Genomic DNA, 576716 nt, shown 5'->3' with positions numbered 1-576716 from the left:
CTCCCAAGATACAGGTACAAACTATGAGGTTAAAAAAATTTAACCAATCAAAATAACTTAAAAAGGAGACAGGTAAAGTGGTATATGCTACTATTTTGCCAAATAGAATGATCTCTATCATATATAAGTCAGCTGTGCAACAAACCAGAGCACTCAATATTAAATATGTGCTGTGTCAAGTAGGAGTTTAAGTATTTAAGCTGTGTTCAAACATAGAAATACATATATACACATATAATGTGTCAACAGATGTATCTGAACAAGATATGTATGTATCTGAACATGTCTGAAATATCATAAGCATAAAGTAGATAAATGTGAAAATGCTCCTCACCTTTAAAGATAATGACTTACAGAGGAAGGTAATGCTAAGACACTACTCTGTGAAAGCATACGGGAGAGGCCCCTTTTAAGATGTTTAACTGCCAGAAGTATTGTATGTACATGTAATGGATGTGTGCAGGGAAAAAAAAACAACAACGATGGGACAGAATGTAATTAAGTAAAGAAATGTTGTGATTGTGGAGGCGATCATCCAGCTTCCTATAGAGGATGCCCTAATTATGTTGAAGTGGAAAAGAGAGAATAAGGAAGGAAAACAAAATACCCTATGCAGAAGAAGAGAGAAGGGTGAAAGGGCCAGACAAGTGCGAGTTGATTCTGTTAGCAGAGACCCAATAAGGGGAATTGCTACTAATGATGTGGTTAGCAGAATAGCACCATAAGCAAAACTGATAGTGAACAAGAAATCAGATGCGGCACAAGAAATTGCTTCTAGGCTTTAAGGGTCTAAAACCACAGGAGATATGGGAATTTACTTATTCCCAGGACAGTGAAGGGCAAAAGGAAAATACGAGTCAGAACCTAGGAATGGATGAGGAAGAAGAAATGATAAGCAGAGGTGGAGATTATGACAATGATTAGTAACATCTGAAATGCTAGTTAGTTTAGTTGCAAATGCGTAAGAATTTAAAATAATTCTAGATGAACTTAAAAGAAAAGCTAGAACTAATATGCATTGAAGAGGCATGGATACCACTGCAGGTAAATACAGACTGAGATATCAACTATTCAAATATGATGAAATGATATTTGGATATAAAATAAATTAGTCAAATCAGAACCTATAAATATATGGTAGAGCTCTTGAAAAAGTAAAAAAACTTGTTTCTTAAGTTTCTCGGAGTACAGTTAGAGGAAAGGTTGACATGGAAAGCACACATAGAGAAGGTTTCATTGAAGTGTGAAAAAATAATAAATGTCCTTGTGTGTTTGGCAGGATCTTTTTGGGAGCATGGGGTGTCGGGGGTGGCAGAGAGTCAGTGATGATGAAATATAGAGCTATGATTAGATCAGTTATTGATTATGGATGCATGACTTACGGATCAGCTGCTCCAACAGTGATTACAAAGCTGAATATAGTACAAGCTAAAGCCCTTGGAAATTAGATGATATATACTTGGATTGAAATACTTGGTAAAAGTAAAAGGACATGGTGAATCATCATCAACAAAATGTCTACTACTTCAACATTGGGAATTCCAGGGAAGTGCGAGAAAGACCAAAAACAAACTTTGGAAATAAGTTAAAATGTAATTACTATTATGAATATTAATGTGTACCCTCCAGTCTGTTGGTCAGTTGCATGTTCATGGTTATTCCCTGATGTTGATGTATGCATACTAAACACTAAATCAGGAGATATAGTCAAGGAAGTTAAGTCTAATCTGCAACAAGAATAGTTCATATTTATGGATTTATACAGATGGATATAAGATCCAAATAGTGGGAAAGTGGCATTTGAAGTAACCATTCCTGGATTAAGAATCAAAGAGGGACATAGAATTTCAGATCAGATGTCAGTATTCACAGCAGAGGTGCTGGCAATATTATGGGCACTTTAGTGGGAGGAAGACAATAAAAAAAGAAAACTCAGTCATATGCTGTGATTCAACAGCAAATTTAATACAATATGAGAAATCAAATCCAAGTCCAGACTTGCTATATTGACAGAGATTTGTCAGACATAATACAGAACTCACAAGGCAGGGTGTAAGGTGGATTTTATTTGGGTACTGGCACACATGGGCGTGGAGGGAAACGAGGAAGCAGATTACTTGGCAAAGAATACTGCTCATGAGGATAGAGTAGAAATTGCCCAACAATAAGGACTGTCAGAATACACTTCAATCATAAACAAGTCAGCCAAAGAAATGTGGCACAATAACATGGGAAAGGAAAAGAAAGGGAGGTCTTACTTCACAATATAGAAAATGGTGGAAAAAATAAAAATTAATTTTGCCTGCAAAAGAAATGATTCAGTTGTCATAATGAGACTTGAATTATTAACTTCAGCGGAGGAAGTAGTTCAGACACGTGGGAACAATTTTTACACCTCACACTTTACTCAACCTGAAACGAAGAAAATGCTGATACGATATTGGACTATATAACAAAACATGAAGAACTATCAAAGGGAGCACTTATAACAAACTGTAGAAACTGTGCGGGATCTCGCGCGACCACACAGTATTTCAGTGATTGCGCGAGATTTCGACAATGTTTACAGCTTTAGCAGTAGCAGCAGAGTAAAAGCCATCAGGTAAGTGTTTATTTTAATAAACTCCTAGTGTACTTACAAACTTTCCAATACATCGATTCATGAGTAAAGACCCTATTTGTACTACTGTAGAAGTGTGTTAACAATCCAGGCATTATTAGTGGGGTCATTTACCAGATACACTGTTGGTCACATTAGCGCCTCTACTAAGCCATTCGGCTGATAGCTGTAATTCCAACAGTTTGCGACCAAGAGAAACAAAAAATGGGCGGTGGGGGGGGGGGGGGGGGGGTTAGATAGACGTAATGGTGCATATGATGCTAGGTCTGATGACACTGCAGTGGTTGAGTGTTTAAAGTGTTGGGCAGGAGGAGTACAGAGCATTGGTGGTTGATTTTGTGGAGTGGTTTTGGAAGAAATCTGCTTCTGAACGTGTCCAAGATGAGGGAGACAGAATTGGACACACACAACCTACACAACCCCTGTCTATTCTGAGAGATGATGTTGGTGTGGTCAGGCCTTCAAGTACCTGGCTGCCCGAGATGACAACAGACTGATCTGGAAGACCAACACAGGCTATAAGTGTCCTTAAGTTTGTGAAAGGCACTATATTAAATCACACCTATTATTATTATATATAAGAAGGGGATGAACAGAGTCTGTTTGCTAAGTTAGATGCAAGATATTGGAAATCTTCCACCTGTGCATTATGAACAGTGCACTGTACTTCACAGCAGCAGCATTGGAGTCAGTGACACCGAAAGACTGATGATAAATAAACTGATTAAGAAGGTTGGTTCCATAACTGGCTGCAAACCAGTCACCTTGAAGTTATAGTAGAGAAGAAGAATGTATTTACTTAAAATTTCCTGTGATATGTCTGTCTGTCTGTCTGTCCAACTGTCTGTCTGTCTGTCTAATAAGTGGATTCAGGTGGTGGGTCAGACACAAATCACTGAAGCACTACTTACAACACACAGTAATGAGAGTGATTTAAGCTCGGCTGGTGAGAAAAGCCATAGAGGGACTTGAGATGAGGGATAGAGAAGAGGGTCATGTTTTTAGGAAATTAGGAAGAAATTGAAGGGGCAATAGTTGTGAGATAGATTCAAATAAATATTGAGAGACGGTTGCTCTGCTGACAGAAAAAGGCTTTATGGAGAAAAAAGCAGAGTGTTATGGTGGTAAGTAACATCACCTTTTAATCTGTATTTAAGACTAAAGGCTTGGTTCAAACCTTCATGAAAGCAGATATCCATCCTGCTGAAGAATCAGTGACAGAAGCACTGAAACCCTAATATCTCCAGGGACACAGTTTTTTGTCTTTGTTTCGTCTTCTAACCCTAACCCACATTCTAAAGGAAGGGCAAAGTGCTAAAATAAAAGTTACAAGATCACCAAAAACATTCAGCCTCATCTTCTGAGGACCATTATGACCATGTCATAAAATTTCATGTCAGTCCATTGAATAGTTGTTGAGATCCTTTTTAAAGCTTCTGGTGCCCTGTCAACCTCTTTCTCCCATTTTTTTTAAAACAACTGGCTGAGTCCTGACCTGATGTGTTGGTTCTTCTATGTTGGGCCATATGGTTTATGGTTGGCTTGTCCATTTTTTCCTACAGATCATACTCCTCTCTGCCCTTCACTGCATTCACTGTTGCTCTGCTGATGTTTATATATAATTTCCCTAAAAACTAAGTGTTGCCTCAGTTCACACTTAGTTTAGATTTGAAAAATACTGTACATACCAGAATATTGCTGTATGCCCAAATCCTCTGGTATTTTTCAAAGACAAAGGCCACATAAGGGATGTTTGGATTTTAACAAAGGTTTGGATTTAGGCCAGTTTATGCTCAAGTGGATGGTGAGACAAGAGGTACTGGTCTGTAGTTTTTCTTTTAGGAAGACAGCACATGAATGTCAATTTGTTATTATGCAAATCCTTCTTTGTGAAACTGATGTTATCATCCACTGCGCTGATGTGTTTTGTGAAAACCAGCTCACAGGTGTTGATTTTTACCAAAGTCAACACCTGATAGCTAAACCAGTGGCTTGGAGCCTTGCAGACCAGTATGTATCTAGTGCCTTTCCCTGTACTTCTTTCATGTATGCATCAGGCATTGTTACACTGGTTAGTCCTCAGCACAGCTAATACACAATATCCAACACTTCTGTATTGAAAGAATGTAAGTCTAGTTTTTAAAGTAGCCGTATGTAAGAAATATATTCCAAGTAATCATAAAATGGCCCCGATATATTAAGGAATCATGTTAATTTCAAACACTGATATCACTGACAGTAGTAGTCCAGCCAGAATATTCACATTTGAAAAGCTAAGTGACAGCCCACAAGTAATGTTTATGTTGTCATTCTGTGTTTTGGCCTGATACGCCACCCACCACCTATCTACCAATCACGAAATAAGTAGCGTTTCAGCATCCGGGTTGCCAGTTGCCACTGAGCTGCAGCTAGGAACACTGCAGATAATGTCTGATGTTACAAAACCAAAAAAGCCTCGTTATGACTCTCAAATATGTCATGACAGTCAGACAACTTTACACCACTGTCTCTGTCACACAGCACTCAGCTGCACCCGCTGATACGAAGGAGAGGAGGAGCTAACTCACTGTGTGTGTGTGTGTGTGTGTGCGTGTGTGTGTGACGGTGACACTCTCCTCTGCTCTCAGACAGTCTGTTCAATGCGGGGATACTAAACTTTATTCCGCCTCCCTGTTACTTATAAAAGTTCAAAACACTGAATGGAGGACAGAGTTGCCCGTCAGAGAGCGGCTACAGGACGATGTTGTGTTAACTGTGGTGTAGTGAGGTAGAGAGGATGAAGAGGGAGGGAGCAGTGAGTGAGGTAGAGAGGGAGGGAGCGGTGAGTGAGGTAGAGAGGATGAAGAGGGAGGGAGTGGTGACAGTAAGAAGCCGGTGAATCAGATCAATAACACGTTATTTTCTGATTGTTTCACAGCAGTTACGTTCGACAATGAGTAATATAACATACACATTAGCCGGTCAACTTACATTGTGCTGATCATCCCAACTCTCACGGAAGTTCCGTGAGTATCGCGCATATTGATAGCGTCTCCATGACGCCCGCAAATGAGACGTATTCTCCCGGAATCTGGAGTGAACGAGCAAGAGCATGCACTAGAGAGTGACAGCGCGACTATAAATGCAGCGCGTGTGAGAGCAAAGTGTCCTTATAACTCTGTGTTGCAACTTATTAGACCGATTACACATCCAACAACTGGCAACCCGCTTGAACGTCAACTCTGGGAGGAGGTGGCGAGGACTGACAACTCTCTCCAGTGTTTTGAACGTGGCCTGCAGTACCATTTCTAAACGCTTGGTGTCAGAGTTACATACTTGAACTTTAACATATCTAGTCTGCATAGGTCAAGTTGAATTCTGTTATTCAGAGTTTGATCTTGTTGTAACTGTCACTGTCTCTCCCTGTTTGTTTTGTTGGAATACATATGAGAAGCAACATGTCATTTTGTGAGACTATTGTCTCATCTACTCCCAGTTTAATTCCCTACACACTGTGGGCAAAATCCACAGAATTTTCAGTGTTGCCAGCTGGAGGTGGACAGTGGACAGATATTTAACAAAGTTGTAACTGATTGAATGAATGCCACTGATTACTGGTCAGAGCAGAGCCTTGTAGATTTTTGGAAAGAAGACTTCATTTTTCCTCTGGGGTAAAGCTCATGATACAGATTTTTGATTATTTTCTGTTTTTTCTGTAGGCATTGTGTGTGTGTGTGTGTGTGTGTGTGTGTGTGTGTGTGTGTGTGTGTGTGTTCTTGTTATCATTAAGATGATGACAGTCTTCTGTGAGCAACACCTCTGTTTCTCTCCCTTTGTTCACAATCAGGATGATGATTTTTGAGTCCCTTTGATAACTTTCTTCTCCAGTGTTATTAAATTTGACATGGGTGGTTTGGGGGCAGATTATGTTTTTAAGAGTTAAGACTTGCTTTATTTCTGTGTGTGTTATGCTCTTTCTGAATGTCCGACTCTGATTCCTTCAATACTCTCATTAAGCTGCTGAAGGCAGAGGGAGGATTCATTTTAGACCCTCCACATTTGTCCAGGACATTGAGACAAACATTCATTTCCTCAGTGTCACGAGCAAGGACAGGGCATGATATTACTGACCTATGACTATGACAGTGTTCTCAGTCAAGGGCAAAGAGCATGAGAAAATAAAGACTCTGCAAAAAATGTTGCCGCATTTAGACTGTGTTATTGGAGGCAACCACTGCAGCACAGGACAACAGTGCATCATGTTTGTTGAATCCTAAATATACATCAGTGCCAAGTCTTATTGTGTATACATTCTTTATTTCTACAATATACAACACATCTTGTTTGTAATATACCACTAACTCTCTACAGCAATGATTCCTGTGTGGTAAAGCCAGAAGATCAGAGGAGGAATTCAAATTATACTTCCAAAGGGATTTTTCTCTGTGCAAATGCAACTACTTCAGCATTCCGCCCTGCACATTGTCATCTCCCCTCAAGCTCAATGAATCTGTTTCAAAATCCTCCCAAACATTGGACTCAGAGACCCAGGCGCTGTTGCCATGGAGGCCACCTCAATATCACGTTTCCCTCTTCCTAATATGGTTACAGCCCTTATGAACAGCACATTTCATTATGGCCCCCAAACCAGATTAAAGCTGTTTTGCCCTGGAACAACTGAGGGCCTAAACCAGCTGTCATAGTTTATTAGAAGGCGGGGCTGCAACAAAAACAGGCTTTGGATGCTCTGAGATCATACTCTTCTTTATTGCACCATCATGTTTATCCAGTCTTTGTGAGCAACGAACATATATCTTCATGCCTATGAAATTATACTTGCCAATATCCCTTCAGTGCTGAATATTAGCTCTTTAGTTTTAGTTTGTTCTGCTGCTAATAAGAGCCAACAACATTGCTACCAATATTTCTTTCATTAAATGTGGAGTAAGAGCAAATAAAATAGATTTATAACCAACTGCACTTACATTTAGAAGCTATTATCACCAGCATGAACCAGTACAATCCCTCTATCATGGCATCCTCCGTCATGCTTAATTTCGTCCTCTTGCTCGCTCTCCTTGTTTCTGAGGAGCTTTGCCTTAGCTAACGCTAACAAACATAAAGCTCACAGAAACAAAAGCTTAACTGTCAAACAGTGCCAAAACGGGCTCCCACACACTAAACAATGTCTTAGACTGTGTGTGCTGCACACTGCTGTATGGCCAAATATGCTATGCACAGGGCTGGCATTCCAGTAGGCGGGTAAACTACAATCTAGTTTAGTAGGCGGCTCTTATGGAATTCAAATGTTTCATACCTCGAAGATTAAGAGGGAGCTGATAATTCTAGTTTTGAGAGAGACATTCAGATTAAAGCTCTTTTTCTTCCTCTCCCTGTGGCTCTTTTCATTTTAGTGAGAGCCAGCAGAAAAACAGCGGGTGAAGAGAACTCAGCAGCCACTTACAGGATTCATACGAGGTGTGAAATCACAGTGGATGACTTCTTGAATGTGAAAAGTCTTAATCATCTTCTATCGACTATAGTTTTTTCTCTTGTGCAACTGGTATTGTTGCACAGGGTACAGCATCACAGCTGAGAGAGTCTGAGACAGTTCCTACCAATGACGGTAGTGGTTCTCATTTAATATGCCGTAGTCTGCAGAGACTGGCTAATCAATACATCTATCAAGCCTCTTATTTTTCAAGGTCACATGCATTTTAAATACAGCATATTTCAGATGCCCATCTTCCATTTTTCATCACTGTGATTTTAATTAGCATTTCTTGAATTTGAAGAAGTTCACAGAACACAATGTGTCATAAAGATAATATGTATTCATGTAGTGACTTGACTGCCAGTGTAGATCATTATCAAACATTTTGATACTAGTGCGTAAGACACTAAAACCCGACAAATGAAGCAGGGTCATTTATATTTTATTCATATTTTAATGACCTGTGAGCTTGGGGATCCTCTTTCTGAATATTTTGATGAATATTCCATGTCTGTGGATACATAATTTCTCCCAGTAATGATTTTACTGTAGCAGGACACAAGGAAAAAATACATATCTTCTTGTTATCCAAATCATAGCAAAGTCATATCACCTGCTGAGATAGCTTGCACACCAGGGGGATTTTTTTTGGTGAGAAATAGATTGATGTGAAGAGGTGTGGAGTCGCAAAGTAAATGTAAAGCCGCTCTGTTTTGATTCATGTCTGCAGCAGGGGGAACTAGTGGGCTAGTAACAGAGTTGGGAAGTTGGTTTCTGCTGAACTTGGAGTAGTAGCTCAGGGTTTTCTGTTCAGTTGTGTGTTTCTGTTGTGTGAGCCCTCAACAACACAAACACAGCTCTTTTTTCTTCTGCTAAGCGCACGCAATTCACACAAAATACCAAATAAGAAGAAAAAAATTCAATTCAACTACATTCTCTTTTTTTCTTTGACAGATCAAGTGTGTGCTGAAGCAACTTGTCAGCATGCCCACTATAGCTACTCTGTACACTTACCAAATTTTGTGTTGCACTTTTAAATACTGTTTGTTTTATATTGCATAAGGAGTGACTCAAATAATAGGCCACTGCTCTCCTTTGCTGTCACAAAACTGGGAATTCAGCAGCTGCACGATATAGCTGAACAGTCAATTTAAGAGTGATTTCGAAAATAAGCCCGTTTGAAAGTATGAAAAGCATCCTTCGCTTCGCCAGCAAAGATAAACACCTGACTCAAAAACGATGTCTTTGTATAGTCTATTGTTATCTTTGTCTTTCTAAAGGTTAGTGCAGTAGCTCTCATTACATAAAAGTGCTTCAGTACTGATGCACCTCTTGACGAGGAGCATTTGATATGACTCCCCTTCTTTTTGCGTTTTCCACTCTCAGAGTCTCACTGTTTTCTTTAGATCTCACATGCACAGTCTGTCTTTGGATGCACTCTCTATAGTTCCTCACACATTCAAGTGTCTGAGTTTATCATTCTTTTCTCTTTCTCACAGACCAGTCCTTGGGAACTTGACTGACTATAAATTATGTCGAGCCTAATGTCTTTTTAATGTTTAGGGCAATCTGAGCCTTTTAAAAATATTCTAAAAGACTCTTTAGGGGACCTATGAATGCTGTTATTGAAAGTTATTCAAATGTTGTGAGATCAGTGAAAGGTTTCGGTTTACAGAGTACTGCTTCTTATGTTAATTGGTCCCTATGAAGGAATCTTTAAAAAAAAAACATTGGATCAATGTAAAATAGTTGAAAAAACGAAAACAGCTAATGCACTGTAAATTTATAAACCATTATCATTCATGGAGGCTACACAGGAGGCTAAAAAGTTGCAATGGAACAATTCTGAAACTCAAATATCAGAAAGTGTTGAAATGTAACAGGCTGCATTTTAAATTTGAACAATGTTTGACCTCTAATAGGATGATACTATTAGATTACAAATTACTATTATGATATACAAATTCCCAGGTCTGTATTTATATTTTGATGCTCTACTGCTCTATCTTAGCATGATTCACTTTTTTATAGTTATTTATCTTATACTGGTCCTTTAAGCAGCTCCTCAGTTCAGCCTCGGTCTGAAACAGGCCGTTGTAGCTCCTGTCTTTTTAAGACCGCCCTCCCAATAAGCCCCCATTGTTCTGATTGGTTAGCTTGCAGAATCTGCACCATAGCAGAATTACGGTGGCTCCAGACATCAGACATTTTTCTCATTCTTTTCTTGAAATAGAAACATCTGTGCATGTTTGAGCCAAAATCTGAAATCTATGTGAGTGGACAACCCGAACAACCTAACAAAGGATCTGACTTCAACACAAAGAAAGAGGTAACTTTGTAAGCGAAGCATTCAGAGCAGGTTGAAACAAGGGTTTTTGACTTTGAGCATTTTCACATATGTTCACCTTAAGTTTTGGGATTTAAACTTCCAACATCATAGCAGTATAATAGAAAATCAAAAAAACGCAATTTTATTCCATCATATGGGTCAAGCTCCAAAAACCTCAAATACATTCTGAACTTTCAGACTACACCTCTTAATTCTGGTGTTTAATGGGCCACATATTTTCCAATACCATCAACATGATATGCCAGGGTTTGTGATGAAGCACAATATTAAAAAAAAAAAAAAACTGGCAAAAATATGGCTTGTGTTGGTTTGGCTTAAAGAAGTGTTAGCATTTTGTTGGTTTGGCTTAAAGAAGTGTGAACTCATTGACACATTTTGTCATTGTGTGTCAGAGTATATAGTATTATCATCAGTTTGTTTTTGTTGTGATGTTTAAATTCACATTGTCTGAATACACCCTGGGACTTAGCCATCTGGATTTTAAGCACTACAATGCTCCTCAGTGGTTTTGGTTTCTGCAGCTGAACTATCCCTGAGCAGCTATTGACACTGGATGGCAGCTTTATGAGCCGGGAAGTTTGTTCCTTTCTTCTTATGAAGGTATGAGAAAAGAATAGATATCATTATGAGACGTGCTTCATTAAAAGGGGACTAATGGCTGCTCTTTAACGCTGAGCCTGGGCTGCCTCTGCAGACATCAGTGCTCTACACTGATTGCCACTGCAGCCTCAGCATCACTTAACTTCACATTAAATCGGCCTGTGCTCCATCTGCTTTGAGCTGGGGCAGGAAGTAGAAGCTAGTCAGCAGATTAATGAAGGAAAAAGGATCTATTCTTCTTTACTTTCCTTAGAAAAAAGGAGAGACACTTCGTCTGGAGGATAACAGGCTCATAAAATGCTAATATGCGCCGAACTTTAACTCCAAGTGAGGCTCAAATCAAACTTCTTAACTGAGGGCAACAATATGAGAAATGAGCCTTGAAATCAGTTTAAAGGTTCTCCAGTGGTGATGGACCATTATTCAAGCACTAACAGAACAAAAGGCAGAATACTAAGTCACTTTTCTAACCCATGATTACAGGAGTGGAGGAGCACACTCAATGAAGGCAGCTAAATCCATCCAGACACTATTGTCAGTCTCATTCACACAGATAGCCTTGATCTCAATATTGCTTAGTGTTATGGCAAGATTTTTATTGGTTGGAACTTGGAACGCTGCACTATTCATGGTACATGTCTGCATGAAGTGATGATCTGTCTAAGATATAGGTATTCTTCTGTTTCTAGGTTTCACACATCACATTGGTTTGAGCACCAACCATAGTATTTCAGTCAAGTAAGTCTCTTATGGTCATATCTGTATTTTTTTACATTGTGAAAAGATCTAAGGCTGTATTTCTTTTCTGAGTGTTAGCATTTTGCTTAAAATGGTGATCTTTCTGAATGTCCTTGAGCATGGCAGCAGGCAAACAAAACCCCTCTATCAAACAGTGTTCTTCTGTTTATGTCGGATGTAAAGGAGAGAGGAGTTATTGCTGTGCATGAGCCCCTATTGACTCGTGGCCTCCCACTGGGAGATGCTGAGGAACCAGTGTTCGGTCACTTGTCCAGTGATTGTCAAGGACCTCGCTGAAAACAAGTCCAGAAAACAAATGTTTTAGTGTCATTTTAAAAATGTGTCTCAAAAGCAGGTGGTGAGAGTAAATGCACTTGTCATCAGTAGCTTGTCATCAGTAGCTTCATCACAGAGACTTGTTCCTGCTTCACATGGTTACCCTGCTGTGAAATTCCAACACCCTCTTTCATGCAAGCAAATGAGGCTGAAGCCCCAAAGAGACTGTCAGAAATTCCCTCTTAAGTGGAAATTATGATGAAAAGCAATATTGCTTTGCACTCTTTGTAGATCTCTTTAAGGTTTTTGATACTGTTGATCATAATTTTTACATAAATATGCTGCTTTTCATTTCAAATCAGTTTCCTAGCTGCTGGATAAAGGTGTCCCACAAGAATCAGAATTAGGCCCCTGGTATTTATTCGATACATAAATCAAATTCTAGCCCACTTTCCTTTCATTTAAAGCTTGTACTGAACTCTCTAAAAGAGATTTTCTCAAAGAGTCTTCCTGATTGAATGGAGCTTTAACAGTTGGATTAACAGTGTGTATTTTAACATGGACAATATCACCAAAAAATACACCTTTTTTTTCTATTTGTCAACAAGTATATGCAGAGCCAAACAATTATGAATAGTGTGTGTATCCAAAGTCTATCCTGTGCCTCTGTACTGTTGACCTATGTTGTTGTCCAAAAACTATTAAAATACATTAATGAGCCACAGCTTCACTAGCTTGTTGTGCTACACATAACAGTTTTATATTATAACTTTATATTGTAGTTCAAGCAACGCTATTATAGCAGTTGAAAAATATTCAGCTTATGAGAGTTCAGAAAGTAAATGAAGTCTTCTAGCAGGCTAACAGAGCAGTAATGAGCTTTACTTCCCACAGTTACACTGACTAAAGCATGGGTCACTGTGATTTCACAGTAGTGAAACTGTTAAAACAAAGCTCAGCTGTCACAGGATTTCTGGAATCTAAGTTGCTTTGATGTGGTCCACAATGATGTTGACATAAGGAAATAGCACAAAGAACCGCACAGACACAAACAAACACATGCAGACACCCACACAGCTGTGGGTACACGAGTGATATGAAACTGTCTATGGCCAGAATATGCAGTAAGACAGGGAGAGAGAGGGAGAAACAGAAGTGAGGGGTAGGAGGAGAGAAGGAAAGGAAATGCAGAGGAGAGAGATATAGAGAGACACAGCCTGTGGGGATCTGTTTTTCTGTTTGCCGTGCCATCAAAAGCCTTTCCTTCCATTTTTTTACATTATTCCCCCAATTGTTATCAAGCATGTCCTGAGGAAACACATTTGGTCGGTTAACTATCCAATATAAAGCATGGTATACACACTGACAGGATAGTACTAAAGCTTTAACAATTCTTCAACAGTGAATATGCTAAGAACTCCCTTTCTGTAGGACAACAACAACAACAACAACAACAACAACAAAACACTTGTTCAACTGAAAAAGCAATTCTGTGGGATGGCTCTTGATTGAATGGCCCAGACTTTGTAATAATCTGCCCTTTGGCACAAAAAAGCAATTTCTGAACAGCATCCCAGACTAAGATGTCCATAGTTTGCATGCCTCCTGACCGCACTGTACAAACAGGGACATTAATATCAATTTGTGTCACTTCATCACAACCTGGCATTATTTAACATCAGGGCTGCAAATCCTTCATGTTCCCTTTGCAATGTGTCTAAGATTAAAGCTCTAACGACCACTCCCTGCTCTCATTAGAAAGCTAGCTTAGATACACTTTTCATCTGAGCCTGTCACACACCCAGACTCGCCTGTCAGCCAAATGAAGACAGAGGGACCCTTGGAAAGCTTTTGTTGTTTTGCTTCAGTATTTGGGTTGTTTTGTTGTGTATATTCACAGTGTAGTGACTTTCTCCATCATCGGCCTTATTCCATTCTTCAAAAATCAGTATATGCAAGTGTGAGTGCATTGGTACATTCCTCTGAGATAATTAGTTGCACTGAGAAGCCATGTTGATGCAAATAATTGGTGATTTGACCTTTTTAGCAGTTAAATCCTCCTGCCCACAATGTAACTTGAAATAATCCAACCATTTTCAGTGTAACAGGAAAATGGCTGCTGTATGTGGTAATTAACTCACAGTGACCTATCTCTGTACTTCATGTTGGCACAGTAATGACCTGATTAAAACTATGAGAAAATGACGAGCCATGTCAAAAGTGTGGACACTGTTGTTGTTGCAAATATACTTCCTCTTTTCTTGATGGCCTTATATTGTAGTTTCCAATGAGATTGTGCTGCAGTGCTGATCACCATGAACTCAAAAACAAACATCCCTCAGAGGCATCAGCTGCCCGGCTTTTCTGGATAAAGATTTGAGTTTTTAAACCAATGACTCTGCAAGTGCTGAGTTACTCTGTCCAAGTGTACTGTCTTTTCATGTTTGTGCATACAAAGGAAAATGTGTGTATTTATCTTCTCTGACATGGTTTTTAATAATTCAGTGATTGCCATATGTAAATTATTCCATGGAACCCACTCTTCTCAACAGGAGGAACAATTTGAAAGATGAAGCTGCTACAGGCATTTTAAGATGAACAACATTTTCAGTGCAAGAACAATATGCAGAGGTGTTAAAATATTCAGCATAGCCTGCAAACAGTCTTTGCTTCTCCCTTGGTTATTGTGAACTGAAATATGCAGCTGATATTGGCAAAGGAGTGACTGCATTATGCTAACCCTAAGTGCTTGAATGTAATGTCTGTACATGAAATGCTAATATTGTTAAGTAAGTACCAGTGTGCTTTGATGTGATACTTTTCAGAACATCTACGCAGCAGCGTACATATTTAGAGGTCATACATATATTCCCACAAACTTTCCAACACAAGAGTACGTTATAGTTCTTTATTTTGCTTTGCTGGGTTTTGTAATGAATCACAATTCAGAAGCCTCTGCCTTGAATCAATACAAAGTGCCACACCAGCACTATCTCTGCCTTATTACAATATGGTTAGAGTCATTGGAAATGAGTTCCCAGCAAGTGTCCCACTAGTTCTTTAAAAATGCATAGGATTAAGAGGGAATGGTGTGCTGCAGTATCAATCAAGCTCAACCAAGTGAGTAAAAGGACAGACGGGATGGGAAAATTGACGCTTGACAGTTTCCACAGACAGTGCATTCTGAATACTTGGTGCTGTTGCACTTTCTTTCATACAGATGTAAGCCCACTGTTAGTTCTGTACAGGCTGTTGTTGGATCAGTGGTAATGTTCGGTGGGTGGCAAGGTCATTATTTAATACTCTCAGAACAGCATATTCTGTCTCAATTTGACCAAGTGTGGGTTGAAATGTACTGCAGTACATGTAGAAATGGAAATTAATGCTTTTGACCTGATTAAGGGCATTCAGACAATATAACAGGGGGTAGGTGTACTTGCTTTACATCATGTATGAATTTATATTCAGCTACAGCTGTTTACCAGAGAAAGAGGTTATGGGCTTTTCAACATGAGTTTTAGGTTTTTTTTTCATGCTGTCAGTACCCTTTACTTGGCCAGTGGCTGAGACAGCACAGCTACTCACGATGAAAGCGAAATCCCTGGTGGATTCATGACAGTGATGTGAAAATGCTCAAATGTGCCTACTGTGTTATCTGCAGTACCAGCTGGCACCTAGCACATAAAATAGAGTCATGTATCCTTTTAGATCAGGCTTTGTATCTCAGAAAAATACAAAAATCAAAACACTTATACACATCTATACCACTTGATATCCAGACACTACTAACATGTGGATGACTTCAGACCCTTCTGGGGCAGAGCAACAGATGAAAATATTACATTTTGATTATTTTATTAACTTGGGTTATTTCTAGCATGTACCCAATAGACTTGCATACAATCACAAGTAGAGTTGAAACAACACGATGATGACTACAGTGGCTGTAAGAACAATAGCAAGTGGGAACTGAAGTGATTCTCCAAAGTTTTATTTTTTAAACCCAAATTTTTAGGGACCCTTTCTGTGTAGATTTCCACCCACAAAACAAATGTGTCTGCAATGATGTACAGCAACGTTCTCCATTTTTCACTATTTTATTTTATTATTTGACTTCTCTAGAACCTGTACATTGTATGATGGGAGAGTTAAAGAAATACATTTTTGTAAGAGTCTGTTTTTAGCCATGCTAGCAGCATGCAATGTGAGTTGGTCCTGTAGTGCTGCCATGAGCTTCACATTTATGGTTTTGGATGAAATGTCAGCTATTGCCATGAAATTAGGCACAATTACTCATGTTTCACAAAAAAATGAATGGTAATAAGTTTGGTATGAGTCATACTCTCTCTTTTTTTGTATATTTGTATGTGTATTTGTTTTTTACTGTAAGATATAAATGTAAGACTGTAATTAAAAGTTCTTTAACTTTCATATCCCTGCATTTATTCTGTTAATCTGTGGTGTAGGGTTACATTATTTATATGGGGGCGGAGGGTAGGGTAGGTAAGTGTTGAGGGTAGGCCATTTGACAATACCGCAGAACATCTCCCTCTTTTTCACAGCCTAATGTTGGCAGGTTAACTGCTTCATAAAATCACTATAGATTTCAAGCCTCAATACAAATGTTTGAGGTTTTGACAGGATAGTGCCATCAGTGGCCCCACCATGATTGTTTTTATTCATGCTGCAGGTTAAAGGCCAGAAAAATAATTCTTCCCTACACATTTATTCAGCTGGGATTCCCTCTGTGAATAAGCTTGACATTTTCCTGAAGGTTAGAGCAGTGACGCCCTAACAAGACTGTAAAGATTGTGTGCCAACTAGTGTCCATCTGCCTTGCAAAAGAGATTGAGGAATCTGACCAAAGCTGCCTCACAAAAAAGAAAGAGCACTTTTTATTCAGCCTCACCTCATTTCTGCAACCACATATCATTGGGGCAGGGCATGTATTTTGATATGCAAAGTTACACACGAAATCTAAAATCTAAAGATAGAATTTAATATAATGATGGATAATGACCTGACACATTTCGGACAATGAATTTATGTTAATGCTTGAGTTGGTGGAAAGATTGTAATCTGGTTCATTGGAAGCATGAAAATGTTATATTATCACCTGGATTGAAGAGCCTTGAAAAGATAACTGATATGACATTTCTCAGCACAATGTTAAATCCTGTGCTGTAATATGCAAATGCCATTAAATTTTTATGCTCATACACATTTCTTTTACTTTTGTTGCATCATCTTTATTGTGCGTGGATAACCAGCCATAATGTTAATAAATTGTGTAATTGGGTCAAAGACTTGACCTTAATCATCTTTAAAAGGTTTACTGAGAACATATATTTCATTCTTTTCCAAAAATACTCTGCTTTATTTTTGAAAATATTTCAATTGTTTTACTGAAGTGTTCAAGATTATAATTGTGTGTATGTACTGTGACACCAGCCAAAATAAGGAAGATGGAGAAAATGGGAAAAAGTAAAAAAACAAAAAAAAGCCCAAAGAACAAAGCAGAGCTGCTCAACAATTCCCCCCTCAGTCCTGTAGCAGAAATACATTTTTTAACAGATTGTGAACATACCAAATCACACAGTCAATATAATCCCAATGGGCATTTAATCTAAACTTCTGAGGCTATTTTCAAAGAACTGTGCCCCCTAACCTTCCTCTAGCTTGCTATGATGTCTGTATTTTGATGTTGAATTTGATATTTGTGATGATGAATAATATAAGGTTAATATATAAGATACTTGAAATTTATGATATTTTTGATATGCCCTTTTTGCCTTCCTGCCTTTTTGATAGAGTCTGCTGAATTGTTAATTGCTCTGAGATGTTTATCACCCCGGGAGGGTTGGATGGTTAACCACACAGGTCATCATAGAGCTTGTCAGATTATTGGTGTGCATGAATGTATAAAAATGTCTGTGTTTTTAATTTTAATACAATACCAGTCAAAAGTTTGGACACACTTTCTCATTGATGTGAATGGGTAAGTGTGTCCAAACTTGACTGGTACTGTACACATTCTGACCTGACAACAATTTGAGTAGATCGAAACGTTGTCCTGATCAAAGCTTGTGACTTGGGTTCAGTTCTATCTTCTTTCTATATGTTTTCTATCTTCAAAAAACTATACCAAACTTTGTGTTTTCTGGATTTCTGATCACTGTATCTATTTTATGTGAAGTGTGGAACTGTAAAAATAAATACAGTGAATTGAAACATTTGGTAAAACATTATATACCAACGTTAGTGAGAGTGGGTGGTGACACAGGAATCATAAGTCACACACTGACACACACAATAACACATCATACTGGAGACCCATGCAGTGCAGCCACGTTCATCCACCTTTGGCCCCAAACTCCATAATTATGAAGTAAACTCATGTTCAGTGGGAGAAGGAGGGGGGAATATTATTGGCTTGATATATGTTTAACTGTTATTGTGTATTTTCAATTTGGATGAGTTTAATGCTGTGATTTGAGGCATCATGTCAGTTGGGGCAAGAAACAAGGTGTGAAATGCGCAATTTATAGTGTTAATATAACCTTTTCAGTCATTATTATAGGAACAAAGTTATGAGGAGCCTCATAATCAAGAGAAATAAGAGACCAAGCAGATAACTTTGATCAGTGCAACAGAAGGATCATGACTCAGTACAGTGATGAAAAATACTAAAATTTAAAAGCAAGTACAAGTTTTAAAATATGGTTTCTGGGCAAAACTATACAGCAGATGGAATGATGAACAAATTAGGCTAAAAGAATAAAATGGATAAAAGGATAAAAGCTATAAAACATTATGAAAGAATAGAAAAAAGAAATACAATAAATAGGCCAGATGATAACTTTGCATGTGGTAAAAATGTACTGAATAAATATTAGTAGCTATAATACAAAACACATGTACCAAAAATACATGAAAGTTTCACCTTACAGTATAATAAACATATTCACACCTTGAATTCTGCATTTGAATACGGATATGATAGATTCCAGCTAGGTTCAAATTGAGAAGGAACAGAGATGAGCCAAAACTGTAACTAACACCATTCCTTCAAAATCTGCTAAATCTGTCTCTCAGTTTGCTCCCCTATCTCTACTTCTGGGCTATATTTTCCATGTGCACAAAGTAACTCCTGTTCCTTATGTGCTAGGACTGAATTGTTAAAAATATTAATAAAAATGTTAAACAAATGGGTTTACTGAAAAAAATTTCTTTTTCACAAGGTTTAATTTTGTGATGCAAAGTTTGACTCTTATTTGGAATTCAGTTCTTCATACTGTGGTGAAAAGAGTAAGTATTCTTCCAAATCACATTTACTTGTTGGCTTCAGGTATGTAAGTGAGCCAAGAACCTCAAAATGTCAACCTCAAAAATTTTCACTCACTAGAAAAACAATTCAGTGACTGTTGTGCAGCCAAACAGCCTGTTTGCAGTTCCCATTGCACTGGCCTCTAGTGGTGAGATCAGACAACTCTTCACTGCTTGTGTTGTTCACAGAATCAGGATGGCTTTGCAGTGTGTGTATGTACTGTATGTGTGTGTGTGTGTCTGCTTAACAAGCATGAAAAACAGCTCACAGGTGGAGGCAAACCATGACTCCTAATGCACTCAATAAAGTAAAAAACTTATGAATTATTTGGCAGTTCAGCATCACTAATATCTCTGTGGCTCATGCAAGAATACAACAGAGGGAAAAAAAAAACGTTTTTAAAGTCGGAGAGGCTGACATCTCCTGACAGTGGAGATTAAATCAGATGTGGAAGTTGTGAGAAATGATAATGGGCTTCTATAAAAAGCTACTGTCAAAAGGGGATTCCTTAAACATGTTTTTGTTTAATTTCCTGAGTAATTTGCGGTTAATTTATAGGATATTTTACAGACAGGGCAGTGCAATTTGGTCCAAAAGAGTAAAAAGGGTTGTGTTGGTTTAGTTAGTAAGTTTTCATAGTTTTGTGTATCAAACTACATATTATCATATTATTAGGTTGTCTCTTAAAAACTCACAAAACACATTTTCCTAATATTATAATAACACTTAAACAGCAGCTACTGTTTGGAAATTATTGGAAAAAAACCAACCTAATTTCCTAATATATTGTTGTTACACAGAATTACACACTGAAAACAAAGTTTTTTCTCTCAGTTAAAGAATTGTCAAGAGTAATTTTCTACAAATTGATCGTATGAGCACTTGCCAAACCAACAACAGTCATTATTTTTAAAATGTGTTAAATAATTAAATACCTGCAAAATGCTCAATTTCCAGTTTCCAGGAAATTAGTACAAAATGTAGTGACCTGTAAGATAAAGTATTATCTAAAGAAGGTATCTGTTTATTGTGATTTTGGCTACTGCAAAAACAAACAAAATAGTGATGTATTTGAATCATGTATGCCAATGATCACATTTCATGTAATGAGTAAATAATTGAATAAGTGCACTTTCTGAAGGAATTCAGTTTTAACAAATGTAGTGGTGAGGTCATCTGACCTTTACTGCATTATGTGCTCAAGTCAGAGAGTCAGGGAGACAAGCACTGACTCTCCATAATGCAGATCTGTAAACTCACTCAATACCTGGGACCTACAGTGCTTTTCGTGAAAGAACAGAGAATAGATACGAGGGAAGGATGATTGATTTTCTCAGTCCCATCTGGCAGCTTTTTTTTTTTCAACAGTGGGAAGTCAAAAATCACCTGTCATGATCACAACATCAGATTCAGACTTTTAATGCAGATTTTGTTATATACATACATACAAACACCACCTGTCCACCCTCTACACTCTCTCCTGATGAGAGGAATAAGTAAAGGGGTACATAAGCATTGTACTGCCCAATGCTGTGCACAGATTTTATAGATATTTACAAATGAAAAACAGATTTTCACAGTTTGTATTTGTTGATTTTCAGATGTCAAAGACATTAAATTAATGCAATGTCTCAGAGCAGAGAGGATGAGTAATTGGATATATTTTCACTGTTTACACAATATTGGTTAAATTATAATTTGTACATTTACACAGACAGTGATAATATTTTACTTCTGTTTAATTTACTGCTCAGGTAATTTGATCGCTTGTAAATGATCCATGAGAAACACATCGTCTACAGTATTAGTGCCGCCTTCATGAGCCTCTGGCCAACTGGAGTTCATGAACTTGATGCACCTAAACTGACTAGATTTTCGACAGCTCTCTTTCTCACTGTACATGTTTGTCCTCTACAAAAACCTCAATGATTTGTTCTGTCAAAAATCATTTCTGCATGCTTTTTAACACAGTCACAGCCACAGGTCAGTCTGTCATGCCTCCCAGCGTAAAACAAAAACTGTCGCTGGTGAACAGGGCCTCAACAAATGAACCATAAAACCATTAGTTTACAACACATTGCTATAACAATATGTGACACATAAATGTCTGTGGGTCTATCTGCTACCGTACTGCATCCTGCCAATAGGAGATATTCACACTGTTATGGCAGCTTGAGATAGAGAGGATTTTATGTGTTTGTGTATGTGAGAGGGAGAGAAAAAGAAAGGGTGAGAGGAGAGCATGAATGAATAGATATGAGGAATGTATGATTGACAGTGGACCATCTGTATCATTCTGGCACAGACCAATCTTCTATGGTAGCAAACAGACCCCACAGACATTTATGTGTCACATATTGTTGCAACAATGTGTTGCCAAATTAATGGTTTTATGGTGCATGTGTCAAGGTCCTGTTCACCAGCAACAGTCTTTGCTTTACACTAAGAGGCATGACAGACTGGCCAGTAAACATGTCTCTCTATTGGTTCTGCTGTGATTGGACATTTACTTTAGCCCACAGCTGTGCAACCCGCCAGCAGTCTGACCAAGAGTACGAAAAACAAATGATTAACAACATGATGGGGTCTCATCTTTGCGCCACTTAGACAGCGTCTGCTTTTACACCACACAGTGGCAGACAGTATGTTCTCTGTAAAGATGTGTGCAGAGTGAGACTGTGCTGTAGCTTTTGGCAAAGCTGTACTATTTAGTTTCTGAAATGCCATTTGACATGTGTATAAACATTAGTACAGTATGTGCATAGTTGTGTGCATGATGTTTGTGAAATTATATAAGCTTCATCCTGATTTGGTAGTAAATTGAATACAGCTATTTCCTGTAATGCAATGGTGATACCACATGAACTCAATAGCAACAGATTTAATGAATGCGATTTATGCTATGATTATAAACTAAGAGTATTCAAACGTACAGGGGGAAACTATATCCGTATGAAAAGATCTGCACAATCCATCACTTGGAAAAACAAAGTATGAAGTATTATATTAGTTTATTGGTAATAGTTCAATTTACAGCACTATACTTTCATACACTTAAATGTGATTTGATATAATTAAATGTAAATATAATTTGGTGCTAATTATAAGGAAAATAGTGTTCCCTTTAAAAGAAGTGCTTTAAATAGTAATCCATTATTCATTCATGTATGCGTGGTGCTTGACATATTTGTAGCTGACCTGCTGTGCAATCACTTTGAATTAAGTGGAAGTGTACCGTCTCTATTTTCCTTATTACAAATTATATAGTTCTTTAAAGTTATTAAAATCCCTAAAGAGCAGCAAAAAATTTTAACTTAACCCTCTGTAATTATTACTCGTGTTCATACTAATCATCAAAATATCATTTTAATGCACTTGCAGTGTAAGTGATAGAGGACAAAATCCACAGTCCTTGTTCCCTGCAAAAAGAAAGCATGTAATAAAAAAATACAATATCTGTGGTTCTGCTGCATTGATTTGATTTTTTGTCCATTGTGCATCTGACAGTGTTATCAGGGTGCAATGCTAAATTGGCGGAGTACCCATTTTTAAGAGCATAATGTTTTGTTGTATTTCTGACAAAGTAGTTGTTCAAGGAGTGTACGTTGTAGTATTAATTTATACTTGTTGTTACCATGGTAACCAGGGGTGTCGCTAAATCAAGCTGGACTGAAATCTTAAGGATTATATTTAGAAAGAAATCATTTGGAAATGTACTCAATAAAGCATTGCAGTTTTATTTTCATATTCATGTAGAACATCAGACGTGCTGAGAGAGAAGGACAGCTGATGGGTCGATAGAGCATGTACTACTTATTATCTACATTTGCTGTAGAGATTGTGCTAACTTGGTGTGCTTGTTTTATTTTTCTGTGCCAGGTGCTTGAATTGGCAAATGATACATGGCAGAACAGTTAACACCATTTTCCTTAAATTTCACATTTTTCATCTTTTCTTCATTAACATGTTACTCAGCTGTAAAACCAAGAAGCACGTTTGTTCTTGTAGATTGTCAACATTGCTATACTGTAACAACCTAACTGTCAGATTGTTCATAGCATTCATTATTACCCCCAAAATTTGAAGGAAATCTCATACTGCTTGGATGGTCTTGGATGAACGAACGGCTTAATCACTGGATTATAAAGGCAACAGTTTGGAGTTATACAGAATAAACCAAAAGATGGGGACATATCCTTGACAGTGAATATAGCAAAGGTCATGCATCTATAATTCCCTTTTATTTTTTGTGCAGTTCCTCCCTCTTTCCACCTGAAGCCCACAAATTAGCTGATAAGTGCACAGACATTGTGAGCCACAGATTCTGGCAGAATGACAGCATTAGCAGCTGCTGTTATCTTTAAGTCCAATAAAGCATTAACAAGGGTTTTTCCATGAGTTATCTAGGGAGAGGCAGCAGTGCACAACAGGGGACATCAAGGATGACAATGTTCATCCCAGGTTTTCATTAAGATCTCTGCAGAGAAACAGCGCTTAGCATGGAATATAAGCTGCTCCCTCTCTTCCTATCATGTACTGAACTGTATACGTCCCGCTGCTTTTAGATTAACTTTGTATTCCCTCTTTCACTGTTGAAGCGAGGCTTTCATATCATCCCACCTGGCATGTCATTAACTCCTTCGACTGATAAATGCAATTCACAGCTGCCAGTCTTCTTAATTCCGCAATGCCACAAAAGCTATACACCAAGTGGATAAATTAGATTCAGTATCGCATAGAAGAGGGGAAACTGAGGAGTGGAAGCTTTGTGAAATATACTTCAATCAGGTAGTATCTCATCAAGAATCCTTCTATCTCTTGTGTATTTCTAAAAGATTTTGGTTTCACAGAGAGCTCCATTATTCTCATGTCTTCGTCTTTTAAATGGCTGTTGTGACAGGTAGACTTTCTAACAGACCTCTTTATGATACAAAGCTTCTATTTTATCTACATGACTCATATATTGTTCTGCATCTCTTCTGCTTTACCCAAAGGGACTCCCAACATCAACTAAAATACAGAAATGACTAAGCATGGATAACAAGGAAGATGAGGATGAATCATCAAATAATATCAGTGTAGACAAATGATACAGAAGGTCCAAAAAAAATAAACTCTTTATCTCATCCAATCAAAGGCCTAGAATGAAGTTGTTTTAAATGAGATGTCATGTTTAATGTCCAACAATGTCAATCTCAGATTGCATTTCAACTAGAAAGATTATTTCTCATAATCCTGCAAGGCATCCAAAGGTGAGAGTGCTGAAATGTCCTGCTTTCTACTGTTGCCATCAGTCTGCATCCTCACTGGGTCACTCAATACTCATCTATACGACACCAAAGTAATGGAAGATATCCATCTGCAGTATGTGATTGTCTATTCAATGCCATTTTCAATTAAAAGTGTGCTTTTACTTAGAACATTATGAGTCCCTAATCCCTTCTTCATCTTCCTGCCTTTTCATCGCTTCGAAGCGGGGGAAGATATTTGCCTATTAACACATAACTCACAAACTATTAGGGGGCTTTTACATTAAAACCTCCTGCTTACTGAGGTGAAAGAGGGAGGTTACTTTATGCACTGTCATTTGTTCAAGCAGGTAAAGTTGTCTCTCACTGATAATTAGACCTCAGAGAGCTGTATAAAGACCTGCAAATGGAGTGATTGGACAGATTGCCAGCAACCCTGAAAGTGTTTGTGTGACACCAAAGGGTGTGCATGTGTGTGTGTGTGAGAGAGAGAAAGAGATAGGAGAAAGAGAAAAAATGAGAGAGAGAGAAAGAGAGAGAGAGAAAGAGAGAGAGAGAGAGAGAAAGAGAAAGAGAAAGAGAGATAGAGAGAGAGAGAGAAGCAGACAGACAGACTGGCAGACGGGAAAAAGGGGGATGAGAGGAAACTATTATCCAATATGAATCTCCATTTTCCTCCTGCCAGCCTTCTGTCTGTATTCCACTTCAATGAATATCCCACTGATAAAACAATTAGACTGAGAGACAAAACACTGGTTTCAAAGGCATTACTCATGCTTGGCAGTAACATATTTTCCACTGTTTCACTGCATATTTCATATGGACAAAGTCTTTAATTATGTACTTATACAGTTCACATGAGCCATTTATATAGTATTACACAAAGCTGAACTGATAGTAGCTTTACACACCACAATTGAGTGTTAAAGTAAACAATACATCCCCAAAAGTATTTGAAAAATTTATTGTATAAAATGGAAACAGACACTCAACCATAAAAGCAATATAAATAAATAAAATATAATGAGATAAATTAAATCTATAGAAAATTGGTGGGTTTTAAAAAGATTCTTAGATGTGGCAGACTCTGACCTGACCTGACCTGATAGTGAGGTGGAGGCAATTCCATAACATTGGGTTAGGGTTAGGGTTTAAAACAATAAAAGCATGGTCCTCCTTTGATTTAAGCCTGGACTGTGGGACAGTTGGTCAGAGGATCTGAGTATATACAATTTGATCAGTGACCCTAAACAGAAGTCTTATGTTTTTTTTGCAGGTACAAGGCTGGTCTCTCTTTTTGATATACATTATAAGCAGAAAATAACTCTCTCATATGAAGGATGTGGACTTATAGGTTAGCTTTCTTCCAACTTTGTTCTGCTCTTCTACTTTCTATTTTAAGTTGGCATGGCTACACTTAAATCATTTATGCAGCATGATGGATTTGCCTGGCACTTTGACGTTGCCTTTGCCCTGATGGGATGAATTTAATCTAAAACTGATGAACATATAAGACTAAACTAAACAACCTGGTCATTTTCATCACAAAACTTAGTTAAGCTACTACAATGGGCAGAGAAAACATAGGAGAAATGATCAGCAAATCTGTAATTAAGGATGCAAGAGTTAATTGTACGTTTTGTGGAAATGCAACTTGAAGTGCAATAACGAACAAGACAGTTTTAAGATCAGAGATAAAAATCGTTCAATGTGAGGGAGTTAGCAGATAAACCCATAGTAAAAACTGAATCAAGAGTGTGGCCTTGTTCATGTGTGGGATGTGATAAATGCTGTTTCGTGTTAAAAGATGCACAAATATTTAAAAATTGAGAAGCAAGGATATCAATGGGGTCGTCTACATGAATATTAAAGTCTCCAACCAATAGGATTTTGTCACAGCTAAGAACAACATAGGAAATTAAATCAGAGAAATCAGATGAGAAGCTACTTTTATGTTAGAGGGATGATAAATAAAAATACAGCAGACAGAGGTATCACAACTGACTGAAAATAAGCATTTCAAAGCTAGGTAGTTTTTCCACTGAGATGAGGCTGAGATGGGGCTTGCAAACTGTAAGGGATGTTTGTGTTTAACAGTCTTGTTCCCTTGCAGTGAAGATGGAGATTATCTCACTTGCAGAGATCCTCCCTGGTCCAGAAATAGTCAAAGTGGTTAATAAGATCAAGACCAGAAGCAACACAGAAATTGAGAAGCAAATTATGCGTGATGCAAATTCTCACCAGATTTCCTTAATGTGGGAATGGGTCTAGAAGACTCTCAATTGTTTCTGCTAGTATCTCAGTCCCACTATAGTTTAACAGACTGTTGGAACTCATTCGTGCTGACATGCCAGTAATAGTGAGAGCAGTCGGTTGGTTGTCAATGGCAATGAGGGCAATGTCAGAGATTTTCAAACCTGATAGACCGTAAGTAATTCCTCCTTCTAAGTATGGACTCACTAAAAAGGGTTACCTCAGCATCTGCTTTCCATCTAGACAACCACCACTGCAGACGGAGAGACCGAAGCATTGGTGACCACAGGTGCATCCACAACAAGTCGTTGGGGAAGGTCACTGATCATGCTTTCAATGGATGAAGGTTCAGACTTAATGCTGGAGATCTCTACAGCAGACTCCATTGTTTTTAACCAGGGGTGATTCTATGACCAGACCTTTAGAGGGGCTCAGCTCCTAATGAGAATTTGACATATAATGTCCTGCAAGTGTTCAACCCCCTTGCTAAATTACTCATTTCGCTGGATAATTTAAATTAAAACAAGAAATATTAATACATAGTTGAGTGGTGTACTATAGTGTATAATAAAAATGGTTCAGAATGAATAATCACAGATTTCTACAGACAGGACCCTTAGATAGTTAGTGAACCCTGAGAGAAAGAATATATATACATATATATAAATATATATACATATATTCTAAAAAGGCTCTAAAATTGCCCCTGTTTTCAACCCAGCCCCTCAAGAGTCACACCATGACTAGTGGGTCCCTTAAGCCCTCAGCCCAGAGAACTGATGTGTTTAGAATAAATAAATACCTGGAATAAAATGAAGATTGTATGAGGGAAGAAAGATCCAGGGACATCCCACATATGGTAAACAAAAACAAAAAACACTTAAAAAAACAATACAATTGTAATTTTGGTCTCATTAAAACAATGAAATAAGCAGAGACAGCAGCAGGGTGTCAAACACTGTTGTGGTATGACACTAATGTCGAGACTAGAGAGTAGTTTGTAGCTGCTTGGACGCAAACTCACTCCCACTGACTATAACCTCTGTTGTCTCAGCATGATTGCTCTGGTCAATGAAAACCAATCACTCCTCCAGAGCTGGGCATTTAGGCTCATTTCTTCCTAATGACAGCAGCTAGGGGCTCCTCCAGGCAGACAGGCCCCCAGTGACACAGGATGTGATGCGAGACTCCTGTTGCATTTGTAGACAGGCCTTATTTGTCTCTGAAAAGGGCATCATAAATGGCTGGGCCTGTGATATATCCAGACTCATTTTTCCCTGCTGGATGTCCTTTCACTTGTCAGCTTGAGATATGGCAAACATCAGATTGCCATTAGCACTAAACATACAGCTGCTTTTGTCCAAAGCTCTCTATTGAATAGTGCAGACCAACATGGGATTTTAAATACAGTACCAAATTATGAACGCTTTTTAACTAATTAAAAACTGGTAAATGATTCTGTATTTACAGGCACCAACTGGCAATGTCAAAGCAGAAATATTCTCCATACTTTTATTAGTTTAGTTTCTAAATATGAACTACTTTATGATCCAGACACAAAACACTTATAAAAACCACATTATCTCACTTTAAAACGGCCATATATTAACATATGAAGAGGGAAATGAAAGGACGACCTATGATGGGGAAAATCTGCATGAGATGAATAGTTTGTGATCTTCATCACAACAGCATTGAAGCACTTGTAAACAGACTGCCGTGGAAGCACAATAGGAAACTATGGAAAAGTAATTTTCATCTCCTGTCCCTCCACCACAAGTGCCACCACAGCTCTGAATGCCCCCTGACACATTGATTCAAAGATGAAGGGGAGCCTCAGCAGCAGCATGATCCTAAACGTGATGACACAGGACTCTGTGGCTGATTCTTTGGACAGGTGCATGCTGGGTGATTTATGTGAGCGTCCTCTCTCAGGTCCCCAGGAGCAAATATTGACTGTTTATTTCTCCAAGCTCAAGGCAACAGGGAGGCAGCAATTTCTTTATTTTTGGACCTTAGATAAATTGAACCCCGCAAGATGCAAACGCACCTGGCAGGGAGCTTTTTTATTTTTTTTACCTACCCAGCCCCCCACCTCTGAAAATGGAGATGGAAAAAAGGGCAACTTAGTAGCAAACATTATTGATTTGTCATTCCTCTTCTCAGACACCTATACACAACAACAGGGATATTTCAATTACATAGGGGCTCTCTGATTGCTTGTCCATTCACAGGGATAGGCTACCTGCTGCTGATCAATGATAGATACCACTAATATTCCCATATGTTATTGCACATACCCCCATCTATAGTTTACTTAATTTGTGTGTGAAGTCATCATATCAGTGCATGACTCAAGGGACATTAAGGCAGAAATAAGGTATTGCAAGATGTGAATCCAACCACCTTTATTCCATGTTTTCATACAGTATGACAGCAAGTTTGACACAAGGATGTGGTGAAGGTTAAGCTAAGAAGCCATTTTTCCACTGATACCATGTTAAGAGACAGATGTTAAATACAGATTAACTGAAAACAAATCCTTGAATTGCCCTTTAAGGATCCAAATATGTAAATCTACAAACATCATGTTCAATCTGGAGGGTCCTGTTTTCTCCCACTTTTATTTGCCCTTTACTGGGAAATGGACTGCACAGGTTTTTCTCAGCATTGTCCGCTCCTGGGGAAATTGTGTTTAGCATTATCAGTGGGAGATACACGGGCTCAGTCAGCCAGAACAAACAATTATTGTACAGAGGGCAGAGCCAGGGTGTCCTCATGGAACCGGCCCACATGTTTATATAACCAATTCCAAATACAATAGAATGAGGATCATACATTATTGAATAATGAGAATCAGAGAGAGCTGCTCCTTATTCAATACTATGTATTAGTATTTCACCTCTATCATTTTCTCTTTCAACCCCTGTGTGTGCTATCTCACCTTTGTGCATCAACATCTGTGACATTTTTGGATATATAGACTTTCTGTGACAAACAAAATAACTGAATGTCTCTGAGAACATGTGCTTCTTACCTGCTCGCCTGGGGTGAAGAGGTGAGACTCTAACTGTGGACAGCAGTGAAGGTGAAAAGCCATACATGTATTGTTCATTTCAAGGTCTGATAGCCTAATTTGGTTTAGCAAATGGTATTATTATGCATTATGTTATTCTGGTGCAAATCTTCCCATTAATCCATTAATTACATGTATTCAGAAACAAGAGCTTTTCACAAGCATGATTGAGGAAAATGTATCAGATTTGCACTTGTCAGTTTTCCTTTTAGCAGTAATATTACTTTCTTTACAACAAGGCATTTTTTTAAATATTGAACACTCCTCTTGTTAATCAACACAGAAGCAACAGACTAATTTATGCCCTTGATCCATTAATATTCTTTGGTTGGCTCTGTGTAGACAAGGCAGTGTATTGAAACTCAGCATCTACTGTGTTTTTGTTGTTTCATAATTAACCAGGAGTGCTTATTAGTAAGCAGACAGTCATTGGGGAACTTTCATAGGTCTTTTCTCAAGGCGAGACTAAAGTAAAACTTCATGTGAACCTTGACGTGTCAGAAGCAAAACATTAAAAAAAGAATCTCTGTATCAGTGGTCATTTTCCATTTTCAAAAGCCTTGGAAACCTTTTGGCTTGACAGGCATAATGGTTATTACATGAGAAAAAAAATGAACAGAACATTTTGTTCCTGCACTTTCTGTGAAGTAGCGAAACTACAGAGAATGTATTGGTTACATCTTGGAGCTGCTGTTTCATGATTCATAATTTTTTCCGCATGAGTTCCACTATCATTTCAGGTTCTGTTTCCAAAAAAATATTTTTGAATATAACTAATTTACATTGGTAGTTAAGTTATTTTCAGTTATCATATGAAGTTTCGTTCACATATGCATCCTACAACTACTGTAAGAAATATTTGTTTATAAGTTTAGAAAAATGTGCTCCCAACTTTTTATTTACCCCCCTTATTTAGCATTTATAAGTATTATTGAGTATTTATGAATAAAAGATTACACACATTAATAAATCCTTACAGTTTGTCATACGCCATTCATTAATTGTTCATACACAATAGAGCAAATCTGTTTACAAATGTTTTCTACACTCATGACAACATGTTGAGCTTCTTGACATTGGAAACAGCAGTTTGAAGAAAATAAATGTTAACACAAACTTGAGTTTTTCAGTTTCTTTTAGACCTTTCAGCAGCATCACATGGAATGTAAAGGACATAGTACTTTATTAACAAATATGATACTTAGTACTTTGTTAATGGATATAAGTAATGCATATAGTTATTCTAATAAATATATTTAATTTAAATGTCATTAAAATTAATTATCTGTTTGGATGTCATTCAGATATTATTAATTGACAATTAAGCGCCCCGCATTAACCAGCCGCCACTGATGCTGATATAACAGAGATACACAGCCAACCACTGTGGAAAGATCATTTGCAGGAATTTGTTGCAGTGACCTACAGAGAACATACTGTGCACAGTCACAACGTCCTACAGACATTAGTACAGTGCATTCTGAGGAGGCTACATCAAACATCTGCATGAATCCTGATAATAGATCTACAGCCAATGTTAGAAGACCATTTAAAAAAATACATACAGAGACACAGACAGAGTGTTCTTTTAAAGACAGAGTACCTCTTGGCTGTCTCTCATCTAATTGAACTCTTGAATTTTTTTATTACTATTGGTAAAACATTCTTCCTAACCCTTCAGTGTCTAATGCAGATCATCCTGACCTACTAATATGGAACAAGCTGCTTTCTATAATAACGCTTTTAAATGTTGAGATCTTTTGACACTTTATTAAACTCAAATCACTACAGCAAACTTCTGAAGTGAACTTGAATGATTTTCTTAAACTATTTGTTGCCATGACCAAGATGGCAAACCAGTAAATTTGCTGTTTGGTTGTGAAAGTGATCAATGTACGTTTAGAGGTATACCCTGAATAGATGCTTCAGAATTCTTGCATTTTCATAAGCTGGGGATTTGACATGTTGTAAGTTGTAAGATTTGTTTGTCTCTTCCCAGCCTTACAATCTGACTCACTCCTCTCAGAGTTTTAACATCTCACATAATAGAGATACAAATAAGATAAAATGGCCTATGAGAAATAGATCCTAGAATTGGGCCTAGTGTTTCAAAAACAATAATTGTGTAGAAAAACAAAAACATGGCTATTGAAAAAGATGGAAAAGGTTCACAGCATTTTGAACAGCAAGAAAAATACTCCCATGAGGGACTACTGAGAAATAGGCCCATATAAGGTTGGTAGGAAGAAATAGGGATGAGATGCTCTCCCAGGAATTGTGTTCCTCCCAAAGGGATCTGATTTATTGTCCTTACACAAACAGGAATGACTTGTATCTTAGTAGAATGTTGATTGGAAGGGTTAGAAAGTGAATTGTGGACAGCAGTAAGTGTAAATGGAAGTTTTCAGAAGGGATTTTACAGAGAGATAGTGGGAAGTAGGTTTAAGTAAAAAGGTCAGAGAATGAGTTAACCTATCCTGTGAGATATATATTGCATATGATAGCTGATATCAACAGCGTACTATTTGTTGCAAAAAAGGAAAATGTGATGTGCAAGAAAAAAATGTTGGAGGAACAACATTTACAACAAACAAGAGAAAAATATGATAAAGAAACTAAAAAGAAAAGAGATACAAATGTAGATTATCCCACTATTTAAAGCCTCCTGTTTTGTGATAATCAAAAACATATTCTATTACACCACATTTTATTCAATTTTCTGTTATGACTGTCATTTTCTTGTGAAATACTGGATAGTTTTATCCTTTCAGTTTTCCAAAAAATGTGGAACTTAAAACATCCACGTTTAAAAACACATCTGCAACCTCTTAAGTACAACTATGCTGTTTTAGAAGTCATAAAAAGATTTCCCATAAATTTGTTTTACAGCTAATAGCCTGACTTTAACGACATGCTGTGTTCTGTTATTATTATTTCATATTTATTACTCATTACATAAGCACATAATCAAAAACAAAACAAAAAAACACTACAAGAAGAGTTTCCTTGCCATCAGAGTAAATAACATAGCAAGGTTACTTTGCAAGGCACCATGTTGTCCTGTCATTTGTAAAACGAGAGCAACAAAAACCAAAAGGGGGTAAACAAGCAGAACAGATAGTACCATGCATTCATGGTCAAACCCTTGTGTGGTTGTGGTTTTTTTAAAGGAAAGTTTTGTGTGAGCAGCAAACTGTCCCCTGGTGGCTTCCCTTTAGTCATGGCGAGCAGTAGATAAGCCTAATGACTCCCCCACTTCAAAGCAGACTCATTTGAATATTAAATTATACCTCATCATTAATGAAAATGAGGAATTGCATGGGTAGAGTTTTGTGCGGCAGATGTTAAAGATGACAGCAAATGCAAGGCCACAGACAGAGGGACACAAACACATAACACAGGGGGGGGGGGGGGGGGGGGGGGGGGGGGGGGAGAGAGAGAGAGAGAGAGAGAGAGAGAGAGAGAGAGAGAGAGAGAGAGAGAGAGAGAGAGAGAGAGAGAGAGAGAGAGAGAGAGAGAGAGAGAGAGGGTAGGAAAAACATAAACACGATAAACACTAATTAGCTACTCTAATTGAAGTGCACTCTTAAAGTAATTACTAGGCAGAGGAAGCAGTATTTACATTCATAAATAATCCTGACAGCGTGGGGAGCCACTGCAGGAGGAGAGTCCCTCTTCTTTCCTTTGGGTCCAGGAGAAGGTGGGTATACTACTCTATAAATTTGTCACTTATAAACAATATCAGTAAGAGTTTATGGTAAATAGCTTTGCACAAGAGTTGATTATTATGCACTCAATGACACATAAACACAAAAAAACTTTACTTTACAAGTAGTTATTGGAATATGAATCAATATTGTCTCAAAAGCATCCTCTGAGAAAATCATATATCCTCACTGAGCACTCTTAATCTCAGTAAGAGCAACCTCATCCTTGCACGGCCCTGGCCCAAAGACCTGCAAGGCATCATAGGCCGCTTCTCACTGCAGTTTTTTCAGTCGTGTCTTATTACTTTTTAATAAAATAAAGCTCTGTGACCACGGTTCAGTGGCCCAACAGGCAGGGAGGACTTGTTACATTACACGGTGTAATCATAATATCCAAGCCCCAAAGAAAGGAAGTTTTTATATCACTGTTTTGTTCACTTCAGAGAAACAATAAGGATAGGACTTTGCATGCACATCCAAACCAAGGAGGGCATGTGTGAGCTGAAATTGTAGAAATAAACAAATAAACAGCTCATACATTACAGGGCTCCAAAGTCCATTTATTATTTATTGCACCAAGGTGACGTTTCGAGCACCACTGCACTTCATCAGGCTCCAAGTCATCAGACTCCAAGTCAGATGAAGTGCAGTGGTGCTCGAAACGTCACCTTGGTGCATTAAATAATAAGTGGACATTGGAGCCCTGCAATGTACAAGCTGTTGATTTGTTTATTTCTAAACAGTCTTTAACAGCATAAATATGAAGATTACATAGTGTTACATTTAGCAAACACTCTCTGTATTTTCTGCAGAAAATGTGGAGAAGACAGAGGTAAACATTTCTGTCTAACATGAGCCCTGTTTCCACTGCAGGAACTTTGAGGTAATTTTATGGGGCTGGGGTCATTGGTGCCTGTCGCCATAGCAGGAACTTCCTCGCGTCACCTTGGTGACATCATGATCAGAGTCCAGTGGGTCCTATCCGGGTCCTACTCTACTATGGAGACACAACGGACTATAAAGGACCAAGTGAAAGGACGTTCCTGTAAAGGTACCACCTCCTAAATGTTACCAGGAACTTCCTTAGTGGAAACGGGGCTATGTACAACTGCACAATGATGCCTTCCTCCTCCCACCACAAACATACACACAACAAAACTCACTAAACAGTTTTTTTTTGTTTTTGTGAGGGAACTTAAATCAACTAAATTTTGGTATTTTAATATAAAAACGTGTGTACAAATCATGTCTTATAAATTCCTCTGAAACCTGGAGGAGCACAATTAGAATACTCCTTACTGGATACTCCTCAGAGGAAATCAGTAGCAGTGAATTATTCAAAGCATGGAAACTTTTTTGCCATTTCTCAGTATTGACTGCATGTAAACTGGCACTTGACTAAGTAATGTGATCATCATTATTTCTTCAAACTCTTTGGATGGTTGTCAAGTTGAAAAAAAACTGCGTATTTTCAATTTAGCTGATTAAACAAACTCTGGCTCCCCGCCTCTCACATTTAATTTGTGTTTGCCCTCTCCCTCATATGTACAGTATGACCAAATTAAATAGTCTAATTTGTATTGTTCTCATAGCTCTGGCAAACAGCATCACAATGTCTCCTCAGTAAGGTTGCCCCATGGAAAATAGCCTCCTATCAAGTTGCCACTTATCAGCCAGCAAAAACTGCAGGGGGCATAAAGATGTTTTTAATTCTAAAAAATGTATGCATCTGCTACCACACACAGAGGACACCATGAAAAGCCAAACATATTACACACATATCCCTGTTGGTTGGGTGGAGAAAGATATGCCCATCGGCGCACAAGCAGATTGTAGGTAGTACTTTTCAATCAATCAATCAATCAATCAATCAATCTTTATTTGTATAGCGCCAAATCACCTTGAGTTATCTCAAGGCACTTTTCATTAGTTATTGCACATTTTTGACAACAATGGAAATGTATGCACACACACACACACACACACACACACACACACACACACACACACACGGACAATAACAAAAATGATTTTTCATCAAAATATGTATTTCATAATTGGAAATGCAGGACAGGTGTCGCCCCAACGTCTTTAATGGACCACGCAACTCTAGAGAATTGTAAATATAACACATGATTTGATAAAGTCGGAGAATATCCATCATAACACATCTTATTAGTCTCACAAAGATGAAGCTCTATTGTAGGAATTACACGGTATTCACGGGTCTAAGTTAATATTAAGTGTACTGCAAGTTTTCAAATTGTTTCTAATTAGGCTCCTCCAGAGAAAACTACACAAACAAAAGGAAGCAATGCAAAAGGAATCAAGTGCAAAGGATGTTTAAGCACTGTAAGGATGAATTGAGATAACGAGTGCTGTATTAAGGGATTCTGCAGATGTCAGAGGAAGAAGCTAATCTGGCTCAGAAATGACTTGAAATCTCATGCAAGATTAACAGAGAGCTACACTTTGGTGGAGGACCAATGAAGATGCAATAAAGAGAGTGAACATGCAGTCAAGGTAACACTGACAGGCTGCTGCGACCTGTGTACATTTTATTTATAAACTGAGGCTTAGGTAAGCACAAGGGAAAGAGGGAGCTATTGTACTGCTAACAGTGATTTGGGTGCTGGTACTAAAACTTTTCTGAAGCATGAAATTAATTTTCTAATCTATTTGAAATATTCTCCTGTGGATATCTGTGAACATGCACTCTGTGTGCTGGCATTTGTTGCTTTAGCACATTTAAGAGACTCACAGGTTTTAGGTTGATTAAAAGGTTCCTTTTGTATTTCTTTGCGAGCCATTGGTTTAACTTCATTTCAACATGGCACTAAAATCAACAGTTGACTCTTGATAGATACAGAGCCCTTACTCTTACTCTTCCCACTGCTTTATGAACAATATTCTGCTTTTTGATTTGGCAGCAAATGTTGCTTCTGAGAATTGTGTTTGACGTCAGGGTGACATGGATTGTTTGTGCCTTCTGAAATGTCACAAATTACTGTAAATAAAAATAAATATGGTTTATGATGTGACAACAGTATGGTTAAGGTCTGATTAGGTTTAGGCGCACATTTTGATAAGACCCAACCTTGATCCAAGATTCAATATTGTCGTGTGTACATGACTGGGAGAAGGCTATTTGAAAATACTTGTTTTTTTTATATTTTTTAAATTTGTCTTTCAAAATAACTGTACACTGCTCAATAGAAACAGAGGCCAGATTAAACAATAATGTAAACACACTATGTTCTGTGTCTAATGAGGCAAGTTTCTAGATCCCAACATCTGACAACTTAAACATAACAGAGGAGGAAATCATATAGGCTCCAACCTTCAGCGGCTTTTTCTTTTTTAAACCTACAGTAATGCAGTTTGGTGCTTTAATCAGAGAGAACGTGACAAACAAAACATGAATGCTTCATGCAGATGAGAAAAGAAAAGGCTGTTTTTAATCAGATCACTTGTCTGATGAGACCGCACACCCGAGTGACTGTATTTATTTACAAATAAATATTCTTTTTTTTAACGTTATTGTCATAGTTCTGACCCGTATTCATCACTTATGATTACATTTTATTCAACAGCCTCATTTATGCAGCAGACATGTTTAGAATTCATTGCAGTGAAGAGTAGCAGCAGTACAAAATGTCATTACTAACATGCCGGTGTTTGGCAGGCATTATGTTTATCATGTTTACCATTTTAGTGTACTTTCTTTTTAGTGCCAAATTCCCTCTTTTTGTTACAATTCTTCCACTGCAGCTGAGCAGTAAAACACTGTCCATTAACAACCGCCAAAGTTATGCATTTTATTTGACCAACTCAGATGACTGAAGCATCACATTATCCTTAGATAAACCTTTAAATATGTTTTTCTTAAAACAAGGGCTGTGAATTTTGTCCCCCATCACTTAAGTGTATTTGGAGAGAATATTTTAGCGGTCAGTATGAACAGGAGGAATGAGTACAGCGGACTAACCCTGTTTCAATGCCTGACTATTTTTTTAAGACACTTGAAATATTGAGAACCTATCCTTTCGCAGCATGCTAACATTACACTGATACTTTGCTTTTAGCTCCAAATACGCTGGGCCTCGCACTTCCCATTATGCAATTTAATAGCATATTTTACACCCCACTTTCTGTTAAAACATGTGCAGTCTTCAAACCAAAACCAAGATGCTCTTAAAACACCTACTTGTGTAATTTTCTCAGACTTGGCAAAGCTGATAATGTTTTAAAGGCTGAGTAGTCCTCCCATTGACTTATAAATTTAATTTAGTGTGTAAAATCAATGGCACGGCCTTAGTATGGTAAGACAAAAACAAAGAAAAACCTACTCACACTGAGTGAATATGAAACCCCCCAAAACAATGACAACAGTCCAGTGGGAAATAAAATAATAAATCAAAGTAGCACATATAACTCTTTTTGAGTGTAATCACAACTGAACTGAGTATTGGTATTTCACCACTATGTGAATCAACAGAGTGAATGTATTGAAATGCATGTGCTAAACAACAACAACAACAAGAAAGTCATTCAGAAGCCTAGACATCACCCACAGGCAGATCTGTGGGAGAGAAACAGCCAGGAGCCTCAGTGTCTGTACTTCAGTACCAAGTATACAAACACACAGTATGGTTTGTGGGGTGGATCGTAAGATTATGACAACTGATGGCATATTGTGTATATATCAAAGTGTTAGTGATATAAACTGTGTAGCCAGTATACCTCAATGCAATATGCAGGGTATTCTTTTATACTGTATCCTTATTGAACTCTTGATTGATTTTTTGACTTACTTTCATATGTTGATAACTTAGGTCATGGTTCTGTGCCTTTATAGTGAAAAATAATGAATAAAAGGTCACACAATAGCTGAAAATCATTGATGAACAGAAAAAGTGGCAAAAACAGACATTTGCTCTACACGTAAATGTGTAAAATAGTCAATAATCTCAAAGTATCTATGTTTTGCATGTAATAAGAAACTGTTAAGTCGTGGCAATATTTGATCACATTTGCCATTATGTAGAGAAAACAATGAGAGGTAACAATCTTTCATGTGCAAGGCAGGTGGGCTTTCCATCAACACATTTGCAGTTATAGTAGAAAAACTGGTTATTTGCTGTATAAAGACTATGGGCCTGATTTACTAAAGGTCTGCGTGGGTAAAAACGTGAGCAAACATGACATCACGGACGGGGGTGCAATGACTTTTTTGATTTTTTCCACCTGTGTTAATATTTTTGGTTTTACGAAACGCACAATCTATTGGACTGTGCACGCAATTTAGTACCCACTATTTGGGATTTTATTAAATCAGGCCCTAAGAGTGAGAGAATAGTTAATTGCAAGATAAAACAAAATTGGACATTTAAAAATGCAATATTTATAGAGGCAATCACAATCATTGAATGAGACACTATTTTTTTTTAAAACACCCTGCAGATCAGACAATTCAGTCTATTATAACCTAAAATACAGAATTCTTTTTCACTCCCTGGGGTACACATCTCAAAATGTGCAGGAAATATTACATCTGAAAATGTCAGATCAAAAATGTGGAAAACTATATAAAAGAAAAAAAACTATTGCAGATTGATATGTGTGCTGTTTGTTATAATCACAGATCTCTTGTCACTGAAAAGATTTATTTATCAATGCAAATAACTCAAGTTCAGTCCTGACATACACCAGTGGTGTATGCATTTAACTGAACTGTTCCCTCTGCACACACTTAGCTGGAAAATACAGCTTAATCTTCTCCAAGGCTGTAATGTATCCCACTGGTCACCATAGCCCCCATGCAGGGCATGTGATTGAACTCTCCTGGGTGCATGTGAGGTGCAAGAGGCATGGAGCGCCAAGGTTCAGAAGCCACCCTGTGGCCTCCAGACAAGCAGGGCATAGGCTAATGAAAACATCAAACAACTCCCAGCGGAGCAAAGATGAATAGAAAGCTGCTAGGACGATGGCAGCCCCCTCAGGACCAGGTCTAAAAAATGATCCACACAAACAATAATCTGGTATTCAAGTAAGCACAAACAACACATTTTTTGAGGACATCACAATATAGTACATCACAATTCATCTTCTTTATGCTCTCACACAAAATAGAGATTAGATAGATAGACATTAAAAAATAAAAAAGCACAATTTGCAGCAATGTCTAGTTTCAGAGGAAGAGAGTGAGAATGAATATGCTGTCATTAATCAAAAGCATTTTCATTCCCTTAATGTCCAAATCATGTGTGATATGGACATGATATCGACAAATGTAGTGGCTTGGTGGCCTGGGTCAAACCATGACTCATTCATATTGAGAAACAATGTTGGCTGCAGACTTAAAGCTGCAGTGATGGTTGGCTTCTAGGTATGAATGAGGATGAATGTATAAAACTACTAAATCAATTGCAATTTTCCTCTAAAAAGATTGAAGCATAAAAACATTAAATCACAACTGCACCTCGTTAATAACAAACACTGAGAAAGAGCCTTTAGAAAATGTTACCTTTAAGACAATTGCTGGGTACTTTACAATTTGCAGTTTCTAACAAAGAAGACTATGGGCCTGATTTACTAATCAGTCTGCATGTGCAAACTTGACATCACCCGCAAAAAATGTGCAAGCTGATCTACTAACGCAGCGCACTGAGGTTTGCGTCTTTCAACTGTGCAAGATAATACGTGCTGTCCATTTAGTACGTTTGCCTTAATGAATATGCAATGTGGGCCGTTTCAACCCAAGTGTGCAAAATACAGGAAGGAGAAAATGCAAATATGTTATTTAGCGCACGCATTGTGATTTACCAAACGAAACACGCAATCTATTGCACTGTGCACGCAATTTAGTACATACTATTTGGGATCTTAGTAAATCAGGCCCTTAGAGTTTCTTTTCTGGAGTGTTCGACTCTCAGGGAAACCCCTTTGGCTGTCTTACATAATAAAGGAGGAAGTCATCCTGTTAGGAGTCCCGCAGAACTTCCAACTTGCATTAGGAAGGATACACAGTGCCAGTCAGTTGGTGCCAATCCAGGTAGAGAGCAAGGCTAGCAGGTTTAGCGACAACAGGTCAGAAAATAACAAGTAAAGCTCCAAAAGGAATATCAGTAGCAATGTGTGTTCTTAAGCATAAGCCACAAGTTCACATGCAGTTGGTCTGTTTTTTTTTTATCCATAAGTTATGATTAACAGTGGTGTGGTGGCGTGAATGGAGCCATGCTAGCTAACTAGCTAAGTGGCTCATGTCTGCTGACCAGCAGCCAAGTCAAACACAGACAGGTGTTACTGTTTTAGTGGACTGTTTCTCTTCACACTTTTACTTCCTGTCTTAAGTATGCAGTCTGTGGCACAGCCTGAAGCTTTTGATTGGCTGCTTTCTGTTCAGAAGAACACAGAGTTTGAATAGAACTACAACACTTTATGTACATATTTATATGTACAGATTAGATATATTAATAAATAGACATACAGATAGCCAAGGCTGGATTAAGAATTCAGAGGCCCTTGGGCCAGACTCTTAGAGGCCCTCACACGCACGCGCACACGCACACGCACACACACACACACACACACACACACACACTTGTATGTGCACCAACACAACAGACAACTAGTTTACTAGTGTGGATGTAGTAGTTGTTGGAAACTCCTGTACTTGCACAGGATTGACACTGACTGATAAATTCAACACAAGACTCTCAGCACATGCAGTGTATGTGTGTATTATCAAAACAGTCTACACTCAGATATGCAGAAACACTTTAAAGAATAGCAAACAACCTGTTTTTACAATCTCCACAATATCAAACATCCCAACAACAAATGTTTTCCTAGTCATAAAAAAACAATGCACATTAACAACACTTGGGAGGCAAGAATACACACACACATTAGAGTAGCTCCCTTATGCAATGACCGTTCTCCTGACCTTTCTCCTAGCAAACAAGTTCAGACTCTACTGCCAGTAATGATAGGGACTTCAGGCGTTTTTGTTTCATGCTTGTTCTCAGCTCATTTTTGATCCTCCCCAAATGAGAAAATGAGCGCTCCCCCTCACAGTTTGTCACCGGCAACGAAAGGAACATCCTCAAAGCCACATAAACATTAGGGAAGACTAACTGCAGGCCAAACTTCAATATGGTTTTCAGCATGTTTGAGGGTGACTTGTCTGTTTCAGCCAACATGAAGGATCGGAACTGCAGACTTAAAACAAGCTGTTCCGTCTACGGGACGGGACGGGTCGGTGGTTGGGAGGTAGCCACAAGTCCTTCTGAATGTTTTAAACACCAACCCTTAAACATATATATTGTTGTATACATTGTTAGAAAGCTTAGATTGCCCTGATTCATTCAAGACCACTCACGAATTATATGGTTGCTCACAGCCGTAATAGTATTAGCGATTAGCTCGGCTAGCCACTCAGCTAAAGTGAAAACAGCTATAATCTCTACATACCTTCAAAGTCTTCCCTTTATCCACACCGATCATCTTATGACACAGGACTTTCTGTACAGCTCGCCAAGTATCCATTCTTGTGAAATATGAAATCCGTTTCCATAAAATCGAAATACTTTCCTCAATATGTCCATGTATTTAGTCCAACACGTAACGTAACACACACGGAACAAATCATATACGGTCCCTTTTACGTCATTTCCTGACCTACAAGTGCATCTGTGGGACACGTGACTGTTTTGTTTACGTCCGTGGGCTCCATGCATTAAGTGCGTCTTCTTTGGTTTTATTGCCGGAGTTACTGCATAGTACCGCCACCTACTGCACCCGAATTGTAACGACAAGCTACATTCACAGACAGAGTCCCATTATAATGCTTTTATAAAAGCCGAAAAATCTATTCGTGCCGAAAAATCTATTCGTGGCGGACGTAATTCTTTCGTGGCGGGCCGCCACGAATAAATGAATGTGTGAGAAACACTGGCAGCTGAGAAGCATGCACTTGAGAGAAAGACAGAGACAGTGGTGGAGCGAAGAGAGGGAAAGCTTTCTCTGAACAGAAAGTGTCCTTTCAGTCAACTTTCAGTTTCAGCTCAGCTCAAGAAAAGTTTTTTCACATTTCACATTTTTCAAAGAGTAGACGACAAAAATAGAGCTTTTAATCAAGAATGGACAGACTCTTCGGCTACTTCTCGCAGGCAGTTCAAAACTAGTGTGTCTCATATAAGCACAAATCATTGATCCAGACTGAAGCTACAGAAATGTTTTTAAGAGCCCAATGTGATCGATCCACTTTTTTAGGATGGACATTCTTTTAAAATCCCTGTTATATATTTATTTTTAAATGCAGCCCTCACTATACTTGAAATGAGAAAAGAACATACAGATGCAGAGGGTGAGAGGTGTTGTCCATGATGGAGGACAGTTTAGCCAAAACCCTCCTCTCTCCCACCACCTCTATGGGATCCAGGGGGCAGCCACAGACTGAGCTGGCTCTTTTAATCAGTCTGTTGAGTCTGTTATTGTCTCGCTCAGAACATCCCCTTACCCAACACACCACTGCATATGAGACCACAGAAGCCACCACAGAGTTGAAGAAGGTTCTCAGTAATGGCCTGCACACACCAAACGATGCAAGCCTCCTCAGCAGGTTCTGCTCACACCAGTTGACAAAGTCCATGACCTTCCTGTACTCAGAGTCGTTCCCCTCTGACACACATCCCACTATGGCAGTGTCATCAGAGAACTTCTGGAGATTAAATAGTTTGGAGTCCTCTCCAGACCTCCCTTGAATTGTTCTGCAGTTGGTCCTCTATTTTTCTCCTGTAGTTGGCCTTGCACTCTCTGATCTTTCTTTTAAGATCTGTCTGTACCCTCTTCAGTTCCTCTCTGTCATCAAATTTAAAAACCCTTCTTTTCTCAAGCAGCAAGGCTCTCAGCTCAGGAGTCACCCAGTGCTTGTTATTTGAGAAACATCTCACTCTCCTGGTGGGCACGGTGGTATCTACACAGAAATGTATGTATTCTGTGATACAGTCCGTTAAATTGTCTATGTCCTGTCCGTGTGGCTCACAGAGCACCTCCCAGTCAGTGGTGGAGAAACAGTCCTTCAGTGCGTTACTGACCTCCTCAGACCACTGTTTCACACACCTTTTTGTGTGTGTGTGGGGGGGGGGCTGTCTCTTCACCATAGGTGTGTAGGTAGGGAGCAGTAGTAGTCCACGTACTGATGGAAGTTAGAGAGAGTGGCAGACAGGGAAGCATGATGCTAACCGCTAGCAGCTCAATTTCCCTAGTACACTGTTGCTCCTTAACATAGAAGTGGTCAGAGTTACACCACTTGTCATTCACAATCATCACAATTCCCCCGCCCTTCTTCTTACCACTCACTCTCATGTCCCTGTCCTCTCTGACAAGATGAAATCCGTCCAGCTGCACCAGTGAGTCCGGGGTGAGCTCGTTTGAATAGGTGCTGCATTATTAGTAATATGGTAAATGGTAAATGGACTGTACTTATATAGTGGCTCTTTCTAGTCGCTCATCAGGGGGAACCTAACTATCCATACAACGTTGGTGCAGCGACGGGAGGAATTTGCCCAAGGACACATCGACATGTGGACTGGAGGAGCTGGGGATCGAACCGCTAATCTTCCAATTGGTGCCCCAATAATAATAATATAATTATTATTTTAATTGTGGTAAAAACTTGGACGATTTTGTAATGAATGTTGAAAACTGTGACATTTTAGTGTTTTAACCACTTAATACACGCCCCTGTTTTTTATGCTGTTAGCCTAAACGACATGCCCAAGTTGTGAGCAGCACAGATCCCACATAGTTTGAGACTCAGAGATGTGTCTGGTATCATTGGAAAGGAAACACTCTCAGGATTCTTGTAAAAGTGTCTGTGTGATTCTGTGACTTACTGACAAAGAGTGGCAGAGGTTACAATGATGGGGTTGTTTACTCGCCCATAGGTTTGCCTTTACAATGACATGTGTACAGACATTCAGGGACCTCTCAGCAGGATATAGACACAATGAGGCCACAGCCACACCTCTTGGCTTCATGCAGTCCAAATTTGGAGTCAAAAGACCAAAAGATGAATTTTTCAGAATTATTTTTCAACAGGTATGTCCATGCGTTTTTCTCAGGTCCTTTTTGGAGACTCCAAATGGACACTTGGTTACCAAAGCTGTATAACCGCATTCAAACACCTATAACTTCACAACCCCTTTGCCTACAATCAAAATCTTGGTCTCTAATGAAAGCTGACGCCATATTATTATTATTATTATTATTATTATTATTATTATTATTATTATTACATATAACCATATTTTTTTGTTTGGCCATATCTATCTATCTATCTATCTGTTTATTTTGGTATATGTCATATGTTAAGTCGAAGAAGAACCAACCGTGTACCAAAATGCCGAGTGCGTAATGATATATGGTTCAACTCTTTTACGCACAGGGCGCACGCCGGTTACGCTTGGAGTTTGTTTATGGACAGCCAAACTTAATAGCTTAGTGTCATCAGCCTTAGAAGGACTTCGGTGTCATACACCGTTGGAAACCTCTGACTATTGGCTAAAGGGTTATCAAGGGTTATTCATTTCACCGAATATTTCCATAGGCTAGAACAGCAGTCAATCAAAGCCATGTCGTCATTGTTGTCGGTCACATGTCCTCATTGGCTTTGGAGACATGTACTGCCTAATCCTAAACACCGATTGGCTTGTGTGTGGTGTCGTCAGAAGCAGAAGAGGCTCACGGTCGTAAACATCTAGTCACGTGTACTCTGAGATGCACGTGCAGGTCAGGAAATGACGTAAACGGACAGTATATGGTTTGTTATTTGTGTTATTGTTACGTGTTGGACTAAATTCATGGACATATTGAGGAAAGTATTCCGGTTTTATGGAAACGGATTTCATATTTCACAAGAATGGATACTTGGCGAGCTGTACAGAAAGTCCTGAGTCATAAGATGAACGTTGTGGATAAAGGGAAGACTTTGAAGGTATGTAGGCATTATAGCTTTTCTTACTTAGCTCAGGGGCTAGCCGAGCTAATCGCTAATACTATTACGGCTGTGAGCAACCATATAAGTCGTGAGTGGTCTTGAATGAATCAGAACAATCTAAGCTTTCCAACGATGTACGGCATGAGTATATATGTTTAAGGGTTGGTGTTTAAAACATCCAGAAGAACTTGTGGCTACCTCCTAACATCCGTCCCGTTCCGTAGACGGAACAGCGTGCGTTAAGTGGTTAAAGATGTTTTTCAGGCCCTTTAATAAGAATACATTTTAACATGTTGGACATTTTAACATGTAGGAAAAGCATAGCTGTAAATAATAAAATTAATTCTGGGTGAATTACAGCTTCACTTTCAGAGTCCTGGTATTTTGCATGCTAGCTCACAGTCACACTTTCACAACTCATTGTGACAACTGAACGGAACAGAGCCATTGTCAATGGCATTACAATGATCTTTAATTGGGCTTTGGTTACATGACTTGAACTTACAATACAGTTGAAGGTACAGCTACATTTTGATGAATGGTTTCTATTGTACATAATTGGTCATTGTTAGTAGTCTCCAAAACAGTTGGAGATGATTGCATAATCACTTTAAAAGGAGGCTGTTGTTTTGTTCTGATGAAGGCTTGTTTGGTGAAATACAGCAGCAAGAGATCAAAACAGAAAGAAAAAAATTAAAAATGGTTGAGAGAGATTTGTTATTACTGTGAAGAATATATATAATCTATGTTATTCACTTACTTGTCATCCCACACTGTTTCAGACTCAGATGTTCCACAAGGTCATTCAGCAATATTGTTATGAAACCGTTTCTGTAGAAGCAGAGAAGCAGTCATCATTGATGTTCACAAGGTGCCGACATTATTAAAGCATGGATTACCACTTTCACCTTGTGGCTGCACCTTGGGGACAATTTCTTACTGCCCCATGTGGTTATTAGTCACTCTAGATTGTATCATTTAATTCACCTAAGTGGAAGTCAATCTGGAAAGCTTGTTTCAGACCCCTCAGCTGTGGAGGAGAAGGGAGTTATGTGAGCACAAAAATCCCTCTGTAAAACATAAATCAACCTTGCAACACTCCTGCAAGATACCTTGCTTTTTCTTAATTATTCCCATTAGCATCTGAAGCATCTGAAGCATGTATCACTGTCCATGGAATCGACTTAGCAGATTGACCAGGATGTGAGGAGTGACTTCTAACAGCATGTGGATAGTGTTGGCAACTCCATGCAAGATGAGCAAACAAATGGGATGATACTCATCCATGTCTTCTTCTACTAACAAGGACCGGAGCCTTAATGGTAATCTGTAATTCTTGAAATGAAGAGGAGTTTAAAAAAACAAAAAAATAAAAAAATAAAGCATAAAAGTCTAATCAATAAGCTTGATGACATTTACCCTGCCTGTCAATAATAAGTGCAAGTTAATACAGGCAAACCAGATGCTACTGATAGTCAGAGATAGTATTTGTTTTATGGCTTGAGAGGACAAGGAGTGCATGACATCTCTTTCCCCCTTTGCTGATCAACGATCCTTACTCATGTGGAGCATGGCAATCAATAGGAACACAGAAGCTTCCATTTCCAGCAGTGCAAACTTACTGCAAGATTTATTTGGTTAATTAGCTGGAAGGAAAAAAAAAGATGCAATCACCCTGTCCTCATCTTCTTTCTTCTCTTCACATTCTCTATCCATTACATCAAAGACTTAATAAGTGCTTACAAGCTTTCTTTGCAGAGAATACAAGCAAACACTGGATAGTGGATACGGGTGATAAGAGATGGGGGAAAAACACCAGTCTTTATCCTTAATAACAGTCAAAAGACGCCGTTTTAGTTGTTTATTTAATTGAAAGATAATCGACAAAATCAAGTGGTAATAGCATTAGTAACTTCATTGTGCTGTAATGAAGCAGTTGTTTGGCTTGTAAATAGAAATGATGAGAACAATTTTCGTGACTGGATACAAAACCAGTAAACTGAATAGCCCAAAATATCTGGTTATTTAAAATCTGCTTTTTCTTGTATGTAGCATTCCTGTAACAAAGGCCTCCCCCTGGTTCGCTGACAGAAACTTTTTAATGTGAAGCAGCTGTAGGAAGCTGATTGGTCTCTATAAGCACTAACTTTAACACTTCGACTGACAGGGATCAGTCTTTAAACTAATCTCCAAACCACAGCCACTGGGTTACAAACCTATTCAGAGCTAAACACAGACATGCTTGTACAAAAAGAGTTTTCTCTATGGTCACACAGACTAAGGTGTTGAACAGCCTCCAAACTGTGTTGCTATCGCATTAGAGTATAAAGTCATATAATATTATTTACATACAGTCTTTTACCTATACCTGGAATGTTTCACAGTGGAAACCTGTTCATGGATTCATGGGACTCAGCCAGGTAAAAACAGACCAACCTCAGTCATGCAGCTAACTTAGCTACAGTAGCTAAAATTTCTACTGGCTCAGAGAGGACTTTTCATGGCCACCGTAGGTTCTCTAACACACTCATGCACAAAATTGACAAAACATCATGGACTGTATTAGAAAAACATATTTTAATTTAACAAAGATATTTATTTTAAGTAAACTGAAAATAAAAAAATAGTGTTTGGCAGGAGATGTAGAGTATTTTTGCTTGAAACTGTTGCCTGCTGCATCTCAGAATGATACTAATGAGAGCAGTGATGTTGAACCAAAATAACTAAATTGAAAACAAAATAATGAACTGCACATTAAAAAGGTCTAAAGCTGGGGGAAACTGCAGAATCGGATAGTAATTCGTCTGAAATTGTCACCAAAAGCACATTATTCATCAGAGCTTTTGGAAGATAAAATAAATCTTAAAATAGAAAGATGTGTACTGGGTACTCCAGGTTATTAAGTGTGTCACTTCCATAATGTTAGGGCACATGTGAGAAACATATTAAAAAAATAATGCTCAAAATCTCAGCAGCAAATATTATACTACTAGTATGATAATACATGGTCGTAGTACTAAATGTATGTAAAATACATATGTAAAACTGTGGAGTGCCCCTTTAAAGGTTTTCAGAATCAGTCTCATTAGTGACACTGGTGGCTGTTGAGTAAGATGCAGTCAACATCCTGTTGCTTACACGTAACAGGACTATTTGCAGGTCTTTTTCCTCACTTACAGTTCTCATAATAAATATATCTCTAAAGTGTTTCAGCAAAGCAGTGTAGCATTCACTCCAAGTCAGTCAGCGGGGGTTTGGGTTGATTTGTAAGTCAAGGCAGTTTAGGTGGGAAGGCTTGTTGCTCTCACCCTACAAGCTACAGTACAGTGATTTAAGGTTGTTTTTTTAAACCCACATTAGCTGCAAATGTCTACTTGTCCAACATACCAGGCATGTTTTTGATCAGTCTGACTGCAGTGGCACATATTTCTATGTCATGACAGGCCTCTCTGGAGGAGTGTTTGCATCTCTTCCAGCACCAAGGTGACTTCGGCAGTGCACTGCTATCCTGAATGCAACCCTGTGATGAGATAAGAGTGAGGGCATATACTTACTGCCCCAGAGATACAAGTGAAAGAGGAACAAGCTTAGTAAACTCCACACAGGTTGTATTTAATGCCTGTGTGAGAATTTACTGTGGTATCAGTCTATAGGTTTGAGACGGTTTCTTAAAAAACAGCAGTATGATGTTATGTCAGTAAAAATATTTGCTTCAGTTGGAAAACCACTAAATGTTGAGTTTTTTAGACTGGCTGAGTTAGTAGTTTTGATACCTCACATCACATGAGAGGGAGATAGATGCAAGTCTCTCTATATTTCAATTCAAAGGTCATAACAGCAGAAAAGTGCACACAAGAGGAGCTTTGTTGTATAATTGTGTTCAGATACATCAACTGTTTGACTCGTTTGAAAAGTGCCACACTGTAAATCCACTATTTTCATATTTTGTACTGTATATGGAACTGAGATTGGGCACTTCTACAGAGGTTTGCTGTGATACTGAACACACAAAGACTTTATATTAAAGATGATTTATTGCTCAATAATTTTGGTATATACAGTACCAGTCACACTTTCTCATTGATGTGAATGGGAAAGTGTGTCCAAACGTTTGACTGGAACTGTATAAAGAGGAAATAACTTCAATCCACAGTGGATGGTGGCAATTTTGACAAAACAAAACCAAGTTTAATCTGTGATCAATAAATCAGGGGTGAAGGGAAGATTGTTGTCTCATCCTCTCTAATCCCCCCCCCCCCCATTAAATTTACAACAAGAATCAAAAGGGCCAAAAGCAGGAGTATCTTCTGCCCTGCTCTTATAATAGCATGGTGATGCTTGGAAAGCAGAGTTTGAATTATGTAAGGACTGAAGGGAGTTTTGTACACAGACCCCCTGATACCAGTGAAATCAAAGCTGAGGGAACACTGCCCACTCTCATCTTTGTCATACTGAGGGCAGCATTCCTCACTGTAAAGGTTGATTTTGTGGCTGCCATGGCTGGATGTAATTTTCAACTTCACAGGGGGAGATGATTGGTACATGTTAGCCTCTGCCAGACGGCTAGAATATTGTTCAAAATTACCCGCAGTACAGAACAACTTTGTCAGAGGGTAAGGTGCAGTATGGGTGCAGTCAATAAGCCATCTGTCTATTGGACCAAACCGAGAAAGAACATTTATTATAATGAAACATTTTGTTCTTGCTGGTTAGCTGGCATTGTCACTGAAACTTTTGTCTCACACTGTATAGTGAAATCACCATAGGATTATGCTCAAAACACTATTATTTTTTATGTGTTCTTTTGTGTTGCTGTAATGAGTACTTTGTATTACAGTGCACTCTAATAGCTCTGTTTACATGTGTAAAACTTCTTAATATAACTCTAATGCTATGACTTGCCTTGAAACATGGATGCATTCCAAAAGAGTAATGCGAGGTGTTGCCTTTCATAGCAGCAGGCAGGCAGGCAAACTGTCAATCACAACTGTCAATCAATACTACATGGTAGACATCAAAGCCTACTACAAGTCTTCAAATCTTATTAATGAAGCAATAATTTCCAAAATCACCACAAGCACACTTATTAAAGGGCCTGAATTTAGCACTTGAGACCATGATGACATGAATGAAAAAATCTTAATTAGAGGCAGGGATTTTTTTGGAGATCACATCTAGCTGCTGTCTGTGGCATTACACTTTATGGTACTTCCACATTGACTCCAGCCTCAAGTCGTAGTAGTTTCCCCTTGATTTGGGGTGCATTTTTTTGAATTTTTGTGCTTTCATATATTATATGTTTTGTCCTCAGGAGCCACTGTAGGCCCTGAGATAATTCATCACACATGTTTGTCTTACAGAAAAAATTCAAATAAGACACAAGTTACTACAAGATAGACACACGCAATGCACTAATAATGCAGGTTTCATCAATCCTAAACTGATAAGAAAAACTAAAGGTGGTTTAGTCACCTTGGTTTTGCAAACCAAAAAACTCAATCTTAAACACATACAGACACACCACATAATGAAAGAATTTGTGCTTCAGGAAAATACATGAAAGTGTGTTGACAAGCCTTTTGAGTTATTAGCTGATTTTATGTAGTCAGGTCACTATGTCAAAAAAAAAGCAAGTTATCTATGTTTATCTCCTCCCAGTGAACAAATAAACTCTATGAAAGCAAACTTTCCAGCCCCTTGATGTCTACATTCTGTTTATGTAATGTGGTGGGTGAATAATTTCTACAGTCATCAACCTCTCATTTAAACACACAAACGCACACAGTTGACACACACAGTTGCACAGCTGCAAAGCCTCTGCAAATCAACAAGCTGAATATTTGTATATTAGTTGTGTTGTTGCTCATAGTGGATTCAGTTTGATATGCACAGGTGGTGTTACAAAATGAGTAAGAATTCAACATCAGTCCTTGCTTTGTTTCACTGGCTTTATCTATATTAAATATCTATCACCCACACATTTAGGGGAGCAGCGTGCATTTAGAAGACACAAAAGAGACAGCAGCTGGCAAACACATTCTTTTTGAGCAGTGTTTCTCTAATTAATTATATTATAATTACTAATTTTGCATCACCAGTGTGTTAAAGCTACACCAGCAGATGTAGAGCTCTTTCTTCACACAGACACATATATTCACTTTAACTTAAATGCTACAACATGTGTATCCCTGATTTATATAACATAAAAGGGTGTGTTAATATATTATAGATAGTGTTTCAATCCGCCATGCTTTTAGTGATTCTTCTCAGTTTCTCTAGTTAATTATTGATCAGAGCAGTGTTTGAGTGGTGAATAATTAACATGCCAGTGTTGTGGCTGTCAGAATTGCAGTGATGGCAGCAACATGTCAAAGCAATATTGAGAGAAGACTTAAATTATGCAGTTTTGCTGTCACCCTCATTTAGATGTCCTATGACCAGTTTCTGCTATATCAGTAAATCACAGGGGAACAACATAGGATATTCACTGTAACATAACACATGAAACAATATTCAGTTTGGTCATATATTGTCCTGTGATACCTGTGGACAAGTCAGAATAAAAGTCAAATGATTGACTGATACACAAATCATGTCTCAGTCCACATTTTAATGAATTCATAAAAATCCACAGCTTTCTTTCAATGTCCATGAATCCAACCACTACTGCTGAGTTCTACAAAGAAACCAAAGCAAAGTTGAATGTTGCGTGTGCTTTATCTTTTTCCTTTTCTATGTATCTCTTCTACTGAAAGGACTTCAGCTTTCATTACTTTTACTGCCAGAAAAAATACTTTCTTTCAATTATTATCAATATCAAACAACAATAAGCCTGACAACGATTATTTCATTTCGATTCTTCAAAATACATCCCTCCATTGCTGCTCAGCACTAGGATCGTTGCATTGGCAGCGCTGACAGTTTTGAGGAAGCTTCATCATGAAATGGAAATCAGGCAGCTTTGAAAGCCGTCCTCCTCCTGTTTGCTTCAATAACACAATATTTAATAACACAGCAGATTGTAAATACTGTGTATTTTAGAACGTACTAGCCAAAACTCTCCTGAAATTTTCAACCTGGTAATTGGTACTCAACATAATGATTTCTCACAACAAGCTCACTGTAAAAAAAAACAAACAACTAGCCATTATTTTTTTGGTTGAACACAGACATTTGTTATTTATCTCTTAACAATGAAGAAATGGATGGGATAAGTTTGTGAGCCTGTAAACAGGAGGCTAATCTAAACTGTGTACCAACTCTTCTGGCATTGGTTAGTGCATCATGACTAATCGGTGTTGCCTGCACCAAATCAAGTAAACAGACCTACACTGTGCGTGTCAGTTTGCATAAGTTATGTGTTAAAGGGCATTTCTCTGACATTATCTTTTTCCCACTACTTCCTTACACTGTGTGAGTTTGTCTTCCGCAGGGCCTCTGAGTGGGTTGTAGACTGGCAATGTCTGATGTCAGATCAGACTTCTTTTATATATTTTTCTGTTAATAGCTCCATGATTCCCCTCAGCTCACCAACAGTACAAGATCTTTGTCTTTGTACTGTTACTGCAGCACTTTGCATTGTGCTCCCTTCAGGAGAGACATAGCCTGTCAGTCTCCGTTCTTGCATGGCACATATCATTTATTAACAGTGGCAGATTTACCATTCAAAGTTATTTTTTATCACTCATTTTTGAAAAATGGATCCATGATGTCAGACAGAGACAAGGTGGCTTCTCATCTTTAACTAACAATCTTTTACAATCTGAAATGACAACAGTCACTGGCAGATTTGCTCAGCTAGCTAATTCAGCTATTGTTTTAAACATTCTGTCTGACTGACATTTGACATGTTTCCACCTGAATCATTTTAAAATGAGAACTCTGTTAAAGGAGTTGTGGTAGACTTGTCTGAAAACATTTAACACAAAGATGAAATATTTTACAAAACACTGCTGAGTTGAAGATTAAACAAATATTATTGTACAATAAGGAGATATCATACAAAAAGCTAAGAGCATGTCTAAACTATTATAGTCTCTGAACCAACAAACAAATTATCTGTGATTGGTCAAACATGTCAACCTATACGTGTACAGAATTTCAGTTTCAAATCTAAAAAAACCATATAAACCAAGAGACTGTCAGCCAACCTAACGTACTGTAGCATTATAACTTCTTAATGGTTATCTAACTGAACAGTCTGTGTGCAAACTTTGTCAACAAAATACTAATATTTAGTAAAACACCAGCATTTAGTTAAATACCAACATTTAATTAAATGGTCATTTTGATTTGTAGTAACTTAACAATGTCCAGAACATTTAGTTGTGATACTGTTTGACCTACCTTAAGTTCCCCGGTTTCTGTGCATCAATGGAGCGTCAGCATCACCTTGCGTGTGTGTGTGTGTGCGCGTGTGTGAGATGCTGCCAGAAGCAGTGAAAACGTGGACTGGGTTTTCTCTTTATAAACATTAGGAATGGATTTGATAATGAAGCACTTCCACAGCGCTCTAAAAACAGCGCTTGTTGTGCCTAGTTACAGTTGCTATAATATTTAAATATTCGCTAGTCAGGGATGGGGTTTATCAAACTGTCAGTTGCCTGAATGATACTTACTTTGATTTACAGTGTCAGTTGGAATTTATTCCTTTTGTAAATTATGGCTCTAATTTGACTTCACTATTAAATTCCTGAAATGTTTCCTGCAGTTGGATTACAGCCATTTCTATGTTTGAATGTCAGTTTTCTCTTGGGAGGAGCTCATCTGGGTAGAAGTAGTTAAGGCGGAGAGAGGAGCTGTCCACTTTATATACTGCATTCCCCATGGAAATAGAAAGAGAAGTAAACACATGGCTCCCAGCGGTTTGCTGATGCCAGACCTGCTGGTATAGCTGGCTACACAGATGTCTGAGTGGGGGGAGTGGGAATGAGGCAAAGAGACCATCAGCCCAACCATCTAACTCGACACAGTGACATATGGACTGCCTGTCAATTGCAATTATTAATTTGATATTTCCCAGCCCCAGGAGCGTGGCACAACATGCTGCCCAGAGTCAGTATAATCAAATTACCGGTGCCTAAGTAATGGCTGGCCATACACCACTGCTTCCCCTGACTAAAATTTTAATTCTGCCATGCTGTCTCTGTGGATGAAAAATAGGATATGAATCGATAACTGCAGACGGTCCTCCAGAAGAGTGTTTATTGCTGGAATGAATGCACACATTGTTTTGGATCCAGTATTATGCTTTAGGGGTGGATTTTGCAGGTAAATAAAATTTAGGGTAAGAATGAGATACTTGAATGGGTCCACTTAATTCTCTGGTATTGTGATATCCAGGAAAAATGTTGCACCTACAGCATCAGTATTACTTTTTATTTGTTGTTGATTCTCCTCATACTTTTCTACAATATCCTGTAGACCAATGCATTTAATAAGAACAAGAAATTTCATTGTTGCAGCACTTTTCCAAATAGTTACAAGATTTTTTGCAATCTATAAAATATCAATAAGTTGGGAAAAAAAACTGAAGAAAGAATGAACATAAGACTGCAGAAAAATAAGACAAATAGAAAAAGACTGAAAATACACAAGTATAGACCTGTCAGTTCATTCAATGTCAACATTCAGTGCTAACACAGGAAAAAGTGTGAGACCAAGGTGGATAGTAAGGATGAGTAGGATGGAGTAGTAGATGTAACACATTCAGCTTTGATGCAGTAGACAGGAGTTTGCAGGCCTAACCATACAGATATCACAGAAAGCAGCAAATGTAGGTAAACAATGTAAAATAAAACAATGTAAAATAAAAAAATCATTTAATATACGTCTGGGAAACAGCACCAAAAAATAACATCCCCACCTTTTTTAAACTTGTATTTGATTCGCAATCTTAATAGATTTTTGTTTGTCTGAAAAATGCAGGATCATATTTCTTTAAACAGTTGTGCAAGAATGATGAAAAAAGTTGCACCGCATGCAAGGCTGCTATAATTATTCATAAAATACAGGTTATCCCACACAGTTATTGACTGTCAGTGATAGTTCGTTACTGTGGTGTTATTATCGGTTTCAGCACAGATAGAGCAAAAAGGTCCTCTCATGAATTGATCTGCTGTTGTTTGTGTTTCTTTACAAGACATCATCCCGAGATTTGCAGACTGTTGCAAGTTAGCATTTGCTAGGGACAAAATGAACAATACAGAACCTGGAAACTGTTTAGCTGACTTCCAGCATCTCGACGCTCGTAACCATCATAATCAACTAACATAAACTGAGAGCAGACCAGCATCATTTTGAGTATGTCCTATGTGACCATTAAATTCACCACGAGATGGCCAGAGACAGCTAGCCACCTGGAGTCACAGCAAACCCGTCAACTGCAGCAGGTGTGTGCAGTTATGTCACAGTTTATGGGACTGTCTTGACTCAAAAATGTAGTAGCTATCATGCAAGCAAGACTTTTTGACAAAAATTAGTTCACAAATGACATTTTTTTGTGCATATTGTAACTTAATTTGCATGATTTCAACATTTTACAAACATTTCAATTAACAATGGAGGTTTTGTAGAATTATCCAACACTGATGTTCTTGTCAGGTGACAGGGTTGCCTATTGAAAGTGCTCCATCTCATTTATCCATCTCATTCAGTTTCACTCTTACCTGGAATAACCACGAGAGCCCATCATACAGTAATACTTATTTTGTAATAATAACAAATTAAGTGGAATTGTGGTTGTTACTTATAGAGAGGGATATACATCTTGATTCTAGCAGCAACAGCCCATCAGAAAGCTTTTTCCATGATATGCGGCCGGTCTGGACAGAAAAGGCAAGGTCACCATTGTGTTATCCTTAAATTGCTCAGACAAGATGAGCAATTATTCAATAATTATACCGACTTTTTTTAAAAACTAACTTCTCCAGACCATTTCTAATTCTGCTCACTGCACTGGTGTACCCTGCACTTACAGACAGTAATCCTTAAACAAGTAAGTGCAGGTATTTCAGAAACCTCTTCACGGGACACCACCTAAGCTCTCATATGTTAGCCCTGTTCTGCTAGATTAATCCCAATCAATATTAATTAATGCTAATCAATGCCGAGCAATCTTTTTCAACCTCAGTGGACTGAACCAAACTAATGAAATTAATGAAGTGCAGTGCTTGGGAAAACAGACTCTGCTCCAGGTTTTGTGCAGCATCTGCTCACAGAGTTTTTGTGTGCGGTACAGTACTTACAGTACAAAACACGGCTTTTGATTTATGGTTCCATTTCCCCAATGAGGGTACACTCTTCTGACTAGAGGACAAATATTTATTGTATTATATGCTTCTTGATCGAATTTGAATAAAGCTCAACAAGGAAGAACAACAATCAGAGCCCAGAGATTAGCAGAGGACTAAACCAAACACGATATGCAATTTCTATGTGAGTAGCTCTACACATGTAAATGCCAAAAACATTACATGTACACCACCCTCAAAGGAAGACTCCCTCTTAAAAGTCTCGCCTGCCTAGAATGTAATTTTCCTGCAATAAGGTTTATCAATAATTTGTTCAAGCATGTCCTGCTCTGCAAATGGAGTGATGATTACTAGTGGAGACTCCTAATTGCCTTGTAAATGAGAACAGAATTACCAATATGTCAACTTGCATCCAATGAACTGTGTGTTTGCTCAAAACCACTGAGTCAAGACATCCAAAATAATAATAATAATAACTTGTAAAGGTCTTACTGCAACAGAGACTACGACGGGATCACATCAGTTCAATTTTTTTTTCTTGTCAGTGAAGTTTCCTTTGATGGTGGGAAAAGATCAGTGTCAGCCTGAGGTATTTTCATTGATGGCTCAAAACACAAGAAGCCAGTGACATTATATCTAACATATTGTTCGCCTGTGAGCGTGAATAGCACCCTGACAAGGTGCTAGACCCTCTTCACAGCTTGTTCCTGTTCATAGCATTTCACAGTAGCATCTGTTGCATGTACTCCTTTACGTGAGCAGAGAGATCGAGTCATGGAATGTTTGGTTTTGTTTATTTTATTTAAAAAAAAAACTGACATAGTTAATGTGAGATGTAAGGGTTAGGGGCAGCTTTAATTTGAAAATGTTATAACTCAGATTTTTTTTTAAAGAAATTAGATCATTTTTTAAAAAATTCTCCTTTATCTATAATGCTTCTGATTGGTCAAAAAACATCTTCCTATGTATAATGACTATTATACATTAAGGAGGCATGAAACTGTTAGCCATCATTTCTTGCTGCTGGTTAACATGTAAGTGAGTTCAAAGTAACAATCTCCTGTGTCTGATCTTGGAAATCCCTGCACATACAGTGAAGGCAAGTGGGATTCATCCAGATTTCTGGCAAGTCCAGTTCCATGTGACAGTTTACTGTGTTTGAACACCTCCCACTCAAAATAAACAATACGAAGAAACAGGAATTCAGGCTGAAGCTTTAACATATTCTGTCAGGACTGGGCAATTCTGAAAAAGATAGCTTTGCTGCAGCTGCTAGACTTTCCAAAGTTTTGCTTGAGTCATTCCTGTTCCTTTATTTCATCAGCTGGATTTGTGGTCCTGAATGTAAAACACACCTACAGAACATTTCAAATAATGGCAGCAAACTACACGGTCTCCCACAGTGTATCTGCAATTCATTATTCTGCTGTGATTCATCCGTCTTAGTCACAGTAAAAATGTCCTGTCTTGCAAGCACCTTGAAAGAGGTCTTTTTTTAATGGAGGTTACATTTGTCAACGTCTAATGCGATTGATCAAACTGATGAGCCCTCATCGAACAGTGTTCCTCACCCATATGGACTTCAATCTGGGTGTGATTTCTTCCTCTCCTGTTTCTTAGAGGTAAAGTGCTGTACCTGCAGCGTCTGCAGCACTGTGTCAGGTCCTCTGCACATGTGTAAGAGTTTAATTATTGAAATGGGGATTTGTCGTTTTGGTAGCTGATGCACAATGTAAGCTTGGTTTGTTTACTGCAAAGTTCAAAAAGGCTCAGAGAGAGAAATAATAATACTGATATATACATGGAAGTGCTTGTGTTTTTGATTATGCTGTTGTGTTTGAATTACAGCGTTGTAAATTATAGATTTAATGTTTTAGTGTTGGAAGGATGTTGTTAATCAAAGCTAAAGATTATATTTTCTTTCCTATGTGAAATATTAATAGAATATTTCTGTAGACTACACTTCTAAGACTAGTGATTCACTTTTGAATACCTGTGAGCGGTTTCCCATATAATTAATTCAGGTAAGATCGCCACATCCCTGCTGATTTCATTTGACTTTTTCCACAGTTTAAACAACAGGGCTGCTGTTTCACAGGGACGTTTTGGCCCAGGGGGACAGACAGGAACAGGAGAGTGGTGGACTCATACTGTGACGGTAAAACACCTTTGGGAAATTTTGTCAGACAAGTGGACAACAAAAAGGGTTTCAATTCCTGTAATTGTTTGTACCAGCCACTTCAAACAGTAAATACTGCTCAGGTGGAGGCTGTAAATGTTTGCAGTCCAGCCAAGCCTCCGTGGCAAGCATTACTAGAGTATCTGTTGATGGGAGAAAGCTGAATTTGTGCTGAAGTTGTTTTTGATCCCCTCCTTTTCTGATTCCATGTCAGTATTCATTTTCACTTGTCTTTGATAGTTTCCTTGGAGCAGATACTGAGCATGTGCACAGCATAGGAAAATAACATTTCTGAAAAGAAACACACACCATTTAATGGCATACAGAGCTATATCAATTCTTGATATAGCTCTTGATTGAATAATCAACCTCAAAAATGGATAGTACAGTACAGCCGATGTGACACTGTAGGTAGTGCATTTTGTTGTTGCTACAATATATACTGTATCCCACATTTTAACTGTGCTAAATGTATGATATGGTAATTCTAGTTTTTGCTTTGTTTAACAGAGCAACAGCGGCATTATGAACACAACTATGCATAGTCGTTGACATGTTTCTATAGATAGTAGAAGATAATGGATAGCTCTGGAGAGGCTCAGATGAGATCAGTGAAGTAGGAACTCAGCAGGAGATGAAGCGAACAAGGGATCCTTATTTTCGCTCCGTATGTACAGTACATACCTGCAGGAGGCAGTAAATTGATTCACCAAGCTTGCAAAATCAATAGTAACCTGCTAGGGTTGCCACTCATTGCATCAAAGCAATAAAAACAGTAAACCTGGCCTGCCTCAGATGTAAACAACATAAATGTAAAGATGATGGAATAAGAGGAATGGGGGAATAAGAAGAAGAAAAAAAAGCCAAACAAAACACTCATGTTCATGCCAGTGTTTTTGCACAAGGGAAATTTTTAATGCTCATACATACATTAATACATTTGCTGCTGATTTGCTGGGGTTTAACCGTATTGTGCTTGTATAGGCATGGCTGATCGATTGCAGGTGCTAGGACAAAAACCTGTGTAAGATTTCACTGTGCATAAACTGATAAGCTTCTCTTTGAATGACACACTCCACAGGAATCATGATATGCTGTGTTGTGTTTCTTCATTTACGTATCATCTGGACTGGAACATCAGAGCTTCTTCAGAGCGATCCTATTATTAAAAGAAAAACAAAAAGGGAGAAAAAAAGGAAGGAAATACATAATCTAATAATGAAATCATTATCATATTTTGATTCATGAAGAGTCAAAGAATACGAAAGATCAAGATACGATCTAATCATTTCATATTACCATTGCTAAGCAGAAGAAAACAGTTATCCTAGCTAAAGGGGAGTGATGAGGCAAACCTAATCATCCATTGATTTTATAGACGCAGTCCACTGTGATTATAAGCCAGGTTTCTATTTGGATAGAAAACAAAATCAATTAAAACATATATGTGGTAAAAGTTTTCTAGTTTGGTAACTAACATTTTAAATATCGTGTTTATGTCTATAATCCATATTCTCACCACTGTATGCTTGCTTGCTAAACACTAACAGAATAAACATTACATTTTTCCTATACTATACAAAGAGCACCAAAGCAAAGCAGCACAGCATTTGTCAGTTGTTTCCCTTTTAAAAACAAAGCAGAGCTGTTTTTTTTTTATCTTAACAGCTTGGTAGATGGTGCAGACCCTCTCCTGGAGTAGAGGCAAAGGGCATCATGTGAAGATGAATCACTGCTGCTCAGTCTACAGACAGAGTCGGCCAGTGCTGAGGTCAAAAAACGCCAGCTGCTACACAAAGTTGTCAGTTCCAAACCAGTAGAGCTGTGGGGGTACAATCCAGTGTTTGTGACAGATACTCTCTTGAATGCAGAGGACGCTGCTTTGCCTTTATCTTCTTCAATTCAGATGCCTGATATGTCTGAAGTTAATTGTTGCCATAGAAACAGGGATAAGAGGAGAGGGATGCTTCTTGGGCGTGTTTGTAATTATCTTATATATATATATGTACTCTAACCCCACTTTTCATATTTTGTAAAACATCAATGTGCCGTGGTATGTATGAGTGAAGGAATATGATTTTAGTGTAAGTTATGCTGTACTTTTTTATTCCTTTTATTTTTAACTAGAGCAACAATTAATGTTTAGGAAGCAATTATTTCACTCAGCAGGGTGAGGGCAATTTCAAGCTCTTTTCCTCTTCCTCTCGACACGCAGAAGGTGCAAGGCTGATCAAAATACAAAATATAAGTCTGTGGCATTTTCAAATATTCTACCAAATTACCCTGAGATATTGGTTAATGGCGTATTGAATCTAATCTCCAAGCAAGTAACACAAGGCAAGTTAACGTCACCTAGTGCACTCACTCTCACATTGTCTCAGCCTTGTTGCTTACTTGTGTTCACTGTATTCTTCATTAATTCCAATAAATGCATGCTGCTGCAATGAAGCATGCAAAGTCAGAGCTCCCGTTTCCTTTCATTTGGTGGGAGATCACAAAGCCAATACATCACACAGGGGTTTCTAGCGCCCTCCCTGCTGACCATGGCTAAATGGTGTTTTTGCTCTGCTGAACACTAATCCTTCTGTCTGATAAGGCCCATTATATCAGGGGTGTAGCCAGCCCGGTTCAGTTTGAACAGACATTGAACCCATCTGTAGCAGACAACACATCCTGCATGTTTAGAATAGCACCACATGTCTTTGTTGCACCACAGTGGATCATTTCTTCCTCTCAATATTCAAAGGCAAGTATGGATTTGTTAAAGGTCTTACTGACAGATCAGAAACTCCTTGAAAAGTGTAAACTGTGCTGTTGCACACCTGTCTGTCATAATGCAAGGTAGAATCAGATTCAATCTTTTGTTTTTTATTTAATTTAGCACAATGCATTAGTGGCTCATAATTCATAATAGACAGACAGACAAAAATCAGGAGTTTGTAATACATCAACCATGTTAAGACCATTATATGAGCCATTATCCACTACATCTGTACATTAGGTTTTATTGCAAAATGAAGTTTAGTCTCATGAAACTCATTTGGAAGTCAGCAGATCTATCATCGGCTCTCAGACCCAGACAGCTGCATGGAAATGAGGAGCCAAACAGATGCACTTTATTTGTGCAAGAGCATTCAGGCATTGTTATTTTTCTCTCTCTGAAAATGAGGAGCTGTGGCTGGACATTCACAGCCTGAGGGGATGGAAATTTAACTTAGAAATGGCTCATATATCAAAGCCCACAATCATTGGTATTCTTTGTAGTGTATTTTAATGACATACATCAGCCATTTCAGTATTATGGTCGGCGATAGAGCATGTGTGATGCCATTAGATGATATTTTGCTGCTAAAACATCCCAACCCCTAAAATCCTCAGAAAGAAAACAAAAGATCTGTCTTTTTTATTGTACTTGGCAAAGGAACATGCTCCAACAAGTCCTACTGTAGAAATTAAACGACAAAATATGCTGGTGGTCAGGGGTGTTGTGTAGTCAATTATTTTGAGAGGACACAGATTCACTTAAAAACAGTTTTTAGTGACACTAGGTCTTGACTCTGTTTAAAAATAAATAAATATATAAACAAGTAAAAATCGTTTGGAAGCAGACAGTAATGTTTACTTATAACCATTATTTGTGGGTCATACTTAAAACCACTCAAGTCACACTAAAATGGAAAATAAAAATTTGAAGCTAATTTAAAGATTCATTCAAGTCATGCTGTTTTATGGCATAAGCTGTGGTTGATTAATCATACCTCACACTGGGTGAAGGTACACAAACAACTTAATTCGGATTTAGGAAAGGTTTGGGTTAAAATAAGAAGCTACTTTGTTAAGTTGCTATAATAACCATGTGGTTACAGTTTGGGAATGTTTGTGTTAAAAAAAAGTCGAAATATGACCAAAAGTTCCTACGCTTGAGGTGAGGAGAAAAGTTGATGTATTGATAAAAGCAAAATGTAACAAAGTGCATTAGAAAGGATTAATAGTCATTTTAAATTACTTTTTCAATCCACAAGGACAAAGTGCAGGAAAGTACAGTAGGCATGTTATTTAAATGTCCCGAAGCCATTCTTTGTGTCTTGGCAGCGTTCAATACGTTCAATACGTTCAATACGTTCAATACGTAATAAGCAACATAGGCTTGTTATCAAAATGCTCCACGAGCAAGAAGCTGTGATGTTGGCTGTTCTCTCCCTTTTCACTGTCCATTATGCTCTCCATGTTTTTCCATTGCTTCTGCTTTTACTATCACCCTATTAAGGTCACCACATTGTACCATCATCTTTTTTTGTTGTTTACTGTGTTGAATAGGAGAGTCAGCCCAACCAACTTTTTAATTTGATGCACGCAGCCATTAATGTTTGCAAAACCATAGTGTTTGGAAAGATACATTAATTCTTCTTTTGTTGATTTTCTGAAATTAAAATTTGTGCTAGATTTAGAAACCTGACTAGTGCAATGTTTTCGTTTGGTTGACCATTTTGACCTCCTCACTATAGACGGATTTTCTCTTCTGGAGCATTTGCTGAAATGACCGAGTCTTTTTGGCTGAACCACAACAGCGGGGCTAGCACTACAACTGCAATTGTATGTCCATCAACTGACTAACTGACTGAGTGATGAATTTACACCATCAGTCAGTTGGTGGCAGCTGAATCAGTTTGAAGGCCACCGAAGTATCCTAGAATGCAGGGGCGGGCTGGCCATAGGGAGGTTCGGGAGGTTTCCCAAACGGCCCCTCTCAATTTGAGCAGTTCCTTTTCCTGTTTAAAAAAAAGGAAAGAGGAGCGAAGCGGATTAGCAAACATGCCCAAAAGAAAGAAGCCAGAAAAAGAGATGGGAGGAGCAGAAAAACTAAGGCCAAAAAATAAAAAGGTTGCAGCCAAATGTGCCACAGTCAGTGATGACACAGGACCGAGCAGCAGCAGCATGGCAGGTAACAAGCACTGTCTATATGGTCCTATCATCCCAGACTTATAGTGTGTTTGTGTTTTTGGATGTGTTCAGGGCACATAAAAACATTACAGGTAGCCTATCAGCAATGTTACAGCATACGTGCATAAATCACTTATCTGCTTTATCAATTCAAAATAAAATGTATACTGGCTGACCAGAAAAGCACACGCATTTCTTTATTGCAAAAAAAAACATATTTCAGGAGAGTGCACATGTGTAAAGTTGTTTTCATGTTTTGTCTCTACAATAATGAATAGCCATTTTCACCAGCTCAAGAAAAATACGTTAAAGTGATTAATTAATTTGCAGTGTCTGTGTGTGTGCATGTGTGTGTATGGTGCTTTTCCACTTGCGTCCTTCGTGCGATCAGACAAAAGGCCTCTCCAAGCCAAGCTCCCGGGCTGAATTTCAACCCAACATTAAGCTGTTGTAATATGTCATTTCATTTAGTTTTAATATTTTTCAGGTAAAAAACTAACCATTTAGATTCCCAACATGTGATCAGTTAATCCAAATGAAAAGCATTTCATTCATGGTCCAGCCATATGCATGGTTTTGACATAGTCTTATTTCTATTTTTTCGTTGGAGGACAAGTCATGTTTTTTGAGTGAGTTCAAGGAGGTTGTAGACCTCATCTATTCATGTCTTTTTACCTATTGTTTCCCCACAACACCCAGTCTGCTCACAGATCAACCACCTGGGGCGCTGTGGGAGCACACACATCAGCAGGAAAATTGGTTTCCTTTCCTCTTCCTCCTCCTCCTGCTGCTGTTGTTGTTGTGTCTCTTCTGCAGCTGCAGAGTCTTTATTAATGTCATCAAGGGTCTATTCTGTTGATCTTTCAAAGAGGTAACATCTTACACATGAAGCATGGAGGAATCTTGGGAATATAATGTCAAGGGAATAGACTCAGACATTGCAGGGAGTGCTCAGACTCACTCCCCCATAACTTCCTCTGCCTGCTCCATCTCAACATCACACACATGCTCGTCTTTCTCTGCCCCTCCGATCGCATGTATGCCTGCATTCTATTTTGGTATGTTTGTGCTGTGTACTGTATGATGTGGATGTCATTATGGGAGGAAAACGACCACACTAATGAGGTTTTGGGGAACATAATCCCATTAATTAATTGTTTCTGTTTTTTTTGTTTTTTTTTCCACACAAGTAACCCAAGAGTTAAGGGAATGCAATTTTATTTACCTTATACAAAGATAGCAGTTTTCTCTCATGATGTGTTTATTGTGGGTGGTGTCGATGATACCTCGTCTGATTTGATCATCCCTTGTTTATCCCCTCACAAGACTGTCATTTTGGGTCTTCAGTTAAATATCTTGAGTTTTGCAAACATTGCCATAACACTGGGCACATATATTAATCTTGTTGACTCTGTCCAATAGTTTGGTTTTAATTAGCATGTTAAACTAAGGTGGTGGCACACACATGCTCAAAATCAGCATGTTAATATTGCCACAATAAGCATCAGTTAGTATCCTGACATTAGTTTTTAGCTCAACTGTCTCCAAATGCAGCCTTTCGACCCGCTGATAATGCAGATTACGCAGCATTTGCACCCACAATCTGCCCAGTTTTAAGGTCTTATCCATAAAATATTTTTGCATTAATGATATGCTGGTGCAAACATGACCATTGAGTACAATTTGCCCTCGTTTTGCATCGATTTCTCCACATTTCAGGATACTAATTGGTCCATAATGAAAACGGCAGAGAGCACAAAAGCTTTAAATTTCATGTCTTTAATTAACAGGGGTATGCACAAACAGAGCTCCTCACAATCACAAATAAACGTTCATGTAATTTGCTTCTTTTGCTTCTTTAGTGTTTTGCATCTATAACAATCTGCTGAAATGTCAGATATCGTACCATGTCCAAATGTGACTCAGACAGGTCTGAAACGTGTTAGACTAGTGTCTGAATCTTACAGTAATGCTGTTCAGGTGTCACTGAATGTATTTCACATAAATCATAATGTTGTGTTTGTTGTCCACAGCTGCCTGCAGCATCATAGAGCAGCTGATATGACAAGTGCATATCCAAACTGACAAAGAGGCTGATCGCATTTACGCACATAGCATAGCAGCGGTAACTTCATTAACACCAGATTGGTCACGATCTGATGGTAATAAATGTTCTGTGTTCTGCTACACATCTACACAGGTCATCTGTTACACTCAGATTCAGGAGTATGTATATGATTGTTCACGTCAGACGCTTTTGGTGTGAACGCCTCTTAAGGGATGAAACCCTGAGCTGTTTTATTTCTAAGAAGCTGAAAGTCCCAGATAAGCCTAAAAGCGTTATTGTAATTGATTATCTCTTTATATGATAAACGTTTTTTGTTGATAAGATATGGAGTTCCTTTACAAAGGTTGGTCAATTGTGAAGACACTGGGCACAACGATGGTCCAGGTTTAACCCTGACAAAGTCTGACATGTTGCATTTTGTAAGATTCTGTATGTTAGAATAATTCTGTATGTCAATAAACCAGACCAAAATATGTTCAAATATTTAATAGAAGATGATTATTTATTTATCTTGGCAGTATTTCAAATTCATCAATACACAATGAGCCACCTCCAAATTCTGCTACCAACAGAAGCTCACACAAAATGCACTTTATTACAATTGCACTTTTCATTTTGTGTTTTGTAGTTCTCATAAGGCCACAGCATCTGTTTATTTTTAAAGTGTATTTGTTTGTTTTTTGTGTGTACAGTGCTCTCGCTGCACACTCATATGACCTTTGATGAGAATTTACTTTCAGTGTCACTTCAGCAATCAGCTTACCATGTACACTGGATGATTGTTTTAATTAACATACCCTGTTTAAATGTCAAGAGCTCAAACAAATAAAGATAATATCAAAAGCGCTTTCAACTTTATCTAGCCCCCTGTGCCTTGACATAACACAGCAGCCTTCTGCTTGGTAAAGAATGTAATGTCAACTTTGGATAATCCATCCAAATCACCTCTCCTGCTTCAGGAAGAAAGGTAATTGCTTAATCTTCTTCTACGGAAAAAAAGTTAAGTTATTTTACATACAGTATACTAAAAGAAAACAGCTTTAGTGAGTTACCTTGTACTCTGCTAAACTATACCATCCTGTGTAATATAGCACAGCATTTCTAATGAGTGTGAATGTAAAGCTTGCAAGTATTCACAGAATCATCTTTATTGTTACTTATGAGTGATGTTCACTTTTCTTTTCATTTTCAGCTATTGTCTTCGGTATACCAACATTATAAATCACAGTATTAACTGTGCTTTACAGGTAATTAAATTCTGGTTTGCACTGAGGTGACCAAATGATTAAACTTTTATTTAAAAGACTGTTTTGATTTGTCAGTTTTCAAGGATCTGGGGTTAATTATATTTATTTATTGGTTCAAAAGACCAAAATGGTATGATTGATGAAGAACTAGATTATGTTTCTTTCCTAGTAGATGCTTAAGCCTTTTACAGTGAAAAACATCCTTGTAGTGTTCAAGGTTTGATTTTGAACATTTAGTTACATTTAGAACATTAAGATACAGATACTTTTATTTCAGGGCTATGGCAGACACATTCATGAGGGAACATGAATATTTACAGACACACATTGTGTGCTTAATATTAATGTCGATTTTATTTAAAATGTGACATTTCCTGTCACTTGATAAGAATTTAAAGTACATTTAGCATCAATCATTACATCAAACAGAAACTGTCCACATAGCACTGTACAGGAGGGGAGGGCAGCAGTGGTTGCAAATTTATATTTTACTCATTATCCTGTGATCATAATTAAAGTATCTCATTATCTCAATGTCATTTTTTTTTTCTCATGATGGGAGCTGAATGGTTTAATTATGGCTTTCTCAAAATTGCTGGTTAATTATGCTGATTGAGGTAGCATGTTCTGCCTGTGTCATACATGTACCCTGTCTATTATCAAATTTGAGGGTCATTATATTTCTGGATGCAAGATGCCCCCTACTTCTACTACTTGAGAGTGACTTTAAATAAATAGTCTTTGGTCACCAATGAAAAAAGTTACACAGTTATGTGCCACAAAATCAGTATAATAACAACAACAATAATAATGATAATTTTATAATGTGTATATATATATATATACATGCCTCACAGACTTTTAATGTTTTCTCCCTCTGCCTCTTGCCTCTGTATTAGACAATGATATTTGAAATTGAGTGGGGCATGAAGAATTATTTTAACTTCGGAGAAACCACACTTTATGATAGTTTGGGTAACCTGTCCTACTGAATAGGTTTATAATCTCTTATCTGTGGTGGCGAAATTATACAGTGAAGGATTATGAAGTTTAATCTTAACAGGGACTTTGGAGAAATAAATTATTTTCCTTTCTTAGTCCATCAATATAAAATGATATTAGAAAGGATTTTGCCACCTCTGAATGAGACAGGAATGAATCTTCAGCATCCCCTCAAAACACAACAGAAACCCACACATGGGCATCACTTCCCACTCTCTGTTAGTGTTGCTGTGATTATTTCTTGCTCTGTTGCTTTCATCATCTGTGTGTTAAGCTCAATCAGTCAAAGTGAAGATGAATCCGCTTCTGTGAAAGCTACACACGGCCTTTCATTTGCTTTATTATGTGGTAAGACTTAAGCTATCATCGGGCTGTCTTCCTCAACATTAAAGGAACAAACTCACAGCACAGCCCTTATTATGTTGCTTGATAACTAATAGCAGAAATTATGCAGATTTCCAGCTAGGAATGAAATTATGTGTCCATCATGTGAATGTGTAATAGTGTTAAATAATTGATTGGCATTAATAGAAATGTGGAGCCTTTCTATAGCAGAATATGAAAATGTTTCTCAGGATGACTGATCTGTTTTTAAGCCTAGAACAACACATAAAACTTCTCTGGAGTGTGGATTTCATAAAAGCTTCTAAAGCCTATTCCACCAATACTACATGTGATACACTGTACCAGATAAATAATTGCCTTATCCAGTTTGAATTGATGTCTTGACCATTAAATAAATTTACTTTGCTACAATAAATTTGCAAAGTAGAACCGATAAGTTTATAAAGGTTTTATATCAAACTCAGCTGCACATGCATAAAGCAAGAGGTCAAAATCAAGGTCGGTCTGTATTATTACACCACTGTTATAGTATCATATTCTTTTTCAGTACTAAGAAAAAAATCTATCCAGCAATCAATCTACCATTCCAGTGCATCATATATCATGCATTATGAGTTGTTGTTGCTGAATGTTAAATTCATGTAAGTCAAAGACTCATCAAATCTCTCGTGGCTGCTATCCATGCCTACAGCTGACACCCACAGGTTTGTTTCCAGCCTCAGCAGAATGTGAAACAATCTTTCTTGGGGAACAGTACAATTTCTGTGTACATCATCCCCCTGAGGAGCAGCACAGTGGCTCTTTATGATGTCGAGAGATAACCTTCGTGTATCTGGGTAGTACGCGAGAGGACTACACTTCAGAGTGTTCGTGGTTGTATCTCCAGATCATAGCTTCCAGTATCAGATAACCAGGCTGCTTAAACTCCCAGCAGAGACAGATTTTTGCTAAAGTCACCTGGTCTGGACTTATCTCAGCTGGACCTGAGAATTTTCTGGCTTTAATCTAAAGCCAGAATCAGCACGACTGCATAATCTCACTGCCATTCTCAATGCAGAGTCAAAGAAACGTTCTAAAGACAGCCTTGAGGAGATTCAGCAGGTGAAAATCCAGCTCTTGAGAGAAAGGTGTGCTGAATTTGATTCAGCAGTGTAAAACTGTAGGATACACTTGCTGCATATTGAATGGTAGATATCAAGCCACAGGGAAAAGGGGAAAGATAGAAGATAGAAGGACAGAAAAGGGATGTAATTTTATTGAGATGAGAAAGACGCTGGGTTTGTTGATCAAGTTATTTTTTATGTAGACATCCGCCGATCTCTATCCGGATTTTCTCAATAATCCTGTCTTTCAATTTAGTGCCTCAATCCCGTCTTCACTGGGGTAAACAACATGGCCAGCCACAATTTTCTCTTTGTTGCTTGTTACACCAACCCCCACCATGTTCTCACACAAATGGATGCTCTGGAAACTTGATTTATTTATTGGTAGATTTATCTCAAATGCTAACCCTTATGTTCAAATATTAATCATTCATCTATTTTCCCAACACAATTTGTATCGATCTTTATCAACACAGACTTTCTGAGTTGTTACAGTAGGAGCACTTGTAACTAATAACATGACTTGAGGCTCCATTTGATTTTTGCTAGTGAGCCTGCATCCGCCATACCAGGGCAGCATGAAACTATACGTTGTGAAGTTATTAAGTGTACAATAATAACCATGTGTCCTTGAAATTATGTTTATGCAATTAATTTGCAATGGAAAATAAACTTTGAAGGAAACATAATGCCACCCAAATTACATTTAAAATAACAACAACAAAAAGCAAGATAATGAGGAAGTGTTTGTAATAAACATATGCCAAGTTTCAAAATATTCCCTATTTAACATATCTACCAAATGTTCTTGGCCAAAGTATTTCATTTTTATTCTCAACAAAATCCACTCTTTATATCCGCCTCTATACGCTGCAGCTCGAGTTTTAACCAGAACAAAGAGATCAGAGCACATTACTCCAGTTCTATAGTCTTTACACTGGCTCCCAGTCAGCTATAGAATAGATTTTAAAGTTCTGCTACTGGTCTACAAATCACTGAATGGTTTAGGTCCAGAATACATGAATGTCTTGTTAGTAGATCTACTGACTCAGGTCAGATAGTTGAGCCCAGAGCTCAAACTAAACATGGTGAAGCAGCTTTTAGCTGTTATGCTGCACACAACTGGAACAAACTACCAGCAGAACTGAAATCAGCCCCAACTGTGAACACTTTTAAATCCAGGTTAAAAACATTTCTGTTCTCCTGTGCTTATGATTGAGCTCTTTTAAAGCACTTTACATTTTAATCTTTCATTTGCACTCTATGTACTTTTAATGATTTTAAAGCAAATCATTATTTTATGCTGCAATCTTATATTTAATGCTCTATTCTAGCATTTTATTTATCTCTTTCTATTTTTCTGTACTTTGTTTTTATTATTAGTGTGGGAGGTGTGGGAGGTAGGGGGTTAATTGTATATTTTAATGTTTCTCAAATTGCATGTTTTTCTGTTTTATGTAAAGCACATTGAGTTGCCATTGTGTATGAAATGCACTATATAAATAAAACTGCCTTGCCTTGCCTTGCCTCTAGCAACTAAAGCATGATTAAACTTTCACATTGTTATTTTCAGGCACTCACAGTACTCCAGTAAGGTTAAGGGGAAGATCATGGTCTTAATTTAATATTGCAAAAGTTAACAGTGACTTGAATTTTGAGCTGCGTATTTACTTAATTAACATTTAAAGAATGTGCAGACAATTATTGATTGGATTTCTATAAAGTTGGGGGACTCAATACATCCATCTTTCTATCCATTTTCTGTCGCTTATCTTGTAACAGGTCATGGTGACATTTGGCTGAATGAAGAAACCCAGGCATTCTTCTTCCTGGCAACACCATCCAGCTCCTCTTGAGGGATCCCAAGGCGTTCCCAGGCCAGAAGAGATGTGAAATCCCTCCAGTGTGTTCTGGGTCTGTCCTGGGGTCTCCTACCAGTTTGCTTCCTACACAGGTGACCAAATCACCTGAGCTGGCTCCTTTTAATGCAAAAGCCTAGCCTCCCCTGGATGTCTTAACTCCTAACCCTATCTCTAAAACTGACTGAAGCTTTAGAGTAGGGATGGCAGATGGATACTTTGATACACACAAGCTACTCATTTGGTACGTTTTCAGTAAAGTTGAAACTACCTGTATTTTACATGTATTAGCACATACATTTTTTATTTATTTACTTATCATAAATTCATTATTAATGGCCAGCATGTGTCATTTGATTTGAAAAAAAACATTAGAGAGTTGTATAGTATCAGTATCATATCAAATTTAAAACGTTTGGTATGGCCCATCTTTACTTTAGAGATGGAAACTTTTTTTTTTTAGTACAGGGCACTGTACTAAAAGAAAAAATGTTAACTGTGAACAAACAGTAATCCTGGCAGCAATACCGTTTCCTTGAAACATAATTGGCAATTTTATTCATATAAATGTATTGTTTCTAGTAGACAAGTAATCATACATGCACTCACTACTAGCACAACACTGATAGGCTCTGTGGAAGGTTTTGATTAGGAGAACACTGAATTATTTGTCAGTATGAATCATACACAACATGACTGTAATTCCCCCCAGTCCATTCTGGACATATAATGTGAAATGTTTGTGAAATGTTCCTTTACAGTCTGTGTGTGCAACAATCCTCAGAATTGGAAATCTGTTACCAACGTGTTGATTAATTAAAAATAATCTCACGATTAATCATGCATACTGTAAGTAAGGCAAAAAACATGTTAGGATAGCAGCAGCAGACAGTCACACTCATCAGCATCTACCTTTTACTTTCTGATACAGGTCTGATGGTTAATCAGAGGTGTTGCATAGTTATATTAGCTTTCAGTAATCACTCCCTGACTACAGATTGTTCTCTCTGAATAGACCTCAGATGTTCTTCTGGGAACTTAGTGGGAGTGTAGCTGGACTAGCTAGGCTTCAGTGACATTTTTGTAATGGAAAATAATAGGGGATTTAAATTACTCACATCTATTCAGCTTGCACAATGATCACCTTGCATTTGATTTCCCCTCTTCTTTTCATGCCATTTCCATTGGAGAAAATGAAAGCTTTGCTCATTTCAGCCTGGCATTCAAACTGAAGTAAATTGCAGGTGATGGTGTTTTTCTCAGCTGAATGCTGTGAGCCATACTTATGTCTACAAAAGAGGACAGTATTAAATGCATCAGAATTTAGCATTAACCCTACCTTCTCATGATTTTAACCAATAGCATGAGTAGCGGAGTAGGTGGACCCAAATGCAGAGACAACAGGCTGATCAAAAAGTTCTTTATTCTTTGACTTAGCAAGTAAACAATACCTGGCTGAACTGCGCAAAAGAGATTTCAACAAACCAGGGAAAACTGAACAGAAGATCCAACAATACTGAACTGCAAAACATGGGTCTGTTCGAAACCACATCCTTTCCTACTACTCGTATTAACTCTGATGTCATTTGAAGTATGTAGTGTGTTTCAACTGCGTAGTACTTGATTTAGAGTATGTGAGAAGTTCCTGGATGGTTTACTAGATTCTCCAGAAATGCAGAGTATGCATCAAGAGCTGACTACTCACACTCAAATTACCCAAGATGCAACGTAACTTCTGAAAATTCTTATGGGCATTGCACCTTATAACATACACATACATTTACCACTCATGCACATCTAACACCACTGATTATATGAGCATTATATGAACATTATGAAGCTCAGCAAAAGTTCAGACAGGAAGACCATCTTTTTTGTACGCTCACGACGTAGTTTTATTTCTCATTCTTCTGTCATTCTGATCCTCTCACCATTCATACTGATCTCTGTCAAAGCTAATAATTTCCTTGCTGTCATGTCTGGGGCATCAATTAAAAAGTCAGCTGTTCACGTCATCTGGTCACATCTAACCAATAGCACAGTGACACACCATCTTTGTAAGCCTATCATATTGCAGCTGTCTCTTAAATGTTTTCCCTCTCTGCTCAGGTGCTTTATTGATGCTGTTTTGCATGACCCACCACCTCCCCATCACCACCCAGTCTCCAGATTCATCAGTGCATCACTTCATCAACCTCATCAGCCCAATCAGTCTCAGCAGAAGTCACATTGATGTCAACTTTCAGTGCCCTCTCTCTCTCCTCTCTTCCTCAGCTTCCTTTCTACCGCTCCTCTTCATTTCTCCTTCTTCTATCCCTTCTCCTCTCTCTCTCTGTCCCCTAAACCCAACCAGTCAAGGCAGATGGTCCCCCATCTTGTTGTAAAGGGAAGTTTTTCCTTGACACTGTCGCCAAGTGCTTGCTCATGGGGGAATGTTGGGTCTCTTTAAATTAATCAAAGAGTACGGTTTAGACCTGCTCTATGTGTAAAGTGCCTCAAGATGATTTCTTCTCGTGATTTGACACAAAATAAAGATTGATTGAAGCATTGTCTGGACTCCAAGGTTGATGGGGGGTGGGGTCTATCTTGCCCAAGCGCCAAAGACTCTGACAATACCTAATCATTAATATCATCTGTATAATAAACTTTTTTTACTTCATTCTCTGGTCTCTCCTGATTGAAATATAATGAGCAAATATTAGAATGCTAGCATGCTGAACCAAAATGGTGAACACAACGACTGCATACATTGTCATTGTGAGCATTTTGCCCAGCTACTATTAGCATTTAGCTAAAAAAATAACTCAGAATCACAGAGCTCCTATATGGCAGCCTCTTGGTGGGTCAGCTTATGATAAACACTGAGCTGTTGCACTGCAAAGTTGAAAGCAAATTTAATCTTATATTTTGTGAATTTTTCATTAATATTGCTCAAAAAGAACATGGCTCACCACTCTCACCTTTTTATTAATTTATTATTTATTCACATGATTTATTTCTTCATACAGTAAAACAGAGGTGGCTGACCAAAAAGCATCAGACACATTTTTACTGTCTCTTTCATGTTTGAAATAGTAATGATGACTTCACCTTCACTGAGATGTTGTTTCGAGTTTGGTGGCTCATAATAGCATTGAAAACCTATTAACAGTGAGCCACAGAAATGACAAAACAAAAAAAGGCTGAATTAGAGAAAGAAAAATAATGAAAATAGCCACTGACAAATTGCTGAAATGGACAGGCACATAAACAAAGACACTGACCTACAGATCATATTAGAAGAAATTAGAGTTTTATTAAATTAAACAGAAATAGATATTTGACAGTTGATGATCCTGCTGCTATAGTAGCAGCCTTGATAGGGAACTTGTATGCAGTGAAGCAGCAGTCCACTCTACTTCCTTCTCTTTCCTCCAAAAGCAGGCTTTAACACTGGCATTAAGCTGCTGTCAGCTCACATACACACATAAGAGGAACATTCTCAGAGGTCAAACGCCAGGCTGTATTGCCTGTCAGACACCAAGAGGGTCTATCACCATGACAGGAGGAGAGAGAAGGGAAGGTAATCTGCTGAGAGATCTGGGAAACTAAGGCTGCATTCAGACTGGAAGCCAAAATCCGATTTTTAGCCAATCTAGATTGGAACCAGATGGACCACCTTTGGGAGGTAGTTTCAAATCTCATTTGGACAGATGTGTGTGAGTCTGAACAGCTCCAAACACTCATATCGGTTTTTACTGTCCGTGACGTCTCTCTACGTCTCTACGTCACTCTATGCGACACCAGACCCGCGCTTATTCGAGTTGTTGTTGCTAGCTGATATGAATGGAGGCAATGGAGGACGTTGAAAACATCAGTCCATGGACAAAGGGCGAAACCAAATTCTTAATTCATCGTTGGGGAGATGGTTCCATTCAAGCGAAGCTCGAGGGTTTGTTGTTGCTGTCGCTATTGCAATTATATGACATCACACAATACACGCTAGATGACGCCTCCACTCCGGCGACGTTGCCACAGCAACCTGTCAGATTTGTCATTAATGTGGCCCAGTCTGAACAGAGCCAAATCCGATTTGGAGACTTGCTAAAAACAGTGTGGACAGTCAGGCCTAAAAATTTGAGAAGGAATCAGATTTGAAGTCTGAACGCAGCCTAAATGACAAAGTCAAGAACAATCTTTGAACAAAATTGGAGGGAAAATCATGACTGGTAATCTGTCCATCAAAAGATGATATCTGTACATTTTTTGAGACTGATAATGGTTTGTACTTTTCAAAATATCAAAATTATCTACAAACATTTTGAAAAATGTAAGCCTAAAAAGCTGTGTAGTGTAGTGACTTCTTTGCATGCATTCCTTAAAAAAGACATGTCAGTGACATACGATGATTTCTTTACATGTGCTATTGTTTAATAAAGGGTACAGCGCCAACATGTATGATGGGTTGTTGTTTTTTTTTCTCCATCTATAGCAGGACTCACTTGTGTTCCACGTGTTGAAAATATCACAGCACAAAAGGAAACAGCTACCTCCAACTGTGACAAAAAAGCTAAAGGTTAAAGTGTTAGCCCTCAATCCAGAATGCCAGAATGTTTATATCCTGCTGGTATTCACAGTGAATTCAAAGCCTCTAGTATATCAGATAATTTGCCCTTTTCTCTTCTCCTGCCATTTGGCCCCATCATTCTTGGCTGTCTTATCTCTGACGGTAAGGACCGGCACCCTCTCCCTCAATCTTACACCTTCCATCTTCCAGCTCTGACCTCCAGACAGATCTGCCGTCAACTCAAAGGCATGTGTGCATAATCCCTTTAGAAAAGTGGGCATGGTGGTCTTACCTGTTAATATTAGCAGTGTGATATAGATTATAGACTTTTAATTATTGTCTGATGCTGTTTTAAAAACAGTTGGAGAAAAAGAATGTGGCCAATTTTAAAGTCTTATTGTAGAAATGTATTTTGGGACTCAAAACAATTGCTACATTTACATAGTAGAAATAATGTTTGAAAAGAGCATTGTAACTTCGAGAGAGAAAATTGACAGGCAAATAAGAACCAAAAGAACCAATTTTGACAACTCAACACTACTAAACTATACATATGGTTTAGTTGGGAGTGCAGTTGGCCCTGCCAGCGCAACGTCACTACAATCCGCTAGTGAGTAGGTTGGGCATGCTTTGACCGAACCCTAGAGATGGTACATATCAGGTACAACTCAATGTTATTTGGCACAACTTGGTACGTTTGAACTAGTAACAGAAATGCAATCAACACAGCATGACAGACCAACCGACAATCCCACATTACTATCGCTAAAGCTACATGGCTAGCATGGCTAAAATTTAAAGATGAATGCTGCACTCATAGTTTTGAAAATCAAACAATACATTAAAGCTATATCCTGCCTAAAAGCGTACACGAGTTGATCTTCTTCAGACCCAATTGATTCGGAGTTGAAGTTCTTATCTGCAAAAAGATCAGCATTTACATTTGGCTGTCACACAACACAGGACCCCAGGAGGTCTCAGCTTTTCTTGAGGCCACAGTGATCGTCAAACTTGCTACCTCCCATTAAATGTAGTATACTGCACAGTCCCCACATTGTCACAAGCTATGTTTACATAGATTCCACTAATAATCAAAATAATAGTCAGATCACAATAAAATGCCTCATGTAGACACCTAAACCGGAAAAGTCTGGCCATTCAATAGGAAAATATTTCTCATAATTTATCTGTTTGCACATGTAAACAGGATTACATCACAACCCATATAAACCTGACTGATAATAATCAGAATGTAAAAAAGTGTGCATGTAGCTGCAGCTATTGAGAAGGCAAAAGCAGGTGATAGCAGATTATAGCTGTTATAGCTTTCAATGAGTATTACATATCCGCAACAGGAAGTAGTGGCTATGACAGATGGATAAAGAAAAAGTACCTCTTACCAACAATGCAACAAAGAGATTTTGTTTCTTGTTTCAGAAGTGAATCACTGGATGAAGAACTCATGACAGACTGATGATTCACTGCAGTATATAGAGTATGAGGCAGCCAGTCCAATGGTGAACTAGGTTGGTGTGGTTTCGGATTCTGAATTTTACCTGCAGGTAAGGCAGGGTTGTCTGTTGCATCACTATCTCCAAGCACACATGAGAAAATACTCAAAAGCCCAGATGCAAGCACTATGCTAATTTCATATTACTGTAGTTGACATGTTGTCAAAGTTCTGAAGGGAACCATTAGCTGCTTACTGTCTTTTCTATCTACCATGATTTTTATTCCAACTCCCCATTCATTGCAAATATTAAAGGGTTTATCTCTCCAGTCTCTCGCCATAAAGCAATCATGTATTGCCTTAAACAAATAAATCACTGTTTGCTAATGAGTCCATTAGAATGCAACAGTAAAGGCAGTAACACCCCGGGCCATGTGTGTTAGAAAGGATGATTAGTACCTCATCTGATTTGGACTGTGCTAAAGAGGGAGGCACACCAGCAGTGCTCTGCCTTCAATATAATTAAGGGATAATGGTACAACAGTAATGTCTTACAAGCCAATAATGGAGGTCTTCAGTCGATAAGAATTGATCTGGGAGTCATCTCATTAATGACTGGTACTAAACCTTATGTTGGTTTTTGTCTTAGCCAGTCAAAGCAACTCTCATCAGAAAGAAAATTATGTTAATACTGTTTTTTTTTCTTTTGAATGGAGATCATTTGTTGCTGCCCGACATGCCAGTAGGCATAAATGGCATTAAGTAAGTATACAGTAAATGTAACTTTGTGTTCGAGGGTCTGTTCAGCCATTTAGCCACAACCACAATACAATGGAAGCTAATTAAATTTCTCTTGTGCTGCTCAAAGCATAGAAAATCAGTTTCGTATTAACTGGGACTTTAAAGGGATAATTTGACAATCGTTGGGGTTCAAATTACTACTTCCTTATGGTTAAGAGACCTTTGTCATCATGGCTATAGTAACATAGTTAAGGTTAGGGGACAAACATGGTCATGTTGACAGCATCTCTGTATTAAAAGTCCTCTCGACACAGACTTTGTAGCTCTATAATAATGTCACCTGATTTCCTCCTTTGCTACTGTCTATGGCCACTAGAGGACTTTGTCACTTGATTGTAAACATATGTCATAACTAACCAGCTGTGAGTGGCACCTCATTTTTATTGTAAGAGTTATACTCGCTCTCTCTTTTAGCTCATTGTGTATGCATTAGTGAACAGGTTTATTATGTGGATGCAGTGTTTATTATGTACATATAATTTTTGAGGATCATCAGTGTCTTGTGTGGGTGTGTTCTCTTGTCCCAGTGAGACAAATGCTGTAAATTCTTGGACCATGATATCAAAAAATATCAATTCAAACACAGATGAAAATTATGCCAGAAGCAGGGCTACAACTAACCTGCATTTGCATACAAATGCACCATGCCATTTTAGCAGAGGCAACCAAGAAGAACCATCATTTAATGATTGCTGTTTGACATATTGTGTTTTTCTGTGCAGTTCACTAATCCTCCACATTGTAGCTATTGGAGGCATGCAAGGTTGTTGGAGCATGGAAAGGCACTGATTAGCTCTCACCTTACACCAGTCAGCTTCATTCATAGGCATTTCAGTGCTTTTATAGTATTGCCATCTTATTAGTTACACGGGAGACCCGAGGTGCTATCCTTCCACTTAAGCTGTCTAAGAACAAACACCACAGCTGCTCTCACACAAAACTAAGAACTTATGAATGTAACAAGATCAATTTGTTGCACAGGTTGAACCCTCAACCAGGTAAACACACAAAAAACACAAGTGCCTCATTGTCATAAGGGTAGGTAGAATTACCTTGCCTTCTCTTGGATTATATATATACAATATATCTTTGATGAATAAATGTTTTAACTAAATAAAATGTAAATAAGTGCATTGTGAATGTTTATTTCTCTTGCAGCGGAAGTTGCAGTGCCAAGGGCATAAGCACATCATAAAAAAGTAATTATTTTTTACTGAATTTATTACTTTTTACTGCTCTGAAGCACATTGTTTTGCCTTATGAATGAAATGTGCTATATAAATAAACTTTGACTTGACTTGAAATCAGAATAGTCTTGAGGTTCATTCAAGTTCATTCTTCGCCTTGGAAAGAGCAGTTGAGAAAACAATCTGACTGCAAGTTGATAAGCTTTTGACTTTAAGGACTTCTCAGCCATTTTAGCTGAAAGGCTGATTTTCCATAAAAACATCTATACTTCCATGACAACTGGGCAAACACCATCTGCTGATGAAGATTATGTGATATGATCCAAAAAAAAAACAGAACAGCTACTAAATAGACCTTGTGGTGAGTGTTTTCTCAACTTGAGCTGTCTTCTTGTGAAGAGAAAATGTAAAAACAGAGTAGATAAAACTATGCTGCATGATGAACTTTACATGTCTGACCACATACGTGAGCAATTGTCAGAATTAATAGTCTGAATTAAAAATGCTATTGCTGACCTTTCTAACTCCTGGGTACTGCCTCAAAGGGCTTTCGTGAGTCACTACACAATCATCTGTACTGTGAGCCTCATCGACGATGAGTGTGCAATTGCTCGGGACTCTGAAAGTGTCCCTGCTTGTCAGCCTAAATGGTCAGGAAATGTAAGCCCGCCAATAGAGGCCTGAGAACGTTTCCTCTGAATGGTCACATTAACGCAGTGAACCCACCGACTGTCTGCATATTAGAGCAGACAGTGTAACTGCATCGCATCCACTGTATTATCAGCGAAAGGGCAGCCATCTCTGTCTTCTCAATGTCTTTATCTCATGAAATAATAATGTCACTAGAGCAGCACATAGAATAGAAATATCCAGAAGGCGCAGATAGAGTTGTCACATGGCTAAGCAACTCTAACTATGCTACTCACAACAAAGAATAACAGGGAGAAGAGATATAGCCAGACCACTGACTGTTGCGTATAGATTAACAACAGAATATAAATGTCATGACAAAAAGTCTGCTAAGGTGGTGTGGTGATTTTTATATTTTCTTTTGAAGCAAGGACAGGCTTTAAATCATACATCTATGACAGAAACTTGGTGTCAGTGATTTCCAGCCATCAGAAGGCCTTTGACTGTTCAATAATAGATAAGGCTTAATGGCTTCTGTGCTGCTGCTTCTGGCTGTGTTTGACATGTAGTGAGATAATGAATGTAAAAGAGCGGCGGAGACAGGGGTCACATGGTTCCTTTGTGTCCTGGTATCCTATGACTACCACCAGTCTGTGTTTTCAATCATGCATCACATGTTCAAAAGAGCTCTATAAAATATTCAAGAAGCAAACAATCAATGGTTTAACATCTAAAGTACAAGAGTACCATTTAAAGATACAGAAAGTAGCAATATTGACAAATAAGTAGGTATGTTCTTCTTGCATTTTCTTTTTAGTATTAAATCAATAGCAACAGTCCACTTACATAAACAAATGTTTCAGGTTGTATCTTTCCCAGCATATGTTCCCTGATGTGTTCTATTTCACAAATGCATTTATCATAATACAATATGACTCTGTACACTGATCAATTCTGTCTGTATTTTATGAGGAGGCTCTATGCAACAATAAGCAGCAACAGGAAAGATAGTCTCTTTCAGCATGGAGAGTTCTGTTAATTTTCTCTTTCAGGTATAACAGGATGACTGTAAAAATGATAAGATCAGTTTTGGAACCAGGTTTCATCACATCTAGGGCATTTACAATGAATCTGAGCACAAACTCAGTAAGAGCTCAGACCTCTGAATTGCATTGAATTTGGTTTGATGTCTGCTGGTGCTATTGACTAATCAGAGTTTAGTATGTTGCATCAAGCACTAGCACCAGTATCGTACCAACCTGAAAAAATAGCAACAAGTCCATGTACAGAAATATTGCTTAAACATACTTCTGTGTTCAATTTGAAAAACATTAAGCTATCAATCATTACCACAGTTTCAGTGTCAACAGCAAATATTTCACTCAATTATATTTGGTTAAAACAAAACTAAATCCGATGCCGTTTATATTCACTAATTACTCAGTGTTTGGATAAATATGCAGTACTTTTCATTTACTAAGCTATTGTAGAATTTTTGATTGGTTGTCTTGTGGACACTTCTCACTTGGTTTTAAACATAGCCTTCAGATCACTAGAATTCAATCTGGGGCTGCACTTCAGCTGGCCAAACAGAGGTGACTGTCAGCGGTCTGTGTCACACCTACTTAGACATGACCCTTGTGACAGCTTCAACACATGTATAATTATTGTGGATAAATATAACTTTTCTGTGAAATATAGAGAGCATTTACACATGAAATTGTATGTAGATATGTTTTTCTATGATAAGTACATACAATAGATAAGGGTGTGAATAAGGTAAGTCATCCTTTAGTAGGTCATCCTTTAGTAAGTCTTTTAGAAACTGGTGATTTTGATTAAATCATCTACTGTCGAATAAACCAAACCTTCATATTCACTTGGTTAGGTCACATTTAAACGTGTCTTATTTCCAATCTTCTGCTGCAATTGACACAAATTGTGTGGTTGATAGATTTTACTGTCAGTGCCTTCTTATTGTGTGTACATGTGATAAGGCAGGTGGTTGTTAAACATGGTTGACATTAGTCAAGAGGTATGTTCTGAGATTGAGGTGAGGCAGTATAAACAGATCTCTATTAATGTCTCCGTCCCTCTGGGTCCGCTGTGCAATGAGGCAGAGAGATAGCCACAGACCCTCCCATCCTCCTGGAACAACGGTGCAAGAAAATTAGAGGCAGATTATTGATGAGCAGCTTTCTTGACTTTCAGCTCATCCACTGTGACAACTGAGTACATTCTTTATTTCTTCACAGGGATCATTAAAATTTCATTACATTTATTTTGCTCTAGTTTTTTGGGTTTCTGTGATCATAGACTGGTATATAGAGAATCGAGAACATCCAGAGGCACCAACACAAGAGCTTTATAATCAAACATCCACTGAAACATCAAATAAAGCCACTCTGTAACTAAACCTTTATAAACCTGTATAGCTTTATCATTCAAAAGGTATCAGAGAGCACTGACAATGCCTGTAAAGTTAATGTTTAAGAAGATTAGAGACTGATTAGGAAAAAATGTGACCCTGAGCTATTTGTAAAAGGATAACTGCAGCTTTTTTAAACCTGAGCTTTATGTTCACAGTTGTCCTTCTGTCATGGCAACTTTATTATTATTGTAACTATTATTATTAGTAGTAGTAGTAGTAGTAATAGTAGTAGTAGTAGTAGTACTGTAGCAGTAGTAGCAGTAATAGTAGAAGTAATACAAATTTAAATTGGTATCCCACTTTGTAGTGACTGTATTAAAAATTCCATTAGCTCAAAGTAAGGCAAGCTCCAGTAGCTGCACCTAAAAAAGGTGGTTTATACAAGGCAAGCCTTTTCAACTGCAGGACTTGCACACTGCAGTGACATGTTCAAACTGCTGTGATCAGATTATTTGTATGATCTTCAGTTACAATTGCTCACATATTTCACTGCATGTTGCCTGTGTTATGTGACTCTGAGGTCAAGAAACTGTAAAATGAAAGAGTTTGTTTCTTTAGTATGGTTCTCATGCAAATGTAAGTATTAATGCTGATTTTGAATGCTTTTGACTGCTATCTTTGGCGGATAAAATGTGTTGAGACAAACTTACACAATTTGTGCAATTCTTGATGATTGTCAAAGACAGCAGACCATGCATAAAACCTCACGATGCAACTCATAATTATCAGCTTTCCAATTGACAGCATGTGCGAGAACATCTAATATGACATGACCATGATCTCGGACACAGATAACACATTTAACACTTAGGGCCAGATTTACTAAAGGTCTGCGTGTGTAAAAACATGTGCAAACTTGACATCACCCGCAAAAAATGTGCAAGCTGATCTACTAATGCAGCACACTGAGGTTTGCGTCTTTCAACTGTGCAAGATAATACGTGCTGTCCATTTAGTATGTTTGCCTTAATGAATATGTAATGTGGGCCGTTTCAACCCAAGTGTGCAAAATACAGGGAGGAGAAAATGCAAATATGTTATTTAGCACACGCATTGTGATTTACCAAAACTGAAGGTAAATTTTTGTTAACCTCTTCCACTAGAACCTGATCACATTTCATTTTGTGCTTGCAGCTTTCTGCTCGTCCAAACTCTCCATTCAGACACACAAAACCCTCATTTAAATACTGATGTCTCCACCCTGTTGAACTTGTTTTCATTTACGTAGTTATTCTTAGTAGATCACCCGCAAACGCATGCAAACGAAACACGCAATCTATTGCACCGTGCACGCAATTTAGTACGCACTATTTGGGATCTTAGTAAATCAGGCCCTTAGAGTATACTAGACAGTAAATACTGGATGTTTTGTGTGACTGATTATCAAAACAGAATGAAGGCAGGATCCAGTGAAGAGTGTGCTTTACTGCATTGAACATATGTGCTTTAATCACTTTTTGGTTTCTGTCCTTTGTTGATTATAATCAAAATCATCATCAAAATCAAGGATAGAATAAACAGGGACAAAAATAACCCAAATTATCCTGAGACAATTGAGAAAAAAAATGGTTACCATTCTGGTTCCTTGCACTCTTAAATCTTTGTAAAAGATGTATTGTTACTTTGACTTTTCTTACTAACAAATTGTTTGCTATAAAAATCATGAAAACCAAACATATAAGATATAAACAATTATTACGATTCATCCAATAGCTTTTTTACTCATGTATCTCATGAGGCTTTCTGATTACCTGTAATTACTAACTTATTTATCATAAAGACATTAACCCACAATACATCCAAAATCTCCTCATCCATGCTACACACACACCTACAGACCAGTTTTGTAACTTTATTAGTCTGGTGGCGAGCACAACCTGGAATGAATCCATAGATCTACTTACAGTTTGTTAATGTTCTCATCAATTATTCTAGGTCAGCAACAAACTGCATGGGGGGCACTCAGTTTCATTGGGTGATTGGACTTTAAACATGGTTGGAAACATATATTTTTGTTTTAGTTGGTACAGTAAATATATTACATATCAGTCCTTTAAGTTACGTTGCTACATCACAATTAAACTATAAGTCAAAACTAATTTTATCTACATAATCTCAATCGTAAACAAAAATGTAATTTTTTTTTTCTTTTTAGCAAAACATTTTTATTTTGTCAGATGGACGGTGTAACATGGCATAGATGGGTGGTTACAGGTACCCCAGTGCCCCCCGCAATCCACCCACTCAACCCCTGGTGACAGGCCTGCTTTAAGCAGATCACTTGTACAAAGGTGGGAGAGAACGTGAAAAGGAAATTTAAAAAATGCAAAAAGATTTTTAAAATATTGGAAAGGAGGAAAAACCTTCGACCACTGCCAACTAGCCCGGTGTACTGAGAGTCTCCCTGGACGTTCCACCGACAGCTGAACACGTCTGATAAGAAGTGAGCCAAGGAACAGTGGCAGAGAGAGAGGTACCAAGACTTAAAGAGAGATGAGAGAGGGAGGGAGGGAGAGAAATAGGAGCCTGATGCTGCTTACTTGATAGCACAGTTTGAATAAACACTTTCACTGCTGTGATAAACAAGTAGAACTTTGACTATAATGCCATATTGTTCTCTTGTTGCCCAGAGGAAACATTTAAAATAGAGATGTCTTCTTGGTTTAATTGTTAACTTAATTAAAGGCAGAATGGGCATGATTTGTTGGTTGTCGTTTGTAAAGACAACATTGAGAGTTACTGTATGTTCTGTGACTGCTGACACTGGTACAACAGAGTCTATTTTTAGCACGGATGCCCAAGTGGGAGTCAAATTGCTACCGATGTCAGCTAGTGCCAGTCCAGTCTGAGTACTTGTACTCATATCAAGCTCGTCATCATCAGGGTTTTAACAGAGATCACATTAACACACTCTTGGCTTCCCTGGTGACCTGTAAACTACAAAATGAATTTATCTAAACAGAACGTTTAACCTTGTAATATGACCCAATATAATACCTTTATATTGCTGCTGTATTTTAATAATAATTCTAATCAAAATATGTTCAGTAGTATTATAATTGAATTACTGTACTATACAGAATAACATAAATATTTGTGGTTTTATTCTGCTGGGTTTATTAGAAGTCAGAATAAACAACATCCACAAAGTCAGCCCATAGGCCTTTAATGTGGCTGTAGAGATTATAAAGAAAACTAATTAGAGCAGGGTTTATTTTTTGTTTTTTTCATTCCCAATTTTTACCTAGAAAACTCTGCAGAGGTCTGCTTCATCTTTCCCTGGATCCCTCTACAGCTGAGCAAACAAAAGAGTTTTCATTTTAATCAACTAGATGATTTTTTAAATTCAACACATGAAAAGGTGGGTGGAATTTAAATATTTTCATTTGGGCTTCCACGGGAATATTTGTGAGCATAGGTGACTCACATTATCAAGCTGAACATCCAACTAATACTCCCTTTTGGGTCGGCACAGTGGGAAACTGCATGAAACGTTCAGTACTGAAATAAACAAGAAAGAATGAGTTAGGATTGCATACTCACATCTAAGACAGAGCAGATGATGTTTCCCACTAGTGTTCACATCTGACTGAGGCTGTTTTGATACTCATTCTTCCTGAACTGTTTTGTTTTGTTTTTATTAACCGTTTCCCTTTGTGGGCTTTTTTCACAGTGCACTGTTTTCCTCCTGTCTCTCCTGTTTTCCTGCTGCACTTTGGCTGACATAGAAGAGTGAGCAGTCGAAATTACCTTGGATTGTCTCTGTGCAAAGAAACCCCTCTCTGAAACAGGTTTTTGTCTCTGAACAAAAAGGCACTCCCAATTTACTATAACCTACATATCATCACCTTTACATGCTCAACCAGAGTGTAAGATGCATTCTGTTGTTCTATGGCACCATCTTTTCTCTTTTTACACAGTAGTACCTAGTATTAATGAAGGTTAATATTCAGCTGATCAAACCTGTTTCGAAACAACAGCTGATTTGATTGACTCTGTTCAGTTCTGGTTATCTCACACTCGTTTTGTGTAGCTGCCAATATCCAGTCTCCTAGTGCCACTGTGAACTTTGCACAGTGCCCTGTACAGACTCAGCAATCCATGCTCATCAACCCTGTCCACCTTATTCCTCTAATCTATTGTCTACCTAAATAAACTGTGTCGTGTGACAGCAGAGCTTGTCAATAGGACCAACAGGCACTATTTCTAGTACACTGGGTCTCATAAGGCCACAAATTGAATGAAAGTTTGATCAATTTTTGTGCCACCTTGAGCCCTTACATGTCAGCGCGTCTGGGATGGAAGCTTGCAAGTCAGCGATATTACAGTGTGTTAACACTCTTTTTCTTGCTCAGGGTTATGATCTTATAGTTTTGTAAGCTACAAAATGTTCAGAAAGATCAATCTGTCATGTAGTGGACAAAAAAAGTGAAACAAAGCACTGTGTGAATATCATGCAGGTCACAGCTGTCTTTAGACCTGGATGTTGCTTTCCTTTGAATCATTGTTACATCTCAAGTCTCTTACTTGATGTTTCCTCGTTTGAGCCAGAAGTCATTATAGTCCAATTTCAAAGTTCTTATTTCTGGTCTGAGGAATGATGATCAAGGGGCAAGGAGTGATCTCTGAGGAGCCAATGAGCAAGGGTACACAAGAGCAGCCTTCACAAAAGTGTGTTACCAGCCAACATGCCTGCTTTATTGGAAAACAGTTATTGATTGTACGCTGCAGCTGATCAGACTGATCTGATATATCACAAAATCACTGCAGTTTCATACAGGAGTGTAGACCAATAACAGATTCAACTCAAGTTGTATACTTTGTTTTCTGATTCACCACCTAGTTCACCTAATTGTCAGTCTGAACAACAAAAGAATCATAAACAACTTTCTACATAAAGTAGAAAGATTTTTCTTTTCAAAATCTTTTTTCCCCCATTAACTTTTATCATGGATACAATTAAAGTAAGAGAGAGTCTGTAAGCAAGAAACACATTTAAACACATTTATATTTTACATAATTTATCATCATTTCCATTCAGTCAAATGTGAGGCTGAAAATCCCTGTGTTGTCATCAATCATATTCTGGGTTATTAAATTATGAATTCACAATCAGCAAAATCAACAAATACAGACACAAATAATGAATAAATAATATAAACACACTCTGCCAGTAGAAAGGGTTCATTTGCCTCTGAGCAGGACACAGTACACAGTACAAATAAATAATGTAGGTTTTAATTCATGTGCAGGTGTTTGTCAAACTAGTAACAGGCTACAGAGAGAAAACAGGCTGTGACATCAGTGTTACCACAATGCACAAGTGTGCAGACAAACTCCATCAAAAGTTTCAGCTTAACAGCTGTTAAAGCCAGTAGCTAGCTGATCAGCTGTGGTCAGCTGCTGCTGCTTCTTGTGGCGCTTTGAATGCGATATTTCCTTGTTTCTTCTCTACTAGCATGGTTTCCTTGCATCTCTCCATGCAGTCCATTCTCCTTCTCTATTCATATGATATGCTACAAAAAGTTGTGCACTACTATTCGTACGATATCATACGAATAGACCTCCTGGACACTTTCTTGTTTTTGTGTTAATGTAGAGGATATAAACCAAATCATCAGTGATAAAGACACAGCAGGGGTAAAATCTCCTGTTTAAATGTTGAATGTTGTCAAGTGTTCTAACAGTTGGTCCCATGTCTGTAGCCAATTTTGTTACTGAATTATAAGCCTTCAAACATGCACCAAGGTCAAGGTTGAAAGGACAGTATTTTAAAGTCCTTTCCAATGTTGTACAGTGGAAATTGCTTATAGAGATCTGTCCAGGTCAAACTGATCACTATGAGTGGATAATTAGAACCGTTTTTTTTTTCTCTTTTTATTTATTCCTCATACAGATTAACCGATATTTATACGTTTATTGCATGAATAAAAACTAGTTCAGAAAGCTTTGTTATTTACTGAATTGTATTGCCTGTTTCAAACACTTGTTTCGCTGCTGCATCTTGCTGGCTGGTTTTGGCAGTTTGTGACTTGCTTTGAGTTGACCAAATTTCTCTTTTTCCTGTCACGCAGCACCAGCCTCAGATAACAGTACATATCGTACATGTATCATGGAAGTCAAGTTTTTAAAAAAACAAAAAAAACAATTACAGTAAATTAAAATTTTCCATATGTCAACTTTGTTTCACAGCATTTCATAAAATAGTCACCAAATGTTAGCTAGTATTCTAAATGACGTTTTTTGGATGGTAGTTCTGGGTCATAAAGTTTGTTGTAAAAGAATGTATCTACTGAATATGTCAAATATCTACTACAGCCAAAATATTGAAATAATTCATTATTTTACTTCTTTTTTTTCAATCATCGATGTATTATAAATTATGTTCTCATTTTCTGGTACACAGCATAGTTTCCTCTCCTTGCAAGTGGGGAATATTGGCATGTGCCGTTGGCCAATCAAGAATTGAGTCAGCTGGTAGTGTGATGCCTGAAACAAACATCCCTCAGGATCATGTGAGAACTGTCAAATAAGCAAATCAGTGGAGCATGTAATTTTTCACTGCCATAAATACTCTTGAGAATGAGAAACATTTAAGTGGGAAATTAGCAATCTTGGAGTTTAAGAAATTAGTCTAAAAATGTATTTGCCATCGGGTAGATAGTGGTGTTTAGATTTGGGTTGCAGTGAACCAGCAGAAATTTGAAATGGAATTAAGGCCACTGAGCAGACAGAGTCATATGACGTGGACGCATGCGAATACAAAAGATTCGGCCAAAAAACATAGACACCTCACAAGCTATAGTGCTGTTATTGTGAAACTTATATGTTTTGCTCTGTGGACCAACATAGCTGTTACACATATTGATATGAGACTGGGATGTTAAAGGGACATGTGACCTGATCTATTTAAAGTAGGTGTATAAAGTCTTGATTTAGTTGTTTAAAGGTTCAAGTCACTTTTTCTCTTTCTGTTATTTTTTTTAGTATGTGTGTATGACAAAATTACTGGATGTTTTCATCATACTGTTTGAAACTATGTCTCCAGTGCTAGAGTATCTCAGACCCAACAGATCTGATTTTGATTTAATTTGGCCAGATGATGCATCTGGCACTGCTGTGAAAATTAAAAGGTGACAAACTGGTTTAATGACAAGATTAGCTTTTATTATTGTGTATGTCGGAAAATTCTTTTGCCTCCGTTATACCTGACGGACGTGGCATTATGGCAAATTTCAGTGTCTCAGGTGGGGCACGGTAACTATGGCCCGGTCATCAATGCAACTTTAATTTCCTTTTGAAATGGCCTTGCTACTCTACAACACTGCAGGTCAGACCGATATGTTAACTACTGTATACACTCAATTAGCCTTAAATTAACTGGCCCTATAATTGTTATTCAGTGTACCGATTTTTGGTACAATTTTGATTATGAATAGAAACACCAAAGTATGTATCTATTTTCCTCATGTTTATTTCTATTTAGAGTCACAGGTGACTGAAGTCAGTCCTGCAATTTTAATTAAACTTTAAGGTCAGTCAGTGAGACAAGGTGAACCTGCAGAAAGAAGCAAGTATTTTCAAGTCATTTCAGCATTGCAGTGTTTAAATCAACACACTACCATATTTGACAACATCTACAGTGTTTGTCTTTGCAACTGCCACCATATGATGGGAAGCACTGTGAAAACGATGAATAATAAAAGGATTAATTATTTCTCACCCATACCACCAAGGGAAAATCTCCATATGGAGTTTTCAGAGAATGAATTAAACTCACAGATGTTTCAGCATCTGGTTGATCCTTTTGGCATTTGTCAAGGTAGAATACATCACCACAGGGGACTGTACATGCTCTTTCCCCCTATTTTTGTATGCACAATTAGGCACTAAAGATCTAGCAGTCTAGTTTACACATAAGCAAATGCCTGACAATACCCAGCCTCAGCTCGCATTGGTCTGAATTTTGAACACTGTAGTCAAATGATGGGTTTTACTCATAGATTGTATAAAAAGATGGAAGTGGTGAGGTGTGACGCTGCTCATTGGTTTGTATTGGAGCCAGTTTTACACCCATAGTTGCTGCTTATGGTTGGCACCATTTTTCATTTATGACATTCCAGATGAGGAGTGCAGGCCTTTCACACTCAGGAAACATGTCCTGCAACCTCGGGCCAAAGTGAACACTAAATTACTGGGAACACTGAGCGGTGCACATTTGAGGTAATATTGAGCTACTTTAGCCAAAGTGTGTTAACAGGATAGAAAATTAAGTAACATCAAACTTTCCAGAATCTCGTGACAATAGATGAACTTAGAGCAAGTCATGCAGCTGGGAAGAGCATCAGGTGTGCAAACTGTCAATTGCAGTGGTCAATCAAATTCTAATTTTAAAATCTTATTAAAGGAGCAATACTTCCTAAAATGACCTCCAACAGTTTAAAGATTAAGAAAAAAATGTACTTGAGAAGTTAATGCTCTTTGGGAGTCCACTGAAGAACAAGGATTTTTTAACCCAGCATCGAGTGGTTATCAGTGACATTGCACTTTAAGGTACCTCCACATTGGCTTTAGCCTGAAGCCATGGTGGGTGCCACTTGGTGACACTCAAACATTGTCTTCAAAACAACTTATTTTTATCATCTGATTTCATTTTTATTGTATTTTCACAAAGTTTGTGAAACTATTCACCCTCAGATGTACTTACATGAAGCACAGTGCCAGACAGGCCAATGAGTCAGCTTGAGAAGAGTGGTTATCCTGACCAATGGAAAAGCAGGAATAGTTTCTAAACTAGACAGGGATGTTTATTGGAATCAAGAAGCAGTGTATTCATATTTGTCATACTGAGTTTACAGCATAATTAGCTTACAGAATGACAGAAGTGGACTTCAGTTTCTAAGGACATGCAGGGTACTTTATTTCCACCATGAAAATGGGTCCCTAGTGGAATCTATTGCAGCTGCTATAAATCCAAGTGGACAATATCCTGAATTCTTAATGAGGGAGCAATATACAAACCTTTTACTGCTATTTCATCCCCTTTGAAGTTCACAGGTGGAAAGTGTTTCATGGTCTAAAGATAGATTTGGGGTAAAGTATCACTGTAATGTAAAATATGCAGATACACACACAAGCAGATGCATATACAAGTTGTGCATTTCAGAGTGCTCCACATGCGTGTGAATCTGTCTGAGAAGGTATCTGTGTCTCACATACCTCTCCATCTTACTGACTTAAACAAAACTCTCCCAGAGAGGATGTGTCAGTAGATGGGGATGTAAAACTTCAACAAGATGGAACATGTCAAATCTAAGGATTCAGTGCAAGACTGCTGAGATATAGGGTGGATTCAAGAAATCAAACATGCCATGTAGAACTGACAGATGAAGGTACAAAAGACAGGAATGACATGGAATGATGCTTTGAAAGGAGACAAATTGTTTCCTTTCTTGTCTCTCTCTGGCTAGGAGACACCTCACAGCGACAAACATTTTCTGAGTGCAGTATGAGAACGATAGCTCAATAGTCTCCAATATTTGGTTAATCTCCCACACTTGGTCAAGGGGGCCCATTTGTGCAACTCATTTATTATACATGAGATTTGCTTTGTCTCTGCATAGATTGTATAATGTTTAAAATTATGCATTTTTATCTACAGAAAGCAGTAATCTAAATGTTATATTATACTTTATCAGAACCTCTGGGGCCAGATGAACTACAGAGGCAGTTGAAGTAGTCTAAAAATATAGTATCCCCCCTGAATCGTAGTCATTGTCATGATGTGTATTGTACTGAATTTTATGATGTTTGAAATTTTATGACTAACTGTAGCTGCAAAGACCTGCCTGGATTAGAAAGCGATCGCTCTTCCATTGCATCGTTTTGACTTAATCTGAATCAATTTTCTCACACCAGTCACATCTTGTGCTCAGCAGACCATGACTTCCTTCAGCTTTGGCAAATGAATTTCTCGATTACTTCAAAGGCAGTTTGCCACAGCAAGAACTAGCACTTTGCAACATTTGTAGCCTGCCAGCATCAACATCTTCAGTTAGAGGCTTACACACACCCTGTAGTGATACTCTGGAGAAAGTTCTAAATATTTTAAACCGTTTTGATCTCCATGACTCCTAAATACAAAGCCAAGTGACTGTAAAGAAGTTTGACAATGTATATCTAACTAGACATCTAACCTCAGTTTTCTCCAACAGAAATTATTCATATGACTCTATGAGCACGTTTTGCAACAGAAATTCTGTTAATACAGTATGGATAAGAAGTTGTGATTATATGCAGAATTATAATTACATAAAATTAAGCCAGAGAGCGGAGGCTGTTGGTTCAAATCAAAGATAACTTAGGGCGCACTCACACTAGGCAATCGTACCGTGCCCGAGCACGTGAGTGCTCAAGCATGGTATACTTCCCTGGCACGGTCACGGTACTAAGGATTTTTCACAAAAATAAGACATTTTAAATCCCGGGAAAATAAGCCAATTTTCCAGGGAATCCTGGGAAACACTAGCTGAGCCCTGGTCATTTCAAGCAACACTAAATGCAAAGCGGAGACATTATGGGTTCCCAATCCGACCATTTTTTGTGTATTATTTTGTCATTATTAAGGCAAAAGAACTCAATTTATGTCCATCAACAGTATAATGAATAGGCTATAGGCTTAATATTAATTTGCATCCAGCGTGCTGCGTTGACTTCATTACATCTGCTGCACCGCTGCTACCACAATTATGAAATGCTAAGTTTATACAATCTGTGACTGTGACCCTCATAAAAGTAATATTTTACAAATCTTCTAAGTCATTAAACTAAGTCTTACTTTTACTGGAGTAAAGAGTTGAATCAGTACGTCTGCTTTTACTAGAGTCTTTTTTACACAAGTATCTGTAGTACTGCATACTACAAAGACATGACTCAGAAGAACAAGCTTGCACTTTTTAATCATAGTGCATTGTGTTAACTGATTGGCTGTGTTGTGTTTTGCCGGCGCACACCACGCGAACACACACTGTGCATGTTTTATGGGAGTAAACTGTTGTTTTTGTGCAACATATGTGTCGGAGGCAACCGTGCTTGAGTACACTTGGGTTTGAGGTAATGTGAGTGCAGGCCAGCGGGGCCCTAGTGTGAGTGTGCCCTAAGGATGTAGATGTTGAAGACACAACAGAGGTGATGACAATATAAAAATATGCACAAAGTGAACCTGATTTTTCTCAGCATCCTTACTTTACCTCACTTACTTACCCTACCATTATAAAAAGTACACTTATTTTTCATTCTACAGTGGACATACTGCCTGATGATGAGCTATTTTATCTGTTGAGAGGTCTTTGAAAAGGAAAAGGAAAGAAAATGCACATCCCCAGAAGTGTCTTTCTCAAGCTGTTTGGCATTAAGAGATTGTATTATTCATGGGTCTTTATTATAAGGTGAGGAAAGGGGCAAAGTTGCTTTCATCTTCGGGACACCATCTCTTCAAAATACCCAGAGCTCTTCAACAGGTGAGGTGATTATTCTTCATCCATAATGTTAAGCTTTGCATTCTTGCAATGCACATATATGCAGTTTACACAATGATAACAGCAGTAGACTGACTTGAATTTCTTACTATGTTTTACACAATGGGTCCTTGATTTCAGACAATGTTAGATAAAAGCAGACCTCTTATTTCTAGCCAGTGACTGTCGATTTTACCATCTGAAATGTCTCAAATTGATTTTATCCACAGTAACTAGCTTGCTGATTAAGCTAATGCTAACTGCATGCTGTCTCTGGCTGAGTTTCCATTTGACTTATTTTAAAACAAGAACCTGCTACATACATCATATCCAGCTTGACACATTGGCCATGCTACATAGGTACAGTTGCTAAGCTGTGATTGGACAATCACTGTTTTGGGGAGGGGTTTTTGAAAAATTGTTCAGACTGGATTATTATTACATAGGAGAATCAGTTACTTTAGTTCTCCCAGGATGATACATCTTACCATCTTGATAAAAGGCAATACACCATACCCAGTACATTAATGTGTAGCTGGTCAATATTCACCAGTATGAGAATAGAGACTTTTGGTTAACATGTATCTTTTGTTACTGTGTTTAAATTGAAGCTGAACAAATTAGTTTTGTAATTTTAAGTGTCTGCTCTTTTGCTGGGCTAAAAGGGTTCATATTTTATTGCAATACATCAAAAAATTAACAAACACATATAAAATATGCCTGAGTAGACAAATTACATAGATTTCATCAGACATGCCTCAGGCATCAGGAAAATCTGCCAGGGAAACCTGGACTTGTGTAGTGTAATGTAATGGCCATAATTACAATGCGTTCCTTTGTGTTTTTTGGTGTGTTCAGCGAAATTGCTTTACCCAGCCATCTGTTTGCTGTTTGTCTGTTTCTCTCTTTCATACTCTATGTCATCATGAGTGGATGATCACAAAGCTGAAATGTGAACTGAAATAAATTCATCATATAATTTAACTAAATAACACTTTTTCTACAAAAAAAGTCTTGCTGAATGTGAAATGCTCTGGGAGGTTCCTCTCTGTTGTTGCAGTTTCTTTTTTCTTATTATAGAGACTGCTTGAGGTTGAAGTGTTTTCTCCGAGGTTCACCTGAAACAACTTCACAGTACACTTATATTGAGTTATGCATACTCAATACAAAAACTACAACATTAAACTCAATTTTAAAATATATGTTGTTTATGACACCACTGCAATAAGGCCCAATCCTCCTATTTTTTTCATGTTGGAGACCGAAAAAAATAAAAAGGCTGACACATCATGCACTTACACAGAGACCTAATTTTGTCACAATGAATTTATGACCACATGTGTAACCCCAATTCTGCTGTTCACCTTAAAGGCGGACTCAGTCATTCTGGGGAAAGGTCAATGGTATTTGAAGTAAATACCCAAACGAGTACACCCCTCTCTTTGTGCTCCTTCTGAAACTTGGCCGCCGAATTTCATTGACACGCATTGCCAAGGCAATGACCGAAATCAAGAGCTATACCTCAGCTGCAGAGTCACTTCTGTTCCTCTCAAACTATCACAAGTGGAAAAAAAGTCTATCCACACTCTTCGCCTCTCTGTGGCCTGCCCACTTCTCACTCAACTTGCTTTCAGCATCTCTGTCCACAGAAACAGCATCTGTCAGTTGCAGCTCCTGAGGAGCTGAGAGGACAGCAGAGAGACAAACCACCTTCACCAGGCTGACTGACCAGAAATTTACCAAAATCAAAGTTTTCATGGGAAGAAGTCAGCTGTGCTTGTATTTATTGATTCTCCGATATGGTTAATAAGTTGAAAACACATATACAGCAGGATATTGTGCGATTTAAACAACTGCCTCCTTAGATTCAGCTTCATTAAAATGTGACAAAAAACTGAGGTTTGAAGCGTAAAAACATGTGTGGTTTGGATTTAGGGGGGAGGAGTATCCGGTTGATTACACTCTGCAATCTCACTGCTGCATGCCAGTAAATCCAACACACCGGTCCTACATCCTACACATAATGTAACTTTTACTGAACAGTAGCTAGTTGCCAGTTTTATTTTAGTGATGAAACCATTGAAATGCTTGATGTACATACAACACAGTAAAAGTGTAACAGTATTAATGGAGAAGAGTAATGAGGTCATATCAGTTCTACAACAATATTTAAGGTTAGCAAGCATCACTATAATCAATGGTACTGCTCATACCAGACCATATACCATATAACAGCAAAACATTTGCATTTTATTGGTTATGAATGGTGTGTGACAACAATGGTGTGTTGTCTCTTATTTCAAATTAATCACACTTTAAACTAGGCAACAAAAACAACTTGTTTAAGGGGAGTGACTGAAGCAATGGATTATTTGAGTTTATCACATAAATACAGTTGGTACCTATAGAATCCAACTAATTGTAAAAGCTCATTTGTGATTACCTCCTTGAAAGAACCTTCCTACACCAACCCTTTCTGCTAGACATTAAATTTATTCAGAGACCATTTGCAAGAGAAAATATGTTTTGAAGGAAGATAATTCAACTGGATTATGTTTTCTAGTAACATAATTAGAAAATTATGTTAACTAATGTTCATTGTTAACAAATTTGATTTGTTTCACACAAGATTAAGGATGCAAATCCCAGTGTCTGGCCTCTAACTGTATTGTAATGGTACTATTTTGTATAGTGCGGGTGTAAGGATACGTAAATGGCATCAGGCGTCATAAGAATGGTTGAGGTTCGCACCCTTGTGCCTTCAGCTTCTCATCTTGTCCATGTAAAGTCGAAACCAGTCAGTCTCCAGTGTTATGTTATCAGTCAGATAATAAAGTTCACTAAAGGCAATTGCTGCCTACTGATTACATTTCCATATAAAGCTACATTGTGTCAGAATATGTCAAAAGATAGCTCAGTTCCCAACTTCCTAAAACTTTGATTTCTCTCCTGCAGAACAATGGCCAGAATGGTACCAGAGGTTTCATTATTACAGGATAGCAACGAAACTTACCAAGTAAGATGGCTTAGTAGGAGTCTTGCTGCAGAAACATAATCAGTTGAAACCTGCAAGTTTTTGGGGCCAGAACACTCACGTGCGCTGAGCAGCACTATGCAAAAATCGAGACAGCACAAGCCTCTCATTCCTCTGACAAACAGTAAAGACCTCTCTACTTAGTGCCTGCTGCTATGAATGATACACTACAACACCACAGCTGAATATTTGCCAGAGAAAGAACATGTTGTAGAAGACCCTTTCTAGACATCCCCAGGCATTTGTGACACAAGAAATCGCTGAGCTGACAAGTGAAATAAAGGCCTGCGAGGACGTACTCCACAAGGTATGTTCTGTCTCACCTACCAATATCGTCTGGATCAAGCAGCAGACCCTACAGGGTGCTGACATGATGACTGGGTGGTCCAAATATGCAGTTAAGGTGCCAGAAGAGATAAAGGCCTACTACAATTCCAGACATCACCTCACAATGTCTGAAGGACTAGTATTGTACAATGATAGAATAGTAATGCCTGATAAATTGCAGCGCATACATGATGGGCATCAAGGCATTGTGTAGAGCAAGCTAGGTGTAGCATGTGATGGCCTAGAATAAGCAGAGACATTCTGAAAAAAGTCAGCACATGAAAACACCGTGCAAGCCTACTAAGAAAAGATAATCTCCGATCACTACTCCACTACCAAGATGGCACCTGATATATGTGAACCAAATCCACAAAACTACTTTGTAGGTGTAGACTATTTTTCAGGGTATATAGAAATTATATTTGTCAGAGATATGTCAGGTGAGACCACTACAGGTAGAGCTAAACTGAAAGACAAATGGGGATGTCCAAATGACGTAGATAATGGCCCCCAATTCTCAGGAAGACCTTTCATGCAGTTTTCTCAGGAGTATGATTTCAGACACATCACAACCAGCCCTCACTATGCTGAAGCCAACGGTGAGGCAGAGAGAGCTATGAAAAGAGCCAGTGAAAGAGACCGATCCTTTCTCAGCCCTTATGATTTACAGAGCGACCCCACTGCAGACCACAAGCATGAGTCCAGCTCAGCTCAGCTCATTTTACAGTTCTGACCTTGGAAACTAAGCTAGTCAACTCAAATAATGGTACTGGTATAATGGTATATTTCATGTAGTGCAAAGCATAGGGATACTAAATATTTGTGTGTGTGTGTGTGTGTGCACATATGTTTAATTGCTGTCCTGTTTGTGCGTCCATGCATCCTGCCTAAATGTGTGTGTGTGTGTGTGTGTGTGTGTGTGTGTGTTTACTTACTGATCATTCACAGTGGTGTGTGTGCAATGTAGGAATATAATGATTGCATGGGCAGGATAGATAATATTATCTAGGATGTCCAAAAGACCAGGCAATGTCACTTGGTAGGATAAGTGTGAGCCAGCAATTGAATAGAGTTCCATTATTGCCAGCAGAGGATTTCTGATTATGTTTGTGAAAGCTATTATAACACAGAAATTGAAAGAGCTGAGAACTCAATATAAAGTGCTCTCTACCAGCTTGGGCTGTTTATGTAAAGCACTCCCCCACAGTTAGAAACCGTCCAGTGGTGTCTCAGGGTGGAAAGAGATAGAGATAATGAGAAAGAAAGATAGAAAGAAAGAAAGAAAGAAAGAACTTACAAACAAACGAAAGAACAAACGAACAAACGAAAGAAAGAAAGAAACTTGTTTTAGTTTGCAAAGCACAATTCCAATAACTATGACATAATCAAACTTCAGACCATTGTATTAAAACACTCCTTATCAAAGTGAAACATGACCTGTTACTGGCTGCTGACAGCAACTCTGTCAGCTCTAGTTCTCTTAAACTCAAGTAGAGCCTTCATTTCTACTGGTCATGGCATTCTGAAAACCTTTTTCTGGTTTTCTTTACACCAGTAGTCAGCAACAAGCAGCCAGTGGGCCAAAGCCAGATAATTCAGTTTTTAAATAAACTGATTTCCTTTTTCATTTTACAAAATTGGATTGACAGACCCACTTGTATGCTATAATGTCCAAATAGAGAATCTATCCCCAACTGAACAATGCCTATTATACTTTTATTCATGTTGAGAGTGAATGACAGAGACAAACATTTAATTTAAAACATTTAATACAGGAATTCCCGCAGGGAGTGGACAGCGCCTTGCTCAAACGCAGTGTGTGGTATGAAAAAAGGTGTACAGCTTCTGGTGCTGAAATAGCCAACATAGAAAAGACAAGAGAGTGGTAAACCATTCAACGTTATTTCTTACATATACTATGTGACTGTGGGCTATAGAGCCACACATGTGAACAGTAACAATAAAGCAAAGGTATTTTAATTTTATGAAAAACATTTTATGAATAACAAAAAGCCACATGGCTTAGCAGGCGTAACTTTAAGGGATACAAATTTGATGATATTCAGTAACTATATTCAAAACACAATTTTGCCATTAAATACAAAATGACAGGCTTGGTATGCTACTCACCTAATGTGAAAAGTGGCATCTGCCATCAGTCACAATTTTTTGAATGTCTAGTGGTATGGAGGTCACTTTAATACGCAGGCAGTTTCAAGGTTTTTATGCATCAGTTGGTTCCTCTCGTTGGTCTTTATCACATCCATCAATGAGAATGTTGACTCGCATGTATAGGTGGAAGGAAACATTGTGAGCACATAAAATGTCAGGCTCTTGATCATGCTACAGTATACTCCTCTGAACATGCAACCCAAAAGGCACTCACAGAGTCTGCACCTCTGAACACATCTCTGACCAGGGAGCTTGTCTGGAAATCAATTATCTCCATCTCTAATGCAGCCTCATCCAAGCAGGGGATGTTTTTTTTCACCAGGGAGATATCTGCACTTGTTTGGACTGTGAAGGGTTATGCACAAAAGTGGTGATGTCCTTTGGGATAGACTAGTGTTGGCTTGTGTTGGCTTGTGAGGCCTGGCACTTGGATCGTGCTGCTGTGTGCATAGCTTGCTGTCAGTTCTTCAATTTTGCACCTTTGTACCTCTCTCTGGAATGGAAAGGCCATTTTTAAAGTTCCTATGCTTTGTCTGGTGGTGTCGTCTAATATTATATTTCTTGCAAAGAGCTATGACCAGGTAGGATGAAAACATAGTTGTCTTTCCATTCCTCTTTGAATGTCCTATTATTGCTGTCAACCTTCTTCTTTAGACCTTTTAATGGTGATATTTTTTGTTGCTAGGGTTATTAATAGAGGCCAGACTTACTTGCGACCCCTGCTTTACACCATGAAAAAAAAAAAATCAACCTCAACAACTCACTTTTTTGCGTTGCTGCTAAAGAGTTTGGGCCTTCTGAATAGCTCAGTAAATATCTGTCATCCTTGCATGTATCTGGGTCCAAATGAAATGTAAATGTGGGTAATTCCTTCCTAAGGGATTTAAGAAATGTTGAGGATTGTATGTACTTCATAAAAGCTGCTGTGGACCATGTGGCAGATTTAATTCTCATATGCTATTCATTCCCGTGTACAGGAACAATTGTTATTCTCCTTCTCTCTCTCTCTCTCTCTCTCTCTCTCTCTATGTATATATATATATATATATATATATATATATATATAGATATCTACATATATATGTAGATATATATATATATAGATACAGTATATTTATATTTATACCGAGCTGTGAAAATATAGCACTGTGCAGACATGTATGCCGGGTGCCAAGACGTCTATGTGCACACTGTGTCTGTCCTGCGACTGCAGCATGCACCGACATGCACGTACAGCACATTTCGCTGTTTTGGGGGAGCGTGGGCCCGTGCATCACTGCTTGCAGCTTTAATTATAATTATTACTATAAAATAAATGTATATATAACTAATGTTCTAATCAGGGGAGATTATAGGATCAGACCTTTAGGGGGGCTCAGCTCCTAACGAGAACTGTGTTAAAAGTCAGAATATGAAGTGTTAAAAAAATACAATAATAATTCATTTATTTTTAGGGGTGCTGAGATCAAATGTAGGGGTGCTGGAGCACCCATAAAAAGGGTCTAAAATCACCACTCATTCTAATATTTTTAGGGCCCCTGTCAGTCATGGGCCCTTAGAATCATCCTAACTTTTCAACCCCTTACAGCACCTTTGTACACAATACAGTACAGCAGCTGCAGTCCAAGGACATGATCCCTCAACAGCACCTCAGCTGCCCAGGAACACTATTCTATAGGGCCAGACATTGCTGCCAGGCATTGAACGCAGGTCTTTGTACTGCTTTTCCCCCAGCACTATACAGGTGACTCAATTTTTTTTACATTAGACTTGAAGGCCATGATGGCATGTCGCTGGTAGCCAGGTCCTACTGTTGCTGTAAAGGGAAAATGTGTGACTTTCATCTTTCACATGATCAGAAAATACATGAGAAAGTTTTTCCAAATATTTGACTGGTATTAAAAAAAAATGTTTCACTTAAATTATAACCTTAAAACATACTCATGCATACAACCTCTTGGCGGAAGGTTATTAGTCCCTCCGGTACTGAAAGGTATGGATAAATACAGCAACAGGTGAATGGTTCCAAGGTCAGAGAAACAGACTGGATAAATAAAAGTGACAGTTCACATCTCTTTCACTTAAGTCAGAGTAGTGTATGGGGTTGCATGGTAGGACACCTTTAATGTAAGGAAGGTTATTATCTGTATTTCGGTTTTTGTATTTTTTCATCTTATCCTCTTCTGCTTTGAGAAATGAAATGTCGACGTCCTGCTGTGTGTAGGGATAATATGAATCTGTGAATTGAGGGAAACAACCTGGTGTTGACAGGCCAGAAGAAATGGACAACTGGCAAAGGAGACTAGTTTAAAAGAGAGCATGGATGCATTGTTTCATCAGCTTGCATCTGCTTTTTCTCTGTAATAGTATCATTTCATCCCCGAAACAGTGTCGCATGCAACACCAAGTGGGAGGCACTCAGGCATGACGGATGTGCACATGCACAGAATACATACAAGTTTGTGTATAGACAAGCACACACATAACCACACATGCTTATTCAAGTTTCACCATTTACACAGTACTTGTATAGGCACAGTGTAGAGTAAAGGTCCCTTTTATGCTCATTGTGTAGTTTTAAGGCCATGGGTCATTGTCTCTGGGAATGTCATTTGCCACAACGTTTTATGACACTGTCAGTCGACCTCACAAGCCCCAGGGATGAGAGTGAGAGGAAGAACTGATCTTTGTATTAAAGCTATAAATAAAATTATTGGACTTGTGATATTGTTTCAAACCTCTGGGCTGGTTGCTCACCCTGCTGCTATTAAGGACAATTTTCTGACTGTGACAGGTGTTGGGGGATTGTTTTCTAGCTTCTAGCAGTCTCAAAGAAGCTCTCTGGTCATAGTAACAGACCAGCAGGATGCTGTGACTGAGACACTGGCCCCTGATCATGTTTTCCATCTCATCAGATAGAACACAGAGTCTGTTTTATTAACATTCACAATGACACAGAGGCACGTGTCTGGTGTGATATGGTGATAGAATACAATAACTGGGTGGAGTTCCTTCTGATACAGAGGCAGACAGCTTAAGGTCAGCTAGGAGCTGCTTTCTAACTTATCAGCATCGTCATAATAACCACAACCAGTTGGGGTTTTTTGTCTTCAATTTGAAAAATGTTTTGTGTTATTGTAACATGATATATGATTATGTGCTTACTTAAAGAATATAGCCTAGTTTGACAATTAGGAAAATATGTGCTTTGATGTTGAGTTAGATAATAAAATCACCAGTCTCATGTCTGTACAGTAGATATGCAGCTACTGCACAGACATGTACAGTAGCTGCCAACATACACTTAGCTCAAAATAACTGTGCTCAGAGTGCCCCATTACACTGCAGTGTTGTTAAAATGTTTTCATCCAGTTTTTGTATGGATTAAGAACAGTACCCTCTTTAGTGCTGTTTACTCAAGCCCCTAGGAAGCAAAAAGCAGCAAAAGCAGGAATTGTTGGGTTTTCATTAGCCAGAACCTAACTCGATACAGCTGAAAGCGATCAGAAGACAGTAAAATAAGGCAGATATCTACAAGTACAAACAGGAACACATAGAGAAACTAAACTTCAAACCACAGAGATTCAGTCACAGTCTACAAGCGTTCTGAGAGCTGAACACAGATAGGATAAAGATATTAAACAACATGCAGGTAATGAGCATTACCAAACAGATACATCCTGCTGTAATCTTTGTTGCTACAGATTTTTGTACTGTCTACTCACGTGTTTTGGATTGTATTTGAGAAGTTTATATTTTTCGAAAAGAACAAGAACAAGAAGCTAAATCCAGTTACCTGCAGAGCCAAAGAAAGCTATTTATAAAAAATAGACTAACATAATGTAAATCTTTAATTTTGTAAACATGCTTTATCTGCCTTAACAAAACAAGTTAGCTTGCCGAGATAAGTAATTAAAATTATGTAAATAATACTTAATGCTGCGATTACTATCACATCTAACGCCTTTGGCAGGGGAGCAAACATCTCAAATGTTTGTAGAGGACAAACCAACCAAGACAAAGAAAATAGGTCCCCTTTAAGTAGTTTAGAGGCACTGGTAGGGGGATTTTGTTACCTCTGGTCAGAGCTAGATTGGTTATTTCTGCCTGCTTCTAGTCATTGTAATAAGCTAAGCTAACTGCCAACGGTTTCTTCATATTCATCAAATGAATAAGCTAATTTCACAAAATATCAAGCAATTCTTAATTTTTTATCTTCAACAGCTCCAGTTGGTTTATGATATTGTACAATAATGTTGTTTTATGGATTCACATGAGTCACAAAACTTTGTGATTACAAACGTATTGATGTGTTGAGTCTGATTCCATTGTCACCATGATCAGGGTTAATTGGGGTCATGCTGTTTTTTGGTGTTTGCTCAAAATGAATGATTTATTCACACAGTTATTAAGATTATAAAAGCATCCTTTATCACAATTTGTCAATGTGTGTGTCTTGCATATAAATTCAGAATTTGTCAATAATACAAACCATGTCTGAAATAAAATATTCTAAGATCATATTCAGTCCATTATGAATACTAAGTTATAGTTCTCAACTGGAGTGAAAAGACTCAGGTTTTCAGTATCACAGCATGATACAGTGACACAATCCACTGTCTTTGAATTGGCAGTAAGTTATGAATATGAGAATCTGCTGGATGAATCAGGGGTCATTTTGTGTAATAACATCACACTCACACTGAGGACCAGATTTCAACAGCAGACAAAATTACGGGGGTTGTCTGTCTCTCACACTCCGCATCAGAACACTCTCCTATTTCCAGAACAGGTCTTCTCTTTTCAGGTAAGCTGTGCTTCAGAGAGTGGTTGAGCCAAAATTACTGTACCTCGATTCTCTGTCAGCTCCATTTGCAGTTGAGAAATGTGAGCCAAATTGTTGTTTTTCAGATGTTTTTTTTTTTTTCAATACATTTTGAACACAGCATGATTTTATATCTGAAACACATTTGGGGAGTAGCATGAACATATGTTTAGAAATGGAGGTATTGTATGTATATAGTCTATACATACAAGTCCACTTGTCGACGAACACCTGCGTACTTAAGACCAGGCTTCTATAGGATGAGGAAACTCAGATTCAACAGATAAATAGAATCTCTTCCTTCAGCATCCAAAGCAGATGGTGCAGCATGGTCAATTTGAGGAATTCAATTTCTGCTTAGGTGGAAAACCAAATCAGCTGGATTTCATTTTATTATATTTTTCCTAGGAAACCGGTTCTGGATATGTGTTTGTTTGTTCTCTTAAACTTCTCTGTCCTTCACATTTATATCATAGTTTCTGACATAACCATGCTTCAAAGCTTAGAGATTCATTTTCTAGAGTCACTAAAATGCTATTTTTTAGTCAGAGGACTAATAAGACCCCCGTCATGTTGTCTTTAGCCTACACGGTACAAGAACAGCTAGCTGTGGCTGATTAAATTGGAAGATCAATGGATTTTAACATTTATGCTGCTCCTGTTAATTATTTCCCTATCATGATGGAGATTTTGTTGGCACAGTTGCAACGAGAATTGTTTATGTCTCTGGTGAAGGGTAATTTATATAGAGGCTCTGGTTAGAGATCTATCCCTTTTTAATTATCTCTCCATTTGTTCACCTCTGGTCACATAACTTCTACATCATGCTGTCAGCTGAGGATGGAGGTTAATTATATTGTTACTGCAAGGCTGTAATATACTTAACTAAATAAATGTGTATACTGAACCTCTTGAATTGTTTTTTTTTTTTTTTTTTACTTAAAACAGTAATAACTGGCTATTTGGATATCAATTAGTGCTTTCCCATTTATTGTCATTTTTTGGGACACTGCACATATCCAAGAGACAATATCCTCATTCTGCCAATACACAAAGGCCTTGCTTGTGGTTTTAGTAGCATGTGTGCACAGACTGTTGGATGTGTGGTTGGATATGCTGCTTCTGGAGCAGATTTACATGTGTTTAGTCCTACTCCATCTGTCCTTGATGAAGTAGGACTAGAGGCTGCCAGAGCCTTTTCTCCTGCATGCAACAATTACTTTTTCCCTCACTACATTCCAATGACTAAATTGTCAACTGTTTTATTATATAATTGTAATTAGTATTATATAATCATAAATGATGTGCTTTATAGACAGACTGCAATTCCTGCTGTACATTGCTTTTCAGGAATACTGCTCCCCTGTCAGTAGGACATAGCACCATGTGGTGCTCAGTGTGTCTGACTGAGTTGTTATAAATATTTGAACCTGTATTAATTACCTGTACAAATATTTCACAAAGTTACTTTAACCACAGACACCAGACAAATATTTGTATGTTGTACTGTTTTGCCATAGAACAATGGTGGTTAATAGTGGTTAACATGTCCAAAAAAATGTTGTTTTTTTTCCACTACAGACATGCGGCCATGTCTGAGCAGGAAAAACAGAAGTGTAATTAATGGCAATAGTTAATGGTTTTGTGCATGTTGGGTCGGTTACATGGCTTACTGGGACATCTAAATGGGACAGAACCATCATTAATTAACATTATTACTGTCAAAACTTCTGACATTAAAAAAAGAAAATCCATTGAACTTTTTTATTTTCAGATCATTGCAAACACTACATTCTGTAATTTATGTCTTCGGCAGTTGGTAGACAAAGTGAGTGCAGCAACAGAGAAATATCATTGGTTTCTGGCTGTTAAAAGTCATGTTTTAACCTGAGTCCATTTGAACTGTATAAAAATGGGAGACGCTGTGAAATGTATTTTTGAAACACTTTGTTCACAAACCAACAACATTAATGACATTAACAGTATTGCAGCATTTTGCATCATGCTATAACCTCATAACTAGACCCTTTTTTTGTTGTATCTGTAATTTCATTAGCTGCTTCAATCACTTGCCTCTATTGTCAAACTGATTTTATGCATGTAGCAGGCCACAGGTTCATCCACAGTGGTGCTGTTGCACTTCCTTCAGTGATACAAACATTATTTATATTTTCTTTTATACTGTTGTTGTTATATCTTTACTTAATCAAATAAAATACATGTATACGTAAATTAGCAGCAGTCACTCACTTGCCTTTGCTTGAAACACAATTCTTTTGCTACAGTGGGAAGCTTCTGAAAGGTTATGTACTGCCCTTTTCTGTTGAGGGCAAACCCTCGCTTGCCACTCTCCTGTCATGTCTAGTCTGAAATTACAAACAAGGTAGTAATAATAGCTAGAGTTTCCTGTTGTTCACCCCTCTCCCCTGGGGATAACAGTGTAACTGTGTAGCAATCTCCTATTCCAGCACTCTGCAATGTCTCTCTTTCAGGCACTGCTTTTCTACAGCGCAGATTGAGTTCAAGCCCTTGTGCAACAGCAACAATCCAAGCCATCTCTTTATATTTTTCTCTGAAATGAGGAGCCTGTGTGATTGGCAGGGTGTTAATAGTAAATGGATCAAATCAGAAATGTTGTCTGTTCAGAATAAAGGAACCAGCTGTTCTACCAGTATATATCCTGACAGCAGAAACATACCTACTCTTTGGCCTTCACTATATGCTCATAATTCAAGCTGCTTTAGCAGTATTACAGGGCAGTTTAAGAGTTTAAAAGATGTAAATGCAAATGTCAGTCTATCACTCTGAATTACAGAATTGTGACCAAAATATGGGGAGGTACAATTACTATTTTATATTTACTTTTTTTTAATAGTTTATAGTGTATACTATACTGCATGATCTAGGTATATGATTTCCATTAATGGGGTTAAAGCCATCTCAAACACCAAAATAAAAGCAATCATTACGCACATGATTGACTATCAATGCTAACACTCCACACACTGCCATTTCCCTCCCACTTCACGCCCTACAGTACCTTCTCAGAGTACCTAGAGTCCCCAATCACATCCGTGCCTGTACCGACCTGCCCACATTCACTGCTCAAAACACACCTCTTTAGAATTGCTTTTAATGCATGATTAATGCCCACATCAAGCGTTTTACATGCACTTTATTATTTTTATGCTTATTTTAATTCATTGTTCACTGTGTTTTCTTACCCGTGCTTCTGTAAAGCATCTTTGAGTATCAAAAATAGCGCTATGCAAATAAAATGTATTATTATTATTATTATTATTATACATTTTAGAACAGATATGGTCATAAGGAGTAGCAGTAATTTTCCTGAATTTGTGGTGGACACAATATAGAAATAGTGACAAAGGGGTGAAATAAAATGTATTTAGCCACTAAATCTATGGCTATTTAATACATTATTAAGGTGAATGTTATACTCACACTGAATACCATTGCATTAGATATAAGTATAGTCCATATTTATACATATTATAATGTCAAAGAATCTCTTACATGCTATTATCACATACACATTTTAGTCTTGAGGACTTTAAAGCCTCCTTTCTTCACGTATTTATTCCCATAAATGCAGTTGCAGTTGCATGCTCCAATTTGCAAACTAGAGCAGATAACAGACCTCCACTGTGTACATTATATGAATGAAGCTGTGAAAGTAGATGCTCATAAGGGAGTAGATTTGAAACAAAAGTGTAGCAGGAGTCTATGTGACTGACAAAAATCAGCCTAGCAGTGTTTCAGAATCCATCTGTGAAATCGGCTTAAAATTACACTCCCAAGAACACCATTAACATCATAAAGAATTGTGCCCACCAGTACTTCACCCTGAAGAGACACTGGTGCTGTCACACCTCACAGCGAGATTTATCGGCAGCTCTGTGAGAGGGCGTATGATTCCCTCACACCTCTCCCCTGACTCAGGGGTCATTGACAGTGACTTACGCGAGAGGAGACATAAGTGTCATGGGGAAAATATGTGTGTCAGCTCGCATCAGTCCTGTTCTGCTCACATGGAACCCAATCACACCTGAATCAGTAAGGAATCCTTGACAGTGATGCTATGATACCACCAAAAATCTGCAGGGCTACTACTGGTATATCTTTTTAAAGATGCATGCATCCATAGCAAGGGAAGAATGTACACTTCTGCATACACAGTTACATAGTCTATTAAATACTAAACTAAATAAATACTGCAAACTGTACATTGTACTATTATACAGATTATAAAATTAATTTGGACAATAGGATATCAAAGACATAGACTGCCTGTTTTTTGAAATATCTAAGGAGCAACTGCTGAAGAGTGTATGCTCATAAAAGAGAAGATATTTCAATATGAGCAAATAATTTCAGGATGCACACAAACAAGTATATTTTATCTTTTGCCTATTGATATATTGATTGATTGATTGATTTTTTTTTTACGTGTCTTGCACCAGAGGTGCCCAGCCCAAATGGGCTAAAACACTAAAACAAAAGAAGAAAAGCACAAACATATATAGATATAATTCAGTGTTGATCATGTGATAAAGAATTCCTCCTTCATATCAGAATAAGTAACTATCAACATAATTCATTTGCCAAGGCAGACGTGTGTGGAAATAAATACAACACAACACAATGCCTTGTGATCCTGCTATGCTTTACAGTATATTGATCTCTCTGGATATCCAAATATGTTGTCTGCTGCTGCAGTAATGATTTACACTACCTGTGTGTAGTAGACCATGACAAGAATATTATTGCTTCATAGATATATATCCAGTTCACCACTTCATACACACATTTACACATTAGTACTGTGATTGTGCTTGCCTTGTTGTGCTGACCACTGGCTCTGCATCTTAAATGCCATGTCTACATCTGCAATGTTGTTCCATTATTGTAAAAGCTTTTGTCTAATTGCTCAGCATGGTAGCCTCTTCATTTGTCCTGACAAAGACAATGGTGGACACAGAAAACATGGCTGGCATCAGCAGGGGGAAAGTTGACTGACAACTGTAGCTGACTTGGGAATGTCCTAAATAGTCTTTCTGGGAAGATGTAGACATTATCTTAATAAAATTTGGTGCATTTATACATGTTCATATTCAGTAGACTAACAACCTCCAATAACAAAAATAATGGGCAATAATGATGTCATCTTCCAAGGTCTATATTTGTCTTAAAGCTTAAAGCAATGTGTACTACAGAATCTTTGAAACCCATCACCACAGCCCCTATAAATGCATCCAGTGCAAGAGAGCTACGCAGACACTAGGTCAGAGATAAATCCCACTCATTTCCTGTGTTGACAGTCTGAGGCTGCTTCCTTGACTTGGTCAAATTAACGGCCCAGAACGTTATTTTCCCATCCAATATGCTGCCATCAATCATCCTGTGTGGCTTCATCGCTTTCAAAAATTATGTGTCACTGTTTTCTGCAAAGGCAAAGCAACAAATGTAGTCACAAGGCAAAGGCATGATGATAAAATGCATAAGTTCGAGGTTAGAATGAGTGGGAAGTAAAACCTCTAGATGACAGGTTGAATCTCTGCCCAAACAGGAACGAAGATGTACTGCACAGCAATCAGCTCTGGGTAGTTAAGGTGTTTTAGTGAGAGTGTCAGGAGGTGATCGCTGTTGTTCAAAAATTAACTTGCAGGACCAGATCTACAGTAAGCAGTGTAGCTCACAGTGTTCTGTGATGTTCAAGCTTGCCAAGAAAACTCCAAAATGTTAACCTCATGAAACTGATGAAGTACTTGTAAAACGAGTGCTATTCATACATCATCTTGTTACATAAAGTGTCACAGGCAAAGTATTAATAGTTTTGGATAACAGCATCTTGGCAAAAGGCTCTAAAATCTGCTCATCTCTCTAAATACAGACATTAACTCAAGTGGAATTCATTTTGGTTGTAGGAACAGGTACATTTAACATGTTTGTTCCTACTACTCAGTGTATTTTAATTGCAGCATGACGAAACAAATAAAAATGGCTTTGTGTGTGAGATATTAGTCAGAGTCACACTTTATTGGAGAGCATCTTGCATTTGAGGTAATAAAAATGGTTTGATTTAAGTGTATTTATCAGAGAATGACATCTAGTCTCATGTAGGAAGACAGAGGAGAAAGTATATTATAACTAAAGGCTGTGACTACTCCTGTGTGAAGTATGGAGTTCCATTGCAGAGCAGGAAATTGCAAGTGCCAGGGAACAGAAGTGAATGACATCAAGGAGGATAGTATGGTAAGGGAGCATGTAAAGCGCATCCTCATTTCACTTCTACACTGATGCTCTCTCACTGCCTGATCACAGAACAGCAAGGGCAGATGGGAAAGTGGATGGGTGGGGGAATGTGATTTGAGGGCATCAAGAAGCGGAACTGACAGAGACGGATTCACTGTGGCCCAAGCATGGAATTGCTTTTCCTTTCCCCTGGAACTGAGCTGGAAGTGTCTGCAGCTGCAAACAATCTCTAAGCAGCAGCTTTCACAAAGCCCAAGAGCCAGAACCATGAAAGCTCAGAGGCAGGTGAGAAAACTCTGAACTATTTAGAACAAGAAAAAACAGCTGGTGAGGAATAACTAAAAGTCACCTCAGGTCCCCAGAAACAGTTCTGTCAACAAAAAACCTTAATTCAAACATATTGCGTGTCTTTTCTTACACTATATAACTCAAAAAGCATGCATGTGTACTTGTGAAAGTATATGCATGTGTTACCATGCACACAAATGGCTGTTTTTATGTGACTGTGAGAGCCACAGATGTTTTGTGCTTGTGTTAGGTTTTTGGCAAGTTGCACAGCTAATTATGTAGGTGTTACAGAGCCCCAGGTTGGAAAATTAAGAAGACACAGGAGTGTTTCACTCTCTCAGTTTGACACAAGGATGGAGGTGTACTATTCAATTTACACCTTAACCTGAGAGAAGGTTCATGTGGCGTGCTGAGTGACTTCAAAAGGAAAGTTCACAGACAGTTTTATTCAGAAAAAATTATTATCATGTCTTATCATTGCTATTAACATTATCATTAACAACATTATGAAATAATTGCCCATCAGTACTCACAATGAGCCACAAGACAGTGATGTTACCATGAGAAAACATTATTAGAGCCTATATGCATAGCTAAATTAAAATAATACAGATTATTCTCCCAGAACTGAATGTGACAAATAGGTTTTCTTAATGGCCCGAACTCTTGGAGTTAACATTTGTTCTGAGGAGATCAGACACAAGCCCCTGATGTTCACCCGTAATGGTGCATATCTGTGAGGAGATGAGGCATTGTCAGGCTGACAGCTTTGTCCTCGCACAACCCAAGTCTCATATTCATAACTTGATTTCTTTTCATGTGTATGTATGTTTGCAACACTCAGTCACTCCAGATACTGAAAACATACAATCTCTCACATTGGTTTATGGATGTCAAAATCTTTGATAAGGTAAAAGCAGGTTGGAGTAACAGAACAGCATATTGAACCCAGGCCAGCCTAAACCGCTGAGAACGTCAGAGACTTTCACAGAAGCTGAACATAGTTTACCCACAGTCAGGCTATGAAAAGGCATTCATGTGTGAGAGAAAGACACACAGAGCATTATCCTGTGCCTCTTCTGCCTCTATTGCCTAACAGGATTCGATATGTTTGTGTAGTGTGAACCATCCTCATTTGTCTGTGTGTATTTAATCTGCATCTGAAGCAGCCCCATTGGTGAAGGCTATTACAGCCTGCTGACAAGACCAAAAGTGAAACTGAGATAAACATCAGCGATGAAGTAGTGGTAAATACATTTGCAAGCCTGTTTTTACTCTAACATGTTACATGGACTGTACAGGATTGCCACAATGGGTGTCTCCCTCCCACTGACCTATAGACATGAAATTTTCTTATGGCTAAATTAACTGAGACGAAGAATAGCTTTCATCAAGGAGCGATGATAAGAAGATCACATACTTTGCTATTCTTCCATTCATAATATATGCATGCATTTGACAATTCATGGTAATTACAGTCAGTTGTTGCCACTTTAGAGACACATGTCAAGCTCAATGCAATACGTAGCACAGTTCAATGTTTTCCTATTTTTCATCTCATTCTAGCAGATTAACATCAAACTTGCGGTTAGGAATGCCACAGTGCATCAATGAACCGGGCCTTTAGGTAACGGTGCTTAGCAATGGACTCATCCTAGTCCAGCTATTGTTCACACCTGGGAGAGTGTGACTTTCCCCTTTCTGTTTTTGTGAGTGAGCTCTGATGTTTTTCTCCTTTGCATAACTCTCTGTCTCCTCTCTTGCTCCCTTCAGCCACTCTACAGCCAAACGTATAAGTGAAGCACCGGCTCTTCAGATAACAGTGACAACACAAAATAAATATCTATTACACCATCAATATGGCTGATTTGAGCCTAAATTGGAGTGCTCAGCATTAGTGCTAAAGTCTAAAGTGGCGCTGTGATACGATAGACAGCAGGCTGCCTATAACAGTGTGTAGTGTGAAGGTGGCCTCCACTGAAGACGCTGTTCTCTCTGCTCTGAGTGACACGACAACATCAAAAACATGTCTCTGCAAAGCATGTCATGACCCCGTCACCCAGGTCACACAGCACAGCAGACAGCTGACAAGGGGGCGGGCAGGAGCTCCACTCTGCAAACACTCCAGCAGCTGTCAGAGACTTCCATCTCCAGCAGAAGTAGCCTTCTTCTCACTTGACAAAGAACAGGTGAAATGCAATAAGAAAAAAGAAAAGGACAAGGGGGCTAAAAAGGAAAGGGCGAGGTGGGACGATAAAAAAAAGAGGACAGGAAGTTTACAAAAGGGGAAATAAGTACAAATGGTATGAGAGAGGGGTGAGGAGACATGAAATGGAAATTGCAAGAGTGAAATGTGAAATTGATAAAAGGCAGCAAAGGAAAAAAAAGGTAGTGAGACAGTCAAATGCAGGGAAAACATGGGCATGAATTATTCTGTTATCATCCTGTCTGACAGCAGTCTCCAAAGGCTTTCTTTTTTTTGCAAAGAGGTATTCTTCCGGTACAAGCAAACAGCCAGACCTGTGGAATGAAATATTAAAGAGTTCATATCTGCATGCATGTAGATCCGAGGGCTCAGCCTACATGACACGACAGCATAATCCCCAGCCCTCTGTGGTCCAGGCACAGTATTAAATGGAAAAGCCACAGAGAGAGATGAAGAGAAATAGTTCTTTCCTCCCTCTAATTAGGTTCGAAGGTTGTGAAAGACCGGAACATGAGACTGACAGTTGCTCTCTCTCTGCAAGAGACAAGACTCTTAAACCTAGAGACCAATTTGTAGCCATGTCAGTCAAGCCTACTGTTTCACTGACCTGCAGGGGGGTGGGCAAAACTAAAACTGTATGTCTCAAATGCTTTAGGTACAATTAGAAGGAGTGAAAGGACATAGAATTTGACAGACTTTATTGAGCAAAACTTCTTGAATTGCAAAAGATAAAGATAAATGTACGTTCCCCACACAATTAGTAAAAACAGTGTACAGTGCACTACCTGATGGCACACAAAGTTAGCAAGATATTTCCCTCAGGAGTTGGTGGAGACTAAAACTGCATCTGCTGAATGTGCAAGTAGGCTAACTGTTACTATTTTGCTCTATTAAAGGGTGATAATATGTCAATGATATGTTCACAGCATAGATGTATTATAAGAACTGGATACCGGACTCCAAAACTGTGCCCATTCAGAAATTGCTCACTGAGCACATAAGCCAAAGCTTGGAGAACAAAAGTAATCGTGCAGTTCATGTAACACATTTACCACAACACCATCTGCAGAGCATCATTTGCACACAAGGAGTGTGATCTACTTCGTGGAAGATTTGACCAAGGAAAACAAACCTTTTCTGTGGCCCCTTGAGGAGGCAAGAAAAACAGGGTTGAAAGGCTGGCCCCAGGGGTCCTCACACAATTGTGGATGGAAAATGAGTTTCTGCAATGACAGTAGAAGGTCTTCAGGATAAGGTATGAAGAAAAAGCAGTTTTTCTACATTGCATAGCTCATACTAATTTTCTTTAAGAAACACATTCAACGATTGCTGGTGAAAAGTTTTGGATTAATCAGCATGGTGACAAATGTTAGTATAGTTACAGTACAGTTGGGGTGGATATCTTACTGAATAATTGCCCAGGGTCAGCCATTACAGTTCACTCTGATGAGGTTGGTCACTGAATAGTCATGGTCATGAATACTGACTGAAATATTGTGACATAAACAAGCATATAGGGATTTAAAAGGAATGAGTGACCATCACTATAATGGAAATATCCTGGCCTTTGGGGGAAAAAGTGTTTGGAGACAAAAGAATTATAACACACAACAGTTTTATTGGTTCAATTTAAATGTTTGTTAAAGGTCTAGACTTCTGATTAGTTAGTAACAGCATTTCCACTGATGTTTGAAAAGTATCCATATATCTTGAGAACTAAAAACATGAGATGCTTTAATAGAAATAAGGCGTACTGGAAATTCAGTGCAATCATTTTATTACATAAGGAATATGTAAAAGCTAGATTAGATTGGATAAAAAAGGAAAATAACATTGTATATTTATCCAAATGGGATTTTCAAAAATATAAGTTAAGACCATAAACATTTAGCAAAAATGGCAAATAAAAAAAGACAGACAAAACAACTACTGATTAAAGAATAACATGAAAATTGTAATATAAGTAGTGCATCAAGTGAAGAAAAGCAAAATATCATAGTGCTATATTATAAAGCAGACAGAGCTTGTATCTGATCAGAAGACAAATGAATAGAGGAAGGAGACAAAAACACCTCTGACTTTTGTAAAGCAGAAAAAAAGAAGAACAGGGGAAAATGGAATTACAGCATTATACATCAACAACAAAGAATGTATGATAACCAGAAAAGTTTTTCACTGATTGAATGACCAAATAAATTCTTTAATATAGTGGAAAGCAACATCCCATGGGTTAATCAAAGGGACTATGTGAGTCTGACATACTGATAGAATTGGAAAAGGCTAGCCTAGAAGTAAATTAAAATTGAGTTAAAAAGTCCTTAGGCTCAGCTGTGGGCTGTCCACACTGAGAACAATAACTATAACTATAATGACAACAATGTGAGCATCCACACTGAGAATGATAATATTCTGTAAACAGCGGTGTCAAGCACATCCTGTGGGATTCTAACGATATCGTTCTCCACTATCATTGATAACCTCAGTCCTATTACCATTCTGAATCACTATAAATTCAAGGCTAACCCTAACCCTTTTGCTGAGATTGAAGATTACTCTACCCCAAGTTATTAGTACAACTCAGTTCCGGTGAAAGACCAATTCATAACATGTCTTATTTGAGATATTCTAGATTATGAGGATTGTATAGAAGATAGTGGTTAAATACTATTTCTGTACTTCACAAAAACCATTTGCTGTGATGGAATATCCACTCAAACCCAGACACTACAACATTATGGGTATGGATGTAAATTGTTTTAGTTATTATACAAAATTTCTGTAATAAAAGAACGAGTTCAGAAGCCTCACCTTTCAGTACTAGCCATTTTGGCTTGAGTCACAATTCAAGGCTGTCCGATTAGTTCTGGTCTATTTATTTTGTCAGTGTCAATACTAGATATTGTGCAAATTGTCAAAATCTTTGGTATCAAGACGATTTGAAAAATAATTGATCATTAGCCAGTACGCAGATGATACAATAATTTGTCTAAAACTGAACATCAAGTCCCTACTGCAATACAAACAAAGTTTTCTCCAAAGCCTCTGGGTTGCTTTTTAGTTTGAATAAATTTAAACTGTTACAAAATAAAATTGTTCACAGAAAACATTTTATAACATTAATTATAAAATCTGGTAAAACACTGAAAAATCTAGAAGAATTAAATTCTTTAAACTTGACAGGAAAATTGACAGATTGTAAAAATAGGCTATTTTAAAGTCTTAGATTCAGACTATATTTGGTCATACTTACCTTCGTGAAGTTGAACACATTTCCAGAATTCTACACCTGACATATTCCCAGACAAAGTCCTTTATAAAAGCTGTGAAACAACCAAATTTTAATTTTATTTGGAATAACAAAACACATGTTTTTTTTACACAAAACCATCTGAGAGGTTGGAAATTACTTGGTGGGTGATTGGTTGAACCATCTGTCTATCACCATTTTACCTTGCGAGGCAGCTGGATTCACAAGATTACGAATCAGATCACAGTCCTCATAGGACACTGATTGGTCCAAACCACCAGTGGTTAACCCTGTGGTGTTTATATAGCAAACCACGATCTTTCCCAAACAGTAACCAAGTGGTTTTTGTGCCTAAAACTAACCAGACTGTCACAGTCTGTTCTGCTCTTCTCCTGCTGCTGGTAAATTTCCATTCACCACACCCCTGCTCTACTCCTGCTAATCAGCCACACCCACCTCATCAGTTAACTCTGTTCACCTGGGCACTCAGCTGCAGCTCATCAGTAATCACCTGGACTCTCAGCTGCACCCCATCTGTAATCAAGTCAGTATATATACTCACTCTTGGCCAGATCAGCATTACCTACATGCCAGACCTTCCAGCATTTATTCACGGACTGAGTCCCTGGTTTTGACCCTGCTTGCGTTTGACCTCCTCTCCTCGTGTCTTCCCTGGCAAATGCACCAGTCTTCTGTCCCTGACCTCGAGTGTCGCCTGTTCCTGTTTGCCTGTGGCGTTGTGGTGTCCTCTGGCTTCGAGCCTGTCAGGAGAGCCCAGAAACTCCAGCTTGGTCAACCTCATGTCCGTGAGTGCTACTGGCATCATCTTACCTGCTGCCAACTCTGTCTTTGGTGACCCTGAGCCCAGCCTGCCCACCTACATGTCCTGCCAGATACCTGTTCTGTTACCTTACTATATATAATAAAGATCATTTAAAACTGCTCCCTGGTTCTGTGCTGCTATTGGGTCCTACCACTTCCACACCCGTTAGACCTTGATCAGTGTTGTCATATCATAAAACAATTACTTTTTTAACATTGATTTGTGTCTTGACAAAGGTTCTGGAAACTGTTAAAGATGGGCCCTCTATAGTAATATTTGGGGTTTTAATTCTTATCAAATTAAAATCCTTAGTTACAAATATTAGCCTTTACCTCTGTTTTGGCAAGATGCCATATTTTACTTTTATCACCTGAGGCTTCTTCTGTTTCTCTGCTCTGTGGCTTAGGGATGTTGTGTATTTTCTTAAGTTAGGTTTTCCTCCCTTCCTATCTTGCTCCTTTTGTTTTATTGTATGTATTTTTTAATCTTTTGGTGTTATTTAAATGTTTACTTATCAACTTATTCACTTATTTGTATGTTTTATATATTTGAAATGCTAAAACACAATATAATTGTGCATAATGTTTTGGTGTCCTTGAGTCCTCCTTTTTGAGACCCTAAGGAAAATTCCTGTCATAACAAAAATGGAATATATTTGTAATTTCGCACTTCTGTCCCCTTTGTCTCCCTGATTTAAAAAAAAAAAAAAGTTTTAGAAAGCACAGGCAAATGTCCTGCTGATTACTGAAAACACACCAATGTGTCGTGCATGACCAAACACCATATTTGGTTGTTTAATTCGGAGGACTTGTTGAGCTGATGGCCTAAATGGGGGCATTATACAGGTGTGAAAGACTACGTGTCGAGAAGAAGTATTGTGGTCTGTGCTTTCATTGAGGATGCAGAGAACAGTTCTCTAAACTAACATGGCATTACTCAGCCATGGCAGCGGGAGATAGGTTGCAGCTATAGGGCTTCATGAACCACAGTACTTAGGGCTCTAGGGATGTCAGAGGGAGGATTGGGGTTATAGCATCCTGCACTCAGGGGTGTCTGGTGTGGAAGAGAGATGAGAGAGTAGAAGATGACCATTGTTCTCCCTGAGGTTAATGTAGTACTATCAGTTGCACAGCTGTCCTTGTGGCTGCATTTATTTCAAGAACAGCTGGAGGAGGAAAGTGAAAATAAGCATGAGAGAATGAGCAAGATAGAGGAACAAGAACCATGTAGATCAAGGGAGGAAAGAAGGGCAGAGACAGCGAGTATGAAGCCAGAAAGCAATCATGGAAATAAATGTGCAGAGCAGACAGGAAGTCTTAGCTTCTTTAAGTGCCTTGAAAGTTGATAGCAGGTTTCATTTTAACCAGGGTCCCGTCTTTGAATTAATGTTTAAAAAGACAAAGTGCAACATATGTACTCAGTTACAAAGGTAGCAATCAATTCATTACAGACATGTAATTATCCAGTGACTCTGGCACAAGTGCTCACAGCTATCTGCATAGTTATTTTTTAAGCAATAAAGGGAAGTGTTATACTTTATTGACTAGTGTTCCCAGTGTTTGTGTATATTTAGAAAGTGTTTTCTATATGTATTTTTTATAGACTAACCTTAAAGAAGTAAAAAACACCTTCTGTTCATGTTGAAGTTTGCCAAGGATTACAATGAAGTGTGATTGATGTTAGTCATCGCTAGTGGCCCTATTTTTCTGCTCTAAATAAACCGGAGGATAAATCCAGTTTCTAAGCCAGTCCCTCAAAGGGCTGACCTTTTGATAAGCCCATCACTCAAATTTATGGCAGCTTGGATATGCTTTATTGCCACAACCTAGAAAGGGCTCATGTTGACATAAGATCATTTACAAGCTTCTCCACAGGACCTTCAAGGCTCAACATCTCTACGTGTACTAACAACGAGAGATTATCCTTAGAGCAAAATAACTTCAGCCTGTACTCCACCTGAGATTGTATTATCAAGAGGGGTGGCAGGTAGAGACACATTTTTTGTGCCTTGATATTTCACAAAACTACTGGTTTCTCTCCTCAATGTCACAGTTCCCCTCTTCCGTGTTTGTTTTTTTACAGCCATTTCATGGCAACCCTTTTTTCCCCTCTACTTGATTAATTCACCTGTTGAATTCAAGGCCACAAATTGACAGGTCAAAGTAGTTGAAGTTAAAGGCATCCAGTGTCTGTGGTGGAAGCAAACTACTCAAGTTTGTGACAGCAAAGGGTGAGTGAGATAAAGAGGAAAGGGACGGTTGAGTCACTCATGTGTCCTTTGAATCTGGTTATCTGTGTTGGGCTTCTTGTTTGCCTGAGTGATCCAGGCTGGAACCATCACAAGCTCGCTCTCTTTCCCCTCTCGTTCATGTGAACCATGACTTTCACTGAACTGAGAGAGCACACAGCTGAGATAAGGGCTCCAGTCAGACCAACTGTGGCAATGGAGCCAGTGAGAAAACATGGTGGAAGGAGCCATCTGGCCAGCGCCTCTCTGTCCTCGCTCTGCTGAGCACAAAGCTGGAGCCACCTGTCCTGTCTGCCACACTATCCGGCAGAAGTTGAGTACCACCAGGATGGTAAGACAAGATAATGTGTGTCCGTTTGTGTGTTCAAATTTCACTTTGTGCGTTTCATAGGAAAAAATGCACAGATGGAGGAAATGTATTTCTCCTCAGAGGATAGCAGTCTGTTTACAAGTCTGTATCGTTTCTATGAAATCATATAATCCATCTTTCTCCTCTTTTCTAAAAGGCTTTAAAACTATTTTCATAAAAGGATATGCATCTTGTGTTTCTACTTATTGACTGAGGCTTGGGCAAGGTCATCCGCAAAAGCTTTTGTGACAATATTCTCTCTGAGAATATTGGATTTTATCTGCATCGATTACCAAAGCATTTGGCATGAAAGAGGAAACATTTAACATTTAGTAAGAGACACCACTGTGCTTTGAAGTGAAACATTCTGCCAATGCTAAAGCTGCCTTCAGATGATAAGAAATTTGCTTTTTGCTCATTGTGAAGTGGGGCAAAGCATAGCACATGTATACCTCATCAAAAAGTGTGCAAGGTTGGCAGCAAGGATGCTACCAGGGTATTTGATGAACATTGCTGCCATTTTCTTCTGATGCCATTGGTCAGTTGATGGCAAACAGTCCAACAAGAAACAAGGGGAGAGAGACAAAGGCATGAAACAAAGGTCCCTTGCTGGACTTGAACCAGGGACTTTGTGGGTATATGGCATGCGCTGTAGGTGGCTGCAAGGACGCTCTGAGATTGTGGTATGTTTTTAATGTTGTGTTATAGAGTTTGGGAAACTCTGAAACATGAGTATGAGTTTTTCTTCCATCACTCTCTATCTCCTCTGCTACCTTGTGTTGCTTCTGGCTACATCACGTACAACTGTAATTTCATTGGTTGCCCTTTTGAAAGGTCAGTGGCAACTGAGGCCAAAGTTGAAATAATTTGAACCTTGGGGGCAGCACTTTGTGGCAAGGGTGGTGCCTCCTCCAAGTTGGGCACCAACACTCACCTCATAAGAAAACAATGATAAAGCCAGCACAGAGTGGTTTTAATGCTGATCACGTGTGGGCACCTTAAAACCTTCAGGAGCATTACAGTCTGTACCAAGTCTCTGTAGCAGTTTGGCAGCAAGTGAGCAGACTTTCCAGTGCTGTATCAGCTTTATCTCTCCTTTTTTCACTCCCCAACACCAGCTGACACAGCTATGGCTGTTGGACCTCACTGCCATTTTACAGCAACACTGCATGAGAATGAATCTGACACGAGACTCACCAGGGAGACTGGGGCAGAGGCAGACGTTCATCAAGCCTATCAGTGGAAGAATGTAAGAAAGGAAGACAAAACCCAGTCAGACCTCAGTGCAGTAATAAGTTACCTTATACAGGATAGTCATCACACCATCAGAATCAAATGATAAGAGTCCAATTACTGACTAATTTAAATTACCGGTCAAATATGAGCAGTAAAGGATGATGGAATCTGCCGCAGAGGATTTCGTGTTATAAAAATGTTCTGGAGGTGAAAAAGGAAATTGAGAAATTTTGTATTAGTATTAAATAGGCCAGTGTAAATGACCTTATCCATGTCACATTAAATTTATGAGGCATTCTTGCTCCTTGCTACTAAAGTGACAAATTAATAATCTTGTGAAGAACAATTACCTCAACAGTTTGTTTTTGGTTTTTTAAGGCTAATCAATCTCTCGCAACAAATGATCTAAGTCCATACGGCCTACATTGTCCTCAACCTAACAGTAGGGGGCCTTGTCCTCGAATTAATGTGACTTGTCCCTCTGCTAAACACTGGATCAGTTTGCTGCATTATTCAGCATAGCTGTGGTTGAGAGAGGAAGTCTGTGGTCTGGAGTCACCTTTCTCCAGGCAGCGCGGCAAAAAGAGATGTAGGAGAAATGGAGAAGGAAGAGAGAGAGAAATGAAGGTAATAGAAGAGGAGTTGCAGAAAGGAGGTAGAAAAAGGTTGTGGGCTGGGGTATGATGAAAAGGGGATAGGAGAAGAAATAGAGATTAAAAAGAGGGTATAGATCAAATGGTTGATGTGGTTCAAGGCGAAAGAAACTGCTAACAGATCACGTCCGTGTGAGAAACCGCAGGAGGGTCAGAGGCTTACAGACAGGAAGTCTATGTCCAGCTGTCAGTATTCTGCTACTGCTGACAATCCAATCATATAACCGCAAAGATTTTTTTTTTTGCTGTGTATGCATTTTTGACAGAACATCCAGTGATAAACTGACAACCACACATCAATTTTTCCCCTTGTTCTTTTATTGTTGATCGTTGAACAAACCCCCTTCCCAACCCAAAATAAATCTTTCTTTTCTTCCATCTCCCTTATTAAATGCACACCTTGCCCCACAAATACAATGGTCAAAAACACAGTAGTCATGTACCATTGGTTCATACAGAAATACGCAAGTGAAATCAACGGTACTCTCATGGCTGTGTCCACAACATGTGAGAGCAGTCATAAGAAAAAAGCTTTGGAATGGTAAAAGTACAATGCACTCGCACAATCGCGGCTGCTGGAAAACACACTGGCTGAAATCAATGATGTGGATAAGGATATTTTGAAATTAACTAAATGAAATGCAAAGCAGACAATGGATTCACACAGACCTGTTTTACTCAAGAGAGCACTGGGATGAACACTCAGGGAGACGTTCATACTCCATTCTTAAAGTTTCTGGCAATAAACTCACAAAATGGTCATTTACAGCACATTCAGATTTGTGGTTATGGAGTGGTTACTTACTGTACGTCTTTACTCTGGGCAAACATATAGTATATTATTCACATAGTATTCACATAACATTAATATACATCTGTATATACACATTCCTTCCACCCTTGAGAAAAAAAATGTCCAGGCACTTCCTGTTGTACTCCAGCTATCATGTATCAGATCATCTGACTAAACTGTAGCTTCCTCAGTCTTCATCCTTGTCATGAACAAGCTGCTCTATCAGTGAACCTGTGGGAGTCTGATTATGTGCGTATATTGTTAAGATTCCTCGCATTCTGGTGATCCCACATGAACCAGACAGTGAACTGCTGCACAGTTCGCCTAGCTGCCATTTCTCAGCTTCTGCAGGTTTCAAGGCGCCTCTCCTTTGTTTATTGGGGCAGGCCCTGGAGTGATACTTTTACCACCCTCCTTGAAAACCTGCACTTTATGGAGTTTCAGGAGATATGATGGAATATAACATATTTTAAAGGGTAACAATGGAGTGTAGAATAGATATATTTCCTTTGTTGTGGAACAAAATGTTGAAAAATACAAAAGGAATTGCTTCCTGCATGTGTATTCTATGGATGTTTCAAAGCAATCATAGATCATTATGTGTAACAGACAAGCCAACCTGCCTGAGCGACTTCCATGGATTCAGGCATTAGCCATTGCAGTATTGTCCAGGCATTGGCCAGTAGGTGAAAAATAGTGTTTGTCCATTAAGTATGTGATAACTGAACAGGAGGGTCTGTGGGCAAAATTTACCACCAATGTGAAAAGCCAAATATGTTCAGTGGTGAGTGCTGTGGTGAAATAGCATTGTTTTCCCTTTGCACAATGTTATTTCCCCTTTTTATTTTTTTTAAAGATATTTTACACAACTAGGAACAATGACTTACCATCTCAAAGTTGGCAAAATGAACCCCCTACCTGAAAGGGTTATGATAAAATTCAAACTGGCATTCTTGGATCGACAACTTACTTTACAACCAAATTCAGAGTTTTTAAACAACAAAGAAGTAAAAGAGACTAAAACCTGTGATGCAGCACTGGTTTAGACACTTCACTACAGCATTAATGGAACATCATTTTTCACACCACCACAATGGCATGCCAGTACAGTTTTCTCTCTCCTTTTTCTATCCAACCGGGTACAAAATACAAACAATCACTTTGGAGTGAGAACATTAGCTGATGCAGTACATACTGTTTGTTTGTAGCCATACATCAAGATGATGCAGTAGAACAAAGTAAAGAGAGGATTCAAGTCAGTCAGTGGGATTGGCACTATGACAGTAATGGGACAGGAATCTCCTATGGTGGCGCCCACTGCTGTGGTCCCTGGAAACGTCCACCTATAGCACACGTGGTAATCCAACACAAAATACTATGGCAAAATACAACACATTGCAGTACTGTACAATTTCTGCATCAAAACTGTTGAGGACTGGGCTTGTCTCTCCTACGCTGTAGGCCTGCTAAAATGTCTTGTTGCTGTTTGTACACCAGTATGACAACCATTTTGATTTATTCAATGATTTGAATAAATCTGTCTTATCGTCAGATAATAAGGCAGTTTATGGTATGGTAGATAAGTCATGCCACAACCACAGTGGACTGCTGTTGTATGTAGCTCTTAGAGAGAGGAAAAAGCTTCCACTTATAGATAATGCTGCTGTCACTCTGGCATGTCATCCAGATCTCTTCCTGTTTGAATGAAATGATGGAATACAGCTGAGGTGAGGCTTCTTCAGGATAAAGTAGGTCCATTTTGTAGCATGTGATATTGTTTTGCTGCTACAGTAACCCTTAGCACAAAAGAGCTTTAGTCCAGAGGCAAAGAGGACCAAGAAAAGCACAAAAAATATCAAAAGAGATAAACATCACCAACACAGAGGAAATCACAGCTGTACATTAAAGGTTAAAAGTTAGAACCTTGACCATGTTTTTTTTTCTTCCGTTCCTTTGCAGTCCTTTCAATGCCAAGTCCACAGGTTCAAACATGAGAGTAGAGGAGCCACTGAGTGGTCTAAATCAAATCTCCAGCTTGTGGGATACCTCCGCTGTGGTAAACATTTAGTTGCTATCTTCCTTCAAAGCAATCCAAGTACTCCAGGACAAGGTCATAGCAGAATCGATACTGATCCTGAGGAAAAATACAATATTTCTTAAATTAAAAAGTGAAGACACAGCAATAATTACAGAAATATTCTTGCCACTTTGAAACACACTGCTTTATATATTTATAGACTCTCTCACCAGGGACTCCACCATGTTGGGTTTGCAGTTGCGTAGTGTTTTGACAGCATAGAAGATATCTACCATGTTCTGGTACTGGATCATCTCAAGGAGAATGTTGCAGGCACAGAAGGTCCCACTGCGACCACCACCGTTACTGTGGAGAAGATGTATCATTTTAAAAAACACATCTTAGGCATATAGTACCAGTAAAACGTTTGGACATGCTTTCTCTTTCATTGGTGTGTCCAGACATTTTACTGCTATGTTATGTTGTATCTTTTTCATTTCATTTCCAATTTATGTCTTTAAAGAGATGGGAATGTCAGTAGGCGCAAGTCCACCACTTTGGTCCAGACAGAAATATACTATTGGCTGGATTTTGAGTTAAATATTTAGATGTTGTCAGCTCAACAAACAAGATCAGTGATTGAATGAGTCATGAGAAATAAGTGCAACATTTTAGGTAGAACTCCTTGACAAGGTTGTTTTTGTGAACAGATGTAATGTTCTGATAACTGTAACTGACTGCCTCAATCATATCACCCTGGACTGGAGCTGTTGTGAAACACTGGAACATTAAAAGTCAGGAGTGATAAATCAGGAGCAGGGGATATGTGTATGGATTTCATTTATTACTCTCATATTTTGCACCTCAAACAAAAATAACTCAAAATACAATGAAATTTTCAGTGGTGCTGCTTTTCTTCAATATTACCAGCACAAACCCCTGTGCAGCCCTTACGTAAATAAAGAGAAATTCAGCTGTTTAACCCCTAAAAAGTGGCTGCAAATCCTTAATAAACATCCCTTCAGTCTTGTTAAATACATGTTTTTAATGCATTATGTTATTTGAGCACTTTGAAGTAGCCTTTGTGTCTGAAATGTGCCAAATAAATAGCCATGCCATGTGCTGCCTTCCCCTAGACATAGTTTAGGTTTGGAATAGTTTATATAGGTATATATAGTTTATATATCACATCACTGCATATACAGCAGTATGTACCACACATGTACTGTATATGCAGTAGCAATTTATACAGATATGTCTGTTTGTATGATGAATGAATGAACAAGCCTCCTAACATGTTTAAGTGGGTAGTGGAAGGAAACAATACAGCATGAACACAACAAAATATGTATAATCATAATTGTTTTTGTAATAATAAAGTAATACCACGTTGTTAAAAAAAACAGACATTTGATACTGTTCATATAGCAATATGAGTCTTACTGTAAATAAGAGAAAATTGAGAAATAACCTCTGAAATATTGTGTTGGTCATCATAAATGAGAGTCAATATCAATAAACTACCGAAGGACAATCCACTTCCTCTCTCCTGAGACAAATGTGGGAAGGTGGCCATGGAAGCCACCACAGCCAATACAAGCAATATTAAGGTAATCAATCGTAGTCAGTGCTTTGGCAGTCCTGGATTTACTGTAGTGAGAACCATTGCATTCTGTATTAAGCCATAATTGATTTGATCTCCATAATCTCTTCCCTGGTTGTCGTGGATAACACTGTGTGACAGCGCTGAGTGATGTGCTTTTGGAAAGGGGCGATGGGAACGAACGTGCGACGCTTAGGCAACAAGCTGGACGGCCCATTCATATTCATCAGCGAGTGTGCGCTCAGGGGGCTTAGGATAACAGAGGAGTTAGAGCACACAATGTCCACACAGTGCACTACACCCATTTACTATATATAAATATGGAAGTTATGACAGCTCCCCAAAAGTGAAACCAAAATATCTCAATCACCCCCTGGTGGTTGGCTGCAGCTGGCTAAATTTGCTTTTAAATTAGTTATTTGACAATATGACATAAATGGGTATGATGTCATGATTGACAGCTGTGACAGCCACTCTCAAACCTCAGTCAGGTGGTGGGATGGTTGAGGGGGCGTGTCCTACAGGCCGTCACCCAGCCACCCGACTCTACTGCACAGAGTTTGGCTCCAAATGACGTTGCACAAGTAAGATGGCAGCTCCCAGAAAGTAGATATTTTGGCTTCACTTTTGCATAGTGGCACTTTTAAACATCGGTCTTCAACAACTGTCAGAGAACTTGTCAGAGAGAGATTAAATGAATTTTAAAAATGAACTTTTAGTTTAAAGTACATGCAGTTTACTCACAGGCAGTGTACAACAGTGCGTCCTTCTCCACACTCCCTTTGCCACTTGTGCACTTGAGCGAGCAGGTTGAGGAAAGCCTTCTTAGAGTCAGGAACGTCCCGATAAGCCGACCAGCGCAGGAATTGGAACTGACACACCACCAGCTGGCCCTCTTGGAGCTTCAGATGAGACAAAGCACATGGATGAGGAGTGTACTTTACTGTCACATACATATGCACTCTGTTGTCCGTGTTGTGTAACATTTTCAAGTTATTTCAGTGTTTCTGTGTGGGACACTTAACACCCATGTTTGAGTGCTCCCCGGGCTGCGTACTGGTACTCTCAGCTGTGCTCACTCAGCAGAGTGATTATGAGATATATGGGTCTGCAGGTGTAAGTGTGGCCCCAACTGTGTGTGAGAGAGGTCCCTGTGTGTTCATAACCTTGTCCTGTAGAATCTCACCTAATACTTAAGGGTCGGTAGAGTAAACTGTAAGTCATGCAAATTGGGCTGGCAGAGACACCAACGATGCATAGAGGAATTGCCTCAGCAGAAGTGGGATTTACACCATGTTGGGGGGGGGGGGGGTTGTACTACTCCCTTACCCACACATACATATGCTTACAATGCACTTCCTTTGACTTTTATTCCCTACCCTTGTATATCATTGTCACACACAGGAAACATACACTGTATATACAGGGAAAGGGGCGTAAACAAGGAGAGGTGTGTGTTATTTCTGTGTGATTTGATTCGTCCCATGCTGTGTTAAGCTGCCCCTTCTCCTTGACAGTAGTGAGCCCCAAGTAGAAAGAAAAGGCGCTATAGGTAGAAAGGGGGATGACAAGGGCAGTCAACAGAGGAGGTAAGGATGGCAATCAAGAAAGGAAGTTCTGTCACGCTGCTCGCAATGGCAGCAGGGAAACGCCTTGCATACAGATTTCTTCAGTAATTGGTTGACAGTGATCCTGAGCAGAATGCATGCATGTGCTTATGCAAAGTTTTCGGTATAAAAACCATACCTCCATGCACACAAAATCAACATGATGAAGTGTGTGAAGTCAAAAAAAGGGGAAAAAAGTCTCACACATTTGGAGACTTTTTTCAGTTATAAAAAGAGCATGCTGACATACCCTGTGCTCCCTCTACCATGACAGAACTGTCAGTGCCTTTATTTAGCCTATTTCACAAGGTGTGCTTAATTTTCGACTTTCTATGAAATGCGTGACATGGTTTCTGAACAAATCAAAAGGTGAAAAGAGTATTCTGCAACTGAAAATATGGCATGCATTATGATGATGAAAGTCCTCTCTTTAGTATGCAAACTGGCACCTGAGAGAGGGAAGAGCTTATGTAATGACAACAGGAAACTGAAAAAGGGAGAGACTGACCTTTATTGCATGCATGTCAATGGATTTCTCTTGCATGTTTTCCATGGAAATGTAAGTTCTTACAATGTGTATCACTCTCATGGGAATGTCTTATGGAAACACTGGTGGCTCTGGTTCAATTTTCTGAACAGCTCAATATCAAAACAATGTGTTTTGTACTGTGCATTAAACAGACACAAACACAACGTTTCATACAGTAGATATTCAAATCATCATCTTGAGTTTTCAGGTCCACAGAATTTGTTGCAGCCAAGCCTATAGGGCTATGACTTTGGGGACTTGTATTAGGCTTTTAGATGCACAGTACAGGTGTCAGCTCTAAATGTACTGTAGGTAAAATGTCACATCTGAATTACCCGCAAGGACCACAGCTAATGCATTTCTAATGAGGTTCAAGTTATCATTTGTGAAATACCATGGACCAACATGCTTTGATACCGTAATGACTCACCCTTGTGACGTTTTTGACCCGAAACAGACGGGTAATGACATCCTCGTCTGCTGACATGGACAAAAATTCCACTTCCATGGGCCCGTACTGCTGTAAACCAGGCTCCGGCCAGTACTGAACACATGGCTATAGGTAGAAGGGATTCAAACAGAGAGAGAGAGGAGAGATTTAGTGATGAAATGTGTAATGTACAGAACAAGAACTAATGCATTCTTGCATGCATTTGTGGCCAGTGAAACCCTCCAAAATTTAAGATTGAATGATGAAATTATGTACAAAAAAGGTAAGGTTTGTGTGTGTGTGTGCGGGTGTGTGTTGGGGGTGTGCATGCATACACCGTTTTTAAAAACTGGTAAAGTCTACCAGATATGCGGACGCACAATTTCTAATAAATTATAAAAACAGTGATGATAAGAGTGGTGTCAGTGTAACCCTACATTCAACAGGTTGTGTTAAGATGCCATGCTGTGTTAGTAAAGGGAGAGAAGCAGCATGAAGAGGGGAAGAAGTAATGTGCTTAGAGATTGCAACAGTAGGGAAACAGAGTATTCCAGTGCCACAAATGAACTCCACAACAGAGTTTATAACAAGATCTTGCAATGAACATAATGGCAATAACTCAATTTTCAAGTGAGACCTAAAAGTTCTGCGTTATACTGGAAGAAACAAGATGAAAAACATTTAAAGGGGAGCGGATGAAAGTTAGGTTGAACAGGGTTACCTATAATCTATTTTCTTTCTTTAACCTCCAGGGTTAAAAGTTTTAAATGTTTTTGTGCTTTAACGCATGATATGAGTATAAAAACTAATTTGATGAGAACATGATACACAGGCCTGTCAAAGCCATGAAAGGTTGTGTTAGTGGTTTTCTGGTTTTGACAAATATCTTTTGAAAGGATAATTTCACATTGGTATACTGTGAAAACTCTCTACATTATTCAACTGTCTGTACCCATGCGGCACATTTTTTAGTCAATAGACATTGATGTATGTGTTATAATAAGTCCAGTGTTTAGTATAAATAAGTCAAAGTAATCAGTCTGGAGTAATAGAAGGCTTCACTTTCTATTTGTCAAAACAAATGTTTACAGAGTGTCTTGGACCATTTCAGTACATTCAACAACTACATTTCTGTCTTTATGCCCATGACACAATTGTAACCTAAAATAAAGTGACTTCAACAAGCTGTCCATTCAACATAATGTTTCAATGTTCTAGTTTCAAAGTAATGAGTGAAATTGTTTGTGTGTGATACTTGTTACCCTTTATGTCCACTTAAGATGGATTTTCCAACATACACTGAAAAAGTCTTAAGGACAGATTTTACAACAAACTAAGACAGACCTTGGACAAAAAAAAGGATCCATAATTTAAAGCGAGCACCTCTTTTTCCAGGGCTGTGATACAACGAAATACATAATTCACACACTTAGTGATTAAATTTTGATCATGCAAAGCTTGTAAATGTTGCATTCATGACCCAAAATCAACAAAAAGAAACCTGAGATGTGGATGGAGGGTGATGCAAGCCCGAGACTTTGACACTCCATGAATTTATATCAGCCAATATCTTTAACATTCATTATTTTCAAGTTTTACTGATGATTTCTGTGATTCATCTATACTCAAACATAGTTATACAGATTTTAATACAAGATCAAATTAGATGATACCTAAGCACTTAAAATTGCTTTTGTAAGAGTTGTTCTAGTAATGAAAGCTGAAGTTATCAAATGCTCAGTGCTGGTATGTCTGATCTAAATCCAATCAAAGTATTTTTATTATTCACTCCCCAGGACTGGAATTTAGAGATGTTCCGATACCATTTTTTCCCTCCCAATACCGATTCCGATACTTGTGCTGTGGTCAGGTTAAAGCCTTTGTAAAACATGAATGAATACAGCAAATGGAAGCCATTTATTTTTAAGTTTATTTTTAAATAAAACAGTATAAAACAGTAGTGCAACAGCAACTTAACTAAATCCACTGTGAAGTACTGCCAAACCGCCAACATGATGCGCTAACGTTAGCTCCTTGTTACAGGCATCAGGTGATCAGTTCTTCTTCGCCCGTGTGTCAGAGCTAACGGAGCTAACCAGTAAATATATTCCTATTTCTAATAAATTACTCGTTGATACCAATGCCAGCATTTTCGGCAGTATCAGAGACATTTCCGATACTGGTATTGGAATCGGAACCACTCTACTGGAATTGATACGTTTTGTCTGTCTACCAGAAATGTTCTTATATCTATCAATATGCACAGGCAGTATCTCTATGTGGGGTCCAATAAGGATTAATTTTGGGAAATAATCCATTCTCTCTTTTCAAGTTTTCCTCATGCTTCATTATTAACCAGCATGTCAGTGATACCAAGTTGTATCTATCCCACATAATTCAGCAACATTGTCATCTCTGCACAATTGTTTATCTGCCATTAAGAGATGGGTGTCTGCCAATCTCGTTCAGCATCTTAATTACTGGCTGCACACATTGTTAGTCAAGTTATGCCAGCTTTTGTCTCATCAACATGTATGATGTCCCTTCTACTCAAATTCAGGGAGTTACACTTGATTAGAGTCTCAGTCTGGAGCCTAAAGTATGTTACTCCGATTGATTGTTAAGACCTATTTCTTCCACCTGAGAAATACCTCAAGAATGATATAAATCCTTTCTTTTATTGCCACTATTTACATGGTTTAATTTAAACTGCACTTGGTTACTGTAAAAATACGTTCTCTTTTCTTAGTCAGAAAATGGTAGGACAGCCAAAATGTGACCAACAGTTACCAACCAACCTACTCAAAAAATAAAAAATAGATTTGAAGAAGATCTGTGGCTGACTTTTATAGCTCTCTACAGTATGGTACCTGAGATATAAGTCCTTTCACCAGCCTATGCTTTGCCTTTGGGACTCCAACCACATGGAACAGCTATTTTTACTTATTTGATTCATTGTGTTTTTAATTCAATCTAGATCTCAGTCTTATGTGATGTCTCATTCCATTGTTTTTTTATTATATTACAAGTGTTAAAAAAGATCAGGGAATATTGTGGTACAGAGAAAGACATATGCTCATGAGAAAATGTGGGGCGCCAACAAAAAGAACCCTGAGATGTGGCTGGAGGGTAATGCAAGCCTTTTCTCCAGAGATGCAACTTGAGGAGGGGAAGGAAAAACTGGGGCGGGTGTTATCTAGTCATGCCTTGAGATCAATGTGGTCAGGGATCAAAGCCCAACAAAATGGCATGAAGGAACTAATCACAAGCACAGTAAGATACAGAAACAGGGAAGAGAGGGTATATCAGGAAAAGTTTCAAGTAGAGAGTTCAGATAACCTCAAGACTTAAAGTAAAAACTTGCACTGCAAACAGCTGCACCTGTGTGAACAAACTCAATATTTAGGTACATCTCTCTTTCCTTGTCTTGTGAGCAAATCAATGGCAATAAAACAGTACACAACACTTTGACCTTACCCACGCAGAGTTTGACTGGTTCAGTTGGTTGAGCATGACCACTGCTGTGCAGCCATAGTCAAAGACCAGCCTCCAAAAATCTGCCGTGGTGCCCGGCAGAGGGTGAGGGGTGACGATAAAAGCAGCTTGCCGGTGAAAGCTGTCAGCGAGAGCAGCGTTGATGTAATTGTTGCTCTCCCCTTCTGTTGTTACCAGGAAAGCCAGGGCGCGATCGGGTGGCAGCACATCCATGCTGCGATTCTTCTCTCGGTTTCTCGGCAACAGAGCAATGCTGCACTCTTCTACATCAAGGTGTGGAGTGACCGAGTTTAGTGTCTGCGAATGGAAATGTTAGAGAGGTTAGACGAGAGTGAGTGGAGTATAAAATGGAATTGAAGAGTCCAATAATGTTAGTTTAAAGAATCTTAAATACTCTGAGCATCACATTGACAAACCCATTTGAAAGAAAAAAGGATAAATTAAGCCAATTGCTTAATAATAATAATAATAATAATAATAATAATAATGATGATAATAAGGAGTAAGGAGAATAAGGAGTCTTCTGAAGTTTCAGAAGAAAACAAACTCAAAGGAAATATTGCATAACGAATTTCTTCCATGAACTCTCTGTTCATTTAGCCGTTACCACATTAGACAACATAAAACAAATTTTGGATTATTAATATACAGCATCAATAATACATCTGTGACTTTGCTGATCTCGACACTACAGGCTGGCTGTTTGCTTTATATTCTGTCAACCTGCAGACAGCAGAGTGCTCATTGGACAGTAAAGAGGGTTTCAACAACAGTTTTAGATGGATAAGTCTACACGGTCAAAGCATTCTATAATCATAAACAATACATCAATCATCAATCCTATGTAGTGTATAAGAATCGAACTGTATAAAATTAAAGGAGAAGCTTGGGCTTTTTCCAGTATTACTTTGAAATGCTAAACCTGGAATCAATGCGGCTGCTGGTTGAGCACTGCAGCAGGGGAGTGAGGGAGGTGAGGGGTGGGAGGGTGGTGATGAGGCAGGCAAAGCATGTGTGGAACACAGCTGCCTCTTTTCTCCTAATCAACATTGAATAAAATGTTCAGAGGCCGCATTCCTACAAACCAGGAGGAGGATTTCAATGACAGTCACGCATAATCAAAAGTGAAAGGAAACCTGCAATATGCTCACACACAAGCACACACATACCAAGAGACGCACTTACATGGATGCATACACATTCATTAGTCTTCTCCTTTCTGCACTTTCTGTTGCTTTCAAGAACATTTCCACAACAAAGGAAATGTAGCTACTGTCTATTGTTTATGTGAATGAATACGAAACAAAGATATGGTAGACAGCAGAAAATATGCAATTCAGATGTATTTGTACATAGTGGACCATCAATATGGTGGCCTCTGGGTGCATCATTATCAACTGTTACACTGTGCAAACATCAAAATCTGTTAATGCTGTTATTAATAGTAGTAGTAAAATTAGTTAACAATGTAGTACAACTAGTAGTCATATCAGTGTACTGTAGGTAGACACAAAAATGGATGTAATTCTTTATCTGTACTGTTTACTTGGTAGTTCTATAGTAGTATTAAAAGCGGTACTACACTACAAGTAGAAGTAGTTTGAGTGGTAGTATTAGTATTGTAGTTTAAAAAAAACTAGCAGTATAAAGTAATAGTAGGCTCTGTTAATGTAACTGAAACTATTTTGTTGATAGTAGCTAATAAACTGCACTATAAATGCAAATGACTGTGTGGGCAGTATAATTCAGAATATATGTTTGCAAGTTTCATGTTTTAATAGATTCATAACTCGAAATGAAAATGCACTTAAAAATTGATCGAGGTCAGACCACCCTGCACGAGACTGACCTGAAACTCTTCCCGTAGTTGGGAGGAATTACTCTGGGAATCAACTCGCAGCATCTCTTTGTACGTGACGGCAAACTCGTTCACTAAGATGGCCGTCTCTCCACACAAACAGGCCTCCAGAATGGCATCATGGATGAAGATATACTGCTCCTGTGAGAAAAACAGAGATGAAGTGTACATGTGAGGGCAGGTATATGTACTACTGTGGGTTTCAATTAACACGTGAGAGTATGTTATATATCTGCAAACAGCTTAACAGACTTTAAAAGAAACAGAGGGAGGTTAAGAACATATGTAGATATAAATAAATTAAAAGGCAATATGAAGAATTAATTTTCATAACCTGCCTTGTTCTGAATTAAACATGTGCTATAATGTTGGTAGTGTATCAAAGCTGTTTGAGAATAAATAAACACGCGCCGTGTGCATTTAATTAGAGCACCCCTGCAAATAACTACAAATGTCATAAACAGCTAAGTCAATGTGGGATTTACATAATAAGGGGTGAAAATGTAAATTATCTTCACATCTAAAGAACAGCACGTGCCTACGCAGCATACTGAGAGACAATGTGAGTCTTTTCTCTAAAACTATTGCAATGACCTTTCCAGGAGTCCCAGAGGGGGAGTATGATAATACACCCCCCTCGCTCTCTGAATTTCCAATTAACAGGAAACAAATGTTTAAAAACCTGACTCTTCAGAACTTTTCCAGTGGAGAGAGGTTACCATGTTATGGTCAGTGATGTGATAACCTTCTGAATATGTGCAAGATAAATTAGTGTGAATGTGAAGTGGCCTCCATGCTGCGCAGTGGACCTGACCTCTGTCTGGATCATGTTGATGCGTCGAGAGCAGAGGGTTTTGACACAGTTGTAGATATCCACCACACCTTCACACTCAGCCATGTCCAACATAACATCCAGCACAATGTAGCAGCCAGTGCGACCCGCCCCCACACTAGCACACAAACAACATCTTTCATTAGGAATTATGCACAATCTTACAACAATAAACAATCTTATGCCTGCTCAAGTTCATGCAATCTATTAGCAGTGCTCTCAACGGAGTGCTACAGTACAATGTGTAAGATGAGGGTTGTCACACAAATCTTTACTTTCACACTATAGCAATCCCAAGTCTCAAAAACTATTATTATTTTATTACACTATGGTAAATATACTGATTACATTCTATAAATTATTTGTGATAAAACATATACAAACAGCACTATTGTTGGTTTAGTTTTGAAACAACAGCTTACAGCAGTTAATAGGGAACACATTACCTGCAGTGGACCACCACAGGGCCAGCATCCGGAGGTGTAGAGGCTTTCACTCTACGTATAAATGCCAACAGTCCAGTAGCGTGATAGGGCACCCCATGCTCAGGCCAGGATGTGAAGTGGAACTGACGGACCTCGTGCTTGGTTGAGTATCCTCTCTGTCAACAGAGACACAGTACACATTAGCATTACATGGAAAAAGCTACATTTATATGGCTTACATTCAAACCATGGTAGCCTACAGGCCCTTTTCTCATCCAAGAAATGCTCCCACCCATTCAGAGATGGCTCCCCTTCGTGATAGATGGGACACATTTTTCGGTTCAGTGTGAGGACAACCAGGACATTATTTACGTTGGGTGTTAGGTCTTCTAGGACAGCTAGGCCTCTGGGCATCACATGCTTATAGCAGCTGCAGTGTGACAGACATGTGGAAAAGAATTACTGAGGCTCTCTGAGCTAAGGGAGAGCTGGGAGGTTTCTCCTCTCTACTGGGAGCCTGCTGCAGTCACACAGCAATTTCTTCCTCAGTACAGAGATGACAAACTAAAGCGAGCAAAGCAAAGATTTGTTGAAGACAGAAATCCCAAAAAAGAAAAGAGCTATGAAAAACAAGCTGTCACCAGCTCCCAAATTCTTGCCCATTTGAATAAGCAGAAGCATGCGTGCCCATGGAGAGCGAATGTGACAGTGTGATGATAATGCTGTGTTTGTGCCACTGTCACTCCAGTGTTGCTCTGAGCCTTTCCAATGAGAGATCCCCTGGGAGATTGACAGCAAGGAAGCCATCAGGGGCAAAACACTGTAACAGCTATGCTGGAAAGACAGCAGGGACATTCAAATAGCTCCTGGTGTTAATTCCTCTCAATTTAACATGTGGCCCTCATGCCCATCAGCAGTAAATCCTGTCAAGTATCTAATCCCTTCTTTAATAAACTATTTTTAATTTTAATTCATACTTTACCTGGTAACAGAAAAACACAAGTCATAGTAATATATGAAATAGAACTAAAGAACTAGCAGTCAGAAGCATCTGATTGCTTTCTACCCATCACATTTGTAAAATGAGAACGTTATAACAATTATTACCAAATGCAAAAGAAGGTAGGCAAATTTTAAATCTTGAAGGTAACTCACCCTCTCCAAGGCAAAGGTGCGAACTGTGTATTCAGCTAGTGTCTCTGTCTTTAGCAGAGTGATCTTGATGTCACCATACATCTCGCTGTCATCAGGCCAGTATTTACAGCATTTCACCTGTTTAAAAATAGTGACACAACCAAGTTAAACCTTGCGATGACATTTCTGGAAAATGCTCCAACAAAACTGTAGAAGCATGTTGACATAACATAAGCAACATAAAACAAGAGCAAGAATCTACTACCATGCTAGCGGCTTCTTGAGGCACAGCAGTACTTTAACTAAATGCTGGAGATGTTGAGCTGGTATAATGTTTACCATGTTCAAGATCTTAATTCAAAAACAAACTAAATAGTGTGCTATTTGATATTTAGTAATATACACAGATTACAGCTAAGGCTAATGGGAATACCATTAGTTTTGCAGGTATTTTGTTAAAAAAATCTAACTAATAGGCACATTTGACCTGATGATTGCAATATATTGGAAGTTTGGATCACCAAATCATTATTCATCCTGAAGGGGACACGCACGAAACCCATGACAACCCATTCAATATTTTAAATATTCCAGTTTGGACCAAGTAAGCGGACCAACCAACATTGCCAACCATAGAGGCAAGCAAGTCTAAAAAATGTGTTTTTATTTAATTAATGTATAATCCTTTTATTAATCTATTGTTGAGAAGAGTGTTTGTATACATGAAAATCCTGCTCTATCTCTGCTATTAAAATGCTGTAGGTGGTTCTGCTCCAGTAGAAATCAGTCAAATCCAGTCATTGTGGTCTAACTTCATCACTGAAGTACATAACGGAATCATTCTAACTATCAACCAGCTATTCACAATCCAACTGGCTGTGTTGTCATGTTTTCTTGTGAACTTGTTAAGAGTTACAGACTGTGGATTTAAGTGAGGGTTTGCTGAATAAATTAAATGACACTGTTATACCCTTCCTTTGGCCATTTTTGGATTTCCAGGGATTAAAGGTCCTTTCCATTAACAGAAATTTAAGCGCTGAATTCTGAGTGAAGGCATTATAATCTTATAGGATTAATTCTAAAAATTAATTTGACAGCTGGAGATAAAATCACACCTGCACAATTGTAATGTAGAATAAAGTAATTATAAAGTATAAGTAGGTATAAGTGATTATATATCTAAAATCTGAAATTATTAATAATATATATTAATAATCCACTCTCAGAAACTTGTCTTCTGACTCTGTCATGGCTTTGGGTCTTCCTGTCAGAGTTTCCCCCAGTTTCTGAGTGTTTTTTAATGGTGAAGGAGACTGTACTCACTGACACCTTGACTTTCTTTGCAATCTCTCTGTAGGAAAGACCTACATTTTTAAGTGTTTTTGTATAATTTTCAGTTTTGGGTAATCTTACCTTTTTTAAATCTCTGGCAGTTCACCACCTACCTTTGTACAATTTCAAGCTATTCACTGGACTTGAACTGCTTGAATTTCAATAAAAAACTGGAAAAATTGGGGAGAACTTTGCCTGCAGTGTGAGCATTTATTGATAGTTGTTGGGCTATTCTCACAGTATTTTGGTAAGTTAATGTAAGTTGATAATGACCTGCTGTGTTAGATAGCTAATGTTAGCAAAATTCTGAACTGTTTACTGTTTCTGGTAAATTAGCATTGGCGTCAGTCCAACTTGGCAGGGTTTTTTCCAGACACGTTATTTGGAAGATTTATTGTGTTATCTGTAGGTTTAACATACAGTAGGTGCAGGACATTGTCCCAAGTATTAACAGCTTTTTGATTGCCACTTACATGCACAGTAAGAGTTTGCATGCAAGTGGCACTTTTTGACTGCGGTCAACACGTATCAAACACATGAAATGGTGAGATGGAGGAGGGGGGTCCACATCACTTACCCTGCCAACCTCAACCAGCTTTGTGATCATGACGATGCTGAAACAATTTTCCTGCCACACCATCCTCCAAAAATCATACAGTGTTTCCTGCTTGGGTCCTAGTAGGCAGAGGGAAGAAATAACAGACAGAGAGAAAAAACAGCTACATCAAAGTCTGCCGGCTCAAAAAGGGAGTTCTGTTGTAAAATCTCGTATTATTGTGACCTAAGTGTCCTTAGACGGCAGGCTACTGATCTCTAAAGATTGTGCCGTCAGTAAAGCTATTGGGAATTCCAGGCAGAGGGAAGGGGTGATGGGTGACAAAACAACAGCAGTAGTTGATGATGAAAGCCTGGAAGACCATCAGTCACTCATTGTCATCTGAGGAGGAGACGCTCAGGAAGCAAGATACAAGTTTAAAACGAAGATCACGTAGGAGGGAAAACGCTCAGAGAGACAAAAACATTGCTGACATCTTTTTTTCCTTTCTTACAGGTTCCATCTGCCTCTCTCTGTCTCTCTTTTACAGAGAAAGAGGAGGTGCTGGTGCAAGATAAGCAGAGGAGACCTTGAGTGACTTTGTGATGGGGGCTCCCTTGAAACAGATGCACCTTGGGGGTTTAGAAATTTTTAACAGTCCAACTGTCCATCAGAACCAACTTTGTATTTGAGCTACAGAGGGTGAACTAAAGGTTCTCCCTTCAAAAATGAACATAATGCTCCAGATGTCACAAAGATTGAATAGCTATAATTAATGTGTTTAATTATTCACTTCCTCTCATGATTAATTCATTGACATTACTAACACAGCCTTCACGGATTGGTAGTCAGACTATCACCTTTGGATTTGCCAGAGAGATGTTGTTGGCAAGGGACTGTGCATGGGTAGGACCATTGGTTGGATCATCGTCAATTTATTACACCATGACAAAAGGTACTTATCATCCAGAATGTACACACACACATGTACAACAACTATCCTTGCTATAGTGAATGTGTATGTGTGTGTGTGTGTGTGTGTGTGTATATGAATACTCACCCTGAGTGGCGATGAAGTGGTTGGATCGATGGTAGCCCTGAAAGAGAGAAGAGGGATGACATGCTGAGTAAGCCATCTGCACCTCAGGTACAGCTGTATGGGGTGGGTGTCTGTCTCACCCTTTTCTTCCCGTCTTCGCTGCATTTTTGTTCTCCCACTCTCTCTGACCTATCGCTGATTCAAGACCATGACTTTGCCCTCAGAGAGTCCACAGAGTTTTTGAAGAAGTTTAGGGAACATATTACTGCATCTTGACACACTGGTGATAAGTCTCTATAAAAGTTATTCCTTCAGCGATAATTTTTTTTTCACAGTGGGAGGTCAGGCCAGCTGACTGAACAATGCCCAAATCCCTCTGACAATTTAATAAAGACATGATAAAGAAACTAAAGGCACAGGCTCTTCAATTTCAGTTGTCCTGTTTATTTATCAAACTGAACCTCAATGTGCTGTCCCATGAAGTCAAATCATTATTCACTGAAGATGCAATGTATACTACATCTGAGATGATGACGCTCACAAACCAAAACCTTTGAAATCTTAATCTAATGTCACATATGTGTGTCTTCAAAACACATCAAACGAGTGGAGGAATGTCTTACATAGGTTTCACATAAATGCATGACATTATCACCAACATAAAGAATCTTAAGAGGAAAAATCTGACATGTTCAATACTCTAAGATCCTTCATATCAAAGGATGTGACAATCTTTGATATAGATGACAGACATTTTTCATATAGTGGGTATGGGGTGAATATGGATGAACAATGAAATGTCACCTCGACAGCCTTACGGGGAATAAACACATCAGAGGCCACCTGAAGGACTTTGATGCATGGACACTTAAAGGACAATCCAACTGTTCAAAGGAAGTCCTCCTGAAAATATGCAGTTCTTACTGTGTCTAACCTTGCAATGGTGAGTGAGACATCTGTTTCAGAAACATCCATATATGAAGACATCACCCTGGAAACCATATGGACATTGTGGTTCATGTATTTTTTGTCATTTTGAGAGGAGCAGCTGGAAAAGATAACTGGCCCCAATTACCTTACACAGCGCTGTGGACTGGAGAAGGCAGGGAGGGAATAATCTGAGTAAAGTCCCAAGCCCACCAGCTCTCATCAAATCAGTGTGATGATACAATCCATGCTGGTAACAGTTTTTATCTTTTTGCAGAGGGCATCTTCCTAATATACTGAGTCAGTCCACGTTGCTGATGGATTGCACCCAGTCAGATAAACGGGGACATGTTTGAAATGGAGATGGATGACCAGTGCTGTGAGGCCTGCTATCCACAATTCCTCTGGCCCCGGCCAAACACTATCAGCATGAATGCTACCACTCCTCCACTTAAGATGGTCACCATAGCAACTAAACTTCCTGAGTCTTGGCCACTTATGAGAACTAACAAAGACAGCAGGGTCCTCTACCCAGAGAGGACACATCTCCTTGTGTTCATTTAAAATCATTAGCTAAAAGGGCATGTTTTCTTATACCTTTATTTGTTAAATGTGGGCAAACCTGAAGCACACTGACCTTTGAGCATTTGTGGATAGATGATAGGGGAAAGAGAAGTGGGAAGTGGAAAGAGAACGGGGGGGGGGAGGGGGAAGCAAAAATAGATCGATGGCAGGCAAAAGAACGAGCAGTGAAGTACTTACTTCCCTGTTAATCCGAATCTACAGGGTCCAAGGTCGAGGAAGTGGGGAGGGGGGTAGAAAAAGAAGACATATAGGCTAGTTAATGAAAGAAGCTTTTGGTAAATAGCAGTTTTTGGTTACAGACAGGTGGGAAGAAGTGTGTGTGCATGCAAGCGTTTTTTGTGTAAGTACAGCAAAACTTAGGGTTATGTGTTTGAGCGCTCATTGTTCGTGGTAATTTATAACTTAGGGGACAATTTTCTCAATGAAAATTACTTTCAGTTTCATTTCATGCTGTTTCATTTGTGCTAAGAATTTTTATCTTAAAGTAAGTAAAGACAAGCGAAATCCTGCTATGTCTCACAGACATGACAGTGGTAATTGGGAGATAAGATGAACAGCAATAGTCTTTATATTTTATTGCATTTTGCATTGCAGCGTAATTGGCTGGACGAGTAATTTCACTAGGGTATGTTTTTGAGGTAGGTGAAAAATGTACTGTGATGAACCACAGCACTTTCAAGAAGGAGTTGCAATGCCTGTAATTACTCTTTAAAGCCCCTTAAAACTTGGATTCTGATCTGTAGTATTTCTCTGATGCGTTAAATATTCATGACCACGACAGCATTAATTAAGGTTAAAGGTTAAGGTATTATTTATTGAAAGCTTAACATTGAGCTAATCAGATTCATTAGGGCTGCGTGGGTGTGGTTTGATCAGATTTGATTGACAATAGCCTGGCAAAATAAGTAAATAACTGCATAACTGTTTTTATATTGTTTCAAATGTTGATATATATGAGATTGATGCACCAATATACTGTATGTGACCATCTTTTTCCAACTGAACCCCTCCCACTTCCACCCCCTGACAAAAGCAGAGGAAAAAAAATTCTCATCTGCACTCATCTCAAATAATAAGTATGTTTTTATATAACCCAACTGCTCACAGTACGAAGGAAAAATTATGTGTTCGGGTCTTTTAAGGTAAGTTAGGTATTAGAACTACTTTTATTTTTTTACATTAACTACATTTACCATAGACTAAACTAATTAACAGCATGACAGTGTATGTTCGTCTATACATGTATGTGATTTTGGTTTTATGGCCATGCTACACCTGACAGTAAGACCCTGTTACTCCTTAGATGCAGGCAAAATGTAAATTAGCAACAGCCATGATGCAGTGGACAGCTCCACATTTGCAACAAATGCAGGGAGCTGTCAAACATATGCAAAGTTCTGAAACTCTTTAAGCAAAACACACTGCAGCCAAGCAAAGACTCAGGCATTAAGTGACAGAGAAAGAGGAAATGGAGAGCTTGCACTTTCTCACCCCTCTTTTGAAAGCACAACAATGTTTCAGAGGGTGGAAAAACTTTTCCATTTAACCTCTGGTGAAACAATCACAGGTGGTCCAAAATATGCTCCACTGTGGCTAAGTAGTTACTATTCAGCTTTCCAGGTCAGCTTTGTCATGGAGTAACATGACTGACACTGAAGCGGTTGTTGAGTGGTGTTTTCTCTCTAATGCCTGCACCTCCGTGGCCTAAGCACTAATGGAGACCAACACAATAACTACAGTCCTAACAAGCCTGGTTTTTAATGCTCTTTCATTGTAATGAACCCTCTAAAAGCATCTCACCACTGGCTATTCTCTGCAGGGAAATAAAAGACAGGAAAAAAGCCCTGTAGTGTCAACATTTTGATGATACAATTTGTCCAAAAAAGGACGAATCCAAACAGATCAAATGAGAACTTATGCACCTTGTAATTTTAGCTCCCTAAAAATATATTTTTATAATCTTTATAAAGTTTTTGACAAAAACATAATATTATAACCTCTTATCAACCTCAAACAGGAGTGGGAGTGCATCACCATGCCTCAAACAATATTTACTTTAAAGTAGTCCCAATGAGAGGGGTGCAATACAAATCTTGTGAGATAAAGAAATAGCACCAGATTGCCAGACTTCCCTTGACATAATTCAAATGAGTTGCAAAAGCTGACGACCCCGCTACAACAAATTGACAACGGGGAGACAAATGCAAATGTCTATCTGCAGTATATCTGGTAGCTAAAACTCTATTTTCTAACATCTGGTTTGACTTCTTCAATACTTCCCTCTAAATGTGCACTTCTACAAACTGAATAAACACAGCCTCCTCTAGCTTTTATGAATGGGAACACGTATGAATGAGACCTTGTGTGACACATTAGCAACATGTACATGTATTTCATATGATCAGTGAGAATGTTACCGTGGCACTGCATGTGTGGCAGACAGTTAAGGTGAATAGTGGAAAGGATCATCTCCTTTCGGCCCATCCAGAGATTGAATAACATCAATCACGTCTATTTCATTTAGGGGGATTTGTGGCATCTTACAGAAAGGTTCATCTCCTCTGCAAGGCATTAAATGCATTTAATAAAAGTGATAGCAGACTTAGTCTGGGTCAGGGATCCAGGGCAGCAATTGACAACCATGACATCTGGCAAAACACCGCTAAGAAGGGTGTTTGATTGGATGAAAGCTTCCAGGTGAAAGTGGGCCAGCAGACTGGTGAGCTTACAGCAATGAGAGAGATGGACTGTGGCTTTGCAGGGTGTGAGAGATAGAAACTCAATAGAGGCTGACAATTTGTATCCCATGTCGAACAGTGGCAGAAAAAAAGAGAATTAGACTCACATCGATGTAGTTAGCATTAATGTAGTCAGAGTTAGGGTCTCCCAAAAGGGGGTGGAGCTTGACTCTGTGGCGGTCATCTGAGATGGATAAAAATATAAGTACAAGGTGTTGAAGTAGAAACTTTTCACATTATTTTAGATTTCTTTTTTATACAGGACAAAATGTGTGCTGATGACTTACATCCTGACAAGGTGTCATGCCTCCCTTTGGTTTTGTCCTTCTTCTTTGTGCAATCCCAGCCATCAAAGAAGCTCTGCAGAGATGAAAAGGACACTTGTTGTAGATGATAGGAACCACTCAAACATCTTAGATAAACACTGAATCACCGTTTCAACACATCTTTTATTTTGTTTCATGGTTAGCGTGATAAAAGCCTGTCGGCATATGTCTCAAGCATGGCTGAGGCTTAGATCAAGAGCTGTTGTATCCTGAGGAGAGGTTCAGTGATTCATGCGTGATTTGTAATTAAACAAAACAGTGCCACGAGCATCATATCATCTTCATCTGATCCCCTAGCCGTTAAGAGTTATGGGTCGCCAGTTGCACCTATTCTTGTAAGAGAATAGTCAAAATTTGAACCCAATGGTTATATTTCAACTGAGTTCAAATTTTGTGCATACAATCATTGTGATTTTAAAGAGACACATCAAAATAAACAATTAATGTATTTCTATTACAGGTGAGGCTCATGGATGACATAACTCTTAAAATCGACCATCTGCTAAACCCCTCTCTGAAACAGCTCCTGTCAAATTATAGCTTTTTTATTTCTTTAAATCAATCACAATCGTCTTGGGATGGTGTTTTGGTGGAGAAATTGCACGTGGGGAGGTGAGACAAAAAGACAACAGTAAAAAACGCGTATTGACTGCGTGACACGACTTGTAGTTGTGTGTGTTTTTGCTTGTAGTAGCACGAAGTTTTGTGCAGGTTGCTAGCGCAGAGGTTTTTGTTGTTTTCCATAGCGAGGGGTATTTTAAAAATGGTAAAATGCAGATAGCAGCAGGGGAAGATAATTTAATGGCAGGGTTAAACCCACAGTCTACATCCGGTGATTCAAACTAATTATAGCTTAGCAGCCATATGCACGGCAGGCCTGTCAAGCTCAGGATTTCTCTAAATGCCACAATAGTTGTTAAATGGGACTCTAGTGAAAGTGGTACTCAGCATCTATAGAATTTGGAGGATGTCATTTTTTAGCAGGGGGCAAAAATGTGAGGAACATTTTAAACAGTGTGTTTGTCTGCTCTCACCTAAGCAGCAATCATTAGTAGCAGCTAATTTAATCTTTTTTATATTTCTGCTGAATAATTTCTTAAAGTTGTATATAAGTTTTTAATACAATAACTGTTATTTTTCTGCCTTATAAATGTTGTGGTTCTTGTAAATCCAGTCTGCGACCTTACTAAGTCCAACAGAACATGTATCAGCCTCTGTTCATGTGTCTCTTATTATTACCTCATTTGCAATGAGAAGAGGCACACCTTGCACCACATACTGTGATTTGTTGCATTATAATTGTATGCATCTAGTGTCTGAAAAATGGGCACAAAAGCGTTAGTGAATCTTAGCCAGAGTTTAATAACGTAAGCTAAGCCTCAAAACAAGGGTATGTTAGAATAACATAATAGTATGATTTTACATTTTCCCATATCATATTCAATTCATTCAGTTTTTATTTTTAGAGCTCCAAATCATTCCATATACATCAGGTCTAGGGCATAATCTTTATTTTGCAGAGATCCAACATTCCCTCATGAGCAAGCACTTGGCGACAGAGGGAAAGAAAATCTCCCCTTTACTTATAATACTTATGGCACTAGGACTAACTACTGTAGTGCACACTGCAATGCAAGAACAATGATGTTTCTTTATTTCCATGTCTCCTACTGGACATGTATCATCAGCTGGTGAATATGCTGATTTTCTGTTGTATCCTCTGTTTTTAGCCTATATCATATATTTAGCTATATAGTGTATATAATGCATATAGTGCATCAAAGATCGAGCATCGAGAGACAAGCATTTTCAATCAACTCATGGAACTAACATTAGCCTGGTAAAATCTACCAGTAACAGTCGTCGTTTTAGATGGCAAAATTGATGGTTACTGGAAAGAAATGAAAAGCTTACTTTACTCACTCAGTACGAAATCAAGGAGTCATTGCTTCAAAAACTACAAAGAATTTTGAGTAGAACATCTGCTACTGCTATCATTAACTGCATACAGTTTGTACCACAGGATAAATGGTAGAAAAACCCCACAAAAAACAGAAGTGAGCTTCTTCCATGAGCTATAAATTGTCACAAAATGACATGAAATATTGCTGATGTTTATTGATCAGTAACTTTCTGAATGCTGCTATACACAGTATATCAATACCTATATGGAAAGATGACATCTAATTGCATCTTCTCAGGCAGGCTGCTCAGCCGTATTATATCACACATCACACTCACTAACACATCTCATCATTCCCCATCATCCACCTGTCTGCATGGATGCACGGGCGAGCGCTTACTCTCACATATCATCATAAGCCACTTTCAAGCGTCCACCATGTGGCCAAATTAAGCCTGCAAATAGCCCCTTCAGATCCATGAGCAACATGCGCACGCACTCACACACGCACTCACACTCACACACACACACACACACACACACACACACACTTATACCAGTCTACACCCTGGGGTTTTCAGCCACTAGGGGAATTTGGTGAAACTCTGCCCAAGTCTGCATGCTGAGCAGAGGATTACAACGCAGTTCTCCCCACAGAGAGCCAAGAACCAGCCAAATCCTGCGTGGGATTACACCCTCCTCCTCACTTATTCCTCCTCTTTCCACATGCTCTCTCCCGAGATCATCATTTTCTCTCCCTGTCCATCTCTTCCTACTTTTTCCTCCTTCCTCCTTATACTTTTGACATTAGACCTCTGAGCTCTCTTTGTTTTTCGGCTTCCATCATTCCTCTGCATAGCCCTCTCGAGAGACAAGAGAAGCAGGGAGAGAAACACAGGAAGAAAAACTGAGGCAGAGTACCAGTATATTGAAGGAAAATAATATAAACCCATGGAAGATTGATTAGAAACCCTCATTGGCAGGGATTGATGAGGTTCATTTGTTAAGAGGATCACATAAATGATTCAAATGAGATGAAAGAAATGGTGATATTATCATGTGCTACTAACTAATCCTGAGGCATGTCCTTTCAAAAAAAAAAAAAAATTACTAGATTTGTGAGCATAATCATTTGTATCCCTTCCATAAAAGGGCAACTGTGGACATGCTGTCCGCCATAAATTTCCCTTTTTAGACCATGTAGTAACTTTTATGTAATTTCCCTTTAACCTATAACTTTTGCAACCCCATGAGATTCGGTTGTAATTTCAAAAAGCTAAAAAATAATGATGGGATTTATCTCACCACATTAAGTCAAAATCCAATCAGAAATGTCATACATGAGTTGTGAACAAAGGAAAATTGAGCAGAATAATCTTTTCCAGAAATAGAATAAATAAGCCTGACTCATGCTACCCCAAAAAGGTAACATGAAGTAGCTTCTGTTATTTAAAATGAGTGCAGTAATTCAGTTGCCTTTGCTGCACATAAACTTTGAATCAATAAGTCCATCATCCTTCCTCACCTTAGCCTCAAGGTGGAAAGTGGTATAATGAAAGTTTTGGGTTCCCCAAGTAAAGCTCTGCTGTTGCTTTGTTGCTTTAAGTTTCTGCAGTGGGAATATGACAGTAGTGATAGCAGCTGCCACACATATAAGTCCCTTTACAACTCACTGTAAAATCTTGATCAATGTTTATACACAACTTAGGTATTCTTTGGGGAAATAAGTGCCTATACCTTCCAGGGGAGGGTAATATTACACTCCTCTACATTTTGCTTCATAATGGAGAAAGAAACTCTGTCAAAAGTATACTCTAGCATAGAGAGGGGGGAAAAAAACACAAAGAGGTGTGTATTGATTTTTTGAGTGGAGTGTGTTTTGCCCGTGAGGGACAATTTAATGAGTCTACAAGCAGAGTTCCAGAGGGGGAAACTATGAACCACAGACAAAAGATGTTTTCTCTTTTTCATGAATGCCATATGCTGTGGGGTGACAGGAATGGACTTCTCCCCAGGATGTGATCTCCACTTTCAGCCACAATTGTTCCATTGGGGAAAGATAACAGCGGGGGGATAAGCAATGTTCTATGAAACACATACGTCTATAGTTCAATTCAGGACTAACATTCCACCTGCATATCTGTACAATGCCCCCCCCCCCAAAAAAAAAACAAACAAACAAACAAACACATTTGGACCATTTCCATACCTGTTCCTAGACCTGGCTAATTAGAAGTTCGAATTGATGATCATTTTGTTTCTCATTAATGCCAAACCAATTATGCCAAATATCCAGAAGATAGATAGAAGATGATTTTTATGGATCATTCTGAACATAAGAAGGGGTCATCATGGAACATTGTCATTGCTCCAATTTCTGACCTCCAAATCCAACATGATTGATATTTTTGATATTTTTACAGTATGTGACTGTTGCCTACATCAAGAAGGACAGAATACCTTATAATGTGAGATGTCTTCCTACTAACCCACATCTACCACACACTATTCTTGACAGCTGCTCTATGTATGAGAGTGATGGTTACCTTTGTGAATTATAGAGTATTTACGTTGCCCTATGTACTGCAGAGGGAGGTAAATACCAACATTGCCTCTCAAAAGAGGTTTTTTGGAGGTTACAGGGCATAAGAGCCAAGAGATATTTTCCCCCATATTTCTTCCTCCATACTCTTTCATCTCTCTTCCCTTCCCACTCAAGTCTCCCATGCTCAAAAGCTCTCTGCTCTTTGCTACCCTACAATCTGTTAGCAGTGGACAGGGGACTCACTAGCTAGAGCACCTCCTGAGACGTTTAACCTCATCAGGCCTGCCTTCATGACTGAGGTCTTCTATGGACCCAAATGAGGATGATTTATTCATACTTTCAGCAGCAGTGATATCCAGATGCCTTTTTAACCCTGCTAATTAATTTCAGGGGGTGGAGAGGAGGGTTCATGGATGAAGTCAGAGGAGGATTGATGGGCTCCCACACCATACCACTCTCTCATTCCAAGTTAGTCTCCAGTTAGCAGATATTTATTCAATGTCTTATAATGAATCCTGCATGATGCTTCCAACTATTAAGGTTATTTATTTTCACACCTATACTTTTTAGTCCTATTAAATTTAACTCTGATTCATTTTCTTAGCGTGATTCATTTGGTTAGGTCTGAACACAGTAATCGTACTCAGGTGCAGACCAAAACAACCTCACCAAGACCCTTTAGAGGAAGTGGTCTTGGTTTGATCTAGAAACTTTGGAGGGTTTGTTTGTGGTGGGAAAATGATAACTACTAGGGGTACTCTGTCAGATGTGTGAATTTAACAGTTGCTAATAACTAGCTGGAGAATGAATCAAGGTCCTACCTAGACTGGCGCAACATAGTACCGTATGTTGTATTTGGCCAGCTGACCTCCTTCTATCTGTGTTTATGTTCTTGCCCTGTCCCAGACACATCTGACCTATGAATGGAGGTTCTCAAGTGGCTTGGGATGTTGCATTTTGGCTCGCTTCAATTTATATGTGTGTAAGAAGAAACCAAACCAAGCGGGAAATGCAAAAAGTTCACCAACTCATCAAATTATTCAGACCAGAGCAAACAAAAAGCCCTCTGAACTATTCAGTTACAAGCACCTACACAAGCAGCTGACCCCTCATCAAAATCTGCTGTAGACCACAAGTGACCTAATGCATTTTGAAGCTCTTCTGACTTATCACATTCATCATTGAACCTCACTCCCTCAGCATCCAAACCTCAACCTCTGACCTTGGCTGTGTGTCTGGATTAAAGTTTACAGACTTGACACACTCAAACTCTTTTGAATTCCCTGATATCATTTATGCCAGGTTAAGGCTGTTGAGGCTCTTTCCTATGGCTAGAACTGAATCTGTGCACCTCCTCGTGTGGAAATCTCATCCACAATCTGCTGAGTACTTTTTAAACATCAAACAAAAACAATAATCTGAGATAGAATAAAAAAAATAAAAAAAAGTCATAACTTGCAGACTATCTGTGTAATCATGTAAGCTATTGGTCTTTTGCTATTTTCATAACATGTCCTTTTGTTTACAGTTCTCTCTTTTTCTTTCTCACTGACGGCTTTGCACGGTTGCGCTCCCAGCTCTATCCTTTGCACTCCCTGATTTTTTGCTTGCAGTTCTGACACAAACCTCTCGCATGGGCGGGTTCTTTAAGGCTGCACCTTCATTAGCTAATGAGTTTTTGAGTGACAGCTCACTATAGCTCAATACAGCTCAGCACTTTTATTATAGTAACAAAGTAAATGTAACTGGTAACATTAATACAGACACACGTCTAGTAAAGCACAGCCAACATTTTGATAAAAATTGATCCTGAAGTGTGGCAATTTCCTCTGGTCGGTGTGCGCCAAAATACTAAAACCCACCCATGAACCCGCTGCACTGAACAACAACATCCATGGTCAGGTACTGAGTAAGAAGTTCCACTTCACTATGGTGAAAGGGGAGCTAACCCACAAAGCGGAGCTTTATCTTTTGTCTTTGCTACAACCTCCCCTACAGCAACATGCTCTGAGCAGTGACTGAAAGAATGAGATCATGAATACAAAAGGCCAAAATAAGCAGTTCTGACATGGTGTCTGGCCTCACTAGAACAAGGAGCTCAACGAACTTCAGGGACCTTGCTGTTGAGATACTTCTCATCTCTCTTTTAAATATTGTATAGAGGGCATACAGGAGTACAAGGAGACCTTGAGACAGAACCAGGAAATCTTGGGGACATGATGCCTTCTAGCTGCTATAAAAGCACATGGACAACCCACAGACAAACACTCTCTTCCGCTGTGACTTTAATCCAGCTAAGGTGCTATAAAGTGGACACATGGAATAACAGTAGGTTATAGGCTTTTGGTTTTATAATAAGTAATATTGATTGATTGATAATATAATGTAAAGTAAAATATAATATAAAGTAGGGGTGTGACGATACACTCAGCTCACAAGACCATACACGATATTGGGTTCACAAGAACGAGATGAGATGAGATTTTAACACTATATTTAAGAAAACTTAAACAATGAAATATATGACTGGAAAAATAGCTTTCATTTGACTGAAAGTCACAACAATGAAGGTGCATTCTGAAATGTTTGAACTAATCATCTTTTAATGAATGCCACTTCAGTTCTGCTTTCTAAGTACGAATTATCATATGCAGTATGCAATATGCAAGCACTGAAAACTCTGACATTGGATTATGTACATAAAAGCTTTTTGAATATTCTTGTTCACTCACTTGCTGTACTGTGGAAACAAAAAAATACAAATTACATTCAAGCTGTTCAATTTATAGTGAAGCCTCGTTGCTAAAGTCACAGTGTGAATAGAGAGGTTTTATATTACACTGTTCTGTAGAAGCATTTGACACTGACACACCACCAGCAGTACTTTATATCGCTATTAATTTCAAGTGTAATAGCTGCCTCTATTGTCTTATGTTGTAAGCGTGTAGGAGCAGAGTGTAATAGCGCCCTTTCACCTCATACTCCTGTTTAAAGCCATAGCCCTCGGCAGTCTTCATCTGGTTGATGTGCTGGAGAAGGTCGGCCACTCGGACGGCAGGGTGGAGCTGCCCTGTGTGGTAGGGGGAGCCTTTACGTCCACATTGGTGCCTTGGGGAGCCTCCCAGCAGGCTGCTGGCCTCGTTCACTGAACTACGAGCGTCACCTGCACCAGACACAGTCACATTTGCAATTTAAGAGCAACTACAGCTGAAAAGATGTGTGCAAGAGAGATTTTGATATAAAACATTAAACAGTTTTTTAAACATTTTGTGCTTCGTTTGATCTGACACACACTGTGTTAAGTCTCAAAATATGTTAACATCACATAATGGTTCACTGAATGCTGACACTGACACATACAATAAAGTGCTGTGATTAAACTTGGAGGTTTTATGGGCAAAGATGTCTTCATAATAGATCTTATGTAGATGTGACAGCATCTCTGTCTTGAATGATGTGTGAAACCAACTAAGATCTGTACAAACTTTAGAGTAAACACATCTGTCTTTTCCTCTCTGGAGACTGACAATATTAGAAAGGAGATCAAGATGCGAGGTACTGACAAGAATCCCAAATCATTTCTTTTGATTTATTCAAATTGGTTAGTTCACTTGTGCAATTCTCACTTTTTTGCAACCTTGTGAGACTCCTTGTCTAACACCTGCAGGCGGTGAATAGTGGAGGGCAAGTAAAGAATGTTTTTCACACCAGATGATAACTATATTTTAGAATGATTCAGACATTTATGGAGTGAACGAGTGGCGGTCAACAAGATTTCAAAGTGATGGATGATGAATGTCAAGCTTGAAATTGCAATGTGCAGTTGTGGTAAGCTGGTAGGTTTAGTTATACTGTACTGTATATTTGAGTGCATTTTTCTTACTGCGTGTGCCGCAGGTGTGTGCATCCATGAAGGAAAGGGCCATTCTTTCATCCTCTTGTAGGGTGCTCTGGTCTGTAAAACTGCGCTCCATGGAACCCATATGGCTCTTCTCCTGGCGGTAGGTGATGGGTGTTTTATTCATGTTCACTGGTTTCCTATTAATGGATAAAGAAGAAGAGGGAGGAAAATAATGTGATGCAGGAAAGATAGACAGACGAGACAGAGAAAGGGGGAAAAAAGACATTTTGATGTTAAGCAATACAATTGAGATACAGCACATAGAAAAGAGATAAAAACAGAGCGGAACAACGAGAAAAAAGGTGATGACTTATGACTTACAGCCAGAGCACAAGCATGTATATGATAGATCACAAAATGATGGAAAAGAAAAGAGGTGGGGTCACTTACGGATAGTAAGAGTAGTAGTCCCTTCTGGCAAGAGTGCAGGAGAAAGAGAAAAAAAAATCAAGAGAAAGAAGAGATGTAAGATGAAAGCAATGTCAGCTGAGGGCAGAATGCATTGATTACAGTGAAAATGTGAACCGTCCCCTCATGAGCTTGGTTGTGCAGGCAGCCACATGACACGAGCGAGTGTACCAAGCAGGTGCTGACAGACAAAACCACAGCCAGGCAGAAGATGTGTGTTTCCTTCAGTCGAATATGTCTCAGTGTTACATTTCAAGGACTAAACTACATGACTTCCTGTCACAGCAAATTTAGCAATCAATTCTGTTGGAGCGAACTTCATGGTGGCTTAGTAGAGGAACACGGACTAATGTGCAGAGTGGTGGTGATTCTCAAAATCAACACTATTCAATATTACCCAGTACGTTATGTCAGCCATTTAATAATGATTGCTGGAGCTCTGAGAAACTTCCCTTGCGGCATTGTAGGTTCTTTAGATGTCAATACATCTTCTTTAAGTATTATTGGAGACTCAGGCAGAGCTACCTCTGCAGCTAAAGTAAATTCAAAGCCAGACATGTAGATGATCTACTGCAGACCTGTGGGATCACTGGCTAATAATCTCTAAAAGCACACCTTTTCCCACCCAATTACCATCTCATTTAAGGGTCAGGCCTCTGCTTGGTGTGCGTAATTAAGTGGCTAATTGAATTGCATCCGCCTTTAATTAAATACTTCACACCTAGATAGGCTCAGCAGATGAGAAATGTTTGGTCCCTCTGGTGCACCACAAGGGAATGAAAACAGTCTAGCACTGGCTGTTAGTCCAGCATCTTCCCCAAACAAGCTTGACCTTTTAGAAAGTTCAGCAAGTATGAAAAAAAAAAATACTGAACTGTTATAAAACAAAACATGAAAGAAAAACAATGAGGGAGATGTGGTGTGATCGGGCATAATGAGGCATGTTTGTTATCAGCGGCCATTTACCCTTTCTTAATGATGATGATGATGGCACCCAGCAGGAGGATGAGGACTACCAGACCTCCAGCGCACACCCCGAGAATCAGCCCCATCTCCTCTGAGTGTTGGGATACCTCCAAAGCCTTGCGGTGATCTTTGCAGGCCGCTAGAAGCAGGAAAATAGATGCATGTTAAAAAAGTAGTGCAGTGCATAAAAGGATGAGGAAATGACTGAAGAAATTATTCAAGGAAAAGTTTAAAGCAAAGCATGTGAAAAACTGAATACTGAAGATGGGTAAATAGAAAATCCACAGCTTTGAGTTCATTCAATGACACAAAACGTCTTTTCTCACAACTTTTCACATCACAATACAGATATTCACACTTATCCTGACAGCTGTGAGGTGACACACTGAATCATAATGGTCTTAGCACCAAAGCTACATTTCTATAGCATTGGTATTTTCAAGAGGTATTTTCACATAGCTGGCAAAAATGAAAGAGACACACAAATAAAGCAGAGACAGTGACTGCCCACACTGCCAGCCCAACAAACCTGCAGTCACCAGTAGTACATAATAACAACTTGATCTTGATGATGTCTTGTAAGCACAATACAAGTTTGACTGTCTGAGAGTTTTTCAACCAGCCAATTAGACTTTTCAAGATACATACTAGCGTTTACACAGGAGGATAATAAGGATTTTGTTACAAATACACTAAATGTAGAAGAAAACTTTTTTGAAACAGTTGCAACTATGCTTGTGTAGGAGTCACATAAGCAACAAACAAACGAGGCCTGCAACATATTGTTCTTTAATCTAAGACACTGCAATGGTTAATGGTAAACGTTTCATATTGTAATTGTACATTTTATGATATGACACATGCATTAAACTTTGGCCCTTACAATACTGAATTAGATATTATACATTTTTGACTCACAAGTCATCCACATAACCCTGCAGTATAATCTCAAGGTGCCCTGGTGTCTATGAGCCACTGGAAAGGCCGTTATCATAATAGCAGGTTATTCATTTCTCTGGCACAAAGCTTCATACTTATGTAAATGTTACTGATAAGTGGATCTTTCTTTGCCTTGTTCTAGGGGCCCACTGATCTAGTTTTTTCCTGTGTGTGTCAGCCTGTCCTCCAGGCCTTGACAGCCCTGAAACTAGCCCTTCTGAACTTATTGGAACAGTACAACCTCATCTCGAGAGCAGTAGAAAGTCAGAGCTGGCCTGGGGATAGAGCTCTATCTTGCAGCCTGCTGGGGAGGAATCAGATCTGGGGCAGGGAAAATGAAAACAGAGCCATGTTTTAGCCTAACTATCTGCAGCCGTGGGCATTTTACGGGTGCTTTATAACTCTCATCCCAAATAAAGCTGTAAGTAGGACAATATCGGTTTACTGTTTGCTGGGATTTTTTTAATCAATGATGGGTGATATTAGAAAGGAAATGCTCTTTCTCAAACGGCTCACGACAGCCTTTTAAGCTGCTAATCCCATGTAACATATTGTTCCAAAAAAGTGGCATTTCTGTTTGTGCTTTTCACTGTATAGACGACATCTGACAAGTCTACTATTTATGCAGTTGTGTTAGCAGAGGGCTTTATCAGACTGTGAATCAAAGTTGTTGTTTTTTTGTTTTTTTGGGTGGTTTCTATTCACAAAGGCATACACTTACATCCAAAGACACGTTTGTGTCTGTGAGCTAGTGCAACTGGAAATAAAAGATGATTTCTGTCTGTTTTGGAGGTGCCACAAATTCAGACGCTGCTGTTTATTTTATGCTGTGACTTCATTTCAAATTACATGTACAAGTGAAACATGCAATACTTTATACTGCCTAAAATATAGATGAAGAGGTGAAAAATCAATTTCACTTTTCTGACATTTTGGACAGATAAGGCGGTTTTGCCACATTTAGTCCCGAAATTTCTATTAAGCCAAACATGAGCATGAAATAGATTTCCACATGAATCCATGCACCTGCCAGCTGCCCGATGGTGGAAATTGGCACTTAGAGAAGAAATGGAAGTCTATTGTTGTGTTGAGCCTGCCAGAGGATCCTTAATTAAACTGTCACCTGGGAGTTGAAATGTAATCCTCCAGCTTTGTTATCCAAGCCAGAATCATTTGCCTCCACTTTGCTTGTGATGGGCTGCTTGATAATAATGGCTAAGGACCCGATGATGCAGAAGCTATGTTAATGGTAGAAGGATCATGGAGATCACAAACAGCAAAAAACCCTCTGACCTGTCACACCTTGAAATTGGAAATAACCTCTTCTTATCAATTTACCTTTTATGGGCTTTTTACATCACCTTGCTTGTAGATGATGTAATTTCGTTGGCAATTTTTCAAACCCTTACTTTCTATTGTGAAGTTTTCGATCCTCTTTCTTTTGTCTTATCTTTTCTCACTGCTTATTTTTACCCATATCACATTCAGATTGTATTTTTTTATAACTCCACTGTGCATTTCTTTTTTTCACTTCTCTCTTTCTGCTGTGAGAAAGCATAATTAATCAATGCCCAACCGGGTGTTTTTGTGGGGCAGATGGAGTGAGACACTGAGCTGAAATGGCTGGCCTTGCCTTATGGCTTTATGCTTGAGGAGAGCCTCATCTCTTTCTTTTTCACTCACATAAAAGGGCCTTCACAAAGAAAAAAAAAATTTCCCGCCAAGTCAATTTACTTGCAAGGCTCTGCGTACTGTTACGGTGCTATGAAAGCTATAAATACATGACTTTTATTCACCATGATCTGATAGTGTACTGTGGTAGAGGGCCTCTCCTGCCATCAGGGCTTGGAGTCAATTTCCCTGCCCTTTTCATGTCCCTTTGAATCCAAAAGCTGAGGTACAGAAGGGATGAGAGAGTGGAGTGGGGTGCTGGGCTTTCTCATACTGATAGGCCAAGGTAGCTCCATCTGGAAGTTTTGATCTGGAGGACCCTTCTGGACCACACTGAGGTCAGAGCCCTTTAGATGTAGCCATGTAGTGGGCTGCTGATGAGAACAAAGAGACTGCTTTTGATATAGTGTGTCCCAGCGTCTTGCCCCCAAAAAATAGGATGAAAGCCTGACCTCTAATCCCTCCCTGCTTGTTGCCCTTTTCTCTGAGGCCCACTGCTAAACAACCAGGACTGTCAGAGAAAATTTGTCCAGATCCCCACCGTTGTACTTGAGGAGGAGGTGAATAACAGTGCAGCACTGTTGAAATTACATTTCATCTAACAGTGAGAAAATAGACAGTATTGCAAAGCACTTAGATGCTATGATCTACAATTAATTTAAGGTCATGCTGCTTGTAGGAGAAATATTCATGTTAAATTACCTTTGCGAGCGATGCGGATACAGTTTATTCTGGATTCCTGAAAGAGAAAGACAACACGGACATCAGAGGGGAGGCTGCTACTTTGCATTTTGCATAACAGAGATGTGATTAAAAAGGAAAGAGAAGATGAAAATACTGAGCTGTAATAGAAATAAACAGTACAGTATAGTATATCATGTTGAAAATGCGTCCACCACACATAACCATAACCATTGTGAATAACTATTAAAATATGATGTTTACTCCCCAGATAAACATGACATACCTCTGCACCACATCTGGAACCTGGAGTGCTGTCTCGTCTGCACTGCTCTCTATCTTTCCTCCCAATAATTAAAGATTCAAATGACTAAATGTGAGTGGGCTCTACTACTCATCTCTAAAAAGCATAATTTAGTTTGTGCAAGGGATAAACTACAGGAAAAATGATTCTGGGTAAAAAGACAAATTACCCGAATTAAGAGTCCTATTGACGACATTAGACTACAAAATATCTCAAATCTGAGAGCTGTGGTGAAGTGTTTGAGAAAGAGATTAGAGATTCTTGCTGAAGGAGAAAAGAGTTGAAAGGGGGAGAGCATAATTAAGAGGAGGGTTTCAGACCAGTGCACCACTATGAAAGGGAATTAATTTTATTCAAATTTCGGCTGATGACATCTCAGTGTTATGAAAAGGACCTTTGTCAAACAACACTAATGAGATCCAAGACTCTAATCCAATTCCTTCCTGCCACCTCTTGGAGGAGATGCATTATCAAATTAAGATTTACAGATGGTAATTCAGGCATTATGGGACAATTATGCAAATTTGCCCATTCGGAAATGAGCAAAAAGCGCTCTCCTCAAACTCCTGTTAAATTGCTTTTTTAAATTGAAAATCCATTTCAAGCTGACAGACTCTTAAACAAGTTCTTAACCTGATGGGTTGATCTGAAATACAGACATGAACTGTAGACAAACAAACATGTTTTCTGTCAGACATACTGTCATTTCCAGAAAAGAAAGACAAACACTCAATGACAGATTTGATTTGAAAATGGTATTTCGGACTTATCTTCTTCTCTTTATCTATGTGATGGCTTACCGCTGTTACCAGCATTAAGACAATCAAGGTTTGTCAAAATGATTATTTCCATGTGACCCCATGTGATGAGAATGTAATGATTTGAATTAGCTGAGTATATTATTGTATCTGTCTAGAGTATCATTACCTCTTGAATCAAGTGGTCAGGTGAGATGAAACAATGAACTGTAATGGAGTTTCCCTTGAAAACCAGAAAGTTGTGTTTTTTATCAGATTTTTGCTCAAAATGTGGCCTCAGACCATCATTTCTTTCTACAGTAACTACAGAATGAACATTAAAGAGGACATATCATACACTCCATGTCTATATATTTATATTCTAGGGCTCTAGTGGAATATCTTTGCATATTTTACTGTACAAAAAAAACGTATTTATCTTATACTGAGCCTTTATGCAGTGCCTGAGTTCAGCGTGAGTCAGAAACAGGCCTTTCTCTCCTGTCACTTCTTTTTCAAGCTCAGTAATGAATCCATGTTGAATATGTTTCTTTTTCATCTAAAACTATACCATTCTAAGTTTTGAAACTTTTTTTGCATTTTTTGGTGTAATTTGTTCTGAATGTGTTCTGAACGTGCACCTAAAGTCTCTAACATGTATCCTGATCCTCTACCGTATTTACTCATTCTTAATTAAGCATAATTTACCAACTTATTCATTTACATTAAGTAAGTTTAAGTGTATTACCAGTTCCTGTCTACTTCATCAATATAAATGCTGACTGGTGACATTGAGCTTCTGCAGCACTGAGTCATTTATAGGAAATCATCAAAAAAGCAGATTGATCTGAATTCCTGTGTTTATAGAAATGGCATACATTCAATCATTACAATATTTGGCAAATTATGACACAGCACATTTACATCTATTTACAGTAAATATATTTTTTAAACATGCTTGTGTGATGGATAGAAGCTCATGCTGTAACAGACACATTTGAATCACTGTATGTAGGCTCAGAACAAGAGTTAATTGGCAAGCTCTGGATTGTGGGGCACATATCACACGTCTGGCCGTGCTGTGCCAGTCAAGCTGGAGGGGTTGGTGGCTCCTGGCAGCTCTAAATATAAAACACAAATGCCAACATGCAACACGGGGCTCCACGGCACATATTCAAGGTTTTCTATTGTGTGTGTGTTTGAAGTTGGGAGATACAAGTGTAGAGTGTATATAAATAACAATGTTGCTGTGGTGGCCTGCAAAGCTATATCTGCAGCCACAGTTTTTCAAGTACCTATTTAGATGGATCAATCAAAGCAATTACAGAGGCTTGACAGCTACTCTCTAGATAATTAACGTTGGTAACTGCCAAATATTATGGTCTCATATACTGTTCAACCACTGCTGTCACTGTTGGAGAGGATTAGGTGCAATGTTCCTCTCCTCAAAGATATTCAAGACAAACATAAACAGACGACACCAACCCTGATTTGATGAACCATAGAAATAATCATAAAATAAACAAGCCAACACTTTAGTTTACATATTCATAAGGCATTCAAGGTGAAAATACATGAAATGATTGTCTGACATGCAAATGTTGAAAGAGATTATAAAAGAGTCTACAACTACCTATTGTCTTTATCACTACTTCCATATGCAGAAAGCCTTATCAGCAATTGTTTTATCCGAGAAATATGTGACTGTTTTCAGAACTGCTTTCCCTGCCAGCTATCCTTTTGGTACAGTTTTTTTTTCTTTTGAAATGAGGCTAATAATGTTTTCCTTTTCTGTATACAATCCAAAAAGTACAATAAAAATATCCCACAATACAATACAAAATCTAATTTAAAATGCTGAAATTCCTTTTTTTTTTGGCCTGCATTTTTGTGACAAAGTGTAAAAATGTAAAAGCCCTGAAATGCATAATTGTGCATGGAGGATAAGCAGGAAGACAAAATACAAAGGGAATTACAAAATTGCACAAAACACATTTAGCTGTTGGTGAAACATCGCTATCCATACAGGCTGCATAAGCCAAATATCTGTTTTGTGGTTGCAATAGACTCTACACTTGGATGTGGCCTCTGTTAAAGACTGTAAAGTGTATGATAATAACTCTGCAATGTTAATAATACCATTCAAAGGCAAAAGAGAGCATCAGTGTCATAACGTATTATTTGTTGATCTGTTAGTGCTGTGACTGCTGCATTTTTTAAACTTCATCTTACTTCATGCAATTAGCACTTCTTGTTTTTTTGCTACAGTTTTTATGTGTCAGTTCACGTTGTCTTGACCCTCTGGTGAAACGTCCTCTGTGCCCTGCTGTTGATTGGTTGGATGCCTGACAGCTAGCTGCCCTTATTATCCGACACCATGACCAAATACACTTGCAGTGACAAAATTCTGATGTTTGAAATAAAGTCGAATCTGTAATTATATGTGTCCAGGATTAAGGTTTTTTTTTTCTAAAACATCTTGTGCTAAAATGAAATTGAAGTTAAGTTGCTGCCTTCCTTGCACAATGTTGTTCTTTCAAGAGGAATTGTACCCATTTTGACAGTGACTGCTACTGTAAGTATTTTCAGGCGACAGCAGCAGCATTTGAAAGACTAGGACAGTGTTGGCTGTGTGATTTGGCACTGTGCTCCACTCATTGTGGGTCATGGATGCTGGCCCCCTGCCAGACATAACAAAACCTAATCCCATCCGCCGGTAAAGCCAGGCCTCCCCTATCTAATCCCATGCTTAGTAGCCTAGTTGTGTGAAGTGCTCACACTGCACTCCCTCTGTGTGTTTCTCCACTGGGTCGGAAAAAGATGCCACTGGTAAGGGTGAGCCACCCAGCTCTGTTCATGGGACTTTATAATACACAGACGTCAGACCAAAAAAAAAAAAACAAGGTGACGTGATCACAGAGACACCAGCTACTGACAGGACTCCAATCAGTCCAGTGACCCAGTTTGAATGTATTATTCCCAGCTAAGGGCTGCATTACCTACGGCAACATTTCTCAGCTATATTGCCACAGTGTGTGAATATTAAAACAGCAGCTTTCTACCGCTGATCATCTGCACCTGTGCCCAATTATCGTTAAGTAATTGCCTCACCCAGGTAGCAGCTCTTCCTGTAATGGAATTTGGAAAGGTAATGTGGTGTCCTCTGAGTATGACTAGAGACTGGAGGGCTTTGTGTGCTCAAGAGCAAGAGTGGATTGAGACACAACAATCTGTACTATTTCTCAACAAACAGTATCTAAAACAACGATCTACGGGGAAAAAATGATACACCTTTTATGATAACTTGATCTACACTTACTGGCTATTTTCAAAGATAATTAATTGATTGGGATGCATAAGGAAAACAAGGAGTAAATAAGGACAATGATGAAAGGACATTTGAATTAAGGACATGACGTAACAGAAAGGAATAAGACAGAATAGGAAAAAGGATAGAAAACAAAGGATGAATGAAGAGAAGTGAAATGCACTGTTGACTCTGAGTAATTCCAGCTAATCACAGCTTTTTAGCTGTAAGTAATGCATGCACATAATTCCCTGTTTCATACATGCTTTGTTTGCAAAGAATCAAAGCAGTGGGATATAAACATACATACTTTCCAAGTAGGGACACTGCCAGCTATAAATGTTTTCATCCAACAACCCTTTTCACAGCATAAATACTGTTTCAAGGGTTTTGAGCCCAGACAATGCCAACTATCCTACAGTGTCAACCATAGCATTACCACATACAGATATTCATTAACACCACTTATCACTGGTTCACATTTACTTTGAAAACTAATGCCTACAGCAACATGATGAAGTATTGCCAGGTCTGCTGTTCCACTCGTGCAAGTTTGCTATCACTCACCCCTCTGAAGTTGCTCATGGCCTGGAAGTAGACAAGATAGCTTTTGCGCGGGTCCAAAGGGCTGTTCCAGTAGCCATTGTATGTGTGATTGTCGCCCACAGTGAAGGGGCTGGCCTCTGGCAGGCTGCTGGGTGGCAGCTCGGCTGTGTAGTAGTGTGGTGTGCCTCGGGCCTGTGCCTCACCATGGGACATAGGCAGTGGGAAACAGTCCTGGAGTCCCAGCTCCCTTTTCACTTTCTTCCCAGTCTCTTCCTCAACCACCACCTGGTATGTACTGGACAAAAGGCAGATGTGCACTTTTAAAAAGCCACTTTTGGTTAAAACCAGACCTGATATGTAGATCTGAGATGATTTCCTCACCTGACAGGTGCTCCTCTCCCTTGAGCGGGACGTAGCAGTACAGTAATTGTGCTCTCTGTCTCACTCAGGGGGGATGGCATGTCTCCATAATCAAATGTGGGGGCTGAGGACAAGTGTACAGAGAGTTGAGTTTACATGTCAAAAATAACCAAGGCGCACACACACACTGCCTCACCCAGTGCTCATGTAGGCCACTTTAATTCAGTTTAAACACAGTGTCTTCCTCTTTCTCTTTCCATGTACATATGATCAGCCCCTCAACGTTTCATGAAACTGATAGACTGTTTAATGTTAGCCATCCCTTTCTCCACACAGTGCTAATACACCCAGTACCCATATCCTCACGTTCAGTACACTGTTTGAATCTCTCTCTCTAGTTGTCTTGGATACAAGTCCAATTAAAAGTCATGGGAGTGAGGCTAAATGAATGAGTTTCTCATTTAAAAGGATTTGGCTTAAGTCATGCTCCTCCCTGGAGATGTGGCAGCACACTTCTCTTCAATTAGTGAGGGGAAGAAGAGCAAACTATTCATGAGGAATCGATGATTATCATATTAAAAAGTGGTTTGCTAATACCACAGCAGAAAGAGAGCTGACATCAATTAAGGTGAGGCATTAAGGAAAACTGACTGTGTACTTGTTGCCATTAAAGGTCTGTTGTAGTTTTGTAGAACTAAAAGAGGGTTTGATGCCAGCTGTCAGGTGGAGTTTGTTTGAAGGATGATTGTGTATCAGCCACGGCAGCACATGCATCCAAATGCATGTGTGTGTGTGGATGAGGAAATGTGTGTAGCTGGATACTCTGCGGTGGGTATTGCTTGAAGATGCTGACAGCAGTGGCTGTTGAAGGTGTTCAGTGTTTGCTATCTGTCAGTGCCGATTTGAGAGACGTTCAGTGTAAGTGAATGTTCTGCACCGTGGGCCAGTGGAGGGGGTTGAGGATGATCTGCAAAGACTTTTGGACTCTATCTGCGGTCTGGCTTTGTGCCCGAGTTCTGTCTGACATACAGCCAGTAAGCAGTGATTGTGCACTCAATCTATAATTAAACAAACTGGGCCCCTCTGTAAAGAGATACAGGCAAAATGAGCGAAAGAGAGTAAATGTGTGAGCAAAACAGGATGGGAGTGGCTGTGCTGTGCACTGTAAGAGGTGTAATCCTATCCCTTAACAAGCACAAATGCATCATTAAAAGGAAATAGAAACACCAAAGCTGGATTTCTATCACCATTAATAAGCTGTTAGACTCTCAGAAGTGACACTCTGGTCCCAAGGATGAACAGCATTTTTCTTTATACATAAAACAAAGCAGTGTCCCCTCTGTGGACCTCTGCTTCCTACAAGTTAATTTATGTCTTGAGGTCTGTGAAATGACAGTGTGTCTCCAGTTTGGAGAGGCAATGGAAAATAGCTCTTACACTCTGGGAGAAGTGGTTTTGCCTTTGCAATGGAAGAAAGATACTGAGGTCAAAAGAGAGAAAACCTGGATCCTAATTATATCACGCAGTTGGTGAAGTCTAGAGTTGTACCTGCATGCTACATTGGTGATAGGTAGTGATGGCACAGAGAGCAGCTTTTACATGCAGAGGATGCCTGGTTCCACTCTTATTTTATGCTTCAACAGCAGCTTTCACACAGTCACGCGTGGCAGATCAGTTATAGCAAATACCTGAGATGTTAGTGGTGATTTCAGTCAGGGCAGTCTGACCAAAGCCCTTGACTGTACGGGCTCGGACGGAGATTAAGTACGTAGTTCCAGGGTGGAGGTTGGAGAACATGTGGTAGGTCTCATTCTTCAGCTTGGACACAGTTCTTCTAGGTCCTGGGACATTGATGCCTGGATCAGATGACTCAATACTCTGGTAACTGATCTGTTGTTGGGGAAAAGAAAAATGTTCTAGAGGTTATAAAAGTCATAAACACCAGAGTCACCTTAGAGCTGGTTTATCTTAGCACAGAGGTCATTAAATATGCACACAAAGTAGTATTGTCACAAGTAGTAATTCTAAAGTTTGAATGATATGATTCACAGCAAATTAACTTGCTTATCTATATCAGTGCTCTAATTACTCAAGTGGGTTTATAGTTTTAGATAAACAAAACTTGATTAGTATTGGTGCTGATCAGTCATACGAGCAACCTAAAGTTCTTCTAAAATTATTGTAAGTGGTAAATTATGTTCTGACCAAGAAATGCATGACAGAGGCTATGAACTAAGGACACCACATAGAAAGAAGTACATTCAAGAGTTTAGATCAATACTTGTAAGTGTTAATGAGTCTGATTAACTCTTCGTGACACTCCAAGAACACTGTGCATGGGTGTCCTTTAAAAGTTTTTCCTTGAGAGGTGATTTGCATTGCTTGCACAGTGCTCTCATGTGAATTTCCAGTTATACTCTTCTGAAAAAGTAGAGAGCTAAATTAGATGACTTTACTGCAATCACACAAGGGTGTGCATATTAGGATATATGTTGAGTTGGCTGAGAGCCACTTGATTTAAGCAATGAATACACACACAATGCTCAAAAGCATGTGTCACACACACACACGCACACACACACACACTCACTCACTCACTCACTCACACACACTCACAGACACTCACACACACTCAAGCCAAACCCATGGCATTGCTGATTATTATAAGAAGAGCTTAATGCCTGCTCATGTTTCCTTAGTGTGAAGATAGAATTATGAGCCATCCAGTGTCTAAATACAGACAGACCTCCATGTTTCCTCTACAAAAGCAGACATAAAAGATGTCCGACAGTGCACAGAACAGCAAGAAGGGTTTGCAGGACAGCATGGCAGTCGAGGGGCTCATGCAGAGTGGTCAAATGGTTCAATCTGAGAGAAGTGAAGAGGATACAGCTCTGTATAAATCTTTTTCTGTCAGCTGAGGGAGATCAACACACTACAGAGAAAAAATCCTTTGCAGTCTCCACTTTATATGTCAAACCACAAATCCTATTTAATAATATCCTTGAGGCGACATTGCAAGAGAGGCCAAAGGAAAGAATGCTTGAGGATGGGTTGGCAGACCTACTGAGGATTTACCACAGACAGAAGGTATACAGTAGCTACAAAATCATTATCCAGCTAAACAGAAGGCCTTCAGCATAGACGCATGGAAGTTATCTATTAATGATGGGCTCTATGGCCTAGAAGTAGACAGGGAACAAAGGCTGATCATTTAAATAATAGGCAAATCGCAAATCTTTATGTTGTTGCAATATTTATGGTGCCATAAAAATCCTAAGTAGCCTAAAACTAGATATGCTGGCTGTGTGCTGTTTGTGTGGTATTACAATTTGGGCAAGAGTTAGAACAAGTTCACAAGGTGCCAAATCAACATACTGTACCTACAGCTGCTGAAAAACAAAAACGCTGACAAAAGTAGTTCCACCATGAGGTCAATTTAGCAGCTGTTCTGAAGCTTTTGATTGTATCACACCACCTTCCTCAACAGATGGAGTTTGCCCCCCTTGTCGTGGAATTGCAGATGTTAAAATTTTCACTTTTCTAAGCACTTTCAGGACCTCTCATCCATGTTGCCTTATAGTTGGGATCGTTTTTTTTTATTTTTAAAATGAGCTTTGGATTTCTATGCATTAAGCCGTGTACATATGGATGTATACCGCTATGGTGTACACATATATTAGGGAGAGGTACACTGGAGAGATACTAGGTACAGAAATCATTTGTAGGGTCTGTTTGCTTTAACGTTCCCAACATTAAAAACACAAGAGCAAAAGTGTAAGGAGTCAATTAAACGGTGTTGGTGTGTTCATCTGCTTTAACAGGTGTTTTAACACGTACAAGAAAAAAAACAATAATCAAGCACATCCACAGTATTTTCCCACTGTGTAAGCCAGCCTGGTACTATATCAGAGTATAAGCTAATGTCAGCATCTCCATCTCTATACTGCTCTCTATTGTCTATGCTGCTACTGCGACAGATAGCGTTATGTTCACCAGGCATGTTAGCCCTCATCCTCAAAGCTTATTGTAATGTTAAAAGTGAAACATACTGTTTCAGGTACAATAAAGCTTTCTTTGTCTTGCTAGTCCAAGTATGTTCATAGAGCATCCAAACAAGCTTGTGTTAGTATTGAGTCTGATTTTACATTTTTCTTCGTCGTACCTTGTAATACTACAACTAACTAACTCATAATGTTACTTTATGTCAATATTTATACAGGGACTGCTGACAATGTTGTTTCTGCTGGCAAAATCAATGGTCCCCAGCCAGAAGTGAGAAGTCTGTTTTTGTCTACCTCTGTCTGAAATCAAGGACTGACTGGTTCAAAAAATTTGGTAAATCATCACTGTTTTCATTGTTAACTGCATATGTGCTGTTTGAGAATCGAAAGCTTGACAGGTGTAGCAACAGTAATTATGGAGGTACAGAGACGGCAGGAGATCATGTGAAACAATCAAAAGACAAATCACATCAGAACAGTTACTTAATTAACTTTATGGTGAAGGTTAAAAATGCACTTTCAGTCTCAACAATAGCACTCTGCTCATTCACTTACCTTTTACTGTAATATTAAATTAAAACAACTGTATGGTATCACAATTAAGTTATATAATCAAAGTCAGATACCTTTTTTGAAATCTTAAAACAACTGGCAACTGAAAAGACATAGAAATTGAATGAAGCGTCTCTCTGTGCTTACCTCATACTGGGTAATAAGGCCATTGGGCTCAACAGGCTCCTCCCACTTCAGGAAGATCATGTCATCCAGCGGGGTGAAGGTGAGCGACTCCGGTGCTATGCCTCCGGGAACTATAAGAAAATGTCAGAACAAACATTTGTCGGGGAAATTGAAGTGCTAATCCCACGGTGATCCTCTCCTGTCAATACCACAGATGTGAATGTCACAGTGGCTCAGAACAATGCACCACATGAGACACTCAGCAGCAGGCAGAGAACATTAGATAAGGACACAGTTAATTTATGAATTGCATCAATTATGTAACCACGACACAGCAAAGAGAAAGAAAACATAAGAGCGATATTAGAATTCTATATCCGTCGTCTGTCAAAGTCGAGGCATACTGATGAATATGTCAGATGCTTGCTGGTAAACTTGTCTGAATGGCAGTGAGAGGATTGTAAGCATCTGAACATTCAACTACACACACTGTTTTTTGAGCCATTTGGTTTTCAGCCCGAGTCCCCGTGGTCTGTGTGAGCGCTGCACTGAGGAAGACTGTTATGTGAGATTCTGACCTGAGGCTAGAGCATGAGCCAAACAGCTGAGTCGACTGTTATTTTTGAATTGAGTTAGTCTAGAGGACAGAGTTGCTTATTAAGGCTTTTGGAAAAAGGCTTCATAATTGACGTGTACTGCATGTATATATACATATATTTATCTTCTATCTATTCAGAAATGGCCTTTCTCTTGCTTTCTTCCTCTCTGATGATCTTTTTTCAATCTTTCCCTCTACATATCTCTTTCTGAAGAATCTTGTTTGTTTTGATTTTTTCATGGTAGAATTGATTTCTCCCTTAGCTGCCATGCAAATGATGTGCTACAGCACGAAGGAATAATAGGAGATAAGAAATAAGCACAAAATCCTATCTCAGGGTTGCTGGAGTCTCAGATATACTGTAATGTTTTCTCTTTTATGTTATTTTTGTCCATAAATGAAAAGGATCTTTTGTAATGCTGATGCAGCCTCAGATGGTCATCCTCATTGTAGTAATGTGTTAGAAGAAGCCAGCAGAGCAGAAGCAAATTTGCAATGTCCAAAGCAAATCTGATTGAAACATGGATTCATATATCTTAACCACGTATGGTGCCCTCGAGTTCTTAGTTCTTTTTTTCTACACTCTTTTCTATCTTTTCTGTAACCTCCTCCTGGGACTTACTGTCCTCCTCAGTCTGAAAGGTGACCTCTCTGCCCTCTTTCTTCCCCTCTGGGTTGGTCAGTGACAGGCGGACATGGACGCCATGGTAGGGTGGCAGATCACGCAGTGTGAAGCGTGAGGCGTTGTGTTCCACTGCCAGGCACTCTCGCACGGTGGTATTGTGGCCCCCGCCACCTCCCGCTGTGGTGTAGCGGTAGCACAGGGACACTGAGTAGGTGTGGCAGCGCGTCAGATTGAACGCCAAATTCTCCCACTGCAGGGACAACTGTCTGGACTGGATATCTGTGGCTGTGAGGCCCCGTAATGCACGCATAGGCTCTGGAAAATAGTAAGAAGAAAACAGATCACTGAGTAATAGAGAAAACAGAAATTTAGTGATAAAACAAACAAACAAACAAACAAACAAAAAACAAATAATGTAATTACCAAAGACCTAAAGGCACTATAGTGATTTTTAGAAAATGAAAACACAGGTAACTTTGTTCTATTGTGAAATATTTGAACCAGCAAATGACAGTCATGTCCCAGGACTACCCTGGCAGTTTTTCAGTAGTTCCCCTCCTACATACCGCCATACTGCCCCAACACAACATGGAGGTCGTCAGTTTGCTGCCAGCACAACACACATACATCCCTGATGGCAGAGCAAGAACTCATGCCAATTCCGCTAATTAATCGGACAGGCTGTGGGTTGCCGTTGCTCTCCCACCAGTCCTCGCCTCCATGTAGACTAGCAAATAGACTATCAAGTAGCTATATTTCTTTGCCCTGTAGTTCAATCCACACACAAAAATGCCAGCACTGTACAAGGGCACTCACTTCCGCTGGTTACTTTTACTGCTGGGTCATTGCGATGGCCTGATGCATATTTTTAGAAGAGACCATGTTAATTCTGGTCATTGCCGGGTTAACCCTGTTTTTCTCTGACTCAAACTAAAAGAATAACAGCGCTGTCTTTGATATCCCGCTCAAATGTAATGTCTAGCTGAGAGATACAGAGAGCCTCTATACACAGAGGCACAGACCAGCCAGTGTTCAGGAGGACGTCTGAACTGAAGAGAGCCAGTGTTAAGCCAAGGACATCCTCAGTATCAATGGAGGCATTTATCAGTGGCCATTATTAACACAATCAATGCCTTTTTGTCAAGCAATATGCTATATAATCTATTGTATTGCTTTATGATTTTAATAGGGCATATTGAGTAATGGGCTGGGGAGACAGGGAATGACAGCAGAGATATGGGGTACAGGGAGAGATCAGTGGAGTTTGAGGTTACTGGCCAAGGTCTTCGTTCCTTCACTGATTCGTACACTCAGTGGGATTCTCACTGCAGCACAGATTAGTGCAGGGAACTTAAATAAGGTGGCTAATGCATCACTGAGCAGGGACAAATGCACTAAAACAAGAATTATCTAAGAAAATGGATTTGATGGGTGTACTCTAGTTCTGCAGGGACACACATAGCACACATTCACTGTATAAAATAGTCTTATTTACCCTTATCTCTGTATCACTCTCTTTTTATCTCTTTAACTCTCCCTCCTTTTTTATGTGTACACATGTTCATGCCCCTATATATAACCAACTAACTTTTATCAGATATAACAGCCTTATGCCCAACTTCTTATGCATTTATTACTGCCTGGTGGCAGCAATTCTTTTGAAAAGATATTTTATGACACTTCCAATCTATACTGAAAGCCTCTGCAGTCACCAGCTTTCTCTTTTAATTTGCTGTCTGGCATCTTATACTAGATGGAAATATGACCAGAGCATTGATGTGAACCTTATCCAGACTAATGTGACGGCAGATAAATTGGTGGGCACAGTAATCACAGTAGAGTAGTAGACTGCACCCTGCAAGAAATGTTAATGTTCCATTGTTCAGTGTGACTGAAGATTGTCTTAATGGTGCAATTGATAGTCTGCACAGTCTGAGTGCTAAATAAAGGGAGGCATTTAACTGCTGAGTTGATGAAAGCACCGCCAAAGAGGCCACAGTGTGCTCATTGTGGGTTTTCTCAAAGTGGACATTTGTGCCAGCCCCTTCCCCTTGCCTCGTCTTATTTGACTGTGTGCCACGGGCACCCATTCTCTGGCACCCTGTGGCATGAAAACTGCAGCCGCCCCAACATGGGCAAAAGCCCAGAGCACCATGTTGATCCTTGGAGATTGGAAGTTAGAGTGGATGTGACAGGTTCTGCTTTATTAGCTACCCTAAAACTGTGACATGGGACAGCAGCAGGACAGAGCGGCCATGGAGGGGATCTGGACTGACTGTGTCAGACGCAACAACCAAATTTATACAGACATGCAGGCTTTTATCCATGTGCAAGCAAAAACACGAACGTACATAAATCCACATACCCCAAATGTGCATATACAGGGAATTGTGGCTCACAGAGTGGAAGGCATGATGAACGACATGCCAAGAAATGCAAAACACTTGTGTTCCTAATGCTCCTAATTTTAGTCAGGCTCCAGTATTGGCTCCCTCAGATCAAGAGCATTATGGGCAAGGCTTTCCAGAAGGTTCACTGACCCAGCAGCAGGTGGAAGCCCATTAATGTAGTTTGGGGACCACCTGCAGTACAAATGCTCGCCTCTCCTCTGTGATTCACTTGAGGGTCTTCAAGCTGTGCTAATGCACCGTGCTGATAATCACAGCAATGCCTCATCAAGCACACCTGGATGGCCATCAGAGCCAGGCGGAGACCATGTTCACATTCACGGCCATTAGTTTTACAGCGCTGTGGCAAGGCACAGCTTCTAGAGAGGAAATTCACTTTCCTCCAAAATTCCTCTTAAAAAGAGTCCAAATATCCCTTCTGTTCACCAGATAATTACCACCTCCCTGAAATTACTGCAACAACCTCACCATCTATTTTCTCATGCTTAAACTTAATCAGGCCAACTGCAAGGGGGACGATCAGGATTCAGCAGTGGAATAAGAGGTCAGGAAGGGTAGTGTAGACCAGATGGTTTGGAGGTTGGGTCAGTGGAAGTCTGGGAATCAGGTGGTGATTAGAGACTCCCTGTGGGTCAAGAAGGTGAGATACACCAGGTGGAGGAGGTTTACATTGCTGCAGCTTACTGTAAAATGTACAAGACATAAACACGCCCAAGTAAGAACTGAGAACACTGATGAGGCCACGAAGGAGTCAATCAAACGCAGCTACCCTACAAAAGAAATCAGCTATCTGTCAGTCACAGCTTTGCACATACTGAGGGGGGTGGGGTTATTATACAAGACACGTCAACTGGCAAAATTAATTTCACCTAGACTTTCTCTGTGTTGAACTAGTACTGCATCTAAATGCGCTGTTTAACAGCTCAGCAAACACAGCAGCATTACTTATCCCACACATAGTTGAACAAGCTAATGTCACAGTGGTTGAAATGTAAATACATCATTAAAAGCTGAGTTTCATGACTTTCACAAACACCGATACCAGCAACTGTGAAAGCAATTTCCGTACGTTGTGAATCCTCTCGCTTCACTTCTCTCACATTTTTTACCGTTTCACTCTCTCTCTTTGAAAAACTACCTTCTCTCACACACAAATCCTCCACCACCAACCCTCCTTTGGTATTGACTTTCCTGGTTTTTATTGTGATTTTTTTTGTGTCTCTTAAGTTGTGTGAGGTGTGTGCAGGGATTTGAGCAGGCGAAGGGGGGCCTCCAAGCTCACTCATGGTGCCTGATGAATGAGGGGTGTCTTTGGCTGTTGGGAGAGGAGAGTGGCTTTAATATGTCATTGGAGAGGGGGCCAGGGAGGCTCTATTGGAGCAGGGCAGGGAGATATGTGAGGGATGGTATATGGCAGGAAGAGACCGTTGGGCATAAAAAGAGTGATGACCATGGAAGACAAAAATCCACAGACTGCCTTTGGGTAACACAAAACTCTCCATTTCACGTGCCTGTGACTACAACACACACATTGCAGATGCAGGCAGCAGTAATGACTGCTATCTCTGTGTGTGCATCTGCAATAACACAGTACTCTGTGTGCTCTACATGCGTACATTATATTTAATGGTAAAAATGGGTGTAGCCTTCTGGTATACTGCTCATCTCTCTGGGTGTTCTGTGTCTGTGCAGTGACAGATGTCAGGGGTGCAGAGATGTGACCAGGCAATACAAAATGTTCAATTAAATAAAGGCTGATGGGGGGGGGCAAACCTTCACTGTGAATGAGTGATTGGAATTTAAAATAATCCATATTTAACTATGTGTGCTATTAGTTTCTAAGGCAGTAACAATTTGTCTGTTGAAGTAGAACAAATAAACAAAGACCAGAAGAAGGGAGTGAAGTGAAAAATAGAAAGCACGCTAGTATACCAGAAGGCAAGCTAATATAACTGAAACAATTAACCACTAATCAGCAGCTATTTTGATAAATATTTTTCAGTAATTGTTTTAAGGAATTCTGCTAAACACGCTGGTTCCTGGTTCTCACGTAATAAACATATGTATAATCACGTATGTACAAAGTTTACTGTCTATAGTTTCTGTCCTTCAAGTGTTTACAGGGTTCTGTACACCTGTATATACCACGATTGATACATCTCCACCACTGTCACCTACAAATACTTGCACATTTACTATACGGTACTTGTCGTATGAAATTTCTGTCATATTCAGTAGATACCAAAGACAGCTGCTTTAGGCTAGTCACTGTAGTCAGCCAGTTGTTATCTTTTAAATAACCGTCAAACTAATATTGCTATGCTGGCAGCAGAAAGTCTCCCTTTCAGTCTTCAAAGTTCAGAGAACACCAGTGATAGCAAAATGTGCCTTTTCTTATGAGATAAGTATATGCAGTGACTGAGTTAGAACTTGTCTATCAGCTCCTCTCTGATTTAATTTTAGCAATTTAGCATGACAGATGCAACCCCATAATGCAAGACTCTTTGAAGTTAGTGTGTGGCTGTTGGGCATCAGTACTTTGAGCAGTGGGGAAAATGATCTTTCATTAAATTACTTAATTAATTGCAAAGACATATAGGTATTATTTTAATCTAGATTGGATGTATAAGCCTATGCAATTTAGAAAATCACTAAGCAGCGTCCTTTTAGTGAATGAGTACAGATTGAATTAAACACCTATTGTCTGATGCTTGATATTTCTATTGAATAGTAGTGTTCCACACACGGCTCTAGGACACTGGATCACCTCAACAGCGCACATCATAATTCCTCTAAAAACTACACATTGCAAAATAGCTCCTTTCAAAGCAATGTCTACGCCCATTCAAAATATGCCATCTCATATTTATTGAAACAAACGCAAAAGCCCAAATGGGCCCAAGCACTGTAGTAGACGGGGTATCTGTACAAACCCATACTACAAGAACCAGATATAGGTACAAATTCTAGATCCAGCTTGAAACATATAGGTTGCATGATGGGTGGTGTGTTTTCAGCTCATAGTGCAGCTGCAGATGCTGGCCAGTGAACAGCAGCTGGCAGGAGCAATAGTACTTTTATTTGTAATCAAGTGTAATCAGTATAAATTACTCAGCCATATAAAGTGAGTTGATGATGATAATTATTGAATGTTGCTACATTCTGAGCTTTACAATCTAACAGTCTTTTCCTCTCATATGACACTATATGAACTAAGATATAACACTGTCATACCTCAGAGGACTCTACCCAAATCAATGTGTTGGGATTTGGAAATTCACCTGCACACTTGGTCCTGCTCACTAAAGGGGGTCCAGGAGGACCAGTTCCTCCTTCTCCAGGCCGAGTCAAAAGCACACTAATGTGGTACTCTGTGTCTGGATCCAGATGCCACAACTTATAGGTGACCATGTTGACTCCATGTATCTCTGACCACGGGGACTGGCTGGCACGGTACTCAATCTCCTTCCTGATAATGGGGCCATCTCCAAGGATAGAGTTGGTGTTGAGCTGGATGATCAGGTAAGTGGAGCCAGCACGCAGCAGCTGGGGCGGCGCAATGGGGGATGGAGGTACTGTCAGAGGAAAAGAAAAGCAGTGTTTTTCATTTTCTGCACAAACACATTTGTATTGGTTAAAGCATTTGCTTGCAGGCCCACAGCACTGCTGCACAGTCAGGAGGTAAAGTTGTGGTATTAATTTTACTAATCAGTTTTAAGCAAACAGATTTCTCACTATGCTTAAGCCCACTGAGTCTTAAATGAGTCCCTAGAGACCGCAAAATGTGAGCAGGTCAAACTGCGTTCAAATAGCAGATTAGTCATACCCATTAACAAGGCGTTCAAAGCCTTGCATACATTTTAGCAAAGCAGTGAGTGAAAAAACAGGTGTGCACATTGCATTGCATTGAACGTGTATGATCTTTGTAACTGAGGGATTTGGTGCTGCACATCTTTTTCTGTAACTGAGTGTTCTGTCCTCACAGCTGGTCACCATGATGAAAGAGGAGACTCTGAATCACTGTCGGTAAAGATTGCCAAACCCAGGATTAATTTCAGTGCCCACCGGTCAAATGTCACTTACTGGCAGATCCAAGCCACTGAACAATTACTTGGGCAACAGTGTGAGGGAGGGAAGGGAATGCAAAATAAATGAGGACAAAGCATGAGAAAAGATCAGAGTTAGATCTGTGGCTGTGACTAATCTGTCATTCCTGCAGAGGCGCCTCTGTCTTTTATGGCCCTTCTCTCTAAGGGATTTCAACATTACCAGAACCTCACCTCTTCTCTCTGCTGATTCCCTTTGCCTTGCATTAGCCTGCAGCAGCTCATCTTTGTACTGTGAGTGACTACAAACATAATAAAATTTAGTCCACAGGCAAGCAGCCAGTGGGTCAAAATTTAAAACAAGTTAATCATTTTCTACACAGTTTGGGTTCAGTTCTTTCTCCTAATTTATTTTGTTTATTTTTACACTATTTTTCCTGTCAGTATATGATTAGTATTATTTTCCATTGTTTTTCTCCATGCACTGAGCTATTCTGAAACTACACATTGCTTTCAGTGCTAGTTTCTGTTTAATTAAGGATTTCTGTGCGCTGAGATTTATGCTTTAACAGGTTGTGAATTCCTGAAAACACATCTTCAAATGTACTCATTAATGTACTTCATCAAAATATAACAACTAGAGGGCCACAACCAAAAGCCAGAGACGTACCGTACCTTAAGGAGAAAGAGGACAATGTTTTATTCATTGTGTGGACATGTCTATGGGGTGATAAGAGAGTTCCATCATGATTCCTGTATGCAATCTACAGTCTTGAAATGAGTGGATCGAACTCATTAAGGGGATGATTAGGCTGTTCGTAGCAGGGCAGTGAGAGGAAAGGGATTTATGAAAGTCTTGTTAAAGGCTCGCTCTCAGTTCCTGTGAAATAGATTACGGAGTTACAGCCAGTTGACTCGAATATGACTGCCATCACATCATCTACTCATGGCATAGAATGAGCTGTGCCAAAAATAACTTTTTTGTCCTGATTATAAAAAGTAAAGAAAGCCACCACTGCATGAATACAATAATACTTATTTGCTGAGAGTGTGAGCACAATAAATGGGATTTCATGGCCTTCTATCAGCCCGTTCACTGACTCCCGGTTTACTGGCAGCTGCTGGAAAGAGAGTTTATTAACAATTTGGCAAAGGGTCTCTGTTGCATAATGTACCAATCAGTCTCTATCCTAATCGATACTTCCACATAAAAGGGATTAACTTTGTGCCTAAACAAAAGAAAATTCTTTTTGCAATCTTTCTCTCTTTTGGCCTTGCATGAGCCTTTTAAAAAGTATTAATATGAGAAGCATACAGGAACACAGAGGACAAGGAGAATGAGAAAAATGTACACACTTATTTCTCATTCTCTTTCTTAACTGTCCCTTTGTGGAGGGCTGGAGTTTGTTATGCCATCAAACCACCCCACAACCGTATCATTACTATGCTGTCAAAATGGTGTCAGGCTGTGGGGTTGAAGTGAGTAATGGGAGTAAGGTCACCATCTGTGGTACATGATATGACAGGGGCTGCAGGAGTCCTAGTCAAGTGAACAGCTTTCTGACAGAGAGCTGAAGAGCTGAGTTTGACAATTCCAGCTCAGAAAAACAACACATGTCAGGAAGATTGTATGAGCCATCCAAAGAGCTCTCGTGTCTGTCGAGTGTCATACAATTTGTGATTAAAAGGTTTTGTGGAAATCGATTTGCAAAAGGTGTTTATGATTTCCACCATCATGCTCAAATGATATCCTATGGGCAATTTGAAATGTGTTCACATCAGTGCCTATCACTGTTATCATCGATTTCATTTTTAATTCTCCTTTGAATCACACATAGTCATCAGCTGTGAACATGAGGAGCAGAAAATCATACATAATCATAAAAACAGTAGGAAAACTGATAGAATGAAAGAAACAGAAGGGGATGGAAAACAGAAAAAGAACATTAAACAACCAGTTTGTAGGATTTAGTGGAATCTGGCGGTGAGGTTACAGATAACAACTGATAAGTCCTCCCCTCTCAAGCATGTAGGAGTGACTGTGAAACTTGTGAAAATGCAAAAGGACCTCTCTATAGCCAGTGTTTGGTTTGACCACTCGAGGCTACTGGAGAAACATGGCAGTGCAATGGTGGGCTCAGCTCTCAATGTAGATATAAAAGGGCTCATTCTAAGGTAACAACAACACAATGATTTTTATTTTCAGGTGATTATACACTAATAAAGAAATACTTATGAATATTATATTCCATTTCTGCTAATATCTCTGCCTAAATGTTGCACACTGGTCTTCTAAGGGACAAATAAATGAGAGTTTTACCTTTGACAACAAGTTCAGCAAAGTTTGAGACCCCAGATCCCCTGGGTGACTGGGTGACACAGCGGTAAAGGTCTTGATCCACTCGCTGGACACTGTCTAGCTGGAAAGACACCACAAAGCGCCGATGACTCAGGTGCTTGACCGACGCTGTTGTTAAAATGTCCCCATTATGTCTCTGAAAAGCAGGAAAAGTCAGAGTCAGAGAAGACAGGATGGCTTATTATCTCCCAGTCTCTCTCTCTCTCTCTCTCTCTCTCTCTCTATCTCACACGCACACACACACACACACACACACACACACACACTGCAGTGAATCATGTGCAATTACTAAATACACAAAAATAGGTTACAACTACCCACACAGTCATAGCTGTGTTGTGTACCAGTATGTGCAAACATCAAAAGCAAGCACATGACCATTTTTAAGGTGGCACCCCAAAAATGTACTTCCATAAATTTAGTAGACAAATTTTAAAAGTGAATGGTTAAAAGCAATGAAACAGAGGTCAAAATGTCCTGACTTCATGTCGTTAGTGTGAGTCAAGCTCCCAAAACCTTGAATTCTACAGTTCCCATAATGCAACTCAATATACTCTCTTTGTTCGACTCTTTTTTTCCTGATAAACAGCTGTCTTTCAAACTCCATGTCACCAGTTTGTAAAGAAAGCTTACTGTGAAAAATGTGTATTCTTCAAGCCCCAGCTGAGTCCATCAGAGGCACAGAGGACATTATAAAAACGTTTTAGAAGGTTGAGATGTTCTCACCATGGCAACACTTGTAAATTAAGCTTTAAGTGTAAAATCAGTGACATTTTGGAAGACCTCTGAGTAGCACTGTTTAAAAGTATGACGATATTCATTAACTGAAAAATTGTATTATGAAATAATGGTCATTAAAAAATCAGAAATGTTAAACTTGCTTGTTAAAAGGTTACTGTGATTTATGTTAAGAGCATGGACCTTGCATAAAAGAAAGTGCCAGTTTCAATGGTATAGATGAGACAAAGTATGAAATGAGTCCTCTTTTGTCTGTAAGACAGGTACCCAGAATATTTATCAGTGTGGCTATTTCATTTTATGCTGAAAATAGTCAATAACTATTTTTATTTGTATTGCTACTGAAGATTCCTTCCTTCATTTAATTTTTTTTATATTGTATATTTCAGTTACAACACTGTTAAAGTAGTCATTCAGTATATATAGATGTACACACACACACACGCGCAAATGCACACAAGCAATCATTAACCACATTATTACCTAGTCCTTACATGCAGTTATTGCTCAGTGAACTCCTAAAGGACATTCAACTAATAATATAACAAAACACACTTAAGTTATTAGTATCTAGGTCAGTTCTTATTATGGCTTTGTGATTAAAAAGAAGGATTGTACAATTGTATGCAGTTTAATTAGAATGGCAGGACCATATCTCTGATTTAATCACACAATATGACAATCAGACATGCTTTAATAAAAACAAATGAAATCTTGTTAAAATAATAGTGATTATATGTGTAATACATGTCATGAGCATCGTTCCTCAATAAAGCACATCTAAAAACTCACTTGTCCTTGGTGTGCAATATTATTGACTAAAAACATTTAACTGCTTAGCCATAATGTTTGTTGTTTTAATTCTCTGTAAGGTGACCTTGGGTGACTTGAAAGGCGCCATCAAATAAAATGTATTATTATTATTATTATTATCATTATCATTATTATTATTATTATTATTATCATTATCATTATTATTATTATTATTAGAATTAGGAGACCTATGGGCTTTAATGCATTAAGGTTTAATCAGTTTAGTACATAAGCTGGATGAATAGTAGGATGTAGACTTTGTGTTTAGGTGTAAAACAGTAGAAATATTTGACAGTAAAAACAGTACAAAAATTTGAGCATGAAGCAACTGAGAAACATGAGATAAACACAAGAGAAAGAGAGAAAAACAGAGAGAAAAAAGTGGAATGAATGAATGTTGCATGATGCACCTTGCTGTTGCACCGTGAGAGGCATTTCTCACATTGTTCCACACCATTAAAACCACTAGCATCCGTCAAGTCTGCGTAGTCTCAACAAAATACATTGAAACTGACATTTTTTCTCATGTTTTCAGGCCATTTTTCTTTGTGTGAAATGGTGGACATGAATCCTGAATAGAATTCAAAAGCATGTAAACATGCTGGGATTAACAAGGGGACCTTTGGGTTATGCTAGGCCATCCCAGCTTCTCTTGCGATTTGGGGCCTTAAAAAAACCCACAGACCACACAAACCTCCGGCTGAGCCCTTGCAAAAACAAACACATAAACACACACCCACTGATTAGGGTTAAGCAGGCAACAAATCTTGTGACCACAAAAAAAACTCTGGGTCATACACTTGTGCAGCCTCACTGCATCTCCTTTTCGCTACCTAGCATGTGGATTATGAAACAGAGGCAGGGGAAATCAGGATAAATCAAATAAGCGTGAGATCACTTCATGTTACGTAAACAATCTGGCTGTGGCTAATTGGCAAAGAAATGACAAAATGATCTGTTAATCTGGCAGGCGTGTGCAGTCAAGACTGTGCTGCAGCTGGTATGGAAGACACAATGATACACAAAAGGGCACAACAACAGAAAACAACAGTGATGTGAGTTCATATGAAGAAAACACACATGTGGATCCAGCAAAACAGACAGGGAGGCGGGTGAGGAGGACAGTAAAACGTAGAGGAGAGACAGGGAAAGAACATTCCAGCGGCCTGGAGCTCTCATTACAGCAGGCGCCTGTATGGTTGTGCCAGCTAATTACCCAAAGCATTTGTCTTCATCCTTGTGTTGTGACCAAATGGGTAGTTTGATAAAGCGCTCAGAGAGGTGGGAATGAGGACACTTCAATTACATAAATCACAGATATCCCAGTTTCAAACAATACAGTCTGTTTGCCTAAGGTCAACCATGATTAACACTGGCTGCAGTGGGTGGTAAGATGTTGGCAAAAGCAGTGAATGTGTGGCTGCACAGTAATTGCAGAGTGAGATGAAAAAAGAATGAAGCTCTCTGCCGTGCTTTAATCAGTGCTACATAACGACAACAGGGTTATTCCCACCAGAGGTAAGGACTGTATATGACCTTCACAGAGCTAGCCATTCTAGATGAAAAGACATACGACTAAAACACAGTACATGATTTGAAGAAAAACAGGAGGCGTTGAAGATAGTTAAGAATACTGTGATCCTACTGTATAAGCAATGTCACTTTTCAAAGGCAGTGAAGTGAGGAGGCTCCAAGGCCATCATAGCCTTCACAGCATTAGACTGTTGTCTAATACAAACACATCTGGGACATTTAATGATTATAAAACAGAGAAAACCTTGTAGCTGTGGTTATTTAGGGTAACGCGGTCTACTTACACATGCAGTTATGTATTTGGAGAGTTTAATTAAACAATGCAATTTGTCAACTTAATGATTTACCTCAAATGCTTCTAAATTCTAAAGAAAAAGTCAGTGAAAAGTGTGAAAATGACCACAGCTTGTTTTTCTTTGGTAATGCTGACTTTTGTAGTAAAAAAAAATGTGAGGGCCTTATTTTGGAGCAAAATTCACACATCCAAGTCAGACACACAGGTTCCCCTAGCTATAAACTCAACCATTAAACCACTTACCTCCAGCAGGAAGTTCTCCGCCTCTGATGCCCTTCCAGCAGCAACACACTGGAAAGTGGCATTTTGCCCAGCATTGACCTCCTCGTCGCCTAGCCTGGAGAAGTGCGGCGCCTTATCTAAAGAGACAGACAGGGAGAGAGAAACACAGTGAGATCAAAAGACTCCATTACCTTTCAGTTATACTCAGTGCTGGTCACAGTACACATGACACAAGGCTTTTTGTTGTTTTGTTGTTTTCAAACAGGAATTTCATAGGGATTTCAGCTTTGTTCGGTGTTTGATTATTATTAACTGAACATCATTCCCCAAGGACATGAAGCATTCATATAGTTCACAGTTTGAAATAGTTTTTAACTTGACAACTTCAATTTACTATTATTCAATTTGCTGTGAGTTGTTTTCATCAAGGTTCATGGTAAAGATTCAAGATAAGATTGTGCTTGAGTCATGTTGATGCATGTAACTTTTAGCTTTTGTGCAGGTTTTGTATTTGTGCTAACAGTGAAGGATCTTAAATGTTACATATTTGGCTTCAATTTCCAGAGCCTCCACAACACAACCGTGGCTGTTTGGATATAATCAATCATAAAAATACAATTAAAATATGGAACAAACAAAAGTACTGGATTTTTTATCAAGATGAAAGTATGTAACAAACTGTGCATTAGTGTGTAAATGTCACTCAGTGTCCATTAACAACACCACATTAGAGACAATCTATAGATGACAAGAAAACGCCACAGAGTGAGCATCAGTCCTCCACATTTCGAGTAATAATGTCCCAGCATGATGTGCAAAGCTGCCAATGAGTCAGTGTGTGGGAGTAGCCCTCTCTAAGGGCAGAAATATGTGTCACTAGAAACTGAATTCAAATAATTTATATTTGAATTTGAATTACTAAACTTGAATAGTTGCATAAAAAATAAAAATGAATTTGAATCGCATCATTATGAACTGAATTTATTAGTTTAGAACTGAATTCCAATCAACTTTAAACTGAATATGATATCATGAAATTGAATTAATTTGCTCTGAAAATGTATTTGATACTCACTGAAAATTCAACTCTTTATACTTCGACATTCAGTTCACCTAATTCAAATTCAGTTCTTGCAGGGATATCAACTGTTTAAGTTGTAATGCAAGAGCTTTTTACTTTATAGCCTGAGAATAATCCAAATCACTGAAGGATGGATAGAAATGCTGGTGTAGAATAGTTTGGGTATGAGACATACAACAGTAAATCATCAGCATAAAGTGATATCTTAAATTGCATGCCCAATCGACCCCAATAGTCCCATTCAACCTTTCTGAATGCCTTTTCAGCCTCAACTGAGATCACTACTTTGGGGCTTGTGGTAGCATCAATTGAATAATAATCAATTCTAGAGAAAGACAGGTACATCTGAGAAAAAATTAATATTCCTTGATATGGGGGCTGTAGAATCTTCAAAGGGCAACACAACCATTCAATCTCACAGAAGGGGCCGATATGTGGGATTGATTCCTGTATTAGTATAAGTGGCCATATATTAAGTACTTAGACATGGGAAGAGAATGAACATGGAGCCCCACCCCACCACTCAAGAAGGAGAAAAAAGAAAAGACAAAAAAACCCAGAAAAACCTACACAAACCGCTAACAGACAGGATTGCCCAAATGCCAAACAACTATAATATAGGCTGTGGTTTTTACTTTTATCTCTTTACATAGGAAGAGATAAAAGTAAGAACTGTATACAGACTGTATATAGAAAGGTAAAACTAAAAACAACAAACTATGTATGGGGAAAAGAATTAATTATTATCCATAATAACTGAAAGGTAAAATTACATCATCAGCATTTTATGTCTTTCTCAGATCTTACTTGGCCTAATGAATGCACTGGCATCTTCTGGTGATTTAAACTCCTTCTCAGCCCCATTATGTTAACACCGAGGCGCACCGGGTGTAGCAGTCCAAATTGTATCACCGGTAAGCACGGTCCAAGAGGGGCTCTTTGTCAAGCTTAAGAGCCTCCTTGAGCAGAGTGGACAAAGCTTCTGCAGTGGAGGTGTTGGGTGAGTCCTCCCACTATCCTTGCATTGTTGCACCATGATCTCTCCTCAAGATCCCCACATTTATTTTCCACTCTTACCATTTCAACTGACAGATGCTCAACCTTAGCGTGGAGTGTGGCGATGCCATTGGTGCAGGTGGAAAGCAGTTTTTAGTTTACTTCTGGTGTCCTTGACAGGACTAACATTGGACTGGATGCTGGTAATACTGACAGATAACCGATTTCACTGCCTGTAGCTCAGTCTTGATAGACAATAACTTCTCACTCAAGGTCACTTGAGCTCTGTCTTGAAAGTAACTACCATCTCATTGCAAAGGAAAGAGAGCAGCTCAGCCTTGAAATCAGAGGAGGCAGTAACACCAATTAGCAAGGCAGCTCTATCCCGGTGGGGAGGCAGCATACAGGTTGCTGTGGTTGTGCAGATAAAGTGCCCCTGGTTTGTACTTTACCAGGCATTTTGATCAGCAAGAAGTTAATGTTAAAATAATGGGTTAAAGTTACACCAAAAACTGTCATTGAAATTCAGTTTTTAATACAATTATTCAAGTTCAAATATTCACTAATTTCAAGTGGAATATTTCTGCCCTATACTTCTTACCCAACACCGTGATTAACAAAAGAGCTGTGAGAAGTAGACACCAGCAGAGCCAAATCACTGGGTAAACACTGGCAGCTCTGGCTGCCATCAATGAGAAATGGGGAAGGACATGTTGACGTGTCACTCCAGATGACTGACAGGGAGAGATGGAAGAGCAACAACGAAGCTGAAGCATCAGGGAGAGGCAGATGTTTGGGTCTCACTCATCTTGTGCTTGGTTTTACACAACACTGTGTTACTATCTAGCAGAGGGAGGATATGCCAATTGGTTGATCTTGTTCCTGTATGGTAAATGGTAGGAGAGAATGATTGCAATTGTTTTCTTTGAGGGACTCTCCCACCTAAGGTTAATTCATAATTCGTGTCTGAGAGCCAAACAGAAATAAACACTGAAATGAGTGTGAATGGGAAAAAACAGGGCCTACTGTTGGCAAGAATAGTGGTGTTATACAGCAAAATGTGTCATATCTTATCCTCAGGACTATTTAACTTGATAAATATTTTATTGGACTGCAAGAATGGTTCCAGAGTCAAAGACTTTGACTCTGGAGATTACAACAGAAATGTCAACCAAGCCTTAACCAGAATTCACAAAAAAAGAATTTGTTGAACTTCTATTTTATTTCATTTTCTACTATGTAACACTTCCCTTTGCTTTCCCACTCCTTCCCTCACACTGTTCACTGGCAGGGAATGCAGGTTGGCTATGTGCCACATCATAAGGCACGCTCAGGTCTTGATGAGGGTCTTAATTATTTAATAGCCACAGTGGGAGTATTCAGAAGATGCCATGTGCTGTCTGAGGGAGAAACAGGGTGGCTGACTGGGTATACATACAGTAAGGGTATGTACCAAACTCATATATATAGATAATGCTGAATCCCTTGAGAGAAACATATCCTTCAAGTTTGTGTCAGTTATATAAGTCACTTGAAAGCAGTGTGAACCTTGGAAGTTAAATGTGCTATAAGCTGACAAGAGCCCTTGTGTTCAACAGTGGGTTGTACAGGGAGTGTGTAAGTGACACTGAGAGACTTTGCCCAGGTATTAAGCTCAGGGGTCTGAGTGAATATGTTTTACACAGGGTCCTCGGGGGCTGACAACATACCAAACCCTTACATTTCCATCACTGACACAAAAAGCCCTCTGCTACAGGGAGCCATCAGTTGCAAAACATACACCCTGAAGAGAAGGCATCTTCATAGAGTCTTTGAAATGTAGTGGTCTTTGTACATCATAGAAAAATGGAAAAATGGGAAGAAAAAAAAAACCTCTGTACAAAGTGAGTTATGACAAAAAGCTACACTACACCTGGAGACAGGCCAGAGATCATGAAAATGTAAGAGTCATACAGTATGATCTCATCATTCTCAGTTCCTGAGATTTTCCCTGATTAACAGATATTTTTGTCTATCACACTAGGCTGGAGTCAGGACGGCAGGTGTGTTTTCTGGTGGAAAAGAGAATTGGCATTTGGGTGTCATAGTGTTTTAATAGAACTCCTGTTGTCGCAGGCTGCCTTAGGACAACCTGCAGTACTAATACAAAAGGTCGATCAGCCATTACTCTTCGCCTGATTGTATTTATGTTTCATGCTGCTTTGAAATACATTTCTTCTCAAACCACTAAACCTCTCTCCTTTAGCACCTTCTGTAATTGCAATTCATTGTCAAAAGTGGCACTTACAGCAAGGATAGTTGAGCACCATGATGTCATCTATGGCAATGTAGCCCCGCCGCTCCCTGGAAACTGATGCCTCGATCAGCACCTGCAGAAGTGAAGTGAATATATTATGAGCAGAGTTAATTCATAACCAGAGCATCTAAAGCATGCACTTCTGACTAACCTAATGCACTCAAAGCTGAAGTGAAAGAGCAATTTTCAGAAGAACATTGAGGGCTGAGTGAATCATGTTGCTCTTGTCCCCTTTCACTGACGGATGCATTAATTACAAACAACCCCATTACCACATCGTTGACATCTGCTGACCCAAAACAATAGCTCACAAAGAGACAATAAGAGAAACACAGACGCATAAAAATAGAGAGATGGATAAGTTTTGTCTCAGTCCGCAGGGCCAGGAGAAATAATAGCTTTATCAGGAAGCACATAGTGTGGTGCTTGAGTCATGAGCCATTCTACATTCTCGGTGCAGCTTGCAGTGAAGCCACAATGTCAGATAAAACAGCTTGCACAGGGCCATGAGACTCAAGGGAGGACAAACTTCCATACTATCCAATGGAACAATAAGCTGGATGAGTGGTGGGCTCTCATGAAACCTAATCAATATCAAATCACCATCCTCAATAATAGTGAGAGAGTTATGAGAGACAGGGGTGATGTTTGTTTTCGCAGCATGAAGGACAGTCTTCCATCCACTCGTTTGATCAAAGGCCCACTTTGAGTTATTGTTTCTCATAATCCTCTGACCAAATGATTACAACAGGGTTCCTATCACTCGGTCTTGATTTTTTACTGAGGCCGCCACACACACACACACACACACACACACACACACACACACACACACACACACACACACACACACACACACACACACACACACACACACACACAACCACAACCACACACACACACACACACACACTCAAACTATCTCATATCTTCCAAACTAGTATGTGTCTATTATCTGTACTTACATGCAGGTGTGGCTGAAATGTGTTTTGCAAGATTGGAGCTCATTCTTCTCAAAGTAATATTAAGATGTAGCGGGGGACGACACCTGTCCTTGGCACGTTTTTCATTTTTTGTTATAGTGCCGTCGCTGTCATTAACTCTTAACCTGCAAAGGCGGCAGTGCCGCAACACTGTAGGAATTTATGAAAGCCCTTGTGTGAACATTTCAATAGTTACACATTAAAACAATATTTATTTGCAATTACTCTATTGAACGACCCCGAAGCATGAGCAAACGGACTGTGTCCTTGGATCAAAGAGATGCGCCTCGCCACTGTCAGCACAGGGCTGGCTGACAGTGTACCCTGCACTGAGAGAAGAGAAGAGAAGAGAAGAGAAGAAAAGAGAAGAGAAGAGAAGAGAAGAGAAGAGAAGAGAAGAGAAGAGAAGAGAAGAGAAGAGAAGAGAAGAGAAGAGAAGAGAAGAGAAGAGAAGAGAAGAGAAGAGAAGAGAAGAGAAACATCCCTTAATGCACAGTAGAGCGCCTTTTTTTTTTTTTTTTTTTTTTTTTAAATCACCTTGATAAACAGCAAATCGCCTGGCAACCCTCCAATCGCCAATACACAATTGATCGCGGATCGTCCCAGCCCTAATGTGAAGCAACTCTCACCAGCCGATTAGCTTCGCTAAACACAAAGACTGGAAACAGTGGCACACAGCTAGCCTGGCTCTGTCCAAAGGTAACACACAATCCATCCTTTATTTAATCTGTACAAAAACAGAGGTGTAAAAACAAACTTTAGATTTTTGTAGGAATTTCAGTTTTTGGCTTTTTCAGGAGATTTCAAGTAGCTATCTCAGTCTTCCTCAGTAGATGTTTTTTTTAAAATAATTTTTACCAATGAAGCTCCAGAAAAAGTTAGTAAGTGATCCTTGAGTTTTGCTACAAGAGCCCTTTTCTTTTTAAGAAAATAGGTGAAACTTTCAAATGCACCAGTCATGTAAGATACATAATACCTCGGAATCAACAATTTTTATGTCTTGTACAGCCCTAGTATGACTCTGGGGCAAATTTATGAGGCAGGTGCCTCACCTATGATGCCTGAATTTCTGTGGCAAAATCAAAATTATAGCTTCTGACACCTCACTATGATGGTTTTCTACAAAATCCCTTTGTTTTTTTAAAAACAAAGCCAAACTTCTAAAACACAAAGCAGTCATGCAAGAACGTAGCAACATTATTTAAATCATTAAATAAAAGTTAGTGAGAAAGACGTGTGGACAAACATTCAATGCCAAGTTTCGATATATAAGACAGTTTTTTGTGTTTTTTGTTTTGTTTTTTGTGCTGGGGACACAGTTCAGATGGTGCCCAAAGTTCAAAACCCAGATCTAACACCATCATCATCAAAACCACAATCCACTTGTGTTTGCACATGTAATTTAAGAAGCACAACAACATCTCGAGGACCTCTGGCCGATAATTCCATCCTTCCACAGTCAGCAGTAAAGAAACAGTCCACCTCAACCAGACTTGGAAAGGAAGATTACAGCAACAATTGCTGTGACAACAACCCTGGCCATGCATGAGCCCCAAAGGCATCGACACAGACACCGTGACGGGATGTGAGAAGACTGGGGTCAGCTACAAAACTCCAGACAGAATGAGACATAGAAAGCAAGGCGTTCAGGGAGGAGAAAGTGGAGGATAGAAGCTGACAAAAGGAAAGCTGGAGTAGAGAGGGGAGGTCAAAGGAGAAGCAGGAGGAAAGGTCCTGGGTGCGGAGTGTCAGAGCTTGAGAGTGACCCTGCTCAGGCTCAAGGATGTCAAGGATACTGGGATATGGCAATAAATATAGCACCATATGCTTCAATACGTAGACCTGAATTAGCTTTTTAAGCACATACTAGCATGCCATTAGATCAATATCAAAATTAGCCAGAAACCCTAATTATGTTTTATGGTTTATATGGAAAAGAAAAAAATGTCTTTGAAGTTTAATTAAAGGTGTTATTACTCTCTAAGCAAAAGCACTCAATAAGAGATTGATTGCTTGCTAATCCTCAGTGTTCTTAGCCATTAGGATAGCATTAGCATTTGTTTCAATAAAATAACATTCCAGATTTCTACTTTAACTTTCTCAATGAAACTTCCCATACTGTATGTGCTTTATTCTAAAGAGTTGTTACTTTACTTTCAACCGTGCACTTTAGCCCCGTCCTGCAAAGAGCCTTCTGGTCCATACTGCTGAACCGGAGACAGCAGATTGGTAAAGTTGTTTCTAAACTAAAACCCTTGTAGGAGCCATTTCAATGTGAATGTGTGTAAGGTACCAAATTGGGCCAGTAGGTGTCCTCATGGTGTTTGGTGTACATTTCTGTATAGGTGGGAATTTCCTGTCAGGTTTTCAGGTGTTGCTAGATGGAAGAGCACACAGTTTTTCGACCGCTCCAGGTTCCATCACGTTTGTTTGTTGTGTTGTATGTTATGCAGCTGAATGGACTTTATATGCACTGCCAATGCAGCCCCTCAGTGGCTTTAAGTTTTAGGCTTAGCCGCTACAACCCTCAACATGCTTTTAGAACCTATTCCCACCTCCTTTTTTAAAACAGTTCATAACTTTTTAGATGAAGATTTATTGACTTTTGTAAATTATTACCTTCAGATGGTTGTTTTTCCAACTGATTTTAAGACCGCGTTGGTTAGCCCCTTCTGAAGAGAAATGGTCCTTTTAGTTTTTTATATTATTATGGCCTTGTATTAAAGCTGCAGTTGGTAACTTTGAGGAGAGAGAGGACAACAAGTACAACTTTCAGATCCCTCCCCCTCCTTCTCCGCTGCACTCCTGCCTTGCCTCCAAAGTCCCACCCCCAGAGGAGGCTGATGTGCGCGCGATGGCACGCGACCACGTGATCGGTAATACATGAACTACACTCCACACAGCTAGATATAAAACGCTTTACAGTGACTTTCACATGGCTATACCTTACCTAGAAACTCGGAGATATGAGCTTGACCGAGCTCAGGAGGAAGGGGGAGGGGGCTGTGTGCGTGGAGCAGTGATTGACAGCTGTCAGACACTCCATCAAACACAATACTGGCTCTGATTGGGTCTGGTCGCGTTGGATTCTGGCAATTTGCAGTAGGAGCAGTAGGTGGGGCTAAATGAGCCTGTTTTTTTTTGTTTTTTTTATTTTTATTGGATTACTAGTTTCATGTAATGCTGTCTTTACATAGTGACAGTCTTAGCAAATATGACAAAAAGTTACTTTTATAAGACTTACCAACTGCAGCTTTAATGTTAACTTTTTAATTGTGGTTTGAATTTATTTTTATTAAGTTCTCATCTTTTAAAATGAACTTTGTATTTTATTTATTTAATTATTTATTTTTAGTTTCTTGTATTTATTTGGTTTTATACAGTCTCTGGTGTTTCCTCACTGCAAATTGCTGAGAGTAAAATGGTGCTTCCTCAGTTTTCAGTTGCATTCTTTCAAGTGTGTATGCATGTTTTATCGGTGAGAGAAAGTGTGTGTGGTGTGTGGGCACACCCGTGTGTGTGTGTCTTTTGGTTTTGCTTCTGCTTTGTGCTTGCTTTTATTATGTAAAGCACTTTTGCTACATTTTATTGTATGAAAAGTCCTACATAAATAAAGTCTGATTGATTGATTGATTGACTGATAAATATTCACATACAAAAGGTCATGTGCAAAGTAAATTTAAGGTGGAAAATGCCAAAGGACAGCTGTCTGTGTTTGAGAAAGTGTCAGGAATCTCAATTTGCTATAGCAACCCTTTTCCAAAGCCAATGGCTCAGCTTGGAGAACTGTCAGCAGATTGAATGTGGAAAAAGTAGTGCATTTCATCAGGCAAAGCTGAGACAGGTGGTTTGTCATTTAAAAGTCATTAACGTGCCTCTCACTCGTCATCTTGAGAAAAGTTGTGAAGTAGACAATCCAATCTATACATCTGCAACGGATCTTTTTCCAAAAGAATAAAATGTCTCAGGATGGACACTGGAGTCAGGACATGGTTAGCCAAGTTTAGCATAAAAACCGCAGGGAAAAAGTTAGCCTGGCTATGTGCAAAGTTACAAACCTAGCTTGTATGGATCTCCTTGGAGTTAAAACATTAAGCTTGTTTTGCTAACTGGCTTTGTACCGTCTCCTGGCATCTCAATGAACTATCAATGAACTGCTATGACCTGCAAGACAAGGGTCACATGAGCAAGCTAATCTACGAGCTGCTGCCAGCTGGCAACCATTGGCTGTGAAATATATTGCTGTATTATCTAATTGATCACACTGACTACAGGGTAATAGTAAAAAATAGTAGGAATGGACACATTTCAGTATAAACTGATTATTGAAAATCAAAACATTTACATCTAATAATTGTAGTGGTATTGTGGTCTCTTTGTGATTACGCCGTTTTTCTCTAGACATTATGAACAGTGCTGCCAGATATTTGCTGTGCAACAGAAACAAACATTACACAAAACATTACACAAGTAAGTACATTTAGGTTAGTTGAAGGGATGTTTTGTTTGCTAAGATATCCATTTCTTACTCAACTTTATATAAAATAAATAATAAATAATAAAGGAAAAATCCATGGTCTCACATTCCATCCATTACATTTTCATCTGAAGCTAATATGAGGTTTCAGTGGTTGAAGTAGGAAGTCATTTTAGTGCTAAATAGCTTGTTATGTTACCCCTTGATAGTTTCACAGGGTTTGTTGCGGGACACAACCACCTACAAAACCATAGACACCAGACACAGACTCAAGCTCACAGGGTCTGCTGAAGCTTCATATTATTTATGGCTAATAACTCTTAAGGTATGTATGTTATGTTAGTATTAAATAGACTTGATTATAACATTCATATATTAATATATATTAATGCTAAACTATGTTCCCTGAATAACCTGTAACAGATAGTATATACAGTAGTAGAAATGGGGATAAATAATAGTAATAGTAATAGTAATATAAATATGTGGAAAAGAGGAAAGAAACACTTGAAAAGCCAGTTTAAAGAAGGCTCTGACATTTGGAAGGAGAGAAAGAAGAGAGAAGAAAGTAAGAGAGTAAGAGGGGGAGGGCGACATGTCTCCAACTGTAGTTGGCAGTCTTGGAGGGCTGGATAACATCTTTAATATTTGATAACAAGGTTCTCCTGGTATTGCAAACACTTCTACCAATACGAGGCAGACAGAAATATGGCAGTGTACACTAGGCACACAAGACATCTTCAATCGAGACATCTCAAGGTGATCTTACTCTCTTAGATTTCCACTCCAAAATCCATTGAACTCAAAATCCCAATTTCACAACTGTGATAGGAGGAGGTCGTGTGCATAATCCTTGTTACCCCCTGACATTAATATCAATGGTAACCTGATCAGAGAACATAAGTGAACTCTGGACATATTGAAGCAAAGACATTAAGGCCTGCATGAATGACTTATTTTGGTTTTCAACATATTAATCCTCTTAGTTTTGGTGATTATCAGAGAATTGCTGTGACTGGTTTTGATTACATTCCACAATGACATTTTCAAGACATAAACAGTGACTGTGTATGATGTAAACAGTATATTTCATTACACCCAAAATAGTGTTATCTCACATGTGTATCTGTCCACTTAAAAAGGCTGCTACACTGACATTTTATATCCCTGTGCTGTTGGTAGGGAACTTCAAGCTCTAATATGTCCTGAAGTCTAATAATTTTTTGAACACAGTCTCAAAAATAACGTGTATTCTCCTGGGATTTATTTTACTCTGAGACAATAAAAAGAAGGACCTATTCTCTACCTCTGCTTCAAAAGAGTGCTTTGCTAGTTTAATGACAGGATAAATCTGTATGCCTATCATTTAAAATACAAAGTGATTGTATTAGACTTGCTACGGAGCCAAATCCAAACATTTTAGTATCTTAAGTCACACAAGCTGCAGCTAAATGCAACTAATGCTTTAGAGCTAAAATGCTGAATTTCATGAGAACTGTGCTGTAGCAAACCAGGTTCCAGCTGGTTCCAATTGTTCTCCTGTTTTATGTTTATCATCATTGCAGTGTTGCTGGTTACCAGAGGATAGCTAGTATTAATATGCTTTTAGAGAAAACATTCAGCCTTTTTCTGTTTTATCTGTGTAACAGAGAGCAGCGACTTGTTGCAAGACAAGACCCTTTGTCATTCCACAGTGATGAGGTTTTTGACTGCTGAGGGATTAATAATGTAAGCCGTGCTGTATGAGACTTTGAGGGAGCAGTTTGTTTAGCTTTCTATGGGCTAAGAAGCAGCACGAGGTCAGCTGAGTTCAAGATCCATGTGGGAGGAAATGAAGAGAAAATGCATTGTTTTAATTTCTTATATGCTGCAATTAGATACATTTTCTCTAAAGGTGTCACACTTGCTGACCAAATCCCCAATATTCACAAATTTAATTCAATAAATTTGAGTGCTGTGTTTTTCTCCACATGAGATAAAAACCTATAGGCAATTTAAACTGTTCTATTAAAGGGTTGTACTCTCAATACTGAGAAGCGTTAGCCCCATCCCCTTCTCCTGTACACTGTTTGTCCTTCTTCAGTCATCTACTCCTCCTCATAAGCCCATTATAAGCCTCCTTTTCTTAACTGGAGCCTCTCATTGGCAGCCGCAGCACAATTCTGACTCACCTATGAGCCATCAGTGTTTACTGGGACACTTACAGGAATGCGAGAGAAGAAAGTATGCATTTCGACTGGAGAAGAGGAAGGGATAACGTGGAGAGCAGACCAGCTAAGCACACAGGCAAATTCAATAGTTCTTGATCAAAGACAGAAAAGGAAACGGCTGGATAATGCATGTCATTATTGTATTCATAACCTAGTGATACAGCAGAATACTGGTTAAAGAGTCTGTTTTATAAAAGAGAGATCACTGCTCCTTTCTAACTATGTCCATCAGCAGTGAAGTACTCTTTAGCAAGACACTCAACTATTTTCAGCTCACTCATTGTTAAAAATTCAGCATAAGAGCAACAGCTATTTAATATATTTAACAAGGGTATTGTATAAGTAATGATTCACAGTGGAAATACCAGGAAATGAAAAGAATCTGACTGTGAAAACCTTATTATTTGTTGTAAAACCAAGCTGAAGAACAGTTTCAGCGACAGGAGTCCTTTCTAGTCTGTTTATGATGGATGAAGTTTAAAATGAAGAGACTGGCAGTAGCACTGATTAGCAGAGCTGCACTACTCTTGTATACTGATTTGTACTGACTGAAAATACACCCAATTAAGGGAAAAAGTTGGTAGCCTTCCACTAGCATCTGTAATGCAATTGGTTTTCCCCACTGAGGGTTTTTCTTTCCAAAGATATTTCAAAACATCTCTAACATGTTCCTTTGGTTTCCTGTGTATGTGTCATCTAAATAGATATCTTCTAGATAAAACAATGATTTGTTTATCATAAGTTAAAGAAATGGAAATGGAAATTTTCTTGCGAAATTCAATTGCACTCTTGTGTCAGTAAGTCCATATAAAGATACAGCCAACAGCCAATTAGGTTAGCTTAGCATAAAACCTGGAAGCATGGGGAAACAGTTTGCTTGGCTCTGCCGAAAGGTAAAAACCATCTGCTAACCAGATCCTCTAAATCTCATTAAATATCACGTAATATCTTCTATGTTTAAACAGTACAAAAACTTCTGCATGGCAACCACACAGTGACAACATTTAGTAAGTCACTGCAACAGGACAAGAAATAGTCCAGCACATAGTACCTTGTAAAATCACGACTTGTTTTTACATTTCAGTTTTTGTACACATTAAAAAAACTACAAGGTATTAATTAGTAGCAATGTCATTAAGCTCGTCTTAAGCTAAGCTAAATATATTGTTTCCTGGATTTAGATTTAGTTAGTGTACAGACAAATCCTCTTGTCTAAATCTTATCGAGGAAGCAAATAAGCTAATTTCCCAGAATGTCAAACAATTCCTTTGACAATAATTTCCCATGAGACTTTCCTACTGTGCTTTAATGGTTGAAGCATTTGGGATACTCACAATGATCATTTTGGCTAAGAATATGAATAAAGCTTGTAACACTTGATGTCAGTGTCAAACTCATTATGCTTCTTAAGGAAAGTAACAAAGCTCTCTGAGTTGTTGGTGTGTGATTGCTTCTGTTTTTTCTATCATCCCAATATATTTTATCTTATTATCAGATCATGTGATGGTAGAACAGTGTCACCCTACATCTAGCCCCCACTTTGTACAAAGGACTATTATTTATATAGTGAAGGTCAGATCTTGCAGAGCTGAATAGAATTTAATTAAGTCGGAGGGGATTGACAGTTCTTGATAAAATGCACACTACTCAACTTAATTGCTTTTTGACAGCTCTGCAGAGTTAGCAGGAAAAAATAAATTGGATTAATAGATGGATATCCCTTGTGCTCACCTGACTGTGCCATCTACAGACCAACACCATATCAGGCACCCAGAGTAGATGCCAAGCAATGTTTGAATACTGTAGGCAATAACATGCAATGAAAATTGAGTAAACAGATATTACTCTGTGGGTAAAATCTCTACCATGTGACACCTAGTTAGGGCCCTAAAGCACCAACAGTGGCTACATTCACAAGGGAATCAATGCTAATTCAATTGCAAGTAAATGCAAGTAATTAACACCAGATTCACCTCAAGGCTAAAATCAGTGGTGATCAACAAAGCCTTACAATCTAACACAACAGGTTTACAAGATGTCGGTGGTCTGCAGATTTTCGTTATATAAAGGAAAAGGAAACCTCTTGACCAGTAAAAGCACAACAAAACCTTTGAAACGAAACATCAGCCACATCACATGTAAGAAACTGATCCAAAGAAGAAATCTGGTTTCGCACCTGATATTCATTAGGCCAGAAGGTGCTGACAGCCAGCTCAACCTGATGCCACTGTTTCCCATGAGCCCCCGATATGTTCCACACTGGACTGCCGAGCGGACCACCGTTGACTCTCACATACGCCCGTAGGGCTCCTGGACTGTGGCCATCGCGACTGTACAGGAAGTAGCTGAATTGGACACAGTGTGTGTCATTTTCACTCAGTGTCTGCAACAACAGCTGAGCACGATGACCCACGGCATGCTGGGAGGAGTTCACCAACATATAGGACCCTGAAAGGAGGAGAAAACATTATTTATAGCATTCCAACCTTATAGGTCACATTTTATCACTTTTTATCAGTTTGCGACCATTTTCATATACAGTATGTTGCTATTCTCTGCATGCTGAGGACAATGAGAGTATATTTTAAGTGGTAGGTATCAGCCTTTTCAAACCTGAAATCATAATCATTGTGTTTCCTCTAAACCAGCTGCATCATAAACTGACATCATCTACAAGTTGTGGCAGTGAAGTATGCATTTTAAAAAGTAAACCATCTAAAATTTCCGGAGTCTGAGACATGTCATGTAGAAAAAAACAAACATTTTGTGTGCATGATTTAATAATTTGAGCTCTTAAATCAATAATTTGTGCACCCAATCTAGCCATTAGTGCTCCTGATTTAATATTGTTTTTGTTGTGAGGCTCCCACTCCAAGGATCTGCCTAACGCTCCCACGCTAGCCAAACAAACCTCATGCTGCAGCAGAGGATAACACGAAGCCACTCCTTAATGAAGCATATACATAAACATATATAACATACTACATATAAAAGGTGAATATGTTAACAAGGCATCCTCCAAAGCTGGTACTTCATGTCCCTGCTCTAAAATGTATAAATTAAGTAATTCATGTGTAAAAAATATTAATTTGAGAGCACACATTATTAAATTGCGCATGCTAATTTGTTTTGTTTTTCTCTCACTGACACTTCCCAGTCTCCATACAAATGCCTACAGCATTGAATCATGTTAAATTGGAAAAATGAAATAAAGAACTGTATACTAATTCCTCTTCCTATCAAATTAAGAAAAAATTAAAAATCAGAAATAAAGTGGAATGACATAAAATGGAAAATAATTACTGCAAGAATCAGTGCTTGTGAAGGCAGTAGTTATTGTGAATAGTGGTGAGAGACATGGAGAACAAGTGAGATAGAAAAAAAATCCACCAGACTGTGAGAGAAACCACCAGTGGCAGTTTTCCCTCTGCAAGATGATGCCGAGGTAAGAAACGAGATTCACAAAACCCCCCAAAGCCTCCTCTAATCAGGATAACATAACCCCATTGCCCTTTGTCTAGCATCTGTCCTGCCTTGAGCCGGTGCCCGCTAACGTGATTAGCACAACAATGTTGGGAGACCTTCCTGTGTACTCACATAATCAAGCCTCTTGTCTTTGTACTCCAAGGTCTTTCTGTTCTCAGTCAGAAATGATCCTGTGAGACCAGACAGTCACAGCCTTGGCGCCAGGTGTCCCGAAGACATTTATTCTCCACTCAGATGTAATAGCATGTGAACGCTGAATTGCCAGATAGAGAAAGATTTCCTAACATCCCACACAGCCTGCACCTCTAAACTGGGAAACATCCTTCACAAAAGAACACACACACCGGTCCTCAACATTTTCACACCTTCTAAACAATTCACTATAAAACCACAAGTACAGTGGGCTATAAGTACAAAACTCATTTTTGTCCTTCAGGTGTGACTCCAGAGACTGCTTTTCAAATAAGACACCCATGGAGTCATCTGGTTGTTCACCAGCACCACCCAGCTACTGGGAAAACACTAATTACCTCTTTAAGTGCAAATGCTACAAAACTCCTAAATTCACAGGCTGCTGTTTTATATAATGAGATTGAGATTCACAACCCTTAACCCTAAGCTATAAAGAAAGTTAATCTAAGGACCACAGACAAGTAGCAATGGTCATTATCTGGAGGCCCTTACTGCAAAGCTCTATTGCCCTGCAGCACACTGTCAACAGGCTCTGATTTGTGTCCTATCCTGGGCTGGGGATCTCTGCACTCTCATTTTGCTTTGCTTAATTAGATCCTTCAGAATCTGTCTCCTCTTCTGCAACCTCCAGGCCCACAAGGGACTCATAAAATAATAGCATGGGCTGAAATGCTGCAGCCGTACCGTTCTCACTGGCGGTTACGTCCTGGATGTGTGCCCCTTGTTTTATGTATAGACATTATTAACACCTTTCTATTGACTCTGCAAGCTGCTCTAATGTCACATGGGGACATATGCTCCTGTCACTCCACTGCCCTTTAACCTCCTTTGAAATGTAAATCAAAGATATAGGTGAATATATTTAACAACATACTGTATGTGAGTGCATATGCTGTATGAAAATGTCCATGAATTAAACATTGCGACAAAGTAAATGAAAGCCCTGCCCATAATCTGTGCCATAATCCTGATATACTATAAAATAATCCCATTCCACATGGACAATGCATTATGCATAATGTTAGTTCATGCAATTCGGCAAATTTTCAAAGATGTGGCTCTGTGAAGCCATTTATTAACAACATGGTTGTTAAGGCAATGCTTGTATCACGGGGGGAAAGGGATGGGATTTTAAAAAATACACAAAAAGAACAAAAATGCTTGATTTCAATGCAAACATATGAAAAAACTTTTTATTAGTTAAATAGCGAAGAAAAGAAAAGGCCAACTGCAATTGCCAAGAGCCCAAGATACTGCAAACCAACAGACTAACACCCATTTCATTTCTGTGAAAGTGAAAATGTGACATTTTTCTGTGACAAATGACTTCAATGCTATATCGTTCATCAAAACTGTTGTCAATTAATTTTTTGATGATCAACTACTTACTTTATTAACTAATTGTTTCAGCATTAAATATAGACAAAAACAATACATATAACAGTAAGAAAAGAAGAAAATATTTATATCATCCAGAACGTGGATGCCACTGAGGGAAAAATGAGACAAACAGTGCTCAAAACAAAAGCAGAATGTTCAGTTAAAATTGGAATTGACTTATTTGAATGAAATGAAAGTCAAAGTAAACAGATAAAAGAATAAGGATAATTTGTTATCTAAATATATAATATATAAATATATATAAATAACACTGGAATTGAAACTGGGGATCGATAAGAACCAGAATCAATCAAATGAAATCAAGAAAAAATCAAACAATACCAAATCCAAACACTCTGCTCAACCTTCTCTACTACGTTTAGAAAGCATATTTGCAGGATCCTGTGGAAGGACAGGAATGATAAAAGGAAGATGAAAAAACACAATTTTCTCTCAGTCAATAATATGTCAGAAGAAACATGGATTTCTGATAAAAGAGAAAAATAAAGAGGATCTTGCTGGGGTCAAAGGGTCAGCTGTGAAGTGGTCTAACATATTGTACTTCAGTGACAGATTGGTTAATACTAACCTTAAGGCCGGTAAATTTAGATTTACCTTGAGATGAGAACACACTGAATGACATCTTCAGAAGGAGCTTGGGAGATGACGAACTTGTTACCCTCCACCATGTCTTTAGAACAGGTCATAGTGACCGTCACTGCCCACACAAAGTAATAACACTGTTCTGCTACTCATACAACAAAATTAGAGCATACGTTTTAAATGCTCTAATTTAAAACCTGCTTAAAACATAACTTAAATCAACTCCTTGCCCTTTTGCCTGTAGACAAGTTTTCCTTTTTTGTTTGTTTGTTTTTCTTGTTTTATCTTTCAATCGGTCATGTTTTTGACATCATGGGTAGCAGCTAGTTAGCAAGGTCAGCATAATTAGCATAGACTGTGTAGCCCATTGGCTATAAAAATAAGCTTGGTGTTTCTGATCTAAGCACCTTGCTGGGCAACTGACAGGTGTGTTTATGGTGTTTGTGTGCTCTGAAAGACATCACACAGCAGACAGTCTGTTAGCCCAGCATGCTAATACTACATGAACATATGGATGACACAATATGTTTACTCTCTCTGTAATAACAGACTACTTATTACTTTGTTATTATAGAGAGCCCATATGTAAACATATGGATGAGAACATATGTTTACAGACATCCACAGATTGAAACAGATGAAAAAGCAGTTGGAAGGGGAGTTAAAATTAGCCTGTCCACCGAGGAATCGGATCTGGAGTCGATAAATACCTATGACTACTGCAGAGTGATTTGACCCCGGAATTAATGCCAATTGTACCCTTTCCCACAGAAGACAAAAGCCAGAAGTTAGTGGGTGTGAGTGGGCTTTTTGTCCAGTGTTATAGAAATCCTTGGATTTATCTGAGAAGTTGGCCTACTCTGCCACTGAAAGCTGAGCTCAGTGACACTAAATAAGAGGCTCAGGCTTCAACTGAAAACTTCATATTGTCTATGTAGTAACATAATGAACTTTAGCTTTAACAACTGTACAATTTTTAAACTCTTAAATGTCAACATGAACACAAAATAAAGGATGCTTTGCTGCTGAAAGACAAGTCAATTGCAGGATATTTCTTATCAGATTTTTTTTATTATTACTTTCTAAGAGATGTTCAGACTTAGAAATAGCTTAATACAGCTGGTGACCTTGTTTTTATTATACATTGATGAGAAACTTTAAGAATCTGGTATTTCTCACTGTGGAATTTAAAACTCTACAATTCAAACTTTAAAAGATATTTTTACAAAACATTTTGAAGAGGAATGTTGAGACCAAAAATTGTTCCCATCTTAAAAAATGTAGACGCTCCTGCTCTTTTAATAGCACACACTGCTATCATCAAGGTCACCAGACGTTTACTGCTTTACTGCTCTAGAAACAAATTCATTTGAACCACACCTTTGATATAGTGGCCACTAGTCTCCTGGTTGTACCAACACAAGCCTTTAAAATGTGTGCACCTAAGCTTTGAAACTCATGAACATAAACTAGTATATGTAGTTATTTAGTATACAAAATATTATTTAGTATACTAAACTAGTATGGCCTTTTAAATCACTTTTTAAATCTCACATTAATCTGATGATTCTCTCTCTCTGATTGTTATATCAGGTTCCCTTTTTAATACTCAGATTACACCTAACACAGCTTACCTAGATTTATTTGATTTTACTGTTCATTTTATTTTTATAATTTCCTTTTTCATCTCATATTATTATTGTTTTACTCTGCTAACCTCATTTTTTTATTTAAGATTTTTTCATTTTTATTAAAGATGCTTGAAAATAAATACAGCTAATCAGATCAAACTGTGGTGTTAGTGCTACCATGCATGCCCCCCCCCCCACACACACACACACACAACACAGCACCTTTCATGAATTGAACTCCAACGCACCGTGAAATCTGATAAAGTTCCATCCATCCATTGATGCCCCTCCCAAGGGCAAAAGAACATCCATAACAAGATTAGGACTGATCCAGCACATCATAATTCATACGGAGCACTGCTGGACTACAACCTGGTCACAGGCTGTACAGTAGGTGACATTATCTGTGGCGAGCCGCAGTAGATGAAGAAGGTAAAGGAGGAGGATAAACAGAGGGTGGGGCTGGGTTTGTGCAACACTGATACGTTAGGTGGGGTCACAAACAGTGAGTCAATAAAATACAAAAGAAAGCGGGGAAAAAAGGAAATTGCAAATTAGAGACAGCAGAGTTATTAATATGGGAGATGGTAAACATAAAACATGGGGGAAAACCCAAACAGAACGGAAACATAACACATTATTATTTTGTTTTCTTCTTCCACTGCATAAAATACACTAAGTCTTTCTCTGTATGACCTGTTCAGCAAAGCTTTGTCCCTCTGACATCCAAGGCCAGAGTATAAGTAATCTCAAATACACAAGAAACTAGAGGGACCAGAGGTCTGAATATAATGGGATCAATGGCTGTGTTAGGGTTTAAGAAGCGTCCTTGATGCTGCTTGCTGTGCCATTACTGTTAGTCTAAGCCCTGGCTGGCTCTCAGCACATTGGCCTTGTTGCTCATCTTTTCACCAGGTACCTTCATTCTGTCCTGTACTCTCTTTTGAGAAGGTCATGTGGGATTTCAAACTCAATCTCTGAGGGTCCACAAACCCCAGCTGTCTGCAATAACCTTCTGTGCAAATAAATAAATAAGCAAACAAATAAATAAATAATAGGGAAAGAGTAGAGACGTGGCCATCGGCCCAAAAGGATCATTACTGTTGTCATTTCCCTGATGTTTGGCCTCCTTCCGAGAAAACCAGCACACAAATGTAAAACTGCCTAATCATGTCCTGAAATTGTTCACCAACCAAAAGTCCAGCTTTCAATGGAAGACATGTCACTAACAGACATTAATGCCTTGTTGCAAATGCCAGACATTAATGTGTTTAATAACCATTGCTGGACAAAGTAAATGACAAACAGAAAATTCTTTGAACCACACTGGTGTTTTTGCCTGTCTGATTTTATCGATAATTTGAGGCAAGCCTGGAGTTAAGTAAAAATCATTGATGGAAGCTTTGATAAAAGGAATCCCGTTGAGAGGATGGACAAGTTCCCTTCCTAATGGAAGATCTCATACTGGGACACAGCAATAATAAGACATCACACAGACTTTATTGACTTATCGCAATGACACGCAATGACAACATTCCTGCTAGGAGGCTGAGCAGCACAACAGTCTCCTCTAAACATAACAGCAGTGTTTTGCTAAGACATTGAAGGTCTTTTCTCTTTCATTATCCATGTCAGCATCCACATTCATATGTCTAGTCAATCATATGCAATACCCTATTTTGAGTTTTCAAAGAATGTTTCCTCCATTTACTACTACAATCAGAAAATGCCAGAGTCTAATTTATATTTTGCTCTATTGTGTTTGAGTAATTATTATTCTTAAATCTTAAAGCTGCAATAAAGAATGTTTTTATTAGAGTAAAGGATCAAATTACTGGTTTTATCGGGAGCAGCAGGCAGCTGTTTTCAGCAAAGTGTTTATACAGTACCTGCCCAGCACCAAATGGGAAGCAGACAAACACAGCACTAATGAACGCTGTGGAACATTTAGCAGCATAAGAGACAAATATTTAGCTCAGGAGAAGATGCAGAGCAAACCAGACCTCAAAGAAAATTCTATATTAGGTTTATATTCATCAGGTGGAATGCTAATGTTGATTTGGGTCCGTTGGTATGTAAAAAATGTTTGTTGCCTGTGCCAGATAAACTGCAGAAGCAGAAGTTCATTAAATATGAAGCTACTGCTGATTAGCTAAAATGCACAAAAACTGGACAAGTTGGACACCACAACTTGGTGGGGAGGGGGAGGAGGAGTTCCCCTTTGGACATAAGCCAGACTAACTGTCTCACCCTCTTTGTCAGCCTCTATGCAAAGCTAAGCCAGTCAGCTGCTGGTAGTACTGTAGCTTTATATTTACTGTACACATATGAGTGGTATCAATCTTCTCATCTGACTTTCAGCAATAATGCAAATATAAGGGTATTTCCCAAAAAATGGAACAATTAAAAAAATAATATTACATTAGTGTTGCATTTACAGCTTGTTTCCGCTATCCTCAAAACTTCCATTATAGAAGTTTAAGTCCTTTAAGGTACAGATAATTCCACAAAGTGCAAACTATGCATCTATATGCAACCAAAATAACTGCATAAATCAAACAAAACTATCAGATTTAAAATGTTTCGTAATTAAAACTGCACGTATGCACCCTCAAGCACCGTAGTGTTAGACAAGTGAAAACATGGCTGTTGGCTGCATAGGAGCCTTCTCTATTGCAACCAAATCAATAGAGCAGCCAACCAGCTTCAGGCCAAGAAGGACTGACAGGTTTTCCATTCCCAAGGCTGACACACCACCTGAAGTACAGAACCTAATCCCATTTTTATCCCATGCTCACTCTATCATGCACAGCTCCACCTCTGTGATACTCATTCTCTCCCATTCACATCATTTTTCATTATCACCATCGTCATCTATCAGGCTGCTTCTCTCCCACCGTTTAAAAATATTCCAAGCAGTAGGTAGGTATTGACATTTTCTGTTCTTTGAAACAATCTGCCCCTCTGGCTGTGGCATTTTTCATTGACCAAAGATCAATTTCAAATGACATCTCCTCTGTCATTCATATCTAAATGTTAATAATGGAACAGTACTCACTTCATCAACTTATCGTTTTTCATTTGCACACAATCTATCCTATCTGGAGGACTTTAATGCATTTGAGTAATCTATACCCTGTGTCCTTATTGTAAGACGTCACTGTTCTACAAAGCCCTAATTTAAAATGCAAAAACAGACCAAAAGGTGACAGAATGGAGAGTATTGAATTAGGTTGTATGATGCCACAGGGCACACTTAACCTTTTTTTCCTGTGCCTTTGACTATACTCTTTACAACTCATGCTCAATTTCTGCTCCTAACTTTATCTCATTCTAAGCAAGAGCTGTGACTGGTTATTCTGCAGGTCTTTATCGCCTAAAGTAGAAAGCAAGTAGACCATTACATGTGCCTCTGGGGACAACCTGCTGCACGATGGGTAGAAACAGAGAGTGAGTGAGTAAGGGCCAGCTGAGGACTGATGTTTGGGGCAGAAAATAAATTAAAAAGTGGTGCTTTTGACGAAGTAGCCTGTGCCATCCAGCATATGAGAAAGATAAGGCCACGTCAGCAAGTGTTGTTGTCCTCTTTGTGGGGTGGAGGGGGTTAGAAAGGTGCATTTTCTCAACAGTCTGCTCACACTGACCTTTTGAATTGTCCTCTAGGCAATTCAGGATCAACTGCCAGTTTTTCCCAGGAGAGAGGCGAATGAGTAGACACAGGGGGAAAAAGAGAGCAGAGGGCAGATGTACACTTTTTGTACATCAAAGTCTATTTTCTGAATACAGCCTAACACCTCCATCATTCTGTGACTGTACAGAGGAAGAGGAAATAAAAAACACACACACACACAAACACACACACACACACACACACACACACACACACACACACACACACACACACACACACACACACACACACAGGTGTTTCAGATGATAATTGTGCAAAACACACACAATCTGTGTCCAAAATAACTCTGAGCAGTAAATTGAGACACTTCTGAGTCATCGCTAATTTTATATCATCATTGACATTGTGTTATGTTGCACAACTGCAATTTTCACATCAGTGAAATACAGAACATTGCATTGTGGGATTGTTAATGGAAAGAAGTGTGCATGCAATGGGAACTATTTCTTGGTCCTGTTCTGTATACTATATAGAGCATAAATATTTCACTTTTCCTATAAAGAAAATGTGATTCCAGACACAGTCACAGAGTCTCCACAGTTATTCCTCTTCTTCACCTCACCCCTTGGTCAAGCCGATGGCGTACCTACACAGAGCTCTCTGCGTCTCTGTGAACCCCTATGCCGTCCCCTGACGTGCACCTCCCCAGAAATGTAACTACACGTCGAGGCAACACAGACAGCAAGGGCTGTGATTGGTTTGCTTGGTAGCAACGTATTTCCTGTATTGTGAAATTAATTCCAGTCGCCTGCCTCTGGCCCACCATTTTTATTTTGGTAAACACAAACACAATGGACCATGTTGAAGAGCGTCTAATCGAAGAAGTTAGGAAGTATAAGAACAATTGAACAATTTGTCATTTACCGATTACAAGGACTGCCAGATGGCAAACAATTAGTAGAGGGAAATATGACGGTGGTGACCATGAACCACAATGCCCCAGGTTCTTGTCCAGTCAGAAATCTTTGTTGCAGGTCATTCCCCCTTTCTTTCTCTGCTTATTTGGCTATCAAAACAAAAACAAAAAAATAGAAAATGCCACTTTCACTACAACTGTGTGTCACTTCCATCTCATTAGGAGTGAAAATGGTTCTTTGCTCTAACAAAAGATCAAAAAAGCACTATGACCCATGTCTTCGAATGCTACTATATGTAGCACTTTTGATACTTAAGGACGAAGAGTACTGAAATCCTGGGTGAAGTCAGAATTATGATTTCCAAATGTAAGCATGTGCTTTCAAGAGCACTCGAAACCAACAGACTTTCAAAATACCACACCATGTGAGTTCACTGATTAGTTCCCCCTGAGTGCTTCAATGTGTGCTAATCATTCAAATTAGCCACAAAGTCCTGCATGCTATCAGCACTGCATGGGCACGCTTGACCAATTCCCGTAAACAAAACCATATGCAAATAAGGAAAAGGCATTTCAGACGTTTTAAGCAGGACTATTTGTATTTCTCAACTCAAGCAGAATCAACACAGGAATCACTTTGATTGAGCAAAAACATTTTCTGTGCAGGTCAAACTAGCTGTCCATCACAACCACACACAGACAGAGGTGCATTCTGCTAAAAAAATACAACAAAATCCTTCAGGTTTGCACAGATCTTGACCATATGACTGCAATTTGTAACTTATTAAAAGAGATTAGTTCAGCCTCAAGTGCCAAAAATGCAAATTAATGAGGTAATTGCACAATGTGCCTTTTAATGCAGTCTGGACTTAAAAGTCATAAGATCCCCTTTAAACCTGAGCTGCAGTTTTGCTGTTCAGAGAGTTATTGGTATAGACCCTGTATGGCATGACTGTGCAGAAAATAGGCCATATGTGCTTCAATTAGGTGTGATGCTCAAAGTTTAACAAATACAACAGGGAGCTCAGTTGTATAGGAGGAGTATCCAGACGCCTTTTGTTTGCTCTATTTTTTTTAAAATTGTTATTCAGTAAGGCAGTCTCATTGAGATTAAGATCTATTTTCCAAGAGAACATCTTAAGAAACGAACACAATCAGCAGACAGAAACAACACAACTACACAACAAACAGAAAATGAATAAAAACAGTTACAAGACTCAAAAACATCAGATAATAAAGCTTTAAAATCTCCGGGAGGAATGTAAGACTCAAGTTTGATCACATCCCCAGGCTAGAAAGGTTGGTCAGGGATGTAATCAACCATGTGGTCGGGCTATGATCTCTATCACTGACGTTCCAACTATATAACCAAGATGGTTAATAATGATTAATGATTAATTTTGTCTCCATTCGGCCTGCAAAAAAAAGTTGCATCACCATAGCAGCCTGGTCAAACTGATGTTCTGCAGAATGAACATGTTATAGGACCCTCCAGGCCAGTAAGAAACTGCATTTCGCAGATTGAGAGTGGCGTCATAAATTAACTGCCTGGTGATCAAATGGGAAGAGTTTGTAGTTAAGATATAGAACAAGTATTGAAGATAGGATGTTAATGTTTATGTTTCTTGCTCGAATCATGTTGTACAGTGTTTGCTACAAGGGAATTTGATGTTGGTAAAGTGTGCAGCTGACAGATGAGTGTGATATATCGGACTGGTCTCCTATCTCCCTCTGGAAACGTCCTGGAGGTTATGAAGCTGAAAAAAGACACAGTCTGAACATGTGGAGAAAGAGACTGAGACCTTGTTGTTGTCCTGCTCAGCTGTGGCTCCAGGGTGTTACAAAAATCCATAAACCTCACCCCCGAGTACTCAGCAGCACTTTATCAGCCAGTCATCACCCTCAGAGAACACATCACACGGCCCTGATGTGCTTTCCCCTCATGGCACAATGAACCAAGAGCCTCCGTGACAGAAAATGCAATAGTGGTAAGTGCTGCGCTTCACTATGGTTTCACAGGTGTTCTTATATCAGCATCAATCATAATCAATATATATATATATATATATATATATATATATATATATATATGGTATTTTCTTAAAAACAATCTACCTTTACAGAATTACATATTCCACATATAAAAACATGTTGTGCTTGTACCTTTTCTGCTGTTTGTTCTCACAGGACACATCAAACAAATTCAGGTGGACAAGCATAATATGTATGTAGACATATTCAGAAGCTAACATTTTAATAATATTTAATCATATACGATTCACTGCTGAGCATATGTTCGACTGTAACTCAGGTGCAACATTTTGGCCACAGACAATACACATATGCCTCTTTGTCTCTGTCCTACATTTAACGCCTACAGGGCATTCACACATTCCTCTGCAAAGCATGCCTGTTTAGTTTCACTGCAGCATCCAGGCCTTCAGGGCTTCCTCCTAGTTTATTGTTCCCATGAGCTATACTGCCTGGACAGAGTAGAGAATACACATTTTCCCCTAACACGAAAGTGCAACTATATGCATAAATTAATGTTCTATATTTCTGCTGAATGAGTATAACATTAATTCTCCATGTACAGATCCATTTGACCTTCTCTACAGGGATACTTAAAACATAATCTTGGCCTCAGCCTTGACCTACTCCTTGTCCTGCCTCTCAGCACCCCAGAAGGAAGAAGATAAAATTGAATGAATTAATGGGGCTCTATTAATTCATTTCCTGTACGCCCCGTCTCACTCAGAGAGCTAAATTTAACAGTGCTGCAATAGAAAGGCAACCTATCCAAAGTGATTCCCTCTCTTTATCTGATGTAATCTGGTATAGTTTCAAGCCAGAAAAGCACTGAAAATGATTAAATAAGTAAATAAAACGGACAAGTGAAGAAATAAATAAATGCATTATGAATTATATTTTTCCAGGGTGACACTGCAAATCATACCAGTTGATGAGACCTGAGATGGAATTTTTTTTCACTGGACACAGAGGAGAGGCAGAGAGGAGACAATCCACCGACAGGGCCAGTTTCTGATTAGATTTTCATTAGCTCCTTGTTATCAATGACTGATCCCATTAACATGTCAGCATGGCGACATGCCCCTGCGGTAAACCGAGACACTTCCAGGGATGGCATAATAACCTATGCCATGGTTTGGTCATCTGTCTTGACACATAGCTAATGAGATAGTCACGAGCAGTAATGAATGGTAGCTGGTAAATGATGTCTTTTTCCAAAGCTCTTCCGTGGAATTATTTATTGAAAAAAAAAACAAAAAAACATGTTGTCATACTACATGTACTTGAATGATATTTGTAGTTTCTAAAGCTCCATTCAAAGTCAACATTGTAGTGATTTAATTGTATGGCTCTAGGCATACTATATCCCAGGATATTAGAGTAATCAGTGATAAATCAGCATAAGCCATTTAAGCAAAACAACCCTGTATACAATCTGCTCATTTTCCCACATACTAATACACCATTTGCTCACACATATAAACCAAATGCTAAATTTCGTGTCACAGTAGTGTCAACAGATACAGCTAGAATTGCCTTCAGCATGCTTTTTAGTAATTACCCAGCTTGTTTAAAAGAGCCTTCACCAGCAAAGTTGTCCACCCACACTATCCCTCCCAAACACTTAAGTCCCAATGAACTCTGCCAGCTATTTCCCTGTCAGATATTAATACAGTCACATTCTTCCAACAATGACACGGTGTCTTTCTGGCTCTCCAGATTTGTATTGTACAGTAGGGGCATGTTGCTGCATTCGCTAACATTGTGTAATATTTATTTAGTTGTACTGACTGAATGAACTGTGTGAACAATGGCATTGCCGTGTGGCAGCAAGGTGGTATATATAAAGAGAGATTACGTCCACTGCGTCACAGGGAGACTTTCGTAGTTGATGGATGGACAGGTGCCAAACTTAACCCAAGACGAGGCCACAGTTTAGTGCCAGACCGATAAATCTGAAGCAGACACTGATAGGCCGCAGAGTCATCATAATGACAGGCAGGCTGGAGCCAAAGGCAGGAGGCTGCAGTTTCGCCCATCCCAGAGGTGTAATGTGCTTGTGATTAACTGTCAATCCCCCCCTGTTTGGTGGGCAGACATTCTATCTCAGTAAAAACGACTCATCATTGTGACAGCTACTGTATCCCTGACCTTGGCCTCTGAAGAGACTGCCGCATATAATTTATTGGGATTTCCGGAGATGTAAACAATTAATAGAGAACCATTAGATATTACTTTTATCTGAAAAAACATATTCATAGTGTTGGGCATTGAGGAGAGGTTCAAATTGAAATAGAAATTCCAATTTAAAAGGAATCATTAAAAATGTTTAAATTATATTTTGCATATTGGTTCCTACTGTAAGCTCAATATAACCCTTTGAAGCTAATCAGCTGTAAGTCAGGTTGCACTTCAAACCTGACCAAACATGTAAGGCACCACGGCATTGATCTGAAGGACTGTACAGTGTTTGATGTCTGTTTGTGTCATCAGCAAGTAGAGCCAGGGACACCAAGCTGTGATGCACCCTCTATGTATGTTACTATATTCCTGTTGTCATAGTACAGACACTCTAACTTCTGTGTCGTGGGGCCTTTAAAGTGTTGCTTTACTTTTTCTACTTTTTCTTGTTCAGCAACATACAACTCTTCAGCTGCAATCAGACTAAAAACAGCCCTGTGTAAAACAAGGGGCTGTGTTGGTGTGGCGTGTTGTTTAAAGTGCCAGTGAGATGATGAAACACAATCCAGCAAGTCTGGTCGGAGAAACACATTACTGCGTTTAAAGGCTTATCAGAAAAACAGCGGTTTGTAATAACCACAGACTGGATTTTACAAGTCTGGAAAGTTATCATGCTGAAACCCAGTTTAGTAGTGCACACGTGAAATGCGTCTGTGTGAAATGGCCTTTACAATGACAGCACACAATGTCACTGAGGGAAAGACGAGCCAGAAAGCATTCAAAACACAAGAAGCAGAATCTTCAGTAAAAATGACTTTGAATTGACTTATTTTAATGAAACAATTAAAGTCAAAGTAGATATTTTCGTTATCTAAACATTTGACCTCTTTTTTGCCATATTGGAATTGATATTGGGAATCAATGAGAACCATTATTGATAAGCATGTACTTACATATGCATACATATACAGTACATGCATTCAATCAGAGAAATAGAGAAGCAGAAAAGTACAGACAAGTGTCAACAGTCTTTTAAATGAAGGACAATTTGACATGTCACAGTAGAAAAAACACAGGTATAAATGATCAAATGAATGATGGCTGAATTCATTTAGTTGTTTCAGTTTCAGGCTCCTAGTAACGCTGTCACTTGCCATTGCTTACTGTGACACTTTGGTTTTCTTACTATGAGAAGTCAAAATGCCTGCAGAGAGAAACGCCTGTTAATTGTTTTTCTTTTAAATTAAATATTAATCTAATGCACCACCTTCAATCTCCAGACAACCTAGCTACTTTTAGCTTACATCTCTCTCCAAAACAATGGTAATGTCACAAAGTCCCTGCTGGACTGCTGGATGCAAAAACATGCTGCTTTTAAACATTTTACATTATTTTTTCATTGATGTGAGTCCAAAATAGTATTGAGGTGAAGGGAAAATGTCAGAGACGGAATTCTTAAAACTTGGTCAAATAATATTAAAACATCCAATGCACATGGCTAGAAACCACTAAAGGCACACTTTTTAATTATGGCTCTGTTCCCAGTAAGTGTGTCAGTAAACTATGTATGATACCATAGATGGGATGAATTCATTAATAATAACACATGTCAAAATGTTTGTTGTGTGTTAGTGTTACTTGATTAATCCTCATGGGGAAATGTATCATATTGATTGACCCATACCAATGACATAAGCCTTACTCTTCATACCTGACATGCAGTTGTTTTTGAAAGGGGTGAAGCCCACTGGGATAAAATCCAAACCACACACAAAAAACAAGAGAGGCGGTATGAACTCTGGGCGTCCTTGTGACTGAGCCGCTGTGCTGCCAGTTAACAGAAGCCAAGGACAGCCATTTAGGAAATATGTTCCTGCATATGCAAAGCTGGAGGAATTCAGTATTCATACTGGAGTATTCTCAAGATATTTTATGCAAATTAATGAATGCAACAAAGTGCCATAAGCACTGCTCAGTGACTGTGGTTGTCGCTCGATGAGAAATGCCTGTTGTTTGAAAATAAACACCTGCTGTGTGTTTAGATGGCTGTGTGGCAATGTAAAGGAAGACAATGAATACAGTAATTAGAACATTGTTCAGTAATACGTAAACTATAATAAGGCCTTCAAGGTATTCAGTGAAGGCCTAAGAAAAAATTAATTTTTGTACTAATATATATATGCAGGGCCTTTGGTGGCTATAAGGAAGGCCTGTGTAATTCAAGTCAATGTGGGCATAAATTTGAGTTTGACAGTTGTCTTAGCCAATCATATTTCATTTAGTTATGGACGGGACCATATCACAACATCTCCTGGGTATTCGCGAATACCTAGCGGATAACATATATATAAGCGACCGGTCAATCTAACGGCTAACGATTATTTTACTTTCATTCCAGCTAAACAGTTTCATTTAGTTTTTTTAAATAAGTGATGTCATCATAGCCAGCTTTGAATGACTGTTTTTTCAGTTAGGGCAAAGAAACCTATAAGGCTGCGTTCACACTGCAGGCAAATCTGATTCAAATCTGATTCCTTCTCAAATCTGATTTTTAGGCCACACTGTTTTTAGCAAGTGTCCAAATCAGATTTGGTTCTGTTCAAACTGGGCCACATTAATGACCAATCTGACAGGTTGCTGTGGCAACGTTGTCGGAGCAGAGGCGTCATCTAAAGTGTATTGTGTCATTTTTTGTCATATAATTGCGACAGCTTCGACTGATCCGAGCCATCTCCCCAAAGATTAAGAATATGGTTTGGTCCTCTGTCCATGGACTGATATTTTCGACGTCCTCCGTTGCCTCCAGTGATGTCAGCTAGCAACAACAACTGGAATAAGCGCGGGTCTGGTGTCGCATAGCGTGACGTAGCGTAGAGACGTAGCGTAGAGACGTAGCGTAGAGACGTAGCATAGAGACGTAGAGAGACGTCACGGACAGTCAAATCTGATATGAGTGTTTGGAGCTGTTCAGACTCACACACATCTGTCCAAATGGGATTTGAAACTACTTCCCAATCAGGTTTCAATCTGGTTTGCAAAAATCGGAATTCATGTGATTTAAGACTGTTCAGAATTCATAAGAGCCATCCGGTTCTGGATTTTGGCTTGCAGTGTGAATGCAGCCTAATATGCTGAACATCCATGTGACATGGCTCTGGCTATTATTTGCTATGTTTAATTTTTTATCGCTCCATGTGGTCCCATTGAAGGCCCAGGGTCCAGGTCCACAGTTCGCCACTGATAAAACCAAAGAGTACAGAATACAAACATGATTTAGCTTCTTTTGTTGTCAGGTTCTATGGAATCTATGGAAATAACTGGCCAAGCACACACTGAGCCTTTGTTTTCAGCACACAGCCGTAGGTACGCAACTATGCACACTAAATGCAATGAGGAGTGATTAAAACAGACACAGGGAAAACAAATGTGCACTCGATATTCCTCCTGACTTTCTCTTCCCTTCACTGCATGTAATCTGATGCCCTTTTCCATCTAGTTTCTTTTTTAATATTCCTCTCCCAAGATTAAATTCTGTTTTTAAGTCTTATTCTGTTTCTCTCTCTTGTTTCTGTGTACCTTGAGGGAATTAATTAGAGCTGGTCACAGATGAGGGGCTAGGCAGGGTCAAGTACTGGGATGTGTGCCCTCCAGCATGGTGCTGGCCTCTCAGACTGAACTGATACAGAGCACGTTACAATAAGGCTGAATATACATTCAGTGCATGGTGAAACAGTTATTTACTTAATCTGCATTTTGATGATAAAGTGTGTTCTTGTAAATGGAGAAATAAAAAAACAATCACCGCTGAACACTTCTTTCCTCTTGGTATTCTGTAGATCTGTTTTCTGTTGTCGGCAAATCACAAGGGAATGTCATACACAAAGTTTTCAAAGTGATAAATTTACAGAATGTCAGTGTAGCCATCTCTAGCAATTCTGAAAAAGCACTGTAGTTTTTCCAAAGCTCACTTTAAAATAATCAATAAATCACATCACACAAAACCTTTTTTTGTTTTTTTTCCTGCAAAACTCTCCTAGTTTTCAAATCTCAACGGACAACTCAGACTCTACTTCTCCTCGTTGCCAGGGCTTTTATCTGCACCTCTTGCTTAAAAAGGATCAGAAACTGTCAACTGCCAAACTCTGAAGAGCAGCAGCATGGCCATTAGGCAACCATGGAGACTGCTGTGCTCGCTTTCAGAGGGTTTGTGAGAGAGCAGCCCTGAAAAGCACTGCCAAGCCCCAGCCTCAGGGAGCTCCTCTGAGCTCAGGGCCCTATTTCTGCCTCTACATCCAGGCTGCATTCATCAGCCAGTCTGTCTGCAATCAACAATAGAGCCAGATGGACAGGAACCGAAGGATCCACCGGCTGGCTCTACAGTGCATGCAGCCAAGAAGTACAGTGCTCAGAAATAACTTTGTTAAGCCATGAAGACCTTAGTTTCACAGTTCTTAACAGGTGCACAGGCAGAACTACCTACCTACCTAGCTCCTGGTCGTTTGTTTTCTTACAGATAGGGTTTGCAGGTCATGTTTTTTTGAAATACATACACACACACATATCATACATACTGTATATATATATAATTTTGCAAATGTCATGTACTCTGTCATTGTTTTTAACATGTTTCCACACAGAGAAATCTAGTCTTCAATCTTTCCACTTGTGTAAGACATGTGGGGGATGGAATTTAAATACAAAATGTCATGTGTGAACAGTGGAATTTAATGGTTTACTCAAAATGTATAATTAATTTTCTGCAGTCTCTCTGAGGTAGAGTATAAAGGATTATTAACACAGTACCAGTCAAAAGTTTGGATACATCGTCCCATCCACTTGTATGAGAAAGTGTGTCCAAACTTTTGACTGGTACTGTGTTTAAAAAAAGATGAGCAAGGCAGAGTGAGGGCACTTTCACACCAACAGCAGTTGATGCGCACTAAACAGTCCATTCGGACCAAAAGCTCTTAGTTTGGTTTGTTTTCGTTGGTGTGAAAGCATCAATTGCACTCAGGTGTGCACTAAATCAAGCGGTCCGAGACCTCCATAAAGAGGTGGTCTGGGTCCGCTTGACTCCGCACCAAATGCCGACCTACTGGAAGACGAGGGAACAATCGGGCCAATCTTGATTTGTTTGGAGGTGTGAACGCGGACCACACCGCAGCCTGTATGCTACATAGTAACAACTTTACTGCCTGGTGTGGACCAAATATTCAAACTAGTGGTGTGAAAGCGTCCTTAGTCTGATCTCATTCTGATTGCCATGGTGAAACATGCAACAGTAGTGAGTCTATTTTACAACCAGCATACCTGACATGTACAAGGAGAGCTGAGAATATGTCTTATTGCATGTAGCCTTTTTCTGAATGCATAATGTAGTTATTTTCAGGACAGCAAGGCAAAGATTTGGCAAACATGCCCATCAACTCTTTTGGGTTGTAAAGATAGCCGATTCATATTTCCTTAATGGTCTCATACCATATGCTCAGGTATCACTTTACTTCCACTCAGTGCAATAGTATGTAAACATTTGGGTCCCCATGACAAATAACACATTTTGGTGAGTTTTAATTGAAAAGATATAAACACATTCTCTCTAGGATATTGGTGAAAAACAATGCACAAAAAATATGCACATCATTGTAGCATGTGCTAAAGTTTGGGCACCCTAAGAGTTCCGAAGTCTCAGATTATTTTTACAAGGTTTCAGATAGGGTCCCTCAATCAGTTCGTTAGGCCTAAGGCATATCAATAATTGTCATTAAGGAAATGCCAGCAGGTGCCAATTTCAAAGCTTTAAAAATACTCTTACTTTTCCAACCCTGTGCAAACACTCAGCAACAATGAGTTCCTCTGAGCAGCTGTACAAGACTGAAAATGAAAGTTATTGATGCCCACAGTGCAGGGCTACAAGTTTACAAGAAGATAGAAAAGTGTTATCAGTTTACAGAGTGAAAAATGTAATTAAGAGATGGCAATTTAGGGCCACTGCGGAGGTCAAGATGAATTTTGAAAGATCAACAAAACTCTCAGAGAGAACTGCTGGTATGCTAGTCATAAAGGCAAATAATAAAATAAAAAAAACATTTGATTTAGCAGACTCAGGAGTGGAAGTGCACTGTTCCATTGTGCAATAATGATTGCACAAACAAGACCTTCATGAAAGAGTCAGATGAAGAAAACCTACCTGTGTCCTGGTCATAAAATAAAAAAAGCCTGATGCATTTTAGAAACAAGTGCTGTGGACTGATTAAATTAAAATAGAACAAAAATTAGCCACAATACGCAAATGTATGTTTGGAGAAAAAGAGGAGCAGCATTTTATGAGAAGAACACCTTGCCAACTGTTAAGCATGGAGGTGGGTCTATCATGCTTTGGGGTTGTGTTGCAGAAAACACTGCACAGGTGGAGAGAAGAATGGATTCCTCCAAATACCAGCAAATTCTGGAAGCAAATATGCCACAGTCTGAAACAAAAAATCTGAAGCTGAAAAGAGGATGGCTGAAAACAGGATAACAATCCTAAACATACCTCGAAATCCATCATGGACTATCTCAAAAGACACAAGCTGAAGGTTTTGGAATGGCCCTCACACTCCGCTGACTTAAACATAAATGAAAATCTGTGGGTGGATCTTAAAAGAGCTGTGCATGCAAGACAGCCCAAGAATATTCATTAAAATATTATATTGAATATTATATTGAAAATCCCAAATACAAGAATTGAAAGACTTTTATCTGGTTACAAAAAGCGTATGCAAGCTGTGATATCTGCCAGAGGGTCATCCAAACTATAACATATTTTTGTTCATTTAATTTATGACATAAAAAGTAAGGCATTAATGTTTGCTGAATATTGTTCCTTTCATATCCTGGAGAGACTGTTTTTATATCTTTTCAATTACACACAACTTTCATACAACTATATTTCTATGGCATAACAAAGCTTTGACAAACATTCCTCAGTTAAACTGTTCTTCACATATATCTGATATATCCCATGAACTAGCATGGTCTTTTTTGCTTGTTTGTTTTTTTCCTTTCCTTTTCTTTCGTTTCATTTTGTTTTTTTCCTTGCTGTCTGATATTATTATTTTATTATGCTATGTAAGTCACACATTATTCTGTAATATAATTTTGTAAAATGCAAATAATAGAAAATCACCATTTGACCACAGATTCTACTTTCTTACTGCATTTTCCAGCAGTCCTTCAGCTAAATTTGGCAATAGGCTTTTACTCAACTTTAAAATAGCACAAGTCCCAAAGAAGACGGCTGACTAATAACCAAAACAGAAGATTCTCAGCCATCTGCTTGCTGGTGTGCCTTGCGTTTAAAGAGCTGGAGGTCTTATGAGACCAAATGAGACGCACCTGGGAACAAAGCAGACATTTCTTCTTTTTTTACACAAGTTCTTTTTCTTTTAGCATTTCTGCTTATTTAAAATAGGCAATGAAGTGGCAGACAAGGACCATGGTGAAGACAGATGTGGGTATGACCAAGTTCCCTGGCTGGAATTGAGCCAGGGACGTTGCAGTTATTTGGCATGCGCAGTAACCATTCAGCTATCAGGACACTACAGACTGTACATTTTTGTGGTGCTGCGTCCTACCAAGCCTCCCAGGGCACAAGGTTTCTGTGAGATGAAGGCGAGCAGAGCCGCAGGAAAAGAGGAAAAAAAAGGAGGAGCCCGAAGCCAGCAGCATTAGAGACAAGCCTTTGAACTGGGGAGTGGGCTAAACCTTCACGCTTAAGACGTCAGAGGGAGGATTTACAGCTGCACCCTGCCACTGTAAACAACCAGGCCTAGACCATGTGGCCATCCACACACACACACACACACACACACACACACACACACACACACACACACACACACACACACACACACACACACACACACACACACACACACACACACACACACACACACAGATACATATGCACATAATATTTCCTGCAGGGTACTATTCCAACATGCACACACACACTGTATTCAGATACTTGTGCATGCACAAACAACAGACAAAGTAATTACACTGTGCCAACACACACGCTGAAATGTGGGAGCTGACTTAAGCCTTCCCTCATTCGCTATGTCTTTGAAGTGCTCCTCTGCTCCTCTTGGTAGTGTAAAGAGGTTCGACCCACTAAAGCCCGTGGAAACAGGATTAGTCTAGCCCCGCTTTCTAATTAATTGTCGGGATGTTTGGCTAATAAATCTTGGTTATCTGGTCCTCTAATCGTAGCTAGAGATAGCACGACTCTGACCCAGCCGCTGGAATTTTGAACAGTCTGTGCTTTCTGTAATCAAGCTCAGAGAAATGTGGAGGGAATATGTGCTTCATTTTGCTCCTCTCCTAATTCAATTAAAAAAGATAGGCCAGTGCATTGCGGAAATTGTTGTGCATCGTTAGATTAGCCTCTAATTGGCTAGCTGTATTCTTAAGCAACTTCAGGCTGTGTTTTTTTTTTTTACTTTTCTTGACACAGTTCAAGAGAGCGCAGGATTATGACGGGAGGCAGTAACTCTACAAAAAAACAAGGTTTGTCTCACTGCAGAGCACCTGAACTTGTCACAACTGTGTAGATACACAGCGTGTCTTGAGGCTGCCATACTGGCAGACATTTGAGTAAGAAAAGACACCCTCACACACCCAGAGGCACATATGCCAACAGCGATGAGAACAGTTTGGGATAACAGTAGCCGGTGTTCGGCTCACCCTGCCCTGCCACAGACAGCTTGCCTCTGCAGAGAATTGCAGCCAAGATCTTAGTCTAGCACTCCGAGTCTGTGTGAGTAGGCACTTATTTAACTGCCGTGTCATCTCATTCTCAATATCCTGTTACAGCTGGGTGTGAAATAAAACTGAAAGGAGTAGGCAGGGATGGAATATTAGAATAATCAGAAAATTGTGTGTGTGTGTGTGTGTGTGTGGTGGGGGGGGGGGGGCAAAGTGTGAGCAAATGAATGAGAGATAAGCTGTGAGGAACAGAGATATGGATGAAAACGTGCAGTGCTCTGAAGGCTTGATTCCATCGGGTGCGTCTGCGCTTCATTCCGGCTTCGATGTGGCCACCAGAGCTGATCACGGCCACTCCAATGAATTCCTGTTATACCACTAGACACACTGCAGCATTTCTGAAGCGTCCCAGAGGTGTCTCTCCTCTCTGCTCAACATGTGTGCCAAGTCTATTTTTGACGAAAGCCACGTCAAACTGTACAGAGCAGATGAGCAGGAGCAAGAAGTGAGAGAGAATTTGGTCAATACCTAAAATGAAACACTCTGTGCAGACTCTCGATTGTATCATATCACTACATCAAAATTACATCATAATGGGTGACACCAGGCCAGAGGATATTTGTCACTATTGACAGCAAGAGGTTGATCTTGGAAGTGGAAAATCACAAAAGATTTTATGACACCACTGCCCCAGTCCCTGGCTTCCTCTCTAAGTAGAGGGGTTTCTCTCTTCTCGCTAGCGCTTCCAGAGTATAACCCTCCAGTTCTGAAACTCCCAGTGGGATATGACACCGTGCGGAGGACAGAACAAAACCATGTCACAGACGGAACATGAAGCAGCCGTGCCCAGTGGAACTAAGGCATGAGAGCGATGAAAGGGAAAATGTGTGTGAGCCTGTAAGTGTGTGTAAAAATTGGTGCATGTGATCCTGGGCTGGGATGACTCATCTGCTCCCAAAGAAGCCTCAGATAAATTAGGTTAAGCGATGTGCAAATCCCGCAGCTGTTTGTGGGAGCAGTGTAAAGGGGCATCCAGCTGCGTATCCCAGACTGTCCCTGCCACCTCAAAGAGAACACATCAGAAGATGAGAGGAGCCCCTTTGCCTCCCTGCAAAAAAATCATGTTCACAAGAAAGACTTTGGAATCTCATGTTTCCCACAAGCTGGATTTTGATTCCCTGTTTTCTCTGCAATGAAAAAAATTACAAGCAAAGCATATAAAAGAATATGAGTTTCCACTGAAATTATGATTATGGCTTTTTCTATTGCTCCCTTTAGAGATCATGGCCCTTAGCAAGGTGACAACGAAGCAGCCCAAATAGCAGTGGGAGCTGGAACTTCATAATTGTACTGTCACAATAAAACTGATGCAGCGCTACCAGATTTCAGTTTATGGCATCGCCTCAAAACTCACATAAACTGGCAGAAAAGCAGCTGATTCTTCAAGCATGGCTGCCTTGCGTTTCTTTACATAAATCAATTACTGTATATGCAAAACAGACTGTATGCACACGTGATGGCGTGGCTGTGCATTCAAGCGCCCCTGCCAAGTTTATTCAAGCATGTGTTGAGTTTGTGTGGTGCCAATTTACTGCACTTGCCATCGTCCTCCTTCCTATCATCTGATATTAATATCGGAACAAATGCTGTCAGACAGCTCCTAGTGGTGAACCCCCAGCAGTCATTAGCTGTAACAACCTGGGAGTGTTCCTCGGAGGGACATGCTCTTCACTGCGATTACAAACAAAGAGAATGTGGTGTGCGTGATGCCACAATCCAGCTACCTCGCCAGCACTTCTGATGTTTTTTCTATGCTATAAATATTCTGAGCTTTTTTTTTTCAGAGCAATTGTGAGGCTTCAAGATGTGGCTCGTGGAGGCATCTGCAGCCACATTTTGATCATAATCGCACAAGACTTTACTTTATGCCATTCACACTATAATTGCAGTCAATATATCTAAAGGTTGGAAGAACCAAACAGATTTGATGAAGGCAGTAAAAGCAGTAATAACTGGGACTGTGAAAGAGGAATCCAGTGTAGTAATCCTACAGATGCCAAAAAAGCACACACGAGGCACTTCTAAAAATGAGTATATCTCATTTCTGATGCTGCTGTAACCCCTATCCTCTTTATCCATCTAGCCTGACATTTATAGTCATTGCTGAAAATATGTTTTATCTGCACCACATCCCATGTAAGAGGGGCTCCTTTGTTTCTCGCACATATAATCTCTTTCAGACACATTACCATCCTCCACTCACACCCTCCAACAACAGTTAGGAATTCCAATGTAAGCCTTCCCAGTCTAATTTGTCTTCTTTCTTTTTTTCTTTTCAATTAAACAAAAGAGATGGTGTTCCTGGCATCACTATTTTTTTAAGGCTGTGAATTATAAGACAAAGTGGAATATTTTAAAGATTGGTCCGCTTGGTTATGGTGATAAAACTGGACCCCAAAATCATCCAAGTGCCTGTGTCCGATTATACGCTTCATTGCCTCATGTTAACTCTTCGTGTGGATATTATGCTAAGTGATCAAATAGAGCAAGCATGAGCCAAAGAAAGGAGCCCAGTTTTCAGCACAATGTTGGCTAGTTGGTTTATTTTTTTCAAATAAAAACAAATTATGTGGAGCTTATAAAAAAACATTTTACAGTAGGTTTAAAATGATGTCAAGCTGGTCAATTATCATCTAATAGTCACTTCCCACTCATACATTTTTTGCTTGATTTCTGAGTGCGAGAGAACCAAACAAATCTTTTCTTGACATTGGTCTTGACCTTGCCTTTGTACAACCTAAATAAATGCACAATTTATTCTGAGAGCAGCAACTAGAGGATAAAAACAAGTCAACCCAAGAGAGAGCATTGTGATACTTAAACATTGTATATACAGTACATACACAATGGTGCAAAGTGACTAAACACTATACCTAAGTACACTATTGAGGTATTTGTGCTTTACTTGCTACGTGCTAAGATTTCATGCTAATTTATAGTTTTACTACTTTACATTACATTAGTAGTTACTGTGCTTCAAATGTTTCAAATATAAATAAATATAAATTGTAAAATATGTGTAATACAGATAAACTACCCAACCGAATATAAAGATGATAAAATCATCTTCACCAGATAAATGTTTTAATGTTGAATACATGATAATGCTCATCCAAGTCATCCAATTAAACCCTCTGAAATATAATAAAATATAAAATATAATCTCAAAATAATTTGAATCATATTATTTCAACATTTTAAATAAAACAGCCTAATGTAGGTTGACACTTATCCTGCACAAATATTCAGCTTCATTTTATGGCCATCTCAAATAACACATTTTACTGAATAAGCATGATATATGTAAAAGTAAGAAGTCACATATAGGACGATACAAACACGACAGGATCGAGCCCAAAAGATTTATTTAAAATAAAAGGGCACTTAACTGCAGCTCATCCATCTTTGTTTTTAGTCAACTGTCATGTCACCTCTTCATTCAAGCCTTTCATACACTAATAATTCATTTGACAAGCAATAAGCTGTTAATATAGTGTGTGTTAATGAAGAATAATAAAGTTTGGTGAAGCTTGAGAAGGTAATTATCGACAGTCTGGTTAAAAGCAAGGAGATGGATAGCATACTAAACAGATTGGCACACATGAAACAGAGACAGAACAGGCATTTTGTGTCACTCCAATCATGCTGAGATAAATACAGTTAAATATCCCTTTATTTCAGAGTATGTCTTATATAGTCTCATTCCCACACATTCTTCTTTCCCTAAGAATAGAAAGGATAAGAGATGTAATACAGACTATTTATATCCAGGCAGCCCGGGCCGATCTATGTGAAAGACAGGCAACAAATTCAGGGAGAGATATGGACCCCTGAGACCTGATATAATATATTACTCATTGTGTATAATTCAAATAGCCATCCATCCCCGGTTAGTCATTCTGCTTGCATCAGGCCTTTCACATTCATTATCATATCAGTTAACACAATTTAATGCAAATGGCTCCACCCAGAAGCAGTGCCTACATATCAATTACTGACAATGTTGTGCACGACAAGAGTTATTATGGTAACACTGCTGAATTAAATTGCACCTGAGAGGAAGTATGTGAATGAGAATGGCAGGACGCAATGAAACATTAAGAGAGGATGTGAAAAAGAGGAATAAAATGTTTTGTCCCCACTCCTTTATTCTCTGAAGGACCCTCTTGGCACTTCATGAGTGTCTAACCAGATGCCTACTCAAGAGGCTCCTACATCTCAAATCAATGTTATTCCAACAAATGAAGATGAAATAACCTGCACTCAGAGCCCCTCCTGGCAACTGGATTGCCACCCACTATGTCTACAGAGAAAATACACTGAAATCATTAAGTCTCACAGCAGAGGGTCAATGGCTGCATACAAATTTTGCTCACGCTATTTTCAGGGATGTTTATCTCTGCCTTTATCTACCTCTTTTCAGCCTGATTATGATAAGGACACTTAAAGCATGCACTACAGTTTCACTCCTAAATGATATACCCATCATCTACACAGCTAAAGTAACTACTCATATAAATAGGGAGCAAATCCATTTTAAGAGGATTTAATATTCAAACAATGAGTTTCAAAGCTGACATAAATATTTTCACAACTTGTTATCAGATGCTGTATGGCTGTGATGTTTAAGAGAAAATGTAAGGGTGTATGGTTACACAGATCCTTTTTGAGTGCTGTTGCATTTTGTGAATCCTTCAAGGCATAACCAGTTTTCCCTGTAGGACCTCTGAGGTATGAACTAGGATCCCCATGAGACACAGGGCACTGCATTTATAAGCAGATGGTGGCAGCTTCACACTCCCACATGGGAACAGTACAGCATTTTATTTCCCCTTAGAAAACCTGTCAACCTCACAATGAAAATAAAGCACACACTGAGGAATAATGCCATTCAAATAGCAAGTCAGCATAATAATAAGTGCAACGTTTCGATCCTGTAGCAGAATGAGTTTAGTGTTGTGAGGGCATGTTTCTGTCTGGAATTTTAATAAACTTGGATGACTCAAGTTTTTAACTGACTTTTTTCATTAAGGAGCTGCTGCACTTTGACATAGATCATATAAACATTATTTAGCACACTTTGAGCTAAAACCTTTCTGTAGATACTGCATATAATTACAGAAGCTTCCCTTATTCTTTCTAGAACTGCAACTTTCAATTGATTGATTAATTAGTTGATCACATCAAATTAATTGGCAAATATGTTCATAATCAATTAACTAACAAAGGCTAACTGGTTTCTTAGTTCTCTATGGTAGTCAACTGAATGCATTGGTTTTTAGTTTGTAGACTGTTGGTTGGGACAAAACAAGATATTTTATATTGTATCTTGAAACCAGTGATGAACACATTTTATTCTTATTCTGACATTTTAAAGACCAAACAACGAATCAATTAATCAAGACAATAAACGACACATTAATCAATAATAAACATCATTGTTAGCTGCTTTCTCTGTTCAGAGGGATGCCAACATGTCATCATGTCATCATTCTCAACAAAATTTGGTGCGTCCTATAAAGTCCTGCAGCATCATTATTAATGGACGCCACTGGCAGTTAGTTTTACCCATGGGAGGACCTCCCCTGAATTTGTACTATTGATTAGCTGTTTACTTGTATGTGATGATATTAAGAAACACAACAGAAAATTGATACTGGAGAACTCCACAAAACCCTGGATTGTGGTAAATAAACATTTTTTCAAGCCTTGCAAGTACTTGTTTGAGGTTAGGGTAAAATTATCGTCATGGCCACAAAACCTCAACTAATTTTTGGTTTTGAGTCCCAATCTTTGGCAAAAAGGTTTAACATTAATCAAGCCCATCCACCACCGTGATCGCCACATACTCACCATGTTACATAAGTTACAGACATAAACTGTTTACTGCAGAATAAAAAGAGGCAATTATGTTTCCTTCATGTACTGATAAGCACACCAAAGCTAACAATTAAATGCAGACTATTTATAGTTCAAGTTTATTAGTTAAGCAAAACATAGATAGAGACAGCCAACAACCAGCAACATTTCAGCAATAACAGATCCGCAAAATGCTTCTGCTCTGCTTTTAAGCATTTCGAATTATTTGAACCAAACCTTCAGGCAACGTTAATTAACTTGTGGCCAATAGTCACATCCAGATGACCATGAAGAAACTCACAAACTATACCTTCTAGCTACAGAAACAGTATACATAAGGTCTATTTTAAGGCACAAAATGTATCAATTACACGGAGGTGATTAGATACTACATGCTGATGTTTAGGGAAAACTGTTACAGTAGCCATCATTCACTGACTCTAGGGCTGCTCGATTTTGGAAAAAATGAGAATCACGATTTTTTGGTCAAGATTGAAATCACGATTCTTCAAACGATTCTTTTTGAATTTGAAAATAAAATGCATTCATTTGGCATTTCGGCAAAAAACTTACTATCACAGAGTTTTCAAAATGATTAAACTACACAAAATGTTCAAATAAAAAATAGAAAATGTTCTTCAAATAGAAAATAATGTACAAATAAATATGTATCCAGCTGTTCAATGAATAAAATAAATATAGTAGAAAATCAAATAAGACAACTTAAATAAACTTAGATTAACTCTCTCGTGTTTAGTGCACTCACACATTTTTAATCTAACATCTTTTGTAAACGACACTCAACAAATTGTATTCTGTAAACTGATCCAGTAATGGATTAAGGCTGGAAGGACTGGCCCATCATACTAAGCACTCACTGAAACTAACTTGTCTGGAACTTCAGAATCATTTTAGGTGAATATGGCACATACTTAAAGGTTTTTTGCCAAAAACACCAGCTGTTAACATGATCAGGCTTCAGAGATGAGCGCAAGCAGGAAACAATATTTCCACTAGTGCTAAAGACTCGCTCCGACTCGCTTGTAGCACATTTTGCACATTATGTGCAAAATGTTTCGAAGAATCCGAAGAATCCGAAGTGCTGCCATACAAGAGAACCTTCCTTAAATGTTCAGCTTTGAGTTGTCAAAAAAGCGAACATTTTATAAATTAATGAAATTTCATCAAAGCAACAAATCTGGATACATCGTGTTGAGACATTTCATAAGCCTGTGTTGAAGTACTCATGAAGCCCAGAATGGTTCATGAATGAGTTGCTGTGGATATTCTGCAAATGTTCTCTCCTATTCCTAATTTATATGTATTGAGAAGCCTCAAGGCAGGCCTACATGTATATACAAACAGAATTTTAAGAAAGACTTGGAATCTATCTGCTGTGGTTTCAATCACTTGCCAAGATCCACATGCCTTAGCTCTGTGAGCATTCAGAAAGAGCTGTGGAGCAAAGTGTGGGCACAGAGGAGTAGAGCAGTGCGCAGAGGTTGGGAAATATCCAAATACACACATTCAAACTATCCACACCAGGCACAAAGTATAAAGCTTACTCCAAACTTCACAGCGCCAAAGGCAGAATGTGTAAAAAAAAAATTAAAGCCAAAATTTTCCAAATGGTCCATTTGTCAGAAGCAATGATTGCCAATAAACTTTGTACTCCAACTAATTTTGGTGATCTCTTGAAGTTTTTCCACCATAGCGTAATTTGATGGATTGCAATAACATTTGGGATACATATTTATTCTCCCTTCAGATTTAAATATAATAACGTTGGTGATCTTACCTTTTTACCATCATCAGTTCAAAATAGTTCAATTCATCCAATACTTTGATTTATGACAAAATACAAACAAAGAAACCTTCAGGCCTCTTGTAATGAATTAAGCATGTGATGATGTCAGCATGATATAACTAATTTGGTGTCTACATGGCTTGCCCTTTTTTTCATGTTGATCATTTACCTAGTAGGGTCAAACATTGCCTTTTTCAGTCCAATAAGGTTTTTGGGAGCTGTAATCCAGTGTGCATACAGGCACTTTTTTCCCTTAAAAAAGACCTGCCACAAATATTGGGCCGTTAGTCTTGTTAGGTTATGTATTTCACAATAACTTGATAAAAACCAAGGGCTGTGGGATTTTCTCAGTCAACATAAGACAATCTAATTGTTTAAATCAAGTAAGATTAAAAAACACTTACTGAAATTGAGTCATAAAGGGTTTTATTTCCCTCAACACGAAATATTTGTGGCACTGCTCACATGATTTAACCCTTCTAGTTTTACTCTAGTGTTTTAAGAGCAACACAAGCAATAAAGCAGCCACAGTAAGTCTCAGGGTTTTCGAGTCTGTCAAATACAGCCAATTGTAGCCAATTATATGTGAGCAAAATCTCCCACTTTATGCTACATAGAAGCTCCAGCGTCATTGCAATGGTCACCCACACACCCTTTTGAACCGTTATGATTCCAGTGACCATCAACTTCATCTCACCTGAGTTAAGGTAATCCACCTAGAAATTCTATTTGGCTGCTGTCCCAAGTGTGCTTTCTGAGCCTCAATTATGTTGTTAAACTAGCAACCTTACACATAAAAGCCCTCTAGCTGTCCCTCTAAAGCGACACTAATTAGATGGCAACTACAGCCAAAGGGGAGCTGCATTACCATACCTACCCATCGCCTGAGTGTCTGTGTGTGTGGCTGAGCAAAAGAACAAAAGAACTGGTCACAGAGTACACTAAAGTTAGACTGCAAGCTTCAGAGACTAGCACAACTGCCTACTCTGGAAGCCGTTCCAAATGTGCCTCTATCATTCACAGTAATGAGTCCTCTTTACCTTGTTGAGAAGAGAACTCATGACTGCTTCCCTGAATAATAATTGAATTAATGTGCTATATTTATAGGCTAAGGTGTAGAGACTGAGCTTTAAGACACTTATAAAACACTGATGATCAATAAAAATGATCTTTGCTTTGAGGTAATGAGCCAGAAGAAATGATCCCTGTGAACCACTGGTGTTTTCATTCCAATCAAATACTACTGCAGCTGATTTGACTAATTAGCTCCTCCCTCTCTAACTGAAGGTGTGTTAATTAGCCACATCTTAGCAGTGTTAATTAGCCTACCTCCTGAGCAGGCGGCAGAGCAGTCGTCCACCAATTGGAAGATTAACGGTTCGATTCCCGACTCCTCCAGTCCACATGTCAATGTGTCCTTGGGCAAGATACTTAACCCCAAATTGCTCCCGTTGCTGCGCCAATGATGTGTATGAATGGTTAGTCTCTTCCTGATGAGCAGGTTGGCATCCTGTGTGGGTAGCCCCTGCCATCAGTGTATGAATGTGTGTGAATGGGTGAATGACATGTAATGTAAAGCGCTTTGAGTGGTCATAACGACTATAAAAGCGCTATATAAGTACAGTCCATTTACCATTCAATTAGTAAAAAACAGCTGGTGGAAAGTTTGGCAGGAGTGAAAGCCTGGAGACTCTGCAAAGACACATGACATGATTCTCTTCAAGGGAATAATTATCCTATATAAGCCAAGCTAAATGATAAATATACCTCTCTAGCAATAAGTTAAGAGTGTCCTCCTCTCTTTGAGAACAAAGGATGCATTACCATCACTGGAAAATAAACAACAGACCACTTTATCTCATCTCTTATTTCATTCATCATTGCATGGCTTCAGCCTTGAAACGAAGCTTTCCCATAAAGCTGGTACTTATGTTACTGAAGCCAGAACATTAGTTTTCATTAAGGCTTATCAACCATGATTTCAACCTACAATTATTTGGATGCCCTTTGAGCTCTCAGTAATGTTTTGTTCAAAAGCACGAACAGAAGAATAGTTTCTCACTTTAGAGAGAAACTGCTTTAAACAGGTGAAGAAAGATCTGACTTTCTAAAAGCCACATTCATGTGACAATCAAGGACACAGAAATGAGGTAGAGCTCACTATTAATTGTTTAATAATAGAAATCGCTATTTGAACAGGTACAATTTTAAAATCCAAAGAGCTGCAATTTTAATTATAACTAATATAATTAATAGTGTCTTAATAAGCTGTAATAAGCCTGATTGCTGCCATCAAAATTTCAGCTGGAGCCAATTAGCATTAATTCTGTGGTTTGGCTAAACAAAAACAAGAAATCTTGGTGTTTGCGTGGTTAATATGCTCTATATCAGGGGTCTTCAACGTTTTCCAGGCCAAGAACCCCGAAACTGATGGAGTGGCGACCCCCTTACTTAAATATTAATTAATATTTAATATTTTATAAAATTGTGTTTTATATTAAACTGGTCCTATAGTGCCATGTGTAAATGTACCTTGTTATTGTGTATTCAATACTAAAATATTCAAATAATATCAGACATCCCAACCTGCAAAAAGTCATTTCAGGGAGATCAGTTCTGGGGGTGGGGGGTGGGGTTCCTGTTACACTTGGTGTCGGACCGGGTGAGGGGTTGCGATCGTTACTGGTCCGGGTGGGTTGGGGGTGCAATCAGCTATAAGGACGCTTTGCTCTCACACGCGCTGCATTTATGGTCACACAAACACACACACGCGCGCAGTCACTCTCTAGCTCATGCTCTTGCTCGGGCGTCAGGGGGCCGCTATAAATATGCGGGAGACTCTCGGAACTTCTGGGAGAGTTGGGATGTCTGTAATACACAGGTTCATATATTTATGTTTTTATTATTATTTTTAACATGTGCAAGGTACGGCCTTGTGATTGGCACAGCAGCGATAGGGGCGGGTCCTCCTCGTTGGTGGGACAGATGTTGTGAATGAACCGGTGCCCAGTTTGAAAGAGCTCCTGTGTGTCGCTGAATGTGTGCATTGCTGACTGAAAGACGTCTTCTGCCTCCATTTATCTGTTCACTACAGTGTTTTGGATTCATGTTAATGTGTAAAGACATTTCAATTTGTGGAAAACATTGCGAGGGGGAATATTTAAAAAAAAAAATCTAATTAAACTTTTGCGACCCCCCTGCAGTACTTCCGCGGACCCCCTAGGGGTCGCGGACCCCCTGTTGAAGACCTTTGCTCTATATGCATACTGTTGTTTCTACATTTTGATGATGTTTTGAAGAAGAAGAAACACCCCTCTGTCTAATTTCGGATGGGTCTTTTTGTTGTTCATAATGGACAAATGCTATGGTAATCCTTTTTCGTGCGTATATAAAATCTACTTAATTGCTTAGCTTCCTAGGAAGCAGGAAGCTCCGCAGATGTCGAACATTTTGTTTGATAGTGATAGTTTAATTTGTAGAAAATAAACACAATTTAAAATCACAATTGCAATAATCGTCAGAAAAATTTTAATTATTTGCAATGTTGAGCAAACATCTTAGTAATTCAGTGCAATTATGTTGTTTAATAAAATACAAATAGATTTCATGAAATAGCTCTTGCCCGTCAAGCAAAGCAGCACAATGAAAAGTGTATTACCTATCTAAAAATGCACAGTTGGAGAAGCAAAACTAACTCAATTTTGAATCCACAGTGAACAGTGACCTTTTTAAATGCAATGATATACTGTATTTATAGTGAATGCAGACTGCCGAAGAGGATAGGGGAGGAGGGCATTGCTGTAATAGAGTATTAAACCACGGTGAGGATGGCTGGTCAGCTCTGATAACAACACCTTTCCCACAGCAGATGTATCTGTCTCCTTGCTCTGCCTCATCCTTTCACAGATGCAGATGAATCTCAGGTCACTGTCAATGACACACACATACCTTAGTGTGCAGCTGGTCTGCAGTGAGAGGCTGAGGCCAGGCAGGGGTGAGAGGTGACAGATAGTAAAGACCAGAAGATATGACTGGAAGAGGATGCTGAAGATACAGATGGAGCACTGTCTGTGTGTTATCCATGTTAAAGTCATTACATTCAGCCAGCTGCTTCGGTAAGTGCTGAATGACCACACTGCAACTCCAAGACAATACTAAAAGCCATGTTTCACATAAGTCTTAACCTTCCTCTGACCTGACGACCCATTCAACATTATAGTCCCTTCAGACTATAAAAGATTCTGGGCTACAAGCACAATAATCTCTTGTGCTAGTAGTTAATAATACAATCAATCAACTCTGTAGCTTGTTGCGATAAACAAATAAAACTACAGCTCTTAGTTTTACAAGTTACCTTCAGCGTCACTGGACTGCAGAGGAGACATTTACAAAGAAAAAGAGAAAGAGAGAGGGAGAGAGGGAGAGAGAAAGAGAGAGAGAGAGAGAGAGAGAGAGAGAGAGAGAGAGAGAGAGAGAGAGAGAGAGAATTTCTGTATGACTCAGCTGGGAACTAAAGCCCCAGTTTCTAAACATCCAAGAGACTCTGTTTGTATGCCTGCTGAGATGGACAACTATCTAAACTTCTAGTGCTTTATAATAGCCCATGTAAACAGCACTTTTCAGGTGCGCAGGAACCACTTTATGAACTTCTAGCCCAAAAATAGTAGCTGCAGTGGAGAGTACTTACAAATGGCCAATTCCTCAGCAGATTCTCATTCTATTGGAGACAGGTGCTTTGGGGTTTTTCAATCTCCTTTTCCATATATGCATGTCTCCTTTTCATTCACTGAAACATTGGTGCCATGCAACAGTAAATTAAGTAGCATTACACTCTCTGTAGTTGTTTCTTTGTGTCTGAAAATGGGGGGGAAAAAAACATTCTGATCTTTCACAGTTCCTCAGCAGTAGTAGAAAGTAGAAATGTCCAAAAGGGACTTTTACCTTCTGTCTAGTTAATGTTGTACCTTAGTATTTGGAAAATTTGGTCAAAATGGGGAATAGGACTATTAAGGGAGTTCTTGCAGTTGTATTCAACAGCTTAGTCAGTTTATAAGAAAACAGACATGTGTTTGGTTGTCTTGTACTGTAGTTAAAATTACAATAAAATAATAAAGATTGTTGTATTTTGACAGCTATCGTCAGTAGATGCACGTAGGCTACATTTAAGCTGCGGCTACGTTGCCTTGAAGTCAGCAGAGGTTATATTGGTATTTCTCCCTCCTCTATTCTGTCTGTTATGTCTTCTATTTTGCATTCTTCGATGCTTGACTGTTCAAAGTTGATGTCTAATTGCCTCTGTTTGCCTCAGAAGAAACTGCTTTTAACTGTAGATATATAAGAGAGCTGAAAAGGTTCTGCTTTCAAACTAAAGTATAGTTACCTAAGAAATCTCTAGACATTATGTCACCCACGCAGGACCTGATGTCCACAATAATAAAGGAAGTATACAGAACCTAACAAAGTGAAAAAAGACAGCAAAATACATTGCAATTAGCGGTTTTACATCGTTTACATCCAGCCTGATACATTATAATGGATATTTCAGCAAACTTTTCACACTAATGAATCTGCCTTAATGTAAACAAGGTACACATGACATGCCAACACATTCTTCTTCACAAGATCATCATCGTGCCAGACTGACTTGTTCATTAAAAACAGAAAAAGAACTGAAGATTATCAATAGCAAGTAGACGTCTTCAATCTCATTCAAAATAGAGGAGAATGTGATATAAAAATGGGTCATTCTTATTAAGATCTCACCACATTCTATCTTCTTTTCATTTTTTTCAAGACTCTTCCCGCTTTCATGGGAGCGGTCGTCTCTAATTTCTCCTGGGAGCCACAAGCTGCTGCTATCTCAGCTGTGTTTACTAATCTTCCCTCGACACCAATTTCTCAGTCCCACAAAGTTAATACTGGTCCAATGTAAATAGCCTTATCTCATAAACTCTTGTTATCCCCCACCTTGGCTGCCCAATGTGATACATGGTTGGAAGTCAACACAGGGGGATTAAGTCAGAACAGGAAAAAAAGAGACCAGTATCTACAGTAAGGTTATCCTTCTTAAATAAAACAGTGAAAATGTCAAGGTCTACCTAACAAAGGCATACCACTTTCACTACACAATGAAACCAATCAGACGGATAACATGATCTATGCACTGTTTCAAGTGTGGAGCTGGAGGATGAGTAGATAATACATTAAACTGAATCTGTCTCCTGGTCCTCAGAGCTGATCGATTTGAGATTTGATGCTCAGAGCTTCTTGCCATTGTGTCATGTGCACGTAACAGTACCAGCCTCATTCCACCTGAGCAAGTCTGCTCCTCCAAAGGCCCCTGATCACTGTAAATACCATGGACGTAAATGTAAAATTCACTGGAACTGGCAGGTTTGAACCCAAAAAAGGGTTAGGGTTTGAGGTTCAGTTCAGTTTACTTAGTCAACAGGCAATGTCAAAACCAGCAGATCAGTCACACAGACAACAGGTCTTTTCTACAGGTCCATCTATAAATGCTTTGTTCATACAGACTGAGGACAGTCTCCCAGGTTTTGTTGTTGCAACTGGGTGGAAACAGAGAGTTTTAAAAGACATGTGCATTGCAGAACTAATCCAAAGTCTTAAGGGCAGTCCTTCATATTGGGGCCGTGACATGCAGTTTACTACGGAGGAGAATGAGAGGTGAGAACCATTTCAAGTAAGGTGTGTCCTTGACAAAATGCCAGGGGTGTAGATTTGTTAGAGGCCATTCTCACCACAATTTAAGCAACTACCGTGCATTTGGTAATCCCCAGACTTCAGTAGGTGGGGCTCTCCAATTTTCTGGTATCACAAAACTACTCAGGCAAACAAATCCGACAAGGGGCAGACAGGGAATCCAAAGTCCAGAAAGCACACAAGACAATCTGGCAGAGAACAAAGGGACTTGTGTTTATGCTGAGTGACTAATAAGGGAATGAGCTGTAGGTGAGTAGATGAGTGGGGAAAACTAGATGAACGGAATGAGGTGACAGGTGGCTGGATCTGACATGACAGGCAAGTTAGTTGAGTTCTCAATTTGCATTCTTGTCTGTACTTGTTTTTTTGTATGCTTGTCAAGGTCAAGGCAGATGGCCACCTAACTAGAGCCTGGGTTAGCTTGAGGTTTCTTCCCATTAAAAAGGGTAGCTTTTCCTTGCCACTGTTGCTAAGTGCTTGTTGGGTCTGTTTAAATTAAAATGAATAGTATGGTCTAGACTGGCTCTATGTGAAAAGTGCCTAGAGATAACTTCTGTTGTGATTTGGCGCTATATAAATGAAGATAGATGGATAGATAGATTGATTAATTGATTGATTGTAAAACATCACCAGTCACAACACAAGAACAGTGTTTATTCAAAGTTCACGTCCAGCCAAGTAAGGACAAAATTCCCAGATGTGCTCTTGCTTGTCTCATTTTACAGAGGATACATCCACAGCTGACTTGTATTGACATGGGACAGTCAAGTATCCGGGAGTCACATCCTGCCTGGACTTTCTGTTTGCGTTTTAGTTTATGTACTATTTTGAAATATTTTCTCCTTGTGTTTCTGTTATCTTTACTTCCTGTGGTTTCATCTGTGTCCCGTTTGTAATCCCAGTATTTAAGTTCAGTTTACTGTTCAGTGTTTGTCGAGTCGCCTTGTCCGGTTTGTGTGTTCTGTGCTGCTACTCCCTGTCCTGTTATGCCCTGTCATGTCTGTTCTGCTCAGCCTTGTCTGCTTACTTTGCTCTGTCTTGCCTTCCGTTTGGTTTTTCACTCACCTCAGTCAGCTTTTGTTTTTTTTGTTTTTTTGCCTGCACCATCAAAAAAAAGAAAAAGAAAACACTTTTTCTGCATCATTGCTTTTGACTTTGCTCTCTGCATTTGGGTCCACCTGCTCAGCTACTACCTAGGATACATTTTGCACCAATTGGCAGTGGTGGAGATTTTGAGCCAGGCTTGTCATTTTTGCTGTAGGACTGTGAATTTGTCACTTTATTAAATTTGAATATTTTTTCAAATGATAAAGTACCATTTAGTTTCCCAATATGTAGTCAGTTCATCTGAATATCATCTATTTGGAAATTTGCTCCAACATTTTCTGGGATCAGACAGTCATGTCAGGTGCTAGGAGCCCCACCTCTGAGCCATTCAGTGTCCGTCATCATCCAAGGGAGAACATGATCCGATGAACTAATTGGTGCAGCTCTTTGGTAATTTACAGCTGGATTTAATGTCTGTAGCATTTTGATAGATGATATAATTCCTTTCAGATGATAAATATTGGTCTCACAGATTAAATCTAACATTAGCTGCCACATTAGTTTGTCTGAATGTAAGATGAAGCTTCATGTTTTTACTGGACAGAACAACAGCGCTGCCTCTGAGGCTCTACAGTTTATGGAATGATCTCACTATACATAAATGTATTAAATGCACAGATCAGCCTATATTGAATTAAGTTTTATTTTATCAAGGTAAATAACAGCTTGGAATTTTATTATAGCTACATTACAGACAGAGTAACATAATTTGCTGCATCTCTCTGTCAGTGAGGTTTTTTTTTTAGGAAAAAAAGTGTTATTGAAGTTTTGGGTTGAGATTATTTTGTCTCAGTGCAGGCAGGCAGGTGTGTTGAAGTGGAGCCGGTGTCATCAACAAGTAAGCTGCAGATGACGTTCCAATTACAGATGGACCGTACTGCATCCTTTCTTCCTTAGAAGTTTGTACTTCCGAGTCAAACTTGCCAAGTCCGAACTACCAAGTAAACAAGTCTGAACTTGGAATACTTTGCATTGAGAAAGGCCCAATGACATGGCATGAGAACAAAAGCCCAAATGAAAATAACTAAGACTTGGGATTTGTGACAGTAAATTTTAATTAAACCCAAAGGGAAAAGTATTAATTATCCCATCGCCTGCCGTGAATTGGCTGGTGGCTGCGGGCAGATTCTCACACTGAATGCTGATGACATGGAGGTAAATGAGGTGCAGTTTAAGAGTTAAGAATTGAATTTGAGATTTATCAAGTTCAGGATCCAAATTGGATATATGCCTGGAGGCAGGGAGGATTTTTAGTCCTGTATATCATAAATATCACAAGTACGAAGCTTTTAAAAATAACACCACTTCTCCCTGCAGGACGTTTTTGACCATTTTCAAAGGCTATTCAAGTTGATATTTTGCAGGAGGATGAAGTGCTCCCTGCAGCCAACAATTATTTCTTTTTAAAGCCAAATCAACTAGTTTGTATCCTCTAGATTACACCGTATCTTGTCATCTTTACATCTGTTCCTCTTGACTTATATCTGCTACAGTAAGTGTCTCTTCTATTTCCAAATTAGGCATCTGTCCTTTCCTCCAAGCTTGTAATATTACTGCTGCTATTGAATGTACAAGCTCTCCCTGGTGTACAATAAACAATTAAATGCATGCTTTTGACATGGATTGATTGAGATCTCATCATTAAACAATAGATAGATTGATTAGTTACACCAGAAAGAGAGATTGGTATCTTACTCATATTGCACGTTTGTACCGTAGCAGTGCTTCAGCAGAAAGCCCACTGCTGCCACTGATATTTCTGCCAAGGAGCTGAAACAGCACTCTACTCTTTGTCAGTTCCCTGTAGGTATTTGTTAATGCAGAGATGGAGGAGCGCCTTATAAACTATGCATGCCATCTCCCTCTGGCAACCACTAGTAGAGAGGATGATGGCAGGAAAATGCCGGTTTCCATTAGTCCTGTGAGGCTGGTTAACATAAAATTATCCTTGGGGTTAGCAGGAAGCAGACAAAACTGGGGTGAGTGCTTCATTAAAGCTGATGCATAATGGACATTGGACATCTATAAAGGCTGATTTGCACACAGTCACACTTTTCTGATATGTTGACGACATTGATTCAAACACAGCCCATTTATTTCCCCAGAGTTTAGGACAATTTAAAGAGAAACAGAAGCATGCATGGCAACAGCTGATTTGTGACACAAAACAAGCCTGTGGTCTTATTTGAACACTTTGAATGAATGCTTACTTCAAGTATTTCAGTGTAAGATTTAAAGCAAGACATACTGTTGGTCAACTCTGTCCATTCAAAGATATGAACACAAAGAGACATTTGGCCAGACACAAAAAAAGCTGCAGTCTGAAAAAGTAGTGAAGTAAAGCTCACCCCGCAGGAGGTCAGAACTGGTGTAAGGTGAATTGTACGTGCGAAACAGCAGCCAGTCAAAGTCATCCTCCTCCCCCTGGGTGAAGTCACAAAGATTGGGGTCTGAATCCTCTTCAAACGTGCAGCCAGCAGCTGGAAAAAAAACAAAACAATGTCAGTCACTAAAAGGAATAACAATTATGTTTTTGCAGTTCAGTTTTAAGGTAGCTTCATTGTACAGATGTCTTTTATTATAAATATTTTAATTATTTATTTAAATTTTCTCATTTTGTCAGACCAACAGTTTATCAAAAAGCTAGTAGTATGAAAATTAGTATTTTTTCTCATTTCTAGGCTTTACACAAACAGGATTTTTGGGGCCGATCACCGATCAGTGAGTTTAAATTAACCGATCACCGATCACCCATCAGTGAGTTTAAATAAACCGATCAGCGATCCGATCACGTCTTCTTTGTCCACGCTCCGTTTCTTAAACTCGGCATGCTCCTCCTCGTGTTCCTATCCAGGTACATTTGTGGTGTTGAAACATGTTGCAGATGCTTCCCCACGAGGTACTTTAGTGTTGCACAGATTGTTAAATAGCTTGTGTTTTATCTGTCTGCCCACATCACCCACATGTTTGTTTGATTCAATATTCAAAAAACTTTATTGTCCGTCACATCGTGACAGGGCTCAAAACTAGCTGTCGGATTCAAACAAACATGTCGGCGGTGTGGAACTTCTTCGGAGTAAATGAGACAGATAAAACACAAGCCATCTGCAATCTATGCAACGGGAGCATCTGCAAAAAGTTTCAACATGACGACATTGATCAGATCGGCAAATTAAGACATTACAGCCGATCTCACTAATTGCATAAAATGCTAAATATCGGCCGATCCGATATAGCCGGTCAGATCGGCGTAAAGCTTACTCATTTGAGAAGCTGAAACCAAAAAACATTTTACATTTTTTACTTTAAAACAATTAATCAGTTATCAAAAATGTCAGTCAAGCAAGTGATAAATCAACTAATGATCTCAGCTCTACAGTCTAGAGCCTTTGATTATCACAATTTGATGTGTGCTGTATTTGTTTCCTTCTGAATCTCTTCTGAATTCCCTTTATGGAAACTAGGAAAAATATCATATACCAAATTATATCATTAATATACTTCATTCCACACTTCCTCTACACTTCTCACCACAGACCAGTCTAACAGTTGGCCACAATGAAATGTGCACTGCAGCCACATCAACGGATCAACCACCACTATACTCTTTAACACTGAAGCATGTGAACTGAGCCAACCAGGCTTTACACTGCTGCTCCCAACCCTGTTTTTACAAAGGTCTGCTTCTGCTCGGCTTTGATATAAAGGCTGCACAAGGGTTACTTTAATAAGTACAGTGTTATGGATACACTAGTTCTGTAGACAATGCCTGTAACTTGTGACCTTCTCAGACATATATTCTGCTCTTTGCATTTGCAAAGTAATTTAAACATGAATTCAGAGTGTAAGTTATTGCATCTTTTACAAGGTGACTAAATAAAGAAACATTTACATCAGATCAGAGCTACAATACTTTAAATGTAAAAACAGCACTACAAACTCAACAGTATAAGAACATAGATTGTATGTTATATATCTGAGGTCTATGCCTTTTAAATTTCAGTGCCAGGTACCTGTGACCAACAGTCTAGATTGTATGATCAAATGAAGGGTGAACACAAGTTCATTATCATACACAAGAGGATTTTTTTTCAAAATATATTAAATAAAATGTTTTCACATGTGCACAATATCTCTCAAACCAACAACAAATCAAGCAATGAGCTATAATTATGTTAGACTCGTACAAAAGAACGCAAACACTGGCAAAAGCAATAATTGCTGCTGCATCTGAGGAGAATTACCCCTCCTATAAAACATGCAAAAACAAGACTACATATCCCAAAGCCCATTCACAAAGGCACATACAAATAGAAATAACATTTGAGAGAAAGCAGGCACCCTGGGGAATGTAGTGATTATCATAATACCTCACAACCTGCTATTCTATGCGCCAAAAAGCTATTTTTTTCAAATTATATTTAATAGCTATGGCTTTAATGGCCCTTGGGCCCTGAATAATGTGCTTCAGTCGTTGTTCTCTGCATCTGTTGCCATATTTCACATTAGTCCATCGGTGTGAGAATTACAGTCTAACAGTGGGCAGTTTGAACAGCCCAGTCGTAAGACCAGAGTCTGTGTCAGTAATAATTGGAGCAGGACAGCACGAGATGCGACATGCTAATGATAGGAATAACCATGAGCAGGTCCTGAAGGTGACCCTTGTCGTCTACAGCTTTATTACTGCTCATTCTTTTCTCTGCCATTATCTGCCATTAAACAAATGGTCTCAATATGACTGCAGACAAAAAAAAGCAGCTGGCTTCAGCAAAGTGAGGATGCATAATTCTCTTTTTACTACTGATGTATAAGCTACAGCTTCTAATCATTAAGAGGTTATTGCAATTGTTTGATATGTTTCAAGTAACTGAAAATGGAGGACACAAATAACATTCAATGATAGGGCTTAATTCTTTTTTCTTTTTTTTCTTCCAGTGCCAATGAGTTGTCCTTGTACCAATACTGAAACAATGTTTTTTTCAATACCTTAGCTTCAGGAATCTTCTATCAAGTATCAAGTCTTTCAACGTGTCAACATTAATGTTAGTGTCATAAAACACTTTTTTCAACTTTCTCTAGATAAAAAGAGAGAAAAAAGAGTCTACAGCCAAGCTAGTGGCTGTGTGAGGCTGTACTTTGACACAGTAATCTTTAGAGCTTAATGCTCACATTAGTTAATATCATATTATATCATATAATAATGACACTGCTGGAATGCTGACAGGTTATGCTTTTAAAAAAATAAAAGAGAGAAGGCAAAGCGTCACACTCATAACACTGATGCATTTATTATTTATTGTTATATAATTGTTAAAAACTCATGGTCACATTCTTATTTTAGTGTGTTGTAGCAAGCTAACATTTGCTAATTAGCACTCAAGAGAATTAAAGTGCAGCTGAGGTTGATGGGAATTTGGTTGTATAAAACATGTTGCACATTGACTGTATATAAATATGAACAATGTTTCTCCACTTCCTACTGCTGTGCAAAAGTGAGGCCAAAATATCTCCTTTCATGGAGCATCCATCTTGCTTGTGTGAAGCAATTTGGAGCCAGAGTCTGTGCAGTAGGGTCAGGCGGCGGGATGGCGGTCTGCGATAAACGTGGCCTCTACTGTCACAACACCTGATGGAGGTTTGACAGTGGCTATTACAGCCGTCAATCATAACTTCACACCCCCCTTTTATATATTCAAATAACTAATTAATAACAATCTTATCAGAACAATGAGCAGTTGGACAAACATCAATGTGATAAGAACTACCTAAAGTGACAGAAATCATCTTTGGGAAAAATGTATTTGATGTGTACTTTGATTTTTTAGTTTGTCTCCTATCTCATCTGCTAACATGGAAGTAGCAGGATTTATAACCTATACTTCAGCTAGCCACTAGGGGGCTATCCAGATGTTTGTAAATGGTATATACACAGATTAAAACCATGACCTAATGATGATGCTAGGTTAACATAAATGTATTACCAGATTTAATGGTGATAATAGAATATTCATTGAGGGATAAAAACATAAATGGGAACCAACGAATATCTGTAAAAATAAATAAATAAAAACATTTTAAAAAAATGGCAAATCCAGAATATATGAAGTACATGTTTTGATATTTCATTGAATAAGTGAAAACTCTGAGCTTCAGGTGGTGCTAGTTGAAAAGTCAAGTGATCACCAAGGGCACAGGGATTTATCCTCTGGGCACCATGAATGTCTATGCACATTTTTTTTTATAACTATAACTATTTTTTTGAATAACTATATGTGCAAAATTTTTTAACCATCCAAATAACTATACCATCCCTAGAGAGCCATGGCACTCACATGGGCAATAAAAACTTACCAAGACTACTAAGCATTCAATGTACTGTATGCCCCAGACACATTACATTCAGTACTCAAGAACAGCATCAAAGTTCAACCTACAGTACACTCTCTGAAACAAAAAAGGACAAGCCAGGGTCTTGCTCTCTGGTTTAAAAGGTTACAGTGGGTCAAAGGTGCTGAGGTTTCTCCAGGTAGGGTATTCACTGCAGCACAAACACACTCAGAATGCCCTTGCCAATACAGCCAGCCACTTGAATCACTCTTGCATCTCCAGTGCTAATGTGATAACACAGAAACATTTCTACCATTGTATAAGCTTGGTCCACTGGGTGAGTGGCATTCAACCAGCAAGGGCGGGATTGTGGGTTTCTCCCTCTAGGTTTTATTTATCACCCTGTGCAGAGCTGTTACTGCACAGATCTGCTGCTGGGGCCAGGGGTTAATTGTCCAGCACTGGGGTCTATTTCTAATACAGCCAGAGATATGGGACCTGACACATCAAAACGTTGGCACTATATTATTCCCTACTGCTTCGGTAAATTAAGCCTACAGACTCCTCCCTACAAAAGCCTCATTATCCAGGAGAAGGAAGCTGGGATCCGAGGCCAGCGCTGGCCGGGAATGTCATCTCCTCAGAACACACAGGCAGAGATCCAACTCATCCATCATGACAAAACACACTCCCTCCTCCACTCCTTCTGGAGGACCAATGGGTGTGAATGGTGTCAGTGGTCATTTTTTACCTGAATAATTATGTATTATTTAGTGCCACAGTTCATGAAGAAACTAACTTTAAGAATTATATGAATGGAATTGCACAACAGATAATTGTACAATTAAAGTGGCCAATCTATTAGTCAGGCTTGCAAAAGCAGAACAAGCTGGTATCATTTAAGAACAATAAAAAAAAGAAGAATTTCTGAGATATCACATTTTTAAATCAGCCTGCTGTACAGCACAGCACCGGGTGGAGGGATAGCTAAGAGTGAACAAAATGGGAAGAAAACAAGATGGTAATCTCCTGAAGATGATGGCGGGTAGGGGTGTGATTAACAGACTCTGGTGAAATAAATGTCTGTCACTTTCAGGTTTTTACCTCTTTGTTACACACTAATCCCACTGTTGACTGAGTCTTTATACTTGATCTACAGAGAAATAAACACAGATCGCACCATAAATAAACTAATACATAACCTCTCTGACTTTATATGGCAACCAAAATAACTTCAGATTTACACTGCTGCCGTTTCCAGGAGCAGAAGTGATGAGGCACGCTCTGTCAGAGGATGGTTGCAGTAGCTCCTCTTTGATATTATAAGGATATAAAAGAAGGAGGTAACTTGTTTACCAGACACTCCAATTTGCCGCCACATTCGTAGGATACGTAAAAATGTTCCCTAGTTTTATACATGCAGTTAATCAAGGCTGTGAGTTTCACTCTGCTCATATCAGTTGTTAGTGTCACATATAGTCTTTCATATTAGATGTGCTATCTCGTCTTCTGTTTACTTGTATAATCCCTCTGCCCTGCCATCTAATTAGGCTGTCAGCTACACACAGTGAATATGGTCAGAGTCTTTGCTTATCCCCTTTATTTGCATATGTTTTAAGCATAAAGATGCTGTCCTCAGCTTATTTAAGGTGCAGCTACTCCAACAACTTTCCACTTGAATAAGTCAAACAGCAAAATAGGATCAAATCAAAGAAGTGTCTGAGCCCTATATCCATAAGTCTCAACAATAGTTAAGTTGTTGTTGATATTTCAAATTAAGGGAACAGTCAAGAAAGACCTCTTAAATGAAGAGTGGGCTACGATCAAAGGGCAATCTTACAATGTTCACTTTTTCTTTTCTAATATCTCAAAGAAATAGAATGATATGTTATTAAAGACAGAAAGCAATCCTTTGATCTGAAACACAGCAGTTAATCTTTTCACCGGCTTCTAAAAGATTTAGTGCAGTGACTAGAATAAAAAGGCCGAGTCCAACACCACAAAGCAGTACTTGTACAGATTGTAAATTAGTAGTACTTGTTTGAGTACCAAGTTGTCCTATCAGCCACTCACAGGGGTAGTGAAAGGCTCTATGTGAGCATAGTGGTGTAAATTAGCTCAAGAGATGTAATTTGGAGGGGCTACAATATGTGTATGTGAGCATAGTGGTGTAAATTAGCTCAAGAGATGTAATTTGGAGGGGCTACAATATGTGTATGTGAGCATAGTGGTGTAAATTAGCTCAAGAGATGTAATTTGGAGGGGCTACAATATGTGTATGGCTTGAAATTCTGGGCTCATTGACAGCAGCTCACTAAGGAGGATAAAACAATGATACCACATGTAACAGGATACCTGTCCAGCCCTGGGCCCTCCCCCACCAATACAGAAGAAAGAAGAGACAAATGCAGAAGAGGATATGAAAATGCATAAATATTAATTATATGCAGTTAAGGAGGGCAACCAAGATAAAAATCCTCTATAATGGATTATATGTCTATATATAGACATATATAGACATACATACATAGGTGTATGTTGACAATAGTGGTTATCGAAATGATTTTGATAGAAATAAAAATGCTTCATCACATTAAAGGACAGGTTCACAATTTTTTAAATCTGTCAGAAAACAACAGTCAGGTTTTTCTCACTGTAATCAGTCTTCCTCTTCATATTGACCATTAGAAGATTAGTTTACAATGTAAGTGATGGGGGACAAAATACACAGTCCTCATTTTGATCCGACATGCACTTAAAATTTTATCTGAAGATAATATGACGCTTCAACCATCTGAGTTACTCAAACAAAGTGAATATCTTCCATGGTTTTAGTCGTTTTAGTAAAATATTCCCTCTTTGTGTTCATCTGCAGTGGAGGGATTGTAACAAAAAGAAGGAATTTGGCAATAAAAAAGACTTTGAAAGCTAACTTGGAAAGCTACAGTATTGATTGATTTGACTAATTTGAGCAGCTAAAGCCTCATATTAGCTTCAAATAAACTGTTAAATACATTTTTGTGCAGAAGGAAGACTGCAGTATAAGAATATCTAAATTAACCTTTTACCACCATGTGAATGTGCATTACATATTACACTTTATTATATTTAAATTTAGGGTAGATTCATAACCCAATGATATTTAGTCAACTAAAACTAGACTAAAACTAAAAAAATGTAGATGACTAAATTATGACTAAAACACTTTAGTCCAAAGACTGACTAAAACTACATCAAAATGTGCTGTCAAAATTAACACTGATTTGAGGGGTATGAGCAGTATTTGAACAGCAAGTTTCAGGTATTTATTGAGAAGAATTTTAAGTCTCATCACAGTGTGGGCGTGTTTGTTCTAATACACACCCACATTATTAAATATTTGTGCTGTCAGCACAAAACTCTGTCAGAATTTCAAAATGGGTTTTTGCTGTTACAAATTTATTTTTGTTGGAATATTGGAAATTGCAAGGATTTCTAGCTACCAGAGAGTATATGACATTGTACATGAGAGGTTCACATCCAGTGACAGACAAAAATAAAAAATCAAGTAATGTGAGGAAGCAAGTTATGACAACACACAGCTGTGCTCATCTGGCCTTGAAAGTAGAATTTATCCAGTCATTATTGCCTGAGACAGATCAAAACCAAGCTCAAGAAACAGACCAAAACACTTAAACCCAGACCCTTGTTTATAATAAAAAACAGTAATAATAATTATGTGTGTGCTCTGCCATTCATTACCTTTGCTTTAGTGTCAACTCCAGTCTCTGCCCTTAATTATCCAGGAGTCAGGACAAGGGGTAATGAACACTAGAACATGTGAAGTCACCTGGGAAATGCAGTGTGTTGATGAGGCACTGATGCTTGTCGTGTCATCGTCAACAAAGTTAGTAGCAAACCGTGGTGGGAAGACAGCCCGTACCTGAGAGCTCCACTCCACACAAGAAAGCCTCATCTCACATCGGGTGTGACTGAGTGTCTGGCTAGTGGGGATCCAGGTGGGAATGGGTGAGTAATACTGGAGGCAGTTGGGGAAGGGGGGGTTGATTTGCATTGCAGCGAGTGTGGCCCGATGCATCAGCAGGAGACAGGTATATTTATTCTCTACAGAGGCTCTCCTCCACAGCACTCCCCTGGCTGCTTCTGAAACCCATCTATCCCCACACCTGAATAAGCAATGAAATCATCTCTCTGCCTCCCTGGGCATTAATAACTCAACCCTGGTGGCTAGATGGGCCCAGTAACACAGGGGGGGCCAGGAAGCAGATTGAGAAAAGGAAGGGTTGGAGATGGTGATGAGGTAGAGGGGCTGAATTACGGGGAATACTACGCAGAACTACGCTGTAAGAAAACATATGGAGAAATAAATTCAAAACAATTTTTTCCCTTTTTTGTCTTCTGAGCGTGAACGATGACACAACAATTGTATTCACACTTGAATCCTGAGATATTAGTCAGCTACAGTTAATCTTGAAATTAATTTTGCCTTCACTTTGAAAGACTAGTACAATATGTCCTCTACAGTGGGTTGATAATAGTATCTCACATGTAAGAGTAAGAGTCAAAAAGCATTATTCTTACAATATCAGCCGTTTCCGTGCTATTCTAAGGGCAACAAAAAGCGAGAACAAGAACACTAAGAAATCTGAGCTTGTTGTCTCCTTTTTCTTCTTCTCTAATACAGAGGGAAAAAATCAATTATTCCACTTCCAAGTTCCTGTGGGTTTAGCGTAGAGGGTGGAAGAAATTTCAGCTAACACTGCTGATAAGAAGTTACTTCTAATTATCATACAGTTTTTTTGAAAATGTGGTTCTATTTTGAGTTGACGTCTTTTCCTCTTGTAGGACTGGATAGCACTCATCATCAATTTAAGAAGCATTTCTCTTCACATCAACAGAAGAAAAAGATAGGCACAGGTGTATAGGTGTAAGCAAATCTAGAGGCTCATGTAAGTAATTAGTTTAATTAGCAGGTGGAAATCTCATGTCTGGTGGCTCACTTTTCAACATCTGTTCCAATTTAGACTTTAGTTTCATAAATGCTCGTTTAGATTTGACAAAATGTGGAGAGACTTTATAAAAAGGAGCTCATTTGCAAATGTAAGCTCAAAGCAAGGGAACAGTATCCACAGTATATCTGCATCATGTAGTGGATGAGGCCCTTAACATGGTGAAGTACCATCAGACACATGTCTCTTGGCTAGAGCACACATTTCACTCCAGTGAGGGATGATGATGCAGCAGAGGAGTTCTTAGGAAAATTAGTGGCCATGTATTCAGATTAGCAATTAAAGGATGACTCCATCTACATTCCCTTCTGGATTTATTAAATGGAAACACCCACTCAGCCATTAGCAAAAAGCTTTGACGAGGGATATGGCCAGAGTATTGATGATCCCCACACACACACACACACACACACACACATAGTTGACTGATATTGTCTTCCTAATGTATTTGCCCAAGTCTTTACATTATACAAAATCATTTTTAAATAGCTCATTTTATTTTTTTATTTTAGGACCTACATGACAACACACAGATTTTTTTTATCTGGTGATAAAGCTGCAACATGGGTGAAAGCTGTATTCATGCCATCAATGTCATATGCATATTTGTATTTAAATAATTTCAAACCTGTTCAGTAATTGTAATGAGTAATTCTTACAATAAAACTTTTCTGTAAGTGAAAAAACATGATTATCCAAAACATCTTTATCCCTCATAAAAAAGGAGATAAATATAACAGTATGACATTCCACCCTTACAATGTAATTAGTGTCTTTCATTTCAATACTAATATATTCTGACCTAATCGTAATGATTTGTAATCCATTTTAGCAGTATGAATCATATTATTATTACATTCTTTACACTGTGATGTCATTAAAATGTGCCTAAGAGGTGTTAATGATGTGTCAAACAAAACATATTGTAAACCAATTACTCAGTAGTACCTTGACGGGATAAAGGGGGTGAAGTTTGGATTTGGAGTTGTGTACAACTGAAGACAGTGAAACTATGTCCCAGCTGTTAGCACTTAAGTTGTTGTAATAACTGAAAGGCTAAGGTAAATATTTGTTTTATCATTTTTTTAGTTTTTAATTTCCTGGTTCATAGATGGGTCATGCTTATTTGATTTTTATCAAACCATCTGTAATACCAGCATGCAATGTGACCACCATCATATGAGCAAAGATACAAACTCCAGGGTTTATTTACATGAAGTGTCCACTTTTAATATCCACCATTATTCAGATCAGACAAACAGTCTCCCAAACAAACTATGTACACACAAACTACTTCTTATTTTCCATCCCAAGTGACCTCAGCCAATTGCATGCAACCCCCGACCAACTCCATTTGACTGTGCATCCTAATCAAACTGCCTGTAGCATCTCAATGCACTGGGAAGAAAAACAAGAAACCCACAACTGGTGTCTATCAACTCTGCTAAACCAAATACCCTGTAGCTACTTCACCGTTCTGCTGCCTGTCAATTCTACTAACACAAAGGCAGCCAATCACTGTCTCCACAACCTGCAGCCTTTCAATTCCACTAACCCACATATAGGTTCACATGAAGGGAGGGAAGTGGGAGATGAACATTTCAGGGAGTATTTCAGTCCACTGTGCCTTTCTCTCTCTCCTTTTTCCCCCTAACAAAAAACATTGTTTCAGTTGTGCATGTAGCAGGAGACATAATGCACTCTTTTCTTTCTCTTCTCCTTTCTACATTTGGCACCAATAAGAAGGAGACAAAGGGCAGCTAATTTCACCCTTTTTTCTGCTAAGGATTTTACACACTAATGTTTTGCAAAAGCCAAGTCTTTTTTTACTGCCTTGGAATCCTTTCCCAAATGCCAGAAAATCAAACAAAGTCATACAGTTCAAACTTGTTCTTCTAAACAAAAACAAAAAAAATGAAGCAGCTGTACGCTTTATGAACTTGAATTTGCACAGTCCATTTTAAAAAGATATCAGTCATTTTTCATTTTAAAAACAGAAAAAATACCTTTAAGTGATGTTTTGGTGACACAAACTTGCAGTTTATAGCTTGACAGGACCATTTGGCTGGACAGTGTGTTATCCTGAGGCAAACCAGCAACATTTCTGGGAAATTAATCCCTGATTTGGAATCAGTTTACTGAGTTGACTCAACTGAGAAAGATGACCAGAGATGTTCACTGGTTTTCAAAATGTTGCTGTGAGCACTGAAGGACTAGGATCATCCAAACGTGCACTTTTTACAAGCAAGACACCACCAACGCCCCAGGCACACACTGACACAGAATAATGATTTATGAAATATGCTTGTGTTGCTTGGTGCAAAGATCCAATGGGTATTCATATGTGACACACAAAAACATTATGTAAACATCATACATTACAAAAGCATTCACAAGAAAGCATATCTCTCCTAAACCAGCCATTATTTTAATACTTTCATCAGCAGTTTACAGTGAGGCTGACATACAGCATCGTATCTGCTGAACCTGTGCATATTTTAAACCCACTGAGAACTTTCAGTTCATAAGTCTCTACAACAGGGGTCTTCAATGTTTTCCAGGCCAAGGACCCCCAAACTGATTACCCCTACTTATATATTTTATAAAATTGTGTTTTATATTAAACTGGTCCTATAGTGCCATGTATAAATGTACCTTGTTAATCTGCATTCAATACTAAGATATTCAAATAATACCAGACATCCCAACCTGCAAAAAGTCATTTTGGTCTGGGGTGGGGGTGGGGGGGGTTGCGATTGGTGCTGGTCCAGGTGTAGGGGTGGTGCGATCGGTCTAATAAGCGGCAACACAGAGCTACTGTATAAGGATGCTTTGTTCTCACACATGCTGCATTTATAGTCACAAACACTTTCACGTGTGCAGTCACTCTCTAGCTCGCGCTCTTGCTCGCTCCAGATTCTGGGAGATTGGATCTCACTTGGGGGCGTCAGGGAGACGATATCAATATGTTTTTATTATAACATGTGCAAGGTACGGCCTCGTGATTGGCACAGCAGCAATTGGGACGAACTAACTTTGTTAGTTAAACACAGCTAATCTTTTTCATCAGGTGTGGTTTGATTACATTTGATTGGTGCACAAAAATGCATGACATCACCCTTTTCTAAATGATCCCTGCCCTTTCGAAACTACTGAAAAGCAATCCCTTGCAAAATAACCAAAACTGTTTACACTGGCAGAAAAAAAAGTGCTTATGTAGGACTGTATTGCTCATTGTAAGAAGCTGATTCAGAAAATAGGTATTCCAGACCTTTTCTAACCCACACATAAAGCTGATCTAATGCTAACTGACAGAGCAACAGCCTGTGCAAATCCATCATATTATCAAAAGCAAGAAATACGTATGACAGCAAATGTCACAAACATCAAGCACAGTATTGTTCAGTGTTTAAAAACATGCAGCTAATTAATTAGACCATGCAATAGTGTTTGCTTGTCATAAATTAAGAAGTATTCAAATAAGCCTGATAACTCTCTGCAACTGCAGCAGTCAAGACAAGTAGACAAGGGGTGTAATCCCATTTATACCTGACATTTTAAGGGATTATCAGTGGAGAAAGGTGCTGCCACCTGCTCTACTGGTATACAGAGGGATGGGCCCAAGAAGTCATTTAAAATCAACTTAATGAGAAGCTATTGTATCTAGTATTTGTGCAGGGATGGGACCCTAATCATTGAGTTCTGCAACTCATTAGTAGAGCGAGATGGCATTGACATCAGCCCTGTGACTGGTGCTCTGTCAGGATGGAAAAGTAGCTCAAATAAGCAGGTGCATAAAATAAGAAGTCACCAAACACTAATGAAAAGACGGATAATCAAGGAAACAATCCACTGAGTTCCAAATTGACCATGCTATATATTTTACAACAGCGCATGAAGTGAACAATAACAAAGAGTAGTTCTATATTCCCACAACAAAATATAAATGTGGTGTCCAAGGCAACACTACTTCCTACTAATAATCCCACAAACCAAGGTTTTGCATTCTATAGATGCTAAATGACTGTTGTAAATAGTGTTGTGCCTGAAGCGTTCAATGAACAATCATTCATGAACTCGTTCATATTTTGGGCGAACGTGAACTGAACGTACTGTATTTCTGCCTGATGAACGTTATTGTGTACGCATTTATTCTGGCGTTTGTAAACGGCGCTCTCTCACAGTTTAACTTCGTTCAAGAGAGTACCAGATTTCCAAAAAAACTATAACCAGGGAGCACACTGCGACAAGGTTTATGATCCACACAGTGACATTATATCATTGATATGACGCACAAAAGCGATAGAAAACCGATCGTTTTTTGTGCACGCGCGCAGTCACTCTCTAGTGCGCGCTGTTGCTTGCTCGCTCCAGATTCCAGGAGATTGTGTGTCATTTGCGGGCATTAAGGAGCAGAACGCCCGGGAGAGTTGAGTTGTCTGCTTTTGTCGAAGTTATATGGTTAACTAGCTGCTAGCAACTTCTAATGAAATCGAGCAAGTGATCAACATAGTTAACGTCACGTCACACCTGTCAGTGATGACACAAGTGTCTCGATTTACAGTTCACAATAAAGTAAACTAATGAGTACAGCAGTAGTAAATGAGTGGGCAAGAGATTGATTTTGGACACAGCTCTTTAATTTAGGTGACAAAAAATAATTAGAAAGGAAAAGAAAGAAAAGCCACACACACACACACACACACACACACACACTTGTTAAAGTGTGAACTGATACTTAGGGACTAGTTTCAGTTGTCACATTCCTGTAAAAACAGGCAACCTGGTACTCCAGATGGCTCTGTGCACTCAGCAACTGTCCTGCGGGGCAACTTCTGAACAATGCCAATCTGAATGACAACGATGTCAACAAGCACAGCACTGAAAACAAATGAAAAGAAAACAGAACAATCAAATGTTTCTGTCTCCTTATAGGGCAAAAAAATCATACTCGTACTTAGTATTACGTACTAAAGAGACAAGTTTATTCACCTATTAACTGTTTCCTCCTCTGCTTCCGGCTTCCACCTGCTCTGCCACTCTTTCTGGGCTGGCACCCAGGCAGCTGTCAATGCCCACCTGATCATCTTCTAGTATCCAGGCAGCTGTTATGGGCACACGGTCCTTTGGCCTGCTGTGGACCTACTTCCTGGTGCAGCTGCCACCTGCTCAGTCGCAGGGTGTTTTGCATCAATCTCACTGTGGCTGCATGGAGCCAAGTGGCCAGTCCAGTGTGTGTTTGTACATGCATGCGTGTGCCTGCGCCTCTGTCTGTAGGCATTCATTTATATGTGTGATGCTGCAGAGAGACGCAGCGTAGACAGGCCGTCACTCAAGCAAAGATGGACATGTAGAGAAATGGGAATAGACACCCAGCAATCACACATGAAGATGTGCTTTCACACTCAATCAAAGGAAAGATAGCCAAAGTGATACCCAATAAACCTACATCCTATCTGCCCCAGGCCTATATACCCCCTACACCCACCAAAACACTCTTTGTTAATTACTACTACCATTCTTTAAAGGTGAAGCAAAGAAGTGATTAAACTGACCTTAAACCTAAGGGGGTTCTGTTAAATGTCACTGCTTGCATATGTGGCTTTTAACTGTTATTGGTTTAGTGTGCAGCTACATAACCTGCCCTGAACTGGAACTCCTGCTCTGCAGTGCTGAGGTCTAAAAGAGCCAGACTGAAAGACTACACTTTGTTAGTTCAGCTGGTCCTCTTGAGCAGACGTGGAATGTGTAAAATCAGACTGAAGTCCAGTATTGGACAACTAAGGAGACCGTTGACACTCCTCATCAATCTTTTTTAGTCATAATGAGTTCCAGACACACAATGAGAAAAATACAAGTATAATTTAGAAGCCGGGGCTGATTTTGGGTCATGTTGTATATTTTCAAACATAATAAAGACACGTGTACAAGTGTTTCCATTGGTCTCTTGGGGACTAATCAGCGAGATTCTGACAGAGCGTCTGCTGTCAACGCCATGTGAAAAGAGAGAGAGGAGAGGACAAGAGCACAGAGAGCTGTCTGGGAGCATCATCAACGAAGGGAGATGGGATGAGGACCATGTTCCAGTCATGTTAAATGAAGACATCAGGAACAATACGCCTTGTTAAAAGTGATTCAGTCAGACAGATTCAAAGCTCTCTAGGTGCAAAATGTCATTGTCAATGTCAAATTACTACATTTCCATTCTGTCCCCATACTTTGGAGTCATAAATGTGAATATCCAATTCACACCTGGTGAAATTGTAAGCAAAATATTAAAGAACCTAGTCACAACGCAAACCTACATACTTTTTAATCAAACTAAATACCAATTATAACAAAGATGATAATACCAATGCAATTACTCAAAAAATATGCTACACAAACTTTAATGCAACAGTTTTTTGTTTTTTTTTTGTTTTTTGCTTGGGTGTGCTGTTAGTAAAAGTATGAACTCTGAGTGTGTATGCTGCAGTGAGGGATTGAGAGTGAAAGAGAGAAAGATCAGAGGTAGTGGCACTGCCTATTGGACCTCAGCCAACCAGTAGAGGGCAGTGTTTAAGGTGAGAAGTCCTGGGGGGAACAGAGGAATGGAATGCTGCCAAGACTGGCTGTAAGAAAGCTAATTAAACTATTGGCCCATTGTGAGGGAGGTGAGGGTTGAAGAATGGGCTCTAGATCACCCCAAGAAGCACCTCTTAGCTCCAGAAAGGCAGCGCTCACTGAGGCAAATTTTCCACTGAGTCATACAAACAGGCCAGCAAAGGCCTTTCTATCACTCCACTGTCTCTGTGCTGATCACACGTCCTCTGTTCCTGAGGTTCAGAATTAGCCCTTGCCAAAAAAAAAGCAATTCCAGGAATCCCTCCGCTGCTTCAATCACCTTACCCAGTGTGAGCTGTGATGGGTTCCTTGTGTACAGACATTAAAAAGAAAAACACAATGCACCACCACACAAGAAAGTTGGCACAAAATCAGTGGCCATGCTTACAGTGCACTGACAACCAGCAGTGCTGTCTGAGGTAGACATCTGTGTTTTTATACTCTGGGTAGGACTCTAAAAGTGGGAGCATCTACCATCAGCTCTGCATGCCAGCAGTGGCTGCTTTGAACAAGTGACACAAAAGGCTGGAGATGAAATGATTTGATGACTTGGCTACTTCTTTCATTTATTTTGCTACATACTATGCAATAACATTGAAATTAAGCACTGAAATACAGTCACTTCCGAACTTTGAATGGTCACGTAACTCTTAAGGGAAAATTCTAAGAGCTCAGCACATTTGTCAGACCTTTCTGCACAACATCAAATTCAACATGAAAACACTTGGACAATGGGCGCTATGGGGCCTACAAAGCATTGGTCCCTTTACACTCACTTTACATTTTATAATTCTGCTGCAGAAGACAACTTAATTCCAAGAAAAATTCTAAGAAATGTGCAGAATAAGGATATTCTACTGTCAAATGCAGAGGGTCAGCTCTGGAAGACAGTAAGCAAGGGGTTCATTTGTTATATATGGCTGCACTGTAAACCCGAAAGTTCATTCTAATCAAACAGTTTGAGTTAATACCACTTTTAAAAATGAGTTTTATTGCATTACTTAAACAGTATGAGTATATAAAGAGTGTTTGAGACAGTCATTGAGTGTACTCATTTTTATAAGTTTAATAAACTTAAACTATCAATTTTTACATCAGGCCACATTGCTGCCCTGTTGTGATTGGCTCAAAACACAAGACAAGTCCGTACTTGTCCATCGGAGGTTACAGAGAAGTTGCCATTTTCGAATTTTATCCAATTTAATCTTTGCACTTTGCATGCTCCTCGGACAATACATGCTCTGCCTGCATTTTTCAGTTTTTTTCAAGTTTGGCTGCTGTAAAGAGGATGCCATTTTCTGCCTGAATGAGGTGAGTTGTTTTTTCTATTCAAGTACTACTAATTTGAAACTGGAACTTTTGTTTGAAACATGTAAATTTGAATGTGTGTAGAAATCAGGTAAATTTTAAACATTGGGCAATTGCAGCATTGTGTTTTTAGAGAAGTTCTCTCTACTTGTGTGTTCACTACATACAGTTCTGCAACAGTAGTGGAAAATTCAAATTATTCAACATAGTTTTTAAAAAATGCCAACGTTTAGCAGCCTCATTTGCCATGCTATTTTTGTTTAAAGCCATACTAAAATGCTTTGGAAATGCAAGTACTGCCCTGCCATCTGTGAGAGGAGAACACAGCTTTTTAAACACTATAGGCTAAAACATGGGAGTTATGCAAAATTTTTTGATTGTTGTTTGAATCAGTTTTTCCATTCTCCTATGTTTTGTGGGGATGATGGGTTATGATAATTAATAATAGGCCACTAAAAATCTGGTCAAAAAAGTGCACCTGAAGAGAAATGAACCTTTCTCTATCTTTACCATTCACACATCACATTGTCCAATACAGCACCGACTGTCACAACATGGGATCTACACAACAACAGACACCTATACAGGACCACACAAAAATGCTTCTAACAGCTTGTCTATACAACATTATGGGGAAAAAAACCCACTGTGAATTACAAAAATCATAATGTTTGTGAAGACCATACAGCTGATTGTAGACAAATTGCTGTTAACCTGGATATCTTCTTTTTGTCTTGTTTCTCTCACCATAGGCTCTTAATGAGGGAGATTCCATAAACATTCCAGTGGGAATCCTCTGCTATGAGGACACCAGCGCTGCAAACCCAGCAAGCTCAGCATTGCCACAACTAAACCCCTCAAGAGTGGGGATCATCCTAGAGGGCAGCCTTGTCATGGATGTACTCACCAACCTACCTCAAGCAATGTGCCTCTTGTTTGGTTTTACCTATGCACTCCACCTGCAGTACCCAAAGTGCTTGAGAAACACTTTTACCTTCATCCAGCAGGTAATGCTAAATTTGGGTCGAAGTGAGCTACCTCCAAAGGTTCAAAAGCTGAAGAATGACCTTGCAGTGTAAGACACATTCACGTTCATGGCACAATTCTTCATGTTTGTGTCTAGATTGTTGCACAAATACATTGCAGTCACTAAAGCAAATATTCTTGTATTTTCTATGTGATAAATCTTGTACTGCATGTATCTACTGTTGTTTTTTACTGAAATAATTCTACAGAGGACACATGTTAGAAAGTTTCAGGTTTTTTTTCTAGCAACTAATGTCCTCACTTGTTCTTAATGTCTGCTTTGTTGTGTTAGGTTCTTTTTCAAACTTTAAAATTGTTCACAGAACAAGTAATTAAAAAACTGTGCTGTCATCGTATTTGGAAGGACATGGAAATCGTTTATCATTTAATACACATGTTCTATGTGCTGCAAGGTCCTGTTAGGTAATATCTGCAGAAAAAAGTAAAATATACTGTTGTAACTGTTGGCAAAGACCCATTTTGATAATTTTATGAAAACAAGGTCTAATTTTGGATTTGCACCTGTTATTTCACTCAGAGCATTGTTACATATCTGTTGCTTTGTTGTATATTTAAATAAAAAAAATAAAATGTACTGCTTTATGTGTTCATTGACAAAAGAAGAATTTAATTGGAATTTTCTTGTACCAAACATAATATTTTAATTTAATTAATGAATTCATATTTTAATAAAACTAGGATTTCAAGTATATTAAACTTATAATATTAAGTTTTGACTATACTACTTTTAAGTAGACTCCACAATTTTATTCTATTTTAAGATTGTTGATTACTTAAACCATTTAAGTGTACATAACTTAAAAACATAAATTCTGACTATTGTACATTTAAGTTGACTGTACTTAAACAAAATAATTTTCTCCACTTTTAATAACTCAAACCATTTAAGGCAATCACTTGACGCAAACGGTTTGAGTACAATCAACTTATCCGGGTTTACAGTGTGCTGGCAAAGAAGAATAAGGTCCATACACACTAATGTGGACTCTGATTGAACATTGAGCCATATTACTCAAAACACGGGTAATACAACAAAGTGTCCTGACTATTTATAATTACTGTTCCTCTTTGAATTGATCAGATGAAGTGCTCAAATCAACATAAAATGAGTAGAAACATACTTAAATCATGGATCATGATCAGTCTTAATATTACAGCGACAAATATTTCTTAGACACTCCATGCCTGTGGCAAACTCTCTGATCAGCTGTGTTAATGCAGGGTATAACCCTGGACATTAACACAACCAACATAAAAGCATGCAAAGCCTTCAGATACATCTGCACCCTGCTGCGCCTCAGTTGCAATTCTGGCCCCAGTTTGTCAGCCTTGATGATGGAAAACCCTATGGGCCACTTCCTATTCCTCCTCATATATTCAGCCACAGTTGTAGGACTCAGTGGGAACTAGAGGTCATGCAGGCGCAGATGGCTGCAAGCTCAGACTCGCTGAGAGATTGCGACGAGACACTGGGAGGTCTACAGATGTCGAGCAATTTTACTTCTACACTGAGACAAGATGATGTTTTATCAGTGCTGAACTGAACTCACATCATTTTAAATTGATGTTACCACTTAACAGGCTATGATAAAGCAGCAGCTTTAAGCTATGCATATGAGACACGTCTTTATTTCAGTCTGCACTTACCAATTTATCTGTACGTATACATTTTTTATTTTACAGCTTGAATTCATCTAAGATGACCTAGTTCTCTGAGTACTCATAACACTCCTTGAATGTCGACAACCATAGACATCAAACACCAAATGAAATGCCCACAATCAAATGTAGCATATCATAACATCTAAACCTTAGAGATATGACTTGTATGACATTTATCTTCCAAAGCCAATCGTTTCAAATTAAAGTTGCTTAACATCTACCCCATTTTTCCCCCAAATCATCAAGTTGTCTTGTAATAAAGAACAAAACTCTGCATGTTCCTTTATGTATTAAAAGACTGTGTTCTTTGAAACAATATCAGTGGTTGAATAGAATAAGTATGTTTCAAAAGCCAACAGTGTTTTTGCAAGTAAAAGTGAATCAGCAGTGCCTTTACCACATCTCAGCTTAAGAGGGGGATCATTTTCCACAGGCCATAAATGCACCTCAAATACATTTTCATGCTGGCACGTTGTGAAAGGTTTTAGCTGCTTTCAAAGACCAATGCGATTTAGTAAAAGGTCAGAAAATAATCCAATCCTTTCATGAGGTGTCTACGTGCAGCTTTTTTCCCCCTATTTTATAAGTAATGCACTTTTTGTGTAATAATATCCTTGAAGGTGCAAACTTGTCTCTAAAAATGTCTTGAAAGGAAAGATGAACTGTTGAGTGTTGAATGAGTCTGAAACATTGTCATTCTGTGATCCTCCGGAGGGTGTCTCAGTTTTCTAATTTGCATTTTATAGTGCAATAATGCAATTTGTGCGCAGGCCTGCACAATCAAATCTATACTTTTAGAGATGAGTTCTAGAGTATTTTTCAAACATAACAACGTACTGACAGCATCTGAGGAGCCATTTCTTCTCACTGGGACTTTTATAGCCTCATTACACAGCCAAAGTAAAATGAGTTAACGATCTTAATGAGGGATCAAGTAGTTTTAGACCTCTCACTGAGAAGATTAAAGGTGGAAATACCAGGGGACACCTGGCAATAGGTTGGAGTGGGGGCTGAGCATGTTTTTATGAGGCTGCTTTCTCTAATATCCTGCACCCACCATCTGATTCTCTTCAATATAGGTAGAGAGGCCCTGCTGCTACACTTCTGTCCTGCTTATGTTCAGGAAGGTTTTCAGAAAGATCCATTCATCTTCTAATTATAAAATCTAATTATGTTGAAAATGGATTTCAATTTTACATCTGGATAGTTCTATAAAATTGCAATTTCTCTCTGAATGCAGGTGTTGATGGACTGTGAGTCTTTCACGAACACAGTATCATTCATAGCGTTGCGTGCTAACTGTTTATGTACAGTGTCTGCATCTCTATCTCTTATTGTTACAAGTGATGTGCGCATTGTATGGAGGTATGATTAGTTGTCATTAAAGTGAGAATAAATATGTGTTCTGAGTTTGACCACCACAGAAAAGTGTGTTGGTAACCACCCTGCCAAATTTGAATGATTAAAAAAATCGCCAAATATATGAAATTAGGTTTCAAGGTTGTGTAAAAATCAGCCTCTTTCTCTGCTCCCAAACGCTGTGGGCGTGCCCGTAGAATTCGCCGAAACCCCGCCCCCTACCAAGTGTCACCTGTCAATCAAAGTCACAACGTCTACCCAAAACATGGACGCTACGTCTGAGAGCTTTGTGCCACTAGCTCAGCTGCTAACTCAAGAACTAGCTTGTCGGCTAACTCGGCGTATACATAAAATGTATTTATACCTACAGCAGCAGGGGTGGCTTTATGCCAATCACCGCCACGTTACGTTTCACAGCGGTGATTTTCAGACCGGGCCACTAAATCCTGAACACAGAAATTTTGAAACAAAGTTTGTGAAGCCTAGCCCCACAATTCAAATCTAAATGGTTGAAATGCTTTTTACACATTTTTTAGAAATACATTTATGACCCATTTAATGTGTTTGAAGAAAATGTCACTTTACACAGTCTTTAATGTCACATCAATACATATCATTCAACCATCAAATTGCAATTTCACTCAGCTGAAGGTGTGAAAGCAGCACAACTTTGATAGAACTGATAAATATCTTAATTGCCCAGTTATGAGAACCAGGAATGTCCAGTTCTGATACCAATAACAGGCCCATACACAAGGCCCAGGTGTCGGTATCACGACTGAAAAAGTCAAATCAGTGTATCCCTAATCAAAACCAACAGTGGCAGAACGAAGTCCAATAACTTCCGAAGGGTTATCTCTCAAGGTTAATTGCTCAATGAAGTCTGGGAGCATGTCTTGTGGAGCATGTCTTGTAGAGCATGTCTTGTAGAGCATGTCTTAACATCACATAAATGTTCTTCTACATATATACAAGGCTTGAAGATGAACCTACATATGAACCCTGGCTCTCTAGCTGAAGATTTAAAAGAGTTCTACTCTACAGGATATCACTAAAAGTACAAGTCATGAAAGCAAAAGGACTTCCTTTCAGAATCACTCTAACAAGCTTTTTTGAGGAGCCAACTGCTCAGATTGGTGAAAATAAGCACTGATTAGATGCCATAATGGACAGTGTGAGCCTCCATTTTATCGGTGTTGCATGCAGAATGATTCAGAGTGATAGTATCCCAATGCAATGTCTGGGACTGAGATGTTTCCATCATGATGTCCTCTGACAACATAATTATGCATTGTATCTTGCTTCGCACGGCTCGTCAAACCACATCAGCTGCAGCTTAGAATCCAGCATCCCAGCAGCAACAGCGGAGCTGAGGGAGAGAGTGGAGGGATGGGGGAGGGATGAGAGGGGAGGTGAAGCTTGGAGCCTCAAGCTAAGCAAATGGAATGCAAAGGCAGTAGATTGGAGACCAGACGCAGAGGGGCTGAATAGGGATGTCGGAGGAGCGCCAGTGGTCTTTCACTTTGCATCAACGTCAGATTAAGGGCATTGGCAAGACGGGCAGCAAATAAGTCACCGAGGGGCAAGGGTGGCAAAAGTGTGTACGGAGCAAGAGAGGAGAGTGTTAATCCTGAAGCCAGTGCTGCCACAGTGCTGTACATAACTGGAAGGCCATTTTTAGAGGGACTAGAAACATCACCACCACAAGAGGACTGCACTAAAAACCAATACAGTATAATTAAGTGACATTATTTTTCGATGACGATGAAGCACAAGCCATATATCCAGCAACACTGGACCAGAGAGTCATTAGTTTTAACCATATTAAAGCTAAGAGTCAATACTTGGAGACTTGAGTCATCCCTTGCAATTACTGAAAAGTACTTTGGTTAGAGATGTTTTATGGATGTTTTCATTCTGTTGCATAGGAGCTGCTACAAAGGGAACAATGGTTTGATTTAAAATCACTACTTCAATATTAGAGACCTACGCCTTTATGATTAAATTTAAAAAATCATGATCAAAAGTAACATTGACTGGCAGTAGAAAACAGTAAACAAACACTGTTCACCATGTCAATGTCAAACATTTTATTGACTTATCAAACCACCTCAACCTCCCCATTTTCTTCCTCCTTTGTGCCTCTAAAACAACGTCACGATGCCTCCTCCTTTAGAAGTAGCGAGGCTAGCTGGCATCATTTAAAGTCAGTTAACTCAGATCAGTTCACAGTTTTAGGTAATTTAGTACTAGAAATTGCTGAAAGCAATAATGCAGACAAAGCAAACAATGAGCAGTCAAAATGCTGCTCAGTACTCTGCAGTCACTACCTTCAACTAACAGCTGAGTGTCAAATATTTCACTGCTGTGCAAGTATTTTTCATTCTTTCTTGCAGAATTTTGTCATAGAAATAGATTCATTCAGTAATAGTTTCATGAAATGTCACCAAATCATTGAATAGTACACAGATAATATCCATAATGTAAGAGTGTGTTAATTTAGAGTCTGGGACACTCCTCTGGATAATCATGGGCCTCCCACTGCAATAAAATATGTTTCCTTTGTTTTGTTCTGGATTTTCTGACATTTTGTCAGAAAGAATGAAGAAAACAAAAACTCAACAAATTACGCTACAAAGCCAAATGAAACATAATTCCACACAAATCCTGACAAATAATGATGGTGCATCCATTTTGCTTCTTTATCCTTCCTAGATGAGACAGCCAAATATCGCCACACCAAAGAGCAAATAATCCCCTATGGTCCATGTGGCCACTTCACCGATGTCATTCACGTGGAAGTGCAGGTGCCCCGTCAGCCCTGCTACAGCCAATAAGGGATGCCAAGTAAAAGTGGCGGGGGCTCAAAAGTGGCTCCTTAAATCTCCACCTTCATTAATCACACTTTGCACGCCCACAGCCCACCGAGCAGTGTGACAGTGACAGCACTGAGAATGATTAATACTTAATGCAGCGTTTAAGAGAATGATTTATGCCATCTGTTAGTGGATGACATGCTTTAGAAGTTGGCTTCACCACTCACACACGCTTGTCAGCAAGGATTAGGAGAATGATACATAACTTAATCTGAGGAGCAGCAGGTCACCTCTAAAATTAGGCTGATTTTAGACTATAAACACAAGGGGAAGAAGTGGGTGTGAATAGAGGTTATAAAGGGGCAGATGTGCATAATCCCAGCATCAAATTAATTGGACCTGGCCAGGAGCAGTCAGCGAATAAGCAGGCATTGCATTCATCTAAAATAGGTTTATAAAACGCTACTTTTTAATTAAGAGGAAAATAACCCAGCATCTGGATGTCAAGGGGTTAAAAGGTTAAGTATTCTAAAACTAAGACTATTACACAGTTACCCACATGTACCATTTAATCTCAAGACTTGATTGCAAATGAGCAGTGTTATCTCTGCCTGCCTTCCCTCACTCCCTACTTCTATATTCCCTCTGCAATATTTACATATTCAAACAAACTGTCAAAGCCCCAAAACAAACAATTTGTTATCCACTAGAGTATGCACAGTTAAAAATACTCTGCATCTATTCTGCATAAAAAGTATCAGTCTCTCGTCAAAGATTATTGGCTCTCCCTGCTCTCCTTCTCCCCCTCTCTGTTCTTCACAGAGCTATCAGATGACAAGGTGAACACAAGGGTAATCAGTTTGGTCACTGCTTTGAATCAGTCTACTCTGGGAAGGTTACACTCTCATATCCTGTTTGATGTTCCTTCTGAGAGTTAATCGACAAAATCAGTCCTTCGACAAAATTCAGATCTTTACTATACCCAATACACAGCCTGTCTAAAACTTCACTTCAGATTAATGTTAACATTGGTCTTTCATAAATCCAGCCACTGTTTCATAATCAAGATCAAAAAGAACAATGTGTCCTTTGGTATCACTATTCTTTACTCAACCGGACCGCTCTGGGGACAAGAGAGGGGATGTTTGTCAGTCATGGGCTAGCACAGGCTTGCCTATCAGCAGACTGGTTTACCTGCCATGGTGGCCATGACTGTGGGAGGCAAATACAGGAAAGAAAAGTTTGATGCTTTGATAAAAATGCACTCGACCATGATGCAAGAGGATTCAACACAACTTCACCTTTTATCATTCAGAGCTGCTTATTAAACAATATTACCACTAATTACAAAAGGACAGATACAATATGCATTTTGAGGTATTCAGAAACAGTTGGTGGATTTGTTAAAAGATTCTTTATTCATTTCAATTCAAAAAAGTGTGGAAGACTTATTTTGTCTCGACCTATTAAACTTAGCTTTTGGATTGTCGATGTGATTGCTTCCTGATAAAATAAAATATGAAAAATAAATTACAAGGTACTTGGCAAGTCTTTAAGTAGTGCAATTTTTATGAGAACAAATCACACCACAAGAACAAATAGCAGGATCCATTTCATTCAAGCTGAGAAAAGTCAAACAATGGTAACCTCAAATGTCTTGTTTTCCCAATCACAAGCAATAGTCATGTTTCATTAGTGTCCAATCACGTGCCTAAACTTTATCTTTTTACTAACTGGAGGGATGGATTCAGACATCATCAAGGTAAATCTGCAGCATAGAAAAGCAGCTACTCCACCTTTGGCATATGTGACATGTTTTCCTCTATGAACCCTAATGACGTGAGTATTGTAAAACGACAAGGCGCAGCAGTCTGCGGCAACCTCACTCCTACATGATTGATTGGTTGGTACACAGTGGTAAATCAAAGAGCTGGGTGCCTTTTCAATCACAGCTGAAGTCTTTGAACATAAATAACAGCTACCATCTTGCCTGTGGCAGTTTCAGCTCACTACGAACACAAGTGTCAAGACGTCATGCACAGGGAAAAGTCTGTTTTAGAGGAAGGCAGAATTCTTCGCACATGTAAATTTATGTACACCCTTTTGACACTTTCCACTTGTGACTGGTTTGTGTTTTGCCTCCTTCTCATTCCTGCCCATTATCAGAGATGATTAGCATAATTCCCCGGGCCCAATTGGGCAATGAAGAAGACGGGTGGGTAGTAAAGCACCGCTAACCTTAACTGGTACCCTACCTGCCACAGATAGACATCTGGTAATCCCTGTCTCCCTTTGACAGCAAAGAGCAACTGCAGTCATTCACCTGAGACCTTAACCCATCACAGGCCTACAAGGGTACAGTAATAACAACTCTGCACACTCAAAAGGAAGCTTTCTCCAGAGGCAATTAGTACTGAAGAGCATGTCTCTTCTTTTCTTGTCTGTAATTTTAGGAATCTATCAAAATTACAGAGCACCAGAGAAATGACTGCAGAGCTTAACAGTGATTTTGTCATGTTTTTGAATCAAAAAATAACTCTCATATTTACAGCATTATTTTTGATGTTTGTTCAAACGTTGAAACTTGTTTTTCTGTTCTAAGCATTGATGCACAACATCTTATGATTTAGGAAGATGACTATCTGCCAATTTGGCCATTAATGGACAAATCAGTTCTGAAAACACAGCCAAAAAAATACTTCCAAACAGTTCCAATAACTCTGGATGGTTGTTCTTTTATGAATCTTTTTGACAATACTTTTCAGGATCTGTGCCAGTCTTTTAAGCATGAAAGAGAAAATGAATCAAGAGCAATCCCTTTTTTGGCAGGATTGGATATTGTGGTCAGTAAGTCAGAAAAATATATAGATAAAGAATGATAAGCATGCATAAAGCTTAGTATTGTGTATTCACAAGCTTATGCTTTGAGAAGCTTTGCAACTGTGTACATTGAGTGCTGAATGCTCAGTGAAGAACCATATACGGTAAATGGATTCGAGGAAAGAAAGCATGATGTATGTACTGTAGGAGTGACACCTCTACCTACTGCTAATGAGAAGTGAAATATGAGACAAATTAATGGGCAGCCGTTTTGTACACATATTTGCATACTCAATTAAGCTATTATCATGTCAAAAGAGGTCCAAATTCCCTCAAAATGCTCTTCATCTTTTATGTATTACCATTTGCATATTTTCTTTCTTCCCAAAAAACTGATTCACAGTTTGTATTGAGTCGGTTATCGCTTCATTGCCTCAAACTGGGTCATCATATCTACAGGCACAATTACAGCCAAAACCTCAGCAAGACAAATTTGCTGTCAGTCGCCATGCCACTTTTATGTATGAACAGCGAGCTGTAAGCAGGACAGGCAGGGATGAAAAACTGATAGGGGGCGGAGAGGAAGTGTTGTGGATCATGCGGCAGGCCTAACAGGTCGATAGGAGACAAACGTATGTCTAATAAGCCAATGATGAACCCACAGCAGTCCCTCTTGTGGGGGCCAGGCCTGCTGCTAACAAATGTGTTATTGACTTCACAGAGAGTCAAGCAGCCAGTCATAAAAATACACTCTGTATCTGTGAGGGAGGATGGGTGTGAGGGATGAAATGTGAAAAAGTATCGATCATACAATCCTTTTTATACCATCCGGCTAATGATGACCAGGACATAATTGACACGCAACAGCATGACAGCTTGAGCACTAGAGAAATCATTACAGCCATTCAACCTACATAGTGTGAAGATATGTCTAAGGAACATTTCTTATAACCTTCAGTATAATTAGAAACACTTCCGTGTTATACAAAATGGAAAATCAATTGTCATAACAAGCTATTTGATACATTATATCTGCTCGCATTTACTGAAAACAGCATGTGGCAAGGCAATACACTGAAGTGACTATTTTCATTATCGATTAAGTTTCTTTGTTGATTGATAGTTTAGTATGAAGCTTCAGAAAATTGTGAAAAATGTCTTGTTTTGTCCAACTAACAAAAACTATAAACAAAAGATATTTCATTTATTGTAATTTAAGATAAGGAGATTCAGCTAATCGTCACATTTGAGAAGCTGATATATAGTTGTTGATTCATTTTGTTACTAGACTAATTATCAAATTTGACTCTTTTGTTTTAGCTCAGCATTAAAGGATAGACAGATACTGATAGATACTCCTTTATAAATGTACATTACACTAAATTATTAATAAGTGGTATTGTAGCTGAATGTTTATGTGTACTTAAGTTTGATTAGATAATGAAGATAAAATGGCAAAATAGCTTCCAGACAGATTATTAATGTGATGTCTCCAAATAGAATTATAAAGTGCACTACCCAGTATCCAAGAGGGATATCACGAATCACCAACAATAAGTCAGGACCACATTAAAGCCATTTCATCTGCAGTTATTCATCAAAGTGATTCAGTAATATTAACTACAGCTATGCAGTTGCATGCTGTGCATTATGGATATGACTTATGGAGCTCTGAGGCTGAATTACACTGCAACAGGCCCCGCTGTACTTCACCTGTTTGTGTGTGAGCCAGTGATGGCTGCGGGTGTTTTAAAGAGGGGAAGCTCACTTTACGTCTTCATCCTAAAACTTGTCATATCGAAGCGAGGCAGTTACAAATAAGAGGAGTGTTTAATTGAGGCTGTTGTATGCTTCATCTATGCCATAGAACCACAGCAACACATACCTGAAAAATATTTTCAAAACGAGCCACTAGCCTGCCCAATGAATGAATGAACTAACTAACGAAACTTGAACAGGTTACAAACTCAAAAAATCTATGATTGTGTTTTTTATTTACAGTGTGATATACAAACGTGAAGGTGAATGTGTATGTGAAAATCACCTGGAAAAGAAACTTTGACGCACGACGCTCACCTTCCCCTAAAATTTAATCAAATAAATTGTCACAACTGTCATATTGAATTCACACTAAAATTATAATTTACATTACATCAAATTTGCACTTGAATGCGTTCGATTTTACAACTATGTCATCCTGTAACCAGCTGTTTATTGCTGATGTTATTTTCCGACGCAATTTCCCTATCACACACTGTCATGGCTGTGTGTGTGTGTGTATATATATATATATATATATATATATATATATACACACACACACACAATGCTGTGTGGGTCTAATTAGGTAGGAAAAGAACCGTTTGTCGTTCATATTTTTATTAATTTCTCCCTTTAGTGTTTCCTGCTACTTTGGTTTAACATCACTGCCTTAAATCTGTATTGAAGTCCCTTAAAAATATATATATATATAAATAACCGCTGTGTCTGCATAGACTGGATAATGAGATTAATTTACAGTACTGCTTGGTAGACAGTCTTGGCCTTGTGTTTAGCCTAACTGTTAAAAGAATAATACAAGTAATTTATAAAGTAATTTATACATACACCTTTATATGCCCTATTTATGACATATTTGTTTCTTATTGTACACTTTCAATTTCCATTAAATAAATCAAAACTAACTTGTCAGAATCTATAAAGTATGAACACACAACCACCAAGACACAACACAAGGAACATGTTGAACATATGAAGCCCATAAAAGCTTCACACAACTGTGACTGATCCCCACGCACCCACAACTAGGACTCAAACTAATCAAAATCATGATTAATTGAACTTTTAACCTCAATTACGATTAATGAGCGATTATCTCCAACCTTGATGAACAATTATGTATTTTCACAGTTTCTTTTGTTTTTTTCTATTTTACACTGCTGCCCTCACACGATATTTTGTGATCTTCGCACATGAGTATCTTTAGGGAGTGAAAATAATGATGTTTTAAGGTGTGAAGCTGTGGTTAATGTCTGGTTTACTTGATTAGAACTATGTAAAGATCATGGTTTGGGTTAAAATGATCACTGGAGACAAGTTTTCAAATACCTTAAAAAGATATGCAACCTTTACTGTCATGGCAACAGTGAACACCACAATTAATTAACATAAGCAAGATTAAGTCGATTAGAGTTTCTAAATGTCGGTTTTGATTATTTTTCGATTAATTGCCCACAACTCACACACAAATGTATCACCATGAAAGACACAGGTGCAGTGTGTGTGTGTGTGTGTGTGTGTGTGTGTGTGTGTGTGTGTGTGTGTGTGTGTGTGTGTGTGTGTGTGTGTGTGTCTGGACTGTTTGTAGGTCAACTAAATTGCTTCAGCATTCTTGGATGAGCTTGCGCATGTGTTTCAGTGTAGTTAGGCTCACTACATGTCTGTCCATGTGTAAATGCTCATTCACTGTTTAACATGAGGATTCATTCATGCACCCACCACACTGTTGACCATTCTGGGAATTTGTGTATACTCATGCTTAGGGCAGATAAAAATATCCAAGGTAGAACTGTTGCCCACATGTTTCATCATTATTTTTATGCACACATAACACATATACAGTACAGTCCCCTCCAAAAGTATTGGAACAGTATTGGAACAATTCCTTTATATTTGAACATGTGACTGAGAATAAATAGTGCTGAATGTCTACGCTGAGTTTTACATTTGGGTTTTGCCTGTGCAGACTTAGTTAGTTATAGTTAGAGGTGTAACCAACATGAAAACCAGAGAGCTGTCTATGGGTGAACAAAAAGCAATTGTGAAGCTGAGAGAAAATGTAAAATCAATCAGAGCCATTGCACAAACATTGGCCATAGCCAGTACAGCCATTTGGAATGCCCTGAAGAAGAAATAAACCACTGGTGTACTAAGTAACAGACGTTGAACGGGCAGACCAAAGGAAAACAGCAGCAGTAGACAACAGAAACATTGTGAGAGCTGTAATGAAAGACCCTAAAACAACTGTTAGTGACATCACCAACAACCTCCAGAGGGCAGGAGTGAAGGTATCACAATCTACTGTTTGCAGAAGACTTCATGAACAAAAAGTACAGAGGCTACACCAGAAGATGCAAACCACTCATTAGCAAAAAGACTAGGAAGACCAGGCTGGATTTTGCCAAAAAGTACAGAGACGAGCCTCAAAAATGCTGGGACAAAGTTTTATGGACTGATGAGACAAAGATGAATCTTTACCAAAGTTATAGAAAGGCTAAAGTTTGGAGAAAGAAAGGCTCTGCTCATGATCCCAAACATACAAGTTCATCTGTGAAACATGTGGAGGTAATGTCATGGCTTGGGCTTGCATGGCTTCTTCTGGTACGGGCTCATTAATCTTCATTGATGACATAACACATGATGGCAGCAGCAAAATGAACTCAGAAGTCTACAGAAACATTTTCTCTGCCAATTTAAAGAAAGATACAATTAAACTGATTGAGAGATCCTTCATGCAGCAAGATAACGACCCAAAACACACTGCAAAAACAACAAAGGACTTCATCAGGGGCAAGAAGTGGAAGGTTTTAGACTGGCCAAGTCAATCTCCAGACTTAAACCCTATAGAGCATGCATTTCACCTGCTAAAGAGGAGACTGAAGGGAGTAACCCCCCAAAACAAACAACAACTGATAGAGGCTGCGGTGAAAGCCTGGAAAAGCATCACAAAAGAAGAATGCAAAAGTTCAGTGATGTTAATGGGTCACAGGCTTGATGCAGTTATTGCAACTAAATATTAAGTCTTATTCACTTAAATCTATTTGAAGTCTATCTGTTCCAATACTTTTGCTCACCTAAAAATGTGGTGTTCCGTTACAAATAATGCTATCTTCTAAGTTGTGTATCAGATCCAGATGTGAATACCTAGAAATAAAAGCTGAAATGTTGATCTCTTGTGTCATATTCATCTTTTGATGTCAAACCCAAATGTTTTCAGTCTACAGCAAAAATAAAGGAATTGGCCTCATTAGTCCAATACTTTTGGAATGGACTGTACATCTGTGTGTGTCTTTCTATGTGTGCATACAGTACATATGTATAGTATACAGAATAGAGATATGAGCTCACTTCCATGCTGTGTGGGTTAGCAGGAGTGAGGTGGAGTATATGATAAATGTCCTGTTTGGTGCTGACAAAGCACATCCTAGAAAGCTATACAGTCCCAGGAGCAGGAGTCTAATCACAGTGGTTTGCCTCTAAATGACAAACAACTGTGACCCCCACTCAGGAGAAAACAGGCAGCACTTACAACACTGATTTCATTTGAACTGTCCCCAAATCTTAACCATCAAGTTGAGTCACATCGAATGTGTCTGTAAAGCCCTTGAACAAACAGGTTGATCACAAGGCGGGGGGAGAGAAGAAGAACACTGATTAAAACAATAAAACTGCTCTCTGATTATTCAGTGCAGTCACGACGCATCTTTACAATTGATAATTGATTCAGGCAGGAATTTAAAAGCAATTGAATAGTTCTGAGAAAAAAATAATAATTGTTTTCAGCTTTTCATTACCTGGAATATAATCAACTTAAACAACCAGGGTAATGAATGTATATGGAAGCTTCATCATGATGCATTTTGAGAGTTTTCCATGCTTATCCTCTAGACAATATTTGCATTTGTGTTCAGAGCTGATACTGTTTGTAGACACAGTTCTGTTTAACAAAACATTAATTATGTAAACTCAACAAAAGCAAAGCTTGTTCCCCTGGCCTCTATTTTCCTTTTCTCATTCTTTTTCTCTATATCTATCCTCCAATCCCGCAAATCGCACACACACACACACACACACACACACACAATGCACACGCTCAGACACACACAAAGCGCAGTGAGGCAGAACACATCTGGCTACACAGCCCGTCAATCTCACGCTGCTGTGTGGCCTTGCTGCGGGACAGCACCAGCTCTGCCCAGTCTTGCTGCTGGTGTTGATTTGAGGCTTCGTACAGGACAGCATGAGATCTCACAGAGCGAGTGCTGAAAATATACAAGGAGAGGGCGAGATGGAGGAAAACAGAGGGAACGAGGAGAAGGAGAGACAGTAGGAGATGTAAAAAGGGTGAGAGATGGAAAGAAAGGGGCGAGGGAGGAGAGGGAAAAACTGCTGGAGAGGCCGACTGAGAAACAGGAGAGAGATGTGGAAGATGCTGAGATTTTCAACTCCAGCAGCACTAAACACATGCATATGAAAAGCGTTGGTTGTGGCTATTGCTGCGAGACTTGTGTGAAGCATGGCACTGTTTTGCTTACAAAAATGAAACATTTTCAACTCCTGCTGCTCTGAGCTGTGGGCACTAAACACATGCAAACTTTTGAAAATAATGTTTAAAAAAAAAAAAAAAAAAGGCAGCAGTGTAAATAGAGGCTTCCTGTGAATATGCTGCCTCTGGATGTGTGTGTGGCGGGGGTTGGAGGGGGATGGTATCAAACGAATAGATCAGGTCTATTGAGATGTGAATGGAGCAGTGCATGAATAGAGAGCATGACAATCAGAGCCAGAGCTTGACGTGTCATAATAGCATTACCACCTCTCTCCTAACCCCCTGTGCTCATTCTTCCTCAAGGTAAGAATGACTTTTGCTGAGCACGCTGCAGCAAGAGGAGAGTTAAAAGAAGTGCAGAACATACAGTGCAGCTGGGAAACCTCTGGCAGATACTAAAAGATGTCTTCATACTAATCCACCTCCTTCAGGCACAAACCGAACACACCGCTCCGCTTGAGCACAAACGATGAGCGCTACACCACGACTGGGATTTTTCTAACTACAACGTTTGTGTAAAAAGACAAAGAGGCAGAGGAAAAGCGTGTATGTGCTGGTGTATGCTATGACGTGCCTCCACAATGTCATCCTGTAAATGCTATAGTGGCAAAGTCGCTGCATATTTAAGTGAAATTCTCATATCATCAGCAGGATCATTTTAATATGCAAGCTGCAACAGTTTTTAAAGAGCAATTATACACCTACACTACAGATCACAGTTATGAATGACTATGTGACTTGTTTATTACTTTTAATAGTAATTTTACTGTAATACTAATTCTGTTTTGTATTATTTTCTATGTGTTTTAGTGACAATTAGTTGTTGTGCATGGTGTTAGTCAATGCTATTCTTGTCTCTATTAAATTAAATGTCAAATAAAATAAATCATAGTCAGTTTTTATTTTAATAAATTAATTATTTTTTTCTACAAAATGGTCTAAAACAGTGAAAATACCAGCCACTTACTTGTTTGTTTCAAAACCAAAATATATTTTATTCTCTGCAATATAAACAGGAAAATCAGACAATTCTCACATACTTTTTTTTTAGCACTTTTGCTTAATACAACTACTTAAATAACCAGTAACCTAAACTGCTAATTGAAAAATGAAGATACTTTATGACACTGACAAAAATATCATGTGAATCTTGTAGTGCCATAAAGTAGTCCTGCTCATGGGTGACAAACTTGCTCAAAATGGAGCAATACAATACAACCAGAGATAAGAAAGAGGTACTGCAGCCTCCTCAGTACAAGCAGTATAGTAAATCTCTATTGGCTGACAAATCTCTCTTCTCATAGTATATATCATCATATCACCCAACCCTAATGTCCCATATCTCCGCCAGAGATGCAGCTCATAGTCCAGTCGCATTACAAGCCAAAAGGCCATTTGTCCAATCTTCTGTAGAAACCCTCTCTGTATCCCTGCCCTGCTCCTAATATGACCCTATTTGTAGACAGTAGAAAAAAGCCAATCCGGATCACATGACACTTCCTAGTTCGGCTACAGTGGCAGAGCAGTTATTTTTCATGATCTGGATGATTTTATCAAAGGCCATGGAGAGAGGGCAGTGTTTCTCCACACTAGCCCTGTAAAGGTGGCATGGAAAAACAGGACCTGCAACAGGAAGCTATCCACCCTGCCGTCTGCTAGAGGCCAAAACACTGTGAGTACGGAGACTGCTGAGATAATCTCACAGCATGGTGTGTTATGAGCTTTCATTCTGATATAACCACTAATGATGTACCTGCCTTTGTCTGGGTTTACTGGTGCCTTGGTGGCTCCACCTTAAATCTGCACCGCACACAGAGTCATGGTAATGGTAATTACTGGAGGAATTCAGAAAGCTGTAATTTCCCTAAAATTATATTCTGCGCTCGTAAACCTAGATGTGTCCATGTGCTCATTTAGCCTGCAGCACCAGAATCTGTCACTACACTCTTTTCCCGGGCTATGACAGATGAAAGTAAAATTAGCTCCCAAACATCTAGAAAATTGGACACTCTTCGGGCAATCATTTCCATGACAACTTCATTTTCTTGAGCATCGTGTTTTGTTTCTCTTAAAGCCAGAGGTTGCAGTCAGCTCGGTTTTCCTCATTTCCTGAAAACATTTCATCAAAGCGGCAGCTCGGCAGAATCTTAGTGAATCTGGCCTGTCAGCTTGAGACTGACAATAAGAGGGCAGCTGTCAGCAGGATATGTGAGATGGAGCGTTTTCTATCCCTCGTTCCCTCCTCTCATCTCCATGTGTCTGCATCTCTCTGGCTTCACCTGCCCCATCATACTTCTCCACCTTGACCAGGATCCTGTGCATGACTGGGGAGCTGACAAGCCTGAGTGTGTGTGTGTGTGTGTGTGTGTTTTCTGAAGCATTTGTAGGTCAGAAGAAATAGCCTGAGTGGGAGTCTGACAGTCTGAGGGCCTAGGCATACTTTTTACTCAGCTGGTACCTAAGTCTCACTTGTGAATGGTATATTATAGCAGCATGTGTGTAAAATGCAGAATTCAGAGAATCTACACACATAGAAGGAAAAAATATTCTTTCTCAACAGGTGCCTACACACACAAAGCCATAGAAATGTATTACATCAAGGACTATTCATGAAAGTGGCCTTCACAAACAACTCCCTTTAGAGATTTAAAGTGTTTAATCTGAAGCACGCAGCATCATGTGAAAGGTTTAGACGGTTCTAATCTAACAAGCCTGAAGCAACAGAAATCCACTTTTTTCTTTTAAATAAATTCTGGACAAGGTCACAAAAAAAAAAAAAAAACTGAACTGCTTCCTGTGAATGATTCAACCTGCATTTGTATGTTGCTAATTTTATTGTCCAAGATGCACCTCAAAGGCCAAGCAGAGCACTAACACATCTGTAAAGCCACGCCTATCCCATCACCTAATGTAGAGTGAAGTCAAGAGGCGCTGCAGATCAATTCGGGTTAAAAGAGGTTAATGTCGTTTGCCCTCTGAGTAATGAAAGGGCAAGTGTGTGACTATGCATGACTGCAAATGTTTGTGCATATTATGTGTAACAGATATGTTGACAGATACTGTAGATATAAATAGGAAAATTGATTATCTTTGTGGTAATGTTGCAAGAATGTTCAAAAAAAGGACAGGGTGTGTGTGCGTGCGTGTGTGTTTTTTTATGTGTGTGTTTACATGTGCAGGCATGTATAAAGGAGAGGAAGAGTGTGTCTTCCATCAGCCAAATCACAGTAAGGAGTTTCTAGACTGGTACCTGCTCATTACCTGAAGATGAGTCACTTTGAAAATTACAGAGCAGCCAAATGTCCCAGGTGTACCAAATGACCCTCCCCCTCTCCCTCCATTTATTACACATGCCCACCCACATGTGCACACACACACACACACACACACACACACACACACACACTACTACAACCCCTCCAACAACCCACCCAAAAAAAGAAAAAACTTAGCATAGTTCCAGGTGTGACATTTGTACTCTGCACCACTGTCGCCATCAAGACTTGGTTAGTATAATCGAGTTAATCTGTACAGCCGCAACTGGCTAATGAAGTTACCTTCTCCCATCGCCCCAGGCTGGGAAATTATGTCTCTGTCAGGGGCCTTTTAACCTCCTCATGTGCGCATGTTTCCCCCACTGCCTGCAGAAACACACACCTTCACACACCAGCTTAATGAGTGCCTGGGGAGGCAGGCAGACACACACACTCAAAGACAGGTCTGCTTTGAGCTCGTGCTGCTCTGCCAGCCTCGAAATACTGAGCCTTTCCCAGAAACACTGAGCATACTGCAGATTCCCAAGAAGCCCTAAGGCTGAGAGGACAAGGACAAAGACGGAGAGGAAAACACAGCCTGGTGAAACACGCTGAGGGAATGATGGAGAAATGAAGAAATCAAGAACAGAGAAGAACCTTGAAAAAGGGAAAGATGTGAAAAGATATGTTTTTCAGAAAGCTCAATACAATCTCTTTATACCTCATATCCAGTTCTTGACAAGAATCACAGGTCGTGCTCAAAATAGGTAATTTATGGCTATTCATGAAAATTATATTTTTTAAATGGCTTTAGTTAAATTTAATATACAAATTTAAAGAAAAAAAAAGAGGAAAATCTTAAGATGTTCAATAGGATTGAGACCTAAACAATAATATAATTTTCAATCAAGCAACATAAGCCGTACTTAACTTTATGACTGTGGTATCTCTGAATAAACATAAGTACCACGTATTACAAAAGAAGCAACAACTGCTGCAAGAAAGCAGATGTTGTTGATGTTTGTCTTTCTGTAATTCAGACTCAACACCTTCTACAGCTGCTTCACAATAAAAAGCCTCCAGGAAAACAAACAGGTGGTGGTTGATTACTCTGAAACAACTTCAGAACTCAAATGGTTTACAATTAGGCTAAATTTAACTTTGGATGGGTGTTCTGGTTTTTAGTCTTGTTCTTGTTATCATATCAAGTATTGCTTTAGTGTCATGTTAAGACACTGTTTATATTATAAGTAACAGCTTGATTTGTGGTAATTAATCAATGACTTCTGCTTTATTTATCAGTTAATTAGTTAACCATTAATAAGACAAAGTATTGGGTCGCCAGGTTGTGAAAACAAATCTCTTTAGCTGTCCTTTATCCGTATCTAGTAGGATCTTTGCTAGGTCTTTTTAGTTCTTTCATTTAGCAGGTAAAGCTTAAAACTATTAAACAAACAATTAACTAAACAACTTTTAACATTTAAAAAAAAGTGTTATTAAAGACTGCCAAATATTTTAATTGAAGATAATGGGGATTTTTCACAATCTGGCAACCCAGTTTGAGTATTAATGGTTTGTACTGGATCTAGAAAGCATTAGTTAACAATTTATTACCACTAATAAGCTATTAGCTAAAGTTCCTGAGCTCATTACTATAAGAAAGTAGTATTAGAGCAACAGAGTACACAATACTCTAGCCACCAAAGAAAACCAAACCACATTTTCCTCTCAATATATCTTCCTCTCAACCTCACCTTTCACCCAATTTATCCCATTATTAATTCCTACCGGAACATATCAACCACAGGGGTACTGCAGGCCCAGACATTTATTGCAACTAAAGAAACTAAACTAAATCTTTCTTCCCCATCTCTGAGGAGAAAGACAGACGGACAGAACTATCTTAAATCCTTCAGCCGGAGCTTGTGGCGCCACCGGGACTCACTGGACTGGGATAAATCCTCAGTTCCATGGCCTCAGCATTGAATGAGCCCGTTCCCCCAGGAGCACATGTGCCTAACCAAGCCAACAGACAACCAGTGAAGCAAGGAAGCCTCCTCTGAGAGGTAAAACCTAGTTAATTCATCTGCCATAATGATAGTCTGAGCCACCACTGGACCTCTCCAAGCCACAGATGAGTCCCAATCATAAGTCGTCTCCTGCTTTCATCGACAGATAAGGGCTCACAGAATCAGATGCTGGCTCCCTATTCTGGCTCATAAAGAGGAATTAAGAAGTCATGTTGTCTGGGAGGAGTGTTCCCCTTTTTGCTTTTCCAGGAGTGAATAAAGCCAAGTTAGCGAGACAAACACATTCCTGTCTGTTTCTTGTTCTGGCAGCGCTACTTCAGACGTGACTGAGTTAACCCTCCATGCTGTGCAGTCCCTCTGATGGGATTAGCTCTTAAAGACTATGGAAAACAATTCCCTGTTCCCTCTCAATTAGGTCAAAACAAAGCATTGGTGTGTTATGTCATGCACTGATAAGTCTGCCAACTATCCACCTGTAGGAATGTTTCCTAATACATCAGGAGTTTATACAAGGGATAGATGCACAGGTTTATTGTGAATAAGAGTAATGCAGCAAATATATGTGGGCCATTTAATGTAACATTTATGTGTTTGGAAGAACCTCATCCCTACAACGTTAATATTCCCACAGGCCTGGTTCCACAACCTGTCTAAAGGGCAACAAATGGCTTCACTTATGGAAGTGGTGCAGAGGCTGTGAGCATCAGGTTACCTCTGCATGTGGATCACTATAAAAGGGACTGAACTAACAGGAAACTATTTGTTTCACATGCTAAACACAGGTTATCCATTTCAGCAACCATGCTTCCTAAAGTATAAGAGGGCCAGGACCCCGAGGGTATCAGGCTTTTCGTTCTGCCTTACAGCTCGTTCACTCAGTTAATGAGAACATTAATTACATTCCTCAGAAAATATCTCAAAAACAGCAAAAGTGTGTGTGCGCACTCACAAGAGAGATGAACAATCATGCATGTTTCGTTTCAAAGGTGCCGGTGTAAAGCAAATACTTCTGAACAGTGCTAAAATACCTCAGGGAGGTGTACAGCAAAATATTACCATTTTCTAATTAGGTTGAGACAAATTATAAAAGTTTGAATTTGTGAGGAAAGGAGATAAAGCAGGAAGGTGGAGTGCTGCATACTGTGGGTAAACAAAGCTATCTGCAGTAAAGCCTATTAGCAGAGAGCAAGGGATCTCAGCATCAACAGGGTTCCATTGTCAGTTGTCTTATTGTCACATGACACCACAGCTAAGCAGAGTAATACCCATATTAACCACCATTCTCCTAATGCCTTTTCTCCTGTCCCCTGTGATCAGCCTACTTCCAGCCCTAATCCCAGTCTAAGCTGATTCTTAATTACCCGGGCTGTCCGAGCAGACAAAGGCCAGGACCGACCTGCTCTGAGGTCTTTGACACAATGTGTACTCCAACTACTCCCTAAACACAGACTGGTTGCAAAGTCTGTTTCTATGGCAAATCTCAGCTGATCTTTGGAGTGCAATATATTTATCATCAGAAGAATATGTCCCAAGCACGGTATGCTAATTTGTTCATTTACATTTTCACATTTCACACATTCTAGTGTAAGAATAAAGCAAACAAAAACCCAATAATCTGGCTGTGATTTTTGGAAGTTCAAAATGGCCAAAGGAGTTCAGCAAATATTTACATTTATTTATATAATCAGGTGGGAACAATCACCTGGGAACAATCACCAATCTGCCCCTTCCACAAATACAAAACACACACCGAGCTCTCACCAGTGTGAATACAGGCTCCCACACAAACACCTACATATGCTGAAAAACACATGCACACACACACACAGTAAGGGTAAGCAACAATTATCTGTATTTGAATTAAGCTCTTTGTTAGCAGCACCCTGTGGGCTCCTTGGGCATTCTTGCATATTTCTGGCTTTGTGCGAATACAAAACAGGCAACAGTGCTCTGCTTTTGGCTACAGAAGGTTCAGGACATTTGAATATGGCATCAAAGTTTCCTTCAATATTAGCCTTTCCAGGCCATTCCCTAAAAAAATAGCCATTCACATCAAAATGCCAAAAACAACAGAGAAGCCTTGACATCTCGTCTTTTACACAGGCCTCTTGATCCAGAAGTTTTACAGTAGATCACATCACAATCATGGCGTCCACATTTGTGAAACGTTCTGTTTTTCCCCGTCCACATGTCAAAGTGAGACCACCGTTTGAAAAAACATCGTTTCCACAAAGGCCCATTTGCAGTGCCAGTTTGGGGTGAATAGCGGGCCAAAAACAGATGCATTTTCAAATGTACCCACGTTAGTGTGGACATGGCCTTTATCTCACTTTAAATACAAAACTTTAAAGAGTCATTTCAGTGCCCACCTCAATCCACCCATAAGCCACTCATCTCCACCACCATTCCTATTCTGGCCTCACCCAGCAAGCCGTATCAGGCGGACAGCGCAGGAACAAAAAAAGGTCTCTCACCCTGTCTTGACAAGCTGTCTCTCAGGAACGCCAGGCAGCTGAGCAATCACTTGCCCAGAAGGACCCAGGAGGACTAGGGGGGGCTGTAGAGGGCCAGAGTGCCTTGACAGAAGGTTTGTCAAGACTACACTGCCTAATTTTCCTCAGGTGAAAGGCAAATCACCTCCCTGGGTCACCAACACACCTAAACACCAATTCATGTACTGGCATTGTGATGAATTGTATCACACCGGTTTCTGAGCAACACAATAACAGCGCAGCAATCTGAGGAGAAAGGGCAAATATTTTCTTGCTCAGGAGCTATCTCTCTTCATTAGTGTCCCAGCAGAAGTGACTCACACACTGTCTAAATACACTGGACAGCAAATGCAGTATCTTCCATTTGCCGAAAGGCAATTATACCACCTTCAAAAGAATGAATAATAGACCCTGTTTTCAAAGAATCGGCTGTTAATGAGTGACTTGAATCATGCATGCTGCATACCCTGACATGAGGGAAAAAGGTAAAGAGGGGCAAACCCTGAACTGCGTGCCCCTGAAATGTCTGACAACAATACAAAGTGTAACAGCTAAGGGAGAAAGGGATGTAGTTTTTTATGATAAGGTACTCGCAATCCCCTGAGCAACTGCTGAAATAGAGGCATGTCAAAGGGAGGAGGATTGTGATGGGAGGTCATGTAGGATCGAAAGGAGAGCTTCAAGAGGAAGAAGACAATAAGCTGACTGTGACAGGCTGTGTTTGAAAAATCAATAGGCTGTGCTTTTATTCTGTCTCACTTCAGCACCTGAATCAGAACAAAGCGTCCAACAGCCGGACAAGTTCCCAAACTCTCTTTAAACAACATCACTCGGCCAAACCTTTTCAACCCAACTGGCAGTCAGAAGCCAGTGTGCTAGCACATCATAGCATGCTCTCTTAGACCGACTGCATTGACATTCAGACATGATACAGTACAATGCCCCTGCAGTCCAGAGGAGAATAAGGATTGCATGTATTCTGCAATATTAACAAAAATTACAAAACTGCCAGACTACTGAGTAATTTTCCCTGCATAGAACTGTGATGAAACTGCATGTAACACTCACATCGCTGTTGTAAAAATCCACACAACTCCATCTTGGGTGATGTTTTCACTTCAACTGAAGATTTCATGGACACCATCAAACATCACAAACTCCTTGGAAACCCTCATATAATGTTATCAGCCCAAAGAGAAGGTATTTGCACATCACATTATTATTCTTATTATTATTAATGACACTCTTTAAATCAAGCACCTCATACGTGTTATATCAACAGGTTTGAAATAATTTCACTGACTGATTAACCACCAGCTGGCACCTGTGCTACTACAGCTGCCATGACCTACCCATAACCCACCAGCAACAGCAGCTGTCACAGCTTACTGTCACTGCAGCACCATGAGGCCATGCTGCAGGGAAAGACACAAAAAAATGCCTTTAATTCAATAGCAAAAGAGGGACAAGTGGTGCAAGGTAAAAGGTGTATGACTAAACAGATATGGTTATTTTTTAAAGAGCTCAGTTGTAAAGCAGCACACTAGACAATATCCATGCTGTTACACTTTCATGCTCTTCATTTTCCACTGTCCTAATAAAGTTTATGGGAAAGAGTGTCAGTCTAATAAGTGTAAGATACATCAGGGTGATGAAGTGTTTGGGTTCATGGTTAGGTCTCTGTAAGGATATTTATTCCCCTAAAAGTGACTGGTCAAACCAGAAATACCACTCCTCCTAGAGAGGAGGCATTGTGGCATAGAGACAAAAAAAATATCCTGCATCCATTACACCAGCAGGGTGAAAAATGTCCTGAAGAGAGTGTTTTGACTTTTAGAGGAGTGTCAGCGGTTCATATTACACTGGGGGTGTCATATGCAGACAACTACAGGCAGCTCAACAACAGTTCAGATCCTGACACTGCAATCCTGGCCTAATTCTGAACTCTGACTCCAGCTTTCCTTTAACACTACACCACAACAGACGGCCTGAAGAATGTGGCTGTACATTTGTTGACACAGAGAAAGGTAAAGAACTCAAACACGGCCCGTGGGCTAAATATAAACCGCTCAGGAGGCTTGCTTTCCTCTGGGTAAGGATAAGGAGCAGCCAGTGCTCGCAGCATCAGTCTTGCAGACCCACTTTTTGCAGTCTGTAGCTCGCTACCTCAGGGAGGAAAACACAATCACTGAAACGGCTGCAACTCTCAACACTGCATATTTCTTTGTTGGATAATTACACATCTGTGTGTGCGCTCAAGCTAGGCAGTCTCTCTCTCTTCATATCCAGGATATAAACACTGGCTCATCTGTGTTTAATGATAAATTTCCATGTCTGTTACTCAAGTAGAACATATGCTTTTAAGTGATAATGAGTACAATAGTTGTGTCATATTAGATCAGTACATCAACAGGATATTTTGTAGCTTATTTGTAATATATACAGCCTTCTTATGGTAATGAGACACTCTGGCTCACTCGTTCATGTTTGAGAGGACTTCTACTTGTTCCTGTCCTCTGCACAATACTTCTAAAATTCTGCTTCTACAAACCCAGCTACTTGTATTACGTCATGAAAGTCCTGGCTGACTGGCTGAATGGCTGGCTGGCTATTTCACACTCCTACATCAAACTTGCAGGCCACAGGCAGAATGCCACTTTGATCAAATTTAAGTAAAATGGACTTGCCCGAGTTTGAAAGATCAATACCACATTAATAACACCTGGCTGAGAGTGCCGGGAAGCCAACACTCTGTTGCTGTGGAGTAGAAAGGAAGAGACAGGCCAAGGCAGGCCACTGACTTTAAATCTCTCAGTCTTGGCATCTCTTCCAGGTTGCTGGAAGGTGTCACAATAACCCTGAAGAGTACATAGTGGCGACAGCTCCAGTCCCTGCTAGCATCAATGTCAGGGCTGAGTCACTTTTCAGCATGGTAAGACTTCAGCAGCTGATTTGGTGCACTTACAGGCAAGGACACTAATGAACAAGGACGTTGATTAACATGCATAGACACAAACATGTAAAAGCAACACACACACATTCATACAGTGTATAAATTTCTATCACCAGAAAAAAAACATTCATTGCAGATGACACAGAGTGAAAGTTTCAAATTAAATTAGTAAATGGTCTGTGCATTGCATGCAAAAGAAATAGGACATGCTAAAATTAAATTGAAGAGCACGGCCAGCATAAAATGCAATGACCATGAGTGGAAAAGTAAAAATTAATTTCTCAAGTTTTCTGTCAAACATGGAATGGAAATATAAAGTATAAATAAATATAAAGAGTATTTAGTTAAGGTGTTTGAATAAATGAGGAATACAAGGAATATCCATCATCTTGTTCACCTCAATGCTAATAAAAAGGTGTACTGGTGAGCTGCAGTCATGCTAATTTCCTATGTTTCTCATTCACTAATATTTCATGGTCATTTAACTCTTTTCTAAAAGATTGAAATCAGATTTTTGGTTTCCCACCGTTGTTACTACAGACTTGTCTTGATTCCTGTACCCTTAATAATACACTTACAATAAGAGAGACCTTGAGCTCTTTGTTGTTCTGCAGAATTGGTCACCAATACTTGATATAAGGGAGTGCGGGTGTACAGAGAAGTTCTGGATTTAATGGCAGAGGAGTACTGTAAAAGCTTCTGGGCATTGCCGTGTCCTCAAATGCAACAACCTGCTCTCTCTCTGCCTCAGAAACAGGACTCCCAACCTGTATTTGACCTTTCTGAAGTGCAAACAATCCTCCGCTTGAGTAGGCCACAACTCACTCCTTAAACAAAACAAAAAAAACATAGTCGGGACCTTTGTGCAGAGAATTTAGAAACAGAATCAGTAACATGTGATCTTTAAAAACAAGACCAGCAAAATCCTTAGCACAATTATTTAAGGAAAACAGTCTCTGCCGACTCAGCACAGCACAAACGGAGGGGAGATCCATCGCAACAAAATGAGAAATGAGACCAGCTCTAGACAGACGAGGCCCCTGATTGGACACGGCAAGGAGGAGTACCGACCATGGCACTTGGCATCCGGCAGAATTCCTTGAACACATACAATACATGGATATATTTCATCTTCTAGACTTGTGAGATGAGTGTGGGCTGGCTCCCCTCCACAAAAGCTCCACATTACAATAGATCAGAGACAGAAACAAGAAGAGACAGGCTGCAGACCAGAGGACTCCTCACATAAGCACCCTGTTTAATCACACACACATTAGTGCTGAGGGCAGAGCGTCCGGCGCAGCCGAAAACAAAACATCCTGACAATCTATCTGAATAAATCCCTTTGTCATTCTCGGCTTTTCTCTCTCCTGTTTTCTTTCCGCCCAGATCCCCACCCTTCTTGCTGCAAAGTTTTCCATCTGCTCTCTGAATTACCGCCTGTGATCCCACAAAGATGGAAATCAACCAGCCTTTTCAGAAGAGGAGACAGTCTGATTTAGGCCCAATCCCCAACGCCCCCTCGCCCTCTATCCACAGATGGTGGCCTGGCTCCTGCAGGGAACACTTCCACTTTCTGGATTTTGCTGCATCTCTGTGGTCCAAGGCAACATTTTCAACACAGTCTTCCATATTTTTCCCACCTGGTTACAATAATTCATAAATGCATTTATGAACTCTTTTTGTTCCACTCAGTGAGATGTCCTATCATAGTGAACATCTAATGTAGAACCAAAATGTCATAGCTACAAATAGTTGCAGAGAGATGAAAAATGCAATGATCATGACCCTTTGCAAGAATTTAAAAAAAAATTCAAATTGGTACAGCAACTACATTTAAATTATGCAGACAGTTCTTTAGAGGAAATACAGCTGTAGTCATGAAGAAAAAAGATTTGTCATCTTTTAAGTATCCTGTTTAATCTCTCTGGTCTCCCGTGTGATCTGCTTGCTGCTTGTATTAGTGTCACCTGTTAATATCTGCTCTATCTTATAATATCTTTTTCTGTCCATATGTGTTGGTGGTCCTGCAGTATACATTTTTTTCCCAGTTCTGCTGCTGGTGTCAATGCAGAGTAAACTTTAAGTCCTGAAGTTTTATTCATTCCATGCCATGCTTTAACTAGACAGTCTGGGCTCGACAGTCCTTTTCATCTTCATCCAAGTGTTATCTTATTCACTGAAATAAGCAAAAAGGATATATTCAGCCTTAACTTCAGATCAAATTGGGAAATGAGACATGAAACATGGGATAATTGCGCCATTCAGTTGACAACATTCGCTGCTAATGAAGGAAACAGATGGTAAATGAGCACCCATTCTATTTCCACCAAAGAGGAGGGGAAAGTGTCTGCACTAGGAAAAATAAAAAATATTTTTTTAAAAAACAGAGCCGGAAACTAGACTTTCATGTTGATAACCTCTTTGTGTTGAGCAAATATGTGAATGATTTTTTTTTCTCTCCTCTTATCACCCACACTGCAGTCAGTCCAGTGCAGCAGAGAGCCTCCATATTTCATAGCCTCTAATAATTTCACTTCCCCTGAACTGACAGCCAGGACCGACCGCAGCAGGAGGAAGAGTTATGGAAAATATGGATTTGATCGGGTGGAAAAAGGCAAGAAATCCCCAACGGAGTGCAGAGCTTTAACTGTTAAAAAGCATTCGAGGTTAAGGTGTGGTCCTCACACAATCAGAGCCATAAACAAAGAGTGTTAATCAAGGGAGACACTTTGAGGATTGTGGGAGTCAAGGCTGCATTCATGCTCCTCCTATAGGATGAAGCATGAAGGGAGTCAGGCAGAGTCATCAGTCATGTAGAGGAGAAGCCACGGAAATTGGCAGTGTTGGAAATTGGCAGTGTTGACTATTAGCAGCTAATGGGAAGGTAAAAGCGCAGATGGCAAGGCTCGCAACACTCCAGTTAACCAACTAAAAAACCGACGCTGTGTAAATTTTTGTTGACAGACACTCTCACACAGCCCTAGTGAAGCGTCACTGTTCCATTCAGCTCTTTTAATTACCTGTGTGTGATTTAATCCTTCATATGTCTCAGCCCATTCCTCTTAATGATCTGCTCCATTCAGCTTGTGACAATACACATTCTGCTTGCATGATTTTGTTGTTTTATTTGGTTGTTGTTGTTGTTACTTCTTTCACTCATGTTACTAGGTTTTTCTATTTCTTATCATAGCACGGGCAGCGACTTATACAAATATTGGTCACATTTAAATTTGACAAATATATAAACAGGCTAATTGAACACACATGTGACAAGTACTGTGTTAAAGCAGTCTGCTATGTAAATATCAATATTATTTCAACATTACAAATGCTCTCTCTCTATATATACATATATGTGTGTGTGTGTGTGTGTGTGTGTGTGTGTGTGTGTGTGTGTGTACACACGTTTTTATTTTTGAGAGAAACAATTTCAGTTGAAAACCAGTGTTGTGAGGACATTTTGGCCTGTTCTGACACCTTCAAAGGGCAATTAGAGGTTTAAGACTTGGTTTTAAGGTTAAGGGTAGAATAGGGTTGAGGTTCAGTTTAGGGTACGAGTTGGGCTTAGACTTTAGTTTTGATGGTTAAGATTAGGGTAAGGGTCTAAGAAGGGCCTAGTTAATGCATTATGTCAGTAAGTGTCCTCACAAGGACATAAAGATAAATGTGTGTGTGTGTGTGTGTGTGTGTGTGTGTGTGTGTGTGTGTGTGTGTGTGTGTGTGTGTGTGTGTGTGTCACAAAGACAAGTACAGGCCCAAGTCATGTCAGCATTTTGACAAAAAATGACTAAAGTATATCTCTATAATTCAACAACATAATTGCCGATTAGAGTTCAATGGTAAAAGTAGATTTTTGAAATCATGAATGTGAAAGAACATGTGAAGGCCCGAGTCAATTTCACATAAAATATATGTCTTTTCACCACTCTTTGAGTCTGTCTTTCCATCTCTCAGTCTCTCTGTGATAAGTGGCTGATTTTCAGTGTTCATTTATCTTTCTGGAACAGTACTGCAAAAATAATGGAGGGGAGAAAAAGACTGTGTATCACTGGGTTAACAATTTGAGAAATTGCATAGATGTGATCTTTTTTTTCTCTGAAACACATATTCTCGTCATTTTACAATCCAGCTATTTTACTCACAAAACAGAAAAGAGATATCTTCTTTTTCTTTTGAATGAAATCCTTCTCCACAAACCAATTAACACGAAATATGTAATTTTCCTCATCTTGGGTGATTCACACATCCTCACTGTTAAAATCTCCTTCCTGTAATGCTATTATGAGGACACGATTTTAAGCACACAACGTCTCAAATCTAATCAGAATGTAAACTTTTAAGCAGTCACACAGCCAATAACATGCAGCTCAACGACAGTATGGAGCAGCTCCAGGTTTTAGTCTCTGGATGTCATCACAGATTGGTTCAGGCTGTTGGGATTTGGGAGATCCGCGCGCACACATATTGATTGAATTGTTTTGGGAAATGTCTTTGGAGTGTCGAGTATGTTCCATTTGAATGAACTGATTTCTAACTTTGGCTCACAGATGTCAAGCACCTTTTAATCTACCTGGCGCCTTTAAATATGCGTGAGCAATAACAAATACCAGAAGCAGCTTAACGCAGTAGATTGTATTGTTTGGGGAAATAGGAGCTTTTTCCACAGAACACCCAGATACAGTCCATATCCAAATAATGCACATTATTTAGCAGAGACACTAACACTGAGAAAAGTTCATTCTTCCTTTTACAAATGTAATATGTTATGTTATTTTATTTTATTTTATGCCGAAAACACTAATATATTGTCCCATTAGTAAGTAATGGGAAGCAAAAAGAAGCTGCAGATAAACGTGTTTGGGAACAGGGGCAAAGTTGATATCCTCACCAGACTCGCTCCGCTTTTGCTTTCAGTGTAGTTTTATCCAAATGCAAAATTTAAAAACTTTCCAAGGAGGTCGAGATTAATATGCGCCTTACCTGTTGGCCCCTCGATGCCATCGGCGTAGATTTGAACAGTCAAAATCAACAGAAAGGCGCAGGTGTTCATCGTGAAGCGCTTTTAGTCCACTTTAAACGCACAGAAGGAATCATTTCATTCAGTCCGTGAGGTCCTGGCGCGCAAGTTGTAGAACCGAGCCCATCTAGTCCTCCAGTTCTCACTGAGTGGAGTTTCAGAGACACCGAGGGAGCCAGGGCAGAGCTAGTTCTGCAAACTGACGTCAGGGTAAACAGTTCAGGGGAGAAATTTCTTTCTCAAACCCGCTTTCCTTCCCAGCTGGGAAGTATGAGCCGGGCGCCTCCAAGCGGCAAAATCCAGTAACGACAATGTGTATTCAAACGTCGGCCAAGAAAAACCCCAGACTCTCTCTCTCTCTCTCTCTCTCTCTCTCTCTCTCTCTCTCTCTCTCTCTCTCTCTCTCTCTCTCTCTGTGTGTGTGTGTGTGTGGACACATAAAGACAAGGATATATTTATCTTCCTTTTCATCCATTTGGCTTCATTTTAATGAGGAATTCCTTAAATGTCACTCCTGAGTCCTGACTCAGCCTATAACCTCTAGGCATAGTGGTTTTTTGATCTGGACCTGGTCTAATGTGGCCTGTGTCCCAAAAAATGGTGAAATGTGCCTTTATTGCATTTTCACAAATAGAAAAAAGGTTTCACAAATCACGAACTGTGTTTTTATGAATCTGCAAAGTCTGCAGAATAATCCTGTCCAGATTTGAGAAGTCTAGGCATAGTGGTTTTTGATCTGGATCTGGTCTAATGTGGTCTAGTATGAAACAAAGACGGTGAAATCTCCCCTTAAGCTTATTCACAAATAAAATAAGAACAGGTAGGCTAGAGGATTATCAGTCTGAAAACAACAGCTAGCCTACAGGTTTAGAAAATACTCATTATTAAGGCAAGCTCCATGCCCTAGTACTTCATATAGGCTGTGTTTGTATAACACCTGTAATTACCCACGTCTACGTGAACAATGATATATCCATTCTCGTGTTGAATAAATAAAAAAATACTGGTTTTGTCATATTAGCTGGTTAATTTAGTCATATATTCACACATATCCACACATGACAGACAGATAAGCATGCCTTCACACCTCCTCATGAAAGGTGGAAATTATATTTCTCCATGAATGTGATAGTCTGTCGTGTTGTGTGCCTTGAATTTGCATTCGAGGAGGTTACCAATTTTGTTTCTCTGCCCACAGCTGGCCATGCTTGTTTGAGAAAACTCGACAGAAATCACTCTCAGATTTTAGATTTTATGCAATGTGCAAAGTTAAAGGTATAGTAAGCGATGTGGGGGAAAACAAGGAGAAAAGTTGTTGATATATGAGTGAGAACCAAAACAACCTCCCCTCCCCCACTCCCGAAGTTCATGGATGCGCATTGTCATGGTAACGGACATAACGACTGCGCGAGCTTCAGTTTGATAGCAGCATTTATTTCTTTGATAGTACAGGTGGCTAGCCTGGCACCAGACCGCGTCTCACTCTCATGTGAGATTATTGTGATAGTAAACTTGTGTTTATATGTCTTCATGACTGTGAACACTTTGAAAGCAGTGAGATACACAGCGAGCAACTACACAGCAGCTAGTTGTAGGTTACGTTAGCACACTACTAACGTTAGCTGTGAAGCTAACGTGCAGAGCGTCAAACAACTGTAGTAACAACTCTGCGACTTTACAGCTAACATCAGCTGAGCATTGTTGTGTTGGCTGTTGTCAGGGACGGCTAGCGGATGGTGAGGAGAGATTCTGTGATTTTGACAAAAAATGTATTGGATTATTATCTACGGTGGCCGAGACCCGCCATAGCTGCAAATAAAAGTAACGCTGCAAACAAAAAGAAACGCTGCTGCATATAAAAGAAATGCTGCAAATAAAAAGACACACCGCAGCAAACAAAAAAAACGCTGCAAATAAAAACAAACGCCGCTGCAAATAAAAGAAACACCGCAGCAAACAAAAAAAAACACCGCAGCATATAATTAAAAAAAAACGATGCAAATAAAAAAAGCCACAACAGAAGTGGATTACCGGGGACTGTTTTTGCCGAAACACCGGAAGAAGAAACAACAACAACAGGACTACGAATTGGAAAACGAACTAGAAAGTAAGTGAAAATGGTAGTGTTTAATGTCGCTACATGTATTTTTTAATGTGTTATTTGGTCAGGCGATGTAGCCCCAGGTTTGAAGTTGAACTGGAGAATGCCGGTGTATTGTTAGCTTCGGCTAACACGGGGAGACCACTAACGAGAGTGGAAACAACTGACGGCTACATAGTTCCGGGCCGGCAGCTTATTACTGTCGTTGTTCCGCCTACGGGACGGGTCGGAGGTTGGGAGGTAGCCACAAGTCCTTCTGAATGTTTTAAACACCAACCCTTAAACATATATGTTCATGCCATACATTGTTAGAAAGCATAGGTTGCCCTGATTCATTCAAGACCACTCACGAATTATATTGGTTGCTCACAGCCGTAATAGTATTAGCGATTGGCTCGGCTAGCCACTCAGCTAAAGTAAAAATCTCTACATACCTTCAAAGTCTTCCCTTTATCCACACCGATCATCTTATGACTCAGGACTTTCTGTACAGCTCGCCAAGTATCCGTTCTTGTGAAATATGAAATCCGTTTCCATAACATCGAAATACTTTCCTCAATATGTCCATGTATTTAGTCCAACACGTAACGTAATAACACAAATAACAAACCATATACGGTCCCTTTTACGTCTTTTCCTGACCTACATGTACAAGCAACAACAACACAAGCAACATCGCCTGACCAAATAACACATTAGCGACTCTTTCTAGTTCGTTTTCCAATTCGTAGTCCTGTTGTTGTTGTTGTTTCTTCTTCCGGTGTTTCGGCAAAAACAGTCCCCGGTAATCCAATTCCGTTGTGGCTTTTTTTATTTGCATCGGTTTTTTTTTTATTATATGCTGCGGTGTTTTTTTTGTTTGCTGCGGTGTTTCTTTTATTTGCAGCGGCGTTTGTTTTTATTTGCAGCGTTTCTTTTATTTGCAGCAGCGTTTCTTTTTGTTTGCAGCGTTACTTTTATTTGCAGCTATGGCGGGTCTCGGCCACCGTAATTATCGCTTACTACACCTTTAAATGTAAACATGTAGCACAGGTGTAAAAGCTGCACGGAAAGGACATGGACAAATGTTGCCGGTGTCTCTGGGAGTCCTATAACATGTAAAAGTGTTATATTTTCTTATGAATTCTGGATTACAGCATTTAATGGCTTTAAAAAAGAAATGACAACATTTTACACAAATGCTGATGTTGCATATACCTCTCTGCATGAACCAAGCCGGTGTTAAAACATGGTTGGGCTGGCACATTTTTCTAGGGCCCCAGGACGCCCAATTGGATCAAGATTCCATTATGCAGGCTATTCATCATTCATTTTGTTGTTGTGTGTGGACATTAAAGCTGTGGATTCAATTAAAGAGTGCCAACAGACACATCTAGGGCCTCCAACATGAGGGCACATCTCAGTCTCTAATGTCGTTAGCCCCGAATGACAGATGAAAGACGGATTGCTCAGCAAATTACTTAATTTAACCAAGAGACTGCAACATATGTCAGGCTAACACCTGTAATTACACCTGCTTGATGCATGGCAGCCATTTTACAACCTGGTATTCCAGGCACAGGGTAGCAATCTGTTTAAACTAAGGAGTATTTTAGCCTGACCCCTTTCAAGTGCATGATAGTTCAATTTGCAGTAAACTTAATAGGATGTAACAAAATACTGTTCATATCCAACAACAGGATGGGTGTCAACGGGGATACTGACAGCTGCACTGTGATGAAAGTCATTTTATGGAGCATTTTTATCAGCTGCCACTCATAACCCCTCACAAACAACTACAGCTGCCCATGAAATGTTGAGCGTGAATTTATAATAACATATTACAGTTCTGAGCGAGGGTGACAAAGGCTGGCTATCAAGCCATCACTGTCTGTCACACAGCTTTGGCATGCAACGTGGTGCTTAAACGGTAAATTAACAGTGGATTACACAGGGCAGGAAATTGTGGCTGCACTATCTTTGGGTTAAAACTTTAAAGCATGGTGCATTTACACACACTCACCAAGCAGTGATATCACAATATAGGCAATTTTCCATCAGCTGCCTTAAAGAAAATGCTAATTTCATCATCAGTGATTGTGACGGTGAAGTCAACATAGAGAGCAGTAGGCAGCAGTTTTGTTTCACAATGATTAAATGTTGTACTATCCTTTAAGTCAGTTCTACGGGTGAAGCAGGTACTCTAAAACATCAGAGAAAGAAACAGTTCAGACTGCACCAGTTAGCTTTCATGTTAGCTGAACCTGACTGTAAGAAAGATGACGAAAGGAATGAAATATCATTAAGTGTCTGAGTGACACTTGCCATTAATGAAAAATAACCAAGTATAAATTGAGTTGTGCAACCTTAGCTTAAACACTGCTGATGTGAAAATGTTAAACATAAAAGATTTTATTTAAAATGTGCTCATTATAGTACAGGGTCTGGACCTTTAGTGCACTTCCTATTGCACTTTGACATGTGTAACATATTTTCCAGCTTTATAAAGTTTGTGTAGTAAAGGGAAAGGGGAAAACTAAATGTACAAGTTTATGTATTTGTAGCACATTAATAAACCATATCCTGTTTAAACCAACAACACATTTCATCAGTCACAATAATTACTAAATATATGGTTTTCATTGTTAAAAATTAAGAATCATCTACTCCTTAGGCAGTGAGTGTCTGGTGCATAGATCTCTAAAAAATATAAGCCTGAGTGAAATATATATAAATCCAAACATTATAAAATTCAACATAAAATTGAGACTCACAAAAAAGTATTTTCTATTACAAATATCATAACAAACTTAATTATTAAAGTATAAGGGACATATTACAACAAACAACAGAAAAAATTACCAACTCCTTGTACACAAGGGAAAACGCTGTCACTGAAGACCATTAATAGAATCAAAAACTATATTTACAGACATCTGAAAGGTGTATTAAAACTGAAATTTAGAAATACAGTACATACTTGGACTACTGTGACATACACATGGTTTTGCAGTAAATGTCACAGTTTTTGCAGTGGACAAGCAAGAATTGAGTGTTTTGAGTTTAATAGAATCTTATAAAAGTATGTCCAAAATGATCACGATCATGATTTGCAACCTTGACAAAAGAAATAATTTCTGCCTGTAACAGCACTGTGAATAACCACAGTATATAAAATGAAAGTACAATTTGACAAAGGAATAATGTTTTTAATTGTTTCCTCTCTTTGAGTCTTATTTTATGCTTTAGGCACAACCCCTTACTTAGTCCTACAGCATCCCCTTTGGGATCATCTCTTTCTCATTTAATTTTATATTTCTTTGATGCCTTTTTTCCTAAAACCAACTTTTTAGTATCATGCAAGCTCTCTCTCTCCTCCACTACCTCACTTCTAAGGTGAGGGCCTTCTTGAACTATAATAGTCCTCTGTCCATGCTCTTTGTGGATCCCTAAGGTTTCCTCTCGCCTCACCAACTCTTGTCCTAGCTTGTGAACCTTCTTCCGGTTGCCTATCTCACACAGCTCATGCTCCATCTCCAGAGTGGCACTTTGATCGTCCCTGCCTGTCCTGCCAGCTGCAGCATGGTGACGCTGGCCACTGGAGATGTGGGGGAATTGCTGAGAGTTTATGGTGAGCTGAGCGTAAGATCTTGCAGATAAACTCAGAACAGAGAGAGGCTGGATCATGGGACTAGTGATGACTGGTGACAGCAAGTTCTGGGTTTGGCTGCTTGATGGGTTGTGACGTTGAGGTCGAAGGTGTTTCAGGTGTTTGTGGGAGGTATTTTTAACAATACCCTGCTTCCTACGTTCCTCAAAGATCTCATCCAACTCTGAGGAGAAACAGGATAGTAGTTAAAACAATCCAATGTGATAGAACTGTTTGTAGTGTATGTTTCCTTTAGCAGCTTTCTCACCATCATGGATTTTGTTCTCTTCATTCTGGCTGCGCCTCTGGTCCAGAGCTTGCTTCACTGAGTCTAAAAGCCCAAACATCTCACAAAGGGAATTAAGTATGACGGCATCTGACAAAACAAAACAATCAAAAGTCAGCTATAATACAAGGCTTGATTGATTAATAGTATTCTTCTATCAATTTGTCCAGAGCAAATTGTGCAGGATTAGAAATCAATGTTCATGAATTTCCTTCTCAAACCAAATTTGGCTTGTCGGACTTTTATTGAAAATCATTTTAAAATGTGATTTGTCTTTTGTTTCTTTGTTAACTTGACTGACATTTGACTAATCTAATCAAATCAATTCTTTTTACAGGGGTCTCACCTGTCTCCTGCAGGTTGGCCTTCTTGCTGCGAACCTCCACTCCTTTAAGAGTGGCTAATAATTCAGTCTGGAGACTGGACAGGACGTCTCTCATCAGCCCAGAGTCCGACACACCTTTCCACAGGCTCAGTATTCCATCTAGACACAGTCAATTGGGTGGGACATTATTATGATATGTGGAGACCTCTGTGTATGTTTGTTTGTCTTTTCATTGTACGAGGTTGGGATTTAAAAATGACAGCGATAGTGAAAGAAGAGAAACTAGTATAGGTAAGATCATAGAGGAGATTTGTGTATGTGTTTGAGAGTATGCCTTCTCATGAGCACCGGGGAGTTGGACAGTAACAGAGATTGAACACAATGAGTAGACAAGCGAAATAAATAAGAAATGCAGGATAGTCGCAGGGAAGGGAAGCAGGGAAATGTCTGGGAATGAGATTTGAAGACAGTCAAAGGACTGATAGAATGATAAAGTGAAGAGGGAAACATAGGAGAGGGTGTCAGGGTTGGAGAAACAATTGTACAAGGAGAATAGAGGTATAAAGAGATAGAGGAAATGGGACAGGTACAGCACTTTTAAAGAAGATGTTAAATGGGTGATAGAGGTAGAGAAGAAAGCGTAGGAAAATGGGTTAGAAAATAGGTGGTCTAAGATTGGAGGTAAACTGAAAAATGACTTGCATGTATTTGAACGATAAAATGTCAGAGGTGTTTGATATCTTATCTTGCAAGAAATGTGTCCACTCTCACACTTGCTTAAATGTCTGTCGAGATAAATACAATATGCCTGGCGAAAATATCCCAAATCCTGTGTGCAGCTATCTGAAACTACATTTTATTCCCCCATGTCTTCAACATTTAAAGGGAAGAAGCACATTTCTGGAGATAGAAGAGCACAGTTGTGTTATTTGTTTTGTTTTTTTGTTTTGTTTTTAGCTCTAAAGCAGTTTGTGCAGTGAGGCACTGCAATTTGCCATTCACAAAAATGATCAGTGGAGGCTATTTTAGCAACTATAGTCCCACTGGAACAATGCCTAATCAGGTCACCTTTAAAAGCCCTTAAATCAAAGTTTAGGTCCCAGCAAGAAATAGCCGCACTTAGAAATGTCAGATGTGTCAGATGGTAATATAAAGGGACATGACTCTGCCTGCCACTGGTCAGCAACTTTTTAAGGCCAGTCTGCAGGAATGGCAGAACATCCTGCAAATGCAGATTCAGAGGTTCATTGGCTCAGTGAATCAGAGGTGTCAAACAGCAGCGGCTGTAAGAGGGGTGATACAAACCACTGAAGGACTGAGGGACAACTGATGGAAATAATAATTGTCGTTACAGCTTTCCTTTCCATCCTTTTTTATGTTTACCAGGTATGTCAGCCTTTTTTCTCTTTGCAGCATGTCCATTGGCTGTTGTGGGGTTTACAGGCCTGGTTAGACCAGGGCTCCACTCTACTGTTGTACAAAACTTATCCTCCGAGGGCTCTTCTACCTCTGCTGCATCATGTACAACCTCTGCTGAAATAAAAAAAAATATACACAGTAAATAAATCACAAATACATCATAGGCAGATTGAAAATTTAATCATATCCTGGGGACTTTTTTGTCTGCATCATCTCAAATGGTACAACAGAGAACAGAAACTTGAGCATATGTGAGACAGAAAGCAGCTAAATGTAAATGCCAGCTAAAATCCACCTGTCAGGGGAGGCACCTGTCTTCCACCTGTCAGGGGAGGCACCTGTCCTCCAAGAGGGTCAAGAGCCAGGCAGGATGGGCTCGGCTGTACTGACGTCCTTGGAGGAAGCCGTGTGCTGTTGATCAGCACATCAAATTTAGTGCTGCGGCAGGTGTTGCTGCACACGGTATCATGCTGGTAGAAATCTATTTGGCCAGAGTCCATCATTTTTCTGCATAGGGAGAAGCAGGTTAAAAGAATCCTACCAGAATATCCAAGAAGATATTTGTTACACTGCTACTGAAAGTTGTATAAGTATGGATTGAATTTGTTGAACAAATGCAATAGATTCCCAGAGGTTTGCTTCACACAAAGGCCTTGAGAGGAGTAAAGATGAAAAGATATTGCCAACTGAGTTGGTGTACTGACTCACAGTAACAAGTGCAAACATGATAAAGGAGTGAGAAGTATCACTCAGCAGCTTGATGGCATGTTATTTGATCTTGCTGCCATAATAATACTGCTTACCGACTACTTAAGGAATGTACTGGCAACACAGCACAGACAGACAGACACAAACTCAAGGCAAGTGAAAATTATATAAGTGAAATGTGCTGCTTATGGCATTAGATTGAGCAGTTTAAGTCTGACTCTTTAACCCATAACGCAACAGAATTAAGTGAAGGAAGGTCGTTCACAGAGACAGTTAGCATGCAGTGGTTTTACCATCAGCTATGACAAAGGTGCTTGTTTTACTTCCATCAGTCTACCTGAGCATAACCCCTCCCAGTCTGATGGCCCTCTTCCAGTCCTTCAGGGTGGCTTTCCCTGCCAGGTGAACAAACTGCTTTGGACTGATGAGCTGGTCATTGAACTGGAAACAAAAGAACAGAATGTGTTTTATAAAAGCTCCTGTAAATATATAAAGAGAAGGTGGCAGAGAAAATGTGACAATAAGCATGTCTGTAATTCTACAATATAAATAATTGAATAACTCACTACCGTTTGGTCACACTAAATATATGTCATGGACTTACTTTGACACATCTAACGTTAATTCCAGGGCACACAAACTTCTTGAACAGTAACACAGCTCTGCTTTCTCCACAGGTGATGGGGTAGCCATACTCAATCTCCTCTCCTTCTGCTTGACTTTCATCTAAAGATTACAGGCCGAAAACATAGATCACAGTCATGCCGACAGACACAGACATGCCACAGTGTGCACAGTATGCAAACAATAAGTTCAGTAAAATAAAATCAGGAAAGTGTGTTTGCATTGTGCACAGCTTTCACAAAAATACCCCCCTGGGTGCTGATGAAAGCAGGAATCATGCAGCGACAAAATCATCATCAGTCAATCAACGCATCCCAGGAGGCTCATATGAATATTCTTCAGTAATTGGTGTTTGTTAAATAGAGTCGCTTGAAGTATAATGTGAGAGAATGATCATTGAAGCACATGATTGCTGTAATAAATAAGTTGTTGATTTGACTATTTTTGCGTAAGACATTGAATGTAAGCACTGAAGGGAAATGTCTCAGTGTTACTTACCATGGTGAGTCTCTATGGCCAAGACTGTAGTGCCGGTGTCAACAATGTCATCATTTACCCTGCAGAGGGCAACAGATTCTCACATATAACTGAAAAATACTTGTGTTAATAAATGTTGTATTTCTAACTAATGTTTGCTTCTCTCTGTCCCTCCACAGCCTAATGCTGTATTTTTCTTTAAGCTAATCTTAAATTGAATTTAAAAAGCATGGATGTAGAATGATTTCATAAGATTGTCTAATATGAGTGGAAAACAGTGAGAAAATATGTTATTGTCATGCTGAAAACCTGATTATAAATACATGTATCCTGTTATATCATTTCCAATACACATATTTGTTCTGCCTCACTGTCTCACAGGAAACGCAAAGCATTTAATGTCCCAATCATAACCTCCATATTACCCATGCAAGATGGGCTGCAGGTGCAGGATGACTTGAGTCTTATGGTTGTTGCCTCTGGACTCCCCCTCCTCTTCCTTCACCATCATGAGATCCCCCGAAGACACAGTGACCTCAGCATCAGCCATCACCCCTCCTCACTGAGCTGCACGCACAGAGGGCCAGCCACGCATGTTAGCATCCAGATCACACACACACATACAGTGTTGCTATTTAATGCACACATAAGTCAATGAAAGCCTCCCCCAGCAGTATCTTGTGGCATGCAACTGTCAAAGACATTAAGCCATACTGGGCTTTTGAAAAATAAAAGACATAATCCTCACAGGAGCAGGCCTTGTTTCCTGTATCACTTTAGAGAAATCACAGTATTATAGATAATGTGACGAAAGCTTACACTTTTAATTCAAACTTATGTTGTTGGTCCTGAATTGTAAAGTTGGTGCAGCAATAGACTAGCTGTATTGGTTTCAACAGGTGAAAGAAATATTTTTCATTTATTAAGACTGAAATGATTAAAAATCAAATCATATTACTACTATGTTGCCTAAATGCAACCCTTCTGCATTTAGGTTCTTTTGTTTTTTAACCACATATGATACCATTAAAAACCTGTTCTGGCATGGCTGTAGCATGCCACAAAGCAGATTCCGGTTGATATTTGTTTTTGTGATCAAATCTACAATTTCCGAGAAGGTTAAAGATAAATAATTAAGCCTTTCCTCAATGCACTGACAATGCATACAGCATAAGCTCAGTGGGTCAAATGTTAATAAACTGTCCACCGTCTGTCATTACGAATTACAAAACGGAGAAACGTAAAATGCCATGTAAAGATTTAGGATAAGGTATAATAATAATAGCATAACTGCACTGATCAAAATATGATTCTTTCCACAACTCACACACACTTATTTCAGTCCCACACAAGCAGCAACTGAAGCGTCAAATACACTGAGCGATTATATCAACAGCACAGAAAGAAATGAATAAAATTACGAACTATCAATGTTCCGGTTTTGAGAAACAAAATAATCAACCTTTCCATACAATGAGTAGATTACAAATTAATCAACATATCCACACTATCAGTAGCCTCTGTTGGTTCACAACTCCGACACGGACAGTTGCGTGTCTCCTCACACTCCCTCACTGCTCAGCCTGACGTCTGTCGGAGCGGCGGCACGCACACCCCGCAACAACGGGGCGACGCACAAACCCTAACTCTAAAAAAACACACTTTAAAATCAACATTGTCATAGTTTTTACTCACCGTTTTGCTACAGGGGACAATTCATTCCCCGCTTGTCAGAGGTAGAGGAGCATGCGCCGTGCTGTTCCTGTACTTCCTGCAGTGAAGGCAGCATTTGCCTGAGAAGCATCTGTCCCGCTGTCACGAGAAGCGGTTAGTTCGCACGCAATGTGCAAATCGCTCAAACTGCTCTTATGAAGCGAGTGCACGGCGGCTGAGCCACTGCAGTACATGGTGCTGGCAGTTTCAAGATTCACAAACATGTTTTTCACCTTAGAGGAGACAGTGATTACGTAGTAGGCTGTAGGCTCAACACACACTTTGTTTGTTCTTTTCATTTATTACTTACATGAGCCGTTGTGGCGATTGTTTTATTGATGCAATAAACGCTATTCAAATCAGATGAGTGTTGTGTTTTTGTTGTTGCCCCTATTTCACCAGCAGAGGGCAGGGTTTGCTCTTAGTTTGAGAGAAGAGTCGTATAGCCTATGTGTTGTGTGTCGGTAACTCACACAGACATGTTGAAATGAATTATGTTAGCATTTAAACGCAGCATTTCAAGCCTGTGACACAGTAAATTAATGAAATAGTCTCAATGCAGCTGCCTAGGATCCAGGTTCAGTGTCACCAGCTTGTGTAAATCAAGGTGAACCATTACCAGAACCTCCACCGACTGGTCTCAGATCAGTACACACCTCCAGGTCGTCCCGCCCATATATGGGAATGGAATGCTCGGGATTCGTTGATTGACACTCTTGAGCAGCCAATAGGAGGTCGAGTATGCGTCCGGTGTCCAATAGTAAATATCCGATACTTTGTACTATGACTTTTTGTCAGACGCCAGATTCTCGAGCCAGCGGGGCTTGCACCTTACTTTTCCCACACACGTCTCTGGAAAACATGCTTACAAAGTGTAAAAACATCGGGGATGCTGTGAAGTCTCTTATCGCCGGTTTCTGGATCACTTTTAGCGTCTATTCCGTAGGTGTTCACGGCCAGGAGGGTAAGATACATTTTGTTGTCGCTTCTGATAAGTGTAAGAAAGTTGTGACGTGAGACTTTATTGCAGAAATCGTGTTTGCATACCGGTGCCACCGTTACAACCCAAAGAAGAGATTCATTCTTAACTTTATGATGTGTTTGCTTGACTTGACTTGACGACAATAAACAGCAATGACCGACAGACTTTAAAACACCCTGTGCATCTTCTGTGAATAACTTGATCATTACTTAGCTCTGTCATCATATAGTTACTGAGCTGCAGACATCACCATTGCTTAGGTCTGTAGTCTGTAATTTCTAATCAGTTTTGACATGCTATTACTTTTATATTACCATTATTTTACATCAAATATAAGGAATTTACATTTTTCTGTGAGTTTTATGCCAGTGGCTAAATAATACACAGGAAAATACATACAGTAAAAATACATTACAATAGGTGTAAAGGTCAACCATGTGATGACAAGCATTCTTTACATACTCTTCCCTTGTGCATGTTTACCTACTGAACTAAGCTATCCTTTCCCACAGGGTTTTTTTTTTCACCATAGCAGTCAAGTCCATGTGTAGTATGAATCACCGTGGTCATACATACACACAGACAAACAGAAAAAGTGTTTATTGCCCTCCAGACTCTGACTGTATCATTCAGCCATACCACAAAAATCCTTTCTTGTTGATTTTGCCTGTCTCTGGGGCTTTGAGTTCCTCACATCAGAGGATGATTAAGTCCAGGGTCAATTATTTATTCTGAATCACTTTGTCCTGGCTGGAAAATATGCAAAGAGCTTTGGTGGGGCCTGGGTGCAGGGGAAATACTTTTGCCTTGGTGTTGTAACGTTGTGATTGACACACAAGACAGGATAAGGCGATGTAGTGACAGGTAGCACAGGGGAACATCCTGTCTGCTAGTTTGGACTTGTAAGGACCTGCCGGCAAAGCCTCAAGTGGAAAACATGTTGCTGGGGTGCTTTTTGATAGACTGTATTTTCTGTTATTCACCATCAAAATTTTCTAAACTGGCCAGAACAGGCTGAGCACATGTCCTTTTCTGCATGAAAGTAGAAACAGACTGGCCTGGAGACAGACTGTAGGTGAAAGGGTTCAGTGAGCAGGGGAAGATTACCGGCCACCCAGAACCTCCCTAGCATTGCTGTCCCCAGTGGCCGTCCGACCGGACGGTGACAGGTCCACGCTCTACTGCCCACGGCTACAGTATGTCGCTGTGGCATTTCCAGGGAATCCTTTGGGGACTTGAGGGGGAGTAACATCTAAAGTTGTATATAAGGAGCTGAAGAGCTGCTGGGAAGTGTGTGCGATGCAGGATGTGTGTGACAAAGGGTGAGCTCAAGGTTATCCTTCAGTTTCCCATCAACAAATCTTCAGCACCCTTATATGGAAGACAAGGACTTAATGGGGTAATGTGTGGACTTAGATGGTCACCGGTGACTTTTTCATGTTTTGACCATTCTTGGAACATGTCAGCACTTGACATTTTGGGGGTAGGTTTTGAGCTGCTGCCCAAACAGTGCTTATCTTTGTGCGACCACTGGGGGAATTGACTCATTTATTTTCTGCGACCCACAGAGATGTTTAGAGGATCTAAATATTAGTGTTTCCTGTTCAAGTGTTTGTCACAGAAGCAAACATTAGTCAAAACAGTTATGAGTCAACATTCAAGAAAACAATTTTCAAAAGGAAACTAATTAATCACATTAATAAGAAATTAACAACTTTTTTAAAAATCCACATTTTCTTAATTTTCCTCTCAAGAACAGCATCTTGTAATATAAAGTAATAATGACATATTATCTAAGATTACCTCCTTTTGGAATATATGCTGTGTACAGGAACTGAACACTTCCCTCACCAACAGTTGTGTCATTTGACATTCAGAGTATAAACATGGTCTGATCTGTTGTGGCTGTTCAGAAAAAAACATTTAACTCATCTTCCCTGAATAGGAAGTATTAACAAATACTTACGATTAGTCTGTAAACAGGGTCAACAGTACAATTTGTTAACTGCTTGACAGAAAAAATTTTTGGAAATATAATAATTGTTCAATGTTTTTTGTTTTTTAAGAAAAAAATGATTAACTTGTTGCAGCTCATCAAATTAGTTTTCGCTGCTTTCCTTAGTTGTCTGTCATATTAAACTGAAGACCTCTGGGTTTTGAAAACAAGACATTGTAATATGCCAACTTTTAAATTTGGTCTATGACATGAGGGATTTGTTTTTGAAAATACAAACAATTCTGAACTTTTGCTTTCCCTTACATTTCAGGCATTATTGATAAACTATACATATTACTAAAACAGTCAAAAACAGTGAAACACATGAAATAAAGTTATCTCCTGATACAAAACCTAAGGAGTTCCTCTTAACCTTATTTTGAAAAAGCAGATTAGATGAACAACAAGAGGTCTTTGGAATTAAATCTCGCCAAAACATTTTCTACACGTTGATATTGGATTTACCTTGTGAACTGTCAGCTTTTTTACCTCCTCACGGTCCTTTGTATGTATTATTTCAGGCGATGGCTGTGGACATACACAGCTGGGCACAGAGTCTGGCACCTTGGCCTCCCAGAACTATCCAGGCACCTACCCAAGCAACACCTATTGTAAGTGGAGGCTTCGTGTGCCAGAAGGACGAACACTGCGACTGTTGTTTGGAGATTTTGATGTTGAGAGCAGTCCAGATTGCAGGAACGGTTCTTTGGTGATCAGGGATAAGAATGGAGAAATCAGTCTGGGTAAGCAGTCAAGCTGATGTCTGATCAATATGCCATTTGGATATTATGATACTCTCTTGATTCCTCACTTAATTACCTGCTGATGGATCTTTTATGTGCGGTGTCATTACTGATATTCTCCCAGCCATGATTGTGGAATACACATAGGGCATGCCAATGCATTGAGACACCAACATGAGGCAAACACAGTTTCGCAACCTGTGCTCTTTCACTCAGGTGTAGCCCAAGTCATGTCTCGAGGGCATAAAACGAAGCTTGAGAAATACAGAAGATATAAATACTCTGTTCGACTCTCTATTATGTTTATTACTGGATTCCTCAGACTTGGGTCATCATTTTAATTTAGCTTTCTCTGCTGGGTAGCTGTTCTCACAAGCAGATTTTATAAAGTGGGTTTGCATGTTCACAGGTCCCATATGTGGGAAGCTGGATGTGGATGTATCACAGAAAAATGTGACACTTAATGGCAATGAAGTGACAATAACCTTCAAGTCAGGCCCGCACCGCTCTGGACGAGGGTTTCTTCTGTCTTATGCCACGGATCAGTATCCAGGTAATTTTCTTTACTCTGATTCAAAGGAAGCTACTCAGCTATTTTTTCACAGGTTGATTGCTATTTGTGTAGTTACAATAAGTATATGATGTCGGTATATTACCAGCTATTATTACACTTGTATTGTAATTGTAGCTGGGCACGTACAACACGTCACTCAGCTGTAGAAACTGTGATTTGCAAATGGAATCAAATTTCTTAAACATTGCTCATTTACAAGTGTATGCTGGTGTAATTTCTAACACTATTCTGTGCGTGAATATTTGTATTCTTGTGTATATGCAGTTGTGTGTGTGTGTGTGTATGTGCGGATGTGTATGCATGACTCACTGCTTATTGGCATTCATCCTCCATCTCTATCTTTGCTCTGGCGTGTTTGCTCAGAAAGTAGGAGTTAGACTCTCAGGCTGAATGGAGTGAGGCCTCAGGCTTCAGTCTGGCGCTTGGAGTGGCTCGATTCTTTTGCACTCCTCCCTCCTCTTAATCAGCTAGACATTGAGATTGAGTCCACATATGGACCATACTTTCACTTTCTCTCTGCCTATGCAACATTGGATTATGAAATGTAAATTGCTGCATTGATATGCGTATTGAAATCCAAGTTTGATGTTTCTGGATGATACAGATTCAACCACAAAAGGGTATAGATGTTTTTACTGTATACCCTGTAAATAACCATAAGGACTTGTTTGGTCTGATTGCTAGTCTATACTTAGAGGTGGCTTCCTTTTGTCTGCATGAGGTCATCTGTACAGTGCAGTATGTATCATAGTTTCCTGTTTTTTACTGAGTTGTTTATGAAATTTGGTAATGTCTGGAGCTAAGCCTGTGTTCAGACATACAAACCACTGTCTGTTAACTGCCATCACACGAGGAGCACTTGTACTCGTGAACTGTGACAAAGTTGCTGTAACAAAGGGCTTAGTCACATCAACAGTGATGACCGCTCAGCCTGATATAGTACATACAGAATCGCTGCTTGTGTGTGCTGGCTGAATGGCGGGGAATATTATGTAAGCCTGAGACACAACATACCACAATACACTCTTTTAATTCAACTGTTCATACTATACTATACTATTTAAAAGTTTAAATTCATTTTCAGGAGTGTTCATTTTAATCTCTTTATGTCTGGTTTTTGCGATTACAGACCTCATTTCTTGTTTACAACGTGGAACTCATTTTAGCTTGCAGCATTTGAGGTTAGTGTTTGATTTCTCCGTTTCTCATAATAGAACATGTTTCAATAAAACTGTGATTGTTTCTCACATGACATTTTGCTGTTCGTCAGTGTGTACTGCCCCGCTGGATGCAAGAATGCCACAGGCGATGTTTGGGGGAGCTCTGAAAAGGGTTACAGAGATGTCAGTACGCCTTGTACATTTTGTATTTAGAAAATTATCAGGACTTCAATTGATTCAATGAATGATTGAATGTGCTTCATACTGTCTCCTCTACCACAGACCTCAGTCCTGTGTAAGTCTGCAGTGCATGCGGGAGCTGCATCTGACAGTTTGGGAGGCCGCGTCACTGTGACTCGTGGGAGAAGTCTTAAACTCTATGAATCCACCTTTGCCAATGGCATACTGTCTCAAATGTGTGTTTTCTGTTGCTGCTATATTGCACTCAAAAAACTATAAATTTGATTGTGCTATGTAGATGTTCTGATCTTTCAACCTCTTTTGACAGGGGATCATTATCTGAAACGAAGCTACTCTTCACTGAAGGTACGAGCAAGAACCCATTTAGTACACCTAACATATTATTTACATTCCTGCTGTGGTGTTTTTAAATTTTCTAAATGTGATTTGCCAGCGTCCAGAGACACTGTATATAAAACATTTCAGATTGTATAATTAACCAATTTCATCAGTCCATCCTGTCCCCTGGTCCTTGAACAGAATGTAAAAACATCCTGCCTGTTTATGGTTTAAATGGCTCATCTTTCGGGGAGAAAAACAGCCAAGAGCAAAGAAGGTCCTGGTCTTCCAAAAACATGGATTCTGGCCATGAGTTCTTATCCTGGACAGCAGACAGTAATGATCCAGAGCCCTGGTTGGTGCTGGAGCTAGGTGATAGAAGAACCATCACAGGTAGGTCAAAAGTGTAAAGTTAAAATTCAAATGTGTGTGTGGAATATTCTCATTTGGCCATAAATAAATCACCACATTTAAACAAATTGTACCAATTGTGCTTCAATGTATATTTTAGTTTGCTTTGTAATTTGATTTAGTTTATCTCATGAACTAAAAAACACAACATGGTTTATTTTTTCAGGAATAATAACAACAGGCTCAATTGAGTTCTACATAGAAACCTACATTCTTCTTTTCAGCAAGGACAAAAAGATTTGGAAACCTTACAAAGAAAGCAAAGAAAAAAAGGTAGGTGTTGTACTGTATTCACTGATGTTTCTTATTGGGTGCACAACATGTCTGAACTGATAAGGCAACGTTATTTTATAAGCTCTTCAGCGTTCTCTGTTAATAAGTAACATGGTTGTCATGTCTCCAAGGTGTTTCAGGCCTACTCTGACGGCCACTTCAGTGTGCTCAACAGCCTGTTTCCTCCTGTGGTGGCTAGGTTTGTTCGGCTACAGCCGCTGAGGTGGCAAGGCCGAGCTTCAGCTCAGGTTCAAGTCCTGGGCTGTCCTGTTGCCAAGGTCACACCAAGGAGCCGCCCACCTGGAGGTGTGTAATCTTTCTCTGCTTATCAAATCAAATCAAATTAAATGAGATTGTATGATTGGCCTAGCAGTGTGAACTCATTTCTGTGTTTCTGATGTTATGATGTCCTGTCCTGCTACTTGTTTCACCATGCATTGAAGATAATGTGGGCACACCACACCCCAACCCCTCTCCCACACCCACAGGGGGTCCAGTATTAGTGGAGACACGAATGAGTATGCACTTTTATTACCTTCTAATTTTGTGTGTGTACATAGAAAATGATATACCTGTCAATACCTGTCAAATTGTGAAAAGACAAATGTACTGTATGTGCTTCCCTTACATTCAAAGTTGTATAAATTGCAGTAAACTGCGTTCCTTCCTTACACGTGTGTGTACTGTTTGAGTGAGTAAACACTTGTATCCCTGTAGGCTCCACTCAGCCAGTCATAATAGCAGTGGGAGTGGCCGTGGGGCTGATAATGTGCAGCAGTTGTTTACTGGCTGGAGTCTGGTGGAAGAGAAGGTAATGTCTAATAATATATACTGTATGCATATTAGATTTTAATTATTTTCTGCATTATTGAAATAGATTTATGACACATGTATATCAGAAGATATTGCTTTATTCACACCTAGGTAGTTTTTTATTGTAGTTGATAATGATACTCCAGTAGCCATTGCATGGTTTGTACAGTACTGTAATGGATTATGCCAATCTCCTTCTCCATATAGGAAAAAAGATTCACAATTGAAGTACTCCTTGTCAACAAGTAAGTTAACTTCTTATTGACCATTTTTCAGTATTTTCCAGGCTTCTGTGAAAAAGCTTCTGACCATGTGTTTTTTGTCTTGTAGGTTGTCAGAGTTTCCAGGCAAAGACTCTCCCCCGCCCTCCATCCGAGCTTATCTCCTACCCTGTGGAGCGTAGTGTCCATGATGCTCTCCCTGTCCCTCCTCTTAATGGTGGGCATTGCTACTGTAGAAATATTTTTACTTTTCACCAGAAGACTGCCTTACCTCAGTCTTTTTATCATCCATTGTTGCCTTTTTTTGCTACTTTTTTTTGTTGCCTGTTCAGTGTTTACCAGTCATCTGAAATTTTGAGCTCTACCCTCCCTTTTCCATATTTCCTGCTCAGAACTGTCTCTGGCTTCAGTGGTCAGTTTTAGGAGTTCATGCCAGGCTTCACAGGCAAACAGCCCTCTCCACGGGCTGTCCATTCTTTCCCCTGGCTCAGCCCATCACCCGGTTGCAGTATAAACATTCCTTTCTTTCGTCCACGGAGCCTCTCTGAAAGAGACCCTTTAATTGGAGCTCGATAAAGGCCGCTCAGCCTACTCCCCCCTCTTCCTACCAGTCCCCTCTCTGCCTCCCCCGTCCCTTCCCCCAGTGAGGGGGCCCTTCACTGAGAGGTTCAGTGATAAACAGGACAGAGGGTCAATGCTAAGACAATCAAAGCCCTCACTAAAACCCATCTAATTAAAATAGCTCGGGGTCTGAGGCTGCCGGGGGCTCTTGAGTAGGGTCCAGGCCCCCCACACCACAGCCTCTCCTGCGGTGAAGAGTAGGTCTTGTGGGGTCTGAGAGCTGCACTCTCAGCCCCCGTCCCTGTGATTAGAGAAGACATTGTTGGTGGCCAGGCAGTTGATGGAGGGCCTGGTATGAGATGGCTGTTGACTGCAAAAGCAGCATTTCCCAGACATTGCAGGATAAGATGCTAATGAGAAGATTTTCTCCCATTAATGAAAGGATGCTGCCACTTCATTCAACTTTTTTTATGATATCAGCACAATGGAGAAGTAGTATGAAAGCAGCAATCTGTATTGTTTTGTGATATTTCCCTGCCTACATTGACTGATCCTGATGGCAATATGCATTTTGTACATGATTTTACAATATGGAAAGAAAACAGGTTGTTTATTGAAATGCCAATTTTAAAGGTATTTTATCACAAATGGTTTTAAAGATTATACTTTTATCCTGATTTTATTTAACAATCACATGAGATGCCATTGATAAATAGATTGAAAAGTTAAAAACTAACTGGGAGGGAGCTCTCTGTAACTGGAGTACCTTATTTACAAAAATATACACTTAAGTATAGTAGGTAGATATTACATGTAGTTACATGATTGAACATAACCTTGCAATCAAGAGTTGAAAAAGAGTGCAAAATATGAAGGGTATTTCATTTTAAAGAAATAGTTTGACATTTTGGGAAATACATTTACATCTTGTAGGGAGTTAGAGGAGAAGATTGATACCACACACTCATAATGGTTCGCATAGCTTAGCACCATATAACACCAAAGTGTAAAAATGACAATTCAGCATACCACAACTTAGCCAGACAGAAACTGATGTGGTCCATGATGCTGACATTAGCTGATACCCAAAGTAGGCAATGTTTGATACAACTCAAATTAATAGAAATACAGTCTCTTACCAGGTTTTGACTAATTTTTAAACTTTTTTATCTTTCCAGACTATGCCCAGCCAGCTATTGGACAGAAGGTTGGATCAACGTTTAGGCCTTCCTCAGATGAGGGCTACACTGTTCCCTTCACCTTCAGCCATTACCACACCCCTAGCAACCTCCCAGAGTATGCTGAACCACTTCCCCCTGAGCCTGAATATGCCACCCCATTCAGTGAGCAGTCCTCTGAGTCCCTCCTGCCAACTTCAGCAGGGATTGTTCACAGCAATACACACGGCCCTCCAAAGCCAGTGTCTATCACTGGTGCCAGGACAACATCCAGTTGTGCTCAATATGACTGCCCCTCACACAGAGCACTGTCCAATGGCTACTGCACTCCTGCCTTTCATCCCAGCGGGCCACGGCCAGTCAGTATTGTCTATGCTGAGCCCAAATCTGTTGACTGTTTATTACGGAAGCACACATATGAGGAGCCTTTGTGAACACAGCAAGCTCAGACATGGAGAAAAAAATACTTTCCTGAGCTAAACTGTGCGTTAGGACCAGAGGAACACTTGAAGTGATATCAGGTGGATGCTAATCTGAGATTAGTGTACTAATGTTGACAGTGAGTAATGTACCCAAATCTGAGGGGTCACTTGGGACTATGTGGGTACACTACTCGGAGTACACAATGATCTGAGAGCCATAAGAATACAAATACTTCCTTCAAGGAAGAATATAGTTGTACTGTTTATTTTAATTATCTTGCATTGCACAAAGAAAATACAGGTCTAACAATGTCTCCAGAGATATTGTTTATTCATGAAATATTCAATCACAAGCTGCACTTTCAGAAACACAGTCAACTAACAATGTATGCTTTGGCCTATTTAACAGGTTAATGGAGAATAGGTGAGTAGGATATGTTACTTGTCATCACAATATGAAATTGTATTTACAATATATCAATTCAACATGTTTTGATGAGAAACATGTTAGGAGTATTATAAATGGTACATTGTAACACAGTGGTTGATATTGTTGCAATGATTATGTGTAACCACTAGGTGACTCTCTCGAGCCTAAACATTTAACAAGAATGGATCATCTCAGTATTTGTTTGCTGGTTGTTAATCCTCAGATAATTGTCCATTTCTAACATAATATAATAACAAACAAATATTGGTTTAAAATACATGTTGTTTTTTTTATTATACAAAGAAAGGCACAACAGGGAAAGACTTTCTTTCACATAGATGAAAATCCTTGTGATTCAACCTACAGCAGTACACTTGAGCAAGACACAGATACCTCAATCGAACTCCAGAGCTGTTGTCATGTTGTTTCCCACCAATCCGGATAATAAAGCTTCACTATCATAAAACCTTCCGGTTACTTGTTAGATTTGTCACCACAGGGCAACTTTGCCACAACTGAAAAACACTAAGGAATTAAGTTCAATTAACTCCCCACTTTAATGTTTCACTTAGCTTTAATTGTCAAAACTCCTTTGGATTGTCTTCATTGGATTCTTACTTAACTAAAATAAAGCAATATGAAATTGCTGTTCACACTGATGACGAAAAAATACAAAACAGTTTTGTATTTAAGATAGAAAATTGTACTTTTCCCTGGTATAGGATCTTTTGTATCATAACGGTCAATGGCAGTGGTAGTCTTCCATTATATCAGAAAATGTAACTAACAGACCCCAAAAATTTACAGTTTTTGTAACTGCCCCATGGTGTCACATTTGGCGATTAATTTGCTGCAATACAAAGGGCAATGCCTCTCTCCACAGCTGAATAAGGCACAATAAACAACTGTGTTAATAAAAAATAGGATCTGAAGTGTAATTCAGCAGCAAGATGTTAATTTTACATAGATTTAAAGCTAAATCTGCACGGATTAGACACCTCACTAATAAAAACATGTCAAACCAATCAGAGGTCATTAATTAGATGCTAAAAAGCTAATATACAGAATTTCTCCTGAAAACCCTTTAAGGTGTTAAGAATTCAATTTGTGATTTAAAAACTGGACTTCAGTCTATATACAATAGCTTGAAAGGTAGTGCAATACTTTTAAGTAATACGTAACTAAAGAATATATTTTTAATTTCAATATGTATGTTTATATCATCATTCAAACATTTCTCCATCTGGTGCTTGACTTTTGTGATGTTGAGCCTGCTATAATGTACCAACTCCACTGGTTGTGCTCAACTCTTTCTTCTGTCCCCCCTTCTCCTGTTTCTCCTCAGAGGAGTAGTGAACCAAAGTCTGGTGTCTGTTCCTGGAGGGAGCATCCTTAAAACGCAGGCCACAGTCCTCACACGCATACAGCTGCCCTTCTCTGTTACTACCTGTGTTTGCTCCCTCAGACTGAGACTTTCTCTCATTTCCACCGAGCAAAGCAGTCGACACTTGAGGTTCTCTTGAAGTTAGAGTTGTATGTGAGTTGCTATCTGACCTATTAGGTGTGTTTAGCCCTATGCTGGCGGGAGGCAAAGTCTTGGGACGTCCAGGCGGACAACCACGACCTGCCGATCCTCGATATGCACCCCCAGCTTCTCCAGTATGTTCAGGGGCCAGCCCATGGACTGTGCGATAATGGAAGCGGATCCCGGAGCGGTTGGCGAAGCCTTTTCCACAGATACTGCAGATAAAGGGCCTCTCACCTGTATGGATGCGGGTATGGATCTTCAGGGCTCCAGACTGGGTGAAACATTTCCCACACTGAGTACAACGGTAGGGCTTCTCTCCTGTGTGGGTCCTCTGATGGGCCCGGACCCCTGCCAGATGGGGAAACCCCCTGCCACAGAAGCCACAGGAGTATGGCCTCTCGCCTGTATGAATTCGTCTGTGGATCTTCAGAGCCCCTGACTGGCTAAAACTCTTCCCGCACTCGGAGCAGGTGTACGGCCGGGCACCAGTGTGCACGTTGAGGTGGATACGGAGATTGCTGTGTGAGTTGAAAGCCCTGCCGCACTCTGTGCAGAGAAAGCCAGACGGTTTGTGAGCATGCTCGGTGCGCTGGTGCTGCAGCAGCTGGGACGGTCTGGAAAAAGTGGCAGGGCAGTGCATGCAAGCATGCAACGACAGCAGAGTTGAAACTGGCCTATCTCTCTCCTCCTGAGTGCAGGCAGGAAAGGAATGCTGGCAAGACAAACAGGGGAAAGGAGCAGAGAGCTGTGGACAGGGCAGACAGGTGCTTATAGGGCAGTGGTGGTGATGAAAATGATGATGGGCATGGGTGTGAGAAAATGGGGAATCCGTTCCTTCCTGGTGACTCAGGATCTGTGTGCAGGGTTGTAAGCTGCGGCGGCAACACAAGCAGGGAAACATGGTGAGGTGGTTCAAGGAGCTTGAGGACACTCTGGATGGAGGAGTTTCAGAGTTCTGGTCCGGGTTCTGAGTCCTTGGGCCGGACGGCCTGATGTCTAACTCAGCTGTGGTGGTGCTGCTTGCTCCATTGTTCACATTTAAGTTCAATGGAGCAGTGCCACTATGGTCTTTGGGATGGCGTACTGCATCTGTGCTTGGCGATGAGGATGAAGGTTGTCTGGGTTGTAAAGTCTCAAAGGAAGAAGGAGAATTGGAGTAAGGACAGCCAGGGCAGGTGCAGCCATGATGCACATCTACAGAGGATAGAAAAAGGGATTAGAGTACTTAAAACTATTGCAAGAAAATTATTAAAATATATAGGCTACATTAATATTTATAGCCCCCACCTTCTCTGCTGTCTCTGGCCTCTCCCTTCCTCTGTGCTGCCCCAGGCTGCACCCGACGGCCCATCTCTGCCTCCGTCTTGTCCTGAGCAGGTCGAGTTATTTGAAAAGGTTCATGTGAAGCACCTTTGAACCTAACAGCCTCTGCCCCAGCCACGCCCCATGCTGGGTTCACCACATCTGGCTGGTCCTTCGAGGTGTTTCCAGATGTGATAAGGTCACCAATGAACTGATGCATCTCCATCCAAGAGCACGCATGCTGCAAGAAGTGTAAAGCATGAGTGCACAGTCTGCATATCAGCTACAAAGAAAGTCGGCAAGAGCTTTATCGATAAACAAAGGTCCAGAAAATCAATCAAATGCTTCATGACCTCATCGAACACTGGTTCCTCTAAAAAAAAAAAGACTACCGGAATCGCCTACTTACAATGTCGCCACACTTGTCTTTGTCCATGAATTAAAAGAAACGCTGGTGTTGGCGCCAGACCGACGACTTGGCCTTATATCAGCTGTTTCAATAATTCGGATACTACAGTTAAAATCAATGAAAGTAAACACACAGAGCACGTTTTTCATTACATAATTATTTCTCCACTGTGGCCAACTCCCGTGGTCGTGTCTAGATGGGAGACAGACCCGCGAAAGATCTCGCGAGAATGACAATTTTACCCCAAACTATTCTTTCCTTAATCTTAATGAAATCTTTTTTTTGTCCCTAAACTTAACCTTACCTGAACCACACTCGTGCTGTCACATCTTAACATATGATTATTATGTACAATGCACACAATGAAGAAACAACACGTACATCTAATATCGCGAGAGTTTAGCAAATATAGGGTAACCATCTCGACATGGACATGACCCACCGTTAAGCTATATTTTTTCCTAGGATGGCGAAGTTATGAGCCACCCTACTCTACCCCTGATTGGCTTACCTTAATATTCATTCCCTATCCCTAACCAATCACACTCCTCATGCTTAAGAGTATATACTACTAACCAATCAGAGGCAGAGTTGGGCGGGTCATAAATTTGCTTTCCTATCAGGTATTGTATTTCCGGGTATTTTAATCATGTGACAGGGGTTGTGGTTCTTTTTTCAGACCTTCCTTTCTTTCTTTTCACTTTGGAAATGTCAGTGACCGAAATGCGCAGAGAAATATATAAAAACAAAACAGAGATAACAACTAAGAGTCCATTATTTGTCTAACACAGTGGTGTTTATATAACAATATAGTATTTTCTTTTTAATAATGGGATCCATAAAACACGTTATGGCACTAAAGAAATAAATTATCACTAACATTTATGAAAATCTTGAGTTTTCTTTCTTTTCTTTTTCTTCTCCATAAAGCAGGATTACCAAATAAACCAGGCCAGCCAATCAGTTCAATTGAAGTCGACTTAATAATAATCAGATAGATAGATAGATAGTCATATCATATATAAATTCATACATTATAGTCGAGTACATAGTCAACTTAACGTGTGTATGTATGCAAAATATTTGGACAAGAGATGTAATATTTAAATCCATATGTCTTTAACTGGTAGGAAGCGCTGTTTTAAAAGGTATTGGCTATTGATTAGTACATTTAAAATAATGTTTAAAAAGTCAACAAAGACGTGTTTAGTGGATGCATGTCTAGGCGTTCCGTTTTTCTGTTAATTGATTAAGGTCCAGTCTATATAACGACCTCAACCCATGCACTATTCTCTGTTAGTCAAGGCCCGTCCCTTGATTGAGGAGCTTGTACATGACGGAGCTGTCATAGTCATATGTCTCCAGCAGAAGTGTGTGCTAGAGACTGCTGCTGCTCTGTGGCTCTTTTGTGGTGGATTTTGTCATTGTGAATCCGTTTGAGTCAATCCCCTGTAGGCTGTTCAACCTAGCCTTATCCAGTAATAATAATATCCTGAACGTGATGGGACAGTATTGATTCTTATGGGTCTCAGTAAAATACTCACCTGTGTCTGTGGAAGTGTGTTTCTGTATGTGTGTCTCCATGGTGCTGAATGGTCATTTTTTAAGTGTGAATAGTTTGAACTACAATATTGTAGTTCAAACAGTATTGAGAGTTGAGATTCAACATTGAAGATTATGTAAATACAGGATAGATGATATAAGACCCCCCTTTCATGCATGCATTCATGTACACACACACCACTACTTGCCTAACTTAACCATTCCCCAAAAGTAGCCTATGACAGACCACACACCCACACACTAAGGAACAGTCTTATAGATTAAGAAAATTGAGAGCTGTCAACAAGATGTTTACTGAGCTTGCATCAATGACATATTCGTCGACCTTTAGAAAAAAAACATTAGCATATACCTGCAGACTGTCAAGATTCACCAAATATAAATCACATGATTGCAGAACATCATGTTATGATCAGTACCATGATTTGCATCCATTTTAAACATAGTATAAAGAGTCAAGTGCCTATACACAAATGTGCACATTATTATAGAAATCCAGTGTCTTCATTACACTTAACACATAGGTAGAAAATAATTTAATTCCCCCACACAAAAACAAGGGCCTAAAAGGTAGAAATCAGGAATAGTTTCAATGCAGTGCCAAATCCTGCATAATATTGCATAAGGTTTATAACTATTAGTCCCATTTTGCTCTGGTGGCCCAAGCCCCAAGCTTTAGCCACATGCAAATCAAACAAAAGCCATTATGTATCACAACCTGGAATGGTTTGTTTAAATTACAGAATAACCCAAATCTTACTGCTAGACATACTGGATTTCTTCAAGAGCAAGTGGAAACGGTAAAAAAAGATCTGCTCTGTCATATAAGGTTATGATGGTAGACAGAACGTCATTAGTGCATCATTCTGGCTGTAGAGTATCACCTCCATTCTTGTTTTGGTGGTCACCCGTACATCAATAGAGTAGGTGTTTTATTCTCCCATTCACTGTATTTCAATTCTCCGTATCAGCAGGGGATGGGTGCGAAACATCAACTTCCATCTTAATTTCTTTCTCAAGCCTCCGGTCTCTCAGCTGGCATGATCTGGACCGCCACACATCAAAATCAGAACCAGGAGACTGAGGCTCTTTCTTAATGCCTGCTATTAGTCCAGAGGATGCCGTATTGTCATTAAGAGGGGAGATATCACTTTTCACCCACTTAACATTAGTATATGCATCTGCCTCTCCTTTCAGTTTTTTATCAGTCACTTTCCATTCAGCATTTTTTAATCCATGTCTTTTAGTGCCTTTAGCCTCTCCTGAGACTTCAAATTCTTTCGGCTCACTTTTAACAGGAGGAAGAGGAACATCGCTCGTAGCTGACTTACATGAGTTATACTTCTTAGACAAGTCCAAAGGTGCTTCACCTTCTGGATCCCGTTTAATCCTGGTTACTAAATCCACAGGGACATTTAGCTCAGCCTTCACTCCAAGGTGTTCCTTACGTGAAAGAGGAGGGCGGGCCGCTTGATGCTTGACTTGGACATCTGGAACCTGTATTGTTTGAGGGACTGTAGATGGGAGCGCCAGGCCGTTGGTTTGACAGACAGGGAGAAATAGAACAAGTTTAACACCAGGCGGTGGCTGTTTGTCCAGAGTTATCTTCCATAACCCGTCTGATGAAGCAGAGCCAGTATTAGACATGCCTCCTGTCACAAGGTCTGGACTAGCAGAGTCCTTAACAGGTGGAGCAGGCACAGTGGTTGTGCTTGCTGGAACTGGTGACTCTGACTTTGTGTCCAGCTTTTTGGTCTCAGGTGAGGAGCTCTTCGGGGCCGGCCGTTTCTTGGGGGCACTCTAAAAATGGGAAAGACAACAAAAACATCCCAGTCACTCACCTAATTATACAGAAGAGCAATATACCAGTAAGATCCACATGGAGACTTTGTTTTACCTCATAACCCACTTACAAACCTGTATCCTGGAACAAGCTGCCTGCTGACCTGATGTCCATAATCAAAAGCAAACACAAAACTTTCCTATCCTCCCAGGCTTACGGTTAATTACTGTCTCTGTGTGTGTGTGTGTGTGTGTGTGTGTGTGTGTGTGTGTGTGTGTGTGTGTGTGTGTGTGTGTGTGTGTGTGTGTGTGTGTGTGTGTGTGTGTGTGTGTTTACATGGGCAGTTATGTGATAAGGATGGTTGATTCTTTGGAGCTTTTAATTGCTGTGTGGTTTGATGTTTAGTATATGTTACCTGAATGCATCATTGTTTCAGTTTTTGCATTTTACTCATGCTTATATTCTTATATTTATATTTCTTACAATAATAGTAATAATGATGTTAATTATAACAATAATAATAATAAACTTTATTTAAAAGCACCTTTCTAGTCACCCAAGGACATTTTACAGATCATATTCATCATTATTTTACCTATGTTCTCATTATTATACTTATATATACTTATATTGTTTTTTTAATGTGAAGCACGTTGAGATTACTTGTAATAAAATGTGATATATAAATACATATAAAATTGTCACTGCCATTCATCAACAGGAGTGGTTTTATTATATCTTGGTCACTGGAGTTTCAAGGACGGTAACCAATGATTATTTTCATTATCGATTAATCTGTCTCTTGTTCTCTTGATTATTTGGTTAGTCATTTTGTCTATAAAAAAATCAGAAAGATGTTTCCCAAAGTCAAAGAAGAAACATCAAATGACATTCAGTTTACTACTATAAAAAAGAAAAAGATACCTATTTCTAGCATTTTATTTAACAAAAAACAACTCAAAATGATTATTCTTATCAAAATAGTTCATAATTGTCTTTCGATTGATTAATCTACAAATCATTGCAGCACTAGGAGCTACTTATTTATTTACAGGAATTCGGAGAAAATCAGAATTGGAAGAAGTCAGAAAATCAAGACTAAACCCTGACGTTGAGTGTTTACATGCATGCTGGTATCCTGGTTCATCATGCATCATTCTGGTTTCACAGACCTGAATAAGTCCTTATTCCAAACACCTGAACCAGGTCTCTGATCATTCTCTGCTGGAACAGAAATGAGAAGCTGAACTGTTTCTGAACTGAAACTAACGGCTGCCTGGAAGGTGGAAAAAATGAGCACTTTAAATAACTGTTGGCAGCTCTGTTAAGAATGACATTATTTGTGCTGAACAAGCAAAAGGTAAGGGAAAGTACTGTCCCACACTCACCACAGACTGAGGTGTTTGTCCACACTTCTTAAGGTGGCTGTCGTAGTTCTGCTGGTGAGGAAAGCCCAGTCCACAGCTCTGACAGAGGCAGGGCGACTTGCCAGCGTGACCGCCCATGTGTGACATAAGCAGCAATGCCGACCGAAACCCCTTACCACATTCAGCACATTTGAGCACTCTCTGGTGAGCCCCGGCATGTTTCTTCAGCTCTTCTGTGGTGTCAAATCTCTGCCCGCACTCCAAACATCGGATCTCATCCCCTTTAGGTTCCTGATTGCCCCAGCAGCCTGTGTCCTTTTTGTGTTGCTGGAAGTCCGCCTGACTGAGGAATTCTCTTAGACATGCCACACAGTGAATGCGTTCAGGCTCACACTTGTGTTGGCGGTAAAGCTTTGCCAGGCGGAAGTGGCTGCGGCATCGTATGCAGGTGTAAGGCAACAAACCGAGGTGGGTGAAGCTGTGTTTTAATAGAGCGTTCTTCTTAGTAAAGGTCTTTGCGCAGTCTGTGCATTTAAAATTGCGACAGCATGTCCTCTTCTGGTGGCGTAGGAGGGCTTTCAGAGAGGTAAAATTGTGGCCACATACTTTACAATTAACGCCAAGCAAACAATTGTGTAACTGCACGTGATACTCGCACGCTTTCAGGGAAGCAAACACGCGCTTGCACAGATCACATTCATAAAACCGATCCTCAAAGTGAGTTTTTGACAGGTGGCCTTTCAAGTCTTCCTGTGAGGCAAAGACCCTCAGACAGATACGGCACTGGAGACGTCCCGCTGAAGTCTGGGCATGTGTGCGCAGGTGGACGCGGTAGTTGTAAATCTGACAGAAGCGCTTCCCGCACTCTGCACAGCAGTACGGACGCACCCCCGTGTGCAGGTTCATGTGGTCTTGGAGCTTGAATTCAGAGGACAGCTGGAGATCACAGACACTGCAGCGGTACTCGCCTGAGTTACTCGACTCTGTGGAAAAACACAAGCCAATTGATTTGAGTTACATTATGATGATGTACTCCTGGCAGGCAGGGAAAAATCAGAAGAAAAAGTTATAAATGTATATATAAAGTATGTATAATGATCCAAAGATGTATCAATATATATATTTGATAATAACAGTGTAGTTTTAGGGCATCCCAGATACTGTTACCTCACACACACAGCACATCTAGAGATCTGTCCGGGATCTCGCAAGATAATTAACACTATTTCATGCTCATGAGTTTCAATGTAAATAAGTCATACCATTGTTAGGCCCTTCCTCTTCCTCCTCTTCGTCATCAACCTCTTCATCCTCATCCAACACTGAAACATCACTGTCATCCGAGTCACTCTCTACATCCTGCTGCGCCTCAGCTGACTTCTCCTGTGCTTCCTCTCTGTCACCATCCTCTCCATCATCTCCCTGTTGGGTTATGAGCAGCGGACTGTCCGCTTTGTCCCGTCCAGCATCAGTCTCTGTGGGCTCTGACGGTTCTGGAGGTGCAGAGTCTTTGACAGTTTCTTTGTTTTGCTGACTCTGGGGGGGATCTGGAGGTTTACATGGTAACTCCTCTGTCAGAGGTGATGCACATACTTTTGTTTTTTTTTCATCAAATGAGGTATTTTTTGCCGCTGCCGCTTCTTTATCAGCAGCTGATTTCTGGCTTCTGACGAGCAGTCTTTCTTTGCCCGTGTTTGGAAGTGAAGTGTGAGAGTGACTGGGTGAGAGTGAATCATCAGATGATGTGGAGAGACATGGTGTTTCTGTCACCGAAGTCTCCTGAGGTTCCAAGATGTCTGGAAACCCCAACTCGGTCAGCTGGATGTCAATGGTGTATTCTATAGACATGGCTGCAATCTGAGGAGACAGAATGAAGCCCATAAGAGGGGACAGATGTTTAATCAGCGTTCAATGACATTTTTAATATTAATTCTACAGACTGAGGTACTTTTTGTCATATCTCACAGGTGTTTTATTCTATCATTCTAAATGTTCATGCTTTATCAGTTTATTCCTAATAACGTCACATCATTGTTTTCCATTTCTGTTTTAAAAATACCAATGCAGTGAGGTCCTGAGGGACCCTAGTCAAAAGCACCCAATTCCACCTATGCTGTTTTAATAGATGGAACAATTAAAGGAGTTCATATTTGCCACGGGCCCTAATATAAAGTATCACACACACTCAGTGGGATAGGGGCACTCTGTTAGTCATTCTGAAAGTTTTGCATGAGATGTACACTGCAATTCATCTTAAAGAAAGGGATATATTTAAACAAAATGCAGATTAAATGTAACTTTCCTAAAATAATCATCTTTTTTTGTTTTCAGATGATATTAAAGTCATGGATGTATTATAAGAGCTCTAATAATACATAGATGATTGACCTTGTTTGCAGTTCCATGTGTCCTGTCAACAGTTTAACAGACATCTCTTTGACAGTGGTAAACATGAGCGTATAAAGAGAACTGGATAAAGCGTGGGAGGTTGGGCAATGTTCGTTCCTATAAAAGTTGCTCAATTGGCACGAGAACTCAAAAATGCCACTTCCCATAGTAAAGAAATTACAAAGAAATTTGTTTCCCGATTCACCATCTAGTTATACATCTGTGTTCATTTCCCAACAAAAGAATCATAAACACACTAAACACATTTTACATAATCGACACTTGAGGCTGAAAATAGCTGTCGGGCGTGTCGGTTTTGATATGACTTTGATAAGGGTCATTTAAAATTTTCCTGAAACATTTAGTCTAATAAACTATTTCCAGTGTTCAATACTCTAATCATATTCTGGGTTACCAAGCAATGAAATCACAATCAAAACATCAATAAATACATACACATATAATGAATAAACAATATAATCGTGTTCATGTGCTTCTGAGCTGGACAAAGTACACAGTATAAATAAAGACTGCAGGTTTTTATTCATGCAGGTGTTTGTTGAACAGGTAACAGGTTACGCAGAAAACTCTGAGCACCTTTATTAGTGTTGGTGGTGTAGATGTCTGAAGCAACTATTGCTTCAGAGGAAAGGACGTGGCATACCTCAAAATACATATTTCCTCCTCTCATGGTTTGCTTGCGCCTCTCCTTTCTTTTATACAGTCTATGCTCTGCTCATGCATGACTTTGATACGCCCTCAGCATTGTGACTTATCTAGCTTGAATGTTGAAAAACAGGCTCATCGACTCATAATGATGAGTCTTTGCCTGGAGCTTAGAAGTTGTAGATTTATTGATTTATTTATTGATTGAGTAATTGATTAATGGGTCAATGACGTGATATTATTGGTTGAAATTGGTGGGTTCAAGCCTATGGTTCAAGCCTACGTCACCCCACGTCATATTTCGTTTTGCAGGAAGAAAACACGATTGTATTTAGATATAATATTATAAAGAAATTGGGTTTTTGAATTGTTTTCGGTATAGTCTATATTGTTTTATAGGTGCACAGTATGACCGGGGGTGTGACCTACAAGGGATAAAGGGACATTTTCTACACATCTCCACATAACTTATAATGTTTAGAGAACACAACACGTAACATTGTGCTACGATTGTTGTTTATTTTACATCAATGCATTATTATTATTTATATATGTTGGTAATTAGGATGAGGATTAAAAAGATTGAACACATTGCAGTGTGTTGACTGAAAAACTGGAAAGATAATCTTAATGAATAAATGTTTCCTCTTACCTGTCAAACGATTACATCTGTGGCACTTTTTCTGTGTAACCGTCTTCCTCTAGTTACAGGCTAATAGACAACATTTGCACTGACTTTTAAGTGAGACCAAGCCCGATGTTACAGCTGCTTGTCACTCTGCTCACCTGACAGGAGGAGCTGATGATGACAAAGCGTGCTTTCTCAAACAGCACACGGCTTGAAATCCCGCCCGTGTTAGCAGTTCATGTCGGAGCGAATAAAAGGAGCAAACATTACAATGAAACTACATATTCATCCTCACGACGTGAAAACACAGCGATTACAGTGGCTCGATTAGCTAGCTACACCACGTAACACGATGATAAAAGGGAGGTGAAAGAGAAGAAAAAGGAAAACAAATAAAGCACCACAGCGGGAGAGCTCTGTGGATAGTACAGCACACCTACTGTTCCGGAGTGGTATTACATGTTATCACACAGGTGTCCCTGCAGTCATGGTTTAAGAAGTTTACACAAGGTTGGGAAGGTTACTTTGGAAATGTAATAGTTGACAGATTACTAGTTATCCTATTTAAAATGTAATAAGTAATGTAACTATTTAAATTACTTAATTAAAGTAAAGTAACTTATTACATTTTATTACTTTTCTAATTTTCTAACAAATGTTTTCAATTGTTAGAGTAAGTGTACCCATTAAGCCCACCAAAATATAAGTTCAGGTGTTTTTCATGGATACTGACATGATGTATAAGGGAGATCATTTCTTATAAAACAAGATTTATCTCTCATGTGAAAATGTATTCATTAGTTCATGTAGATTTTGGAATATAGAATAAAGATATTTTATGAAAAAAGTCCAAAGTCTGGCATGGGCTAAATTGCTACCGTGACACCATTTAGGCTCATGTTTGTTCCAATCCACATCATGATAAATAAAATGTCCATGAAGAGTCTTGGTCATCCAGGTCATGATTATTCAAGGAGGGATGAGTCTTGTAATAAAAAAACCTTTTAAGAATCTGTAAAATCTTTGAGTTGGGGTTATAACAAGCCTGTCCTGTTGTTTGTTTTTGCCATCCTGCAACCCTGATTGTTGGTCAGTTTGAACCAAATGTTGGAGTAACACTTGATTACCCAACAACTGTAATGGTTCAGTTACAGTGTTAAAGGTACACATCAAGCAGAGCTTCTCACTGAACAACTGGCTAGTATCTGGATATATAACTTTCCTTACAAATAACCTGCATAATTCTCCTGATGTTTTATTTAAGTTTCTGTTGCTGCCAAATGTAACAGCTTATTTCAACATGGAATATTGACGACTTCAACACGTGTTTTATCCTAACAGCATCAAGTGGGTCTGGTTGTAAGAGTATAAATCATGTAACCAAAACACAGAATACAACACTATATGTTTGCATAAGTTTTTGATTAAGAAGAGAGACCAAAGACAAAAAGGCAATGATTTCTTCAGAAGCCTCCCTTGGGATAGCATGTTTTATTACATGTTTGCACTGTCCATACACATTGCAGTGGGGAGAGAAACAATCCAATTAGTGAATGACATTTGATATACACACTTCCTTATAAGGACTCAAAGGCATTTAAGATCTGTGAGTTCCCTTCAAGAAATATCTAAAGATGATTCATTCTAGTAAGTGAAAAAATAAAAAGGAGTACATTTTTACCATAAGAGAAATCAGGATTATAGTGGATCATTCCTACCCACATGCCAAATACTCCTCAATGAATCTGGAGCATTTAGCCCCACAAGTCTAAAGCAGAACATAATCGTGTTATTTTAAAATTCTTCCTCAATGAGACTTAATTTAGAAAGGAACATAATCAAAATATTAAGTGTAAAAAATACACGATATGAACCAGAAGCTGTACATTACACATTTCTTTTGACAAACTGTCTAAACATTCAAACATGGTATCTCTACTAGGCATCTAATTAGCTTCAAAATATGTACTCATCCAATCTGTTTAGGAAAAACAAGGAGAAAAAGAAAACAAACGTTTTTTCACCACAAACTGAGTTTAACAACTCAAGACACCAAGTAATAAAATCACACCACACGCATTTCATGCTTAAAAAACTGAAATAAATCATTTAAAATGTTAATCAAAACTGTTGAACATTTTTACAAATAAACTATGTTTTATGACAAAGGGTGTAATAGCTGGGTTTAACAACATTTGGTTAGTCAATTTAGGAGATGTGTCCATTTGCCCAAAATTTCAATAATTCATAATCAAACTCAACAATTATGTCATGTTAAAGGTCACAACTTTAAATCCAAAACTTTCTAAAATGTCATTTTCAAAACCATACCAAAGTCATCTGAAACCATCATCTGGAAAATCAGATATCCAATGTTAAAAGAAAAAAAGGACAATTCCTGACTAAAATCTTCAAAAAAAAAAACATACACTTCTGTCAGGTCCCCGTGCCTCAATTATCTCTTCGAACTTGGGTTTTCAGGATTTTCGTCTGGGTGGCTTTTCTGGTGAGCTTTCAAGGTACGCTCTCGGCCAAAGCTCTTCCCGCAGGTTGGGCAGGAGAAACGGCCGACAGCATGAGCCCGGGACATGTGGGCGTCTAGCTGCTCAGGACGGGCAAAACTCTCTTCACATTCTTCGCAGGGGTGGGCTTTCCGCGGGGTGTGCTTCTCTTTCTTGTGAGCACGAAGCTGAACCAAGCCGGGGAATGAGACGTCACATTCAGGACAGGGGTGCTGCCGGGACGTCACGGACTCTACTTTAGCTTTTTTCTCCTTTCCTGAACCTTCACTGTCACCTTCAGGGCTCTTCTTGTCTTCTGTTTCAGACTTTGCTGCTACTGCTTTAGAAATACGGCCACGCTTCACTCCACCTGCTTTTCCTTTTTCCTCTGCTGGGGTTTCTGCTGCCTCGGACACGCTGCTGGCATTCACTGCCTCCTCAGGTGCTTCTGCCTCATCCTTCTTTTTCCTCTTTCCCTTTTTCTCAGCACTTGCTGGCTCTTCAGTTTTGGCAGGCCGTCCACGTTTCTTGACAGGCGAAGCACTGCCGTTGCATTGCTGACCTTCAGGGTACTTCTCCTGGTGTGCCACCAGCTCTGCTTCTGTGTCAAAGCCCTGACTGCACTTCTTACAGCGATGGGTTTTGGTGGCCTCCTCCGGCTGCTCTGCAGTGTCTACCTCTGGGCGAGTATGCTGGGTGAGACGATGAGTACGCAGTAGCCCTGCACTCCTGAAGGTTTCATTGCAATCTTTACACACCAACTGTCTCTCTGGACACACCTGTCTTCTATGTGCCGTGAGCTGGGAAGACAAGAAATAAAAGGTTATATAGAAACCTGAGTGTAAACAAGAATGCTCAACATATAAAGTGAGACAGTTCATTTGGCAGAGGATTTTAAACTCTTCAAACATGCGGCCCAACTATGTTCTTTATATTGACAGTTTTACTTCGTTTCAATACTATAAGTAAATTATTCTAACATGTATTAATATTTCCTGTTATAGTTACTAATAGTTTACTCACTTCAGAGAATGTTTTAAAGCTCTCCTTGCAGTGGACACATTTGAAGGGCTTGTCATCCTTGCTGTGTGTTGGCTGATGCTGCGTCAGTTCCTCAGATGACAGAAATGTGCGGTCGCACACATAGCACGTGAACAATGTGTTTCCCTGTGAATGAATCAAAGAAGAGCCAAAGTTAAAACAATTCAGGGACAAGAAATGTGAGATAGTTCATTCAAATACCTTTCTTCACCAAGCACATACAAACAGCATACCATAGCAAGTAATATTACAGCAATAAGGGGGAAACATGCTTATGTAACTACTTGCATAATTTCAAGCAAAGCAAATTAAAAAGGGAAGTGAAAGATCAGACACAGCAAGACAGAGAGAGATCAATCGTATCATTCTAGGGAAAGCGTACCTGCTGAAGCTGTTGTTTATACTCTTCCCGGTGGCTCTTCTTCATGTGCCGTTCCTTGGCTTTGGCACTGCAGAATGTGATGAAGCACTGGAAACACTGCAGGTTTTCATGCTGGTCTGAGAGGACAGAAGAAAGAAAGGCAAGTTTTTCAGTTGCAGTCACCAATAGCGCTGCAATGATATATCTATTGGTTGCCATCTATTAAATTAATCAGCATGTTCTCTGATAATCAATTAATTTTTAGTTTTGAGTATTTTCTTTAAAGAAAATAATAAATCAAAATTCTCTGCAAAAGAAAGGGAAGAGGAAGAAAAGAGAAAGATACAAATATACAATGTATAACATAATGTTTATTCAATTTGTTTCTTCTTTGGCTCTCGCTCATCTTTCTCTTCCCTCTCTCTTTTACAATTCTAAATATGTATTTATTAATCTAATTGGAACTAGAGCTCGAAGCCAAATTTCACTGTCATCATGGTGGCCACCTGCTTTGCATGCAAAAATAAAACATGCAAAATCTTGAATATAGATTCAGTCTTTGATGATAGTAAACTAAATATCTTTGGACTTTGGACAACAAGACATTTGAAGAGCCTGGTGATATATAGACTAAATCAAAACAGTATATATTTACGATGATAAAAACTGAATATGGTACTGAGAATTAAGTTGTATATAATGTGTCTAAAAAGCAGAACTCTCTATGTGCCCAGCTGAGATCTGGAGGAAGTCTAGGAGAAGATAAAAGGGCAAAATATGTTCAATGTCTTTTCTGTGAACAGTTCATCTGGATTTTTTTTGTTTGTGTTGTGTCTTTTCTTCTTCCACTTGCCTCTGTATATGCTGTATGTATACTATATACCAGATGACGCTTGTTGTGTAAAATAGTGGTGTCTTGTAATGCCATGTGGGATTAGCCAAATGTTTGCAATGACACAGAAAAAAAAGAAAAAAAACTGAAGACACCACCTTAGGCTCTGGGAAACAGTGATCAACATCTTTCACTCTTTTCTATAGGACAAAACTAGAAATCCATGCATCAAGAAAAAAAAGTGACCGATTACTCAATAATGAGAATAATGGCAAGCTGCAGCCCTATGTTAAAAGTGAATGCTGTAGCACTTACAGGATTGAACAGCGGGTGCAGGAGGTCCATTCAAAGTGATGGGTTTGTATGGTTCGGCAGGCTTTTCAGGGGGAGCTTCTGGAGGTGGATCTGGCAGTCCCCGTCCCAACACGATCTCCTCTATGTTCAAAATCCCAGAGTCCATCCTGGGATACTGGGTGGTCTAAACAGGCACTCGGAACAATTTTCCTAGAGTAGATTAAGGTGCAAGACAGAAAAAAGGTCAAAAATATAGAAAGATTACACACCACCGACGTGATTCAACAGATATCCAACATGTTTAACAAGTGACATATAACCTGCTCTACTAACTGGAGTCAAGCAACTCACATCAAATTATTCATACGAACTGCATATTATTTAATCTATGCGTTGTTTAACCATTTGTTCAGTTTCATCACCGGAACCGCTCAAGTTTCAGCGCTTCTTGCTTTGAATTATACTGCCTCCGAGGCCGCTAGCTTAGGCTAACTAGCTCAATGTAGGCTTGCGAGCTATTCAGCTATTAATTAGTTTGCCAAATATAAAATGCGTTCTTGGTGTTAAAGTGTAATCGTTTGCAAAGGAAAGTAACAGCCCTGTGTCCATGGATGTGCACCTAAGCTAACATTAATCATTGTAAAGCGGCAGTAAATCGAGCGGGCTAGCGCTCGCCAGCTAGCTATACGTGTTAGCTAGTTAGCGCTAAAAACACTGGCTGCCATTCAAAGACAATATGATACTTTTCACAAGTTTTAACTCACTGTTTTGCACTTGTACGCATCTGATATTAATGTACGTCAATGTCTACGCGTAAAGTTCAGTGTTTAAGAAAAGAAAGGTGAAACTGAGTGGAGGTTTACGTTACCTCTGTCCGCTGTTTGAGTGTAGTTTGACTGAGAGAGAGTTGACCTCACAGACGTACAGCGGCTAGATCTGCTAGTGACAGCCGCTGGTACAACTAAGATGGCTGCCACAGAGTGCCCACGGTGTGCTTGACTGATGTCCAGGTGGAAACAAAACACGTAAAATGTCACAAAATCAGTCAGCAATGTCCCTCAGTAGTTGCTAGAGACAACCTTTTTTATTGTAGTGAGAGCAGGAAGAAACACAACAGGTTTTTTTTTTAATAGAATCACTTCAATGGTATACATTAGTATCATTATCATATATGGTTTGTTTTTTAAATGTTATCATACTTATCAATATGCTGCACAAAACAACATAGAGGACGAGGACACACAGTTTATGTGAACATAGATTACAACTACGCTGCTTTTCTATTCAGTCCGATTCTATAGTCGACCCCGTCACGTGATCCCAAACAACTTTATGAAAAGAAATGTCATATTTAATCACTTATTCAGTGTTGAGGAGTAACCAGTCTATGGGAGTAACAAGTTACATGTAACAGCGTTAAGTAGTTTAATTACAAAATAAATGTAACTGGAATCCGTTACAGTTACTGATTTTTTTAAAAATAATTAAACTACAATTATTCATGAACATGATGATTACCAAGGGGGTTACATCTGGAGTCAGACCTTTAAGACTTAGCAAAGGAAGAATTTTCCTCATTTTTAAGTATTTGATATGCTATTGTATTGCTGTTTTTAATTATTTGAAAACAATATTTTTTATATTTTGTAAATAAATCATGACGTGGTCTTAAATGTGGTCCATGAAAAAGACCTTAGAGTTACTTAGATTTTGGTGGACTTAATGGGTACATATCTACCCTAAAAGTTGAAAACATTTGTTAGAACATTAGAAAAGTAACTAAAAAGTAATCAAATGTAATAAGTTACATTACTTTGATGAAGAAATTGAAATAGTTGATTTATAACATTTTAAATAAGGTAACTAGTAATCTGTAACCTATTACATTTTCAAAGTAACCTTCCCAATCCTGCTTGTATTTTACTTGTTTGGTCTCTCTCCCTCCTCCAATACCATCCCATGCACTCCGTTATATTACATCTTCAACTGTAAACAGCACAAGACAAGGTAGAATTATTTTTTTCTTTGTTTGTTTCTAAGTTGTCTCAAAGTTTAAATGACCCATTTCTAACTTTTATTTCAGACCACCTGCTAGTAATATGCTCTCTATTCCTCTGTAGTGTTTGTCAGCACATATCACTGTATTATAACATACCCAATATGAGTGTTGTAGTCACTTTTAAATATATGTAGGCACAATATGTAAGCATTCTGCCATGTACATCCCATTATGTGTATTTGGCTTGCACTACTTTGTGAATATACTGCAAATCACTAAGTACAGACATGGTAGCCTACAGTATATTTAATAAACATTACAACTGCTATGATTAAGCCTTACCTGTAACTCAGTCTCTATGTACTGTTTTTAAGTTCTGTAACATTATATGTATGTATATTCTTTTTCATACAGACAGGTGACAAATGAAAGGAAACAACCATAAAGTGTCTTATTAAGGCGTTGGGACACCATATACCACCAGAAGAGTTTCAATGCATTTTGGCATTGATTCTCCAGTCTCTGATCTCTACTGGAGGGATGAACACCATTCTTCCAAAATATATTCCATCATTTGGTGTTTTGATGATGGTGGTGGAGAGCGCAGTCGAACACGTTGGTCCAAACCCCCCATATGTGTTTAACTGGGATGAGATCTGGTGACTGCGAAGGCCACAGTATATGAATGACATAATTGTAATACTCATCAAACTATTCATTGACCCATCATGCTGTATGGATGGGGGCACTGTGATCCTGGATGAAGACTACTCCCATCAGGATAGAAATGTTTCATCACAGGATACAACTGACTCAGTACAACTTTTGTACAACTTGTATGGATTTGCAGTGACCCTTTTTCCCTCTAAAGGGACAAACAGACCCAAACCATTCCAGCAGAATGCCCGCCACAGCATAACCAGATCCCCTCACTTTAGGGGTCAAACATTCAGAACTGCACCAGTTTTTCCTTTGTCACCAATTTGTAGTTTAATAATGAAAATCAATAAAGCACGAGTACCAAACCATAGGTTAATGTGTTCATGAACTATCATCTATGAATATTTGTCCATATTTAGTCCATAGGCCATTTACACAGAACAGATTTTGACATGTCAAAGTAGGAAAAGCCCAGGTGTGAATAGTAAAATTCATTATTGCTAAATTACATTTATCTGTTTCAATTTTAGGATCCAGCATTGTGCATGATGCCTCACTGTAATGGGTTACTGGGACACCTGAATACAACAAGGCCATCGTTCATGTAATTAATAATACCCGTATATTCCCTGCAATGACAATTCAAAATGTGAAAAGACATTATGTGCAAACATTGTCAGAAGTCATATACATTTTTAAAATCTGTCTTTTATTGTTTTCTGAAATTCAAATAAATAATGTTAAAATCCATAGAGCCAAAACAAGCTCTTCATGGAATGTAAATTAGGTCAGGCTAAAATAAATAGTAAAAAACATCATGGTGTCCGCAATGTCAAAATAATAATTTTCTCTTTCTTTGCAGCACAAAGTGTATGGCTATGACTCTTTTCACATATCTTTCTGAAGGCAAATTCATTTTTACACTTGCTCAATGACATCACAAGCCACATCACAAAGCATTTCATTTTTAGATATTGCAGCACAATTATCCTACAAAAGTGAGACACTGCCAGTGAAAGGCATCATGGAAAAGTTGTAAGGACAGAGGAAATCATACTACTTTTTGATAAGCTGGATTTACATTTAGATTCATCACCAAAAACACAGTTACATTCTGGATCAGAAAGCAAGATGTTAACAAAAAACGGGAAATCTGGTGTGAATGCTACTCTTTTCCCGAACTGCCTTGATTATGAAAATTTAAAAAGCAGTTGTGGTTGCGTGAGATGCAAAGAAAGACACAACATTTAAGGCATAGCACTCGAGATGTTCTCTGACAGTCCCCAAAGCGGCACCTGCCCCCTTCTCCCTCCCCGAGCTGTTCTGGCCAGTGGCCCAAACCATCGTACCGTGTGGCTGCATCTGGGAGAGGACTTTCCTCTGACAGACTGGGATTGGGGGTTTCACTTGTTGTATGAGCATTCTCTGTAGGGGGTTGAGGTGGAAGTGAGTCCTGGGTGTCTGAGCCGCTGGAGAGGATCAAAGCTTTTGACACCTCCAATCTGAAGGCCATGAGTGTCAAAGGTGCAGATGCTGCCCTGTGATCCTGTCTGTACAGGAGCCAGGAGTTGACCAAAGCCAGATCTGTGAGGTACCAGAGCACTGCTTGAGGCCAGCAAGTTGGAGTGGAGGCAGTGAGAGGGATAGAGTAAAGGTTTTGCAAATCTCTGTTGAGACGAGCCGACATCTGGGCCTTCTCAAAGTTGTCAATCAGAGAGGCAATGTTTCTCTGACCATGTCCAGCAGTAGAAAGTATGAACCCACAGTGTGATCTGCGTAACATTAGCTTCCCATTTGAGCTTACAAACTCATCCCCAATCTGTCCTCTTTCTCCTCCCACCCTGCCTGCACCATGGATTCCAGCGACTAACAGGCGTTCGAGCATTGCAGGGGTGGAAAGTTCCTGCTTGCACAGGAACACCATACTACCTTTTGGGACCATTTTTTCTACAGCATTTTCTTTGTCTGACAGATCCAGTTTAAGATCCACATGTAAGAGTAAACCCCCAAATCCAATTAATGTAGTGCAGTAGAGAGACAGCTTGTTATTGTACATCTTGCCAGTCAAATGAAGTGGATACTGATCAACTGCAGAATCACCCTCTCGTCTTAAAGACTGGCACCCCTCTAAGAAGCGGCCCAACAATGGCTGAACCTTCCACAAGGGATCCTTCTGTTTTTTTGAACTGTTCAGGACATTCAGTGTATTCCCCTGGCAATGCCGGTCACCATCACTTTGCCTGCTTGTGAAAGTTTTACCTTGATGTGCATCTTGAAAGTCATTATCATTCATTTCTTCTCCAACATTACTGTTGGCTGATGTCTTTGCAGGAGAAGCTAGCTTCAACACGCCTGACAGCTCAAGGAACCGGGAAAGTGGCATGGCTTCAGCAATCAAGGGCACTTTAGTCAATTCCTCCCAGTAGAGCTTGGGACAGGGAAACTGAGAGAAAGAGGCCGATAAATAAAAACATTAGTGGCTTTGCAATCTAACCAACAGAGCAATGTAAACAAAAAGTGGATCACACAGAAACTCAAACCTTTAAAGTTCCCATTGCAATGTGGATCCCAACAAACTGCGCCACCTCTCTGGCTGTGACAGGGATAGGCATGCTGGACATTTTGTCTGTGCAGTGGGCAATTTCTACCCAGGTATCCCAATCAAAATACTTGGAAAAGTAATCAATGGGCTCTCTGATCCTGCTCTCCTGTCCTGAAGTGTGGAGCTGGCTGGATGAAGTTGGTAACCTAGAGAATAAGTTAAAAAAAACAAAACCAAAACATCAGTGCGTGTGGCAAAAATATCATACATATCAGCAAAGACTTTGAATTAGATTTACATGGACACCACCAATCAATTTGCATATTCTTAAATGCATTTCTTGTACATTTCTGCAATTGTGGATACCATTAATATTTTAGAAACTTTAGGCAATTGGCTACAAATTAAAATACGGTTGGGTGAGGCTGAATGTTGCTTGTTTGTAGAACAAGTAAATAAACTGTATCATTAATGCATTATTACACTTGTTACCAGCAGTGTGTGAACACAATATCAGTTAATTGGGATTCATACATTTCTTCTCATTGTGTCCAAGATTATTTAATTCTAATCAAATAAAACATAAAAACACATCAAACATGTTTTTAGTATTTTACTGTGAGGAAATGAGGATGCACTTTACGTTTGTGAAGTTTCATCTGGCTGTTGTGAGCTGTTTTTTTGGTTCTTGTAGAAATAGGCCATTGCTTCTGCTTCTGAGTAGATGTGAGGATTAGACAATTCAAAACTTCCAGTGTCCTCCTCATCAGAACTCTGGAGAAGAAAGCTCTGCAGGTCTGGTGGATGCTGCCATTCAGCGTCTGCTTCAGCTGAAAGATGAATGATTACATGTAATCTATATTCAACAATTTTGATAAATAAGCTTTAAGTCAATCAGTGGAGTTTTTTACTACTAGTAGCAGAACGGAAAAGTGCACGTGCATGAGGACACACATGGCAATGATGCAGCAATGTCAAAGCAAATGTAAGCAAGGAGACTGCTAGACTACCAACATGGACGTAAACATTACAGGATTTAAAAAACAACACATTTGATAGACCTCAAGGGGACACACACAGGTAAGCAACACTGAATGTTAACAGTAACTTCATTTAAAGAAAAGTCCACAGTGGCCTTTTAATAAAACAGTAGTATTGGTCATTGTCAAATAGAAAACACACCTTCCCCACCTGCAAAGTTATCACCTGGTTCTGTCATTTGTCTTCTCACTCTTGTATCCTGGTCTTCTCGTGTGACATGATTCCCTTCATCTGTTGGTAACATAATCAACATTTAAAAAACACTCTTATGATCTTAAATTCACTGGGAATACAAATGAAAACAGCAAGAACTCACGTAAAATACAATCTGCTGTTTGATCTTCTGTCTGTTGGGCATCAGTGGATGCCTCAGTGGTTAAACTTCCATTGTTAGTTTGAGTAGCTCCCAGCAGAACCTCTCTTTCTTCTTCCTTCACTGGATAGAAGATACACTGGTTGGCATTGAAGTCAGGGGTAACACAACATGTCTCTCCAATCTCCATTACTGAAAGCAAAAAGCAAAAAGCAAAAACCATTATTCGTCCATCAAGTTAAGTCCTAAGAAGCTGTTCAGAATCCAAACCACATTAATGATTATTTAAACTGCATAATTATTTTGACTGTATCTATTCTATAAACTACAGTGGATTAAAGGAGAAGTTTAACATTTTGGGATACCACTCTCATGTCTGTGGGTTATAGAATTTAGAGCCAGGAAGTATTTAGCTTAGCTTAGTATAAAGATTAGAGGTAGCTAGCCTTGCTGCTTCCAAAGTTAAAAAATCTATCAGCACCTCTAAAGCTTCCTAATTAATACAATGCATCTTCGTGAAATAAACATGCCCATTTGTGGTATCAAAGAGAAATATGTTATACAGTTTATCCATTTGGCCAGTACCTCTGTGTTGCATGTTCGGGGTGAACCAGGGTACCGTAGTTGTTTCCCACTGATTCCAGTCTTTATGCCAAACTAAGATAATCCCCTTCTGGAAATGTTGAAGCATTACTTTAAAATCTAACTACAGTACGCACTAGTACTTACATGGACTGGCTGGGTTTTCAATGTTTATTTGCTCCACGTTCCATCGGATGTGTCTGCAGCCCTGTGTGTCCTGAGCATCATTCAGTATGAGGCTATTCTCTTCCTTCACCAGAACAGTCCTTATATCACGATGGGGCTGTGGCTGCACAGTTGCACTTTGTTTATCTTGACAAGTTGGTGCAACTGGAGGTGGATCTGAGATGTTCTCTTCAACTTTGATCTCCTGGCTCCCAAGGCCTTGTACTTCATTCTCTCCAATGCGGTCCAAACCCTGGAATTAAAATAACTTATCTACTCTGATCTTGAATTTATTACCATTACCATCATTACCATATGGTATTTATTAATACAATTAGTATCTCACCTGTCTTTGATTGTTCCTTGCGGTCATCAAGCACTGCCCATTGTCAGCCATCGCTCTTTGGCTAGAGGTAAGGAACTTCTCAAGTATGATGACTGGAGATTGGTCAGCAAACCCATTATGCTCCTCCTCTCCTCTTTGCAGTCCTCTTTCATTCATTACCTCCTCAACATTTGTGGTAACAGACTCCAACTCAAACACAACTTGCTCTTCAGGAGATCTTTCTAACGTAGAAGGCATGGCCGGCAAAGATGTGATGGGAAAAGTACCTTCATTAGCATCAAATTCAGGACTGATCTCTGGCTGCAAAGTCTGTATACTGGTCTCACCTTCTGCATTTGTTTCTGAATCAGAGGCAACAGCATGTTTTTCAAAAACTACATGACAATCATCCTGTTCTTTCTCTGATTCTGTTCCTCTGATGGCATCTGTAGCTAAAACTTTCCTTGAGATCACACCCCTCTTTGGATGTCCCGTTCCTCGCATCCTACCCCTTGTAGCGTTCCTTGTTGCAGCTCCTTTGCCTCCTTTTTTCTTCTGTACAAGCACCTCTTCCTCCTCTTCCTTGATCTCTACTTGTTGCGTGGCACATGACACAGTATGCGAAGACCGACTTTTTTCAGTTGGTTCATTATCAACTTGATCAGGAGGTGTGTTCAGGAGTGTTCCAGTGCTTACATTACAGGTTCCATTTAATCCATTTTGGGAAACGTTCTCTTGAGGTGAGCCTATATCGTCTCTTTCATTATGCTCGCCAACAGTGACTAAATCTACCTCAAGAAGTAAATCCTCCTTGATGTCTTCATCCGTTGTAGCCTGGACTTCAGATTCTGAACTGGGATTCTTCAGGGTACCTTCTTCTTGCTTGTCCGCATCTAACACCAAAGGCTCTCCTGCCTCAAGATTCTTCGTCTGGGAAGAGGTATTTAAATGGGATTCAGATGAGGTATTTTTAATTTGATCAGAGATTGAGGGAATGTTAGATAAGGTATGCGACTGACTATCTGTTCCAGTCTTAACTCCACCCTTGTTTTCATATCCAATAATTTCCAGATCGGTAGGTGGAACAGGTAAAGATGGAGATGGAATCAAAGCAGGAAAAGAGACACTTCGGTCTCTGTCTTCTAATGCCATCTCCCCCATCTCAGGCTCAGTATCCCAGCCTGTAGCAGCAGTCATTACCCCAATGACCCCACCATGCTTCTTTGGAAGCTGATTAAGATCTAACCTAGAGACCCCTTCAAAGATGTTACCATTGGTGTAAGTGAGACCAGGACTCTCTACAATATGCACTGTTACCTTATGCTTCTGAAGAGACGAAACTTCACTAAATCTTTCCCCACAGTTCTTACACTCTAAGGCACGCTTGGAGTGAGAGGAGGTTATCACTCCTTCTGTTTCCACTTTCGAGGAGGCTTTACGTTTCCGGGTGGTCTTTGGCTCGATGGGCAGAGTTTCAGGAGGTTGTTGGGGCGCCTGTAGAGAGGAGAGTAATGAAAGAGCTTTCTGGTTCTTTTTGGGTCTCCCTCCTTTTTTCTTACCTTCAGTTGTGAGATTATCTGCAGACTCATTTGTTGTATGTGGAGATATTGGGGAATCATGAGGTGAAGCTTCTTGAGCCTGCCCTGGTGCCTTTAAAGGGTCTAACTTGTGAACTTTCAGCTGAGGCTGTTTATGACCTTTCAGCAGAAGGAGTGAATCTTGTGTTATATGTGGGCCAGGTGTGTCTGCTGAGGCAGTGCTAGTTTTTGTACCAATTTTTGCGTCCTTCTTTCGCTCTTTCCTTGTCATCTTCCCATTGTTTGCATTTTTGGACCGACCTTTTTGCATTATTTTTGATTGTTTTTTCTTTTTAAATACAGGTGAGTCCACACCCTTGTTCTCACTTACGGGCTGAACATCATCCCCAGCCACATCCACATCTTCTTGCTTTTTCATTTTATTTTTTCTTGTATCCTCTTTGATTTGGGGCACACGTGGGTCCTGGGTTAATGAAGGTGATTTTATTTCAGTTGTCGATACTGAATGCCCTGCTTTCTTGTCTTTTTTCCCTTTTCTTCCTTTTTTCTGAGAGGACACCTTTTTATCGGAGAGATTTGTTGTTGTACCTCTGGTCACTTCTTCCTGGATTGACTGGCGTTGCTGTGATTGCTTCTTCTGTTTTTTATTTTTTCTCTCTTTACTTTGCGGGCCAAACTTAACAACAAGATGAGATCTTTTTGTTCTTTGGCGTTTGGCAGGTTTGGCACCAATTTGTAAATCCTCATTTTGTATGGAGCCTATGAGTTCTTGCATATACCCTTGAAAGATAAATGCCCTTGCTGGCTTTCTTTTCCGTACTTTCACCAGTTCTTGAGCTGACATTACATTTACTGGTAACTCTGAGATCTGTGGCACCTCCTTGGTCTCTAATTGTGATGAGACCATCTCTTTAGGAAATGGGATCTTTACTTCAGACAGGTTCTCCACCTGTTCCTGACTGTTCCTTCTCTCTACCAGCAATTCCTCAGATGGTTCTTGTGCAGTCTTTTCTGTTGACTCTTGTGGCGTGGCACTGTTTGTCAATGAGTGGGCCTGATCTAGACTTACTATTTGCATCTGGGAATCTGCTTCGTCTTTGAGATTAGTTTCAGATTCATTTGGAGTTTGTCTAGGTGTGTCCGATTGAACAAAAGGGCAAGTAGGAAGCTCGTGTTGTTCTGTTTGTAAAGGTGTCATTTCCAGCTCAACTGTAGGCATAAATGGTGGGTCTGACAGGCTGGGCTCCTGCTCGTGTACTATAGTGTGATCAGGAGTCTTTTTCAGTTCAGTAGTTGGTACAAATAAGGTGGATGGGATTTCGTTTGGTTGCATATTTTGGGACTGTTCAAGCTCCACAGTTGGTATCAAGGTGGGGGTAAGTTCTAATATGACAGTTTGCTCAAGGTTTTGTTTGAAGTCAGCTCCGTCATTATGACAAATCCCTTGATCCATGGGAACAGAATGAATTGCATTAATCTCAGGCTGTTGAAGAATTTGATGCATCATCTCTCCCTCAGGTCTCTCTATTTGTTCACTCTGAACAAGGGTTAGCTCAATGTTTTCACCTGCTGCTATGTGAGAACCTAAAGATAGGTTTTCCAACTGTCCATCTGGAGTAATTGGTTCAAGTATGATTGTTTGCTCCATTGGATCACATGTGTTTGAAAAATCCAGTTCTACTACCTTCTGTTCTATCTGTTTTAGTCCTGTAAAATCTATCTGGGGTGGATTCAAATTCGAAGATACTGGTTCTGAATGTTCTGGTACCTGCTGCACTTCCAATGGGGGGGCATGCAGTGGCACCTGCCCCAATATGACAACCTGGTTCACTTTCTGCACATTTCCCAAAGATTCAATTAGCCTGCGAATCTGCTCTGTGTCGATATCAGCATCAACTTTTTGGAGAGGTCCATTGGGTTCCACTTGTAGTAGTGCCGGTTGGCAAATTGATATAGGAGTTATGATTGGAGTATTTGGTTTCACTTGCTGCCCAGCTGGAAGGGTGTTACTGGATGCTGCAGGTAACATATTGTGCTTGGTTTTCATGTGATGTAGCCGTGTTTTGGTAGTCTTGAAAGTGGCCTTGCATACAGGACAGGGGTACTTAACTGTAGAAGCACCTAGAGATAATAAAGGAAGAATGTTGTGATATTCTGTAGTATACCATAAAAAGCACATTTTCTACAATGTGAAAGACATAATTGATCTATTTTTCTTACCATCATTTTTCTTCAGCCGTGCTTTGGATGTGGTGTCACCCTTCTCTTCAACTCCCTCTGGCAAATGTGACAGTATATGTTTCTGCAAAGCTTTGGACATGCTGAACCTCTTCCCACACTCCTTGCAAACATAAGGCCTCTCTCCAGTGTGTGTGCGGCGGTGGTACTTAAGCAACGTCAGGGTTTTGCATGGTTTGCCACAGTCCGTGCAGGCATAACCATCCTGGCCGAAATGAATTTTTTTATGGAGGGTGAGCTCTGACGATTTGTTGAATGCTTGGCTACAGATTGGACATTTGAAGGGTTTCTTCTCTATGTGGGCTTTCTGGTGGGCCATGAGTTCTGTGGAGTTTGTGAAATGGCGATCACAAACATAGCAGGCAAAGAGTGCGTTTCTCAGTATGCATTGCTCATATTCTGCTGGGTGGCTTAACTTCAAGTGACGCTCTTTGCTTTTGTGATCACTGAAGATTATGTGGCACTCCATACACTGCAGGGAGAGCTGAGACGCTAGAGGGAAACAGGGCAGCAAATGGAGAAAGTTTACATCTAACATGTGTCAACATTCTTAGAACTGAGATGTATTCATAGAAAGTGTAAAGGCTGAGGAGCAAAAGGAATATTGTGCTTCTGGAGTAAAATACAGTTATATCTACTTAGGTCACTAGTGGCCTCGAGAGTTAAGAAAACAGAAAGTCTCATTATTACAAGCACAAAGCTAATAGAGGTTTGTCTGGGCATGTAATTAGTCAAAGGAGACTGTTAATAATGGCTCAATAATTGCCCGTTATTGATGGAGTAGCATGGGGAAGCAGTTATAGGGATTTTTAATAATGCTCATTTCCCCAGTGTGATTGTGCAAAGGTAATTTACATCTTCCACAACTTCCGCTAGGCTGCAAAATAATACATTGAAGATATGAAAGCTGGAATAACGTGGACACCTACAAAGCCGCTATGAATATTCATATTTACATTTTTTTTAATTGAACTTACTTAATAATGATATGTTGGCTGATAGCTATTTTTTTCTTATTTCAATTAGATTTTTTTAAGGAACTGTACTGAGTGGGAGTTCAAGTGTTAATATACTTAAATTCTCCTTCAAGGAGGTTGTAATCCTGAATTCTAATCAAACACAGAGCAGGTCTTTCGATCTGAACCTGGTTAAAGAGAGAACAGAAATACACAAATATAAGCTTAATTACTTACATGTAAGAGGAATAACGAGTGGTTTTGACATGTCCATCTTCAGAGGATCTATCATGGCCTTCTTGGACGGAACATATTTCCTACCATCACGTACAACTTTATCCTGTTTCTTTGCATTTTGCACCTCACTTCCAGGATTTGTATTTGTATCAGCTCGTGGTTCTGTGGGGGCACTTGGCTTTGAACCCGAGTCAGTCTCCACCTCTCCGGTGTTGCCAGTGGGCTCAGCCAGTGACTGAACGGCAGACTTATTCACCACAGCTTGTGTGACTGCCACACTTGTAGGTGTTTCTACTCTTTGTTCATTTTCATGTGGTGTGATGACTGTTTCATTGTTAAAAGGAGCAGCTGATTTACTGTCTTCTTCTTGTGCATCTGGTTCACTCTGTGTTGGACAGGTCTCATCAGTCTTGCTGTTCAGTGGTTGCTCCATGGTTGCTGTGGTCACAGGGTTTGGCCCGTTGTTCATCTTGGTTGGACTCTGCATGGCTCCCTGCCTCGTATTTTCTCAGATGTTGTTCAGAGGTCTCTGTGAATTGGGTCCCCCACAGAAACAAATAATGACTGTTAATTACAGGCAACTAGGCTACACATATATGAACACACACTGACATACAATACAAACTAAACACGTTCCTTTTTATCATTCATCATGACTGAAGGACCTAGACATGTTGATTTTTAAAAAACAGTGCAAAGCATCTTTGTTATCCATATGTCGACAGCTGGGAGAGCTGATGAATGGGCTTAAAACATTTGTATCACAAAGGAAGACCGATGTACATGGAGGGCAGCTGCTGGAGGCTGTAGCATGACCCAAATTCAACATTTACATGTGCATTCACAGAGTGCGGGGACATACTTTTAATATACTGAGATTTTTCTTGAACAGTCCCTCCATAATAATCACAGATAATGGTAGCCTGGTTAGCGTAAATTCACCGATTTGCGGTAGAATCAGGCTGCAAATATTTGTAATTGCGCCATGCTACGACGCCACGGACGCTAAATATTCACTCATTTCCAGCGTCCAGCCGGTCACACACACGGTCACATGTATATATGTATGCAGGAAGATGTCGATATGAAGTTACCTGGGCTGACTTGTCCGCCCAAACATCTTCGCGTCGTCTTGCACAAAGCAAACATAGAGGAGATGCAGACATCGTGACGTCACGCCTGACGAGCCTTGCAGAGGGCTCATGGGAAGTGTGGTTTCTCCTGGTCAGCTGTCCACTGACCTCCCAAACCACCAATGATGTGATTTGCGATAGATGGAATGAATATTTTTACATCATTAATCTCATTTTAGTGGATAAACTTATTAACATTTTTGCAGGCATCTTAAACAAACAAAGACGTTATCCCAAATCTCTAGAGGAGGAACAAGTCCCCACCTACTCCTCTCTGCATCAACGGGAGCGCTGTACAAATTGTGGGACAGTACAAGTACCTGGGCGCTCTACTGAACAAAAAGTGAGTGGTCATCAAACACAGAGGCTGTGTACAAGAAGGCCGTAAGCCGGCTGTATTTCCTGAGGAGGCTTAGGTCCTTCAATGTTTGCAGCAAGATGCTCAACATATTTTATCAGACTGTTTAATTGTGGCTAGCACTCTTTTCTTTCCTACCACCCATCCCCTCCATAAAACACTGGAAAATCTCAGGAGCTAATTCAGCAACAGATTCAGACTCCCCCGCTGCTCAAGAGAATGCTACAAAAGATCCTTCCTACCCACTACAATAAAAATGTACAATGCCTCACTTACATAATGCACCCTGAACCTAACTATTTTACATGCACTTTTACCAATGTATTTATTGTGCCTTTTACATGCACTTTTATCCATATACTCACTGTGCTTTTATACTGGGTTCTAGCAATGCTGAGGGTGGGAGGGTGTGTTTTTATGTATTCTTAGGTATTTTGTGTGATTTCTCTGTTTGTTGTCTTTGTGGCATGTATTGTTGTATTGTGAGTGAGTGAGTGAGTGTGAGTGAGGTCTGTCTGTCTGTCTAATGATATGCAGGCCAGGACAATATTTCATCTAAAATGTGATTTTAGATATATTTTGACACATGATGAAATTAACAAATAGTGCACCTCCTGCAATTTGAAAATTGCAGAGAGCCATATTACAATTACATAAAATATCAAGTAATTGTTCAGCCCTACCAAAAACATTTAACATATACTTAACCTATATAAACCAAGTTAGAATTTAATTATTTTACTATATTCACAGGTTGGGTCAATTAAAACAGTAATTTTGTGTTACAAATTCAACAGACTACAGTTGAAGCAAATAATTTGCCTTCAGCTTTATACTTTTCAGCAGGGTTAGGGTTATTTAACAGTAAGAAGCAGAGTTGTAGACTTAAGTTGAGCTTGATTTAAAAACAGTCTTGGAAAGAGGTGAGGTCATTGTACTTCATACAATACATATTTTCAAAATGTAGAGGCGTTTCTAAAAAACTTAATTCAGCAATGGAATGGTGGAATTTCTATTGCCCAGCCACATTTATTGAAATCTTCATGCAAAACTTAAAAACACCAAACAAGTTAGAGTACTAAGGCTGAATCTCAAACTAATGTGACATGATAGAGCTGAATGAACTCTCCATAAAACCCTGGTCAAAGTAAAGCATTATAGCCAGTTGGTGGTGCTGTTGCACCTTATTATCTTCACTGTGTTCATCTGTAAAATTTCATTACAGTACCTGCACATATACATCAGTTAACAATTAAAATTCAATGAACACACTACACTGCACCATTACTTCTAGAAATGTTCATATATCAGTATTTCTCATAAAATATGCAAGCATTTACTGACTCACTTACTGTTTGGCCTGTTCTGTTGTCCACCAGCTTTAAAATGATAGATTAAAGACTTGTCTCATTGATAATCATTGATTTGACTTGCTTTTAAATTCCACTGATTTCAATAGCACGTGCATCGCATCTATTGCATAAAGTTAAAAAAAACAAATTAGAAACAGCTGTGTATGATCCATGTATAAACTAAATACAAAATAATAATAATATATGAGACTGCATCGAGTCCTGAGCTCCATCTGCTCCTACAACTGTTTGAGTACCTCAGCCATAAAAATACAAACACCATTCAAATTTCAAACTGCTGAGTCCCATGTACTGATATAAAGCTTACAGTAATGGTTTAAATAACTTATATCAGAGTTATGAAATGCATGGCAGTCCTGAGGAGCCCCATACACTGTTTCTGTAATTCAGCAAAAAAAAAAATGTAGTACTACTTTTGAATTTCTCAGCTCTTGCTGTATGCAGACCAAAAAGGTCTTCTAACATCTTTCCTAACATGCATTATAAAACTGTTCTGAAACATCTTAAAGTAAAGCAGTTGTGCAAAATCAGTTTTGCAAAAATCAACGTCATGTACAAAACAGCTTAAAGCAAGAACACACCGATTTTTCATTTTACATATATTTTATTAAGTTTATCAAGTAAAAAGAGGTAACTTGAATGTCCCTTTGGTTCATTGAAATGTTTTGTTTCATCAACTTTTCCTCTCAATTCATATACCAGCAGATGTTACTTCTATCCTTAATGTGGTACAGCAAAATGTACAATTGACTTTCAAAACTCTACAGGAAGAAATAACTCTTCAACACTTGTTGTTTGTTTTTTTTCCTTCTTTTTAAAAAAAATACCCTTAGGTGTCAGAAATGTGAAAAATAACAGGATATAAGCTAATCACTACCCCAATTTGAGAAAAAAAATCATTATTGAGGCAGAAAGGTGGTGAGAAAGGCATAGTTACGAGAAAATAAATGCTTCTGTGAGCCTTCATCCTTCAATGTAACCCTGTGGTATAGGCAGCTCTCCAGTAGCATGTTTTATATAATGCAGATGCAGCTTTTCCACATCATCAAAGCCCATATCACAGTCCATACACTCCCATTCCCAATACTTGTGCTCTCTGTGCATCTTTGTTTCTTGGGTCTCACTCCCATCAAGCTCAGCTCCTGTTTCTAGTCGAACAGTTTCTGTGTTAACTTCATCAGGGTGATCCAATCCAGGAAAAGCTGTTAGTTTTGAGAGCTTGTAGTGGTGCACGGGTTCTCCACAATCTGACTCGTCGGAATTAGCTTGATCCTCAAACTCAGCATCCTCACATGGAGTTTCACTTGTCGTCACATTATCTTCCACTTCTGGTGGCATTTCAGCGCACTTTTCCATTTCTGGCTCCTCTTTAACACTAGTGAGAAAAAATCTTCTCCTTTTAATCATTTGCTTCATTCTGTTTGCAGAACTCTTGAAACTGCTGGACATGCCATAAACCCTGAGATGCCTTTTTCGATGTGAAACAAGACTTTTGGGATTGGAGAAGCTCATCCCGCAGAATGCACACTGGAAAGGCTTTGATCCACCATGGATGCTATAGTGATTTCTAAGCTGAGAGGACATGCGGAAACTTTTGTTGCAAATGTTGCACTCGAATTTCTTCAGATTGTGATTTTGCAGGTGTCTATCAAGTGACTCTTCGTCTCTGAAGCCTTTGGCACAGCTTAAACACCAAAATGGTTTCTGCTTATGGTTATCCATATGAGCCATCCATGCTTCTATGGAACGGAAGTGTCTGTTACACTGATCACATCTGGGAGTGTTGGGTTCAAGTGGTTCTTCTGGGTTGTGAATTCTCATGTGACCAATTAGCCGAGCTTGCCTGATGAACGTCATCCCACACTCTGAGCACTCGTACTTGTGCAGACTTGAACCCATTTTTGGTTCAGGAGTTGGGTTTTCATGCAGCTGCTGGTGCTTTCTGAATGAAACCATATATGTATAAACCTTACCACAGACCAAGCAAGTATAACCCTTTTGAAGTTCGTTCTTCATAGAGGTTTTGGCAATTGCATCGCCTTGTGTAAAGCCTGAAAGTTTTGTTTGCAACGAACTGCTCATGTCACACCAATCTGCATCCTCACCCTGGTCTAAAACTCTCCCAGTAGGACTCCTGTTGTCTCCAGTCTGAGCTGCTTCTTCTTCCTCCTCCTCTTCCTCTTCCTCCTCTTTCAGGGCATGCTGGTGCAGGTGAGCCTTGAAGAGCTCAGAGCTTGTAAACTTCATTCCACAATCCTGACACACTATTTTGCGCTGTTGCACTGCAAAAAAGAAAAAGACAAAACAGATATTTAGATATTTTATAAGCAGGAAATTCATATACATTAAAAAAAGTATAAGTTATTAAAAGGTATCGAAAATATAATAACATAACATCTGATTTCATTAAAAATAAACGTCCCAGCTGATAGGTTGCAGTCTGCTAACAGGTAGAGAAAGCCTGGCAATGACTAAGTTACCCATGTTTAATTGCAGCAGGTAAAACAAACTTACAAGACTGAGTTGTAGCTCTTCTCTTCGTTCACAGATGGGGGGTCAATATCAGTCAAGAATAAAACATCTTAATCTTCATGAAATGCTTTGATTAGAACAATGCACATTAAACTCTTTTTTCCCCCTTTCATGTTCGTAAAGGTCATTCATCCTATACTGTGCAAGAATCAAGCTGAAGCGTAAACGACTGATGTAGTTTTAAATGAACAGAACTTAACTGTGCCCATAACCATGTCCTCTTAATAACCACAGTCTTCAATATTAACAATAAATATCAAAGAGTAATTTAGTCAGAAGATGAGTACCAACAGAAAAAAAACCTACGATTCCACAAACATCAACATCAAAACACGTGAGCCAATAATTCACACAATAATGGATCCATTTATTTAAAACTTTTTCCTCTTAGTTCCAGAAACAGCAAGTTAAACAAGTAGTCAAAGGGAATGTTTGTCATCTAGGGCAAAAAAAAAGATCTTCATAAATTAATATAGCAAAGTAACTCTATCTCTCTTACAATACAAATAATATTTCCACTATGCAAGTGGTACAAAGGAACGTGCAACTATCCTTAAAGAATCTAAGTGCTGTGCTAATTTATTTTTTTTTAAGTTTTGATAATGAATAGATTTTGCACAACAAAGAAATATAACACTAAATATGAAATGACATGTGAGCTTATAAATCAATTGCACGTACAGTACAATTACTAGTTGAATGTGAAAATAATTTTAGTGGCTGTCACATTCCACATCAGGTCATTTTTTTTCACCAATTCACATGACAAAGAGTGCACACTATTGAATTTCAGATATTTTCATCTTTTCTCTGAAATATGTAAACCTCATCCAGTCAAAACCTCAGGTACGACAGCAGCAGAATTAGTAAATATCTGTTTTACAGGATGATTTCATCATCATCATCATAAACTTTGTAATAAGTTTTTGTGAAACACACTTTGAGGAATTTCTAAATGCATGAGAACAGACATGCATAAATGTTTTTAAATGTTTTCAAATCATCTGCTAGCACAACACGTTGCATTTGTGACATAAACACTACTACTGTAAAGATATAAAAAGGGCTATGTAAAGCAGCTATTCTTTAACATTTGTACACATTACTAATCCAGTGTAAACGAAAGTCAGAGAACAGGAAAATAAACAAAAGAACTGCTTTTTTTAAATATACAAAATCGAAATAATATAGAAACAAATAAGGAAAGCTAGTCTAGTCAGCTTAAACAATAAGATCTAAACAATCATTTTGCAGCTTAACACATCTAAGTAAAAAAAAAATCCACAATCTATGGTGTCTTCATTTCAGTTTTCAGTTTGTTTTGTCTAAAACACTCCTTGGGCATGTTCAATATAGTGCTGGTGCAAATCAGTTTCTTGACAAAAAGTAGTTCCACATTCAAGGCAAGTAAGGCCATTGGTATCTCCTGAGGAGACAGCAGCAGGGGTATGACTCTGCGTTTTGTAATCACCGATACATTCCTGGTGATGACTGATAAGGTCCTGTATTTCAGCGAAGGTCCTGGGGCAAATGGAGCAATGATACGAGTCATTGTTACAGTGCTGAGTTTCATGTTTGTGTAATGCGGCTGGTGAGAGAAAGGCTTTGCCACAATGTTGGCACTTATGGCTACTTTGTGACTGGCTGTCTGGGCTAAGTGTAGGTCGGTTCAGAGTGGAAGATGGAAAGGACTTCCCTCTGTCGTCAGCAGGGAGGATGTTGGGTTTTAGAGGCTTTGTGGTCATAGCAGCACTGAGCCTGAAGCGAACTTCATTTGGGAGACGACATCGGACTTCATCGTGCCAGGCAAGGTGTTGCTGCAGCTGGTTCTCAGTCCAAAAGCCCTGGCAGCACAATGCGCAGCAGTAAGGCCGACTCTTTGCCTTGGTCTTATGTGTTCCTAATTGTTCCTCTGTTTGGAAAGCTTTCCCGCACTTATCACACTTGAAGAGGCATTTGGCTGTATGCTCTGACAGCCGGCTTAGTGGTGGGGAAACCTCTGCTGTGGCTTCAGGAGTCTGGATCTCCTGCTTTCCTTCCAGACATACTTTCTTATGGTCGATGAGGGCTGCTGGAGAACTGCACTGTATCCCACAGTCAAGACAAGAGACAGGTTTCACAGGGAAGGGGTCTAATCTGATTTTCCTCTGTCTTTTTTTCTTTGCAACACTATCATTACTCGTCACTGCAGCACTGTCTACAACTGCATCTTCTGAGTTTTTTACTTCACTGCTCGACACTAGAGACTCCTTTTGAGCACCCCAAGGAACCTTATTTTTGCCTTTTGCACTCTTTGAGTGGGCCTGCCATTTGTGAGCACGTAGGCCTCTGGCTTTCGTAAAAGTACAAGAGCAGATGGGACACTGGTGAGTCTTTCGCTTCAGTGTTAATGAGTCCGACTCAGTCCCATTGAGGTTGACATCACCCTGTTCTGAGACTTGGTCTGCTGATCCATCTCCCTCAAGATCTTCAGCTTCCAAACTTTTACTGTGTTTATTTTCATAGTGAGCAGCTAAAAGCGAACCTTGGTCAAATGTTTTGTTACATTCTGGACATGAAAGCTCTGGATGATCCAGTGTGCTATTACTCTCCATACTTTTGTTCGAATCAGGATCTGGCTCAGTTGTGGTCTGACTCTGAGGATCTAACATCTGCTGGTTCTCAAGAGCACAACGGTTCAAAAACTGTTCTTTTAGTAAAGAATGTGAAAATGTCTTTTCTGAGTGCCATCTTTTGTGGGAGCCGAGAGCTGAGCTGGTCATAAATCGCCTCCCACATTCGGAACAGTGAAATCCTTCACTTAGCACTTCCTGTTTAGGTTGCTTAAGCACTGGGGACATGGCTGATTTGGCTTTTGCTACAGATCTGTGTCCCTCAGTGTGAACTCTTTTATGAAAATTTAAGGCTCCGATCACCGAAAAGCTTCTGTCACACTTTTTGCATTTGTATTTCAAATCTGTTTCAAATCCCTGACTTTCTATCTTTAGCTCTTCTGTGTCAATTTCATTCTTTACTTCAGTATTAACTGCTGACTGCTCAGAGCTTTCCTGTGTGTGGACATCCATGCTATCTTTGGCCAATTTTAGAGTGTCATTATTTTCTGAGGTTTCAGTCTTATAATGCGCTACTTGACTGTCTCTTTTAATGCAAAGCTTTTGATGGGCCCTCAAGGAGGCCTTGTTGTTGAAATGTGCTAGGCACGTTGGACACTGGAGATCCTCCAGTTTGACTGTGGCTCTTGGGGACGACAGTGAGTGGCCAGTCTCATAGCCATGACTTTTCATATGAAACTGAAGCGCTTTGGCCCGTGAAAACAGTTTTCCGCAGTCAGGACAGCTGTACGTGTTCTTCTTCAACTGCTCTACCTGATGTTGAAAAGACTTAACTGGTGGTGGGAGTAACTGGTCATTATGCACAACCTGGTGCCTGAGTAGGCTGGAAAAGAGGCGGAATGACCTGTTGCAGAGTTCACATTTATGATTTCCATTCTCGTGTTTCCTCATGTGCAGTGCCATGATGCCCTTGTGACGGAATTTTCTACCGCACACTGGACATGCAACCTTAAGACTGGAGCGTGGACCTCCATTAACAGAGTGCACATTACCTACACTACCTTTTCTTAGCCTCAAAGCTGCACATTCAGTCTGACTTTGCTTGTGATGGGAGTACGCTCCTAAAGACCAAAAACCCTTCCCACACTGTTCGCAGTGATAAATCTTTGGGCCTAGAAGGGTTTTCTTTGGATTGTACTCTTTCTTAGTGACTGAGATGTTCTCTTTCTTTTGTGCAGGACAATTGTTCATATGGTTAAACAAGCTAGCTGCGTATGAATAAGACATCATGCAATCTGGGCACTGGAATTGTTTTCTTTTGGGATGATGCAACTGATGAGAGACTAAAGCAGACAAACGCGAGAAGCATTTACCACACTTGTCACATTTCAATTTTTTCTTGTCTAATTCCTCTGCCTGGTACAATACATTTGCACTTGTGTTTAGATCCTTGTGTTCTTGTATGTGACTGCAGTGTGCTGCATAGCTACTGGCTTCATGGCCACATGTGTCAGAAGTGTAAACTGCCACTGACTGACCTTGAGTCTGTTGTCTTCTCTTATGAATGCCGTGCCACATTCTGTGAACACGCAGTGATGATGCACTAGTAAACCAACGGTAACAATCTGGACAATCAAATCTTTCCACTGTCGGTTTATCCTCAGCTTCCCTCGTTACCAGTGTGCACGGCTCCTCGGCTGGCTCAAAGTCAATTTGTACAATTTTCAAATCCATCTCTGGTTTTGAAACAAAATTAATGGGTGAAATTTCTATTTCACTGTCGTCTCTTCCTTCCTGATCTGATTCACACAGCAGCTCAAGATCAGGATTCAGGTCTTGGACAGGTTCATCCTCAGATTCACTTGCACTGATCACCTGTACATTAAAGTCCCCAGGTTCATAGCTCTCCATGTCTTCATCCGTCTCATTTACTTGAGAGTCTTCTTCAGCCACATTGGTAAGAGGCACATTCTCTGACTCTACTTGTTGTGTCATTTCACCTTCCAAGACTTTCTGTGGAGGTAGTAGAGACAGACATGTCTGGGCCGCTCCCTCTGTCTCTCTGAAGACATCTGTGTGATGGAGCTGATGAGAGTGAAGTGCTGAAGCCCTTGAAAACTTTAGTCCACAGTCCTTACATTCAAATGCCTTCTTTTGTAGTTGACACACTTGATGGTGAAACGACTTTGATGGAGTCTCATCACTGTGTGCCATGCGCTGATGCCTGTAGTAGAATGTTAGAGTCATAAATACTTTTCCACATTCCTCACACGGGAACCTTTTTGCAGATTCATCCGAGTGATTAGCATGCCATCTCTGATGGTTAAACAGGGCGATATGGCCATTGAAACCCTTTTTGCACTCACTACAGTAAAATTCACTGCAGCTTTTCTTTGGTTTTTCTTTTTCTTTCATTTCTTCCGGAGTGCATTGGCTGTTGCGGCTAAATCGTTGGTGAGTTTTCAGGCGCAACAGAGCAGTAAAAGCTTTACCACAAGAACACTTAAAGAGTTTTTCAGTATCATCAGTCTGGTTTTCACTGGGCTTGGTTTCAGCCATTGTCTCCTCAATGTGGAATGAATCCCCTGAACTCCTGTTTCGTGACTTTACCAACTTTCCCTCGTGACAACGACGGTGAGCGTCAAGAGCAGATGCACGAGAATAATTCCGTCCACATGACTCACACTGAAACGACTTCTTTTTCAGATGTTCAAGGTCATGAAAAACAGATTTGGAGGCTTGTCTGTGTGAGCGCTGATGGTTGAGAAAGTGTCCAATCACGCCATATGATTTCCCACAGTCTGTACATTCATAGGTGTGCTGCTTTGTTGTCCCTGAAACGATCTGAATACCAGACTCCTTGTGGGAGGTTTGACCGTGGTTACTCTCCATGTGTGAGTGGAATTCACTCAGTTCAACAAATGACATTGAACATATAGTACAGAAATTTGCCACATCACTGTCCTTTTCCGAATCATGTAAACCACCCAACTGGTCGTCTAAATACATGACGCAGTTTTCTTGGGGATGCTGTTGGCGATGCTCCAAGTAGGCTGCCTCCTCTCCGAAGGCTTCTCCGCAATCTCGACAGCAGAAAACCCCAACCCCTAAAAATAGAAAGGGGAAAATAGGAGGTCAAGGCCGCTCCTCTTTCCAAAGACAGAAAGAAAGAAAGGAAAAAAGAACAACAAAACAAAAAAACACAAATACACAGTTGCATATGATGTCTTTATTTTAAAGGTGGTTATAATTTACAGTGTAAGCCCACATTAGAAGGCTGTCTCAATGAAATGATCAAAATGTGATTCCATAAAAATCTATTCCATAACATTCAGTGCTATTACAGAGAGGTGAATACACACAGTGTTTAAGTTAAATGACCTTAGTGAAGGTCAATCATTGGGCTGTTTGATTGGATAACTTAAGAATGTATGAGGCTTTGTTAAACAGCAAATGCTACCAAAGTGCTACACTGCAACAGACTGTGGTGCTGTTCCATGAGGGTCTAGAAAAATTATTATTATTTTACTTCAATTGAATGCTACTTTCACAATCTAATGGCACAAAACAGCTGTAATTTAAAGAAGATTTTACTGTAAAATGAGTCATTATCCTCTAAAAACAATATGTCTGATTAGCCTAAATGTTCAACTCTGATACACTGAATGTAGGATTACTTTTAAGTACTTGTGTTTCCCTAAACAGCTGTTCAACAAGCTGACGGGTACAGTGATGACCAGCACATCTAGAAAGGTTGAAACTTCAGGCTTAGATTACACAAAAAAGTGGAAGAGGAAGCAGCACTATATAGTAACTTCACGTGCCTGCTATGGTTCAGGAGCTGTAGAGCTGCACACTGGTTCTGTGACACTTCAAGTCAAATTTGAGGGAGAAAAGCCACATTCACTATGTGTATTGTAAACAATATGCTTGCACTACTGAGAACATCGCTGTCAGTTACCTGACAACAACTTATTGTTCTCTTTTGAATGCTGTAGAACAAAAGAGTGACTCCCTCCCACGGTCTTTCCAAGTATATCAGCATTCTTGACAACATTTCTATATATGTGGACAGAACAATAGTGAACCATCTATGTGCACTTTTGTCACATAGAACCACAAGAAAGGTTGGCTTTTTATGTGTATTGTTTATTAATTTAACAAAGTTATGCTAAAATTATGCTTAAGTTAGATTCGAATTGTGCTGTTTAAACAGACTAAGATTTGTAAACATTTATTTTGCTAATGAAACCAGAAAAGGGGCAATTTCACTGCTCCCCCTACCCATCCAGACCAAATCAAAACCAGCTATACTTAAGACTCATTAAATCTGGACTAGATAAACAAGAAGACTTTTTGACTGGTCTAATGTAGTATTGATGGTATATTTAAAAAAAAAATTAAAAAGGCTGTGACATTGCCCTTTATTCTGTTTTCATAAGCAAAATAAATGTTTCATGAATCTGAAAGTGAATTTAAACAGAGTTAAGACTCAAACATTTTTTTCATAAGTGCAAGTGGTGAAAAACAAACAAACAGAGAATACGCCTTAAAGATCATTATTTAAATTACTTGGTAGTATATATACACTTGGTAGCTAACTCACCAAAGCAAAGTACACTGCGCTCTGACATACAAATTAAAGCCAGGTAAAGCTGGCATTGTTTTTGCTGTATAGTTGATACTGGCAGAGCAAACACAAGGGAGAACTATTGTATAAAATCTTGTGCAACTCTGTACTACCATTCATCAAGACTTGTTTTGTAAGGACAGTAGAGCGAGGTGGGTTTACTTTGTGATTGTGTTCACAAGCTACAGACTGCACTGTTGAACTGTATAAAACAATGGTAATAATAATAACAATAATCCCTGATAATACATACTACAGCTCAAGTGATCAATTACATTAGTACTGTAGGAGTCAGCAAGAATTTTTTTGGCTGGGTGCTAAATTAATATTAACGTCTGAGGCAGACAGTTGGCTGATTTTCATCTCTGGGGTTTCTCAGCTTGGTCTGGCTGTCCAGATTTCGTCATGCTGTTTGCTTGGTTGGTTGGGTGGGGGTGGATAAACGCATGGTGCACTGGAGAAGAGTTGAAATGTGCAAGTCTGCAAATAACTGTTTCATCTATTCATTATTTTTCGGATTTATGTACACATTATTTTCTGTTTTGTCATTTAATTACTTAGTTACTTTAGTAATAACTAATGACCATAACTTCTTCCATTAATGTTTCAACATTTAATTCAACCATCAAGCATAAATCCAACCCATCAATCCGGGGTGCAATAAAACAGATTTAAAAGGTGCCATTCACATTTAAACAATGTCCCTGTGTCACTGTGTTTTAATTTTGATTGGATTATTCAATAAACCTAATTGATCAACTCCAGAAAGCCAAATACACAAAAAACAAAGTGAATATGATTTACCTTCTGACAAAAACACAACGTTAGTGTACACTTATTGTGTAATGCATTTGCTAATAATTGGTTCGTTTTTCTATAAGATAATATAAAATGCATGTCCCTGTGCTGTGGTTGTCGCAGGTCATCACGCCTGTAAATATCGGTGGTGGTGTATATAATGTGTAACCCAGGTTTATCGGTAAATGAATACTTACTGTCTGCGGTGTCCTCAGCCAATGAATTGTTGCTGTTTTCAGTTGATCTCTCTCCATTGAAAGGATCGTTTTCAGCTGCTCTGTCTCCATTAAACGGGTCGTTTTCAGCTCCGTCTTCTTTGATCGCAGCGCCAGTAGCTTCGTCCATCTTGGTGTGGCTCTGTGAGGCTAGCACGACTGCTAGCTTCCTTTAGCTAGAGTTAGCCAACTGAACAGTTGTTTATAAATCGTTTTCTACACTAGCAGACACTCTGCGGAGCTCGTAGTGAGAAACAATGGAGATAATGAGGTTGTTCGTCAGTCAGATAGCACAAAAACAGTGCAGCATGTTGCCAATGACGAGCACGACTAGCTCTCACACACATACTCACACACCTGAAATATGTGTGCGCATCCTGCAGCGGAAGTGGACTCTTCTTCTTCTGTTTTGTTTCCTCCAGACTGCTGACCTGCAGGCTATCAATATGGATGTTACAATAATATAATATAATATAATATGATATAATATAATACTAGTGATTATGTTTCAGTTGAGGAGTAAAGTTACATCTAACGGCGTTAATTACAAAATAAATGAAACTGTAATGCATTACAGTTACTAAAAAAATGTGTAGTTATTTATGAAAATGATGATTACAAACGGGGTTTATATCTGAAGTCAGACCTGTAAGCTGTTTGTTCAGGAGGGTTTTTCCGAATGTTTTAATATGTTAGAAACATGTTATCATATGGCTGTTTTTAATAATTTGAAAACAATATTTTTTATATTTTGTAAATAAATCATAACGTGGGCTTAAATGTTGTCACAGTACCTAGTAAGTCCATGCAAGACTTTTGACTTTTTCATAATAGGTATTTATTCCAATTCCAAAAATCTATATGAACTAATGAACACATTTTCAAATGAGAGATAAATCTTGCTTTATATGAAATTATCTCCCTTATAAATCATCTCAGCACCATGAAAAACACCTGAACTCATATTTTGGTGGGCTTAATGGGTACACTTACTCTAATAGTTGAAAACATTCGTTAGAAAATAAGACAAATAATCAAAAAGTAATGAAATGTAATAATAAGTAACATTTCTTTGATTAAGTAATTGAAATAGTAACATTACTTATTACATTTGAAATAGTGTAACTAGTAATCTGTAACCTATTACCTTTTCAAAGTAACCTTCTCAACCCTGAATATATTACAAATGTGAATATGATGCTCAAATGGCTCTAGTCAGATAAACTATTCCTAATCTATAGGTAATGTTCAGCATATGAAACATTTATTTCCAAATAAAAAAATTCATACAATAATTGAGGGCACCTTTTAAGCTTTTATGGAAATAAAACACTGACAGGACTTTCCCATTGTGTTTAAAGGACCAGTGTGTAGGATTTAGTGGCATCTAGTGGTGAGTTTGCAGATTGCAATCAACTAAATACACCTACCTTTCAAGTGTGTAGCAGAGTCTACGGTGGCCAGTTTGGTTTGTTTGTTCTGGGCTACTGTAGAAACATTGTGGAGCGACATGGCTGCCCCTAATGAAAGAGGCCCCACTGCCTATGTAGATATAAAGGCTAATTTTAAGGTAACAAAAACGTTCTTATATTCAGGTGATTATGCACTAATTAAAACAAATTCATGCACATTTAAATCTCTACAACTCTTTACACTGGGTACAATTTAGTTTTCCACTACAGTTAAACACGCTGAAAACACAGCACACTATTTTCAGTGTTAGAAGAAAATGCAATATAATTCATGTTAGAATAACAAATTATGAATTAGGAGGAGTTTGTTTGGAGAATGTGTCACGATTTATCAGGTTAATGACTCAGTACATTCTATTTGTGGTCTTTCTCCAAGAGTCACCATTTCATACAAAAAGTCCTGAATTATTCATCGTAATCTGCATGTTCACTTTCTTACTACTGGTCTAATTTTTCAGAAAAAAATCCAAAGCTACCTACAGGTTTTTCATACAAACAAGGTTAACCTCCATGTTTCCTTTTAATTCATTTTAATTCTCTTCTCAAACCAAATATGTAAAAAAAGAAGACAGACTTTGAAATCTGGAAATGTATCAAAACAGGATGAAATCCTTTTATTGTTGTTTTTGCAATATGAGTATAATACTGAAGTTCAAATATTAAAGGCTTACCTAACAAGTATTGCGCAACACAACATTATAATCAAAGGCAAGTTTTATTTAATCCAATATGTAGACATCACGGGAAATTTCTATTTTGTTCCATGCTAAAACAGTGGATAGAGGTAGAAGGGACATGTTTTTGAAGCTTAAGACGCTGAATGTTAAGATGCACAGGGACGGTTCATTTTGTACAAATGGACTGTGTGTTTTATTTTACAGTAGTAATAAAGAGTCAGTCATTTACTGGGCAACCAAACCTACTCAAATGCCTATTATCATAAAAGAGGAGTTCTGTACTCAGCTAAATCTACACAGTTATGGAATAAATTCATTCATTATTCACAAAAAAATACATTGAACTGTATTCAAAAATGGACTTTATAAATATTGGTACATTCCAATCAGAGGCGGTAATTTTTATGAGAGACACAGCACATGGCACTCAGCAGTTTACAGTAGGTGCTAAGTATTGTCAGCTAGGATCATCTAATGAAATGTATTGGGTCATGACTCATTGCCAGAAATTTGCTACTCTGACTGGACCTGATGGAGCAAAATATAGTTGTATATCATTAATCTCATCATTGTCTTGCCATTGTGTAAAATACTGACAAAACATCACATAGATCCAAGTTTAATTTATTACAAAATTGACAACAGTGTCAGCAATAATTGTGTAACGACGCTACTTGCTTCCTGTTCCCATTTATCACCCAGGAGTTAAATTTACAGAAAACTTGTTGTGAAATGACCTTTAAATGGTAACCGTTCTATACTTCATTTACAGATATATTTGCTTCTGACAAATTTATATCATGATGAGAACTTTACTTATGAGATTTGGACCCAGCCAACGGCCCTGTGACTACGAGTGCTTCTTGACAAGTTGTAGTCAGCTTTTCATTGGATGTTCTGACATTTCTTTACAGTATCTTCGAAACAGTTTATCTGTGTTTTGGGAGTGAGGTCACATTGTTGAGTCTACCTTAAGCACAAACTAGGCCTAGAATACCAAGACAGCAGACATGCAGACTGTACTCATAAAAGGCACACAGTATACTGTACATGAGAAACACAGTTCAAATGGGTCATGGCATATGAGCAAAACTCTAAAAGTACTAATATTATCTCAATCTAAATGTCATTGGCAATAACTGAAATGTAGACTGTAGAATCTCACTAATCTGCACCCCTCGGACGTTGTTTATGCCAGTTAAATATTTGGATAACTTAATGCATTTAAAAAGATGGTGAAACTGAATCTATGACACATGTGTACACCCCTCTATTCTAACCAATGGTGTGTTAAGTCTAATTTAGATTTAAAAATTAGTACAACAAGAACCAAATTCCATCAAGTGTGCACGCTAAATCAAGTTTCACTTATCTTTTTGTTTCTAATGCCCGTCCAGTCAACTGGTCAACTGCACAACTGAGGGTCAAAGTAATGAGATTCAACTGAATAAAATTTATAAAAACATAACTAAATCTTGCTGCTAGTGTAGAAATGTCAAATTTCTCCTTGTGCATGTTGCAAGTAATGCATTTGTAGATCCAGCTCGCGAGGAAGAGAGCACCCGCATATCATGCACTGGAGAAGCCGTTCGGGAGCAAAAGGCAAACGGGGTCCAAGTTTGTGAGGTTCTGTCTGCGGGGCAAGCTGAGGTAGGGGCAGAGTCTGTGGCATGTGCGCCCTCTCGCTCATAACTGCCTGTGGTGTGAAAAAAATATTTGGGTGCGGGGGTCTCGGAAGTGCACCAACTGCGACAGAGTGAAGAGGGTGAGGCCCAGGCAAAGCAAGAGGAGGGAGTGGAGCAAGTGGAGGTGAGAAAAAAGGAGAAGGCTGATTTATGATAATTTGTGTGCCAGTTACCATTGGTTGCTGCTGCAGCTCCTGTCCATTCCCTGGTTTGAGTTGCCCCGTAAGCAGTGTCTGAGGACCCACAGGATTATTTTGGAAGCCCCAAACTGGTGTCCCTATCCCCTGGCCAAAACGATGGGGCTCGTATTGTATGGAGATGGGAACCTTCTGTGTCGCTGTCTGTACACTGGTCCAGCCAGATGACACCTGCTTTTGTTGTAGCTGAAAATCTTGATTATTTACTATTTTCTCAGGGGAGTTTATAGTCTTTGGAATTCCTGGCGGTGTTTGCATGTCCCACAAAGTGCTACCTACCCCATGAGAAACAGAAGCTGATACTGGCATAGCACTGCTTTGGTCTATTTGAGCTGAGGTGGAGGCACCTGCTAAGCCTGAAGCCCACTGCTTTTGTGGCTCACAGCCATTCCATGCCTTCTCTGGCTGGCTAACAGTCGATGGTGTTACTTGAGGATTACTCAGGTCCCACACTCTATTGTCCTCTTTTTTAGGAGGTGTGGATGGCTCCTTTTGAGTTAAAACTGGGGCACCTGACCATCTTGGCAGTTGAAGCTCTTGACTGAGCTTATTTGGAGAGTTCTGTGAATTTGCCAGTATAGCAGGTCTGACACTCCACAGCGCTGCCCCATCAATGTACGGGGACGAGAGAGAAAATTCATGTTGCAATGAGCTTGTGGAAGCTATAGCTGTGGATGTGGGCGTGCTACTCCAGGTAACAGGCTTGGGCTGCCTGTGCTGCTCCAGCTCATTCCCTGCTGATGGACTACGTTTTTTTGGCACAGCTGCTTGGTTGGAGCTGACAATAGAGACTGCATTCTCTTTCTTGTGAGATGAGTCTAAAGTCGGAGCAGATGGACTATCTGCCCAGCCGGGCCTCTGGTGCTGCTGCTGTAGGCCTGGCTGTGGTGGGCTGTCAAACTGTGTCTGCTGTGAAGCCGTGTGTGGCTGTTGTGACGAAGGGACAGGCATGACTTCTCCGCCATCCACCTTCCACTGAACAGGTGGAGGGTGCATCTCGGACAGCCAAGGCTCCTTCTGCTGCCTGCCTTGTAATTCCAAACGAGATGAGAGCATGGAGGACTGTGGCTGGACTGCTCTCCTGTGCAGCTCAGCCTCTCTCTGTGCAGAAACTGCATATGTAGGTGGGTGAGAACTAACCATCCCTGAGCCTCCTAATGGTCTAGACCAGCCCCACATGAGCCTCCCCCCTCTCCTCCCCCTACTACCCCTGCCTCTCATCCTAGCACCCATTGGGAATGAATTATACTGACTGAAACCCTGGCGCTTGCGAGCATGGATCTTCTGGTGTACTAGCAGGCTGCTGAACCAGGAAAAGGTTTTGTGACACTCATCACAGCGATGAGGTCTCTCTCCTGTATGTGTGTTCATGTGATCACGGAGCAGATAAGCTAATCCGAAGCTCTTGTCACAAAGGTCGCACTTATGAGGTTTCTCACCATTATGTGATAACATATGGTGCTGCAGTTGGGTCTCATCGCTGTAGCCTTTACGGCAGCTGGTGCAGCGAAATGGTTTCTCTTGATGCAGCTTTTGATGGGTTTTCATGTTCTGCATGAAGGCAAAATCCTTCCCACAGTCGGGACATTTGTATGGCTTCTTGCCCGTGTGGATGATGAGATGTTGCTGTAAGTAGCTACTGAATCTAAAGCCCTTGCCACACACTTTGCACTGGTAAGGCTTGTCCTTGGAATGTATGCGCATATGCAACTCTAACACAGAGCGATGGCGGAAAGTCTTTCCGCACTCACACTTGTACGATCTTACACTTACGCCATCACTTTTCCACTTTGCCTGCACATTATCGCTGCTTAATGGAGTAACTTGCTTTTGAGGCACTGGTGGCCCCTTTTCTAAATATTGTGCTACATCCTTGTGGACACTTAACAAATGTAATTTCAAACTTGTTTCATTACGATAAACACATGGGCAGTGGGGACAGTTGTGTCCTTTATCCCAGAATTTGTTAATCGGCCGTGGGGGTTTGGGCGTCCTCTCCAGCTTCTCATACTCTGCCTCATGAATAAGCATGTGGGCTCTCAGGTTAGCCGGTGTACAGAAGTTCTGGGGACAAAGGGGGCAGTTGAATGTGCGTTTCAGCTCCTCGCTCTGGTGTGTGTTCTCTTTTCCTCTTACTGTCTCTTGTGCAGACACAGGGGCCTGCTTGCTGGGCTGCTCGCTGGAAGAGAGTGGGTTGGTTTCATGCAGTCTGTGCTGTCGGCAGTGAGCCTTCATGTTTTGAGCAAAGGCAAATTTTTTCCCGCACTCAGGGCAGCGGAAGGGCTTCTGGCCTGTGTGCAGATACTGATGCTGATGGAGAAGGCTGCTGTACTTGAAGGTTTTACCGCAGATATTGCACAGGTGAGAGCGTGCGTTGTCTGTGTGCTTGCGACGGTGGTCTTCCATGACGGAGTAGTGTTTGAAAACCATGCCGCATTCTGGGCATTCATAAGGTTTAAGTGCGCCATGACACCGCTGGTGGAAGCGCAGGGCCATACTGTTCGGGAAAGAGTGATTGCACTCTTGGCATGTAAAGAAGCAATCCTGGGAGTGGGTCATCATGTGCTTAGTTACTGATACCTTAAACTGGAATTCTTGTCGGCACAGCGGGCAGTGATAAGGCTTTTCTGTTATATTGCTGCAGTTGTGGTCCCTCAGCTTATCCACCGTGGAGAAGGTCCTCTCACATTCTGCACACTCAAAACTACCCTCCTCCTTTGTTTGCACCTCCTTCTTTGGAGTTACAAGATGCTCCTCCTTCTCTTTATGTTCATTTCTGTGTTTAATGAGGCTGCTGCGGTGCTGAAAGGTAAGGCCACATTCTTTACAGGTGAGGGGCGTGAGCTCATCCTCATGTGCATGAAAGTGGCGGTGAAGGTTGAACGTCTCCCGCCGATTGAAGCACTTCCCACACTCCTTGCACACCAAGCGGCACTTCCTTGGCTTAGCTGTCAAATCAGCGTCCCCACCTTTGTCTGCCTCTTCATTGTCGTCAGGCACATCCTCTATCCCTACGACTTCTTCCGCTGGTTCTTTCTCTGCGTTCTTCTCATCACAACTGACTTTTCCCTTTTCACGAATCTCCTCTGCGTCAGAAACAATGTTAGCATTAAAATGTGTTTCCTGCTGAACCTCCTTACCAGCCTCAGTGACAGTTTTGGGGTCTGGAAAAAAAAAAGATCATAATAAACAACTTAGCAAGTAGAAAAAACAGTAACAATCTTGTTAATGTGACATATTGCATGAAACACAGCTGTCCATTGTAGCACACAGTTTAAGGTGTGTACTAGATCAGTGTTGTGTCCCCCCCCACCCCCAAATAATGTTCCCCTCAAAATTGTGCTTTTTGTAGCCCCATCTCTGCCGTTGGGGTTAGTACTTGGGTTATGATTAGGCATAGCATGGTTCAGGTTAAGGTGAACTTCAGGGTCAGGTTATGCACCTCAGTAGGGTAGGGATAAGGGTGGGTGCAGGCGTGTAATCAACACTGAGGACAGGTCACTTACGTCCCCCCAAAATTTGCAGGTTCTCCCCAGAAGTAGAATGAAAGTGTATTTATTCCCCTCAATATTCAGTGTTCAGTGTTAAAACGATTCCAAAATGCACCTCCTATGTCCAATTTGTGTTCATGTCAACAGCAGTGAGTGCAGTGCTGGAGCTTTAGGTCTGTCATCTGTCTGTCAGGTGTCACTGAATGTATCCAGGTTTGTTACAGGGTTCAACATGAATGTTTTTTTCACTTTCATGGTTGATAGAGTGGGTCAGAAATCTACTTGTCTTCAGTCAATGTATACAATCTATACAAACTGTATTGTATAGGGGCAAGTTATCAAATAGTTAATGTTGAATTTAAGTAAATAAAATAGAGCAATAACACAGACTATCATAGATGAGAAGCAACAAACATTCTTGCATATTGAAAATGTTATGATCCATCCTTAACATTTTATCAGCCTAGTTTCTTTCAAATAATAAAGCAGACTCCCTAACCCAGCAAATACATTCTTAATACACACTTCCTCATTTCCCTCTTAAATATTTCACGTTCTCAAAAGTATTTATGGCAGTGGTAAGGGTTAGAGTTAACTTAATTGTTCATTAGTTTTATTGTCTACCCAAAAAGTGATAACCACAAATAAATGACTGCACCTCCACCCCACCCCGTACCCACTTGTTTCCCCCAAATGACTGACTGAAGATTTCACCCTTGATTTCGCTCTTGGCCAAGGCACATTGATTAAAAGTAGAGTCTGACTGATAAATCTGTCAGCCATTATGGGCCTTTTCACAGATATATCTATGATGCTGTATGTTTTCCGATAGGCGCAAAGATGAAAACCAGAAATGAAATATAGGGGACAGGTCAGACTATTTTCAATGTGCAACCATGTTTGTTGCTTCACATCTTTGACACTCTGTGTTGTTCTGTTTTATTTACTTAAATCAAAACAGGTAAACCAATTATTATAAGGGCAAATTAAATCTGACTTTAGGCATGTAGATTTCTGACCCACTCGCCTGACCAACATTAACACTGTACCTGTTTTTATGCTTCACATATGTGGAACAAACCCCTAAAATCTGCAGCTCTCACAGTGATTGTAAATCAAGGCTGGAGACTTTTCTGATTGCTGCTGCCTTTGATTAAGTCTTCTTGCACTGCACTGTCACTTTTATTCACTTGCTTCATCATTCATTGCATTTTATCTTATTGATATTTTCTGTTTTCCTCAAGTCTTTACTATTTCGACTGTATTTAAATGTCTTTTTACAATGTGTTTCTTTTGCACTTTGTCTTTAAACTGCCTTGTTGTTGAAATGTGCTTCACAAAGACACCAGCCATGCCTCGTTTGGGTGCAGTTTCAGGTGAGGGATAAACACATATGGACTGGGAAACAGACTTCAACCCACAACACCGGGAGTGAGAGGTGTAGCTCAGGTTAGCCTGGAGGCTAAAGCTAACCATAAAATACATTAACACCGTTAGCATACCGCGCTCATCATTTTCCTCCCGGTGTGTTTTCGTCTCTCCTTCGTCGTCGTCTTCAGTCTCAGACCAGTCGAAAGCCCGCTGGTCGCCTCCAGGAGCCTCGGCCATTTTTTCACCCGATGTTAGGTCCTCCGCTAAATGACATGTCGTTTTGTCGGCTCCAGCACCGGACTCGACACTAACCTCAGAATGGCTGGCAACACAGCCGCCGTCGCTCCCAATATCGGCTCTCTGCTCTCCGTCGCAGCTCTCCTGGGTTTTAGTAACCTTTGTTTCATCTGTCTTGCCTGAGCTGCACTCAGGCTCCGCCACCCCTGTCCTCTCCCCAGATGTTTCCACCTCCTCCGCAGGGGATTTCTGTCGTTTCAGAGACTCCGATGGGTCTACGGCGGCCATGTTTCACCCATGCACCCCCTTGTCCACTCCACAGAGCACAACATGCTACCCAGCCTGTACCAGGAATGTGCCTTCCGGTTGAAATCTTCACAATAAAGCACTCACACTCAGCTCTATTTTCTAGTTTCAGAAAAAAAGAATAATGTGAAGTTTTAAATGAGACCGCTCTCTTTACAACTACTGTGATTGTGTTGTTGTACACACAAAGCACGTCACAACTTAAACTTTTAAACATGACCCCCTTTTTTTACACGCTATATGACAAATCCACAAGTGACCAGCTGGATTAATTTGTAGTCCATGTCTGACTTTTATTAAAGTTGAGTTACATTTCATCAGAACGGTAGCTATCTACAAAATATAGCTTGTGCAAAACTACGTAGATGATGGCCATATGCTGTTTCATTGCAACTACCTACAAACACATCCATCATACTGCATGCAAGAATATAATAAATAGCCCTACATACTCATGTATGCTTTTTAAATTCCACCAGAAATAGATTAATTAAAATCTGATGCCTACTGTTGCTTATGCTCTAAGGGTTCTTGTTTTCATATCACCAAAAACTGGCAACTCTGCAAAACATTTTTGTCTCAAAATACACTGAACAGAACACAGTCTAACTTTATTGTCCAACCAAAGCTGGAAAAGTATGTACCATGAAACTGTTAAAAAACACAAGCATACATTAGCAGGTAATTACAATAGCTGTATAACTACAATATATGGAAACAACTGCAGATTACAAGTACTTGATGACAATGTAGTTAGTGTATCAGGAGCATTTTAGACAGTACTTAACTATTAACAGCATCATGAGCTTCACAGCTCTGCAGTAAAGCATGTACTGTGACATGCATGTTAAACATCAGCACCTACAGTATGTTGTTGACTGGGTAATGTGAGTCCCATGGGTGAAGCTCCAAAGAGCAACTGTTTGTCAAGTCTTCTAGCACAAGAATATGTATGTCTGAAAACCCAGGCTAACATTAAGGCCACCCTTGTCTCATGTGTCTAATTTTCTTATCCACTTCAGTCCTTTCTGAAGACAAACTTAAGTACAAGATGGATTACTGACTTGGAGTCGAACAAGACTCCAATGAACTTTTACAGAAATACTGTCAATAGAAAAAGAGCATGATTTCTTGTCACAGTTTGAAACACCAAATATGCGTGATGTGCACTTTGAGTTTTTATTTTATCTATTTTACTTTCTGCTCAGCGTCGTCTTCTGCGCCTGTGATCGACAGCTCTTCCTCGTCGTGGCCTCTGCACATTGCCATTCGTGGCGGTGGGTGGATCAGAGGAAAAAGTGCCATGTACGTCAGGTGATGATGGTGCAGGTACCGTCACTACAGCTGACTGATTATTTGAATGCTGTGGCTGATGTATTTGTGTTTGGTGTTGTTGCTGTACTACATGCGGCTGTTGTAGTTGTGGTTGCTGGGGTGCTTCAATCCTCTGTTGCTGCTGTTGTGGTTCTATGTGTTGTAGCTGCTGCTGTGTCTGAACCGGCTGTGGCTGTAAGTGCTGTTGAGATGTTTGTGATTGGTGTGCTTGTTGTACACGATGTTGTTGCTGTGGCTGTGGTTGCTGCTGGGCCTCCAGCACTCCTAACAGCCTTTGCAAGAGGACATTGTTTTGCTGCAAGCTGACCGCTAATGCCTCTTGCGAAGCGACAAGTGTCCTCATGTCCTGTCTGAAGCTGTCCCCAAACTCCCGTAGACTCTTCTCTACCCGATTTCCCAGTTGAATTGCCGCTTCCCCTAACCCTCGTAGCTCATCTTCAAGCCAGGAGCTGCGCGGTGGGGCTTCAAGAGGACCTTGCTGTGCTCCAAGTGATGGCTGAGGACTGCTAGGCTGGGGGCTACCATTGAGGAAAGGAGCACTGTAGAGCGGAGAAGGAGGCAGCCATCGTTCTGATGGAGGGGGTGGTCCAATGCCCAGACCCAGTCCTAATCCCAGTTTCTCCTCCATGCTGTTCTCTACTGGTTCACATTCAGGGTCGCCTACATCTCTGTCACGCTCAGGATTGTCTTCATCCTTTTCCAAACCATCTCTCTCTGACCCTTCCACTCCAATACCTGCAAAAAGTGACACAACAAAACCACAGTAGATGTTAGTTACTTCTACGGAAGATACAAAGAAAATTAGCTGAGTAACGACTCATTTTTACCAGTATCAGAGTCGGGGAAGCAAGGGAAACTTGGTTTTGGTCTGGTGCTTTGCTTTTGCCTGGCATGTTGAAGCCTGGGACTTGACTGGGAAGGACGGCCGAGCATCGATGCCCCTCTGCTGGATGGCAGGTAACAGGTTCGGTGACGGGCATCCGCTAGCCTGCCTCCGTTGCGTCTCTTTAAGTCGTCCCAACGCTTCTTCACCTCTCGAAGTGTGCGTGGGACTCTGGACACAGCGTTGACTCTCTCAAGGATTCCTGCCCAGATACGTTCTCTCTCCCGTCGTCTGAGCCTCCCTGCAGGACCGAAAAGCTCTCCCTCACACCGAGTGACTTCTGACACCAACACCTCCAGCTCTGCTCCACTGAAACGACTCTTTCTTTTCCCCGCACCACCAGCGGCCAGTGCAGCTGACATAGCTCTGTCTGTTGAGAGAAAGGTGAGAGGACAACACCAAAGGGAAAGGGAAAAATATTAAGTGAAGTTAAATGTACTTTGTAAGGAAAAGGTCTTATTTCCATTGTGTGAAGGCAAAACCTATTCAACTATAAGTACTTTAAGCAAGTGATGGAGTATTAAAATAACTCCAGGCTTCCTTGAGGGATCACAATGGAGCCTTGCAGCAATGCTACAGGTGATTAGTATGGATAAAAATGGTTAATGCACATTCTGAATATGCTTTGGTATAATGCTGATAAAATAAATCCCATAATAGACCACCAGGTTTAAACACTGTCTCCATTAAGATCCACATGCTGTGCAGAAGTGTGCAAGTAAACAACAAAATGTGGGATCCAGTTTCCCATAATGGTCTTACTCTTATTCAGACTTACTTTGTTCAATGGACAAGAGGTCGTCTGAGGACATGCCGGGTGCCATGATGTTCGGGTGCACCACTACCACATTGAAAGGGAGTCCTCCAGGTAATCCACTGCTCTGGTCACAGCTGCCCTCCGAGTCCTCATCCTCCCTGGGGAAGCCGTTTTCTGAGACTCCCCCTCCAAAGGGTCCCTCCGGAGACTCCACTTTGATGTGCATGGGAGGTGATTGCTCGTACAGCAGCCCCCCCTCCTCGTAGTACTCAGTCATGGGTTGGACCTGATTTACAGCAGAACTGACTGGTGGGCCAATTCTGATATCGACAGCTGAGGCCCCATTAACACAAGTTCAAGGTATCATTGGACCTACTGCCAAAGACATTTTAGCTATTCAGTATACTGTATCATATCATGAGGGGATGATTTGTTGTGATATGCAGAATTATAGTTTCTAATACTGTTTTTAAAACTACCCATTAAATGAATCAAGTCATTACTGCATCTTAGTGACAATCAGGGTGTCTGATTACAGCATGAAGATCTTCATGGTTAGCAGCAGCCGCTTGAATCCATTTTTATCATTTTATTTACACTGATATGTTACTGCAAACATACACTGCGAGGAAAGAAACTGGAGGAGGCTGAGTGCTACATGTAAGCGTCCGGCTGCATCATCCAGGCAGAGCATCGCCTCCACAGCTGAAATACAACAACAAACACAACACACCTTTACAACTGTGCCTCATAGTAACATTAACGTGCTCGTATTTGGCCGTCATGTTGACTTCTGTATTCTGTCGCATCGATGCGCATTTTTTTCTGCACCACATCCGCAATGGTTGCGCATCCCGCATACATTAGATGCTGATCTTGCAATGGAGCTAGCTGTTAGCTGAGAGGCTACAGCAGCTTCAGGCAAAGCCGCAGCTTCGTCTGAAGCGCCAGCCACAACTGAGCAGACATGATTTGAAAGGTTAGGCTGTTGTGTTTCCTACCTCATGATAGCGGCACATGGGAGGCAAAACAAAACCAAAACACAATCGGTGCAGCTGTTAGCTCAGCAGCCGATACACAAACCGAGGAAGGTCGCTTTGTGTTGACGTCACGGAGGGGGGTAAGTCTGGACCAATCAAAGTTTGGAGATGTTGATCAAATGTATTTGACAGGGTTATTTTGCAGGTGTTTCAAATGATCAGGAAAGGATCTGATGTGTAACTGTTAATTCATAGGTATTGGCCTGGGAAGGATTTGACTAATTGTGTCTTAATTCCAGGGTTGGGAAGTTTACTTTAGAAATGTAATAGATTACAGATTACTAGTTACCCTATCTAAAATGTATATTTCAATTACTTAATCAAAGTAATGTAACTTATTACATTTGATTACTATTTTAATTTTTAATTTTTTGGGGTAAGTGTATCCATTAATCCACCAAAAATCTAAATTGAGGTGTTTTTCATGGATACTGACATGATGTATAAGAGAGATTATTGCTTATAAAGCAAGATTTATCCCTCATTTGAAAATGTATTCATTAATTCATGTATATTTTTCTAAATAATTTATAGATAATAAGATATTTTATGAAAAAAGTCAAAAGTCTGGCATGGGCTTAATTGATACTGTGACACCATTTAACCCCATGTGTGCTTCAAATATGCCCAAATAATTTTTACAAAGAATTAAAAACATCAATATATATATTCGGTAACATTTTAAATATTAAAAAATGTGGAAAAAATCCTCCTGAGGTCTGACTTCAGATGTACCCCCTTTGTAATCATCAACATTTCATAAGTAACTGTATTCTAATTACACATTTCTTCCCAGTAACATAACGGATTACGGTTACATTTAATTTGTAGTTAAATTATGTAACACCATTACATGTAACTAGATACTCCCCAACACTGCTTAATTCTAAGGAGATGAGACGCCTTATACACAGTTGGTGCATGCCTAAGTCAGTCACCGAAGAACATGCAAATGTGGATTTTATAACAAGTGTGGAGAATTAAGTCAAGTTAAGTTATTCATTTGTATTTTATTAGCTTTTAATGAAGCCGTTCTTCCAAAAAAAAAGTCCTTTGGCAATCAATTATTAACTCAATAAAGCTGAGCAAAACTACAGTCTCAGTATTATTATGCAAATTTTCATTGTTTATTGCAGGAGACTTTTTGAGTTTGAGTGAGTATCAATAATAATTATTGACATCTTAAAGACAAATGATTGTAACACAGCATTGTGGCCTATCCCTTTAATGATCTGTCACCTGCTTACATCTAACCTTACTGTAATTATTTCATTACAATTAATAGTATTATAATGGATATGATTTACTATTATTTAGAAAATACATTTTAAAAATAACCATAAACATGTCTTTTTCTGACCAGTCTGTGTTGTCTGTATCTGTAGATGTCAGATTAAAAATGCTTACTCAAGAAAATCCAGGTGCTCCTCGCTGCTGTGTTTCCCAGGTGGGATAATGTTTAATCCCTGTGCACAGTACAAGGAAAAATCCTTTAAGGAGAGCAGTGGCTTTAAAATGCCAACTGCTCAAAGTCACTGTGTGCACATTGTGAAGTTGGGTTGTGTGTAATAAAAAAATATTTTCCACAATATTTGATTGATTTTTCTATGATCTTCCACAGCCCTCTGGTACTGAGATCTGTAGCATATTTGGAAAATATAGTAAAGGAGGTAACTAGGCATACTTCTGAGTGTCAGTGTAAGGGAAATAAAACATTAAAAGAACATTTTGGGAAAAGGGAAAGAATATCTGCTCTTACCCCAAATCCTTCCATCGAACATTCACACAAATGGTTAAAGGTTTATCATTCTAAATAGCAAAAGAAATAGTAAATATAGATAAGGCCCAGGCCTGGACTGGGACAAAAAGTCAGCCCTGGACTTTTTGGTCCAGGCGGCCCACTACAATCTGCACACAGATACTGTTCCAACTCGCGTTGATGTACATTTAAACACACAAGCCCTTAATAACAGTAGTTTACTGAACAATATCCCTTATATTCTGGAGACTTGAATAGGCTTGAATTAGTTTGAACTGTATAATGTGAAACTGTTGAACGAGCAATAAACCATAAACACTGACTGAAAAAAATATGTAAAGCATCATAGGCTACATATGAGTTATGTTGTTAGATCAATGTCCTTCATGAACTAATTGGACTGTGGGCACAAAGAAAGGTGCATGTTAACACTTAAAACACTTTAACTCTGGTGACCTGATTTGGGGGAAGTCATTATAGGTAGAAATGATCAAAAATTGTGAAAATAGCAGATCTACATGCTCAAACCACATCACATTGCAACATGTGAGTTAAGTGGTAAGCTTGCAGATTTGTAATTATGTGACATCCTTTGATGTAAATAGTGGTTAAGTGGTTAATAAAAGCTAAAATATGGTTATTGTTTTCCAATACTTGTAACACACCACACTATGCAGAGTTTGCTATTTATTATGTCAAGTAAAGTTCACAGACAGGTAAGTAACTGTTCTGAACATTTAATGAGTGTTTATTCACACCATGCTGGCAGGATCACACTTGCTTAAGACTGTATCACCACTTCCACATGGTGGAGAGTCTTCCTCAACCTGCTGCTGCACCATGATGGCAGCGGGAGCCTCACTGTGACACACCTGCTGCTGAGAGGAACCACTGCTGCTAGCTCTGGCTCCTGCAACAAACATTTCTGACAGCTTTTTTTCTCTTAGCAGTGTTGGTTGCGAGAGTTTTTCTTTTCTTTTATCTCTGTTTTTCAGCTCCGCCTTTTCGTTTTTTTCAAATTAAATTTATCATGAAAAATTGAAAACATGAAACTCAAAATGACCTGTTTTCTGGTTACATTTGAACATAAATGCATTTACACATTTTATTCAATTCAGCAATATTCTGAATGAATAAATATTTTTTAGGATGTTATTCATTGCACATGTTGACATTTCTCAATATAAAGAGCATGCCTTTTAATATCAAGGTGTCTCTCAGATAAAACAATGTTTCTAAGGTATGTCATTTAACTGCTCTGTTATCTACTTTTAATTTTGATTATTGTGAACAACAACATAATATAAAGGTTGGTCAGCCAATCTGACAATAAAACATCATTGTTGCAACAGATATTCAAAATAAAGATCCTAAAAGACAAAACCTCTAAATGTTGATGTGATGTGTTTCTCTCATAATGCTATGTATTTCTTCTTGTTTTTCAAATTATAACAGACATACAGTATTGAATCTCAGAGGGAAAACCCTCAGTAAAATAATAATACATTCTTAATGATAATTATTTCTGGCTTACACTTTGTTTTATCATTAATTAATTTAAAAAAATGTCAATATTTAAAAAAAAGTCTATTCTTAAATGTATTAAAATATGCTTTATGTTTAGTTTGGTTATTTAAAATTGTATCAGCATAACATACTAAAGAGTTTTTTAGTATGTTATGCTAAAATGGCACTTAAGTTGCAGTACCAGTCAAAAGTTTAGACACATCATCCCATTAACTTGAAGGAGAAAGTGTGTCCATACTTTTGACTGGTGCAGTATAAATCACGTCCAACTCAGTTTTCCTGAAAATAACATTTTTCAAAAGATCAACATTTGTCAATTCAATAAATCTCCAAAATGCGTCTGTTACTGTACAGCCACAATCATTTCATTTCTGATGGTTTACATGATACAGAGTACACATTTGGATGTGATATAAAGCAATCTTTGCATGGTTGGAGAGGATTTCCTACATGGCCATAAATACAAGTTGAGAAAGTGTATGTCAATGAAATAAATACTAAGATAAAGCACAGACAGTTAGTGAATAACATTACTTTGATAATTGTTAATCTATGAATAATGGTTACAGTATCACACATAAACACATAGAGTTGCTAAGACACAACTTGAGATCAATACATAAAAGGAAGCTTCCTGTGTTGGGTATACATGCGTTTAGGTTGAAGTGGATTCTAAAGTTTACATAATCTGTACGTTTGCTGCTGTCTTCCATATGTGTTTTCACACGTTACCCAACAAGATAAAGTCAAAAAATGTAACTGTGTCCTTGACCATGAGACAGAAGAGGGACAGAAGGGGTATAAAAGGATCTGCAGAGCATCAGCAGTCACTGAGGCTCAGACAGAAATCACCATGAAGGCTTTCATTCTTCTAGCTCTGTTCACAGTGGCATGTGAGTCTGAGTCTTACTCTTTTATTTTGGTTTTAAAGTCATTTAAACCATTTCATGGAAGGATAGAGTTAAAGGATTATTTACATAAAAGGATTCTCCTGCAAAACATGACTTCTGATTCATTCTCTTATTTCCATCAGATGCTGCTCCCATTGAGGATGACAAGATTGTGGGAGGATATGAGTGCAGAAAGAACTCTGTGCCCTACCAGGTCTCCCTGAACGCTGGCTACCACTTCTGTGGCGCTTCCCTGATCTCCAGCACTTGGGTGGTGTCTGCTGCTCACTGCTACAAGTCGTAAGTATAGAGATGACTTTTTGGATTCAAATGTTGCTACAAGCCCTCTGTAATCTATGAGTTTGATGGAGATACATTAAGTTAACATTTATAGTAAAAGCATAGTCTCAGTCTTGCAGTATTACTCTCCCAAACACACTTATACACTGATAAACCCCACTGATCACCTCACTACAAGTGCAATGTAACATCATGTTCATTTACTTTTGATGTCTTTCTGCACAGCCGTGTCCAGGTGCGTCTTGGTGAGCACAACATTGCTGTCAATGAGGGTACCGAGCAGTTCATCAACTCTGCTAAGGTCATCAAGCACCCTCGCTACAGCAGCCGCAACCTGGACAATGACATCATGCTGATCAAGCTGAGCAAGCCCGCCACCCTGAACAACTACGTCCGCACCGTGTCCCTGCCCTCCAGCTGTGCCAGCTCAGGAACCCGCTGTTTGATCTCTGGATGGGGCAACACCAGCGGCACTGGAAGTCAGTGAAACACTGCAAACATGTCTGAGAAACTACTTGGTAAATGTTTTTGTGTGAATATTCACATATATTGTCCCTCTTCCTCTCTAGACTACTACCCTGATCGCCTGAGGTGCCTGGATGCCCCTATCCTGAGCGACAGCAGCTGCAGGAACTCCTACCCTGGACAGATCACCTCCAACATGTTCTGTGCTGGATTCCTGGAGGGAGGCAAGGACTCCTGCCAGGTATGAGCTAAAGTCATCATCACTGTTTCTTAAAGTGGCTGAACCATGCTTCCGGACATCTTTGCTCACATTTTGTCTTATCTTGCTCTCTGTCAGGGTGACTCTGGTGGCCCCGTGGTGTGCAACGGTCAGCTGCAGGGTGTGGTGTCCTGGGGCTATGGCTGCGCCCAGAGGAACAAGCCTGGAGTCTATGCCAAGGTCTGCAACTACAACTCCTGGATTCGCAGTACCATGTCCTCCAACTAAAGTCACTTAACTGCAGTTTGTTCTAGGATATTAAATGTACATCCCTTTAATAAAAGTAACTTAAAAAAAGCTATATTTGACTTCTTTAGACATTACTGTTGTTGTAATGTTGTACTTGAACTCATCACTTTGTACTAAGATGCTGGGACAGTTACACATTTGATTTAGCAGGAAACAAAATGTACAGACTAAAGGTATGAAATGTGAAGTGTTTACCAGGATTTAAGACACTAATTATTCTTAAGTTAATTTTATTGTCAAGATTGCAAAAAGGATCTTGTAGTATCTCACTTCAGAGTCGTATAATCAGAGTAGGAAAGAATCATTTAATGGTTGGCCTATGTAAAGAAAGGGTGTTTATTTATATATTCATATCTATGCACAATACCCTACCCCATCAAAAAACACAAACATTATCACATCTGAATACAAAAGTGACCTTTATTGTTTTTTAAGACAAACTATAGCATAAAATTATATACAACAGGGTGTCCATCTGGGAAACATCTCCTGAAATGTCATTTGATTCCAACAAAAGGCCTGACATCAAAGCACAGAAAGTGTAGTTCTTTAAAGCAGCGAACAATGACGACGATCAACAACCAACTTAATACTGCAGGTGTGGAATGTGTGTTTGTTAGTGTATTTTCTGCAACATTCAGCATTGCATGTAAATTTTACACATGTTCACAACATAACCAACACGTGCATGACAAAAGCTGATATTTATGTTCAAATTTCAAATACAAAATTGCTGACCCAAGCACCTGTTGTAGGTCACAACAAAGCAACTTCTAAATCAGTAAAGTTTTGGACAGTACAACACTTCCTCTGAAACATTTTGAGTAAGAATTTGGGAGAGCTACATGATTTGAACATGTTTGATATCAAATGCACAGAGGTCATGCAGTAAGTGGATGCATCAGGATGAAAATGTTTTAAATTTGTTAAAGTAAACATCTACTATTCACCAAACGGCCATACAATGTATGGACAAACAGTATAAGTTATAAAATACGATTCATCTATATACTCTTCAATTTCTTGCTTCAATGAATCAGAAAACTTAATTTCCAGGTTTGCTTTTACAGCTACAAAATGTATATAAATATGTGACTGCCACCCCTCTGATGAGTCACTAACCATGTCCTGCAATTATAACTAAATTGGGATGTGCATTGCATGTCTGTTTTAAATGTAACATGTCATTGGGATGCTGGGCATGAATGAGAGCTCAAAATGTTTCATTGGTCATTTCTTGTGTATAAATATTTGCTAACTGAACTCTGATCAGTCATTTTCATACAGTACACATTCTGTGTTAAGACAGCAGGGCCGTTTTCTGGTTAGGCATTAATAAACTGAATGATCAAAGCATCTACGTCTCTGTTCTGATTGAGACACTGAAGTTTAAAAACTAAAGATGAATGGCTTCTACATGAAGTCCCCTAACTACGATCATCATGAAAACAGAAAGTACACCTATTATTTTGTACATTCAGTGTATTTGTTTAAAATTTGATAACTGATAATCATGAATGGTTGGATATTTTTTTTTTTAGATATTTCCCAAACCTTTCCAGGCTAGTAACAGATAATGTTTCTATATTTTCTAGTTGAAGACCCCTGTGTTAAACAATGTAAATAGATTGATGTACAAATGAAAGGGACATATTATCTCCATTTAGGTTATTACACCTGTCCTCTGGCATGCTGCAAATAATGTTGATAAAGGTCTGAAATGGCAGGATACATAGTTCCACACACAGCACACTTTACACCTTCTGAAGATCCCTCATTTGATATGCCACAGTTTTGGGATTCATGTCTTTTCACAGTTCTCAAAGGTGTAATCGGTTTTTCAAGCGCATGTTCATCTGTTCCGTCAAGACTGATTTCTTTATCTTGGGTCAGGGGATGCTGAACATTTTTACCCAAATCAATACCCGGATGTTGGACAAAGGAAATCATGGGTACCAAAGGGGACTCCTGGGTAATTGTGTCTGGATATTTGGATATGGGGGGGCTTAGAGGAGAGTTGCTAGTTTGGACAGATGAAACAGGGATGTAGTTGTTTTCTTCAGTTTCGGGATGTAGTGTTGTTATATGATTATTTGTGGAAGGGCTAAACACTCTCTTGTTAGATTGTGTACATTGATCATCTATTGATAAATCAAAATCAGAGTCCTTGTGCTTGTCTTGTGTTGAGGAATGACAAAGCTGGTGGTTGAACAGCAAATCTAGAGTCTTAAAGCTGCTTCTGCACAGCTCACATTGATAAGGCAGGAACACTTTCTTGGGCCTCGACTCAATCCACTGAAACTCTGGGTGCTGGCTCATGTGTTTCTTATAAAGCTCCACAAATCGAAATCCTTCACCGCACTGAGGACACATGAAGCGGCCACGTCGCTGTCGATGGATTCTCTGATGGTACCACAGTTTTTTCCAGTTCTCAAGGGTCTTACCACAACAGGCACAAGTGTAACTTTGACCACGAGCGTGAGTGAGCATGTGGGCTCGGAGTCTGCCCATGTGTCTAAACAGCCGCCCACAGCTTGGGCATAAATATTTCCTGGGATCTGATCGGTTATCTAGTTTGTTTAACTTGGACACAAAATGTGAGAGATGGTGAGCTGGTATGACTGTTGACTGGAACGGCTTCTTTAAATTAGCTAGCCGTTTCTTGCGACGCATCTCTGCAGACTGTTTTTTTTGTGTTTCACTATTTGCAGCTGTGACAATGGATGGTGGATTGTTTCCTGTTGAACATCTAAGTGCAGGCACTGTGTACTGTATTAATGACATCGTCTCCTCCCCCTTGATGGCAGAGCTCGAGGCATTTCTCTCTCCTCTGCACTGGCTGTGATGGGCGTTAAATTCAGACAGCACACCAAAAAGCTTGTCACAATACAAACAGCGGTAAAGCTTTGCACCAGTGTGGGCTCTCATGTGGCTGTTGAACTCCTGCAAGTTGTCAATGACATTCTTACAGATGTGGCAAGTGTAAGTTAGTGAAGGCTTTGCTGACTGTCTGCTGGGCCGTAAATGATCGCCGCTTCGCGAAGGCCTACATGTATGATTTTTTGCATTGCTATAATGAGTGAATGATTTCTCACAACCTGTGCAATTGTAACGCTTCACAGACCAGTGTGTCAGCTCGTGCACACGGAGGAAATATGCCTGACCAAAGGCTTTGCCGCATATATCACATTTATAAGGCTTCTCCCCTGTGTGGACACGCACATGTCTTATGAGGGCAGACTGAAACGGGAATGTTTTACCACAGTACTGACAGACTTTACTTTCTCTCTTCACTGGAGAAACTGATCTGCGAACTACCTGACTCTTGGCACGGTCATTGCTTCTGCTCTGTTTCTCTGCTTTGTCGATCTCAGCGTCTTGGTCAAGCTGACATGCGTGCATCTTCATATGATCAGCATACTCGGAGCAAGAGAATTTGATCTTGCAATATGGACATTTCTGATAAATGTTGCTCTTTCTATGTGTCTTGAGATGAAGATTTAAGTTGGAATTTTTGCTAAAACCTTTGCCACATTCAGAGCATTTAAAAGGCCTCTCTCCTGTATGAATGCGTTGATGGATAATGAACTGAGACAGAAATTTAAATGTGCGATCACAGTAACCACAGTTCAACAGAGTTTTACCCCCTTTTTTGCTGTACAAGACATTTGAACTTGCCTCCTTGTTTGTGTCACCACAGTCTGTTTCTTGTTGGGTATCATCACTGCCTTCATGCTCTTTCTGTAACAAAACATTACTTATTCTCCTCCTTCTCTTGCCGCCTCTCTTGCGTCTGAAAGTGTTTTGCCGATTGTTTGGACCCTCAGATTTAACTGGAGTGTTGGCACTGTGCTGTAAAGATGTAGGACTATCTGACTTTGACAAATGACTCAGTGCTACCTCTATATTCTCCACTTTAACAGCAGAGAGCATCTCAACAGGTTTGGGTGGCTGTTCAGAGGACGTTACAACATCAGTGCCACCAGGCTCTGTATTCTGTGTAAGGTTAACGCTCTTTGGAGAGTCATGGCTGCTCTGTGACTGTGACTCCCGACTGCCATTCATGTCCACTGACTGCAGTTTTTTTGGGTTGTCATTGTGAGTGGGCGTTACCAAATCTGCACTGTTTGTACACTCTGGAGGAATAACTTTAGGCTCAGCTACTGGCTGGGAACGCAGCCTTCGTTGTGGTAGTGCATCTTCCTTGAGTTCTGGCTGCTGTTTTTGTCCTTCATCAGACTGTGGGGAGAGTTGACCTTCCTTTGCCCCCGTGTCCACCTCCTGTTTGTCAATGCTCAATTCCACCTGCTTATCTGCCTCTACTTTCTCTCCAAAACCTGTGTCGTTGCTCAACACTGACAAGGCTTCCTGGGAAATGTCAAGTTTGGACACTTTAGCTGGAATTTGCTGATCAATCGGCAACTTAGTTCTTCTTCTTTTAATACCTTGAGAACTTGAACTACTTGCTGCTGTAGGAGACGTTTCAGTTTGCTTTGGGTCAACCTTATGATCGGATTCGGTCTTTCCATCTTGTGTTGAAGGGTGGTGTTCTCCTCTGCTCCTCAATCTTCGTGCAGGACCACTGACATTATTAGGATGAGCAGGACCAACATGGGCACTGGCAGGAGCAGACCTAGCAACCACGTTTTTAAAAGCAGCTATTTCCGTTTTTTTTGGTCGTCCTCTTTTTCTTTTTGAAAACACAGGGACACAATCTTCTGGTTTGCCATCAGAAACAGTGTGAGGATTGGACATCTCATTATGAGGTAAATTATTGATTAAGGGACCATCTACGGTGTTAGGCACATCATCACTTATGAGGTTTTTGAAGCAAGTTGGCAACGGTATTGTAGTGCTGACCTCTTTATGTTGAACTGCATCAAAACCAGCAGAATCTGTATCTTTTTTGTCTTCACGCAAGACACTTTTTGTTTTTCGAGGGCGCCCAGGTCTTCTGCGGGCTTCTGTACGCTGTCCATGACTGTCTGTCGTAGAGCTGCACACACTCGCAGATGTCATTTGAGACTTTGCTTCCATTCCTACATCTGGCGGTACATGCTCACTCTGTTGCCAGTTTGTTTTGGCAACTGTTTCGTCATTAACAGGTCCATCAGATGTACGGGAGTGGGATTCAGGTGGAGGTTCAGTGAGGTCTGTCGCTTTCATTTCCTCTCCCCACCTGGAGTCCAGGTCTTCCTCACCGCATCTCTTGCCTTCAGCTATCTGTTGAAGAAAAAAAAAGTAGTGTCACTACTATAATAATGGTATTATTGCACAAGCCTCCAAAAATAGTGGGACAATGAAGTCATGCAAAAGAAGTAAACAAAGCAAATGCCTTTATAATTCATTCTACAGTAGTAATGTCTAAATTTGTAACGTTATGCATTTAAGTGATTAAAAAAGGTCTAAATGGGATATAAGAATGGCATTAAACCATCTGACAACAAATTCTAAAAACATCTTGAATAAATATATCCATTAAAAAGAAAGAATCAAATTATATTCTAAAATAAAATACTGCCCTCCCTTCATTCAGATGTCACAAGACAGACATAAATACAACACCAACATTCACTGCACACTTAAATAACAATGATTTACCATAAAGGTAGACTACACAATGCAAAAACTTCTCTAAAAACAAAAAAGCATTGCAAGCATATTCATTAAGCCTTCCGGGTTTTAAAATTTCTTGAACGCAAAAAAAGAAAAAAGAAAAATCATTGATATTCCATTTATAAAAACTACTCCAGAAATTACGCTGTGTACTGTGTAGACAGCATAACTTTTGGGGTGATAATGTCTTTTTGTCTTTACCACTAGCTACCTGTTTGCAGTCCGTAGAAACATGAAAGGAATTACGAGGATGCGATGGCACAGACGTTAATTCAGAAACTGTATTTTGGTCACTGCTTCCTCTGCTGAAGGACATTTTACTCCCCATGTCAAGAGTCTGTGGATTAAATGATGACAAGGAGGTTGTAACTCACAACACACTGATGAGTAATCTTAAAGCAAAATATGCTTTCATATCACTAAGCCTGTTACAGGCAGGCTGGCCTACAAGGTAATTATTCCTCACGTAAATTAAAGTCATATGTGTATTGAACAAAGGAGTACATGCTACACTCATAAAAACTTATAAGGGGCTTATTAAGACTGTTCAAAGATAATGAAGCCAACAACTCTTAGAGAGGAGTTAAGTTGGCTGATTTAACACTGAGATGTTTTAAATCAGGATTAAAAACAGTTGTCAATAGAAAATCAAGATGAAAGGAAAATCTGTAGAGACAGGAAACATCCTTTCTTATTTTCACAACCAGTAGTGCAAACTAACTCAGCTCATTTACTCAAGCACAATGCTGAAGTTCATTTCTGAGGCAGCTTGTAATTCAACATACACATTTTTACTGCACTACATTTCAGAGGGAAATATTGTAGGTTTTACTACAATACGTGACAGTTATGATTTAAATTGCATCTTAAAATGATTTTGCATGATTGCATAATAATGCACCCAAGACTTTATAAAGTAGCCTATGAGAAATGAGTCTACAACCAGCTGCAGCATTATTGTTTCAATGTTAACATCAGTAATAGTAATACTCCAATAATATATTATAAAATAATATGTAGAACAATCTGGAAGGGACTTCTATAATTAGTGACTTTACTTTTGGTACATTTTGCTGATTATACTTCTGAACTTCTACTTAAAATATTCCTGCAGGACTTTCACTTGTAATGAAGTAATTATATATTACAGAATTTCTATATTTTGTATACAAGTAAATTATGTCCCATAGATTTGAAAGCGACTTTACATTGACACAAACTAAAGAGTCAAATATAAGATGTTGCAGGTCGTTAAAACATTACATGTAACAGATTTACACCATTTCTCCATACAGTGATTATGACCAGGCCACATCTCATCTGATATCAGTCTTTCTGATGCACACAGGGGCAAAAGACTTTCAAAATAAACGCATTAACCCACTGAGACAATAATCGTGTCCCAAAGGCTGTTTGAAATCCCTTTTAAACACCCGTAAACGACCAGACAGTCTCAGCATTAACATTTCTGAGTAAAAGCTAACAGCATGACTAACAATGAAGGCGTTATCTGTCGGTAGGCCAGGTTGCTAGCGTCGCTTATTGAACATCACAGGCCACACTAACCTAACCGTTAACTTCAATGTCAGCTCATAAGGCTTTCTTCACAGATAATTAAGCTTGCATAGGCAATTTCTCAACCTGGGTTACCAAAGGTGACGAGTGGTTAGTTAACACAAACTGCTTGCCTGCGTGGGTGAGTCAAGGCTGGTCTCTGCGTAGCCATGCACTGACCGATGCTCAACTAGCTAGCCCTGGCTAGCTCAAAGCTAACATAAACTCTGTCCATACGTGGCTGTTTTGCACTTTCAAACACTTGCATTGGTCTGGGAGATGAACTGTTTTAATGTGGACCTGGCCTTTCTCTTCTTTTCAGGGCAGTTTGCAGCAGTGAGCCACTCGGTATCCACGCACAAAGCAACCCGAGAGAGTGTCAATCACGCCAAGCGCACACGGTGAGTAGTTCATGTGCTGTGGGAAGTTTCGGGAATTATGAGTTGTCCTGCAGAAATGACTTCAAACGTGGCAAACATTGAACGACACATTTTTAAAACATTTGCGTTTAAGGAACAGACAGAGTTCAAAGATGGAAAAGTGATGTGCAGCTTCTTCAGACATCAGCCATCTAATCATATTACTGACCCGGCTCTGTTTCTTGTATAATTTTGAGACTACAGAGGAAGTACAAGCATACGGGCATCACGTGAACGCTGCATCCATGCATTTATTTACATCATCACAGAAGGACAGATAACAGTACCTCGATGTATTTGCTTTGAAACGACACCCTCTGCTGGAGGTTAGAAGACGCCACATAGACAACAAATTCCCTGAGGAAAAAGGGCTTTTAGCAAATGTATAGAATAAAAATGCAAGGAAAAGTAATACAGCTGGGTCCAAAAGTCTGAGACCACATTGAAAATGTCTAATATTTTTTCACACATACGTGGAAATTATCAGAAAGTTTAAGGATGCAGAAACATTTTAAATACAAGAAGTTATGGCATGGGAAAAGAATAATCAATATTCTGTACTATTTCTATATCAGCAATAAAAGTTTCCAGCACATCATTGCTTACCAAGTAGCATTGTGATAGTGACATCAGAACTATGTGAAAGTGTCAAATTGTTATTCTAAGCAAAAAGGGGCTTTCTCGGTATCAAGGTTTCTAAGTGGGTCATGCATGGAGCCCTGAAATGCTTTGCAGAAACTGGAACAGTTGTATCCAAAGTGTCATCAGGCAGGCCAAAAGTGACCACACCATCACAAACGAGCAACTGTTTCTATACCACTTTTCAGGAGGGGAAAAGAAACATCAGCATGTGCATATATGTATACATAATGTGTGTGCGCACCTCATTGTCAAAGGAGATTTGAAAACTTGGTAGTAAAATGGCTAACAGTATAAAATAGTATATAGAAAAATGTACTGTACATGTATTTCAGTGTATATTAGTTTGAACATACACGGAGTAATTTTATGTAAGTGTTTGTAACATGAGCTGCAGATCTGTTGGCTGTTTGGATGAGACAAGTATTTAGTAGAATGTGAGAGCAGTGCAAACATCAGTCCATAATTGTTGTCTTGACTTTGTGAAGAGTTTTTAAGATGCACACTCAGTATTGAACCATGCATGCAAAAAAAACCAACCAAAACTGCATTGGACCCATAACAAAAACTGTAGTCATGCTTTATTTTATTTTTAACCACCAAAGCACTCAACAACATATGTAACAGAAATGAAAGACAGCTTTTTCAATTGAACCAAATGTAGTTTTTGTGCATTATTTATAATCTTAACACACTTTCATCGTCATGTGAAAGTTATTAAGGCACTTAAATATATAAAGGTATTTTGCATCCTACATTGCCATTGACCCCTCACTTCATTTACCATGTCAATAACCTAGTTTATAATCAATTAAATCATGCTGCATTTTCAATAAACACACACTGTGAATTTGAAAATATAGTTTAATACGACATATACTGTATTTCAAAAATCCGACAAAGGTAAGAACACAGGGCATTGTAGTCAATTCTCACAGCCTGACAACACATTCTGATCATACTAAAAACTTAAAACAACAACCAATAACTACAGTACCTGGTCACCCCAATGCAACGTGGGCAAACCACGCACATACATTTCGATAATGACCTATATTGATTTACATATTTCTCTAATGTTGGACCAATGCATGAATACACAGGTACAATGTACTGAATTCAGACTTTGGGACTTTCATTTTGGACTGTTTACTGTACTGACAAAAGAAATCCAGCTTAATTAAAGATGTACTACCCATCCTACACTGATATATATTTTATAGTAGTAGTTTAGAGGAAGACAGGAAACATTGCTTTCCTGTGGAATGAACCTAAACAAGCAGAGGATGTTGAGTCAGATTGCCACCTATATGCACTTGGTCCATAACAAACATAATCTGTGACATGCAAACTGGGTGTGCATTTCCAGTTTGGTCAAGTCTTAATAGGAACAGATGATGTTACTTGGTAAATCATCTCAGCAGGTTTGTCTGTTCCACTTTCAACGATGTAACAATCATCTTCCAAATCCACTGCTGTTTTCACATTTAAAGGAACCACACCTTGCCCTTTGTCCAAACCAACAGCCATGACTTGGTTTTTCTTTATGTTACCAGAAGCTGGAACTCCAAGTTTTCTCTCACCGTTGACCTGAACAAGATCTGGGCTTGCCATTGGTGTCATCCTGTTTGGTCTGTATAATGGTTTGCCAGCTCGGCTGTGTTGTGCCATAAACTCTTTTGCTTTGACACACTTGTGCCTCTGAAGCAGCTGAGCAGTTTCAAAAGAAATGTGACAGACTCGGCACATGAACCTATTTAGTACTGCAGAGGATGTCTGCATCCGTTTGCTCAGTGCACCTGGTGAAGAGTTTGTGGGCATCTTCAGCTGCACATAGGGAATGTCAGCACGTCCCAAACTGCTTCTATTGGGTGCAATGAGATTTGGACTCTGACTCTTCGATGGAAGGGAGACAAGATAAGGCCTGGATGCACTGGAATTCTTTAACTGAAAGGATGGGCTATTATGAATACCCTGAATGCTTTTATTGAATGTCTTGAAATTCTGATTTTTAATTTGCAAAGCAGAAGGGACACGAAGCGCCTGACTGTCTTTACTAGTTTCATTGGGATTCTTGCTGTTCAAGTATAGGGAGGAAGTTGCATTAAGCCTTTGAGCACTGGGATTCGGACTCCTATTTGTACTGGCTTCATTTAGCTTGTTAAGAGTCAGTGGTCTCGCAGTGATGAGTCTGAATTTGGTAGCTGTGCTGGGTGAGTTACAAACATGGAAGCGAGGCACTAACTTCTTGCTGGAGAGCAGCAGGCCACATCCTATACATCCAGAAACCTTATCTGTAACATGAGAGCTGTTGTGGGCGATAAGAGAGTTCTTCGTCATAAAACACTCCCCACATTTACCGCAGGTGTATGGCTTTTTCTTGTTAAATTTACGCACAGTTTGCAACACCACCACTGGCTGGTAAAGTGTCCAAAGATCCACTGTTGGTGCACCAACACTTGCAAAAATATTCTGCATGTCTGTTTCACATGGGACAGGATTTGGGAGCAAAGACGGGTACAACGCAGGCACTTTTGTTATTTGTGCAATCTGCGCAGAATGCATGGAGTTTTGTGGCCTAAGAGCTGATGTAAGGGGCACCTGCAGCACAGGCTTCACTGGCGGCAGACTGTCCACTTTTGGCGCCTTCCAGACAACTTCACCTGACTGTAGTCTTTTCAACTTTTCCTCTTCTTCTATGCGCTTTTCAATTCTGCGCTTCCTTATTGTTTCATGATCAAGCACTTGGTGTCCAGGTTCATGTGTAGTGCTGTGCTCCAGCATGTCTTCATATACAGTAAACTCAGTCCCACAGGAGCAGATGTGACTTGCAGCAGGACACATGTGTTCCTCCAGAAATTTTCGATTTGCAAATATCTGCTCACAGCTAAAGCAAAACCGGCCGGCGTTCATCAAGTCTCTGCTTAAGTCGTCCTCCAAGACAGGCAGCGGTTGGCTTCCTCTCTCCATCATCAGGCTGGGCATGTATCTATTCATTTTTATGTAGAGCCCCCGGCACACTTTTCCTGCTGATAGAAACAAGTTATATGATTATTATAAATCACAAACAGAATGTAACTGAAGTGGCCAAAAATATTAAATTCCTTATTTAATGGTGACTGATACTACCAATCTCAAAGGGGCAAGTTAAGCAGGGAATTACACTACGGAGACTACTGTAATTATTGATAATCATATTTGACTTCTTTACATCGTTTAACATTATTATTAGCTTGTCTCGCTACTGAAGACCTTTCTGTAGAGATGACCGAATTAACTCTTTATAAAATCCACAAACAATACCGTTACACTTCATATGTCTGATATATATAATATTAATATACCAAACCAAATAATTTCTGGCACAATAGCTACACTGCATTTCTATACATCTGAATATCTGGACAATTAAGTGAGCTTTTAACATTTCACTGCTTATAACGTCGTTATTTTTAGTTTAAGGCGCGCCTGCTTTGATACAAGCCAACCTAGCCATCGTTAGCCTCAAACTGGCTAGCGTTAGCTCAGGACGATAATGTTATCTTACCTAAACATGAACATTAAAGAACAGCCGTATCGATACTGATATGTCCTTGCCACAAACTGCGCCCAGCTTGTCCTATGTGGTTTTGTTGGACATCCACAATCAGATGAATATGCCGGTGTTTAGCAGGAGCAGGTAGCCGTTAGCCTGAGAGAAGAGGAAAGATCCCCCCTCTTCTTCTCCGAATGGCGCCAATCAATGATAACACGTCCGGCCTCTGCTTGCTTATACTGACACCTACCGACCGGAGTTCATAATTCATCTTTCAAGTTTCTACTGCCGTGGTTGATTTTAGCTTTAATTATACGAAATATCACTAGTATTGATCTTGGCAGTACATTATTTAAAAAAAAAATGTAATTTAATGTTTTATTTTAACAATTCACCTTGCTCAAAATCTAAGGAGAAAGGCACGCAATAATTTATAGTAGACTAAGGGGCAGATCTGATATCTGCTGCCAGACAGCTGGGCCTGCCTAAATGGTTTAAAGCAAAAAAGACAAAAAGAAAGTGTTAATTAGTAATTAATATAAATAAATTGTTAAATACATTTGTGATAGTGTCAGGTGTTATACATTAATATTTTCATATGAAACACAATGTAAAATAATGGTAATCTGGGAATTATTACGTCTAGCATAATTACACTGAATAATATGTGATGTGCGTGATATGAGTGCACACATATCAATTATAGGTGAACAAAATGTTAAATTTGGCTGTGTGTTCTTGCTGAACTGAGCCAAATGATCTAGCACACTCAAAAGAGCAGTAATTCCCATCACCAGTACATTCTTGATATTGGAAACAGCAGCTGATCCTTTCAATCAATGTCATCATTTCTTGTGATTGAGAGCATCTTTATGTTGAGTTTAAGATACATACATTAATGGTGGGATAATTATTATGAGTTGTATTCTCAATTTTCAGGCCTGCTGAATCAATAGTGAAGAACCAATACCTATCTTTTGCTTAAAGTTTCATTCCATCCTTTATCCTTGCATCTACTCCTGACACTCATTTTCTGACCAGCGTAGTAGTTTCAACTCCTGACATACTTATTACTGACTTTTCCTCCACTTTACATACACTATGCAGTGACTGTCACTTTTGTATACTTTTACAGTTATTACACCCCTAAGATCCTTGTTCCTGACCCCAGCAATTTCAATTTTAGTATGACACATTTATTCCTTATTTTATTTCGGGGGCATAGAGAAACTTCCAAAGGGATAACATACAATTGTTAAAATTAAGTTATTATATTAAAAAACATATTCAATTTATATTAACAAATATTTCACACAGAAACTACAGTTAATACCCACAATTTTGTGTGCATGTTGGGATCCTGGCCCTAAGGATGAGAAACATTTATTAACTTCCAGGTTTCTTGAAATCTGACAGGATAAAAAGCAATAATTATAAGGCCTGTTTAAGATTAATTGCTGATGCAACTATGGCAAACACTGTAGTATTATGTGAGTAAGGACTGTCTCAAAAATAATTACACCATATTAAAAACACAGGCCAGTTGCATCAAAGCAAAAAACGTTCATGACAAGAGTATTCTCACTGACTGAAAAGCACTTTAAAAAATATGTTTAACAAAACTACACTCACAATTCTGGCTATTACTGCAGTAGTCTATTGTATTGTGTATTCAGACTATTCCTGTTGGATATTATGAGTGGATTAGCTTGCTAGCAGCTATGATTTAGCATGATCTGAGCTGAGCCATGTGTTGTTTTTCAATGATGGAATAATTACTGGCTCCAGAATTGATTTGTGGTAATTTGATACATCAATTTCATACGATGCAACATTTAGGCAAATAAATAATGGTCTTAATATTATATTTTGACACAGGACCCTCAAAGGAAGGCCTCAAGAAGATTTAAAAATGTAAGAGCCTTCTTATGTCAGTTGATGCTGTGCTTTAATTGTAGATACTCTCAAATGTTCAATTAAGTGCCTCAAACCAGTTGACACACTGTTTTATATCAGTAGTTTTTGGTGCTTCTGGAGTTATGGGGTCCAAAGAAAGTGGTTTGTTCTACCCAGCTGTTAATCCAACCTAAATAGAGACACTATATTTCTTGGATCAGTTTCCATTCTTCCCATATATAATTTAGGGAAAAGGTCCACAATTATTTTGAAAAATGCATATTATGAACCCGTAAAGAGGTACTAAATGATATCTTGTGGATGTGCCTACACACTAGATTTGTCAACATGGCAAATTACCTAACACTGAATGTTATATTATTAGTGTTGTGACAGGTCAAGTATTCAAAAGACGTATTTTTTCAGTTTTCAGAGCCATATACAGCTGCAGCACACAACAAAAGATATTCATAATAAAATCACAGACTGATTTATCTTAAATTTGTGTCTAATAGCAGAACTCAAAATGCTATTGTATGTATATTATGTGACCTTGTTTTTCTTATCTTTTTCATACAAAGATTGTCTCAAATTGTGGCTGAGGAATTTCTATTAAATGAAAATGTCTAAGTTTTTAAATACGGATTGCTGTATAATGAGCTTTTCCACTGCAGTTATCTATTTCCAAGTTTATGAGAGTTCCATGTTAATCCTCCACTATTGGCCAGTCAGCTATAAAATAAGATATGAGATCCCACATCATAAAATGATACCAATGTACAGGTTTCGCAAACTGGTATATTTATTAACACCAGCACAACAACAACCTACATCACAACTTCTTTGATAAACGTTTGATTAGCAAGTACTCAAACATTTACAGGCTATGAGATTATGTAATAGAGGGATTAACTTGATAAAACTAAAATGTACAGTATATCAAAGCTTTTGTTTTTTACAGTGACAAGCTACTATAAACACAAATATTTGCTTTAGCCCCTCCCCCAAAAGAAAAGAGCTGTATGTAGCTGTACAATACCAAAGTAACCCCTGGAGAGTAAAAAACAAACAAGTAAAATACAACCTTGAAGGCATTTCTCCCATGTTACAGACATATTTGTTTTATATAAAAACTGAAGTGTCATTAAGATGAGAGTTGTTCTTGTGTTTTTGGCTTTGAGTCTCCAGCCATGATGCGATGAATTCTCCGGCGATGGTTTTTGAGCGATTTAAGATTTGGGTAGGTACCCTGACAGACATCACAGCGGTATGATTCAGACTGTTTGTGAGTGAGCAAGTGTTTCTGCAGACCGTCTACAGTGCCAAACCAGCGAAGACAGACAGGGCAACGCACAGGTTTGATGGCAGGTTTGCAAGTCCCACTCCTCTGGTGAAACATGAGACTGATTGTGTTTGGGAAGTCAGACTTGCAGTGCGAGCAGTGATACGTTTTGGGTGGATTTGTGGATGGATTTGTAACCCGTCCCCCTTTACATCGATTCAAGGATATGTGCCTCCGCAGGGAACAGCGAGTGGCAAATGTATTGCCACATCGTGTGCATACAATCCTCTGCTGCTTTTTTCCTGGATTTGGCAGTGGCTCTGGACATGGCTGCTTCTGTGGAGGCTGATGCACAGACTGAGATGGCTGCTGATGAGGTGGCTGTTGCTGAAATCGAAGTAACAGGGGTTGTGATCGTTGTGGTTGTAATCCCTTGAGCAGCTGATGATGAGGATGCATATGGATCTGCAGATGAACTTCGTAGTCTGCCCAGGAATTCACTGTCTCTCCACAAGTTGGACATGTGTATGATTCCTGTGCATGCTTTTGTAGGTGTTCCAGGAGAAGTCTTGGAGATGTAAATCCAACCCCACACTCACATGTCACCCTCCTGGGAAGTACAGAGGGCAGTGACATGATGCCCCAGTTGCCTGCATCATCCCCCTGTGTTTGACTGTCTGTTGCATTGCCTGACATATTCTGCTGCACAGTCCCCATATCCACATCTATCATCGTTTGATGTAACTGACATTTTTTTCTATGCACCATCATGTTGTCTTTGCGGTTAAAAGACTTTCCACAGACAAAGCATGCAAACATTGGTCTCATATTGTTGGCATTTTGTAGAATGGCCCCCTGACTACCACTTTGTGCTGCAGTACCAGGGCCGCGCGGTCTGAAGCCACACAGTCGTAAATGGCGCCTTAAAGTGGACACCCGACTGTATGTTTTCTGACACCTGTTACAAGGGTAACGTTTTACACCCTCTCTGACAAAATATCGCAGACTAGTGGGTGCTGTTTCGGCTGACACAGAAGTCTTCACCCCAGTATTATTACCAGCTTTCTCTGCAGAACTAAGCACCTCCATTTCATCATCTAAGGGCATTGTCCACTGCCCTTCGCTACTGTCTTCATTATCAATTACTGCTGCATTCCAGCTACTTTTTTCTTCTCCTGTCTGAAGCGAAGTCCCACACAGAGCGACATCCTTAGACTGCTCCATCATGGAAGATTTGGAGTAGATTTGAGCTGAATGTGTCCAGGCCAATTGTGACACTGCAGACTGCTCTGAATTTGGAGAGGTCACCTCTACCTTAATACGACCAGTAACTTCAGTACCCACACCAACACTCTTAGCATTTTGTCCATCTTCAATCTCTGCATCTATTTTGGCCTTACCATTTGATTTCAATACTAGCATTTTCTCAATGGAGGAATTGGCCTGCTGTTTAAGGGCTGACCCTGGACCCTGGCATTTGTGCATTTTGAGGTTGTACCTACGTGCGTAGCTGTGCTTGCACAACGGACAAAAGAAAACTTTTTTTGTATTGTTTAGACTATGGAATGGCACTATTTTTTGGGCAAAGGGAAACTTACTTTTTAAAGATCTTGATGGCTGTATGGCCTTGTTTCCCAACTGTGGGCAAACATGATTGTCAGGGAAAGGCAACCTCCCAATGATCAGCTGTTTGCACCGTCTACAACATTTAATTCTCTCTTTTTTGTGCAAGAAATGATGCTCTGTCAGTCTGTCCATGTTTTGAAAGACCCGACGACAGCGGCCACATTGATATCTTCCATATGTGCCATTACTGCTAGCATCCATGAGCTTTTGACGGGTTTCAAGAACCACAACAGGCGAGAAAGTTTTAGTCAGAGAAACAATTCTCTTCTTACTTGACTCAAGAATTCTGCTGATGGATGGAGCTTTTGTTTTTATACCAGGTTTTGCAAGCAGTCTCCTCAGCTGTGCAATAGAAAGATCGTTGATTGGTGACACTTCAGTTTTTTCCCCCGGTGTTATATCAACTGGGACGACTTCTTGTTTGGGGGTAACTGTGTTAATGTTCTGATTCTGAGACTGAGGAAGAGGGAAGCGTTTCATGTATGCTGATGCCAGCAACTTCATTAAGTTGTTATTTTGGGGCAAATTAGCACCTTTTTTACTACTGAGAACTGAATTTGTTTTGTCCTGGAAATGCATGTCCTTTACAGTCTCCAGTATTTGCTCTCCTGCTGCCGTCTTCTCAAGTTGTTTCTCATGACCATCCTGAAGGAGTGTACACTGTCCTTCAGGAGTGGTGACAATGGCAATTCCATCCTCCAGACTTACATCTGCTTTATGGTCTGTTGATGTGGGTAATTCGACAGCTGGGGACCTTGAGGTAGAGGGGCAATTGAGGACCAAATCTGGCTTGGTTACAGTTGTACTGAACTGTACATGCTGAGTGGGAAACATTTCATCACCCCCTGTTCCACTAGAGAGATTATCCAGGGGTTGCAGTAGCTGTAGTTGAGGGACATGAGAATGTTTATGCTCAAGCATGAGGCTAAAGTCATGAAATTCCTCACCACAATCACAAATATAAAAAGAAGGTGAAGGGCTCTCAGGCAATAGTGTTGGTGAACTTGGGTTCCCACTGGATGAATCCTTGCTTGCATACGATGCGTCATGCAGGCTGACATTAGGCTGTGTTGGAGGGAGGGCAGGAACCTTGGAGAGTGCACTGGCATGGGTCGCCTGATGTACCAGCAAGGAGGCCAGTCCAGTGAAGGTAGCTGAACATGCCACACAACGATACACTTTGGAAGAGGAAGTATTCCCCTGGAACCCAAGCATCATGGCAGCCAAACATAGAAGGCTATCCAGGTGTTGTGGTCATGCAAGGCAGCTTCCTGTAAATCACACACAAAATAATCACCATGAGATATTTAACAGTCACAAATGACACTTTTAAAGAGACATGTTTCAATCTTTTATCTGACTAATTCTTTTTCAAATTAATTTCATTATTGATTAGTATTGATTAAAAAAAGTATGAAAAAAAAGAGCATTACTATACTATATTGTTTGCGCAATGAAACATTTACAATTTGCCTTTCACACAATCATTGTTGGGCAGAGTTTTTGTTACTATGGTCCTGCGGTAATAAAGCTTACCAAAGCCACTTTCCAAAGACCCTAAACTTAGAGCAGCTGGTATTACGGTATAAAAAGGTCAGGCTTAATTAGTCTGTGCACCGTTGGCCTGCATTCCCTCCCAGCATTCAACTCCACAGAGCACCTGAGGGATACCCTGGAACATATCAGGAGATATAGCCCCCTGCCTGCCAGTTGTCAGCAAATCCATCAGGTCTTTCTGCAGAAATGGGAGCACGCCCCACAGCTGCTTACTTGCGCCCCATTTCCACTGGCCCAGTATAGCATGTTTCAGCATCATTGTGAGCTGGTGCATTTCCACTTCATCCTCACAGCAGGGAAAAATCCTGCAGACCCCTGATACAGAGGGCCTGTCTGAGCTGCTCTGTCCATCTTTACATAGCTGTGTTGAGCTAAACCGATTGACGAGACAAAATGAGACCAAGTGTCATTTTTAAGTCTTTTCAGTTAACAACACATCAAAGTAAAATGTGAGTATATCTGGTTTGAATGAAGACATAATCCTTTATAAAACATTGCTCAATCTATAAACTCCATTATTCTTGATTTGCATTTTATTTAATCATCATAAACATCCAGCTGTTCCCAGATCCTCAGGCAGACTGTTCCAACGGCTCATAGCCTAATAACTAAACGCTGTCCGTCATTGTTTTTAGTTATGACCTTTGGAACAGCTAAATACTCCTGCCAGAGGACATGAGGAGCCGTACTGGATCATACACTGTCAGAAATTGTGATATATATACTGGTACAAGACCATGAAGTGCTTTAAAAACAAGTAAAATCATTTTAAAACCAATGTGGAAACTAACAGGTAACCAATGTAAGGATTTTCAAATGGGTGTAATGTGTTCTCTCCTTCTGGTCCTAGTCTCTCTCTGTGTCACTCAGAGAGAGAAATGGTCACACGTGTGCAGTGTTTTTAAGGTGATTTTGAGCAGTGGTTTAAGCAGATTTGGTGACATAGCCCACGTGAGCCTTGAAGTTAAGTTCTGAATCAAACGCTACACCAAGGTTTCCTGCTTGCTGGCTTGGGGTATGTGCCAGGGATGTTTTATTTTGCCACCAATTCCTCTCTCTGAGCTTTAGAACCAATTACTAAAATCTCAGTTTTATCCTTGTTGAGCTGTAAAAAGGTTTGTTCCATCCAGGCATTCATATCTAAAATACAATTGGGAGCCAATTGGTCACAACTGAGACATCACCTTCATTAGATGGTTGACATAGCTTAGTGTTATCAAGAAGATTTTTTAGAGTCATGGCTAAATATCAAGCTGAGCCTGAGCCTGTCAGTGGCAAAAACAAGCACTTTTAGTGGACGCACATTGACGGGGTGCGTTTACCCCATCTGATTACATTGCAGCGTGTTTCACAGCTGCCAGCTGAGTTCGTATTGAATGAAGTATTAATCATACAATCAGTAGAATAAAAAGAAAACACTAATTGATTCAATTAAAGTTGATTGGGTGTGGCGCAGGAAACTTGATGTGCTGCCAAAGTCAAAGGTCTAAAACACTGGGGTAAGATAGTCTGAATGTTTCAGCTGGCCTTGGGTGGTAAATTCACTCCTCCTGTGTCCAAAGTTCGTATCACTTAGACAATGTGTTTATTTTTTAAGAATACTTAATATACCATGCAAGGCAGCTGTATTCGAGAAGTGATGACACCACAGGATAAAAACAAACATCTGGCACGCCAGATTAATTATTAATCAGGATGATCTTTGACTTCCAGTTGTGGCAGGTTTTAGTTTCAGATCTCATACATATGATTTTAATATAAGGGAAACACTTACACACCAACAGTAATAGTTATGTGTTCTTTGACTACTCCACACATACCATAAATAAACACCTTTACATGCTACTATTTAAAGTTCAACTTTTCTTTGAAAATGTCAGCCATTTTGGAGCATGTTTGGACCCATTTCTTTACTATTCAGGACACATTAAAAAATCCGATCTTGTATAATGGGGTTAAAACTGCAAGATGAAAGTATCAACCTAAATATGTAAACACTGAACACCTGAGGTTCAAATGCAAAACGCACAATAACGGAACCGGTGCTAATAAATAGCCTACAAGCAAAAGGGTTATCAAGCTGCGTTACTTTGACAATGGGCTTACTGCTAACAAACATACCGAGGCTATTTTACCAATAATAAACTACACATACACACACAAACACAATATCATTTTCGCACGCTTCAATTTTAGGATAACTGGCTCCACACTTGAGCAGTATTCATCTAGGCGTGCATGCTTTGAGGCTGGCCACACCATACATAACCCTTTAGGTCTGGTTCAAGTCTCTGAGGGGGCTGCTAGGGAAAGCTAACCAGGGGGAGATGGCCGACCACGTTCCTGAAGAAGGCCGGGGAAAGGACTGACTAGCAAGCTAGCCATGACCTATGGAGCTAGTCTTCTTCTTCTGCACAGTAACCCAAACGCGTTTTAGTATCACTCACCAGGCAGAGGAGCGCTGACGTTATCCTTCAAAGTGGAGCCACAATGGCTGGGTGGGAGAAGAAATGGCTCGGCAGACATCTGTCGATGATGCAGAGGCAAAAACTCTCAAGGGAAACGAAGCTCTCCTCGGCTCTGGGGTGAACAAACGTGATGCTGTGCCAGGAGGAGGAAGAGCACCGAGCTCAGAGGGGCAGCTTCAGGCGCGCAGCGGAAAGGGAGTTCACAGTACGCATGCGCAGTTTAACCCCAGTCCTCTTGAAAAACCGTGGATGTATGGAGAGAAAAACACTCGAAAATCGCAAACGCTGGGCTGTGCGCCATGCCTATGCGCCGATTCATCATGTTCTTCTTCTTGTTTTAAGGCGGCTGGCATCCAGTTTATTGGTGCATCACTGCCACCTACTGCTGCGGAGTGTGGATCAGACAATACAGATCTAAATCCCCTCAAACACACACACACACACAGCCCTAATGATTAGGTTATTAGGTAATAATTTTGATATGAATTCCTGCAACCCTAATTCCCTCAGATTATTCCTCATCATCATCATCTCAGCATCAACCTATGCTGTGGATGCAGACGTGTTCCACTCATGCAAATTGAAAAAGTGCTCATGCAATGAGCAAGCAGCAATTCATAAATATGAAATGCCAAAAGTAGCATTAAACCTGCTGTATTTCTTTGGAGAGGGGATGTCAGTCCAGGATTAGTCCAGGATAAGCATATTCTCTGTCCAGACCTGTTGATATTACGCTAGCGTTGACTGAGCCATCATCTTGCTAGGTAACATCATAACTTGACTTTGCTTTCATATCTGAGATCAAATGAGGTAGAGGTATCTGGAAGACAGTGAGAGTGAAACAGGGAGAAGCAGCACTGAGTCATATGTAGTTTATAACTTAATAGCTGAGGACAGTGATAATAGCATCCAGGACACAACGATACAGTGTCTAGAACAATTCTGGGACAGTAGAAAAATCATCAAAGCATATTTTGAAATAGGAGCTATTTAGATAACCAGACCACACATAGGTAATGGTTACTTTCTTGCCAGAAAAAAAAAGTTAAAACTTAATGAAGTGACATGTTAACAGCAAAAATAGCCTGCATAATACACTGTATTATTGTATCCAGCTCTTATAATACCACTGTATTATTGTATCCAGCTCTTATAATACCACTGTATTATTGTATCCAGCTCTTATAATACCACTGTATTATTGTATCCAGCTCTTATAATACCACTGTATTGTAAAACTTTTGACAGGACATCGGACTGAGTGTGCCATGCTCAGAGCACTGCTGCAGTACAGTAGTTGAGTCCCAAACAGTAGGATGAATACTGGGATGAATGTGTTTCACACCAATCTCTTGGAGTTGTTGTGACTACTCTATGTGTGATTATACCCAAACATACATGGCAAGTATCTTGTTGATCTTGATGTTCTTTGTTTCTCTTTCACACAGGGACATACTGTTCAGATACACAAACATGATTTCTATGACTATAGCTAAGCATTTTAACCTTTCACTAGCTCACACAAAATATATATTCATACAGTGATTTCCCTCAGAAGGTGCAGGACACTTAAATAAACAGTCAGTCATGTATACAGGAGTGAAGTGTTTTATTTGTTGGATGTGTGCAAACAATACACAAGACCCTAACCCAACTAGCTGGTGGAGGGCTGAGAGGAAGAGAAGAAACAGCAAAGAAGCCACTTAAATAGGCAGAGGCCCAAACTACTCAGGTTTAGGCAGTTTCCTGATGTCCTCTACAACTCTGCCTACTGGTTCTTGATTCAGGAAGCTAAACCAGCATCGCAAGCAGAGGGCAGAGAGAGAGGGATGTCACACAATACTAAAATCTTACCGAGTGCCCACTCAGAAATGACTCTTTTGCATAATCACAATTCAAATAATTATATCAAACGGCTTTTGATGTGTAGTGATTAATGCTATGTGCCATGTGTTTTATCATGTTGTTTTCTATGCTATATGTTTTTAGTATTTAGTCTATGATACATGCATTTAGTGTGTTTTTCTATGGTCATTTTAACATGTTATTAAAATCCCTAAGAATGCCTTAATAAACCCTTGATTACTTCTTAATATACCCCTGAAAATATATATTAAAACATTATTAAACCATGCAAATAATATATTTATCCATGTATATCCATCAACCCTTTGAAGGTCTAGGGCCCTGGGGGACTAGCTCACTTATAAACTTAAACTAATATGAAGCTATAGTTCCTTATTGAAAATATGGTTTGCTATCAATTAAGATAAAAATAGAGCAGCTGCCCTAAGTGCAGGAGTTCAAGTATCTTGATGTCTTACTAATGACTGAGAGTAAGTTTTGCCATTCAGAAACAGGTTATGCATACATTGTATCATACATTGTAAATGGCTAAGATAAGATTTATTTTATTTTGATTGGCCAACAGTGTGCATGAAAGGGTGAGGACTGCAGTGCTGTTAATCTACACGTAAAGGAAGCAAATAAAGATGGCCCCCAGGCACCTTCTTGGAGATACTGTGGTATCAAGCAACTTGGAGGTGACCCTGGAAAAGATTCAGCACACAATGAGCCTCTATGATCTTGGGAAAGGCCTAGAAAAGCTGGAAAGGACTAGAAAGACATGTTTATATGCATTTCTTTTGAGCAATAGCATATTTAAAACTAGATCAAGGACATCAATAATTGATTATGCATTTATTGAGCTTACTGTACACATCACTTAAATGATTAGATTTTCATCCAAATTTTCACTTTGTCAAGTTGGCTTTGTATGTTTACTTCTTCTAACAGCTCTTAAATGCTGCAGAAGAGGAGCTACTTCCTACTAACAGCCACAGGGCATGACAAACTAAATAGCCTGAAGATGATTTAAGTTTTCTAATTCCCTTATTGATTAGTTGCTCAGTCTGTATAAATGTGAACATAAAATGTATAGAACATTGCATTAACTCAACTGTGTGTAGTTACACAATGCCTGCTGGTCAGACATAGGCTGATAAATTGATCGATCCTTGAGCTCAAATGAAACATGAAACACTTAAAACAGTTTAATAACAAAGGCTGAGATTATAACTTCACTCCCCAGGTTGGAAAAAGAGATGCAGTACATGGCTGGGGGACTGACTGAATGACCAGCATCCATGTTTAAAAACCCTCTTCTGGTTGATTAGAGTGCTATGGAGTAGCTTGGATGTTCCGAATGGTTCATGGTTGCTATTGTCATGCTTAACATGACCTCCAGCTTAAGAGATGGTGCAGGCAGTACATAAGCTTCTGCACATATTAAAGGATCTGAGCCTCTAAAGAAATAAAACAAATTCTACCGAGTACTGTGGTGGGTCTCAGTGTTGGATACCCAGCTGAGCATCTGAACTAAGCTTAGTCCTTTTGTTTCATTCTTAATTAAATGAGATAAATTGCAAACCAACATACAGATACAAACTGAGAAATCAAATTGAGAGCAATAATATGTCGATTAAATGCTCATTGCACATGTCAAATCAATGGTAAGACCTGTAAAAGCTCAAATAATAATGCATACTGCTCATCGGTCATGAATAGCCACTATTCAGTTGCTCCCGTCTGATAAGAACTGCTCATCTCATCACTGTCTTGTCCAAATCACCTGATTACTGACTCCAAAACTTTAAGCATATCAAATAGTAGAAACTTTGTGGTTGCCCAAACAGAACAGGAACTACAGCAATTCATATTTACAATGTTGCAGTCTCAAGGCTTGTGTTTGACCGTGACATTCAGTACTGCAAACTCTGCATCAGAATAAGGGCTTTCTTAGGGGGGGCAGTAACAATAGTCCTCTGACCTGACTCACAATGTCCATTTTAACTGTGATGCCAAGAGGCTTTTCCATATGATGATTATGAACTGTATCAACATTTTCAGTGTATGGATATTGTGTTGTTTACTTTCCCATATGACTTCAGCATTTCATGCAGGTCTTCTGTGGGTCCTCTGATCTCAAGGTCACTCTTGACTGTGTGAGCAATTCATGAAGTTGGGATATTGGTCATTAATTACTCTCTCCTGCTTAAAAGAAAAAAAAACCCATCTTGGCGAGGACTTATAAGACTGTGACACAGTGAAAGATGATGAGTATAAACTTTAGCTCCATTGAACAGACTACATCTATTTAAATGGGCTCAAAGAAGCAATGATGATAAGAAGAGGCAGAAGAAATGGCTTTCCCTGAAGCTTGTTGTCAATCTGGGCAAATCTTTGACCCGTGTGTACATCCCTGGACAGTAAAACCTAAAATCAACCAAATCCTCATTTTGCAAAGTTGTTTGTTTTAAATCATTATTTGTAAGCCGGGTGGAGTTTTTCTACTCACTCACATTTTTCTGAAATATTAACATATAATCTCCTATATTATAGGAGTTATGTTCCATCAGTGCGACCAATCACATAAATGAGAAATAATTATTCACTGATCCTACGCGTCTAAGGCTTCATACCAAATTCTTTCAAAATTAAACTGAGGTTAGACATTATATGCAATAAACATTTCAGTGTTCTAAAATGTTGAGACATGGAGAAGCAGAAATCTGCAGGTCTGCTTCAACTCTGTTCTTTTAAATCATGTCTGAACTTTTCTTTTTGCTGCTGCCTTTTTTAAAATCAAATTTCAGGCTTTTGATTAACATTTACTCTCCTGTTTCATCTATCTTATTCTTTTTAAACTTATATTTATTTGAAATTTAACACTTTTTAAATTGTATTTAAGTATTTTTTAGTGCTTTTTTGCGTTGTTTTGATGCCTTTTATGTTTTATGCAAATCACTTTGAATTGTAATATTTAAATATGCTGAACAAATAAACTTGCCTTGCTTAACAAACTAACAGCTGTCATGAGTGCATAGTCAGTGCTAAAAAAAATAACTTCCATTCATTCCATGCAGAAGTTTTATCCTGAGCTGAGGGTGAATTCATACTGGGTTAGTATTTGAATATTAGGGTAAAGAATGTTCAAAGAGCTGACTGATAACGCATAAAGGTAGTAACTTTAACATTACAAACTAATGTCCAACCTCTATTAATGAATGTGATTCAACATGGACTAAATCAGGGAGGAAATGAGAGTCTGTTTGTTGAAGAAAACCTCTCAGTCAGCAAGTTGGGTTCTGAGAGTCACTTACCATGATAACTGACCTCTCTGGAACTGAAAACCCAGAGTTTCCCTCGTCTCAGGGTTAACAATCAAAACGAGTTTTCACTAATCCCTCTGAAGACTCACTGGACTTTGATCTTGTGATTCCCCCAATTTAATCACATTGAATCAACCAAACAGATAGCTCAAGCAAAGCAGAGTAACTACTCAGACATAACTGAAAATGTCAGATGTGACTGGGCCCACATCACTGGAACTAGTTCAAAATACTGTTTGGGCCCAAGTTAACAATAGATACAAGTGTATGACGACAAAAGCAACCAGTTTAACATCATTATGGTTATGCAGCACATATATGAAGCTGCAAACCTGCTAAGGCTGTGGGGAGAGGAACCACAGCCAGTATAAAAGGATAAAGAATAATAATAATAATTAAGGATAAAAGTTGAGCCAATTAAAAGATTTGAATTCAATACTGACATTACATTACATTACAACTTTTTGTACAAGAACTGGGCTCATAGAAACGCCCCTTTACAGAAACCAGGATTACTGTATGTTACCATGACATCTAATGTCCTGAAACTAACCTGCTATGGATGTTCTTAAACTGTCATGTCTTCAGAGACAATGTTACATCTCATTTAACTGTGGCCACAAGTCCAAGTATGAGTTATATGAATAATTAAATTTCATTTTAGATTAATTAATTTTAGACCATGACTATTGGCATTCTCACCAGTAAATCTCAATTAAACCCTGTGGCAATTATTGCTTTATCTACTTAGTGGCTTAATCTGATGTCTTAATTCACATTTTCTATAGTTTTAAAGAAACTACAAACTACCATATCTTGCTCAACAACTATATGCTCAAAAATTGGTCATTACGCACTTCTGACATATACACAACTGGTCTCAAACCCAAGATAGATTTTAATCCTTATAGCTGATGTACATTACACAATCTTTTTTTGGTAGCGTTTTAATTCTTCATTCTACATGGTTTATATGTAGCATCTTGTGGGTGTCAGTATTAAAAATGCCTTTCTTATTTCCCTTTCTTCAGGTCTGTGTGCATGATTCATTTATCTTGACTCTTCATTCAATCTAATGATGTTAGCTAAGAACTTTTAAGTATTGGGTCAAATGAAGTGATGCCCCCACAATCTGAAGAAATACGAACAACACAAACGAATACATTTTCTTGTTGACTTTATTCCTTAATCGAATGCATCAACACAAATTTCTTAAGAAAACTTAACATCTTCATATTGTGAAAAGAACATTTTTCACATGTCCAGACAAGATACTTATCAATATCAAAAAATACAACCCATAATAAACACAAAAATGATTAACCGAAAATTACAAAATTATCTACAGTAAAATATAAAAAAAAAAGATTTTATGATTACCAGTTTGAAGTCTATTTTACATATCGTCAACAAAGCTGACTAAAAACTATTCCAAAATATGTCAAACATCAAAAATGATCATGTTTGATCAAATATTCGAACCTTTATTCAAGGTGTTTTATAAAGACCGTATCCCATCATGCTTTGTCTGTATTCATCACATAGAATATTAAACAGCTTTAAACAATTTTGTATGAGGTCATAAATTTAAACACCATCAAGAAACTATCTGGCTAATTATTTGTATACAAATTCCATTACTAGAGCTAACAATATATACAATCTCAATAGAAAGTCGGGAGAATATGCTTTATCATGACATGAGCAAAGAGCTTTGTAATTCTGTAACAAGGGCCAAAAATACAAATTGGATCTAAATTGTGATTACAAGTGGAGGTACGCAGTCAGATGTAAGGCATGAAAGGGATTTCAAGTTACTTTAGTAACAAAAAAGGGAACATAAGGTAGATGGTAGGTAACAACCATTAGTGAGAGGACCCAGCATGAGTCAACTGATGCTCCTCCAGTAGGTGAGGAAAAGCAAAGGCTTTGTCACATTCTGTGCATTCATATACAACTTGGCCAACATGACTTTCTTGATGCTGCTTCAGAAGAGACCACTTGCTGAATGACTTGTAGCACATGTCACAGCGGTACTCTCCAACTTCTTGCTCAGCATGCATTCTCATATGCAAAGAAAGCTCTTGAGCAGTGTTGAACGCAGAGAGGCACTGAGTGCACTTGAACTTGTTTTCGGCCAACTTGGCTGTGTTTTGAGCAGCCAGTTTTTGCCGGTGTCTTCGCTCATGCTCTCTAAGATATCGCCTCACCGCAAATGTTTTTCCACAAAGCTCACATTTGAATGGCTTTCCATGTGGGTGGTGTTTATTTTGATGCTCCAACAGGCCACTTTTTGAGGAGAATTGCATTGAGCAAACAGGGCAATTGTACAAGTCCTCTCCAATGACATCAATTTCTTCCTCCTCTCCTGCAGCTTGGTAACAAGTTGGAGAGGGTGTCTTGATTGATGGCTTTGAATATCCACTCTCCATTATGGCATGCTGTTGACGGGAGCAGTGGTGCTGGAGGAAAGCTTCACTTCCCAAAAAGCTCTGGCCACACTTGGCGCATTCTAATTCAGTACCTGATGTCAGATGGCAGCGCTCATGTTCTTCAAGCTTGCTTGCAGAGGAAAATATCATTTTACAAATTTTGCATTTTAATGCATTGTCAGGATGTATGGGGAAATGATGCATCAGTTCAGCTGCACTGACGAAACACTGGTGGCAAACAGGACATATGAAACCATGTGAAGGTCCTTCATCTTTAACTTCTGTGTTAACTTTAACTTCTGCAGCAGCAGCACTAATATGGCCTTTAAGATGGCTGAGGAAGTGGTGAGGAGAGGAAAAACTACTGTTGCATTGATTACATGGATATTCGCTGGTAGATGATGATAGCTGATGGGTTGTCCTGTGTTTTTTCAGGTGAGATGAATGCAGAAAATGTTTATGGCAGTCTGAACAGGCGTATGGTCGCTCTTTGGCCTCCATGCACCCATGCTCTGAGAGCTCTTCTGGGTCTTTGAAACGCTCACTACAAACACCACAGCGATATTTAAGTTCTTTGGTGAATAGTGATGAACTTTCAAAGAGTGAAGCAGACTGTTCTTCTGTTGAAATTAAAGTTGGGAAACGGTCACGTGACACAGAGTGGCTTTTCCGATGCTCAGCTCTACTACTCTTGGTGGGAAACACATGATTGCATATGTCACATGGAAAGTTCTCTTCACGGTGGGTAGACATGTGTTCTGCTAACTGTGAGAGTCCTGTGAAGCTGAGGTCACACTTGGAACAACGATAAGGACGGCTCTTGCCATGAGTGTGTTTATGCTTGCGCAATGCAAAGAGAGAGACAAAACCCCTTCCACAAGTCTGACACTGAAATTCGGACTTATGCATTCGCTGATGCTGCTGCAACTGGGAGGCCTGGAAAAAACATTTACCACATTCTGCACATTCATGTGGTTTTTCACCCAAGTGACATCGCTGATGGTCCTCGAGGCTTTCTGATGTTGGGAATGTCTTGCCACACACATGGCATGGGAAGTATGGTGCAGAGTCTGAATCACTATCATCACTTCTATTATTTTCATCCTCATTACTTTCTCCAGCTGTACTGACTTGACTGCTGGACTGTTCAGCGCTGCCCTTTTCCTGTACAGTACGCTCAAGATCCTTCTGCTCTTTTTGATGCCATTTTCTGTAGTGTCTTGCCAGTGATTTTTTGACTGAGTAGGTCTTGTTACAGAAGCGACAAGTAAATACATCATTTGGATGTTCTTCACTGTAATGATTGCATAAAGACTGTCTTGTCCAGAACCTATGATTACACATTTTGCAAGAATAGGGTCTATTTGGGTCATGACAGGTTCTGTGGATTTCAAGATCAGTTTCGGTGTAAACCATCTTAGAGCAGTCAGGGCAAGAGTATTTCTTATTAATACCATGCAACTTCATGTGCTTCTCAAGATTTCCTTGACTGGAGCACACTCGCCCACACTTAATACATGTATTGCGCTTTTTCTCTTGCTCCCTTCTTCCATGGTCTTCAAGGTGACTAATAAGCATCAAGCCATCTGTGAAGCTCATGTCACATTCTGAGCATTGGTACTTCTCCCTACTTGAGTTGCTTTGCACCTGATTTCCATCTGAACTTTGTGAGGATTCATCCATCGAATCATCTTTGCAAGAGAAGTTGGTCTGTAGAACCCCAGTGCCTGTTGTTTTTGAACCTTCGTTGAACACTAGAACAGAGTCAGTCAGCGCAAAATCAATCTTTGCTTTCAAAGGGACTTCCAACTGCTGGGGGTTACTCCCTGCTGAGAAATGTCCAAATCTACATTTCCTGTTGTGATTACGGAGAAGACTTTTATTCCAAAAGCCTTTCTTGCATGTTTTACATTTGAACGGGTGATCCATTGCATGTATACGCACATGACCAATTAGTCCAGCTTTACTTGCAAAGGACACATTGCACTCTGGACAGACAAATGGTTTGGAAACCTCACTATCAAGGGCTGTATCTAGTTTGCAGATTACATTGGCGCCATCACTAAACTGTTCATCACATCTCTCATCCAAAGGTTCTTCTTTAATGCTTGGTATATTTGAAAGATGGTGTTGTAGAGGAGCTGTAGACAGTGGTGGAATCATTGTTTCAAGTTTGTGCGCATTTAAAAAATGCTCTTGGAGCTGTGAAAATAGCAAAAAACGGGAACTACAGTATGCACAAGAAAAGCCCTTTGGTGGGCTTTGAGATGTTGTCTGTTGGCAAACTGTTGATTTGGCCGAGTTAGGTTTTAAAGTGCAACTTTTTTTGTGATTTTCAAGCTCGACTTTAGAGAAAAATCCACCACATCTGTCACAAAGCACTGTTTTTTGCTCTTGTTTCTTGGTGCACTTCACAAAATGACGATGCACATAATCCTTCCTTATAAATCTCTCGCCACAATAATCACAGGAATATGGCTTCTCTCCTGTGTGCAGGCGGATGTGCACAACTAATTGCGAATGGCTTCCAAAAGCACGGGGGCAGTAACTACAAACATATCTGTACTTTTTGTTAAAGCGAGGCTGGGCCCTCTGTAGAACTCGATCTCTCACCCCATGAGGCAGTGTTGTCACATTTTCTGATGGTGGATTTGTTTCTGGTGGTAGAGAAGAATTAGTTTCTGTGGAGACCTTTCTGCACCTGTTAATCTTCCTATGCTTTTTCAGAGATTTTTCATGAGAAAATGATGAGCCACAACGTGAGCACTTGAATAATTTTGCAATATGGAACATCGTGACATGTCGAGACAGTTTAGACTGAGTTGAAAAGTTCCTTGTACAGACATTACACTCAAAAGTCTCCTTCTGGTCGACAGGCTCACTGCCAAACTTATTTTGCCAACCTTTGCCAACATCATCCAAACTGATTTTAGGTATACAAACTTCCAATCGTGATCTTTTCCCTTTACACCGGGTCTGATGTACTTTAAGATAATCGTACCTTGTAAAGCAGCTGTCACAAGATTTACAACGATATGGCTTTGCCTCGTTATGTGTCAAAATGTGACGTCTCAGTGATCGTGTTTTCATGAAAGTCTTAGTGCAGAATTTGCATTTGTACTCAACTTCACCCTTTGCTTGGGGCTTCTGTGCTGCCTCTCTGAGATTAGGCATGCTTGACAATTCTGTTGCAGCATCATTTTTGACTTTTGACTGTCCCTCTTTGTAAACACCATTACAGAAAGCTTCATGCTGCAAACACATTGTCTGACTGCTATATCTGTGGCCACAATGCATACATGCATAAGGTTGAACACCAGTATGTGAAACAGAATGTCTCAAAAGTACTGATCTGAACCTGAACCTCTGTGGACAGTGAGGGCATTTAAAGTGAAACATCTTGGCTGCATTAGACTGTGAAGGCATTTTACGGATATTCTGAGTTTTCTGTGAAGTACTTTTACTGAAATCACTTTTAGAGGATGATGACACAGTGTTGGGCTCTAATGTCCCTACGCAGTTCTGCTGATGTTGATTTAATTTCCTAAATCCATAGTACTGCCCACATCTTGAGCAAAGGAGCAGAGTGTTTGACTTGTGACCACGGTGATGACTTTTCAGGCGATCTTTCTTTGAAAAGGCCCGTGAACAATAAGTACAATTATATGGTCTCTTTGTCTTAGTGCCTGATTCCACTGTGACAAGATGTCTGACTTGCCTCGGCAAACACTTCTCATGGTGAAGTCTGAGGTACAAATCACGGTAAAACTGTTTTCCACAGTAAGTGCAGGAAAAAGGTTTGTCTCCAGTATGTTTGATCATGTGGCGCAGCAAATAGCGGCGGGTAGTGAAATTATGTTTGCAAAATGGACACTGGCATGAGGAGGATATGTGTGTAAGACAATGTCTTCTTAGCAACTGGGCATCATTAAATACTTCTTTGCATAAGGAACACTGCAGCTGTTTTGGTTCAGTCTGCTCTTTCACAGACTCCAATGACTTCTGTTGTTTTAATGGTGGTCCCTCTTCAGAATGAAGGGTCTTGTTCGCTCTCTTTTTGTGGCCGTCTAGATGTCTAAGGAGATATGCAGGATACTGAAACTGCAAAGGACAGTCTGGGCATTGAAGCTTTCCTCTTGTTTGATGCGTGTTTCTGTGCTGGATGAGTTCTCCAATATTTGGGAGAACCTTTCTGCAAACTGTGCACTGTATCCTCCTCTGGTGAATAATTTTATGGCCAACCAGGTGGGCACGTTTCTTAAATCCTTTTCCACAGTCCAGGCAGCGGTATGGTCTTTCACCTCTGTGATTGCGTTCATGTTTCTTCAGTGACTGTGAAGTGCCGAAACATTTTCCACAAAAATGACAGCTCAGGGATAAATTGCTCTTTGCTTCAGTGGATTTCACGTTATCCTTACTCTCTTCTGTCACTGCACTAGTGGTTGTTAGTTTAGACATGGTAGAGAAAACTGAATTCCTGTACTTGAACATTTTGCCAGTGAGTTTAAACAACTCATGTTTCTTCATATGTCTATACTTTCCAGAAGCATGACAAAAAACCGCTGGACAGAGATTGCATTTGTAAAGTTGTCTAGTCTTCGGTGTTGTTAAAGATGGGGATTCTTGTATTTTCTGTTCCTTTTCCTTTGACTGTTTTTTCAGCTCCACCTCCTTTGCCTGATTTTCCTGATCAATTTCCGGTGTTTTTTTCTGTCTAGCATTTTTCCTTGATTTTGCCTTTTCTTTTGCAAGCCGATTAAGGCAGTCTTTGAGGCAAGAGGTCTTAATATGTCTAAATCTGTTTGATGGTAATGTGAAGGTGGCGTAGCACAACGGACACTGATATTTATTGTCAACTTTATTCTTGCCTCCATATATTGCATCTCTGACACAGTCACGCAAATGTCGAGCCCTGTTGTAGGAGTACTTGAAAAGCCGTGGACAAAGAGGACATTTATATTTACTTGTCTCTTTCTCTACTTTTTCAGTTTTCTCACCATTGATTTTTGTTGCACACTGACTTGTTGAAAATGTTGAACTCATTCCCTTGTGTATGTTGTAGATGTGCTTTTTGGCCTTCTTTGCAGTTAGGAAGCTTTTACCACAAAAACTACAAAGATTAGTTTTGGAGACATCAACAAGCTTAACGTAACATTCAGGCAGATTGGCATGCTGTCTCTTCTGCAACAAGTCCTTTTTTGGTGACGGTTTATTTTCACTGATAACATCATCAGAATTTGTTTCTGGACTTTTGAGTTTTGAGTGCTTGCATCTACCAGGAATGCGTTTGTGTCTATGCAGGGAACAATTCTGTGAAAAATATAATCCACATGCATTACACTTATAGGGTGTTTTGCCAGTGTGACTCCGCATATGCCTGACATGCTGAACCAGTTTTGGAAATGTGAGTCCACACTTCATGCACCTGTGACGGCCGTGGTGTTTTCTTTTCTTCTGTAAGCTAGGTTCCCAAGAAAGCTGAGGCCTTTCTTTGATTACACCACACACATGCCCCTCTGCTTGTTCAATACCCATCAGGTAGAGATTACAAGTCTGGCAAAAATGGAAATTGTGCACTGAATGGCAACAATGGTGGTGTTCAATTAGATTTTCTACACTGAGTGTTGTGTGTTGGCAACTTGCGCAGTGATATGAGTTACTCATTGTATTTGCTGGCTCTGTGGTCTCCATTATTACAACAGGCTGCAGACGTTTTCTCATTTGTATAGAGGATTTTAGTGGACGTGCTTGACTTTTTGAATGGTTCATACTGTCACTGTCAGGTCTGGCCAAAGATGTTTCTTCACATTGACTTGTGTCAAGATTTGCTTCATCGCTGTTACATGAGGAGTCTTCTCTTGACAGAGGTTCACCATACAGCACACCCAGCTCTGACTGTTCTTTAGATGAGTTCAACTCTTCAAATGACTCTCTTGCATTGTCAACAACATATCCACCAAGGGCCACCGGACTTTCATGTGGTGACTGTTCCTGATACAGAGACGAGGTTGTATCTGTATTTTCCTTTTCGAGACAGGAGTCCATGTAGGTGTTTGGCTGTGAGCAGGATTCTAAAGCATTAGACAAACTACATTCTGGGCCTGTAGAAGAGCTTGGTGGGCTTGTCCATTCCTTTTCTTGACAGGGATTTGTGCCTGTGCTCAAGTGGTCTAGCTGTAAGCAAGAATCTAAATGACTTACAACACTTTCTTTCTTATTGTCACTGGTAACAATAGAAAGACTCTCACTGGTCACAGCAGGATAACTGCAATCTGGGTCTGTAGAAGAGCTCTTCGTCTTCACTGTTGGACCACCACATTCATTTTCTTGACAGGAATTTGTGTCTTTGCAGGATTCTAAATTGTTAGCAACCTGCTGGTTCTTGTCATTAGTATGAATAGAAAGACTGTCAAAAGTGACACCAGAATCATTACAATCTGTATTTAACCTCTCTGCTGCACTTGTCAACTCTTTTTCTAGATGGGGATTTACATCTGTACCTGGGCTGTTTGGCTGTAAACAGGATTCTGAATGACTAGCAACACTTTTCTCGTTATTGTCATTAACATTACTGAAATTACCATTAATTACAGTGGTGCTACTATAAGTATTGTTTTGAGCAACAATCTCCAAAGACTGAGACTCCGATAACTGCAAACAGGATCCAACATCTTGACTGTAGCACTCCAAAGTATTTGTGCATTCCCTCAGCTCACAAATAGCATCTTTAGAATCTGGTCCCTTGATATCCAGTGGATCTGAAGTTGAATGGGTATTTGATTGAATTTCTTTCTCTTGACAGTCTTTTTCCATATTTTCATCTTGACCACCTGTATTAGGATTTGGGGTTTTCTGCTCATCTACAGTCTCATTTCCCACTTTAAGGACCTCACTTTCGTCCTGATAATCCCCTCTCAGATCTGTGGAGTTCGGATGATCAAAAACCTCATATTTTTGTTTGAATGGTTCCTTCATTTCCTTAAGTAGGACTTTTCCATCCAAGCGATCTTGCTCATTGTCAAATGTCATAGGAGCAGTCACAGTAGTCTGCCCCTTATTATCATCTGGGTGCTCCTCTAGGCCACCACCAATCAAGTTTTCATGGCCACTTATTGGTATGTCTGAATATTGTCCATGAGTGAAATCACTCTTCATATCCTCACTTTGTACCTGATCCTGATAACTGTCATTACTAGCATTACTAGTCTCAATCTCTGTAGTTGGCACCATGTTAAAAGTGGTGGAAGAGTGATCACGTCCTATGCAAGATTTGACAGTTTTCATCTCAACCTTTGCACATTCAACTACATTATCTCTTGCCTTCACATTTGATGAACTTGGTGAAATCACATTAGTCTCAGTCGGAAATGTCATATTTCCAGTATGAGTGAAAAGCCATTTTGATGAGCTGTGTTTTGTTGTAACATCTGTTTTAGGCTTTGGAACTGGATTACTTGTCATGTATTTACAAGAGGGCCTTGTTTCAAGGACATCTGCATCTGAGCAGCTACTGACATCTGAGTAGCCCTCAAGAAATGATGTAGTTAATGTTCTACAATCCTGTTTAAGTCCTTGTAAATCCGTTGCAAGAGATGAAGGAAAAGGTCCTGATGACGTTAATCCATCTCTGGCAAAATCTGAGATATCACTATTTCCACACCTTGGTAGGTAGTCCTTTACGGTTTGTTCTCCATCAGATTGCCATGGTGTTTCCCTGTAGTATTTTTGATAAACACAGTCTGTGCTGGAATTTCCAGTACTAGGATTTGAGTAATAGTTTGTGTCAAAGTTTGAGTTTGTTGCAGAGACGTCAGGTGAAGCTGCTGTGTTGGAAAAGTCATGATGTCCAATGAAGTTCTCTATATGGTGGGAAAGACTTTCCTCTGACTCTGATGTCCTGGTCAAAGTCCTTGGATCCGATGATAAAGGTGGAAGGTGAGGGAAGTATGAATCCCACCCATGAGCCATTCTCTGCAAGGCTAGAGCTTACCTTATCCAATCCTGAAAAGACAGAGATGGATAGAATTAGACGAGAAATTATGAATATCATACAAATTGAAAAAAATAAAATAAAATAAATATCTGACCTCTTCTTGAACATTCAAGGACAAGGTCGATCCAGGATGATGTGTGTTACATCTGAATGGAAACCTGGAAAACATACATGGAATATTTTTATTATTGTGGACATTTCACAAGCCTCAAAAAAACACACACAATAAAAAAACCTGACAAATGCAATTTGAAACTAGGCAGGTTTACAATTGTTCAACATGTGCAATGTGCTATAATCTATTGTGTTCAATCCTTCATCTCTTGTCACTAGTGGATTCACAGGGGAATTTACACAGAAGCTCCTGGCAGGATCTCCAATGTCAAAATCGGTTGTTATGTAATGTTAATAGAATTCTGTGCTAATCATGGACTGTGGAAAACACTAAGTTTGAGTAAGACATAGTTTATTGGATTACTTGTGTAGAGGCAGATATGTGGGTGTAATGGTAAAATGTGAGAACAACAAGAGAGACGAAAGGTCAATAGTTGTACCAGCTGGGGATGTCGCAATAAGCCTTTTTAAGGAGTTGCTTTTTACCATATCGATATCCAAAAAAGGAGATCAGGGAGCCAGCAATTACGAGAAGTGTCGTTTAGACTTTCAGGAAATGGCTGAACACTCGGGTCAGGTTGACCTGACACACACACACACACACACACAATAACAAATGACGCCCACACGCCAAACAGTAGTATAAAGAGTATGAAGGGGTGTAGGTCGCGGCTGTTTTGTTGCTGTTCTTCGAAGGAGGAGACCTTTAGGGATTGTGTCCTGTATCAGCAAATAAATGTAAGGAGAGGGACTACAGCTTCTGTGGTCACAGAAGCCAAAACCTGTATGTACAAGGAGTTTGGCGAGGCCATTGAAAATAACTTTTGTTGGCCCCATAGCGGCAAACTGTCAGACAAATCAGGAAGGGGGCAGTGGTTAGAAATGGCTAAAATGTCATTTGGTACACAGACTAACAGTGGGAAGCAGCATGGAATGAGATGCTTGACGTAAACTGGGATATACAGTAGTTGGGTGGTGCAAGAAGAGCTTTGAGGAACAACTACTCCAGACACACCCTTGGTGAAGGAGTCAGGGTCAAAGGGCTCAGGGGAAGCCTTACTCATATCATGGGAAGGTTGGACTCCACCAAGGCCATCTCATCCCAACTGGATAGAGTCAATGGGGAGGAGCCAGAACATGACAGAATACTTATTGAACCTCTATGGGTTGCGAAGGCCTTGGGATCCCGGGGAGGAGCTAGAGGTATGCTAGGGATAGGGGGATCTGTGTGACTGTGACCCAGATAAGTCTCAGATCTCTACGAAGGGTACAGGTTTGGATGACTGTGGCAGGCTGAGTCCATCCCTGTGGAGAAGGTGAATTGAACTCCACACTCAGAGTTCTTCTTACACTAGTATTAAAAAACACTGTGGAAACCTTTGAAACTATCCACCTGACTGGCTGAAGTGCCATATCAGTTTTGGCTCGACAAGGGTACCGATACCAATGACTTGGAAAAAAATGTACCTGTTCATTAGGTTTTTAAAGGATATGCAAACAACTATCTACTGTAGGATTACACAATACAGTAAGGTATTCTTTGTTCTCTTGGCTTTTCTCCTCTTGAGTGTAGATGCCTTGCTTTCTTTTAACACTTTTGGAGTTGTTCAAATTAATTTTATACATTCGGTAACAGGAATCCTTGACAATTCCCGTTCAGCAAAACATTACTGAAGGACAAAACAAAAAAACCTACCTGGTGTTGAAATGTCCGTTGGCATTTAAATCTTGACAGACATCAATCCTGGCTGCCTGGAAAGGGAGAGAAATTGAATTATTATGAACCGTTATGTATTTTTGCAACATAAAAAGAGGCATCAGTGGCTGATCGGACAAAAGATGGGAAACCAGGTTTGTACCCAAACTCAGGTCACCTTGCTGCTCAAAAAGCTACTCAACTCAGCCCAGGTTGACAACTGCAAGGTGATTTCACCCCCATCCTTCCAGTCAAAAATACTGAAGAGCACAGTTTCTAACCATATATTTCAATTCCTTTCTGAGAACAACCTGTACAATCTGAATCAGTTTTGCTTAACACAGGGTCACACTTCTGAGACTGCACTTCTGTTGGTAATGGAATCACTGCATTCAGCTTGAGCTTCTGGTCAGTCCTCATTTTTACTGCCATTAGATCTGTCAGCTGCATTTGTCATGGTAACCACCAAACTCTCCTCTCCAAACTCATGGTATCTCAGGATCTGCCTTCCACTGGTTCATGTTCTAACTCTCAGGAAGATCTTTTAGAGTATCTTTGGAGGGGGTTGTACAGCTTACCACATGGGTTCCTCAAGGATCAGTGCTCTGTCCCTATCACTTCTCATTATACACCATCTCTCTTAGGTCTCCCTTCCATCATTTCCACCAAAAGTCAAAATAGCCTCAGCTTGGATCTTGTCATGGATGCAAGAACACCATCTTCAACTTCTCTAAGACTGAGTTCCTTGTTATCCCAGTCAGTTGCTCTATATAAGATCAGTATGCAGATACAACAGATCAGTTTCCAGCTTGAATCAACACAACAATATCTGCCTGAAATTACTGATAATACCTCACCTTTAGGGCCTGTGTGGCCTCAACTAATTAGTCATGTTGATTTGCCCTGTCCAAAATCTGACCCTACCTGTGTGACAATGCAGCACAACTCCTGGTGCAGGTTCTCGTAATATATATTACTTCCTTGCATCCGGGGTTTTCCACAGCACTTTACAGCTTAGGCGGCCAGTTAAGCAACACGCAAGGCACGCAATCACATTGTGTATATATATGAGGGATATTTCCACCATGTCCGCATCTACATTCACACCTCTGAAGGTAATCCAGAACGCAGCAGGAAGACTGGTCCTCAACCATCCCAAAACAGAACAAAAAGCTAATCATACAGGTGAACCAGTGTGAAGGTTAGTCCCTCAGATTTTGTGGGCCTTTTATGTCATCTTTGCTGGCTAAAATGCCTTATTTTGTGGCAGCTTTTCAAAAACATTGCGATGACAGTTGTGGTGTTTTTAGGGATTTGTGGCAATGAAATTGTGGGAGCAAGTAGAAGTTGCAAAAGATAGTTTTCCGTCTTTATAATTATAATTGATTTATTAAAAATTAAGAAATTAAGGGGAACTTAATCTGTTAAATAGAGCAATAGCAAAGAATGCAAGCTAACTGCAATTCATCCCCCATGCCATGTAAGTAAATGGAAAACGGCTTGACCCTAACCTAGAGACAATGGAGTAGCTGCTACAAGTAATATTATGCGACCAGACACAACTTTTAACCACAAGCAGGGAAGATAAGAAAAAATGTGTAGTTTTAAATTTACAATGGGAAGTTTATTTTGAATTTCCTTTGACGGCTTATTTGGTCGGACAGTAATGGGACACTACACTGTTGGAATCTGTGAAATCTCAGCATTTATTTGACATGTCATTTGTGTGGATATCGTGATATTAAAGATACAAGAACCGCTGTGACTGTGGGCACACAGTGTGCTTGGACGGAGGAAGCTTGTTGCTACTTGTGCAGTCAGTTGCTCTGTGTTCAACTTGTGTTTTGTTTAGCTATAGATGGTAGTGCTAACTTACTAGCTGAACTTCTCCTAAAAACGGTTTGTCTTATGACTATATTCTTGTGTGTTTAACTGCCCTGAGATGTGTTAACTTCTTGCCCCCTTTGGTGGGGGCTCTCGTCACTAAGAGTTGCACACACATACACACAGATCAGATTGTCATGCAAACAGCACACCTGTCACTACGTGTTAAACTATATCAAAATTATCACTAACAATGCAAAGTAAGGAAGTGAGTCTATGGCTCAACGTCTTGCAGGAAACAACAATGATTGGTAAAATTTGCAAAAAAGTTGTGGTGATTGATTAAAATTGCAAGATCGCACACAATTCACAGGGATTAGTTGAATTTGCGTTAATAGTTGCAATCGCAACATCGTGAAATCTGGAGGGTCTGGTAGGTCATCTAAAAATCTTAGGACTAAGCATTATGACTTGTGAAAACAGTGGAGTACTTGGCATTAATGACCACATTTTTTGTCCATGCTGTGTTTTGAAATAGGTTACTTTAACAGGGCTTTCTTTGCATTCATCTTCCACACCTGCCACCACCTCCTTTCCAATTTCTGACTTGTTTTCAGCAACACTTTTTCACGACACAACCTTAACTCCAACAGGTCCCAGTATCACTGTACAGCAGACTACAAATAGTTTAAATAAAAATGTGCTTCAAATAATAATGGGTAACAAAACTGTAAACAATACATTAAGTTGTCACCAAAGGCATCCTGGGATTTCCAAAGAGAAATAATTTTGTAACAAGATGCAATATGCAAGACCTGCCCCTTTCAGGAAGCATATATACATGTATGTGGTCCTTTATCATTAGACATTAGTGCAATGTTGAAGACATCTTAGAGCTACACCTCCAGATTAATAATGACCACAAACCTCCAAAAGTACTGCCGATATTTTAAAAGTCCTCATGACTCGCTGCAGAAGTTTAAAACTGAGCTGGGTGGAAATCTGGCTTTTGGGAGCACCTGTTTCCCATACAAAATGTATTTGGGCAACACGGCTAACAGACCTTTTTCATAGAAGACATTCAGACTTGTCAAAGCATTAAAGCACAGGTGGAATTAAAAGCATTAATGATACATTTAGGTGAGCCACTAAAGTGCTCTGGTATTGTGCATGCCCATTTGCTGGGATAATTAATGAATGGAACGGAACCACTGTTCGTACATTTGTGCTTTTCCTATTTTGACAAGTCAAAGTGTCCGCAGTGAATAAGGGCCATTTGATTTTACTCAAACCTTAAAGTTTGTATTCATGCTTTTGTTATTTTTCCTTTCAAATGTGTTTCTGATAATATATGTTAATGGAAAACAAGAAAACAAGAAATGAGGGTAGTGATGGGGGAAGGGTCAGTGGTTGGATTCAGACATTCATTTAATGCACAATACTATAATGCCCTTGGCCACCAGGATGCACTGTGCTGGCATATTTGCATACAGCATACTTTTATAATGTACCCCAATGTACAATAACTTGTAATGGAGGGCGAACTAGCTAGCTCCACAAACAAAAACACCAGTCCATCCTACTCCAATTCAACAAATGTAGAGAAAACAGATTAATTTTACATATATTTTGTCTAATTGATTCGGCCAGTGGTTCAACAGCAATGGACTCAGACAATCACCTTGTCTGACTCCTCTTTTGAGACAGAAGAAATCTGAGCAACAGCCATTAACTCTGATTAGTGATTTGGGGTCTTTGTAAATTATTTTCACCCATTCTATAAAATCCTGGGGAAACCCAAAAGGTGATAGGGTCTGGTATAGAAAGCTCCATTTCACTCTGTCAAAATCCTTCTGGGCATCTAAACTAAGTATCGTAGAAGACTTGAGTTTTGTATTTTGTGCTTGAAATTATATTTAATATTGTCCTAATGTTGTTTGCTCCCTGCCTATCTGGAATGAACCCAGTTTGATCTGTTTTAATTAATTTAGTTATATGCTTCTGCATCCTTTTTGCCGTTATGCTCATAAGAATTTTTAAATCATTGCAGAGTAAACTCACAGGTCTATATCCTTCACAAAGAACTGGATCTCTTCCTTCTTTATGCAAAACCGATATGATGGCTTCTGACCATGATTTAGGTGGGTCCCCAGATCTTAAAGCATAATTAAATACTCTATGTAACGCAGGCGTTATTTCCTCCTTAAAGCTTTTGTAGAACTCTCCTGGAAACCCATCCATCCCAGGTGATTTGTTTGTAAGAGTTCTTATGGTGTCGACTATTTCCTGTGTAGAAATTGGCTGAATCATTCCAACCTTCTTTTGACAAGGTTGGTATAAAAAATGTTTTAAGGAAGATTTGTGTTTCACTCTTTGGAATTACCGGAGGTGCGTGAGAGGAGGACTACTTTACACTGCAGCTGCACAAGACCTGAGGGACCTCCACTTTCTCTCTGATGAGACGTCACATTAAAAAAATACTCATACTCATACTGCAGGAACGGTATGACGGAAAATTTTAGTGGTTTTGAAACCGTGACTTTTTCATACCATGGTATACCTTGAAACCGGTAACCAGCCCATGCCTACTCCCCCCATCAGTATCATCCCCTTTGCATCACTGATTATTACTTTTGCTATCAGTTTAAAGAATGTCTCTTTCTCCTCAATCGGTGCATATACATTCAATACCGAAATAGTCATGTCTCTTATAGATCCTACAATCATTGCAAATCATCCCGTATTATCCTTTACCTCTTTTTCGACCCTGAAAGTTCTACCTTCACTAATTAAAATAACTACCCCCTTCTTCTACCATATGCGGCATGAAATACCTGGTCCACCCATTCCCTTTTTAATTTTTTGTGCTCAGTCTCTATCAGATGTGTCTCTTGTAGTAAAGCTATTGAACATTGCATTTTTTTCAGTTGACCCAGTATTTTCTTCCTTTTGATGGGATGATTCAGACCATGTACATTGTATGACTAAGATTTAGCTTATTCATATTATTGATGAGACCCATAAGCTCTACACCTCAGAAAAAATAGAAAAATCTGTGCAAAACCTCACACAGTGAAAAAGACAAAACGTGTACATCTCCTACTCTATGAGGGCATGCAGGTCTGCTTCTGTAATGTTGGGGCTGTCTCTGCCTCCCTCTCTGTCCTGTTGCTGTGGTCCAGCTGCTCTGCGTCATCACTCTCTGCAGCTTCTCCACCCTGTCCTCCTCCACGTTAATCCCCATGTCCTTTAACATAGGTGCTGCTTCTATTAGTGTAGAAAATGTCTTTGTCCCTGAGTCCAAAAACAGATGACAAAGCTGGGCTGGGTAGGGGGACTGCGCCTTCACGCTTTTCTTCATCCGTCACCTGTTTCCTCTTCTTTTGAACCTCTGTTGTGTAGTCCTGATTAAAGTAGATGGTCTGTCCCTCGTATGTATTGCCTTATAATGTATTCCTTCACTTTGTAGTCCAAGAAACGCACGATGGCTTGCGAAGGGGCTGCGCTGTCTTTAGGTTTAGCCACTAGTGAACGGTGTGCCCTCTCGATGCGTCTCATTCTTGACTCTAAGTCATTGCACTTCACAGACAGTTTGGCGGTTTGCTGGAGAAGGAAGGCGGCGGAGAGCTCCAGCTGTGCCGTCCGATCTTCGGTATCTCCGATTCTTTCCTCCATGTGCCCCACTCTTTGCTTCAGGGACGTTGTTCTTTCCATGAATTCTTTTTTGTTCTTTTCGAGCCTAGCCATAGCTCTTGTTGTCACCTGACGCTTCAGCATGTTCCTGTCTTAATTTTCGCAACTCCTCTAATGTGACTGAGTCATGTTCACGGCTGGCCGGCCCTTGTCACCCCGTCTCCAGGCTTGCCCCCTTCGCCGACTCCGTACACCTTTTCCTTTGCACTGTCCTCCTCTCTTGGCTTCGTTATCTTCACCATCTTTTCCATATATTTTGTTCGTCGACTTATTTTCAAGATTCACTTGCTTTCTGCCGTTTTATCTTTAGTTAATCGCTAGTTTTAATTGGTTTCTTCTAGAGCTATTTTCTCACTGCCTCTTACAACATGGCGCCACCGGAAGTCCCAGATTAGTTTTTTTATTAAGATGGCATCATATCCATGATGAAAGAAAGAGCTGGTATGCTGGCCAGCTTTCCAAGCTGCTGATAATTTCCTTTAAGAGATTCCAAACTATAGCAATAGATGTAATTGTTAACCTGACCTAAGATAAATCTGCTACCGATCAATTAAGTCGTTTAGTAAATGACGCTTGTAGTTGGGCTAACGTACGTAAAACATAAGGCTTCAGCAGCTTGAGTTAGACAATTCAAGTGGATATCTACCTATATAAACCCCTTTTTAGTACAAAACTCATCTGACACCGTTTCCTTGCTGAGCTGGAACACAGAGAACTTCAGAAGGCACCCGTTTGATTTAGTTATATTAGCTGACAATTCAATATTAGGGTTGGGCCCAAGGACAATGCCATCGCTGATGGAATTTCTTTCAGGTGTGCCAGGGTGTTGGCACACCATTGTTGGTCACTGAAATACCAAAATGGAACAAAGCTTTTTTTTACAGTCCTTACTTTGTCCCCATTACACAAATCTATTCAAGCACAACTCTATGATGATAAACATGATAACTGCAGATGCTTCCACAAAAATGCACTGCATGGTACAATCAGGCAATTAACATCCAGTCTTGTTCTGTGGCAAGTATAAAAATGCTTAGCAGTCCTATTGATTCTGATTTTCTATCAAAATGGCAAGATTAAAAGATCAAAGTGGCAGAGATGGCAGGTGCTTCAGTCACAAAAACTGGTCAACTGGCTGGTGTTTCAAAAGTGAACAGTGACTAAAGTGACATTGGTATTCAGATCTATGGGAACGATCACTAAAAAGGGTCATAAATTGTGGCCAACAGCACATATTTGATTACCGTGTTGCTCGTGCATTACTGCAATATGTAACAGAATAGCAACTTTTCCTGAGGTGACTGAAAATGCCAAGGCAGGATGTGATCAGACTGTATCAGCAAGAACAGTCTGTCAATAGTTACATGGAGAGGGATATTACAAGTATCTCAGGACCATCAACAACAGTGGGCTGACGTTTAATGAGGACACCAAAAAAATAGCAGCAGCACATCTATCTCCTACGGAGGCTGAGGGATTCAACTCACAACCTCAGTACCTGCTTCCAGATTCTGCCCTCTGGCAGGAGAACTGCTCCTGTATTCAAAACAACAGGAGCAGGGCCAGTTTCATCCCCTCTGCTAATAGACTTTTTGAGAAACAAAACCCCTCAGAGCCCCCTGGCCCTCTCCCCCGTAACAGCTGAACACGTTGCACTGGCTGAGACTCTTCATGCAGGCACATGTACCCAGAAGTGAATGCACACACAAAAACATATAAACACACTCACAGAATCAGTGGAATGAATTGCTTTCTATTAAAATAGAACAAGTCTCTTTAGAATAGGTTTTTGTACTGCAGTGTTTTTTTAAAAATGTATCTATTCATTGTCTGTATGGTACTAACCAGACCAAAACGAATTTCCCTTTGCAGACAATAAAGAATACCTATCTATAATAGGGTTGCAGTTCCTAAACCCCTCATAACAAAGATGAATGCACATTTTAAAGGTCAGTGGTGAAAAAAACACAGCCACTGGTCCATAGAGATGTGGAAATAAGTGATATAGTCAGATGAGTCATCCTTCGCATGATTCGACAAGTGGCCTTTGCCCACTTGTCGAGTGAGAAAAGTACAGGCCTGAATGTTTGGCTTCTATAGTGAAGGGATCCAGTGGCTTCGTTAATCTATAGGCGACATTTTGCTGACATGGTTTGGGTCCACATGCGCCCTTAGAGGGAAGTGCCACTGCAAATCAATACAAAGTTGTTCCGAGTGATCACCTGTTAGTATGTTTTTCTATTTATGTTCAAGTGACTGAGGCTACGAGCCAGACGGTCGGTGTACCTGTCATCAGAATTACATACATTGGTCAAATTTAGTTGCTATGGCGCTTAGTCACCAGATCTCAACCCAACTGAACCAACATGTTAGACAGTGCTCTCCACCACCATTATCAAAACACCAAATGAGGGAGTATCTTTTTGAAGAATAGTGCTCATCCCTCCAGCAGAGTTCAGGGACTGTAGAATCAATGCCACGGTGGGCTGAAGCTGATGGCAAGTGGTGGCCCATCACCATACTAAGATACTCAATGTTGGTTTTACCTTTAATTTGTCCCCCGTCTGTATATCGTCATTTCGCACAGCCCTAGTGTCCGCTGGGATCACGTACATTGCAAGCACGCTAACTGCACATATGCTAGAAAAGCAAACAGGAATACCTGTCTTGTCCACTGTTCTTATTCTCCTTAAGATGTCACATTTCTTTTTTCTTTTTTACTTGTTGTTCAGCAACATACTGGAACTCCCCAGCTGCATTTAAACTGAAAATAGCTCTGGGTAAACGATACAAGTGCTGTGTTGATGTGCATGTGTTGTTTACTGTGCCAGCAAGACAATGAGCAAGGATCCAGCAATTCCAGTTGGAGATACGGTTATACTCAGACTGGATTTTAAAACTCTCAAATGTTATCACATTGCAGCCCTGTTTACTAGTGCATACTGTACATGTCTGTGTCTGTGGACCCCCAATTGAAGCATGAATGGAACAGCATTTGCATCTGTGTGCAAGTCCACAGCTGTCCACAGATGAGGAAAGCATGAATTGGCCTTTAGGTGCTTTAAGGATGCCTTTGACACCTGACAGTGGTGTGTAACATAAGAGAAATGATGGAATTCAATCATGTACCATACAACACATGGAAAGGAATTAAAAGATAATGCTGCTTTGCAGAAAATTTAAGGCCTTGCTAGAGGTGATCTCCTGGCTAGACACAAACTGTGTAGAGAGTGCTCCTCTCTAAGCCCATGGCAGTGTTTTCCAAAATAAAATTTCACATGAGCAATAATATCAATGGGCTATATATGATTTTCACTTGCACACTGTGTGACCTTAACATCCCGTGTTCAAATGGAATTATTCTGAGCCTCCCTGTCTTTTTTCTTCAAAGGGCATCTACATGGAAGGAACAGTTATAAGAGTAGTGTATCTCTATTAAGGAGTAAGTCAGTGCATAGTGTGTGTATCCAGGCAAGGGCAGGACTCCTCTGGAGTCCTCGCCCGCTTGCCTTTCGGCTCGGTCCCTAATAGGGATGCACATGGTTAACCGTTAACCGATAACAGGAACTTTGACCAATTAATACTAATGGTTAATTTTTTTATATATTTTTTAATTTAGCTATTTATGTCAATTAACTCATGGGGGCATGTCGACACGTGCAACACGTGCCTTGGGCAGCAAAAATGAAGCGAGCCAAAAGGGGTTCTGTGTGGGACAATTTCGACCGAAAAGAACATGGGGTTATTTGCAAAATATGCGATACAGCACTGAAATATTCACGCGGTACCACTTGCGAAGCAAACATCCAGGATCCAGGATCATGGAGGAGGACCATCACAGCTAACTTTGCCCACCATGATATCAGGAAGAAGATGCGATGCGCGGCGGTAATAGCCTACTAACGAAATGAAAATGCTGCCCGCTGACTCACTTTTCATGATGGTAAGTGGTGGGTTCACATTTACAAACACGCCTAGAATTATTGGATTCTCTTATAAAGAGGCGTACAGCTGCATTGGTATAATATAGGCAATAGACAAAATTATATAATTTTAAAAAGTGCGACTTTCTTTCATTTCTGTACATTGTCCCTAACCACCTACATAAAAACTGCTTAACACATTTTTCCAGGGCCAAAAAGTAGCTTAGCCTTGGGCTGGACTACTACTCACCCCACAAACAATAATAGTCTAATAATGAAATTACAATGCTGGCAACTGACTTACTGTTATTGTTGGTGAATGTTTTTTAAAAAGTGTTCTAATATTCAAGACTATTTAGTTCAAGATGGAAGACATAAAAGTACTAACCTAGGCTTAGTTTCTCATCCAGTCAGTGTACACAGTGTCTTTTAAATAGCCGCTAGTGGTAAGGACCTGCGTTTACAATACAAACTAACTTGGCCATAGAACATTTTATCGTTTATCATTTAATCAGATTTACCAAGGGGCTGGGTTGCATTAGTCTACTCATTACATAGCCTAAGTGTTCTGAAAGCAGTCCAGCTTACCGCAGGTTCTACTACATGCTCCTGTTGAGTGCCACCACCACCACTGTCATCAGCCACGGGAGCTGATGAAGGCCCTGCCATGGCAAACATGTCAGTCATTTTTGCACATTTGAAAGCGTTTTCTTGAAGTGCAAGTTTCTTTTTGTCTCTCAGTTTCTCTGCGCCTCCTTTACGTTTCCTCTCCATTCTACATTGCACTGACTGCACACACTGGCGCACAGAGCCAAAGGGAGGAGGCGTTTCATGACGTGATTGGGCCAGCCCTGTGTCAGTGTAGAAAATAATCAACGGGCGCAGACCAGCGTGTGTCAAGGGCCGGTGGTTAGGAAATAAACTCTTGCGCTGACTTTTTATTTGCCGAATGCATTACGCAGGCAGGACCAAAGTGAAAGGGGTCGGTGTTTAACAATGCGATTGGGCCAGCCCAATGTCAATCGGGCCGCTGATCTACTGGTTTTATGGGCCGGTCAGACCAATATACATTTTTTAAAAAGTGTCGGGAGTGTTGGCCCAAATAGCCGTCGGCCCACCGGGAAAATGCCCGGTATGCCAGATGGCCAGTTCGTCCCTGCTCATTAGTGACATTAGCCCTTAGCTACATTAGCTAGCCAGCTAACCACATAGCTACTTTCATAGCTTATCATTTAAGTGGAAACTAATATGTGAACATGTATTCACACCAAACGGTTTTGTTCAGGACTCACAGTTTAGTTTTTCTCCAACTGAACAATAACAGTTGTCAACTTACAAAAATTCAAATTTCAACCTTGAAACTTTCCCCTGAACATGTGTAAGAGAATAACTTACAGTATAACACTGCTGCTACTATTCATCCCTTCACTTACTGTTTGTGAGTTAATAGTTTTACATCAACGGTGAAATAGATACATTTAATGATAAACAACAAAAAAAACATTTAAATCAATTGAAATCATGACACAGTACAGTGCTGTTGTTTATTAAGCTGTTAAGCTATTTTTAGTTATTCTCTATTTTGTTAGTGTTCATTTCTAGAAATGCTGAACAAAGTTAAATATACTTCATTAGTGTGGTGATGTTTAGCTCAGTGGGCACCGAGCGGTCCTATCCTGTGTGTCATTGCCCCCCTCTCTGCCTCCCATTTCCTGACTCTCTCTCTACTAACCTGTACATTAAAAGGCAAAAAGCCCCAAAAATATACTTAAAAAATAATATATATATATATATATATATACTTCATTAGCTACTTGCTTAGTATAACAGCCTCAAATCCGTTAATCTATTTTCATTCCAGTTCAAAAATTCATTATAAGGCCATAATATCTGTGAATTTTTCATAAGTTTCTAATAATGAGTTTTAACAACAAAATAGGACCAACTCATTGGTCCATGCAAGTTTGTAAGAGGATGTTTTTCATTAGGGGTGGGGAAATTTCCCTATTATACGATGCATCGAGATGCGGATGTGGAGGACTCTCCATTGATGAACAAAAGTCAAGAATCGATGATTAAACGTTAGTTAATAGCTTGATGTTGACAGATGACAAAGGCGGAACTAAACTGTGAGGGCAGCGCAGCAGGCGGACAGTCTTTTGGGGAACACACGCGAGAGTTCATCTGTAGTTCATCTTTGAAAAAAAGAAGTGACTGCAGCATTCTGTGATTGAATGACTAAATAATTACCTCTGTGAAACGATCTTAAAGTTTACTATGAACTTTCAACGCTCTCACTCAGCTAACGCTAACAATAGTGGAGCAGCTAACAGAGCAGCTGACCAACACACACTGCAGCATGAAACAACATAAACTCTAAAAAGGTGAAGAAAAGAACTCGGTGCTCAGTCTGTCTCACCTCTACAACCCTGCAGCTGCTCAGTGTGTTGGACAGTGCTGTCTGTCCAGGAGCTAACAGTACAGCAGAGAGGCTGCTCTCAACTGCTGGAGACATGATAACAAACCGCACTGTACTCCACCCCCAGTTTGTTACTCTCATAGGCAGGTCTTCACCTCTACTAGGTCTATACTGTTGACTTACTTTGGTCAGATTCATTTTACTGTGAAGACATTTATGTTTAACATGTATGTTGAATGTTGACATTCAGATTATGATAGTACTTTCTAAGTACGTGGAAAGCATGGTACACATCTTTACATCATTTTCCAAACATGTATTAAATCTACTACTGCACCCACTAGTAAAACAAGAACACATTTTCAAGAAAACTATACAAAACAAAGTATCATTATCATAAAAGAAATTTGTTACATTGATAGATACTTTGCTGTATGACATGACTCACATGGATGTGTATGTAATCCTCATTATCTGTTTTCTTGTCAAACTTTGAATCTTTGCAGTTGTTGATACTCAAATAGTATGCTGACCAAAAAACCTAAAAACTTTAACAAATTCCATATTGCAACTTTCAGACAGATTAAAGAAACACTATAAGGAGACTCAATGTTTGTCAGTGGCTATTACAACAACAGGATTTGCATTTTCTTCTAAACATGACGTCCCTGTCTACCTGCAGGACAACCTGTTCTGCACACCTTTGTCACAGATGGATGTAGGCCTACTAATTTCAAGTAGACTTGGTTTTCCCATACAACAGCATACTCAGAGTCATCACTCTGCCAGAGGACTACAGTGCCACTTGATAAGAGAAGTGTCATCCAAGTTAATGCAACTATTTATTATCTATTTGGGGCCAGATTAGGGTGGGAATGGATAACAGTTGTACACCATTGTTTGAGATCTATCTATACTTATTATATTTACTTTACAACAACTGGCACACATCAAGAGAGCTGCCACAAGCCAGGGACGTGTCATTGATTACATAGCAGCTACCTAGTGATTACAAGAACATTATTAAATATTTCCCATAGATAAATTAATGCTTTATTCTCGGGGATAATTTGGACAGAGGTGATTTTAAACCAGTCAGTCTTGTACTTTATAATAGAAGAGGATAATGTACGACCACCTGGAAGCTGAGTGTTTATCTTGTATTGATTGTGTTATTGTAAGATAGTGTTGTTTTAGCCAGTCCGACCAGAGGACATCACACAAAATGAAAATGGTAGGATGCAATTCGCTGGACAAGAGCACTGACATCCACGGCAGCGGTGCGGTTTGTGACACTATAGCCACGTGTTAGTAAATTTTAACTTAACAACGTTATTTGTACACTGGCGTAGCGTGAATGTTGAAGCTAACTTGGCTACCTCAGTGTCGAGCACAATGTGCTAGCTAGCTCTGATAAATACAGGCTAATGGCTGCAGCAGAAGCTCTTACCAGATCAGTGCTCCGTGTTGTGTTCTTCTTCGCCAGATTTCCTCCATGGCTTATCGGCTACATGATCTGTGTCGTAATAATCACTTAATAGAGTTGGTTTAAAGACATTACATCTCGACTTTTTGCCAGTCCACGGAGAAAAGGGATGTCCTCCTTGTCGATGGCTTCTGTTTACCGGGGAATTACAGTGAGGAGACCCTTTTTTCCTTCTGGACTGAGAGTTAATGAGGGTCGTTCAGTCAAAAAGACAACTTGCTGTTTCCCGCACGTGGGCTACACAGCTTGTTGTGTTCCAGATAAAGACGATACATTTCTGATCCGCCTCCATTCTTTGCGCATTTTCAGACAATGTGCCCGAAATTTTGCGTAACGTCACGAGAGCCTGAATGAGCGGAAACGCGACTCCTTCCGGGCGACCGCGCCACGGTTGCCTCCTTGCTGCTGCAGCTGCTCCTGCACTCCCTACGTGCTCTGGCAGACAGGCAGTACTACTTGTCCTGACAGTCACTGAGCCGATCAGTGAAGTCGTCAGTGGGGCTTTAGTGCTCCCATGTGCTGTTTTAATACCAGTCTGCAGATGTTGCATTGGTAGAATCTACTGGGGCACTCTGAGCTGACTTCTTGTCTGATGGACTGTATGTGCTCTGGCTGGCCTTTTAAGGGTTAATACGTTGCATACAACCATTTTGTGTGCAAGACTTGGTACAAAATGGCGCCACCCCTCCTTGTACTGCGGATCCACTAAAAAACCTCTAGCTGATGGGGGCACACAAGAACCATCAGTTCCTATGAAAAAAACACACACAATTGGGGAAGAAAAAAAGGCCAGTGTAATACAATGGGTGTACAGGATCTAATGAATATGTCTTAAAGTCTTAGTCAAAACAATTCTGTACTTCTAACTGGTGAAGTTATGGACCAATCAAGTTTACTTTACTTTTATGTGATATGCAGATCACTAAATAATTGATCCTGGGTCACTGTATGCCAACTACAAAATCGTCTGAATGGATATGGCCTGACCAAATCAGGCTTTGTAATTACATCTCATAAATTTGAAGTCTGCCATCCAAAAATCAGGTCCACTGGAGAACTGCTTAGATAACTGCCACTCTTGTGGGAGTCAATCAGTTTATTGCACTGAAGTCAAATAGTTTCAGATCATCTGACACTCTGTCTGTATCCTTAAAGGGCCAGTGTGTATGATTAAGTGGCATCTAGTGTACTTTTGGCAGAAATGATATATAATGCAAATAAGTGTGTTTTATTTAGTTTATTATCCCATGAAAATGAGAATCATTGTGTTTAATTAACTTCAGAATGAGCCCTTTATCTACATAGGGAGTGGTTCCCCTTCCATAATGGCTGCCATATTGCACTACCATGTCTCAGAACGAGCAAACCAAATACTGGCCATAGGTTCTCCAACATACTTAAAAGGGGAGAGTGAGTGATTTGGTTCAATCTGCAACCTCACCACTAGATACCACTAAATCCTACACACTGGTCTTCTAATAGTCACACATTTTTTCAAGGTCTGTCTGACCTTGTTAGATTTTTTTTTGGTATAGGTAGTAAACAACTTCTTCCAGAACCAAGCAGTTAAGAACTTAAGATTGCACACCGAAACTTCCTATAAAACTACACAATGATAAGAATGCCTCATTTTCCTCACCATACAGCTCTAAACTGATGCCAGTATGCTTGTATCTTGAAGGTTACAGGTTTAAACCCTAGATTAGCTGCACAATGCTGGGGTGATATAGAAGGAAATATGTTTACCCCAGTTAAAATGGTTAATGGCCCCTCCCACTACAATGCAGTCTCTGCACATAAGTGGGAGGAGCCTAAAAAACAACAAAACATCTCACAACTGTGGCTGCATTTTGCACTTACCCGATGTCCATATCAGTATTTGCAATAAAAGGTCTCTGTAAGGTCAGGCAGGGGCTTGGAACAAACTAGTTTGTTGGATGTGTTGTCTGACCGAAGAAAAAATGCTATTTCGAGTGGTCACACTCGTAGGCGAAAAATCATAAATTTAAGATATATAGAGAGAGTGTAATTGTTTTAGTTTGTAATTGGTTGAATTGAGATAATGGTGTAGATATTTGTACTCTCAGTGGCATTCATGCATTTGCATTCGTTTAAACACATGAATAGTTGTATGTAAAGTGCCCTAAAAGAACACCTGAGAGAGAATTTGAATCCTTGCTACTTTCTCACCTCTGCAGACTTGCTGCATAAAGTAGGCATGTTTATCAGATTTGTTGATTTTGGAGTTGCAAACAATTGGAGACACACACATATTCCAATAGCAGAGGTATGTACTTGACAATGTCAGAGTTTCCACTGATAGGCGCTCAGATGATCCCTGAATAACCCAATGTTTCATCCAAGGACATCTCACATTGGTGCAATTGACTTTCCATTTTCCTTGCCTTTCCTTACGACTGATGCTGAGCTACCTGCAGTACCAGTCAAAAGTTGGGACACACCTTCCGATTCCCACAAATTAGAAAGTATGTCCAAACTTTTGACTGATACTGTAGCTTGTCAGGCTACATGATTTTCATGTGTGTTCATGCTGCAGTTCCCTTTTTTGAGCAAACCTTGCTTTCTAGCTAGGTATACAAACACACCGATGTCGGTGTCATATAAGCCACAAAGTTACAGCATTAACATAAACTGCGACATCCATCCACTTAAATGTCCAGGCACAGAGGGGAACCTTTGGACCATCACACTCAAATTGTCTGTGTTTCAAATGAGTTTACTGGTGGGAAGCTGGCGCTGAATCATGAACTGGTTGCAGCACTGAAAACATTACTGATGGATCATTATAGGTTTGCAGTTTCCAGAGCACTTCATGAAGAGTTTTTACCATCCAGCAGTACGGAGTATATTGTAGGAGGCATGGAGGAGAAATGGTCTACACCATGTTTGTTTAAAGTGATTGCCCAAAAGCAACGCTTGTTCTTGACATTGATGTTAAGATACTTTGGCTATAGGACGGTCAGGCTGGGACCCATTGTGGAGGGCATGATTGGACATGGTTGCCAAATGCAAATAGTTAATTCCTGAACACAAATAGCAATGATACATGGAAACTTAAGGGGAGAAGCTACTAGGTGTCCAATGAAACTTGCTCAGGTCCTACTACACTCAACATTACCGTGAAGGTGGTGCTAGTTGATGCGTGTCCAAATATTTTACTCCCAACCTCTTGGGGAGGTTTTCACAATCTACAGAACATAACTCCAAAGCGGAATTGCACAGCACCCGAGAGGGTATGTGTGATGTAATTTTTGTCATCTGCCCATGTTCACAATTGGGCATCTTATACCCATACGGAAAATTCAGGTGCAACCATGTCTGCCTGTGCAGACATAGTAGTATACAGAACCCCATCACATCCAGTGTCTGCATGAGTTTTGGATTATATCAGAGCCTTTATATACCTTGATAGAACTTGGTCTGAGGCGTCCTAACCGACAATTTTTGTTCGTTTTGCTCATTCTTCTTTGTTTTGCAGGATCGGGTCAGGATGGAGGGTCATCATTAACTTCATTAGCCACACCCTAGCCTGGTGTGGTTTCTGATATAAAAGTTCACCTCCTTTCCACAAATTCCTGTTTCTGTCCCATCGTGGGTGTTGCCGTTGTTTTGTTTTTGTTTGATGTAAACTTTTTCACGACATGACTTCCACATTTTTTTCTGTTCTTTATTATTTTTTAAATAAATAAGCTTGTCCATACTTGTAAATTTGTCTGGTCTTCAGTTTTTGTTTGAGCCTAGGAGCTGGGCTGTGACACTCAACAACACCATATTATCCTACACTTTGGGGAAAAAATGGTTACCTGAGATGTAACAGATGGTAAAACGTGATAAAGAGCAAACACAAAGGCACTGGAGACAATTGCATGTTAATAGAAAAGGGAGATTAATGTTGCCATAGGAATCAGATGATTGTGCCAAAGACATAGGATTTATAATTCAATGTAAATATTGTTAATGCTGAATACCTTTAAATAAAATTGTATAGTCTATTCATCCAACCAACTACATCTAACAGGGTAGGTGTTATAACATGTACTTCTCAACCAGGAAGAAAAGGTGGTGGTAATGAGCCATAAATTATGTATTTGTGACTGATATGGAACCATATAGATAATCAAGTTGTTTATCTGTATTTGACTTTTGAGTTGCAAGACTGCTTGTGCTGGATAACCTCATAAGGATTACAGACACAATACACGATTCTTGTCGACATACGGGAAGATAGTAAATCTAGGTTCGCTAGATCTGGTAAAAAAATAAGTGCAGGCCTGAAGCAGTAAAACGTGGTCTCATAAGGAAGGGCCTCAACCACTAATTTATTGCTTGCTGCCCAAATAATATGCCAAAAACATGCCTCTAGTTTCATAACTAAAAAGTCTGACCTAAGCAATGGGATTAGAATTTCAGGCGAACATGTCTATATTTTGAATACAGCACCAGCATACTATAAGCATACAATTATATAGAACCATTACCTGAAACCCAGCTCAAAAGAATTGTCTCATAGCCACAAAACCGGAATATAAAAACCACACCCACTCAGTCACAAGATCCTACTGCTTTACACATTTGCACAAAAGGTTATAGAACCAGTTCTACAAAAAGTTAGGCTCAAGTCTTAGTAGTGCTAAAGCAAATATTTTTCTGGACTTAACTATACCGCAACTACTCTGTGAGGGAGTGAATCAAATGAAAACAACATTTTGCATTGCCTTTTTTTTTTAGATGAGAGTTGTTATCCTAGTTAAGCAGATACTGGGTGCCAAGGGTTCACTTCTTATCCTTGTCCTCAGTACCAGAAGTTAGTTAGTCTGGCCAACAGTTTGGTCTCATCAGTATTTCTGGAATACCCTTACCCAAATTGACATACAACTTATTCTGAAAACCACCCCTCATCTTGCATTACCGAAAGGTCCAAATTTACCCATGATGACAAACACTTTGGTCAGTGAAAGGGGTGTCTAAAACTGGGCCCTGGTTCTATAACTGATGAGATGCCCAGGTGAATCAGTCATGTTTTAGAGGCTATGAAGTACAAAATCTCCCTTGAATAGTCCCAGAACGCACTGTCAACACCTTATTTAATGTCCCACTATGGATGTATTACAAAAATAGACACAGTGATCTAAGACATTATCAATGGAATCCCATTGTACACAACTATTTTTTTTCCTTTTCCTGGTTGGCCACTACATTATGCAATCTTCAACATATTATGTAAGTAAATCTTTATGGTTTAAAAATGTGTGACTTTATATATTCAAAATGAACCGTTTTAAAGGCATACCTTTAATAACTTGCAGCAAGGCCAACTCTGACAAGCCTTCTTACATCTACAATTGACAAAGCTGCAGATAAATTAATAGAAAAAGATTTTTTAAGAGTGCATGAACATGTTTTATTTAATAAGGACACATACATTTCTATATCATTGATCACAACTTGAACTCGGGTGATAATATGGTGTTCTATGGAAAAGCAGTAAGTAATATTACAAATTTACATGTCATCAGGTGCATAGTAGGCAAAGACCTCTATAAGCTGATTATTTCTATAGGACATCATTTAAGTTTAATCATATAGTCTCATAAAAGACTGGGGATAGCGTGTATTGCAGTCTACCTCTTGATACTACCACTAGGGGTCACCAAATAGGGGCTGGAAGTGCCAATAGTGAATAAATCATCGGGGTAGTTTCTGCAACCAACCACCATGAAATCACAAGAACCGTTTCCAAGAATCCTTGGAATATAAAATACATTTGTCTACAGATTTTACAGTTACTTACTTCCCAGTGAATCAACTGGACAGAGATTTTTTTTTTATTGGAATGGAAATTCATTTGGCAATTGTCTGCAGTACATTAATGACTACATTTGAGATAAAACTCAAATACATTATGTACAATGTGGAATGTCTTAAGACAATCAACAAGGTCATGGATTATGTGTAGTTTTTATTGTGAAGACTTGAGGATGTTTTGCCTTACAAGTGGCAAGTTTTTTCCAAACTCCACTGGCTGTGCAGTTGCCTTTAACTTGCTGTACTACAATTCCATACAGATGTGACATGAAGAATGAATGTACAGTTAATTGGACTTTCCAATTGCCAAAACAAAGTTGAAATAGGAGTAAAAACAAAATTTATTACACAAAGATTTTTACTCTACAATTTTAATGGCACAGTTAATATTCTACTCTGCGACCAAGCTATTGTTTCAAACAGATCTTACCATGTTATACACGTGATGAAATTATCAAATCATATATTTGCAAGTAAAACATGATGAATATGCAACAATATGATGGTGACCTCTAAAAACAATGAAAAGCAAAATTTACTTGTAGCCAATTAATGGGATTTTCATGTGAACTACAACCATTGCCAGTGGGAGAATACTAGGTTTAGACTTAGGACTGTATTCATGTCAGATGTAGCCGTTCATTTAAAAAAAAGATTAATTCCAAATAATTTAGCACGCATGAACCTACTTCCTTTTCCCACAGAACAAACTTTTTCTCTCCTCATGCAGAAGAAAACGTGTATAAAAGCAGTAACCTAAAATCTCTGCAAACTTTACATCCATTTATAATTTACACAGTCAAATATTTGCATTCAAAAATGGAGTCAAAAACACTATGAAGTTGATTCTTGGCAATAACAATGACCAATGGGTCTGACATAGTTACCCGCTGTTATCTGAGCCATGAGAAGTCTGGTGCTGAAGGAACGTCTCCAAGCATGAGAAAGTCTCTGTGCACTCCGTGCATTCATAAAGAACCTCTGAAGAATTTCCTTTATCATTTTGAGTATGGTCCATATAGTCATCCTCTATATCCTCTGCATTACCCTTTCCTAGGATAAGGTCCCTCCCACTGGTGCCAGTGCCTTGAGAGGTTAGTCCCACATCATCTGCTTCTCCTGTGGCTGGGTGATTTTGAAGGTGAAGCTCAAGGGATGAGGAATTCCTGAACTGAGCTGGACACCGGGGGCACTTACTTGGCTCCTTTTTGTGATAGCGCAAGTGTCGTTGGTAGACACACAACAGCCCAAATCTCTTCCCACATTCTTGACACTTATAATTAACTCGGCCTGCTTTCCCTGATTGCTTCCCCTTTTGATCCTGTTCTGGTGACGTTTGTTCATTGTCAGAGGAGCTCTTGTTTTTCTCATCACCAGAACTCTTGTCTTTCTCACCATTAAGAGGACTGGGTGCAGGCCCATTTTGGGGAGCTGTATATAAGTGTTTCAAACCTGGTTTCTTTTCTAATTCAGCTTTGTGGTACATAGCTAGATGCCTTCTTACATCACAGCGCTGAGGAAAATGTCTACCACAAAATACACATGTGTGCATGGTACCCTTATGGTACCTCATGTGCCGAGATAAACTACTAGAATGATTAAAGACACGATGACAGTGCTTGCAAGGATGCAATTTGCCATTTGGATTACTCCCTCTTCTACGTCTGCCTTTAGGTGGCATTCTCCGTTTTAAAGTTTTTTGGGCTTCTTGATTAAGCTGATCTATTTCCTCCTGAGTTTGATGAGTGAGATGATGCTCCTTCAGAGCTGTTAACTTTTGGAAACGATCCCCACATAAACCACATCTGTATGGTGTGAAAGAGTACTCATTATCAATTTCACTGCTAGTATCCATAAAGATATCCCCATTCTTAACATCAATAGTTGTACCATTGCTGTGACAGTTCTCTGGCAGTGTGTCATCTATGTTCTTAGAGTTCACTTCAATTTCAATTTCAGATGCAAAAGTAGCATCAGGCTCTCTACCTTTGCAATGGTGTGCTGAATGTGTCTGAAAATCTGATATCCAAAAAAAATTTAACTTGCACTTCCTACAAGGATATGTTTTTTCAAATCTTTTTTCCTGATTCTCAGATTTACCCAATGCTGTAGCCTTGGGAGAGAGGTGATTTTCTTTTCGATGAGCATTCAGTGCATCTACTTTAAGGAATCGCTTACCACAATGACCACAGCAGTGAAACCGTTCATATGCATGGTCTTGGAGGTGTTTCTTAAGTTCCTGCCTACCTTCAAAGATCTTACAGCACAAAGTACATTTGTAACCTCGCTCTGTGTTACGATACTGCTGGTGACGATGTAAACTCTGCAGGCTGTTAAATGATCTGCTACATATTTCACAACGGTAATGACCCTGGCGTGACTTGTCCAAGTTGAAGTCTGATGGCCTTGGCCTGAAGACATCTCTGTAAGGAGAAGAGTGTGGCCTTAGAGTTGGAGACACTGGTTTGATAGGAGATGGGAAATGTGAAGGCAGGACTCCAGGAGATACTGGTTTCACAGAAGAATGTGACTGCGCAAAGCCATTTACAACTGTCAATGTGCCATTTTCTTGTAGCACATATTCTCGAGGGACTTCAAATCCATTGGATGAGCCATCAAAGGAAAATGACTCCAAAGGTCCATGAACAGTCATGTGGGCCAAAACATTAGAGTACTGACTAAACCCGTCACCGCACTCAGTGCAGATGAAGGTACTGGATTCTCCACTCAGCTGTGTTGAAGCAAAACTATTGACTGACTTCTGCTTTTCCATGATGAAATAATTTTGTCCATGTACTGATGGCATCACTTTTTCATCTGCAAGTAGAAGTAAAACCCAATCCTGACACCCACATAAGGTATTTCCATGTGATAATCAGTACGGCTATCCACTTCCTTTCTCAAACCGTTCTAAAGAGATGTCCTTATGAGCTGCACGTTCACTCCTCTGCCAAGGTTTTCCATGTCGGATCAGCACCTGTGTGGATAAAAAAAAAAAAGAATGATCAAACCACTGAAGCCCACGTCTGTTTCACACAATTAAAAAACACGTGCCAGATAAGTATGCAGTGTTACTTTGCAATAATTTTAAAATCACCTAAACCAGGTGTCAGGTATGTGTTGACCAAGGGTGTAACAGTAAACACAATCTATAATTCAGTATGCAACTCTGTTTTGGGTTCACAGTTCATCCAATTTCAAAAAGGTTGAAAATAACATTTTGGTCTTTTATTTAGAAAAATGTATACGATGGCTTATTGGCCAAAACTATTGGAGAGGCAAACAACCTTTCGGTTTAGGTTTTAAGCTGCTGTATGATCGAACTGTATAACAGGGTTTAAACTAGCTCAACCTCCTGCAGCAACAACAGTAACATGCTGCTTACATGCTGATGCCCCAGTATTAATAATCTAATTATGTCAAATACAAATAATAATATTAATAATAATAATAATAATAATAATAATAATAATAATAATAATAATAATAATAATAATAATAATAATAAAAAAAATAGAGTAGATCAAAAAAAATCTTGTGTCTTTGGGTCCATCCAGTGGTCATATTGCCATTTGAAAGAATCCATGGCTCCCGGATCAGAACAACCAATCAGAGCCAGGAGGAGTACCCGTACCGCATCCCGGTCGCATTTCAGCAACAAACACCTATAACCACTTATCTACATAGTCTATTGACCCAAAATAGAAGCACAAAAATCAGAGAAAATTAACAAATCAACTAAATTTGAGCAAGTTTGGACAAAATTGGACAGTTTAGTTGTACTGATACTACAGTAATTACAGTGGCCTCATTTGGATTTGACTGGGCTGCTGTAATTACTGTATTAACAGTGCAACTTAATTTAAAAGGCAGATTGCTCTACCATAGCGCACTCTTCTCTGCCGGGACAGATCAAGTTATTTATAACAAATGTTCCAAGCAAGTTCCACGAGGAGGTAAAAGTAGCACAAGCTTCAACACGTCAAACCTGATAAGTCACCTGAAACAAAACCGGTTTACATTGCTGAGCCGCCGCTACTTTTCTGATGTGTGCCTTCCAGTTAAGTATGATGTGATCGCCAGATGTATTCACATTTGATTGACAACAACGTGAAAGACATAAGCTTCACCATGGATATACGGACTTGTGATGTCAGCCCTGTAAGCATGATGAGTCTGACCGCGCAGTGGTTAAATACAGACTTTCAACTGTACAGAGCGGTGTTGCAGTCCCAGGAGCTGCCCAGCTCACACACAGGTACAATGATTCACCAGACTTTTGAAGCTATGCTACAGCGGGGGAATATTAAGAAGGAGATGGTGCATGTTGTCTTGCGAGATAAAGCGTGTAATATGGAAAAGACAATGAAAGAGTGCGGTGTTGCAAGCCTGGGCTGCATGGCCCACTCTTTACAACTGTGAACAAGTCTGTGTTAAGTCAAAGAGCTGTATCTGACTGTGTTGCCATTGGAAGTCATTGCAAGATAGTTGGACATTTTAGACAGTCTCAAGTAGCGTCCTCCACCCTGAGGAAGTTACAAGAACGTCTGCAGGTGCCACAAACACGACTCCAATAAGACATAGCTACACGATGGAACAGCACGTTTTACATGCTTAAGAGTCTAGTGGCGCAGAAACAAGCTATTGCATCATATGCAGTTGAACACCATTTGCCTGCAACACTCAACGTCCACCAATGGACCCTGGTCGAAAACATGCCAACCATCCTTGATCCATGTGAACAGCTGACCAGAAACAGCAAGGTCACAGCCACAGCTGCCGACGTTATCCCCCCATCCAAGCCTTGATGCGTTTGCTTAAGCAAACTGTTCCAATAGACCATGGAGTGAAGACATCAAAAGGACACCATGTTAAAAGCAGTGCAATCACCTTTTAGTCATGTCAAGGAGGAGCCCTTGTTCTATCTGGCAACAATACTGGACCCAAGATATAAGAACCACTATTTCACCCTTGCATCAAAACGGCAAGCAACAGGTATGCTGTGGGAAAAATTGCTGGAGAATGATGGCGCCATAGCTGACATTCCCCAGCCAGAGGAGCAGGGAAGACGGGAATAACTAATTGTTGGGAATGTTTGAGGCAATACTGGAAGAAAACACCTAAGCTGCCATTCAGCAGGAAAACAGCAGAGTGGATGCAGAAGTAAGTGTATAGATTTATTTAACATTTCCTAAAGACAAAACTTATAACTCGCGTTAACGGTCAGAACAACATCATAATTAGATTGTATTTTTCTGCTATGTTTTGTTAACTATTAGCTCCAGTCATATCTGTCAGATCCAACGCTTCATGTGATGTGTGTCCACTGGAATACTAGAGGAGCAACCACTCCCGTTTTGAGTACATGGCCCAGCTTGCTCGGAAATATCTGTCAGCGCCTTGCACTAGCATCGACAGCGAGCACTTTGTTTTCTGCTGCCGGACACGTGATGACCGAGGAAAGAAAAAGACTTGCATGCGAAAAGGCAGAGATGCTGCTTCTCATTAAAAAAATCTTTCCCTGATCCATCAAGAGCAGGGGTGGGCAATTATTTTTTCCATGGGGCCACATGAACAACAGAAAATACTCAATTCTGCACAATATTCATTGTATTTCTAAAAGCAGTAAATAGCATTGTTTGACAAGCTAGTAAGAATATATGTTATAGTTAAGCAATGAAAAAGTGAGGTTGCCTCACAAAAAATGTAATTTATTCAATCAAATTTCCAAAACAATGGTAAACAAAATGTGAAAGTTTTTTTTTTACCATTTGTGACTCATATCAGTGAACATTTTCAGTCACATTCACTACAAAAACACATTTGAGTTTCATCATATTGAACTGTCACTGAACATCACTGAACTGTGATTTTGAGAAAAAGGCTTCCAAAGAAAGTGTCCCAGTTCACTGCTAATTGGTGCCTTTACATGCCTACATTTGTAGTCTAACCACCTCATTTGGTGTTTTAAGTTATTTTTTCTTGTTCAGTGAGAGAAATCTAGTCTCTGAGTTAATCAAAGTCAGGTTTAGGGGTGGGAATCGAGAACCAGTTCAGGATTTGGTTCAATCCATTGACATCATTTGCCTTTATGCTTAACGATTCCCTTATCGATGCCTTTCTTTCACATGCTCATCGCGTGCCTTGCAAAACAATGACGTCACGCTCGTGCGAGAGGCAGTGCGTGACAGTCAATCAGCGTGAGCAACACCATGGCGGAGAGACATAAGCAGTCCAAAGTGTGGCTTGATTTCACAAAAAAGGATGCCAACAGCGCAACATGTAATGTGTGCTCCAGTGCTTCGTGCAAAGGTGGAAACACCAGCAACATGCTGAAGCATTTGTCGACGGCTCACGGCATGAAGCATCAGGAGTTCCATGTATTTGACTCTCTACGCCACCAGGCAACGAGTGCTGCGCAGTCTCAGCAGCAGAGCAGTGAGGGTAAGTATGTCCCGTCATATGTTAACATTAGCACAACGCAAGCAATGACAAGACTCTGTAACGTTATTTGACATTGCTGAAAATGAATGCTGTACAAATATTATCTCATTTGATCCATTTTTGATGATAGCAGTGAAGGACCAAGTACTGCTACTTTTTCTACCACCCAAGCTCACGCTGCTAGCCCAGCTCATTGGCAAAAAAACAATGACTTACAATGAGAATGTGACAAATATAGCCTATTGATGTTAAAGTACAATGAATGTTATGTTGTATAATCTATTCTAAGCAGTTTAACATTCTGTAGGGAAATGACAAATAAACTATGTCCCGAGTATAACCTCCCATCAAGAGACAAGCTATCCAACCACCTGATCTCTGCGTAGTACAGCATTGAAAAAGGACAATTTAATAGCATGTTCCAAAGATGGCAATCACAGCAGATGGATGGACAAGCCTTAATCAAGACCACTATCTGACTGTGACATTCCATTACGTCAGGGAGGGTATAATAAAAAGCCAGGGTCCTCCAAACCAAAGCCGTTTATGAAGCACAGACAGGAACAGCTGTGGCAAAGGAAATTGGCAGCATCCTAGATGAGTTTAAAGTCAGGGAGAAGGTTGTGGCAGCCACTGTTGACAATGCGGGCAACTAGGGCTGGGGCGACACGTCGACACCATCGATTACGTTGACGCAAAAACTGGCGGCAGCGAGTAGCGGTAGCAGCAACACCAGTGAGTCAGTTGACACTGATCAATGTAAAAAACGAACTCGTAATTCAAAGGTATGGGACTATTTTTCCGTAAAAGGAGGCCATTCTATCGTTTGTCAGCTGTTTAAAATGGAGATGGCTTATCATAAAAGTACGACGGCGATGCACCAGCACCTCAAAAGACGGCATCCAGGCGTAGCTTGTGTGGATGACAAAACGCCAAGTTTTGTCATCCACACAAAAAAAGTTTTCAATTTTTTAATTATTTTGTTTGTTTTGTTGTACCGTATTACGCAAGGATTCGTCACATTTTATTACTGAATCGTTAAATTAAATCGATGCATCGAAAAAAATAATCGCTACATTAATTGATTACAAAAATAATCGTTTTGCTTTTGCCCAGCCCTACGGGCAACATGGACATAGCGGTGAAGAAGCTGAATGTTCAGAAGATCCAGATTCCCCGCAATGTTCTCCATCCTTCTCGTCACGGTTTGCCTGGACAGCAGGACTTCGTCAAATGCTTCTTTCTCTTCAGGGCATATTAGTGCTGCAGAGTCCACCAAACACTCTTTAACAAACTCCCCCTCCGAGAATGGCTTACTGTTTTTAGCGATTTTGTGGGATATCACAAAGTCTCTCTCTCTCTCTCTCAAAAGATGCCAGGTACCATCCCTAATGGAAAAGCAAAAAACTGCTAGAATGCTAGAACTGTATTGTGGAAAAGCGCCATCACTGTGATTATGAACCTGCTTTTGCACGGCAGGTTCCTCTGTGGAGAGAGGCTTTGAAGGCAGGGCTAACCCTAACATATTCTGTCACATATGCCCCAAAATATAATAATATAATGACTGCCACCTAGTATCCAAAAGAATTAAGCAAGATATATCTTAATAAAATGATTAGGGTTGTCAAAAATATCGATACTCTGTAAAGTATCGATACTCAAACGGCATATCTGGATACGATACTAATTTGCCAAGGTATCTATACTACAGTGTGCTCGCACTCGACAGGCAGTGCAGCAAGTAAACCACCGTCCAGCAGCCAGAGACATTTCTGCTGATACAGGATGGCCAGTGCGGCTGCAGGAGGACCAGACCAGTCAATTCTAGTTAAAAATGAAAAGAAGTATTTCGCATTCGAGGCAAATGACGAAGGCAAACCTAAAGATCTCGACAAGCCGGTGTGCAAACAGTGTTTTAAACCTGTGAGAACCAAGTCCAGCAGCACTACAAACTTGGCCAAACACTTGAAAGACCGACACCCTGGCCTTTATGATGAATTCCGACAGGTTAGTAAAGCTCCTGGTCATCATTTAACTGAATGTATTAAAACTTATTACTGATGTTAGCGTGGCCGGTGGCCCGCATTAATGTCGATTATTTTGTGATTAGCTGCGGCTAACACGCTACTAGGCCGCGCTAGCCGCCTTTAGCTTGCTGTTCAATTAATGTTGGTTGTTTTTTTATTAGCCGTGGCTAGCAGCCTTTAGCTAGCTAACTTTACTCAAACGTTTTGTTTTCTCTTCAAGTTGCAGAGTGAATCAGAGAGATCTCGACCTGCAACCAAAGAGAAGAAACACAACAAACTCTACCACTTCTGTTCGATAAACAACGGAAATACAACCCCAAGTCACCAGAAGCTGTGAAACTAAACAGAGCTGTGGCATCTGTGAGGATCAGGTTCCCATTTACACAGTAGAGAAACCTGGGTTCCAACAACTTCTCATGCAGCTAAATCCACAGTATGTTCTTCCTTCAAGAAACCACTTCATGTACACTGAAATCCCGGAGTTGTACAATACAACAAAACAAACACTCATGCAGCAGCTTCAAGGGAAACCATACTTTGCATGTACAACTGACCTTTGGACCAGCAGAGCTGCATCCTCTTTCATGGCTGTAACCTGCAGTTTATAATTGCCTGTCCTGGGACATGCAGAGCTGGTGTTTGAGCTGTGTTGGGTTGCATTCAGAGCACACAGGGGACAGCTTGAGAGAAGCTTTGGAGGAGATGGTACAGGACTCATGGAAGCTGGATATAACCAACATGGCAGCCATCACCACAGATAATGCATCAAATAACAAGAAAGCATTTGAGCCACATTACACATGGATCCCATGCTTTGGGAACAATTTGCACTTGGCTGTTAACAAGGGTCTGGCTATTGACAGTGTAGCAGGAGCACTCTCCAGATTGAGAAAAACAGTGGCAGCTTTCACCAGGTCATCGAAGATGAAACAAAAAACAAAAAGACTTGCAGCTGCCTGAAAACAGACTGATCCACGATGAGCCAACACGCTGGGACTCAGCTTTTGAAATGGTGGAAAGGTTTCTTGAACAACAGCAAGCAGTCTGTGCAGTTTTGGCAGATGACAGGAAGAAGTGGTACCTCATGCCAAAAGATTCAGACATCACCATTCTTGAAACCGTAAAACAGGTACTTAGCCCAATAAGCTCTTTTACTGATGCTCTTAGTGGGGAAAAGCATACTACTCTGTCCTCTGTTCTACCCTTAACCTGGAAGATATTTTCCACTTTAATAACTGAGGAGGGTACATGCAGTAACCTAGAACATCAACAGAAAGAAAAAATAAGAACGCACAGATGACGCACAGATACGAGGAGGCACCTACAGCATACGAGGCATACGAGGCACCTACAGCTGACATTGAACACAGCCACCTTTCTAGATCCCAGATTCAAGGACAGTTTTACCACATTAAAAGAAGAGGTGAAACAACATCTTGTGGATAATGCACAGAGTCTGCAGACTCAGAGAGTCCCAGATTTGCAACCAGCACCTTCAACCCAGCCTACAGAGCCTTCAAAGAGATCAAAAAAAGATCTGAAGGAACTTTTGTCAAACATTTAGGGAGAGAAAAAGAAACATGGAGATGATACATCACCAGCAGCATCTGCAGATGATGATCCAGAGTGCAGGTTCAGGAATGAGCTGACATTGTATGAAACCATGCCTGAGCTGAGTGCTGACAACAACCCCCTAACATGGTGGAAAACGCATGAAAGCACTTTACCTACTCTTGCCAAGAAATTTTTAAAGAAATTCTCAGCCCTCAAAATAAAATAAATGGCCCAAGCCAACCTCAGTCCTCTCTCGCCATAGCAGATTAGTTTTATTTTTTACTGGTTTTTATTAAGAAAAAGCAGCATGTCGACATGCTCTGGGGTTAGCCTGGTCTGTTTACTGTGAGACCCGCAGCGGAGAAGTCTTCATTTTTGGTGGTTTTCTCTTGTTCATTGCTCATTTTTCAATCGTTGTTGTTGTTACCGGCAGCGTCAGCGACTCACTCCATGTGCAGGGGCTTGGTTTCCTCCTCTCTGATTTTGATTGGCGGCTGTCAGGGTAGTCTGCTTGGCAACTGAGTAAAGAACGAATGTGATTGGTGGATCACTGCACAGCACACGCAGAGTCTACATGCAGTGTATCAGTCAGCTACCCTTGAAATTAGATGAGTTCATTCGCCTCCTATATCGCAGGCTCTGCAATGTGACTATCGCGCACACATACATCACGATGAAGATGCTCAAACGATATATTGTGCAGCCCTAGTGTGGATCATTAATCTTGATGCAGTGTGCAACCACACTATAGTTAGTGAACTATCAGCTTCTACCTGTTGAGATTTCACCGTGAGAAGTAGCACACATAATTTTATATGGAAGCCTACTGATGGAAAAAGTAAAACTGTTAACTACAAAATAAACCACATTTTATACGGTTTATATATAGTTTCACAGACACATTGTTATATTTTTTCTGGGTTGTGTGTGAAATCATTAAGAATAATATAAAACCAGTGTGTACACCACCAAGGTGAAATGGTTTTAGACTTTATTTTTGGTTGACACTGCTGAAAGTTAATATTGATTTGTTATATTTGTGTGAAACAGGTTTTTTTTTTAAACAATACTACCAATATGTTATAGTTCACGATATATAATATAACTCTTTAATTTATACACTAAGACCACCACTGGATGTTGAAACAAAACCTGTTTTAAAACAGTTTTATCATTTGCATTTTTCTTTATTTATCATATATTCATGGTTCCAACAGCTCAGGTCCCTTTAAACAACAGAATACACCTTGTGTAGCATACATGTGTATATTTTTTTGTTAAAGCTATCAGACATCAACATTTAGTTGTTTTGTTTAAATTAGTATTTATAGTTTAATATTACTTTAACAGCTCAGGGATGTCCTAGTAGAAACTTGTTGTTTGAGCACTTTTTTGCATTGTCAATTTGAAATAATGTTCTGTTTTTGATTGAAGGGGTGGAAATTAAAAAAAACAACAAAAAAACCCCAAATTAAATCGGAAAAATAATCGACTGATTAATCAATTATCAAAACTAGGTCCCTAGTCCCAAATAATTCAAACTAACTCCACCTACAGCAGCTACAACGGTAACATAATGCTGACAAACTGATGCTCTAGTATTAGTAATCTAATGATGACATATACACTCACTGGCCACTTCATTAAGTACACCTGTACAATCTAATTCAATCCAGTTCAACAGCTTTTCCATAAATTCTTCTTTTCACAAGTTAACACACGTTTTCAGTTTTTGTTGAAGTTGTTAAAAAAGTGATAATAATACTTTATGTTTATTGTTGAAGTCATACAAAGTGGTGGTGTCCTGGGGTGAATTATATTTAATTGTGTTCCTAATATTATTCCTCCCTCATGTAATGGTGTTTACAAAATACTCGGATCATCCTCCAATATAATGCACCCAAACACGCCACCATCACCCACTATGATCTCAATAATAAATAGTAGAATTATTCCCTTTCTGACAATGTCAACAAACCCTCAATATGTATAAGCTTCACAAATGTAGAATTTAAAGCAGAGCTGATTGCATTAGACTGCACAGCTGTACCTGGTAAAGAGGCCAGTGAGTGTATGATGACAGAAGGTCCAAACTAAAACTTTTACTTTAATACTTTTAGCTGCCAACACTTAGATGTTTTTACTTAAGTAAGATTTTTTACTTGAAATGGAGTATTTTAATATTACAGCAGCGTGTGTTCCCAGGAGATGTCAACCGGCAGATGGCGACTTAAGCCGTCCTGAAAGAATAGAGAATCTACTGTAGCAAGTCAGCTAGTTAACATTAGCCTACTTCCACAGATAACCATTTCACTAGAAGATAGAATATTTGAAATATGTGCAATCAGGCGTAAGAAACGGCAGTACACCAACTGCATCGACTTAATGTGACGCTTTGGGTTAATATTGTGGACAGGCTATGTAATGTTAGCTACTGGCTATCGACAACAATAATGTAGCAAGTGTAGCTCGAACATTCAACATAGTCACGACTTACTTTGGAATTGTTCACACATCTCAGAGACACAGGCTGTTTCTCATGCAGTATCCCAGTGCTCCTGCGGTATGCTCGATGACTGCTAACTACAGCAGGCCGAGGCTTTTTCTCCGGGAGCTCGTTAAAATGGTGACCATGATGGCGACGGTCGTGACGTCACGACGCATGCAACTGACGTTTATCACGTTTTCTAAAAGCAAATTAATAGACAAACAAAAATAATCGAACAAACACAATAAATAAATGAATGGAATACACTTTGTAAACCAAATGTGTGGGTCATTTCAGAATTGCGGGTACATTTCGCGTCTCCGAGAAAAAAACTTTGGTTATTTCCACCTAGAAAAATCTTTCCTGGATCTGTTTTGAATATGATTGCTAATTATATTGAATGTTCACCAATAATAATGTTAGGTGTGTATTTTGGGCACATTTTATATGTAAAATATTCATTACATGATTCCCACCCCACCAATTATTGACTGTCTTCAACTCGTGATTCACACGTTCAACTTGAATTAACATGAAATTATTAAGTATAATTCACAGTTTTTTTGTGCTAATCCTATAAATACTCATACAATCAATTGCACAGAGTATTTATTTTCTGTAATACACAGGATTTCAACATTAAAAATATATATTTTTTATCTGTCCCTATGAGCCGGTCAACTCTGTTATCTCAAAACATATTAAAAAAACCTACAGCATTCAAATAAAAACATGTGACTTGTACCCAGTGATGTCACTTTTGGAGGGAACTAATGTATATTAAACTTTCTCTCTCATTAATTTGTACAAAATGTTGAGAATACACCAGCAGTAGATTAATTATATGTCAAATCTGTTACTATGATATTCTAGTGAATCTGTCCGTCATTTTTTTTAAAACAATTATATGATGAAAATTCATAAAATTATAGTTTTATTCATGACATGTGGTATCTGGTTTTAAGCTAGCACTTGGAGTTAAGGCACAAAATGGTTGAAAATGTCAACTGTGTTATCATCAACTCTGTTACATGTGTCAAGATTTGAATGATAACAGAGTTGACGGTGACTAACAGAGTCAAAATGTTATTATTTTCAGATGTTCAGTGTTGCTATGAAATGTTTTTACATTTAAAAAAGATGGTTTTAAAAGTTTTAATGTTACTGTTTTTGGTCTTTTACGCATGGTTTGTCAACTATGTTATTCATGTCAACTCTGTTCACATCACCGTCAACTCTGTTTCTTTGAAGTTTTGTTTCAAAAAATGATCATTAAATATGTTTTATTGTTGACAAATTAACCAGAAGTTGTATCATAACTAACATTCTCCGTACATGGAATTTCATAGCAATTCATTCACTTTTGGAGCTATATTTAGAGAAAATGCAAACTGTAATGGCAACTTTCCAATTAAATGTGTCAATGTTTTTACTCCTGAAAAAAAGTCTTTATTTTAGAAAACTTAAAGTTGAATTAGTGGATGTAAAGACAAAAGTTCTCTTAGGGAAGACATAGTTTTAAAATGTATTACATTTCAGTACTATAAATATCTACCCTAATTTGTCTGTAACAGAGTTGACTGATGTTACTGTTAGTACGATGATTTTCAGATTAAATATTTGAAATCTTACATGTTTAAGCTTGGCAAATGCTGGAAGTGTTAAATTTAAAGTATTCTCTATGAGAATGAAAAAGGTTTAACGAAAAAAAAAGAAAAAAATTCTTATTTTTGTCTAAACTTGAAATGTACCCGCAATTCTGAAATGACCCGTATACGTTTTTCTACTAATTTCTACTAATAATCTAATTTTGAGACATACATGAACTATCTCCATGATCCAAAAAAGTAGGCTAACTGTAGCCTATTGCAATATGATTAGGCTAAATAGAAAGCTTTCTTGAAAGGCTGACATTTTTATAGGCTTATTCGTTTACAGTAAGCCTGCATATTTCTTTTCACTGGAGTTGGCCATGGCTGAAACAATTTGATCACACTTCTAGTTGACAAGAGTTTTCCCACAAATTTGTCCTTACTTTTAGATTGTATCGCGCAACCTCATTAATTTTTTTTTAAGACAGAGTATTACAAAAATGGTTTGCATACACAATTAAATGATTTTGTGAAAGGAAGAGGAAGGATCGAAATGATTTCATGTTTTTCATTCAGAAAGTAGGCTACATCATGCTTGATATTAATAACTAAAGGAGCATTTCATGGTGACTTAAAAAGTATATTTCATGACTTGGTTGTTACAGTAAATTACCATAAAGTGAAAAGGATAAGAAAGCACAGTGCCCCATATTTAGAGCTGAAAGATAACACTTGGAGTTTATGTTTTTGACATCATCACAAGGGGTTGTGTCAGATGAATGGCATGGGTTATAATATGTGTATCCACAAAATGCATGAGTGTACAATACTAGAGAAAATAACTCCAGGTTCATGCCAAGCGGAAAATAAGCGGAAAATAGTGAGGAGCAGAACTATGAAGCTGATCTATGAATACTATCTAACTAATACTATTAGTTACTATTAGTTAGTTACACTTTAGATACTACTATCTAATACTAATACTATGAATTACTATAATAAACAATCAGATAATCAATCAGATTAATACCAGGTACTGCAAGCTGTAGTAAGCTTCTCTTTAATTGATCAGTTAGCTAATCAAAGAACTCACATTAATTAAACTGCATCAGGTTCCAATGTTTCAATTTGAGAATCTAAGTCCTTGTATAAAGACAACAAAAGAAAAAAGGAATTTGACACAGTACCAGTTAAAGGTTTGGACACACCTTCCCATCATCCACTTTCAGAATGAGAAAGTGTGTCAAAACTTTATTATTTGTCAAAATTATTTCAGAATGTACCATTTCAGTATTTGTTTATTCATGTCACAACCTTATACTTCAGTATTATGAACTGACTTGTCATGGGTCTGACTGGTGTCCGTTGACTTTGTGTCAGTGTGTGAGGGGAAACCCTCCTCCTGGAAAGCAGTCTCAAATACATTCAGGATAGATTTGCGTACTTTATCCTTGAAATCTTGGCCCATGAACACATACAGCAGTGGATTCAGACAACTGTTAACAAATGCCAGGCTGGTGGCTAAAGGGACCCCGATAGTTATAACATGGTCTAATACTAGATTTGAAAAATTATCACTGTAATGTGCTAACTCAATTATATCCATGATGTGAAAGGGAGCCCAGCAGAGGAAAAAGGTGACAATAATGGCAGCAATGATCTTAAAGGGGCGACTTGAGTGGCTGGCCAGGGCACGGTTCCTCCTGAGACGATGGATTATCACAGCATAACAGGAGACGATGACACTGAAGGGGACAACAAAACCCAGGAGGAAGCGAGTGATGATCGTGGCCTGAAAACGAAGCAGTATTAACTGATTCACAGATGGTGTGTCTTCATCAGAAGAAACAAAGTTGAGGTAGCAGTTGATAGTGTTTTCATCATCAAATGATGGTCCAGTGTCCCTGAAGATGAAGTATGGAGTGCTAAAGAACAGACCCAGCACCCAAACACCCAGACTCACATAGGATGCCTTGCGTACATTTCGGTGGTTCTGGGCCCAGACAGGCCATACCACAGACACACATCTGTCCACGCTGATCACCATCAGAATGTAGACGCTGGTAAACATGTTAACAAACCTAACTGTGTTGTTCAGTTTGCACATGAACTTGCCAAAGGGCCAGTGGAAATCCAGGGCGATGTAAGCCACACTAAAAGGAAGGAATGCTGTGAAGAGGAAGTCAGCCACAGCAAGGTTGAGGAACCAAACTGTGTTCACTGTTTTCTTCATCTTGAACCCCGTCACCCAGATAACCACTCCATTTCCAAGCACACCCAGAATGAAAGCCAGACTGTAGATAACAGCAGACATGATGTTGAGGGATCTTCTCAGATCAGCATACTCATCATAAAACGTGTCATTTCCTCCAGATACACCTGTTGTATTGGTGTGATAGGAGGGTGTAGCATTCATCTCCATTATTATCTTGAGATCTGCAATGGCAAAAAGAAGAATGAATTTCATTTCCATCTCTCTCTTGTCCAAAGATTTGATTTGAACTGTGTAAAATTGTGATGATCAGTTTTTTATTTCATTATTCGTATTTTCTTGTTAGTGGTAAGGCAGGCACGCCCAAATCTCCATTCCATGCCTGTTACCAAATATGTGCCACAGGTGTCATGTTTGGGCCCTGTCCTGTTCACTGCTTATGTAAATGAGATTGTCCTTGTTGATAAACCACTTTTTTTATGTATATTCTTATACCTGCCATTTGTGGCACTCTGGCCCAGTTACTTAATTAGTGTTGCACTAGACTTAATTAATAAATGCCTTTGCCTTTGCAATAATCTGCATTGTCACCTAAAAGCTGAAACACTTTACACCTCTGTGTGACTTAAAGATCATTCTTATTGAAAGTTTTCTGCCTGATGGTGATTGCTTCCACTGAAGGTGAACATTTTCTATTTCCTGTCTATTTTATTGACTTGTCTTCATTGTTTTATTCTACATTATATTACAACAATTACTACTACTATTCTAGTACTAGTATTTCATAGATTTAAATAAGCAAATGTTCCTTTTGTCAGGATCCTGTTTTCCACTCTTTGCTCTTCAAATTTCGTTATCAGACTGATCAAACAGGCACATTATGAAACACTAGGCACATTACGCATGAGTTATGAAACACATTTAACCATGTAGGAAACATTTACACAAACTCTACTGGCAAAACCAAAATTCATCCTTTTTTTTCCAGAACCAACGACACACAGTAATCACCATAATATACAGTACACAATCCACTTTGACTGGGTTTAATATAAGAGTGTCAAAGAATACAATAATCTTGGCATCTGACTTTATTTACTTTTCAGGATCATATATATTGTTGATAAACTGTGATTGAAGCTTGACTTGTCCTACAAAAAAAATAAGCTTCCCTGTGGGCAGTAAAAATGGGACTGTGATTTTTCTCTCTATGGATTATGGAGATGTCATATATCCATGTGCTTCTGTCTCTTAGGCCTCCAGATTAATCTCTAGTGATGATTATAACATTCACCACTGCATGCTACCTGATAAAGTTGGTTGGGCTTCCCCGACTTTGCTTATTTCTAAAAAAGGCCTTGTTGGTAGTTCTCCATTTTGTATCTCATTTCTGCTGTTGCGATGCTCTGGCTCATACTTAACCAGCTTCAGTGCTGACAGTTTGCTCTTAGTGCAAGTATGTCATAGAAACATTTGTGATGCCACATGAAAGCAAACTACTTATCTGACCATTCTTATTACCGTTTCCCTTCCTTTCTGTAATTCTCCACTGAACCAGAACGTTGTCAGTTTTCTGTATAATTATTGACTCAGTCTGTCCTTGTTATTATAAACATGGAACAAAAAGTGAAATTTGTGTTTGGTAGATTATTTCTTTGTTGTAACAATGCTTCTTGGCAATAAATCGTATACCGTTGGGAAGCCTGTTTATTTCCCTTTTAAATGGTACCAGGCTGTTGTGGCTGTGTGGTTCTTCCACATACTACTGAGGTTAAATGAATAAATTGTTAAATTGCCAATATGTCTTGTTTCTTCAGACTTCTGTCATCCACCAGACAACACCAAATTTTGCAAATCTTTCATGGGCGCAACCCAGATACTGAGCTCTGCTGCTCATCCCACAAATGCATGTTCCTTACAAATGTGGCACCATTTAAAAGGGAAATAAACAGGCTTTCCAACCATATAAGATGTATTGAAGAGAAGCATTGTTACAACAAAGAAATAATCTACCAAACATACATTTCCGTACTTTTTGTGCTGTGTTTATCTCTATTATTCTGTCAAACTGTTAACAGAGATTTACTACAAAAGAGCATCAGCCAACAAAACAGGTTGAGCAAATAGTAACATTACTGTTCTTATACCCTGTTTAACCAAAATTGGATGCTTTATCATCTTATTTCCAATCTTGTGGATTCATATCACACTACAAATAGGACATTCTAAAGATAACAAAAGTACAGTACCTTTCTCAAAGGTCTCCAGTGAGATGAGTATGTCTGCAGCAGAATAAACTGCTCACGCACTGAGAGGTTAATATACCCCAATGTGACGACAGATGTGTCATCTCATGACACTCATCCGGTTGGGGAAACATTCACTTCTCTTTTTTGAAGTACGTAAATCCTTTAGCATCAGCTTCCAACCCACACACACTCACTGAACAATTGCTACTGTTTGCACCTTTGTTTTTAATTGTCTTAAATGTTCTTATGGCTCAAGGAGTGCTATCTAAATTTCATTATATTGTTGTCTGACCCTCAATATAATGACAAAAAAGCTAGTAAATAGTTGTTCATGCATTGCGATTAAAAACATGTTGTCAAATCTTCTTAAACCACACATTGTCTTCATTTTTTGAATTATTATTTGATTTTTTATTGATTCCTTCATATTGGATACACTCTACAAAAGGTATACAAGTCCCATTTTAAACACAAGCTGCAGGAAATAAACCAAAATCAAAGATCAAGATCTCACATTCAGACAGACAACCACATTAGCACTGATCACACCAGAAACAAAGACCAAGCAAAACAACAACAAAACAATCGAATAAAATAAATATCTACAAGAATGTATATGTAAAACTATTTAAACAATAGATCAGACAAATGAATGAATATAAAATAAACAAGCAAATGAATACAAAAATAAAAAACTAACCAATAAGTACAGATATTTATACACAAAAGTACAAACTAACTGATCAAGAAGGAAACCTTTTTTTTTCTTTTCACCTCCCATCCCGTACCAAACCCTTTCCCCAGCCGCCAGTCGAACAAATTCACAAAGAGGTCATTTTACTAAGAATTATCAAGATTAGTCCTGGATTCTATACCCAGGCTATCAGTAATCTTCTTCATGACTCTCTGCCAATAGGACGTAAAGTTGGGGCAATAGAGAAACATATGAAGAAGATCCCCTTGGTCAGTTTTGCATCCCCAACAGAGATTTGATTGACTCCGTCCTAGGCTACTCATCCTCACAGGTGTCCAGTACAATCTATTGAGTTTTTTAAACTAAGTAAGTTTAGACTCGGCATCTCTCATTGGATTTAGCATCTCCATAACATGTTTACTCCACTCTTCATCTCCATATGTTGCTCCTAAATATCTTTCCCACGCAGCTTTTAGGCCTATTGTAATGCCCTTAAATTCACCAATGAGGCTATCGTAAATTTTACTCGTCAGGTGAGGAAAAGCACTTAATCATTTCAAATTAGAACAGATAGGAGATTGGATAGGTGGTCTAGAGCATGTGGGGGCTACCTTAGACAGGGGCTACCTCTGAGCTGTAGAATTTCCAAAAGTCTATGCTATAATATACATAATAATATACATTGTCTTCAATGATAGATGAGCTAAATAATGCATATATACTGTAGATACAGTATAGTACAACATTATAACCTTTGCAACACATTTCCAGTGGTGGAGCTCTGGTGTTGACTGTTTTAATCAACATTTGGATGTAGGTTATATATTGTATGATGTCACAAAAAAGTCAAACTCAACTATTATCAGCATCTGATAATAATTTAGGGTTAACAAAGAGTTGTATAACATGGAAGGCAACACTCTTCCTTCCACTGTCCACTTGTATTTGGACATGGAATTCTCAAAATCCTGCCAGAAAAAATGATCTGCAGGAATCTTTTCTAACATGTTTTAAGAATGAAAATAGTACTAAGGGTATTTCATATGCCCTCATTGCAAAATTCTGGTTGCCCTTGCAATAAGATTTTTTCAGAGATTTCAAAATACCTATGGTGACAGTTTGGAATTCCATGCACAAAATAGCATTACTTTACTATTACTCAAATACATCAAAAGAATCCACAACATACATACATTAAAACATATACTATACAGTAAAATGGCACTCTATGCTTTAAGTTTAACTTTTTATTTTTATTTTTTACATGACTCCACATAAGACAAGCATACATCAGATTTGAACAAACCAATCAACTACATGATTGTTTATTGCAAAGCAATTTTAAAACATGGGGTTACTATTTCATTTTGGAGCTAATAACTGCTCAACTAAATCCACTTCTACAGTTTAGCCTAGGCAACATTTTTCCACAATCCACTCACACCCCTAGTTGACTACTCTTTTTAAATTAAAGACAACATAAAGCGGATATATCAAGTTGATTCTATGTATGCACTAAACTTATTACTGTATACTTACTTACTGTGGACACCATTAAAATTATATCATAAAAGGATAGGAAAGAATCTTATTTGCTTTTTTCCATGAAATGAAATTCATTTTAAAATAAATTCATTTTGATGTCTGAAATGTCTTACAAGTAAAATTAAGAAATTCATCAAGAATGTTATCCCACTAAGCTGATCACAGTAAACGACTTTGGGGAAAAAAAGGGATACTCAGCATATTTATGCATAATCACGGATGACTAGTGATGACTGGAATACACTTCAGAAGTCTGAAGTTTGCTGTCCATGATTTGAGAAACAACTGAATGTAAAACAGTTCCCTCTGCTGGTCAAGTCCATAACAACAATAAAAGAACAGCACAAAAAAGTCCATCATTTCCACACATTGAGAAATCAGAAAACACAACAACAAAACCAAAAACAACACAGAAAGAAAACGTAATAAATCTAAAAGCCAGACTTCATAAAACAGAAATGTTTTGTTAGATTAGATAGAAAATCAGCAATTACTATATGGAACTAAATTAAACATGTTTTTGGAGTATGAAGGGACATTTGATATATATTCATATCTATTATACAAACACTCTTTATTGAGATATCAAATTATTTTCAAATATATTCTTTAGCTAAGCTCAATTGTGGGCATTTGCTTCTTTATATTATTGCTGACCAAACCTTGACTTTCTAAGAACTAAAATTGAATTAAATTGGCTTCTCTAGTCTGAAACAGTAATTGTTGTCCATACCTTTTCTGTTTTCTGTCATTGTGTTTTTCAGTTTTGTAAATGTGTTTTAAATATTCAGTTTTCTTTCATTCAGTTTTTTTTCAGATTTCCTAGTGTATTTTGCACCTCTGGGCCACTTTAATTTTCCCAATTTCTTTTATAGACCAAACAAAAATGGATTAATTAAGGAAAAACAAAAACTATTTGATAAGCCAACTATGAAAAATAATTACATTAAAATCCTCAGATTATGGCAGATGGAAATGGATATACCAAGGGTGGGGTATGAAAAACATATACCCTTCCCCATCCCCCCAAAAACAAACAAACAACATAAAGGATCTCAAGTTAAAACTAAGCTTAGTATGCCATGCAGCTGTTACTTTATGCACAATAACCACATACTAACTATAAAATGTATTTATTACACTTTCCTGTAATTATGCTGAACACCAATAAACAATTTAACAAACAGGTGCATATGCAGCAGTCAAAATTTGGTTGACTTGGATTTCATGGTGTTGCCACATGGCAAGTGGAAAAAATGATGAATGGCAAATGTGGCTGTTAGAAGTAGACACAAATAGCCACAAAATAAAAAGTAATACTTAACCTACATAACTAGATTGTGTAATTGTCCACTTCAATTCCATTTAGTATTCACCCTAAATAATTGGAATGGGATCATTGGCAGATCTAAGTTGGAGGTGAGGGGCAAGTTGAGTGATTGTAAATGGGGAATTTGCTGATGAACTTAACACATAGACTGTGTGTGCAGTTTATCAGCAATACCATTTAACCTATTCTATATTCAATAAAAATCTGTTTGTTTATAGCACAATATGTTATGTGACAAGATAGACATAATGCTATAATGCAAACTGCCAGCATTACCATTTCTTTGCTGTAACATATAGGCCACAGTATAATTAAAGGCTGGTCATTAGCGTTTGTAGAAAACATGACAAAGAACAATTCCCTTTGTCAGTCAAACCTTATTTTGTTATTTTGTTGCCTGTATTGTATACATTTAACCATAACCTGATGTAATGTCTGTACTAAAATTATGGCTGGATTCCTGTTTCAAACACTGTATTACATATAGTATCCTAGGCACTGCTGTGGGTCAAAGAAACACCACTCTTATTCAAAAGGTACATGTAGCCACTTGGTATAACATTAAAAACATTTACGTTTCCATCATTTCAAAATGCTTTGGCCCACAAATGCATCAAAAATTAATCCACAACTAAAACAATATGCAGAGATTGCCTATAGGGGCAGTTACATTAAAAATGACAAAACAAAAAAAGCTATTTGGTATATACAATTACATTTGCTATGTACAATTATAGTATTTATTAATATCATGGGCAACTTTAAACTTCAGCATCAGAAACTGACTTCTCTTTGCTCCGACTGGTGACCATTGAGTTTGTATAGGTGTAAGAGCGAGAAACCTCCTCCTGGAAAGCAGTCTCCAATACATTCAGGATGGATTTGCGAACTTTATCTTTGAAATCTTGGCCCATGAACACATACAGCAGTGGATTCAGACAACTGTTGAGAAATGCCAGGCTGGTGGCTATAGGGACCCCAATAGTGGTGACATGGTCTAGTACTTCACTTGTATGAGTAGCCATGTGATTCACCAACTCAATTAGAGCCATGATGTGATAAGGAGCCCAGCACAGGAAAAAAGTGGTGATAACGGCAGCAATGATCTTAAAGGGGCGACTTGAGTGGCTGGCCAGGGTGCGGTTCCTCCTGAGACGATGGATTATCACAGTATAACAGGAGACAATGACACTGAAGGGGACAACAAAACCCAGGAGGAAGCGGGTGATGGTCATGGCCTGATGACGAAAATGCCTCAACTGATTCACAGATGGTGTTTCGTAGTCATCAGAAAAGGCAAAGTTGTTGAAGCAGTTGATGATGTCTTCATTGTTATATGATGGTCCAGTGTCCCTGAAGATGAAGTATGGAGTGCTAAGAATCAGAGCCAGCACCCAAACACCCAGACTCACACAGGATGCCTTGCTAACACTTCTGTGGTTCTGGGCCCAGACGGGCCATACCACAGACACACATCTGTCCACGCTGATCACCACCAGAATGTACACGCTGGCAAACATGTTCAGAAAGCTTATGGTGCTGTTTAGTTTGCACATGAACTTGCCAAAGGGCCAGTGGAAATCCATAGCTGTGTATGTCACACTCAAAGGAAGGAATGCTGTGAAGAGGAAGTCAGCCACAGCAAGGTTGAGGAACCAAACTGTGTTCACTGTTTTCTTCATCTTGAACCCCGTCACCCAGATAACCACTCCATTTCCAAGCACACCCAGAATGAAAGCCAGACAGTAGATAACAACAGACATGATGTTGAGAGACTGTCTCAGCTCAGCATGCTCATCCTTGTAGTCATACTCGTCATCGTCATACAAAGACCCATTTTTCCCAGTAGCATCTGTCATATTTATGTGATAGAAAGGTGTTGCAGACATTAGCTCCATCATTGTCTTGAGACCTGCAACATAAAAAATAAATGTTGAAGTAACTGAAAAAAAAGGGAAAGTGATATATAAATCACTTTCCAATGTGAGAACAAAAATAAGACCCAAAAAGGAGATTTTCTTTTTTAATTCTTTGGTTTCATGATTGAGCCCCATAGTTTTACAATATTCGGGTAAACACTGATTCATCATCTGCTTAAGTAGCTTGAGTGCTTATTTATTTAGTTACAGCAATTCAAATCTTGTATAAGCAATAATGTGATGTTTAATCATAGGCAGCGCAGACAGTCACACTGAGCCTGATAGCATCCTGCTACACAACACAAGAGCCACTGACTCAACCACTTTACACCCACTTTAACTTTTCTGCTTAAGTTTTCATCTAATGTAACTTACAAACATGAACACACGTCTTGCCCTGCACCTTAGCTTGTTGAACAACCAGTCAAACATTCAGAAGAAGCCAAGTAACTATAATTAGTTGTTCAGTTTTGGCATATTAAATAGTACCAGAAAATGTTACTTCGGACCTGTTAGATGCAGGTCTAGTCATTAGCTATTCAAAATTAGCAACACACATGGCCGGAAGTTTTGTTTCATTGTGAAATTAAAATAGCATAGGCCTACTTCCAGATACCGCTGCTATGTCAAAACTATAGGATGTGGTCAAAACGAAAGTAGTCAGCTATAGCTATATTACTGGAGATTTTTGAAGTCGCAGTTATATAGTGCTCACTCAGAAAAAACAGCAAGAAAGCGTTATAAATACATCATAGATTACACTGAGCTTGCATATGTGTTATGGTCTTGATTTTGACCTCGGTATTTGAAAAATCCTGGCTTGGCAACACACTGTCCATGACTTGCAGCTACTACTGTTTTCTGTGTTCAGTAATGTAACACTGATAGCCTGCCAGTGGCCTTTTTTCTTTATTCTAATAATATGTAACTATTAACAATAAATACAACAACATGTTGTACAACAACTATTTTTGACTATAAATGAAGATGATTAAATCTGATTTCAGTTGGACTTTTGGATTTATTTATTTATTCTTACTTTTAGCCTAAATAAATAACAGTGACTATTGATGCTGTGGTGTGAGGTTTACGGTTTTTTTGTTTTTCAATTTTTTTAAGTTGATCAGTCCACTTTTGAAAAATGGGTTTGCCAATATGTTCCGCTTCATTTTCTAGTTTGAAGATGATGCTGTTCACAGAGAACTGAAATAAATTATGGATAGGCATTCACAACCAAATCACATGTACGTGTATTTGTTTCTCAATTTTCTATTTTTCATTTTCATTTTTTTCCTAATGTTCAATAGTCAGCATAGACTAATGATGAGTATGCAATAAAAATCCCAGTTTAATAAGGCTTTGAAAATTATACATAACATGCGATAGAAATGCAAGCCCCGCACCAATTTGCCACTGAAAAACATTTAATGCACCCTTAAAACGGAAGCAGAATTTGATGAGCAGAAGCTTTTGCCAACCATAAAGTTGCAGAAAAAAAGTTCCCATTTACAGTAGACAGCCAAATAAACATATTTTTCGACCTCAAAAAGCAGCAAACTGTCTGAAACGAAGCGCTTCAAATCCCACACTAAACTTTATAAGGCATGCTGTAGCTACATGCCAACATCTGTTTCTTCTTTACATACTCGTTTGATTCACTGAGTTAAGTTTTCTGATATTTTATAACAAAAATCTACTGTACCTTTTTCAAAGCTTTCCAGTCAGAGGACGATGAATCTGCTGCAAATGTCACCCCGGACAAACCCCGACAGATCCCTGAAGGCTGGAGGACTCAGATCCTAGACTCATTAAATATGTGACGTCATCACTCACATTGAGGCGGGACCACTATCAGCACTCACTCCCCTCTCTTGAAGACCATTAAACCTCTAATACACTTTAGCAGCTCTTTTATTGAGAAAACAAATAGAACATTTACTTTGTTGATAGATGATGCATAATGCATTTATATAAATATGAACATGCAGTATGTGTACACACTACAGGCTAAAGACAATTCACTTTACACCCTGGACTGACAAAGCAATACCGTCTAAATAACCCTAGTGGGTATGAAAGTGCCAATCTAAAGTGTCACACAATGTGAATGTGTGAATTTCTTGCTACAACATGTCTGCCCTCAAATAGTACACAAAAAAGGCTGTGGGAAACTCCAGAAGTGAAAATACTCAGTACCTGAGAAAGAGCAAAGTCGTGACTTCTCATGTCCACCAATGATCCTGCTGCGTAATGTGTTTTTCTCTATGTGGCTTGAGCTCATGTTTGCTTGAGGTTAGGTATAATTGCTCTGTGTTGGCTGTTTGAATCAACAGCTGGGCATGTAGGTTACATATTCTTAGTGTCCTCTCTTTTCACCCTGCTTCGTGTATAAAAGTCACAACAGCATCTGTCAGTAATTTAGGGTTGCCAAGTAGTTTTATATGGTTCCTCTGTAGATCCAAACCTGAATTAAAAACAGTTCTGAATGTTGTTGCTTTTTCATTGAAATTACAATTTGTATTTGGGACACTTGCACAGGTGTTGATTGTCTACAGGATGTAACTGAAATTTGGAAACGCATACTAAGTGCATTGTCATCATTGATGTGTGTGACTGCCATACACATGGCATGAATTAAGAAACAAAGTTTAAAAAAGGAACTTTAGGCGATAGGATGAAATATTTTTGGTAGCAAGGGGAATGCTTTTCACTCATTACAGGAAACCCAGCATTCCTGAAACATTTGACTTTAAAGTACATGCCAAAAGGTGCACAAATGTAGGAAGCATTCTAGAATGGGACCAGAAGTGAATGGAAGCCTAAAACAACAGTAATTCATATACCTACTTCAAAGCAGATATAAACTGTAATATCACAACAGTTTAATCTTTTAAACCTGATGGGCACATTCCTGCTGCCTTTGTGTGTGTATGTGTGTGTGTGTGTGTGTGTGTGTGTGTACTGTATGTGTTGTTTTAAAAATATATATATACCTGCCCAGCTCCTACTGAAATTTAATCTAAAACCATACAAAGCACAGACTTGCTAAATAATCAAAAAGAGACCAAAGCAGAAGGTTTGAAGGAAGTGAAAAAAAAACCTCATACATGGTGAATGGTCATACACGGGACTGGGGATTTTCTGTTTAAATTAAGGCCTCAGTCTGGTGTTCTAAAAGCATAAAAAAACATGTGGATTGCACAAAATCTAATCAATCATGTAGAAAAATCTGCAGAACGCCATTGCAACAGGAAGAAGCAAAAAAATTGGAAGACAATAATATGAGCGATATGGAGGCGTGGACACCGGGGAGTGTTGACTGGAGAGAATGAAAATCAATCTGGTATCCCCAAAGTATAGCCCTACCTTTCATTGGGGAAGAAATGTGCCATCTGAGTTTGACTTTGTGGTCATATTTCCTCCCACATTGTTCCTCTCTACTCCTTGGTTTTGCTGCTCAACTACCCACACATTCATACATCTGTATAACATGGTTTGAGTAAATGGTTGCTTTAGACAAGACCTTTCTGTGGCAAGTTGCAAAACAGTTTCCTCATTCACAGTAACCTATTCTTCTTGTCCATGAAAAAACACAAGTAAAACTACCCTTTTGGATGGGGAATTCTTTTAAAGTTTTCTGGAACAGCATCACATTGCGTAAATGATATCTACAAGGATTGGCTGTTTTTGCCAACTTACCCTTCTTTTTTGGCATATTTGTTGCCATGTAAGTAATTAGTTTGACATTTACAGTGTAAATTCATTAATTGATGTACATGAATATATACTAAAATCACCCAAACTGCCTAACATTTGTGAAAGTGACACAAAATTTTACATCAAAATAGGTCTGATGCATGTATTCTTCCTTCTTATAACAAATATGTAACTGTAAGAACAGGTAAATTACATTTTGAAGATTTACAATTGAGGTTACACTAATAATTCAGACAAAGTTGCATTTTAGTGATGGTGTGGTGGCTTTGATAATCTAGATTACAACAGTTGTTCACACAGTGAAACACAATGAGGTTCAAAATCTTGAACTGATCAACTGTGGTGTAAGCTGCTAGAACCTGCCCAACCCTAAACTGAGTCCCCCTGCCTAAGCGTACACACACAGGAACTGTGTCCTGCCAATAGTCCAGATGTGAGGGGGAGGAAGAAATTAAACAGAGAGAGGGGAGAGAGAGAGAGTAAAAGAGTGAGAGAGCAACACCCTTATTTGAGTGCGTAGGAGGACTTGTCTTTGTTATCATTGCCTTTTTTTCTTGGACATATAAATATTCAGCAACTGAATACATCCCCACTGAGAGACATCAGGGACAAAAACAATTCCTTCTAACTGCAGGAAATGTATGAAATAAGCTGACCCAGTTAACTTATTCATCTCTACTGAAAAGTACGCTGCACTGTTCAGCTCCATTTGCAATACTAAATGATATTCCTTTTTTAGCTAGTCTAGACAGGATGACTGTTGTTTAATTTGGTTCTGATTCTCTTGAGTAACACATGCACCATTTTTTGTTTCTGTGCTAAAATGTATTTTTCACAATTTTTGCTGCACAGTCTTTCAACAGAACTCAAAGGCAGAGCATTTTGTTAGTGTCTGTAGGGGATATTAATAGCTATCCCAAGGCTATAGTTTGAGGGAAGCCTTCAGAGGCCAGGGCTTGCCAGAGTTCTTGATTTACCAACCAAACATGCAATTATGTGTGTGCCGCACAAATACCAATTTGGGTGTGTAAAACAATCAGCAGAGGTTTAAAGGGAATTTAGTTTTAGCAGAGGGTGGTATACGTAGTTGGAGTTTGGGGATTTATTATTCACTACAGCAGTTGGTATGGAGGGGGAGCAACCTGAAAAGCAAGATTAAAATGCATGTATGTCTGCATGTGTCTCTGTGTGAGACTGAGAATCCCTAATAACATACTCTTGTTCCCAGTGTCTGTGTAATACACCCAGCATTTTTCATTGCTGTGCAGTGCAAAACACTGTGAGCTCACAGCATTTTCTAAATCCACTTTTGTTGGGCCACAGAATGAAATGGAGGCATACTCACTGCTGTGCTGAAATGTGTAGATTCCAATTTACAAAGTCATAAAGACACAAATAGTGGGTATCTGCAGTATGTTGAAACCTCAAAAGTTTGTTGATCTTGTTGTGGTGATGACTGGAAAGCAAACCCTTGTCTCATGGGTGCGGAGAGGTCAGGAATTTTGTTTTTCAAGTCAAAACGGGTGCCAACTGCTTTCGCCCCTACTATAGCTCATTGACGTCTTTTTTCCATGCAATACACCACACATGGGGAAAAAAACTGAACCTCAATAACCTAAACCACTTCCTTACAGTCGTCCCTACTTTCAACCGCAACGCCTGGTCCCCCTCAGCAGACCTAAGGGATATGAATAATCAGACTTGGCTCTATCTGACAGAAAACAAGCCTGGCAGTGCATAAGTTATACAGATCTTTGACACAGTGCTCCCTCTGTCTGTTCGAGTGTATTTTGAGGTACAGTGGAATAAGATTAGGGGAATCGGAACTGGTTAAACAGGGAGCACCAGATGGTGAAATAAATGGGAATCTTTATCCTTTTTTATGTATTTTAACAAGTTAGGGTCAGAAATGCTGGAAATTAACACTGTATTCCTGGGCATTATCGAAGGTCAGTGACAGTTTTAGTTAGCAGAGATGGCAGCCAAGTTTCTTAACTCATCCAACTCATTGCATCCTGAACACTGGTTCTGCAGATTAATAACTAAACAGGCATCTGGTTGTCATATGTGAGACAGCAAAAGAGATTTCCACCTACTCAATTAGCTCATGGACTTTGGATTGGTTACACATTCAGTGATTTAACCTTGTCTAATAGATGCCACAGGAAGTTGCTGTAATGTGCCTTATGTTTTGCATTGAAAACATCACAGAGCAACGGTTTCAGTGACATTCAGTAAAATGCAAACAAGGTTTTTGCAAGAGTAATGCAACAAGATATTCACATCTTAACAGAAAGCACATTTCTCAACAGAATGTGCCAAGTTGTTGTACTACACGCACTTATTTGCAATCAAGGAACACAAGCGATGATACGCAGGTTGGAAAAGGAATGAGGCAGACGGTGTGTTTGCCACACAGTAATGAGAGGGGAGAACTTGCCTGTGCTGGATGGGAATGTGTTACATTTTATCCTTAAATGTATAATCATATGGTTTGGTTAAATGTACCCTCCCATTTAAATGTTTTCCCGTCTGGTGCTGATAAACACCTATGCTCATACATGAGTAACGGAGTCTCGTATCTCTTAGTGCGTCTCTAGGTGTGAAACATTAAGTCAGCAATGACATGCAGTTTTGTAGTTTAAAAACAGCAAGATCTAAATGTTTTTTCCCCCTGCTGAACTTAGACTGGGCTGAATTTTTGCTGAGTTATCAAAGTAATTTGTTTTTGTTCATTATTTTTACATTGTGTATATGATGCTCAAAAGTCTGATGAGACATAATCATGTAAAATAAACATTTAATGTCAATAAAAATGGACTAAAATGAACTGAGGAGAAATAGGGCAAGGCAAGGCAAGGCAGTTTTATTTATATAGCGCATTTCATACACAATGGCAACTCAATGTGCTTTATATAAAGTAGAAAAACATGCGATTTGAGAAACATTAAAACATACAATTAACCCCCCCCCCCCCCCCACACACACACACACACAATAATAATAAAAACAAAGTACAGAAAAATAGAAAGAGAGAAATAAAATACTAGAATAGAGCATTAAATAGATGCTTTTCGTGTTAGCATTTCATTTTACTGATAACCTTCAGGAAGCTGAAGCTGACCTTGTATTACATCTTCTGACTATGTTAGATTTGTCTGTGTCACGACTACTTCTTTGTGTCAGGATTGAGCAATGCAAAAGGAGAAAACACTTTCATATCAGGTGCAACACATACTGTTTTTTTCCAGGAGGCTGATTGCTGATAAGCATACAGCCTGTCAAAATGAATTAACACGCAAGTAAGCAAGTACAATACCACTGGTTAAGTAATCCAAGCTCTCTGAATGAAGTAAAATGGAAAATTTGCCTGGACCATTGTTAACCACATGAGTTACAGAACCAAGTCTTACTCAATATCCACAAGTGTGATTGTTAAACGGCCGTCATATCCAGTACATGATTGTATAATATACCTGTTGTGAAAAACTCCTGAAAAACACACACACACACACACACACACACACGCAAAAGCAACCCATTGTCATTGTAGCACTGATGCTACCGGTAGTGACTAAACTAAACTTATGAAAAACAGTGTGCTTAAACTAAAAAAGAATTGTGAGCTTACATTTGGAGAAAAAATGAAAGTGAAAATCACTCAATCATTAAAAACAAACAGCATAAAAGAAGTAAACACACATGTGTTGACTGAAAACATAGCAGACAAAGAGAAATCCCAAATGGAAATGTTAACAATTCAAATTGTTTCTTCATCCAAGTCATTTTCCCCACTGATTTACAAATTGAATTGAACATTTTTTCTGTCTTATATGCTGTATATTAAACCCAGTGTTCTGGGGAAATGTAACACATGTTTAGTGTTTGAAGTGTACCTCTGACGATAAAAGACCTTGAAAAAAGGGAGATAAGAGGACTGAAATACCTGAAACTACGAGGCTGAGGGCACAGTAATCTGCCAGCCAACCTGCCAGCCAGACTGACAGAAGGAATCCAGCCAGACTGACAGAAGGAATGAAGTTTGTACTTCTTCTGACTCTCTTTGGAGGGGCAGGTATAGTACAGAATTGATACTGAATGTTTGATGATGGTACATCAAGTTAGTATGACCTACAATATAAGCCAATACACTACTAACATAATTTGCTCTGTTTTGTCATATCTTTATTCATAATTTAAACATCTGCAGTTGCCATGAAGGAAGGCGACAGGATTGTTGGAGGGTATGAGTGCCCGAAAAACTCTGTGCCCTACCAAGCGTCTCTTTTTGACGGGTACAACTTCTGTGGAGGGATTCTTCTGTCTAGTGAGTGGGTGCTCTCTGCTGCACACTGCAAATCGAAGTAAGGAAGATGCTTACTAATCTCTGAAACTCTGAAACTTAAAATCTAGTCTTTTCATGACTTAATAAATGTGACACACTCTCTTGAATATAAGTCTTGAGCACGGAGCAGCAAGAACATATAAGTAATTTTTAAGATGTGTTTAATTCTTCCAGGTCAAATGTTGAAATACGGCTTGGAGAGCATGACATCTGGGAGCCTGAGGGGACTGAACAGCACATTATGTCTGCCGAGTTTATTCGTCACCCTGACTACAACTCCCGATCACAGGATAACGATATCATGCTTATTAAGCTGAGTCGATCTGCTACTCTGAACAGCTATGTACGCCCTGCTGCACTTCCTTCAGAGTGTGCCAGTGCTGGGACAATGTGCCAGATCTCTGGATGGGGGAGTCTGCGTCCTAGTAATGAAGGCTGTGAGTTATGCGCTGTGAAACAGTTGTGAAGTTCAGAAAAAGTATCTCACTGTTTGAAAATGTCCCAAACTGAGCTGATTTAAAGTGGATTTGTTAATACTAACACTCTTTTTCTTGTACCATATATAGCGAGATACCCTCATAATTTGCAGTGTCTGGATGCCCCTCTCCTCAGTGATGATACATGCTTTAATGCATATCCTTTCCAAATAACTGAAAACATGATCTGTGCTGGCTTCCTGGAGGGAGGGAAGGACTCCTGTCAGGTAATTTAGATATCACATATTGATGTGAAGGATACCACCATGAAGACTAAATGCATCTCTTTCATCCTCAGGGTGACTCTGGGGGTCCCATGATGTGTGACGGAGTGCTGCAAGGAGTTGTGTCTTGGGGGAATGGCTGTGCTCTGAGAAACAAGCCCGGGGTGTACACAAAAGTATGCAATTACACCTCCTGGATCAAGAACACCATGGCATCTGGCTGACTGGAGCAGATTTGAATAAGATAAACATGGCTAGATCAGTAAAGTCAACTGAAATGTGATGTGTGTACAGTGTGGTTTATCAATGTGTCACTAGAATGTGTATCTATAAATATTGTGCTACTTCCAACACTAACACACCAGTGATTCTTCTACAAAAAGCTAAAGGTCACACCCAGACTTTACATTAAACTGACTGACAGGTGTTTTGTTCACCAATACCTGAAGTGAGGGGTGCCATTAAAGCCACTTGTGCTCATTGCCATAATTCATAGCTTTGGTAAGCATGACTGTAAATCATATTGGTAATTATCTAGTGAGTGTAACATCCTATGTAACAGATGTAGCTGCCACCAGAGTATGAAAAGTATTTTGTTCTACAAGTAGCCAAAAAACAACTCTGACTCAGAGTGGCATTACAATGAATGTTGCTCACAATCTCCTCAGTTGAACATAAAACAGTTGAGGATCAAATGTGACATACACAGTCAGCCAGCAGTAAATCACAAAGGCAAAAGAATGCTGCTACACTGCTCTCTGTGGGTTTGAAACAGTAAAGCATGTTGCACACACTGGCTACACTCCATAATCACTGATTGAGGAGCACAGTGTCGTATTTAGTCAGCTTGCTCTCCATTAACTTTTGTAGCTTATAAAGAGTATCTGAGATTACAATTGGAGTCCCGTAGTGTACTGCTTTGTCCTTAACTTTAATGCCAGTGCAATTTAAGCTTTGAGTAAAATGGAAATGTAGGTGGACACTAGAAACTAGAACTTGATGAGTAAGTTGAACATCTAAAGAAGAAGAATGAAATGCCCTTAGTAAAACACTAAAGGCACTAGTCTGTAACCTCTATGTGAAAGGGCACACATTTTCCATCAAACAACATATGACAGATATTGGAATACTCCACCACAAAAAGGTTTGGTCGGATTTAGTTTGCTTGGGTGTGGCAAGTGTAGGAAGAAGCAGAAGAGTGAGTCACTGAGCAACTGCTTGACCACTAAATAATGACTAGTGCCTAACAAGTTTTCTGGGGACACAAAGCATGTGCACAAAAAAATAAATCGTCTAAAGCATGCTGCACTTTTTTTTTCAAACTTGGCCTTGGACAGGATGTTGATTTGGACAACACAGATGTCAGTGTTTTCAATATTACAAAATTCCACAATCCGTCTTTACGGGCTACTTACAGGTAACAACAACTTGGTAAAAGTTCTGCAGCTTGAAGGACAGTTGACATCACTGACGTGGCAAGTTTAACAACAGTTTAGCAGAACCCTTTTAATAGAAACTGAGCTCTAAAAAAGGGAAAAGGAGAAATATGGGTAACTATATAAATATATAATAGCAGACAATAACAATATTATAGACAAATTAGAAAAAAAAAATTAAAACATTCACAAAAAGTGTATTATTTGTATCCACTGAGTTTATTTTATTGATTTAAAGTCCCATAAGAGATGCTGATCAGGTGACAGAAAATGTGTAGTTGTAAAGTACATTTAAGAAAACATACACATCTCTTGGTAACATAACATAACATAACATAACATAAGATAAGATAAGATACATTTATTGATCCCACAGTGGGGAAAATTTATTGCTACAGCGGCTCAAAAAATAGTGATAGGGAAACCAGGTACGGTTGTAACACTTTTAGCAATTTTCCCAATAAATCAGAAACCATTTACACTGGAACAGCTAATTTGCTATATTAAAAACTTTAATGTGTCAACTACAGAAACAATGTATGAAAGTGCTTTTAAGAAATATATTCAGGTTGCAAAACGCATTTAAAAACAGTGACTCCAATGTTACAACCGTCCCAGTGTACAGGGACAGGTTGTAACACATGCCAGGGACGGTTGTAACATGTCTACAAGGCTACATAATTAGGAAACAAATAATTAATCAACAATATCCAAAAGGGTAAATATTACTTAGCATTTATGTTATTGGTATTGTTAATTAGTTAAAATTAAGAAATGGTTACCTCTTTCATATTACATAAAAAAAACTCAGTCAAATTGTAAAGCAAGAAATGTCTATATTTCATATAACATGCTTTCTCAAAAAAGTTCAAACATGCAAGGGGACATTCCTTTTCATTTAATTTACATGACTCAGAACAAGATCACATAGATAACGGCTTGTGGAGCACAAACATAACATAATTAGAACAGAATACCTGTAAAAGCACACGGCATGGCTGAAATACAACAAACAACAAAAGACAACATTCCCAAAAAAAGAGTAAGGGGGATTGGGGTGGGGGCCTTGGTAGTCCACATTAGACTACATTTGCATTTCACTACACATTATTTGTGTGTGACAAACATGAACAGAACATGTCCTCAAAAAATGTTAACCAGGCAACAGAACATGGGTGGGGGGACTTTGTTGTCTGTCTGTCTTCCTCTTCCTGATATTTGGCATGCTGTAAGCAAAGCAGTGTTTACACTGACTATTATCATGCAACTTATTATCATCTCTTAACAACTTTTTAATAATTAAAACAAGCATATCATTTTTTTTATTTTTTAAAGATATAAATTAAACTAAAAGAAATGTTTGACATTTCAAAAATGGCTTGTGAAGGCATTCACACTAACAGCTGCAAGGCGACAGTCTACAATTCATTGTGAATGGAAGCCAGCAGCAACATGGAGCTATGCTTCTGACGCCTGACACTTGTGGCTGCATGTGTACAAATAAGCCAGACTTAGCTAGTAATAAGTAATAAGACACAGTGAAGCATCAACCAATCACATTTCACCATTCCCATTTGGCTAGCTGTGGTGATGTTATTTAGTTAGCTGATGTTATGCTAGCTAAGGTTAGCTTATGTGCATCAAAAAGTGAGAACACTGCATGACACAGGGACAGTTGTAATAAGGCGTTACAACTGTCCCTGTGTCACCAGTCATGTTTCTCCCTCATGCTCTAGAGCTTGACTGCTGATTAGACACATGTTAACCATTTTTATTTTTAGTTTACAAAACAGTGAATTCAGTAATAACTGTTTGAAGTCTTAGATATTTGATCTCATGACTACGGTGGCCGAGACCCGCCATAGCTGCAAATAAAAGTAACGCTGCAAACAAAAACAAACGCTGCTGCAAATAAAAAGAAACGCTGCTGCATATAAAAGAAACGCTGCAAATAAAAACAAACGCCGCTGCAAATAAAAGAAACACCGCAGCAAACAAAAAAACCCCCACCGCAGCATATAATAAAAAAAACGATGCAAATAAAAAAAGACACAACGGAAGTGGATTACCGGGGACTGTTTTTGCCGAAACACCGGAAGAAGTTGTTGCTTGTACGTGTAGGCAGAGACATTTGGTGTAGGTCAGGAAAAGACGTAAAAGGGACCGTATATGGTTTGTTATTTGTGTTATTACGTTACGTGTTGGACTAAATACATGGACATATTGAGGAAAGTATTTTGATGTTATGGAAACAGATTTCATATTTCACAAGAATGGATACTTGGCGAGCTGTACAGAAAGTCCTGAGTCATAAGATGATCGTTGTGGATAAAGGGAAGACTTTGAAGGTATGTAGAGATTATAGCTGTTTTTACTTTAGCTGAGTGACTGAATACTATTAGGCTGTGAGCAACCAATATAATTCGTGAGTGGTCTTGAATGAATCAGGGCAACCTATGCTTTCTAACAATGTACGGCATGAATAAATATGTTTAAGGGTTGGTGTTTAAAACATTCAGAAGGACTTGTGGCTACCTCCCAACCTCCGACCCGTCCCGTAGGCGGAACAGCGTGTTTTAAGTGTCTGCAGTTCCGATCCTCATCCCCATGTTGGCTGAAACAGACAAGTCACCCTCAAACACTACCATTTTCACTTACTTTCTAGTTCGTTTTCCAATTCGGAGTCCTGTTGTTGTTGTGTCTTCTTCCGGTGTTTCGGCAAAAACAGTCCCCGGTAATCCACTTCCGGTGTGGCTTTTTTATTTGCATCGTTTTTTTTTATTATATGCTGCGGTGTTTTTTTTTTGCTTGCTGCGGTGTTTCTTTTATTTGCAGCGGCGTTTGTTTTTATTTGCAGCGGTTTTTTTTGTTTGCTGCGGTGTGTCTTTTTATTTGCAGCGTTTCTTTTATTTGCAGCAGCGTTTCTTTTTATTTGCAGCAGCGTTTGTTTTTGTTTGCAGCGTTACTTTTATTTGCAGCTATGGCGGGTCTCGGCCACCGTACATGACAGTATCCAAAAAATACATCTGATAGAAAAATCTAAATTTTTACCTCAAAAACACTTGTGTAGATAAATTCTCCTTAGTGCTGCAGATTTGGCTCCTTCTTTGAGGGCAAGAAGACAATCTAACTGAGCATATGCACAGAGAGTATCATCACTCTAGCTTGTTTCTGATTGGAGCAATTTGAGGTGTTACAATCGTCCCGTGTTACAACTGTATACTGTACCTGAGGGGTATTGTACGAAACTAAAATAAGGGATTAAGCTGGGATATGTTAGTTATCCTGGCTGAATTTAGCCTCAAGTCGGTTGCATGAAAGCAGGTTAAATTTAACCCGGCCTAGTTACTATGGTGATTTATTCTCTGCATCTAGCCTGCTCCAGACCAGGCTAACAACCAGGCTAAGATTATTCTCAGGGATTTATCTGGCAGTTCTGTCAATCGTGTGACAAATTAATGGGTTTTACAGCATTTCCATGGTCTTCTAAATATGTTGATATAATAGACTATATTGTCGTTTCATTAAAGTCTGTTGACTGTTTAATTGCAACAGTCATTTTATAGTCATTGTGGTATCATTATTGTGTATAATGTACAGTAGATTTACTTTGTACTATTTACTAGCCGATACTCACAATGTTACTTGGCTGCCTCTGAGGCTGAGCAGCATCTGGGTCCTGTTACACGTTATTTTCTATTAGCACCAAATCACTGACTTCATATCCATTATGGGCTAAATGAGCAAGACATTTCCACAAAATTGACATGATACCTCAAGCCTGGAGTCCAGCAACACTGTCTCCTCATCTGCAGAAGTGCATCCTGCAGCTGCAGATGTGCCTTCCCCCTGCCCTACACCTAATTATAATAATTGTTTGCACTTAATTATATTTCCTGAGTAGCACTTTTACTTGCCACATTTAAATCAAAGTTTAATTTAATTCAAATCAAAACTGTTGATTAGTGGGCTTGGACAGTAACTTCTTTAGTCCTTTAATTGTAATGTTGACAGTTCTTGTGGAGCACTGTTGTATTAATTGTACTTTTTTTTTAAAGTATATTTTTTGGGCTTTTTGCCTTTGATATACAGGTTAGTAGAGAGAGACAGGAAAACTGGAGACAGAGAGAGAAGAATGACATGCAGGATAGGAGTGCTTGGTGCGGGATTTGAACCAGGGTCACCTGCAGCGAGGACTGTAGCCTCAACACATGGGGCGAGTGCTCTTCCCACTGAGCTATGCTTAACCCATTAATTGTATATTAATTGCACTAATTACACATTGAGCCGATCCGCGATTGTATGCCAGGCTTTCTCCCTTTCCTTGATTACAGTGCTTTGTGCTTGTGTTGCCTTTTTTTCTTATAATTTCTTTAACCTCATCATGAAATTCCATCAGGAGCTGTTGTTCAGCGGCTGTGAAGAATGACGCGCAACACCTTTCCATTTTCCAATCTGTGATTCTGTGATCGATGCTGTGGGTCTATTTGAGAATGCCGTGAATACGCACTTATCCCAACTATCTACACCTGGCTTGACATAGCCGCGCCTTTTCATCCTGGCTCAGCAAACGTGCAACCGAATAAGCCAAGATGCGCCGGTCAGACTAGATCAAGCTGCGCTTGCTCAATTATCCTGGATTTCTTTATTCTACTTTTGTGCAATACCCCTCTGGTCTCCTTATAGAAAAAACACCCAAAAACAAACCTATACAACAATAAAATAAAAAACTTAATAAAAGGACCCTAAAATGCAATTATAACATATATAGACAACAATAAAAGTAAAAGCTAAAAAAAAGGACCCTAAAGTGCAACTATGGTGCAGCATTGTACAGTCTGACTGCAGGTGGAATGAAGGGCCTGCGGAAGAGCTCCTTCTTACACTTGAGGTGTATTAATCTGTCACTGAAGGAGCTGCTGAAGGCCTTCGCAGTCAGATGTCCCAGTTCGTGCCTAAACTCATTGACTGGCACAGGTCCCATACATGACATCAGCTGCCCGGTGGCTTTCACATGAGTCTGACATGAAGCATGTTGAGCACCCAGCCAGCTCCATGGGTGTGGACCTTAATGAACGGTCAACAGATTTACCAGTAAAGAAACTCTCAAGGGATGTAATCATCATGGTTAAGTCAGGATAGTCGCGGCGACTCAGTGAGTGAACCAGAAAGGGCAGAGTCTAAGTGGAAAATGTATCAGACAAAAGCTGCGACCAAGCTCCTATTACATCACACAAACTCTTTTTCCCCCTACTTCGTCTTTTCTGTTCTTTGGTTTTTTGACCTGTGCAGTTTCAGAGAGTGACCAGCAGAGGGCACCATCCAACTTTGGTCATGGGTTGGCTGCACCCTCTGTAGTTAGCCTACTGGTGTGTACAGTGTTCAAGGTTAATGTGATTTCATATCCCCACATAATGTTCTATGGCCGCACAGTTTCTGATGCAGTAGAACAAACTTCCCCTCCAAGACTGTGTCATGAACTAATAACTGTTTATTAATGATATTTGTTCACAAATTGCCTACATCTCCACAGCAGGCAGGTTGGAGAAATAACATAAAATGCACTAAAAACATCGCTATAAAATAGTGGAAAATCAGTTTAAAGGCTTGTAATTTACTGGTTTACCAATGGTAAAGAGGTATGATGTTTGATGTTCGCTGTAAGAGGTAAATTGCGGTCAAGATGAGAGCAAATCGCAGATAAGGCAAACCCAAAAGTGCCCCAAGCTGAAATAAGGAATAAGAAACATAATCAAATTTATTAAAAGTTAAAACAATGGTGAAATGTACAAAATTACAGGGAGAACTCATGAGACAAGACTTTCACCAAATCGGTTGATTGCTCTTGGTGTATTTGAGGCTCATAACAATAAAGGTTTAGGATCCATCCTTTGGCAAAGGTCACACACTTGGTAAAATCTCCATGGTAAAATAAAAAACACAAAGCAGCCGCGCACACCGATGTCCTCAGTCAGAGGGACCACCGCCTTGCTCCTGACGCAAGGCTGAGTCAGCGGGGGCGCGCGTAATTGACAATTCCCCAGACATAAAAAGCGCGCTCATGGCTCCATCCCGTATTCATCCTATCAGCTTATAAAGCCAACAAACTTCACGCCAAGTTGCCAGACAAGAGGAACACCGAGTGGATGTCCCGCAAATTCAAATTCAGCGCAGCTTGACATCAGGTAGGATTAAAAATACATTCATTATCATACAGTATGTTAATTAACGTTTTTTATTGCGGTTTCGTTGATAAATTAAAGGGCTAAGTATTATTAATAATAATCATCATCAAAACTTACAAACACACACTGTGAAAAATACTGTAATTTAAATTAAAACAAAAATAATTTAAAAAACTTACTGTGCATGTCAATAAAGATTTGAAAAATAACACATTTCAAATTTCTACTTGTGGTAAGATATTTGATGCTTTAACTTAATCCATTTATATTTATGTCATTTTAGTGATTTTATACTAGCCTAGTTCACTAAATCAATTGATGACCAGGTGTCAATTTAGTGTCAGCTACAGCTTTGTATCAGAATGACTTGTTTGTGTGTGTGATGTTTAAGTAGGCTTAGCTAGTATTTTAAATTCATACATACAAACATCTATGGAAATCTAACATTTTAAATGTGTTAGACATCATATCCTTGAATAACTTAAAATGTATTACAAAGACAAAAAAGTAAAGAAAAACAGATCGATTATGATTATTACAAATCATTCAGTCCTTGAATTCACTGTAGTTTATTCTATCACCAGAATTATTACATATATGCAATAGGGCACAGCTGTAAGTTATACATAGTCTTGCATTCACAGTCTAGTTAGAATTTAAAAAAAAGTAGAGATTAATGCTATTTGTAAGCTTGGCAGCTGTGTTTTTTCAAAACTGTAGCAGCAATTAGCACAAAACAACTAATTCCCTTTAATTAACTCTTTTTTCCAAACCACAGGACAGTGGGTGTGTGTACATTTTTAGCAGCAGGGATCTATGTTTATACGTATACAAGCCATACTAACATGTGGTGTCTTTGTGAATCCTAGGTATAGAAACACAATGCAGCTGAAGGCTTTTTTAAAGAGGCTGAGCTCAGTAGTCCGAGCCGTCCTCACTTTCCTCTTTGCTCTGGTGGTACTGGGTGTGATGATATGGGCCTATGTTGACGGTTTCCAGCTAGTGACCTCCAGATATGGAATCATCTCCTTTGGCTTTTATGGACTACTCCTCTCACTCCACGTCTTTGTTCAGAGCTTATTTGCCTTTGTCGAGCACCGGCGGATGAGAGCTCGCACAGAGCCATGCAGCCTTACCAAGACTATTGGCTTCACTATATCCGCATACCAGGAGGACCCTGTCTACCTCAGAGAATGCCTCAACTCCATCAGAACCCTCAAGTATCCCCCTGAGCTGCTGCGTATCATCATGGTGGTAGATGGGAACTCAGATGATGACCGATATATGATGGAGATGTTCAGAGAGGTATTTGCGGACCAAGACCCTGGCTGCTACGTGTGGAAGAATAACTACCACACATGGGACCCCATGCAAGCCGAGCAAGTTGCAGCAATGGGCCCAGGAGGGGATGCTGATTATACTGTCGGAGAGGATCCACAACGAAAAGAAGTAGAGCGTCTGATCCAGAGTCAGAGGTGTGTGTGCATCATGCAGAAGTGGGGCGGCAAGCGGGAGGTGATGTACACAGCTTTTAAAGCCCTTGGGTCATCTGTTGACTACATACAGGTATGTAATTTACTTTTAATCATTTACATACCATACGTATTTCTTTTAATTAAAAGAAAATCATAGTATTGCACAATTTTAATGACATTACTCTTTTTGTCCCTTCCCCAGGTGTGTGACTCAGATACTAAACTAGACCCTCTGGCCACGGTGGAGCTGTGTAAGGTGTTGGAGAGCAACCCTAAATACGGTGCCGTGGGAGGAGATGTGATGATCCTCAACCTTAAGGAGTCTTACATTAGCTTCATGAGCAGTCTTAGGTACTGGATGGCTTTCAACATCGAAAGGTCCTGCCAGTCTTTCTTCGACTGTGTGTCCTGCATAAGTGGTCCTTTGGGTAAGAAAAGTACCCTTTTTTCTACGTGTGATGTGGGTGAAAGGAATGATTCAGCATGTTAAACAATGGTAGTCATGGCTTTAATACATTGCTGTAACTAATTTAATCTAATGTTTCATTGATTGCTTCATAAAGGTCTGTACAGGAACGACCTCCTGCAGCAGTTTCTAGAGTCTTGGTATAATCAGAAGTTTTTGGGCACGCACTGCACATTTGGTGATGACAGACATCTTACCAACCGTATGCTGAGCATGGGTTATGCCACAAAGTAAGAAGCTTTTTTTCATTTTTATGCACAAATATAGCATAGGAAACCAGAACCCTCAAAGGATTTAGAATATGACATTTTTAATTGATTTTTTTTTTTTGCCATGTCCTTTAGATACACAGCTCGCTCAAAATGCTACACGGAGACACCTGCTCAGTTTTTACGCTGGCTCAACCAGCAGACTCGCTGGACAAAATCTTACTTCCGTGAGTGGCTCTACAACTCAATGTGGTGGCACAAACACCACCTCTGGATGACCTATGAGTCCATCATCTCAGGGGTTTTCCCCTTCTTTGTGACCGCCACCATCATCCAGCTGTTTTGGACGGGCACACTGTGGGACATCCTCTGGATCCTGTGCTGCATCCAGTTGATCGGGCTGGTGAAAGCAGCTTATGCCTGCATCCTGCGCAGAGACATTGTGATGGTGTTCATGTCCCTTTACTCGGCTCTGTACATGACTAGCCTGCTGCCTGCTAAGTACTTTGCCATCCTCACAATGAACAAAAGCAGCTGGGGGACGTCAGGCAGGCGTAAGATTGTGGGGAACTACATACCCCTTCTCCCCCTGTCAGTGTGGTTAGCCATTTTATTAGGTGGGCTTGGTTACTCAATCTACAAGGAGAGTAACCTGGACTGGTCAACTCCAGCCAAGATAATGGAGACTGAGTTCATTATCTTTGGATGTGTGGCCTACATATGCTACTGGCTGCTTATGATGGTCCTATATTGGGTTTGGTTCCGCAGGTTATGTAGGAAACGCGCCAAAAGTTACACATTAAGTGTGTAGATCCACAGCGTCCAGTGAAGAACTAAGAGCTAAGCTGTTTATTTGATTTTATTTTGTCTCACTTTTGGTAACTGAAGAAGGAAGGGTTTTCGTGCAGCTACTAAACCAACAAACTTAAAAAAAAGAAAGAAGGAAACACAAGTATAGGTCATATTGGAGAAACGGATGACATAAATGGTACCAGAGCCATTTTTGGAAAAAATGTGAGAAAAATATCACTAATATATAAAGACAATAGTTGGATTTATATAGAAATGTTTTTGCACATTTAAATCGAACTGTACTGAAGGCCTTTTGCCCCATCCACTTCTCAGGTTTCTCTTATTATTATGAGAGAGAGATGGCATTCCATCAAATATTTATTTATTAAATCAAAAGATTGGAAAACTATTAAATAACTATTTCATTCTTTATATTAAAGGGTGTCTATAAGGGATCTTGTTTCTCTCTCAGTGAGCAGAAAGAGCACAATTATGCTGTGGCCGAGAACCAAAGCATGGAATGACTTTCTGAAACCTGAAACAACAGATAAAGATGTTTAATTAAATATTGTATATTATATGGTTGCTGTATACATGCTCTGTTAATATGTGAAGTACTGTGACAAAAAATGTATGTACATTGTTCAAAGTGATGCATATTTTAATGGCTGGAAATTGTCGGAAAATGTGAACAAATATGTGAACGTGTAAAATGAAAAAAAAATTAAATATATTTTAACATGTAAACTTATGATGTCTGGATCAAATTCTGCGGGGGGGGGGGGGGGGGGGGGGGTAGCGACTTGCCTGTGACGGCGCACACCTGAGTGAATTGTATAAAGTGTTTGTCAATGGAGAGATTAGGTATGGAGACCAAAAAGCATTTTTTCTACCAGGCTGTGAACATGTCAATTTCTGCTGTAAAGTTGAACATTTTAACATGTGGCTCTGGGGGACTGACTCGCTTTTGTAGCCATCCTCAAGTGGCAATTGGAGGGACAAGAGTTTTTGGCATTTCTGCATTGGCTTAATTTTTCAGCCACAGTGGTTGCTGCCTGTGTTGTACAACAGTAGATGGAGTCGTCTGTCACTTTAGGCCAAGTGTAAATGACAATTGTTGGAGTTGTCAGATTAGGCAAGCCCACAAAGCAGGAGAACTTCACTGGAAGCAAAAGAAAGATAATTGTATAGTGAAATAAACATACCACAGATGGATGAAGAACCTGTCAGACAGGGGGCTTACCCAATCAGAGTAAGATGTCCGAGCCAAAGGATTAAAGTTAATTCACTTCCACTTCCTATATTTTTAAACCCCAGCAACACACTGAGACATAAACTGCTCCACCCTAAAGACTGCACACCCAAACAGAAAGAAAGCAAACTAGTTTATGCAGTCCAGTGCAGTGAGGGATACACAGACTTATATTTTGTAGAAACTAAACTATTGTTAAACAAATGATTCAACCCTCCTTGAATAACCATGATTTGGTTATAAACATTTGTGTTGACCGAAAAATCTGAGTTGAAGACGCTTTATTTAAGAGCATGATTTGTGACATCACTTCTACGTTGGGGCCAGTCGTAGTCAAGTATTAAATTTACTGCGTGATGGGCAAAACTTGAAGCCTCCTGTGCACAGTGGACTGAAAATCGACTTTGAAGTGCAGTAGGAGGCATCTTGTGTCTATCAGTTAAACTTTTGACCTGAAAAATATTTGCATATCCCTCCTGTTTTAAGGAGTTAATTGAACTTTTGTGTGGGAAAAACATATTAGACCCAATTAATATTAGTGAGACAGTGAATGTCCACAGGGTCACAATCTAAACAAGACTGTGCTGATGACAGAGTCGTGAAAATGTCTTAAGGTGGGCATCACACTAAGTGACTAGGATCTCCTAGAATAGGAATCATTCATAGATTTGGGAGCAAAGTAGCCTACATCAAGGCTGATATATATTGCAAGAAATGAAATAAGTTTCCATGTACAATTAGATAGCTGATATCGTTGTTTCCACAGATAAACAGGGTTCTGTCTGCCACTCCAAGATAACCACTTTTACCATCATCGAGACGGAAATTTGGTTGGCAACGGGAACATCCATGCAAACACAAACACAGAGGGCTAAAATGGTAAACATGAAATTATAGAAGAGTATGTTACTGTGATAGTAAGTGTGAAAGCTCCCTCTGGGTTGTTGGAGGCGTCATTATTTTTTGAGGTTACAATAAAAGTTGTGTTAATTATGATTTGTAAAACATTTAGCTTACAACAATCCCCACTATCAATAACTGAATAATCTTACACATATTTTTATCACAAACATTATTTAAAATGATTAAAGATCAGGCATGGGTTACTCTATTTCTAAGAAATACATTTTATATACAGGTACGTATTACAATAAAATGTATTTTTAAATATTTTATGTGAAATCAAAAGACAAGACATGTATATTTTGACTATAGTATATTTTGACAGCCTCAGTATCTGTATAATGCTCAGGGAAGGACTTTACTTTTATACCTTTACAACTTTACAATTATACGAGCAGGGCGGGGCGGCAAGTAGTGATGATAGGTGAAATATTTTTTACGTAACATGTAGCGTAGAGCTCTTGCTTGTAGCTATTTAGAGAGTAGTACAAGTACAAAGGGAGTGGCTCTTTTGTAATACATATAAACAATTGTGGGGCCGTTATTTACTTACTAGAGGAGGAGCATGGTTGCTACACTTCCACTGACAATCAGTAGTGGGGCAGGACTAAATAAACAGGCAAATCTTTAGGTTCAGCACAGAAACATCATCATAAATAAGGTGTTCCCAGTTGCATAAACACCAAAGTGACTCTTGACCATATAGATTAACAACTAAATACTTTTTTTCTTAAAGTCAAGCCCAGATTTCTCAGTAATCTTGATATTTCAAGGGTGATGGATTTAGACATTCTGACATTAGGTGTGGATGGGGAGGATTCTCAGTGGAAAATTTCTGTTAATAATAACAACTATATACAGTGAGTGGAAACATGCTTGAATATAAACTATATACAATTATGTAGCAGTGAATCCAAAAATCCATGTAAATAAAACTTTTAAAGACATTTAAATTCTGGTCTTCAATATTTTATTGTCATTGTCATTAAATACAAGACGCTGTGTTTTATTCAACCCATCCAGGACCCATGTGATTGTCCTTGTGAGTAAGTGAGTTTATATAGTACATTTGTCCTGAAGATCATCTTCATAGCAATGATAGGAGGAAAATGGAGAATGGGACACAGGACAAGACCTTGGGGTACACAACAACACAGAGTTTCATAAGTTGATGCACACTGACAAAGGAAATGAAAAACATATCTAAGAGAGGTAGGTGGAGAACTAGTCAAGAGCTGATACCCACTGCCTACGTGGAGGCCAAGAACAGCTCCGTATTTTCTTTTAGGTGCTAGTGAGAAAACAAAACATGACTTTACGATTAGAATTTCATATCTTTGAATTTGAAGGCTTAAGAGATGCCAAAACGTTGCAGAGCAGTTTATATATTACAAGGCAGGATTTTGCAGTGTAGAAATGTATCATGGAGGCGATCATTTTATGCCTTGTCATAATGATCAGCATAAACAGCAGATATACACAGCATTCACAAATGAAAATGAATGTAGGCTTGCATGTATTTGATTGCTCTCTGTTGTTATTAGTTCCCTTTCAAATGAATGAATTCATGCCGGGCTAAAGTCTCTCAGTCAGAATATGGTGGTTCACAAGCTGCACTGAGATCCAGCAGTCCCAAAACAAAGCATTCCCCTACATTACCATTCATTGAGATGTCAATTGAGGAAATGAGAATTTGTCATCTCCACTGTCACTCAGCTGATATTGTGCATTATCATTTCACAAGAGTAGACGTTGACTAGACGACCACAAGACTACTAGCGTCATCAGGAAAAAGTTTAGATACTACGTAGCAGATGATATCTGCCTGACCTCCCACCAGATTGTTAGTGAGTCAAAACCTTTGATGGAACTTACTGTAGTTTGGGAGGCAAGAACAGATTTTCACATGAGTAAAAGTGTCTGGATTTCCTCAAGAGTACCATTAAGGTTACTCATTGTATTTCATAGTGATACTCTGTGTTTGGTCTCTAACAGCAACAACTTCACACTTCTGCCAGTGATAGTCTGTGCAGACTGTAAAGCAGCCAATGTGGATCTCAAAGCTTTACCAGAAAGAAACAGTTTCTGTACAGTTAGAGGGCCTCAATGAGTAAGGGAAACTTATCCCGAGATAACAAGCAAACTTTTTTTAGGAGGAAGCCAATAGTCTGACGAAGGCTAGCATCACCTCCCCTCAAATCTGTTTTCAATTAGTTTGTCCTCCCCCACCCTGTCTGGGCCTCCCTCCCTGACATCAATGAGGAGGGATAGTTTCTGCTGGCACACATGTTGGGGCGCATGTTTCATCTGTTACCAATGGGAAACGGAAGTATGTGCCACAAAATGTTGTGTCACCTTCAGCACCAACTTTTTTGTCTCGTGTTCATTTTATCTTAGCTGCTCTTATGTCTTTGAGGAAGCTGTAATTCACAAAGGAGTGTGTGAATTTTTCCCACCAATCAGCAGTAGCTTTTTCCAGAACGTATTAAAAAACCTCAACTGTGGTCACAATCATGATTTCTTCCGTCACGGCTGATGCGCTGACTTTATAATTAATACAAGGTGAAATGCAGGGAAGACATACACTTTGATGGATATTATGATGCAATGAAACACCAGAAAAGCTCTGGAGAGTTAGTATAAGAAAGTTTGTTATAATTAAAATGTATAGTTACACAATTAATCAACAAGTTTGTTTTTTACTTTTTTGCTGCTGTGGTTTGTGGTTGCCATTACCTCTCCAGTATTTTCCACTCTAGATTTATGGTCAATATTTTATTCCTTTCCATTTACTCCTTTATGTAGTGGAAAAAAATCCAAATGAGGAACAGTTTAGAAAGACAGAAAGAACATATGCACAGTACAATAGTAGTGAAGTCAGTTAAATCATTTAGTTATTTTTGGCATACAGTATTTGGACAAATGAAGTTGAGGGTGTTCCCCCCAGTCTGCAGAGAGAGCTTTCATCCGACTACTTCAGCATGCACAGTCATACAGGAGGAGCTGCCATCATTTACTGGAACTTCCACATATACACATAGTTTTACATTGCATACCAGCAGAAACCAATCAGAGGCCCCAACTTTTCCCAGACTTTTTGAGGTCACTGTCTGGAGCTATCAGGGATGAAACATATGTTTGGGGCTTGTCAGTGTTATTTTAAAAAGATGTAACAATGCATCATTTCACACTGTTAAGTCAAAATTATATCAGTTTCTGCAATATTTCATGAAATATAGATGAGGGAACAAATTATGAGGTTTGCCTCTTTAGGATGAATGTATTGTCTATTACCCCAACATCTGGCAGAACCTAATCATACAACAAAAGAAATACTGTAGACTATTCAGTGTAATTTTGAAAATGCCAGAATGGCACAGTTATTCCCCTGTGGTTTAATCACAAATCAGATGATTTCTGCTTGAGATATTATGTGTGAACACAACAAGGCAACAATTAAGTTGTTATGCATGTTTGCCAAAGGTCAGCTCTATTTAAAATAAAGTGATAATGAAGTCAATTCACATCATAACAGTATTTTCTACATGAGAATGGCTTATTTACAGTGGTGCTCATGAGTGTTTGGAAATGATGACAAATTGCAACAAAACAAATAAGTAAATAGTCTTCCGTTGCTTCTTTGCAATGTGACTGATGTACAGTGTTACACACATGAATAAAAGGCTTAAAGAGTTCTAAGTTACAGGATAACCAGAGGCATTACACCTTCAATCCACAGAAACATTCTCCAGTAAAGGGAAGATTTATGACTTAACGAGATAAGATTTGATTTATGAGATAAACGCTGAAGGGTTGTTTAAAAAAAAAGAAAAGTATAACCTAAATGATATTTTAACCACTCCTCTCTGTTGACTATTACCTGAGTTGAGGACCAAAGGAAAGAAAATTCGGAAAGGACTCAGACTAGCAGCACCACACAGTGTAGGACAGCAAATGTATTTAGATGTTATTGCACATCTGTAGAGTTTACGTTTCCTGCTGTAAGTCTTGTCACAGTGCTTCATTGGTTGCCTGAGCAACAAAGCTAACCAGTGGAAAAAAATACAAGCAATATGCCCATTAAATGACAAGTTGAGTGTTGAGTCATTTTTACTATATTTAGATGCTTTCCAAAACCTTTATAAGACTTGCACATCACACTCAGTCCTCACATTGTGTTTTCTTCACTAACAGGATCATTCATTGAAGGAGAACGGTTTCTGTCAGAAGAGCAGTCAGGAATTAAATAAACTCAATAGATAAACAGGTTCCTATTTAATCCCAGTTCATCTTACTCATCATCTATAGTTGTCTATTGAGTTTCAACATAGTGTGACAGAATGATTATGAAAAAACCCTTTATATTATGAGGTTAAAACAATTTGTATTGTTCTTTATATAGAATCTTTAAAGAATAATTAGACATCAGTTTTATATTTGAGGGTGCTATGTAGTTATAATGAAATAAAATTCCGGAGGGTAAATGTAGTGCAATGAATAGTAAATAAGTGATTTCGGACAGAGCCAAGGTAATAAGTTGAAGGTTATAACAAAAGGAATTGAGTAGCAAAATGTCACTATTACTATAGAAGGACTGGAAACTAATTAAAATAGATTGCATTTATACTAAATATTCTCTATGTACAGTAATATCTGTCATTCTTTATGTATTTATAAAATTAGATGTTTGTACATTTAAATTTAGCCAAAAAGCGGAGATTGACACAGCTGAGATGTTGAATGTTGTGTAGATAACTGATTGATAACTTGTTAATACACTGTTTACACTGAAGAGTTACAGAAGTAATATTGTGCACGTCTAACCTGAATGAAATGCGATTTAAAGGACAGGTTCACAGTTTTTCAAGAGTGTCTTAAAACAACAGTCACATGCTCATTTTAACACTCCATGCACACTTTCCATGCTGTAATCATTCTTCCTCTACATTTTGTGTAAAAATGCATTTAAAGGTTTATCTGAAGCTGCGTCCGAGGTAGTCATATCAAGTGGATATCCGCCACATTTAGCATCAAATTCCCTCTTTGTGTTTCTTCAGAGTTTCACAAAACAAAAAGAGGGCATTAAAAAGACTGTGTGTTGAAAGGTATCTTCTTGATTTGACTTATTTAGATGGCTAAAGCTTCATACTACTTGTTGGATCCCATCTCTTGTCTAAGTGCATTCTAATGGCCAGTATGAACAGGAGGAATGATTATGGCAAGAAAAACCTACTTCAGTTTCCATTTGGGCACCTGGCTGTCATTTTAAGACGGACTTGAAAAATTGTGAACCTGTCCTTTAATAACAATGGGAAGATTTTAAACTGCCTTTCACAAGATAATGGGATATAGGCTACCTTGAATTTTAAAATGCGGCACCAGTATTGTTAGGTTAAATGGCCACAATGCTGGTTAGGTCAGCAAAATCCAATATTTCCCATTCACTGTAAACTCCCCTTAAACAGAAGTTATGTTTCCTAGCAACCAATTTACACATCAATAGGTTAGACATTTTTTAAGTTTAAATGGTGCAACCTAATTTATTCCTGGATTTAAAAAATCAATTCGATTGTTATTCTGGAGTATAAATGTACCAAAAACATAGTTGTTAAAGGAATAAATAAAATATTTGAATGACCTTATTCTTTTCTCTTTCTTTCTTGGATGGGGGTGTGAAGCTCATTCTTTGGGGGAATTTGAACTGGATTTTTCTTTAATTTCTATTCTCATTGTCTCTGTGACAGTCTGTGGAAATCTGATGGTGTGTTTTTGTCTTTATACTATATACTACTATAAGTCCCTTTCTCACAAAAAAAAGGGCGTTGAGGTTTTTACCAGGTAGGTACCTGTGTGGGACGATTCCCAACAGAGCAGACTGTGCAGTCAAATATCTCCTTCTAGTACCTGGAACCACCAACCACAGTTACAGTTTGTTGCCCCGCAGTTATCAGAACAAAACAGAAGGTTCTTAGCAACTATGCAGCTACTAAATATGAAAGTGAAAGACTCGTAAAAGACTAACCCTATGGCCAAGTGTGACTAGCTTTTCCTCTGCACCTCTAAAGATAAGATGTCATTGAGAAATATAGCTAATCTCTAGTTTAATTTGAAACAGGATCTGGAAAGTAAGATAAAATCAACATACTGCATGAATTTACACTGAATCATTTAATTAATTTGACCTGATGACAAGGTCTAAGTAGATTTGTATGATTTAGTTTTAATAATTTAGTGCATCTGAGGCTGTAACTATGGATAAATACAAACCACAAACAATACATGTTGTGCTATTTGAGTCCATTAGTTTGATACAATAGCTTTATTTTCAGTCATAAAAGAATGCATTGTGTTCACATGATCAGAAAAATCCTATCAACAGCCCCCCAACAACCACATTCAATTCTGACTGGTTGGTTGAAGCACATTTGATTATTTCTATTTATAACATTAATAAACAGTTATAGACTTACCAGTTAACTATCAGTGACATTTATGCGACTCCATAGCTGTGATGAGAGAGAGGATTTCATATATATATGAACAGTGTAAATACTTGTGATCGTGTTTACTTTTGTGTTTGTGTGTGTAAGCGTGACAGTGTGTGCGGGTCACATTGACCTGAAGCAACCAGGTATAGCTTGCAAAGTGTACAATCACTAAAATAAGTAATTGTTTCTTTTCTGGGTCACTTTAGAAAAAAAAATCATCAAAGGTCCACCTTGAGATATTTCTTCAGGTCATACTGACCAGAGTACAACAGGATAAATAAAGTTACATAATGCTTAAGGACTTCTGCCATTCACTCTTGACTGAACCACAAAGGCAGACTCTGACATCAGAGGGTTTTTGTCGAGGTGTTCAGCTTCGTGGGTTCACTTAAATATAGTGGCAAAGTCTGTGTTGTGTGTTTAGAAAAGTAGATTTTGCAACAGAAAGACTTCCCCATCCTTGGATATGATTCAGATTTGTTTTGTTGGATGATGACTTTCGTTTTAGCAACCAAATATCATTTGGAGCACCACCCTGATGTGACACAATTTAAATGTAGCCCCAAGGTTCAACAACAAGTTCAAGTTGTAGCAACAAGTTCAAGATCTAATTGCTCCCTGAGTCTGCATGTTGCTGCCTCCCTCTGGCCACCTTAGGGCTCAGCAGGGTTTAGTTTTCTTACTTTATTTCACCAGGACAATCCACTCAATATCAATGCTGCTTTCCAGGGTACATACAGTATATGGTTAAAAAAAATGAGACAAACACATTAAACAGTCCAATGATCCAGTGTGCTGGCGTCCAAATTTCAGTCCACATTTAGGTGAGCCTTTTTTGTATCCTAGCAGAAAAGTCTCTTCACCAAAAGTTTTACAAATATTTAAGTTTTTACAATCTATTAACAACTATGTATATCTTTCTTCCAGCATCACATGATTCACTGAATCCATGTACAGTCATACCCATTAAAAACATGTTTATACTTGTCTCCAGTCAGTTTCACCTCATCATGGTTTCTATCTCCCCTAAATCTTTCAAATCTGACTCCCGTTAACTCCCTTAACTGACATTACTTCCTCTCTCCGTCCTGCCAAAATGTACACCAGCTTCCACCCTGTCTGTATTCAACACAGTATTGGCTGCTCCTCTCCATATGTTATAACCCTTTACCACTGTTACAAGATCTCTGTAGCATCCATATCCCCCATCTGTTACAATGACACCGATCACAGTATTATTGATGAACCAGATCAAGTCTAACAGAGTGGCCACTGAAACACAGAGTCATCTTTTTTTTTTTAAACTCAATGTCAGGCCAAAATGTCCTGCATGATCTTAAAAGGCATGGAACCTCTGTCATGCTTAGTGGGAGCCAGACAGACATAAAGATAGGATGTGGCCTTGCAGGAGCTACACTTTTTTAAATGTGTGTTCTTTTTTATCTTTTTTTAAATATGTTTATTGAATCCAGACAGAAATGTCCATCCACATTAATGCAGTCAGTATCTAGTTTTTTGTTTTTACAACATAAACACATACTCCCCAATTCCCTTAATAAATAACTCTCCCAACCCACCCAAGGACCTCGTATTAAACCACGTAGCCATTATGCTGTTTGTCTAAAGCCTTGATAGCCACTCACATCTCAGTCATGTTGTTAAAGCTGACGGACCGGGGGGATCAATTCCGGCAGGTGTAGTGCAACATTATAATTTCTCCTACTGTGAAATTAAATGCAGGAGGCTTGTTCAGTGATCTGTGGCCAGGTAGGACAAAAGTAGTCCACTATGGGGACACCTCACTTGAAGGGAGATGATTGAAGTAATTGAGTAGCAGCCTCCAGTGTGGGTTAAAGCTTCCAGAACAGCCTCTAAGTCTAAACTTGATTTTCTCCAATTAAAGCAAAAATAGATTATCATGTAGCCAGGCTTTAAAATATGGAGGCAAAGGTCAGAGATGGATTTGAAAAAAGATTGCCAGTAACTAGATAGTTTAGAGCACGACCAAAACATGTGTGTCAAATTGCACGGGATCTGGGAACATCTGCTACATGCTTCACTAGTACTGTCTGGGTAGAGTTTGAAAGGTTTTTCTTTACTATAATAAAGTACTTTAAATTGAATAACAGAAAGTCTGGTGCAACTGGTCGACGAGTTGACAGTATTTAAAGCCCTTTTCCAGAAAGCATGATTAAGATCAATTTGTAACTTGTTTTCTTAGTTTGCCTTAGTTGGAGTCAGACGGTCGTAGAACATACAGGATATGGCCTTCCTGCAAGGTTTTTGCCTCAAGTACCAAATCTATGCCACTGAGGGATGGGGCTTGAGGGAATAGGGGTGAGTGGGTTCTAGCAAAATCTCGAAGTTGGAAGTACCTAACAAAATCTGAGCTTTGGAGAGCAAATGTTGAACACAACTGTTTAAAACTGGCAAAAAGTCCATCTATGTATAGATCGCCCAGGAACCGAAGAGCCTTATTCAGTAGAGGGGTGAAACCGACATCTAATTTGTGTCCATATCTTTATTGTATTGATTACTATAGCGTTAGAAGTACATTTTGAGAGTAGAGTGCTACATATTAAAGCTTGGAGTGAGGAGGAACAGGAGCTTGCTTCAGTCTGACACCAGCTTAACTGGGTTGAGATGAACCAAAGTAATTTTTTGGCATGGCAACCTGTTGCATGCTGCTGTAACTGAAAGCTTGTTTTGAGATTACTTTTTAAATATGGTACAAAAAATACAACAATGACAAACAGTTTCTTACCTAATTTCTACATTTATTTTTGCAAAACTGGACACTGCATTATACTGAATCATATATTTTAATTAATTTTCAATTTTTGCCACAGTTAGTGAAAAAAGTATTCACATCTTTAATTTATATTAAAATACATTTGAAATAATAATTCCACAAATGATCACAAATCAACTTAATATGTCCTTGACGGTGTTTGTGAAGTGTGAAGTGAAGTTTTTTCTCTTTTTCTAGACATTTTTGTGCGTATCATTTTAGAGGCTCCATAGTTATTTCACAGGTTCAGCTGCGACATTCCACGAACAAGCTTATTGACCTCAATCATGTCTCCCGAGTGCTAGAGTTGGTAATTGTAATTTTCTTAGCCTCTCCTCATATGAAATATCTTGGGTTAGACCTGGTATCAGTTTAGTAGAAAAATCCCACACTCAAAATTTTAATTAACCAGAAGTACAAATGTGTAATCGGGAAAAATAGATTATTATGCAATATTATTGAATTATTTGATATCTTAACATGGATGCAGGATATTTTGTTGAAGCTGGTTTAGTTGAATCTATAGCTTAGCTTATATATTTTTGTTAATGTCATCACAGCAATTCATCATATTTTATGAGCTAATCATTTGTTTGCACATTAAGTTTTCACATTTTAAAGTAATTGTTGTTGAATCTAGTGGAGCAAAAGGCACAATATTTGCCTGAAATATAGTTAAGTAGAAGTTTACAGTAGCAATAATACAATCAAAGTACTCAATTACAGCACTAGTGAATATTTAAATACATTTCAGATTTTCTACCACAGTCTGATATAAATGAGAATAAATGTTCAGCTCAGTAGAGCAAACAGCTCAGTATGGGCATCACCGCTAAAGATGAGCATCCTGCCCTCTAGTGGTGAAATGAGTCTCACACACACAGGTTTTCTGTAAGACATGACGTAACACTCAGTGGAAGACCAGAGGCTTAATGTAATGGCTTTATTATATACACTACATGCATCTTCCCAGTTTTCAGGATCCTAAATCTTCATCTCCACTTGCTTGCTCAGCATGACTTGTTTCCGCTGATGCTAAAGACCAGTGCAGAGCCCTGCAACATCCAAAGAAAAAGTGGGAGATGTGATAACACCTGACATGCACATCATAGGCATAGAGCATCTTGAATTCACTGGATGGGTGTGTATATACAAATTTCTTTTCTACTACTTATGTCTGATATTGTGCACATAAAAGCTGTGTTTTACCCCAAGGTCAGGAATAACAGCAGCAGCAAAGCAGTTAAACAGACAGTGAGAAGCAGTGATGATGGGAGGAGGAGAGGGGAGTGAAGAGGACCACCAGGCGCAGTGAGTAACCACCCCCCTGGGAGCAGAGACAGGTCAAATATCTCCTGCAGCTCTGTGTGGCCTGCCACAACCTGGGGGGTCACTTTGATAAAAAGAGATTGAGATGAGGAATATGCAGGCAGGAGAATTTGAATATTAAGGACATCAAGTAAAAGATGAAGATGAATGAATAAGGAAGTTACACAAATAATCGTATTAGGGAGTAAATTAATCACTTCTCATGGAAATTTTCCACAAATATATTTGTATCTTTTTATACATTACTGTCATCAATTTACTACATAAGTTATGTAATTACTGGGTTCATAAACCCCAAGTGATAATGTTGTAGGTGTAACAATACAAACTGTAATCATAAAGAGAAAACACATGCAGAACAGAGCAAGAAGAGTGTGAGAAAACATTGTGCCTGTAAGCATTTTCATGAACACTTAATCAGAAAAGACTGTAAAAAGTAAAGCAATATACAGTATGTGTAAATGCTATTATGCCTATTATGTTTGAAAGCAGTTATATTCTCTTGAATTTTATGAGATATTAATTAAATTTGCTCCACTTTCTTTCCATTTGTCTACACTTGGGCTTCCCTTTTGCATCCAATGTCTTATTTCTTTTTAAAGATATTATTCTCAATGCTGTAAGCAAATATCAATCTGTTTTATAAGTTATAAAAAGTCAAGTAAAATCTGGACCCATTAAAATGTTTACACCCTGAAGTTTGCCTTCTTTGACTTAGATGATGTAGATGAATCATATTTAGCATATTTATTTGTTAATATTAAAATATTGCATCTGTATCTTCCAAGTTAGAGCATTGACCGCTATCAATAATTAAGTCTTTCTCCCAAAAGGGTCTTGGAACAGTCCAAAATGTGACTTGTTACCTGTGAGATAGTAGTACAGCCTGACAATAGATCGTTGGCCTGAGTAGATCTCACACTGGTAGGTGCCCTGATGCTGCAAGCTGGTTGAAGGGATGGAATAGAGCCTGTCCACCCCCACAGTGACTTCTTGAAACTGATCCACCTGCTGGGTTTTCACCTGTCCATAATACATAAATATACTGTAAGCAGGGATCATTTCTGCTGCTCTGCACAGGTGCAAAAAACTGATTTTATATGATGAGAAAATATGCTGTGCTAAAGGAATAGTGTGACATTTTGGAAAATATGCGTATCTATTATTAGCGCTATTATAATATTAAGCTACAGTCTATAGACAGTTAGCTTAGTATACAGACTGGAGGAAGAAACAGCTAGCCAGGCCAAAGGCAAGATTAAACTCCTATGGGGCCCCAGGGCAAAAGTTGATAGTTAGGCCCCAACAGACCCTGTCTGTACACCGTACTCCTGTTGGAATGACTATTGATTAGTCAATTGACATAAAATTGATTGGTAACAATTCCTAGAACTTGTGAATAATTTAATATATATATGAATAAATAAAATTTAAAATCTGAACTTTTGCTATTTTTGTCCATGACAGTGAACTCAACAGGTTTGGCATTCTTACTATTGGTCAGACAAAACTCATCTAAATATGTTAACTTGGGCTTTAGGAAATAATGATCCACATTCTTCACTATTTTCTAACACCTCAGACCTTGAACACTGAATTGATTATTAAAGAAATGTAATAATCAATTAAGGTTCCAGTTTTTATGCTAAGCTAAGCTAACCATCTCCTGGCTCCAACTTTATATTTGGCAGACAGATATCAAGTTGGTATTGATCTTCTCATCTTGGCAAAAGAAGCACATAAAGGGTTAATTTAAAGGTACTGCACTGGCCCCGAATGATCCACCACACTGAGCCTACCTCTTCTGCAAACCTCCAGATCATCTCGATGTCATTTGGTAATGGAAACGGCACATCGCACCACATACGGATCCTGCTGTTCTCTGTTACTTTAATTTCTTTAACTGAAATAACATATAGCCACCCACATGCACACAGGCAGAATCATGCACACACACATACACACAGATAACATTCACAGGGGGGCAGCTCTTGCAGTCTGAGCCCTCCTTAATGATAATACTTAAGCCCAGTCTCTGAGGAGTGGAGTAAAAGTGATGATATGCTAAACAGTGGCTGTGCTGTACAGGGTTGATATGCACACCACAGTGTGTGGGAGTCAACTGTCACCTTGCATAAAGAAGCCAAGGACTTAAAGAGTACCTTGGGGGCTCTGTGCAAAAGATATAATGTGTGGAAATAAAACATCGACTTGGTCTCTTTTTCAAATCCTGACTTTCTGCTAAGAGCATTTCAGGGATCAAAAGCAGAGGATTTTAAGGATCAAGAGTGAATGCTTATGAAGGTGAAAATATAGTTATGTAAGAATGTGTTAAGTCTGGATTAGTACATCTTTTTTTCTCATTTGAAAATTGTGATGTAACAGAATCAGTAATCCAATATGTTGGATACTCACCTGGACAGTCAAGAGGGAATTTGCAGGAGTCATACTGGCAGGTAATACAGTTGTATACTGCTCCTGTACTCTGAAAGCCTGATTGAAATGAATACTGTTCAGTTTCTAAAAAGAAGCGTTCTACAAAGACAGGAATTATGAAATTGAATAACTGAAAAGGCACTAACCACATGGAGGAACACATCCAGAGACTGTGAAATAAACAAAAAATGGTGAGTTTAGATTACCCAATTTAATTTCAATCAGATTACTTTATTTAGAGCCAACATCCAGATGTCAGTTCAACCTGACTGCTTCCTTTATTCTCCACAGCATTTGAAAGACTGTAATAACATACTGTAACTAGCTTATTACAGAGTGAGAGTACAAAGATCAGAGGGAGCTATAATGACCTAATATAGGCCTTACTATAGATAAAAAGATGAAGGCAGAGGGAAGAGACCATGTCTCACCTCTAGGCAGTTTGGAGGCAGCTGCGATGAAATTGTCTGCTGCTGTCTGCAACCTTTCTTCATACACTGTGTCTGATGGATGAAAAGAAGGAGGAGGAGGAGGAAGACAGAAATATTTGGCTCAACGTATCCTGCTCAAATTGTGTGCTTTAGGGCATCATTTTTAAAATTTCTAATTTCTGATTCCACTCCATTTCTGACCTTACTTAACAATTCTTATGCTGTAAAGAGCCGTTCACATGTGTAATTATGAAGCTATCAGTGCAGGTGTTTAGCTACCCTTATTCAGCTTTTTGTTGAACTCCTGTGCCATGGGCAGGATCTCTGCATCCAGAATCTCCTTCAGCTGTTTGTCATAGCCTTTACCTGGAAGAGGGACATATTACACACTAGCCAGCTTCCTGACTGGGACATGATCTCAATTATTGGTTTCAAATTGTTGCTTAGAGATGATTTTCTAATTTTAATGTGTTTGCTCTGAACACAAATTCAAAACATTATATTAAACAATTTGAAAGATAATTTGTCCGCACCCACTCTGCCAGCTTGAATGACTCTTTGATTGTTGTTGAATATATGGTCCAGCATCCTGAAGCAGGAATCAACATTTCTAACATTGTGTTCAGTCAAAATGTGACCCCAACACAGGCGAAAACTGTCTTCCACATTAACGAAGCATTGATAGCAGCTCAAAGCTGTGCTGAACAGCAAGCTAACGCACATGAACCACAAAGCAGACGTGCACATTTTTCAGCATGCACATCAAGCCTGACAAAGGTTTTTGTCTATAAACAGTTTTTATTCAAAAGCTGGTCTCATAGTGATTCCAAGGTTTCTAGGAATCCCACATGTGATTGAAAGTGAGATTGAGAGGAGAGCATCATAGACTCTCCTCTATACTTCCCTCCATTCTATTGTCTCTCTAGCCCCCATTTCCTGCTGCCTCAATGCACCAGTTTTACTGCAGAGCACAGAGATGGAGTGAGCCAAGGAGGGAGGCGGCAGCAGGGGGGGAGGTGTGTGTGTGTGTGTGTGTGTGTGTGTGTGTGGGGGGGGGGGGGGGTGTGGGGAGGAGAGGGGCAGATGAAGAGGGAGTTAAATGCTTATGTAAGTAGAGGGATAAAGTGGGAAACGTGTCGGCAAGAAAACCCAATAGAAATATATAAAGAATTGAAGTCTAACTGGTGGCGAGGAGATGGCAAGATGCAGAATCAGAGCCTAATAGAAAACAGGGAACAAAAGGGACAACGAAATCAATAGAATAGTGTGTGGTGAGAATGAAAAAGTGCCCTTTCTTGCTGGTGGAGTTTGGAAAATGTGAAAAGTAGCTGCAAATATGCCATCCCATGAGATCAGGTGGAACAGAGAGGAAGGTGGAAGACGTAAGAGAGGACACAAGTGACGGACGGAGGCAGAGAAAGAGGAAGAGGGAGCGGGACTACAAATCAAGTCGACTGCCTCATCACATCCTGTATCCCCCACTCGTCTCCCATCCCCCTCCTCCCCAACCCCATCACCCCCCCCACCCCTCCCTGGTCCCTCACTCCCGGTGCATCTCCATGGCAACCAGACAGGGTGCCTAGTAAAATATGAACTTAATATATTTCCAGTGGCAGGGTGAGCTGGGTACTAATGCATTCATCTGTCTCCACACAGACAAGCCAATCAATATTAGGCAAGAGTCTGCTCCAGGACTGCCTATGTCAGATAGCTAGTCAGACAGACGGACATGTAAAATCCCAACTATATGTGTGTGAGAGAGTGCATTTAATTATGTCTGTTTGCATACAGTGTGTGCAGTAACAAAGACACTTTGATAATATCTTCTCATACATAGCTAGAGCATTTACATGAGCAGAAAATCTGCTCATTTACAATCTAGTTGTAAAAAGGGACACTTTTTCAAGATCTGTGCAGACAAACTTTTAAACTCAAATGTTGAAAAGTAATGAACGCAATCTTTACAAAAAACTTGTACTTGCACTTTATATTCAATAAGTGGTGCTCCAGATAAAAACTGGTTCATTCTGTTCCGTCGCACAAGAGAATAAAACTAAACACTAAGAGACTGCAAATTTAACATCTTTGGAGCAAGAAATTAGGACATTTTTCTTTTTTGACCATTTTTATTACACACAGCAATATATCAAGTACAAAGTACATAACAATTGACATCATGTAGAAGCAACAAGTCCAACAGTCTTTTGAAGGTGACAAATATGACGGGGTCACAACCCCCGGCTGTCTTCCTAGTGGTCCTTGTTAAAGGCTATAACACAAAGCCAGCCAATAGGGTTGGCCCCCTGAGTGTGTCTGTGCTGCCAGACGAGAGTGTGTCTTCTAGTCCAAGTTGGTACGTTTCAATCCTGACCGGACAGATAAACATACTGACATAGACAACAAATGAATAGACATACAGCTGGATACTAAGACACAGATTGTATCATTGGAGGGTTTTCTTGTCTTCGAGGAAACGTCCAATAAAAACAGATGACTCTAGAGAACATGTTAGAAGAATATGTAAGAACCTCTATAAAATGATTCTTTTTATGGGGCGTTGAAACTGAATGCAGCCCTGTTCCCGAGGACCTCACCTGTGACCTGCTTTGACCTCACAGGTTAAGGGTCTCAGGGACAGAGGGGCATACTGTGAAATTATCATGCACCACAGAGGATTTAAGTACACAGCCATTTGGAACAAAAAACAACAACAAAAAAGCCAGACACAAAACTCTGGGAAGTAACATATTAAAAGTAAGAACCGCATCGTCGCTGCACCGAAACAAAGACATGACCTCATCTGACATTTGGATTCTGCGGCACCGATGGTCTGGTCTCCTGGTTTGCTGCAGACTGGGCACAACCGATCAGTTCAATTTAAACATAAAGTGCATAATTACCACATAATCATTACATGTTTGTCTACATTTCGTCTGTAGTAATCTTTTGCTTCGCAGGGCAGCAATCAGAGGCAAAGTAACGTTTTTCACAGTAGGCACAAATATCTCAGCAATGCAGCAGTCTAGCACATTAAGGAGGAGACACAATTAATTTAGGAGAAACAATTAATTTTAAACTGTTATTAAATGTCATGCACATTTTGAACATGATTTATTGCGCTATTACTGACAGATTACAGTGTCTAATAGCTTTTCCAAGCTCAGTGAGCTGAAAGGGTTTTGAAAATCAACTTTAGACGTACATAAACCATAACAGCAGAATTATAGCCTAGAATTGATCTTACTTACATTGAGAGGGACGTTTATCTTTGCTTCTTGATCTTTTCTCCACAACTGCCTATGAAGAAAATGTACACAGAGTGAAAGTTTAGATTAATTAACAGCGATTTACAGTCTGAACTTTCTTTAATTGTGCAATTTTAAATTGCACTGGTGTCTTAAAGGTTTGACAGTATCTGCAAGCAACACTTCAGATTATCTTGCACCATGTTTCATTAGTGCAAATTTGAAGCACCGACTTACCAGTTCAGATGAAAGAAGTCTTCGATGGTTTTGAAGGAGGAGAGACATATAAGACATCAGTACACCTGTTAATGTAAAGTAAAATCATTACACTTCAAACTAAAACTGAAGCAATATTAAACTGTACTATTTGTCAATTCAATGTAATATATTAACACATTCTGGTAAAGAAAGAAAGAAAAATAATTGCGTAGAGATATTAAAAACTGATGCCACCCATTGGTAGACAGACAGAATGACACTTTGATTGGGAAAGACTATGTTCATATATGATGGAAAAAGGGACATAAGCACATATTATAACACAAAATGTAGGGAAACATGTTTTCCTCACAAGTGTAGCGTGAATGTGAATAAAGGTGCAATGTTCATGCGTCACGTGCCGCATCAAATGAACTGCATTACATGTGCTTCATGAAGTACAGGACAGGCCTCAAGATTTTGGAAGACAGAGGTGTGACTTTGAGATTTCCTTAGTTGATGTCGGATGTACCAGACATGGCAGCTGGATCAGACCAGGGGGAATAGCCAACATTTGTCATCCCTTCAAATGAATTATGGTTTGTCTGCAGTCGAGGTTGCGTTAAAGATTTGTTTTAAATACTTTCATTCATGACACTATCAATAAAACAACACTGAATTAATACCAAGAGAACACAAGAGAAATGGAAATGTCCATGATAATTACAGTAGGTGTAAATGCACATAGTACAACATTACCAGACATAACATTTAAATTCCTTGACAGCAGCCAATTTTACTAATTTACCTCCCAGATGTAAGAAGGAAATAAAATTGAGGTAAATCACAGGCAAACAATTTCACATTTCAGATTTACAAATAAATGCTTTCAAAGGAAAGTGAGAATTAAAGTGCAGAGCTTCAGATCAAACATGAAGCGAAGACATGACCTGTCTACAATATGCAGCCCAGACACTAATTGAAAGGCTTTTCCGCGTAAGCACACACAGAATACCACATTTATACAGTTAAAAACAGCATGCACACACTCATTCATATACAGCATACTTGTTTCAAAGGAAAATGTGCAAAGAATTAGTGATGTAAAAGTTTCAGATAAAAATGCATGTCAGCTCTGCATAAAACAATAAACATTCATGTTGTGAGTGAAAATGTAAAAGAAAAAAAAGAGGCTCACCTTACAGTCAGCCTCTTCTTGTCTTTTCTTTCCCAGTCAGTGTGAGTCTGTGTGAGTCTCTGTACTGAAGCAGCTCTCTCTCTCTCTCTTTCTCTCGCTCTATCTCTCTCTCTCTGTCTCACTCTCTCTCTCCCCCTCTCTGTGCTGGGGCCAGACAGCGAGCCCAGCGGCAGGTAGGTTACAGACAATAGTATTGATTCCATTATTCTGCTCTCTACCTCTACCTACCTGACTAACACTAACATCCATACAGCGCTTCACCTTTTGTCTCCATAGGGCTGGTAGCAGAAACACATGGAGCTGCAAACTGAGAAATAGAAAGGAAAAAAAAGCTTGCTTACCTGTGCATTCACATGCTCGCTTACTCACCAAACTGCCTGATGCACATGCTATCTAACACACACACACGCACGCACACACATACACACACACACACACACACACACACACACACACACACACACACATACACATTCATTCACCTTCCATGTTGCATTCATGCTCCCCAGTCGTCTCTCTTTGCATTCATTGTACCTCAAAGTCTCTTCTCTTCCTTTCTCTCTCTCTAGTCGTCATCCTTCCATCCTCCTCTTTTTCTTCTCACGTTTTTAAAGCCTCACGTCGCTACTAGCCCACTAACCCCCCCACCCCAGTCTGTGAGCTACGTGTATGTGTGTGAACGTGTGAGAGATGGAAAGAGAGAGGGAATAAGAGTGCACTGAGTGCATGTGTATGTGTGTGTTTATATGTGTGTATGAGAGTGAGAGAGAGAGAGAGAGGGAGAGAGAGAGAGAGAAAGGCGGTGGTGGTGGTGGTGGTGTGTGTGTGTGTGTGTGTGTGTGTGTGTGGGGGGGGGGGATGGCAGGGAGGCTAGCAGAAAGTGGGGATGGAGGGGGAGGGTCAGAATCCTCTAATAGGATGAGAATAGAGAGAAAATATGAAGCCCAGGAGTCTCATGAACCTGAGAGCCTGACATTACTGCCTCCTTCTATGTGTACAGCAATCATACTGTCATCAAATTGATTACAGGATTTATAGTGTTGCTCCAACACAACTGTAAATTGCAGCTGGAGTGACATCAAACACACTAAATAAACCCATTGTGGAAAGCTTTGCCAATTACAAGAATGTGTGTTGATTATACAGCTTAACATCAGAGGTGGACAACATGTTGGCTGTTTGGTACAACTAAAATGTTCCAGACTGTGCTGAAATGGAGCACAGGGGGCAGGTTATTTAAAGTAAATATAGAAATCCACAGCTGCGTGCATGCTTGCATGCATAAACAAAGAAAATGCAACAGTTTTGCATTTTTACTGTTGCATAATATTTTTTTAGTTCTCTAATATCTTTATACTTTAATATTTCTGCTCTGTTGCTCAATCAACTGAGATGTCGAAAGGCAGCTTGATTGTATCACTTGCTTTAATATCCAAGAGGACAGAGAGTTGTCGTTGCAGTCGCCAGATAACAAAATCATACATCCCTGAGGGAAATTCAGAAGTGAAAGTAAATCTAATTTAGACTCACTGACTGGCTGTCTGTTCAGCGAGATGGAGCATAAACACTACACTCAATGTGTAAGCATCATTAATGGCACTTAAGTGTTCTGACCATGTTGTATAACAAAGAACTTGACCAATGTGTTGCACATTTAGAGCAAATGATGGGATAATTTGACAAAGAGAATACATTTTTTTGGCGTGAAGGAGTGAGTGAGTGACTGAGTCATGTTATAACACCTCTCTGATTGATAGCAACTTGGCTAACAAAAAAGAGAAGGCTATGAAATTGAGAAAAATGTGAGGACAACTAACCACATCGATCTCTCTTAAAGAGAAAGTTTGAGCTTCACTGTGCAGAATGATGTATGTGCAGAGTTTGACACTAGAAGGATGTTTTCACATTTATCTGCTGAAAGTGGAAAGTTTCTTTGAGCTCAATCCAGATCCAATATTCAACTTACAAAAGTGTTACGTGAAAACCTGAAGCCCCAGTGCACAAACACTAAGAATGGACTTTACAGTATTAAAAGACATCTCGTGTCCAACAGTTTAGAAATTAAACATATTTGCATATTAATAGATCCTGGATTTTTAATGAGGGGGCAGAAGTAGATGTGATTTTATGGATTTTAACATGATAATTATACTTTTTTGAGGAAAAACCATATCAGATACACGTTATAATTCACATCAGAAACACACATGGAAACTAAGTACATTTACTCAAATACTGTACCTGAATACAATTCTGAGTAACTTGTACTTTATTTGAGCATTTCTCCTTTTGATACTACTTTATACTTTCACTTTACTACATTTCAGAGGGAAATATTGTACTTTCTACTCCACTACATTTATTTGACAGCTTTAGTTACTCTTCAGATGAAGATTTGACACAATAGATAACATGACAAGCTTTTAAAATACAACACATTCTGGTTTCCAATCTTTTTGGCTTTTGACGTTTTACAAAATCAGTATGTAGTCAGGGTCACATTTCAGATGTCTATGAGTTGTTAATAGCTCCACCAAATAGTGATTTTTCTCTCTAAACCTCTCACGTTTCATTTTAATAAATGGTCAATATTTCACCAAAAATCAAAGATCCTTTCCCATTAATCATCTCATGACCATTCAGATTGATCTGATGTCCCTTTGGAGGGGCCAATTCCCTAGGTTGAGAATTATTGGACTAAACTAGCTAACTGTATTCAGTAGTTGAAACTAGTTCCACCTCCAGCAGTTACAACAGTAACATGCTGCTCTAACACTGATGCTTCACTGTTAATAATCTAATGATGTCATATATACCAATATATCAATCAGAGAGACCAAACCACTACTTTTACTGTAATACTTTAACTGTATCAAGCTGCTAATGCTTTTTCATGCAGGACTTTTACTTGTAAAGTAGTATCTGTGCATTACTATATTCGTACTTTTACTTAATAAAGTGATCTGAATACTTTTTCCACGACTGGGTATTCAAAGTATGAAACTTGTAGATGCATCTTAAAACATCTGGAGGGACTCTTAAACATTTAGTGAGAGTTTTAAAAGCCTTCTCTATGAGAGGCAACAAATTGCAAACATATGATAGGAATCAATTAAGAAAAACTTATCTTCACATCCTTTTAAGATGAGGCTTTGGTTTTAAAACTATTCAAGAAGATAAGAATAAAACCTTTCAGGAATATAGGTTAGGATAAAATCACAACACTACAACGTACATTCATAATAGCTCATTATATTCAGCAGGTATTTGAGACACATACACTGTAAAGCTGAATTAACCTTTCTGCTTTCTAACCATCTTATTTATAGCCCCCATGCAGTACAGGACTCTTAACATCCTCCTCTGTGGTCGCAATCATACTGTAATGCCATGCCACTTGCATTTGCATAGAAACAATGCATTAAATGTAAATACACTCTGCTGTGAAATGTATACTGTGTGTTCTGGGAGTTCCCCGGCAATATGCGCTTGTGCAGCACAAATATTCTATCTGAACCTGCATTAATGTCACAGAGACAAATTCCTGTACATTTACAGCACATACATTTCTGACTGTGACTACACTATAGAATGTAGGGGGTGTTTGCAGGCGTGTTTCTCCTCTTGCCAGTAAACCTAGACTGCGTTTGAGCATAGCTTTCCAAGATTGTGGCTATCTGGTCGCCATTTTGTCTTAAACACCAAGTGGACGCAGTCCTCTTCAGGTATCAGCAGTGTCCGAACCTGAGTGACAAATGCAGAATGTCACAGACAAGTGTGTGTGTGTGTGTGTGTGTGTGTGTGTGTGTGTGTGTGTGTGTGTGTGCGTGTGTGTGTGTGTGTGTGTGTGTGTGCGTGCGTCTAGGTGTGTAAGTATGTGTGTTTGTGTGCCTGCAGCTGCACTCTGCAGTGCCACTGAGAGACAAAGCACTGGGAGTGCTCCACAGGGATGACATCATCAGTCTGGGATGGTGTCTGCCTTGTCTGTCTCAGGATTGGGATGCTCTAGTTTGCTGTTAGATCCCAGGAGACCAGAGACAGCTTTTGGCAGCACATCACACCTGTTTTCAAAACTTATAGCATATGTGCGCCAAGACAAAACAAAGGGCAAACCGTGCTTTGCAAAGAATAATGTAGGATTTGTTTTTTCTGCATGTGTAGGTGCATCGAGGAAGGCATGGGGTTCCATATTAATTGAGAATTTGGTGTTTTAGTTATGGTTTCAGCTTTTAAGATATTTTTAGAATAGTGTACATGTGGATGTATGAAAATATGTTGGTATAAAATCTGCACACACATATGCACGGTGCGCAGCATTTGCCAGGTGGGAAAATGAGTCAAGTGTAACCGATCACTATAAACAATCTTTACTCTATTACTGTATGACAGACAGAGGCTGGGAAGATAGTGTACGTACATTATCCTTGCCTCTACACACACTGCCCCGACAGCATCGTGCAGAGATGATAAAGACGACAGACAGTGCCGAATCAGCACAATCCTGATATATGCCTCCTTTTCCTCCTTTCCAGGGAGGGGAGGAGAGCCGGCTATAACGCACTGCAGATGGCTGCTGTCTCAACCACCAGGCTAACATGCTGAGGGGATGGGAGGAGGATCAATTAAAAAACTGGATAAATTAGTGCATATATGTGTGTTGATGTGGATGCAGGGAACAGCAGCAAGTGGCTTTTCAGCAAGCAGGAAACTTGGTATTAATAGGAACTGTGTACAGCAAGCATAATATCAGGTGTACATAAAAACAATATCAATATCAGGTGCACACTAAGGGTACTCTACCTGTTGTATTATAGAGTAATACATTGGGCTCATGAATTACTGCCACAAGCAGAAGAACCATGATTTCCATAGTGACGCTGTGTATAATATATGTGGCTCATGTTATCTATACTGTGTTGTGTTTCATTGCCGGACCTTGAAGGTTATTGGATAAAACCAGAGCTTCAGTGTACTCTTTTAAAGGTATTTCTGCTGCAGTGTGAGCTGCTGATTGCCAGTATACAAGCAACAACCTGTCAAGCAGAAGGAGTTCCACCTGACAAACATGCCCACTTGTTACAAATATCGCACCCAAAAATGACAAACAAGTTTTCATGAGGACTTGCCTGCGGGAGTGTATCTGATTAGACCTTGAGAGGATGGGAAGCGACGCAATTTTGAAAAGGATGAGTCATGTCATTAACCACTAGGAGACCCTCTGGCTAAGTAACAACATACTTACCTCCCTGCTGGGGGTTCGTTAGACGTGGCAAGAAGTGACTCCGCAGGGAAAGCTAGAAGGTTGTACAGTTATCTCCTTGCTGTTTATTATGCGAAACCATACAACCAACTACCTCACACTGCAGAGCACAGACTGTAGAGCTGCTCTTCAGACAAGATCTTCACCAGCAGGACGTAGGTGTCTGTCTGTAAACTCTATATACCTGTCTGGCTCCTGAGCAGTGGTCAGCCAATTACCTCACGCCTCACCTCAATGTAGATGTGAGTAACATTCTGAAATAGTTAATTTCCTCTTTTAGACTCAAGAGATTTACCCTAGGATTTTCTTTCTTGCATATATTCTTATGCTATAAAATAAGTTTATGCAGTTTTTAAATTGGACTTGGATCTAGGCACAGAAATCTTGATTCTGTTACATAACTTATTTTACCATAAGATAAAGCAGGAAAAGCAGGAAAAAATGAGTTTGATTAATGGGGTTTTTGCCATCAATTAATGGGATTTTTAATGCGAATATGAAAATTGTAAATGGATTTGCAATCATGACTGAGTTGGGAGGATTGCTTTACAATTTGGGGTCCAGGAGTGCTGCAAGGACCATGATGGCACTGGAACGGCTGCAGTGAAGGGGCTCAGGTTATGTGGAGTAGGTAGCACCAACAGTCTCATTTGGTTTTATGAAGCTAATAGGTGCTGTTGAAAGAGAAAGATAAAGTGGCTGACATTATCAAAGGTACTGTGAGGAGGTGTAAGACTGGATAAAAGAAAATATGGCACAAACATTGTATCTTTGAAAAAAAAAAAAACACTCCATAAACTACAACACTTAAACAAAACTAAGAAAATCATTTTCCACACATCTCAGCCTCTCATGCAGCAGAGTACTACAAAGGCTTCATTTCCAATGTTCATTCATAGTATTTCCATTTATTTCTTAGGAGTTGTTGCCCCCTGCTGGTGATTGTGCAAACTCCATCTCAAATCTCTGTTCTCTTGCATGCACTGCTCTTTCAATGCCACCAGACACTGCAATACACCAGCATAAAAAAAGGCAAAATGCTGTTTGTGAACAATCAAGGTTGGACCTTTTTGACTTTTTGAAACTATAAAAGCAATGACTAAAGTCATGACTTCTGTACAATTCATTATTGATATATTTATGTTATGATAAGGTTCTGTTAAAACTCTTTAGATGGCATTTCAGCAGCACATCATGTTGCCCCAGTTACATCTGAATCTGTGCTCAGAGTATTCCAACACTCCTGGTTTGCAGCTGTTGGAATGTAGCATTGTGCCTTCAAACTTGGTGCTGTTGCACACAGTAATCATGACTTCCACAGATGAAAACCCTTTTAATATTCAATTTTTTTTCTCTGTGACATGAAGGGAATTCCATTTTGACCATGAAGCAGAAGTCACCCAGATTTAGATATTACAGCTGACAGCAGACCTGATGTGGATGACAGTGTTATGGCAGATGGCATTGAACGCCGATGAAAACCAGGCTAAGGCTATTAAGCAGAATCAGACAGCTGATTTGGATAAAATGCTGCAGTGTATATATATAAATATATATAAGCCAAATTATTTGGTTTTGTGAACACTATCAAAATAAAGATGCTTTCAGAAAACTGAGTGCAAGTTAAAACCATCTTCTGAGTGCAACAAAAGAGAGCAGTATGTGGGAGCTCTATATTCTCTACATGAAAACGTTGCTTGGCATGTGGGATTTAAGGAATCCGTCTTCCAACAAAGAAGCAGTACAATACAGAAAATGAGTAAAGATCAGTGACCGAGCTTTGCCCCAACTATCCTTTTGCAGACCTCCTGTTGAACTGTGCAGCTATTTGAGAATAGGCAGACAGAGAGAGAAAGAAACTAGATAAGCCGACTTAAAAGCCTCTAACCAATCAGGCAACAGGGTGTAACTGTGAAAATGTTGCCAGGTGAATTTTTTTTTTTTTTATCTTTTCCTCCTCTTTTCTTTTTTGTTGTATGTTTAGAGTCCTAATCCGCTTCTGTCTGCTGCTCCCAGTCCCTTTCACTCTCCTGTCCCAAAGGTACACCCTCCCCCTCATCTCTCTCTCTCCTCTCTCTTCACTCAACCTTTTCACTGCTTCAGCCCTCATGGGTCCCCATTTCCCGCCTCTTACCCTTTTAACCACCCTCTATCTTCATACCCCCTCCTGCTCCCTCTATCCGCACATTCATGCCATTCTGCCTTTTTTATACCCACGATCTACTCCACTTTATACCCCCATCTGCAATATTTTCACAGTCAAATCACGCAGAAATGCAGTGTAATTGTGCCAATGTCAGTAATCCTTCTCTTTCTCTCTATCCCTCTTGCTCACTCCACCCTTGAGCAGGCCTGTCTGAGTGTCTAAGCAGTTAAAGACTCCTCCACTATGAAAAATATCTAGAGTGATTCATAAATGGGGCGGCCTCACTTCAACTTCAAAATTCCTCTCATACTTGATCATCATCCACATACAGTGACACACATTCAGCTATTGCTTCATGGTACAGTTCTTAAAGGCATGTAAGAAATTCACAGTCTTGCCGGTCGACACATCAGACAACTTGACTTTCAATGCTTTGAGACTGTAGGTGATGAAATGAACATGATGTAACTCGGAGAAAACAGGAAGATTAAAAAACACTCCTCTCAGGGCTGAATATACAGAACCAGCCGATTATCAGCATGTGCCCATGCAAGCAGCAATGCCCAGTTTCAGTATCAAATATCTGTATTGCCTCTGCCACTCCCCTTCATTGGAGTAAAGCATGCCTGAGTGTACCATCTCAGCACTGTTGCAACATTTGTAACATAAGAGAGTAACACTCTGATCTGCTGAAATATGCATGTGTTTTTTTCCCCCAGGTAAGAGCAATGCTTTAACCTCGATCCTACACTAATCTGCTTTGGTTGACGCCAGCCAAGATGGCAAAATGAATGTTGCCATGGGAACCTTTTGCCTGGCAACCCAAACAGCCTGGCAACTAGCCAAACTGTTGCTATGGCACAGCTGTCATTCTACGTATGTGGGGCTTGACAGTGTTTATCAAGCAAGAGCCATTCAGAGGGCAAAGGTCATCTTGGCAGACCCACATCACCCTCTCCATGTTGAGTTTCGACTTTTGCCATCGGGAAAGAGGTATACCTTTTCTAAGAGGGCCAAATAAAATAGACACCTCAGATCATTTTTTCCCTCTGCTGTAGGATTTCTAAATAAGATTTAGGCTGGTTCCTTTACTGTGCATTCATGGTCATTATAACTCACCTGATGACAATTATTATATATATTTATGTTTCTATGTATTGTACTGTTTTTTCTTTTTGTGTTTCTTTTTGTTTTTTTTATGGTGTGAATTTGGTTGTCGACTGCTGTTGCAAATCAAATTGCCCCTCTGGGACAATAAAGACTTTCTAATTCAATCTAATCTAATCTAATCTGGCATGGTAGTTCAATGTATCGGAAATTAAATACTAAACTGATTGTGTGTTTAACTGACCATTTTGCCAAATAAAAGAAAACAAAATCACCAAATCCTACCTTGAAATTTTGTTCTCTTAGCACTAAATTCCATTTTAAAATAATTATCCTAATTTTTCCACAGCTTCTGGTCAGAAGAGCATAATATTACAATAATTTGTGTACATAAATTGCTGAATTCTTAGACAAACAATTTTCGTGTCCAGGGCCAATCCTTTGGCTTTTAAAAAGTAAATGAAGACCTGTAAATGATTTTTGTATGAATATTGACACTCTGGGTGATATTTGAGTTCCTCCATGCACCTACAAAAAGCAAAAATGAAGGAACCTGTGTCTGTCACATTTACTTTTTCTTTCAGAGTTTACAGAGGAGCCATAGAAGATTACAAACAAATCTGTAAATGTATCTATGTCCAAACAGTTCATAATGGCACATCAGACATGACTGAAGCGCTGAAGAGCAGAGCTTTAACTGATGCAGCAAAATAAAAATATGATGATGCCTGTAGCTATAGTGTGACTGGTAACCTACAGAAGGGGTTTGGACATTATACTGTGTGCATCTTTTAAAGGCTCATAGTCCTCATACACAGGTGTTTTCACTTATCTGCTTGATTAGACCTGTCTGAGGACTGTGCTATGCTTGACTGACATCTGTCTGACCCTCTGGTTAGTTTAGTTGCACCTGCACATTGGTTCATGAAAGTTTAGTGAGCTCACGTAATTCCAGCATAGCTCGACCCACCTTCAACCTGACTAATTTAATTAGCCAGAATAAGTGAAAACACCTGTGTGGGAGTAAAGGGTCTTTAACTTGAACTTGAATGCTACAGCGGAGCATTACTGTCTTAAGATTCTTGCAGTATGGCTTTTGTTTTACTGTGTACAATTGATTGATCAAATAAGATAAGTGGATTTTTCCTGTCATGAGGAAGTAATGCAACAGAGGTAATGTGTATAGGGCGTGACGCTGAAGCTTATTTGAAGCCCTTGATCTTGGTTAGGCTTTTAAATTCAGGTTAAAGCAACTAAACAGTTTCAGATCAGAAACATCAGGAAAGAAAATACTGTGTTTATGGGTATATTTACATATTGTAGATTACTTTGAAGGAATGAAGTTTTATGTCAATCTAAGTATACATAGTTTGTACATAGGTGTACATATGTGTGATAAGTCCATCCATTCAAAACTAACAGCATGTTCACAACTTTGTAGTTATTAATGCCATTGTTTCACAGCTGCATTGAAAACGGAAATGGAGCCAGATAGCTCAATGGAAATGTTGACAGCGGTGACCTCATCACTGAGGACGTTGTATAGAAATCAAAAAGTTGTTACCTTGAGATTCCTCCCTTGTTCAAGTCTGCCAGGTGTTCTTTGACAGGAAGAGAAGGACCACTGAAACACACACATACACACAGAGGTTAGAGGGAGCCAAGCTGGCCTCATGAATAGAAAGACTGTTTAACCAAGAGGTCACAGGTTCAAGCTCGGCAACAGCTGAAGTGTCACTGCACTAGACCAGGAAAAGCTACTGACTTACTAATAAGCTGCTGTGGAAAACAGCATCAACTCCAAAACTACAATGTAACGTACATACACAAATAATATTAGGAGAAAGTTTCCGTCATTTAAAACTGGAGAAAACAATTGAAGAAAGTGTCTTTCAGGAACTTTGCCACTGAAGCAGCACCTAATCTACAAAGTGTGTTTGTGTAATATGGATCCGTTCCATTGAATGTGAGTGCTCTGACGTCAGCATTTGGAAATAAGGAATACGAAGGACAAGGGGAAAGCATCCACAACTGAACATATTTAAATACATAAACTGAAAGAGACAAACAGTTGCAGTCCAAATGATGCAATTATACGATCAATTATCATCACACAGCGTAGCGTGAGATTAATCTAACTTTTGTAATAATTCTGACAGAGTGAATATTTGCAAAAAACCCATTCACTCATAATTCACAAAAGCTCAAATGCTTTGCTTTGCTTCTCAAGTGCTGCCATTAATACACACATATATCATAACACCAAGCTTACTGTGAACACTAGCTGTTTGCTGAGAGAAAATTACACTACACACTTTAAAGTTGTAACGGGAAGGACATTACTCTAAGCAACACAACTTACATGAATCCTGTTTCGTGCATAACTTTCTGTCAGAGATTGTATGGACAAACATAGGAGGGGTGTTTAATTCTTAATATCTGACAGCCATCTAAATGAATTCTGCACACATGCTTTCTGCAGCGTGGACAAAGAGATGCATCAGCTTGGAGTGTTAAGCCTCCTGCTTCGGTTTGATAAATATAACTTCAAAAGAAGCAGCCAAACAGCTTTAGCCGGCCAACTGCACAATGAGCATAATAACTCCCTACCCCCTGGGAGCTCCAGCCTAGTTCATTTACCCTTGCAGAGCGCTGCCATGTCTGTATGTGCACATGTGTCTTTGTTTCACTGTGAGCCTCTCGGAGGCTCCCCACCTTCTGCTCTGTACAAAACGGATGTATAGAGGAACCTTTTGGACCTCATTTTTACAGAGGAAATGCTTCCCCCTTCCTCTCCTCCCTTCTCTTTGCCCCTCACATGTAATGCCTGATTGACCACAGCACCCCTTAAAAAGGTCAAAGGGCAGACAAAACAGTCTGGTGTCATGGCAACCTGTGTGCCACCAACCAGAATGGTAGTGGGTGAAAAGGGGGGGTCAAATGAGCTGTCAGTTAAACCTTTAAGAATGCTGTTTAGGCGAATGTGTGTGCAACATGCAAGCACAAATACACACACATAATGCACCTGCAGCATGAAAAGGACCCTCCAAATCTGCACTCCAGAATAATCAAGTCAACTCCCACAGTGCAATGCAGTTAAGTGTGGTACCTATCAGAGTATCAGATGTTGTGTGCGTGCTGCAGTGATGTGTGTTTGCTATTGCTGCACATGCACACGTGTGTGTGTGTGTGTGTGTGTGTGTGTGTGCTGTTTGTGTAAATGGTAGACACTCCTGTGTAAAAGGTTCTTTGTGACCGCTCGATGCAGTGGCAGTGTATACGTGATGGGGGGAGGGGGGCTAACGGATAAATGGGAGGCAAATGCATTCAGATCAATACTGAGCTGAGAGAGGGTGAGTGGGGTTGAGAAGGGAGAGTGGAAGGTGGTGAGTAGAGAGGGAGGTGCCACGGAGGGACTGATTAATCATTCCTGTATTGTTATTGACTTTCTGTTAAAGGGGGTGAGTCAGACTCTGTATTATATGCGTGCCGGCGTAGATGTGTATGTGTGTGTGCTGTACAGTAGCCTACTCATTGAGAGCACAAAGTCATCAATTACAGTCGTAGGCTACACAAAGGTTTGGCACTGTGTAGTCGTGCTCTGACAACCTTTTTCATTCCCAGCATGTAGTTACAACTTTCAGACAGTGAGCTTGCATATTCAGAACAATAAGTATGAAGGGTTTTAATTATTCATATTTTGTAAAAAGAGCTAATATGTCATTCCATTTTCAACAGGAACAGGGAAGCGAAAGAAGCAAACAGGAAATCCCCTGTGAGGAGTTAATGAGGAGCTGACGACCGAACAGACACAACAGAGAGGGGGGAGGGAAGGAAGGACGGAGGGGGGGTGCAGGCTGCTATAGGTGGAGGAGGGGAAACGCTGCCCTGACATCTGACCCGCTGGCTGTGACCTTGTTCATTGTCATCGCCTTGTTGATTGTCAGAAAGTGGACAGACCTGAGCCAATGCCACGTGTGAGCAATATTTGAAATGACCCTTTAAAGCTACTCTGCAGCTAATTATTTTAAACCAAAGAGGGATGCATGCTCTGCCCGGTCCACACCTAAAACTCATAATTAAATAAATAAAATCGACATAATTTGCTTACAATTATAACAGCATGACATCAACGTCAGCTCTTGCCAAAGGCTGTGTTTTCCCCTAATTACAAACCTTTCAAAAACAGCAACTTGTCAGGGAACAGAGAGCTGAGCTAACTGAATGAAAACCCCATTCAATGTTACCTTGAACTTGAACAATGAGTCTGGTGTTTATGCTGGGGCCACTTCCTGACCTTTCCATCCCTCTGTGGAAGCAACCACCCGCAGCCTCTCCTTTCATCTTACAGATGTGACCCCGATGACCCATATTGACCAAAGAAAAGCCAGCAGGTTTTACTTCCACTACCTGACTCTTGAAACTTTGACTTGTAAAGGTTTGTTTGCACTGATATGGAATATACAGATGTGTAATGTTAACGGACCATAACTTAATTTCGACCAGTTAGTACTTGCCATCAGACTGACTAACTTTTATTGCAAAGAAATTGTTGATGTGAGTGTTGGATTTTCTAATGATTCACTGAGCAGACAGACAATGAACTCAAACAGTTCTCCCCTTTACCTTAATTTCTGCATTGGCTCCCATTGCATCAAACCTTTTCTCCTCCACCTCACAGACGGCGTGTTTCTTTGTGCCTTCATCTTTCTTTTCCCTTCGCTCTTCACACTGTACCCACCTCCTCCTATCTGTCTGGCACCAGAGAGCTGGCACACTTGAGGGTGTCGTTGTGTGATGCGGGCAGCTGACACCTCCCACGCCACTGCAGAGCATGTGTATCACATAATGAGAGCCTTGTGGATGCCATCAATATGTTTGCAGATGAGACGTACTGACACTACAAACCACTTGATCTACAAACTTTAGGTATCAAATCAGTTACCGCTGTATTTGTGCATTTTTGGTGCTGCAATTGATGAATATATTTACTAAAAAAATAATAACTTTATTTTATTAACTTTATTTAATGTTGTTTTTTTTCAAATAATTGATACATTAATTTGTGAAAAAAGACACAAGCTAGCTACCACTAGCAGTGAGTTAACTTAGCTTAGCATAAAGACTGAAAACTGGGGGAAACAGCTAGCTTGGCTGTGTGAAACAAAATCTACCTGCCAACACCTTTATAGGCCTATCTCACAAATGAACATGTTAACACTTTGTACTACAACAGGTTAAACAAACAATATATAATGTGTTAATGAGAAGGCTCTTTGTGTTAATCTTAGCTCATTGGCAGCTGGCTGTAGCTCCATATGTGACAGACATGGATGAGAGTGGTATGGGTTTTCTCATCTAACGCTTAGCAAGAAAGCAAATACTGTAAGCATCTTTCATAAAAGTATTGCTTTAGTTTTAGCACTATTAATGAAGCACTTCACTTTTAATTTTTCTGAAACTTTACACTCACAAATTGTTCCACTAAAGGATGATGACTTCAAGTTGAGTTTTCTAACGCTGTGATTGTTGTCTCCATTTTAGACAAACAGTGAGAGTAGATATAGTTGAAGTAACTCACAAGAAGATATGAATAGACAACATCCAGTGACATCAACAAAGCCCATTCCTCAGCAACCTGCTCCATAAATCATACATGACCGATGTACTGAAGAGGACATGATTGAGGCCAGCAGGAGAGAGCACTGTACTAGAATTATCACACTCGCACACAGTTTCACAATCTCTCGCTTTTTACCCAACCCCCAACTCCTAAGGCTCTTAAGATGTCTTACAGACATCTTAAAAGCAAGAAAAAGACGTGCATCGAAAACGAGAAAGGAGTAGGAACGTGCTGATAAAGACAGAGATCAAATATGAGACGGAGTGGTAGAAGGAGATGGAAGAGACCGAGACAAGGGAAGAGGGGAAGAGAAGAAAATAGGGGATTGAGATAGTCTGGCGAGGTAAGAGGCAATGCTGTGACCTACTAATGCATAACGGAGGAATTCTCACTGCTGACTCCAAACACATTCCTACAGCCTGCAAATATTAACCCCCACCTGACCACCTCTGCCTCCATCTGAATGCACGCAGCACACGCACCTGGCCCCTCCATGAGGAATCCATTCATTGATATCAACTTGGTGACTGGAACCACTCTCACATTGCAGAGGAAGGGAGGAAAAACATGAACAGCACTATTACCTGGCACTATACAGCTACTCTTTACCACAAGCATCACCGAATGGCCTTTAACATGACAACTTGTCATTTTTCTCACTGCTGTGAGCAATATTTTCCAAATCTAGTTTACTAGTTTATGGTATTATGTATCTTACTTAATCTTTACCTACTGTAGCTGCAAGCTGGATAAAACTATTCAAAAGTATCTGATCTGAAATGTAGTAATTAACTATTAATTAACTAATAATTTACTGGTTAACCACTGTAATAAAAAATGTTAACAATGTGCCGGATTGGGTGTTTTCTGCCTTTAATTGACAGTATATAATTGAGAGGCAGACAGGAAATATGAGGAGAAAGTGGGATGACATGTAACAAAAGGCCTTTTGCTGGATTTATCAGATTTGCATTGTTGCCAACACAGTGCACGTCTTAGCCCCCAGGCCATCCTGACACACCAGAATAATTTTTGAGGCAGAAAGTTGAAAATTAAAAAAATGTGATAACCACATATCTGCTGATGGGTATTTTTTTTCACATAAAGACATAACATAGACACAGATTTTGGATTAGGAACACTTGAAATTTCAGATAAGATAAAAATGTATATGCAGTTAGATTACTGTATAGCTCTGATACTCTTTAGCATGTTGTCCATGTACTGTTGTTTCTGAGTATAATATTCAGATGTGTGAAAGATACTGAGAAAAGGTAACAAATTTAAGCAAGGCTTTTACCTCAACAGACAAAGCATCTGAAGTAATCAACCATCTCACACATCGCCCACCCACTGAAAACATCAAGCCATGCACCTCCTGAGATTCAAACTGGTAAAACTTTGGGTTCAGTGCGACAGAGAGAAATGTTCTCAGCTCTGTGCTTATGAAGTACTAAAGCCCGATGGGTATCCAGATGGAGTTCTCTCAGCTCCAGCCCCATTTCAGCCCCATGTCCTAGAGAAGGCAGACTAACACTGATGCAACTGGAACACTGGATCCGCGGGGAATAGCGCTCACTCAGACCGTGAGAGAGAGCGTTAGTACATCCACAGCGGTCACATGGTGCAGCGCTTTCTCTCTCCATGCCGGATCCCGCTGCCTGATGTGGGTGCCCCTTTTCCTGTCTTTTTCACACCAGAGCTACATAATTGATAGTGAAGGCTGAGTTATGTTTTATAAAGTGAAACACATTAATGGCTTCCTCTGCACTGTGGAGTTTAGATGTGCTGGGATCAATAAGAGGAGGCCTCAAGCTGAAGAGGTTTAAAATAACTGATACATTCATTTTCAGTACAATAAAACAGGTTAATCCATTATTTGTACTAAAGTATTCAGTATTGTTGTAGAAGTGGTGCTTCGGAGATGTACTAAATGCCTCATCTGCTTATGCTTTAAGTATTATTACATGACAGACTATCTCATGGTCATAACAGCAATCATGGGCTTCATTCATGACAGTTTTCTCTTCTGAAAATTTCTTAACAAATAATAATGGTCATGTTTGATCTTAAATTTGAAATTTCTTTCAACTAATGTTTTATTAGCATTTGAAAATGTCCAAATAATCCTGTGAAAGAGCAACAGCGGTCAGAGTCATGTGCAAGCCATCAGTAAGCTATTACCTACAGAAACTGAACATCACCATTGATATGAGGCTTTAATGACACGAACCTGAACATGTTAAAAAGGAGTGCATTAACATGAAGGCACTGTCAGGTGTATTACAGCCACTGGTATTGGACAGATCTCTTGCAAACAGCTGATGGATGACCGCTAAACTTTCAGTTGCGAAGGCGAAAGTACACCATTGAGTTCCCACTGCTAGATAACATCACACCAACTCAACACATTCAAGCATCAAGGTCAGTACACTGTAGTGATCCAAAATATTCTGTACTTTGCTGGATTGGTAATTTGTTAGTTATTGGTCTGTTATACCAACATTTTATGCAATACATCATCATCAGCATATTATGATACAATATCAACATTTCTATTTATTTCTTGAAAGCTGAATTTGAATATTTTGCTTTTTTTAATGTCTTGCTAATTTATAGGTTGAAGTCTCCAGAACTCTTAAAAGGATTTGTGTTTTGGGTCCATGAGTGGTTCAGATATCATGACAACATTTCAGAGATAACACCAAGGCAAACAAAGGTTTCTGTTCTGGTCATTTTAGTTTTTTAGTTAGAGATATACCTCTAACCAAACCTGAAACATACTGATGTGAGGATTAGGGTTAGTACAAGTAAAACAAAATATCTAATATTTAATTGCACAGTCCCTGTCTTGGTTTTCTTGAGGGTATTCAGTGTGTATCCTCAAATATCTACTGTATATTTACCAGTTGTGAACACAAAGAAGTTAATTATTGAATTGAATAGGGGTTTTATGGCATTTGCCGAAATTCAACTGGTTGTGGCGAAGAACATATTTCAACATTAAGACTCCATGCTCAAATATGCGCACATGAATGCAGCCCAATGAGAAAGTGAGCATGCTCTGCAGTTGACCATAGATACTATCACAACATCTGGAACAAAACTCACCTGCATTTGACAAACTGCTTTGTCTTTTATTAGTTGCTCAGTTCAGTTCATCAGATTGTAGAAAACATGCCTGTGTCAACCTGCACTTCTCTACAAACTGTCTATGGCCACAAACGAGCCAACAATCACCAAGGTTGGCTGTCTGTGACTTTGATTCCGGTATTAAGTCTTAAGCTGAACCTGCATAGAGGCACAGCTATCAAGACCAGTACCACCATCTCCGAAGTCGCCCTATTTCTGCCCTCTGCCAAATGGCGCACCCTGGCATGGAGACAAGCAGGATATCTTTGTGAGTTAGCATGCAGACAGGGGTGCAAGGCCTGAGAGCTCGTATCAGATCTCCATGGAGATGGACAAGCTTGTTAAGAAAATGGACAGAAAGAGGATATATCAGAGGTCCTCAAGCGCATGTGTGGAGGACGACAGTAACTTGTCGATATTAAACAATGGAGACTGAGAGCGAACAGGAGAGCAAGGATTAGGTGAGAGCAGCATGGGCACAAAGCATGAAGGTATGTGGAAGGTGACAGACACCAACCGGACACGTACAGTAGATGGGGTATGGTCATGTGCAGCATAACATGGACACATTGAGAACACAAACAAACAGTAAAGGGAAGTAGAGGGTGGGAAGTGTCATTGCCAGAGTGGAGGATGATGGCCAAATAATTCCAATTCTTAGTGTCATCTTTTAAACAGTTTTATAACAGCCGAAACTAAGAAGCAAATCGAGGATAGAAAACATCCACTCACAGTATACTCAAACATAGTACATATAAAGACAGTGTTCAAACACAATAACGACACAAAAGTGAATCCCCCGAACCCGTTCTTCCTTCCCCTTCGTCCACACACAACTGGGCCCCAAAACCAGCCTGAGCCTTTGACTAATACTGAGCTTCATTTCAGGCAAGAGAGCTCTCTCAGCCTACATACATATTCTGTCAAGCAAATACAGGAGATAAAAGGCATGGCTGGATTATGGGAGAAGCGTAGAGACAGGGAAAATGTTCCAGCAGGAGTGGGAGGAAGGAAAATGCCTTTAGGTACACAAACCAACAGAAACGAAACCAGAGCTCAACACAGAAATGAAGCAGAGATAGACAGCGAAAAACAACAAAAGACAGAAATAATGCGTTTCATTCAAAATTACGGTTGAAGAAAGCGACATTAAAACATAGAGAATTCCAGTTTATGTTGCATGAGTTAAGCTCTTTTTTTTTTTTTTTTTTTACCTTTTCCCGCGTTTCTTTCCCGATTTCAACTTGATTCTTCCGCTCTGTCCCCTCTTCCTTACTCTCGAGTTAGTGGTTTCCCTCTTGACTTGCAGCCTTTGCTTCTCTGTTTCACTCCAGCCTTGTGCCTATCCGCTCGTCACATTTTATCCGCTATTGCCTCATCTCCTCTTCCTCAGACACCATTTCTTTTTTCTTCAACCCTCCACGCTCACGACTTTGAAGGGAAACATGCCTTATGGACAAAGGAAATCAACGGCGTGAGGAAAGTACAGCAGCAGATAAAGTCACAGGCAGCAAAGTGAGAGGCAGGCAGAGCTGCTGCTCAGTTTGTGGCTGGGATAGCATGTGCTGAAGCTGTGCAGAACCGGTTCTTCCATGCGGTACAGAGAGGACAAACACACAAAAGTCTCAGCGGTGCAGAGAGCTAGAGCTGAGAAAAGGAGAATGCAAGAGAAGGAGGGAGTAGGCATCAGTCATCGTGTGTGTGTGTCTGTGTGTGTCTGTGTGTCTGTGTGTCGGTGTTTGTGTGTGTGTGTGTGTGTGTGTGTGTGTGTGTGTGTGTGTGTGTGTGTGTGTGTGTGTGTGTGTGCACGCATGCAGGGTAGGAATGAAGGAGAGGTAGGGGGGCCAGAGATTGAAAGAAAGGAAGGTGGGAGGGAATAGGAGGAGTATACGTGGAGAGAGGAAAAGGGGAGGAGACATTTTTTCTCTGTTTTCCTGTTCACGTTTTTTAAAATTTCCCCCTTTTTTCTTAAAATTATCCCTATACTGTCTGCATGTTCACAAGCGCTTTGTCAATAGGTCATTATTCTGCCTTTCCATGACTGTTTTCCCCTTGTCATATTCCCCTTTATCATGGCCAGCTGTGTCTTTAAGCCCGTGCACTTGAACTCAGTGCTTTTCTTTCTCAATGTACTTCCCCTCCGCTGGCCCCCCAGCACACAGGAAAGAGACACAGCTTGTAGGAGAGAGAGAGAGAGAGAGAGAGAGAGAGAGAGAGAGAGAGAGAGAGAGAGAGAGAGAGAGAGAGAGAGAGAGAGAGAGAGAGCAGGACAGAGGGGCAAAAGGGGGCAGAAAGAGAAATGCAGATGGGGGAAGGGAAAGGTTTGTAAATGGAGGTTCAAGGCTATGGAAAAGACTTTAGTTCAAGAAATGTCAATGCATTTAAAAGCAACCAATCCTATCACATGTAACATATAAACCTCAAAATAACGTCTTCATCACAGCACAAATTCTCTTATTATTTTTGTGGGCTAAATCAATATTAATGGAATGCTTAATGTGCTTGAAGAAAAGGTAAGAGAAACAGCTGTTGAAATATTGATTTGGGGTATAAAGTATGTGTTTGCAACATGAAAGCCTGCAGTTGAGAAAGTGCAAGGTTAAGGTCAGACCATTAAGTAGAGCCTCACATATCTGCACAAAATCTCCATGGTAACTGCTGACACACAGGTGAAATGTTTTATAATAAGACATCTCATTTGTGTTGTAGGTCATAAAGTGGACTATTATACCAGCTTATGCTTTTATCTATTTGTCTTTTTTTGTCAGAAAAGACAAAGAGTGGGCAGTCCACTCACCTTAACTGATTTAATTGTTGAGACAGCAGAGGAGGGGACAGAGGGGAGTCAGGAGCTCTGGAAGGATTTGATCGTAGGCCAGCGGGGGCACACTGTAAACTGAACCCCGACGCCTCTCAGACTTGCATATGTTAAATTGTTCTACATTTTACAAGGTACCAGAGTTCAAACTAAGGACTTCATAAACATGTCTCCCATCAAACTCTCAAAATCGAAGTCTGATATAACTGGTGGTCATTTTAGAACTTTTTTAAGCAAAAGATTTAACAGAAGAACATGAAAATATAGGAGCAGAGAGTTTAAAAAAAATACATTTCTGTGTTTGAGAAAGAATGAACTCAAGTCATCAAGCATTTATAGCTGCGCCTTCATGAGGTTCAAATTTTTAAATAATTTTGCAGTACATTTCAGGTTCAGTTGCTAAGCGAGTAAAATGTGAATTTCTCTGCAGACAATTCAAAATACACAAACAATAAAGTTTCAAATAATAAATTAATAATATGACTATTTGCTTGGGTTTAAATTAAGCCTTTCTTTTGAGAATATTCCTCAAAATGACACATTACACTGTTTCTTCAGAGAACTGAAGAGTGCACTCAACAGCAGGCTTGTGGATTCACATTTATGTGTGAGTTTCAAAACATCAACAGTGAGATGTGGGAGAAAAATTGGCTGACCAAAAAACGAGAGAAGCTACTTAAGATTTTTAAATGAACCGCACACAAAATAAAGTTTGGGACTATCAGGAATTACTTAAACGTTATATTCCTCAAGTTTTACATTGATGTAAAAAGTTTGAGTTTATATTTATTCTACAATTATTGATTTATTAATAACTTACACAACTTTGCGTTCCTTTCTATATTGTTCTGTTTATTCCCACTCCACTTAGTGGCTGAGCAGAGCTGTAATGTATGCTGTGTTTAGACTGCAGCCGTGTGAACCAAGGAGCATGACTGAAATATAGGCAATTAAAGTCACTAACCAAATTAAATCTAGTGAGAAATGGATTTCTTGCTGATTTAATCCTTTCAAAGGCTTAGATCAACACAATATAACGGTGGATGTCTGGCTGTGTTATATGCTGATAAAACAGCTTTATATTAATGAAGAGAAAATGTCAACATCACATGCACATGCTTGAACCCTAACAGTCTGCAAAACTTAAGTGCTTGGCTCAGAAACATTTCCATTTATAATACTGCAACAATTCCTGGGTAGAAATTAAATGTTGATTATTTCCTTAATTTATTCTATTTGTTCAGTGATTGCATTGCAAATCAAGATTTACATAAGTGTAAGCAGCCGCTTCTAGTTCATTACAGCTTGATGTTTAGTTTGTTCAAACATGTACTAACTGAACACAGCTACAGCTAATCCCTTTTCAAAGCCCCTTGTCTCAGGTTGCATATCTCTGTGAGCAGATCAACCAAAGATTCTCGGATTGTCTCGTTTAAGATTAAATTTTGAGTAGCTGAAAATGTTTTTTCTTCTTCTGCTGCTGACCCTTCTGACCCTTCTGACCCTTTAGATTTATCCTGTGACCTCTTGGGGAGGTTTAACTAGCAGGTTGGGAGCAGCAGGTGAAAGGCTGTTTCTAAGGTCTTGATCCAAAATAACTGGATGGTAATGACAACAAGTCTGTCTGGTCTGTTCACTGAAGTCCAAACAGAAAGTGAAAGACATTCATTTTCCTCAGAGGATGAAGCCTACCGATTCAATAAACATGAATCTGTTGTTCAGTGTGAAAGCGATAACTGACTGGTCTGACTTGTTCTCATTTAGGCATTTAAAGTGCAGTTCACTTCAATTTTTTTCTTGTTATTATCTTTGTGCAAATAGATAAACTGAACTCAACTAAGACTTATTCACGAGTAGAAGTAAATGACATGAACAATTTTTCACGCCAGCACTGCAATAACCATTACAGGCAAATAACAGTTTGGTTTTCTGTATAATCAGCATTACGGCTGCAAGCCCAACTAAACCCTTTGTCTTGTCAACTGAGGATTAAAATAGACCTCTGTTTTTTAGAGGCTGTACTACTTCACAGATGGATGTGATCAAACTGGTCTTAATATTCCTTTATAAGATAAGAAAAGAGTGGAGAGTGTTCATAAAGAGCATCTGTCTGTCTGTTGTTGGTGATTTGCCTGCAAGGCGCCAAACTAAGAAAAGCCAACTTTTTCAATCTAAAAAGAGGGCACTGCTCTAATGCATTGCAAATACAAATAGGTATCGACCCACTGAGAGGTGGAGAGGAGAAAGAGGAGGAGGAGGAGCAGGAGGAGGGGGAGGGGTGGGGTGGGTAGTTGATAAAGGTCAAAGGAGGTGTGTGCTGCATTCGATCATACCTTTTGTTAAAGAGGCAAATATATGTCTTATACTTAACCACATTAACGGGGACCAGTGAGGGAAGGAGAGGGCTGGATGCCATGAGAAACACTTCTCTTTCTTAATGCTGACAAACTATTCCCCAAGCCCAAGGACAATCATTACCTGAGGGGAAAGAGGCAGCATGTGTGTTAGGGGAAGAGATGCTTATACTGGCGCTGATCTTGAAAGCGCCTAGTCGATCGATTGCATTAAGCTCCCTGCGAAAGAGAGAAATCAATATGTTTTTAAAGGCGAAGCAGGCTGCATGTGGTGTATGCGTGTGGGCTTCATTGATACCGCCAGATGCGTTCAGAGAGAAACTGCCCCTGAAAAAGAACGACCACATTGGTTTCATTTCCAGTACTTATCTACAGAATCATGACACTTGTGAGAAATATGTACATGAAAAGAGTCTGTATGAATCGCCCCAGTTTGATTTCCCATTATCACAGCTAAATCCTAGCCTGTGTTTGAGGGGCACAAACGACACATTGACATTAAAATCAATAGTTTTCAGATGGAGAAAGTTGCGCAGAGGTCTGAGAAGCTATATCAGGATTAGAAAGAAAGAGAGAAAGAAGCTGAACGACCCGTGACTCTTTCAGAAAATTAATTGCTTGTTTAAAGATATTGTAATGCAATCAGTCTTTTAGTTAACAATAGGAATTGCCAACAGAGGTTCAACTGATGAGATTGAGTGGGATGGAGGTCAAAAAGAGCAAAAGAGTAAGAAAGACAAACAGAAAATAAATAAAGACAAAGAAGGCGATTTAATTTCCATCAGTCTTCAACACAATGCTAATAAATACCAAAGACACCCACTCTTCAACACTTTATACTTATCTCATCCCCCTATCTCTATCTATCTATTTCTATCTCTCTCATACACACTCACAGCAATAATTTACTCTTGAGTTGGCATCTGGGGCAGGGAGTGTGATCCAGCAGAGGAGGGAGTGAAGAAAAATCCACACAGATATGACACACTGTCCTCACCTGCACTGACATTAACACATACTATAGGAACTGAGGGGAGAAATAAAGACAATCTAAACAGAGGAACCAAGTGATTAATGAGTAAGTGCAAAAGAAAAGGGCAAAGGGCGTACAGGTGCATATAGTTATGAGGAGGAACAAACAAAAGGGGAACTGGGGAAATGAGAGTCTATGACTCAAATAATAAAATAAAACAAAGATATCATAATCAGGTTCTCATTTCTCTTTATACGTCAGCCCCATATTTGACTGCGGCACTTCTTGTAAAAGTCCTGCAAAACAATATCTGAGACATTTTTGATTTTCTTATTTTGATGAAGAAGTGCAAATGAGATGATTAAGGCACACAGAGTTGATGATATCTAAAAAATGCAGAAATGAAGAAGGACAGTTCATAGCTGACTATAAAGCAATGAAGACTTAAAAAGAGCAACTTACAACTACAAGTTTTCTTTGAGTGTTATGTGCTGTAGAAATGTGCCACTAACACTTTAAACAGGGTGAAATCAGAGAAAAGAAGCCAGCCTGCTCTCTAGTGGTCACAAAGAGAAACAAGCACTCTTTTGTCTGAAATCAAATGCAAAACACGTATGTGATATATGTTGCCATCCCCATTTATTTGGCAGCTACAACATGATGCATTGTTTTAATACTGTAGATTAACCCAACAGATTTAGCTGCACCCCAGTGAGCTGCAACATTTCATCAGTAATTAAACAGTAACATTATATCAATATCAAGACTGAAAATGGCAATTCTGCAAGAGTACATTAAGCTCATAATGCTTGCTTGCTTTAAGTAAAGGATCTAAATATTGCTTCCACCACTACTATAAAGTAAACAATCATATCATAGCTGCAACAAAACACTAACACTACCAAAAGAAAGTGATATGAAAAGAGAATATGGAGAACAAATAAATAACTCCTGTAGGATCTCATTAATAAGACATGAGCCTGTATGTGGTGATTTACAGCTGCAGTCTTTCAGTCTGTGTTGCTGTGATCTGCTGGTATTTATGGACACTTTATTGATCTTAAACACACTGACTCATAGGCTGTTATGGCTAGACCTCTGCGGTCAAAAGAGCACTGGGTGTGTAAACGGAACTGTATAGGGCTGTTCTTTGAAATTAAGATGAATCACTGTTAAGGCCAAATGGTGTCAATTCCTTGTGAAACAAATAGCCACATTGATCCAAAAACACATTTAAGACATCATAGCAGAACTTTTATGGGAAACTACCTTTTACAGTTTTGAATATAGTCAATTGCAGTTCTCAAAGGGCTCCACAGCTCCAATTTAAAATGAAACAAAAACCCAGACTCCATTATTGGTATGAGGAAAACCACTGATGGAATGTGACAAAATATATATTTACTTAAATACATGAAATTATGACATGAAAGCACCAGTATCCAAAAACACAACCTTTATGAAAAGCTAACTGGCTTTATTAATGGATAATAATTCATTTAAAGTGAAGTATTTCATCAGCTATAATCCATTGCCAACAATTTGGGGGGGTTGTCACAGAGAAAAAAATATGGTTGGTGTTTATTCTCTTTCACTGTGATACTTACTTTGTCCTTTTAGTTCCTGAGGAAAACCCACCCGATGGAGAAATTGACCCCTTATCATCAGGGAAAAGAGGAGCACAATGTTCAAATTAAACCCCATCTGACTTGATGGATTATGGTAAGAACTGTTTATTGATGACCTATACTAATATACGTATTTATTAATGTAGGACCAACATTTATAACTGCATTGTTGCTAAAAATAAAAATAAATAAAAAAGGAGCTAGCGGAAAATAACAAGGTACCTATACTCAACTTATGTTTTTGAGTACTATTTGTCACAGTTATGCAGGGAAATGGACCCAAATGCAGAAGGAACAGGCAGGCAACAGGAACTGAAGAAATAATAACTATTTATTACCAGACCAGAGGGTGCAAGCAAACGAAGGTATAGAACTCTCTGGCTTGAAACACAAGGAGCATAACCCAAGGAACAAAAACAACAACTGCAAACCACACAATACATCGACCACAAACTGACAAATAACTCAAAGAGCACAGAGAAGAGCTGGAGTGGGGCAGGCACAGGAATAAAGGAGGGAAACATGACGCTTTGTCAACAATGAAGGCAATGAGGGTGTGGCAGGCAACAAACACAGAACAGGTGTGCAGGCGAAAACAGCCTGAGGACGACTACGGCAACACATAAGGTACATAAGAGACTACAAACTGACAAGAATAAAACCAAAACAAGCATTCTGAGGGAAAACCAATGAATGCAGTTTTCACAAAAAACTTGTAAAGCAGAGCACATACAAAACACACACAGAACAACACCAAAACCCCCCCAAAACACAAAAAGTCCAGAAACACAGTCCACACACAGTTTAAAGGTTATTATAAATTTTCCCTTTAAATTTAAACTCCATTACATTTAAGAGGGAAATATTATGTTTAACTCCATGTTTATCTGACAGCTATTGTCAATGGGCACATTGCAGCTGAAATGTATTGCATCATTTCCATTCAAATTTTAACATTCAATCCATGTGATTCATTTATAAGAGCGATGCTAGATAAGACTTAAAGTATATGAAATGCAAAGGCTAATAATAGTCCAATAATAGGCTATAATATAAAACATTTACATTTGAGTGTTTCCTCAAGTGTTAATCACCAGCAAAAAGGTTGTTTTTAAATAATCTGACAAACAAAATGCTATTCTTAATTTAAAACTGATCTGAAGCCATTATTAAAGGATTAGTATGTGGATTCCCTTACCACATCAAGTGGTGAGATTAGGGTTAGGACAGATTGCAACACATTGAATAACCCCTGCGAAATGACTTTATATTTATAGATATAAAGGTTTCATTCTGAAGTCAACTTAACAATTCTTATTTTCAGGCGAGGAGTGAGTTGGTTAAAGAGATATTTCAGATATTTAGGGGAGTTCTTCCCACTTTCCTTGAGTCAGAAACAAGTAAAGGACTTCAGAAAGACATTTGTTGTGTATTTAGTGTTGTTAGAAGTACGTCAAACGGTTATCTTGGCTCATTTATCGAGTGTCTGTGGGATCAAATGACATAATCATGTTTCTATCTGCATCCAGGAATTGAGTGAAACTCGTCAAGTTAACAGAAAGTGTACGTGGGTGGTGGGGGAAGCTTTGTTTGAGGGGAGGCCCGCAGTCTCGAACTCTGAAAACCCCTCGTCCACAACTACCTCAGAGAAAGAGCGTCTTGTGTGGAACCAAAATAGGTACTGGAAGAACAATAGGCTCTCCTTATCTCATTATATGACAATCCTCTGACAAAAAATAGCTTATTGGAGCGTTAAAATAAGTCACAATGCCACGAGCATTGCATCAAATGTCATCATAAGTCGGTAACATGATCACAGTGATTTGTAGGAATTAGCGAACAAAACGCAGTTGTGGTGTGTTGAAATCCCCCACTCAGCTGTTTACCTTGACTGCCCATATTTGGCCGGGCGGGGTGTCGCTCTCTCCGTCAGCCAGTCAGCTCTTGCTCACGAAGCGATGAGTAAAGGAAGTGAGTCACGCTGACGGTAACGTTACGTCTCGGTTGCAGCAGCAGAACTGATGAGGGAACAAGGAAGCAACATGTGCTGACCATAAACTCCAACACATCAGCACAGACAGACAGGCAGGCAGCCGCGATAAGAGACAACAAGCCCGACGACCGAAGATTGGACACTTTTTATTCATTGTGAGTCACTGTTTGTTATCTTTGGTGTGAATTTAACATGTTTTAAATCACTTTTATTTGATATTTTGTTAGTCGAGTTCGTGTTTATTTTTAATGTTTAAATTGTCACTGTTTTCTGATATGGGTTATAATTATACGTTTTTCACTTTCTATCTCTTGGTTCGTTCATTTGATTCATGTATTTTATCTAATATGTGTTTGTTTGACCCACAACAATAACTTTTTATCGCTGCTTCAAACTATTTTAAAATGTGGTTTATTTTTTAACGTATGATCTACAAAAAAAAGTAGAAAATGTACCTTTTATTAAACTCGGCTAATCTACAATCTTTTCTATCGAAATTCAGACAATGTGGGCCTGTTGCTGCTCACTTTCTAAATTTCCACTCGGGGCTTTCCGCGCTGTTAGAAAACTCAAATGCGTTATTTCCAGGCTGCTGGGTGAAGTTTCCTTTAGCACAGCTAGAGAATGAGAAATAGACGCCAGGGTGAATAATAGGTAGCTGTAGTCAAATCTTTTCTCGCTTTTTGTTCTTCTTTTTTTCTATCCACAAGGCATACACAAACACGTGTCCGCTCCTTGAATCACACAGCTGTGTCTTTTACTGCTCTGTTGTATCTCCTTTGTTTCACGCAGAGGCGAAAACGAGGTGGTTTCGTTGTTGCTCAAAGTAAATACCTACGAAACTACTGAGAAGTCCTCCAGAAGGTCAACATGTTTCACCTAGAAGTGTCTTGTCAATCACAAGTCTCTTTTCTGACCTGATTCTGTTTATTGTGATGTGACAGGGTGTTTGGCCTGGTTTGGGATAAATATGTGATGTCAGGGGAGAAACATAAGCATGCTGTTTATGTAGGCTAGTACACAGAAGTAAAAACCCCAGTAGCTACTCACTTACAAATATTCAGGTTGTTGCTGAGTGTAAAAGTGCAGGACACATTTATGCTGTGTAAGCAGCAGTAGAGGCAATTCCGGGTTTGCAAAAATGGGTCAAGTTGTTTTCTTCACACGTAAGGTCCAAAACAGTATCTGCAGAGGCTGTGATAATGGCAGTGGATCACTGCTCTGTAAACACAGTGTACAGATTGAGAAGCCTGCTCTGCTCCACAAGTCTGGAAGCTTTTATAGGGTATCATTCACCCTCTGATTAGATCAAAGAAAGGCCACTTATAGGGGAAATGAATCAGAAAAAGCAAACACTATCAATCGTGTGAACTTCTTTGGGCTCTTCTAGTATCTTTGTACATGTATCATTAATTTGGTATGATGCAAGATGGTTAAAAACATGACTCATGGCTGTTTCAGTGCAATACAGCATACTGAATCAGGTGACACAGCTACACGTTGGCACTGAACACCTGGCCATATGAACAAAGAAATACATTTAACAATGTTACATGTTGTTATTCTTGTGTAGAACTGATTTAGAAAATCATATCACTTTTTAAGCAAAAATACCAATTTGTTACTGAATTTCTTTGTACTCTATGATGATAAACTAGATACCTTTTTTGAGTTTTGGACTGTTATACAAAACACAGGGGTTTATTAAGGTGTTATAATTTTTTATACCAATCGAGTCATTGCAGTATTTGATTTTTTTGTAGCTCCACTTCAGTTTAGCTAAAAACTTGAGTTTAATTTGACACTGCACAAGGTACTAACATGCACAATAACACCATAACACGTTTGAGTATTACAATTGATGTTATCACATTGAGGGAAATCTATTATGCTTTTATTTTTAGTGAGTGTACTTAATATGATGTCAAAATGTTGGATGGTCAATGTTTTTGTTTGTTTTTTTGTACTTTTGAGATGGTATTATATGGTATTGTGCTTCATGCACAGCGTACAAGTTCACTGCTCTGCTTCTCTAAGGGGGTGGGGGGTGGGGGGCGCCCTCAAAGAGACAGAAGCTAAGACTGCCTGTTAGACACAGAAGCTGAACTGAGCGTCTGCAAAAAGGGCCAGTGGAAATGAGCATATTTGGTCCACTTTAACCTATATGGCAGTTTACTATAATGCAGTAAAACTTTCCATTTAGTAAATATAAAAGACTCATTCTAAGGTAACAAAGACACAATTCTTATTTTCACCAACTGCATGTTTTAAATTTTTCCCTGAAACCTTTTGAAGTAGTTTTTTTTGCCTTTCATCACTGATTTAGATTTTAAAAAAAATCTGGATCTGGTGATTTTTTTCCATCACAAAACAATCCTGTTGAAAGACATAAACACTGAACTTTGATATAACTTTGTATTTACTAAAAGCTCTGTCAGCTAAAACACCTTATCTGTTTTCAATTCCTGTGGTGTCTTTAGTGCAGCATTACGGGGAATTTAAGTTCAGGGCCGCTTTGACATTCTTCAGAGTCATAGCAGATATCTCAAACTGAAAACATACCAGAAAAACCTGTGTTCATGTTTGAGTGTCAGATGTGGAGACAGGCCAGAATGTTGCAAGATTAACAACCTAGTGGAACCAGACTGTGGGGATAAACACATTTAGTGTCAAAGTGAATGATGGAGAACAACATAAATGAAGGAACAACAACAACCGGAAGAATACATGCTATTTGACCCTGCTTACCTTGCAGACTAATAACTAAGTGCAATATCCAAGTTGCTATTTGAACATGAGAACATGGTGTTGAGAACACACAGCTCATGTAAAGGAAAAACATATTTGATTTGACGTTACCACTACTCTGGATTGTTGTCCCCGGCTACTCTGAAGGGGTGTGGCTACGTCTACCGGGGCAAATAATAATTTTCTCTGAAAAAAACATATTACACAGACTGAGGCGACGGTGGCATGTTTTAAACCACAATAACAAATGACTGTCTGCACCTTAAACTTTAAGCCATGATTTGTCTCGTCAGGGGCCATTAGCAGCAGCATTTACCAGCCTGGCTGCAAAGTTTAAATTGCCCTGGTCTCTATTGAACAGGCTCTTCTTCTCTGGTCAGCCTGACATTGGCACTCAACTCAAACAGACTCGCTATCAGAAGATAAACAGCACAGTGAGCTCATTGACTTTGCATGTCAAAATACTTGCATGTCAACACAGCAGTGCTAGTTTGCATCTTGTTTGCCTGTATACAAACTCTACCCTTTAGTCAACACTAAGCCATACCCGTAGCTGTAAAATGCTTGGCGCGTTTATACACATTTAACACGTAGCTGCACTCAAGGTCATAAAAATAGAAGGCTCAGGGGCAACTGCACAGGGAAACACTGTTATCACTGCAACTGAAGTTCCTGCCCCCCCCCCCCACGCCTGGCACATCTCAGTGAAGGGAAGTCAGTGTGATACAAAAACTAAATCACTTTGGACTTTTGGAAAAAAGTTAAATAAATAAAATAAATTTTATTATATAAACATGAGATAAGCCCTTTAAGCCTAGGAGGAGTCTCGAGAAGAGTATCCATACCTGATTTGGGTGGTAACAGTGGAAATTGTTTGAAATTTTTTTTTTTTTTTTTTAATTTGCGTATTTGAAAATATCGAGTGCAGTTATTATTACAGATAAAAGCTGAGAGTGGCACATGATTACAGAACCACATATTTATACAGACACACAAAATCGCAGATACATGTGTTAATGACCTTGAGTGACACCCCCCCTGCCCCCCCCCCCCCCCCCTCTTTCTCTCTCTTTTTTACAGACACCATGAAAAGAGAGGTGAAGGCTGGAGTCAACTTCCTCAAACGCCTGGCTGTGGCACGTGGCAAGATTGATGAAGCCCAAGCAGAATTGTTTGCTGAAAAGCTGCAGAAACTTTTATGTGACAAATATGATGACCACTGGTATCCTGACTCCCCCAGTAAAGGCCAGGCATTCAGGTAGTTCACATGAAAACTCCACACATTTGTCACATCAGAAATGGTGTCACTGTTTTTTTAAAGATATTTTCATGAAAGCTGTGTAACCATCACGATGAGAACCAGCTGAGATGCACAAAAAAAAGAAAAAGAGATTGAACCGTTTGCTGTAAAATCCCACACAGATGCATCCGGATTAATAATGGAGTACTTTGTGATGGAGTGCTCCTGAAGGCATGTGAGGAGAGTGATCTCACCCCCAGTGAACTGGGTCTCCCATCTGAGGTCACAGTGTGGATCGACCCACTGGAGGTGTGCGCAAGGTGAGTCACTGTCTGGCATTCTGGCAAAGAATGCAACAGAAAAACACGCTCCAACAACAAAGAGGCATTTCCCGGACTTGAGTGGGTCATGATGCTTTTTACTAGATGATGAGTAACAAATACATGGAAGGAAGTAGGAGTATAGGAGTATAAACTGATGTGTGTGTGTGTGTGTGATATCCACAGAGCTGGAGAGAACAGCAGGCCCTTCACAATAGCCTGTTTCAAAGAAGAAGGGGAGGATGATGAAGGTGTAAAGGGAGAGCAGGATTCCTCAGATTCAATACAGCTGGACACTTCAGATTACCATTCTGCTACCTCTTCTGATTGTGGTTCCGCTGCGTCGAGTGACACAGAGGAGGAGACAAAGGACGGTGAGACGGAGCGAGAGCACAAAAAAGAAGATAAAAATGTTGCCAAAAAGGAAGCAGCAGCAGTAGAAGACGACAAATACACTGTCCTAATGGTGCCCAGGATTCGGAAGAGGCAAGGAGAAGGACCAAATAAAGTCACATACGTCAGAAATATGGTAATTTTTTCTTCCTTTTCTTAGCACCATCTTTTGGTATCTAACAATTAAAGGAAATGGCTAGAAATATTACATTATACTGTATATGTCTAACAGTCAACATGGTTAGAGCAAAACCAGCAATGAATTCTACAGCTTATTCCTCTGTGTCATAGGGTACCATTATTGTCCAAAAACTGCTAAAGCCTATGAATGAGCCACACTGTTGCACAGGGTGACATGCTCTTTAATTAACATAAACATGGAACTTGTAGTCCCACATCCGCTGTCCTGCTGCTAGAGCATCACATGTATATAACTATGCAGCAGAAAAAAGTCCCCAACAAATGGAACAAATACTAGTGTAATATTTGCTAGATTCCACAGTAGGCAATAGGGCTGTCAGTCCTCCTCTATAAACCCATTCGAATTTCATTCATTATTATTTTCAATATTCGAATTACATTTGAATATTTAATGCTCAAATTTAGTCTATTATTAATATTTACAATGTACTTATACACAGGCTTATATGTTGCCAACAACACTGTGGTTATTTTACATCCCAATGCTACCAAGACAGGCTAAAGCTTCCAGCTATCTGCTAAGTAGTCTTAATAACTAAGCTTAGGCAGAAATGAATAATGTTGACAAGTTTAAGCATTTTTAATCTCAATACATTCCTCTCTTCATTGCTATCAGCCTCTTTCAGTGAAAGGAGCAAAAACAATGCGGGGCTGCATAAACTGAAAATAAATAAAGGTTCTCCATTTACTACAGAAATAGTGATAACATTTCAAACATTAGAGATTTGTTTTTATAGGTTTAATTGTACATCTGCATTTCCAATATTCAATATTTGTTCGGTTTATTGTTGGAAATCCAAAACACTTCCTCACAGCGCTTCGTAAGTTATCAGGAGTGGTAATCTCTGTAAATGCATTTGCTTCGCTTTCTGCTGTCTCTGTTGTGATCTTAGTTAGCACTCTAAACGTGAGCCAAACTCAGAACATTTTATTGTTCAGACATGACAAAAACATGTAATTGTCACATGCAGGGAGGTCAAGACAAAAAGGACGAGATTTGTGAGCATTAGTCAACACATTTATATAAAAATACACATTCGAAAAGTCATTTCGGTATTCGATTGTTCATCCATATCCTTTACAGTTTTTCTCATTTGCTTTAGCACAAAACATGTTTATGGTTCTCAGCACTGAAGATACATTTCCCAAAACAACTCATGCATGCAGCAAAACACTATAGTTCACCTGCAAGAGACTGTAACTCACTCAAAACATTTATTTCATGTTTCAAAAAAATGAAGTTATTGTGTCAATGAATGAGTCATTACAACGGAAATGACACTACAAGTGTCATTTTGTTTGGCCACAGATTCTCAGGTACTGCATGCCTAGTGCTCACCCTTATAGTGCGATGGTGGAAGAATCGTCTTGTATACTGCAACAATCCACTTCTGCTTTTATGTCATCACAAAATCAAAATGTCTCTTTTGCGGTTGGTGATTGTGTGCCTTACACCTCCTTTGCCTCTGAGCAGGCTCCTCCGTGGTAACACACTGCAGTACCTATCTTGCCCTGTAGCTCTATTAATGTGTTTTACAGAACAATACTCATGACTTGCGCCTGTAAGCTAATTGCACAGCATGTGCTATTGGTTGATCTAATGATCTGATGTAAGAAACTCCCCATTCATCAGTGAAGTTCAAGTTTCACCTGACAGCAAATGTATCAATTTAGCAGAATTTATGACCACTCCATGTGAGGGCAATTTATGAAACATGGGCTCAGCAGGTTTTGACAATTGGATGAACTATAATGACTTACACAATGAAGGAATTAATACATATTTTTGAGAGGAAAATTATTCAACTAAGAAGAAATAATCTATTTTGTGTACAAAGACATATGCAACCAATAATTGTTCAAATTGTTGCAAATCATACTTACTCATTTGCCTAAATGTGTGGAAAAAAAAGTTAGAAATGGTAAAACAGAATGAGAAATGCTCTTTCTTTTGTAACAAACTGTAAAGAATCTCTTGTGTGTAATGTGAAGGAGATGTACAGTATTTGGTTACTATCAGTATTGCATGTTCTAGAAAGGAAAGTACCATCTAATCCTCTGATACGGAATAACTGTGTTTAACACCCGTCCTGGAAAGTCTCCACCTTCCCAGCTAATCTCTCGTCCCTTCCCATATTTCTCCCTGTTCAGCTTCCGGCTAGCCTTCAGTACTTCTACCACCCTACACCAGTTTGGCCTCAGTACAAGAAGGGCGCTCCGGTTTTCCTCACCACAGTTTGTGCCCCTCCAGCACCGCCGCCTCCACCCCAGCAGGTATTGGGCTACTACATCTTGCCGCAGCCGTCTCCACAGTTCATTGTGCCTCAGGCCACTCTGCAGCCGTGGGGAGCTGTGCAGGGTTAATACCATCCAGGAACTGTGGCGTGAAGGTGAATAGAGCAATGTAAGGCTTCAACTGAGCCAATTTCATGTTGGGTCTCTGAGATCAGATAAACTTGGGCCAAAAGAAGAACTTGTATAGCTCAGAGTTATTCCTTGCCAGCCTGTAATAATTCTTCTTTCCTTTTTAATTTCTGGTGACTTGTTATTGATGAAATATACTTAGCACAGAGCTACCACTGTACTTAATGGAATGAAAAAAGTTTGATTTCTTGCAATCTGTCAGGGCTGCACTGCTATTTTTTTTTACATACTGTACACATGAATGACTTCAGTCACTGGGTGCTTGGACTAACTCAGGAACTCTCAGCAATATGCTTTATGCCAAATAATGGTCTGTTCAGGTGTTTTTTCTCATATTAATGTTTCTCACTTGTGCTGCAAAATAGTGATCCACTGTGTGTGCGTCACAGTCAATCATTGTAAAATGTGATTCAGGGTTTTAATCTATTGTAGTTAGTGTGATAATATCTGTATATTAAGAAACATATTTTTACTAAACTGCTTGTAAATAACACAAAACTTGGATACCACAGATTAATGTACACTTTCTAATCTTGCTGTCTATTTGTTGTAATTTATTTGGCCACCAGTGGATGGCACTGAACTCCCAGCTAACACATGACATTGTATATCTTTTTTTATTTTTATTAACAGTATCTGCTGTGTATTTCAAATCTAACTTCAAAGAGCATATGGTGATTTTTAACTTTCTCTGCTGTCATTAAACTGTATAAAGAAGTTTGTTATTTAGGGGGATCAGTTTTACAGCCTGCTTAATGCTTTTTAAAACATATTTTTTTTTACTGTAAATACTTATCCTCGCTATGAGAATCTGCTTTGTAAGTCATTAATACAAACCTGTCACTTACTGATTCTTACATACTGTGATTATTTAATTTTATTTATTGACTGTCCATGCATCTGCAAAGCCTATGTGTATGCTTAAGCTTTGTTTTGCTTTCACCTTTTGAATCACCCTTCTACTTTCTCACTGCAGAGGATTAAATAATTTCATACCTGAAATTCCAACTTGAGTCCTTTTTGTCTTTTGAAACAATAAATAACCTACTTTTGAGTGGAGCATTTGGCACTGAAGTGTCATCTTTGTTTTCTCCTTAATGACATGACCTAGAAAAACACCTGTCAGTCTGGGCATTCAACGTGTCACTCAGCTGTATAAGAGCAGCTTTACAGTCAGCAGGATGCTCCAGCAGAAGGACTCCTGTGTGCGTCATTTCACCCAAGGCCATGACGCTGTTGAGGGGAGAGTTTGGGTATCAGTGTTTTATCTTAAGGAAGGAATTATTTGAATTCATTTGCAGAAAATGAAGGGACATCTTGCAACACTCTCTCTGTCTCTCTTTTAAGAAATACTAAACAGTGAGATGGCAATTGATCCAAAAGAACAAAGATGCAAATAAAAAAAATGGATGACTGAAGAGTGAAGGTCGGTACAGTCATGAGTCATTGCCAATCTCGCCGAACCTTGATGTTTTGAAAAAGACCACATCAAGGCAAAGCAAGAATTAACTTAACCACGAGATGTCACTCTGTAGCTATTGGGTAACTTGTGCTCAACACTGCTTTGTGTGTAACCAGAAAATAAATAAAAACACGAAGGCCTACCCTGTGGTTCCTGGTGGCTCCACTATAGTAGCTATTTTATTCTTTATAGACTAACTTATTGTTGATTAGAATAGAAAAAAAGGCGATCACGTGCATTGTCCCTTGATTGTTAGAGTACGATACAAAACAGATGTAATGTAGTGGTATGTGTGTCGGCTTTTCACCAAAATAGCATAGGCTATTGCTTGACCAGGCCTCAGTCAAATCGGATAAAAGAAAATAACTTTGTGTCAATGCTCATCTTTTTGTGCCTTTAAAACTTCATGAGCTTGATTGCAAATACTGTAGGCGTAGTAATTCCTTGAGAGCGCATCACGCACAATAAGACGAGCAGCCTACACACACACACACACCCACCCAGCACACAAAGAATTCATTTGCGGCAGACTGACGCACAATCCTAAAATAAAAACCAATGCAAATAAGATAACAGATCCCACTGCGGTGTGCAAATGGCATCAGTGCGCGTAACCACGCCGCGCCGGTTGGTAGGAGTGTTAAGGTGAGGGTGTAAGTATTATGAGGCCAAGTGTTTTGGTGAACCCGCTACTTCGATGAGCGACCAACGCGAGACGGGCCTGGTTCACAGTGCGCCCATCGGACTATGCCTTCCCCAACTCGGGAGGGAAGGAAAGGGGACACCGGACAGGCAAAAGACAGCGGAGAGCGACGACAGGGAGAGCGGGGCAGGCAACCGCCGTCTCCTGTGCGCTCTGGAGATGGAGATGACAAACCGCAGCATGCCTGATGACTCCAAAGTGGATTGTGTAAATTGCGATGGCTTGATCAGTCGAAACGGCGGGGATTCGGCAGAGGTATCCGTGCCGCTGTCACTTCCCGGGAAGCGGATAATTCCTATGGAGGGAGACGACCTTTACAGACTGCGAGACAGAAAGTTTTTATTAGAGGATAAAAAGCGGCTGTGCGCGTTGGCTTTGGGCACTGCTCTGCTCGGGATAGTGCTGATGATAGTCCACGCCGAGATATGTCCCACCTTTTGTAAACCGGTAGGTTTAAGAAATTAATTACATCTGTTGTCCAGAGAAAGGTTGACCGAAGTATAGCCTAGTTTACGATGAAGTTGTGTGTGATTAAGTCAAACAGACTGGAAATGTTTGAAATGAGATATAAGCACACAACATGTCTAATTAAGACTACTGCTTATAAATGTGAATCTCACGAATCACACCAAAACTTGAGCTAACGAACTTGTGCCATATTGCACTTTGGCTCATGTTGCAAAGGATTTAAGTTATAGCCTACATCTGCAAAGTTATACAGCAGTGAATGTAGCCAAATTGTTATCACCAACATTAGCATTCCTAAATTTGCATTGCAGTTTAACACTTTTCTGTGTTGGCCTTTATGTAGGCTCTTAATTGAACTATAAAATAATACACAAAAGCAACACAGTGTTGCGTCAGCAACTGATTGCTGCTACATCATCTGGACACCTCTTCAGTTCCCAATGTAGCAGTTATGGTAAAAACTGTTTTACTGACACTGTAAAACTGATACATAAAAATCAATAGATTGATACTGAATCATGTTGTATTTTATTCATGGCATATGTCAGCTCCTACATTTAACATAATTAGTGCAGAAAAAATACTCTTATGCAAGAGTCTGTATTTGTTGTCATAACAACTTCCTTGATTAGCAGACAGCACAAACTCAGCAGAATCTGCACCTGGGCTTTGAACCTCCCTGACCTACTGATTAGTAAGTCCATTTCCAGACACACTATTTGGTAGCACAGCCTCATGACATTAACATGCAGATCTCAGTGGATAACAATGCCAGGCCACACAATCAACACATTATTAACTCCCCCTGACTTCCTACAGCACACGCCAGTTCCACATGTGGAAAAAAGTTCTCATGCGTGCGGCAAAACATCAGACCACCTCCACGCTGCAAAGTCAGTGATTGATTACAATGTCAAAGAGCCCCACATTTCTGACTCACATCAGCTACAATCTTTTGAGCAACCTATGGAAATATGCCTGGTGTATTCAGAGGGTTGGAGCATGGGAAACATGGTGGTGAAATTAACGGCACTGGCACAAATATAACATTACTATTCCAGTTTATAAATACGAACCAAGAACAGGTGTTGTCTCTCCGTTCCTAACAACAGGCAACGGTACCATGGAAATGCTGATGCACTGGAAAAGTGTTCTCTGCTGCAGTTAAAGCATATTATTTTTGAAAGACTGCATTGCTGATTTATGAGGATAGCTTATATAACCATTGTCAACAAAACTTTAACTATAAACTTTAGGTGATGTCCAAGTTGTGTTTGAGCTGTGACATCTTCCTCCCGTTTAAGTAACATGGGGTCTGTCTTGACAACACAGCATCTTTGCAGTGGTCAGTGGTGCACTATAGTGTTATTGGAACCATTTTAAAGTATGCTGCAGGGTATTTTAGAGCTGTCTAACTTGTAGACCTATCAAAGTTAACGCCAGTCTACAAAGTTATATTTTAGGCATACCTTTTCATGTTTATGCACGAAAACAGGGCTATTTATGGAAACTTTTCCACATTTCACCTTTTCCCCTACAGCTAGATTGCTCGCAGTACTTCAGGCTATCTTTCCACATCATTTAGTGTATAATTAGAGTGTTTGCATGGCTAGTCTAGGAGTCTCTATGTCTTGACTTTGGCTGTGCTGGAAGCCAGGAGTGTGCACTTTGACCTGGATGCAACCTTGTGTCCTCTTTTGTGCAACCGATGGCTGTCTGGAATGACAAAACAAGATTCACATACTGAGACAGAAAAGCAAAGTATGATGTCCAATATTAAATAAAGAAGATACCCTGAGTGTTAAGTGGATCACTTTGATGACCCCTATCACTGACTCTGGTTCAAGACCGTGTCTGATGAAAAGACTGCAAGTGTTCCTGCATGTTGTGGCAAAAACCAAATTACAACTTCCAGTTTATTTGCAAATAAACTGCAAATACTGAGATTTATTTTCATGCCACAATACTTTTCACGTATAGCATACTGTTTAACCACTTGTTCTCTTTTTTCACTTTTACAGTAACACAACTTTAAAAATCTACATTTTAACAAGCTCTTGAGGTCCTGAACAATGAACATAAAAGCTGCCATTATTGGTATATAAGTCCTAAATATGATCTTCTTTACTGGAAAAATCGAAATCAGAATCTCACAGTGCTTGTTAAATACACCAAATGTTTAACGGATTAGCACCTCAGCCACTTAGCACATTCATAAATCAGGTAAATGTTCAGGATAGACTAACCAGGAGGACATTGTTGTTAACAGGAGGCTTGTGTCCCTTGTTTTCATACTATGTCCTAAACATTTCATCGATGTCTTCTGTAAAATTGTCATGTTTTAACAGCTGTTTCCTACTTTCTATGTCACTTGCCTCACTTCTTGCTTTCTATTCCCTGCTCAGCTACTTCTTTCTCCTGTTTTGTGTGTTGTTTTGTTGTATTAACCTAACTTCTGGCCAAGGGACAACAGCTGAAAATTGTTGGATGAAAGGGGCCGATGTATAATGGATGACAACTGCCTTGAGGGTTAGTTATGAGTCATTCATTTTGTTTTCCTCTCAGTAGCTAAAATCAACACCTGTGGAGTGCAGATGTGTTTTGCCTGGACTTTCGATGCTGCAAATATCTAAAAAATAATTAATTTTCATTCTATTTTTATATTTTAAATGTTTAAAAACAATAAATCTTGCTTTTCCACATCAACTCTCTAAATATTAATATGAAGCTAATGTGTTGTGGCCCACAATTGATGACTGGTTTGCAAGTTGGCTTTGACAGCATGCTGCAATGTGGTCTCAACTTGCCTTCAAAACGAATGCTACCTATCGCTTACACATGCCCCACCTTCCAGTCGGCAAAACTTACCCACAAACCAGCAGTTCTGTGGGCTGTATCTGGCCTTTTTGCATCACGTAACAACTTACTCTAAAACCAGCATGTGGTGTATTGGCCACATCTGGCCCATAAGCAACCCAAAGCTGAAACTCACCCAAAAACTGTTTCCATTGCTGGGACAGATCAGTGATTACCAGCAGTGGCCCAGATCTGGGCCAAATGTGTATGTTATCTGGGTTTTGCTGATTAACACACCCATAACCATAGAGCAGAAATTGTTGATGGTAATTTATTGGAATGAAAACCTGTGGACTGTGGGGTCAGGAACCATATCAATGTAGTATTTATGCAGAGCAGTAGTTTGTCCTAATTGCAGACATATGATCTAGGACAGCAGTACAACGGGACAGAAAACCCATTCTACAGGGTGAAGTGGTATCTGACTTACTTGTCTCTGAGGGCAAGTGCTCGACTAGTTTTTGTTCCTCCCTGATTGCTAATCAGCCCCACCTGTCCTTTACAATATCTACCTGAAGACAGGTTAAACATCAGCAGGGGATTTGAGTCATCAGCACACATTAAACCTGCAAGTGATGTCTGTGATGTCTCATTTCCTGTCCCACTGCATCACTATAAATAACATTTGTAAACCTCTTCTGACATTTTTTACAGGATACCTCGAGTTCCATGACCTATAGCACAAGAATCTACATGAAAGCCAATGAAACCACACAGACTAACAAACCAAATTAGAAAACTAATGTCAGATGCGTGCATTATTGGTTTGGCTAGTATTTATTTATTGCAGTACTTACAAACCAGATATTCTGCATTGGATTCATTGATTTATTTATTTATTTTTCCTTTGCAATGCCTTGGGTGGCCTGGTGATGGTGGTTCATTGTCCGTCCAAGACTTTAAGAAACAATCCGTGTTAAGGTTAACCCAAATTAGGCTCACTGGGCTTGAAATTACTGTTTCCAAGCATGTTGTTGAACTCTCTGTTATGGAACGTGGTGAAATGTTAAACCTTTGTGGAGTCTCCTAATTAGCCCTTGACGAAATACAGACATGATGTGGATGCTACGGGAGAAACTGTGGAAAACGATGTACCATGCCAAAGGGCGTCACACCATACCACCTACACGCTTAAGTTTCCTCAAGTTTGAAAGTTTGTAATTATCTTTTTAACTGTAAACCACATTAAACTGCACTTCCAGTTAAAAAAAAACAAACTCCCACTGACGTTGCATTAGATGCATTGAGATGCATGAACAAAGGGTATAGGTGCTCTTTAACCTGCTGAGAACAAAGTGGCATGGCAGAGGTCTATGCTTAGTTGTTAATTCAGTAGGTGAAAACATGTAAGACATTTTGGTGCAAACCATTGTAGTGTGTATCTGTGTCTCCAGCTGTCAGGTCTCAGGAGTGGAAAGTATTTAATTACAAGCACTCTGGCTACTGTAATTGAGTGGCTTCTTATGTACTTTTTTTGGAGTACATTACAAGTCAGTAATTCCACTTTCATTAGGCCTAAGTACTGTAAAGTTCTAATGAAGCTACTTTTGGAAAGGCAAGAATGACATAATAGCCTACAGTTACACTGTTACAACACAATTAACAGGATATTTAATTAAGTTAGCTAGTTAGCTATAATCACTTTATAGAAAGGACATTTTGGACAAATCTTTTACTATAAAGAAAAGATGGTTAATGTAGTTTGGAGAGGGTTGATTGATTAATCATTGTGGATTTCACACTAGAAGACAGAGGTACATTTTCCATAGATGTATCACAACATCTGTATACCATCTGATCCTCCATTTCTATACTAGGGAGTGGAGTTGCAACAAACTAGTATTTTTTATTATTGATTAATTTGCCATTCGTTTTCCCAATTAATTAATTTAGACTCTATGGTGTCACAACATGGTGCCTGAACAACTGCCCAAAACTTAACAGCATTCAATTTTCAGTGATATAAAAGAAATCTATGAGAATTATGAATGTTTGCATTTTTTAAAAACGATTAAACTATTGCCAGTGATTTATCAGTGAATTATTCCAATACTAAAGTAGTACTGATATTTGATTTTTTGAAATTTTTGCACACCACCAAAGAAACCCTTGTTTAATGTTTGGCAAAATTGGCAATGTTCCCCGGTGGGAAGCTGGCAAGGGATCAAATCCTGCTTGCAGTCTAACAATTGCTGTTTGTTGGCTCATCCACAATGTCTTTTGGAAAATGGCAATTCCAAGTTGTGATAAAAATTAACAAAAAAGCATCTCTCATCTCATCAATAATGAGAATCTCAAGCATATAGAAAGTGTTTATGTTTTGTTTTCTGCTGACCTTTTTACTGGGAACGACACAATATATTGTCAAGTAAGACAAAAATAGGTATTGGTTTTAAACATGCACAATGCACAAAAACACATGAACCATTAAAGGTAGCCAGTTACTTGAAGAGAGCCTATAAGACAAAAGAATCAGCCTCTTACCTTGATCAAGTTCAGGCTTATAGCATTTCCTTTCTTTCTGCTGCTATTCAGGACACACCATTTCCAAAATTTTGCACATAAACAGAAGAATTGCCTGAAATCATGTACTAGTAATATAATGTTCTTGTTTTTTTGTTTTTTTTGCTATTTTAAATGTGTTTGAACATGACATATCCTTTTTAATAATTAAATCATGTACAGGACGAGCTAAATGTTTGACATGAGTGTGGTAACAATCAGCATCCTATGTAGTGATGTATGGGTATTGTGGGCTGTTTTATTTGATATATATATGAATATATATTTATTTTATTATCTCTGCTTTTATAGTATAATCAGACAGCACTTCTATGATAGTCTGGTACTCTAGTGTTCCACCTAGACCCAAAATACAAGCGCTATTTCATAGAACCTCAATATTGGACAACTTTAGTGGAAAGAAATCAAATCTTGGCTCTTATTGACTGATTGTATGCCTTATCTCTCTTGTCTCTATTTCCTTCCCAGGACTCAAAAACTGTCTTATTCATCAATTGTTCCATCAGCCTGTCCACTGGGTGTCTCCTGATTCTCATTATAGCTTTCCATTATAAGGACATCAGGGTGAGTTTGTCTTTTCCACTTTGTTTACAACAATTTGGATGCCCTAAAAGTGATGTGGTGGAAGTGAGTATGTGTGTACACGCATTGATTATCTTCAGGGTTTGACTTGCCATATTGTTGTTTTATATCAGTAATGCCTGTTCCAAAACAGCTTGGTTGAAATTAGACTTAGAAATACTTGAGGGCAATTCTTTTAGAAGGTGTCTCAGTCTACTGATGATAGCCTCAGCATGGATTATCTGTGTTGTATTTGTTGTGGCTGTAAAAAAAAAAAAAAAAAAAAACCTGGATGAAAACCTTGGCCCACACAGGCATGCACGGTGTTGCAATCCACCTGGCTTGCTGCCATTGTGTGTGAATTCAATATACATGAAGGAATTTGGTTAAAATTCAACAGAGTAAACATGCTTTCATCTGCACTCATCCACATTCACAGCATGCATATTCAATCAAGTGGAGTACGAACAAGTGCAGAAAGTGTGTGTATAGTAGCAGTAAACCTTGAACAGGATTCATGGTTTCCTATACTGTCATTTGGCTGGGCTGCTGAATTTATACTCTCACCTACAGTGTTTTTAGTTTTGGTGCAAGTCATTAGTATCTGATACGAGGGAGGGTCCATGGAAGTGCTAAGGCAAGATAAGAGAGGGCAGGGGTGGAGACTAACAGACAGGCAGTCCAGCTTTAATTCGCTAGTGTCAGAGGTGACACACTAAATCGTGCCAAGAACATTGAAATGCTTCCAGTCTCAATCAGTGAAAAAAGGAAAGTTTGTAATAGAAGATGAGAAAGTTATGCTGTTTTAAACAGCTTGAGGCATTATGAGGCTTTATAGTGAGAAGGAGATGAATATGTATTCTCACTTTCTTACATTTGAACAACACATACAAACAACCCCCTATCTTCCTCCAAGGATACAGTTGGATATCTGCAGTTTCACATCTTTCATATCTATAGTGGCTTCAATAACATTTTATCTTTATCACAGCCATTTACAAGCATGGTGTGCTATAAAGAACTACCCATTAGCATTTTTAATATTGCTGCTTGTGATAGAAAATACACTCACACACGCACACACAGTAGGCATATTTTAACATGCCAAATAATGGGAATAAATTGAGTGTTTTCACATTTTTAAAAACAATATAACATTGTCCAGACCTAATTATTATATCTGTTTACTCTAATGTTATAAGATATATAAATAAATATTGTAACAAATGATGCAGAATAGTTTGAATTTGAAGTCAGTTTGAAGTCGGAGGGTGTTCTGTAAGATACTTACTTAGTGGAATAAAGTGGAATTTGGTTATCCCTGAAAGTTTCAGAGATAGCTGAATAAAATAGGATATATCCCTTACAATTCTACATCTATATAAAGAACATTTAGATATAATTCTTTCCGAACATTATGCTATGGAAGGTGTGTCTGTGTGTCCCTGTTCTCCATCTCATACAGCTGTTATGTTTATCTTCTGCTCTCGTTCTCTGTCTTTCAGCTGTTCATCATTGACCACAACCAGGTAGACTGGTGTATTGCCATGACCAGCCACAGGGTTTTTGTGATCACTCTTGAGCTGTTGGTCTGTGCCATCCATCCTGTCGGCAATTACTGGGTGGTGGGCCTCCCTTTCAACTCCTCTTCCTCAGCTCCTCTGTCTGATTCCAGCCACTACAGTATATTCCCGATGGACATCGAGCTGCTGTTATCAGTGCTGATGTTCCTCCGCTTGTACTTGGTGCACAGAGCTGTCCTGCTGCACAGCAAAGTGCTGCTTAGTGCCTCATACAGGAGCATTGGCTCGCTCAACAACATCAACTTTACCTTCCGCTTTGTTCTCAAGGTACTGATGAACAAATACCCAGGACGCACACTGCTGGCCTTCATCCTCCTCTTCTGGCTCACTGCGTCCTGGATGCTTACTCTGTGTGAGAGGTACAGTAGAAAATATGTCTCACTGGATCCTAATTCAATTACTATATCTTCACAAGCAAGTAAACACCAGCCTTAGACACTGACCATTTATATCATGATGGACATCCATCAAACATCGTACAAACAAACGGCTATTAATGAGAAATACTTTAATAAACAATCTACTCTGAATTATACTGTAATTCATAAAAATACTACAGGTATAATCAGGAGCTATTAAGTTAAAAAAGAAAGTTGACAATATTCTTAAAGGAATAGCCTAATAGTCTAGCGCCATGTCCAAAGGCAACAAAATCCACTGAGTTTACTAAAGCTAGCTCAATTAACAGATTGTATCTTAACAGATTGTTTGCTTAATCTGGTTTTACAGGCGGTTATGTGCCAAACTACTTAATGAGAGATGAAGAGATGCTCAGTGCATACAAATAATACTGAATCACCATTGTTGTTAAACAAACAGTAGCTTTCAGCAGTAGAGCTCTTGTCACTGGTTTAAGCAACTGCTGGCTGTAGCTTCATAGAGAGTGGTATCAAACCTCTCATCTTGCTCAAAATGAATAAGTGTAATTCCCAAAATGTTGAACTATTCCTTTCTTAAAGCATTTCCCACTGTATATATTTTTCTTCAGCCTTGTGAAGTAAATTTGTTTTTAAAAGCTCATATTTAAATTTCAAATGAAATGCACATGAAATATCAGACCAGAATGTTTCTTGTTTTATGTAAGAGCTGTTTCTGCTCAAAAAAAGGAAATGTGAAGGAATGCAAGTTATTTGCTTTCCAAATTCCAAGTTTTTATTTCTCTTATTTCAGTTATTGAAGGCTGCAAAACAGTGAATAGATCTTTGAAATCTTGAATTCTGAAAAAAAAAAAATATATATATTTCTGAATGGTGTTACACAGTTCTCAAATTATACTGTAAACAATCATTTGTGATGTATGCAATCAGATCAAAAGAACCTGCAGTTATTACAATAATTAATAATGCTTTATTGCTGACACTCTTACTCTCTATTATGAAATTAACACACACAGACACACTCATACAGCTCTGTCTGTTACTATAGTATCTTCCCCCCAAACATCCACTTTCCCAATACACACGTGCGCATTGAAAAAAAGAGCTTGGTTGTTTAACATTCCTCCTCAAACCTTGATGGTCAATTAGATTTTCCTATCCAGAATGGTTTCCCAATTGATTTGATAATCATCTTTCTTGATTTTGTTACTCTAACAAATTGTTCTGCAACATAAGCCAACTAAACCTGATCCTCTAAATTCTGTTTGGCTGTTTGAACAGTGTGAGATCATTTGTTAATTTGAACCTTAATGGGAGGTTTCACATGCCTGGGCCTTGTATGTTTTGATTTGTCAAAAGTAATAAAAGAGCCAATGACTGAAGGCTGATAAAACCACCAAACCTTTTCAAGCTGAACTGCTTCACTGTCCATTTTTAAATATCAGTTGCAACTGGATTACCATATCCAGGAGACAGATGAACACTTACACAATTAATGACCTCTCTGTGTGCTTTCTGATAATTGTAAAATACAGTCATGTTTTATAATGCTTTACAAGTTTGCATTGGTATCCACCTCTTATACTGTGCTGTTGAGCATCAGTAGCAATTACACATTAACAGACTACACCTTTATCAAACTCAGATGACTTACTGTGAACAGGAAATGGCTGTTATGTTTATTGCTGTGAATGAATTACTAGTGTCACAGTACAGGTTTTTCTTCTAAATTATTGTTTTGACATCAAAGGAAATTAATTAACATTAAACTCTGTTGCTATGCCAACTGCTAACAGGCTACAACAAATATGAGTGCCTGTGGTTGCCTAAGGCTTTTTTCAAAGCTGCATTATTTTGCCCGATTAAAATCGGATTCTAGTTCATTTTTTCTCTTTGTGCCATTAGTTTGGGCAAATCTGAACAATTACACTCTGTCATGGATCAAAACAATCACAACTTTGTGTTAGTGGTCTCAGTCTGGACCATCTTTGGTACCTTCTTCCTGTGTTAATGTTCTTGCTCCCGTCCCAAATACAACTAAACAATGTTCTTACATTGCATTTTTTAAAATGGATTTTGGTTAACTTTTTTCAGTTCATTTAGGTTAACATATGAATGCAGACAGAAACTAAATCAAAACACTTAAGGGTTTCATTCATTCTTTGCTCATCACTGTTCCTGGAATTCCTTGCTATTTCACAGCTTTCTGCATTTCTGTGTCCTCCCACCTCTCTCTTTCTCTTTTTGGTATCTGCCCCCTGACAGACTCATATTAGATAACATAGTTGATGTATGGCAACTAATCAATATGACAAATGACAACCATGTTTGGACTCAACCAAACATACAAATGAAAATAAATGTATGGTTGGGCTGTACTTCCACCTTTGTCCATTTCTACAGTGAGATCAATAAAAATAATATTGAAAGCTTTTTGTTACAAAGACTCAATCCTGCTCTCTCTCACCTGCAGGCCAACCCAAGCAACGACAGGTCACATGGAAACGGCACTGTGGCTCATAGCCATCACCTTTCTCACAGTGGGCTATGGGGATGTGGCGCCCAAAACCGGCTGTGGCAAATCAGTGTGTCTCTTCACTGGAGTCATGGTAATTATAATTTGGGTTTCTTGTTGAGAAACTGATCACTATTGTGCATGTTGCGAACTATAAAACAACATACTTGGTCACTCAGTCATTCATGTTATTTCAGTGTCAAGTGGTTGTTGTGGCTTCTTATCAGTCAATTATTTAGCCAGTGTTTTTAACACAAAGACATTTAATGCTCGGCTCCATAAGCTCAAAGAGTGGAGATGTCTTATCTCTGTTTCACTTCTGTATTTTTTTCCAATCTAACCACCTAATATTTCTCAGTGTGGACTACACTAACAAGTTCTGTTGCTGTTATTTGTATTTTCATTTCAGATTGTTCTCCTGTGTTCCTTTCTATGGAGATTTAATTTCTCCCTACCTTTCCTTATATTCATTTTCCCTCTCTTCTGTTTTTTCCATGTAGATCCGCTCTATTAACTTGTATTCTGTTCTGTTTCTCCCAATTTAATACCACTTTGTTCCAGTCTGTTCTATTTCACTCTGTTCTGTTCTGTTCCACTCAGGTCCCTTCTCTTCTATTATATTTGGCTCTAATTTGTTCTACTTTATTGCAATCTGTTCAGTGTTTTTAAGTTCTTATCTATTCAGTTCCATCTTGCTCCGTCATCCCTTCTGCTTTGTTTCATCCCTTTCCATTTCTGTTCTGTTCCAATCCAACTCTTCGCCTACTTTCCTATTTAATTTTTCCCATTTAACCCAACTCTGCTGACAGACCTGAATACCATCGTTCTCCTGTGTTTGTGTGATTTAGATCACAGTTGTAAATTGAGGCACGGCGCTCCTGTGGGAACATAGCAGTACCAGGCACTCTTTCACACCACACGAAAAGACATGAAAGAAAGAGGGAAAGGGAGGGAAACTGTCAGCATACTGAGGGTGCTCTGCAGTCCACACAAAACATCTGTACGTAGCATGGTGTTTCTGCTGAGTGATGACATTGTTTTGATGAGCTCACTGACTTTTCTCATGGTCATAAGTTGTGGAGACAACATGAAATGTAGACATTAGTAGTTAAATTTTTGCATTGCAACTCATAGATTTGAAGTAAGGAATGGGAGTATCTTAAAGAAAAGTAGAGAAAGTACTTCTGACCATGACGAGCTACTTACTTTGGCCTAAAATTCAAAATGTCAGACTCATAAAGGGTTAAAGGAATGTGGAAATGATATTTTAGATAAAACACAAAAGTGACTGTGAAGTAAGATAAACAGTAAGTCAAGAGTTAGGAGTGGCTGCATGTTTGAATAGGCAGTCAACCTTGGTTCACTGCCTCACCTCTGCTCTGTTAATTTCTGGTACGAGCAGATAAGAGTTACTGCCATGGTGCTGGATGTGGTCATGAGTTTGGTTTAGACACCTCTGTGACAGAGTGGAAAACAACCTTTTCCTCCTCTATTTCTCCATCTCCCTTGTTTTTATAAGCTTCTCCCCTTATATGGGAAAACTTTCCACCATATCCATTTTTAGGTGGTTTATTGCCTTTGGCACAGCTACAACAGGAGGGTGTGCCAACCTGTGCCCATGATTTGGAAAAAAATAAATTTCCTACTCCCATCAGGGCAGTTGTGGGAGCCAGTGACTGGAGTGATGCTCACACCTGTAATATGGCTGAAAGCCTCCATGGTCAGCACTTCTTCTGCTCGGCCTAAGCCAGGCATAACTCAGTTTGCAGCTGTGTTCAGGGTTTGACAACACTGTTTGCATCCCATCACTATGTCTGGATGGATTCAAGGAAAGAGTGTGTACCTCCCAGGTTTCACAGACTGTGGCAGATTTGTGGCTGATTGAAGTAGGATAAAGGATGGAGAAATATATCTTTTAAAACTCTGTCAAATGGGTGCTATCACTCTTATGCCCATGCTTGTTCTCACTCTCTCTCTTCTCTCTCTTTCTAATGCAAGCTCAAAGGGGAAAAACAGGTAAAAACTGGTTATCTTTATATTTTGTGGTAGACATGGGATCAACGCAGTGTTTTGTACATGTGTCCTGTGATGTGTGTATTTTTGTGACTATGTGGATATAATTCGCTCTGCAGGCCATTCTGAATCTTCACCATCATTCTGTAGTTTGCTGTCCAGCAATAGCACAAAGCTATTCTCAGAGGAAACCCGCACCATTATAGCTTTGCCACAGAGGCTTGTTTTTAACCATTGGACCTTCTGTATAAATATAACTTTGATTTATTGGACAAAACCATATGAGGTATGAGGATCAACATCCAGTTTTCAGAATAAGCGCTTTCCCTTAAGAGGAATGGTAGAGCAAAAGACACAAGGCACACTGCTAGATTTAGGACTGAGACAAAATCAGATTGTAAAAACAAGTAAAGTTAACATCTGTTGTGTCTTGTTGAGGTCAACTGCAGTGTTCAGGATCAATCTTTAACGCTTATGTGATCTTTGAGTATCTGTGGAGATGACAGGCAGATGGTGAATATATCAGTAACCATTCCAACGGCTGTATGTGTTTGTGTACTGGATTTTAGGGAGTAGCCTGCACTGCCATGCTGGTGGCAGTTGTTACCAAGAAGCTGGCGTTGAACAAAGGAGAGAAACATGTACATTTCTTCATGCTGGACATCCAGATCTCGAAAAGGGTAAGAGCAAAGCACTATGTTATTCAGCAAAGTATTTTGTAATGTTATAGTTTATGTTATAAAAACTCTGGAATATGAAAAAAACATACAGACTCACAGATTTGTGGTTTATTCTTTGCAACAGTTGGTGGTTTTCTTCATCAGGAATGGAGGAGTTGTTTTGCTGTTAACAAGACCAAACTAGGCTTTTATAGCATGTTTTGGCCCATTAATTACAAAATATGCATACTCTTTACATTGCTAATAACTCTTTCAACATGTGCTGTGGTGTTTTAGATTTCCAAATGTACATTTCCAACTTTCTAGGAAACCATTTTTTTCTATTCATTCTATCACTGTATGAAAATCAGCATGCAGAGACTGGAAACTTGTTTAAGTTAGATAATCCATCAACACTATGTCTGTATTTGTTTTCAAAGTCACTGGAACATTGTTTGGTAATGCAGTTGAAAGTGCAGGATGATTTGAAAAGTCTGTGCTGCATTGCCAGACAACAATGAAGTGATTCAATAAAAAAATGAAAACACTTTTGTTTGCTTTGGAAAAAAGTTGGCAGTTCTGTAGAATATTTTATTCATATTGAGTGGGCCAATTTTTTAAAACTCTGGTATGGACCTCTAAAGAGAAAAACAGAATTCAGAGGCTTTTTTAAAATAGCTTGGAAATGGACTGGCTATTTATGAACAATTTTCTATAGAGCCTCTATTTTACTAACAGCTGGATAAGGGTCAGATATAGGTCAAATATTGACTTCTACCTAGAAAAACATCATCAGAGAAGTGTTGTCATGTGATACTTTCAAATGAAACACAGAGGACACACAGATCTGAACATAAAACATATTAGTTGTGTCCAAAATCACTACTTGTCTACTACCTAATGCACTACTTTTAATCAGTACAGTGTAATCAGAAATGGTTAAAACAAAACCACCATCATCACCCACCAATATTATGTGTGAAAAGACAAAAACAAAATGCAAAAGTGTGGCTTAAACCCCTGTAAGATTTATCTCTAAAAAGGCTAAATACAAATGTAAATTGAAATGTCTAATAAAGAGGTATAACTTTATAACTATACATTTTGACTTTATTTTTGCTGGATTTTGTGATAACATTGGTCTAACAGTCAAATACACTTCCTACACATTTATTAAACAGTCCACTACCCTTCCATCCATCAGGGGTTACTGCAGAGTAGCAAGACAAATAAGAAAGATGATAAAGCGGATAGAGCTGTCAGGATGGAAGCATCGCTATACTTTCCATGTCACAGGAATGTTTTGGTTTTTCAGTCTTTTTATAATTCTTTTTTTCCTTAAATAAGAGCCACAGAGGACAGGATAGTGTGGGAAAAGGGGAGGGAGATGAGGTCTCGCAACCTCTTTACAGGCTTTTCAAGGCGTCAAACAGAGGAAATAATCTTATCTCTGTCAGGAAAGAAACTTGTGTCAGCTCAGGACGGTGCAGCGATGGGCAGGAAACTGGTTGAGCTAACGTGTATGTGTGTGTGCGTGGGTGTGGAAGTGGCTTGCAGAGGACTCACTCTGTTTGCAGGCTTGGACAGGATTCAAGTGTTTGCTTATTGATGGGAAGAAGTAGTCGGTTGAATAAACGATTAAAAAAAGACACAATGCCATAAAATAAAATAAAGTTTAGAATTTTATACATAAATGTGTAATGATTGATAGAGTTTTCCATAATCATAGTTTCAATTTGTGCTACGCATGCACTGTTACAGCTTCTCACCAAACTGTAAGGGCAGCGTCTATGGCAGTAGGTGCACTGCTTTGGAGGATACAACCATTTCCTTTCTCCCAGTGGCTGCATCCTGTCACTAGGTGCATCTTCACGCCTTGCCTTGTGGTTGTTTTGGTCTGCATGTGTGTTTTTGTGTGTGTGCGTGCATCCTTCTGAGCTATCTGGTGCAGTCCAGATTTACACTGATGGGAACAAGGGAAGACATCTGGATGCAGACACTGACAGCCTCTATTAATAACCCTCACAACAGGACCAGAGTGACATCATCACAGGGCAGTTACAGTGATTTGGGCAGGAAGACAAACAGACATGAATAGAATCAAAGAGAAAAGTGCAGAAAGGTGATTTCTGGAGAAATCCTGGAATGTCTAAACCTCATTTCCAGTTAGCAGGCCCGTTCTCTGAATTTATGTATGTGAAGCTCTTAAAAGTAAGATCTTCACAGTTCAGTTTAATCTGAAATCAGATTAATAGAGCAGAAGGCTACAGGAAATACAATCTAGATTTAATCAGCTGGCTTTGATGACATTTTTTTAAAACTTCCTGTTCTAAAATGATTGATATGATCCAGATTCTATCTAAAAAATATGATCTCTGTGTGTTGTTTTGTCAGTCAAGCTTGCAAGTTTGATTGACTTTATCTTGATGGTATTACCAACACGCTTCTGTTCTTGAAATGTCCATGTTTGTTTGATTTTTTTCTGCACCAGATCCGCCACGCCGCTGCTAATGTGCTCAGGGAGTGCTGGCTCCTGCACCGCACAAGCCTCACAAAGGGCAACCGTGGTGAGCACCGAAGACACCAGCGATGCCTTCTGGAAGCTATCAGAGTGTGAGTTACTGTATCGCAAAATGATACCCTCAGGCAGGATGTCTGTGTGTTTGTGTCTGGACGAGGGATGTAAAAGTGGGTGGTGGTTTGTGTGCCTTACGTGTGTATTTTACGGGTCATTAACATAGTGTCAACATGCTTAACCACAGAGTCACAATTTTAATGGCTAATTTAGATTACTAATTACAGTTGTTTGCCTCTTCAAAGTGGGCAGGGCATGTGTGAAAAAAGGTCCACCCTTTTATTATACAGAATTCTAGGCAAAGTTCATGCTAATAAGTAATGGTTCATAATCCTGACAATAGAATTATGCGTGCATGTGTGTTAGCATGGGTGGAGGGATTGTACTTCCTGCTTTACACTGAGCAGAACCACTATAAATAAATACTCAGTGAAAAGTTAGAGTGGGAGGCACTTCCACACCCAGGAATTAAGAACAGCAGACCGTAACGAGGCCATGCCACATTAGGTGTATCTCTATGATGCCTGTCGTGTCTCCAGAGACAGGCTGATTGATTGCTGTATTGGTTTCCATGTTTCTTTTTTGGTGATAACTCTGGTTTCATCCATCCAATCAAAATTAATCAAAATATTGCTCTTTCCACATTTACATCTCAAGAAGCTTATTGATATGTTTTATAATAACTTAACAAACACGAGTTCAGATGTATTATTGGAGTGTTTAAACCCTGAATTCTAAACATACCAACATTATATAGCTTTATTTTTTGCATTTCTTGCATCAGCATATTAATATTAAATTACTGTGAACTGTTTTCCTATTCTGTGTCTCAGCAAAATATTCCTAATAATGTAAATCAAATGCCTCATGTACTTCCACATTAATACCACTTTCCACATACACACGCTTCCACATGACTGGCATCTATCAAACCTTTTTCTCAACAGATTTCGGCATTTACGCCTCAAACAGAGAAAATTGAGAGATTACGCCAATGAGATGGTGGACCTGCCCAAGGTAAACTAAAGCTGTCGCTGGAATATTTAGTACATGTTTCAATGGAAAGGTAAATGCCAAATCTGATGACAAAGATCCCCCTTAAAAACACTCACTACTTACAGACTATTAGGCAGTATTTTACAGTCTGCTGTTTATCACTAGGTGTTCAGACACATTAAATGCTTGTTAAAAAAATCTCCATAAAATGTCTCAGGATTCATTTGTGTCAGGAATTCATAGGCCCAGAAAAGTTTTCCATGTGGAATAAACCCAAAATAAAGACATTACCCAGTGAGAGGTACTGATGAGTAATTTAAAGTGCATTTTAAAATGCATTTTTTTTCTTGATTGATTTATATGGAAAACAAGCCTATTTTTTCCACACTGCAAGTGTAGCCTCTTGGTAAGATGTAAAAAGTAGAAAACGCCACAGTCACTTTGAAACACTGAAACAGGTCAGTTACCTGTTTCAGTCTGCTGTATATTGTTCTGCTATGTCTTACTGACTGAATGTAGCTGAGCCACAACCATAGTCAGCATTAAGGATTTCAGATGGTGTGAGTGATGTCTGCAACTTTCTGCAAGCTAATATCTGCCTGAAAAGTCACTAGATTTGTTGCGGTTGGCTGCCATTTTAAAATAAAATTGCTAAAGGGTCTTAAAAAATGTTTGTGTGTGGAGTTATTTCAAGAAATACCCCAATGGGTTGGCTTGAAACTGACACACATTCAAATTGAAACAGAGTCAGTAACTTTACAAAGCAGCACTTCCTCTAAAGTTGGACAAAAAGATCTATACTTTTGCACTATACATTAATATTGAAAAGTGTTTGTACAGCTTGCAGTAACTTTGGAAATATTTATAGATTCAGTATGACCCCCCAGCGCTTTCCTCCCATGAATACAAACATCTCTCCATTGCTTTGTGTGGCTGATTTTAACAGATGCAGATGATTATGTGCGACCTCAGTGCCAATTGGAATAACTCCTATCGGGAGCTGGAGCAGCGTATCCTCTCCATGGAGCAGAAGCTCGAGGAGCTGAGTCTCTGCTTCCAACAAACCTCTGAGCTACTGTCTCAGGTCCTACGTCATCGCAACCCAGAGATCAGGTAAACAACACTCACAGCTACCAGAGACGCTGCGCAAATCTGCCAACAATGCAGTGCAGGATGTGGTATCTAAGCTGAGTTGAGAAATGTCTGCTAAGGGGAATAACAAGATTCTTTTTTGATTGCTTTTCTGCAGGTGACTTGGCTATACAGACTTGTTGAAATAAGATAACAGTCTTCAGTGTATCCATGAAAATGAGACGGTAATCGTCTCCACCCAGAGCTGCTCCAGCCTCTTAACATGCTGAACCACTTGGAGGACTGGCATAACCCACTAAAGATCTCATCTTCTGGCCTGGTGCTGAGTGCACTGCACAATGACTCATAGCTGTAAAATTATACAGATAGAATGAGACTTAATTTAACTGTGGGAGAATCATAGTGCATTTTGACAGATCTGTTGTACTTTCAGCACTTCTATTTGTGACTGTGCACAAAAAACAGAATTAATCTCAAACAAGATCTGTGGAGAGACTTGTAATCCGTAATGTCAAAGGTTCCAGGATTTACTTTCTTAACTGCTAATTGTAAGGTTTCATTGATGGACTCCGTCATTGCCTTATTCCTGTGGAATAAGATATAAGTTTTTATAATTTTACATGTTAATTTTATTTTAAATCGAATGCAATATTGTCCGTTTTTTTTTAACTCTTGTGAATCCTCTCTTTCATTAGCAGGTTTAATGGTTGATTTTTTCTTTTTCTTTTTGAAAACAGGCTTAATGAATTTGTCTTTAAAATAATAATTCCTCATCGTTCTGCTATCTAATAACCAAGCAAGTGAATCATGAATGAAATGTGTTCTCACATTCAAACAAAAGAAAAAAAAACATTTCAATTCAGGTGTTATGGGAAGAAACATGTATATCTTTGGTATTTCACATAATGTCAACTGAAACTCATACTTTCACCTCTGCATATTATGTTGTAGTCATCTGTTGCAAGAAATGCATCTAACAACTACACCTGTTCTGAGAACAGTGAAACGTGGGCGTAAGCTGCTCTTTTAGCCACCCAACAGCTCCATCTAGTGGAAGTGCATTTAGCAAACTACATAATATTTTGAAACGTTAACATTAAAATCAGAGATTATAAAACAATCATAAAAATGTTGTTACTTTTCAACCTGAATACTAAGACTCTTACAATCTCACATAAGAGCCTACCATTTTAATCATCTGTACTTAAATAATATCTATAAAACGGAAAACAAGACAACTCAGAGACCCCAAATGTCACCAAACCTCATTGTTAACAAAGCACTTTGTGAAATAAATTTGCAAAACTGGACTAACTCTTTCTCTGGAGGATAAACTGGAGTTTTGATGTGTTTTAACTTAATACAGTACTGAAAAAAAAAGTTCCTTGTGGTTTATCTGAATTCTGGTATGTTGCCAAAAGAACAACAACAGGGGATTTTCTAACCATGTTTACTGTGTATCATTTGCACTTGGTGAAATCATGTTAGTAACTATCTAGGACATGCCTATAATTAAAAGCCATTAAGACTAAACGTGCATGTGATTTTTCTTTGATTTTATCACTTAGTAACAATACATTGCACAAACAATGGGACAATCAGTGTGTAAAAGATCCCTTTGATCAAACTCTTTGTTTTAAAAGGTTGTGTTGTGCACACAAAAACTGAAAAAAAAAGATTGTCATTGTCATTTCAAGGACTTCTTCCATTGTTTGGTTTTTGTCTTGTTTTTAAGATGATGCAATGTGTAAGCAGTAGGTCTAAAAAACAGTTGTCCACAGTCACATGTAAAATTTCACACTTCCTCTTTAATCTACGTTTCCAAGTACGTCCAGAAGAACTGGATTTCTTCCGTGATTTGCCCTTCGTGTGCTGAGTTAAGAGGTTTGCTCCCGTGAAACTCTCCCCACAGTTGACACAGATGTAACTCATGGCCTCTGCATGCTGAACACAGTGTTGCAGGAGGTGCAGCTGGTGCTTAAAGGCTCGGCCACACTGGCACCGGTGTGAGCGGCAGCCTTGGTGGAGGTAGCGGTGGCTGATAATGGAGGAGGGCTGACGTAATATGGCACCACTCTGCCTGCAGGGGTGAGGGGCCTTGAAACTCCAGTCTGTGCTCATACGCGTCATCAAAGCCACCTCGTGGCTGTCATTCTCAAAAATGGCCATAATAGTAGGAATTGGTGGGGAGACACAGTGAGCGACTGGGGTAGCTGGAGTTTTGTCAATGGCACCACGGGGAAGAAATAATGGTGTAGAAAGATGTGAAGGCTGGTTTGTCAGCTTAACCGATCTGACAGGTGCAGCAGCAGAGGTCATGCATAAATCGGAACAGTAGACAGAGGCCCAGCATAGTTTGGGCCAACAGTGAGTGTTCCATTAATGAGATTTGTGGCATTGATGGAGATCAGAAGGTACTCCGAACTACTGTACTGGTGGCTGACCTGGCAGTTGTGCCAGAGACTACTAGTCAATCAATCAATCAATCAATCAATCAATCAATCTTTATTTGTATATCACCAAATCACAACAAAGTCATCTCAAGGCACTTAGAGCAGGTCTAAATCGTACTCTTCAGGTTTAGTTTTAAAGAGACCCAACATTCCCACATGAGCAAGCACTTGGCGACAGTGGCAAAAAACTCAATTTTAACGTGAAGAAACCTCAGGCCGAACCAGGCTAGTGAAATCTTTTTATCAGTCAACACAGGTGGATTGGTAATAATGTACATCTTGGTGCTAACAACTGATTAACGTGAAGAAACCTCAGGCCGAACCAGGCTAGTGAAATCTTTTTATCAGTCAACACAGGTGGATTGGTAATAATGTACCAATTGTCAGATCGGTTAACGCACGCTGTTCCATCTACGGGACGGGACGGATGTTAGGAGGTAACCACACGTTCTTCTGAATGTTTTAAACACCAACCCTTAAACATATATATTCATGCCGTACATTGTCGGAAAGCTTAGATTGTCCTGATTCATTCAAGACCACTCACGACTTATATGGTTGCTCACAGCCGTAATAGTATTAGCGATTAGCTCGGCTAGCCACTCAGCTAAGTGAGAAAAGCTATAATGCTACATACCTTCAAAGTCTTCCCTTTATCCACAACGATCATCTTATGACTCAGGACTTTCTGTACAGCTCGCCAAGTATCCATTCTTGTGAAGTATGAAATCCGTTTCCATAACATCGAAATACTTTCCTCAATATGTCCATGTATTTAGTCCAACACGTAACGTAATAACACAAATAACAAACCATATACGGTCCCTTTTACGTCATTTCCTGACCTGCACGTCCATCTCAGAGTACACGTGACTAGATGTTTACGACCGTGAGCCTCTCCTGCTTCTGACGACACCACACACAAGCCAATCAGTGCTTTGGATTAGGCAGTATAATGTCTCTGGTACATGTCTCCAAAGCCAATGAGGACATGTGACCGAGGTCAATGACGACATGGCTTTGATTGACAGCTGTTCCAGCCTATGGAAATATTCGGTGAAATGAAGTTGATAACCTTTTAGCCAATAGTTCAGAGATTTCCAACGGGGTATGACACTAAGCTATTAAGTTTGGCTGTCCATAAACAAACTCCAAGCGTAACCGGTGTGCGCCCTGTGCGTAAAAGAGTTGAACCATATCTCATTACCCACTCTCATTTTGGTACACGGTTGGTTCTTCTTCGACTTGACATATGACTTATGGCAAAATAAACAGATAGATAGATAGATAGATAGATGGATGGATGAATAGATGAATAGATAGATAGATATGGCCAAACAAAAAAAATGTGGTTATATATAATAATATAATATTTATTAATAATAATAATAATAATAATAATATGGTGTCAGCTTTTATTAGAGACCAAGATTTTGATTGAAGGCAAAGGGGATGTGAAGTTATAGGTGTTTGATTGTGGTTATACAGCTTTGGTAACCAAGTGTCCATTTGGAGTCTCCAAAAAGGACCTGAGAAAAACGCATGGACATACCTGTTGAAAAATAAATCTTTTGGTCTTTTGACTCCAAATTTGGACTGCATGAAGCCAAGACCTGTGGCTGTGGCCTCATTGTGTCTATATCTGCTGAGAGGTCCCTGAATGTCTGTACACATGTCATTGTAAAGGCAAACCTATGGGCGAGTAAACAACCCCATCATTGTAACCTCTGCCACTCTTTGTCAGTAAGTCACAGAATCACACAGACACTTTTACAAGAATCCTGAGAGTGTTTCTTTTCCAATGATACCAGACACATCGCTGAGTCTCAAACTATGTGGGATCTGTGCTGCTCACAACTTGGGCATGTCGTTTAGGCTAACAACATAAAAAATAGGGGCGTGTATTAAGTGGTTAATAAAGTTTTCTCAGAGGTAAAAAAAAGGTCTCCATATGTTACATGCTTTTGGCATAGACTTAGTGCAAGAGAAGACGGAGGGCGAGTTGCTTCCCTTGGGACACTGGTGTTGACTGTATGAGTAGTCGAGAGAGAAAACCTGGCCACAGATATCACAGCCACACAAGAGTTAAGAGATGTCTCCGTTGGGAAAAGCATCTTGCACAGTGAACACTGGTATTTTACCCTTTTACCACTACAGTGCAGCAAATGGACTTGAATGGCCAAATGACCTTTTTTGCCACATTCCAAACATTTCGCCTGCAGGTGTGCATTACCCATCTGCCTCTTTGTGAAAACAAATTGTCACTGCTTGAGTCTTCAGACATAAGGAGCTGGTCCCAGTGATCTCTAGGTGGTCTGCAATAAAAAGGAATGGAGAACATCTTTTCAAAATGTTTGTTTGAATAAATCATCACAATAGATTTCATACCAGCATCATAGCAATTAGCTATTCAATTTTAACATGAAGAGTCAGCCAACTTACAGTCAACTAATAATGTCTGTGGTTTACAGCTAAAACTGTATGTATGTATATATAATACATTTATTTCATAGAGAACCTTTAACATAAAACCATGCAGAATACGGGTTAAAAAAGGTAAGTCTTTAGAAGAGATTTGAATTTGATTAAGTCAGTACAATCATGGACAGATTTGGGGAGTGAGTTCCAGAGAGTGGGGGCGGCAACTGAGAAGGCTCTGTCACCCCAGGCCCGGTGCGTGGGCCTGAGAGGGGTGGAAAGGAGGTTATCTATATCTATCTATCGATCTATTGATCTAATGATCGATCGATCTATCTATCAATCAGCCTGCCCCAGTGCTTAATTTGTAAATGGTTGCTCATGAGGGACTTTCACTCTAACCTCACAGAGGTACCAGGACACCCCACACGTCTGTGGTCTGTGGGAACATAGGGTCTAAATTTAAAAAATCTCTTAGAAATGTGGGAACATAGGGCCTAAATTTGAATAATTTGTTAGAAACGTTGGAACATATAGCTGTGGAAACATAGGGCCTAAATTTGAATAATTTGTTAGAAACGTTGGAACATATAGCTGTGGAAACATAGGGCCTAAATTTGAATAATTTCTTAGAAACGTGGGAACATAGGGCCTAAATTTGAATAATTTCTTAGAAACGTGGGAACATAGGCTACACTCTTCATATCTATGCTCTGTATCCTGTTAAAACCTGGAACGGGATGACTACATCTCCCAGAATGCCTCTAGACAGAGGACTGTATAATTGTAGGCAGTAAGCTAAAGTTTTTAGGATATGTTTATGAGTAGGATGATTTTTAAAAGGTTGCTCTTGAATTATAAACGTCAAGAAAAACAGAAGACTATTCACCTGAACAATAATGCGTACAGAAAATAGATGTAACCAAGCAACAATTTACTTTCGAGGCAAACATAAAGCAACAGAACTATGCAAGAAAAACATGAAAGTATTTCAGATGTTTATATCGCTTCCTGTTCTTTTTAACAGTGACATACAAAGTATATCGAGGTTACACGAATTTTTTCTTCACAGGCGGAACCAACAATATCAAGCTGATGTTTCACAACGGCTTAATTTACTAGACAGAACGGGGTGCGTTTCATATGTAGTAAAACAATGTCAGGCGGACGGAGCTTCTGCCAGCCCGTCGAACTTCACCAACCGTTCCAGCGCCGCACAGCAACGGTTAACGCCGAGTTATGAATCAAGCACACCAGCAGGAAACAGACGGTAATGTGATGTACTTTAATTTTTTAAGCGCTACGGGCTGAATGTAAATGATGTTACCTTTAGCAGTTAACATATCTTTAACTATTAAGGAGAGTCATGCTCACATAGTTCCGAGCTGAGGGCAAATTTGTCGTTTCGGAGATATTTCAATGGAAGTTACTCCATCTGTAGCTCGCCTCTGCTAACGTGACTAGCTAGCTGCCTGTTGACATTAGTAGTCCTGCTGTAGTTTGTTGTTATTATCGACAACATGTCAGAGTCCGGCCACAGTCAGCCCGGGATGTACGGGCAGGGACGCAGGAGGAGGCGACGCCGAGGGGACAGGGATGCTGGACCTCAGGGGCAAAACCTGTCCGGACCCAGCCGGGACCGAGAATACCAACCAAGAGAAAGAAGGGTAACACAAACACCTGGTGTAGTTTGCATTATTGTGACTGCTGGTGAAACTTTTGCACTTTAAGTCACTTTGATTTGTCTGTTGAGGATGGGAGCGAGGATCCACCAGGCCCACTTATACAGAAGACCCCCATCATTCTGGCGAAACCACCTGGGGAAAGGGTACGTTAGCTTCTCTCAGATATTATTTTTTCATTTTTTTTATTTTAAAGATTCTCCTTATTAAACAAAACAATAATAAAAGACACATACTCAGACTTTCTCTCGACAACACAGGTTATATGTTTTCACTTGCTTTCTCGTTATGAGTATATGAAATATCATCAACATTCAATCCACTCCACTTTATTTATATAGCACGATTTTAACAAACACAAGGTTTGCAAAGTGCTGCACAAAAAGATAAAACAGAATAAATAGAACACAATAGAAGCACAATAAAAAGATGAAGTAAACGATAGAAAGATAACAGCAATAAAATAAAGATAGTCTGATTGACTACAAAGTAACAATTTGCATTAGTGCGATTGTAACATGTGACATCAAACATCATATTAACACATTTGAGACACTTCTGTTCAAGTTGATGTACTTATGCACTTACATAATTACCTCTAGAATTTAGGACTGCATACTTAAAGATCATCTCCAGACATATTTTAATATATATATATAAAATACTTTGAATAATAATATGGTTTGGTTTTTCCAAAAAGTATAATTAATAATAATATTGATAATAATATTGTAATTAAAATAACATATACTCCTTCTCATTCATTTAAAGAAGAATCTATAAATGTGCAGATATAAGTTTGTACTACTACACTAGATGTTTATGTGCACTGAAGGTTTTAAGTTTGCACATCACACACAGCTAAGGTGAACATTGGACCAGGATTGGCTTTCAAATTATTTGTGACAGCACAAATCTTGCTTGTTGGCCCAACCTTTAAAATCAGATCTTCACTGAGCACAGAGAAACATTTCATCATGAGGCATCGTTCTGTACAGTGAATATCAAGTTCAACTGAAGTAACAGGACGAAAAACACCTCTCTTGAGTGGTTGGGGACTTTTAACACAGTTGCAGAAAGTACAGTTCGTATCTGTTGACTCATTGTTAAATTAATCAATTTTAAGGCCAAGCCATCACAGAATGCCCCCATCAGCGGAGCTCCAGTCCTTGACAAGCCCATTATGCTGATGAAAGCCCGGGATGATGGAGCAAAGCCTGGGACCCCTCCAGAGGCTGCTCAGCCCTCTGGTCCTGGGCCCTCCAAGATGGAAAGGGAAGGGCAGCGACCCACTCAGCCTGTATACCAGATCCAAAACAGAGGAATGGCTGCTTCTGCTTCAAGCAGCGCTGTGGACCGTGAGTTATCACTGATTCCACAAATACAACAATTTATTTTCTTCTGTAGATGTCAGTAACTGTCACCATGATAATTTAAGGCAAAAATGTTGTTTGTGTGCAGAGAAAAAGTAAATCTTGAATCTATTCTCATGACTTGCAGCCATGGTTGGCCAGTCTAAACTCCTCCCTCCAGAGAAGATGAAGCACAGTATTAAACTGGTGGATGATCAGATGAATTGGTGTGACAGTGCCATGGAGGTGAGTTCATCAATTTATGATCCCAGTCAAGGTTTTTGACTGGAAAATCGGCTGGAGGTTGTACCTCATATATTTTTAAAACCATTCGTGCAAGCATGTGTGTGCCAGTCTTTGAGTACTGGTAGTTGCATTAAGGCTTAATGACCTTAATCAAACTTTTGATTTAAACAGCAAATAGGGCTGATGGTGTATTTTAACTGACCTCTTAAAATTTTGAGATTCAGCTGATTTGAAAAGATGATACCAATTGAGTTCTTGCCCTTGAAACCATAAAAGCCTAATCATAGCCAAATAACATCTGTTGAGTCTGGGGGTAATACAACTGTTGTTCTCATCGCTTGTTTTGAGATATATCGAAATTTTGTGATGAATAACATAAGACAGACATGACTGAATATGAACATATCTGCTGAAACAGTGGAAGGGTTCTATCACATTCCTGTAAGTCTACATGGTTGATAACATAGTGGCGCTGTAGGCCTGTCACAATAATTATGTTATCGACTTATCGTACAGTAACATAATTATCAAAATCAGCATATCTATATATAGACTTATTATATGATGCATGGACATGACCTTGATTTTTTTTTTTATCTCAATATTCCCACACTTCACATTAGAGCTAAGAGTCTATTCATGTCACATTGCCGCCATTCCTCACTGTGCACTTCCTGAGTGAAAGAGCAGTGCTACTTATATGTTATATGAATTAAATAACTCTGTACTGACCCATAATGGCAGTCTGTGTTTTTACAGAAGCGTAGCACCCACTCTCAATTCCCACCTCTTACCCACCTTGCTTTATTATGCTATTATATTGTCATTATATCAATGGTACAAAATGATCTTCAATTGACAGTAATATAATCTCGCGATTATTTCTGAAACAATATATCGTCCAACAAAAGTAGTTATCGTGACAGGCCTAACTGTAGGTCTGATATTATATTAAATGGTATGATGAATCAGGCAGACAAACTTTTTTGCCACCATCCTGAAGTGAAAGTAAACTAGTAGGTGGAACGGTCCATTTAAAAAATCTGTCCCATTCGGTATGCTTGTGACGGTTCGGGGCATGTGTGTATTGGATAAGTTACATGTTTTATTTTAGAGTTGGCTTGTTGTATTTTAGCATTGTGAGGCAAATTGGTCCGTTTGTATAGGAGACATGCAGCGGCTGTAAATAAATCAATGTGCATATAAAAAAATAACTGACGCATAAAAACAAAGTAGCATGGGACACAGGACATTTTTAGTAACTTCATCAAACTAATGAATGTATTATGGAGCATGCATCCACGATGGTTTTCATGTGACAGCTGTTTATATTGTTATGATATTTTCCTTTGTCAGTTAGGGCCGGTCAGGTGGGAATCCCTCCTGACAACTGTCAGTGTGTGTAAAATAATGGTGATTAATCTGAGGCACTAATTTAAAAGTTTCCTTGATATGGCTGTTGGTTAGTTAGTTCAACTACTAAGGTTTTTTTTTTATTAAACTTTATTGCACTCTTGCTTTCAATGCAATAAAGTCTAAAAATATGAGAAATTACGTGTAATATTTTGCTCATTAATTATGTATTATTTCACCACCTGCAACCCATATGCTATTAATCAGAATGTAATTTTTATTACCTTCCTGATTTGACAAATGTTTAAAAGACCACAACTACATATTAAAATCATCTAAATGCTTTAGCTAATATTCTTACATAAAGCAGAGCAGCACTGTGTTTTGTTTAAAACCAGTGCAACATATTGGAGGGGATAGACTGGAAATGACTAAGGGGATATATTTACCAGTATTGCAAGAACATTGCAGGTGTTGACTGAGTAGCCAGCCAGTGATAGTAACTATGGTAACAGCATGATAAGATCTGCTTATAGACTACCCAGTAAGGAGAATCCTTAAATAGTTTGATACAATTTACCTGCATGGAGAATCACAAACATTTATGATCAGAGCATTTGTTTTGAGTGTGATTGACATCTAGTCATTGACATTTCTGTAAAACCATGGAGTGCTATACCTCAGTATGTTCAGAAGAAGTTTACTTTATTCTTACAAGTAAGCAGAACATTTTGAAAGCAAGAAAGCTGAAATAAAAAAGTCTTTTCCTGAATAGGACATGTTAATTTAAGCTGTGGTTTAAATTAACATGTCCTGTGGTTGCTCTGCCAGAGGGCTGGACTTTGCTACATCACATTATTAGAAACATTACGGTAAGATATTTTAAAAACATCTTTGAAAAAAGATGACAAAAAAAGACTCTTTGAACACTTTTTTGTGATTCTTTGGGAATCTTTAGAGGTGCCCCCCTTAAAAATCTCTATGCAGGAAAAACCCTTTTATTTGATTGTGAAGCTGTTGTCTAAGGATTTTAAAAAGTTGTGTTTTGTTGTAATATGTTGCAGTACTTGAGGGACCAGACAGATATGTTGGTGGTCGGAGTCATTGGCCTGCAGGGGACTGGGAAATCCACTGTCATGTCACTGTTATCTGCCAACACCCCTGAAGAGGATCAAAGGTACATTTGGTAGCAACACCAAAAACAAGATGAAGCTTAGAGATTGACCATCTAGAGGAGAACTGTCAGCCCCAGTTTGTCACTCTGTTAATTTTGTATTGATAATTTTAAATTGAAATGTTGCAAAAAGTAGTTCATGTTCACACATTCAAAATTATAATAGCACAAAAAGGAATCACAAATCAATAGGAAAAATTTTTCTTTCCATTTAATTCTTGAGCTGCACATAAAAAGTGATGGTGAACTTTATAAACACATGGGGGTGACATAGTAAACCCTTCTGCTTCTGTATTCTCATCTACTTTTATTTGACTTTGTGCACACAATGTTTGAAATCAGTGTACTGTGTGAGGCTAATTAACTGGTGTAATCATTGATGTGAAAAATGAAGACAACTTGCATTCCTAGATTTTAGATTCTTTTGTTTGGATTTAGCATGAGTGTTTGTGTTCATGTTTGTGTTTGTATAGGGGATATGTATTCAGAGCCCAGACTCAAGAAATTAAGGAGAGAGGAGGAAACCAGAGCACAGGGATAGATTTTTTCATCACACAGGAAAGAGTCATCTTCTTGGACACACAGGTAAGAATGAAACATTACAGATACACTGGCAGTTTCTCTTTCTTGTGTAAGTCTTGAACTGTCTAAATTATAATGTTGCCTTGTAATATAAATCAAGTTTCTAGAAAGTTGTGAAGGCTGTCTGGTTGAGCATTGACAATCTCTGAAGTAGTGTGTTAAGTGTTAATGTCATGTTTGTTTTCCCCAGCCAATGCTCAGCCCGTCTATTCTTGACCACCTCATCAACAATGATCGCAAGTTGCCTCCAGAGTACAACCTCCCCTATACATATGTTGAGATGCAGGTGAGTGTGCAGCCTCCAGGGGGCATTGAATGATAACACAAAATGATTACATGAACACATGTGTAACATCTAGGCATCAATATTTACCGTTAGTGCTTTGAGTAATTGTTTAACGGTGGTTTAATGGTCAATCCTGTGTAATCACCGTGAACTTTATATCTTTCTGCCAACAGTCTCTTCAGATTGCCGCCTTCCTGTTTACAGTGTGCCATGTGGTCATTGTGGTTCAAGATTGGTTCACGGACTTAAACCTCTACAAGTTGGTACCTGTTTATCCTATGTGGATCAGTGTTAAACTTACTGGAAAGGTTCACAGCACAAAAGGACAGGGTAGGGTTTGACAGGCCACTCCTCCTACAAGAATGTTGAACATTTCATCTTGTATCACGAGAGGATATTTGTTCTCTGCTGTTTCAAAAGGTCAATAACGTTCTTCTTTCAGTTGGTCTTGTAGACAACAAATGTGGGCAGAGCCAGACATGTTGAAAATCACTGGCAATGTACTCATTCAGCTTGTCTAGTGCATCATTACCAAATCTGTGAACTCACGTGTACAGTTGAACAATTTTAATGAATGATCTGAACAACTCTATTCTCATGGTAAAGACATGGTAGTGTATGCTTATCTTTTCTGATAGTTTTGTGATCAAATGTTGGTTTCCAATGTTTAACTTGTCTTTCACACTGCTGAAAAATATACTGACAACTTTGTAGTTGAAAGGAATTGATAGTTTAGGAGTCTTTCAGAAGGTTCAGTAAAATTCTTTTGTAGTTCATGTGGATGTAAATTCATGTATTTGTTATAAAGAAATGGTGTTTGACTATAGAGTCACCTATTTGACAGGTTGACGTTTGTGGGAAAAACTGACATTGGTTGTATTTATTTTAACATGGACCCCAGGAAGAGTAGCTGTTGCCTCGGTAACAGCTAATGGGGATCCAAATAAAGTAAACTAAACTAAACATGTGTAAAATGTAAACACCAAACACCAGGCTGAAGATGGTTTGATAATCACAGGCTGGACATGTTTTACGCTAAAAAAATAGTTTATAGAGTTGAAGTTAGTTTTAAGTTAGATACTGATCATCTGTCCCATGTACATCAGTGACTATAATCATGAAGTTATTTTATATGCTATGCTAGTCACACCTCCTGTTTATCACACTCTTTTGTGTTTGTGTAGGTTTCTTCAAACTGCTGAGATGCTGAAACCTTCCACTCCATCTGCTAGCCATGACAGCACTGGTTCTTCAGGCAATGATGATGGAGCTGAGTACTATCCCCATATAGGTGAATGTTTAATACAGAAACACACACACACACACATCAATCTAGTTTAATGATATCAAATTGAAGATGTCTATTCCTTCATCCAGTGTTTCTGCAGAATAAGGCTAGACGGGATGATTTCTGCCCAAGGAATCTGAAAAATATGCATATGGCCGTGGACAAACTAATGGCCCACTCTCATCTGAAATACAAAGGTTAAAATGTAGAATAATCTATTTTTCATACATGTTTTAAAACCTGAATTTAGCCAATACCATAGATATTTGAGTAGAAATTGGATAATGAAATTGCTTCAGCAACAATGCTTACCCCTGCCGTCTTCCCAAAATATGTGTTTTGTTTTCAGGTACATTGTCCATGCTAGACTGCAATATCTTCCCTGGCCTGGGGCAGGATTATCTGGACACCGAAGTCAACATGTTCCTGCTTCCAATGCAGGAGAATGACGGGGAAGATAATCTGACTAAAGCAGGTGATAGAGAATTGAACTGTTGGTCTTCCTGTGAGACTAAACTCAATTTTTATCCATTATGTTATGTGAGGCATGAATTAATCATTGTGCACTGTTTAGGCCTGGGAACATACCCCCTGTTCTCTCTGCTTCCGGGGTACAGAGGACACCCTGCCTTCTCCACCATGGTTTCCAAGCTCCGCAGCCAAATACTGGCCATGCCCCGCTGTCAGCTGTCACACACCATCCTTACTGAGAAGAACTGGTAAACATCACATTCAATGCACTCTTACCATTTATAATAATATTCACTTCATTTGTACCACTAATCCCAAACTTGTGTCTTTGTATAACACAATCAACATTTGGATGAAATGGAATACTTTTTGGGTTGAGACAGTGGTCATCATTTCTCACAATTTTCTGACATTTTATAACGATTCTTTGAAAAACTAATTAACAGATTAATGGATAATTAAAAATAATAGTTAATTGCAGCCGTAAAACACTGTGGTTCCATCAAGGTGAACAGACTTTGTGTTGTAAATCTGCTGTGTTTTTACAGGTTTCACTATGCAGCTCGTATCTGGGATGGGGTTAAAAAGTCTTCAGCCCTCTCCGAATACAGCCGCCTCCTCTGCTAATACCACGGTTGATCTGCTTTTGTTTGGAAGTGTGACCTCGTAGGTTCAAAAATCAAGCCTCATAATAAATGTGGCTCTGGATATGGAGGCTGTCATTTGTGCCCTGCAGGAGGGACAAGTGAAGCTGGAAGCCCAGTTGAAGAGTCAGATATAACGCAGGATGAAATTGCCTGCAGATTGTTGGAGCTTCATCCCTGCCCTCAGGAAATTTGATGTTCAACAGGCACAGCTGCACCCTGTACAGATGTGGTGAGAATGAGAGGGAATAGTTGCCTGCATATGTCCAAGCAAGATGGGATGACTGTTTTTTTATTTGCAAGCTGTTATTGACTATGTGATGTAACTACAGTCTTGTTGTACAGATAGTGCAGATGAATTTTCTGAGATGAAAAAAAACCCCCACTATAATCAGTTAATTTTTATTTACTTGAAAACATATTTTAAAAGAGTAATTGTGACATTCTCAGAAATAAAAGGAATCACCAGTGAAAAGATTTTGAGTGTGGTTCTTCATCTGCAGGGTGCTTTTGCATTTCACATTATAGTTTGAGTCTTTGCATCACCATTAAAATGCCACCCTGAAAATAACAGTAACAGGAAATATTGCCATGGTGTGACTGTGGTTGTGCTACAAGAAAAAAACATCCTCACTTCTTTTTTTACAAATGAACACACAAAATGCACAGTTTCATTTCCTTATTTGTTTGGTATGTGTGCAGTGTCTTTGGAGTTGCATTCAGATTTGAGCATCAGTGTAAGGGCTTGTATGGCATTTGTACTGTTTTGGTTGGGTCCTAGTATGTAGGGTAAGCCTGTATATTGCCTATACGTTCTTGTAAATCCATGGTGTTCATGCCATAGTAAATTTCACTAAAGTTAGAGGAGGGGGGAACTTCAAGAGTAGTCACCCTGTGGCACCCTAGGGTGTTAATCCGACCCTGATGCTGATGGAAAACACTTATGTAGCAACAAAGTAATCTTAACACACTGAGTGTTCAAGAGTCTTAAGATATCTGATGTGTTAAGACATATCAAATATGCAAATATTAAGATGGTATGCACATGAATGTTGAGAAATCAAGCAGATCATTTTTTGGTCGCTTGAACATTGAGTATTTTAGCCGATTATTGCTGTTGATGTTGTCAATTAGCATTACAAGAACCTTAGGGAGAATTGACAGAGAGATTATATCCAAAAAACTGAAAACAAAAAGGTTTTTAATTTGACATATGAGCTCAACAGACAAGATATTACCCGTTAAAGGTTAGGACACACCTTCCTATTCACTTTAATGAGAAAGTGTTGAAAGTTTTGGGTGGTACTCGGCATGTGTCATATCCAACTAACTTTTAAAGTATGACTAGAAGAAATTACCTTATTTAAAAGGTCAACTTTGTGTTGACCTTTTAAATTAGTCAAGTCAAGCTTTATTTATAAAGCACATTTAAAAACAACCTCAGTTTAACCAAAGTGCTGCACAGTTTTCAAAATACAAAATAATCACACACAAATATAATAATAAATAAACACAATGAAGGATTAGTAAGAGCTCAATTAAAAAACTAAAATTAGACTAAAAAGGAATAAAAAGAGTAAAAGCCACGGATTCTCGCCTAGCTGGGACTGAACACCAAGGAGAGAAGATAGGTTTTCAGCAGTGTCTTAAAGTGTTCAACAGACTGTGCAGCTCTAACCTGGAAAGGTAGGCTGTGCTACAGCTTTGGGTCCGCCACTGAGAAGGCTCTGTCCCCACGAATAGAGAATCTGGACTGAGGTACTGCCAGGAGCAGCTGGTTTGTCGACCTAAGTGCTCTGGATACTGTGAGGCTGTACAAGCTCTGATAAATAAGATGGTGCCAGACCATTTAAACACTTAAAAACAATGAATAAAACCTTGAACTGGATCCTAAAATGAACAGGCAGCCAGTGCAAAGATGCAAGGACGGGACTGATGTGATCACGCAGTTTCTTTCCAGTCAGCAGGTGGGCGGCTGCATTTTGGACCACCTGTAAACGGCGCAGTGCTGACTGGTCGAGACCAACAAATAAAGAGTTACAGTAGTTTAAGCGTGATGTAACAAACGTGTGAATAACTTTCTCAAAATCATTCCTGGGGAGATAAGCCTTTACTTTTGCTAATAGTCTTAGCTGGAAGAAGCTTGTTTTTACAATAGAGCTTATCTGCTTATCGAACCTGAAGTCACTGTCCAAAATAACACCAAGGTTCCTTGTAAAAGGCTGACAGTGAGACTTCAGGGTGTCAATGACACTGATGAAGAGACGATTATGTTTTTTGATGAGGGGCTGGACCACAGCATGTTTAAAGGCAGCTGGGACTCATCCAGACATCAAAGATGAATTTATCAGATCCATAACACTGGGCCCAATAATATGGAAAACGTCCTTAAAAAGACGGGGTGGGATGCTGTCAAGAGGACAGTGAGAAGACCTGAGGTGCTGGACAATATCAGTTAAATCTGAAAGAGACATTTGACACAGTTTAAGTGAAGAAACAAAACACCATTGTGGTCACAGGGGTTTAAAAGAGTATTTAAGGTGTTGAAAAGGAACTGAGGTTTATGGCTATTAACTGACACAAGATCGGATAAAAACAGACTCTTGGCTTTAACAGATCTTTCTTCCACTTCCTCTCGGTGCATACATGTCTTAAAGTGCGAGTGCTGTCATTAGGCCATGGCTCTGTTACTGGCTTAAGGCGTTTACACCTAAAAGGAGCCACCAAATCTAATATGTCAATGCAAGTACAATTAAAAGTGTCTAAAAGCTCATCAGGAGTAAGAGTACCATAATGTTCCTGAGTATGTAGCACAGAATGATTAAATGCCGCGGAAAAATCAGAAGCAGTTGAAGGGTTAATTGTGCGCATAGGCCTACAGCAGTTTGTGGCGCACAGTTTCACATGGGAGAGAGGCAGTGTAATATTAAATAAAACAGCGAAGTGATGGGACATATGTGTGTCACAGATCTCACTGACATTTAACTGCAGACCAAAGGATAATATAAGGTCCAGTGTGTGTCCCTTCTCATGTGTTGGATCAGACACAGACTGAGAAAGGTTAAAAGAGTCAATGAGATTCAGAAAGTCTTTCACCAAGGGACGGGATTCACAGCAGACATGGATATTAAAGTCCCCAACAAGTAAAAACCGATCATAGTTCACTGATACTCCTGCCACAAAATCCTTTATAAAATCCTTATTGAACTGAGGCGGACTATAGCCTACAGCGCACAGGTGTAGTAAAATCTACATGTAGTAATGTCTGCAGGTCAAAGCTGGAGAAAGAGATCGACGGTGACAACTGACATTGAAAACTGGATTTAAATACAGATGCTACCCCTCCACCGTGGCCGGTGGTTCGGGGGGAGTTAAAAAAGAGACAGTTAGGGGGGAGCAACTCGGAGAACTGGATAGACTCACCAACTCGAATCCACATCTCTGTCAGAAACATAAAATCCAATTCACATGATAATCATTCTTCCGACTTCAGTATGTTCCTGAGCTGTTAAGTTGTGATGTGGCAACAACATGAATACTACATAGAAGATGTGATGTAATTTGTCTAAGACTTCTTACTGCATCAATACATTCCCTAAAACCACTCAAATGTTGCTTTACCTGACTTGTTATCAGCGTTAATACTAATAAATAACTTTACTAACTAATCTATGCCACTCTATGTGGCCTGCAACTAACAGTTACAACCTAATACAACATGAGAAATCACATGTGTGCAAAACATTACAATACAATAGTTTCTTGCCATTAACCAAACATTTGCCACCATGTTTCTTCATATGTGACGTCAACTTTCGGCAAGTCATGTACCAAAATGTTTGCAGACTTGTTGCTTGTATTTGTGCAGTTTCTTTTAAGATATGACTACACCAAGTTGTTTTGTCCAACTCTCATGCACTGTTCTTGAATTCTACCTTCCATCATTTTTATTCATATTTTATAGTATTTTAAGGTTCTCCTCTTTCCATCCCAGTTATTGTATGTTTTTATGAGATTTGAACTATATGTTAATGAGATGATCACTATAAAAAAAGAATATTCGTTGTTTGAAAACAATATGCAGAATGCCTTTAAAGGAGCATCCTTTCACCACTCACGCACTGGGATTTTGTTTTTGAAAACAAATTGTTTTATATGCCATTGAGTCAAACATCATAAACTGTGTCCATCAGACAAAAATACTTGCCTTGTTCTAATCCTGTCAATCATTTACCCTTATAGAACAAAACCCTGGTCCTCACAGTTTATAATGAGGAAGTGGATGTCATCTAGCTTGGAGAGAATGTTACCTTTGGCTGTGTGATGTTTAATAGGTGCCAACAGAACACACACACACACACACACACACACACACACACACACACACACACACACACACACACACACAGACACACACACACACACACACACACACACATTTTGAATCATATTATTGCCCCCCTCTGATTCCACAGGGCGATCAATGATTATGATGTACTTTATAGATTTTGTTTGTAGATTTCTTGTTACCCTCTACTGGAATATGAGTTGCTATAGGTAACAGGTTATGCTGCAAATTATGTTGGTGTGTGGTTTTTGTTGTAGTTCATAAAAAATGGAAAGCGTTAGTGTTAATCTATGTCTGTGATTCTCTACATTGTCAACCACTGTTCCTTAAAATACACCAAGTATTTTCTAGTTCCTCTCTCTATATTTCATCTCTTAGAAAGAGAGAGGAAGATGTGGAGAAAGAGGAAGATATGAAGAGAGAAGTATTTCTCTTTCTAATACTGCTGTCCTGGTTGTACTTCATAAAAAATTTAATTGTCTTTTCCCCTTGTCATTTTTGTGTTTCTCTTATCCTTCTTCTTCCTGTTTTCTCATTTCCATATAAGTATATCCTCCTCCTCCTCGACAGTTTCTTGCCTGGTTAAAAGCTCATTGTGTCAGAGATGTTGTTACTGCTTGACAACTAGTAGACAGCTGAAAACTTGGCACAAGGAGATGTAAGAGGAAAACGAAAACCAGGGCAAGGTCAAACATGTGGAGCTTCAATTGTTAGGCTTTTAAGACTAAGTCTTAGGGCCTGGAGGGTTCCCATGCTTTCTCCACAGCTCAAACAAGGGATGACATACCTGCAGTGCCAATAAAAAGTTTCCCATTAAGTGCTGCATTCAACATTCGAATGGTACTGCACATATCTCTGTCCCCCCATTATGGTAGCATTAGCTTGGGTCCTAAGTAACGGGACTTGTCTCCATAGCATGAAAGGCAACACTCCTCACTCACTCCTCATATGCTGAATTTAATAGTGATGATTGACACTGTCTCAGTGTGTGGCACACACTGAGTTGGTTGTCTGCATCAGTGTATATCTCTACAATGAAACAAGTCCACAAAAAGTAGGTAAATACATATTAACAATATTCATTTACCTGAATTTTAAATGTAAACAATATTAATTTCACAACATACACTACCGTTCAAAAGTTTTAGAACACCCCAATTTTTCCAGTTTTTGGAATTTTGGAATTTGGATTTTGATTCATCATTGCATAACATCTTCCAGTCTTCAGTAGTCCATTAGTGGTGTTTCATGGCCCAGGCAAGCCTTTTCTTCTTATTCTGACGTCTTAGCAATGGCTTTCTAGCTGCAACTCCACCTGTCAAACCTGCACAAGTCTTCTCTTCACAGTTGAAACTGAGACTTGCTTATTACGACCACTATTAAGCTTGAAGCTGTTGTCCTGTGAGCTGCCTATCACGCAAGCTGTTGACACTCAGAAACTTGTCTTCTGACTCTGTTATGGCTTTGGGTCTTCCTGTCAGAGTTTCCCCCAGTTTCTGAGTGCTTTTTAATGGTGAAGGAGACTGTACTCACTGACACCTTGACTTACTGTGTAGGAATGACCTACATTTTTAAGTGTTTTTGTATAATTTTCAGTTTTGGGTAACCTTACCTTTTTTTTAACCTCTGGCAGTTCACCACTTACCTTTGTACCATTTCAAGCTATTCATTGGACTTGAACTGCTTGAATTTCAATAAAAAACTGGTTCTAAAACTTTTGACCGTTAGTGTACACATTAACATAGGCCTTATGGATGGTTAGATGGACCAATCTATCTTAAAAACAAATCTCGATTTTCACACCCTCTATGTGGTCCTTAATATATAGATCATGATAGAGGTTTGTGTCTTCCTTCTAAAAATCTGAGTAAGCCTAAAGCAGAACGTTAACTTTTATGGTATTAATTACACTAATTGTGGACAGACGACACACAGTGGGAATGCATCAGCAGTCAAGCTACCCAAACTATTAAGCAACATACTGTAATGTAGAGCAGAAGCACCACATAAACTTGACGGTTAATGTCAATTTAACTTTAGCTTCACTGAAGAGCTTTTTTAACCGCCAACTTTTTGGTTTTGTCTGAACTTGCAATTTGATGACTCACATGTCAGTATATATATAGAGCACTTTATTCAATGTTTAGATGACAGGATTAAGCAGGTATTATACAGGATAGTTCTTTCAAAACAGTTAATGCATGTACAGTAGCATCTGTACATAAACTCATACTTTGCATAGCCAAAATGATATGAAAGAAGAAGACTACTGATTATCATATTTTCACAATTTGATTTTAAAATGTGCTGTTGGGTAGCTTTTAAATACGTAACACATACATTGATTGAAATAGTTCAATGATTATGTTTTGGGTTTGAGATAAATAAAGACAGGAAATAATATCTAAAAAGGGACAGATGTCAAATATAGACACCTCTGTGACCGTAAAAATCCTCAGTAAGCCAGTGTGGATCTTCTCATGCCCAGTATGAACAGGAAGAATGATTACAGTGGAAAAAATGTGTTGGTGTTCATTTGCACACCTGACTGTTGTTTTAGGACAGACTTGAGAAAAAACTTGAGAACCTAAACTTTAACTTGTCTGCGCATGCTCATTTTGTTCCACATACATTGTGGAGTAGCTTGAGCTGTATGAGTGTCCTTATTTCCCAATGGAAAAATTGCTGACTGATCTCAAAGGGAAGTTGCTCTCTGTGGAAAACAATTCCAGGGACAGAAATAATAATCAGAGATGCAATGAGTGGTACACAGAGGGCGTGATATACTGGTGCTGAGGACAGCTCAGTTGTAGACTCTGTCAAGAAGATAAAGAGTGCGGTGAACCGTGATCTATTTAATACAGAAAATAGAATTTCAGATTTTTAGCTTTAAAACCACCTATGCAAAACTTACAGTTGTTCCTAAGGAGTGGTCAATGGGGGACTTGTAGTATCTGCAAAACATGAAGTAGTTTGGGACAGCTTTCTTTATGATTATATATTAACCTGTAACTATTGGATACAGAAACAAACCACCTAGGTTAATACGGACTGGTGTAACACCTGTCAAAGAGGGAGAGATATATAGAGTGGTTGCATTTCCCTTTACATGAAAAAGTAGTTTCAAATCACAACTAAAATAAAAATTCTTACCAGACAAAATAATGGAGATTTTTTTTTGCTGATTAGCCGTGATGTCGAGGATCTTGAGGGAGCAGTCACCATTATTTTTGTTTCCAATGAACTTGATCCTTCCTTTGTACTTTTGTACACAATTTTCATTTGCTTAAAAAAGGAATGCATTTATTTTTTTTGTTGTTGGTATCAAATTTACTTCTCTGAGGCAATTTCCAATAAAGATTTTGGATACTTAAAAGTATATTGTACGGTCACATCTTCAGCCCATGTTGCATTAATTGTGTTGTTGACATTAAGTTCCCATTCTAGACCTGTGTTCAAAAGCAGAATTTATACTTACTTTAGGTGCATACTTCAATCCTTACAACAAATTGGAGACCTGGATCAAAATGAGACTAAGCTCAACCAGGAGTTGCAGCTGATTAGACCAAGAAAGACATAATCACATGTATTATTTATGTGTTTGTTTTAATTGTGTTTACTCATATGAAATGTTTTATCTTGTATAATATCCACATCGTTTTTTTTGCTGCAACATCTGTGGTAGATCACGCTATGTGGAGTACATTGTCTTTTCACCTGGAGTTAAATGAACTATGTAAATAAAAGTTTTTGTGCTTGCTTGCTAATATGAGACATCAACCATCTGAGTTAGTCAAATAAAATGTAACACAGTTTTCCACAGTCCTTTTGATACAAAACGTCTTCTTTGTACCTGACAAACAGTGTTTACATGTTCAGCTGCAGCATGAGGATTGTAAGAAAAAGGAGGCACTGAAAAACAGTAACATTGAAAGACATGTTCTTTTAATAAACTTAAATAAACGTTTTAATTGGAAGGAGTGCTGTGGATTTTGTCCAGTATGAACAGGAAAGAAGAAAACAAACGTGTCAAGAAACGTGTTGATATCAATTTGGGCACCTGACTGTTGTTTTAGTACAGGCTTTAAAACATGAGAACCTAACCTTTAAAGTGTCTGAGCATGCTCACTTTGTCCTACCTACATATTTGAGTGGTTTGAGGTCATGTGGCAGCACACAATTGCAAAGTGTCCTTGTTTAGTCAATGTTGAGAAGTAAAAGTGGCAGTAGCTTTAGTTATATTTTTGTGTAATATAAGAGGCTGTTTGGGCAAGAAGCATCTGTATGTCTACTTTTTTTTCATGGTTTCTCTCCCCTTTGTTGCAAACTGTCAGTACCTGCAACTGTGCAATTGACTGACTAAATTATTTTGAAAATGCTTTTATAATGGTAATAAGCTTGATTGATTGATTAGATGATTCAGAAGAGTATTAATGAGTTGAGTAACTTGAAGTAATACTAATACATGTTCAGGGGGAAAGAACACTTTGTTTTACAGGGTTTTGAGCACATAGGTATGCGTGCTAGGGTACAAAAGGTGTTGGCAGTGATGGTTGCTTTTAGCTTTGCGTGCAGGCAACCAGAAGGCTGATAGGAGGTGCATGAAGCTAATTACACTGGGTGGATCCTGCTCTTCAGCATGGAAAAGAAGTAAAATGTAGAGGTCAAATGTAGAGGTAAAATGTATTGTTAATGTTTGCATTTTAATGGTTCTGCATTCAGTCTATCTGCAAAGTATGTGCCAGTTTAGAAAAATCAACACAACATACATACAAAAACATAAATAAATGAACTAAATGTACAAGGCTTTTTTAGTCACATCTTGTCAGTATTGGAGATGAGGAATGAAGGAGTGGTCCCAGGATACAGTCCACTCCTTCTCAGAGATACTACTTAAAGCCGTAACAAGTAGCTAGAACAAAAAGTCATTTGCGTCCATCACAAAATGAATCTCCTTGTACTGATCTTTGGGATTGTGCTACTCCCTAAAGGCAAGTTTTGTTTTGTATTCTTGTTAATCTTCATGTAATTTTGAGATGCCAAATTTGCTTGTTAAAAAGTGTTCCTATAGACATGGGTCATAAATAGCAATTTCCAAAACAATCATGTTATTTTGCTGTTGGTGACTGCTTTTCTCTGTGTTTCTCCTCACCTGCAGCTTGTGAACAGATGATTTGGCTCCTTTTCAATTATATTACTGATGACTGTTACTTTTGTCTACCCTTTGTAGATGAAAACAATTGAGAGAAGTTTTCATTTATTTATTTTTTTAAACTTATCTGACTTTATGTTTTATTAGCCTACACCTTGAAGTGTTATGATTGTCAACCGGGACCCTCAGGATCCTGCACGGAGACAACAATAGAATGCCCCCTGCAGTGTGGTGCAATGCGAATGAGTACTTCTGCAGGTATGGAGTTACATTTTACATTGTTATTTCTGCAAGTATTGTAAAACTGATTTGCACTGGCTCAGTCTACATGAATTGCTGTTTTTGTTGCAGGTGGTTCTATAGTGTCAGATGTCACAATGAAAAGTTGTGTCCCCGCTCAGCAGTGTTTTGATTTGTCAATCAACTTTGGAATGGCCAGACACATTATTTCCAATAAGTGTTGTACTACCGATCTCTGCAACAAGCAAGCTGCTCCTGGTAACTTACTTATGTTTTCTATTGATATTTACTTGTTTCTTTGTACTGAGTCCTGTAGTCATTGAAAAAAATGGCATTTGGCTTTCTGAACAAAAAGTGGTAAATAGAATTTCAATAAATTATTGAACTTGTCATGTTTGAAATACAATTTTGAAAAAGTGTTCTAACAGGCTAAAACATACAATTCAGATTCAGATTTGCTTATATTTACTTTAACATTATGAACATAGGTATTGTGGACTGATGCGGTGAGTCCTACATATTCAAAACTGAGAATAAAGATTTGGAATAGACATTTTTTGAGAAACAAGCCTAGAATTCCAAGACATGTTGAAGAAAATTACTTTTCCTTTCATCACCATCTGTTACAGAGTAGCCCAAGGGCATGTTACCCCCAACTGCTACAGTGGAACATTTTATGTTTGCAGATGTGTGTGTGTGTGTGTGAGAGAGAGTGAGAGAGAGAGAGAGAGAGAGAGAGCGAGCGAGCGAGAGAGAGAGAAAGAAAGAAAGAGTTAGAGGGAGATGGGGTGTGTTTATCTTCACGTCCAGGTCTTTTTTATATTGTTTATGGGCCAATCATGATCTCATGATCACATAATGTGAAAAATCATCAAATTCTAATTAGACAATTAACAGACAAATGACACATTTCTCTACATTTGATATCTCTCACTTAATATGCTTTTGTTTACACTTACAGGCTAATATAAAAAACTGAAAAAAAACTCAGCATTTTGAATAATGTATGTTCTATGTTACAGAGCCCAGTAAATCCAGTCCCAATGGTAAAAAGTGCTATTACTGCAATGGACAAACCTGCACTGCAACTCTAAACTGTGAAGGGAATGAGGACCACTGTATCTCAACATCAGGTAACTGGCCAACAGCTTTAAGTATCTACCTCTGTTCCACATATTTCTTCTGGTCAGAGGAATGTTTTGTGATTCTTATTTTCATTTCAACTTAAATCTCACACACAAAAATTATGTTAACATTCTCTCAGTGATGGCTGGAGACCAAAAGACTACCGTGAAGGGCTGTGCGTCCAAGCTTGTATGCTCTGATGCAACAGCTGCACAAATGACAGGGGCTGTTGGAGCAGATATTAAATGCTGTCAGGGCGATTTCTGCAATGGTCCAAACAGCCCCCGCAAAGCCACCGACTCCAAGACCACCGACTCCAAGACCCCCAGCAAAACTGGCAACGCCACCAGCATGAGTGCTGGCCTTCTGCTCCTATTGGCTCCACTGGTTACTTTGGTTGCGTTCTCCTAACACTTCAGTTTTCCTACTCATCTTCACATGGCCTCTTAGCACTCACAGTCCTTTCCTTATCCTTTCAGACAATGAACGAGAAAGTAAAATATGACAATACCATTTGGTGTATACCGTTTCCTACAGGCTGATTCCTTTTTTGCATAATGCCTACAAAGTAATTATTTTGGTGTTTTTGAGTGCTGTTATCAACCTTAAAACTTTTATATCATTGGAAATGAATAAATGTCTAATTTCTGCTCAAATGTGTTTCTGTCTTGACTTTTCAGAATATTTTCTCAGTCTCATTCAAAAAGTTTAAAATGTAAAATTTACGTCTGCATTTTGTGTCATATAACCAGGATACAAAGTTGGTAGAATGAAGGTTATTAGCATAAAATTCATGATGAGCAAATTGCTCCTCCTCTAATGATAAGATCCCAAATTATATTTACGTATCAGTATGAATCACAAGATCAGACAATTTGCTGTGAACTGTTTTGGGGCTTTTTCCATTGTGTGCAAGGTAAAGCTAAGCTACTTTGAGTGACTATTAAGTGAGCCAACACCCAGTGATGAAAAACTTCTGCCCACAAGCAATAATTAGCAAGGCTGTGGCTGTTGTAGAGACAGAAACATGACACAAATAACACTCAAATACTGTGATGGTTTGCCTTTGTAAAAGCCTTCAGATGTGTGCGTCAACATTTTTTGTTGATTAGCCTTCAAAATATAATACAAATTTTATATTTTAAACCTTAAATAGTGATTTGGTCAAATTTGGTGAGATGACTGACGGGTTCTAAATACCAACAGTCTACCCCCATCAAGTGGACAAGTTTGTTCAGAACAGGCAGTCAATACAGGTTGGTCTTTGTGATACAGTACATTCACATATAGCTTACAGCTATAGCTTGATATAATGGGTGCATCACAAAAGCTCTTGGGGTTCTTTCTATTCCGTCTGTACTGGGCCATCTGCTGCCCACTGGCATTTGTTCTGAGCATTGTATGTGATCTCATTCAATAGAGTTATTTTAAAGTTAATTTAACCCCTTCATCCCGTGCAGTCCAAACAGGACTTCCCTCAAAGGTTAGTACTTTCAAAACAGGTCAAAGAGTCAAATTTCAGTTTACATGTATTTACGAGTGGATTCGCTTAATGAGGAGATTCAGTTAAGTGATTTCACAGGTTTAAATGCTGATATGACCAAGCCTTTACCAACTGGGCAAAATGATGACTTTGTTTTTATAATGAATGCTTAGACCACTTGGCTACATATTGATAAACCAATCAATGGAGGCAAAATCAGGCATTATTGTTTATTGAGCAGATGCACAACATTAAGTTGATAGCTGATTATATGATTGTTGATTGCTTGCGAGGTTGATTGCAAATTTATTTTAGCTGAATAAACACACACACACACGCACACACACACACACAAACATCACTGTGTACTGTGTATATATAGATGTAATATAATAACAACAACATTGTTATTGAGCAGAAGGTATCATGAAGAACTCAAATATTGCCATACACATTGAAATCCTGCAATAAATGAAAGAAAATTGAAATTAATTCAAATCTATAACTGTTCTCTGCACATGTACATACTGTATGTGTGATTTGAGCATTTCCACTTACCGCTGCACATTTTTTTCCAGGCTTGGCGGGCCGAGGAGGTCTCCGATTACTAGATGAAACAGAAATATAAGAGAAAGCATAATTAATTTATACAATGCTAAGGTAGTATTTAGAATGGAAAGAAACAGAAGTGTTGTAAAACTCACTCCTGCTTAGAGATTGGAGTGTCACAATCTTTAGTGGTGATGTTGTTTCTAGGAGGAAATCCACATGAACAATATTAGTTGATTTAATCAACCTGTATTGATTAACACATATACCAATACCAGGTAGCCTTGATGTCTGCATGGCTAATTAATTTGATATTTTTATTTTTTATATTTAAGATTTCTTGCAGTAATTGCAATAAACAGAAAGCTGAAGAGTTTCATTCCATTTAAAACAAACGGGCACTGAAGTGAGAGCAGTAGAAACTAAAACCAGCATGAAAGAACACCTACCTGGGTCTCTCAGCTTGCCAACAAACGTGATCATCATCCACTCTACTGAAAAGGGTAGAAATGTAAACACGATGCAGTTCAATTGTCCATTAAAAGTGAATATTTACTCTTAGATGTTCTTACCGGGAAAATCTGCTCCAAATGGACCTCCTGTATGGATAGCAAAAGTGTTATTATTTGCTAGTAGGATATAGGTTAACCGTATTAGGTTATTTTGTAAATAAAGTTACTGTTGAAGAATAGCTGTACATAGATTACAGTTAATCATTGTTTTTATCTGGCATGATATGGGACCAACTAAAGACAGTTATTAAACAAGCTTACCTGGATAATCTACCCCATAGCGATCTCCTGTGAATGTTTAAATGCCACAAACAGAGATTTAAAATACTTTTTGGTGGAAATACAGAACTTGAGGGTTCAGTCACAATTACGTTTCAACTGGACACCTGACTATTGTTTTAGAACAAACCTGAAAAATTGTGAACCTATCCTTTAACTACATACCTTTTCTCAGGCCGAGGTGGTGGTCTTAGAGAGTCATTAGTATGCCTCCTGTTGTTTAGAAAAAAATACCATAAAATCTGTCATGTTTTCCCTCTAGAGCCAATATACTAATCATATATAATAATGTTGACCTTTGCATTCTTAAATAAATAAATACCAGCATCAGTAGCATTGATATCAATGTTTCAGAACATTCTGAATTGACACCGACCTTTTCCTATAGATGACCACTCCAAACACTGCAGCTAAGGTGATTATAATCAAAACTAGAATTGAGACTGGGATAGCTACTGGGAGAGTTCTTCTCAACTCGTACGTCAGGGATCCTGGTGATGAAGTAACATTTGAGTGTCATGCAAATATATTACGGAAATAACACAACTCAATATATGATACTATTGCAATATGATGGATGAATTTTGTACTCTAACCTTTCACGTTCAGTTTGACTGTGCTGACTTGTTGCTTGCCGAGCCAGAAAGTGGCAGTACAGTTTAGGCTTTGGACTCCGTCTCCTCCAGCAGCCATGAAAGTGATGGTGGAAGTTGTATTCCAGATGCTTTGTGGTGTCTCAGTGTGTGTGATCTCACTGGTGAGGTGAGGGACACTCCATGAAAACACTGGAGGATGTGAGGGACACGTGTGTATTACAGAACACGAGACAGAGACTGTTGAGCCAGCATCGACTTCTGCTGGGACTGGTGTTATCACTGGCTTTTCTGGGGAAGCTGAGCAAATCAAACACAAAGAAGAGTACTTTTGTTCCACATTAAAAAGTAAACAGATGAATAGCTTGACATACTTCACCACTAAATAGTTAGTATTAACTCCAGACCTTTCATAATAATAAAAACACAGCTGTTGTTGAATTTGTATTTGTCGTTTTCTCTCTCTGCATGGAAACAGAAGGGCCCATTGTCAAAGGGCTTGATGTCATCAATCTCAAGTGTGCAATTTCCCTCGCTCAAGTCTCCTAATATTTTGGTGCGATCTTTGAAATGGTCAAGCACATTGCTCCGGCCATTATGATAGACAACACCCCCAGCTTTTTTGGACCAGATCCCACGTGTCATAGGCAGATGGTCGTGGTGCTGGAAGCTGCAGGGAATCACCACACAGGAGCGTGTAAGAGCCTTGAATCTGGAAGGGACGGCAGCAGCCAGATTGCTTAGCACTATAAAAAGAGAAAAAGGCATATTGGTTTGCTTGTAAAGATAAGTTCACTTGAGATATAACATGGCAGCGAAATGAATGAAGTGACATGTAAACCCACTGTCTTTTTCATGTGGATCCGTTTCTTCAACTGGTTCCACATATTCTGCAAAAAAATGACGACAATGAGCTGTCAATAAAATCTTCCTCTCGTTTTTAATTGACCACAATGTATGATATGTAGAAACTCACTTTTTATATGAAGGACTGCAGAGCCTGAGGTCTCCCCAGTCATAAACCGAGCAGTGCAGGTCAAAGATTTACCTTCATCCTCTAGAGAGCCAATGAAGGTTAGATTTGACACAGTTTTAAAGGTGTTGCTGGAGATTTGGTCAGTATGTGATGAACTCTGCATGTTTTCATAATTCCACACGATGGCTGGTGTATTTTTCTTGCACGTGTAGGACACAGAGCATATCACACTTTTTGCCACACCCTCTGTTGCCTCGCCTTGCCACTCATCCATCTTGATATCTTTAAATGGACCTGGGCAGAAATGCAAAAGTGATGCTAAACTCTAGACAGGAGCATTTGAATGCAAATACCACATTGCCTCAAGTTTTACTCACATTCGACATTGAGCTTGAGCTTATTTGTGGCTGTCTGACCACCTTGGTACCTAACACTACACGTCACATCCTGGTTATCCTCTGTTACAGTCCATGTTCGCTCCACTTTCCTCTCCCAAATCTCATCAGATACCAGAGTGTCCATGAAGTTGTCAGTTCCGGGTATGCCTGTTAGACTCAGGGTGGGGATAGCAGAAATACATGTATGGCGCACTCTGCAGGACACTGTGCTCTGCTCTCCCACTCTGGGGATACCAATGACGCTCAGTTGTGGGTCCTGGGCTTGGTCTAGACATCAAACCAGTAAAAGGTATTTGAACAACTGCAATTTAAAATTTTGAAATTTTGGTAATTATTAAGAGGGTGGAGCAAATGTACCCAGATACTTACCTGAAACAATAAGTTGAGTTGTTTTATCATTAAAAGTGAAATCCTGTGTATGGTAGGAGGTAATCGGGTTCTTATCCACCCATGGATAAAGTCTTTCCTGGTTGTGCGACATGTCCAACTTCTCAATCTTAAGACTACAGTTCCCCATACTCACGGATCCAGTCAAGCTGGTTTTCCCACGATACTTATCCATAACATCCTGTCTTTGGCCATATACAGGTGGGTATCTATTGTTCTGGTACAAGTACCATATAACTTCGAGATCGGCAGGTTGAGTGTCACTGTAAGTGAATCTGCAAGGAATGATGACACAGGAGCCTCTCATGCCTGTGATGCTGCTAGGGGTGGTGAAGGACCAACCGCGGGACTGCATATTTTCTTTAAGAAAACAGAAATAAATATTTTATGTGAACAGCCAGTATAAATAAAGTTCTGTTGTTAAAAATGATTTCTACTCACTCTTAACCCGAAGTGTACTGCTTGCTTCCAGCTTCTGTCCTCCAGTGAAGCTTGAATAGCATATCAGAGATCTTCCATGGTCATTAGCTGATGCTGTAAATGTCAGTGTGGAGACAGCTTTCCATTGCCCACTTCCAGTTTTTTTGATATCAATCGAGACTGGCATGCCATAGTTCCATGTAAGAGTTGGTAAATGTTGAGAGCATGTGTATAAGGCAGTGCAGGTTATTTTTTTGGGATAACCATCAAGAAATTCTTCGGATGTACCGCTGATAGTCAGTGGTAAAATGGAGCCTGAGATATTAATGATAAAAGGTTAAAAATGTCAGGTCAACATTAAAGATATACAGTTTTGTTTTTTGTCTGTTTTTTGCGTATCGGTCACGTACACTCAGCATTTAAGGTTTTAGATGACGTTGCAGTGAGACCACCAGTGTATCGAACAAGGCACTCCACAGTTTGTTGATCACGCTCTATGTTCAAAGTGGCTGTCAAGGTGGTCTTGGATGTGCCATCAGGCAGAGAACTGTGAATAGGATGGTGGCGTCCTGGGATGTTGACACTCAGGTTTGGTGGATATGATGGACAGGTATGATAAACAGTGCATTGCACAGTCACAGACTTTCCCACCTTCATTTCTCCAGAGATCATAATATCTGGTTTCTCTGCCGTCTCTTTACAAAGAAAATGTTGATATATTAATGAAAATTAAAATGATCCAGATAAATGTTTAAACTGTTTAAACTCACATTAACAACTTACCCACTACTTCAATTGTTACAGTTGTATCAAAGAATGGGTAGGTACTTTTCCCAACATTCTCTGGATCTACCCAGGGGTAGATTTTCTGTCTGTGGTGAGACCAATCCAATGGGTAGATTTGGAGACTGCAGTCTCGGTTATATGTAGATGTATATCTGCTTGTTTTGCCTCGAAATATCTGAATGACATCATATGGATACCAGTTGTCATAGACCAAAGGATATCCTCTGCTCACATACTGGTACCAAACCACACGGTCTGGTCTCTGGGGTGGATAACGATAGTAATCAAATCTGCAAGGGATGACAAGGCAGGAACCTTTCATCCCTTTGATATTGCTTGGCATCTTTACAGTCCAAGCCCTGGCACTGTAGAAAATAAATCCTGCAAGAGGACCATTATGCAAAGAGAGAATTAAAATGTGAGGACTAGGTCTGTTTCTATATGTCTGATAAACAAAACTTAGAGAGAAGACCAGTGCACTATGAAAGTACCTAGAATACAGTAGTTCAGGAGGAAATGGCCAGGCATCTTATGACACACCTAAAATATATGAAAAATTACCATCTTAGTATTGTGCATGGAAAGTTTACACGCAGAGACAGGAAATATACTTAGAATACACACCTGTGGTTCCTTTTAATATTTCCCAGAGGTATCTTCTGCCCTTAAAAACACCAAAAGCACACCATGTGAATCTCTGAACTGAGGAGTCTCAAAATCAAACGTGGTAAAAGTACTCACATTCTGTACTTAAGTAGAAGTACAGGTATTTGTGTAAAAAAAGACTGATAAAAGTAGAAGTACTGATTGAACTCCTTTACTCAAGTAAAAGTAATAAAGTACTGACTCCGAAATGTACTTAAGTACAAAAGTAAAAATGATTTTTTACCGTCAATGATACAGATGATCAGCACACAAAAAAGGATAGTTTTCCTCTTTTGTTAACAACCTGAACAGGAAGAAAACACTGGACACAGTCTGGTTTTGCTGCAAGCCAAATTTCAGAGAGAATATAAATAAATATTAGGGCTGTCAGCAAGGCTGGATTAATAGCCCCTGGGCACCAACACTTATGGACCCCCCACTCCATCTCATCGCACAAACATGTCCACCCAATGTTACCCACCCTAGCCATTTAAAAAAGTATTTTGAGCCTCCAGTCAAGCTGACGTGTCAAATCACACACCTTTTGGTCAAAAGCTAAATAAGTAGTTCAGCTGAGCTGGGAGAAGGTCTGCCCACAGTTCAATAAACCAAGTGTTGAAATATTGCATTATTACACACATAAAAAAAAAAAAAAGTTTTACTATTGCTTATTTGCATGTCATGTCTTCTTTTTATAATGTCAAGGTTGAAACAAGTAGCCTAAAGGGCCTGTTTTGACAATGTAAGGAGTGGAGTACATATTTGTGTTCAAATGTAGGGAGTAAAAGTAAGAAGCCGTCAGAAAAATAGACTTCTCAAGTTAAGTACAGACACCTGGAAAATGTACTTAAGTTGTTACTTCCCACCTCTGCTCAAAATATATAAAAAACAGTAATCAATAGTCTCAGTTGACAGCAGCACTGATCGAACAGATGTCTTCTTAATTTTCTTAATGTACTGTATAATTCAGCTTTAAAATACATCTAAGTTATTTGTCTAACTTGTATGCAGGCCTGAAGTGTGCAGGGTAAATTAAAGTAAAATCTAAAAAAATAAAAAAATAAAAAAATAAAAAAATAAAATATATATATATATATATATATATATATATATATATATATATATATGACATCCATGACACAACAGAAGGTGAGGGAAGTTGAATTAAGTTAGATTTAAAATAATGTAGCGTCATAAAATACATTATTAGAATTATAGTTCGGAAATAATATAAGATTGATTACCTCAGGAGCATCAGACAAGAACACCAACATGTCCAGAAATGGCCCTGCTGGAGCAACTAAGCCCTCAACACTAGTCTCTGCTCTGGGACTGCTGTTGGAAACACGACTAAAGAAGCACAGTCCAAAGTACCCCTACTTGTATGCTCTGAAAGCCAGCTTTCTAGACAATAGAGAGTTCCTGTTTATAGACTGATTTGGGAAAAGTAGCACTTTAAAGGCCCCTTCCTGCTCTACAGACAGCTCTACCAGTTCTTTGTGAAAGAAAAAACATCTTCCTGCTAAATCAGGCAGGCGTACTGAAAGAAAATCACATTGAATCTCTTTATTTCTTTATCTTTAATTCAATCAAACATATTCTGATAGGTAAATGTGATTTTGAAATACTTGTAAATATAGGCAGCAATGATTAAGATGTGCAGACAAACAATAAAGTATATTAACAACAAATCACATCACAAATAACAGCAAATAACATAATGAGAGAACCCTAACCCTTTTATAATCAAAGACATGTAATACAAACACTCAATTTAAAGGCACTTTAAAGCAAACCATATTATGCTGCACCTAAAACCACACAACAATTTCGTTAATGTATATTTAAAACTTTAATGTATCCAGTAACTGTCATATG

The 576716-nt window shown here is 39.2% G+C and overlaps 27 protein-coding genes and 1 long non-coding RNA gene across 33 annotated transcripts; 8 read left to right on the top strand and 20 right to left on the bottom strand.

Moving 5' to 3' along the window:
• Positions 1-124264: 124264 nt before the first annotated feature.
• ptprub (protein tyrosine phosphatase receptor type Ub) lies at positions 124265-284180 on the bottom strand. Of its 3 annotated transcripts, none has more exons than XM_053327511.1 (31): positions 284084-284180; positions 235444-235575; positions 194923-195194; positions 185068-185149; positions 180725-180840; positions 177064-177238; positions 173979-174272; positions 168287-168604; positions 167088-167197; positions 164073-164274; positions 162406-162508; positions 162046-162319; positions 157152-157188; positions 153840-153978; positions 152856-152879; positions 152448-152602; positions 151540-151727; positions 144078-144150; positions 143898-143974; positions 141230-141247; positions 139562-139598; positions 138544-138641; positions 136656-136772; positions 135522-135676; positions 135058-135193; positions 134235-134384; positions 132368-132682; positions 128891-129016; positions 127069-127226; positions 124952-125087; positions 124265-124838 (listed from the first exon to the last, which is right to left on the bottom strand). In XM_053327511.1, exons 1-31 carry the CDS (start codon positions 284151-284153, stop codon positions 124776-124778), a joined length of 4350 nt encoding a protein of 1449 aa, XP_053183486.1. In that variant the 5' UTR covers positions 284154-284180; the 3' UTR covers positions 124265-124775. The 3 variants fall into 3 exon arrangements, with proteins under 3 accessions (XP_053183486.1, XP_053183485.1, XP_053183484.1); XM_053327510.1 differs by having other exon boundaries at positions 152448-152639; positions 152860-152879; XM_053327509.1 differs by lacking the exons at positions 141230-141247; positions 152856-152879.
• A 655-nt stretch (positions 284181-284835) lies between these two features.
• On the bottom strand, positions 284836-294238 carry LOC128366829 (glucocorticoid modulatory element-binding protein 1-like). Its single transcript, XM_053327596.1, has 11 exons — positions 294114-294238; positions 293710-293768; positions 293192-293313; positions 292925-293028; positions 292202-292386; positions 291844-291993; positions 290482-290619; positions 290107-290225; positions 289585-290031; positions 286916-286972; positions 284836-284877 (listed from the first exon to the last, which is right to left on the bottom strand). The coding sequence occupies exons 1-11, from the start codon at positions 294236-294238 to the stop codon at positions 284836-284838; spliced, it is 1548 nt and encodes a 515-aa protein (XP_053183571.1).
• Positions 294239-296230: 1992 nt separating this feature from the next.
• Positions 296231-306603, top strand: si:dkey-34d22.1 (discoidin, CUB and LCCL domain-containing protein 1). The gene is made up of 15 exons (XM_053327519.1): positions 296231-296365; positions 298901-299122; positions 299532-299675; positions 300826-300877; positions 300967-301039; positions 301139-301272; positions 301365-301402; positions 301577-301768; positions 301953-302059; positions 302191-302365; positions 302503-302577; positions 302777-302870; positions 303080-303117; positions 303203-303310; positions 304833-306603. Exons 1-15 carry the CDS (start codon positions 296263-296265, stop codon positions 305264-305266), a joined length of 1989 nt encoding a protein of 662 aa, XP_053183494.1. The 5' UTR covers positions 296231-296262; the 3' UTR covers positions 305267-306603.
• Positions 306604-306934: 331 nt separating this feature from the next.
• Positions 306935-308740, bottom strand: si:ch211-79k12.2 (uncharacterized protein LOC568844 homolog). Its single transcript, XM_053327595.1, has 2 exons — positions 308500-308740; positions 306935-308406 (listed from the first exon to the last, which is right to left on the bottom strand). Exons 1-2 carry the CDS (start codon positions 308738-308740, stop codon positions 306959-306961), a joined length of 1689 nt encoding a protein of 562 aa, XP_053183570.1. The 3' UTR covers positions 306935-306958.
• A 2506-nt stretch (positions 308741-311246) lies between these two features.
• Positions 311247-317646, bottom strand: wu:fe05a04 (zinc finger protein 710). Its single transcript, XM_053327515.1, has 4 exons — positions 317343-317646; positions 314899-315493; positions 313658-314619; positions 311247-312286 (listed from the first exon to the last, which is right to left on the bottom strand). Exons 2-4 carry the CDS (start codon positions 315482-315484, stop codon positions 311441-311443), a joined length of 2394 nt encoding a protein of 797 aa, XP_053183490.1. The 5' UTR covers positions 315485-315493; positions 317343-317646; the 3' UTR covers positions 311247-311440.
• A 1136-nt stretch (positions 317647-318782) lies between these two features.
• On the bottom strand, positions 318783-323284 carry LOC128366764 (zinc finger protein 184-like). Its single transcript, XM_053327529.1, has 5 exons — positions 323216-323284; positions 322369-322557; positions 321243-321358; positions 320843-320986; positions 318783-320619 (listed from the first exon to the last, which is right to left on the bottom strand). The coding sequence occupies exons 2-5, from the start codon at positions 322511-322513 to the stop codon at positions 319774-319776; spliced, it is 1251 nt and encodes a 416-aa protein (XP_053183504.1). The 5' UTR covers positions 322514-322557; positions 323216-323284; the 3' UTR covers positions 318783-319773.
• A 2410-nt stretch (positions 323285-325694) lies between these two features.
• On the bottom strand, positions 325695-333000 carry LOC128366748 (uncharacterized). 2 transcript variants are annotated; one of them, XM_053327508.1, is made up of 7 exons: positions 329996-333000; positions 329632-329902; positions 328906-329094; positions 328731-328820; positions 328192-328369; positions 327547-327754; positions 325695-327449 (listed from the first exon to the last, which is right to left on the bottom strand). In XM_053327508.1, the coding sequence occupies exons 1-7, from the start codon at positions 332963-332965 to the stop codon at positions 326172-326174; spliced, it is 5184 nt and encodes a 1727-aa protein (XP_053183483.1). In that variant the 5' UTR covers positions 332966-333000; the 3' UTR covers positions 325695-326171. The 2 variants fall into 2 exon arrangements, with proteins under 2 accessions (XP_053183483.1, XP_053183482.1); XM_053327507.1 differs by having other exon boundaries at positions 328192-328378; positions 328740-328820.
• Positions 333001-333036: 36 nt separating this feature from the next.
• Positions 333037-335430, bottom strand: LOC128366827 (zinc finger protein 721-like). The gene is made up of 4 exons (XM_053327594.1): positions 334944-335430; positions 333733-334242; positions 333117-333633; positions 333037-333049 (listed from the first exon to the last, which is right to left on the bottom strand). Exons 1-4 carry the CDS (start codon positions 335428-335430, stop codon positions 333037-333039), a joined length of 1527 nt encoding a protein of 508 aa, XP_053183569.1.
• A 3340-nt stretch (positions 335431-338770) lies between these two features.
• On the bottom strand, positions 338771-340291 carry LOC128366826 (zinc finger protein 16-like). Its single transcript, XM_053327593.1, has 2 exons — positions 340288-340291; positions 338771-340089 (listed from the first exon to the last, which is right to left on the bottom strand). The coding sequence occupies exons 1-2, from the start codon at positions 340289-340291 to the stop codon at positions 338771-338773; spliced, it is 1323 nt and encodes a 440-aa protein (XP_053183568.1).
• Positions 340292-340722: 431 nt separating this feature from the next.
• si:ch211-261d7.6 (zinc finger protein 208) lies at positions 340723-348814 on the bottom strand. Its single transcript, XM_053327545.1, has 2 exons — positions 348517-348814; positions 340723-345998 (listed from the first exon to the last, which is right to left on the bottom strand). Exons 1-2 carry the CDS (start codon positions 348662-348664, stop codon positions 341665-341667), a joined length of 4482 nt encoding a protein of 1493 aa, XP_053183520.1. The 5' UTR covers positions 348665-348814; the 3' UTR covers positions 340723-341664.
• A 1907-nt stretch (positions 348815-350721) lies between these two features.
• On the bottom strand, positions 350722-357902 carry zgc:66448 (uncharacterized protein LOC327401 homolog). The gene is made up of 2 exons (XM_053327592.1): positions 357559-357902; positions 350722-355729 (listed from the first exon to the last, which is right to left on the bottom strand). The coding sequence occupies exons 1-2, from the start codon at positions 357662-357664 to the stop codon at positions 352179-352181; spliced, it is 3657 nt and encodes a 1218-aa protein (XP_053183567.1). The 5' UTR covers positions 357665-357902; the 3' UTR covers positions 350722-352178.
• A 337-nt stretch (positions 357903-358239) lies between these two features.
• Positions 358240-362018, bottom strand: si:ch211-261d7.3 (myb-related transcription factor, partner of profilin). 2 transcript variants are annotated; one of them, XM_053327525.1, is made up of 4 exons: positions 361947-362018; positions 360967-361650; positions 360133-360558; positions 358240-360040 (listed from the first exon to the last, which is right to left on the bottom strand). In XM_053327525.1, the coding sequence occupies exons 2-4, from the start codon at positions 361220-361222 to the stop codon at positions 359175-359177; spliced, it is 1548 nt and encodes a 515-aa protein (XP_053183500.1). In that variant the 5' UTR covers positions 361223-361650; positions 361947-362018; the 3' UTR covers positions 358240-359174. The 2 variants fall into 2 exon arrangements, with proteins under 2 accessions (XP_053183500.1, XP_053183501.1); XM_053327526.1 differs by having other exon boundaries at positions 360967-362016.
• A 4106-nt stretch (positions 362019-366124) lies between these two features.
• Positions 366125-367413, top strand: LOC128366774 (trypsin-3). The gene is made up of 5 exons (XM_053327540.1): positions 366125-366164; positions 366305-366461; positions 366687-366940; positions 367031-367167; positions 367264-367413. Exons 1-5 carry the CDS (start codon positions 366125-366127, stop codon positions 367411-367413), a joined length of 738 nt encoding a protein of 245 aa, XP_053183515.1.
• Positions 367414-376756: 9343 nt separating this feature from the next.
• On the bottom strand, positions 376757-379369 carry LOC128366761 (uncharacterized). Its single transcript, XM_053327524.1, has 2 exons — positions 379210-379369; positions 376757-378691 (listed from the first exon to the last, which is right to left on the bottom strand). The coding sequence occupies exon 2, from the start codon at positions 378657-378659 to the stop codon at positions 377037-377039; it is 1623 nt and encodes a 540-aa protein (XP_053183499.1). The 5' UTR covers positions 378660-378691; positions 379210-379369; the 3' UTR covers positions 376757-377036.
• Positions 379370-381877: 2508 nt separating this feature from the next.
• On the bottom strand, positions 381878-388323 carry im:7147486 (zinc finger protein 27). The gene is made up of 2 exons (XM_053327512.1): positions 388006-388323; positions 381878-385272 (listed from the first exon to the last, which is right to left on the bottom strand). The coding sequence occupies exon 2, from the start codon at positions 385217-385219 to the stop codon at positions 382238-382240; it is 2982 nt and encodes a 993-aa protein (XP_053183487.1). The 5' UTR covers positions 385220-385272; positions 388006-388323; the 3' UTR covers positions 381878-382237.
• Positions 388324-394408: 6085 nt separating this feature from the next.
• On the bottom strand, positions 394409-401674 carry znf1035 (zinc finger protein 1035). Its single transcript, XM_053327590.1, has one exon. It carries the CDS (start codon positions 401672-401674, stop codon positions 395063-395065), a length of 6612 nt encoding a protein of 2203 aa, XP_053183565.1. The 3' UTR covers positions 394409-395062.
• A 23376-nt stretch (positions 401675-425050) lies between these two features.
• si:dkeyp-84f3.5 (uncharacterized protein LOC334144 homolog) lies at positions 425051-427526 on the bottom strand. Its single transcript, XM_053327521.1, has one exon. It carries the CDS (start codon positions 427407-427409, stop codon positions 425487-425489), a length of 1923 nt encoding a protein of 640 aa, XP_053183496.1. The 5' UTR covers positions 427410-427526; the 3' UTR covers positions 425051-425486.
• A 12447-nt stretch (positions 427527-439973) lies between these two features.
• Positions 439974-441140, bottom strand: LOC128366767 (chemerin-like receptor 1). Its single transcript, XM_053327532.1, has one exon. It carries the CDS (start codon positions 441128-441130, stop codon positions 440024-440026), a length of 1107 nt encoding a protein of 368 aa, XP_053183507.1. The 5' UTR covers positions 441131-441140; the 3' UTR covers positions 439974-440023.
• A 6227-nt stretch (positions 441141-447367) lies between these two features.
• Positions 447368-450451, bottom strand: fpr1 (formyl peptide receptor 1). The gene is made up of 2 exons (XM_053327531.1): positions 450360-450451; positions 447368-448650 (listed from the first exon to the last, which is right to left on the bottom strand). Exon 2 carries the CDS (start codon positions 448637-448639, stop codon positions 447500-447502), a length of 1140 nt encoding a protein of 379 aa, XP_053183506.1. The 5' UTR covers positions 448640-448650; positions 450360-450451; the 3' UTR covers positions 447368-447499.
• A 5958-nt stretch (positions 450452-456409) lies between these two features.
• Positions 456410-457643, top strand: LOC128366773 (trypsin-3-like). The gene is made up of 5 exons (XM_053327539.1): positions 456410-456449; positions 456585-456738; positions 456894-457156; positions 457286-457422; positions 457494-457643. The coding sequence occupies exons 1-5, from the start codon at positions 456410-456412 to the stop codon at positions 457641-457643; spliced, it is 744 nt and encodes a 247-aa protein (XP_053183514.1).
• An 810-nt stretch (positions 457644-458453) lies between these two features.
• On the top strand, positions 458454-468001 carry has1 (hyaluronan synthase 1). Of its 2 annotated transcripts, XM_053327523.1 has the most exons (5): positions 458454-458462; positions 465947-466606; positions 466718-466943; positions 467079-467211; positions 467326-468001. In XM_053327523.1, the coding sequence occupies exons 1-5, from the start codon at positions 458454-458456 to the stop codon at positions 467999-468001; spliced, it is 1704 nt and encodes a 567-aa protein (XP_053183498.1). The 2 variants fall into 2 exon arrangements, with proteins under 2 accessions (XP_053183498.1, XP_053183497.1); XM_053327522.1 differs by lacking the exon at positions 458454-458462 and having other exon boundaries at positions 465923-466606.
• A 12555-nt stretch (positions 468002-480556) lies between these two features.
• spaca6 (sperm acrosome associated 6) lies at positions 480557-484359 on the bottom strand. The gene is made up of 8 exons (XM_053327537.1): positions 484146-484359; positions 483892-483978; positions 483613-483684; positions 483328-483351; positions 483161-483238; positions 482545-482648; positions 481612-481768; positions 480557-480809 (listed from the first exon to the last, which is right to left on the bottom strand). The coding sequence occupies exons 1-8, from the start codon at positions 484357-484359 to the stop codon at positions 480622-480624; spliced, it is 924 nt and encodes a 307-aa protein (XP_053183512.1). The 3' UTR covers positions 480557-480621.
• A 30950-nt stretch (positions 484360-515309) lies between these two features.
• si:dkey-79d12.5 (maternal B9.15 protein) lies at positions 515310-523663 on the top strand. Its single transcript, XM_053327536.1, has 5 exons — positions 515310-515442; positions 519116-519293; positions 519458-519595; positions 519782-520124; positions 522341-523663. The coding sequence occupies exons 2-5, from the start codon at positions 519121-519123 to the stop codon at positions 522551-522553; spliced, it is 867 nt and encodes a 288-aa protein (XP_053183511.1). The 5' UTR covers positions 515310-515442; positions 519116-519120; the 3' UTR covers positions 522554-523663.
• A 7463-nt stretch (positions 523664-531126) lies between these two features.
• On the top strand, positions 531127-543304 carry kcnn4 (potassium intermediate/small conductance calcium-activated channel, subfamily N, member 4; the record flags this gene model as incomplete). The annotated part of the gene is made up of 8 exons (XM_053327542.1): positions 531127-531189; positions 532692-533128; positions 535620-535755; positions 538244-538354; positions 540825-540946; positions 541856-541925; positions 542851-543017; positions 543154-543304. Coding segments are annotated over 8 exons (1110 nt in total), but the record flags the coding sequence as incomplete, so codon positions are not given.
• A 5828-nt stretch (positions 543305-549132) lies between these two features.
• Positions 549133-557422, top strand: smg9 (SMG9 nonsense mediated mRNA decay factor). The gene is made up of 13 exons (XM_053327528.1): positions 549133-549534; positions 549621-549695; positions 550676-550907; positions 551050-551147; positions 553565-553677; positions 554148-554259; positions 554447-554542; positions 554716-554801; positions 555727-555833; positions 555920-556027; positions 556180-556305; positions 556405-556549; positions 556850-557422. The coding sequence occupies exons 1-13, from the start codon at positions 549388-549390 to the stop codon at positions 556926-556928; spliced, it is 1524 nt and encodes a 507-aa protein (XP_053183503.1). The 5' UTR covers positions 549133-549387; the 3' UTR covers positions 556929-557422.
• Positions 557423-566238: 8816 nt separating this feature from the next.
• LOC128366775 (urokinase plasminogen activator surface receptor-like) lies at positions 566239-568221 on the top strand. Its single transcript, XM_053327541.1, has 5 exons — positions 566239-566284; positions 566593-566703; positions 566797-566943; positions 567708-567818; positions 567950-568221. Exons 1-5 carry the CDS (start codon positions 566239-566241, stop codon positions 568219-568221), a joined length of 687 nt encoding a protein of 228 aa, XP_053183516.1.
• Positions 568222-569509: 1288 nt separating this feature from the next.
• On the bottom strand, positions 569510-570041 carry LOC128366783 (uncharacterized). The gene is made up of 3 exons (XR_008321897.1): positions 569998-570041; positions 569852-569900; positions 569510-569755 (listed from the first exon to the last, which is right to left on the bottom strand). It is a non-coding gene; the product is annotated as an uncharacterized LOC128366783 (long non-coding RNA).
• A 246-nt stretch (positions 570042-570287) lies between these two features.
• On the bottom strand, positions 570288-573117 carry LOC128366823 (uncharacterized). Its single transcript, XM_053327589.1, has 11 exons — positions 572970-573117; positions 572580-572867; positions 572203-572496; positions 572072-572116; positions 571634-571972; positions 571230-571526; positions 571010-571124; positions 570799-570846; positions 570616-570642; positions 570415-570441; positions 570288-570336 (listed from the first exon to the last, which is right to left on the bottom strand). The coding sequence occupies exons 1-11, from the start codon at positions 573115-573117 to the stop codon at positions 570288-570290; spliced, it is 1677 nt and encodes a 558-aa protein (XP_053183564.1).
• Positions 573118-576716: the final 3599 nt, after the last annotated feature.

This window comes from Scomber japonicus, chromosome 10 (genome assembly GCF_027409825.1).
Source record: "Scomber japonicus isolate fScoJap1 chromosome 10, fScoJap1.pri, whole genome shotgun sequence".
Taxonomy (NCBI): domain Eukaryota; kingdom Metazoa; phylum Chordata; class Actinopteri; order Scombriformes; family Scombridae; genus Scomber; species Scomber japonicus.
This window is presented reverse-complemented; position numbering and strand designations above follow the sequence as displayed.

What these genes read in the sequence shown, in the direction of transcription:
- spaca6 (XM_053327537.1), bottom strand. Translation starts at nt 484,359, where the DNA reads ATGTGCACGTCTGCTTTGTGGTTCATGTGCGTTAGCTTGCTGTTCAGC. An exon ending in TGGATGTGTTCCTCCATGTG is followed by an intron (nt 483,239 to 483,327) that starts GTTAGTGCCTTT and finishes CATTTCAATCAG; the next exon opens with GCTTTCAGAGTACAGGAGCA. An exon ending in GCTGTACTACTATCTCACAG is followed by an intron (nt 480,810 to 481,611) that starts GTAACAAGTCAC and finishes TTTTTATCAAAG; the next exon opens with TGACCCCCCAGGTTGTGGCA.
- wu:fe05a04 (XM_053327515.1), bottom strand. Translation starts at nt 315,484, where the DNA reads ATGTCTATAGAATACACCATTGACATCCAGCTGACCGAGTTGGGGTTT. An exon ending in AGAGGAAGGGCCTAACAATG is followed by an intron (nt 314,620 to 314,898) that starts GTATGACTTATT and finishes GTTTTTCCACAG; the next exon opens with AGTCGAGTAACTCAGGCGAG. An exon ending in GACAAACACCTCAGTCTGTG is followed by an intron (nt 312,287 to 313,657) that starts GTGAGTGTGGGA and finishes TCCCATTTTTAG; the next exon opens with AGTGCCCCCAAGAAACGGCC.
- si:dkey-79d12.5 (XM_053327536.1), top strand. Translation starts at nt 519,121, where the DNA reads ATGAAAAGAGAGGTGAAGGCTGGAGTCAACTTCCTCAAACGCCTGGCT. An exon ending in AGTAAAGGCCAGGCATTCAG is followed by an intron (nt 519,294 to 519,457) that starts GTAGTTCACATG and finishes AATCCCACACAG; the next exon opens with ATGCATCCGGATTAATAATG. An exon ending in CCACTGGAGGTGTGCGCAAG is followed by an intron (nt 519,596 to 519,781) that starts GTGAGTCACTGT and finishes TGATATCCACAG; the next exon opens with AGCTGGAGAGAACAGCAGGC.
- fpr1 (XM_053327531.1), bottom strand. Translation starts at nt 448,639, where the DNA reads ATGATGGAGCTAATGTCTGCAACACCTTTCTATCACATAAATATGACA.
- LOC128366748 (XM_053327508.1), bottom strand. Translation starts at nt 332,965, where the DNA reads ATGGATCAAGGGATTTGTCATAATGACGGAGCTGACTTCAAACAAAAC. An exon ending in TGAAAACCCAGCCAGTCCAT is followed by an intron (nt 329,095 to 329,631) that starts GTAAGTACTAGT and finishes TTTTGCTTTCAG; the next exon opens with TAATGGAGATTGGAGAGACA. An exon ending in TAACTTTGCAGGTGGGGAAG is followed by an intron (nt 328,370 to 328,730) that starts GTGTGTTTTCTA and finishes CAGCTGAAGCAG; the next exon opens with ACGCTGAATGGCAGCATCCA.
- LOC128366823 (XM_053327589.1), bottom strand. Translation starts at nt 573,117, where the DNA reads ATGGGGAACTGTAGTCTTAAGATTGAGAAGTTGGACATGTCGCACAAC. An exon ending in GTGGTCATCTATAGGAAAAG is followed by an intron (nt 570,847 to 571,009) that starts GTCGGTGTCAAT and finishes TCTAAACAACAG; the next exon opens with GAGGCATACTAATGACTCTC. An exon ending in CCACCTCGGCCTGAGAAAAG is followed by an intron (nt 570,643 to 570,798) that starts GTATGTAGTTAA and finishes AAACATTCACAG; the next exon opens with GAGATCGCTATGGGGTAGAT.
- LOC128366773 (XM_053327539.1), top strand. Translation starts at nt 456,410, where the DNA reads ATGAAGTTTGTACTTCTTCTGACTCTCTTTGGAGGGGCAG. An exon ending in GCTGCACACTGCAAATCGAA is followed by an intron (nt 456,739 to 456,893) that starts GTAAGGAAGATG and finishes TAATTCTTCCAG; the next exon opens with GTCAAATGTTGAAATACGGC. An exon ending in GCGTCCTAGTAATGAAGGCT is followed by an intron (nt 457,157 to 457,285) that starts GTGAGTTATGCG and finishes TACCATATATAG; the next exon opens with CGAGATACCCTCATAATTTG.
- znf1035 (XM_053327590.1), bottom strand. Translation starts at nt 401,674, where the DNA reads ATGGACTCCTGTCTCGAAAAGGAAAATACAGATACAACCTCGTCTCTG.
- LOC128366774 (XM_053327540.1), top strand. Translation starts at nt 366,125, where the DNA reads ATGAAGGCTTTCATTCTTCTAGCTCTGTTCACAGTGGCAT. An exon ending in GCTGCTCACTGCTACAAGTC is followed by an intron (nt 366,462 to 366,686) that starts GTAAGTATAGAG and finishes CTTTCTGCACAG; the next exon opens with CCGTGTCCAGGTGCGTCTTG. An exon ending in GAGGCAAGGACTCCTGCCAG is followed by an intron (nt 367,168 to 367,263) that starts GTATGAGCTAAA and finishes GCTCTCTGTCAG; the next exon opens with GGTGACTCTGGTGGCCCCGT.
- si:ch211-79k12.2 (XM_053327595.1), bottom strand. Translation starts at nt 308,740, where the DNA reads ATGGAGATGCATCAGTTCATTGGTGACCTTATCACATCTGGAAACACC. An exon ending in GGCCAGAGACAGCAGAGAAG is followed by an intron (nt 308,407 to 308,499) that starts GTGGGGGCTATA and finishes TATCCTCTGTAG; the next exon opens with ATGTGCATCATGGCTGCACC.
- im:7147486 (XM_053327512.1), bottom strand. Translation starts at nt 385,219, where the DNA reads ATGATGCTTGGGTTCCAGGGGAATACTTCCTCTTCCAAAGTGTATCGT.
- smg9 (XM_053327528.1), top strand. Translation starts at nt 549,388, where the DNA reads ATGTCAGAGTCCGGCCACAGTCAGCCCGGGATGTACGGGCAGGGACGC. An exon ending in TCATCTTCTTGGACACACAG is followed by an intron (nt 554,260 to 554,446) that starts GTAAGAATGAAA and finishes TGTTTTCCCCAG; the next exon opens with CCAATGCTCAGCCCGTCTAT. An exon ending in ACGGACTTAAACCTCTACAA is followed by an intron (nt 554,802 to 555,726) that starts GTTGGTACCTGT and finishes GTGTTTGTGTAG; the next exon opens with GTTTCTTCAAACTGCTGAGA.
- LOC128366761 (XM_053327524.1), bottom strand. Translation starts at nt 378,659, where the DNA reads ATGAATAGATACATGCCCAGCCTGATGATGGAGAGAGGAAGCCAACCG.
- LOC128366764 (XM_053327529.1), bottom strand. Translation starts at nt 322,513, where the DNA reads ATGGACTCTGGGATTTTGAACATAGAGGAGATCGTGTTGGGACGGGGA. An exon ending in TGCACCCGCTGTTCAATCCT is followed by an intron (nt 321,359 to 322,368) that starts GTAAGTGCTACA and finishes CTGTCCTCTCAG; the next exon opens with ACCAGCATGAAAACCTGCAG. An exon ending in ATAAACAACAGCTTCAGCAG is followed by an intron (nt 320,987 to 321,242) that starts GTACGCTTTCCC and finishes ATTCATTCACAG; the next exon opens with GGAAACACATTGTTCACGTG.
- si:dkeyp-84f3.5 (XM_053327521.1), bottom strand. Translation starts at nt 427,409, where the DNA reads ATGCCATCAGTACATGGACAAAATTATTTCATCATGGAAAAGCAGAAG.
- si:ch211-261d7.3 (XM_053327525.1), bottom strand. Translation starts at nt 361,222, where the DNA reads ATGACTGAGTACTACGAGGAGGGGGGGCTGCTGTACGAGCAATCACCT. An exon ending in CCTCTTGTCCATTGAACAAA is followed by an intron (nt 360,559 to 360,966) that starts GTAAGTCTGAAT and finishes TTCTCTCAACAG; the next exon opens with ACAGAGCTATGTCAGCTGCA. An exon ending in CTTCCCCGACTCTGATACTG is followed by an intron (nt 360,041 to 360,132) that starts GTAAAAATGAGT and finishes CACTTTTTGCAG; the next exon opens with GTATTGGAGTGGAAGGGTCA.
- si:ch211-261d7.6 (XM_053327545.1), bottom strand. Translation starts at nt 348,664, where the DNA reads ATGGACGAAGCTACTGGCGCTGCGATCAAAGAAGACGGAGCTGAAAAC. An exon ending in GGCTGAGGACACCGCAGACA is followed by an intron (nt 345,999 to 348,516) that starts GTAAGTATTCAT and finishes TTCTATTTTTAG; the next exon opens with GGGTTGGGGTTTTCTGCTGT.
- has1 (XM_053327522.1), top strand. Translation starts at nt 465,923, where the DNA reads ATGCAGCTGAAGGCTTTTTTAAAGAGGCTGAGCTCAGTAGTCCGAGCC. An exon ending in CATCTGTTGACTACATACAG is followed by an intron (nt 466,607 to 466,717) that starts GTATGTAATTTA and finishes TCCCTTCCCCAG; the next exon opens with GTGTGTGACTCAGATACTAA. An exon ending in CTGCATAAGTGGTCCTTTGG is followed by an intron (nt 466,944 to 467,078) that starts GTAAGAAAAGTA and finishes TGCTTCATAAAG; the next exon opens with GTCTGTACAGGAACGACCTC.
- zgc:66448 (XM_053327592.1), bottom strand. Translation starts at nt 357,664, where the DNA reads ATGGCCGAGGCTCCTGGAGGCGACCAGCGGGCTTTCGACTGGTCTGAG. An exon ending in GGAGGAAAATGATGAGCGCG is followed by an intron (nt 355,730 to 357,558) that starts GTATGCTAACGG and finishes TTTTTTTTCCAG; the next exon opens with ACCCCAAAACTGTCACTGAG.
- LOC128366775 (XM_053327541.1), top strand. Translation starts at nt 566,239, where the DNA reads ATGAATCTCCTTGTACTGATCTTTGGGATTGTGCTACTCCCTAAAG. An exon ending in GCGAATGAGTACTTCTGCAG is followed by an intron (nt 566,704 to 566,796) that starts GTATGGAGTTAC and finishes TTTTTGTTGCAG; the next exon opens with GTGGTTCTATAGTGTCAGAT. An exon ending in CAACAAGCAAGCTGCTCCTG is followed by an intron (nt 566,944 to 567,707) that starts GTAACTTACTTA and finishes TCTATGTTACAG; the next exon opens with AGCCCAGTAAATCCAGTCCC.
- si:dkey-34d22.1 (XM_053327519.1), top strand. Translation starts at nt 296,263, where the DNA reads ATGCTTACAAAGTGTAAAAACATCGGGGATGCTGTGAAGTCTCTTATC. An exon ending in AAGGAGCCGCCCACCTGGAG is followed by an intron (nt 302,366 to 302,502) that starts GTGTGTAATCTT and finishes CATGCATTGAAG; the next exon opens with ATAATGTGGGCACACCACAC. An exon ending in CCCTGTCCCTCCTCTTAATG is followed by an intron (nt 303,311 to 304,832) that starts GTGGGCATTGCT and finishes TTATCTTTCCAG; the next exon opens with ACTATGCCCAGCCAGCTATT.
- LOC128366767 (XM_053327532.1), bottom strand. Translation starts at nt 441,130, where the DNA reads ATGGAGATGAATGCTACACCCTCCTATCACACCAATACAACAGGTGTA.
- LOC128366827 (XM_053327594.1), bottom strand. Translation starts at nt 335,430, where the DNA reads ATGCAGAGTCCAACCAAGATGAACAACGGGCCAAACCCTGTGACCACA. An exon ending in ACTCGTTATTCCTCTTACAT is followed by an intron (nt 334,243 to 334,943) that starts GTAAGTAATTAA and finishes GTTTCCCTCTAG; the next exon opens with CGTCTCAGCTCTCCCTGCAG. An exon ending in ACGGCTGAAGAAAAATGATG is followed by an intron (nt 333,634 to 333,732) that starts GTAAGAAAAATA and finishes TATTATCTCTAG; the next exon opens with GTGCTTCTACAGTTAAGTAC.
- LOC128366829 (XM_053327596.1), bottom strand. Translation starts at nt 294,238, where the DNA reads ATGGCTGATGCTGAGGTCACTGTGTCTTCGGGGGATCTCATGATGGTG. An exon ending in AAAAAAGGCTGACATACCTG is followed by an intron (nt 290,620 to 291,843) that starts GTAAACATAAAA and finishes GACTGTGTCTAG; the next exon opens with ATGGAATACTGAGCCTGTGG. An exon ending in AACTAGAAAGAGTCGCTAAT is followed by an intron (nt 284,878 to 286,915) that starts GTGTTATTTGGT and finishes GTTTCATACTAG; the next exon opens with ACCACATTAGACCAGATCCA.
- ptprub (XM_053327510.1), bottom strand. Translation starts at nt 284,153, where the DNA reads ATGAACACCTGCGCCTTTCTGTTGATTTTGACTGTTCAAATCTACGCC. An exon ending in GCACCTTTGCCTTGGAGAGG is followed by an intron (nt 135,677 to 136,655) that starts GTGAGTTACCTT and finishes CTCTGTTGACAG; the next exon opens with AGAGGATACTCAACCAAGCA. An exon ending in CCAACATGGTGGAGTCCCTG is followed by an intron (nt 124,839 to 124,951) that starts GTGAGAGAGTCT and finishes ATTTTTCCTCAG; the next exon opens with GATCAGTATCGATTCTGCTA.